Below are 576,716 nucleotides of genomic sequence, written 5' to 3'. Positions count from 1 at the left end.
CATGAAACTAGCTAGCAAGGTATTTAACATAGGTAACATTAATCTTAGTGTTCTTGTTAACTAGTTTAACTTGATACCTGGCATCTATTAATTAGTCATCATTATCTACATGCAACAGCATTACTCAACATACACAGTTTGTTTGGAAGAAACTGTGCAAGGTTTTTTGCTTCTTGCTGGCTGGTTTGCTGAACGTAGTTAACACAGCAGCACTGTCCATCCACTGTCTCATCTGTGCGACTGATTCAGATCACAGCATGACGGCGTGTGTATGCGCCTGACGCCGTCTACTCATGGTGCGTTTAAAGACGGCTCGGAAAAACACGTTACCACATGTTAAAAACGAATTGAACAGTTGTAACAGCTGCAAAAAGTGCGGGGGACAGAGGGCACAGATACGGGAAGTGCGGGGGACATGTCCCCTGTGTCCCTCTCTCAAATTACATCCATGCCTGCACACACAGGTTCTAGATTAACAAGGGGGATGCTTTTTGGTCAATTTTCTAACAAAGGGGATGGCATCCCTCCTCATCCCCCCTCAATGCGACCACTGCTGTTAGACATTTGTGTCAAGTTTTGTCAGAATTAGTGTATGAATGCTTGAGTTATAACCAAAAATGTAGATTGGTCTCATCGATCTCCAAAGTCAAACACATTTTTTACATTCACCCAAAAGAATGGTGGTTGTTAATGATTCAAAGCTGTGAGTTTGACGGTCTGTCCTCCTCTGATTTAATATTCAGTTCGATGACAAACAATTAAAGACAAATGATGCCCACACCTTCAAAAATGTGTTGGCTGCAGCCAAACACGATTTTACAATCTGGTATCAGAGTGTGAAATCACTCACTCACACACACACACACACACAGGGTGACCCAGTGAGCATCAGCAGTCATGGTGTTGCAGTGCGGGGGTGACTCAGGCTCTGTATTGATCAGCATCAGCAGCAGTGAAGCAGAGAAACAATGTCAGTGGAGCAGCAGAACAAAAAGCAGTCAGTGATAAACTCAACCTGCCTGACAGGATTAATGATGGTGACCCAGTTCAGACCAGTTCAGCTGAGGACAGCAGGTCGCTTCGTTTTACTGGTTTGATTGAGTGAAGTGCGAACATGCTGTCGACGAGCAAGACCATAAAGATCAAGAGTCCGGTCACATCCAGTGCCAGAGTTTCAAATCAGCCCCACATACGACTTTCCATTCCTACATCACTTCATGACACCTGAACCAACTCCTGTAACTGATACAGGCAGGTAAAGCTTGTAAACAGTGGGCCCCAATCATTGTCCATTAAACACAGAGTCGGTAACTTCTATGAAAATAACTGTCATATTTGCTGAAACTGTCACTCAGGATGTTTCAGTTCATTTTGAATTTGATAGGCCAACGCCCATTAACCGACAAGTTAATTCAACTGACTGGTCAACCTTCTAGCTGTGTTAAATGCAGTAATGTAGTTCCACCGCCCATCCTGAAGTCTCCACTAGTTCCTTAAGCACTCTGCACTGTGTACTACCCTGATCGGGTAACAGCGCCACTCATTCTGCGATTACCACTGGTAACACCATCTCGGTGGTGAGATACATTGCTGCAGAACACACAGTGACCACTGTCAGGTTTGCAGTGCAGTAAACTGACTGAGTATCACTCATAGTACAGTGGTACTAGTAGTAGTAGTAGTAGTAGTAGTAGATGGTACAGTAGAATTAACCCATAGAGTGTCATGCATAACTGGTCAAACATATTCTCAGTGGTTAACCAATTAAGGTGCCATCCACATGTTGTGTTTTTTGTGCCCTCTAATGGATTGTTTTTAATGTAGACATGCAGCAGGGACACTCAAACGCCAAAGCGATGCCATGAGGCGCATGAGCTTCCCAGCCCATATTTTTCAGTCCAACTTTTGGAACGCAGCAGAGCACACCACATGTCATGTGACAAAGAACAACCAATCACATCCAACAGCTATCTTTCCCTTCTTCCGTAAATATCAGTCTGAGATGAATACACACAAGAAGTTGAGCTGTCAGAGCTTTACATCTGCCTCATGGGCAATATTTTAGGCCTCCACACTTAAAAGACAACGCCTGGAAGAAGATCAGCTCTGCACTCAGGATTATGTCTAAGTCGGCTATGATACAGTTCTTGTTACGGTTGTGCCACAGTGCCTGACCTCGCGTTTTCCAGAAGGTTAAAGATGCAGCACGTGTGCAGCCCCTAACAGTTGCCTAGTCCGACAGTTTGACTGCAGTTCACAAGCCGTAAATGAAAAAATCAACCATCCACAACTTTTGTCAAAGGAAACGCAAAAATAACCGTTCAAACGTGTAACAAACTGAACTGAACTGACCTTTGAGTTTCATATGATATATTCTCAATCCTGAATGTGAACCTCACCTGTGTGTATATAATGTCAGCGTTCTGTCACACTGATGATGGATCTTTAGCTTAAACGTGTCCATGTCTGTACATCTTTTTGCCCATAATAATGAGTGAAGTTTAATATGAGTGTCTGTTTTCTGTCCACTGAGTTTCAAAATAGTCCAAAGCACTTAGATGACCCCTCCAGTTTCCTAAAGTCTCTCTCTGCTGTTCAGACACCAACATTAATGTTCATAAACTCTGCACTGAGCTCCTCATTGATGTTCAATGTCTGCAAACTGCTCAGGCTTAAAACATCATTAATCTCAATGAAGAACAGCTGATTCACACTCAGTCAAAGCTTGAGCTTCAGCTTGAGCTGGCTAATAAATGTCTTCAATTAGACTGTAAAGTAAAACTATCCAAAATTTCACAGGAAACAAGTGACGATACAGAGAAATAAACAACACTTTTTCTTTGCTTAAATTGCTCGTGTAACTGATTTATCATTTTATTTACTCAACATCCTTTAAAAAGTATTTTTCTCTTTTCAGACATAAACTACGAAGATTCCTCATCTACATTATACTCTGTGTGAGAGAAGCACTTCCTGTCTGTGAGGCGTGTCAGGATGAGGTCAGCCACTAAAAACAGAAATGAAATCATCAGCATCATCATGACATCATCAGCCACATGACCACAGAGAGGGAGGGGAGAGGGGTGGTGGAGGAAGAGGAGTAAGGGAGATGAACAGGACAATGTGATGATGATGCTGATGATCATGGTGATAACTGAGAAGTATAACAGCAGTTATGATGATCTCATGACTCTGATCAATAACTCTCATCAGCTCATCGAGGATGAAGAGGAGGATTATTGATCTGCTTATAATCTCTGTCAATCACCTGCCTATATTGTCCCAGGATCATTACCGTAATGTAACTGTAGTTGTCAGTCCCAGTGAGACACACAGTGTTTAATAAATCCTGTCTTAAAACTTAATTATATAAAAACATTCTCATAGTTTTATGTTCACTTATTGCACTTCAAACTTTTTAGAACCACTGCTTCTGTTCTGCAATATTTTATTCATGTTGTATTTTAAAGTGCTCTTAAAGCTTGTTTTAAATAAATAACACATCTTTCATCAACTGAGAATTACTTTTTCCGCAGATATGAAACATTTGCATCTGCATGTTTTGCATTGCTGTGCACATGGCTGTGCACCGATTAGGGGACTTAATCTGAGTTAGTTAAGAGGACGTGTACCAACGAACAATGTGTCCATCACTCCTATAATTAGGACAAAGTCCTACTTACAGTTAAATAACAAATCTTTGCTCCAACAAGGCTGCTCTCTTCTTTTTCCAGAAGATGTGTTTTCTTGAAATTGATCAGATGCAAAGACAGCAGCGAGCAGTAAAACCGCACAGGTTTCAAAGTTTTTGTTCCAGGACCCTTTTTAGTTTACATTTAGTGGCCGTACACATGCCATATCCTTAACCGGCTGGAAAATGCGAGGTTGGGTGCAGTTTGCAACTATTGTGCCTATTCTGTGCCAACTTTTAAGAGCGCAGAGGCAGGTTGAGTCTTAAGTTTCTAAGCAACCATAACCAGCACTGTATCATAACCTACTTAGATATAATCCTGAGTGCAGAGCTGATCTTCTTCTAGGTGCTGTTTTTTACGTGTGTATTAGGCCTAAAATATTGTCTGTGGGACAGATGTAAATCTCTGACAGCTCTGCACGAACATGATCCACTTCTCCGCCATATTTATCACAAATGGATATTTACAGATGCAGGGACAGATATCTGTTGGCTGTGATTGGTTGTTTCCCATCACATGACATGCGGTGCGCGCTGCTACGTTCCAAAAGTTGAACTCAGTTTATCTGAGGACGCAGCCACCATGCCCTGAAAAACAGGCGCTCAGGACACTTGCGTGTTGCAACGGTGTCGCTCCGGTGTTTGAGCAAGCCTGCTACACCTCTATATGAAAAACAATCGCATGGAGGGCGCAAAAAAACGCAGCATGTTAAACATCTAATGTTTAGGTAATTTCAGTCCATGGATCAAACAAAAATCTGGTTGGTAAATAATTATAACACATTTTGTATTACTCTAAATGGCAACAGGAGACAGAAAAGCAAAGCTATGACACTGACTCCCACTCTTACCTTCATACTGGTACAACAGAGCTGTGTGTTCATGACTTAATTAAAGAGTAAATAGGTCATTTTCCTGCAGAGATGCCGACAGGGATGCAGGCTGGACACGTGAGTGCACTATTACACACATATACAAAGTATACACACACAAACACACTCTCACACACAGAGTAAACAATCCTCTGTGTTTGATGTCCTTCACAAAGCACTGGACACAATTAAACTCACACTGAGGTGCCAAAAATCAGATGATTCAGATTACAAAACAAACTGAGCAAACTTCCACTGACTATGTGTGACAGCAAAATGTATTATGGCACACACAGTTATTATGTAACGCATCTCAGACTGTTTAGAGATTAAAAAAACATCACTGCACCAGTGTTAACTGATGTGGAAACACATCAACCTGATCAGACCGGTCACTTCACAGAATGAATCTCAAGACAATAAACTGCTGTTGAAGCTGTTTGTGGTGAAGATTCAGACAGTTCCTGATTTAAATTTCACCAATTTGAAACTATTTTAATTTAAAAAAAATACACTAAAACACCAACTTACTTACAAATTATAATTTATGTATTTACAGTTTACAGTACACTCTGTGCTGTAACATGTACATCAGTCATCGATATATAACAACCTAATCTGGCCAATTGTGAGGGAAATTCTCCTCTCTGAAGAAGTGACAGACTTGGTGTAAAGAATCAAGTCTCTTTTTATATTTAAATATTATATGCATAAATCTGTGTTATTATTTTTATCTGTATGTCTGTTTCTGTCTTCCTATAAATCGTTCTGTGTGTAAGTACACTGAGAGCAACAAAAAACTGGAGACAAATTCCTTGTATGTAATATAAAGCAGACTCTGAAAAGCTGTTGTTCGACTGAGCTCAGACTTTTAACCTCTGAGTATGGTTATTTTGTTAAACGAGGAACAAAGTTATCTAGAAAACTAGAGGACTGTTCTGGTGTCAGAAACAAAAGGTCAAACACTGTATGTGCGACAGATATCCAGCCCCACATCCTCAGGGAAGACTCTTACTGTCTGAGTGTGTTCTGCTCCTCTGAGCTTCAGTCTGCCACAAACAGACACACACATCAGTACATACATACAGTCCTTTAATCTGTGTGAGCTCAGCTGAGCATTTTAAATCATCTCTCCGTTTCGCAGCATGCACACGTTACAGAAATCATCTTGTTTAACATCCTCTCTGACGTCTAATCCTCTCTGATCTCATGATTCAAAGCTCGGCCGGCTGTTTGTGAATCAGCAGTCTGGAGTCAGACAGGAGACGTTTACACGGGATCTGATTCATCTGTCTTTTGTGAGATTAAAGCTCAGATTAAAGCCACACTGGGAGAGATTTTTATGTAACACAGCAGCTGTTTTATCAGCTGAAATCACAGTGACGCTGAGGCAGAGAAAAAAAGGGGTTTCTTCCACTTTAATCATGATGCTGCAGATTCTACAAATGTTCCCATACTGAAGCTTAAATGTGTGATTTTCTTTTTCTTTCAAGAGCTCTGCCTTTCTTCAGCTGGTGTGCACAGCCTCGTGCCAAATTCATCATGTAATAAACAAAAAGTTTGTAGCTTACGTCAACTGGGATGGCTTTGGTAGCTACACATCAAATACATGTCACTGAATGAAAATGCCAAACCCCCTTTTTTTTAAGACCCTTTCTCCTAAAAACTGTGTTTATATGCTATATATCATATATCAGTATCGATAACAATAGGGTGGGCCAAATTTAGAGGGCTACAGGTCTTATTTCAACCTGAAACCATTAAAATACTCACAGATATATTTATATATTCCAGAGATGGCTTTGTCATTACAGCTGTTTTGTGACTGTTCACTGCTGACCAGTTATCCATTATATCAGCTATCTGAGGCTATCATGTGTAGCTGATACAAATTAAAGAAACTAGTTAACTTCAGTTTGGGAGCTGGGCCACACCAATCAACTTTCAGATCTACTTATACCTGGTCAACACACCCTGTCCTGTTTATCTCAGTTTTCTTGACCCAGCCTCCCGCCCTCTCCCGCCCTCCCTCCATCTGTATTCTCATACCTCTCCCATCTCTCCTTTTCCAGGAACATCTCTGGGGCCTGTAATTGGCTCCAGTGACTCCAATGCATCCGGCTTTAAACAGACGACTTCCACATTCATCCCTCCATCACATCCACTCATCCATTCTCTGTGTCCAATACTTCACATTACATTAACGCACATCTCTACCATCTCCCCACATGCACATACTCTTTATTCTTTGTTCTTCATACTTCATGCTGTGAGCGTTTGCACATCCCCTGGTCAATGTTTTGCACATTCCTGCACACACTTTACCGTTCTACCACTTTAAAAACTGATTTTTATACACATTTCTTTTTTTCATATTTTCTGTCTATATTTACATCAAGTCTCTAGTCTGTCTGCACCAAATCACCAAGACAAATTCACTGTATGTGCAAACCTACTTGGCAATAAAAACATTTTTCATTCGGATTCCCCCTTTAAAATCACACTGTTGTGCTGTGGTCCTTACTACTGAACTTTCTGACTGTAAATTTACTTTGTGCTCTTTGTGCTTACTTTTATGGTGCATTTTTACTTTGCGCACTAATAACAAAGGTTGTTAATAATTTAACAAATGCTTTCTTTAAAACAACAAATTGTTAGGGGGGAATAAAAACAATTTTCCCTAACGTTCATCTGCACTTTCTCATGACAACGTACGACACCCTCCTGTGATGACGCTGCCAGCCTCACCTCACAACCACAGCTAGCTCTCCACTTAGCCACACCCACAGCACATGGCTCCCCCACAGACAGAATTCAGGGTGAACTGAGCTCACACAGCCAAGTTAATGTTATAAATAATTAACAGAAAACCAAACGCTGTGTGTTCCTGGTAAAGTCAGAGGGAGAGTGTGATGCTGGGACTTAAAATAAACGGAGGGGAGGTCGATAAGGAGAAAGAAAATACAGCAATGAGACACGCCGCAGTCACAGAGGATTAACTGTGTGTGTGCGGGTCTGTGTGTGTGTGTGTGTGTCTGTGGTTCCCAGGGGTCCTCCAGCCCAGCCCCAGTATGAATAATGTATCACAGAGGAGGAAGATGTGTTGAAGGATCCTGTGTTCCTGGTCGTTAATCCTTCCCTCTCTGTCTCTGCATCATGTTTCTGATTCAGGAGCAGCAGAAGTAAAAAATAAAAATCAAACTGAAAAAAAGGAATAGAGAAAATTGGCTGCTAATATGTACTTTGTGATATTATTATTATCATAAATTATATTATACCATATTGTAGTTTACATTATACTATACTGAATTACATTTGATATTCTATTATACTGCTATAGTATGTTATACTATATCATTACGTGTCTTATACGTTATATGAATACAGACAAAACAAATTATTATTACTTAATTACATTATATATTATCCTGTTTATATGACTGGTTCCCAACCTTTCTCCTAAAGCGATCCCTCTTCTATGATTGAGTAAACTGATGACCCCTCAGTAGGTGACATATTTTACAGATGTTTCACATTATATTTGTGCATAACAATGACAGCATGGAAACAACTGATATATTGTAGGATCAACCCGAATAGTGACCGTGATAACTGTAGGAAGTCTGTGCAAAAACAAATGATTTAGATGAATTCTGAGTAAATTATTTCCTGTGAATATTACTAACTTTCCTGATATTTTAACGACCTACTGCGTCACATTTATGTCATTAGTTGTGAGCGCTATAAAACATGCTCCACAAGCACATTGTATTATTTCAGATACGCAGATATTACCTGCTACTGGCACGTTTTAAGTCCTCGCGCACCAATTCAACAACTGAGAGCTGTACGGGCAGCTGTAAAAAAAAGACACGAAACATAGGGAGAGGCAAAGAATAGCACCTGCATGTGTAGAACTCAGCAGCACACACACAGCCACCATGTGCACAAGACTGTCTGCTTGAGCACTGGAGTGCATCTACACTCTCACAGGTTCACTGTGCTCTCAAAGCTGTACTCTGCCCGCACAAATTGATTTGACTTTTGGCAGCTGGGGACAGAAACCAAGGGAGAAACTGGGCTTCTTATGACTGGTCACTTTTAGTGCGATGACACCCACACATGGATCTACTTGTACTTAAAGTTAACCACAGAAGGAGAGGAACAAGTGTTTCAGTCTTTGCTGACAATTTAGTAGTCCGTTCTGTTGTTGGAATATGTGCGATGCTTTTCATGTGACAGTAAAGTAGTTTAATATGGGAGAAACTTTGACGGTGAAGCTAAAGCTAACACTGAGACCTGTGAGAGCGCAAATGTGCTCTGGTGCTCATCAAGCAGACAGTCTCACACACATGGTGGCAGCTCTGTGTGCATTCTGCTGAGTTGTACACATGCAGGTACTGTTCTTTGTGTCTTGCTCGTAGATGCCTGTACAGCTCTCAGTTGTTGAACTGGTGCACAAGAACGAAGAACGAAGAATGTTCTTGTGGAGCATGTTTTATCACGCTTGCGAGATTTGATGTAAATATGGTGCCATAAGCTGTGTTATTGTTTATATAGAGGTTTTGATAACTTTCAGACTGAATATATCCCTATAAGGCTTTTACATGTATTGATTAGTTAATTGATTACAACAGCATGTGTGTGTGTATAACATAGCTGACACACCTTTATATAATTACCAACACAGTATCCATTCCTCTGCAGTGGTCTGTTTGTTCATTACATTACATTATATCATATTACCATACTTCACTTTCTAGTCTGGATTCCCGCAGGGAACAAACCAAACCATTAGGGTGTGTGTGGAAGCCATGTTTTTCCCCCCCAGTAATTATGGGTAATATTACAGCACAGACTGCTGACGTTATCAGACACCAAGTTAAATCCAGAGCTGCACATGTTCAGCAGAACAATTCCAATCAGCTGATTCGCTCAGAGATGAGAAATGTTCCACATCGTGCTATCAGAGCTGATAACTGTTTCACTGTTTCACTGTGTGTGATTCATGATTTCTGCAGAAACTGGCTGAGCTGATAAAATGTCTCACTGCAGACAGAGACAGAGGAAAATGATGTTTTCCCATTCAGGTTATTTTGTCTGGGAAATGTGTTAAATTTTAAATTGTGTCTGTGTCTCTGTGTGTCCGACTAACAACAGCTACAATCCTCCATTTGATCGGTGTGATTCACTTTAGAGATGTCAGTTTCGGTTCATTTTGCTGTCAACAGCCTGACACCCAATAACCGGCAACTAACAGGTACATTCATAAGAAAAAAATGCAAAATGATGCGAAACACAGGAGGCCTTTCCTCTTAGTCTGGCACTCTGCTGACTCAGAGCCCCAGTGCCACATTTCAAAGCACTATCTATTTAGAGGTGGTGAAATTTTAATGTTTTGTGATGTAAATGTCCTTTCATTTTATGTTCTGTTGGCTTTGCTGATAGACAGCCTGCTAACCAGAGTTCACACACAATTTCATGGAAAAAATTTCAAAACATTTCTTGAAATTACTTTTACTTAATTTTCAAAAATATTGGGAGAAATGGTGTGACACTGTATGCCAAGATGTACTGTGATTTGACTTTGTAACACCCATGATGACCTCATGTTCTTTGTTTCTTAAATAAAAGAAGAGTTACAAAATAATAAACCATTTGCACTAACCAGACTGTTAAAAAAAACTGGAAAGCCATGAATGACCCAGCTAAGACAAACAGTAACATGATAAAAACCCAAACTAAACGCTGTTTAAACAGAGCAGAGAACAAGAGAGGTTTTATGGAGAGGTTTTAAAAATGTAAAAAAGTATTTGTAAATTTCAACAGAGCAAAATAAAGTCTGGAAAATGTGGAGGTGTGTTATATCAAGTGTAAACACATAATAAGAATAATAGCATCCAATAATGGTAACGTCCAACACTGGCCCTTAACTTCCTGAAAATATGGCCCCGTGAAAAACTTAATTGAATAGACGTTAAATTAATTAAATCAACTGCTCATCTGCTCACTTCAAGCTAAACAAAGAAACAACATACTGTATGCAAAGTGTTTAAACATATACCACATAAACAACAGCAACAAAGCACATCATACACAGACTGCACTAGTGAACACTGCAGTGTTTTCATGTTTCATCATGTTTCATCATGTTTCAGACATCAGAGCGTCTTTGAACGCACCAAGAACAAGAGTTTTCAAAGTATCTCCTGTTTAAACATCCCTCTACTGTGCAATTAATAAAGCTTTTATGCGAGAATTAAATGTTTACAGGATATCTTACTGTGTGGATTCTAATAACAGAATTTCCCTTTAACACTGCTGAAATCATCTCCACTATTATCTCAGACAGAAAACACAACAGACTGGTAGAAAGCAGAGAATATAAAAGCTGTATCACACACACACACACACACACGCACACACACTCACACACAGTGTGTTGGAGGAGATGAAGGTCATTTTTTAACCTTGACAACTCTGATATGATTTTCATTCATTTGAGTGGATTTCTGTGGGCAACGCTGCTGAATGCATTTTAAAACTAACAAAGAAAACAAAGGTTCCCACCGCTCATAACCAGCAGGGTTATTATTTCCCAGCACTAATTTGGATCCCTGTTTCCTAACAGAGGTTCCAAACTATGTGACCACCTCACATTCACTCTGTGTTTACACCACAACATCACACACATCATTTTGTAAGTTTACATCCTAAAAGAAGATGAGTAGTTTCCTTTATAACTGCTGGGGGCTGATGATGTTTTCGGCAGAGGCGAAACATACTCTGTATTTCTCACTGTCACATGTCGTTTTATCAGCTGTGTATATCTTTGTGTTGTGTTTTTTTTTACTTCTGCAAGACACATTTCCCCTCAGAGACAACAAAGTTAAAGTTGAAGTAAATACATCAATTCAAATGAGATTTAACTGCACCTTAGTTGTGAAATTTTGTTAATTATTAACCGACTGATACGATTTGAGTTGATTTTATCTCTTCTTGTAATTAAATAAACGTTTATTAAAAATGGCAGGCTGACAGGGCTTTAAAAAATCCCTATTAATGGAGACTTGGCCGACGTTGCAGACTGCAGATTACACCCACACAGACGACAGAGGTTACATGAACTTTGAAATAAAGCAGAGAAAAGAGAGAAAGAGAAGGAGCGGAGGGTCGGTGAGATGTTAAACTGCAGGTTTGGAAAATTAGCACCAATTTATCATTGCACTTCAAAAAATTAAGTTGGTTTTTTTTTATTCTTGAAGCAATCAGATATGTTCTGGTGCTCAGCCTATCCACTGGATATTAATAACCTCTTTCTCCAGATAATCATGAAACTATGTTTTTAAGTCTGCAGGGAAAAATGTCTGATTGAATGATAACAATTATGTAAAACAGCTCCTTTACTATATGTTAAAATATCAGAAGAGATATATTATTAATATATAAATGTATTACAATTTGTGAGAATAAAAATATTAAAATGCAAAATGCAATTTTTGAAAATCCTACCAACTAGTATTTGAATGAATATTTAGAGATTTTGGCATTGTACATTTCTGCAAACCTTTGGGACATTACATTTGTACATTATCATCATGTAAAGGATACAAACGTTACCTTTATTTATGTTTCAACAACACTGAGATTTATGTGTGGTTACAGTATGTTTAGGCCCCATAACACTTGGTTATGATTAGGAAAAGATCGTCTTCTGGCATAAACATGCCTGGTTTTTGAGGCCACTATCCCTGCAGGAAACACAGCGACAGGTTGCTAAAAAGACCCACTTCTTAGCGGGTACAAAGCTGCTGGGAACTCAGTGATGACTCACTAAAAAACAACAGGTTTTGTTTTTGAACAGTGGTCTCCCACTTGGCAGGCGTTTATGGAGTAAAGTCACATCTCTTAGTCCTACTCAATATACAATTTAGTTCCCTATTCGACTATGGATTCATCACCGCTCCTTAAATCCTACCATCTCTATGGGGTCTAATGGCCAGAGACTTTCCACATGTTTAATGCTTATATGCACATATTAATAAATATTTAAAAAAAAAAAAAAAAAAGAGTCTCTCCTGATTGAACTGCCGGTCTGGAGTCAGTGCTCAGCATCGTGGTCTCTGCTGCTCAGAGCTGGCTGAGTGGCCTGCTGCATTTTGTCAGATAGCTGGTCGATTTGTGTGTGTGTGTGTGTGTGTGTGTGTGTGTGTTTGTGTTCAATAATTTATTTTCCACAGATAATGGCCTGGCTGCCTCTCTGTCACAGAAACTGGCTGACTGAACCAACTTGCAGAAGTGCTGCTGGGTATAAAAACGACAGCTTCATTTTCGACTTCACAGATTTTATGAACACTCAGTTCAAAACTGCTGAATCAACCACATAAATTAGAGATAAACTTAGGATTTCTCTCTCCTACAGATCCCCCTGTATCACAGACAATCATGCAATTACATTTGGGTTTGGTTTAGGGTCAGATTACACAGCACCCAGTTGAAGTTTGATCACCTGCTCACCTCAACCTGTGTCACAACTGGAGCTAGAAAATCCTAATTTGAGTAAACACTGAGCAGCCTGAGCTGAGCCGAGGAGGAACAAACATGCAGCTACAGCCGAGTGTGGAAGACTCAGGCAGAGAGAGAATTCAGGGATATTCCTGACTTCAATGCAGCCTTTTCAAGTATCAAGGTTTCCTTTATTCCCCAGAATGCCTTTCAATAATCCAAAGAAAACAGGGCGACAATATTCATTTGTATTCACCAGATAAGCAGGCAGACACAGTGAGAGTGACAGTGAGTATTTCCTCACTGGAAAGCCATCCTGCCTCGATGCTGTGCTCTTTGAACAGGTGTCTTTTTAAATTGTAATTTAATTCAACTGATTTACTAATAAAATAAACAAATGTTTAATTTAATTCATTCAATCAGCTCCCCAGTTTATCTCGCTGCTGTTGAATAAACGGCTTGTCTGTTGCTGTGGTTCTATTTGCCACTGAGTGATGGTTGTAAACAGAAAGCCAGGCCGAGTGTTCAGTGCCACACCCCGAGGTCTCAGCAGATGTTACTGATACTGAGAGGAGGATGAGGACAGAGTGGAAATAGCGAGCTGAAACAAAGGAGGCTGCCAGGAAAGAAAAGGCAGAACGATAAGAGTAGAAAAAGGAGAAGAGACAAGGGAGGAAAGTAGAAGTTTAAAGAGAGGAAAAGAAGAAATATGGATTTACAAGAAAGGAGATGAGAAGAGGAAAAGAAAGGGAAGATGCAAGGTGAGAAGAGAGGAGAGTAGGATGCTAGAGGAAAGGAGACAGAGAGTAGAGGACAGTCAAGTGAAGGGCGGAGATTATGAAGGGAGAAGTAAGGAGGGTGAAATATAAAAGGAGAGGGAGAACAAAGATGGTGTCCAGTTGAAGGAGAGGAGGGTGAGCAGAGAAGAGAAGAGGGTGCATTTGAAAGGAGAGAGGCAAAAATTTAGAAAAAGAGAGAAATGCCACAGTAATTGAAGCAGACTTGTTTTATCTCCCAGATTATCTAGAGATGCACCGATTGTGAAATTCTGGGCTGATATATCAGTGTTGGGCAGTAACGCATTACTGGTAATAACATTACTTTTTCCAGTAACAAGTAGTGTAACTAATAACTAATAAAATTTTGCTAATAATATTACAGATACCCCAAAACCAAACAACACGTTACATTACTTTTGTTATCACATCACTACTGACTTGAAATACGACAATACGACTGATTTTCTTAGTCGTCGTGCTGCGCAGGCACGTCGTAAAGCAACAAGCTAGTTTGGAAGGTGGAAACAGTTACCTAGCAGCTGGAAATATTCCCATTACTTTGATTTTGCTGGGAGAAAAGATGACAAGAACACTGCTGCTGGAGGAAGTCACACTAAAACTATTTCCACTGTGAAAAACACGTCCTCAAAACCTTTAGTCTGAAACACCTACTATGACCGACAGCACAACAACATGAAGCTCCAGGAAATACACCCCACCAAAGGCTGCAGCCCTGCACTGGCTAAACAACCAAAACTGGATTTTTCTCATGGGCGGCTGCAGATACAAAGACGTAATAAAGCTTCATCATTCCAGTGAATTACAAGCTATCAACACAGTTTACTAACACACAAGGTGGACCAACATCGAGCTAGGCTAACAAATAGACAGGGTCACACATGGTGCTTGCAACAATTCTGCTAAGCTACCAACAATTCAGGGCAAGTCACGAGTCATCGCTGCAGAGTACCAAGACACTGCAGAGAGCATCTTTTTTAGCAACACAGAAAAATGACCACAGTATTTTTTCAGGTAACCTTGAGGTCTTTAAACCCAGCTGCAGCACAAAAGCTTTAATGTGATAGTTTTATTATGTGTGTGGGTAATTAATGTTTGTACTTTTAGTTGCTTCATTTATTCAGTCATGTAGAATTTATCTAAGTCAGTAAGTTCATGTCCAATCAACAGTCCCAGTCACTACACTGAGCAATCAGCCCTGCGTGAAATCATGTTTATATCAGAGTCACAGATAAAAATGAAATATTATTCAAGTCAGCCCAAAGTTGAGACTAATTCATTATTTTCAAACTGAGTCACCGACTACGGATTTGAGAGAAAATGAACTCAAATGCAACAGCCGGCACCATCCCCCATATTCAAGTGTGTGTGTGTGTGTGTGTGTGTGTGTGTGTGTGTGTTTGGGGTTACATCTATTCTCCAGAGAGGCGCTCAATAACCCTGAACCCTGAACCTCATCATGTGCCACCCATTCCACTCACTCTCACACACACACACACACACACACACACACACACAGCTGACTGAGTTCCCAGCACCAGTGTGCGATGGAGAAGGATGAGGGCCCTCTGGTCTCTTGTTGAATCTCTGAGTGTTCATACAGAAAGCTTCATTAACACATCACACTGGCTTTGAACGGAGTGAGCGGAGAACGTTATGTATTAAATCTGTGTCTCTATGAGCTGCTCACATCAAACTCAAACAGTTGTAAAACAAAACACATGTTCTATCCAGTGCTTAGTAAATTTAGTAAATACTTCCTTATCAACAAGCATGATGTCAGAGGGTTTTGGTCACATTTAAAGGAACAGTGTGTCAGATTTATTTTATGGAATCGAGCGATGAGGATTGCAGATTTCAACTGACTGAAATTCCTCCTAGTTAAAGGTACTTCAGTGTTCATTGTTCAAGAGGTTTTTACCAGGAGCTGAATTATCCACAGAGGTCTCTTTCTCTTCAAAAACAAACACATCCCCTGATTTAAACCAGTAAAAACATTGAATAAAGCTGTTTCATGTTTAAAAATCAGTGTTTTTCCAATGTTGTTCGCCACAGAGGGGCTGCTCACTACAGTGGCCGACACAAGAGTGTGAATGGCTGTCAAAGCCGCTGTTTGGTTTGTCTGTTCTGGGCTACTGTGGAAACGTGGCAGTGCAACCTGGTGATCTCCATAGACGAGGACCCACTCCCTATGTAGATTTTAAAAGCTCATTCTAAGGTAATGAAAACACGTTACTTATTTTCAGGTGATTATAAACTACATCCTTATTATCTTATAATATATTCTATTTCCGCCAAATATCCCCCTGAGGAGCTTTAACTCAACGTGTCCGCTCAACTGATTTTGAGCGGACACTTAAGGGTGTTGACTTGATTCAAGAATTATTTTTATTTCCCCAGGTCAAATTTAGAAATCACAATTCATCATCAGCCAAAGATTTATGTTGTGTTCAATGATGCTCCCCTTAATAATAAAGTCAAGCCCATTTTATTTATATATAGTGCCAAATCACAAGTTAAAAGTTGTCTCAAAACACTTTTCATACACAGCAGGTCTAGACTGTAATCTATAAATTGAATATCTCCTGCAATGGCTTTTGGAAGTAAAAGATTTAAAGTCCTTTTTAAAATGTGTCTGCTGATGTCAGGCTGAACATTTTTACTACCAGCAGTAGAAATGGTTGTAGTCGTGATATTGGCAGTAGTAGCTGTATTACTAACACTACAGCAGCAGTAGAATTGGCAGACCCGGCGGCATGGGCGGGCATTGGGGGGCAGTGCCCGCCCACAGAGTCAGCTGTGCCCGCCCTCGACTGGAAGCTGTTTATTTTTGGGGGGTTTTGTTTTTTAACTCAGAGTGGCCAACTCTCTCTTATTCCTATCTCGTTTTGACGATCATACAGTTCAACCAATCCAACCAACAAATGAAGTCAACTTTCAGCCAATTACAGACAGAGGGGGGCGGGTGCTGACTCATTCATTCATGGACAGCATCGATAATTAATATCGCCGCGAGGCGCGAGCTATGGATATCCGGAATTATTTCCAAAAAAATATAACGACGAGAAGTGACAACGCGAACGGGGGGGAGCAGGAAGCAGCAGCACCATTGACTTTAACCGGAAACGTAAGCACTGAAGTCAACAGTAACACTGAAGTAAACATTCATGCTAGGAGGGTTAGCTACGGCAGCTAGGGAGAACAAGGAGCAGCACAAAGCAGCATAACTCGTCTGCATGGAAGAAGCGTGAGTGATGACGTCAACAACAACACCACCACACAGGTTCACGGTAACACTGCAGCCACGAGGGACAGTCACACACACACATCTTACAGATACACCCACTTAGGGTACTTAAAGGCAGAAGGGTAACACTGATTTGTTCTGCTCCTTGTGCTCCCTAGCTGCTGTAGCTACCTCTCCTAGTTTGAATGTTTACTTCAGTGTTCAGCTTGACATCAGTGCTTATGTCTCCAGAAATGCTTGACTTTTGAGTTGAATAAATGGACAGAGCACTACAATATTGTTTTTTGTTTGTTTTTTTAGATTTTGGGATGAACTGCCCCTTTTTGGTGAGGGAAAATAATATTTCTCAGCACTGTAGGAGTGGTCACAGAGCCATTGTTCAGCCTGAAGTAGTTTGAAAAAGTTTGCCCCCCTAAAAAAATGTAGTGCCCCCCCTTTAATTTGTTTCTGCAGCCGGGTCTGAGAATTGGCAGTGGTAAGAGAGACTGACCAACGTTCAGCTTCTGTGTCCTGGCAGAGGAGGAAGTACATTCAAGACCATTTGATTATTGCAATGAAAAGCATTTATACTGATTATTGATGTCAGAGCGATTAGATTCCATTATTGTTTCATACAGACTGAGTCTGTGTAATTCATGATCAAGGAATCAAAGCAACTAATAAGTAAATACAGTCCTACTTTAAAGACTTTTAAAACATATTACTGAGTTCAATTTAAAGCTGTTTGAGTGTGAAATGACAGCCTGGCTAACAGATGTTGAAACAGGAGGGTGTGATGACCGTGCTGCTGTATCATCCTGATACTACAGCACATCATGAGCCTCTCTCCTCACTGTACTGTCCCTGCTGGGGATACAGGGCGTCGGCTCTGCAGGGAGACACTGAGGAGACTCTCAGGCTGCAGATCTGACCAGCATGCACTTCACCGTGACGGCTGTAAAAGAATGATTGCTGGTTTCGGACAGTGCACGCTCCTACTAGCAATATACTTCTGTCACAGCGAGTATAGAACAAGCTCTCCTTCCTACATCACCATCATTAGAGCTAGGGATGGGTATGGAGAGGCAGTACTAAATTGGAACCAGTTCCTGATTGGTCAGTACAAAAATATCGATAAGCTCCTGGACACATGCTGCTGCTATCAGTATCTATGCAACATTATTTTATTTCAACATAGCTGGTATTTCCAGATTCCTAACCATCTCCTAATGATGACAAATCGGCCCTTCTCAGGTGAATATGTCTGACATTGTTTAAATGCATGTTTACATTCTGTGTAGTCACGGGTGATGGGCTCACCTTATGAACACTGTTTGTAACCGTTATCTTCTGACAAACTCAAAGACTGTAGTTCTTTGGTAACTTGTGATATTGTTTGAGATGAACCTCTGACAGAAGCAGCATTAAGGCACATCACCACCAGACATTTGTGGCAATAGCTTGTTTGCAATCACGAGACTATTACGACACATGATATTCAGATGCAGTGCAGGAAGTGATGAATCCATATACTGTGTGAACTGGTAATAGAGGAAAGTGACTACATTAAACTGCAGGCAGCAGGTACTGACAGAACACTGAAACTTAATCCATATTAAACAAAGAAAAGTGATTTTTCCCACAACTTGACCGATGTGCTTTCTGTGGACATGATCGTTACCAATGACCTTGTCCTCCAGAGCTCCTAATATTATTAAAATTACACAACGAACGAACAAGTCTAGTGAAGTATAACCACTTTGAGCCGTGGTTGGATCCTCGACTAACACATCTGTTGTCTTGTTTTTGGCCAGATAAATAAATGTGCCTAAGTATAACTTTCTTTTATATTCCAACACTGCATGGATGCACCTCTGTCAGGCTAACATTACTAGCTAACATTAGCTAAATTTAGCCACTATTTTCTAACGTTACCTACGAGATCAACTGATCCCTGATGTCTCGAGAAACACTGCTAAAAATCTGGGTCGTGGCTAAAAATACGAACAAGTTGTTGCATTGTAATTGCATCCAACTGGAGGCATGATTAACACAACATTTTAACTTTGATGTTTATGTTTGACATTAGTTGACTTGGCTCCTCCAGACTGAAGACGGAGGTGTTTATTTTTTTTACGTCTTCCCTTTACATCCTACTAGTCTCAGGACTTAAAGTGGCTTTTATTTTTTCCCCATTTCATTGACTGAAACAGCTGTAAATGGTGCAAATCATAGGCATTTGTGCAGTGTTGATAGTCTTTGCCTCCAGCTGCCTAACCTCTATCTGGACAGTGCATCGATGTATGATGTTATATGCAAAGAAGCTTTTGCTCCTCCCTCGATGTATATACACAGGGAACTCAAGAAAGAATTTTACTTGATATTTCTGCAAGAACTGTACATCTTCTCATGTCATGCCTTTATTTTTTGCACCACATTATGTAGAGTGGTATCAATTAGATTATCAGTATCAAAGTAGGCATCAATAAAATCCTAACGTTACCCAACAAACAAAGAGGGTTGATCACAAATCTGTCGACACAACACAGACTATGAGCTCTGTCAGAAGATGGCTATGAGGCACATAAAGCTGTATCACCCAAAAACAAAAGAATAAGTAAAAGACCTGCTAAAGAAAAGATACTTGTTTATATATTAAGTGAATTATTATCAGTCTAATCTATGAGACATTCACTGGCTACAAAAAAGCAAATATATAAACAGCTTCTCTGCACAAACTAACAAATACTGATCACCTGGCAGAAAAATTTTAATTATGAAACATTTGTGTCTTTAAACACTTCCAGATGTGTTTACTAAGTGCTCTGCAAATAGACTTGACCTGAACTGACTTGAGTAAACACAAGTCGCTCCTGGCTAATTGCAAATGATCCTGAGGGAGTCTCTCCTTCTGTACTGGGAGATCCAGCACAAGTCTCACTCATTAGCCACCTCTAAGACATGAAACTGCCTGCAGGAGACCAGGGAATAACTGCTGGAGGTTACAGATTAAGGTCAGGGCTGATGGCTGGAGGGTGGCTAAAGGTAAGACAGCAAGAGAGCAGCGTTCTTTAAAAAATAAATAGCTAAAATGAATAAAAATAATACACCAAAAATACTAAACTTAGAATTTAAAAAATGCACATCTAACCAGCTGCTTCTTCCAGCAGAAATAAAAGCTTTAGGGAAACCAGCGTGAGGTCTGGAGGCTACGAGCTGAGGGCTTATAACTGTTTCTAACCAAGTGATGCACAAGAGTGTCGGGGGAATCTGCTGCATTAATGCCAGTCATTCTGTCCTGAACAAAGCAGTGTGTCAACAAACAGCAGAAAGAGATGTGTCACTCCTCTGCATTTGTCCACAGTCGGACTGTTTCACTGGCTGAAATAACACCTGGTCAAACTGCCTTCAGATCAGTTCCTACATCAACATGCAGGAGGTCGTCTCATCGGAGCAGACAGACTCTGTCTGGCACACAGCAGACTTCCTCCTGTCCCTGGTGCCACAGTCATGCCACACTGTTGCTAACAATACCAAAGCAATGACCTACACAAACCTGAGACTTAATATACATTCATTTACTCAAAGCAACATACAGTACATGCACCTCTATTAGCCAGATAATATAGAGCAGCCCAGTCACCAGAAGAAAATGTTGGCAATAATGTTTCTTTAAACCACAGATTTACAGGTTACATTTGCACGTTTCATACACATCATATCAACATTTCTTAGGTGACGTAGTGTATGAGCTGACATCTGGAGGTGGGGGTGACAGAGGATGGCGTGAGACCTTCGGATCACTGTTTCAGACCAACAAACATCAAAACCATTTGCTGTGCTTCCAGCTGGGACAGTGCCACAAAAAGCAGTTCTTATAGAGACATGGTTGCGTTTCTTGCCCAGACAGAACCATCACAAGCTGGTGTTTTATGCCGAAATGTGATCTTTTCCTAAACAAATCCAGGTGTCTGTTGTGTCAAACCTACCCACACATTAACCACAATGTTGTTGAAATGTAAAGAAACACAAAGTTTTAACATTTCTGCAACATAATAACACACAAATGTTAACTTATCAGTGGTTTGAAGAAACATACAATGCCAACATTTATTCCGGCAAGTGGGTTGTGTGTAAAACAGTTAATAAAAGTGAATCCATCTCTATATACTTACCTTGACCTTTAAATCCGCCACTCCACTAAGTTCGAGATGACCAATTTGTCTGGCGTCATGACATTAACAGGTTAAAATAAAAAACAAACAATGAGCACTGTGGTGAAACTCATTTAGCCAATCAGTGCCACAGGTAGGACTAACGATGTTTTATCAATACTGCTGTCAAGTGATGCACCAGAACCAATGAGGAGTAATAACAACAATGGTGAGCACCATTCTCAATATCACCCACCACTGTAGTTTGTTTTCCCTTTGCTTGGCTCCTCTCTTACAAGCTTGGCAAAACAGGTGCACTGGCATGGCTACGCATCAGTGTGGACTTATAATTATGTTTGGGTCTGCTCCATTTCAGCGCACCGCTAAACACATAATGACGAAGGCCAGAAGACGGTGTAAGTCGAGTGTGATCTGTCAGCCAGCAGGAACCACATCACTGTCAGCTGACAAAACAAACATCACTGTCAGCTGACAAAACAAACATCACTGTCAGCTGACAAAACAAACATCAATGTCAGCTTAAAGGGCAAAAGCCACGGTAGCTTTTCTACTTGACACATAATTGCCTGCATGGACAGTGATGTTTACAATATGATTTTATTTAAGCCTGAATGACATTCATCAGTTCTCTGGTTTACTAATCTCACTTGACTTGTTTGTGTTTGTCTGGGTCATGTGGTCATTGTGAGGTATACGCCGCTCTCACAGCTGAAATTTAGCAGCAGATCTGGCGTAACTGCTGGCTACAACAACGGTCAAATGGTGTGCACACTCAGCCTCTGGGCGCACCACAGGCTCCCTCCCTGACAGAAACCAGTAAGAGTGGACAGAATGTCAGACTCAAGATGGAAACTGAGTGAAACAAGTTGACAGTTCTGTCCAGTATCAGGTAATCTTTTTCCTGCTCTAGAATCAAATATGGGTGGAAACTTCAGTCAACAAGGTGTTGGCAAACCTACAGTAACCGTACATTTATAAAAAATTGCATAAACACTAAACGAGGCCTGAGAGAGGTGTACGCCACTTCCCACTCAAAAGTTATGATGTATAAAAACAGGCTTGATAGGAGAAACTTTGACCCATGATACAAACATTTTGGAGACGGGAAATTGGCGATGCAGATGGTGAGTTGGAAGCCTGATTGGAGAAACTGTCAAATATTTTTTGGCCACGCCATTTTCAGCTTCTATCTGTACGCACATTTGTAGTATGGATCCTACACATTGTTTTAGAAATGAGACCCCTGATGTGTGGCTCAAACTTACAAACCACACATTTTTCCAGCAACATACTCAGATTTTTAATTTCAGAAGCTAGAGACACACTGAGTAACAAATGTAGCTGTCATTTAAGTATCATTGCTGTTTAAATTATAAAATGATATCTAGTCATGCATGGAACAAGTTTGCTCATCATTTTGTTTTCATTTTCTGCTCACATGCAGCAAAGTCAACTATATCGATTTCACTTGTTTATATTAAATGTAAAAATAATCAACAAGTGAACGACAGGCAGAGATTGAATCCTTCATCACCACACTACATGAAATTATGTCTGAACTGTCACAACCAACAGAAACAAGTTGGAAAAGACTCAACCCAAACATCCAAATCAGATTCATAATGACCTCAAAGATTTGTAACGTGTCCTTGATACAAAAATATGACTGATTTCATATTAAGTGCTCACAAAATAGTCTTTTCATTCTATTAAATGTAAAGTTGTTTACAGTCCAGTGTAGAAGAGCTGTAGTTGCATTATTTACTGTAAACTTAGAATATGGACAGAAAATTCCAATATCACGTTTCATCTATTTAAAATGACTGATGGAAGACACATCATGAAGCTGAGGCTGGAGGAGCAGAGGTCAGCTCAGATTTTAACTGTCTATCATCCACTAAACCAGCGTAAACTCTCGTCATGTTGCAAGTGTTCTTCCTCCTTTGTTTCAGTATGGATTTAATCCCATACACCATCTGTAAGAGGAGAAGTCTACACCCAGTTTAACCTTCCTCGCCTTTCCCCTGACATCTACGCCTCTGTGCTCCTCTGCAGCCACTCAGCCCAGTTTAACAGCCCCGGAGATAGTTACATCATATCCTGTCGAGTGGAAAATGCAGACAGTGAGCTGGGCTGTACTGACCACTCACACTGTACTCTAACAACTTCCTGACCTTCAGAAGCAACATGAAAATCATGTCAACATATTCCCTTTAAAACCTCCTTCCTTACATCCTTACTTACCCTTTACTACATCCTTCTTACCTTACCGATGTCCATCTTTCCTTCCCTACATCTGTCTTTCCTTTTCTACATGCTTCTGTCCCTCCCTAAGTGCTCCTCTTCTTCCCTACTGTCATCTTTCTCTCCCTACATCCTTTTTAACCTTCCCTACGTTTGTCTTTCCTTCCCTATGTCCTTCTTCCCTTGTGCTGACTTTGCACTTGATTTCTCTGGGTAAATGAGGACAACATATATCGAGCATACACATGCAAGCCTCCTACAACTGTCCTTCTTTCCTTCCTCTAAATCACTGTTTTCTTCCTCTGCGTCCCTCTGCCCTTGCTCTACATCTTTCTTTCTTTTCTCTGCGTCTGCCTCCCTACATTCTTCTTCTCTTTCCAATATTGTTCTTTTCTTTATTCCTTCCCTACACCCTTCTTTCCATGCCTACATCCTTCTTTACCTCCCTATAGGTGCTTCTTTCCCTCCCCACATCCTTCATTCCTTCTTCCCTTCCCCTACCCTTCTTCTATGTTCTTTCCATCCTCTGTGTCTCTTTCCTTCTCCTAGGTCCTTTATTTCTTCGACTAGGTCCTCCTTTCTTTTCCTTTGTCTTTCTTTTCTTCCTTTAGGTCTTTTTTTCCTTTCTCCGGGGTCCTTCTCTCCTTTCCTAAAACCTTCTTTTCTTCCCTACATCCTTCTTTCCCTCCATATGTCTCTTTCCTTCCCTATGTTTATCTTTCCTTCCCTCAATTCTTCTTTCTTTGCCCACATTCTTTGTTCCTTTCCTACATCCCTTTTTCCTTTCCTACATTCCCCTTTCCTTCCCCACATCCTTCTTTCCTTCCCTTCATCCCTCCCTCTATGCTGTCTGTCTGGGGTCATGTTGACTTTGCACTTGCCTTCTTTGTGTAAACGAGGACATGAGGACAACATTTATCGGTCAGAGCTGAGCGAGCCTCCTACAGGTTTCCACACAAACATCATTTTCGTATGAATCATTTCAAACACTCGTCTCTGACTGAAAGTAAACACAGAAAATAACATAAAAAACATAAAACATAAAACAGCCATTATCTCAAACTGCAAAGGGCTTAACATCTGAGGCAACGTGAATGACTTCCTTTCTCACTTCCTTTCCTTGCCTCCTCCAAGTTACTTCCTGGAGGAGTGGGAACAAGGAGGGAGGAAAGACAAACCCTCTTAGTCATAAAATGGAACGATGCATGTAGGACACTATATCAGAAATATAAAGTAAGACAAAGTGTCTCGCTGTTTACTCAAGAACTTGGGTTCAGAGAAACAACAACAATGAGAAACAGTCACCTGTAAACATGTAAACACTGAGCAGGAGCACAGAGCTTTAAAACAGAAGGAGATAAACTTATTTCAAAGAAGTCTAACAGTGTGGTGCTGTAAACTTCAGGAAATGAGGGAATATGTGTGATGTCACTCAGTAATGGCAACTTATTCCATGAGTAAGGCAACTGTTCATGCCGTCATACAGTGACTAAAACTAAATGAATTAATAGACGAGATGCGTAAGGACCTGATTTCAGAAATATGTTATCAATCACATCATAGTTACAGTCATTAATCAGAGCAGCATCTTGACACAAAGCCAAAACCCGCCCTGCATGAACCACCTGAGGAAACCCTGTTATCACCAACATTTTGGGAGCACTCACATTCAGTTTTACTTCCAAATAAAGTGGTTTAATCTGGATAAAGATTTGTTTCCAATCTGTCTGATCCTCTGACTGCTCGTGTTTCTTTTAGTGACGTCACTGTGTTCCCAGAACTCAGCAACTATCAGCTCACTTTGCCTAACCTGAAGTCCTCATCACATCATCAAACAGCATCACCTCATCCCACACCACTTTCCTGAGATCACAATCTGGAGGTGACTGCACCTGACAATTCAACAATCATGCCTGTTTTACACTGCACTGCTGTTTAACACACCTGAACGATACACCTTTTTCACCGCAGATATTTTGACTCGTCATAGCAGGAAATCCACAGGTGACACAAAATTCTTTAACAATGTCTCAGTGCCATGAAGTGTCCCGTTAAGACAAGCTGGGGAGCCAGAATACACAACACCAGACGCTGCAAACAGCTCGCCTAAATGGTTTTTAATGTTAACCATTACAACTCTACTTCTCTTGCTATGACACTGCAAAAATGTCCGCCATGGAAAAGCTGTAATGAGAACTTCTCTCTCGAGCTCTCTTTGTTCACAAAACTACTTCTGTCACTTTTTGCATGTACCAACGAGTACAACAGCATCAATGCCTTAAATGAAACTGTCTTAAAGGGTGCATCTTAATCCCCATATGTATAATAACTGCATCCCATCCTTTCCTACAATAGCAAATGTTTCGCCCCACATCTATAAACACTTTTACCTTTAGACATGGTTGAACGACACATCATAAAACTAGTTTGCTTTAAGAATATAACAAATTAAAACTTCACTCATTATTTCCACAAAGTCAAAACTTTGAGACCAAACAACGCTGAGATGAGGTCAGATTTACTCGCTGGTAAACACCACATCAGAAAGCAGGATTCCCCATCACATGTGCGAAGGCTTTTAACCCAGTGAAAGACACTTAAAGCAGCCCAGTATGAAGCCAGGCAACAGACTGGGAACAGACAGGAGAGAGGTGTTGGCCTCTTTCTGTATGCAGCAGGCAGAGTGAGCTCTTCTGCAGAGAAGGCCTCCATAACAAAAGCTCAGAGAGGTAGAGACACTGGGAGTCACCTCCCTCTGCTTCTGTCTCTCTCTTCATCTTATTCTCTCCTTCCTTGCATCATTCTGGTGGCGTTAGCATCAGACAGCTCATTAAAGCAGCATTCCATGAAGGATTAGGCTTAACACACACACACACACACACACACACACACACACACACACACACACACACTCTTTCCTCTTTCATGTATACAAAACAGGAGGGAGGTGACAGAGCAGCAGAGAGCAGCTTCAGCAGTACATACCACATCTCTTCTTCTCCTTTAGTCCATCTCGTTCCCTTCTTCTCTTCCTGAGTGTCGGATGGTGGAGGATGCAGAGAGAGGGGGGGAGAGAGGGAGGGAGGTGCCTTTGATGTTGTGGCAATCCCACTGCAGAGACAGAGAGAGAGGAAGAGATGGTGCTAACAGACAGGAAGCTAAAGCTAAAGTAGCCACCAGCTCAGTGTGGGACGGTGGGATGTACAGATGGGAGGGATGATGATGATGATGCGGCACCTTTCGGTATGGAAACAGAGAGGGAGAGAGAGAGAGAGACAGAGAGGGGTGCCCTGTTACCTTGGAAACTGAGATGATGTGATGGGGAAGGTGGAGCTCAGCTCTGATTGGCTCGCAGGGTGTGGTGCTCCCCTTCCTGAGGGAGGAGGAGGAGGAGGGGGAGGAGGGGGATGACAGAGCAAAGGCTGCGATGTGAGAAGCAGCTGCTCGCTCTTTTTCTGTGCTGAAGGAGAAAACACTGCACACGGACGACAAGAAGCCATCGACGCCCTCAGCTGGTGACTGTTGGAAGTGCAGAAGAAGAAAAAGAAAACCTGCAGGAGAGCAACGAGACAACAATGTGGTGTGTTCCCAAGACAATGAGTTATTTATATTTAAATCAATCGATTCAATACAATCAATCAATACACACACATCTACACTAAACCTATAATTTCCTTGAAAATAATTAATATGCAACTTTAAATTTAATAAAGGTTCCTGGAAAAAATGATGTAATTTGTGAGCAAATACCCATTTAAAATTATGATTTTCATGCAAATATACCCACCCACAATGCACTGTAACAGCCAGTTATAATGAACATTTTATGAAATATGAGTTTGGTTCAACCTAAATTGAATTTGACACTTTCAACTGCACCACAAACAAATTTTAAAAAAGCTCAAATTTTTAACATTTGATTTGTGTGAAATTAAAATAAAACATAGATATTAAACCATTTAAGGAACCAGGAATTTACAAACAGCCACTGCTTCAATACACAAGTAAAATCAGCAATTAAGTAAACATACACAAATTAATTAATAAGTAGATACAGTACAGGCCAAAAGTTTGGACACACCTTCTCATTCAATGCGTTTTCTTTATTTTCATGACTATTTACATTGTAGATTCTCACTGAAGGCATCAAAACTATGAATGAACACATGTGGAGTTATGTACTTAACAAAAAAAGGTGAAATAACTGAAAACATGTTTTATATTCTAGTTTCTTCAAAATAGCCACCCTTTGCTCTGATTACTGCTTTGCACACTCTTGGCATTCTCTCCATGAGCTTCAAGAGGTAGTCACCTGAAATGGTTTCCACTTCACAGGTGTGCCTTATCAGGGTTAATTAGTGGAATTTCTTGCTTTATCAATGGGGTTGGGACCATCAGTTGTGTTGTGCAGAAGTCAGGTTAATACACAGCCGACAGCCCTATTGGACAACTGTTAAAATTCATATTATGGCAAGAACCAATCAGCTAACTAAAGAAAAACGAGTGGCCATCATTACTTTAAGAAATGAAGGTCAGTCAGTCCGGAAAATTGCAAAACTTTAAATGTGTCCCCAAGTGGAGTCGCAAAACCATCAAGCGCTACAAACGAAACTGGCACACATGAGGACCGACCCAGGAAAGGAAGACCAAGAGTCACCTCTGCTTCTGAGGATAAGTTCATCCGAGTCACCAGCCTCAGAAATCGCAAGTTAACAGCAGCTCAGATCAGAGACCAGATGAATGCCACACAGAGTTCTAGCAGCAGACCCATCTCTAGAACAACTGTTAAGAGGAGACTGCGCGAATCAGGCCTTCATGGTCAAATAGCTGCTAGGAAACCACTGCTAAGGAGAGGCAACAAGCAGAAGAGATTTGTTTGGGCCAAGAAACACAAGGAATGGACATTAGACCAGTGGAAATCTGTGCTTTGGTCTGATGAGTCCAAATTTGAGATCTTTGGTTCCAACCGCCGTGTCTTTGTGAGACGCAGAAAAGGTGAATGGATGGATTCCACATGCCTGGTTCCCACTGTGAAGCATGGAGGAGGAGGTGTGATGGTGTGGGGTGTTTTGCTGGTGACACTGTTGGGGATTTATTCAAAATTGAAGGCACACTGAACCAGCATGGCTACCACAGCATCCTGCAGCGACATGCCATCCCATCCGGTTTGCGTTTAGTTGGATGATCATTTATTTTTCAACAGGACAATGACCCCAAACACACCTCCAGGCTGTGTAAGGGCTATTTGACCAAGGAGAGTGATGGAGTGCTGCGGCAGATGACCTGGCCTCCACAGTCACCGGACCTGAACCCAATGGAGATGGTTTGGGGTGAGCTGGACCGCAGAGTGAAGGCAAAGGGGCCAACAAGTGCTAAACACCTCTGGGAACTCCTTCAAGACTGTTGGAAAACCATTTCAGGTGACTACCTCTTGAAGCTCATGGAGAGAATGCCAAGAGTGTGCAAAGCAGTAATCAGAGCAAAGGGTGGCTATTTTGAAGAAACTAGAATATAAAACATGTTTTCAGTTATTTCACCTTTTTTTGTTAAGTACATAACTCCACATGTGTTCATTCATAGTTTTGATGCCTTCAGTGAGAATCTACAATGTAAATAGTCATGAAAATAAAGAAAACGCATTGAATGAGAAGGTGTGTCCAAACTTTTGGCCTGTACTGTATATAAATGAATAACTGATATGCTGTCTTTTGAGAGCATTTATAAGTTACACAACATTATACAACTCTGTAAGATGCTCTAAAAGAGTGCAACTGCTTAACATTCACAACCATTAACTGCAAATTAATTCAGTAAATTAAATTTCTAATGTGGTGTAAATTATAAGGAACTTGGAGACAGTGTTCAATTAGCACACTTTCAATTAAATCCATTTAATTCTGCTGTTGAATTAAAAACCATCAAATCATCACCAGCCTTCATATTACTTACTAGCACCAATTGTTTTTTGTTCCCTCGTTTCTATTTAAAAATATAATTAAAAATGATATTGATTTCCTGTTGGGTATAATTTCTTTAATAAATGATTTGTTCATCTTCCTTATTTCCCCTTGATGTGGACGTATTAACAGTTAAATTCTCGATTTAAATCTGAAGGGGTTTTTATTGTAAGTTCATGACTGAATAAGCAATAATCAAAATAATATAACATGTCTTCAGATATTATTTAACAATACAGCTAACAGCTAATCTGCTTCATCTTGACAGTGTGGATGTACTTTGATCAGATCTGATTGGAAGAGAGACAATCAACCCAACAATAGCCACAAATATCTGATTAAAAATATTCATTCCTGATTCATTGCACTTCAGTGACAAAGTTGCTCTGTTTCTAAACTAAACCACAGCGCCATCTGGTGACAGACTACAGACAGTTCAACATAAAACAAAGTTGACATAATGCAGCTGTGTGAAACACTCACATGACGTCTTCTGATATTTCTGTCTGTAGCAGCAGACAGAACTTTTTCACAGTGAGCACAGGTGAAAATAATCACATTGATGGCAATTGTTTCCCGTGACGTGTCTCAGTGGGTCAGTGTGTACAACACACACACCTGAATCAAATTCAGCCATCATTAAGGTGATTAGCTTCACCTTCAGTGTCCTCAGAGTGAAGGGGATATTTAACGAGGCTGTTTCAAGCATCATCACACATAAAGATTTATGGTGTATCGCCATGTTTTTTTAATGACTGATCTTTATTGTTAATTATTTCCAGTGGTGCAGTGTAACTATAAATGCTGCCCTCAGGTAGAAAAAAAAGGAGATACTTGTACTTTAGAGTCTTTTCTTATATTATCTAAAATTATAAAATTACATAATTACAGAATTAAACTATTAGTCAAATGAGCCTTACAGAAATGAAAACAAGGGATTATTGTTGGTTGAACAAACAATTTATTATTATCAATGAAACTTGAAACCATTGCTTTAAAATAGAAGTTTGTGTAAAAAGGCTCCCTTTGGAAAATAATTCAAAGAAAGTTGACATTCTCCTTCCAGTTGCTTTTTTTCCAATATTGGAGATAAGCAGACCGGTATACAGCTGCAACAGTATTCTTAATTAATAATGAAAGTCATCATCAGTAAATCAAAACGAGCTCCACCTCAACCAACTACAACTCAAAAATCCTGCTTTTACGTTAATACTGGAGCAGGTTAACAAATCTCATGATGTAATAGTTTAACAGTTAAAATATTATTTTTCTGAATACATTTATATACTTTAAGTGATACTTCACAGAATATTTTTACAGTGTGGTATTAGTACTTGTATTTAAGTAACAGATCTGAAATATTCAGGATGCACAATACCAAATCCACCAGCCATGTGGATATTTTACCAACATTTAGCTGGTGGCTGGTGCTAATTTCTAATCCTGGGAGTGACATGTTCAAACTAGCTGTGAAATGTTCCATTAAGTTGGCTGACTGTGTTTGATGGCAGGCAAATTGGGTGCAACATCTTTTCTTCAAGCTAACTCCAGGGTGCCCACACATTCTATGGACAAAATTTAAAAAGAAAAATTCAATGACCTTTCAAGGATCCATACATTTTTTTCTTGCCCCACAAACATATCAGATTCAAACTCTATGGACTTTTTCCACAGCAGACATTTTGACATGTCAAGTTAGAAAACACAGGTGAAACTAATAACTTAAACATGGCTCAGTACTATTAGGTGTCCCAGGAAGCTATTTCCATGACCGTTGGAACCCTGTGAACTATTAGCACGGCATTGGGGACTTGTGTTTCATGTTTTATTTGGACAATTATTACATTCAAATTTAACGACGAGAAAATTTAAACTAATATAGAATAATGGGAAATTAGGTATTTGTTTATCTCGAAGGAGAAAGTAATGAAAAGGCAAAAAGTAGAATATGCAAAAACTGTTGAGCTAACGTTAGCTAACCTAGCTAACGAAATGGGTTGAAAAACCGTTGAGCTAACGTTAGCTACCTTGCTAATGCCAATGAAATCGGTTGAACACCCGTTAGCTAGCATACGGCACCTTAGATAAAACATGCTAGTTAAATATTAAATCGCCCAATTAAAAGTAAATATTAAATAATGATGAAGTAATTTAAGTTATAACACTGTGTTTTTTATCATCTCATCCAACTCCGTTGCTAAAGAAATTGTTTTCTGCGCTGTGGTCAAGCTAGCTCTCCTGTCAAAGCGCCCGTATTCTGACCTTTACGGTAAATTTATTAAAACTGCCCAGATCGATTATGTCGAATAAAAATCGACTTTGTCAGCTTTATTCTGTCAGTTTTCTCACTTTGTTTCCTCCTTACTTAATATTTTTAGGACAGGTGTTGCAGTGTGAAAGTCTTACCTGAGGAGAGGCTCTGAAATCTTAATTTCTACCTGAACACAACGCATACAATTAATCAAGTTACATCCATAGACTGTATAAAATACAGTTACATCAGTTACATCGGACTTGGCAACGTTAACGTTCGGATACACATGTGACTACATCCGGTTTTCAAAATAAGATAGCACAGGTTATTAATGACAAGAAATAAAAGGGAAAATTCAATTAAAAAATAATACAATTTTTTTTCCCACTGTGTCAGATAACTGAGTTAAATTTGTACTTTGCCTTGCATTTTATTTATTTCGGTTTATTTTATTTTTATCATTTACTTTTCCCCCTTTGTTGCTTCATATTACATTTCTATTCAAAATTTACAATTAAAAGCATTTCTTCTTTTTTTAATCAATTTTCTTGTTTTGTAAGGCGTTTACATGTGTTTTTATACTCTTGTTCACTTTGACAGTTCTTTGTACTTCCCTGTGCTTAATAAATGTGAATGATGCCATACTTGTTCTGTACATTTTCAAGACAAATAATTAAGAAAATTAATAAATCATTGAACTCTGAGAATATCTGAGAATGACTGATAAATTTAATGTACAAAGGACAAATCTGATTAGATACAGATATAAGCATTTTTACAGTTAAAATATCGCAATCTTTTGTTTGTTTTGTTTTGTTTCAGCTTGGAAAAATTGAAATAAAAGTTCCACATTTGCATCTTGAAATGACAAGAAATTACACAAAGCCAAATAACATTCAGAAATCAAAAATCACAATCGTTTACTGAACTGAGATATTTTAAGATAGTATAGAAAATTCAACATCACAGATCCTTGCAAGAATATTGAATCCAGCATTATTTCAAACAGTATAAACAGTTTCAAAACAAAGTGAAAACAAACTCAAAACGGCAAGGCTATAAAAGGACACATATATAAATAAAAGTAGAAATTAAAATAATTGTAAATTGATTACATTTAATAAATGTATTTAAGGCATTACATTTTGAGACCTCCAGCAACTCACAGAGTGAAGCCATTTTGTGCCAACCCAGTGAATGAATAATACCAAACAAACCATCCATCTTGGTCAAAGTACCAGAAATTGTGACATATCAAATATTTTTTTAAGCACTGGGGAGGGACTTCTGGATTTTTATTTTGGTCTGGGAGAGGAGCACACAACTTTAAATGGTTATATTCTGTGTATATTTTACCTTAAATTTGTTTTCTTAAAAAAATGGCAAAATTATGTGTGAAATAAATAAATGAATACAATTTATTTTTTTAAAAAAGAAAGAAATTGTTGTTGGATTTTCACATTTCTGACAGTTCTTAATTTGGCCAAAAATAACATTGTTTGCACAAGCTAATCAGCATGCATGGCAAGAGTAAAAAACTTAGTAAAAAGGCTTTTTTTCAACCCCAGAATTTCATCTTCAACTTAGCCTTCAAACATCAAAAGATAAATTTTAAAAAATCTAATAACTCATTTATGGTGGAGGGAGGGTCAAGGGGAAATATTTGGAGCTTCAGGGAAGGTTTAAAAAAAAGTTAAGTTAAAAAGTAAGTAATGAACAGTCCCTTATCTTTGTAAATCAGAAATAATTAAATCAATAGATTTTAACAGATAAGTAATGAACAGTCCCTTATCTTTGTAAATTAAAATTTGGTAACCAAAAAAACAATATGAAAGAAAAGGCAGAAATAATTCGGTGGGAAGATTTAATTTGAAATTCACACCGGAAGTGGTGTATTAGCACATTTCCTGTGTGTGTGTGTGCTCGCTGCTGTTACGGCTGTTCGTCCTGGAAGAGTCAGGAAGGGTTCACACTGAAGTTTACAGAGAAATAATGTTGTGAAAAACTCAGAGGATCTCAACGACTGTTACCGGCTGCTGTTTCCTGTCTGTCTGAGTTTCTGTCTGTCTGTCTGCTCGACATGGCGGAAGTGAGCCAACCTGTCGTCAGGTATAAACACCGACCTGTTTTCACACACTCTGCACAAGTGACAGCTTCTGTTAGTGACATTTGACTTAGTCATATGGAGGCTGTATCATGTATTCAGGTGCCCTGACAGCTCAGTGTTGTGCAGTGTGTTGATAAGATCTCCTGCATTTGTGGGGAAATGCATCTGTGGCTTTGAAATACTTATGTACTTGAATTTAAATCTAAATAGTTTGTATTAAAGTCGCTGTGGACAAGCTTGAAAAAAAGATTGTTTCCCACCCTGTGCCCTGTGGTATATGATGCATACATTTAGTTTTCTCTCTGTGCATGTTCCTCAGTGTTGTTCCTGAAGATGAAGGCAAAGAAAAGTTCAAGAAAAGTGACCAGGTGGCTTTTTACAGGTATGTTGGACATTTAATATCAGTGTTATAATTAACAAATCAGAACTACTGCCTCACAGTTGTATGACTCCGCCCACCAGTCCACCCTGTGGTTGTATGACTCCGCCCACCAGTCCAGTGTCTCTGACAGTCTCCATCCATGTCAGTGAAAACATGGATGCTTCACACACAGAAGATCTATACAATCAGCACAGTTTCAAGATTAGAGTCACCAATTCAGTATCTGACCAAATGTCTCCCCTTCTGTTCCTGAGATATGACGTTAAAACATGATGATGTCACAGTCAAGCTGACCTCTGACCTTTTGACCTTCATTATTTTATCCTGTTAGACATTTGTGTGAAATTTTGTCAGAATTAGCACATGGATTTCCGAGTTATGGCCAAAACATGTTTCATCATCACAGTGACCTTTGATCTTCAATCACTAAGTTCTAATCAGTTCATTTGTGAGTCTAAGTGGACGTTTTTGCCATTTAAGGAAATTCCTTAAGGGTTTCTCGATACGCATTCACAAAATGAGACAGACGCACAGTCACAGTAACCTTTGACCACCAAGTGCTAATCAGTTCATCCTTGACTCAAAGTCGATGTTTGTGCCAAATTTGAAGAAATTCCCACAAGGTGTTCTTGAGATTCCACTTTCATGAGAATGCAACAGAAGAGGTCACAGTGACCTTAACCTTTGACCTTTGAGCCCAGTTTGCTCATTTTATGTTTGTCACCGTTTCATCACTACTACGACTACAACTGTAGCCAGTATCTCACTATCACTATACTCATTCAGATTTTAACACTCAAAGTGGGTGTTTGTGCCAAATATGTAGAAATTCATTGAAGGTGTTCCTAAGATATTGCATTCACGGTGATCTTGACCTTTAGCCTATGACCACCAAAATGTAATCATTTTGTCCTCGAGTCAAAGTCCGCATTTGTGCCAAATTTGGAAAACTTCCCTGAAGGCTTTCTTCTTGGGATATCGTGTTCCCAAGAATGGGATGGATGGACGGACAACCTGAAAATTGAATGCCTTTGGCTGCGGCTATCCCTGGCACGGACGCATAAAAACTGATCCACAATTCAGTGTATTTTGCTTTTATTTTATTGTGTTGTTTGTTGTATTTTATTTTATTTTGTATCTTGCTTTGTGTGTGTTGAGTAAGATTTAAGCCACAGATCTCATCAGGTCCTCGCTGAATAGAACAACATTGTAACATTGATATTTTATTTTTATTGTCCCTTTTAAGGCGACAGATTCGAGGCCCAAACCTGCAGCACCGAGCCCTTTTGGACACCTTGGTGCTCACAGAGAAGGGGGCACGATTTGAGCTGTTGGAGCCTGACACACAGGTCTGAACACACACAATGATCTTTACATGTGACACAATTTCATCATTAAGTTACTCATACCTTTCTGCTGTGTGAGTGCACGTCTGCAGGATTAAAATCACACACTGTACATTGTGTTTTCATTAAGAATTAGTAGGACTACACAGTGATATAAAATACTATTTAAGATTAAAAACTGCCATGAACATCTTCAAACAGAGATACTTTATTGATTCTGATTTTAGTTTTAATTTAGGTCACATTAAAAGATTGAGCGTCCCTTTTTAACTCTACATTTAAAACACTCTGTCTTTGCTCTTTCCACAGACCAAACTGCTCCTGTCTGTGTCACCTTGTAAAAACAACACTGTGAGGATCCTGATAGACGAGCTGCAGCCCATTAAACCACGCTACAGAGTTCCAGATGTGATAACGGAGGAGCCGCGGTGTGAACAGTAAGAACTTCATCAGCCATTATGATCTCTAGTTACACGAGCAATGTAGTTAAAGAACTCCACCTCTCCTCTCTGAGGCCTTCCTCTGATACACTAACAGCTCTGTGTCTGTGTTGTGTTGCACGTCAGGACTACAGAGACCGACAAGGGCAAACTCTCTACATGGCCCAAAACACTTCTATTAGGAGCAGAGCTGCATCAATTAATCGATTAATTGATTAGCTGTCACCGATTAACATTTTGTGCTAACTGATTCAATGATTTTCTCATCGTTTTAAGTTGATTTTTTTTAAAGAAAAAAAAGTCAAAATTCTCTGATTCCAGCTTCTTAGACATGAATGTTTTTCTGGTTTCTTTACTCTTCTGTGACAGTAAGCTGAATATCTTTGGGTTGTGGACAAAGTGAGACTTTTGATGACATCATCCTGGGCGTCACTGTTACATTTTTCACCATTTTATTACATTTTATAGACCAAATAACTAAACGATAAATCTAGAAAATAACCAACAGATTAATCGATGATGAAATATTCCTTAGTTGCATCATTATGAGAAGAGTGCTGCAGTTTCAGAAACGCTGCCAAAAGTGTACAAAATCCGAAACAGATACAACAAATGGAAACATCCAGCAAATCAAAACATGCTGCAGAAAGTTTTAACAAATACAGCAAATACAGAAACAATGCAAAGTCAAAAACACACAAACCTTGCAAACAAGTGCAGCAGAAGAAGACTGCATATCCAGCCATCGTAACAGGAGAACACTAGGGTGAGAAAATTTGCATCGTTTCATCATTGCGTTTGCCCTTGTCAGCCTCCGTACATCTGGGAGTTTCATGTTGTGTCTGCGGCTTGGAAAAAAAAGACTGAGAAATAATGTTGTTGAAATCAACTTAGGCTAGTTCAGTGCTTCTCTGGGAGGGTGGGTCTCTTATTTTTGTCTACAAGTCAGAAGATCAACATGTGAAATCATAAAATAACTTCTATATTAAATTGCTGCAGTCCTCAGACAGTGGTCGACTGTTTCCCACGTCATCCTGCAGGTTGAGAGTGGAGAGACAGTCGAAGGACTCTGTCACCTTCTCTTGGTCCTCAGGACGTCACCAGGTGTGTGTGTGGCACTTCCCTTTCCGACTGGAGATCCTGTATGAAGACAAAGTGATGGTTACGTTTAACTCCAGAGGCAAACTGTGGTTTGAGACGCTGCAGGATCCACTCAGGTGAGGAGCTGAGGGAGGGGTCGTGGACTGGAACAAATCAACAACACGTAAATGTGAATTAAGTTAGATTATCTTTGCTTCTTGTTCCTCAGGGCTTCATCTCATGGCAGTGAGGTGAGATGATACCAAATCTGTTCGACATGTGGTGTAACATGACTCCTGCATGAAGTCTAATCTTTTTCCATTTATTCCTCTGACAGGTTCAGGAGGACGACACAGGTTTATTATGGAAAGAGACCTTCAAGGAGTTTGTGGATATCAAAGCTAACGGTGTGTTTCTGCCATTTTACTGTTTCAATAAGTCAGACTTAAAACTGATTCTTTCTCTTCTTATTAGAAATTCTGCCAGTGCTCTAATACAGTGAACAGGAGGGGAATATTGTTTGTGTTTCTCCTACAAAACACAAACAATACTTTTTATGAATTATATATAATATTGAATTATTGATATTTATGTATGTATAATTTATACATGTATTTTTTAATTAATTGCATTATTTTTATTATAATCATTATTATTTGCATTATTATTATTATTTAAACATATATATATAATTTTTTATATTTATTATAGCCATTATTATTATTATTATCATTATCATCATTGTTACATATATATTTGTACATTTATTATTACCATTACTATAAGTAGCAGTAGTAATAGTTGTATATTTTTATTATTATCATCATTATTATTATATATTTAAAATGTTTCTGTTTTTATTATAATCATTAAAGGAATTATTATTTTTATTTAGTTTTATTTATAGATTTATTTAAAAGAAATTGTATTATTATTATTAGCATTATTTTATATATAGATTTTTAAAATTGTATTTTTTTTAGTAGCATTCTAACTATTATTGTATTTTTCATTATTGTCGTCATCATCAGGGTTAGGGGAAAATTATCATGTCAAAACTTAGAACTTAAATTCTAAATATAATTAGATTCTTTTAAAACTATAAATATACCACATGGTAACCGTATTTACAAAGCATCTCTTCTAACAAATTTATAGAGAGGAATTTACAAAAGAAAAAAAACTGCAGCCATTTAATATCTTACTATGCAGGAAATGTTTGTAAACAGCTTCACCAGAGAAGGTGAAAGCCGACCCAAGATTCACTCTTGTGTTTTTAAGGAAAATCCTGCAGAGTTGGTCCGTTAGGCTCATTCAAGAAAAGATCAAAACATCAACACATACAGAAATGCATGAATAAAAACAAAAATACTCATGATCTTTTCCTCCAGGTCCCAGTAGCATCGGGTCCGACCTCTGTCTCCACGGGTTCAGTCACGTGTACGGTCTTCCAGAGCACGCTGACAGCCTTCAGCTCAGAGACACCAGGTACACACATGTATTTTCACTACAGCAGGAAAAAGGAAGTTCATGCAGTAAAGATATTAATTTAATCATGTCTTTAATGACCTCCACAGAGATGGTGAACCTTATCGGCTGTATAACCTGGATGTCTTCGCGTATGACTTGTACAGCCACCTCGGCCTGTACGGGTCTGTGCCGCTGCTGGTGGCCCACAAGCCTGACAGGACTCTGGGAGTGTTTTGGCTCAATGCATCGGAGACGTTTGTGAACGTGCAGTACAGCCCATCTGACCATCAGGTAACCTTTGCTCCAGTGCTGTTCTTATACAGTGTCTGTCTGTCTGTCAAAAGCTTCATTTTGCAGGAGCTGCTTATTGATGCCCAAAAGTTAGAGAGACAGAATTGTGACCAGAAATATTTGGATCAAACCCTTGGGCCCCAGAAAATTTAAAGCACTCGCCACAGCAAGAGGGTTGCCTGTAGCAGGAGTGGGAGCCCATTCTGTGCGGAGTTTGCATGTTCTTGTGTCAGCGTGGGTCCTCCAGGTGCTCCAGCCAAACAGAATCAAAATCAAAGAAAAATAAATTGTCCTGCATAACAAGAGTGTGAATGGTTGTCTGTCTCTATGTGTCAGCGTGTGATAGTCTGGTGACCTGTCCAGGGTGAACCCTGCCTCTCGCCCAGTGTCAGCTGGGATAGGCTCCAGCCCCCGTGAGCGGAGTCATTGACTGTGTGGTTCTGCTCAGAAAATTTAAACCACCGCAGTGTTACGCCTGGTGTAGCAGGTAAAGTCCAGTGTTATCTTCATTCATGACCACATAACCCCCCCCCCCCCGTCACTCAGGATGGCCACACCCCTCCAGTGAAGAGGAGGCGTACGGAGCCACAGACGGACGTCCACTGGCTGTCAGAGAGCGGAGTCATTGACTGTGTGGTTCTGCTCGGGCCCAGTCCACAGCAGCTGTTCACCCAGTACGCTCAGCTGACAGGTGTGTGTGCTGCACATTGTGTTTATATGCACATGAAAACAAAGCATGACCTGAAAAATGCCAAATTTAAGATCTTGGAAAGGATCTTTTTGGAGGTTTTCACCCTACGGTGTCAGATTAATGTGTCACTTCATCTGCAAAGAAACCACAGTTATTCTTAAAAAGAGCAACGCGTGATTGTTGAAAATGGAAGGACATCATCCCTCAGTCTGACTCACACCTGTACCTCTCCCCTCCTCCGTCAGGATATCAAGCCCTCCCTCCGTTGTTTGCACTCGGGTACCACCAGTGTCGCTGGAACTACAATGATGAGGCCGACGTGAAGGCTGTGGACGCTGGATTTGATCGGCACAACATCCCGTACGACGTCATCTGGCTGGATATTGAGCACACAGATGAGAAGCGTTACTTCACCTGGGACTCTGCTCTTTTCCCCGACCCAGCCGGCCTGCAGCGCCACCTAGAGAGGAAGAAGAGGAAGGTCAGTTGTAGGATGCACCTTATATATTTTTTTAAGTGGTCATATGTCACAGCTGTAGATGATTCACTGTGCATTTTTCTCTCATGTTTCAGTTGGTTGTTATCAGTGATCCCCACATCAAGGTCGACCCTGATTGGTCGCTGTACCGTGAGGCCAGAGACAGAGGCTACTTTGTCAAACACAGAGACGGACGGATCTTTCAGGGCACATGCTGGCCTGGTAATGTTTTATTAGACCTGATTTCACAATAACATAATAGAAACTCTCGACAAATGTCACAACAAATAAACCTAATTAATGAATATTGTATTAGTTAGTTATTAGTTGTATTGTGTATATTTTCTGAGATATTTATTTCAGGTCAGTTTTTGAACATGACTTTAGCTCCTTTCACACATGCACGGAAAACCTGACATTATCTAGACCAGTGGTTCCCAACTGGTGGGTCGCGGTCGAAAAGCGGGCTGATCGAGGCAGCAGTAGACCAGCAGCTTCTGTGTTCAGAGGGGTAAAATTACTGTTTTTGTAAACAGAGTCTGGCTCTGAATAGAGCATGGATAAAGTTAAGTTAAGGTTAAGTTCCCTGTCGGAAAGGGCGAGTTTGTAAATCCTATGACTTCAGTTCATCAAGAATTTTTCCTGTTCACCTTGGAGGCATGTGAGAAAATTATAGTTAACATAAGACGGGGTGAGTAACTGATAGACAAATGATCATTTGGGGGTGAACTGTCCCTTTAACCTCTCTCACAGGTGAGTCCTCTTACCTTGACTTCAGCAGCCCAGACACTCGAGCCTGGTACTCCAGATGTTTCGGCCTGGATAAATACAAGGTGAGTGTAAAAATAATCCATTAATCAATACTACTGTTTTTATGCAACACAATTTATCCACAAGAATTTATTATAATATTGATGAAGTTCTGTTTTGGTGGCTGTGACACCTGACAGAAAGGCTAAATATTCCAATATAATCTCGTATAATTCTGTTTTTATATCATATTCTCACTCGCTGAGTCTCACCGAAGTGTTGATGTGTGACGCAGGGATCTACGCCATCTTTATTTGTGTGGAATGATATGAATGAGCCGTCTGTGTTTGGCGGGCCGGAGCAGACCATGCCAAAGGACACAGTGCATCATGGGGGCTGGGAACACCGGGAATTACACAACCTGTACGGCTTCCACCAGGTGAGCAGCTCATTTAACTTCTTTTGATACAGTTTTTAAAGATTAAAGCTGTTGAACGTGCAGCATTAATGTCATTACTCCACCTTTGTCTCTGCAGAAAAATCTGTGGTCTCAACATAACTAAATGACAGTTATTCATAAAGTCTATGATGTGAGTTACAGCCTTATGGTTTATTTTGTTTTATCGCAGCACATGGCCACAGCAGAGGGGCTGATAACTCGCTCAGGTGGCTCAGAGAGACCGTTTGTCCTCACACGCTCCTTCTTCGCCGGGTCACAGAGGTTCGGTAAGTGTTAGAGATGATAAAATAAAGTCAGACATCTGTGATGTCATCATGGTTGTTTCCTTAACTGCACTGACTTTGTTCTGGATGCAGGAGCAGTGTGGACAGGTGACAACGTCGCCAGTTGGGAACATCTGAAGATCTCTATTCCGATGCTCTTGTCTCTGAGCGTGGCGGGCGTCGTATTTTGTGGAGGTGAGAATGTTTGACTTCTGTGACGTGCTGCTTGTCTGTTCTTTATTCTCATAGTCTCACACCTCAGGTCACGGCCTCCTGTGTCCTCTTCCCTCTGTGTTTCAGCCGATGTCGGTGGGTTTATTCAGGATCCAGAGCCGGAGCTGCTGGTGCGTTGGTACCAGGCAGCAGCCCTGCAGCCGTTTTTCAGAGGTCACTCTGCAAATATTACAAAGCGCCGGGAGCCCTGGTTGTTTGGAGAGGAAGTCACTGCTGCGATCCGCACTGTGATGCAACAGAGGTACTTACACTGATTATGATTTTATTTATTGCCATGTACGGTGTCCCTGAGTGCTCTGAAAGGTGCCTATAAATAAATTGCATTGTTATTAAGATTCCTGACTGGAGCCGGTTCAAGAGCCAGAGCTAATTTGGTGGAGAAAGTGTAACAGTCATGTCTCTTGTGTCTTCAGGTACTGTCTGCTGCCTTACTGGTACACTCTGTTCCACCAGGCTCACACCTGTGGTCTGCCTCCTCTCAGGTCAGTGCTGCTGCCATCTGCTGCTCAGAGGCAGCACTGCAGGCCTCTTCTGCAGCTTTACCTTTCAGTTTCATCAGTAGACACTAGAGGTCAATGTCTCTCATGTTTAGATGATGTAATGGCATGAATTTATCACTCAAATAAACAGATAGACATTTAAAGACAGTGGAAAACACTCCTTTTATTTGAAACCACACAGACCTCTGTGGGCGGAGTTCCCAACAGAAGACAGCACTTTCACTGTGGACAACCAGTACATGATTGGTGACAAATCCCTTTTTTAATTTTGCATTTTTACTCAGTGTGACCTGGAATTATTTCACTTCTGTTTCTGTCAGTTGAACCGTTTTTGGTGTCACACAGGAGGAGCGCTGCTGGCCTGTCCTGTGACCGACCCTGGTGTCCAAGAAGTCAAAGTCATACTCCCTGGATGTGGTGAGGTAAATCAGCCTCCAGGTAACACATTCATATGTTCTGATGTGTTCATGATACACCTCAGCGTGGGTGTTTTATTAAAGCTTGTGTCTGTCTCAGGTTTGGTTTGATGTCCAGTCTGCGAAGGCGTATAAAGGAGGCCGGACTCTGAGTCTGCCTGTTACCCTGGACACGGTCAGTTTGTCTCCATTCACACAGCAGCAGTTTCTTCATACATGATATTATATTATTACCTGGTGTTTCCTCTGCAGGTTCCTGTGTTCCAGCGTGGCGGCTCGGTGGTCTGCAGGGCAACAGGAAGTGGCTCTTGTACAGCTGAACTCCAACAGCTCCCCCTCTCCATCACTGTGGCCCTCAGCTCTCAGGTGAGCGTGTCAAAAATCTGGGAACATGGCTGCTGCTGGTATAAAAGGTTTCATAAGGCAAATAAAACCTGCATGACTTAAAGAAATACAGTGATACAAACTGATATATATTCTTTTTTCCATTTTTGCTGTGAAAAATGTTTCACTTCAGTTGATTTAATTCTTTAAAGAAAAATCAAAATCATGTCTTTTTAAGACAGACGCAAAGTTCATTCATCCCTTGTTAAGTTATTTTAGACGTTTGCCTAATTTAATTAGTGCAATCCTGACTGCCGTCCCGTCTCTCTGCAGGGCGTCGCTGATGGTGAGTTGTACCTGGACGACGGCCACTCCTTCAGCTACCGGGACAGAAAGGCCTTCTGTCTGCGCAGGTTCAACATGCTGTCAGGCCGTCTGCTCTGCCGGTGAGTCACAGCTCGCACCTCTATTTTTAGACCACACGTGAAAGGAGCAGGTACCAGTGACTGACGTGAACGCTGAGGACTGAAGTGACCTTCAAATAGAGTGAAGTGAAAACATGATGGTTTGATAGCTGTTGCTGTGTGTCAGTCCTGCAGGTGAAGAAGGAGCATTCGACTGTGATACTGTCGTGCAGTCGGTCACCGTCCTGGGGCTGAAGAACAAACCGTCCATGGTGGTCATGCACGTGTCAGGTGAGGGGCTCTGCCATTATAGTTCCATATATAGTCACATAAATATAGTAACATCTCACATGCACCTGCACATGACCCCACTACGAGCAAAGCCACTTTAGCATCTATCACAGCCACCGTAACATGAAGACACTGGTGCGGTCAAACTGAAATAAACCCAGTCTGCAACTCAAATTTGGACATTTTTATTTAGAGGCAGACTTGTTTAACCAGTTGAGTTGTGTTGTTGTCACAAAGCTGCGGTACTATCTCTCAAAATTAAAAATCAGAAACATCTTTCTTGACTCAACTGAATCCTGTAAACTGAGGCATTTCTTTGATTTTATCAGTACAAAGAAAAGCTCACCATATCTTCCATGTGTCACCAGGTACAGAGACGTCCGCTGCGTTTGAGTACACGGAGACCTGCTGCACGCTGACAGTGAGCGGCCTGACACTCAGAGTGGCGACAGACTGGGACATACAGATAGGTTAACTGTTAGTGTGTTCACTCCTGTGGATTTCTTCTTCACGTCAGGTTATCAGAATTATTTTTATTAGCAAGGTGAACTTTGATTAATTATATCTGACGTAACCTGACTTGTTTAATGCTGCTGACGCTGAAGAGTTCAGAGCTCAGACTGACACATGTGCAGCTAACAAATAAGTCTGACAGAGACTAAATGCACTTTTAATGCAGGTTTCAATGATTTTAATTGTATTAAACTTTAGATTTATTTTTTGAAACCTCAAAAGACGAACAGGTCAACAGATCCCTCCACTGAGTGCAGCTTTATCCAGGACTGTACTTATTTAATATCTGGGTCAGAAACATGAAGAGAAGAACAGAAACATGTTTTAATCTGTGAAGGATACGATTTTTATTCCCTCCTGATTTATGAAGATTCATACAACAGCCTGTTGGGGTGATTGGCAGTATAAAAAAAATAAAATAAAATACAGAGCTTGGTAAATTAAAGTTGTAATTTATGCAGAAAAAATCTCAGATATTCTCTGAAGTTAAAGTCGCAAATTTAGGAGATAAAAACATGGATATTCTGAGGTTTAAATATCAAATTTACAAGGCAAAACTTGGAAATTCTTTATGATTTAAGTCGTAAATTTACAAGGAAAATTTCTGGATAATGTATGAGATTTATTTGTTAAAATTACAAGATAAAACTTGGATATACTCTGAGTTGAATCTAGTTTGTGAGTTTTTCCCATTCATTCATTCAATATTTAATACTGAAAAAAATATATATTTTCTATCTGAATATTTCCCCCCTTCCCTGAGTTCTGTATTTATTTTTTATTTATTTACACATAACTGCCTAAAAACTCTGTCGTAGATTAAAGATATCAGATTGATTCTTACTAACAATCAATAAGAACTAACCTGTGGTTTAAAAGTTGTGGAGTGAAAGTTTACTGAATAAAGGTGCACTGATCTGCAGCTTCAAGCTGTAACAGACTGTTTTTTGTTTTATTCTTATATAATATGTTGTCACGTTAAACACCTGCTGACAAAGCGTTCATTTTACTCAACATTGTGTTTCTGTTGTGTCTGTTGGTGTGATGTGACCTGACCTCTGCCTAACCCAGCTGTTTCTTTACTTCAGAGTCACAGAAAAAAAAACACAAAAAGAAAGTGCTGGAATGCGATAAAGTCCGACATGAGACCAAGAAACAGCAGCTAGTTAAAGATCCAGAGACAAAACATCCTGATATAGTAAAAAATCACTGTGACATACTTTTATTCTAAAGGTGAGTGCTACGAAAGTTATTATATAACAGAGCATATCTGGTGTTGAGTCTTATAGCTGTTCTGGCTTTAAGCCATATTAGTCTGTCAAATGAGAACGCTTTAATCATTAAACATGTTTAAAAATGAAAGGTTAAAGCTGATTCATATAAAAACAAATATTTTTTAAGATGTACTGATTTATATTGTCAGAGACTTCGTGGGAGGTTGAATTGCATATACCGGTTTTGAGGTATACCGTGATATAAAAGTTGATGGTTATCATACCGTATTATCTCATTTGCTAACTTACAATATCGAAAAAAAGATGCAACTGGACGGAGAATCGCTTCTTTATTTTAGTTATTTTCTAAGGGGAGACTTTTTACACAAACTTCCATTAATAAAATGGTTTCAAGTTTCAATACAGTAATAAAATGTTTGTTAAACCAGAAGTAACCCCTCTGTTTTCATTACATTAAGGGTCATTCTGACTGATAATAATATAAAATCTGTAATACTGTGATACCGCAATATTTTCTGAGATGGTTATCATATTGTGAAAATCTCATACTGTTGCAGCCCGAGATACGAGTGAGACTGCTGCAAATATTCTGTATTTTTCATGTTTTTTTTTTCCTCCACAAATATCTTTTTTTATATTTTTATCCTGAAAATTGTTATTTATTCTGCATTTTTCCGTCAGAATGTGGTTTATATCTGTGACTTTAAAAGAGGCAACATGTATAGTAGACCGTCACGTCAGACTGAACGTTATATGATAAACTTAATTTCTGTAGCACTTCACAAAACAAAGTTAAAGTGTTTTACAATAATATGAATAGAAGAGAATTTTTAAAAAATAGTTTAAAATTCATACAAAATGAAGCAAAAGGAGCTGCATATGAGATCAAATCAAAGGTAGCAGAACACCTTTGTGTATAAAGAGATTTTAGGTGAGTTCAGGCCACAAAGTCTGTGAAAGCTCACTTATAGAAATATGTTTTTAGGAAGGATTTAAAAGCGTAAAAGCAGCTCGCTGGTCTGATCTCCTCAGGGAGGTGTTTCCAGGGAGTGGGGGCTCTGATAGAGAAGGCCCGACATCCTCTAATCTCCAGTCTGAGTTATCTCTGTGTTACTGTTAAACACCCACTAAGACTGGGCCATTCACTGTACACACACATGCAGTGCACCTCACCAGTCTGTCACTGATCATCTGTGCTGTTTAACAATCCCCAAACATCAGATTGAGTTTGTAGTTTGCTAAAAATGGATGAAGCTCCTCTCCATAGCGTTAGCTGCTCTGGTTATGCTGAGACTGCTCAATGCTGAGCTCCATTGAGAATAGGTTTAAAGGGGTTGAATGCCTTCTGCTGAGGCAGGGCATCTACCGACCACTCTTTACATGCCCTCTGGCGCAGCCCACTGGCCTTTGTGTCACCCAACAATGATGGCACCGGAGCACCACAGCCAGGGACGGATCATTGTCCGGCTCAGCCAATGGGAGAGCAACGAATAGACGTTTATGTCATGTGTGAGTTTCTGTGCATACGTGTGTGTATGTGCATGGTAATGCAAAGGTGAATGCATGTGGAGTCTTTCACTGCGAGCTTTTGCATCTGCTCTGTGACGAAGGGGAGGGGGACGTCACACAAAGAAAGAGCCAATCAGACATTAGCTGTTTGGATTTATGCCAGGGTTTTTAGGCTTGTAAGACTTTAGTACAAGTGGCAAAAGCCAGTTTAAAAAAAAAAAAAAAAGAGTCAGCTGAGACGAGATGCCCTATACACCGTCTGGCTTTTTCTGTGACCGGTTGATCCGGGAACGAGAGAGGAGAGACGGGGAAGGGTCTCTGAACAAGCCCCTCCGCTTCAACGGCCAGGACTTCAGCTCCCTGAGACAGGAGTGTCTCCAGAGGAAGAGCCTGTTCGAGGATGAATCTTTCCCGGCCACCGTGGAGTCTTTGGGCTTCAAGGAGCTCGGACACAAGTCCAACAAGGTCAAGAACATCGTCTGGAAGAGGCCCAAGGTAGGAGGGGGTTAGAGCGGGGCTGGGTGCACAGGAGAGGCACGCTGAGGGGATGGAGCACATGCGGGAGGTTATTTTTGATACACGGCAACATCAAATCTGAGTGGAAATCTTAACTGCTGTCATGGGATTTTACCTGGAGACGCCCCAGTGTTCCTACGTGGATGGATTGGAATTAAGTTAGTGTGTCGCTGCACAGCCTTAAAGAGTCATTGTGCAAATGATTTCTGTTTTTTCCTTTGATATAACGGATGTTTTCTGACTTATCTCTGCTCCCTGTCTGTAAAGACAACTGTGGTCTAGTCAGTTAAAGAGACATCCAATCCTTAGACTCAAAATCTGAGTAACAGCTGACACGACATCAATTACTGGTTAACTCTTTCTTTATTACTGCCAACAGGAAATCTGTGAGAATCCTCAGTTCATTGTTGGAGGAGCCAGTAGGACAGACATCTGCCAGGGAGACCTCGGTAAATTATGTCTCTTTATGCACAGTAATAACATCAGAGTGTGAAATGACATTCATGTTTTTGTCATTTTGTGAAGCTCAAGTGGATTTAAGTGGATTTTTTTGCACCAAACTATAATGAGAGAGAAGTTTCAGTGATGTTTAAACCCCAGCCTCGTGTTAGTGAGTTAAAACAAGAATGAAACACATCTGTATGATGACAAAAGGAGGAAATCCACTTGAAAAAATAACTTCAGCTCGTTTCTGTCATTGTTTGTGGTGCGTTAACTGTTTCTAGTATTGTTGAAACTCACTGACCGAAGCAAAAACGCACACACAGTGTGACAGGACTGTACATTCTCTCAGTGTGGGTATCATTCAGTGACAGTCTGTATTCAGGCGGCTTTGAGTGCTAACAGGGGAGCAAATATCCCATCGATCCCCCCGCACACGGCCTCTCCGCCTGCAGCGGCCTCCCCATATTGTGCTTACTCTTTTGGAAGGGAATCCAACCAGCAGCACTTCTCATTGTTGTTGAGTTCAGACTGCAAATAAAGGGGGACCAGAGGGACAAAGGTCCTGGCAGACACTGTTAACCGTTGCCTGTTGAAAAACTTACATTGTTTCCAGTAACACCCTGTCACACACCTGGACAATCGCAAAACACGGAGGTCAGCACTCAGCGGAGGTCGTTTCCTCCCGCAAAACAAAAAAATGTCAAGCAGAAGAGTTCGGTCTTCGTTGTTATTGTGAGTGAGAGGTGTGTGTTCTCTAACGTGGCAGCTATTTATCGTTGAAGGAAGGAAATCCATGCAGTGAGAATTTTGGATATCACACCATCTTAAAAGTTCAAACCAGGGATGTCCCGATCTGATCTCGAAGATCGGCATCGGGGCCGATTCAGGCATTTTTTAACTGATCAGTATCGGCTATATTGAGCTACATAGAGCCTGACATAATATTTATTTTTTTACGTCAGCAAGCGTTTTTCCATTCGTGAAGCTTTCACGCACAGCAACTCCGTGAGAGCAGCCGCCATCAACTCCCCAACTCCACCCTTTCTGTCTCCACTCCTTCACTCTGCTGAGCTCCAGTGCATGAGCGAGGGCTAAACCGCACCGGCAGCGAAACACTACACGCTATAAACGACAGCAAAAAGCAGAATGAGACTGTTTATTTATGTTATTTACCAAAGTTAGAAGCTCTTATTTAATTTCAGCTCATTTGCTTATCATGTTTGGCACATGGTGTTTCACAATCCTGCTCGCAGGAGAGACAGACAGCAACAGCAGCCACACTCTGCACGCGTCTGCAAGCACAACAAAAGCCCCTCGAGCAAAAAAACAATAAGAGTAATTTATTTTTAAAAAAGTCAAGACGATGAAAATCAACACTCAGTGGAATACAGCTGCTTCAGGTGGCAAAGGCAGCATGGAGAATAGTCTCTCAAAGGGACAGAGACATCAGAGACATTCCCTTGAGACAGCGACAAGGCGGAGAAGATTACAGAGGCGCTTTTTTATGTTTCATTTTGTTCAAAAAAAAACTTTGGGTCACAGCTTGGACAATTTTTTTTTCATTGCAGAGCTATTCAGCTGTAAAGCAAACAGGCTTAACTTTCAAGTACCTGAAGTGTGCACTGTGCAGCTGTAATATCTAGGAAAACAGAAGTATTGGATCGAGACTCTGGATCGGCTGACTCAATATTAAATGACTCAGATCAGGAGCAAAAAAAAACTTTCCTACTTCCATCGGCTCCCATTCTTGTTATGTGTGCATGAAAATGGCTCTGCTGTCATAAAAGGCCTGCATGTAAGAGTTTTATTTAGGTGAGTTAAATAAAAGTGTTTTCTGTGTTAAGGTTCGTTTGGGTTCATAGTTCATTTCAACAGCAACCTCTCCTTCAAAAAACATGTCTAACAAGTCACCAGTACCGCCTTCTTCTACCAAAAAACACGTCTTCACCCATCACTCTCCCCCTCTGCTGCTGAAACTCTCACCCATACCGTCATCACATCCAGAGCTGACTGACTGTAACAGCATTCTTTATAGCACATTGTCCAAAGTCATAAATAAACTCCCAATACATCCAAAACTTTGCTGCCCGTCTGCTCACTCACTTCCACTCCTGCAATCACGTCACCCCAAAGAGCCTCCACTGGCTCCCTGTCCCACAGCGTATCCAATTCAAAGTCGTCACTCACAAAGCCCTCCATAACCAGGCCCTCTCTTATCATGACCTGCTCCACCACCACACTCCTTCCCGCAGTCTCAACTCCTCTGATGCCAACCTTTGACTCCACACACTTCAAAACGTCGTCTAATGTGTGAATGATGTCGTGTATTTTACTGTATTCTATTTTGATAACTTCTAACTAATGTGAAGTGTCTTTGAGTACCATGAAGAGCGCTCTGTAAATAAAATGTTTTATTATTATTATTAGGTGACTGCTGGTTGCTGGCCGCCATCGCCTGTCTGACCTTGAATGAGAAGCTTCTGTACCGTGTGGTTCCCCAGGAGCAGAGCTTCTCTGAGGGCTATGGAGGCATCTTCCACTTCCAGGTCAGAAACAAACATCTAATCTCTGTAGATTCAGTCCTCGTTAAAGGAATACCACAAATGATCAATTACTCACCCTTTATTATGTTATCATAATGAAGAAAACTTTGTTTTTTGAATGAAGAATTAAAAATTAATTTTAGGCGAACAGAGAAATCATCCTGCTCAAGGTTCTTCTGATTCAAGTTTTTAAAGTTTGTAGAAGTTTGAGTGCCAGTATTTTCTCATGCTTGATTCTCTGTATTGTTTCTCCTTCTGTCCTTCAGTTCTGGCGTTACGGCGACTGGGTCGATGTCGTCATTGACGACCGCATCCCAACCTTCAACAACCAGCTGGTCTTCACCAAGTCTGCCGAGAGGAACGAGTTCTGGAGCGCCCTGCTGGAGAAGGCCTACGCCAAGTGAGTACTGAGCTGTTTCATTCTGCAGTGCTGTCTTCTCTGAACGTTCACCTTCGACTGAGTGCTCACATGGAAGAACAGTTGGCTACGACTTTTTTTGTTTTATTTGGTTGGAGATTTGTGATTTTTTGCAGCTACACACAGAATATCAACAGTGTTTGAATTTGAATATCTGGGCTGCAGCCTTTGCTCATTTAATACGTCCTGTTTGGAAACACAAACACACTACTGTTCTCGTTAGGGCATAAATAATAGGAGGGAAAGGGAAAACAACTGAATTTGACCAGGAAAGTGTCTCACTAACATTAAAAATCAAAATAAAGCCAATAGCAGCACATATAACAGAGTAAATGTGACATCTGTGCTCTTGCCCTGTCCAGGCTGCATGGCTCCTACGAGGCCCTGAAGGGTGGAAACACCACCGAGGCCATGGAGGATTTCACCGGTGGAGTCACTGAGTTCTACGAGATGAAGGAAGCTCCAAAAGAGCTCTACAAGATCATGAAGAAAGCTCTGGAGAGAGGCTCCCTCATGGGCTGCTCCATCGATGTGAGTCACGTGTTTAATATGTGACCGTGATACAGACGATGAGGACTATTACACGCAGATTAAAGGAATACATCTGCTACAGAGTGACTATTTGCATATCAGTTACTCACCTCGTGTTACATTGAATTTGTGAAGAAAACTGTTTTTCTGGCATACCTCCAGGAGGAACGAAGAATCCAAAAACTGAGAACATTTTTGATGAATTGAAGTCATAGGGGTCCACGTTTAACAGCAGCAAAATAACATCTGTTAACAAACTCTCACACAACTCGTGCAGAATATCCAAGTCTCATTTATCCAGTCGTATGTTCAGTACTTCCCAAATACATGCATTTTCACTAAAACCGAACTATTACTAAACAGTTACTTCAAAGTGCGTCATCTGCATATAGTTTTTATTACTTAATTAAGAGCATTACTTGAAATAAAAAGCTGGTTGTGTTATAATATTTCTACAATATGAATGGAGACATGTTTTATTTTACGTGTCTGCAGTCCCTGGTTCCTGCTCGCTTTGAGACTCGTACTGTGACGGGACTCGTGAAGGGTCATGCCTACTCTGTGACGGCTGTGGAGGAGGTAAAGCTGGTGGCTGATGGGAAAACAGTGTAATGTGATTGTTCAACTCTGAGGTCCTGCAGAGCTTCACACACACAGGAATAATGTCACTGTCAGTCTGGGGTCATTAATAAATACGGTTTCAGTAAATATGAGTTAAATTGTTGTTTGTGTTTCCCTACAGTGCAAATCGTCTCAGCACAAGGAGTCTAAGGTTCGTCTGGTGCGTCTCAGGAACCCGTGGGGTCAAGTGGAGTGGAACGGTCCCTGGAGTGACAAGTAACCACCTTTACTCAGTTAAATCTTAAACTGTTTTGTTACGGAGGGGCTAGAGTTTGATGAAGGTTTGATGTCTTAATTCCTACAATAATTAAAGTGATAGTCTGGGTTTTTTGAAGTGGGCTTGTATGAGGTACTTATTTACAGTCACTCAGTATGTTTCCATGCACAGCTAAGTGGAGCTACAGTTACAGCTCAACTACAAATTATATTCAGCCACAAAATAAACCTGAAGAGCTGCAAATCAAAACAGAAGTCCAGAGAGTTGTTGACTAGAGATGAAACACCGTCTCATCTAGTTGAGTTGGTGTGAACCGGCAGGTTTTTACAACATTGCAGAACAATGCATTGCAAGTAGGTGCACATTTCAACTTGTCTCGTCCCGAATCTTTGGTCTAAACTGGGCTTAACTAGTAAATGTGATGTAGTTTGGTGGCGTTTGTTATGGGAGGCAAGACTGTCCTGCATGTGTGTGTGTGGAAGAGTACTGTAACCAGGCCAGCAAGTGCAGCAGACACAGAAGAGCATGCTTTTCCAAAATGAAAATTTTAATATGGGTTCTTGAAAACTCATGAAAATGTGTGGGAACAAATATAACGTAAAGCTGTGAAAATACTCTCAGTATAGCCACACTTAAACTGATATTGCCTCTTTTCAGTGCAACTTTTTTAGGTGGCTAAAATGCATTTTGCTTCTGACCCTCATCCACAGCAGTAGATTGCTTCGCTTCCATGATGGACGTCAGCTTGCTTCTCCAGACTGTAGGCATGCCAACTGACATTTACTCTATGTAATAAACTATCTATAGATAAATACCTCATTCAAGCCTACTTAAAAAAATCTGAACTCTCCCTTCAAGCTCAACTCTGTAGTTAACTCTGTAATAACTTCAGGTAACGTCACTGTTTTCTGCTTCCTCTCCATCAGCTCCAAGGAGTGGGTCACTCTGTCTAAGGCTGAAAAAGAGAAGCTGCAGCACCAGAGTGCCGAGGATGGAGAGTTCTGGTGAGAGATTTCCACAGTTTAACCGCAACTGTGAAATGTTGATTCAGTGGACAGAATCTCATGTTTTTCTGCCAACAGAAGTGAATTTTGTTTAGTTTATAGGGTGATTAAAAGGAACAGGAGGCAAATTGCAAAAACAAATAATTTCTGTAATGAAACAGGCATGTATTTCAACACAGCTTTGAGTTTTATTCAGCTTATATCATCCATTCTTTAAGTTTTATTGGTGTCTAGAGGGAGTCAGGAGCTCCACTGTGCTGAGCTGTGATGCTGGATATTAATCTTAATGTCCTGATCTCCTCTAGGATGTCATTCGAGGACTTCAAGAAGAACTACACTAAGATCGAGATCTGTAACCTCACCCCTGACGCCCTGGAGGATGATAAGATTCACAAGTGGACAGTTTCTGTGAATGAGGGTCGCTGGGTGAGAGGCTGCTCCGCTGGTGGCTGCAGGAACTACCCAGGTACGTCAGTCTGCAGAACAACACAACAACTTTTAACCCCACCAACAGAAGATGACTTTTTCTTTAATTAATGCATTTATTTGTTTAACCTTTGAGTCTTTGTCTCAGCATTCAGGGGTGAAAGACGTATTCACATTAAAGTAAAAGTAGCTATACCAGACTGTGGAAATACTCCATTACATGTCCTGTATTGAAAACATTACTTAAGTACAGATACAAGAGTGTTATCAGCAAAGAAAAGTAGTAAAAGTAAAAGTCTACCTGTGAGTGTTGGTTATTATGGTTCTCATGTTTAATAATGCTTCCTAAATGTCGTGCAGACACTTTCTGGACCAACCCTCAGTACCGCCTTCGTCTGCTGGAGGAGGACGACGACCCCGAGGACAACGAAGTGGGCTGCACCTTCGTGGTGGCTCTGATGCAGAAGAACAGGCGGAAAGAGCGCAAGATGGGAGCCAACCTCTTCACCATCGGATTCGCCATTTATGAGGTGACCTGTCCTTCTTCACCACGAAGAGACTGTGTGACAGACAAGTCAAGTGATTATTTAAATGGAGTCTGGTGGGTTTGGTGACCGTGATTTCAGGGCTGTTACTGGTTAAACTAAAGGATCTCACTCTCTAACACAAAGCTCTGTCTCTGTAGGGATCCTTTCATAATGTTGTCAGACACTAAGAATATTAATCTGAGCCTGTCAGTGACAAAAGACAATCACTGCTAGTGGATGTAAATTGCAGCTCTCTCGTGCACTACTGGACCAGTTTCAAAAATTCACATGTAAGCCACATGTAATAGGGTCCAGGTTGGAGAATGCTGATCTTACCCTTTACTTCAATTAAGTTAGTTTTTGGTTTTGATTTTGCATCCTGAAACAACACAAACACATGTTCTTCCTGTCTCTCTGCAGGTGCCAAAGGAGGTAAGGAAGCTGTGAACAAACCGTCACAGTGGAGCAGCAGTTTGCAAGTTAATTACACCCTACACTGTTTTCATATCTCAGATGTTTCCAACTTCTATGTCTGTGAGTGTTAGAACTGTTTCCCTTCAACATGTCCCACCCACTCTGTTGTGACTCCCCCCTCCAGATGCACGGGAACAAGCAGCACATGCAGAAGGACTTCTTCCTGTTCAACTCCTCCAAAGCCCGCTGCAAGTCCTACATCAACCTGCGCGAGGTGACCCAGCGTTTCCGCCTGACCCCCGGGGAGTACGTCATCGTCCCCTCCACGTACGAGCCGCACCAGGAGGGAGAGTTCATCCTGCGAGTCTTCTCTGAAAAGAAGAACACCTCAGAGTGAGTGGGTGAGGGCGGTCAGGGTGGCCTGCAGGGGGCGAGCTGGGTGAGAGGAGGGGACGGGGACGCAGTTTAACACTGTTAGAAGAAAAGTTACAGTTAGATATGTTTGGTAGATGCTTAATGTATGTATGATGTTTCTTCTTTCTGGTAGGGCTGGGTACTGGAATACAACATTTATCACAAACATATCGGTTATTGGCTCATTTTTAGAGGACAAAAAAAAACGATCTTTAAGAGTTTGGCCTTTTCCTCAGGATTATGTTTGAAAAACCCAGTTGTGATTTCCACCTCACAAAAAGGCTGCATCATTGGTTCAGGCAGCAACTAACTATTATTGTTATAGATTAATCCAACAGTTATTTTCTCAATTAATACATTTTTGTAGAAGATAATGAAAAATGAGAATGTGGTTCAAAAACGTAAAAGTAGCAAAAACTTTGCGTGGTTGTCTGTTTACGAGTTGCAGCGGTGCCGATGTGTTTTCAGCTTAACGTTAGCTGCTAGTTGCGTTAACGTAATGTATTTACAGTCTATGGTTAATTGTGATAATGCTAATTTTCACTAGCAAAAAACAGGTTTAAATAATCGAAACAAAATCGAGGGTCTATTAGTGCAACTAAATGCCAAACAAGATGCTTTAAGGCGACCGAGACTGAGAAAGCAACAGCTGCGGTGACTACGCCTATACTCTGTGAATCTGGGGTTACGCCATCGTTACGTTACCCAACCAGCGTTGTTGCCGTGGCAGCAACTTGTCAGTGAACAGCACCTAGCTGTCACTCAACTCAACGGCACCCTAAAATATGCAGAAATTTAAGCCTTAATAACTGTTAAACAGGTGAGTTATATGAAAATTCACCCTCCATGCAGTTGTTTTTAATATTGAAATGAGCTATAGAAACCAAAACCTTTATTATACCAGGCTGTAAACATGTTTATTTCTGCTGTAAAGTTGGACATTTAAACACAGAGGTCTGTGGGGATTGACTCGCTCTTGGAGTCAGCCTCAAGTGGATATTAGAGGAACTGCAGTTTTTGGCATTTTTACGCATTCACTTCATTTTTCAGCTCTGGAGGTTGCCGCTTGTCTGTAACTGATGTAAAGTCAGTTTGGGCTCAAAAGTTCTTGTAATATCCTAAAACTGAAACTTTGTGAGAAATCACAACTGGAGTTTTTTTACATTCAGAAAAGACAGTGTGTGTTTTAGACACTGAAAATATCTCAAATGTTACTTTTGTAGATGATAAAATGTGCATTTGTTTTAGCACGATAAATATCCCAAATGTAACGTGACAAAATAGAAACAAAATGTCCGACAGTACCCAGCTCTACTTGTAGATATTTAAAGTAGCAGCAGCAGGACTGATTTATCCACCCTCCATGTGCATGTTACAGTGCGGGTTTGTGTGTATGTTGATGAGGGTGGGGCTTTGTCTGGGTGCATGGCGGGTGGGACACAAACCACCAAGAACAAACAATTTTAACGGCGATTTGATTTGTAGAACTGGAAGAAATCGGCCCCAGTTCGAAGCTGTTATGGAATCTTTTTTAGGACAAGCGACTTCAGATTTGGGCACGCTCCGGTAAACTTTCAAAGTATTCAATACTGCATATTCAAGCCTCAACAAACATCCACCCCAACCCCCACCCACCTCCACCCCCACTGCCCTGGAGGACCAGACAGCACGCAGAGCTGGCCTGCACTCTGATGGACCGGGACCGGCTGTGAATCAGGCTGTGGGATGGATGTGCAAATACCATTAGTTAGTTAGAAGGGTGTGGGTTATAACATAGTAACTAACAAACTATCTTAACCCCCATCATATACAAAATCAAGAAGAGGACGATTTCTACAAACAAGAGTCCCCAAAATCAGAGAAATCAAGAGAAAACTCTCTTGACAGGAGGAAGCAGCAGGTGGTACTGAACTAACACATTTTATTCACAGCCTCTGTCACTGTTTGTGGATTCATTTTGTCTCTGCAGTCCAGTGTGAGTATTTAGAGATGCTGTAGTGAGTCAGTGATGTTTCAGACTTTAATAACATGATTGTAGTAAACAGATGAGTGCACAGGCTTGTGGTCCAGATGAGATGTTGTTGTCACCATGATGACTGCTGTTTGTTCGTCTTCACCCAGGGAGATAGAGAACAGGATCGAGGCCGATCATCCAGTGGTAAGTTTCCTTTGGTTCCCGTTATGACTCCAAGAGACGCTGACTTTTCCTCATCTGTTACAGGTTGAAAAATACCAAAGTCACCCTTTAAGAGCTGCAGCATGACAAAGCTCCCTTCCTCTGCAGCTTTAGTTTCTGTTCCATATTTGTATCCGAGAAATTTAAATCTGTTCTTACATGAAAACCACAGTAAAGAGTGCAGTGTTGTTCTGCATCCTAGAGAACGTAGTCACATTTAAACATATGTTAAAAATATTCCGTCCATATGTTCACCATCCATCATTCATTCTTAACGGGACAGTTCACCCCCAAATCAAAAATACATATTTTACCAAACTATACCTGCCAATGTTATCACAAAGCAGAAGGACATGTGCATCTACTCATGAACAGGAGACTCATGCTTGTGACAGTGCGAAATGTAAATGTTAAAGTCGTTTTCCTCAGCTGAGCTGTAATGTTAGCCAGCTCAGTGATGTTCAGTGAGCTAGCAGTAGATGTACTCTTCCTTCTGCGCAGTGATACAGTTGGCGGGAGCAGTTCAGTACAAAGAAAATAGTTCCTACATGAAACTGCTCACAACAAGGTCTGTGGATTATCTTGAGTAACCGGGTCATGATTTCTGGATTCTGGAGTTTTTCAAATGTAGTTTTTTGGCACTTTGAGCTCCACAAGCCGAGTGACATCTAGCTCAATTATACTGGAGAGAAGCCGATATCTCCAACACTTAACAACTCACACCAAAACTATCTAGACTGATAAACAGCACTACAAGTGAGAGGAAAATGTGTTGTTTTGATTTTGGGTTGAACTGTCCCTTTAAAGATGCTAAATAATAAAAACCCATGAAGGCAGCTGTGTTCTGTATAAAGAGAGTTATTCACAAACATATTTTCCTTTCACATCCTCTCCCTCTCGTCTCTTTATCTCTTTCTCCTTTGTGGCTCCATGACGCCTCAGCCGGCGCCGGCCTCAGCGGGGGAAGAGAGCGAGGAGGACCAGCAGTTCAGGACTATTTTTCAGGAGATAGCCGGTGATGTGAGTACAAGAAGTACAGCAAGACATCAAACATACAGATAAGAAAATAACTAGTTTGTGTTTATGGAATGGTCCTTATTAACTTTTGTTTTCAGCTTTTACAACTAACATCTTAAGACATTAACAATGTGATCAAAGTCAAATTTTAATGGTCGTCTCTTTCTTTTCTTTCTACTGTCTCCTCCTCTTGTCTGGCCGCTCTCGCAGGACATGGAAATCACAGCCAACGAACTGAAGAACGTTCTCAACAGAGTGATCACCAAACGTGAGTCTAGTTAGATCAGCTGAACTGTTTATCACAGCATCACTGTCATGTTAACGCTCAGTTCAAATCAAATCAAATCAAATCAAAGATGGAGGAGGAGAATTGTACTGAGTTGAGCACTTAATGTTGTAATGAGGGGTGTATATGGTCTGCAGCAGTGTTTGGGTGGGTCAGGTGAACGCCAGGACCAAAGGTATCTCATCATAACATTGGATTGTAACAAAATGATCAGTCCACTTCACCTGTCAGTGGCTTAATGTTGTGGCTGATCGGTGTGTGACTCTTTAACATTTAGTGATTTGTATCAGTTGCTAAAACCAACCCCAACAGCACATATTAGATGCTTAAAACGTATTTGTGTGCAGATATTTGGTCCAGAAAGAATCTATATGTTGGATAGTAGGTTTTGACAGCATAAATCTCTGCAGTCAACTCCCTACAGACATGATATAGAACTGTTGTCGTTATCGTTTGTCTTCTAAGTCTTGCACTTGGTTGTATTCCCTCCAGACAAGGACCTGAACACAGAGGGCTTCAGCCTGGAGAGCTGCAGGAGCATGATTGCTCTGATGGACGTATCCTTTGTATCGAGTGCATCGGGCTGGCTGTGTTGTCTGTAGGAGGCACAATCTGCCGAGACCCATGGCAGGGTCTGTGATGATGCCCACAGGGCCTCGGCCTCAAGTCACCACACTAAAACAGCGATAACTCACTTCAACATACATTTGTTATCATCCAACATGTTTAACCAGGTAAGTCCTGGTGGGATCAATGATCTCTCTTTCAAGGGAGATACAAGTTACAAACAACAATAACCACAATAAAAACATGAATGATGCACAGCAACATGTAGAAATATTAAAACACGTTCGCACAATGACAAGAACCAACTGATTCGTTGTATTTATGTGAGCTCTAAAATCAGGCAGAGACCAACTCTCTTAGTTTTAAATCTTTTTTAAGGCTATTCCAAGGAAGGACAGCAGAGCACATAAAAACACCTCCTGTTAGAGGTGTTCGCTGCCACGTCCTACCCGTAGGAGGCCCCGGGGCAGACCCAGAACACGCTAGAGGGATTATGTATCTCATCTGGCCTGGGAACACCTCGAGGTCCTCCAGGAGGAGCTGGAAAGAGTTGCTGGGGAGAGGGACGTCTGGGGTATTTGCTCAGCCTGCTGCCCCCATGATCCGGCTTTGGATAGGCAGTTGGAAATGTATGTATGTATGGATGGTTTAAAAGTAAGGGAGTCAGCTAGCCAAATACTGAGATATTTCTTACAACAGACATCTTCTAACATCTTTCCCTGAGCAGTAATAACATCAGGAGTGTTCACAGCCTTCGTTCTAGCATTTGAAACATACATTACCTTATTTTAATTGGCATTTAAAACCACCTTTAGTTGAGAAACCTGAGTCTGGACAAAATTAAAGACAGCCTGTGAACCAGCACAATACATCACTGTATCGTCCACATAGAAATTAAAGTTGGTACCATCCACGTTTTGATTTAAACTACGGATATAGATCAAAAATAACAGCTGACCTAAAACACAACCTTGGGGTACACCTTTACAAGGTGAGCCCATCAAATTGGACACGTTAGGAGCTTTCTGAGAGGTAATTCACAAACCAGCCCACTGCCTGATGGGATATACCAATACCAGTCAATCTCTGAATCAAACTATGATGTCGGGGCGCCTGTGGCTTAGCAGGTAGCGCAGGCATCCCATATACAAAGACAACACACTAAATTATTATACAGTCCACTCAGCTGATACAGTAAGTTAGTGATTATTTAAACACACCAGTAGTGGAAGTATTCAGATTTTTTACTGAAGTAAAAATACTTGCTGTGAAAAACCTTACCTTGTAAAAGTGTGTGTATGTTTTATCAGCTCAACGTACTTAAATGATTTAAAGTAAAGTATTGATTGTTCAGTAAAATTTGGACGGTCAGTTCCAGGCTCAACACTTTTGGTTTTTGGTCTTAACTGCTTGTGTTCAGATGGACGGGACAGGTAGACTCAACCTTCAGGAGTTCAGACATCTGTGGAATAAGATCAAACAGTGGCAGGTGGGAACTCAGGTTTCTTTCTCTCTATATATAACAGCAGTAAGACTCTGGTAGTTCCCATCAGATTAACACAGATTCGATCTCTTTCAGGGAATCTTTAAGCACTATAACGCTGATCAGACCGGCAGCATCAACAGTTACGAGATGAGGAATGCTGTCAATGACGCAGGTAATAACTCTTCTTATTCTGTTCTCTCAGTTCAGCCACATTACAGAAAGACAGATTTTTTTTTCCACCTATTAAAAACATCCATGCAGATTTTGGGGAATTTTAGATTTCTATTAACTCTGGAAGGAGAAGTTTTAGAGGCAGAAATCTCAAAATGTCAGTAAATAAAACAACCTGAGGGACCAGACATTACCTGGGATGTTTGTAATGTTCTTGAACTGATCCTTTAAGGTTGTTGTTTACAATACTCGAATATTTAACACTTGGAAAAGTACTTCACAGTGGTTTTTCAGATTCTACAAATGTGATCAAAGCTGCTGAAAATGACTCTTAAAGGAATACTTCACCCTCCAAGTGATCATGTGTGTATGAGTTGCTCACCCTGTGTTACGCTGATTTCATGGAGATAAATTTGTATTTCTCACCTGACCTCATAGTGAACGAAGAATCCAAAAACTGAGAGAATCCTTGATGAATTTAAGTCATGTGGGAGGGGCAGGTTTAACACCAGTAAAACTACATCAAAACATTTGTTTACAAACTGACACTACTTGTGCAGTATAATCTGAGTCTCATTTATTTAGTCGTGGATGTGGAGTTGAGGACTTTTGTCTGTTTTTTGGGGATTTCGTTGGACGGGACTTGGGGTGCAGTGGTCCAGATTCGATTCCAACCTGTGGCCCTTTGCCGTGTGTCTCCTTATTCTGCACGAGTTGTATGACTGTAAACAGATGTTTTGATGTAGTTTTGCTGATGTTAAACGTGGCCCCCCCGTGACTTAGATGCATCAAGGATTTCCTCCAGTTTAGGATTCTTTGTTCACCGTGGAGACATGCGAGAAAAACAAAGTTTTCATTACTAACTTGTTGTAAGACGGGGTGAGTTACTGATATGCAAATGATCATTTGGTGACTTAAGTGTTCCTTTAGTGCTCTTTTTTTCAGCTTGAACTATTTGTGTTTTGGCAAACCAGCAAATCAGTCTGAACCTGAACCCTGAAATATAAAAAATGGTCTCTGAGAGCAGAAGATGTTTATCAGTCATGGACTTATGTTGGGGTCATTGTGAGCTCATGATATTGAATCATATTTTATACGTAAACATGCGTGTTTAAAGACATTTAATGAAAGTGTGTGCTGCGGATGAACTTACAGCTTGAACTCACCCTCTAAATGTTGTCGTCACTGTACAGTCATGTGTCTTGTGTCCCGCTCAGGCTTCCGTCTCAACAACCAGCTGTACGACATCATCACCATGCGCTACGCAAACGAGAACATGAACATCGACTTCGACAGCTTCATCAGCTGTCTGGTCCGGCTCGAAGCCATGTTCAGTAAGTCGCTGCCTCACAAACAAACAAACAAACAAACAAACAAACACAATCACTGACGCAAGATTCTCTGTGGAGGAAGCCTTTGTGTTTATTTAAAAATAAAAAAGAAAGTACTGAGGCAACCTCTGGTTCCCAAGCGATGGAGTCTAAGTATGTGGGGGTCTTGTTCATGAGTGAGGGTAGAATGGAGTGTGAGATGGATCAGCGGTGAAGAGGGAGTTGATCCAGAAGGCGAAGCTGTTAGAGGTTTTCCAGGCATGTCCCACTGGTAGGAGGCCCCGGGGCAGACCCAGAACACACTGGAGGGATTATATATCTCATCTGGCCTGGGAACACCCTGGGGTCCTCCAGGAGGAGCTGGAAAGTGTTGCTGAGGAGAGGGATGTCTGGGATGCTTTGCTTTGCCTGCTGCCCCCGCAACCCCGCCCCAGAAAAGCAGATGAAAATGGATGGACATGCACAATTTATCTGTTTTAAAATGTGCAGGAATAATTATGAATAAATAATAATAACTGACACTGTGTAGATTCAGGATGAAATTCCAGCGTCAGGTTCAGAGGAGTCTCACCCCAGGGGCTGAAATTAATCCATCAATAATCAGCTTCATGTTCCCTTTTGCTAAAACCCTTTGACTGTCATAGGAGGGTTTTTGGGAAAAGCTGAGAAAGGAGCCTTTATTTTCTATTTCTGAACAATTATACTTTGACTACAGCCGCTATCAGCGCTGCACAAGAGGCGAAAACAAGGTCACCTGGGTCTGGTATCATAAAACATTACTCATTAGGTGGCTAATCATGACTGTGTTGTCATTCTGAGCCCCTGCACCGTGTGTCTGTGTATGTTAAAGTAGTTTAAAGAGCTCTTGCATGTAGTGTGTCTCACTCATGTTGATGCTTGTGTCTCTCCAGGGGCGTTCCAGGCCTTCGATCAGGATGGAGATGGTACGATCAGACTCAGTGTCCTGGAGGTGAGAGCTGTGACAACATGCTACCTATAAACTGTACTCAGATATATAGTACATGTTTTCCTTTGGGCAGCTGATGTGTGCTGTGCTGCTGTTACTGCTGAAGCATCAACCTGAAGCAAAGGTTTTTCTAAACTAGCTCAGTAACTGGATATAACTCAATGTTCTGTTGGGTTTAATGTGACATCAGAACTTTTTTTAAAGATTATTTAGAGAATACGAACCAAAATCTATCAGTAGAAGCACCCTGGATGATCACCAGGAGAGGAAATATGAAAAAACAACCTTGAACAACACAAAATTAATTTGAAATACTCAGACTTTTCTCTAATCTATGCTATTTTCTTTGTATATACTGGAAACTTTACCTCTTCTGACTATTTCTGATTTAAAAAATGAAGCTTTTGCCTCAGGGAAAATTATTAAACTCTTACTCAGATATTTATGATCAATCTATCACTCACGCATTTTTCATGTGAAGTCTAAGTTAAATATAAAATGTCCAGCGGGGGTTTTAAGCAGACTCACTGACTCTTGTCCGTCTCTCCGTCCTCAGTGGCTCCAGTTGACCATGTACGCCTAGACAGGCCCATCTTCCTCCAGGTGAGCTCCACTCCACACGAGGACCAGACCTGCCAGCCTTTACCTCAATATTCAGTGTGCCCGATCGTCGTTAGCTCTCATCCACCTCACCTCCAGCCTCCCCTCCCTCCTCAGCTCTGCTCTTTCTACTCTGAGATGTTCAACATGCTTCTTCAACTTCATCTTTTCTTCCTCTTTCTGGGTCTCAGGCTTTCTGCATTTCTTTCCCTGCTCTCGTCTTTTCATTATCATCGAAATATCAGTCTCTCCTTTCAGCCATTAGCCTGTTTTTTTTTTTTTTTTTTTTTTTTCCCCAAAGTCTCTTGTCCCGTACTTTTTCTCAGGCATCAAACACACACAACCTCTTTTTTTCTGTCACAATACCTCACAGAGCTCCTTCTACAGTACCACCCTCCCACGTCATCTTCTTCTACTGTTATCAAACAGGCCATTCTTCCTGTATTCACCCCAGTGAACTGGGCTCTCTGGTGGACCTGTTATATTTCTGATAACCCCCCCCCTTTCCAGGCACCACCCTGTTTTTAATCACTTATTTTTGTCAATAAAACTCCTGCTGGACTTTTTGTGGACCTCAACAATCAGTCACACTTCACTCTCCCTGGTGACTGTGCTGGGTACGAGCCATCTAGCGCTCCCTGGTGGACAAACTCAGGCTTCTCCACGACGACTGTCCCGTCTTTCAGCTCTTCATGTGGATGGAGGAGATTCAAGAACAAAACTGAGGAGCCGACGAGTTTTTACTTTAACGCCGACGTTCGAGGTTATAAAATATATGGATTTGAAAGAATATGGCTAATGGGTTGGACTGCAGCTTTTTGTGATTTTTTTTCCTACTAAGGCTTTGGTCAATGAGTGTACTGCATTTTTAACCATTTTAACCAAATAAATAAATAAATGTGTAGTTATTGGTTTGAGTGCGTTACCAGTAGACTTGATGTGAAAATTGTGGCGTTTTTTTAAACCTTTTAAATGTGATTTGAGACGTGACGTGAGATTTATTTAAAGGAACAGTGTGTGGGATTTAGTGGCATCTAGTGGTGAAGACTGCAGATTGCAACCAGCTAAAACTTCTCCCATGTGCCGTTCCTTCAGTGTTCACTGTTCAGGAGGTTTTTACTGAGAGCAAAATTATCCACAGAGGTCTTTCTTTACAAAACAAACAGACCAGCTGATTTAAACTGGCAGAAACACTGAATAAAGCAGTTTCATGTTACAAATCAGTGTTTCTCTAATGCTGTTTGGCATGTCGGAGAATGGCCCTAAAACCTGCTAATGTGTGCTCACCTTTTTTCTCCAATAACATAAAGGGTTTTTACAGGGAGGTCTCTTCCTCTCCAATATAAACTGACCAGGTGATTTAAACCAGTAAAAACACTGACTAAAGCAGTTTTACGTTAAAACTAGAATTACAGCCACGCAGTTGAACACCTCTGAGCGCCAGTCAAGTAGCAGTTACAGTCTCCATCCATGTCAGTGAAAACATGGACGCTTTGAACAGAGAAGATCTGTTTAGAGTCACCAATTCAGTATCTGACCAAATGTCTCCCCTTCTGTTCCTGAGATATGACGTTAAAACATGATGATGTCACGGTCAAGCTGACCTTTGACCTTTTGACTTTAATTATTTTATCCTGTTAGACATTTGTGTGAAATTCTGTCATAATTAGTGAATGATTTTTTTGAGTTATAGCCAAAAACATATTTTGTGAGGTCACAGTGACCTTTGACCACAAAATTCTAATCAGTTCATTTGTGAGTCTAAGTGGACGTTTGTGTCAAATTTGAAGAAATTCCATCAAGGCCTTCTTGAGTTATCAAGTTCACGAAATGAGACGAATGCAAGGTCACAGTGACCTTTGATCTCTGACCACTAAAATCTAATCAGTTCATCCTTAAGGCTATGTGGACGTTTGTGCTAAATTTGAGGAAATTCCCTCCAGGTGTTTTTGAGATATCATGTTGACAAGAAAGCGACAGACGAGGTCACGGTAACCTTGCATTCTGATCAGTCCACTTAAGTCCAATCTCTTCATCATTAAGTCCAAGTGGATGTTTGTGCCAAATTTAAAGAAATTTTCTCAAGGTGTTCTTGAGGTATGTTCACAAGAAAGAGACGGATGAGGTAACAGAACCTTGACCTATGACCACCAAATTCTAATCAGTTCATTCTTGAGTCCAAGAATACATTTGTGCCAAATTTGAATAAATTCCCTCAAGGCATTCTTGAGATATCGTGTCTACAAGAATCAGACGGACAGACAACTAAAAACCTAACACGGCTATCGCTGGCACGGAGGCAGAAAAATCAATGTTTTCTGAAGCCTCTCATTGCAGCGGGGCTGCTAGCTGCAGCAGCTGATGCAAAAATGTGAATGTCACTATCTAGGGCCAGTGTTTGGTTTGTCCTTTCTGGGGTACTGTACAAACATGGCTCCCTATGGAGATATAAACGGTGATTTTTATTTTCAGGCAATTATACACTAAAGAAAATATATTTATTATATTATATTCCATTTCTATCAACGTATCTGGAGCTTTAAAATCAAAAGCACCATTAAAAAAAAACACAGACAACTGTTTAATGATGTTGCACCATTTTCTTTATTATTATTAATAACAATGTTTTAGATTGCACTTTCTTAAAAAATATCTCTTCATAACTTTGACAACAACTGAAAAACTTGAAGAAACTCAGGAATGCCAGGTAAGAGGTGAGCTGCACGCTTTTCTCAGACATAAATAACGAGCGCATGAGGCGAGTTTGGAAGATGGCAGCTGTGAGAACGTCACATTAACCCCTCAGCTACCACAAGAGCGGTAACCACACACCAAAGTCTGCCGAAGAGAGCGTGGGCTTAAAACGGGTTGAATATGCCTTTTTAAAAAGTGGTATTGTGTTACAAACTTGAGGTTATGGCATGGGAGATGAATCCTAATTCTTCCCTTCACGCTCCTCCATCAAACACCTCCTCGAAACATCCTTCACCTCCACACTTCTTTAGAAAACGATCTGCACTGTGGAAAATACCTCTGCCTTCTGCTCGATGCTCCAAATATTAAATAAATTCCCCAAAAAAAACAACATCACTGTGTCATAAAAACATTATGTCACTCATGGAAAACAGGGTTAAACCACTCTTGACTCTCAGGAAGAATAAACCCACACAGATACACACATGTAGGAACGAACACACCACCGTCACCACCACGTCTTGGATCTGTTATCACTGCAAATGTAAATTCTTAAATGGCAACTTCAGGCCGAGTCACACACACTGCACCAAAGTCCCTCAACGCCTTATTATCACTGAGCAACAACCACAGACAAAAAAAATAAAATAAAATAAAAAAGATCCTAATTTTCAAACAAAACAAAACAAAAAAAATGTTAAAATTTGTTTTTACTGAAACAAAGAAAAAAAAATCAAACTGAAAATAAATGAATTTGTGTCACTTCAACGTCTTCAAAACAAATAACCACACCGTCGAACTAAAACGCGGCTGGGAGACTTTAAATCACTCGTCCCCATCAGAAACAAAAAGTTAACTTTGACTGAATAATGAATAAACAGGTTGCTCAACATGACACATCACAACTGCACAACAACAATAAAAACATCTCTGAGCCCATGCCATACTGTCGCCGACCAGTCTGGAAGACGATTATCGGGATCTGTTGCAGTTTGGACAGAAAAGCGGAACAAAGCCCTCTGATACCGGCAACGCTGAAGCTTCTTCAATAAACAAAAAGTCACGTGTGTGTCGTACTTTGGTCAGTGAAAAGAGGAACTGCAGTGGTCAGACGGACAGACAGAGAGAGAGGAAGGCGTGTTTCTGTAGAGCGTAAAAAAAGAAATGACAGCACAACCAACCCTCCATTAATGATTGTATTATGGTTGGATTCCAACACGGAACATAAAGGATGGAGTCGTCAGACGCCACTCGTCAGGCTCAACAGGAGCGCTGCTAAAAGAAGTGGGTCCCAAGAACATCCCCCCCAATATGGGAGGTTAACAGTGGGGAGGGGGGTTAAAGGAAGCAGGACAGGGAGGAGGGCTCGGGGAGAAACGGCGTTCCCACCACCAGCCCTTAAGGCTCCAGTTCAATCTCCTCCTCAGTGTGTTTCCTCATGTGCACCAGCATCCCCTGAAACACACAAACATGATAATGATTTTCCGACTGTCCAGTGTGATAAAACGATTTTTTTTCCACTGATCTACAAACTGAAAACACATTAAATTGTGTGTTGTTTTTTTATACCTGCTTGGAGCTGTTGCGTGCACAGAAAAACTCTTCACAGTTTTTCCAGCGGCATTTAAGCGTCTGGGAGTTGGTACTGGTGTGGTCGTTGATCAGGTGCTGCTGCAGATGCTCCATCATCCCGAACACCAGCGAACAGCCGTGCCACTGTCGACACAACAACATCGTTAATCACTAATGACCAGAGAGCCCTCACAGCTGCAGGAACGTTTTTACTGACACATTATGAAGAGAGTCCACATTCAAACTTGGTTAATACTCTTTTAAACACCAGACAGCTGGTGGCTCTTTTTTAACCTGGCAACATCACGTGCACGGCTCACCTGGTAGTGGAGTCAAACGCTCCCTATTACATGATTAACAGAGTCTAAAGAAGGAAGTCTGGGATAACAAAGAGTTGATAACCAAATTCAACGTGCTTGTTAGCTCTGACTCTCTCAAGCTTTGTGGTGAGTTTGGAGGCAGAAAAAATGTTTTACAATCTGAAACATGAAATTTGAACATCAAGATTTGTTAATTAGTTATGTTAACGTCTCCTGAATCTTCTTGTGTTCTGGTGTCACAGCTGCCTAAATACATCACAGTCTCACATCGTCTGAATAAACTCATCCCTCCACCTCTCAGCTCTGCTCCCCGTCCCTCATCTTACCCAGCAGCGGTAGTTCTGCATCAGGTTCAGCTTGACAGCCTGCACACTGCCGTCGTAACAACCTGTGTAGATCTGAAACACAAAATGAACATTAATAATCTGTTAAGATCTAAACTTTAGGCTCATGTTTTCCAAATACCAAAAACCATGTATAGATCATATGTTAAAGACATATCAACTAATTAAAGGTGACATGAAACATGACTGTGGCCATCATCATCCTGCTTGAGAGCCAATCAAATCAGTTTATTCTCCAGCAGGTTACAGTTAGGATCAGTGATGTCTCTAATCAGTGTTTTAACATATTTTCCTTGTTAAGTTTCAATCAGTAGGACTCTCACCATGTTCTTGTGGACAGCCATACACATCACCATGTCCTTGTGTCCCCCATAAACCTGCAGCTGGTCGTGAGACTGTGGAGACAAAACAGGTTTGGTTTTTTTTTTTTAAGATTATTTTTTGGGCATTTTCCCTTTATTGAGAGTACAGCCTAACAGGAGATGTGGGAGAGGTGCTTATGAGGAAAAGTGCACAGTCAGGAGGAGAGAGAATTCGTGCACACTGTCCTTTTACTTGCAATAAACTTTATTTAGAAATCCTCAGTGTGCTCAGAGGGCAGAGTGGCTAACAGACAGATACATTTAAAAGACAGAGATGGTTTAAGGATGCAGACCTGTAGATCGTAGACGCGGACCAGTTTGTCCAGACAAGCCGTCACCATCACCTTCCCCAGGACGGACACGACAGTGACAGCGTGACTGTGGCCCTTATAGACCCGCACCAGCTCTCCGGTCTGTACGAGAGGCACAGGAAATAAAGTGTGATGTACATTTATTAGACATTATAGGTTGTGATTTCACTGCGCTGTGGAGAAGGCCTTTACATTCAAGAAGGAAGTATAAAGATGTAACACTGTCACATCAAATCTTCTTGTGTATGAAGAGATAAACAGGAGGACTCACATGGATGTTGTGTGCGTAGACACACTGATCACTGGAGCCACTGAACACCAGGTCATTGACCACCTGAGAGACACACACACACACAACCACAAATTAAAGTCACTCTGACAGAAAAGTTTAAAACTCCCTACAAGATGAACATTTTTTAAATTCCTCTGTTTGTTTCTGTGCATTCCACTGCTGAAACAGACTCCAACAGCTACGTAGTCTCAGTGTTGAAGCTCAGTTACCTTCATGCAGAGGACAGTTTTGGTGTGTCCCTCCAGCGTGCGCAGCAGCAGGCCGCTCTTGGCGTCCCTCACACTGATGGTGCTGTCGTAGGAGCCGACCAGCAGGATCCTCCGGGCTCCCTCCTGCGACGAGGCCAGACAGCTCACGGCTCGCGGCCCGTGACACTCGAACACGTCCATCTGCTTGTTTGTCTAAACAAAGAATGCAAAATAGACCGTCACGTGTTTCCAACTTTTCTCCTGAAAAGCTGTTAAATACATTTTCTGACATGATGCATTTGAGTTTTTTTCCCAGTTCCTGCAAAAACTAAATGTGTGAAAATATTTCCTTCAGATGGTTATATTAAGTAACAAGCACATACTGCAGCACACTGTTGCTGCTCATGTGACACCTGGTCTGTGATGGTTCATATTAGGTCTGCAACTAACGCTTGATTTCATTATCGATTAATTTGCAGGTCTAGTAGCTGCCCTGGAGACCAGACGGACACCCATCAATGCTCCATCTCCTCCATCTTTCCATCCCACACTTACAAGACAGTTTGTGTGCAAAGGTGCAAATCAATCCAAAGCCTGTACGGTAAAATCAGACATCAGCCAGCTGGGAGGGGCACGAGACTGGCTGATCTGAATCAGCAGCTATGCTTTCCATTTGAGATCGCCTCTGCTAACCCCAGACCAGACCTTGTACTTGGTCCTCCTCACTCCTCATCTACATCACTGAGCTCACTGTGCCCTCAGAGGATGCTGTGAAGGAGGCCTACAAATCCAAGAGCCTTAAGTACACCAAGCTGGCAGCCAGCTTTGAGCAACGTGGCTGGAAAGCGAAGGTTTGCCCAGTTAAAGTTGGCTGCAGAGGCTTCGTGGGTAAATCAACAAGGCTGCTAAAGGACATGAGAATTCGAGGCCAGGCTCAACGTCAGGCCGTCAAAGCCCTCACTAACGCTGCCCAACAGGCAGGTGGGTGTCTCTGGATTAAGAGGAGAGACACCACTTGGCCCCAAAACTACACCACCGACAGCTGGGACAGAGGGAGTAAAGGCAGAGCAGACCTTTTTAACTGCTCAATGTATATTCTGTGCACACCACATGGCTCACCTTGAGGTTAAAGGTCACCACTGTGCCGTTTGCCAGACCAGCGTACAAAATCTTCCACCGACTATGGAGGCAGAGGACTCGGTCTGACAGAGAGAACTGCTGCTCCAGCTCTCGTGTCTGTGGACGATAAAACGACATCAACTAAGCGTCAGAATCCAGAAAGAAATGTGTGAACTGAAGCAGTCATTGAAAAGAAAGTGAATGCTGTTTAAAATATTATCCTAATTATACATTTTTATACATGTGGAGAGAAGAAAAACAACTTCTGATACTCTTCTACTGTTCCCACTGAATTCAAATCAAGGTCAATAGTAGAGTTGATAACAACCAGCACAATAAAGACAAAAACATAATGCATTACTTAACAAACCTATAATGTGTATCTGACCAGTGAATGACTAAATATTCATTAAGTGCTGCAAAAAGTATCCATTGTTAATGTGATTAATGCGTGAAAGAAGATGTGTGTCTTCACCTTGAGGCTGTAGCAGCAGATGGTCTGGTCACTGGAACCAGAATAAAGGCGATGATGCAGACTGGGAGCCGTGGACACCAGCAGGCAGCTCACTTTGGAGCTGTGACCCTCAAACACACCAACACATTTATGGCTCTGCAACAACAAGACAGAACATGTTTGTTTTCCTGCGCCCGCAGAAAATAAGAACTTAATAAAAAAATCCCAACATCGTGACAAACAGCAGCAGAAATTCGACACCCACCACCAGGTCGAAGGCTCTGACGGTGCGGTCTCCTGAACACGTGTACAGCAGCCCATTGTAGATCTGCATGGCGTTCACCGCCTCCTGATGGCCCTCGAACACACCCTCGGTGGGTAAATCATCCTCACCGTGGTCAGAGCACGCATCTGGGAAACACAGGGATGAAGAGCAGTTTGCAGAAATGCCATTAACTTAAAATTAAGGCAAGAATCTGACGATATGTATCACAACACTGAGGTTACGATTCAGCAAGGTCATATACGGTGCTTGTTTTAATCTAATTTAAATCATTTACTCAAATCTAATACACGTCCTCCAGATCATTTCCTAAGTGTGGGTTTTGTACGTTTTTCTCTGAATGATCCTTTAAAGCAGCGTTCAGTGTACCTCAGGTTAAATATACACATTCTGAGAAAGCTGTGTCCGTTCATCACCCAATCATCAGGCTCACACAGCGTCACAACTAACAGCTCTATGAATATCGTGCCCATAAAAAGTAATTTGGGCACTCAGAGAGTCTATTTTAACCTGCTCCAGGAGGAAGGCATGTCTAATTCTGGCGGCTCAGAGGCTGGTGTGATTTTATAGTTGGGATATGTATTCAAACATGGAGGCTCACAGCATGGAGTGTGTTGAAGTGATTGAGTTGGGTTTTAACTTCTCCCTCCAGCTCTCTTTTTCATTTTCCCATAATTATTTCTGTCACTATTAATGTGAACAAATGAGTGCAAAACTACGAATGTCTTCCAGGAGAGACTGTCTAAAATGTGTGCCATTATCCACATAATTAAACAATTTCCAAATGGACGAACACCATGTCGTACGCGCTGGTTCTCTTTAAGTATCACACTTTATAACACAAACAGCCCTCCAGAGGTGAACTCACCTGATGAGGTCTTCACTGTCTTGGGCAATGTGATGGGGAACGGCATGTCACTGAGGGGAGAGAAGGAGGAAATGATGAGGGATTTTAGTTTGGGTTTAATTGTGAATAAAAGTATCTGTATTTAGACTCCATACAAAAGATCATAGTGGGTCATTAGCTGAGGCAAAAGACAAATAAAAGCAGTGTGAAGTTCTGACAGAATGTCAGCTACCATGAATCTTTCGTTCTGGAGCTTTTGAGTGAATCACACAGTCCTCATCAGCAGATTGAGTTTGCACAGTGACCATCGAACTGTAGATGCTCTGACTTTTAAAGATTATGAGTGATTCGGTTGAAAGCTCCAGAATAGGCAAATAAGTGGACTGTGAGCTGAAATTGTTTCCAAGGTAAAGAGTCTGACCTCTCTGAGGATCGACACACGTCCATGTCACTGGTGGAGGTGACCTCGTTGCAGGCCAGGCTCTGTGGTTCAGGTCTGGAGGAGTCAGGGACCTGGGCCGGAGGGGAAGCTGGAACCAGGGCGTCTGTGTGGGGCTGCTGACAAGGTGCAGTGACCTCCATGCTCTCCTCTGAATCCAAGTTCATCGTAGGTTCAGCAGGGGCCACCTGGGGGAGCTCCACCATGTGTTTGGGGGACTTGGAATCCTCTGTCTCAGGTCTGATGTCTGCAAACAGCCTCTCAGAGGCCTCCTCACCGCCCTCCATGTTCACGTCACCCTCTCTTTCCTCTAAGGGCGGAGTGGAGGTGCTGACCTGAGAGCTTCCACTGGGTCTCCTGCGAGGTCGAAGCCACCTCGGCCTCAAGGCCTCTCCGTCTATCTCGGTGTCGCTGCTCTCAGGCTGCTCCGTCCCTTGGGCCTTCTTCAGCACCTTCCTCTTCTTCAGCTTCCTCACGCGCTTCCCACGTTCAGATGGAGAGGTGGGCGCATTGAGGAGCGACGGAGGCTCAAAGGCTGCACAGTCACCAACACTGCCCACCTCAGAGCCCCCCCTGCTGGGTGAGAGAAGCTTCACAGGAGGTTTGAAGTCGGGCAAAGAGGCGAGGCAGCTCCTTGTTGCCTGTATGGCCTTTTCTGTCGACTCGACCAGTCCTGACAAACTCTCTTTGCTGTCTGCAGGCTCGTTTAAGTTCTCCCAGTTATGTTCTGTGTTAGTTTGGTACGGCTCCGACTTTCTGTCAGGAGACGGCTGGAAATTAAGGACAGGATCTGCAAGAGTTTGAAAAACACCTGGATAATCAGAACACTGCAAATTCAACTGACATGAGCAGAAACTGAGGACATTTTTAGGAACTTTCTCCATTTTCCCTTGAGTTACATGTCTAACTAAGTAAATCTGGCAGGTAAAACGCATGGTTGTCTATTACTATGTGCCATAAAGTCAGATTTCTGAACACTTTCCCTGATCTAGGACCAGGCGGTCTAAACGTTCCTCATGAACCTTTTTTTGGGATATTTCTAAGTCAGCAACGTTTACATCCACATTTTCTAGATACTGCATTTTACTGGCACATCATTATGTTTCTTGTCAGATAACTGTATTGCATGAAAACATTTGCAGAAACGTTCTGTATGATGTTACCTGGTGGAGAGGCTGCAGCAGGAGCAGCAGGCAGCTCTGGAGTGGTGCTGTGAGCACAGTGGGTTATACTGTCCACAGGATCCATCTCTGAGCTGACGTGGACAGGAGACTGAGGCTCCTGCTTGATGACTATAGGCATGAAGGGAAGGCTGGAGGAGGGAGGGGAGGGAGGAGAGGCGCGCTCCGCAGGAAGACCTGGACTCAGGGCAGCAGCAGCAGGAACAGCGGTGTCAGTGACAGGGGAGAGCAGAACGGAGGAGGGCATGTACGACTCAGCTTCTACTGTATCCATCTTTTCTTCTTTCAGTTTGAACGGAGGTGCTTCGTCCATACTACCTGCTGTAAAAACCACACAACACAAACTTAATTACACCGTTTATTTCAGTATTTTGAGAGCCTAAAATCATCCAGTATAAGTGCTATGACAACTACAATAACAACTCATTGGTTCTAATATGAATTAGTTCCTATAGCTTGTTTAAATTGTAATAGCTCTGACCTGCAATATAGTCACTGGTACTAAGTTTTTCTACATTTAACGCACTCAAAAATATCTTTTCATTTTCACAGTCGGCTGCTGGCTAACTGGCTAACGAGCGACCTGTTGCTTTGTCCTGTCAATCCTCCAGTTTCCCTTTCTGAATGACGAATACAGACTACCACCGCCTGCTGATATGGAGAGCTGTTTCCTGTCACCCAGGTGCAGGATGTTGGCTGTTGGCTGGTGTCTTCCTAGTGTGTTCAAGTGCAACATTTGGGGCTGAGACAAAGGCGACGGCAGGTGACACAACAGTCAGCCTTTGTCGTCACTACTTCTTTTAATGTCAGTTTGGTTTGTCTGGGCCTCAAGACCAGTAAGACCAGTAAGAGTCCTTACCTTGCATCCCTTTTAGTAACTCTATGCGTTTGTTTCTCAGCGTGCTCATCTCTCCGGTCATCTGAGACAAAGAAGATGAAATCATACAAGAGCCATCAGAAAGTGAATACTTCTGCTTGTAAGGGCTAATATATAATACTGGCTTAGGAACACGACATGAAAAGCACTGTCATGTGGTCTTACACACACACATACACGCTAATAACAGGTTACATATGTACTCTGAGTGAAGAGGCTCACTCCACACAGTTTATACAGGTGCCCTTCAAGACTGTTTGTCTGTTGTTTGTCAACAGCAAAAGTTAAGAGACACATTTTTAATTTAATTTAATTTAAATTAAAGGTTGGGCACATAGGTGCTTCTATGATTTTCTTTTTACCTGCTGTTTGAGCACCATGAGACGCTGCACCTCCAGGTAGGCGGCCTCCAGCGCAGCACGGGCCTGGATCAGGCTGCTGTCCACAGTCTGCAGGGAGCGACTCAGCTCTTCCTCCCGCAGAGACACAGCCAGCAGCTGGTCGATCTGTAACCGCTCTGCACAGAGGCACCAAAACATATTCATGAAACATCGGAAGCACAACTCAGAGTTTCATGCTGTCAGAGACAATATAGCACAGAAAAAACTAGGACATTTCACTCTTAAACTGGAAGCAATACAGTTTACTTGTTTACATGTTCGTTTAATTAATGCAACAGAAATCGTGGATACGAACCCTTTTTGGATTTGACTTTCCTCCTTTTGTTATTGTGTTCCAAACAAGACGTCTCTGCACTTGGAACGTCCTACAGGGAGAAAGCGAAGAGTTATGATCTGCTTCTTTGTATTTATGTAGCATTGCACCACTGTAACACCGGTTATGGACTTTTTAAGTATAAAAATCGATGCTGCAGGACCAGAGATATCATCTTCTTTATGGCATGCATTCTTTTTCCTTATAAAAACCTGGAGCCTACAATACCCACAATGCAATACAAACACTGATGGTTTGGTAGGAGATTAAGATAATATGCTTGAAATGTAGCCTTGAGTTGCTAGCCTCAAGCAGAGGAGTGAGAAAAAATGTATCCATTGATTTATAGATGTCTCTTTCCAAATGTAAGTCAATGGGAAAAGTCTTTTTGGGCCCAATGGCATCAAGTGACAGACCCCAGAAATTGTAGTACCACTGTTTGGCCACTATGAAAATTGGCTTCAAAGCTTGGTGCACTTCCTGGGGGCCTGATTTTTAATACATAAAATCGGTTGGAGTTTCCTTTTACTTCCTTTACTCACCCCAGCAGCTCTTCGCCTCTTTCCTGTCCCCTGGCCGTCGTACATCTCTGTCCCTGAACTGCTGTCCCCGAGCACCGAATCAGACCGCTGCAGGGCCTTCACTGTCGCTGACGTTAACTTCTCTGGCTGCTTCTGTGCTTTAGTTTCAAGCTGACCGAGCATCTGCTCCACCTCTTGCTGACGCTGACTGTCTTTGTTCCCTTGAGTGGACATGGTGTCAGGAGAAACAGAGGATCCCTGCTGCTCTGAGCTGAGGGCTTCCCTCTGTGGCGTCTCCTTCGACATGAAGGATGTAAACAGGGAGTGAGAGGACGCAGGGGCGACGCTGCTCTCTGATAAGGAGCGTTTTCGGGAGGCGGAGATGTCCGTCAACGACTCCCACTGGAAACCCTCAAGGAGGGGAATGTCGTCCTCCTCCTGGCTCTGGTCCTCCTGGTCGATCGGCACCATCTCTATCCCAAACCTGGAGCACATACAGGACACAACATGAGCTTAAAGTAACAAGAAAAGAATGCATCAAACTCTAAATGTGCAATCAAGAACTCACCTTGGCATGCCTTTCCCTTTGTCTTGCTTCTTCCTGACCTCCTGGTACACCTGTTCCCAGTTCACATTGCGGCGAGACCCAGATGAGCTGATGAGCTGACGCACAGTCGGTTTGAGCCCCGAGTCCTTTTCTGTGTCACTCCTTCGCGACTCGCTCAGGTTTCGCACCCGTCTGGCAATGTTCAGGTTGGGCTCGTGGCCACCGGTTTTGCTCTTGGAGCTGATGTGTTTGGTCAGGTCACGTTTCAGGACGGGAGGCAGATCAAGTTTAGACAGACTTGACGTGTTTGAACCCGAGACCGTCTGAGCTTCACCACTTCTGGAGGTGTCGCTCTCTGAGCTCTGCCCTGCTTCTACAGCCTGCATGGCTTCATCGCCGGCCACAGGGCACGTTTCCTTCTCCGCTCTCCTCTGACCCTCTTCATCTTCCCGGCTCAAGGCTGCAGGCTCTGAGCTCTCCATTGTAGAGGTGCTCACTTGCAATGATTGGAGAAACTGGCTGCTGTCTGATGATTGCTTTTCTGGTCTGACTAAATCAGGCAGATTTGGTTTAGCTGCGTTCTGCCTGTTTTCTTTGTTCACTCCAACCTGACTCTGATCCCTCTGCTGCTCCTCCACGATGTGCAGCGTCATCTCCATACTTTTGTTTCTCAAACTATCCAACGAGCTCCTCTTTTCTAACACAGCCTGTCGGGCTTTCCTGAACGTTTCCTGGAGCTGCCGTTCTTGCCTCGACTGAAGTGGCCCAACAGCCGACAGCTGGGAACTGAGTCCACTCTGCTTTGGAGCTGATTTTGATTGTGCTTGACTGGAGGCCTTGCTGAGTTGAGCACTGCTGAGACCAGGAAGTGAGGACATCTTCCAATCTTTATGCAGCGACGGCTTATTTGCCTTTTGATTGGAGGGACCAGATGCGGCGTTCTGGTGGCCATCTCTCTGTGCACTGCTGCTTCTACTGCTGCTGCTGCTGCTCTGATCTCTAGGTTTGGTTTTGGGGTTTGTTTTATGTCTCCCTTTCTCTTCAACACTTTGTCCACTCGCTGTGAGCTGCCCTCGTTTCTGTTCAGGTCTGGACTGTCTGTTAACAGCACTGGTTTCCCGGGCATTGTCTTGGCCTTTGGGGACTTTGGGGTACTTCTCTGATGGGTTTGGGTTGAGATCTTTATGGGGAACAGCTTCAAACCCCTTTGTGACCGGATAGGGTGACCAGCGACAGGCTTTGTCCAGCTTTGGATTACTACCAAACGGCTTGGAGCACTTACTACTGTTGTTATCAGGTTCTGCTGTTTGTCCCTCCCCATTCTGACGCCCATCACCCAGCTGACCGCCCTGGTCACTGCTTGGATTCTGAAACTGGTTCAGAGCCCGGGCAAAAAAACTAGGTGGAGGCGGATATGACCCCAAAAGGCTCAAGGGTCGGCCCCTTTGTGGGCTCTGGGAGATATTGTTCCGACCGTAGACTCCATTACTGCTGCCTCCATTGCTGAGCCAAGGCAGTCGACTTCGCTGATTACCAGAAAACGCACCCTGATCCCACTGCTTGTTGCCCAAACCTTCCTGGCTGTGCAAGCTTCCACCAGCGATCTCTCCAGACGCCCATTTCTGGAGGTTGGGAGGCTCCTGAGCGTGCCACGTGGCGCTCTTTCCCTGTCTACTGTGCTGCCAGGGTTGTGCCTCCTCTGCATTGGTATTATACTGGTTGCTCCTGTACCAAGTTCTGTGGTGACTGAATCCACCGAACCCCTGCGACTGCTGCTTCCAGGCACACTCCAGCCGGTAACGCTCCTTAGCGTCCTTTAACCTCTGCTGAAACTCCTCCTTTCTCCGACGATCCTCTTCTTCTTTTGCCAGCTTTGCAGCAGCGGCCTCCTTCTCTTTTCTACAAACAAAAAACAGATATCAACATATTTCTTCAATCTGATTTATATCATATCTTTTTTTCCCAAAACCATGTCACTGTGCAAAACGAAGTGCACACCTTCTCATGGACGAAAGGCTTGTGCACATGACAGTGCGAGCTGTAAACACTAATGGCATCCTCTTTAGCTGAGCTGTAACGTTAGCTAGCTCAGTGGTGCTAGCAGTAGATGCACACTTCCTTCTGCGCAGTGATACAGTTGGCAGGTGTAGTTTGGTACAAAGAAAATAGTTCCTAAATCAATCTGTTCACAACAGATTATTTTGCGTAACCAGGCCATGATTTCTGGAAAGAGACACTGATGTTGAGTTTTTCAAATGTATTTTTTGGCGTTTTGAGCTCCACAAGCTGAGTGACATCTACTTCCATTATTCTGAAGAGAAGGCAGACATCTCTACAGCTGATATCTCCAACACTCTGCAACTCACTCACTATCTAGATTGATACATAGCACTACAGGTAAGATGAGAAATACATAGTTTTGATTTTGGGGTTGATTTTGACTCTCACCACTCTCGACAGTATTGTTTCCAGCTGCAACAGCCAGCTGTTTTCATGAATCAATGGACAGATGCTGAAACGGTTAATTACCACATTCAAAGTGGATATAAAATGTCAAAGCTGTGTATACTGTTTGTTTCTGCTGCCCCCAGATGGGCAAAAATATGCAGGTTTAAGGCTCATTTGCTGCAATGCTTGAGGCCAATGTATTTCAGATTAACTGGAATCTGTTTAAAAAAAACATCTCTCTGGCAACTGCATCTCTTGACCCACTGCTGTCCGGTGTCAGGGATCAGATCGCAGTGTGACCTTCAGCACTGAGCTGCAGAGAGGAAAGATCTGACACGTGACAAGCAGACAGCTGAATGTGTTTGCCTGGACACATATCTAACTTTCTCAACTGCTGCAGTCAAACATTTTTCCAAGGTTTACAGTGAGACAGTGAGGTCAATACAAAAGGCATTTTGAGGTATTACAGCATGAGTCACTGTGTTTTACAATCCGAAAACCACAGTTATATATCAAAGGAAAAGCTACATAATATAGTCCAGATTTCAGAGCATCACAGGGCTGTAGTGAAGGTTTCTGGTCGTGTTTTATAATTTGTAGGAAGGCAGTAAACTCGTGTCTGAACTTTGTGTGGCGGTCATGCTTTTATTTTCAGCTACATCCTGACATACGACTCCAGCCACAGCTATAACAGGCCTGTGAGCAGCACTGAGCGAAATGTGACTATACAAGGCGTACGTACAGACAAACGACAAACTTATGAGCTGCATTTATATTATGGGGACAAATCATCATAACATAATAAACATAGAATGGTGCTAAACAGTTAATCAGAGAAATACTGTAACGGAAATAATGACTGCTGAATTCTGAAACTGCAATCTCGAGCGGTCTGGTCCAGTGATCAAATGTCATGTTGACAAATATGAAATATGTTCAGTTTTACTAGAAAATGTCCAAAAAAACGTGTCATTTCTCGTATTTGCAACGCAAACAATTCCCTAAAAAATGAATTTTACGTACTGAAAAGAAAATCTGTTTGGCACAATTTATGTTTTCACCTATAAATACGCATTACAGAAAATGGCTTTTTATGAAAACAACAACTTTATTATCCATCTTATTACTCCCACAGTTTAACATAAAAACCAGTGTTCAGCAGCACAACAATCTCACCTGATCTGTTCTTTTCTCTTCTCGATCAGGTCCACCAAAGCCTGGTCGAAGTAGTCCTCGTCCCGGTCGTTCCCAGCATTCTTCTGCTCCACAGCCTCCACATTCTGCTTGTGCGTGGGACTGGAAATGTGGCTGGCATAATCAGTCAGGCTCACCACCGTCACCTTGCACACTCTGCACTCGTGTCCGCAGTCCCTGGGAAGGGAAGGAGACAGCGGGCGTTCAATGGTTCCTTCCGGCATCGTTCTGATCTAGTCTGGTTTTGTTTGTGCCTGCAGAGCCTTCAGCGACGTACTCTGGCTCTACTTTCTGTTGCTTCAAAGTCAAAATAAAGTAAGGAGAGGAGAATACTCAACAATCCTTAAAAAGAAAACTTCCGAATTCTCTATCAGTCACAGATCAGGAGGTAGCTAACTTGTAATTTTTCTCTTGTTAAAAAAAAAAGTTAAAATCTTTATCATCCTGATCTTGTTTTCTGTTTCTTCAGCAGGCCATAGGTGGCAGAGCGACGGCAGGAGGAGCAGCCAGGCCAGACCCAGGCAGCATCCAGCCACAACCAGCCATGCAGCACAGCACCGGAGGGGAGAGAGGCACAGCGCCCTCAGCCTAGTGCCCTCTCATGATGGTGACCGCTGCGCTCTGAGACTCTACACAAGGCGATGTGTGTATTTGACTTCACACTCCTCTCACAGAGCCAGGAGCCAGCCCCCCTCCGAGCCAGCATGTGTTATTAGGACAGGCCTGAGCATCCTGCCGACCAATCCCAAGCAAAGCCTGTGTAACCGGAGCCGTGTGCAGCTGCTCAAAGCCTCCACTTCAAAACCTCTCCCAAGTATGTCATCCTGTGGTTCTGATCGGGGCGGTGACTCTGCTGGCTCCTTCTCAACTTCTCTATCATATCTGTGTCATGGCATGCTGCCATTTTCTGACCTCTCGTGCAGTTGGCAAACTCTTTATCAGTACGATAGTGTTACTTTCATTTATTTCACACGTTATTTCTCAGCTGCAGAGGTGGGAGCAATGCAACCTGAAAAAGGACCTCACATAGAGCTGCATCAAGCTGGAGCTAAAGTTACGCTGCAGCCATCCTGTTCCTGCATTCCTGGACACTGTTTCTAAATCACCAAGCACTCTGGTGAAACTTTTCTTTAATAACTCCTCTCCCTTGCTGCTGTTCCCTCCCTTTTTATTTTACAAAAAACTCGACCATCCCAGTTTAAAACGATGCCATCTTTGCACATCAGTGTTTAGACGAAATCCCAGTAACTTAGCAACAACTCCAGCCCTTGATCAGCATTTGCTCCTCTCCAGATTCTTCCCTCTCAGCGACATACTTTAACTAATCTACATGAGAGTCACAGGATAGCCAGTTGCCTTCTATCGGTCACGCCTGTTGTTCCGGAGAGATTGTGTCTAAATATATTTGCCACAGTTGAGACAGCTGCCCACATATCCACTTGCCCAATAACTGTGAACACGTGCCCGTGTGCACACGTGCATCGTGACCCAAATACATTTGGACAAAACTCTTGATACAAAGTCAAACATTTTGCCTTGACATCACTGATTCATTTCAAAATAGCGTGTGGAATAAGATGCATTATAGACCTGATTTTGACACTAAAAATCTTCCAGAGCTTGTGCTATCTATGACTATCTGCGAAACTAAATGTGTCTTTGTAACGTATTTCTGCAAAAATCAGTGAAATTTAAAGTCATGATACAGAATTAAATGATGTCTCTGCATGCTGTTTATTTCTGGAGAAACAACTCACCGGCCTTTGAGCTTCTCCAGCTCGCGGTGGTGCAGCATACTCCTCATGTGCTCATCCATCTCCTGCAGATACACATTGAAAAATAAAGCTGTTCTTTAAGGCATCCATACACCTGTCAATGTCCTGTAAGTCTCCTTGTTTAGTTAGGTGTTAGATAACATTTAACTGATCCCCAACAGAGGGAATTTACTTCTGGCTGCATTGGATTTGGGGGTTTTTAAGTTTCCATCCATGTCAGTGAAAACATGGATGCTTCACACACAGAAGATCTATACAATCAGCACAGTTTCAAGATTAGAGTCACCAATTCAGTATCTGACCAAATGTCTCCCCTTCTGTTCCTGAGATATGACGTTAAAACATGATGATGTCACAGTCAAGCTGACCTTTGACCTTTTGACCTTCATTATTTTATCCTGTTAGACATTTGTGCCAAGTTTGGTCAGAGTTAGTGCATGAATTCTTCAGTTGTGGACAAAAATATGTTTCGTGAGGTCACACTGACCTTGACCTTTAACCTTCCACCACAAAATTCTAATCAGTTTATTCCTCAGTCCAAGTCAACGTTTGTGCCAAATCTGAGGAAATTCCCTTGAGGCGTATCGTGTTCACAAGGATGGAGCAAATGTACATACAGACGGACAATCCAAAAACAAACTGCTTCAGGCCACGGCTGTCGCAGCTCAGAGGCATGAAAAATAAGGCTTTCTTTTAAGCTCATGAAAAAGTGGAAATGACGTGTGCAAGAGGTTATTAAAAATTGTTACAACAAACCTACATTTAAGAACATAAACACGAAATAATGCCAACAAAATGTAAATCAAGGGTGTAAGGATACATCGATCTGGATCTGTACACTGATTCAATGATTAACGACCCAATAATATTGATGTGAAGTGAAAACAATTATGTTAATCATCATCTTCAAGGTGCCGCTTTGTTTTAAAATTGCCATGGCATGTCTGTGTCATCATTTCCATCCAAGCGCACCTGCTTTCTAAACATTCAAACAGAGCTAGGGGCTGTTTGCCAGGCAAATAATGGTAACTGAGCAGCCAAGAGAAAGAAAATGAGGACTTTTATTGATATCGTCTCACAGAGTCCTGCAGCGGGGTACCCCACAAAAAGCTGCGTTCCGGTTAAAAATACATATATATACATATATAAATTCAGGGGTACAGACACAGGTAAAAAAAAAGGATCCTTTGGAGGTTTGATGGTGGTGGAAGGAGCATGCTGAATGTTTCCTAACCTGGCAGTGATTGAATGTTTGCACCACCCAGTCAAAGAGATGTCCAATTCAAGAATGGAGAACCAGCTTAACGTGAGTGACTGGAGCCTGGGTGGGTTTAATCACGGGTGTGGGTCGAGTCGCAGGACTTTTACCAACGAGTGCGGCTTTGAATTAGACATAATGACACGTCACAGGTCGGTTCTGGTACTGAGCTTTACGGGTAAGGGTGGGTACAGGATTTCAAAAATGAACCTGTGCAGGACATACTATTCACAGGTCCCTGAACTGAGTTGAAAGTGTATTATGACAGACTCTGTGATATCAGCGAATGTTGTATCATTGTGCAAGGACTTCATATATCGCATCATGATGAAAATTACACCCATACTGTTACACAACAACTGCTGAATTTATTACCTGACAAGTTGTTAACATTAATTTTGTCAAACAACTTGTGAAACTCCAGCACTGATGTAGCCTGAGCTCCTCAATCTGTCACATGACATCATACTGTGTTTACACATTTATCACGTTAATCGTGTTTGAGGGTGAGTTACCTGTTTGGAGGTGTGGACTGTTTCACAGAGGATGCACTTTCTGTCTTTCGCCATCTTGAACACAAATGGAAATCAGCCCATTACTGTTGATAAAAGAGAATTTAATAAAGAGAAAGGAGTCATTAATCAAAGCTTAAAAAGGACAAGACAACAAAGCTCTGTTAAATCACGTGCAAATATAAATAAATGTGTTGTGGTGAGTTTGTTTCAACCTTTGTTGGACATCAAAAACAGTTCAGTGAGCTGTACTCATCAAACCGACACAGATCAGGGAGCTCAAGTCTCATCAAACAACCACACCTAACTATTCAACAACATGCCTCGGTACCACACAGACCACATGTCAGAGCAGGGTTTAACCTGGACACTGGTCTAATTCCAGTCTGCTGATGGAGCAACTCTGTGGCCAGGAGGCAGCATCAGAGCTATGTCTGGACTTGTTGAACATTCACAAACAGGGTGGGAGAGTAACTCCAGCTACGTGTCAGAGGCTGGTGAAGATACTCCTGTGGGGCTGTTGGGTTTATCCACACTGACACTGCCTTCTCAAGATGCATCTGACCATGACCTCCTTCTGTTCTAATGTCAGTTTGGAAGAAGTGGGTTTAAGTTTGCCATCGTAAGAGCTTTAGTGGTGTCTAAAACAAACCATTAAAACAAAAACCCAGATGAGACAAACAGGAAACATCTCTCCATCTCTAGTGTTGAAGTTTTGGGAACTGAACTGCAAAACATAACATTAGAATCAGTGTGAACATGTGGCAAAGTTTTGGTTCAAGACAAAGTAAAATCAATGAATGAAGTGGAAAGACAGCTGCACCCTGAGAGTTATTTATTTATCTACACTGTTTTTGCCAAACAGAGCCTCTTCAAGCTACTCATTGGCAGTCAGACAACATAATGTCATTTAACTGTTCCGTTTCTCTCTCAAATCTGTCTGGTAGCAAAGACAAATGCAATCACAAAACAGAAAAGCTGGCACTCTAACCTTCCTACAGTCGACATCCGGCACGGCACTTATGTGATATTGATTTACAAACAAGAAACGAGGTGCAACACTTTGCTTGCTGGAAAATGATTAGTCCTTAAAAGACTGAGATTTCTGCAAGGTTGGCCTTCACTGAGTAAAAATAGTTTCTTCTTACTCTTATCTTTACCATATCGGGTGATTAATCAGTCAAACAGAGAAGTTTAATATAGTTTAAGTCCAATAAAGACCTGGGTAAAGTCTGGAGATCCCATCGTCCTCATTAGTTGGGCCTATATTCTGTTTATGACATTATGACGCGCCTCACAATACCTCTATCACCATTTCTCTTCACTCCCAAAGCACCAGAGGGGCGGCTATTTATAAAATCAGTGAGATCTGTGGGTCATGTTCTCTCGCAGCCACTGCATCTCTAGGGGGCAGCAGGCAGGGCAGTGAGAGACACCAACTTAATCTGATATTAGAGACTGGTGGGTAAAACACCAACAGGCAGAGGGCAGGGGAGATGCTTGTTGTAGGGCTGCACAAGTAATAGAATATTAATCACAATCTGACTGACTGTGATATTAACGTGTAAAATGTATGCTCCACTCATAAACACAGTTTTCATTAGGGATGCACGGCATTGAATTTTTTGCTGATATCCAATACGACAATATGTTACAACTTATTTGGCCGATAACCAAAACTGATACTGATATATCCACTTTTTCCCACCTAGATTTAGTGCTCATAAAGTTTCTCCTGGAGTGGAATTAACATCATATTATACATGCATACTCTCCATCTGCCCACCAGCAGATGGAGACATGAAATACAGTTCAGTGTCTGCAATATTCATTCATTGTGCAAAATACGAAAACACATGCTAGCTGATTCTAATAGTTCATTTTAAAGCCAACATCAGCTGATATCAATGACGTGCCGATATTAGCGTGCATCCCTAGTTTTCATTTGGTTGCATTCTGTGATGCCGTGTATTTATCTTTAGTTAACCGACATTTTGGGCAAATTTTTAATTATATTTTGGTTCTAGTAGACGCCCTGAATTCAGGTGAAGATATATGTAAGAGTTATATAGGTATAACTCCTCCACTTCCTGTAGCGAGAAGAGCTGAAACAAAGGACACTGACAATAATATTCACCTACATTATGCGCACTGCTACTTCTTATGATGTACGTCACTACTCTTCAGTATCTTCAGAACATTATGTCCAATATCATTCTGTAATACCATGGTCACGTCACTGTGGTGTAATATTATTTCCTCAGCCATGTGCAATACTACGTCTCATTGATTATGAGGTGCAGTCTGCTTTTAACACCATTTTAGTTCATTTTTAGTAACTCTTGTACTAATCGTACTCCTACGGTTACTCTATTAGGCACTGGGTTTTGCTTTTGCTCCCTGAAAGCACTTCTAAACTTATATATTTGTATATTTTGCCAGATATTTAATACTCTATTGTAGGGCCTGACTGATTTATCGGCTGGCCGATTTAAGCGGCCGATTATAGCCATTAGAGAATAATCGGCAATCAGCCAAAAGTTGTCCGATTGACACCTATGTTAACACTTATATTTTCATCACTAACAAAATGCAGGGAATATGGTGTTTTACTTAGAAATTATGTCCTTGTGTTACTTTTTGCACTATAACCTACCTCTGTTAAATTGGCAATAATAAGAAGAACTCTGGTGCTGTGAACATACATGTGAATCTCTTAATTCATATAGACTTTGCATGATTATTTTATTTCCCAGAGGTTTACTGCCTTTTTGCACATCATATTTTTGATTTATTCTGTGTTCAAATTGTTCCTATGCTGCTTGTTCCACACAATTTCTGATAACAAAAGTATTTTAAAAATAGTAAAAAGTTCTTCCTTCAATTTATATCTTTGTAACCAGTGTTTGAACTACAAGCCATCAAAAGCAGGTATTTCAGGGTTTTTTAAATTGAAAAACGTAAAAATTTAATCGGTTATCAGATTTTTTTATTCCATAATATCGGAATCGGCATCGGCCCTAAAAAATCCATATCGGTCAGGCCCTACTCTTTTGTACTAAAAATGGGCCCAGTGTGTGACCCTGACCTGAGGAACCTACTGGTTGTTAGTGGTTGTGAATCGTTAAAATTGTGGTTACTGTACTTAGTGTTACTGTAATTTGAAGCATTCTCTGGCACAAGAATTTCCTTCAGGATAAATGACGTTCAATTGAATTTAACTGAATTGAAGAACCTTATTATAAATCTTATTCTGATGCAAAGATTTCTGAATGTAGGACAAGATGGAAGTTTGTCCCTAAAATCAATAAATAATCATGTTAAATTATCTTGGTGTCAGAGCTGATGAAAACAATCGTGATTATCAGTTTGTCCATCTCTCTTCGTGCAGCTCCACTTTGATGTGTGAGCATTTAGAAAATCTTTGATCAGCACATCTTCAGCAAACCTCATGTAAACTTTGAAGAGGACAAGTTGTCTTTGCAGTTTTAAAGAGTTGAGACATTTGCACAAAATGTTGCCTCGAGGCTCAGAGTTCATCAGCAGACACAGACAACAGCAGCATGTCTGCCCGAAGCACCTCAACAACACAGGTAAGTTAGCATGCTAACCGCTGGCTAACCTGTGCAGGAGTCGATCATCACATCTGAACATCTGGAGTCTCTTTAACAATCACACCTGACACTTTAAAGCAGGCAAAGTAAGTCAGCTGCAACAACAACTGTTACTTTACACTTAAACACCAAGTAAAACTACCTTATAACCAACTCTGTGAGCTAACAGAGCTTCAATCACTGTTTGTTGTTAGCATAGCTGAAGCTAGCTGCTCTATGCTAATCTATTAAAGCGCAGATATTCGTGACTCCGTAAAAATTGGATCCAAAAGCAAACACAGAGCTCAGCAGATCTACAAACTGTGACTTCTAACAGCATTAACTTTGACTGTTAACTATGAGCTGTGGTTAGCTAGCAGGTTAGCAAGCTAGCAACAGCATGCTAGCCAGCGACACCAACGTTACCCCACTGATGCACTCAGTGTTTGACTGCGTTACCAAACCGTGAGTGAGATCAGCGAACACATCGTGGTTTAATACAGTTTAAATAGTGAGACAGGACTGATGGATACCTTTATAACATCCAACTGTGTGTGCAGCTACTGCATGTTCTCCTCCATCGCTGAGGCTAACAACAACATCCTCCTCCTCACCCCAACCTGAGCCACAACCAGGGAGGCGTTCAAGAACAACAACGTTCAGGAAAACAACACCGCGTGTTCAGTGTTGGCTACAAGTTTTTGTTTCAAGAGTTTTTGAATAGTTATAATATTAAATTAAAGTAAATATTTATAGTCAAAAAGGCACATTATATAATAATAATAATAATAATAACTTTATATAGCACAATTCATGTATGCAACATGAAAGACAATATTCAACATTCGTGATAGAGACAAATAAGATGATAAAAACGGATGACAAAAATAAAAATAAAACTAATTTAAAAGTACAGGCTAAGACGAGACAAAACAACCATCATTTGGATTTATGTCCTGCTGAGTTATTTTATTTAATTATTTATTCATTCATTTATTTATTTATTTTTACCCTTGTGTTTAGAGTGATCAGAGTGTCATGAAGCTCAGTTTCTTTTTTGTCTTCGTTTTTCTGTGCTCATACCTATATATATTACAGGTATTATTATTATTTATTACACACTGAAACACACTTTTATGTTACTTTCTGATGTAAAGGTGTCCTGCAGAAGACCTGGGAAAGATAGAGCTATAAGCTTTGAGTATGATGAAGCTGTCTGACTGGAGCCTGAAATAACTAGATAAAAAGAGAATTTAAAAAACCCCAAAACATTAGTTAAAAAGACGTGTCATTTAAATAACCTGTATTAAAATGTGATACAAAGATATGACATTTGAGAGCATAAATAAATAATAATGAGGGGTAAAAATAAAATAAAACACAAAATACAAGTGGTCATTCAGGAATTAAGGGACACAGATATTCATACAGACATAGGGCCTTTCCAATTTGACGTAAAACACTGACTGTGTGAACGTACATCACACAACCTCACTTAAAAAAATCCTAATTATCTCTTTAAGATATCCATAGGACTGCTTCCCTGTGCAGTAGCTGTTGTGCATATGAATGATAAATAAAGAATTTAAACTTGGAAAAGAGAAATAAGTCAACATTTAATGTCACTGTACTGCAGTGAGTAAAAGTATGAAATTATTTGCATACAATTATAAAGTACCAAAAGTTAAAGCAATCATTATGCAGCATTTCAGACACTGTTCTATTATTGTATTATAATTAATGATGCATTGATGTGTTACCACTTTAATGTTGCAGCAGGTAAAGGTGGAGCTCATTTTACTAATTAAACATAGTGCTGGGTAGTTTAAACCAGGGGCGTTAATATAGACAGTGCAGGCAGGGCGGTTGCACTGGGGCCCATAAAGAGAGTGGGCCCTCCCACTGTGTGCTGGGTGGAGGATGGGCTACTGTTGTAAAATAAACGTAATGGAGTAAAAAGTGTCATAAAAATGGAAATGGTAAAGAACAAATATGACAAAACTGTACTAGAACTTAGAGTAAAAGTACTTACTGGTGGTTACTTCCCCTCCGAGCATCGCCACCTTAACATGGTGGAGAGGTTTGTGTGTCTCCGTGATCCTGTGAGCTGTGTTGTCCGGGGTTAACAGCTCCTGGTAGGGTCTACCAAGGCGAAGTGGTCCCAGGGAGGGGCCAGACTAAGCGCCGCTCAAGAGGACCACAATGAAACGGCACATTCAGGGACAGCGACATCGCCCAGTATGGGGACACCGGGGCCCCTCGAGCCAGACCTGGAAGGGGAGCTCTTCAGCAAGAGTCTGGTGGCTGGGCCTGGGCCATCGGGCTCAGTTGGGCTCAGTCTGGATGAATAACATGGAGCCGCCACCCTGTGGGCCCACCACCTGCAGGGACTGGCATCAGGGCCCTGATGGACTGTGTGCTGGGCGGCAGGCAGGGGCAAGGACCCGGGTGTGCTGACCCCTGGTGTCGCAGACTGTGTCACTTTCCACCGCAGCATAAATTCAACTCATGTCTATTTCCCTGGCTGCATGTTAGTCATGTGTTGGATAACAGAATAAGATAATGATGATAAAAACAAAGCTGTTAAACCTCAGTTAACAAAGTTGATTCTACATTTTTTATCTATGCTTTGTAAATTAAGGCAACTTCAGACAGAACGTGAGTAAATGACATACTCTTCACCACAAACTGTAAAATTTAGGAATAAAAATATATTTTTATTTTTCAGAATTTCCAACAACACAGCATTTGAGATGCCACACAGAACAATGACACACTTGAGACATTAATTCAAGTAAATTTGAACAGTGAACACGTGGATACATTTCTACATTATGTTCAAATCAAAACGACATGACACAAAGGCAAAGTTCAGCCAGGACAGAAATAAAACAGCAGATCACTATGATGGAGGAAAAATAATCCCTTTAGAGTCATCAAATATAATCATTGTGCTCCGTGACATAAGGGTGATATTTTCTTGAAAAAAAGTCAGACACAAACATAAAATACAATATTCCCTTAAGAATAAGATCATAAAATCCAGCAATGTTTCGACCAAAATTCACATTTTTTCAGTTTGATACCTGAAACGACCTGTTGAGCATTTCAGCTTCCAGCAACAAGCTCTTTTACACGTGTACAAAACATTTATCAAATACCTCTCATTCTGAAATCCAACAACTAACAATTCTTGATGAACTGGCCATTTTTAGGAAATGGTTAATCTTGCTCAACACATCACAGTATCTCTATAAACATTTCATAGTGTTGATAATCCTCGCCAGTGATTACAGAATGATGCGAGTAGTGACCTAAAAAAAAACACAACTGTGTAAAAATAAAACTCACTTGGATAATTTGGATTTTGTCCGACTGTGACGTCAGTGCTTTTCAGCTGACTTGGTTCAGTTCCCGAGCTTTATTCCTCAGATGTCTCTTACGCATCCTGATAATCCACTGAATCGTGAGCTTGGCAAAGTTAGCAGCCTTGAACAGAGCCATGAAGACGCCGCAGAGAATGGCGACAGAGTTCCAGGGATTTGCAGTCACGATCTGTTTGGAGAGAAAGCCGTGTTAGAAGCTGATACACTGATGTGGACAGAGGATGAAACGTGCGGGGGAACTCACCACTTTGATTTCCTGCATAAAAGGATCTCGCCATTCAAAGACGGCAAAGAAGAGCTGATTGGTTTGTTCTGGCTCAGGCCTTTTGTCGTTGAATTTCACCACAGCAGACTGGAGGATCGAACATATACGATTAAAATACCACTCCTAAAATCATCAAGTATGTACGTATGTGTAGCTATATAGTTCGTAGATAAATACCTCTTGCCGAAACTCGACAGATTCATCGCTTTTGCCAGACGTCCTCACTAAAGACATCTTGACCCAGGTCCTGAATCCTCCAGAGAAAGTCCACGTGGAGTAGTTCCTCTCACATTCCCTCATGAAGTCTGATTGATTTGCACTACAGAGCCAGAAAACACATGTTACTGTCAGACTGGATCAATCACTCTTTGTTTCATGAGCAGATAAGCCGTCAGTCACATGGTTTATTTAACTGATGTTCATCAATCACACCAGTCACAGGATCTAAACATGTCTGTTTGCAGTTACCTCTCAGTCAAGTCACTGAACTTGGCAAACAGCATGTAAGTGATGGCGCTGAAGTCCTCCTCTGTCTCATTGTGACTGAACTGCATGAAGATCAGCTCCTTGTTCCTGACGTCAGACGGGCCGCGCACCACCACAGCTCTTCTCTGTGAGAACAAATTCAGAATTAGTTTAATATTTCTCTATCAAAGCAGCTCACTTTCACAGAGTTCCAGATCTATGTTGTGTCTCACAGCTCTGTGGTGCATGGCTTGTGTGTTAGCAACCCAATGACCAGAGAAAATGCTAGCAATGTACGTTTCTGCAAACAACAGATACGTTACACGTTTTTCTGGCTGACCTCAGTTAGATTGGAAAATGGTCCGAAGTACGTCACGTCTTTAATCACACAGTCTCCTTTCTGAGGCTTGCCTGGGTCTACCAAAGGCGGGATGTAGTCGTGGTAGTGATGTCTGCAGCTCAACAGCCGAGCTTTGCCGGGGTACAGAGCGATACCTGCACAAAGATTATAAGAAGGAAACCCAGTGAATAATGAATCATCATGTGATAAGATTTAAATACAGCAGCATGCTGTTGGCTGTCTGTTATGTGCAACCACTTTAGATAAGTGGATGAAAATGGATGGATGGATTGTTTGTGATGGAGTTGCATACATTATTTTTTGATTTTGTATTTTTCTTCTATGTTGTCTGTGTGTAACTTTATGTTGCCAGGACACTCTTGAAAAAGAGATTCTTAATGTCAAGAGGTTTTTCTGGTGAAATAAAAGTTAAATAAGATCACCAAATGATTCCCAAGCGCGGCACTGTTGCTGCTCACCACTCCCTCAGGGGATGAGTCAAACACGGAGAACAAATTTCACACACTCTGGTGTGTGATAATCAGTGGGGCTTTAACCTTTAAAGCCCCTACAAGGAACTTTCATTATGAGTTGATTTTGGAGACTCTGTGGACAAAAGCGGTAGTGTTTTGCCGGAATGAAGCCTACATTTCCCATGAGCTAGCGCATATTGTCGTAAAGACGCTTACCTGGCTCACGTATGTGTTTGTTTTGGGGATGAATGAAACAACAAGACGGGAAAACTTTGCCCCCGCTCCTATCGGAGATCCCAGCTCAACTCTGCCGCGCCCCAGCTCCACCTCTCCGGCGTAAGCGCCACCGCCGCCGGGGTAAACGCAGCGGTCGGCTGGTAAGGCTGAAGGCCTGTTTGGCGAGCACTTCCACGGCTTCTTGGACAGAGTATGGAGCGGTGCCTCGCCTCTTTATTTCTCGGCACTCGCTGGACCCTGTCGACGCCTGGCTAGTACCTGTCGTCGGCCCAGATGAGGTGATGTCGGGTTGAGGAGGAGGAATAGCGACTATTTATTAGCGTCACTATAAATGTAAGCAGCTAGGTAAGATGACGTGTGCTGTCTGAGTGCCGTAAATCGTTTCGTCCTGGAAGCGACCTGGGGCGGACCCGGAGACAGTTTCCTAAAGGTATGGATATACACTACATAGAAATAGCTTATCTTCACACCGATGGTCTCATCTGTTGTTGTAGGTCACGCACAGACATCAGCAGAAACAAGAGACTTTTGCATATCCAGTTAAAAGTTCCTTGTAGCGGCTTTAAATAAAAAAAGCTGCATAAGACGCTGACATTAGCCTTACGCTGTAAGATGATTTTCATGTTAATATTTCCACATATTTACCTAAACTTTAAATGCAGGAACTTTCCTTACCATGGAGTTTTTTTTACATCGTATTGTTGGTACTACGTTTACTTGTGTAAAACATCAGAACATTTTTCCACTTCTCTTCTTCACTACTGTTCCTGTCCTGATCCCAAATGACTGTGCATTTTTTAAACAAACCTGGGTGTGAAAACGAGTCAACCTCTTTGTACGTCACTGACGTCACAGGGTGGTTGAGTTTCTCCAAAAAGTCTGAGATGGTCTGGTAGGCCAGGAACACCGCCACCCCGGTCAGCAGCAGGTAGATGAAGATGAGCACCACCGTGAAGAAATTCTTGAGGCAGGTTTTACTGAACCTCCTCGCTGGACCGTTGGAGATGAGGTCGTCCTCTGCAATCACATTGTGCAAACTCACTGTCAAGGCTCAGGACGTTTCTTTAATGGGGTCAAATTACTTAATTAAAGTGTAATAACTAAATTATATTCAGCAGTTGGACACTAAAATTCTGCAGCTCAATACAGCAGCAGATTAAAAGTGTATGAAGTCGTGATACTGAGATGTTTAAGATCACGCTGTGCTCATTACCTTGTGAGATGATGCCGTTCGGCTCCTCGGGCTCCATGCCTTCAATGGCATCGTCAAAGAAGCCTGCAGGCGGTGTGTAACCTTCATCATCATCATCATCCTTGAACTGTGAGGTCAAGAAAAAGACATTAAAGGGTAACTTCAGTATTTTCTAACCTGGACCCTATTTTCCAATGTTTTTGTGTCTGTATGACTGATGGAAACAACACTTATATAATAGTAATAATAATAAATATGTCTTCTTCTTCTTCTTCTTCTTCTTCTTCTTCTTCTTAAAATAAGCTGAGGCTTCAGTCTACACTTTTTTCGGTCTATCTGTTTTGTTTTCCTTTGTTTTTTTTCATTAAATAAATGTGTAAGTAAATGCCTTGATGTTATTTATTCTTTATTACATGCATTCCTCTTGGACAATTGTTAACAAGGACCAAAATAAATTACCACTAGTCCTATGTTTTGATAAAGAGAAAGATCATGTTTTTTAAACCAGAAAAAGCCCAAAATTCACCAGACACCATTTAACTGTTTGCCTTAGATTCATGTTTTCAAACTGTAAAAACAGAAATTATTGTTGGATTGTCAAATTAGCAACGATCCTCGGATACAACGTGTGAGACTTCCATCAGAAAAAAAATACATTTCCAAATCTGATCTTAAAATAGTGACATGTCATCAAAATCACTTAAAATTTCTCACTTTAAATTTGAACAAAAATTAACTGTTTGTATGATAAGAGTGAAAAACGGAGACTTTTTTCAGCTCCAGGATTTTTTACTTTCAGACATCAAAGGGTAAGTTTTTAAAATCTTATTTAATTTATGGTATATATCATATTTATTTTATTTATATTGTGCATGTATTGCTGCATATCTGACAAAAATATTGAAGGAAATTAATCATTTAATTGAATAGGTTTTATAGTTATTTATACATTTATAGCTCATGGAGAAAAATCATATTTTTATCTTAGCTACTGGATTTAAAAAAATAAATAAATAAATAAAACAATGGCACATATGGGTTTGACTTTATTTTCAGGACATATATAGCAAATGGCACCATTTTAAATTAATAAAATTCTTTTTTATCATTACTTTAAACACAGGTATATTTTCAAGTTGGCAATCTGAATCACTTGCAAGGGCCCGCTCTCTCTAGGGGCCGCTCCACGCCACGGGCCTCAGTGCAACTGCACTGCTGCACTGTCTATTTTAACACCTCTGGTCAGCATAAATGCAGTTCCACCCCAGCCATGTCCTCCTCTGATAATGTAGGAACAGTCCCTTCAGTGCTTTAGTAAAAGAGCTGAGTCAGCTTACTAACATCCTCCACCACTGAGTGTAGTAAAACTCTCTGGCTTATAAAGTGTCAATTACAGTGTTTTAAAATACATTACATAACTTATCTACATCACAGCAATGATCCTCCATAATGGCAGAGCTCCTACAGTGACTTAAAGTTATGCTTGAACACCTGCTGACATTTTAATTCACATATGTATTGTAGCAGACATCCTGTGGCCGTTGAGAGAGGAGGGGGTCACCTCCAGTAAATGAGCAGACACTCAGAAAACAAAGAGTCAGCGAGATTCACACTGTGGGAAACAGCAGCCTGAGCTGTGCAGTCACATGATGGCAGGGAGCTGCAGTCTGTGTCCCTTCATGTCGGGAGCAAGTTACAGAGAACAAACCTGTTGTCCTCAGATTATTAAACAAACATCACAGACACACACACACACACAGGCAGTTAACAGACCGGAAGTTGTCCTACCTCTTCGTAAGACCGGGACTTTTCTTTCCCGAGCATTCCTCTGCACTTCCTTCACCTCCACACAGCTGTCTCTGCTCCTCAAAGGACCCGACGGACTATTTGTCTCAAGTCTGAAAACTAGTTTTATTAAGTATCAGGTTCATTTTAAAGGATATATAAAGTCCCTCCTGTGCTGAGGTCCCGGTGGTTTACCGCTCTACAGGGAGACACACACCACACACACACTCCCATGGGTGTTTGTCGACGTTAGAGGCCCACCCCATGATAATGAGCCACCTACTGTTCGTGCTCCAATAGTAAACCGTGTGTCCTTGACGTTTCTTTGCTCCCTTCCTCCTCCCCTTAGGGTAATACCTAGTGCTGCCTTAAAGTGCACCTCGTAAATGTCTACGTTGCAAAAAGATCTAAAAAGTGAAGTGGACGTAAATCCTTCCTCTTTAATGTTCTCCATGAAGTTTTCAGTTAAACTTCTTTAAGGAACTTTAAACCAGGTAACACACCTGTTGAGTGATGAGTTCATTACAGCTGACTACAGGAGTCAGAGGTATTTTTGCCATTCAGTTTCCACATTCACCTAAAAGCCCATTTAACTTTTCATATTAGACTAATGTTATTGATGTTATTATTCATATAGACCATTTCACACACATGCAGTTCACATTGCTTTAGGCCTACATAAAGCATTAAAAACCATTCTATCTATCTATCTATCTATCTATCTATCTATCTATCTATCTATACATACATACATACATATATGTTAAACCCAACTTAAATTTCATATAACTAGAGGTGAACTTTAATGACAAAGCCATCAGTCAGTGTGGGTCAAAATACCAAATAAGGCTTTTATTAAACTCAGTGTCCCTGACAGCAGTATTATAAAAGCAGTTAAAAGTAAACGCATCAGGGGTGTGGCGCACCGATCTATAGGCCAATGCACTGGAAGATTACTATACTATACTATACATTCATTCATTTTCCATAACTACTTATCCTGTTAGGGGTCACAGGGGGACTGGAGCCTATCCCATCTATATTAATATTTATATTAATAATGATATTAATAATAATAATCTACCAGTGCATTTGTGTTTTGTAAGTTATAAACTAAATTTAACTTAACTTAACGGAATTAGTTTATCTAATTTTACAAGCTTCAGCTGATAATTCCATGTGTGGTGTAAAGTATTTAAGAGGTCTCAGTATTAACATGATGATTTTCTCTTTAATAATCTTGGGACCTGCAGCAGTGTGAACATCTTGTGTAGTTTAAAATACGTGAGATACTCAGGTGGTTTTCCAAGAACTGCTTTGTAAATAAATCAAACTCAGCACATGAATCTGAAACTTTTTGCATGACAAACCGCCATTTTACTGAGGGTCACCTGCTGGACGGACCACTTCCGGGCGGGAGTAACCATAGTAACATCCCCGGAGTCTCCACTGGTTGCCTAGCAACTGCCCCCTCGACCCAAAATGGTGGCTTGTCATATTAATGCTTCGGTTTTTATACAGATTAAATTAATGTAACCATAAAACACATTAAGAAGTGAACTTTAGAGGTGCTGGTAGGTGGATATTTTTTGTTACTAACATACAAGCCTCCATGTTTTAAGACAAACTAACTAACGTCACTGTGCGAAGGTGAGTGGTATAAATGTTCTCATGTAATGTTTGCCGCTAGCTAGGCTATATAATGCTAACATATAATGCTAACATTAGCTAGCTAGCAAGTAACTATCTACAAGAGAGCCAAAAAACATAATTTGAAAAATGTCAAACTTTGTTTAAAAGTGAAGCAAATATTTTTCAGATTAGAAATCAATCTTTTGACAAAATTCACTGGTGGATTAGAAAGTAGCCATTATTAAAGATAACTTTAGCATTAATGCTAACTTAATAATCACTGTACTTTGATGTGCTTGTAACGTTACTTTACTGGAGTGTTTCCAATTTTGAGACTACTTAAAACTTCAACTCCACATTCTGGAGGCCACTGTCAGATTTTTAATCCACTTAAATTGAATTTAACGTTAATTTACAACACAACTTTCTACTTATGTTTTAGATTGAGACTTTTTTTGTTTTGTTTTAGACTGAGATTATATTAAATGCTGTCTTCTTAAACATTTAGCCACCCAGCAGAATAAAAAGTAATTCAAATTAGATCTGCCTTTACTTACTGCAAAATTAGGGAGGTTTACACGTACTTATAATAAACAATTCTTTTCATCAGAGTGACTGTAACAAGTCACAATTTTACATGGGGGATCAAGTAAGTATTTTCTGATTCTGACACACAGTAGTGCATCACGAACTCTTGTGATATTTTGCATAATGAGTACTTTTACTCACTTTTATTTAAATTTGTGAGTATTTTATCACAGTGGTATTACCTCTTTTACTTCCACTACTTACTTTTACTTTCTTTTAAGCTTTTAAGCGTATTACATGGTTTCAGTGGTTGAAAGATGAGGGGAGACCTTATGTTTTCACGAGATTGATTGTAATTTTCAAAAACTGGTATAAACTGCCCGACCGTGACGTATCGCTAACATTTCCGACGGCAATGAATGCAGCACCAGCTCCACAGAGCAGCGACAGGGAAGTGGATGACACAGTTTCCGTATCAAACCCGTCCAAACAACGGTCCTACCATGGCAACAGCGAGAATTTGTGTCCTGTTTGTTGTCCTGTCTTCGACTTTAGCAGAAGACTTAAAATTAAAATACAAAACTCCCACTGAACCTGTCCGATTATTCACTGAGGAGGAGCTGAAGAGATACGACGGCAGCGAGGTAAACTTTATTGTAACTCTGAATCCAGGTTGAGTTTTTGTTCCTGTTTTAGTTTGTGCATCCACACACACGTGTACTGATAAAGATTTATCTGTATTTTCCGTTGTTTCTCTCCTCCCTGTTGTAGGAGGGACAGCCCATTTACATGGCAGTAAAAGGAGTTGTGTTTGATGTCACCAAGGGAAAAGGTAGCTATAAAACCCAACTTAATCCCTGGAAATTAAACTGTAATGATTTATAAGATAAAACATGACTCTGTCAGGGTGTCTGCATGTCCTTAGAAGTCAGTAAATAGTCTTAAATTTGAATATGTGAGGTCTGAACTGCTTTAAACATTTTATTCAATTTTGTTTATCCATTTTTAAATTTCTTTCTAGTCTTTTATGTAAAAGTCCACATTTCTAATGTTACAAATCTTGAAAAAAAAACCTCTCAGTACTCTCAATTTACTTAATACTTGCACTTACCTGTTGGCAAAATGTAGATTGACGTAACTCACTCTAATGACCGTATTCTTACATAACACTTACCTTGCACAAGACCACATTCATACTACTTGCCTGCAGTGCTTACCTGTGATGCTTAAACAAGTAAAACTTGATTTGTCCTAAAATCTGTCCTAAATTTGGTTAAAGGTGTCTTGAACAGGTTTTAAAAAAACATTAAATTTAACTGTCTGACACCCATAGACACACTGAGAAAACTGGGAAACTGGGAAAACTTATCCTTATGTTGCATTTGTTTTGAGTTGGTTTTATTTTACTGATTGCATATTGCAGAGTTTTATGGAAAAGATGCACCATACAACGCCCTGGTTGGTAAGGATTCCACTCGGGCTGTGGCTAAGATGTCCCTGGACCCAGCAGACCTGACATCAGATACTGTAAGTTCAGTCTCAAAGGCTGAGATTGTGATTGTTGTGGTTGACAACCATAGGTGGGGAGGTATTCTTGTATGAAATTGTATGATGACAGGAAAATCATCCTAGGAATGACCCCCCCCCAAATATGTCTGCATTTTGTATTGTATTTTTATTGTCTTGCTTCACAAAGCAGTCGCCCTTCTGGGACAAATAAGAGTGGAAAGAAACAAAGAACAGACATCTGACACCTGAGTGTTGGCTTCAAAACAGCATAGCATTCATGAGCTATATAATTATAGATTTAACAGTTTTGTCTGAATGCACCATACTCGCAGGTTTTCAGTCATTCTGCATTTCCAGCAGTAGTTTTGCACAATGTAGACTTTTTAAAGCAATAAATAGTATTTTTCAATAAAATTAATTGTGTGGAGACCCGAAACTAAACTTTCCATATGGGGGACACTGATACTGGACCACAGACTGTTAAAGTAATAGACAAAGCTACAGTGACGTCACCCATTGGTTTGCGGACTCCTGTTTTGAAGCCTCAAGTTCGGCACTTTGGCTGTCACCATCTTGGTTTTTTGGAGCCAGAAGTGATCATATTTGAGTGAGATGCTGGAGGAGTGAGGGGTAGATCTATCAGCAGACAGCCTGTCTTTCAAAGTGCCCTGCCCTTAATTATGTGTAACTTTAATCCTCAATGAAATATAAACAGGTTGAGTTATATGAAAAACAATTTCAAAGAACTAGTGACAGCAAAAGTTGACTGTTGCATTGCCTCACGTCTATCGTGTCTTGGCCAAAAAGTTGCACACAAATACACTGCAAAGCCGATGGCCAAACAGCACTTACTTTCAGCCCCTGTGCGACAGGAAACAACTCTCCACACCAGCAGATGTAGGTTGTCTGTCGCCTTTTTATAGCCGATTCAACATGTTGAAGCAGCATTGGTGTCAGCGGAGCTCGTCGTCGGTGAATAAAATCACTCTTATTGGCAGTTCAGCTCAGGTCACAAGAAGAAAAACAGAAGTGAGGAAAGTAAACTAAGAGCTAAAGTCAAGAGGGAGTGAGACCAGAACAAACTTTCATCTTTGGCTACCTTAATGTACTTTTGTAGACTTGCTGTAAATATAAATATAATTACCTCAAATGGCTTCACAGTCTGTACATCATGTGACAAGTGCCACATAAAGTTCTTGTTTTCCATCTTTACATTTACAGACGGGCCTCAGTGAAGAGCAGCTGGAGTCTCTGGACAGTGTATTTGAAGGCACGTACAAAACAAAGTATCCCATTGTGGGTTACACGGCATCACGCATCCTCAACGAGGACGGAAGTCCCAACAAAGCCTTCAAACCCGAGGACCAGCCTCATTTTCAAATCAAAGATGAGTTCTAAATCTCATTTTACCTCTTTGTTAAATATAGTGGTGGAAAAGTCTTGTTATGAAAGAGTTTTTTTGTTTTTTGTCTTTTGAATATTTTCTCTTGTGAGAATCAGAGCTGAATATGCCAGGGTGCAATACATGTACAAGAGAAGAAGAAAATACACAATAGAAACTTTTTATTCATATTCATTACCTGAACTGAAGGTTTACATGATCTGTTGAGAGCTTTAGCTGCACAATTACTTTGAAATCTTTTCAACACGTATGGTATGTTTTTTTTAAAAATACATTTCATGAAAATTAGTGATGGTACAATATCAGATTTTCACCACGATTATAATGGCCGTAAAAGTTCATGATAACAATATTATCATTGTACCTATAAAAAATGAAATAATAATGCTATCAGTCAAATTCATCTTTATTCTGTTTTGATTGGTAAATGAAGATGAGATGTTAAAGACTCTCTCCACCTCTATACATAGCTGCACAAAAAACAAGGCAACCCTATGGCGTTGAAAGAAATAGAAATGATTTAAGAGGTGCTGGTTATTTACACGATATTTTCACGTGTGTTATTAACAGGATGTCAATCATTCCTTTTAAAATATCTTGGTTATCATCAGTACCTGTATATCATAGCACATGTAGTCATGATTAAAATAAGGCTGTCTGATAAACATTTGGGAGGAAAATGATGCTGAGTTTTAAAGATCCCACCCAGACACTTTCTAAGAAATACAAAAAAAAAATACTGTTTGGAAGACAGATTTTTTTCACCTAAAGGTTCAGGGGAGGAATGAGAAAACATCTTTTTAGTGTCAAACTGAATATGTGTTATTCTGCACAGTGAAGCTCAAACTTCAAAAATAAAAATAAGTAAAACACATTTTTAAATGAGGGGGACTTAAATTATATGTGTGGTCACAGTGATCATCTTCTACCTGTGTCAGAGCAATTAGAACAAATGAACGCACAGAAACATTTTATTGGCTTCACAGAAAGACATCTAATGGCCAAATTAAACTACGCGTGTAATGGATTCAGAGTTATGGCAGTCAAAAAAAAAAAATCAGCTGTTTCATATGAGTTTTTTTTCCCCTGTGAAGTTTAAAGTTTTAACAGGACTCAGCAGGCAGCACAGTATGGCAGCAGCATTCATGTAATACAGTAAACAAGCTAACGGTGCTAATGATGGATCGGAAATGTGCAATATGATTTTTTGTGTCACTTGAATCAAACAAAAGCCAGAGACTTTGTCATATTAAGTAACAGTGAGCTGTAAATTCACCACTTCCAAGCAGAAGAGAGAAGATAATGTTATCTCAGTGCCTTATGGTGCAGAGTCTCTCCCTCTGTGCTGCTGCATCTTGTTCACAACTGTCTGTACCAAAGAGTATCGTGAAGTCAAGAGTGCTCCCTGTGCTGCAAAACCATGGGCCAAAATATCCCTAGAAGTTCACTGCACAGCACACTGACTAGCCAAAAAAAGGCCACAAAAAAAACCTGCAGGCTTGACTTGAAGCAATCTCAGTCGACTGAGTGGTTTCCAACTGATGAGTTGCATCTCAGACTTTGAAGGGGCGGCTCTAGATTAAACATTATCTATGTATTTAGACAGAGGGAGTGAGCTGATAGACCAGATGAGATAAACTAAGAAAACATCAGATTTTAATATGGCTGTCACTAGCAATCATTGTTATCACTGATAACAAGGAAGGATTTTTTTAATTGTTTAGTTTATTTGCAAAGGTAGTGAAAAATGCCCAGCTCTGACTCCCAGACCTCACGGTAATGCCTTCACATACTTTATCCAAACCCCCAAATATTAAATTAACATTGGTTTAGGGACTGTCCTTTATTTATTAGAGGAGGAGGAGGTTGCAGTGACTTTTTTTAGCCTCCCTGAGTGACTGACAGAAAATCCATGACTCTCCCTCCACCATAAATTAGTTATTGGATTTTTAGAACTTAACCTTTGATGTTTGAAATTTAAAAGCTGAAGATGAAATCCTGCAGTTAAAAAAAAGTCTCAGTTTTTCACACCTGTCATGCAAATGGTTAATTTTTGGGCAAATTTTAAATGAGTAGACTTAAGAGATATTGATTAACTAACACTATTTTAAGCTCAGATAATGTATGTAATGTATTTTTTTTTCTGATGGAAATGTTGGTCGTAGGTGATGTGTCCAAGGACCATTGGAAATTTAAAGATCCAACAATAATTTCGGTTTTTACAGTTTCTGGCTGTGATAAATGGTGTAATTTTGGTGATTTTGTTTTTTAAGAAAACATGCCCCCCCAAACCCATAAATACAAAATACAGCCATTTAAAGTTGCATGCCCCTCCCCAAGCCAAAATAAAAAACAAAAAGTCCCTTGCCAGAGAAGCTGAAGCCAAAAAATACTTGGATATGTTGCTTGATAAATGATGAATTATTATCAGAATTGTTGCAGATTAATTTTCTGTCTATTAACTATTCCATTAGTTGCTATATCTCTAGATTTTAGTATAAAATGTTGTCGTTAAATGCACTGATTTTTAGAGTATTTGATTAAAAACTACTGAACCTGCAGCTCTGTGAATGTTTACATGATCAGAATCAGTCCATTTTCTTTCTACCTGATTTTGTTTTTGTTCAATTATTATTAAAGTCTGTAAAACTTCTTAAGAGTTTGTTTCACTTGAGTTTTTCCACAAGCTTCGTGGAGATGTTATCTTGATGTGCTCTGTTTATGACAGCTCATGACTCACTCATGTCACCTCCAAACAGGCAGCATAAATAGTACGTCCGGGCCTATATAGCCTCGCACACTCCGATCAAAGGTCATCAGTTCCGGTGCTGAGACAGGTAATTGTCTTTAGGTGGAGCTGTGCTTCTCGCACTGCCGGGTGGTCACACTGGAGGTGAGTCTGTGTGATAGTAATCACTGTGAGCCTCCCACGTCACTGTGGGCGATCCACAGCCGAGTTCAAAGGACACAAGCCCTTCCCTTGCGTTAGCCAGCAAGAGCCGAGCGGCGTTCTTTATCAGGTGGAGATTCTGCTGAGAGTCGGCCACTGCAGCCTCGCTCAGCCTGGGAAACACTTTCTTCTGCTGGAGCTCGTCCACCAACCAGAGCCAAGATGCCCAAAACAGTAAGACTCGCCTAATTTTGTTACCAAGATGCGTCTCTGAAATGCCTCTTCCAAGTTTGAGAGGGCGGTGGTGGGTTTATAGATTCATCTGTTGATATGTTTATCTGTGGAGAAAACCCACTGAGCATAAAACAAATTTAAGCACGAGTCATGTTTATTTTAATAGTTTGAGTCACATCTTTTTATCTGAGCTGAGGCTTGTGAGTTATTTCCAAGAGGCACCTTTCCTTCTTGGCATTTACTCATTAACCAAATGTGGAGTTTGACCCATGCTGCACACATTCCTGGCTGAAACAATGCCACTAAAATGCAAATGCATTTCATGGCCAGAACAATGCCGTATGTTTTCTGTGTGGTCGTGCATACTTGATAATAGTCATACCGTTTATGACACTGGAGTGATTTTGTAAATGACAGGAGTGACTTTCACCCACAGCTCATAAATGTATGATTTAACTGCTTCATTCTCCCTGTCTTGATTTTGTAAGACGTTTAGCAACAATCTGTTTTCCATCCATAACAAGAGGAACCTGTGTGCATTTAATTGCTGTAAAATCTAAACGCCCTCAGTAAGAGTTACTTAAGTGTTCAGCATCAGTCTGTAGGAGAACTGATAAGAAAGGCTGGCAGTTGTATTATGACTGCAGCTCTTTGCTTATATTGACTCTCCAAGGAGAAAGCCTCTCATAAGAGGTCACGCTGACGTCTGCCTCCATTTGACTGACGATAACTTCAAATCAAATTTATGAGCCATGGTAGCAGGAACTGCTTGGGTTGCTCTGTAAAATGCTGAAAATGTGATTCATGAGTTAAATTCTGAACATTTAAATAGGAAAGTGGAAGTTCTGTGGATACTAAAGAGTAACAACGACATGCTGATTGATTGTTGTTGGATTGCTGCTTCCATGACGGTGATTTCAGTGATCTGAGAAAAGGTCAGAGTGGTAGGAATGCATCAGCGGGACTTGAGGGCGTTACAAAGTAATCATAGTGGTCATGGAAAATGGAAACAGTTGAGAAACATGGCGGAGGTTTCGTAAATGGATGTTCTAGTTTTTGTTGCTCAAGTTTCAGTGGGTTTATCTTTATGACACCTGGGGTGTGCACTAGTGTAACTTCATAAAATGATTGTGTAACTGCTACAAGCCCAATTTGGCCTGCAGGCCAGGGTCACGCAGTCGTGTGTTTGTGGTGCTGTCTTTGGAAAAAAATGAGAGTAAGTTTTTCTCTCTTCAGGGAAATTCATTCTTGGAACTCTTAAAAGTTCGACTTGTTCCAGTTTAATCACTGTTGTTATAAATGTGGTTGATCTCACTAACAATGGTAAAGTCTAAAGGCAACTTGGCAGGCAGTGAGTATTTTGATATTTTAATCTGCGTATGTTCAACCTTGTGGCACCTCGCAAGGGTAGTCCAAAGTCTAATGAGATAGTGAGCAATTATGGTTTATGAACAATCCACTTCACAGCTCCACATTAAAACCATTCTCCACACAACTGACTTCATTATTTCTGTCTTTTACTATGAAAAAAGTTGTTTCATAAAGTGACTGTCAAAAGCAAATGTGCAGGAAAAAGAAGCTATATTTTTGCAGAATTACAGATGTGTGTGTGTGTGCAGGGAAAGAATGAAAAATGCAGGACTGATGGATTCAGATTTAAATCAAATAAAACAGTTTAACGATTGAGTGGAAATAAGAGGTTTATGTGATCAAAACTGAAAAATTCACGTGACTAAATGACTTTTTTTTGTTGTGGTTTTTTTTTTGTTGTTTTTTTTTTGCTTTAGGTCAATGTGCGCGTCACCACAATGGACGCAGAGCTGGAGTTTTCCTTCCACCCCAAAACCACAGGGAAGCAGCTCTTTGACCAGGTCTGTATGTGACCCTCAAATAAAAAAGTCCTCAGATAGAGCTTGCCTGGACAGCTGATGGCGCTCGGCTTGTGGTGCTCAAAGTGCCAAGAAATAAATTTGAAAAACTCAACAGCAACATCTTTTACGAATATCATGACCTAGTTACTCAAGATGATCCACAGACCCTGGATACATCCCAAGTCTGTCATTTGTCATCTCCTCACTCCTCAATTCTCTATTGAACCGGAAGACGTTTTGTTGCGCCATCTTGAAGGCTGTCCCATAGCTCTTATTTCTGCTCTGAGGAGTGAGGATACACAAGAGCAGCCATCATGGAAGTCTTTTATCATCTAACACACTCCCATATTGGATTAACTGGACGCTGCAGCTGATTGGACTGATCTGATACATCACATTATACCAGTTTTATACTGGAGTGAAGACAGATAAGAGATTAAACTGACGTGTATCACATATCATATAGATGTATGTATATATAACTTGATGCGTGTGCAGACACAAACGCAACCGTTGACTCAGCTGTGATCAGCTGTCACTGTGCTCAGAAACAGACATTGTTTCAGGTTTGACTTCTGAGGAAACAATCTCTCCCCGCATAGTTTCCTTGCGTCTCCTTGCGTCTGTGGTAGGAAGGACTAAGCTGCATGGAAAAGACGCAAGTGAGGGACACATGGATTTGGTATGCACCCCTTGTTGTGAGCAGTTTCATGTAGGAACTGTTCTCTTTCTACCAAACTACACCCATAAACCGTATCACCATGCAGAAGGAAGTGTGCATCTGCTCATGGACGAGAGGCTCACGACAGCGTGAGATACAACATCAATGTCGTCCTCCTCGGCTGAGCTGTAATGTTAGCTAGCTCAGTGGTGCTAAGTTAGCTAGCAGAAGATACATACTTCCTTCTGTACAGTGATACAGTTTGCAGGTGCAGTTCAATAGAAAAATATGTATTTTTGATTTTGGGGTGAACTGTTCTTTCAAGTACCTCAACACTTACAGGTCCAGTGTGTAAGATTTAGGGGGCTTTGGTGTTGCACATAGTTGCACATAGTGGCACGTTTCCAGACACTTCTATTACTTAAATTATTTATTGCTTCTTTACTTAAATGTGTCCTGGTGATAAAAAATATGAAAAATATTGTATCAAATCATAGCTGAAAGAAGATAATTAAAAACTCTAATTATGTTACGTTTCTGTTAAAGTTATTTTTAAATCAGGACGGATGTTTTCATGTCTCTTAATACACCTCCCGTCTCATTATAACTGCACAATGAGGCGTCCCTCTCAGTGCCCGAATAGTTTACTTATTAAATCGTTCAAACAAAAGCTAAATTATCACTAACTTGTGCTGAAAGGTGACATCACCACCCAACAGCGGGACACCCTCGTTACCCTGGAGCTCAGTGTGTAATTATCTAAACCTTTGCACTTGACAGGGAGGCTCTGTGATAAAGGGGTCTCTGAGGCTGTGTATTCCCCACCTCAGCTACTGTTGTTTACAGTGACATCATCATCAATGAGACTGATGTACAGTCTGTGCATGATCCTGCTTTGTGCTGTAAATAACTTGTCCAAACGTTTCTTCAGGGTCAGAATATTAGAGGTGTGATGAATAAAGAAAATAACAAAGTGAAGTTTTGTGTTTCATTTTATTATATTTTCACGTCTGTGTTTGTCGCTCTGTGTGTCAGGTTGCCAGGACCATCGGACTGCGTGAGGTTTGGTACTTCGGGCTGCAGTTTGTCGACTCCAAAGGATTCCTCACCTGGCTGAACTTTGAGAAGAAGGTGAATCTACTGACACGTCCTGTTCTGTTAACCTGCCGTGCTTCTCGGCTCTCTGCTCTTCTGAACTGTGGCATATTAAACTTGATCTGATCTGATTTTGATCCTTTTATCTTCCCCAGTGTAATTCATTCTGTTTTACAATTTTCTGATGTAGGTTAATGAACTTAATCTTACTTGTTACATCTCTCCAATTATATCTCTGTGAATTGCTTATACTGTTTATTATACATATATTATAATCCAACTATTTTCATGTTGCGCAGCAAAACACCAAGGCAAGCAAGAGCAGTGTGTGTAATCTTCTCTTCAAGTGATACTTTTCAACACACCTGCATCTGAGACAGTTGGATGTGCAAATATCTCTCTTTGAACAAGTTAAAAAATATATCTTTAAAAGTCTAATAAAGCATTTCTGATAACCTGTGGACACCCTGTGATATGCGCTCTGTTCTGCTCAGGTGATGGTCCAGGAAGTGAGGAAGGAGACTCCCCTGCAGTTCAAGCTGAAGGCCAAGTTTTACCCAGAGGACGTGGCCGAAGAGCTGATCCAGGATGTCACCCGGAAGCTCTTCTTCCTGCAGGTGAAGGAGGACATTCTGGGAGAGGAGATCTACTGCCCTCCAGAGTCCGCCGTGCTGCTGGCATCTTACGCCGTGCAGGCCAAGTACGGAGAGAAGGACAAGTCAACACACCACCCAGGTTACCTTTCCTCTGAGCGCCTGCTGCCCAGGAGGTGAGTGTTGGAGAATGAATAAACTGATGGTCATTTCTCCGGTATTTTAACCCTTTGAATCCTAAGCAAATTGGCTGGATTTCTTTCAAAAACATGGGGAGAAGGCAGTGAGCAATGAAAGAAGAAATGACCCAAAAAAACTGCAAGAAATTAGTAAAAAGAGAAAATTAAAAACAAGAAAATTAGTTTAACAAACAAACAAGGAAATGACCTGGAAAATGCTTAAAAATGATAATAATTCTCTAACATAATTTTAAATATTTAATAATAATAATTCTAAATATAGTTTTCCCCTAGCTTTTTTCTTTTTTCCTTAGTTTTTTCAGCTCGCGGGTTTAAATACTTGCAAAAGGCATCTGAAAGCAGAAGAAAAGTGATGTTGTCCCAGGTTTTGACAGGTTAATGCACTTGCCTGAGATCACCTGTACACACAAAAACAACAACAAAAAAAAAACATTTTAATCCCTGAAAGTGAAATAAATGTATGCTGCGGCATGGAGTAGAAAGAAAAGACTGTAAATCACACAGATAAAAACAATGAAAGGCTGTAAGCTTAAAAACTGTGTGTGGAATTGATAACAAATATATTGATAAATTAATATAGATATTCAACAAACACACAAAAGTAATGAAGCTCGTATAAAGCATGAAGAATGTCCCATGAAGAGATGAGAGGGTGGATAGCAGAGGAGATAACAGTCTAGTTCAAAGGCCTCTAAATAAAAGATAGACACAGATTATCAAGAATAATTGTACCCAGGAGAAAAAAGAATAGTGTGGTTGCACACCAAAAGACGGCTTGCACTGTTTTGGAAACGCCCCAAGATTTAAACAATGGGCGAGGCAGATGCTGTTTGGTCTTCTGTTATAAAAGGTTTTATTGAAAGGCAAACAGGATGTCGTCCCCCCCCCCGTGTACAGCTGTTCCTTCCTCCTGGGTGCCAGCCGGTGAAAGATAAACCACGTGAACCAAAAAGGACATTTAACTCCCAGTGCACACCAGGACACTTATTTTATTGACAGCTTATGTTAAAAACAAAATTACTACGTGTTTCACTTCAACAGATTCGCTCTGTGTTTTATCCTTTTAAATGATCACATACTAGCTGAGAATAAAACAGGTGCACTACAAAACATCAACATTAGAGGGAACAGCAACTTAAACTCTACGATACAGAGCAGAATATGTTTGACGTGTTTATAGCTCTTGTGATATATGATGTGGAAGAGAAGGAATGAATGGTCCATGGTGTTGTATGAGCTCTCCAGACAGTAACTATATGAAATTAACTGATAAAATATCATTTGAACTTTTGTAACTGAGATATGTTGTATGAGGGAATAATAATGTAGTTTATGTGTGAGAAACAACTTGTTTTATGAGTTTTAGGTGCCTAAATGTGTGCTTTGCTTTCCATTTTTCCATGAGGGCAAAGAATATAAATATATCATTCAAACTGACTTAAACCAACACGGAAGAATAACCTCGTCAGTCACTGAAGACAGAACTGTTACGTATTCACAATCACCAACAAGACATACATTAATAGAGACACGATAATGCGGCGTGTGTGTTGACTGAACTCTGTAGGTATACACAGACTGTTTACATGTCCACCAGTGGGCTGCTGATAACGGGTCTCTCCCCTCAGAGTGCTGGAGCAACACAAGCTGTCCAAGGAGCAGTGGGAGGAGAGGATCCAGATTTGGCACGAGGAGCACAGATCGATGCTGAAGTAAGTGATGAACACTCTGATCTGATTCTGATCCTGGAAAATGACTCTACTGTGTGTTTATTTTCATTTTAAACCACCTGACAATTTAAAGATAAAAAATAACAGTCTTCCGCTCACAAATGAAAAGTTCTACCTAAGTATTAAAACATGCTCACTCAAGTCAGGTCACTCTAAAAGTAATTAATTGGACAGACATTGTTGTATGTCTGACATTACTGAGTGTTTGCTGACTGTTTGATTGTTTTCTAATTGTCCTAATATTACGCCGTGGCTTTGTTTGTCACAGGTAAACTTTATTTGATTAAATCAAAACAAAAGTAAACACATAATTCAATGTGTCATTCTGTAATTGCCAGTTGTGGCCTTGTGACCTCTGGTGCACAGACGTTAAATCATCTGGCTAAGGCACCTCAACATTTTTGGGTCGATAGCATTTTACAGAATCAAAATTTTAATGATTTTTTAATTTTATTTTGTTGTTTATTAAAGGACGAGTCCAGCTATCTTCTGAGTTTTTCACTTAGCCGTTAGCAGCATTAATAATAGCAGCTGTTAATAATATGAACAGAATGGTTCAGTTTGGATTTTTTGGAGTGCGGTTGTATGAGATATTTATCCTGAACTGAAGCCGTTATATCACTCTCTTCAACACCGCCAGACTGTTTGACAAAAACAGTAATTTTACATTGCAGAACACAAGTTTCTGTCCAAGCCTGAACTAAGCCCAAACCATGGCAGCCATTTTGGACCAGAACCTGATTAAAAACCCAACTTTGTACTGTAAAAGAAATATATTTCATATTATAGATTTTTTATATTAAAGCATTTATTAAAAGCTAAGGGCTGACGTGTCTCCTCGTCTCCTTCTTGGCCCCCTTATTTCAGTAATAAATGGTAAATGGACCTGCATTTGTATACTCAGTTTGAAACACACTCACACACTGATGGAAGCATCATCAGGAGCAATTTGGGGTTCAGTATCTTGCTCAAGGACACTTTGACATGCAGACTGGAGGAGCCGGGGATCAAACTGCTGATCTTCCAATAGTGGACAACCTACTCTACCTCTGAGCCACAGCCACCCCAATAGTCTGTTGTCTCATGCAGGTTTGGCAGAGTGAGCTGCGCCCCTCAAATGCATGATTATTTTTCTACATTAAATTTTTTGCCATCTACATACAAGAACTGTCTGTTTTGTTTAAAAAACAAACAAACAAAAAACAGCGGTAAATTGGCGAGAACCAGACCTGATTCAAGCCCGGGGGAATAATGAGAAATTACAGTCCGACCTGGCCCCATCTGAACCTGGCAGGTCAGGTCTAATTGAGCTCAGGCAGAGAATCAGAGCTCTCAAACTGGAGCTGGTTATTGAAAGCCCACCTCAATCTCACCTGTTTCAGTAACAGATAAATAAATTAACTGTATACGCAATGATGTCATAAACTAATGAAAACTGAGTGTGTTCTTCATGTTCCATCTATGTGTTTAACCTGAACAGGGAAGACGCCATGATTGAGTATCTGAAGATCTCTCAGGATCTGGAAATGTACGGCGTCAACTACTTTGAGATCAAGAACAAGAAGGGCTCAGACCTGTGGCTGGGAGTCGACGCTCTGGGACTGAACATCTATGAGAAGGAGGACAGGTAGGTCAATAAATCACTGACTTCATTCACTGCTTCAGCCGTATGGTACTTATTTATTATGTCTTTTCTAACATTGTGAGTGTAGGGTTTATTGATTTGATGACATACAGTTGTAGACAGGAGGACAACACACGAGCAGTCGCTGACCTCTGCTACCTTTCCTCTGCAGTCGGTCAGGTTTTAAAATAACACATCTGACCGCATGGCTGTTGTTTTAAAGAGGCCATTGACCTAATTCACTTGATTCTACTACGACATGAACAAGCTCTCACTGGCCTGTTGCTCTGATACCACGAATCAGTATGGAAAAAAAATTGCCTCTGAATATTCTATAAAACAAAAGTGTGCTAGTGTTTGTCTCCTTCCTGCAGACTGACTCCAAAGATCGGATTCCCCTGGAGTGAAATTAGAAACATTTCTTTCAGCGATAAGAAATTCATCATCAAGCCCATAGACAAGAAATCTCCTGTGAGTATTTTATGAGTCCTAAAATCCTCAGTAGCATCTCAAGTGTATGTAAATGTGTAAGACTGTGTAATGTGTTAGAAGCATTAATATGGTGCAGGTTTACAGAAGAACAGTGGGATTAAAGTTGTTCTAGTCTTGCAGATATGCAGCTTTTTTAGTTTAATTTTTGGTAGTTTTTTTTAGGTTGACTAGTTTGTCACATCTCTGCAAAGACAACAGACTTTGTCACACTTAAAATTTATTAATGTGGATAAATAAAAAAAAAACTATTAACAAAGAGCAACTTTTGCATTTTGGAAGATGATGCCTTTTTTTCAGCAAAAAGGCAGCGGAAATAGTATTTTGATGATCATACTGACACAGTTTCAGCGTCTGTTTCACTCACAGACATGAAGAAATATAAATATGTATTTTTACCCCAACACTTCCTGTTTCCAGTTCAAAATAAAAGCCCTCTGACAACATTCCTGTCAACAGAATCGCCTCATTTGTTAAAGCAAGGCTTTTAATTGTGACGTTTTTGCAGGACTGTGTTGTTGACGATGCAGATGTTTGCACAGATCACAAATTAGTGGAGTACTCGCTTTTAACTGTGGAAATACAGTAGTTATAGCAGCAGGCAGCTCTGCAGCAACACAGCAGCAGTAATGCTGTCTGTGTGAACACAGCACACAGGCAGTTGTGGCTCTGGCAAAAACGGGAGGGTGAATTTGGGGAATCTCTGTTTGTAGAATTTTATCTGAGTTAGACTCCTATACTTACCTATACTATACCTCTTTTGCACATTTGTTTTATTTTATTAGTTTAAAATATTAGAAAAAAATCCTTTCTCTGTTAAGATCATTTTTTGGGCTTTTCGCCTTTATTGGTAGGAGAGTTTTTAAGCATGAGAGGGGGAGAGAGAGAGGATGACATGCAGCAAAGGGCTTCGGGAGAGATTATATATCTCACCTGGTCTGTGAACGCCTCAGGATCGCCCAGGAGGAGCTAGAAAAAGTTACTGGGGAGAGGGACGTCTGGTGTACTTCTCTTTCACGATCATACCCTTGATATAAAGGATATCAAACCTAAAACTTGAGGATGCTGTTTTTTTGAAAGTTTGGTTTAAAAATTTTGGTTTGAGTTTGAAAGAGACCAGTTTAATGCTTTTTGGAAACATATAAAAGCAAACTGCCCCTGACGCGATGTTTTCTTCCTCTCAAGGATTTCATATTCTACGCTCCACGACTGCGAGTCAACAAGCGCATCCTGCAGCTGTGCATGGGCAACCACGAGCTGTACATGCGCCGCCGCAAGACCGACACCATCGAGGTTCAGCAGATGAAGGCTCAGGCCAAAGAGGAGAGGCTGCAGAAAAAGATGGAGAGGTAAGGGGAACTTTAAAAGTGTCACTGTCATGGTCTCTGAGCATGAGGATCAGATTCCAGGCTGTGATTAATATGTATGATCATCAGTCTTTTGTTCATGTGTTCTGCAGAGATCAGCTGGAGAGTGAGAAGAAGAGGAGGGAGGCCACTGAGAAAGAGAAGGAGCAGATGGAGAGAGAAAAGCAGGAGCTGATGATGAAGCTCTACCAGTATGAAGAGACGACCAAGAGGGCAGAGAGAGGTGAGACAGAGACACCTCTTATATTATTCTACTGAAAAGAAATACAACATAAATAAGCATCATTTATGTTTCAGACTTACACACATACCAAGGCTTCACTGCCCTCTTTTGTTTATTTGCTTTAACTACATCTCAGTTTTTACACTAAGGTCGGAGAGTAACAGAGCTGTGAAGACTTTGAAAGTCACTGAAATCTGTATCAAATAGCTTTTAAACAAAGTGTAGTTTTTAAGAATGATTGTGGTGGATTTCTAGGTGAGATATAAGATAGATTCCTGCACTGGAAAATGGTGGCAACGTGCATTCAGCAAACAAAGAAAATTATCTTTCTGCAAAATAACAACAGTCACAGGCTGTAAGATTTGGGAAACTCTTTTGATCATTCATTGTATCAGTAGCTCTCAACCTAAGAGTTCCAGCAGAGGTCCCTAAAAATTTTAAAGGACTCCAGATGATTAAAATATATGTGTAATTTCTCATTTTTTCTGAATTTTTACCTTTTTTTCTCATTAAATATTACATACCTCATAGGTAGGGCTGGGTGCCACCACTGATTTCCTGAATCGATTATAAAAGGTCCCGATTCGATTCGATATCAGTTCGATAGGGGATGTTCAAGATAAGATAAGATGAAACTTTATCAATCCCACACCGGGAAAATTCACATTACAGCAGCTCAAATAGCTCAGATAGAAAAGCAAGTTGAATGGCAACAGAATACATATAGAATAGAGATAAAATACAAAAAGATATATATCAGAATTAGAAATATATTTACACTATATACACCTTTTAAGTATGCAAATACGGAAAAAAGAATATGTATACAGGGTTCCTACGCAAGTATGGAAAGTATGGAAAAGTATGGAAATAAATTTGATCAATTTCCAGGTATTTAAAAGTATGGAAAATTAAAAATAAAGTATGGAAAAATATTTATGTTTCCAGACTCTTACCACTGTTCTAAAATACTGTTTTCTAAAATAGAAAATTAGGTATTTCCAAAAATAATTTCATCAATCCAGATCGTGTTTTATGCCGGGCCAAGCACAGTTCGTGTGAGAGCAAACGTCTCAGAAAACATACCGCCCCTTTTACCTGATTGACAAGTGGAATGTCCAGTCCGCTGCCCCAGCAGTATCAAGTTTCACTCCAACACCGCACCTTCGATAAGAAGACGAGTTTCACGTGGTTCACAATGGGTTGATGCAAGTTTTTGGATGGATGGCTTGACAATACCGTATATAAATACTGGTTGGCCAAGGATTCCCAATTCACACAGAGCTAGATGCAAGCTTTGTGTGAAATCGTTTGACATCGCCAACGTGGGGGAGAAGGCGATTCTGAGCCACATGAAAGGAAAAAACACAGACGTCTCGTTACTGCATCGCTTGCACCGAGAGTCCCAACCTTTTAGCCTCAGCCCAGACATTGAACTTACCTGAGTTTTTATATGTATGCCATTGTGGTACTTGGCTACAATCGCCTATTAAGAATAATTAAATATGATGTGAAATATGATACACTGATATATTTACTCAGACGTCGCATATTCTCTGAAAAAAAACAAACAAACAAAAAAAAAACGCTGAGAAGTCTGGAAATTAGGGTATGGAAAAGTATGGAATTTTGAAATTCCAAATGTGTAGGAACCCTGTGTATATATGAATAAATGTATGGGTATATATTAACAGCTGTACAGGATAATTACTCATTGGATGTGACACACATGGTGTGTAGTATTAAGATTGAAAACAGTGTAGAACAATTTAAACAGTGTCTTCTTGCAAAGGCAGATACACAGAGAGGCATACTACAAAGAATATTAGTAGCTCACATTTTGCAGTGAGGTTCACATTGGGGTATAAATAGATATTGTAAACATTGTACAGAATATCAATTAAAATATAAATTTTTGCTATAATGTGAAAGACGGTCTTCGAGAACTAAAACTTTAACTTTTACAAGGAATTATTTAACAAAAATAATCCCTTGGATGTTTGGACAGTGCTTTTACCTCACTGAACACAGAGTAACTGACTCTGGTGAATCCGAACTAACGCTTTGAAACACTGAAGTCACACAATAACACAAACAAAGTGATTGAGGCAGTGGTGGACCAGCAGGTCCGTGTTGAACAAGGTAAAATTACTGTTTTTGTCAATGGAGTCTGGCTTTGAAGAGAGCAAAGATAAGTTTCACTTTCCGTTCACTTCCCTGTTGAAAGCACTGTCAGAAATATTCAGAGTAATTCAAACATATTATTTAACGATCATATTTGCACCAGAACGCAGCAGAAATCAGAGCAGTGAATTTTTCGTCCGGTGCAGACCATGATAGATATTTCTTGTGTCTCACCGATGTTATCCTGCAGAGCTTCAGGAGCAGCTGGACAGGGCCATGAGGCTGGAGGAGGAGAGGAGGAGGGTGGAGCAGGAGGCGGCCCGGCTGGAGGCTGAGAGGATGGAGGCCATTATAGCCAAGGAGGAGCTGGCCAGGCAAGCTGAGGACCAGATGAAGAGCCAGGAGCAGTTGGTGAGTACACGGCGCAAGAAGTACTCAGATCCTTCACGTGAGAAAAAGTCGTGACAGAAAAAACAGTCATTACACACAAAGCTCCTACATTCAGGATAAACACATATTAACTGCTGTGAGTGCTGTGTGAATGAGTGAATGAATGATGTGGGGGATTTTGTGAGATTAAAGCGTTTGTTTTACAACGTGAGAAAATTCTCTTACTTTAAAACTGATGATGTCACTGAGCTCAAACAGACGGCCTTTATGTTTTTATGAGCTTATCTGCAGTTTAATGTAAAGTCTGAATTCATAAAGTCAGCTTAAAGGTAAATGCACCAGAATTAAAAGTACTCCTTCAGTTTTTTGTCCATCCAGGATGTCCAGGTAACCGAAGTTGCCGCGGTAATCAGCTGTCTGTTACTGGGCTTTTTTTAACACCGCGGTCGGTTTGTGCTTCCTCCCTCAGGCCGCAGAGCTGGCCGAGTACAGCGCCAAGATCGCTGTGCTGGAAGAGATCAAGAAAGAGAAGGAGGAAGAGGCTGAGTCATGGCACAGCAAGGTGAGTATCCAGCACACCATCAAAGAATGCACCTGTAGGGAAGTCTCAGGATTACCTGGGAAATGTCAGAACAAACCACTTCCTGCTCGTCACCTTTTTGTTAGTTTTGTTTGTTTGTGAACCTGTTTTTGTGTCTCCTGCACAATCTGCACAATCTGAAATTATTTTCATTGTTTTGTGTGCTTATTACTTTTGTTAGTACAAATTGGGCAACACTTTATTTCAAGTCCCCCTGTATGGCATCTATAAGCAGTATATAAATACTTATTGTTTTAAAACACACTATAATGTTTTTTTTAAATGCAGATATAAGTGTTAATGTGACGTGTTGATTATATAAGTTGGACAAATAAAAGTTCAATCATCAGTAGACCTCAGCAGGAACTTTATTTTTATAGTGACAGCTTTTCACCAGGCTTATTAATTTATTGCTGACCCATGAATTAAGTTTTTCAGGCCCATCACACTCACAGTTTCTAAAGGGAACGGCCCTTAAATTGCTTGTAGTAATGGAAGCATATATAAAATATACATTTATATGAATTACCAATATCAAAATCCCTGGCAGTGCCCTGAACATTTTATATTTGCATGTATAAAATACGTAGGTGCATGTTTTTACAATTACATTTTTATACCTTACATCTCTTTTTCTCTAACCCCACACTAGTCATCACCACTCATGCATGTGACCAGCAAAGCTTTAAAATCCTTGAGAGAAAAAGACTTGTCCAAGTCACCATAAAACTGTTTTTAAAAAGTGAAATTCAGACCTGAGATCAGAGTCCAGCTCTGCCTGCTGGTTTCGTTGGTTCATAAACTGATCACAGTCAAACTGAAACTTAAAAAAGAGTCAACACTTCACAGCCTGTGTTTAGATCAGATGATGAAGTACAGCACTGGTTCCCAACCTGGGGCTGTCAGCGTTAACACGTTCATGACAATACGATTCAGGTCCAAACATAACACGTTAAACATTAATCATGTGCTGCTATTATGTCTCTGTAACACACCGTCACTTGTGGTCAAGCCGTACACGTGAGGCAGACAGTAAGACACCACTGTGCTTTTGAACGGCTCCCTCCACTTTAAAAAACTCCCAGACGGCTCAGTTGACAAGTCGAAAGTAATCTGCACTTTGTGTCAAACAGAACTGAAATATAAGTAGTAGATAAATAAGAACTTTGAATTTGAGTTCCCACCTACGAGCTGAGCACAAAGGTGCAGCGAATTGGACTGATATCAGCAGGCACCTGCATCACCAAAGCTGGCAAAGCACTATTTTAGAGTGTGTGAGTCACCAGCATTGTCCTCTACTCTACTATGAGTAGAGGACAATGCCGCTAGCTGCTAGGCTAATTTATACAATGTAAAATGTCATAGATGTATGCTAATGAAGTTAGCATGTTGTATTTGTGGGGAAAACCTATATATAAAACAATTAATTTGTCAGTGAACATTGTGAGTTGCAAATTAGAAACGTTACCTTTGTTAAATTTTGATTCCCAATCAAAACACTAGAATTGCGTTACTTTGTAAATGTGGACTTCAAAATTGTTTTGAAATGCAAAACAATGGAATTTTAAACATGCAGTTAAAAATGTGATTAATCACAATAAACTATTAATTTTCAACGATTAATTGTGATTTAAAAAATCAATCATTTAACAGCCGTAGTTTGGATAATTATTTAAGGTATAAATTTAAAGAAATCCCAGAGGATAAAGGTGCGATAAAACCTGAACACAAGATGTATTCACAGATCCTTCACTCTCTGCTGAACAACCTCGTCCTCCATTATTATTGTACACAGTTCAAACAACAAAAGAGCGAACAGAACAATGGCCAACTGTCAGGAAGAAGAAAACACTGAATCTGTCAAAAAGAAGCCTTTTAAGTTTGTATGACTGTTAAAGAAATATAAAACAGACAGAGAGTTGCAAAAAGAAAACTCATCTCTGATTAAATATTCACAGGAAACAATTTACTCAAACTTGATCCAAATCACTCATTTTATACAAACTTCCTGCAGTTATTGCATTTTGGGTTAATTTCACAGTTTATCAGTTGTGACGCACAGAATATAATATGAAATGTTGAATGATATGTGAGTCATCAGTTTACTGAGTGACAAAGAACAGGTTCCTGAAGGAAAAAGTTTGGGAACCACTGAACTACAGCTAAATTTTTATTTTATTTTATTATTATTATTTTATTTTTCATCTGATCAGGGACGACAGATTCAAATTATCTTTTTCGTCCGACTCTGGTTCATTAACAGTTTTTTGATCTGCCTCTGTCAGAACTAAACTCAGCTCACCCTCCTCTTTGTTTCAGGCTATAGAAGTGGAGGAGAGTCTGATTAAAACCAAGGAGGAGCTGCACAGCGTGATGAGCTCTAACTCAGCTCCTGTCCAGGCTCCTGCTTCCTCCTCTTCCTCCTCCTCCTCAGACAGTGAGAGTGACCACGAGCACAGCGAGGAGAACAGCACCTACAGTGCTGAGCTGCAGTCGCAGGACATCAACGACCATCGCCAGGAGGAGGAGCGACTCACCGAGGCCGAGAAGAATGAGCGCCTGCAGAAACAGCTGATGGTGAGTTCAGGGTCCCCGGGATATGACCCATAAAAAACAAGCTAATTTCAACTGAACCTTTTACTTTGACATATTTCTTGTAGTTTTTCTTCATACTCAATAAAAATGTGTTGAATGTGCACTTGAAAAACAAAGAGATAAACGTTTACCGCTTCAGCCCCAAAATCTGTTCATGGTCAAACTCATATTTCACGTGTTTGTAATGGATTTTATATCAAACTAATAATCTGTGTAACAGTCCCCCCACAGAAAACATTCATTTCCATATTCTCCACAGACAGAAAATCAAATGGTGTAAGAACAACAAATATAAAAGCACAGTCAGTAGGTTGTAGGATACACATAAACAGCACAAGATGTCTCCTTCTTCAGAGTAAAGTGTTCACTGGCCGGACGCAGAAGCACTGCGAAATGCACAGATTTCTTGTGGCCAAACATGGGCGCATTACTCACTACATAGTCCACTACACAGTGAGTTCGCCATTTTGTAGTGCTGTCCAAATGTATATATATATATATATATATATATTTATATAGTGGACCAAAAGTATCCCACAATGCACCATGAAAAGTAGTACACAACTGATGGTTCCTCACCAAGCAGTATATCCTATCATGCATTGCACCAAAGGAATGGACCGACTGGGGGTGAGAGGCTGTCAGCAGATAAACAGAGATCTGTGTGGGTACATGAGACCCTAAAAAAGAGGCTGGATCATGGGGAGTACCACCAGTTGGTCCAGGAGCTTCTCCTCCATCATGGACGTTTACAGGCAGATTTTAGGACGACTCAGGGGCAGTTTGACAACCAATCACCGGGTCGTATAGCTCTGGGTATCCAGCAACCACTACCACCAGTTTCTCCTCCATTGTTTACTAACTGTAAACTTGTTGTTGTGACCACCACAGAAGCCCCGCCTCACACATCATCCCATTGGACAATGGGGAAAAAAGATGACAAAAAAAGGGATGACGTGGGGTGCTTTTCCATGCTGAGCTGAGTTTTTTTTTTCAACTCGAGGAGTTCAGAGCGCTCCGGCAAAAACGGCAGGTGCTTAAATTGCAGAAATGCGAGGCGCATTGTAATGCTAAAACAGCGAGCAAAAAGCTTCATTCTCATTTAAAACTATTACAAAAAGCCGCCTCCAGCTGCTGGAAAAGCTTTCTGTGAGATCAAGGCTTAAATCTGTATCTTGCTTCAAAATATATCGATATATCGTACGTAGTCATTACATCACCCAGCCCTAATTAATAGAAAAAAAATGAGAATATGGCCTGAGTATTGTCCAAGTGTTTTTTCATGTTGCAGATAAGCTCACAATATAGTCCTCTACGTAGAACTCCCTGTACAGTGAGTAGTGAATAAGTGAATGATGAACTTCTGGATGTCTATCGCCCTCAGCATGTACCACTGATACTCAACAGTCATACACAGAGACTGTCAGTCGACCAGGAAGTGTTGCAGCAGCAGACAGGTTGTGTTTCGACTGTTAAAGCTCACATGTGAGCTGCAGCTGAACTACACGTGACAAGTGACTGCTGCTGAAACTCTAAGGAAAAGGTTCCATTTTGAAGTAGATGTTTGTGTATTCTGTATGACAGAACACGAAACAATTGAACACTTATTCTTCTCTTGTTCAGTCACAATGCTTTTTTGGGAAGATGTTTAACGTTGGTTAAATATTGGGATCAACCATTCTTTATTTACTAAGTTTCAAGTGATGATTTATATGGATGGTCTGTCAAAGAAGATATCCAAGATGGTGAACATAATTCTCATTGTGGGAAAATATCATATACATAAGAATAAATGGAAGAACAGTAAACCCTCCATTATCTGTTTTAAAAATGAAATCAAAAATTATATAACATCCTTAAAGGTACTATCGGAAGAAAATCAGTCTATAAATGATTTATATGAAACCATGTCAAAGTCTCTTGCTCTTTAAGTTACAATCCTGTGTTGTTTTTTAATACGCTTAAAGCACTTTTGTTAAAATGTCAACCCCATGATTATTTACTTTTATTTTGTTAAAAAAAGAAAATTGTCCTAAAAAACTGTTGTTGAGATGTATACAACGAATCTACACATAGAATGGAAATGTGTATGTATACATATTCATTTATGTGTTGTGAGCTTGTAATGTTTCAGATGCAAGCAAATGTTTCCTCTAAGGAGTTTTTGTAAATCGTAATGAGAATTAAAGTTTAACCAAAAAAGAAAAAAAAAAAATACACGTGACAAGTGACGATCTACAGGTTACAAAAGGAAGATTATTCTCTGAAAAACTGAGCGAGTCATTCTGACATGTTCATTCTGCGACATTTGAGGAGATCAACAACTGACAGAGATGTTATTAAATGACAGCACACATGAGGTCTTGTAATGCAGATAACATCTCGACTGGAGGAAATGCACTGACGTAAGATGATCTAACAATGAACACAGTGCCTTTCCTTGTGATTTAATGACTTGAATCCTTCCTCCTCAGGAGCTGAGGTCAGAGCTGGCAGAAGCCCGTGACGAGAACAAGAAGACCCACAACGATAGGCTCCACCAAGAGAACATCGGAGCCGGCCGCGACAAGTACAAGACCCTGCGTCAGATCCGTCAGGGCAACACCAAGCAGAGGATTGATGAGTTTGAGGCCTTGTAGGAAACCTCAGAGACCTGCAGATCTCTCTCAGATACCTCATGAAGGCCTTGTTCATTGATGTTTTTAACTGACGTGTGATGTAATTACAGCCACACCTGATTTTAAAAGACCCAGAAAAGCATGATGCTGATGTGTGTAAAAGTACCTCCATGAAGTTTTGTTTTATCAGTTTAACTTTTGCTTTAAAAAGCGCTGTTTCGTTTTGTTTTCTTTGTAGCGCTCAAACATCTCCAACGTGCTGTTTAGTCCCATCAAAAGTATGAAATATAGCAGGAAGCTGCCGTGTTCCTGAGACACTGTGTGAACAAATTAACCATCAAGACGATCAAAAACATTATTGTTATGTGCAGTTTTGTTTCTACACCAAACTGAAGTGATTAAATTTGGATTTATCTAATGAACGCCTCGTAGAGCGGCTGCTGACAACTATTTTTCTTATTGTCTCATTTATTTTGCTTTTATTACATCATGTCTTTTTTCCACACATAAAAGTGCTGAAAATCCAGAAAAGAAATGTGTCAGGAGAGGTCGTACAGGCGGACCTCCCCTCAGCTGGAGGAGGAAGAACAAAAAATAACAAAAAAAGGAGAAGAAGTAAAAAAATATTTTAAAAAAAAAAAAAAAAAAGCAAATGACAAAAAGCAAAATGAGTTTATAACTCATCAGTGGGCAATAATCCAGTAAAAACATAGAAATACATAAAACACAAAGCAAAGAGAAGAAGAAGAAAAAAAAAAAATATATATATATATGTACACACATCAAGAAATAATCAGACAACATATACAGACCCTTTCCAAAAAATTAGAATATCATGGAAAACTTGTTTCATTTCCATAATTCCATTCAAAAAGTTAAACTTTCATAGATTATAGATTCAGGGCCCACAATTTAAACGATTTCAAGTATTTATTTGTTTATTTTTACATAATTTGGGCTTCCAGCCCATAAAACCCACGAAAACAGGAATTCAAAAAATTAGAATACTGTGAAGAAATCACCATTTACTTCTCAGTTTTTGCAGAAAAAAAAAAAAGAAATTAGGATCACATCAAATCAATTAAAATATGGTACTTTCAAAACGATATGTCAATCTTCAATACTTGGTTGGGAATCCCTTTGCCTTAATCACTGCCTCGATGCGCCGTGGCATTGAGGCAATCAGCCTGTGGCATTGCCTGGGAGTTATGGAAGCCCAGATTTCCTTGATGCTTGCTGTCAGCCCTTCTTTGTTTTTGGGTCTGGTGTCCCTCATTTTCCTCTTGATAATACCCCATAGATTCTCAATGGGGTTTAGGTCCGGCGAGTTGGCAGGCCAGTTAAGCACCGTGATGGCATGGGCATCAAACCAGGTTTTGGTGCTTCTGGCGGTATGGGCAGGGGCCAGGTCCTGCTGGAAGATGAAATCTGCATCTCCATACAGATCCTCAGCAGAAGGAATCATGAAGTCCTCTAAAACATTCTGGTAGACTGCTGCGGTGACCTTGGATTTAAGAAAGCAGAGTTTACCAACACCTGCACCGGACATTGCACCCCAAATCATGACTGACTGTGGATATTTCACACTGGACCTCAAGCAGCTTGGGTTCTGTTCCTCACCCGTCTTCCTCCAAACCCTTGGACCTTGATTCCCGAATGAAAGGCACACTTTACTTTCATCGGAAAAGAGGACCTTGGACTACTAGCCAACAGTCCAGTCCTTCTTCTCCTTGGCCCAGTTGAGACGCTTCCTACGTTGGCTCAGGCTCAGAAGTGGCTTGACCTGAGGAACCCGACAGTTGTAGCCCATCTCCTGGATGTGTCTGAATGTGGTGGTTCTTGAAGCTGTGGCTCCCGCCTCATTCCACTCTTTCTGGATCTCTGCCAGATTCTTGAATCTTTTCTGTTTGATAATCCGCTGAAGCCCACGGTCATCTCTTTTGCTGGTGCATCTTCTCCTGCCATATTTTGCCCTTCCACTAGACTTTCCGTTGATATGCTTGGACACAGCACTCTGTGAACAGCCAGCCTCCTTAGCTATGAACTTTTGTGGCTTACCCATCCTATGGAGGGTATCAATGATGGTCTTCTGGCCAGTTGTCAAGTCTGCAACAATTGAACCAAACTGAAGCAATTTAATGACACCTGGGGAAACCTGTGCAGGTGCTTTGAGTTTAGTAGATGATTAGTGTGTGACACTCAGTTTAAAACATTCATGCCCTGCAAAATTTGGGCTGATTTCTTCACAGTATTCTAATTTTTTGAATTCCTGTTTTCGTGGGTTTTATGAGCTGGAAGCCCAAATTATGTAAAAATAAACAAGTAAATACTTGAAATCGTTTAAATTATGGGCCCTGAATCTATAATCTATGAAAGTTTAACTTTTTGAATGGAATTATGGAAATGAAACAACTTTTCCATGATATTATAATTTTTTGGAAAGGGTCTGTATTAAAGGATGATGAAGCTGATCAACCTGTCAGGTATATGAATGAATTTGGGGATTCAATTTAAATTTAAATTGCTTAACAATGAGTCTTTATGTTGCTTGTTCTGTCCAAAACTCAAACCTATTAAATGTATTATAATATGAAACTGAAACAAACTTTGAGAGGCTGATAAATGATTTAGGGGCTGTACACCTGCCGTGTTTTTTGCACCCTCAAATTCATTGTTATCAATGCAGATGTGCAGCAGGTGCGCTCAAACGCCAGAGAGAGAGAAGCTGATCATGTTCGTGCAGAGCTGTCAGAGTGTCACACCTGTCCCACAGACAACAGGCTGACACACTTATAAACAGCTCCTGGAAGAAGATCAGCTCTGCACTCTGGATTTCAGGTAAAAAGGCTGTAAAACGATGCTTGTTAAGGTTGCTTAGCAACCTCAGACGCAACCTGCTACCACGCTCTTAAAAGCTGGCTCAAAGAGTAGCACACAGTGACTGACCTCACGTTTTCCAGGTGGTTTAAGACGCAGCATGTGTACGGCCCATTAAGCCGCTGTAAGTCTCTAGTGCTCTGCTCTATGGTGACATGAAGCTGAAAATTCAGGTAATTTTGTGCCACTGTAATCACGCTTTTATGCTCAGAAAAGCTTCATGCACCGCTGAGCGATTCTTTTAGGAATGAATGGGCCCCACCTCCAACCTGTATCCTCTTCTCTTTATACATCTATGAAGCTGTCGTGTCATCCATCTTTATGTACAATCTGATGATAAGCTCAAAATACTGGATCGCAGCTCATCTGCATCTACTTTGTAAATTAACTTATTCATTTTCCGTAACCTCTTATCCAGTTGGGGGTCACGGGGGCTGGAGCCTATCCCAGCTGACACTGGGTGAGAGGCAGGGTTCACCCTGGACAGGTCGCCAGACTATCACAGGGCTGACACATAGAGACAGACAACCATTCACACTCACATTCACACCTACGGACAATTTAGAGTCACCAATTAACCTGCATGTCTTTGGACTGTGGGAGGAAGCTGGAGCACCTGGAGGAAACCCACGCTGACACAGGGAGAACATGCAAACTCCACACAGAAGGGCTCCCACACCCTGGGGTCTGAACACTTATTAAAGGGATAGTTCGGGTTTTTGGACATGAAGTTGTGTGAAACGCTGACCATCTGTAGCTCTGATGTGACGGTGTCACTACTCTCAACAAGCCTCCTGCTCTGAGAAATGGCCCGTAGCTTATCAGAGAAAAAGTAGTTCTGAAGATGTACAGGGGACACGTAACCAAAAGGTTTTAAGCTACAAAAAAGTATGCATGTGTTTTGTTAGACTATTTCAATAATTTTAAAACATCCCCGCATTACGTCAGACCTTACTATCAATTGGGACTATTTTCTGGCCAGTATCACTCCGCCGTGCAGGCCCTCAAGACAGCACGCCAACAGGAATCAATTAGACAGTTCATCACCACACCATGCAGGTGTGCAGGATAGCAACGGCTAAGGAAAACTTTATCGGCTGTTTCCAACAGAGAACCAGTAGGCTATTATTAGTGAGGAAGAAGATGTACTAGCCCTATATATACCTACTACTACAGGGCGAACACCGGCTCAGGCTCACAACACACCCTCGTCAGGTGCTGTAGGTAACAGAGGAATACCAACATGGTGCCAACTTGTGATTTCCCCAGCTGTGGGAATAAAAACATCGCCGGCCCCCAACTCCATCGGTTTCCTGTTACAGATGTAACCCATAGGCAACAATATCTGTAACAGGAAACCGATGGAATTGGGAGCCGGCGATGTTTTTATTCCCACGATGTTTGCTCTTTAAGATTTCAGGGAATAGAAGAAGTCAAACCACTTAAAAGAGGGGCAGATAGAGAGAAGTTTCTTCTACAGAGAGAGGCTTTTTGGATCCATAGGTTACAGACCGAATTTCCTAAAGGTATGAATGAAGAGTTGCTGTTAAGTTGTTTTCTGTGACTACTATAGACTGACTTATGGTATCACCCATGATACGGCGTCGGCACTATACACTGGGCTTTTTACCCGCTGAATCTTCTGCTGCTGACTGTGCATACTTAGATGACCTGTTAGTGGAACCTCTCAGTGACTATCTGAATTTTTGTTTTCACTGCGCTTTTATGATCTAAGTGTTAACTGAGGGGTGACTATTTCTAATGAAGTTCTCTTTTTTTCTACTTCTTTCCCAACTGTTATTTATGGGGTGAAGATGCAGATCTCCAGTACTCTATGCATCTTACTGTGCACTCATCATCTGATTAAGTAAGGGACAGTGAATGAATGTATTTGTACACTTTGTCTATTTTTAATGTATGTTGACATCTGTCTCTTAGCGAGGGGCAGCTACTCAGAGTGTTTTGATGCAGGTTGTTTACTTTACTATGCATTTATAGCCTAATCGTTAACTGAGGGACAGCTACTCAGTATTTTATCCTTTGTACTGTGCACTTGTGATCTGTTTGCTAATTGAGGGATAGTTACTCAATGACCTTGTTGCACTTTATTTTCCTTACTGTGCATTTGTGATTGTTAATTGAGGGACAGCGACTCAGTGACTTTTTTGCACTTTATTTTTCTTACTGTGCACTTGTGATCTGATTGTTAATTGAGGGACAATTTGTTGATTTTAATTAATGGTTATTTGACAGTTCCTCAAGCACACGTTTTACTGTTGATCACAGTGCCTTTTTGTACGAGCAGAATTTATTATGCATATGTATATTGATTTTCGGTGTATCTACTGCTATTTAGCTGTGACACGTGTTAAAGATTGTTGTATTGTTGTTGTGTTTTCTTTGCCTGTGAGTTGGCACTATATTGTATGGCGGAAGTGTAAATTGTCTTTCCACACACCTGCACTGATTGCTTGTGGCGTATTTTAACGCCACTTCCGTAATCTGAGTTACACACTGAAGAAGACTTTCTGTCGAAACGTCTGTGTTTCTGGTAACGCCACCCAAGTTGGTTTATTAAATTTACCAAAAGGACATTTGTGAGTGCTGGCTTCTTTTCTTTTTTTTCTGCTGCTTTTGGCCGTGCACCTGTTGAGTGGATTTATTTTGAGAGTGCTTGCTTCTTTCCTACGTGAAATGGTTTAAGTCATACCTGTCCGAGAGATGCTTCTCTGTTAAACTGGGCGACTCCACCTCATCCATTGCCCCTTTAGTTTGTGGAGTCCCCCAGGGATCAGTTCTTGGGCCCCTTCTTTTTTCTTTATACCTCCTTCCTCTTGGGCAAATTTTTAAAAAAACATGGCATCTCTTACCACTTTTATGCAGATGACACACAGATTTACGTACCATTGAAAAAGAACCACTGTGGCTCCCTGACACCCCTGCTCGAGTGCCTGAATGACATCAAGGCTTGGTTGGCCCAAATTTTTTAAATTTAAATGGAAGCAAAACTGAGGTAATCATGTTTGGACCCAGTGGAGGCTCTGTTGACCCTTCCTTAGCTCTGGGCTCCCTCAGTCACTGTCTCAGAACGACAGTCACCAACCTTGGCGTCAAAATACAGATTTTAAACTCAACAAACAAATAAACGCTGTCATCAAATCCATTTTTTGTCATCTTCAGCCTTTAGCAAAAGTTAAATCTGTTTTATCGTTTAATGATTGTGAGCATGTGATGCATGCTTTTATCACGTCACATTTAGACTCCTGTAATGCTCTTTATGCATGAATTAATCAAAATGCCCTGTTACACTTACAGTTAGGCCAGAACTCTGCGGCTCGTCTTTTAACAGGAAGCAAGAAACACGAGCACATAACCCCCATTCTGGCCTCGCTGCACTGGCTTCCTGTTCGTTTTAGGATTGATTTTAAAATTTTATTGTTTGTTTTTAAATCTTTGAGTGGACTGGCCCCTACATACAGTTCGGACCTCATTCAAATCTACACACCCTCGAGATCACTGAGGTCCACTGGTCAGCTCCAGCTCGTGGTCCCTAAGACCAGACTCAAAAGCAGGGGCGACCGAGGTTTCTCTGTGGTCGCCCCTAAACTGTGGAACTCCCTACCCTCTCAGGTTAAAATAGCCAACACAGGTGAAACTTTTAAGTCTCGTCTTAAGACTCACTTTTATTCTCTGGCTTTTAACGTAGCATGAGAGTTGTGTGGTCTTCTGTTGTCTTTTAATTTCTTTTATTGATTTTCTTAATGATTTTATTTGTTTTTAATTATTGTTTTTAAGTTATTGCTCTTCTTTGATATATTACTGTTTTAGTATTTTATGTAGTATTGGTTTTTAGTATTTTATTTCTGTTTCTGTGCAGCACTTTGGAAACCTCCGTCTGTAAAATGTGCTATATAAATAAAGTGGATAGGATTGAGTGTAGTAACGATTTCTATTTTTCTTTTGACACTTCCTTCACCTCACTTCCTTTCCTCCTCGTTCCTCAGCACTGATTGGTTCCTTTCACTCTTTGTTCACTCATTTTGTATTTGTTTCTTTCAGATGCAAACCCATGTGTGTTTGCTCCCCACCTGTTGTGTTTAACTACAAGTTGCTCAGTTTGAAAATAAATCTTTGTGTGCAAGAGGAACGTTTCAGTGGCTGATGCTGCTGATCGATGCACATGATAATAGGCCTCTCCTCCTGAACACACAGTACAGCTACAACTTCATGTGTAAAATTGGTGAAGTGACCCTTTAAAGCAGCATTTTATTTTCAGGCAGCAGAGAAATAAAAGACTCAGATAATAAACTTGATGTGTAATATCTCACACATGTTCTCCTCTGACATGCTTTAAAACAACAAAACCAATATTCTTTAGAAGAATAATCATGCTTTATGTTCTGTGTGTGACAAACAGTAGCTGCAGTCTCGTGCAGTTGGATTAAAACGGATGTGTCTTTTTAAATATTTGCTCAGAAAACGATGGTTATCATCAGGTTGCCTGACAACTTGTGAAGCCGGTGGAGCCAGTCTGTTTGAACAACCACTGGGCAAATATTTTATCTGTAAAAGAACACATGGGTCATACAGCAGGTTGGAGGACAGACTCAGCTCTTGAGGAAACGTGTATATTTTGGCCTCAGGTGGGAAACAGAAGGAGCGTAAAGGTGAGCGCGTGAGGCGCGCCGCTTCCTGTGACAGCCTGCGGGATTGCCCTGCGTTTCTTTTCTGCACAGTCTAAATATAAGTCGGTGACAAACAGTCCAAATACAGTAGCAACCCAACTGTGATGTGGGGGTGGTGCTGAGAGAACAGCTCCGTCTCCAAAAGTCTCCCCCCCGCACCTCCTCCCTCCATCCTCGCCCCCCCACCCCTCTGTTGGATCCGTCAGGAGGAGAAGGACGCACACGGAGAGAGTCTCAGCTCCGCCGCTCCTCTGCTCCTCTGTTTTATCATGAAGAGACAAAACGCCCGGACTCTCGCCCTCATCATCAGCATCCTCACCTACCTGGTGGTCGGAGCGGCCGTGTTCGAGACCCTGGAGTCGAAGCAGGAGAAGAGTCACAAGAGGAAGCTCGACGCCAGAAAGTACGAACTCATGCGCAAATACAACTTAACCAAAGAGAACTTCGAGGAGCTGGAGCACGTCGTGTTGCAGCTCAAACCTCACAAAGCGGGAGTGCAGTGGAAATTTGCGGGCTCCTTCTACTTCGCCATCACTGTGATAACGACCATAGGTGAGCAGGAGTTGGTTCATTCACATGTTTAAAGCATGTTAGAGCGTGTTTCATTGAGAGGAGCTCGGTGCAGGGCCGCAGACAGGATCCTAGAGGGACTGAGCCCCCTTTGTTTCAGTCTGTGCAGCTTTGCATCATGTGAGCTGTGATGGAAAAGTATTTTTACTCAGGTGCAGTTTGAGGTTCTTGTACTTGAGTATTTTAATGTTTTCTGCTACTTTAGGGACTGTTCGTTACTTATGAGGGGGCAGGGTGGTGCAAAGAGGGGGCGGCATGTCAAAAAAAAAAGCAAGGCACTGATCTTTACTCAGAGGAGGGGGTGGCTGGAGTGTTTGTTTGTTTGTTTGTTTTGACCCTCCTCAAGCTACAGTAAAAGTGTGACTGTAAGAAAACCCATGACCCTCCCTCCACTGTAAAAGAGTTATTAGATTTTTAACACTTTCCCTTTGATGTTTGAAAGTTAAAAGTTAAACACGATTGAATCTTGGAGTTGAGAAAAGCCTCAGTTTTTTGGCTCTTGTCGTGCATGTGGGTTAGTTCGTGCAGACGGTTTATTTTCGGCCAAATTTAAAATAAGACGTAGAATAAAGTGATTTTGATGAAATGTCACAACTTTAAACTCAGATTCGGTTATGTGTTTTTTTGAATTTTGTTTTTATTGTTTTACGCTGATGGAAGCATTCGTCACACACGGTGTGTCCAGGGACCGTCAGAAATTTGAAACTCCAACGATAATTTCTGTTCTTCAGTTTCTGGCTGATAAATGGTCTAATTTTGGTGATGTCTAAAGAAGAAGCCATCCAAACCCTGGAAATAGTTTTCGGACACATCATGTGCAACAAACCATCAGTTAAAAAACAACAAACAAGTTTGAGCTTAAAATTGTGATATATGTATTCAAAATCATTTAATTGTCATTTAGAATTTGACCAAAAATAAATGATTTATTTGCACAAAATAAATCATTTGCAATCATCTGCAGCCACCCCTCTGCTGCAGTGTGTTTTTGCTTTTATTTTTCTTTGTTTGTTTGTTTGTTTTATTTTTTTGATCCTCCCGGAGCTCCAAATATTTTTCCATGACCCTCCCTCCACCATAAATGAGTTATTAGATTTTTAAAACTTACTCTTTGATGTTTGAAAGTTAATAGTTGAAGATGAAATCCTGGAGTTGGAAAAAGTCTCAGTTTTTAACTCTCGTCGTGCAAACAGTTTATTTTTGGCCAAACGTTAAATGAGACATAGAATAAAGTGATTTTATTAAAAATCACTAATTTATGCTCAGATTTGGTTATGTTTTTTTGCGTTTGTTTGAAGGCATGTTTTCTTCTTTACATTTTTACACAGAACCAAACAACGGCAGCATCATGTCGCTCCTGTGTGTGATTTTACACAGCTTTGGTCTGTTTTTTGTTTTTTGTTTTTTGACGAACGCATTTGTTGCATACAATCTGTCTGAGGACCATCAGAAATTAGAAGTTTATTTGTTTGTTTGTTTTTATTTGTAGTTATTCTTTTGTTTTATTTTTCTCCTTCTCCCGTCACCATCACAGGTCATCCAAAGGCTTTGGATGACCTGTGATGGTGAGGAGGAGGGGAGGATTAGACAATAGGTTCATTTTTCCGTCTTGAGTTTCAATTAGAGATGCACCGATCCAGCTTTTTCAGTTTCCCTATACTGTGGCTTTGAGTATCAGCCGATACCCGATACCAATACTATGGTTGAGCTGAAAAGCTATGGACCTTTACATGTAGGACAGAAAAGACTAGAGGCATCACACAGTTCTTTCCTAAGATAAAATGAAACAAGATGCAACAGATTAATGCAATGATGAACTATTTATCTATAACAAAAATAAACAACTGTGCAACAGCAGTAGAAATAGTGTGAAATACCTCCACACAGCAGATTCTCTCCTTCGCTCCATGACGTGTGACGTAGCTCGTGTTGCAATAGATTTGAAGGGAAAGGATCGCCTCAGGTACAGGTTGCATTTTCCGATACCCGATCCATCTATTTTGATGATATTGGCGCCGATATTCGATCCAGATATCGGATCGGTGCATCCCTAGTTTCAATAACTGCAAAATCTGCAAAACATACAGACACATATGGATGAGATGTGCCTGTGTATGTATGGTTTATGATTAATACTTTACAAACAAAACAAATAAAAGAAAGAAAAAAAAGAAATTTAAAAATCGAATTATAATCTTTGGTTTTACAGTTTCTGGCTGATAAGTGGTGTCATTCTGATGATTTTAAAGAAATCATGCCGTCCAAACCTTAAAAATAGCTCATGGACACATTATTCTACGTCTCATTTAAAATGTGGCCAAAAATAAACCGTTTGCACGACGAGAGTGAAAAGATTTTTTTTAAACTTCAAGATTTCGTCTTCAACTTTTAACTTTCAAACATAGAACAGAATAGAAAACATCTTTATTGTCCACCAGGGGTGGAAATTTGTCTTCAGCTCACCAGACACATGAGACAACATGATAAAAAGCAGACAAATAGTAAAACAAATATCAAAGTCATTACAAAACACCTAGTTAAGAGTACTGATGACAGTTATGATGAAGGACTTCTTAAATACAGTTTCAGTTGCCAGAGGGACTCCGCAGAGCTCAGACTGGTTGAAGAGAGGATGGAGCTATCTGCTAAGATACTCCTCTTCTTCCTCGTCCGTTCTGTAAAGAGTTGGGTCGAGGGCTTCTGTGGCTCGACATCTATTTTACCTGCTGTTGTCACAGTCTAGAGAGTTTATTCTTGGATGTACAGTGAAGGTGACCGTACCAGACAGCAAGGTGAAACATTAAAACACTCTCACACTAATTCTAAAATCTGCTTACTCACACTAAGGCTACTGAGTTTCCTAAGAAGAAGATCAACATCAAAGGTGAGTTTTAAAAACCTAATAACTCATTTATGATGGAGGGAGAGTCGTGGACTTTCCTCTGGTCACTCAGGGAGGGTCAAGGAAAAATACTTGGAGCTTCAGGGAAGATTAAAAAAACCTCCAGCCACCCCTCTTATCTAGAAGTGAAGAACAGTCCCTAATTACTTACTTACTCCACTACAATTCAGAGCAGAGGTGTAAATTTAAAAGGGGACACAGGGAACATGTTTCCCCTAAATATTTAGAATAGCGGTTGATTTTGGGGCGAACTGTCCCTGTAATGTTTATTTTTTTAAACTAACACTTCTGTAATGTTGTAGTTTTGTTTTTATTTGTTAAAACAAGTGTGACGGAACTTTATCATATCAATGTAGCACTGAGATACATTATATCACAGTGCACCTTAAAACCAGTATATCGCTGCAACTCCAGTGAGAACAAGTTGGAAACGAATCAATTTATTGCACACTTTTTAAGTAACATACATTTTAGTGTTTGGGTTTGGGGTTAAGGTATCAAGTCATTTCAAGTCAAAGGGCTCAGGTCCAAGTTAAAGTCGCGCTGCAAATTTCCTCAGGTTGTGACTCAAGTCCAAGTCATGTGATGTCACAGATCCACATCTCTTCTGCTTTGTCTCCTCTTGTGTATAATCTATATATTTATCTGCAGCTTTAATTATATAAAAATATGCATTGCAAAACACGTGTATCACTTACTTTACCTTTAGTACACAGAGCTGCTGCCGGGAAATGACGTCTCCTGGTTTTGTTTGTTCAACATGAACCAATATTTGTCCAAACTAATGTTACGTAAAAGATAAAAAAAAACAGTAAGGTGTTGATATGTTCATGTGTCGTCCCAAACACACAGTGAGAGATGTAATTCAGTTTTACTGAGCAGAAACAAGTTAAAGAATATTTTTCTGTTGCAGCAGACAGAATATTTCTTCATCCAGATGGTTAAAAGAGTCTTTGAGGATGTTACAGCAGTCGGGGATTCAGATGTTTGTTTTTCAGAAAATAGGATTCTTAACTCTGTGATTGGAAGGGTAACAAAAGGCCTGTGACAGGCACAAACTGAGGCTACGTCACCCCCATACAGTACGAGGCAAACAAACACCCCTGAGAAATGTCTAACTTGCATCTAAAAATAAGGTTTGCACAAAAGTTATTTCAACATTTTTACATTTATTTAATTGTTAGAAAATATTTGCTGCAAATTTCATCTCCTTGCACAAACATCTAAATTCTGTTTGAAGGTGTAAGTTCTTATTTTGGGTTAGTTATCGTATGGTTTCAGACAGCTTTTGGTTTCTTGTAAGGAACCATTTAAAGGTGCAGTGCCCGTGGCACAGGCAGTATAGGTGAATGCTGAGGACGCCATCATCCACAGGGGGCGCCACAAATGAGGAAAGGAAAAAAAATCAAAACATTTATCTTTTACAACTTTTTAAATACAATTACTACTGTTATTTTCAAATATGACATGAGGCCACAATAACATAACTACACAGCAAAGCCTACTAAATAATAGAGAGGCCCTTTATCTGGGTTTCCCCCGGGTCCCCCTGCCCACCTCGTTACACTTTACCTTCTCTCTGGGGGAGATGGGCGGAGCTATCTGATGACATTTGAACCCCGAAACACGCTGTATCATTATGTCAAAATGACAAAAGCTCTCCGACGCCCACTCAACGACCGCGACACTACTGAGAGGAGGAGTGAATGTGGAGAAAAAGAACATGACAGGACAGGAAGAGAGCTCTTTAAGTTAGCTGTTAGCAGTTAGCAGCTAGTTATCATTACCTCTAAGCAGCCGGTGGACACAACCAACAGCTCACTGAGGTTGCACAGATTTACGTTGTGAAGTGTTCAAGCTCGAGTCAGTAAAAATGAGTACTGGGTGAGGGTAAATTAAAATGTTCTCATGATGTGTTCAGTGTAATCTTGTAAAATGTAGCTTTTGGAGCGAAACTTGAATAAATCAGCTGTTGGAAGGAGAAATGTGTCGATGTTTTCACAGTAATATAAAATAGATATTAGAGATGGATTATGATGGATTATATATTGTAAAAAGGGTTTTTGCTGATTTTCAAAAGATGTTTTTCATATGAAAGAAGGTTGTGTTACAGGGGGAGGATTGCCTAGGGCACCAAATGTGCCACTGGTCCAGTGTGTAAAATGTAGGGGGATTTACCAGGAGCTGAATGATTCACAGAGGTCTCTCCCCCCTGAACAAAAGGGACCAGGTGATTTGAACCACTGAAATTGTGGTTGCAACAGACGACACTTCTAACATGGGTGTCGACATTCAGTTAGCGGGATACCTGCATGTGAAGTGTTTTGCTCACAAGCTTAATCTGCCCCCTCAGAGGGTGTTAAATCTGCCCACAGTTCAGTCTGTCAGGTTTATGCAGCATTTCTGACAGGTGTTATGACGCTGTTGGTCACTCTGTCTGCTCTGTGTCACATTTTGCTGCAGAAGTCAGATGAACAGACTGAAAGCACTACCTCAGGAGGTAAAACTGATGTTGACAAAGTTGGGGAAATAATTTGCAATTAGAAAAAAAGGTAATATATTGCAGTATATTTTATCGCAATCCTCAGCATATTGTCATAATGTCAAATTGTGAACTAAGCATGGTGAAAACATTGTATCATGGATCCTCTGACGATTTCCACCCCGATTAGAAAACGTATCCATTTCTGTTCTGACTTGTGGCATATTTGTGGGTTGTTTGTCCGTGACTCAGTGTTGTTGCTGCCTCTCTGTGCCAAGACCCCGTAGAAATAATTTATTTGAATAACTGTATTTCCATGAGGCTTTCCTGGATAGATAAATAAATTAATAAATCAAATGCCAGAAATATAATTTTGGTGGGAAAAAATAGATTCTGTCATTTATTTTTCTTTATTTGGTTTAAAACAGTCAAATCTAAAAATACTGAGTAAAAAAAATCAGAATCAGCCTCTAAAAAAACACCAGGTGTAATCTGTGTAATTGTAAAATGGATTTAGTGGGAGTGTGTGTTTGTTTCCTGTGGATTTAACTCAAACAACAACTTTGAAATAATCATTCTATTATCAGAGTTTGATGTCAGGCGGCCTCTCCACGTCACAGCTTCTCAGACAACATATAAAAACACGGACACGCTGTCTGAACCCTGTGATGTCTTCTCCTTCAGGTTACGGCCATGCAGCGCCCAGCACCGACTCAGGGAAAGTGTTCTGCATGTTCTACGCCCTCCTGGGGATCCCGCTCACGCTGGTCATGTTCCAGAGCCTGGGTGAGCGGATCAACACGTTCGTCAGGTACCTGCTGCACCAAGCCAAGAAGTGCCTGGGAATGCGTCACACCGAGGTCTCCATGGCAAACATGGTGACAGTGGGCTTCTTCTCCTGCATGAGCACCCTGTGCGTGGGGGCCGTGGCGTTCTCCCACTGCGAGGGATGGAGCTTCCTCCATGCCTTCTACTACTGCTTCATCACGCTCACCACCATTGGGTTCGGAGACTACGTGGCTCTGCAGAGGGACGACGCGCTGCAGAACGACCCTCGGTACGTGGCTTTCTGCTTCGTCTACATCCTGATGGGGCTGACGGTGATCGGAGCGTTCTTGAACCTGGTGGTGCTTCGCTTCCTGACCATGAACACCGAGGACGAGCGCAGGGACGCCAAGCAGAGGGCCCTGATGTCCATCAGTAAGCCCAGAGGAGAGGTGGCTCGTCTTCTGCCGGTGTCGGCCTCGGCCTCTTCCACGCCTGTAGCCGACGACCCAACAAAGGGGAAGGATTTAAAAGGTGTCTACACGGAGGTGCTGCACTTCCAGACTATATGCTCCTGCCTGTGGTACAGGAGCAAGGAGAAGGAGCAGGGCTCCATCCCCAACATGATCCCTCAAGAGCTGACGTTCTCTGATGCCTACATGCAGCAGAACAGTAACTGTTCTCACTACATGGAGCCTGGATCAACAGGCTGCGTTTGCAGTCCACGCCAGTGTTCAAGCATAAGCTCCATAACAACGGGCCTACACATTCTCTCCCCGTTCAGGATGTTTAAGAGACGCAGCTCCGTGTAGACTTTCAATACTGCAGATTCACTACAGCACAATGTGTCTATACTGCCAAGTGGACGGCAGAGACTTGGCAGTCCTCACAGCAAAGACGTGACTGCAAGTTTGTGGTGCTATAATCCCAGCAAACATTAGGACGAATGCGGAAGGGAAGAGCACAGACAGTACTGTAAACAGTCTAACTCAAATATGTGTCTGAGACAGCGTCGTATGCACGGCTTCAACTAAAAGGTCCTATGTAGGGGCGCCCGTGTGACAGGGGAAGTCATCCGTGTCACTACATGTGAACATGCTGCAGCGCGTGAGGTGCTCAGTGTACACAGCTGCAGAGCGGCAGATCAGGTGCTGCACGAGGATGGTCACAAGTTAGCAGCATCACGATAAACATGTTGAGATAAAATACCTGAGACAACAGCTCCACAGTAAACTACAATTTCAGTGTTTTTGATAATAATCTCAGAGGTGCTGATTCAACACAGGGTTCATTCCTTAAAGGTCAACATGCAGGATTGTTGGTTACAGTTTGTTAACACACTCGCCATTGAAAGTGACAGTAAACGCCCCAGATTCATTTTCCCTTGGTGTGTCACCTCACTGTATTTGAGTTTTTTCAGCACTTTGTCTCAAGGATGTTAGTGTGTCTCCCCGGACGCAGACTGTGGCTCCCAGGCCTTATTTATACTCAACGTTGAGACGAAGGCGGACGGAGCCTTCTGTCCGTATTCTGCGTTCATTTCATCCATATTTGTGCACGTTTCCTGGAAGCTTGCAGATACAGATGAAACAGTGCAGCAGCACCAGATATCGTGGGGATTCTCCGTCCACATGTTGCGATGAAACGTTATATGGCCTCACAGACCGTCTACAACACTGCCTCCATTTAACAGTACGACCTCCACTACTGTCGCCTCGTTTGTTGTCTGAAACTTTTGACTCCGCCTCCTAGTGCCATCTATTGGCTGTATTGGTGCCAACATAAAGGACACATGGAAGTATGAAGTCTTACAATGTGTTTTCATATGTAAAGAGAGAATAAATGAGCCTTAAGTCTGCCACCTGCTGACTATTTCGCCTCGCATTCTCACTTCCTTCCACTATCTACATTATTTAAAATCCCCTGTGCCACGGTAAACAACAACAACCTCCGAGCTGTCAACTTCCGCACTGAAAATTGCACGTTTTGACCAATTTTGGGTCGTGAAATAAGGCATGCCTGCTTTGTTCTTTTGGAAAATTATTGTGAAGATGTACAGTGAATCAGACAACTTGTGAACGCACCTCAGAGAAGCCCAGACTCCGTCTCATGCCTGATGTTGATCTGTTTTCAGACACAGTCAGTCGGAGTTGCCACACTTTCGAAATGTGTGCAGTCAAATGAGACCTGAATACGAAACTTTTTGTGCCAGGGGTTTGATCTCGGCCCGCCTCAACTCCCCACCGAATCAGCAAACTTTCCAGAGAATCTGTGTGGTTTGCATGAGCTAACACAGCAGCAGCGCTAACACTCAACACTGAATCATTAAATGGTCCAAACGAACTCACATTGACACTGAAACTCTGTCGTTAAACCCCTTAAAAACATAACATTAGCCAAGTGATGCTAACACTTAGCCCTGTCACTGTGTGTGTATTTTGCACTGCATCCTGCACTTAGCTCCGTCCAGGACAATCGTGAATCAAAAACGAGCCACAGCATTTTCCCTCCTGTAGCAGAATGATAATATGGTGACACCAGACCTTTCTCAAGCGCAGACACAGCGCTGTGAAGTCCGGCCACGCATGACTACTTGGAGGCCTGCTGCCTTCAGTCTGGTGCCTGGTCGCTACCTTTCCATAAAGCCCCGACCTCACCTGAGCGCTGTGGGGGAACACGCCAATAAACGTCCCGGACATGGAAAATAAAAAGCAAAAAGAAAATCCAGGCAGAGAGCAGCCACACTGAGAGTGAGTCATACATGATGACTGAGACAGACATGACCTCTGTGCGAGACTACACATTGTTTTTTAGGAAAATGCCGCAGAGTGAAACTTTAAAGTTGTAGTTTGTGGTGTTTCTAGACGTTTCCCTTCAGAGTGTTTGTGACTGATGCAGCTCCGACTCAAAGTTGACTCGTGTTCCCCTGAAACTTTCTAACAAACTCATCAGAGCTGCGCTGAAGCTGACACATGCTCAGGGACTCAATATGACTCATTTTCTGTGTTGCTGCCTCTGTTATTGTGCTGGTGCATCAGTCACACACCTGCTGCATTACGTAACGCCACAAGTGGAAAAGTTCAAACAACCATGATGACATATCTCTAACACAGTTTTGTACGGTGATGACAAGTACACACTCTGAACACACACTTCACTGGATTTGTGTAACGACACGACGAAGCTCGTGAGTCTACATCAGCATCTCTGACACTCAGCTGAACCTTTGACCTGAGCGGCCTGGTGTTCACTGCAGCGTTACTGTACTGTGAGGCGTGTCTGATTGTTGGGTACATTAGTCACTGTTTGACTCTGCTGGGTCCAGAAGTCGGTCCAGAGCAGGTACTGTTCTCCTTCATGGTGTTTCCACTGTGGTGCTTCTGTCAGTCCTTCAGGAACCAGAGCAGATACTCACCAATCATCCAGGTACTTGTGACGTACAGTTTGTGCACTATTAAAGGAGTAGTTCAACAGTTTTGGAAAATATGCACATGGAGCCGGAGCTAGGAAACAATCAGTTTATCCTGGAAACAGGTAAAACAGTTCGCCTGCTCTCTCCAACGTTAAAACTTTAAAACTCACTCATTAACGCAATGTGTTGTTTGCTTAAAGGAAATGTTCAACATTTTGGGAAATATGCACTTGGTGCACAACAGCCTGGCACAGTGACATTCCTGAATCTTGTCGTCATGGCGATGTTGCCAGACCAGAACCAGGCCAAGTGCTGTTTGAAGAAACTGTTATTTGGGGGAGAGAGAGAGGGGATGGCATGCAGCAAGGGGCCACAGGCTGGACTCGAACCCTTCACCTTGTACATGGGGCGCCTGCTCTACCACTAAGCCACCGACGCCCCACAAGTTATCTTTTTTAGTTGATTTCTGTTTGTGTGCTGATTTAAGATGAGACATGTTAATTATTAAACTTTAGAGAAGACAGATTTTTACTTTGGACAGAGCTAGCCCAGCTAATGTTGGTTGTAAAAACATTCTGAATGCCAAATCACACCGGTGGTGAATGGCGCACATCAAAAAATATGCAGCTATTATTTTCTATGTATATCCCCGCACCGGTGGTGGTTAGACTCGTCGGTGCTCCTGAATGCACCACTTCACGTCACTATTCTATTTCCAGCCTTGCTGCCCCCAGTATTAAATGCATTCCCCCCGACTCACTCTCTGCTGGTACTCACCAGCTCCCATAGCAGCTCCTTTTCTCTGCTCCTATGGCAGCTCAACTCCTCTCCTCTCCATGGAGGCATTAAGAGAACTCTGTAGCTGCTGCTGTGTTTCGTGTGTGATGAAGAAAGGATGAGGAGGGACTTCTTGTTGAGGTCGAGAAATATCCTGAGCTAAACGACCCCCTAATCCCGTCATTATAAAGACGATGGCCACAAAGATACTTTGCCATTTAGACTTTGAATAAATAAACTGTTGTTTGTCGACAGTAAGCGAGCATGAATCACAAGTTAGCTTTTTTAAATGCTTCCTGTTTGTGTGCTGATTTAAAACGAGACATGTTAATTATTGAACTTTTGCAGAGGCAGATTTTTACTTTGGACATAGCTAGCCCAAATTCGAGGAATGTTCTAATGTAATGTTGTGGTAATGTTTTCTTTTAGTTCCCAGAACATTCTTCTAAAAGCAGGGTAACGTTCTCTGAAACCATCCTGAAAAATATTTGTTGATAACCATTGTTTTTTGGGGGGGGGCATTTTTTTTAGCCTTTAATGGATAGGACAGACAAGTGTGAAGGGGGGGAGAGAGAGAGGGAGTGACATGCAGCAAAGGGCCACAGGCTGGAGTCGAACCCGGGCCGCTGTGGCAACAGCCTTGTACATGGGGCGCCTGCTCTACCACTAAGCCACCGACGCCCCGATATTGTTATAATATCCCAGACAGAATTTTGTGGTTCCCAACACGTTCTGAGAACGTTACAATGCAGTGCTCCAGTGTTATTTTCAGTGGGAAGTTTTCTTTTATTTCCCAGAGTGTTCTTCTTAAAGGTTGGGTAACGTTCTCTAAAAACATCCCAAAAATGTTTGGTGATAATCTTATTAAAAAAAATAAATAAAATAACAATGTTACAGCTAGCTGTTTCACCCTGCTTCCAGTCTTAATGCTAAGCTAGGCTAACCTAGCTTCCCGGCTCCAGCTCCATAGGCTAGGTCAGTGGTTCCCAACTGGTGGGTCACAGTCTAAAAGTGGGTCGCAGGTCCATTCTGAATGAGTGACTCATGAAAGTGTCAAGTTTTTTTTAACTTTATTTTTAAAGTACAGTGAATTTCCAGCAGAAGCTTTTATTTTGAAGTGCCATTTCCCGTTGCAGAGTGAGTGAATAACAGACAGCTGCTTAACAGAGACAGCAAACTGGCTTCACGACATTACCAAACACACGTATGACGGACCGGTTGGGAACCACTGATCGAGGCTTCTTAACAGACACGAGAGTGATGTCAATTTTCTCATCTACCTCTTGACAAGAAAACAAACGAGTGTGTTCCCCAAAATGTTGATGAAGTCTTTTAAAGCTAACTGTCGGTCCCTCTAACCGTTAGCCTTCCATTAATAAACCTGTCATCACTTAACTTTGTGTTCCTTGTCAGAATTAGAAAATATGAGTTTGTGGTTCTACTATCATGTTTTTGGACTGAATGCATACAACTATTTTATTTTATTTTATTTTTTGTTTTGTTTTGTTTTGTTTTATTAGTTCAGTTTGGTGTTATTTTAATTATTTTTAATCTTATTTTAGTGTAGTTTTTTTATAGTTTAGTTAAGTTTTAGTTTTAGTTTAATTTTTTAGTTTTAGTTTAGTTTAGTTTAGTTTTTATTTATTTTTTTTAGTTTGGTTTAGTTTATTCTAGTTTAGTTTAATTTTGATTTATTTTTTTAGTTTAGATTTATTTTATTTTATTTTTTGTTCAGTTTAAATTTATTTTATTATTTTTTTGTTTAGTATCGTGACATTTTATTTGATTAGTTCAGTTTGGTGTTATTTTAGTTTTTTTAATCTTATTTTAGTTTAGTTTTTTATAGTTTAGTTTAGTTAAGTTTTAGTTTATTTTTTCTAGTTTAGTTTAGTGTAATTTAGTTTTATTTTACTTTAGTTTCATTTTATTTTATTTCTGTTTTGTTTTATTTTATTTTAGTTACATGTAAGCTTAGTTTATTGTGGTTTAGTTTTATTCTACTTTAGGTTTTTTTTAAATTTAGTTTGGTTTAGTTTATTCTAGTTTAGTTTAATTTAGATTTATTTTATTTTTTTAGTTTAGATTTATTTTATTTTTTGTTCAGTTTAGATTTATTTTATTTTAGCTTAGTTTAGTTAAGGTAGTTTAGATTTTTTTTTGTTAATTTTGAGTTTAGTTTGGTTTATCCCCAGAAGACATAGAAATGGCAAAATACAGTCAAAATTGTCAATACATTTTAGATACTACAATTCAGTAATTATTCACCACAGAAGTATGCAGTCAAAATTTAAATATAAAGTAATTGTTACACTCACAGCATGAACAGCAGTTTCTAAGAGTGATCAACATTGTTGTAAATCAAATTTTTTTCTCTTTTGTACAAAGACACAGAGGAATCCAGTAAAAGAACATTTTCATTCCATAAACAAACTTCATGATATTAATACTTGGTATTAGAGACATGATGGCGCCCCCATCCCACACAGACTGACGTACGTTCACATTCTCTATAACAGGAAACACTGAACAACACAAAGTCTGAGAGGATCAAAGTATTAACAGTCGATCACAGTAAATGTTTGGGGTGTGACTCTATTATATTTCTCTCCACTCTGCTCTGTTGACCTGAAGGACGATGAAGCTTCACAGACTCTTGAACACATCAGACATTCACACGAGAAGCGTGCAGAGCCGTTTGAATCACATCTGGATCAAACAGCTCACGCAGAGTATTTTTTAGGAGCAGTTTGTGGTGGCAGATGGGAGGCGGCTTTCTGTGTTTGGACAATGGATAATAAGCTGGCTGTCAATCACAGATAATTACGCCACAATAGACTCGGTCTCTGTGATTGACGGCAGAGGGAAAAAAATCCACCCTCAGATACTATTCCTTGTATTTCTGAACCTATTCTTGGTGTTTAGTGGTGTATTTTTTCTGCAGGCGACACGATGTGACATCACGCGGAGATTATTTCTGGCAGCTGCACATGAGATCTTTAACCAGTTTTGGTGTCAAATAAAAAAGGAAGAGGTCTGACTTAAGTGCAAGGATAGAAGTCGTGTCAGCAAAATGCACTGGAAGCATCAAAAGTAAAAATTCTGTAAAAAAAAAAAAAAAAAAAGGTCCCTGTGAGTGTGATATTATTGTATGTAACAGTGTGAGGTTGTTGTGACTGATGCATTAGATGTTGCTGGTCGAAGTGGAGCCAGTTTTAACTGCTTTACATAGAGCTCAGTAGTTTAGTCCAGTGGTTTCAAGCCATTCTGAGGGTTCATGTGATGATTAATGGGGCAGGAAGTAAGACGAAAACAAAGTTCAGCTACATAAAGTTGTATTAATGTCCTAATATTTGCTTTTTGTGAACTAATTTAATTTATTTAGTCATCAGTCGTCGTTTAATTGAAGACATCTGAGCATTTACAAGAGTAATGCCTCTTTTGATAGAAGTGCTAACAACTCACACACATCTCAGATGTGACAAGAGGCCTGAGGGATGTAGTTTTTGTTTGTTTGTTTGTTTGTTTGTTATTTTAAATGTCCCTGCAGCAGCGATAGACCGGAGGCATTATGTTTCCAGGCTGTCCATCCAGCTGTCCCATTCTGGTGAATGCAATATCTCAAAAAAAGCCATGAGTGAATTTCTTAAAATTTGGCACAAACATCAAATTGGACTCAACGATAAAATGATTTGAATTCTGTGGTCAAAGGTCAAGGTCACTGTGACCTTGCATCTGTCTCATTCTTGTGAACGCAACATCAAGAGCACCTTGAGGGAGTTTCCTCACATTTTAATGTATTTTAATTTATTTAATTATTATTATTATTATTATTATTATTATTTTGCAAGGGGCCACAAGCCACTTTAGCAGTCCTTTATATTTTATGTGAGATAAGATAAGATAATCCTTTATTCATCCACAGCGGGGATATTTGCACAAGGTTGAATTGGAGGATGCAGGCATCATTCTAGCAAGCTAAGTGAGCGCTCTTCCATTTGAGCTTATCCTCCTATAGGGATGTAAAGGATAATGTACAGGGAGCAGGTTGCAAAATAAACCACAGGCGTACGCCTGTATGATCAGATCCATGGCAACAGTCTGCTGCTCAGAAATACCAGACCGCAGAATGATGTAACTGAGTTTTCAACAAAGCTGTGTAATAAAAGCTTATTGTGTTTTAAATGACGAGTCTTAGAATGAAAATGAAAACGTTGGTTACGTCGTCACCAACCACTTTTCTTAGGACAATCCCCGTTGGAAAAACAGCGATGGGGTGCTGAATCACAATCGGTAACAAAACCTGCTGGTCTCAAACGGTGGTCTGCAGCTTGGCAGATGTCTCGCTTAGATATTATGCCGCCACCATCCTCCACAGTCAGCACATACGCTGCGTCACAAGGGCCTCAGTTTCGTGTCAACATTGAAGGGCGCGGGGGGTTCAGGGGTCTGCAGGAAACTTTGAGCATCAGACATTTGCTTTACTGCATTCTGGTGAATTTTCATCCACAAATTTATCATTGAAATGTCTTGTTTCAAAATAAAAGTTCTCTGCTACTTAAATGTTTTATGGGGGACAAATGCACCTGCTCTAAATATTCAAAGAGATGTGTCCTCTGCGTTCCCCCAGAATCTCCATCTTAAACATTATGATTTGTGTGAAAGTGCAAATGTAACATATTTGTGGTGTGCAGAAACGTACATTCCCAATATTCTGGTTACCAGGCTGATAAATCACAGGTCTGTGATATTCTGAATATCTGAAGGTGGATTTTTTTTCTTTCGGCTTTCACCAATTTGCCATGTTTGGTGAAAACACGTTTGAAGCATAAAAATGATGCCAAACAATATTTGATCAAGGTCTGGTGTCTCATTTATAAAACAATGCGTAGCATCCAAACTAAAAATGTGCATAGAGACAAAAGCCAAAAATGCGCAGCAAAAATATTCAACATTTTCTACAATCACTGCGTCACCAATATCCTGTCTCCAAAATGTTTGTAAGCATGGGTCAAAGTTTCTCCCACCAAGTCTGTTTGTTACATCACAACTTTTGCGTGAAAAGTGGGGTACGCCTCTTTCAGACCTCGTTTATAAATGAGACCCTGGTGTCTGCTGATGAACTGATCTCGTCTCTGTTCATGACACGGACCTGTTGTGATGAACATGTTGAAAAATAAGAGTACTGTCTGCACATGATAACGGATGATGACGCTTCTGCTTTGACTTGCTTCTAACAAGAAGTGACCCAGAAAACATCAGTCTACTGTACATTATATTTAAGTACTGTATTAGTTTTAAAGTAGGACGACGTCTTGTTGCACCAGCGTGAACAGGTTCCTCTGTTTCTAGCTTGGCAAAGAAAATTGTTTTTAAAGATGTCAGGGTACAAAGTCGTACTTGAACACACACAGAGTACTTGAAATAATTGTTAGAACATTTTTTTAACTTGCCACGGGATCTATGTACAATCGGAATATTATTTTGTCTGACAAGTTTCAAACAATATTGTACTATTTGCTGAAGTAAAGAGAAGAACACCCACAGAAAACATTAAAAACATGAATATTTTACCCAGAAACTGAGTGTTTGTGAGTTTTAATGTTGTTTTTCGTGACGTCCTGATCAGCAGATAACCACCTTAAATGACTTATGATTCACAGAGCAGGTGTATGAATTTCTTTATACCATGTAAGTGCTGTATAAGATGTGGTGGTGTGATTTTATCATCTCCATGCTGTTCATGAACATGTACAGTGTGAGAAAAGCCTGCTGAATGTATAGAAATGACTGTTTGGTCCAGATGGTGTCCCCCTGGGAATTCTGACTGAAGTCCAGTTCCGGACAACCTACAGCAGGTTAGTCACGAGCAGGAAAGTATGGCGGTGTCTCATTGTGTCACAGTTTGTAGCAGTATGTATATTTGTTACATGATCCAACACATCGTCAGGTGGTGCAGCGAGCAGGGGGTGGACAAAATAGCAGAAACACTTTAAGACAGCTAAATTTGCTGCAACTAAAGATACTCTGTGAAAGAAGATACCACATTACAAGCTGCGCCAAGCACTGATATATATTTATATACACTCACTGGCCACTTTATTAGGTACTGTACACCTGTTCTGCTGCTCATTACCGCAAATGTCTAATCAGCCAATCACGTGGCAGGAGCTCAATGCATTTAGTCATGTAGACATGGTGAAGACGAGCTGCTGAAGTTCAAACGGAGCATCAGAATGATGAAGAAAGGTGATTGAAGTGACTTTGAACGTGGCATGGTTGTTGGTGCCAGACGGGCTGGTCTGAGTATTTACTGGGATTTTCAGCACAACCATCTCTAGGGTTTACAGAGGATGGTCCCAAAAAGAGAAAATATCCAGTGAGCCAAAATGCCTTGTTGATGCCAGAGGTCAGAGGAGAATGGCCAGACTGGTTCAAGATGATAGAAAGGCAACAGGAAGTCAAATAAGCACTGGTTCCAACCAAGGTGTGCAGAAGAGCATCTCTGAAGCAACAACACCTTGTCCAACCTTGAAGCAGATGGGCTACAGCAGCAGAAGACCACACCAGGTGCCACTCCTGTCAGCTAACAACAGGAAACTGAGGCTACAGTCTCTCTCCCACCAAAACTGGACACCAGAGAGCCTCAGTACTTCCCCCCTATTTACATGAAATGGTTCAGTCCTGCCCCCAAACCAGGTGCAAATGGTGCAGACCTTTCTCACGGCAGACATTTTGTTATGGTGGGAAAAGCACAGGTGTATTTAATGACATTAAGGATGTGAACTGCATTTGATTTAGGGGAGGTCCTGGTATCGTGCATGCTGGTGCACACTTAAAGGAACTGAGTCAGTGAGTGGTGGAAATCAACCTTTTGGTCGATAGTCAAATAGGCAACGTTTCCTCCCCTAATTTTAGTCAATATCTTCACAGAACAATCTGAGCGTTTACGTTCTGCTCCTCTTTTAGCCGACATTTAATTATTACAGATGCAGCTTCATCCTCAGCAGCCCCGTCTCCAGGTACCTCCTGCTGTCAATGAACCAGCCCGACTCCCACCTGAGGAACAAGGTGAGCGGTATTGTGTTGATAGCGACTGAAATTTGTGCTATGATGTAAGTGATGGAAGATTTTTTTTTACTTCAGTAAAAGTATAAACACTATGATCCAAAAACACGAAATCCCCGGGGGGAAAAAATGACAGTTGTGTTCCTGTTCTCCGGAACAGGCAGTCTTGTTCCTCCGGATCATCCATTTTAGCACTAATCCAACTCAAAGTAACAAACTGCAACGTTTTTAATCAACGTTTTAAAGTGGAAATAGACAACTTTTCAGCTAGCTTACAGCATTAGCTAGCGAGCTAGTGCGCTAGGTAGTGGAACATTTTTCTGTTTCTGTTTTAAACAAGCAAATGTGAACGCAAGGCAAATGTTGTTTTTTTGCAACAACGATGGAAAATATGTATTTAGCAATCTCTGTCCATCCAACACAACTGAGAGTCTGAAACTCACGTATGCCCACGTCTAAAATGATGGCTCTGAAACTCGCACACGCTCACGTCTAGATCCATGGCTCTCCAGCTCTGCAGGGGGATGTTTCTCGCTTTAACTGTGAGGTTACAGTCAAATATAATAATTTTACAGGAGCACACTGCTAAATTACAGTACGATGCAGACATAACGAGATCACAGTATACAGCTGTAATTTCACAATAACTTGCTGTAAAAACGATGCAACTAGTAGCCAGTAATTTACTGTAAAAGAATTTTACAGTGTAGGAACATCCGCTTTATTCACCGCCACAGTTCTCCTACACGCTCGGCAGACAGGAGAATTTGCAGTTGGTTGCAATCTGCAACTTCACCATTAGATGGCACTAAATTCTACACAGTAGTCCTTTGAATAAATAATAAATAGAGATGAACTTGAGTTTAAATGGAGCTTTTCTCACCAGTTCTTTCTGGGAAACTTTCCAAGAAATTATTTACAAAGTATGGACCCATTAGATATGTGTGTGAGAGCTATATTTACTTAAATACAAATTCACAAGCTATGAGCAAGGTTCTATTAAGGTCTTAAATAATCATTTTTATGACTGAATTTTGAGGTAAAAGGAGGACAGACATTGGTTGCTTGTATTTCTGCTGTCTCAGCACCAAAATAATAAAATGTCTCAATGGATAAATTTTCAATAATCAGAGTAACATGTGCCAAACACAGCAGGACAAACCACACATCAGAACTGGACCTTATTAGTCTTTAACAAATGTATATTTACCACATGGATATTGAATTGCTTTGTGATTGTGTTTCTGCTATTTTGTCCTTTCATGTTTTACACTGGTTATGTCAGGCTGTGTTTGCCTGTTAAGTTTTATTTCTGTCATAATTTATTGTGAGGTTTGGACTTCACACATGCACTTGTCTTTATGTTGTTGTTTGGAGTCCAGCTGCTCTCTGGGAAGTAATTTCACTAACTGGTTATTTGTCTCTCAGATGGTCAGTCTAGAAGGGTTAAATATTGTGGGTAGAGTTCATGCATCACAACAGGGGTTCCCAACAATTTTAGCTCACAAGAAGCAAAGATTGATTAAATTTTCCTTACACACTGAAACGTTTCAGATGCTGAAAGACTCTATATTAAAACAAAGCAGCAGTAATGCAGGAAAAAGCATCAGTGATGAGCCCAGGTTCAGGAGACTGTAGCTCCAAGAACAGAACGATAACATCAGTGTGAGCGAGCCGTCAGGACTGTATCTCATTATCAAAATTTGCTTGCCACTGCAACATCCAACCAGCTTGTAAGGCCTGGCCGTGCGCCTGTGAATCTGCCTTCAGTCGTTAGATGTGCACAGAAAAGCAACAGAAGGAGGATCCATCCGACAAATCCCTGTATTGACCCCCTGCGGCTGGAGCATCTGCTGTTTTCTACTTTGGCCTCAGACCTGAGTATCTATGTCAAAGACAAAAATAGTTCCACTGAGAAGGTCAGCGATCGCATTACGTCACTCGCTTTATTCTCTGTTTTCAGGAATATTCTGGGTGGGTTAAAAGTGACGGTGTCTGTCACATAGTTGTGTCAGTTTATGCTGAGTGTTAGAGTGCATTTGTGTGTTTTTTAATTTCATGTTTATTCATTTTTTTCCCACCACTATATCTAATTAATTTTACTGAATCAAAGCTTTGTGTAGGACTTAGGGGGATATGTTGGCAGAAATGGAATATAATATAATAATATCTTTAGTGTATAATCACTGAAATAAAGTCGTTGTGTTTTTGTTATCTTAGAATGAGACGTTTATATCTACGTAGGGAGTGGGTCTTTGTCTACAGAGATCACCATGTTGCACCACCATGTTTCTACAGAAGCCCAGAACGGACAAAACAAACACTGACTCTAGATAGTCCTTCTAGAAGACGTTTCACCTCTCGTCCAAGAGGCTCCTCAAATATAAGTAGAAGGTGGATTACATGAATAATGCATAGTAAATCAAAGAAGAAAATGAAAGACAACAACCCTAACTCTCCCCTGATTCATTAAAACATTTTCCTAAGGCAGGGGTGTTTCTAGGATTTGATTATATTGGGGGCTCAGCCCGGGCCTCTGAGGGGGGGTCTGGCCGGTCCTACCTTGGGATTTATTTATTGTTTCTTTTTATGAACAAGCTCTGTTTTGATGCTTTTTGCCCTCTAGCACCTTATTCACCCTTAATTTTTTTTAAATATTAATTTCTAGATTTATTATGAATCGTGATGTTAAAAACATTAGTAGTTTTTAGTAATTATTGAACAACAGTTAGTTCCGACCAAACAATCTGACTGGACAAGAGGCATTAAATGAGTTCTGATATACAGTATAACAGCACTGGGACTTGTCACTCTGCATGTATCACTCCGCTTTACAGCTGTTCTGAGCCATTCATCATTGTGGTAACTAACTTTGCACCAAAGAGGAGCATATCTCCACTAAAAACGTTTCAGTTAAATAATGAATGATCGTCAGACAAGAAGGAGGGGATGGAGAGAAGCCTGAATACTTCACTGTAAAACTCCAGGTATGGTCACATGACATCAGAAGACGATGCAGCGTGCTGATGAAGCTGTTAACTCATCATCACCACAGGTAAACCACCTAAGAGACTGTCAACAGACTGATTTCACTGGTTGAAAAATAAATAGAAACACACAGATGTAGCCGACATGATACACAGCAGCTGGGCTGTGTTTTAACGTAGATCTAGTTTACACAGAGCAGTGAGCCAGTGTGCAGGGATGATTGTGTTGCTTGTCAACAGTCCAGGCCTGGTCTAGGCAGAGCTATTTGTGTGGGCGGAGCTAAATAAATCATAACATAAACAAACAAATCAGAACCTGTTGCTGCTTTTTACTGACGATAAATGGCGCTTGTAGAACTGTTGTTTGTATAAAAGTAATATCACACTTGAGGTCCTGCTGATATTCAATACACTAGCACTCCCTGTCCTGTGATGTTGCTTCAGTGCTGAGTAGAAACAGAAAACTTTGCAACTGCCATCATTAAAATTTAGAGGTTTTGAGGTACTCGAGTATTTTTACTGTATGTTACTTTATACTTGTACTCATCTACATCTCAGGGGGAAACATTGTACTTTTTACTCCGCTACATTTATTTATCTGCTTTAGTCACTTTGACAACTTAGATCATTAATACAAAATACAATCAGCTAACAACTGATGATGCATAATTATAGATGAAACTACCCGGCAGTATATTAAAACAAAGGGAGACGAGACTTTTGGTCATTCCACTTTCTGTGCGCACCTGTGGGGCACTTGGACACGTGGCAGGATCTGAAAGAACGCATTTTTATAGGTGGAGGCATCAAAAGCTGCGACAGTCATGGCTTTTTACATTTTCACCGGGTTTAATCACAGAGCTCTCCACGTCATGATGCACTGACAGTTTGGGAACCCTGCAGAGTTTCCCTCAGAGGAAACGTGTGTTGTCTGGGACATAAGTCTGAAATTATTTTTAAACAGTCTCACATCCACTTGCGTTCAGATTAAATGTGGAGCCTCGTTTAAAAAAGATGACTCGCAGGAGTTTGGGTGGATTCAAGTCTGACAGGAACAGACAGCTCTGAGAGAGTTTCACGAGACACACATTTTGTCTTGGAGCTGTCTGAAGTGTTTTCAGTGCGTCCTGACTCCATCTTGTGCAGGGCCACCACCAGGAATTTTGGGCCCCATGAAAAAAAATCACAGTTGGCCCCCCCTGCGCAGCTGTTGTCACCAGTCTCTAGGACCTAACTGACCCATTAAAAGCTTTACATAACTCTAACTTTGAAGGCTTGAAACTGTCTTGCTTCTTGTAGTTCAATACTACCAGGACAATTACTGCTAGTGAGTTGTACATGCAACAGTCTGCATACAGTATGCAATTCACTATTTGATGCAAGATTAAAAGCCGCCATAAAAAATGTGCTAAAGGCCATCTTTTACAGTCTATTTGCAATTTTTATTGTAAAATCCCAAAATGGAAAAACACATTAATGAAAGACTTAAAAAAAATAACTTAAATATACATTAACTTTTCAAAGTAAATTAAGATCATCATCTCAAAAATAATAAAACAGCAGATTTTTGATATCAATAAATGAACAATGCGTGTGTGTGTGTGTGTGTGTGTGTGTGTGTGTGTGTGTGCAAGCTGCTCAAATAAATTGCCCTTCATGAGGGAATAATAAAGTCTGTATCTATAGATGTCATTTAACGGCCATAATTCAATCTAAATGAAAGCGTCTAACTGGATTATTTTAATACTGCCTGTACCTTTAATACAGGCTGAGTTAGGCTGCTTAATGTTTCCAGCTGTCCAGCATCCAGTACAGACAGTCGGAGGCTGTTTTTGTTTCATAATAATCATTTTGTGGAAAAATAATTTGTATGAATTTCTGTCATTAAAAAATATTTTGTTTTCTTTTTTGTAATGGTAAAAAAGTGCGAGAGAGAGAGAGAGAGAGAAATTGCCACGGACTCCCTGCAATGAGGCATGTGTTGCTCACCTTCTTCACTGGGACGGGGAGGGGTGAAGTTATGGGCAGACAGGGCTGCTGCTTCTGACTCATCTGTTGTTGAGTCTGGTAAAAGGGGCGGGGACAACTGGTTTAATATGAACATCTTGCTAAACATTTACCTGCACTGATTACATGTAGGTTCAAAAGGGGTGAAGTGTAGGATTCAAAAGATGCAAAAGAAACTGTGCAGAATTATTCATTCGCTGCGCACATAAATTATAGAGGGTCTGTGGTGATTTTCCACCAGTGTGATGCTGGTTGCATAAACTATAATCAGCGGATCCGCCGTGTGTAATTGCGGTTCCATATTGCGCAACATCTCTCCAGGTAAGACTGCAGGTGGAGCAGATACCTGCTGCCTTCAGAGGGTCACCAGCAGTGGCAGTTCTAGCCTAAATGGCACAGGGTAGCGGTGCTGCTTTGTCAGGCGTTGCCGCCCTCTCCATAGCCAAACAATGGGACAGCCAGCGCAAAGCGGTTTTACAGCTGATCATGTGTAGAGGCCTTAAATGGGACAGTGCTGTGTTTGCTAGACACCACCAAGATTCCACCAGAGGAGCTGCCGATGACACCGTCTCGCTCTGGGGCTGACTCCGGAATCTGCGAGAGTGTAAGAGCTGGAGAGCCCTCCTCTTCATCAGGAGGGCACCCCTACATCCACAAGTTGACTCTGCAGTTTGACGCTTTCGTCGAGCTGTGTTTACGGCAAGACCAGGAGAAGGATGGTTTGCCACCGCTCTCATCTCCCATTCTTTCTTCAAACAGATCAAACGTCGGCCCAGTGGCTGAATAAATCAGTTAAAGGACTGATCTTTGTATGTTTAGAAATAATAGTGGACGCTCTCTGAGGCCCCTCACAACCCTGAAAGATGCAAGATGGTTTAGTCCGCCCCTGCATTACTCTTAATGCAGTTAGTGCTACAGTGAGTGAGTGGCTGCTGATGCTGCCGGAGCTCCAAAGTACTCTGTCATGTCTTTACTCAAGAAAGGGAAATTGTGGTTCCAGAAAGGAAAGGGCAAAATAAAGGAAAGAGAGCAGAGAGACATGGAGAGGAGCAGCCGGGGGCCCACTGAGACTGCTTACTATGATTACTCAGAATTTGGAGCTACCAGTTCATTCAGCCTTGGGGTAATGTTCAGCATAGCTGCTGTTATGTGTACATTGTGTCCTCAGGATCTCAGCCAATCAAGAGGTGTCAAACAAGTGTCCACAAGCCACTGGGTGTCATCAGGGTGAGTTCACACCCAAGTCAGACGGAAACCTGGAGAGCATCACTGAACTTTATCCTTAGTGAACTTCACTCACAGAAACTGTTTACTAACCAAAGTTCAGTGTCCTCGGAGCTGTCGGGTCTCCAACATGGATGTGAAGGAGCTGGCTGTGAACGCGTTGGTCCAGAATAAGAAGGCAGCTCTTCTGATCGGAGCTGGTGTCGCTGTTCTGGGACTTGGTCTCGGATATAAATACCTGAGGAAGTCAGAGAAAGTAGTCCGTGTAGGCGTAGTGTCGCAGCTCCTCGTTCACCCTCTCAAGTCTGGCAAAGCGGTGTCTGTGGCTCTGGCTGAGTGCCACAAACTCGGGCTGAAGTCTGGAGAGCTGCAGGATCGGTGAGATTTAACTTTAACTTAACTGAGATGTCACCAAAATCTGTGCAGTTGAAAACAGTGACAGTAAGGGACTGTTCTTTAGTTATCCGAGGAGAGGGGTGGCTGGGTGTGACTTTTTTTCTGGAGGAAAATCCACGATCCTCCCTTCACCATAAATGAGTTATAAAACTTACCCTTTGATGTTTGAAAGTTAAAAGTTGGAGATGAAATCCTGGAGCTGAAAAATGTTTTTAACTCTTGTCTTGCAAACAGGTTATTTTTGGCCAAATTTTAAATGAGACAAAGAATAAAGTGATTTTGATGAAATATCTACTCAAACTCAGATTTATGGTTGTGTGTTTTTATACTGACTATGGAAGCCACCCTCAGTGTAAAATGTATTTGTGGGAAGCTAATATGTCCTGTAGGGGTCACTGTACTGTCATGGGTGTCTGTCAATATACATAGGAACCATTCATTGAGGGAGTAAGAAGAGTGTAAGAAGAAAAAGAGCCTTTACTGCTCGGCTCTGAGGAAGACAGAAAACAATCCGGTTGTGTTTGAAACAGCTGCACCAACAATAATACCACCAAAATAATACTCCGCTAATGAAGGCTAATATGGAGCCCCAGATAAAAAATAAGTATTAGTTTTTAATTTGCTTATTTTTGATTGCAGACACTGGCTGGTGGTGACAGAGGACGGTCACATGGTGACGGGCAAACTGCACCCTCGTCTGGTGTTGGTGTCTCTGACCTGTGATGGAGGTCATGTTTGTCTGAACGGCCCAAACATGGAGGAGCTGCGATTCCCCATCAAACAGCCCAACAATGCCGTCATTGACTGCAGGTTTCACATCACATTTCACATTCTTCAGATTTGGCACAAACGTCAACTTGGGCTCTAGAATAAACCAATAAGAATCTGGTGGTTGAAGGTCACCAAACTTCACACTTGACACAAATGTCTAACAGGATAAAATAATGAAGGTCAAAAGGTCAAAGGTCAGCTTGACTGTGACATCATCATGTTTTAACGTCATATCTCAGGAACAGAAGGGGAGACATTTGGTCAGATACTGAATTGGTGACTCTAATCTTGAAACTGTGCTGATTGTATAGATCTTCTGTGTGTGAAGCATCCATGTTTTCACTGACATGGATGGAGACTGTCAGAGACACTGGACTGGTGGGCGGAGTCATACAACCACAGGGTGGACTGGTGGGCGGAGTCATACACCTCTAGATTATTTTAGACCAGTAGTCATTTTGTCTTTCACATCATTTACTTTTGCTCCCCGTCTGTTTTCAGACTTGTATGCCTCTTGTTGTTTCTTTGCTTCAGACTGTACAGAGCTAACAGTCAGGGACTGGACTGCGGTGATGAAGCATCTCGTTGGCTCACTCGTTATCTGGGGGAAGAGAAGACCTTCCGCTTGGTGCATTTTGAACCCCAGATGAGGATGAGGAAGCGTGTGGACAGCAAGCATCCTTTCCCACAAAACACAGTAAGTAGGACGACGTGCTGGAGTCTGCGTTGCTCTTCATTCTCAGGTTTTTAAGCCTCTGACTGTTTGCATGGACTGGCAGTTTGGTGCGTTGTCTGCAGTGATGCGGGCGCTGCGCCGGACTGTTGTGGTGAAGAGGGAGCTGAGCTGGAAGGCAAAGTTTTTGATTTCTTGGTCCATCTACGTCCCAGCCCTCACCTATATAGCTCTGGGTAGTGACCGAAAGAATGACATTGTGGATACAAGCAACCAAAATAAGTTTCCTCTGTAGGGTGTCTGGGCTCAGCCTTAGAGATAGGGGGAGGAGTCAGACATCCAGAGGGAGCTCACAGTAGAGCCGCTGCTCCTTCGTGTCGAAAGGGGTCAGTGGAGGAGGTTCAACATCTGATCTCCTGTGAGAGGTGTTCTGGGCACGTCCCACTGGTAGGAGGCCCCGGGGCAGACCCAGAACACGCTGGAGGGATTACATATCTCATCTGGCCTGGGAACACCTTGGGCTCCTCCAGGAGGAGCTGGAAAGTGTTGCTGGGGAGAGGGACGTCTGGGGTGCTTTGCTTGGCCTGCTGCCCTTGCGACCCGACCCCGGATAAGCGGATGAAAATGGATGGTATTATCTGTGATTGTCTCAGCTGTGTTTAGCCATGCATCCTGTTACAGGTGGCCTACGCAGATGTGGCACCTGTGATGCTGCTGTCCGAGTCCTCTGTCAAGGATCTCAGCAGCAAGTTGGAGAAGGAAGTCACGGTGGAGCGTTTCCGCCCCAACATCGTCATCAGTGACTGTGAAGCATTCGATGAGGTTTGTGTTCGTGTCTTTTCACTAAAACAAAGAAAATCATATCAAGGCTAGTCATGTAAACATCAGATTACAACCACAAAAAATAAAGTGAGATCCTCTGTGTCTCTACACTACAGCCCATCAGGTTTTGTTTTCCCTCGTGCGTGGAACAATCATCATGCAGTGCTTTACTTCTGACTAATCCCTCGCCCTTTTCACTGTGAGCAGTGTAGTGGGAAAATAATGCACATGGGAGAGACCGACAGTTTTTCCACCTCCTGTCAGGGTCCTGAACACAGTCACATAGCTTTGTTTCCTACAGGGACACAGGTTAAGGTGTTATCCCTCCTCTTGTTTTCTTCTTGGCTTGGAGCCACAGAGGGTGATCATGTAAAGAGAGGTGAGGTGTCTGTGTAAGTTAGGCAGTGTGTACATATAAAAACAGACCAAAAGAAGCTACTGCAGGAACATTTCTTGTTGACTGAAGAGAGTCCTCTTCCCTGTTGTCAGTCCTCTGATTTTCAGAAAGCACCACGAAAAGCAGCGTGGACTAATTTTATCTCCGACTCTAAAAACCAACTGTTTCTTTTTTTTTTTTTTCAGGATTCGTGGGAAGAGGTCCAGATTGGCAGCGTGAGACTGCAGCGTGTAATGTCATGTGGACGGTAACACAGTTGATGCTTCTCACAGATTTTAATCAGAGACAGAATTCTACACAGTCAGTGCTGCAGTTTGAGTTTGATTCCCTGAACCCAGTTGATCAGAAGTAATCTGATCAGATTACAGCTGTCAGACTGGATCCAATCTTTTTTTTTGTTTTAAGATTATTTTTGTGTCTTGTATTTGACAGGACAGTAATGTAGTGTTAAAGGGAGAGAGAGGGGATGACATGCAGCAAAAGGCCACAGGCTGGAGCTGAGCCTGCAGTCACTGCAGCAATGACATTGCCTTTGTACATTGGACACCAGCTCTGCCCATTCTGCTACTGGGCACCCTTGATCAAATCTTGAAAACGGGTTGAAAAAGGATCTTGACAAAGGATTCTGAAACTGGATTAGATCCTGTAATGCAGTCTTGGTTTTGATCTGACTCCAACTTTCAGTATGTGCTGTTCAAAACTTTTTAGTTGGATCGATCCAAATTATCCTGATCCCAGCATACGGACAAACTGTAATAAAACTTATGAAATATATATACATTTATTTATATTTTACACTTGGTTGTTTAACTGTTACAGTGATAAATTACATAAAGGAGACATTAGGGTACTTTTTAAGCATTTCAGAACAGACACATAAAAAATTTACAACTGTCAATATATATGTAAAATAAATAAATAAATTAAAATAACTATTAAAAAATAAATAAGATTTAAAGTTACAACCTCCAAGACCTACATTTTATTCTCTTTAGTGGTACGTACGGCAATAATTGGTAATGTAATTGTTTGCAAACTGCCTACATTGTGATAAATAGTACCATTTAGAGCCCTGGTTATCTGGATCAAGGCGGATTTTTAGTTGTGCATGGGCTCTATGCCATAGACTACGCATGTGGCCTACGCCGTTGTGAGCATTTATACTTGTGCGGTTGTGTGTCTGTGTCACTCTGCAGTTACACCTCCAAAATACTAGGTAGCGGTGGAGTTTCTGTGAAGTGCTGTAAAGTTTAGTTGATTCAAAACACACATTAAACACACATTAAACACACATTAAACATGGCTTAATAGAAACAATTTCAAACACAAATCAGCTTCACTATAACTCGCAGCATTCACAGACAAACACTTGTCTTTATCTGGACACATTTTCCCCACAAATACAACATGCTAACGTTATTAGCACAAGCCTATGGCATTTTACATTGTATAAATTAGCCTAGCAATCGCAGCTCCTCCACTACTCCTCTGCTCATATAAATCCAGGAACAACAGCAACATGTAACAAAGGTAATGTTACAAAATTCAGCTCCATTACAACTCACAAGGTTCACTGACAAAACTGTCTTATACTAAACATGTTTTCCCCACAAAGATAACATGCTAACATTATTAGCACAAGCCTATGGCATTTTGCATCATATAAATTAGCCTAGTAGCTAGCAGAGATTTGCTCTGCTCATATGAAACCAGGATAAATCACACACAAGACTGAAAATGCTATTTTTGTGGAGGCTTTATTGTCTTCACAGATTATTGTTTCTTATCTGTGAAATTAAAGTAAATCAAAGCTTTGTTTCCACTGAGGGAAATGGCTTCAGCTTACAGAGACAGACAGGAGGTCTGCGTCACTGTGACGTGTAGTTATATTCTTGAGGAGGTGCATGTAGGACGACGATGAAGGGTACATGTCTACACAGAGCCCCATCCATAGGGGGGTCTGCCCATTGGTTTGACATCCCATTGTTCCGACCATATTAAACTCATTGTTCCGAAGTCCCGTTGTTCTGAAATCATCATGATGCCCTGTGGTTAAGGTCTGGTTGGGTTTAGGCACAAAAACCACTTGGTTAGGGTCAGGAAAAGATCATGGTGTGGGTTAAAATGAAAAAGACAGTGGCAAACACATAAGCCGTGAGCCTGCTCCGCCTCAAGCCTTTCCCAGCTGACCCAGAGTCAGTCGCGGTGCACCATCAAGGCAGAAATACGCCCGCCGGGAGCCGTTCAGCACCGCGGAGAGCTCCCCACACAACCCCGACCCCAGAGTTAATAACAGGAGGTTATGGTGTTTCACTCTGTCCTCTCTATGACACTTGTATCTCGACCAGTAGCCTACTTTTGTTGCGTTGGCTGATCCTCTATGGTACACAAACACAGTATAGCCTGGTATAATCACATATCGGAACAACGGGACTTTGGACCAATGGGCTGTCGGACCAATGACATGTACCCACCGTATGTATGCCGTTGATTCAACGCAGAAGTGTAAATTCTGCTTCAGGCTGATCCAGTCCAGTAGTGCTTTGGAAAAGTACCACTGGACTGGATCAACTGGTCATGGATAGTAAAATATGGGATTTCCAAATCCAGATAATTCTGATTCAGATTAAATTTATTGAACAACTGGGCCCTGAATAGAAATTAAATTCACCAGTCACTGTCAGTGAAGTGTCTGTATGATGTTAAAGTGTAACTGTGGAGGTTAGGGTTAAGAGGGTGAATACAAACTTACCTGTACCTTTGTTGTTTCCAGGTGTGTTTTCACCACCGTTGACCCTGAAACTGGTATCATCACCAGGAAAGAGCCTCTGGAGACACTGAAGAGGTACATCTACACTCTGTATTATTAAACTGTCCTCTATGTAACTTTCAGCACGCTTGTTATCGTCAGCAGGTGAACAGATTGTAAAGTAACTTAGTACTTGAGTCATACAACCACAGGGCAGTAATTCTAGTTTTCCCCGTCTGATTTCACACTTATATTAATTTGAACTCTTTCTGGTGAAAATTCCTTCACAGCTATCGTCTGTGCAAACCATCAGAGAAGCACATCTACAAATCGGCTCCGCTGTTTGGACAGCTGCACACCGTGAAGAAGACAGGGATCCTGCACGTCGGAGATGTGGTGTACAAGATCAGCCGCTGATGGAGGGACAAACATGCTAACAAACATTTAGTCCCTTTGTTTGAAGGGGGGAGAAATCTTTATGGTGCTAACTGGACATTTATTTCACTGGTAATTAAATCCTGAATGTACTTGCTGCTTTTACAGAGAGAAAATAAACTGTCTTAAGTTTAATCAATACTTTATTTTTATTGCTTTTCATTATAAAACATTAAACAAGTACATAAGGGTAAGAAAATAAGACACCACAGCCTACCTGAGTATTGTTGCTGAGCGTGTCCATCCCTTTATGACCACAGTGTACCCATCTTCTGATGGCTACTTCCAGCAGGATAACGCACCATGTCACAAAGCTCACATCATCTCAAACATGACAATGAGTTCACTGTACTCCAATGGCCTCCACAGTCACCAGATCTCAGTCCAATAGAGCACCTTTGGGATGTGCTGGAACGGGAGATTCTCATCATGGATCAACTGTGTGATGTCATCATGTCAATATGGACCAACATCTCTGAGGAATCTTTCCAGCACCTTGTCGAGTCTGTGACACCAAGAATTAAAAAGGGGGTCCAACCTGGTACCAGCAAGGTGTACCTAATAAAGTGGGCGGTGAGTGTATATACATTTACAACAACATTGCAAAACAAGCAGGACATATTTTAATTAGCAGCAGCAGAAAAGAGTTTAGTGCTGACACACGGATGTGTTCATCATCCGTTCTTTTAACTGATTATTTAAAGGGAAATTTCGGTTTATTTCAACCTGTCTCCTATCGTCCTAAATTTGTTTCAAGTGACTAGTAACATAGAAATAATAGTTAGCATGTTAGCCATTAGCCTAGATACAGCCGTAGCGTCAGACCTGTTAAAACGTAAGTGAACGGGCAACCTTCAAGTGCAAAGTTAGTCCACTAAACAAGATTTTTTTCCACAAAGACCGCCTCATATCGTTAGGATAAATGTCAGAGAACATATAGAAAACCACATGTAAACCTGTTGTCTTACCTTACCGGTGTGCTGCCATGTTTGTTTACCATTTAGCTAAGGCTGCAACCGGTCCCATTCCTTGCAACAGAGGCATTCCTCTTCTGTGGGCACTGGGGCACAGCATTCACAGGTACACCACCAATCTCCAGAGCTACGCAGCCTTGCAGCAGCCATTCCTCCTCTGTCGTCCTCTACCTGTTGCGCCTCTCTCCTCCTCCTCCGTTCTTCAATTTCACGAAGCTCTTCGTCAGTGTATTCAGCCATTATTCTATAAATCTTTATTATTTTTCGTCACTAGTCACTTGAAACAAATGTAGGACGATAGGAGACAGGTTGAAATAAACTCAAATTTCCCTTTAAAGATCTATGAGTGTTCAGTTCTCTGATATGAATTACAATCACATGTGTCAGCTCTGGTAGTTTCCAGCTACGCTCCTCAGAGTGGTTGCTCCTTAATGAACCCTGGGTTTTAACACATCTGGGGAAAACTGCATTCTCCTACTGTGAGACACTTAGTAGGAGAGGACACTTATATCCATCAATCAGTTTAAGGGCATCATAAAGAATGTGGTGACAGAGATACCAGTTAGTTAGTTAGTTAGTTAGTTAGTCAGATAGTCGGTCGGTTGGTCGGTCAGTCATTCATTCAGTTAGTTTGTCAGTTAGTCTGTTAATTAGTTAGTTAGTTAGTCTGTTAATTAGTTAGTTAGTTAGTCTGTTAATTAGTTAGTTAGTTGGTTAGTCAGTCTGTCAGTCAGTCTGTCAGTCAGTCAGTTAGTTAGTTAGTTAGTAGCAGTTTAATTTGAACATGTAAGCAGAAAATAAACAAGATAATCATACAGTGGTAGACAGGCATAAAAAAACAGGTTACTAAAGGAAGCATAAAAACTGAAAACAACATATAATGATTTTATTTTCATGACCAAAAAGGAGTGGGAGGAAGTACAAACTTTTTTATTCACACCCCTTCTCCATGACCTAATAGTAGTTCTAATATATTAAATTAATTACCAGTAATATTTGTCTTACAGCCTTACCTATATACCTTATTCAAAAAATAATCTCATCTTTATATCCTTATCCAGTCATGACAGATGTGTTTTGCTTTGTCAGAATTTATAGATATACAAACGATGTACATACATAGACATGGTTAAATAAAGATTAAATTAATTAATTTAATTAATTAATTAAATCAGAATATACAGAAACTTTTTTTTTTTTGTTCTTAAATATAATTAGGCCCAATTCTGTTGCTGCAGATGTCGGTGTTGATGTTCTCAGTGTGTCCGGTAGGAGGCAGCGATGTGACGTCAATGATTCAAACTGCCGCCAAACTTCAAAGAAGAAGAACAGCGAGGTCAGATTGGTGCGTTCAGGTGTATCAGGGTTTTATCACAACCTGAGTTTAGTCCTTTTGGTTGACTTGTTTTTCAGGACTTTTGTTTTATATTTTGTGAATCGTTTCTTTAATTTGTGAGTGAAAAATAAAAAGCAGTAGAAAGCAGTGCTGCTGGCGGACTGTGAAAACCGGAGCTGACGTTAACGGAGCGTCAGTGAACTTCACTCACAGAAACTGTTTACTAACCAAAGTTCAGTGTCCTCGGAGCTGTCGGGTCTCTAACATGGATGTGAAGGAGCTGGCTGTGAACGCGTTGGTCCAGAATAAGAAGGCAGCTCTTCTGATCGGAGCTGGTGTCGCTGTTCTGGGACTTGGTCTCGGATATAAATACCTGAGGAAGTCAGAGAAAGTAGTCCGTGTAGGCGTAGTGTCGCAGCTCCTCGTTCACCCTCTCAAGTCTGGCAAAGCGGTGTCTGTGGCTCTGGCTGAGTGCCACACACTCGGGCTGAAGTTTGGAGAGCTGCAGGATCGGTGAGATTTAACTTTGGACACAAACATAATTAAACAACACTGCTCTTTATTGAACTGAGCTGAGAGTGCTGCATTCACTGACCACTTTTATGGTACTTCACAATTTGTGCTACTTTGTACTTTTATAGGAATTTACTGTACTTTTATACTCCACATTATTTATGAACACCTTTATTTTTTTTTACATATAAAACATGGGAATAACTAATAAATGGTGCATTAACACAGACTGAGTGTTTCCACAGTCACACAGGTGTTTGCAGCCTTTTCCAGGGGCGTAAATACAGGCAGTGCATTTGCACTGGGGCCCGTGGAGGGGCCCAATCAGTGGCATAAGGTAGTTGCGATGGGCACCAGTGCACACTATCATGACAGGCCCTAGTGCACGCTGTTGTGCACATATCATATTGTCACTGGACGACATCAACACACATATCACACAACAATTAGCATTACATATCTTTATGAGACAAAAACTACCAAAGAAAATCAAAAATATTCATTCATTCATTCATTCATCTTCTAACCGCTTCATCCTCTTGAGGGTCGCGGGGTGGCTGGAGCCTATCCCAGCTGACATCGGGCGAGAGGCAGGGTTCACCCTGGACAGGTTGCCAGACTATCACAGGGCTGACACATAGAGACAGACAACCATTCACACTCACATTCACACCTACGGACAATTTAGAGTCACCAATTAACCTGCATGTCTTTGGACTGTGGGAGGAAGCTGGAGCACCTGGAGGAAACCCACGCTGACACGGGGAGAACATGCAAACTCCACACAGAAGGGCTCCCACGCCCGGGATCGAACCGGCAACCCTCTTGCTGTGAGGCGAGAGTGCTAACCACCACACCACCGTGCCGCCCCAAAATCAAAAATATATATTAATTAAACAATTTTAATAGTTGATTATAGTTTATGTAAAACAAATATATGATTTTGTTATAGGTATGATTGACTATTTTACAAAAAGAAAGTTCTTCTTTGAACACAGTCATATTTCCAAGTTGGCTATCACTCATTGGGGCCCGTTCTCTATTCACTCCCCCCTGCCTCACGGGCCCCAGTTCAACCACACTGCCTGCACTGTTTATATTTACGCCCCTGGGCCTGATTGCCAGCTGGAAATACGCCTGTGTTCAAAGAAGAACTTGCGTTAAATCAAAAATTGTGTGATTGTCTTTATTTGCCCGTACAAAGACAAACACATCTCCATCATGATTTTCTGTTTTCAGTCTGTAACAAATTATTTGCTTCTTCTACATAAACTACAATTTAGTTTATGTAGAAGAAGCAAATTGTAGTTCTTAACAAGAACTACTGACATTGACGTTGTCCAGTATCAAGTCTCTGTTTGATCAAATCTCTATTTCAATTTTATGTATATGTTCCATTGCAAAAGTCTTATTAAAAAATTATTTTTAACCAATTAAATCATTATTTGATAAACTAACTAAAATTATTCTCTCTCAATATCAATTTGGCTTCAGATCCAACTACTCCACGACTACTGCTCTTTTAAAATTTACAAATGATGTGTTTTCGGCATCTGATCAGGGTTTTCTTACTGGATCAATTTTTGATGATCTTACTAAAGCTTTTGATCTTGTTGACCAGTACGAGTTGTTAGACAAGCTATATACTATTGGTTTATCTAAACATGCTCTTTTGTGGTTCAGTTGCTATCTACATAGTAGAAAACAGTGTGTTTCTCACAAAGGATGTAAATCTGATTTACTTATTCAGCCTAGAGGTGTTCCTCAAGGATCAACCTTGGGTCCACTTCTTTTTTCTATTTTCATTAATGACCTTCCTCTTATTTTTTCTGATTGTTCTGTCCAATTATATGCAGATGATACTATTATTTACACCTCAAAGCCCTCGTTTTTACTAATTCAAGAATCCTTACAACATGACTTTGATATTTTTCAGACTTGGCTTTCTGAAAACAAATTATTACTTAACCAAACTAAAACATGTGCAATGCTCTTTGGTTCGAGACAAAAACTTAATTCTGATTCTTTGTTTCTAACTTATAATGGTGGTAGAGTTCTCCAGAAAGTGGAAAAGTATAAATATTTGGGTGTTTGGATTGACTCAAGACTAACATTTAAACCACATATTAAATATGTTTTAAAGAAATTTAATTTTGGTGTAGGGGTTTTGTTTTGTTCTAGGCATTGTTTTACATTTAATGTCAGGAAAAAACTCATATTGCAACTTATTCTGCCTATGATCGATTATGCTCATATTGTTTACCAGTTCTTTTTTTACTCACCATTGTATATTATATGACACACTTGAGTGGCTTTCCTTTAGATAATAGACGGCAATATCACTGGTTTCAGTTCATTTTCAGATGCATTCACTTTAATTTCCCTCATTGTCTTAAACAATTTTTGTTCCTTATCTTTCCAATTACACTTTAAGAAGTTCAGACCAGTCTTTTTTTACAGTCCCCTTTGTCACTAAAGAAATTGGCAAAAAAGATTTCAAGTCATTGTCCCCTTACTTATTTAAAACCTGATTGTCAATGTTTCCATTCATAATTTAATGCACTGTCACTCCCAAATTCTCTTATTATTCTATTTTTTTCTCTCTTATTTTTACTATGATTATGTTAAAATTATTTTAGACTGATCTATTTTATATTTCTCTTTCTTTTGTTATTTGTTTTATGTTGAGATTAAGGATGTTAATGGTTGTCTTTGTCAAGTTTTATTTTATTTTATTACTATTTTTCATCTAGTGTTTTGGATTTACCTGTGGGACCCCCTCACAAACGAGATGTCGCATCTCAAGGGGTTTATCCCGTTAATAAGGAAATTTCAACCTAATTGCAACATGACGGGTTTGTGGAGGCGTACAACTGTGAAGCAGTAATTCTAGTTTATTTTGTGACTTGTTGCAGTTCCTTTGCATCACTTTATGGTCTTTTCATGTCTTCTTGTGGTCATTCTGAGTCTCTTCCTGGTTGGTACATGTTAACTGAAGTGACATTGAAGGTGGGGGGTGGCTGACATTTTGGGCCTGTGCCCGGTCGGCCTGTTGAGTAATCCATTCATGTCTGCTCTGCCTGAACTGGCTCTATTAAATTGTAAACAGACAAGTGTTTTGCTTTAACCTATGTGAAGTAAGAGAAAGTAATGGCACCATCAGTGTTTAGACTGATTCCCGATTGGCCTCTCAAGGTTCAAGGTTCAAGGAGTTTTTATTATCCCCGTGGGGCAATTTGTTGTACAGCCAGCAGTAATAGACAACAACAAACAATCAAGCAACAATCACTCAGACAACAATAAACAACAAGAGACAACAGAAAATGAAGAGCTCTTTCACTTTGCAAGTCTGTCTGCCACTGTGTACGATCTCCTGGGAAAATGAAGGCTCCATTTACGGCATAAAGGAAGTTCGTCAACCAAAACAGGAAGTGGATAGCATTCTGTTTTTTCCTGGTAGCATCTCAAGTTACTAAAGAGTATCAGCGTAAGTTCTTTATGGAACGACCAAAGTAACTGTGGAGAACAAAATGCTGCTCAGGTCTGAGAAGAGAAAACCATCTGGTTGTTTGGAACAGCTGCACTAATAAATATACCACTTTTAAAGTCATCCATAATTATCCACTAACAGAGGCTGACATAGAGCCTCAGAAGTCTCAAAAAATATTAGTTATATTTCACAAGTTAAAACTGAATGTTTTGATTGCAGACACTGGCTGGTGGTGACGGAGGATGGTCACATGGTGACGGGCAGACAGCAGCCTCGCCTGGTGTTGGTGTCTCTGACCTGTGACGGAGGTCATGTTTGTCTGAACGGCCCAAACATGGAGGAGCTGCGGTTCCCCTTCAAACAGCCCGACAATGCTGTCATCGACTGCAGGTTTCACATCAAGGTTTAATTTTTAATCCGCTCGGACTGAATCCAGAACTGTTTACTTGTTTATTTTTTTTACCTTTTAGCATTTTGTTGTTTTGAGAGTGTAAAGGGACAGGAAAGGTTTTATCTGCAGGTTGATTAAAAATTTAACTAAAGGTGTTAGTGTGTGTTGTAACAATATGTTCACGACCTAAAGCTCATTAATAATCATAATTATAATGAAAAAGACACAGACAGTTAAAGTCTGCAACTTACAATTTTCATTATTGATTAATCTATAGATTGTTTTCTTGGTTAATTGATTAGTTGCTTTGTCTAAAACACGAATAACAGTTAACTTTTATAATTTCCTGTAGTACAAAGTGATGGCTTATTTTGTCCAACACGAAAATGTTCAGTTTACAGTCGTATAAAACAATAAACGCAGAAAATCTTCAACATCTTGATTCATTTTACACTTTAATATCTGCTCATTTTGTCATTTAAGGACTTTGTATATCCTGTTATTCACAAAAAGAAGGCCGTAATAGATACTTTATATGTTACTGTTAACACTTGTTTCAAATCATTATTTAAATCATTTAATTTTAGAACAGGCTTACACTGTCGGATTGTCTTTCACATTATTTGTTTGTTCCCACTCTGTTTTCAGACTTGTATGAACACGTCTTGTTGTTTTTGTGCTGCAGAGTGTTTGGAAATGACATCCAGGGGCGGGACTGTGGTGACGAAGCGTCTCGTTGGCTCACTCGTTATCTGGGGGAAGAGGACACCTTTCGTTTGGTGCACTTTGAGCCCCAGATGAGGGCGAGGAACCCTGTGGAGAGCGAGCCCATGTGCCCACAGTTTGAGGTCAGCAGGACGACGACGTGCTGGAGTCTGTTACTTTTATTGTTCCCAGATTTTAAGGGTCTCATTGAACGCCTCCACTGGAAGGTTCTGTTTAAGTGTAGAAAATCCTTGATATTAGTAATGGCGGGTTCAGACTACACTATATCAACCCGGTTATAGCCCAACGAAGCATCTTATGGTGTCGGCTCGGATCGTGAAAGACGTGTTGTACATGATAATCCATCGTTTTATCTCGTGTAGTGTGTCATAGTAGACGACAACTGACACCACGTCTGGGACGCCTCACAACGTCCTGACAGAAAGTCTAGCATGTTTGATTTTCTTTTTGTCTTCCACGACTTCTCCCGTCACATCCGTACCCATGTTTTCACAGACATGGATGGAAACTGTAACTGCAGTTTGACGAGTGTGCAGAGGTGTACAACCACAAAACAGTAATTCTGGTTCACCTTCATGTCAGCGTTACCATAAGGTATTTCTGTACTTGTGATTGTCTCAGCTGTGTTAACTCTTGTATCCTGCAGGTGGCGTATCCAGATGTGGCACCTGTGATGCTGCTGTCCGAGTCCTCTGTCAAGGATCTCAGCAGCAAGTTGGAGAAGGAAGTCACGGTGGAGCGTTTCCGCCCCAACATCGTCATCAGTGACTGTGAAGCATTCGATGAGGTTTGTGTTTATTTCTATTCCTTAAACAAAGAAAATCATATCAAGGCTAGTCGTGTAAACATCAGATTACAACCACAAAAAATAAAATAAGAGATCCTCTGTGTCTCTACACTACAGCCCATCAGGTTTTGTTTTCCCTCGTGCGTGGAACAATCATCGTTACTTCTGACTAATCCCTCGCCCTTTTCACTGTGAGCAGCGTGGACTAATTTTATCTCCGACTCTAAAAACCAACTGTTTCATTTGTTTTTTTCAGGATTCGTGGGAAGAGGTCCAGATTGGCAGCGTGAGACTGCAGCGTGTTATGTCATGTGGACGGTAACACAGTTGATGCTTCACACAGATTTTAATCAGAGACAGAATCACTTCATTTATCAACAGCAGTAAATTCAACACAGTCACTGCTGCAGTTTGAGTTTGATTCCCTGGATATGAATACAGTAATTGGTAACTGAAGTGTAAAAATATAACTGTAGAGATTTAGGGTTAAGAGGGTGAATGAAACTTACCTGTACCTTTGTTGTTTCCAGGTGTGTTTTCACCACTGTTGACCCTGAAACTGGTATCATCACCAGGAAAGAGCCTCTGGAGACACTGAAGAGGTACAGTTACACTCTGCATCATTTACTGAGTGTCACACATCAGAAGCATCACACTTCAGCCTAAAAAAGAACAGTTATTATACCATGCACAAAAGAAAATTGGGCAGAAAAACCCACTGCAATTCAAACGTAGGTTTTGAGAGACTTTTTAATATCAGTAAAATCTGGCAACCCTACGTGGCATTTTTATGCCTCCGCCCAATGACAGCCATGACCAAAGGCATTATGTTTTCAGGTTGTCTGTCTGTCCGTAGGTATGTTATGTACATAAGTCCCATTAATGTAAATGTTATATCACAAGAAAAAATTCTTTTAATTTGGCACAAACATCCATTTGGACTCAACAATGAACTGATAAGATTTTGATGGTCAGTCACTGTGACCTCATCTGTCTCATTTTCATGAACGCGATATCTCAAGAAGGCCGTGAGGGAATTTCCTCAAATTTGGCACAAACGTTAACTTGGACTCAACAATGAACTGTTTACATTTTGGTGGTCAAAGGTTAAGGTCACTGTGACCTCATCTGTCTCATTCTATGAACGTGGTATCTCAAGAACACCTTGAGGGTAATTCTTTAAATTTGGCACGAACATCCACTTGGACTCAATGATGAATTGATCAGATTTTTGTGGTCAAAGGTCAAGATCATTGTGACGTTGTGTCTGTCTCATTTCGTGAAGATATGAGATATCCCAAGAACAACTTGAGGGAATCTTTACAAAAAATGACACAAACGTTTACTTGGAGTCAAGGATGAACTGATTAGATTTTGATGGTCACAGGTCAAAGGTTAAGGTCACTGTGACCTCATCCATCTCATTCTTGTGAACGTGATATCTTAAGAACAACTGTCTTCACATTTCTTCAAATTTGGCACAAAGATCCACTTGAACTAAACAATGAACTGATCAGATTTTGATGGTCAAAGGTCAAGATCGTTGTGACGTTGTGTCAAAGGTCAAGGTCACTATAACTCTGTCTCTGTCTTATTCTTGTGAACGTAATATCTCAAGAATGCCTTGAGGGAATCCTTTAAATTTGGCACAAACGTTCCCTTGGACTCAACAATTTATGGTTTGATTTCGGTGGGCAAAGGTCAGTGTGACCTTGCATCGGTCTCATTTTCTTGAACACGATATCTCAAGGACACCTTGAGGGGATTTCTGTAAATTTGACACAATCGTCCAAGAATGAACTGATTCGAATTTGGTGGTTGAAGGTCAAAGGTCACTGTGACCTCACAAAACATATTTTTTTAGCCATAACTCAACAGTTCATATGCTGATATGAGTCTGGACAGACATGGATATGGACTGTAACTGCAACTTGACTGGTTTATGAAGGCATAAAACCCCAAGGCGATAATTCTGGTTTTTTACAGATTGATATGTAGCTTAATTGAGTTTTGTATTTTCTGAAGTGAATTATGCGTTTGGTGTGAGTGTGTCTGTGAGTGTGTGTATCTGTCTGTCAGCAGCTAAACTAGCAAACTACTGGACCAGTCAACTTATTGTTTTGTGTCAAGGATCTCTTGTGGTTGTGGTAATTTACAGCTGTTGAGAAAATTTTTTAGTGACTGTTTTTTAACCGTCACTGACTGCTGACTCCTCACACCTCTGACCTGGGCCGCAAGTTTTCCGGAAATCTTCTTGGCTAAAAACAAAAAGCCTTATCGTGTGTTGCAGGAAACATTTTGGCCTCTGTCGTGGCTCAGAAACTGACATCCATAGAAAAATTTGGTCTCATTTTGAACTGGAGCATCTGCAGATTAATTCCATACCTGATATGTTATGATCCACCAGAGTTCGACACGATACGAGATGAATTAGTCCCTGTGTTTGTGATTTTGACCGCCATCTTGACTGTAAGGGAGCCAGGAGGGACAATTCCATCAGGCCCTGCTGCGTCACATTCCGGCTATGATGTGGTTTTGTTTCGTCCTTATGGCATCATACTACACTAGAACCACAGAGCATTTTGCCTTCTAATTTTGTAGCCTTACAGATTTATTTGGTTCCTGAAAGTGCACTTTTCTAGTTTTTGATGTGTCGAGACAGGTAACTGTATTTTTGTTGTTAATTCTGGAGAGTTTTTCTAATCCACCTCTAGAAGCAAACATGTTTTAGCTTCTTTGAAAATGTACATTTAAATGTGGTTTCTGTCTTCTCGATGAGTCAATCAGTCAAATGGACCCAAGTGGGCACTTTCACTTAAGTCAAGTCTAATTTTGAGAACTGAAAGATACTTGAATCAATCTTTAGTGGCCTTCTAAATTCCTCCTAACTCTTTCTGATGAAAATTCCTTCACAGCTATCGCCAGTGCAAACCGTCTGAGAAGCACATCTACAAATCGTCCCCGCTGTTTGGACAGCTGCACACCGTGAAGGAGACGGGCATCCTGCAGGTCGGAGATGTGGTGTACAAGATCAGCCACTGATGGAGGGAATCAGAGAAGGAAAAACATGCAGACAAACATCTCTTCACTGTGTTTGAAGGGGAAAGAAATCCTTGTTATCAGCATTATCACTGTGAAATCATTTTACTCATTAACACTAAAACAAAGCACTTAAATACTTTTTTAAATCACAAAAAGCACATTTTTTTTTAAATTTATTTAGCCTTTATTTATCCAGGAAATGTTCCATTGAGATACAAGATCTCTTCTTCCAGGGAGTCCTGCCCAAGACAGCACACATAAGTTCCATACATAAAACAATAGGACAACACAAATCACTCTTTCTGAAGTAGAGCTGCGATTCACACACAGATGAAGAGATAACATGCAATATAACAGTTTTTATAGCAATATATTTTTTATATTAATTGTCTATGACAGTTGTAACACTAATGGTGCTAATTTAACACATTTGTAACAGCTGCACATTAATTTCACTGATAATCAAACTCTGAAGTACATGCTGCTATTAAAGAGAGAAATTAAACCGCTCAAAGTCTTTTTAATTTAACACTTCACATGTGTTTTTATTATTACTGCGATAAACAGGGCGAAGAATCGGTATGAGATTTTCACGGTACGTTAACCAACTCAGAAAATATCACAGTTTCATGTTATTGCTGCATTACACCAGGGTTGTCCTTTGTCACTGATCCTGTTTGTGAACCTGCTCTGGAGCAGGTCAGCTGTTCAGCATCAGTTACCACGGTGATTTATCTCGGTAAAAAGTGAACCAGCTTCGTAATACTGAAAACCCAGAGTTAACCCTGAAGTTAACTCGCTAACTCCAAATCCTGCTTCATAGTACAGATCTCTGGTCCGTGCATGGAACTGTTTGGAAAGTACTGAGCACACGACTGGACAAATGAGACTTGGATTATTCTGCACAAATTTTGTGAGAGTTTGAAAACTGTTGTTTTGATATAGTTTTGCTGTTGTTAAATGTGGACCCCTTTTTAATCAGAATCATAAAAAAAATTCTCAGATTTTGAATTCTTCGTTTACTGTTGAGGAATGCAAGCAAAACAAAGTCAAGTTAACTTTATTTTTATAGCACATTGCATAAACTCAATGAGATACATCATACATGACAAACATAAAATATCATTGAGATAAAGTATTACATATTTAAAAACAAGCAGGACATGATAAACATTAAAAAAAGAAGGTAACACTATCATTATTCTTAAAAAAGAGGAGATGATAATAATACTAATTCCTAAAACAAATAAAAATAAACTTACTAAACTAAAAGGCTTCTGAAAAAGATGCGTCTTTAGTTTGCTATTCAAGAGAAGACTAGTTCATGTGCAAGAGAATTCCAGGGAGTAGGACCATAATGACTAAAAGCACCATGAGCTGACTGAGAGTTGATTTTAGGTACAATGACTTTTATTTGATGATCCACGGGATCTTTCTGGTGTGTACTCTGTGACCTGTACGCTGTCAGTTAATGGACAATCTGTGCTTCACATTTAGACCAGTAAGTGAGTAACACATGTTTCCTGGCTAGATTATTGTCTGTTAAACCCAAAATGTCACAACACTCTCATGAGTGTAAACAGTTTGAGCACTGAAGGTCCCAGTAAGATCAGTTTTAGTTCCACATGATGACCAGTAGGGAGCAATATGCCTTTACTAAACCACCACATGAGCCTGTAGAGAGGAGGAAGATATATCTGCATGTTTTTATATAAATTAATCTCTGTGTTACTCATGTCAAAGATGTCAGCTTTTAGTTTCTGTAGATTTGTGCACTGCAGCAGTGACAGCTGCTTGATTATTGGAAGAGAGATTCACCTACAGAAACTTCACTGTCAGAAATACCAAGAAAAATAATGTATTACTGCTCATGGCCTGTAAATGACAAAACAATCTTTACACAGTACAAAAACATGATTCTGCCTCTGCTTAAAAACAAACATCCTGTGAATTATGAACAAGATTATTCATTGGTTTTATCTGTTTTTTTTTTTAAGTTTTCATTCTGTTTGAATTTGTCTCATAAAACAAAGATCATGTTTTTAAGGGCCAGTTTGGACCATCATCCCCTCTGTAGTTACCGTTTCTATTTCCTTTTAAATCAGTAGAGATCCACACACTTTGGTTTCTGCGTCAGTCCCAGATCATCATTTCTACACTCGAGAGTTAAGTTGTGGAGTGGTGCTACATTTCTCACAGAGCTGACGAAGGTCTTCAGTCGTGTCGACGTTAAAACGAGAGCAGTGTGGTTTCATCTTAAAGTGGATCTGTTCTTATCAGAGAGGGTCAAACACGTATATCTGCTCTGTATAAGTGATGGAATAATGTAAGTGTTAAGGTTACTCAGGTTTCTCCTCTGATACTGTCAGTGGTCATGTTGCAGTGTTTTTATTGTAGAACAGTAAAAGTCTGCAGCCATCACAGCAGCTCTGAGAGGCTGTTCTTAGTGTCGGCAACGGAAGCTCCTTTTCACTAATGTGATGAAAAATAGATCTTGTCAGTCTTTATAATCAGAAACTTTATTAAAACAAGGACTTATATCTCAAAATAAAGACGTAGTATTTCAAAAATAATAATTTAGTATTGCCAAAACATGACTATCTCAAAATGATGATGTAGTTTCTTAAAATAATGACTCAGTATTATAAAAGTAGGGCTTAGTTTCTCAGAATACTTATGTAGTATCAGAAAATTCTTACTTAGTATCACAAATAAATGAGAACAACTCTCAAAAGAAAGACTTAGTATAGCAAATACATGACATAGTATCTCAAAATGATGGTGTAGCAAGTCATCGTGAATCTGCTGATCAAATGTTTACAGCATCCTACACTTTGGAAATACTTGTTCGAGTTGTCAACAAAAGCCTTAATGTCTATATTAAAAAAGGCTTTTAATCAAGAGAAGGAAATTATAATTTAAGAGAGATGTTTATTTATGAAACATGTAAAGTAAGAAGATGAAAAATGTTTCAGTTTTGGGAGTCAAACTACGGACTCATTGCTGATGTGTTGCTCTGTTGAGCTTTAAAAAAAAGTCTTAAAATGCAAAATGATTCAAATGTAAAGGAACTGATTATAATTAGAGTATAATTTATTTAATTGTTAATTTATTTACTTTCTTTCTTTGGTTTTGTTGATACTCTGGGTGATTCTCTGGTTGACATATAGAGGCAACAATAATTCTGAAGCCTTCAGCCTGTTCATTTTTCAGTTGCTGACAGTAGAACGTGTGTGAAATAATCTTTGTTTTTACAGATGTATGGAACAAAAATAAAAATTATTCACTTATTCATTTAGTAGTTTCTTAAAATAGTGACTCAGTATCTCAAAATAATAATTTAATATTTCAAATCAGTGCCTAAGTATCTCAAAATATTGATGTAGCATTTTAAATAATGACCAAATATCTAAAAAAATAATGAGAACTTTCAAAACACTGACACATCAAAATGACAGTATCTCAAAATATGGACTTATATCACATCATAATGAGAACCTTTCTCAAAATGAGTTATAATTGTTTCTTATTTTACAGATATTAAGTCAATAATTTAGAGGAAGTTTTTCCTTAGTCTGAGGTATTAAGTCATATATTGCTTTACCAAGTCATTATTTCAACAAATTTTCTCAGTATAATGTCTCACAGATTTCTTTCCCATCACACTGGTGTGAATGGGTTTCCACATTAGCCACAGTGGTGGTCTGAGCTAAATGCTAACAGCAGCATGCTAACACACAGATGTGTAGCAGTGTAATATTAACCCTGCTCACCATGTTAGTTCAGTGTGTTAACATGTTGACATTTACCTAAACAGCATGAAGCACACAGTGCAGCTGAGGCTGATAGGAATGTTGTTAGTTTTATGATCTTGGAAAAATTAGAAATTTGACCCGATGAGCACTAAATGTCTTCAAAATGTCCTGTCGGCCTGTTCAATAGATGTTGAGATATTTCACTGGATAAGTTTGACTGAGTCTGGTCAGACCGACAGACATTCCTGCTGCTGTGGCTGATTGTAAATCTGTTTCACCACAGAGAAAGAATTAAATCAACAAAGTTATTTCCTCTGGTGTGATGAAGGCTTCCTCTCATGACACAGTACGTAGTCCACAGAACACGCGAATGTCGCCTGCTGAACACCACACACTAGTAGTATTGTAGGATGTAGCGATTTCATACATTTGAGTGCAGGGAAAATATTAAGAATATCCAAAAAGCATTCAAGCTCTACATGAATGAGAGAAATATTTTAACCCAATTTGACTGAAGACACTTCAAAAAGATGTCATGGACACAGGCAGGTGGATGCTCTGGTTGGTGTATGAGCTCCACCTCAAGCCGAAACATTCAAATTCAGCCTTTTCCATCACTGTTTGACAGCTCATTACACGTCAGCCTTACTGCCAGGAATCCAACAAACATGACAAAACACTTAAACCTGGAAACATCCTCTTTAAACTGGGAGAAAAACATCATTTCCTGCACCTTGTTAGTTGAAAATGACCACATGAAAGGGTCGCCCCCTCCAGCTAACAGCCTCAGGTAATGACGAACAGAGCTGAGAGCCAGGACCTGTTGTGTCTCTGACTTTAGAGGAAAAGAGGTTTTTATTTGGTCAACAAATGTGTTGAAACATGAAGTCAAAGGTCTCTGCAGCCGAGCTGTGTTTTCCAAACGTTTTAGCACAAATGAGTGGTTATGTAGGTCTGTAATTTGTCCGGGTGCTGGTCTTAAAGAGCTTTACACCATATAGAGGACTTACATTAAATCTAAGTGCAACCCTTTATATTCTCAGACCTTCAAATCTGCGGCCGCCGTCACTTGAAATAACTCTTATTATGCTTCTGTTTCTAATCAGTCATTTACATTTCCTACTGTGTGCACAGAGGTGGCTGGGACGTTTAAGTGGTGGGGTGTTGGATGTGAAGTGTGTGTGTGTGTGTGTGTGTGTGTGTGTGTCAGATACTTTTATTTTAAACTGCTTCAGTTCTGAGTTTGGCTTAAATTAAATCTTCCAGATATAGTTGCATTTTTTCTCTCTGTCGTGTGTGTTTCCCTCCATCCACAACTAATTTCACAAACTACCGGACCAATCAGCCTATTAATCTGTGTGCACATTTGTATCTGTATGCTGAAGGACCTCTTGTGGTTGTGGTGATTCATGACTGTTGAAAACCTGTTTTACTGACAGTCTTATACCGTCACTGACTGCTGACTCCTCTTAATTGGAGCGGCACTAAGGGCTGGATTCAAAATCACATCAAAAATCAAAGTAAATATCTGAAATCACGGCTGATCCAACTTGAATTTTATCACATCGACTCATAATGTGACTCAAAAGTGTGTAGGGCCAGTCAACGGCATCAATGCCTTCATCATCCAGGAACTGCCAACACACTCTGGACCCATGAGGCCGGGAGTTGTCCTGCACCAGGAGGAACCCAGGGCCCTGTGCACCAGGAGGAACCTAGGGCCCTGTGCACCAGGAGGAACCCAGGGCCCTGTGCATCAGGAGGAACCCAGGGCCCTGTGCACCAGGAGGAACCTAGGGCCCTCTGCACCAGGAGGAACCCAGGGCCCTCTGCACCAGGAGGAACCCAGGGCCCACTGCACCAGGAGGAACCCAGGGCCCTGTGCACCAGGAGGAACCCAGGGCCCTCTGCACCAGCATAAGGTCTGATAATCGCTCTGAGGATTTCATCCTGGTACCTAACAGCAGTCAGGGTGCTGTTGGCTATGACATGGAGGTCTATGTGACCCTCCAAGGATATGCCTCCCCAGACCATCACTGACCCACCACCATACTGGTCATGCTGGATGTTACAGGCAGCATAACGTTCACTACGGCGTCTCCAGACTCTTTCACACGTGTCACATGTGCTCAGTGTGAACCTGCTCTCATCTGTGAAGAGAACGGGGCACCGATGGTGGACCTGCCAGTCCTGGTGTTCTCTGGTGAATGATGGAGCTGCACAGTACTGGACTGTGAGCACAGGTCCCACTACAGGACGTGGGGCCCTCAAGCCACCCTCATGGAGTCTGTTTCTGACAGTGTGGTCAGAAACATGCACACCAGTAGCCTGCTGGAGGTCATGTTGTAGGGCTCTGGCAGTGCTCCTCCTGTTCCTCCTCACACAAAGGAGCAGATAGCGGTCCTGCAGCTCTCCTGGTGTAACGGCTGGTCTCCTGGTATCTGGTATCAACCTGACTGGGCTGCAGGTATGGCCTCATGCTCCCAGTAGTGACAAGGACACTAGCAGAAGACCAAACTAGAGAAGAATCAGTCAGGAAGGATAAGGAGAGAGCAACTGTCTGTGGACACCACATGTAAAACCATTCCCTTTTTGGGGCTTGTCTTGCTTTTGTCTCTCCATTGCACCTGTTGTCACTTTGATTTGCACCAAAGCAGCTGAAACTGATTCACAACCACTTGTGTCAATGGACACATTGATATCCCTGAAGTTTAACTGACTTCCTGTTAGACTGTGACCGTTAAACGTCACGCTGTAGTTTAAAATATGTCATGGTACAGTAAGACATTGTTAATGTCATGTTAGTTGTAGGAAAGTGTCGGTCTGCCCTCATGTAACCTTTCTTTCTCCAGATTCAAAACAACACAGTCACAAAATGTAATTTCAGCCTCGTTCCAGTGATTATAAAATACATAATGTGGGTCTGAAGACCGGCAGCAGGGAAAATGTTAAATGGTGAGATTCATGTAACCTCGCTGCACGTAGTCAGGACGGCTTTACATTTACAGCGGTCATTATGTAACCACAGTGGTTTCAGTTATGATCAGTGGTGTGGAGTTTAATTACAGAGAGCTGCTGACACACACTCACACACACTTACAGACAGTTTCTAATGTTTATTTTTAACACTTGCATGTGTTGTAAAATTAGACAATTTTAACAACACTGGGTTTCGGTAAAGTTAGAAGTTTCTGTTTTGTGTTTGTTTCCACTTCAGACTAATTTGATATGTTTTAAATGCAGGGAGGTGATGGAGTTGGATCGATTTTACAACAGTCAGAAAATAAAGTTTAAAAGACACAGTGTCGTTACATGCATAATTGCACGCAGCAGTTGTGCTTTGTACTTTAGTTCAATGTTTTAGGAAATTCGCTATTTGTGTTGGTGCAAGGGGTTAGATGAGGAGATCAACATCAAATCTAAAGCTACGACCATCACTCTGTTAGCTTAGCTTAGCACAACAACTTAAAAAGGAGGAAACAACCAGCCCAGCCTTGAAGTAAAGGAATATTTGTGTATCAGTGAAAAAATTCTTAATGACTATTAATAACTGTCACTACATGAGCTAGCCTAGCATGAGTGGCAGGCTCGGACTGGCTGTTCCCTGATCAGGCTCAGGTGATGAGGGAGGTAGCAATAAAAATTAAACCAGGGAAAAAGGAAAAAGACAAGTGGAGATGGCTGTATGAACAACAGCTGTGGATTTATTTTACAAAAAAACAAGAATAAAACAGTGAACATAAATGTTTTAAAAACTACTTTCTTTAGAAGGACAGAAAGTGATAAACACATAACAATTAGCGACTAAATGACTAAAATTAACAACTGAACAAAAAGCTCGTCACCATTCGCCTCTTCAGGTGTTAAACCATAACGTCATTACTGGATAATAAGACCACAGGTGGGTCCAACCACCCTCTGATCATTGAGGGAGTGGGGGTATGGATGAGTAATGAGTTCATGGTTCATGCCTAATGAGCCGGCCACCTTGAGGGCCGCAAAAGCGCTACCTGCAATGTTGGAGAAAGAAAAAGTAGAGGAAAAAAGAGAAACCTGCCGGCTGCGGCCCACTTAATGTTGGAACAGTCCATCTGATTAAAGGCAAGGCAAGGCAATTTTATTTATATAGCACCATTCATACACAAGGCAATTCAATGTGCTTTACAAGAGGAATACATTAAAAACAATAGATCATTAAAAATAAGAGCTAAAAGCAAGAAAATAAATAGTTAAAAACAGTGCAGAAAATGCATTTAAAAAGCAACCATAAAGCAAAAGCAACAGCAGACAAATATAAAAACAATAGCTACAGATTATCCTAACAGTAAGTTACATATCTAGTTCACTGGTAAGCTGCAGTAAATAGTAATGTTTTAAGCCCTGATTTAAATGAGTTGACAGTTTCAGCCGACCTCAGATATCCTGGAAGTTTGTTCCACAGGCGGGGAGCATAGAAACTAAAGGTTACATGGTCCTCAAATTGTCTATAGCCTAACTATACTGTGTGGCAGGTGCAGCAGTACCAGTGAACGGTCCTCGTCACACCCCCCAAACTGTCACGTGGATCGGTCCGTCATGTAATGTTTAGGAGATGTCAAGTGATGTAAATAAATAAAATAAATGAAATCCAGGAAGAAAGAGCAGAGCAACTGGGAGAGAAATAGGCTACAAGTTAAGATGGACAACAGAGCCAAAAAACAAAAAGGGTTGCAGTGGACTGGTTTGTTCCCAGTGTGACCCTGACTAGTGGCATCACCCATTGGAAAGTTATCATGTCCTTCATCCTCAGCATCCGGCAGTAACCTCCTCTTCTTGTCCCTGGCCTGTAACGTTACTTCATTAGTACCAGCCTGCAGCTGCTCATCTGTCCACGTTAGTCTTTCCTCCTCTTCATTTGGTGCCGCCTGCAGACTGTTACTGTTATCACTGCTGGTAATGTTAAAGGCGCTTTTTTCTTTTGTCTTGGACCTTTTTGCTTTTTACCTCCTTTATCCATCTGGTTTGTATTTTCATTCCACTAACTCTGCTCTTTCTGTCTTGATTTCACTTACTAACATTACATGAAGGACTGATCCACTTGAGGGGTTGGGGAGAGGTGACGACGCCCATTGGCCGGTAATGCTGCACCTGCACAACCTACAGTATAGGCAGGCTACTGGCAATTTTGAGGCCGTGTAACCCATATTCAGATGGGCTATTCCAACACCAAGTGGGCCACGGCAAGCAGATCCTAATTGCTTTTTTTTGCAGGTGGTGGCCTTGCTGCCTCCAAGGTGGGCCAGCCCCTATGGCTGGTCTGAGCCTGAGTACAATCTTGCTGTGTGTCTCAAATCACATACTTGTGTGAGTACACTTCCATGTAGTATACTATGTGCACTATGTACTACATGGAAGTGTAGTATATTATGTACATGTAGTATATTATGTGCACTATGAACTTATTAGCGTAGAGAGCGAATTTCAACAGGGTAGTGTTGTCTCAAACCAAACACAGCCGTTGTGCACTCACCGGAAATGACGGCCGCAAATTTCGACCTCTTCTTCTTTTAATGCCTAATTGCAACTGGCCAGTGGAGCATTACTGCCACCATTTGCCCGTGAATTTTCGCCCACCAAAATATCCATCAATTGTACTGTATTGTTGCTGTTAGCTAGTTAGCAAACTAGCATTAGCATTTGCGTTATCGTTTGCGGTACCAAATAAACCCAATAAACATACTGCTGGCTTATAACCGACAACAGCATAGTGGTGCTTAGTGCAAAAAACACATGTATAACTTAGATTTGTACAATGCAGCGACGTTCACGGTCGCACAGTCCTCGGCCGCCATTTCCAGTTTGAAAAGTGGTCCCTCCCCTTCCGCTACGTAGCCAAGATGGCGACCATTGAGGGCAAGAAGTGTCCATAGTTCCACACTCAACTTCTTGACCGTTTTGAGTGCACCATCCGGGTACTCATAGTGCACTGCATTTTTCCACACTTCTCAGTGTGAATGCACTTATGCACTCAAAATATTAAGTGTAAATACAGAAGTACACGATTTGAGACACAGCAAGAGACTGTTGCTAAACCAAGACAGCCCACTTTAGATTCATTTCCTGTGTCACATGGGTTTTGCCACTGCCCCGCCCCGTTAAGAGGGTAGCAGTGGCCCTGAGTGTCTTTATTCCAATGGGAAAAGTAAACCTGAGTACAGATTATAACCGTTCCCTTCACCCCATCATCACTGTAGTTAAGGCTCGACCCATTTTTCACAAGCCCCAAACCTTCGTAACATTCAGACACTGAAATGGCATTTTTTAGGCAAATCAGGAGAAAATCAAATTTGTTTGAGGCTTGTCTCTGTTTTAGCAACACACTCTCAAGAGATCTGGCAACAAATGATGTGATCTCACACTTAGTTAATATCAGACGTTAAGTTATCAGATAAAAACAAACAGCTAAGGAAGTAACAAACATTAAATTCATACTTTTTATAGTGATGTGGAGGGATGCGGGCAAGAGATGACCACGCCTGCCTCATTTATCCAGTCTTATATTCAGTACATATCAATTCATCAAGATTGTTCTGTTTTTTGATTCTTCATCGACTGTGGAGGCATGTGAGGAAGATTTCTTCATGAATTTGACATAGTACAGGGTCAACATTGATACAGACAAATGATCTTTTGGTGGGTGAAGTATTCCTTTAAATAAACTAGATTATAATGTGTTATTCAGCGAGCTATAAAGGTGCTGGTAGGTGTTTTTGTTCCTTTAGGACAGTCACATTAGCTGTCTTTGTGCTAAGCTAAGCTAACCTGCTGCTTCATGAAAGAATCTTGTCATCTAACTCAAAAAAGCAAATAAGCTCATTTCCCCAAATGTCTTACAGTTCCTTTAAAACATGACGTTCAACACTGACTGTTTCACAAACAAAATATACAAAAAATGATTCAGTCAAACAAAAAGATATATTTTAAAGTGCTCTGGTATTTTTCGTTTGCTTCCTTTTGACCTGAAGTTTGTTTTGCATTGTTCTGTTTGTCTTCACGTTCATGTTCAACTTCGTTTTGTTCATGAAGTTGAGATTTTGTTTTGCAGATTCTTTAAAGTTCGTGCTGTTTTTCTGGTGTCCAATCGGCTTCAGTGCGGCTTTCCTCGTGTCGACTGTGTTGTCTTTCAGGCTGTTGCTTTTAAGAGCACTACTTTTTAAATCAGCTGATTCAGTTTGTTTGATCTTTGGTTTTACATTGTCTCTGACAGGCTTCGTCACAGTCGTCTTTTTGGATTGTTCCTTTGGTTTCTGTTTCAAAGAATTCTTCTTCGTTTGTGCATTAGTTGGCTGCTTCTTCAGCACTTTCTTCTTCTTCCATGGTTTCAACTTATTTGTTTTCTTCGCTTTCTTATCAGGTGATTTCCATTTTGGCTTCACAGCAGCTCTCGTTGTCGTTGCCGTCGTCGTTGTCGTCTCGCTGGCTGCAGTCGTTGTAGGTTTGTCGTGGCTCCTCGTCAGCGTCGGTTTGGTGGTGAGTTTGAATTTTCTTGGTGGTGGTCTTGTCGGCTTTTCATTTGTGTCCAGCACAGTCACTGAAATGGCACAGATGTCAGTAAGTACCCATTTTCACAGTTTTACTAAACTCAGCAGCCACATGTCACATTTTATAAGCCTGAATATTTAGCTCCAAAAACAGGCCTGAATGTTTGAAATGCTTTCCTCTTTTGTCCCTTTTTATTTTAAGTATGTTTGATGTAAAACGGGAGGCAGCTTTTTCCAGTTTTATATATGACCTCAATGCGATTATAGCAGCATATAGACATGAAATGAGGAGGAGAAAAGCAGGTTCTGCTGAGGACAAGAAAACTAAAGAGTAAACACTGAATGTAGGCGATTTGAACAAAAGTCTTCTTACACTAACCTCTAACATCATTTTAATTGACTTAAAAATACGTTGTGTATATTTAATGCACCTTGATCGAACCAAAACTGTTTTCTGTTATTTCAAAAATGAAAAACACCGTATTTCAGTTTTAGGTATAACTTCAGAGGCTCCTGTCAGACAGTTTTAATTTCAAATCTTCACCAGGTCTGGTACGCATAAAATTGAGATATCAAGTTAAGAGAAGAAGAAGCCATAAAATGCAAAGGTAAGCGGAGGTAACTTACGTTCTCTTGGCACAAAGGGGAGCTTTTTCCCCCTAACTTTGACAGGCAGCGGCTTCTGCTTACATTTCCCCGGAGGTGCTCTCCTGCAAAAGTTTTTGAGAGTTCAAATTGGGTAATGTTTTGTTAATAAATGGGACAAATCATGGTGTGCAATAATGCAGATTTTCCAAAAGGTAAAGAATTAGTCAATAATTAAATGTTCTTTACATCAAATTATTAAAGTTATTGAGTCTCATGTTGTAGAGCATTTTTGACTTGACATGACTTAAAAATCTATAACTGTATCTTTGTAGGGGTAAAATGAAGTGGGAAGTGTGCAAATATAAAGACTGCCCATATAAAAGTGAAAAACCTAACAAGAAAGTGCAAATCCAAAACATACGCTGCCAAAAATCTAATTGACAGTATGGATCATAAAATACAAACAGGTTAACGACAGGGATCAGTCCAGGCCTGGTTGCATAGATGCGTACATGTACCAGAGGTCAAGTCACATGACTTGGACTCGAGTCAGACTCAATTGCTGCATGCACCATGCGTGTTAAAAAATACAGACGGAGGCGCAACATCTTCCAACTTTGTTCAAGTTAAGTTGCACAAAGAGCAGTAAGGCGAGGTTAATGCTAGCTAACGCTTAGCTAACGTTAGCTTAATGTTAGAGCTTAAAGAACCTTGTTTAACAAATTTTTTAAAAAGCATTCAGGATTTTTGTAAATTTATATATTTGTTATTTTCAGTTTTTAGAATGGCATTACACTTGGCACAGGAAACACAGCTGTGTCTTGGTAAAAATAATCGCTTTTCATTCAGCTATCCTACAAGGAAACGCAGTGATGTCTCAGTAAAGGAAAACCAATTTTCATGGCACTATCACCGCTGGAAACGCAGCTGTGTCGTCATAAAAAAAAAAGACAACAACAACAAAAAAAACCCCAAAACACTTTTCATGACACTATCCCAATAAAACAGCCGCTCTTCGTGTGACTTTCCCAGCAGGAAACGTCTCAATAAAAACCAACTGTTTTTTATGCCACTATCGTGACGTCTTGGTGTAAAACAACCACTTTTCGTGTGACTTTGCTGGCAGGAAACCCAGTGATTTCTCTGTAAAATACCTGCTTTTTTTGTGTAACACTCAAAACCCAGTGACGTCTTGGTAAAAAAACCAACTGCTTTTTGTGCCACTATACCTGCTGAAAAACAGCTATGGGTCACTAAAAAACAATTGTGTTGCTTGTTGATTTCAAACACAGGTCTGCAGCTTAGCAGATGTCGCACCTAGACACCCCGTCCACCATCCCCTTCACCTCCCAATGTCAGCCCCAAGACTTTAGAAACACTGCTATGTATGAAATGTGCTAATTTAACAAATTTCGTGGTTTTCAGAAACGATCAATGCCAAAATTGTCTTCTGGCGACTGGGCTGTTAATGTGATGTACAAATTGTCAGACAGGAAAACTGACAAACTTATCACCATGTATAACAGATAAAATGATTATTTCCCTATTTGTCAGCATGTTTTTATGGTCAATTTAATAACATGTAAATGTAGCATTATGGTAGAAATCTCTGACTTTAAATAAAAACACGTCCCATGGTTTAACATGTGTCTGATACGTCACCTGGAGGGGTCCATGAATTTGAAAACAGTTCCAAAAGGAGACGTGGCACTGGGGTACGCAGTCGCCAAAAAATATAGTTCCCCTTAAACCAAAAACAAACAAAAACCAAGCTCATGAGTACGATTACATTAATGCATAACTCAACTTTAATGCTGTGAGAACGAATGTTACCTGCTTCATCCTCAGCAAATGAGATGATGAACTTGTGGTGATGGTTGATGAGTCCAGGAAATGAGCACGTCTTTGTTTCCCCCATGCACACGCTCCTCTCCCTCCAGCTTCCTGTTGTCCTTTCTTCCTCTAACGCCATGATCCGACTGCAAAATTAAACAGGAATCACTTGTGTTGTTATAACCAACCATTTATACATATAATGCAGGAATAAATAATTCATATCTCAATTTTACTGTAGTGAAAATGATGCAAACGCCACTGAAAAAGCCTGTAGACTGCAAACCTACTACTTAGCTGGTAGGAGAAATAAACAAAGACGATTACTGCCCTTTGAGTTCATCTCTATCCAAAGAGGACATCCCATCACTTTAAATATTAAAGGAATAGTTCAACATTTTGGAAAATACAATTTTCACTTTCTTGCCCAGATTAAGATGAAAATATTGATTCCGCTCTCATTTTTTACGCTAAATACAAAACTACATCCAGCCGTCAGTTACCTTAGCTTAGCATAAAGACTGGAAACAAAAAATCTTAAATGATCTTTTAGACAAAAAACAAAGCGTAAAAAACAAGAAGTCGATGTTTTATGGGGGGTTATGTGCCAGACTACACTGCCTGTGATCACATCAGGCGCAAATAAAACAATTCACGCAAGTGAATTACATGTAAAGTTAATGTAAACGATGCAAATTCCTACCAGGAAGCGCAATGGACGCCAAATATGCAAAAACATGGCGCAAATGAAGGGAGTAGCATGATTTTGCGCTTATTGCTTATTGAAAAATGTCAACTTTAGCAACCAATTCACACCACAATAGCCAATCAGCATTGAGATCCTCCAGGGACGTATGATGCCGAGGATATACCGGCATGAGTTCATTCATTGATTCATCAGTTTCACCCATGTATTCGTGCGCGTGAAGCCAGTCAACACAAAATGTTCTAGCGTTTAAATTTGTGCAAGTATTTCAATGTGAAAACTTGCATTGCATTTGTTGTGAACAAATATAAAAGGGATAGCCAACAGGATGGAACCATGGACAAGACGGGTGTGAAGTTTTGACATGTTATACATGTGACCCACTGCCAGGAGACTGAATTCGAATTTTTGTGTCTCTTTACTCCTGTAAGATTGAACAGCGGTCCATTTGTGTTTATTCATGTCATCCCGTAGGACACTCCAGTAAGAAGAAGGAGCTTATATGCCGGATATAAAAATGCCTGAGGGTGCAGCGGTTGTGCTAACTTGGGCTAATGCTAGAGCTAACTTGGTTCATAGTAAAGTACAACCAAAAGCTGAACTCAAGCATTAAACACATATTTTCAGAACTTACAGGGTAGTCCAACCTCTGCGCTGACATTTATCCAATAAGTGGCTTCTTCTCATTTTCTGTCTGAGGTAGAATCGTAAAGCTCCGGGTGCCCACTGACCACTACAATAATCTTGTCCTCCATCTTTGATTTAATAATGTTGTCGGAGCACTTAGAAGAATCTCAACACTGATTTTACGACACAGCGTCATCCAAAGTTCATGCTCAATTTGAAAAATTTCAAGTCATGCAACTGACACAATGATGCGAATACTGCATCTTCACGCCAGTCACAATGCATAATTTGCGTTGTGTCATCCGACACAAATTTGCATCTATTCACGTCTTGCATTGACTTTGTGTAAAAAGGTTTCTTATTTCTTGGCCAACAAACAGTCCCGCTGATAACACCACACGTAAAACAATGCATTGTTGTTTTTACACTTTGGTTTTTGTACAGATTAAACATACAGAATAAAAATCACTAACTTTGGTCTTAGTGTTTTTTACTGAGTATCACCAGTTGCTTGTCCCTGTTTCCAGTCTTTATAATCAGCTAAGCAGTTAGCAGGTGGCTCTAACGTCGTATATTGAGCAGTAACGATATTCTCATCTAACTCGATCATTTTCCGAAAATGATTAAGTCAGGGCAAACAAAATGTTTATGGTGTGGTTAAATATCAGGGGGTCGATATAAATACTGGAACCCAAGTCAATTAAATTTTAATTCAAGCCAAAGTAATGTGACTTGAATTTGTTAAAAAAGGCATGGGGTTTTTTATGAAGTCAGATTTGCACAACAGCTGAACAAACAAGCTGTTCGTTCCTTCACTCCTAAAGATCTTTTTTTTCTCTCACAACAGTTGGAGTAAACTATTTGGCTGAGATCAACACAATCTTACCCACTCATGAAGTCTCCAAAAATGTACAGGCCGTTCAGATTGGGTGATTCACATCCTCTGTACACATATCCCCCCGTCACAGACTTCCCAACATGATGGCTGTATGCAAATATAGGGAGGATGTCATCTGTCGTGGCAGAGAGAGATGCACTGAATTTAACTAAACTCTGAGGAATCAAAATTAGATTGAAAGCAGCGAAATAACAGGTGGCGAAAGTATCAGACGAGACAGAAAATAACTCTTGATTTTTATCAAGTTTCACATGAGCAGAAATACTCACTCAGGGAGGAGTTGTGGCACAGTTTCATATCAAAGCACTCAAAGCCCTCCTTGGCTCTCCATCCATAGTTTCCTCCCTTCACAACAATGTCAATTTCCTCATAGCGGTTTTGACCCACGTCTCCACAGAATATCCGGCCCCTGCCATAGCGGCTGACCGGGTCTCCGCGGTCCACAGAGCATCGCCACATGTTTCTGACCCCATATGCGTACACCTCTGGTCGGGCTTCTGGGTCACGGAGGAATGGGTTATCGGGGGGGATTCTGTACTGCTTCCCACTGGAGTCACTTCCATCTACATCGATGCGGAGTACTTTCCCCAACAGAGCACTCCTGGGTGGGGAAAAAATAAGATTTAGCATCAGTTCAGAGGCCTTGTTGTGTAGTGGTTCTCAATCTGGGGTACGTGGAAAGATTGTAGAGCATCTTAACTAATGAGAAAACATTTAATGAAAAAAAAATCTGCATATTTTATCAGCTGAAACTCCACCAAACACTGTTGCAGTCCAAACAACTAAAATGAGGCCTAAATGGAAAGTGGTTGAAATAGATGAAGTCATCCCTATGTTCCAAGGGTCCTATGTCTCTTTCTACAAACCAACACAGTAAGTGACTGGCACGAGCTGTCTTCACAGTTCAAATAGCAAAAGAACAACAGGCAAATGGACGTTTCAATTGTAGTTTCAAAGGCAAAAATCTGTTCAGCCACTGTCAAGTCAAGAAAACTGTCTTGCCTGTGAATTTGAGGGAGCAGGTTTCGAGGAGTTTAACATCAGCAGGCTATAAGCTGTAGTTGACTGATTTCAACATAATGACCCAGGGAAACATGCAGTGAACATTTGACTTTGAAAAATATTGCTGAGAACATAAAACCCTTTGATAGGTCTCTTTAATGAGTCATATGAAGAGGATATATAAGTTGGGGAACATACGACCCTGGGAACATAGATAGGCTTCCACCAAAATAGTTCAGTTTTAGCCAATTTTAAAAACTGCTTAAAGTAGTGGATAAACAGTGGTAAAGTTTCCTAACAAATATCATTAAAATTATTTGTTTGGATTAACAGTTTATATGGTTAGCTAAATGGATAAACAGTTAAAAAAGTTAGCTAGGTGATAAATTAATATGAAACTGTTTGCTAAATGTAATCAGCTGAAATTGTTAGCTTACAGAAAAACAGTTGGAAAAAATAAAAGTAATGGATAAATGGTTTAAAAAGTTTGCCAATGAATATCATTGAAATCATGAATTAGGAGCAATGGATAAGTTGACATGGTTAGCTAAATGCATAAGCGGTTGAAAAAGTTAGCTAAGTAATGAAGTGGTGATTGAAACAGTTCACTAATGGGAAACAGCTGAAATTGTTAGCTTAGAGTAAAACAGTGGAAACAAGTAAAAATAATGGATAGATGGTTGAAAAAGTTTCTTGACAAATATGGTTTAAATTTTTAACAAATATTTGGGGAAAAAGCTGAAATTGTTACTTAAAGCAATGGAAAACTGTTGAAATCATTAGCTTATTAAGGCAACAAGTAAACAGTCAACATGGTTAGCTAAATGAATAGACGGTTGAAAAAGTTTTCTAATAAATACTACTGAAATTGTAGCTAGAAGTAAGGGGAAACAGTTGAAAGTGTTCACTTATCAGAGCAACTAATTAACAGTCAACATGGTTAGCTAAATGGATAAATGATTGAAAAACTTAGCTAAGTAGTGAAGCTGTGTTTGAAACAGTCAAAAAAGTAAAAGTAATGGATAAATGGCTGAAAAAGTTTGCTAATAAATACTACTGAAATTGTTAGCCTGTTAAACAACAAAAATACAGTCTCTGAAAGTAATGGGAAACTGCTAAAATTGTTCATTTGTTTGTGAAATTGTATAATGGATAAACAGTTGAAATCGTTAGCTTAATGGATTAACGTTTGAGAGTAATTATAATTAATGGATTAAATAGTTTGCTAAAAGTATAAATGGGCAACAGCTGAAAGCAGAAGCTTAAAGTAATGGGTAAATGGTTGAAATAGTTAAAAGTAATGGATAAATGTTTCAAAAACACTAAAAGTAATGGATGTGGTTGTGTCAAGCTTCTGCCACTTCAAGAATTAGGAGAAAGCAAACTTCAGGAGAATGACCAAACTGACATACTGTTAGTTCAATTGTATGAAAAAATATTGTAACAAAATAGACTTTCATAATGATTAACAGTGTTAAATGACATTTGGTTTTAAATCAAAGTGAATAAACACATGTGGAAGATGACAGGTGACAGGGCTGTTCAGGGCTGCTTCAAACAATAAAAGTTTGGGAACCACCGTCACTGTCTTCCCACTTGAAGAAACCTGAAGCACCTTACTTGTTTTGTGCGTTGCCGTACTTCCCAAATGGATCTCCAGCTTTTCCACCATCACCAGTAAAGATGTACAAATATCCATCGAGACCAAACAGCAGCTGACCTCCGTTGTGGTTTGCAGCTGGCTCCTCGATCTCCAGAATGACCCTGAATGTTAAAAGGAAGCAAGTTCAGTACAGTCACATCTAAGAGGTGATGTGTGTTGTTTCCAGAGATAAATATCTGGTTGCCTTGATTCTTAAACCTCGATTCTATGCCTTAAGGTCATGATTCATCCTGGCTTTACTTCTCCAACACCAATTCTTGGCATGAGACACTAATTCTGCTGTAGTAATTATTTGTCAGAAAGACATGATAGCAGAGCAGGCCTCGGGCGTCACGAGTTGGTTCACCCACATCACAGAAAAACATGAGGGTTTGCTCCATTTGAGATTTCTGTGAACACATCCAATCAGAGCAGTTGAATTTTTGTAGGAATGATTCTGATCGTTATTTTAAAGCCAATATCGACTGATACCGATGATGTGCTGATATTATCGTGCATCCCTAAAGTTTTGGTCTTAAAGGCTACTTCTTGGCCTGGAAAAGTTCGGCCTACTTCCTGGAGTCTTTTCTTATTTTCTGGCACATAAACAGAACTTTCCATTTTTACACTTCTAAGATCAAACAATATAATTATAACACATATTAAATCTTTAGAGGCACGTGTCGGCAGATTTTGTTACTTTTGGAGAGAGGCAGCGGCTAACTGTTTCCCCTTACATCCACTCTCTGCGCTAAGCTAGGCTAGCTGACCCTCGCAAGTTTAACACACAGGTATGAGAGTGATTTGATCTTCTCATCTAACTCTTGTATTCTTACACCAAAATCCAATCATGTTTTCTTCCTGTATCTAGAATTTATTTTAGGAGAGTGGTGTCAGTGACAGATCTGGATATGTGAAAGAGTACGATGGACTGTGATGTTCTTTATAACTTTGTTTTGAAAAGTGCTAATTAAATAACAATGTTATCAGTGGTATTTTTTAGGGATGAGTGAGTACACTATTATCTTAATCTGTGTCTGTATCTGCTCAACCAACCAAATTACCTGTATTCGTACTCAGAATTTATTTATGCCAGAAATGTAAAGTATTCATAGAGCAGCCTCAGAATTGAGCTTCAGATCATTTTTATCACAAGAGTAATAGATAAAAGCTACCAAAATGAGGTTTGTCCTTTATCACGAGTTCAGATAATGACACATTTTACTCATATAGTACTCGTATTCGTAAAGAGTACATTACCTGTACCGAATACTCGTTTCATCTGAGTATTTGGCCCAACCCTAGTATTTTTATCTCTCTCCCAGATGGATACTACTATCCTGCCGGCGTTACACCGCTGGGGCGTCATTGTTATGACACGTCCGCTTTTCAAAGACACAACTTCTGTTTCACTGGGACTTAAAGTATTTAGAAATGCTCCCTAACAATACAGGACTTGGACAGACAGAAACGTTAATCGAGCTTTTGTGTCTATAGAACCGAAGTTTTGGAATGCTCTAGTCTGCCTTCTCCCTTGCGGTCTGCTGATTCTGTGGCTTCTTTTAAAAGCCAGCTAAAGATGCACCTGTTGAGACAGGTGTTTGGGTAAGAGAGGCAGGACAACATGCAGCAGTCGGCCGCAGGTCGGAATCAAAGTGGAGCCGCTGCCTGTATGGAGAACAAACTCTACCAGGTGAGGTGTTGCCCTGTCACAATGATATCTTATAGCATCTTTTGTACTTTTTAAATGTGCTCTCCACTTTTTTTATTGGGTGATTTTCTAGGTTTGCATATTGTAAAGATGAGTGTCACCTTTATTTGCATGTAGCTCAGGACATGTTTAGGCCTATATGTTGAGTACCTGTACAGCCCAGAGGGTGTATGACAGTATAGTTATATATGTCTCTCAAAGGGTAATTGCAGTATGTGCAGACCTATACATTATCAGCCAAACTTTGATGCAGTAAACAGATGGAAACATCCCCCCTGCGTACCTCTCTGAGTACAGATCAGCCAAGTTCATATCGTGGGCGGACACCTTCATCTCACTGACTCTGATTTTCTCCAGCATGCTGTTGACCTGGATCGAATAGTAGATGAAGAAGCGTCCGTTGTCCCGGTACTGTGGGTGGAAGGCCATACCCAGAAAGCCCCTCTCATCCCCCAGCCAGGGTGTGGTCATCACCTCCCCGCTCATGTCCAGGAAGGGTTGCTCCAGTCGGCTGCCGTCACGCAGGTAAACCCACACGAAGCCCACCTGCTCGGCGATGAACATGCGATGTGTGCCGTCGCCGCTGTGAAGCATCAACACGGGGTTCCTGAGGTTGTTCGCCACCTCTGTCAGGCACACCTGGAGACACCCTCTGGGGTCCTCCAACACCTGTCCCAGGTTACTGTTTAGGTCAGAATTCTTCAGAACGTTGGGGTAGCAGTAGTCCTGGTCGGACAGGTCGACCACGCTGCAGAACGTGGCCACATCTCGCTCAGAGGTGTCTCGCAGCAGCTGGTTCTCTGTTAAATATTTAACCACGTGGCGACATTTGCCATGAAACTCGGAGCAGTAGCCAAAGCAAAGGCCAGGTAGCTCTCTGACAGGTGTGTACGGGTCCTCAGCATCATAGAGGTGGGCGGCATATGGAGAGCACTCCTGGATGGATAAAACATGAGACACTACAGTGTGTAGATTATCACAGAGACATTTCAGGGCACTGTTAGGACAGCAGGGGAAATTAAGGGGACATTTTGGCTGACTGGAGTGATTTGACCGTTCTAAGACTGACATTAGATCATATGATATGATATCCTGCGAATTATTGCCCCAAAAATGACATTACGTCCTTAATGTAAAGTTACGTAATTAATGCAAAGTTACGGAGGTTAGGTTTAGGAAAAGAGACATAGTGAGGATATAACTTAAAATTAATGAAAGTTCACATGGTTCTGAACACGCGACTCCGGGGGAACGTCCCAGAAGAAAGTCTGGAATTTTGTGACCCATCCACCAACCCCAACTGTCTCTATACAGGACTGCTTCCATTTGTACTCCCATCAGCTCATTGGTCATGTGCTCACAGCCTTTCAAAATATGACGGATACATACAAATTTGGATGCACTACTTCTTCGTAAGAAAACCTAGGAACACACTATGAGAACAGCCTGGTTCAGTTTGTTACACGTGAGACCAGTTGTTTTCACATTTCCATTGTCAAAAATTCTGGATGGTAGCGACAGAACTGTTCCATTGTCCCAGCATGTTTTCAGCATCTGTTGAGATACTCAGTACATTGATCTGATACTAAAAGGTGGAGCTACGAACACTGCAGTCCAGTGATTGGTCACGTGAGAACCGTCACTCTTGCTTAACATGGACTCAGTGCACAAACCTGCTATTTTAAAATATTCCATCAATTGTGACAGAAACTCCGTTTGGTCATGGACTTTCCACGTCCACATACGACGTCCAAGGTACCCTGGGTGTGTTGGTTGTTGACGTTCTGGGACGCCGTGTCAACTTCAGCCTGTTACATGCATTGTCTGTTTTCAAAATACACTTCTGTTTTCACAGGAAATGTACAGTTTGATACAGTCTCTTTCAAAATAAAAGCACCAAGTCAGTACAACACCACCAACTGATGTTTTTTTTTTCCTTCAACACACACACATGTGGTTGGGTTTAGGAAAAAAGAACAGGGTTTGGCTTCACAATCTTACAGGAAGTGAACACCGGCCTCCTATGTGAAGGTTGGTGGTTGTTGGACCCATCCACCACCTCTCCAACCCGCACTACTCGAACTTTCGCTGCCTTAACTTTCATTCTTGTCCCGCCGTGTTTCTTACTGATGCTGTCGGGCACCATCAAACCATAATGGCAAGCAGTCATGTATCATTTAGACATTAAAGGCCGGCTTTTTTGTTGATGTCTGATGCCGCAAGTCACTGACCGAGTGCTGGATTTTGACAACTCTGGAGTTAGACTGGGTTGTCCGTGGACAATCAACAAGATGCAGATGCTTCTCTGCATCGCCAGTAAAAAGGAAATACAGCGAGATCTGGATAGAGCCTACACTTAAACTAATACTGTTTTTTTTTTTTAGGTGCAACTTTTATTGATGTCTAAAATAATCATAAGTGCTGTATCGTAGGCACTTATGATTACCATGACCTGGATGACTGAGAACTGACATGTCTAAAATAAGTTCTGTTGCTGACCCCGTCCACAGCAGTACATTGCTCCAGCCTGCTTCTTCAAACTGAGGGGCTGACTTCTACTGTAGCCTATCCCTTTAAGAGTACTGTGTATGGTGGAAAAGCAAAACAAAACTAAGGGTTAGGTACTTCTGTATAGGTTATGTACCATTTCTAAAGGAACCATACCAGTGTTTGGTGGAAACATGTGTAACAAAGACATATTCTGGTTTTCAAAAAAGGGCACCGAAGCACTCAGCTAAAATTATAGCAAAATAAAATCAAAGTTGGGTGATGCCTAAACTTTGATCTCTTTATAAATAGATCTGGCTCATGGCTTTAATGAGATGAAACTGAAAATAATTCAAACGTTAATAGAGTTAAAAACTTTTATCATCACACTGAGGAGTTTTTTTATTCTGTGAAATAACCAGAACCCTAAAAATCACACAAGACAATAAAACATATTTACCTGACACATGATTTCCTTCAACATGTCTGCACAGAGCTCATGACCCGCCGTTTCCAGCTGGTCAATAATGTCCCAGTATCTCTCCGCTATCATGTTGTCTGTCTTCTGGTCGCAGCAGCCAAAGTCTTCGTACTGCGTACAAAACTCCAGGTGCCATAAAGGTTTGAAAGGTGGCGCGAAGTCCAGACACTGAGGATGAGCTGATGCTGGCTGGACCGGGACGAGCAACATCACTAATAGGATCAGGATAAACTCAGGAAGGCTCGGGGTCGTTTTGGATGAGCTCGGACGTGCCACCGTGCGTAAAAGCGCGCAGCGGGCTCCGCTTGGATGGAGCGCGGCATCCCACATACCTGTCATTTTTGCCGTCTGCCCCCGAAAGAGTTCAGCTGTTTGCTCTCCTTTATGTATGAGCCAGAGAGGAAGTGTGCGCGCGTGCACGTGGATGCGTTTGTTACGCGTGCACGAAAGGATGTAGCTGAACGTGCGCCCCAGCAGCCAGTCACTGCCTCATTTGCCCTCCGCGTGTCTCGCCACCTGCTCTGCCAGCTCTGCCTCACATTAACTAAACACACGTGTTTGATGGTTCGTTAAGTTTATTAGGATTGTTTTTATTTTGCTCGCCGCCGCGCGCGCTGTGGTTTTCTGCACCGCAGAGAAGTTGGCGGAGGAATACGCACAATTACCTCGGGAGGGCGCACGCTCCCAAGCACTCACACACACATACATAAACCAGGGCACAGTGTCGAGGCTTGCAAACAACATTCAGGCTACCACAACACAAACTGTAATTTTGTCTCACATTCATGTGAAAGCGCCTCCGGGCCGCATGCTGTTTGTGCAACAACCTGGCAGCAGCTGCTTCATCTTACAGCTCCATACTGTCACGGCTTGTCAACACTGATTTGACTGTACAGTCAGAGTGTCTGTCATCATTATTCTTCAAGTGCCGAGAAAAAACATGAGTCAAACAAACAGCTTCATCAACCTGCTTACTCAGGCAGGTCTTTATAATCCGGACCACCAACAGACTCAATAAGAAATTATGACTTGACGTGTTTATATAAGGGACTAATCTCGGTTTATCAGAGGAGGGGAGCGGCTGGGCTTTGATTTTGTTTTTGTTTTTTATATTGACCCCCCCAGAAGCTCCTGATATTTTTCCTTGACCCTCCCTGAGTGACTGGAGGAAATTCCATGACCCTGCCTCCACCATAAATGACTTATTAGATTTTTAAAACGTAACCTTTGATGTTTGAAAGATAAAAGTTGAGGATGAAATCCTGGAGTTGAAAAAGCCTCTGTTTTTCAGTCTTGTTGCGTAAACGGTTTATTTTTGGACAAATTTCAAATGAGAAGTAGAATCGTATTTGTATATGTAACTCCTAGTGAAATGGCCTTTAAAGATAGAAAAACAGAGCACTTCAGACTGAGGGTGATTACAGCTATATTCATGGAGACGATATGAGAAAAAATCTTTTCTAACCCTTTGAAACCTTTGAAATCGGCTTGATTTCTTTTACAAACACGAGGAGAAGGGAATGAGCAATGAAAGAAAAAATGACCCAAAATATCAGCAAGAAATAAGCAAAAAGAGAAAATTTAAAAAAGAACAAGTTAAAAAAAAGAAGGGACGTTAAAACAAACAAGGAAATGACTTGGAAAGAGTACTTAAAATTATAATAATTCTGTAAGATAACTTTAAAATGTAATTATAAATATTATCTTTTTTTCAATCATTTTTAAAATCTCTCTTTTTGCCAATTTCTTTCCAATTTCTTCTTTGTCGTTTCTTGTTGTTTTTGACTGAGAGAAAGAAAGAAAGAAAGAAAGAAAGAATTTTGCTCAAAGTTCAAAGGTTTGAATATTTGAGAAAGGTGTCTGAAAGCAGCACAAAAAGTGATGTAACTCCAGGTTTCAAAGGGTTGAAGCATGTGAACATGTTCTCCTAGAAAAATATAAGAAAATACAAGTATGAACCTGAACATGAGCAGAATATGGACCTTTAATGAGTGTGAATGTTGCCATACTTCCTCTGTGCATTTACAATAAAAACAGAAGACGTCATCAGGTACTACATTAAATATCATCGTGTTTTTCCAGCAGATGGCAGCAACCAACCTACTAATGCGCCAGAGTAGACAAGGAAGCGGAAATACGTCATTTCTTTTTATTTTGCATTTGTTTTGGTGAGAAGGAAACCGTCAAGAAACTGAGAATAAAGACAGGAAACTTCCGTCGGGACGCTTCAGCTTAAAATATGTATTGATGAAAATTGATTTTCTGATACGTAATTTAATTCTAAAAGCGGCAACAAATAAATAATAATGTAATTGAAAATGAATAAGCAAAAATGTATTGTGCTTAGTTTTTATTTAAGACTCACATGTAAAAACAAAAATAATTAATACGTTTATTTTGAAGGCTACATCGGTTCTTTTCCGGTAGCATTTAAGCTAACCGTATTTGTGTTGACGCGCGCGGACGAAGAGCTGCTAAGTCTGACAAAATATAATTTGTGTAACGTCACCTGTGCAGTTAAAACCCACCGCCATGGCGTCATAAACGGCTGAAGGGAGGCACGGTTCATGCTCGGTAGGTGACCGGAGTCAGGCAGCCTTTCGCCGCAGAGCCGAGACGCCGCGGCCCGACACACAGACGGCTGTGTGGCCGCTGGAGGAGCGACAATGAGCTCGGAGCACCAGAGCGACAGCGAGGACGCAGACGAGTCGCAGGACAGGCCCAACAGCGGCAGCGCCTCCGACAAAGAGGAGGACCCCGACATCGACGACTCGGACGTGGAGGATGACATCGCTCCGAGGGTTTCTCCGTCACCGCCGGGGAGCGGCGGGAGCAGGCCGGAGCGCAGCGCGAGGTCGGAGGAGCGAGAGCCCTGCTGCGAACCGGCCGCCGCGCCGCAGGCAGGGAGCGGCGAGGGCTCCAGCGCCGACAGCCGCAGGGGGAACAGTCTGTTTTCATGGCTGCAGAGCAGGACTATAAGACGGGGAGTGTTTGTGGACCCAGCCCGGGAGAACTTCAGGACAATGACCAGTCTGTACTGCTCCATGAACCCGGCTGCAGAGTCTGTCAACCTGAGCACTCAGACCCACGGAGCGGTGTTCAACCTGGAGTACTCCCCGGACGGGTAAGACAGCTCCTCTGTGTCAGGCCTTTCACCCAGAGGTCATGTTCACAGGGTTCACACTGTCCTGGAGGGTATTTAAAATGTGAAACAGTGCTCTGAAGGGTGAACTGCCTGGAAAGTGCTTGAATTGCATCATCAGATCCATCCCCATTCATCTGTCTGGAGTCCTAAGGGACTGTTCTTTACTATCAGAGGAGGAGGGTGGCAGAAGTGAGACTTTATTTGTTCTACCCTCCCCGAGGCTACAGATATTTTTCCTTGACCCTCCCTGAGTGACTGGAGGAAAATCCATGACCCCTCGAGATTTTAGATTTTTAAAACTCCCCCTCTGATGTTTGAAAGGTAAAAGTTGTAGGTGAAATCCTGGAGTTGAAAAAGCCTCAGTTTTTCACTTAGTTAGGGACTGTTTGTTATTTATAAGAGAGAAGGGGGTGGTGCAAAACAGGAGCGGCATGTCATATAATATTTTAAGCCCTGGGAAGGGACTTGTGTGTTCTATTTTGTATTAAGGGAGGGGCATACAACGGTAAATGGTTGTATTTTGTATTTATTTTTGAAAAAATACGTGTTTTTTAAAAAGCGGCAATATGATACCAATTATCAGCTGGAAACTGTAGAAACAGAAATTATTGTTGGATTTTCAAATTTGCGACGGTCCTGAGACACAACATGCGGAGCGAATGCTTCTGTCAGGAAAAAAACAAACAAATGTGAGCTTAAGATATTTAAAATTTTACTTAAAATTTGGCCTAAAATAAAGGTTTGCACGACAAGAGTGGAAGAACTGAGGCTTTTTTTCAGCTCCAGGATTTCATCCTCAACTTTTACCTTTCAAACACCAAAGGGTAGGTTTTAAAATCTAATAACTCATTTATGGTGGAGGGAGGTTCATAGATTTTCCTCCAGTCACTCAGGGAGGGTCAAGGGGAAAATATTTGGAGCAAAAATTGAAGTCACACCCAAGCCACCCCGTCCTCTGATAAATAACAGCCCATTGGTGCAAACAGTTTATTTTTTTTAATTGATGGAAGTGTTCCTCACACATGATGTGTCCAAGGACCGTCGGAAATTTGAAAATCCAACATTAATTTCTAATTTACAGTTTCAAACTGTGAAAATGGTGTAATTTTAGGGATTTTTAAAGAAAGCATTGCGGCATGTTTTCTTTAGAAATAGAGCCACTATGAAGTCCCTTCTTTATCACTGTTTTGCATTTGTACACAGAACCAAGCGACGGTGGCATCATGTTGTTTCAGTGTGTAACTTTAGACAACATGATGGCGGACGTGACCTGTAACACAACAGCGTCGGCCTCGAGTGTGACATATAAAATACGCGTCAGCAGCTCTTTATAAACAATAACAATGACATCACGTGTCAATAACAATCATTTACCATCACTGTTAATTTGAGGCTGATCTCGTCCTCTGCTCGGAGGGTAAGAAGCTCCTGGACGTCACTGTTTTCTCTATTTGCTGACGTGATGTGTCCAGTTTCTAATTTCTGTTTTTACATTTTCTGGCTGTTATACAGTACAGGCCAGAAGTTTGGACACACTTTCTCATTCAATGCGTTTTCTTTATTTTCATGACTATTTACATTGTAGATTCTCACTGAAGGCATCAAAACTATGAATGAACACATGTGGAGTTATGTACTTAACAAAAAAAGGTGAAATAACTGAAAACATGTTTTATATTCTAGTTTCTTCAAAATAGCCACCCTTTGCTCTGATTACTGCTTTGCACACTCTTGGCATTCTCTCCATGAGCTTCAAGAGGTAGTCACCTGAAATGGTTTTCCAACAGTCTTGAAGGAGTTCCCAGAGGTGTTTAGCACTTGTTGGCCCCTTTGCCTTCACTCTGCGGTCCAGCTCACCCCAAACCATCTCGATTGGGTTCAGGTCCGGTGACTGTGGAGGCCAGGTCATCTGCCGCAGCACTCCATCACTCTCCTTCTTGGTCAAATAGCCCTTACACAGCCTGGAGGTGTGTTTGGGGTCATTGTCCTGTTGAAAAATAAATGATCGTCCAACTAAACGCAAACCGGATGGGATGGCATGTCGCTGCAGGATGCTGTGGTAGCCATGCTGGTTCAGTGTGCCTTCAATTTTGAATAAATCCCCAACAGTGTCACCAGCAAAACACCCCCACACCAACACACCTCCTCCTCCATGCTTCACAGTGGGAACCAGGCATGTGGAATCCATCCGTTCACCTTTTCTGCGTCTCACAAAGACACGGCGGTTGGAACCAAAGATCTCAAATTTGGACTCATCAGACCAAAGCACAGATTTCCACTGGTCTAATGTCCATTCCTTGTGTTTCTTGGCCCAAACAAATCTCTTCTGCTTGTTGCCTCTCCTTAGCAGTGGTTTCCTAGCAGCTATTTGACCATGAAGGCCTGATTCGCGCAGTCTCCTCTAACAGTTGTTCTAGAGATGGGTCTGCTAGAACTCTGTGTGGCATTCATCTGCTCTCTGATCTGAGCTGCTGTTAACTTGCCATTTCTGAGGCTGGTGACTCGGATGAACTTATCCTCAGAAGCAGAGGTGACTCTTGGTCTTCCTTTCCTGGGTCGGTCCTCATGTGTGCCAGTTTCGTTGTAGCGCTTGATGGTTTTTGCGACTCCACTTGGGGACACATTTAAAGTTTTTGCAATTTCCCGGACTGACTGACCTTCATTTCTTAAAGTAATGATGGCCACTCGTTTTTCTTTAGTTAGCTGATTGGTTCTTGCCATAATATGAATTTTAACAGTTGTCCAATAGGGCTGTCGGCTGTGTATTAACCTGACTTCTGCACAGCACAACTGATGGTCCCAACCCCATTGATAAAGCAAGAAATTCCACTAATTAACCCTGATAAGGCACACCTGTGAAGTGGAAACCATTTCAGGTGACTACCTCTTGAAGCTCATGGAGAGAATGCCAAGAGTGTGCAAAGCAGTAATCAGAGCAAAGGGTGGCTATTTTGAAGAAACTAGAATATAAAACATGTTTTCAGTTATTTCACCTTTTTTTGTTAAGTACATAACTCCACATGTGTTCATTCATAGTTTTGATGCCTTCAGTGAGAATCTACAATGTAAATAGTCATGAAAATAAAGAAAACGCATTGAATGAGAAGGTGTGTCCAAACTTTTGGAGTCATTTTGGTGATTTTAAAAGAAAAATGTCTTAAAATTTGGCGGTAAAATACATACAGAATATATCCATTAAAATTTGTGTGCTCCTCCCCTAAGCCAAAATAAAAAAAGTCCCTCCCCAGTGCTTAGAAAATTATTTCACATGCCTCCCCCTTTTTGCACCACCCCTCCTTGCATAAGTAAAGAACAGTCCCTTACATCCAGGGATCACTTCATGCAGTGAAGCCAGTTATTGGTGTTAAAGTTGTAAGGATTTAATTAGAAACTGTCATGACAGCTTGAAGTTCTTGAATTTCCGGAAACAAAACCTGTGCATGTGTAAACTGACAGTTAGCACATGCACTGACTCCACGCAGGCTTTAAGCCTCTGAGTGAGCAGACAGCAGATGTAGGATGTTAATCCTGCAGTGAAACCAGGTCAAGCTGTGTCCAGTCTGGGTCGACTTTGTTTGTGGGCTCATTGTTACAGCAGCACTTGACGCACACTCACCCTGCACAATGAAGTGTTGTTGTAGAAAACATCTCAGGCTCTACATCATGGGGCCTGTCATGTTATCGATTTATCAAAATTAATGAATGTGTCATTGACATGAATAGGAGCCACATGCACATTTTAACAAGGGTACGTTCCCAAACAAAAGAGGACTGAAGCGTAAATGATGCCTACATGTGTGTTGACTCAGCAAGGAAAAACATTTAATAAGAAAAGTTGATCTACAGAAGAATACATATTTGAAAGCGATACAGACTGCCTGAGAGCCTCACTGCATTATATTCCATTATGTTTTCATTTTGTTTGGTGCTCAGACTTTTCTGAGGGGACGACCTGGGTCTGAAATTAAAACCCATCACGTCCCAAATTCAGGTAGATTTTCTGTCAGGCAAGTAAATCTCAGGGCTATCCGCCACACTGGCAGGTAAATGTTTGTTATTAGGGGTGCCCACTGGCTCACCTGGTGGAGCAGTTGCCATTCTGCACTTGAGTTTCCATCTAATAAAGGCAACAAAGTCAAAAAATTATCTTTTGGGCAGTTGAACTTGGCAGCCAAAGGCAAAGCACTGGCTGGCGCATGTCATCAGCAGCTACGAGGAGCACATGCTGTTTTTCCATTTTCCTAAAATGTATTCACTTTTTAGTCTGCAATGCACCTTTAATTTTTTACTTTATGCAACTAGTCTAAACTGTGTTTTGGCGTCATCTACCTGCACGATGCTCTGCTGCTTCTCTCCTGTTATTAGGCTCGTTATAGATGACCTGCGCTGCACCTGGAAAGTGGACGACAGCAGTCGGCAGCATTTAGCTTCAAATTTAGCTCTTGCCTTGACCTTAAGTTTGTATTCAACATAATACCTTATTATCACAATGACCCGTACTGAAACAAATGTTTATGTGACACAAAAGGCAAAATATTATTTTAGTAGGTAAAATTCTACCAGTCCCCCTTGGCCGGTGACACAGGGGACGACCCGCAGACCCCCTGCTTAATATGAGGCCCCTCCAGTGTTGAAACTAAACTTGCATCCTTGGTAGTAGCCGAGGCTATGTTCTTTTGATGCACCATTTTTTTTTTTCAACCTACCCTGACCTCATACCGATCACCACATGACATCACTTAAACATTTTTTTTCCATCTGGGCCGTTTTGTCTCCACCTGTTTTCATCACAAAGTGATACCCTTGTGTAGATGCTGTGATATTTTCCTGTTTATATTTCTACAACATTTTTAGATATTTAATTCTTGTGGTCACTGTTGGAGCTGTTTGTGTGTTGAAAAGCAGATATTCTTTTATAAACTAGCCAAAGAGATCAACTCTTCCTTCCTCACGAGTCTGATTTGTCTGTTCTGCTCAGGTCTGTGCTGACTGTGGCCTGCGAGCAGACTGAGGTCCTGCTGTTTGATCCCATCTCATCCAGACATATCAAAACCCTGACGGAGGCCCACGAGGACTGCGTCAACAACATAAGGTGCCGTTTTCCTAATTTAAATCATCCAGAGTTGTTTTTTGAAGCACACAGCATCCCGCATCTCAAACTGAAGACAGGAAACAAGAGAGCTCAAAGCAGTGACACATAAAAAGCTTCAGAGCAGCAACATGATGCTTACATCATCGTCAGATGAAGCTCCTGATCAGGATATTATGAAGAGACCAGTAAAAAGTAGCTGCTGTCTTGATTCATGTCTGCAGAGAATGCTGGATTAAGTTTTTCCCCTGACTGTCTGTCTCCTGCAGGTTTTTGGACAATCGTTTGTTTGCCACCTGCTCTGACGACACCACCATTGCATTATGGGATCTCCGTAAGCTGAATTCAAAGGTGTGCTCATTGCACGGCCACGCCAGCTGGGTGAAGAACATCGAGTACGACACCAACACTCGGCTCCTTGTCACATCTGGCTTCGACGGAAACGTCATCACGTGGGACACTAACAGGTGTGTGCGTGTGTGCGTGAGAGAGAGAGAGAGAGACGCCCATGTACAACGCTTTGTTTCCTCCCACAGTCCAAAGACATGCAGGTTAATTGGTGACTCCAAATTGTCCGTAGGTGTGAATGTGAGTGTGAATGGTTGTCTGTCTCTGTGTGTCAGTCCTGTGATAGTCTGGTGACCTGTCCAGGGTGGCTTGTCTCTCAAAATATAATATATTACTCAGATGATATTGGTGACTTGAGCATGATGAAGCACCTCATGATGGCATAAACAGACAGTAAACAAGCAAACAAACAGTTACCGTACACCAGATATTTCCTGTAAGGTAGCAGACGTGGGCACAGCAAAGCATGAAGTCAGAGGTGGGGGCTGCTGCCTTCAGGAGCAATGCAAAGTTAAATACTTTACTACTTAAAGATGAAACTGTTGCATTTGTGTCATGTGTATGTTATTTTTTAATAACCTGTATTAAGTGAGAAGCAGCTGGCCCCCAGGTATTTTCACATTATCTAATCTGCTGCTTTAAGTGTTGTTAACTGTCCTTACCGTGCAGGTTTACAGAGGACGGCTGCCCGCACAAAAAGTTCTTCCACACTCGTTACCTGATGAGGATGCGTCTGACGCCCGACTGTTCCAAAATGCTCATCTCCACTTCCTCAGGGTATCTGCTCATCCTCCACGACTTGGACCTCACCCAGTCCCTCGAGGTGGGCAGCTACCGCATGCTGCGAGCACGACGGACGCCCCTCAGCTCAGGTTAGATTACAGCCTCAGTATTAAACACTAAAAAAAATATCTGTCCATTTTTCATACAATAATTCCACCCAGTTTTTATCCATTTTTTTGTTCTCACAATTTTTTCATGGTTTTTCCTTCTCCATATTATCTGGGTTTTTTTATTTTAATTATTTCCACTGAGGCAATTCCTTACTGGGAAGCTTATACCGATTTATTGCCAAAGCAGTTGCAATAATCCATCATATTAAGCAACAATTTTGATGCTCCTGTAATTGAGCTTTTGTTCTTCATCAGGTAAAAACTGTTGTAGTACAGATTACTTCTTCATCTCTTCTGATGTTGAGCCGGGCCGGGTTGTGGGGGCTGCAGGCTGAGCAAAGCACTAAAGATGTCCCTCTGCCAAGTGACGCTTTCCAGCTCCTTTTGGGGGACCCCGAGGTGTTCCCAGGCCAGACGAGATATATAATCCCTCCAGCGTGTTATGGATCCACCCCAGGGCCTCCTACCAGTGGGACATGCCTCTCTAATGGGAGGCACCCACGAGGATCCTGATCAGATGTTGAACCACCTCAACTGACCCCTTTCTTTGTGAAGGAGCAGCGGCTCTACTCCGAGCTCCCTCCAGATGTCTGACTCCTCCTCCTTTCTCTAAGGCTAAGCCCAGACACCCCACGGGGAAACTCATTTCGGTCGCTTGTATCTACAATCTCATTCTTTCAGCTATTACCCAAAACTCATGACCATAGGTGAGGGTTGGGACATAGATGGACCAATAGATCAAAAGTTTCTCCTTCCGGCACAGCACCCGTATCACTGCAGATGCAGCACCAAGCCATCAATCCATTTTCATCCACGCTCCATACTACCCTCACACATGAACAAGACACTGAAACACTAGAACTCCTTCACTTGAGGCAGTAACTCACTCCCAACCCAGGAGTGGCAGTCCACCGGTTTCCAATAGAGAACCATGGCCTGTCGACTGCTTCACACTCAGCTGCAAACCGTCCCAGATCATGCTGGAGGTCACGGTGTGATGAAGCCAACAGAACCACATCATCTGCAAAGAGCAGAGATGCAATTCTGAGGTCCCCAAACCAGACCCCTTCCTCCCCCGGCTGCACCTCGAGATCCTGTCCATGAAAATCACAAACAGGATCAGAGACAAGGGACAGTCCTGGAGCACGCCAACACCCACTGACAACGTATTTGACTTTACACCAAGTATGCGGACACAACTCTCAGTTTGCTCATAAAAGGACAGGATGGCTTGTAGCAACGACCTTGGTATCCCATGTTCCCGCAGTGCCTTCACAGGACTCGCCAAGGGACGTAGTCGTTAGCCTCTCCAAGTCCACAAAACAGATGCAGACTGGATGGGCAAACTGCCATGACCCCTCCCGCAGCCCTGTGAGAGTAAAGAGGTGTTTCGCTGTTCTATGACCAAGATGGAATCCACATTGCTCCTCCTGAGTCTGAGGTTTGAATTTGACTTTCCTACGGAGGCTGAGCAGTGTGATACCCCGATAACTGGAGCACATTCTCCAGTCCACTTTTTGAAGTAGGAACCACCACCCTGGTCTGCCACTCCGCAGGCACCGTACTTGACCTCCATGCAAAACTGAAAATGTAATACGTAGAATCTGTAGCCCCTGCACAAATGAATTATGGCCCTGGTTATTTATGATGAGTATATCTTGCTGACTAATAGTGACAAGGACATTACTGTTATATTACAGACTACAGAGAGTGACTTTTGAACCTGTTGTGATTCTGCAGATGGAGGCACGTCAGCGTCCAGGTCAGCTGGAACTCCTCGCCAGGGAAACGACTCCAGCAAGATCCACCCTCCTCGTGAAGGTCAGAGGCGATCAGTGTATGAAAGCGATAACAGATGTCATTTGAGGTTCTGCCAGAGTAATTAAGATGAAGACTGTAATGTAATCTCTCACCTCTGCTCTCGCAGGTCTTTCTCCCAGAAACAGTCTAGAGGTTTTGACTCCAGAGATCCCCGGAGAGAGAGACCGAGGGAACTGCATCACCTCTCTGCAGCTCCATCCGAAAGGCTGGGCCACGCTCATCAGATGCTCCAGCAACATGGACGACCAGGAGGTGAGAGACACCTCTCATCTCTGAGCTTGTTTATGGATATGATCTTAAATTTAGTTTATTGTGACTCACTGCATGTCTCCATCCTCATGTTTTAAAGATCTGAAGCCAAGTCAAATATCTTTAAGGCTTCTTGATCAGTGAGGTAATTTATCACCTTTGCTGGAGCGCTGTAAGATCTGCATCATCGTCATCACTTAGACTATAACTGCACTCTGACTGCACAGTGTATTTTTATACTTGCAGTACTCGTGCTCTGGTACAGATACCACAATTATACTTTCCAAAATACCTTCTATAATCATGTCTTATTACAAAGCTCTCATTGTTTTTTTAAGAAAAGAAATAAAAGTTCACAATCGTCTAAACACAAGCAGCCATTTAAAAACTTTGCCTTGATAAAATACACAGTAAAATTATTATCTTTTAAATCCGGAAGAGTTTAATAAAAGAAAAGTAAAGATTATTACAATTTTGGTTGGTATAAAAACAGGTTTTTATTAGGGCTGCACGTAAGTTATTTTTTTTAGTATGATGTAGCAATTCTTTTTTGATTTGTCGATTAATCTAATGACTAGTTTCTCAACTATTCTGAGGAGGAGGTCTCTGAGGAGTTACACACCTGGGTTCACGTGTTATTAGCATGTAACAAAAGCCTTGGTTTCAACAGCGCTGTATGGACGCAGATCTTTGCACAGGAAGTAGGTGAGGGACTGTGTTATTTTCTTGGCTCTCACACAGTTGGATGGTAGTTGTGTCGAGCTAAGTGTGTCCAGTGTTGGTTGACTTTTAGGCTGAACGGGTTAAGCGTTAGCTTGGCCGTCAGCGGCTAATGCTATCTCTGGATGTATCATCTCTCATGTTTGTAGTATTCCCACAGTATTTTACTCTCATATGACACTGCTTGTAAATCACAAGTGTCATATCCAAGTCCTCCTTTCCTTCTGTGTTAAAAGATCCAAAATAAGTCCAGACGTTTTCCCGGTGCCTCCATCTTTGTTTTGATGAACTTCCTGCCAAATGCTGCAGACTGAGACCTCCGCTGACCTCACCAGGGGAAAAAACACCAGCACCATCTAGTGGACTGAAAAAGCAACTGATTTAATCGTTCTAGGACCAAAAGTTGTATTAAAATGTGTATTTGCAAAAGTTAATAATGTATATTGATACTTGGCTGTATCAATTATTTTCCCCCACCCTTAATAGACTGTACACAAAGATACATATACAGTCTGTGGTTTTGTAAATAAAGTTTTCAGATTTGGGATTTTATTTAACTTTCAGATACATTTTCAACATACGTGAACAACTGTAATTAGAACCAGAAAACATCAAACTTTGACACTAGTTCGTCAAAAACAGAATTTTTACTGGGGACCCACTCAGATCGTCCCTGTGGGTCCAAAAACCATCAACAACACCGCCACTGTGAACAAAATATGAGACCAGACGTTTTTAAAAACAATACCATTTATTTAGAGTTTGCCTCCAGTGCAGTTTGTGAGTTGTCTCATCACAAGCAGAAAGCCACTAATGTTTGGTTGATGTCACTGTGGGTCACGGACCAACGTCAGGTGTCTCTTTAGTGACGACACCAACATGATTGATAGTTTCAGCCTCCAGTAAGTGACTTCATCTAACCCTGTGTCTCCATCTTCTCTGCAGTGGACGTGTGTGTACGAGTTCCAGGAAGGAGCGCCCACCCGCCCGCTGGTGTCCCCCCGCTGCTCCCTCCGCCTCACCCACTACATCGAGGAGGCCAACGTGGGCAGGGGCTACATCAAAGAGCTTTGCTTCAGCCCGGACGGACGACTCATCTGCTCCCCGTATGGCTACGGTGTCCGCCTGCTGGCCTTCGATGAGAGCTGCGGCGAGTTGGCCGACTGCCTGCCCGTCCAGACCAGCTGCCTCAGGGAGATCCGCTCCATCTACTCACACAGCGACGTGGTGCTCACCACCAAGTTCTCCCCAACGCACTGCCAGCTGGCCTCGGGCTGCCTCAGTGGACGTGTCGCCCTTTACCAGCCCAAGTTTTAGCAACTGGTGCTGTGAAACAACAGTGTGCTGCAGATCTGGGTAAAGAAGTGCTCATCAGGGTTCCTGCACAGATCTAGAAATGGGTCGAAGAAGAAAACTGTACAACTACATGTTTACTATGATTTTAAATTCTGAGCATCTAAGTTATTTATGCAGATTTCTGTTGTGCAAAAACTACGCCTATGTTTTAAGGGCCTGTAGACATGGTGTGACTTTGATCGCCTGGAAAGAGAGAGGTCAGGCGCTGGGTGCTACTGTTGAGCCAACTCTGTACAGAGCGCAGAGGTAGGTTGTGTCTGAGGTTGCTAAGCGACCATAACAAGCACCGTATCACAGCCTATTTACCAAAAGTCCTGAGTGCAGAGCTGATCTTCCTCCAGCCATTGTCTCTTGTCTCTATTACACCTAAAATGTTCTCTCTGCACTAAAACCATCAACTTCTCCTCCATATTTATCACAGACTGATATTTACATAACAGGTTGGTCCGTCCTTGTCACATGACATGCGGTGCGTGCTGCTGCCTTTCAAAAGTTAAACTCTTTTTATCTCAGAGTGTGGCTATTGCGCCTTGAAAAATAGGTGTTTGGGAAAGCTTGGGCTCCATGAAGGCATCACTCTGGCTTTTGAGCACACCTGCCATGTGTATGGCCTCTAATATGGCCTACTTGGTGTCCCTTAGTAGAAATTATATGAAAGCCATCAACGTAAATTAAAATTTGAAAATAAATCTGAATCTTCAGGAACCTTGAATAACTAGCATTTGTTTTAAAGTGCTCAGTGGTCCAGATGGATGGGCATAACTGCCTGTAGGTATCTAAAATAGTTTGAGATGTGATATAAATTGAATATTGGGATTCCTCTCGACCCTCTACCAGACAATCTGTATGGAAAACTCCACCCATCTGGTACCTAAAATGGATAAACCGTAAAGATATTTAAGCACTTCTGATCCCAGGTCTGCAGCTGTGAACCAGACTGAGTTTGTTTTGGTGGGAACTGTCAGCTGATGGCCACCTGAAGAAAAGAAAAAAATTTAAGCAGTGGATTTAAACTTTGAGCCTCTCTGACCCTGAACTTCACGAAAAAAAAGACAAAGGGCACTTGAGGTTTGCAAAGTAGACTCTCACCCAGACTGAGGAGAGGGTCGGAAGTCCAAACCTTCAAGAGGTGCAACGTGGCATCGGTCAAAAACAAACTCTGTTTTTCATACTAAAGATTAATTTTGGTCTCTAACGCAGTAGAAAACTTTTGCGACTCAGCACATCCGGACGTCGCTGTCTCGGGACGAAAACACTAAGGATGCAAACAGACAGATATTAATGCATTAATGATTCTAACGAGACAAACAAGAAACGGGCACTTGTGTCTGTCGTCTGTTGTCGTCGATCGTCTTGACTCGGCGTCCTCCGCTGCGGATCGCGTCGCTCTCAGCTGCTCCGCTCTGCTCATGCCTTCTTCACAGGTGCTGCTTCTCTGCTCATACAATCTGAACTTTGACCCCCGACTTCAAGGACCTCATCGGCAACGCCTTTACCCATCTGTTCTTTTCCACCTTCACCCTGTTTCCGCCTTCATGCTCTTTACTGTTTTTTTAGTGGTTTTATTGGTGTATTAATGTTGGCACTACTTGTTCACGGTGTTTAATTCATTTGATTCACTTTTTGCCATGGTTGAGGTGGCTTCGGGACGAGTTCTGTTCAAATAACTTCTCATTTCTCTTCACAATTTGTCTGTTTTTATCTGAAGCCTGTGAATGGTAACTTCATGCTGTCTGTTTTCCAAACCCACTTTCTGTGCAAACTGCTACTGCAAGTTTTTCATGCTTTGCAAAGGAAGTACTTTTAACAGTTACATATTTCTTCCCTGAAAGATAAGGCTGGCTTTATTCTGTATTCTCTAGTTATTTATTTTTCGTAGAAGCCTGGTAGTCCGTCCCTGAAGTCATGTAAATTTTTAAAAAACATTGCTTGAGTTTTTTTAATAAGGCCCAGTAATTTCCTGAAACAGGTCGTCACTGTAGTTTGAAGGAAACATTACTCAAACAGGACTAAATAGTAAAGTTTTTTGGGACTACTTTCAGCCGCGGCGGAATACACAATTAATCTTCTCGTAAGTATTTATGGCAGCACGATAGTGTATAGAGGACTGGTATGAAGAAACTACAATGCCCTTGTTTAATCTGTATGTAACTTTCAGAAAATTTCAGAAATCACCTTGGCATCGACCAAAACAGTGACAAACACCAGACTGAACGTCATCATGTTGACAGAATGCTGGAAAATGAATAACAGTCATATTTAGAATAACGTTACTATCTGTGTTTCATTTGGACCATTGGCTCCGTCATATTACGTATAGTACTGTTCATAAATTACTTTATCAGCTGAAGTTACAAGCAACCATGTAGAGTAGCTAACTTTCAGCTAGCTGGCTAAACTTAGTTCGGGTTACTGTTAGCTTGTTCGCCGGTAATGCATCACTCCAGCGATTTGTACATAATTTATTGTTGACTAAATCAACGCCATTTGTCATAATACATGAGTTAGCGCCATGTATCACATTAGCTGAGGGAATAATTTGGCAAGTTTGCTAACCAGCATAACCACTAGCGGTAAATGTTGGTGAGCAAGCAAGCTAACGTTAGCCAGCTAGCTGTAACTAAGCTATGCTGTATTGATCTGGTGTTGGTTGTTTTGTAATGTTAGCTGAAAATGTCATTTGCAAATGGTAAAATAGCTAATTTACCAGCAAGATCAACCCTGGGGTGTGGATGAATTAAATGACATAAATAACCCAGGACAGTATTTTTCTACCTTAGCTAGCTAGCAATTCAAGCAAGCTAACGTTAGCTAACACTAGGCAGCTAAAACCACAATATCACAATATAATTAACATGTCAGTGCTTCCTCTGATGTTAGAATTTCTTTCAACACCAGGGGCAGTAAAATTATGATATGAGACACTGAATTTGATGGATTTACTGGTAATCAGACCACAAATGAGACAAATATTAGCCAGCACAGCCTGTGGACCCTCCGCCTCAATCACCACCGCCAGGACACTACCTCCCCAGGCTAAACTCAAGTAACTACATGGCGCTTAGTGAAGGTTCGTCTCCGTCAGGCTGCCACTGCTATAATGGAAACACGGCGTGTGTGGACTGTGTTGTGGTGTTTGTCAGTTATTTGTTGATGTTGGCGGACTCCATGTCTTAGCTAACGTTAGCTATTGTTGCACACGTTTGGGACTGTAGCAGAGCTGAAGAGAAGCAAGTAGGGTTGCAACGATATACTAGTTTCAAGGTGTACCATGATATTAAAATTTACGGTGTACATTTGCTCATCTACTTTACTGAAAAAAAAAAAAAGATGCTTGACGGAGAATCTCAGCCTTTTTTTTTTAGTATTTTTCAAAAGGGAGACTTTTTACTGGAACTTCCATTAAAAATGTTTCAATTATAGTAATATAATGTCAAAATAACCCTTCTGTTTAAATTCCTTTAAGGGTCATTTTGACTGATAATAATTCTAATAATTCTGTAATACCATGATACTGTGAAATGGACATATTTTCGGAGACTGTTATCGTACCTTTAAAATCTCATACCATTGCAACCCTAGAGGCACTCAAACATCACATCCTCTGGATTTTACTGGAAAATTCGGCCCTAAATCCTTCACCTAGAAATCAGTCCACAGGCTTCAAAGGAAATCAAAAAAGTTGGGCAAAATTTCAGTTAAAGTTACATAGCAACATATTCACCCATTAGCAATTTAACAAAAGATAATGTCTGGTACATACAGAATCCTTAATGAGCATGTGAGCACAGACATGGTTGGTTTAGATTTTTTTTTTATTTTTGATACTAAGAAAAATACAGAATATTGCCAGCTTCATCCTTTCCTCCGGTTTCTTGTTGACTTTTTTGGCCAGCAGTTTTTGTCAGAAGAAGTTGCCTCAGCATCGTCCGCTTAACCTTTTTAGGATTAAATTGCTGCCAAGAAACATTTGACTTGTTTTTCTACCTTGTACCTCATTTTGTTGGTTTCTGAAAAGAGTGTTGATCCACATCAGTGTTTGATTTTTCTCTCTCGCATCACATCCAGTTTCTCCCTTTTACAGTGTTGTCATGAAGGTGACCTATCAGGTTGTTTTTCCTCTCTAAGGACTGAATGGGTTGCTTTTGACTGTTCTAGTATCGGCGATGCTTTTGTGTTTTCCGACCAGTGTAGTATAGCTGCTGTAAGAGCCAAGCACACGCGTGGATGTTACACCTTTAATGTAAACTGGTAACAGTGCATACTGACTGACTGCAGAATAGATATTACGTAAACAAAAAATAGACATTAGCGTATACTACTATGCATACCGGCCTTTATGAAGATTCTCCTTTCTTATTTATGCCAGGGAGATGCTCTGTGTGGAGCTGTCAGATGCCAAAATGTGATTTGCATGGACGAGGCAATGCTGCTCCTCTGTAGTGTAACTGTGAGCTGAGAACTTAATGTGAACATCTGCTATTAGGGACTTATTAAAATTTTTATATGTGGCAAAAGTTTAAAGGTCCAGTGTGTAGGATTTAGGGGGATATAATGTCATATAATGGAATATAATGTAATAAGTATGTTTTCTTTAGTGTTTGATCGTCTGAAAATAAGAATCATTTTCGTTTCCTTAGAATAAGATGTATATACAGGGAGCTGGGCCTCATCTGCAGAGATCACCATGTTGCAATGGGGTTAGGGGGTTAGTTTCTGCTGGTTGTAATCTGTAATCCTCTCCACTAGATTCCATTAAATCCCCCTGAATCAGACACACTGGACCATAACATTGTAAAAGGATTAATTGATTTTTTGGAAATAAGCTCTCCTTCTTGCAGAAAGTGAGATGAGCAAATTGATACTTGTCTCAGACTTGTCTTTTGAATATAAAGCTACAGCTAGCAGCTTGTTAGCTTGATTTAGCTTAGCACAAAGAATGGAAACAGCTATCCTGCATCCTCCTAACAGCATCTCTTAATATAATTATAATACCATATGGTATGCCTGTTTAATTCGTTTAAAAACTGGAGTGTAAAACCAAATCTCGCACGTTTTTGGACCAGACTATTTCTTGGCTGGGGTCAGTAACTCTTTAGAATCTCTGCTGGTTGCCTGGCAACCAAACAAAGAAACATTGCAGGACATAGCCCCCGTAAAATGACATATTTTTGGTTTAACGCTTTGGTTTTTGTATCGATAAAATAAACAAGTGTGTTATGTGAGCTTTACATCTGTTGGTAGGAGGGTTTTGTTGCCGCTCTAGAGCCAGGCTAGCTTAAGCTAATGAGCCAGCTAATGTAAGCTAACCAGCTGCTAGCTCTAACTTTGTGCTATGTCAGTGAAGATAACTGCCTGCTAGCTGTAGCTTTGTGCTTAGACAGCTAAGCTAACAGGGGAGTAGCTGGTGCTTCATGATTTGCTATCTAAGCTCACCAGCTGCTAGATGTAGCTTTGTGCTTAGCAGGCTAGGGTTACAGGCAGCTAGCTGTAGCCTTGTGCTATGCCAGCTAAGCTAACCACCTACTAGCTGTAGCTTCATGGTATGCCAGCTGAGCTTACTGACAGCTAGCTGTAGCTTTGTGCTTAACCAGCTAATCTACGCAGCTGCTAGCTGCAGCTTCAGGCTTAGCCAGCTAAGCTCAGTGGCTGCTAGTTGTAGCTTCGGGCTTAGCCAGCTAAGCTCAGTGGCTGCTAGTTGTAGCTTCATATTATCTGGTGGTATCAATCTTCTCATCTAACCCACTGCCAGAAAGGTAAGAAGTGTTTGTCCCAAAATGTTTGAAAACAAAAATGAATTGGAAGAGATTAATTCAGATTTGAGGTGAAAATACATCTAAAAAAAAAAAAACAGATGTAACTGATTTAGTAATTCCCAGCTCACACATGGTCCTGTTCGTAAAGAGGAAGGATGCTTTTAACACTTTGTACCTCAGTTAAACTGCTCAAAATATATTTCAGTATCACAAATGGACGAATCCATTTCACTTTCAGTTCAGTCAATTCAGGGATGTTTTCCCTCCTCTGGAAAAACTCAGATCCCAACTTGCAGACATCAAGAACTCTCTGGAATGATTTAAATCCACATTTATAGCATTTATATGACTAAGCTGAAGGTGAAAGGACCGGCCGTGCTGTATATTCAATGCTGCTTTTATTTTACTTCTATTCACGAGCTCTTCGGAGAGAAGTGTCTTATCTGCCATTTTCACTTCAGGTATAGCAACTATAAAACCGGGTTCATTTTTATGACTCTGTTCTGTTTGTTTTTCACTCTTGTTCTGGGTTTTAATCTGTATTCTGTTGTGGATTAAGGATCTGAATGTTCTCAGTAGTTCTGGTGTTTCCTGTGCACTGTCACCTGGACTGATCACAGCTGGACGAGGGGGGGTGGACGAGACGAAAACTTGTTGAATTGCTCACACTGTTGTTTCCTAAATGGCTATACACAGCAAGTAATCTCAACAATGATACTAAAATGGTACTTACTATCACTGAAATAAAAAGGTTAGCTTCTTTTGCACTGCTGACTGTCTGAGTCCAGTATTTATGTCCCTCAGTGATAAAACTCCACACATGAAGTGCAGAGAATCGACCACCAGATGGCAGTCAAACCCAATCAGTGCTCCCAAAACCAGGGCTCCTGACCCCTCCTAATTCTAACCTTCTGATTTGTGCTGCTGTCTTTAATTTAATTTCTGGGTAAATGTCGCCTCCTCGGCCCTGTAGAACATTCAAATAAAACAATCACATATTGGTTGAACTGGTCACAACTTGTAGACTTAAAAAGCCTGTGATTCAGGGTTGCAAGTCAGCAAAGTTGTGTTTTGGGGGTCACATACTGATGGAGGTTGGGACTCACCACCTTTTTTGACTTGGGACTCTTTCTAGCCAAAAACTGGTTTATTGCAACCACATATCACAGCTTAAATGCTCATGAGCTGTGAGCATGGGTGAATTATGAGACAAAGGGCTCCACCATGTCTCCTACAGAGGTATGAGACACAGCATTTGTTTTTGTCACTGACAGGCTCAGATTGTTTTTCTAAGTGTCTGACACTATTTTGGAAAGGATCCGTACCGAGACAGACCTCTGTGTTTAACCAGAAACAGGCCAGAAATCAGCATTACCAAACCCACCAGACTCCATTTAAATAAACAGTCATGTTAGTGTGTATAGAGGCAGCATGTTGTCACAGCTAACTGGTGAATTATGGGTAAATTTCAACCAAACCAGAGCTGGTGATTGTTGGAACAGTGGAAAGATGAACCAAGACGGTTTTTGTGAGTTTAATTTTGTTTCTGTCAACTTTGAATGAAGTGTGTTTAATGATAATAAAATGACTGTTAATTTAAATGCAGTCTGGTGGGTTTGGTGACAGTGATTTCAGGGCTGTTTCTGGTTAAACAAAAATAATCTTACTCTTTAACACAAAGCTCTATCTCTGTAGGGATCCTTTCATAATGTTGTCAGACACTTATAATAACAATCTGAGCCTGCCAGTGACAAAAACAAGCACTTTGTTGGACGTAAATTGCCAACTTGTCCCACGTGGTTAGTTTTTATTATTGCAGCTTGTTTCGTCGCTGCCATATGCAGTCTTGTCGCTCAAAACTGGACCAATTTCTAAAAAGATTAAGTTATTATTTAAAGCACCCTTCAGTGTTTAAGATAAAAGCCCCTTTTACACTCCCTCTTCAAGGCGGGAATTTCAAGCCATTATGTTGCCTCACTGTTCTGTATAAAAGGTACAATCATGGAATCAGGGGACAGAGTTGTCTTGTCTTTAAGCTGCTATCACAGGTAGTAACAGCGCTGAAACGATGTCTGTACATGTAATGCGTGCAACCCACCGCGGGAGATTTAAAAAGTAGCTTTAGCAGTTAGCAGCTAACTCAGAGAGGAAAAACGGTGGATGAAAATGACTGCAAATTGTGAAAAACGTGAGGTCAGGAAGCTCCTTACCCTCCGAGCAGAGGACAAGATCAGCCGCCATATACCAGGTAGAGTTCTCAAGTCTAAGAGGTCCCGGAAAGCCTGACGGGTCGGACTAGGTCCAGATTAAAAATGTGCATTGACTGGCCAGGTCGGGTAGGGCTGTGGAGTTTCTTTTTTAAAAATAAATAATATTAAAAAGTGAGTGTTCTGTACTTTATTAATTTAAAATGCAAATCCAACATATATTATAGATATTACATATTGAGTGAACGGTTGATCAGTTTTAGCACCGCCTCTCCTTGTCGCCTTGCCACAGGAATAGAAGAAGGAGCAGCCAGGCTCTGTGCCGGGCTCTCTGTCCGTCCTCCCAGCCGGAGCGGGGAGCTTCTCTGCAGAGTAAATATAGTGTGGCTTTGGCTCAGTGTAATCAGAGTTTTTAGTTTGGCCCATCTGCTAACATTTCATGCCAAGTCTTCTGGTGATTGGGCTGCTTTTTAGATGAAATAAAATGTTGTATAGTGCTAACGCTTTTAGCTTTGCTACCGGCACACTAGAACACAGATAACACAAATAAGTGACATTTATTTGAGGTTTTAATCCTGCTGGACATGAGTCAAACACAAATAGTCACATTGTTAGAAAAAAAATATGTCACATATCAGACCAGCTGACTCTTAATTAAATCCTCAACTCAGTCATGTAACAGAGAAGCAACAAACACTACAGCATCATTGGCTATCGTGGAGAAAAGAAAACTACTGAAGTGAAGTGAATTTGTGTCGTTTCATGAAGCCTTCCTGTAAATCTGTAGATGTCCATTCCCTTTCAAAAAGTCCAACAACTTGTTTCTGTACCTTTTTAGAAGTGATTCAGTTTGTGTATAAAAACCCTGTTTTTAAAGTTTCCTGTCGAGGTGTGAGTCTGTGTGACTGTCATGGTTTAATCTGCCTTAAAGGGTCAGTGCATCCAAAAATGTCTAATTCTTTTATTTGATATTTAAGTTGAGTCATACAAATCTCAGAGGAAGATATTTCTTCACATAAAAACTGTCTGCATGTCTTTATTAACGAGGCTCTGCAGACAAGTTTTCTAAATTTAGTGAACTGACCCTTTAATGGTGTCCTCTGTGGTGGGAACACATCGCTGTTCCCCGAGGACAACTTCTGAACTCCTTGAACCTGTCATCCAGCTCATCTTTGAGTCTCCTTCAGTCCCGTCCCCTCTCACGCTCTCCGGGCTCTGGATGACCGGGCTTTCCTCGCCTGCAGCAGCCGCTGACTCTCCCGGCGCTGGTTGATGACCTTGGTGGTGGCGCGAAGCTTGCGGAGCCTCAGAGCACGGAGACGCAGCTGAAGGTCCTGAGGGATCTTCCCTCCTTGAGCCCGGATCTCCTTCAGCCTCTGGATGGGCGTCTTGGTCAGGGTGAAGTCACAGATGGTGGGACGTGGCTCCATCCCAACGTGGCACCGGCGCATGGACGGGAAGTAACCCTCCGCCCAGACCACCACCTGGTACTCGCCCGGGTTCAGGAGACGCCAGTAGTCCCCGTCAGCCGCTGAAGTAATAAAGTAAGGTGGAGACAAAATAATGTTCGTAAATGTTCTATGAATGTTTCGTGATTAATGTGTCTCTTCATAAGATCATGTTCATCACATTTAAAGAACTGTTTTTTTGTCAACTGTCGTGTCAACTTCAGCCTGTTACATGCATTGTCTGTTTTCAAAATACACTTCTGTTTTCACAGGAAATGTACAGTTTGCATACAGTCTCTTTCAAAATAAAAGCACTACCTCGGTACAACACAGAGGATTGGCGTTTTTTTTTTTCCTTCAACAACACACACGTGGTTGGGTTTAGGAAAAAGAACTGGGTCTCTCGGGTGAAAGTCGCTGTTTGTGTGTTACCTGATCGGATGTCGTGGTCGTGGTCCTCCACCTTGATTATAGCGTCTGCGATACCTTGTTTGGTCAGTTTGTCTCTGACCACGCCCTTAATGCCTCTGTGAACCTGAGAGAAGACGACACACTGCACTGTGAGGCCTCAGAGACACAATTAAGGTGGAAATAACTGCTGTATTTTAACGCTGCTGTTCAGGACGTAGCATCTGGAGACTGTGGACGCAGACTGACCTGCTCCATGTAAACCAGCAGAGACTCCTTGTTGTTCTCCCACTCAATAGGAAGCTCGCTGACATGAGGGAACTTATCACAGGACAACTCCACCGTCACCTCGAAACAGTTGGTGTGCATGTAACTGAAGTCATTCATACCTGCAGAAAACACACACAAGTATTTATACAATATGGGCAGAAGAAGGTCAGGCAAGTAAAGCTTAAAAAATAGCAGTTTAAGGATAATAATATTTTAATTTATTTGTTTTCTTCAGATTATATGAACCTGTCTCCACCCATTTAATGTGTCTCCTTTCCCTCGTCAGCCTGTCAGGACGTATACCAGACCCTTTAACCTAGTCAGTGCCTGATTGTCAGTGTTTCTTTGTGCCTTTTTGCTCCAGACACCTACACTTGGAACCCTGAACCCTGGATCCTGGAACCTTGACCTTCCTCCTGTCTGATGCCTGTTCACCTGTGGTTGTTCTGCTGCTTCTGAAGGACTTGCTACCCATGTAAGTAATCTTTTGTTACTTTACTTTTATTAATTTAATGAGCTGTTCCTGTCTGAATTTGCATCCTGTCCCTTGTGACCTTGTACTCACATGCCTGGCAGAGATTTAAGGGTTTGACCACTTAATTTAAGGTACTTAAGAGGCCTTTTTATACCTCTGTGCCAGATATAGCCGTGGTCAAAGGCATTATGTTGTGGTTGTCCGTCCATCCGTAAATCTGTACGTCTTTACGTCCCATTCTTGTGAACGTGCTATCACAAGAAACCCCTAAGGAGATGTCTTCAAATTTGGCACAAACGTCCACTTGGACTCAAGGATGAACTGATGAGAATTTGGGGTCAAAGGTCAAGGTTGTTGTGACCTCATCTGTGTCATTCTCATGAATGTGATATCTGAAGAGCACCTGGGGGGAGTTTTGTTAAATTTGGCACAAACATCCACTTGGACTCAGGGATCAACTGATTAGACTTTAGTGGTCAGAAATCAAAGGTCACCATGAACTTGCTTCAATCTCATTTCATGAACATGATATCTCAAACAGGCCTTGAGGAAATTTTCTTAAATTTGACCCAAACGTCAACTTGCACTGTCTCATTTTTGTGAAACCAAGAACATGGTGAGCGCACTTCTTTAAATTTGGTACAAATGTTCACTTTTACTCAACAATGACCTGACTGGATTTCAGTGGTCAAAGGTCAAGGTCAGTGTGACATTGCATCTGTCTCATTCTTGTGAACACGATATCTCAAAAACACCTCTAGTGAATTTCTTTAAATTTGACACAAACATCCACTTGGACTGAAGAATAAACTGATTAGAATTTAATGGTCAAAGGTCAAGGTCACTGTGACCTCTCCAAACAGGTTTTCAGCCATAACTCAAGAATTCATTCGCAGACTCATACAACCACATGGCAGTAATTTTAGTTCTAAGCTTGCAAAGCAAATAAAGACTGAAGCGTGACATTACAGATTTAAGGGACTGTACTTTAAATGAAGAGGTGAGTGTTTTGAGAGGATGTTTGTCCCCTGGCTGGAACCTTTTCTCAAGTTACCACTTGTTGGCTTTCATTACTTAAAGTGGTGACTCACTGCCGGGGACGGTGTGCCAGGCTCCACCGTTGATGATGTTATTGTAAGGCTGGAAATCCTCGTAGTGGCAGATACGGCGGTCGGGGTTGGACATCACCAGGTTAGTCGAGGCGTAGACGCTGGCCAGCCAACGGAAGAAAGCGTTGTCCGCCGTGGGTGTGTCCTCCTGAGGGGCCCAGTCGCGGGTGCAGTCAAAGGGGTACGTGACCACCAGTTCTCCCCCGTGGAGGTTTGCACTGAGCACAAAGGGGATATCCTGCATCCAGCTGATGACAGCACGAGTCTCTGGGGCAACCTGGGAGAGACGGACAAACCTTATGTCACTTTTTAGACACAAAACTGTGGGAAAGATTCTCATAAACACAAACAGCAGGAAAATAAACATTTGTTTAATTTTAAGTTTAGTTTAAAACTTTATCTATCTGTAAAGGTAACAAAACACATTTTATATTAAAGGATTAAAAGATTTTACTGCTGCTATAAAAGAACAAAGACACCTCACCAAAAAACAAATCAAACCGTGCCATTTAAAATGTAATTTTATTGATTAAAAGTTCAGACTTTATTTAAAGTTACCTGCATATTCTTAAGTCCCTGTACTTATAACTTTTGTGCTCTGTAGATTTGATAACAATGATTAGTAATTGTTTAATTTCCCAAACGTCATCAGCTCTTTACTTTGATTTTCTATCGATTACATTTCAGTTTCTGTAGCTGGAGCTCTTTTCTTCATCTGTTCAGTCACCATATTGATCTCTGCCTGAACTACCTCTACATGTATTTCCAGCTACAAGCTACAAATATGGAGGTTTTTCCTTGGAAAGCCCGACCAGTCAGAAAACCTCCAAACACCAGAAACCAAAATAGATTAATATTTTAAAATGTGGTGATCTTTTACTGTATCACTGGTGTCAGAGTTTCGATGTGTTCTGTTACCAAACATTAAGTGACATCCAGGCTTCCAGTAAAACCTCTTGGCTCTGAAATGACTTCCTGATCTGAGGTTTGCATGCTGCTACAGTGGAAACATTATTTTCTTCTTCCTCACACACACCCTCCAAAACTGCCTCTCAGTGTGACCTACATTCATGCACCAATACATGACTCACTTTGTTTTAAAGGTCCAGTGTGTCAGATTTAGGGTTATGAAGTGGTATCCAGTGGTGAGGACTGCAGATTGCAACCAGCTGAAACTTGTCCTGGTTAGAATTCCTTCAGTGTTCATTGTTTTCACCAGGAGCTGAATTATCCACAGAGGTCTCTTTCTCTCAAAATAAACTGACCATATGATTTGAACCAGTAAAAACTGAATAAAGACGTTTCAGGTAATAGAACAATCACTGTTTCTTCGATGCTCTTGTCTCAGAGGGGTTGCTAACTTTGGTGGCTGATGCGAAAACGTGACTGTTCCCATCTAGAGCCAGTGTTTGGTTTGTCTGTTCTGGACTACTGCAGAAACGTGGCGGTGCAACATGGTGATTTTTCATTGACAAAGCTCCCTATGTAGATATGAACGAAACAACTAGATAACGAAAACACAACGATTCTTATTTTCAGGTGATTACACCCTGAAAAAAAATTACTGATTATATTATACTCCATTTCTGCCAATACATCCCTCTGAATCCTACACACTGGACCTTAAAGGTAGGGTCTGGAGGATTTTCCAGTTGCTGTTTGTAAACACACATTCAAATTCGGCCCCTCCTATCAGGCTCAACTCTCCCGGGTGTACGGAGCCCAGAGGTACAGAAGAAGGCTTCACAGAAGAGGTTCAGGCAAGGCTCGCGCTGGTGCACGCTTGGGCACACTCTCATTGGCTGGGGAAATCTCCGCCCAGAAGCGGTCCGAGCTCACAAAAACATCAAAATACAGTTAAAGGGCAGGAGCTCTGCAAACAGAGTCACCACCACACATGAGTAGAAGCCCATAGGTGATGATGAAGCAGGATTTCATTTGTATATGTCTATATTTTGTTTTGTTTGAAAATCCTCCAGATCCTACCTTTAAGTAGCAGTCTGGTCTTTTAGTAAAGGCGTCTTTGGTGCAGTGATCTGTTTTTCACTGTAAACTCTTCTCTGGATGTTTCAGTATATTCATTGAGAAACAGTTAAGTCTGATCTCAAAGTCCTTTTTCTTGGTTTTATACAGAATGTTGAATTTTGATGTGATTGTAGTTTTTCCTGGCTTGCATTTCTCCCTGCCACACCGTCTGAAGAACACCACTGTATGGTGCCAAAGAAATGCATTTTTAAAAATCCTATTCTTAGTGGCTCTAACTTGGTCAGCTGTGTCTATGGATTGTGTCCTCACCATGGCGTCTTCTTTAGTGTAGTACTCTGGGATGGGGATGTAGTGGTTGGTGACTTTAGATTTATCTGTTGCCGTCTCCTGGGCGTCCCACATGATGTTGTTCAGGTCGGGAAAGTTGTGATTCAGGTCGATTCCTTCGTAGCTGTATCTTCCATCAGCCCAGCCGGCCAGTTCAGAGCCCTGCAGCAGATCATTGGTCAGAAACAGAGTTAGGTCGGATGAGTCGTACACAATAACATGTAGTAGAAAATATCACTATGGGTGCCACTGTCAGTCCTGTAAAGTTTATTTTATTGCCAATACTTTTCTTCTTGTACTTGTAACGAAGTGTTTTCCACTGTTGTGTGGTGACTTTTATCTAAGTACTAGAGCTGAATACTTTTCTAACACTGCAAACTAGTGACGCAGCCCAGTCGATATGAAACTGTTGGCATTGTATGTTCTGCAAGCCAAGGATACGTTCCATTTGTACGTTCCTTACGTATCATATCGATGTTTATGAAGTGATGTAAGATGGCTACCAAGCTGCAGACCACTGTTGGAAACCAACATACAACAAGATTGGTTGGTTTTTAGTGCGACTTCTGCAGCATTTCTAGTAGCGATTGACATCAGCTGCATTTCCAGCAGTGATTATGCCACCAAAAGCGGGTGTTTTTTACTGAGACATTAGTGGCATTCCTAGCGGGAATTGTGCTCCCAAAACTCACGTTTTTAGGGAGCCATAGGCGACATTTCCAGCAGTGATTTTACCACAAACAGCATGCATTTTTTAGGAAGACATTAGCTGCATTTCTAGCAGCAACTGTACCACCACAAGAGTAAGACTTTTTTTAGTGAGACAACAGCAGCATTTCCAGCAGTGATTGTGCCACCAAAAGCGGGCATTTTTTAGGTAGACACTGGCAACATTTCTAGCAGCGTATGTGTCCCCAAAAATGGCCATTTTTACCGAGACATCAGCAGCATTTCTGCTGGAGATTGGGCCACCAAAAACAGGCATTTTTTCGTGAGACATTGGCAGCATTTCTCGCAGCAATTTTGCCACCAAAAGCAGGCATTTTTTAGTGAGACAACTGTGGCATTTCTAGTGCCGATTGTGTCATCAAAAATGGCCATTTTTTAATTGGCAGACATTGGCAGCATTTCTAGCCTAATTTAGTCACCAAAAGCGGGCGTTTTTTTACTGAGACATCAGTGGCATTTCTATTAGTGTTTGTGCCACCAGAAGCATTTTTGGCAGCGATTTTGTTCCCAAAAACAGGCGTTTTTTTAGTGAGACATCGCCTGCATTTCTAGCCATAATTGTCCCACCAAAAGGGTATTGTAAACCAAGAGGTCATCTTTTCATAACCAAGACCAAGTGGTTTGTTTGTGCCAAAACATAACCACATTAACTTACAGTTTCAACATATCTGCTATATAATAATGTATAAATGTTACATATCTGTGGTTGGCAGAAATATTCAATACCAACATTTATATTGGCAACTCAGTTGGGTGACATTGCTGTTTTATGGTATGCACCTTAACCTTGAGGTGCTGTGAGCACCATAATCTGAGTGCCATCTAGTTCCATTATATTGGAGAGAAAGCAGACATCTCTATGACTGATATCTCTAACCCTCAGCAACTCACACCAAAGTAAGAGGAAAAATTTGTATTTTTGGGGTGAACCTTTCCTTTAACATGTCTTGGCCAAACGACAAGACAAATTGTAATTCTCCACAGTCACTTGAACATCACTCACCTTCTCATAAGCTGCTTCGTATCCATCGGGGTTCATGGAGGGCAGGAGGTGGATTCGAGTCTCAGTCACCAGCCGAACGACGCGTTGGTTTCCTTTCTTGTATTCTTTGCACAAGTACTGCATGAGGTTGAGGACGAGCTCTCGGCCAAGAGCCTCGTTCCCATGCATCCCGGCCACGTAGCGAAACTCTGGCTCACCTGCCAAGAGGGAACATTCAGAGACTTGTGTCACTTGCCAAGCAGTAAATGTGGAGGAATTTGACTGTGGTACAAAGTCACACTGAACATGAAGCACCTGAAATTCTCATTTTGGTCAGTAGGTCAAAGTTAAAGCTAAAGCCCAGAGGCACATCAGGAACACATTCAGTCTCTCAGATTAAACTTCCATCCCGTTTATAGTGTGTCAGCCAACAGTGTGACAGCACTTAGCCAATAATCACACACAGATTGGCCAGACTTGATGGCAGACATTCCTAAAGCTAAAGACACAAACTATTACCCTAAAAATAAAGAATGCCCTTTTCTTCTTGTATTTGGCACCAGTGTTCACTGAACCATGAAACCATTGAAATCTAAATCAGCTGTTGGCACTTATATAACCTTAAATTCCCGTTATTCCTCCTCTGGGAATGAAGCAGTTTTGAAATATGTTTCCTGAGAAGAATGAAAGAAAAGCTGCACTCTGCTGAATTCATTTCAACTTTTTGGCCTCAAACCCTTCATGTTCGTGTTTTCTTGTTTGGTGGAGCGAGCGCCGTCTCTGATTTCAAACTTATCAGTTTGTTTATACAGGACAGGCCTCCTCTACGAGACACCCCCGGCCTCTCTGTGTGCCGCTGCTGTACAGAAAAGTCTGTATAAACACTGGACTGGAGGATGTTGAACTGCCCCCCCGAGCAGCTCCACTCAGAGTAACTGGAGAAACATGATGAACTCTGGTCCAGAAACTTTAAAGGTTTCAACTAAGGGACTGTTTGTTATTTTTGAGAGGAGGAGGGGGGTCGTGCAAAAAGGGTGAGGCATGTCAAATAATTTTTTAAGCCCTGAGGAGAGACTTATGATTTTTATTTGTAGCTTAAGGGAGGGGCATAAAAATGTAAATGGCTGTAGGTTTGGAAGATGTTCAAGAGTTTAAAGTGCACTTAGTTTAGTTTATATTCGTACATTTGATTTATCATTTAAAAGTGTTGTTGAGTGTTTGTGGATTTTATCTCTATGAGGTATTTTTATTTACTGTTATTTTCAATGTTTACTGTGGAAATAAACTTAATGCACATCCCCGTTTCTGTACCTTCTGGGTTTCCGTAGCTCCTTTAGCTGTTATGTTTTGTTTTGTTTTGACTGCTAATATGAATTTTACAGACTTTTTTTCATGCAACCTTTACCGCCATTTGTATTCCAGTGAGCAGCCTTGTGTCATGTGATTAACACTGCCGTTTTTAACATCCGATTTCTGGTGTAAAATGTTGTTATTTTGTATGTTTAGGGGCAGAGGTGCAGAAATAGGTGTCAGTGCAATTAATGTGCCATATTTTCTTCTGAAGTAGTAAAGCAAAGCCAGAAAACAATATCTTCAAGTTGTCATCTGTCCATGCCCCATCCACACACATTGCAAAGGCCTGTTTTCTTAAAATGACCAAAATTATAGAATTTATCACAGACACAAACTGTAAAAACAGAAATTATGGTTGGATTTTCAAATTTCCGACAGTCCTTGGACACGTCATGTGTGACAAGCACTTGCGTCAGAAAAAAACCCATAATTAAATCTGAGCTTAAAATAGTGATATATCATCAAAATTACTTTATTCTACATCTCATTTTAAATTGCACAAAAGACTCCGGGATTTTGACTTCAATTTGTAACTTTCAAACATTAAAGAGTAAGTTTTAAAAATGTAATAACTCATTTACGGTGGAGGGAGGGTCAAGGAAAAATATTTGGAGCTTCAGAAAGGGTAAAAAAAAAGTTACTTAAAGTCACACCCCAGCTCCCCTCTCATCTGACAAATACAGAACAGTCCCTCAGATAAGAAGAGTTGAAACACTCTTACCTAGTTCATGTTTGCTGGGGTTATCTGAGATCTCCATGACGTACAGTTTGAGGCCCATGTAGCTCTTCCCAATGGTGTAGATACGGGTGATGTCGGGACACTCCTCCGTCACAGACTTCATGAGCTGCGGGGTGAAGAACAGTGAACACGTTTAAATGCACAAAATATTCAGCTTTTTGCCCTTTTTCCGAAAAAGACAATATTCCTACAGAACTGTTTACACAGCTGATGAAAATGAATATTCTGCTGATATTCCTGTTTACATGCAGCTGTTCCTACTCTGATTAATGTGTCCTAACATGTCGTTTATCTCCTCAAAATATGCAAAAGTGGAACAGCAGGAGCCGCTTGTCTCATTTTGCTTCCTTGCATCAAAATAGGATTTTTAAAGTTTCAAAAGAACGCAGCTTTCCTCTTCCATTCATCCACCTTCTTTAAAAAGACAGCATTGCAATATAGTGAAGTCTTTTATAATAACAGTAAAACTACGTCTTCAAAGGGTTAAATGTGAAGTCGGAGGAAATCTGCAGGCTTTTAAGAGTCTGAGTAAAAACACCAAATCTTTCCTGGAACCAAAGTTACTCATGCCTGTGTGGCCCTGCAGCCGTTCATCACACTCTGACCTTCCTCATCTCTTTGTAGTTGTGTTGTCTGAAGTCCAGAGCGTCTTTGGATCCAAGTTCTCTCTCTGAGGCGTAGATGTCGTACGGATCTACAGGGAGAGAGCACAGTATCTCAGAAACCACCTGGCCTTTAGAAACAGCAGTATTTAAAACATGTTAGTGACTCTGAACATTTGTTCTGGGGGTAAACCGCTCAGATGAATCATTATCACTATTAGTCACACGGCGTGCTGCGGCCTACCATGGACACGGCAGCCAAGTATCTCGGCCCTGAGGCAGATGGTGCCGTTGGAGTACCAGGTCTGAGGGTTGATGCGGATGAAACGGGCGACGGTGGGAACAGGAAGGAGTGCGAGCACGGGAGTCTCTGGACCCTGGTTCCCTTCAAAGATCTGAACAGTTCAACATCACATCATCACAAAGTCTGAACATGTTTGGATCCACCAAAAAACATGCAGACATAAAAACTGTAAAGCTCTGCAGTGTTTACCATCATCACTGCACACAGTTATCTCAGTGTGGAAATAGACATGTTTTTTTGCTTTAACTAATTATTATGAAGTTAATGTTCATTGTACAAAGTCATTTCCTGAGAATAATGAATAATGACACCATCTCTTTTATGATAAGTGCAGCTTAAATGCAATTGGCAGAAGTAAAAAGCTAATGTTAGGACCTCATGAGTCATAAGAGTAGAAATAACTCTCTTTGTTTGTTTTGGTCTCACTCCCTCCTGACTACTCTTTGTTTACTTTCCTCACTTCCGTTTCTCCTCTCGTGCGCTGAGCTGAACTTGACAGTCAAAGTGATTTCATTCACCGACAGGCTTCTTTGTCCCCGATTCAATATGCTGTATTGGAAAAAAAAAAGCTGACGGGGGTTGTGGACCAGACACTCACTGACAGTCCAATATTGACCGGCGGCCAGCGGCTTGCGAAAGTCATCAGAGTGACTCATCCAATCATGGTTTTCACTTCTTCCATGATTATCTTCTCCACTATAGCGAACAACCTCAGAATTAGATCCAACAACCAAAATATTTTCAGTTGGAGACGTCCCTAAAGCAAAGTCCATGACCTGATGTGTATCAGCTTAAGGGTCATTGACATGAAAAGGTTGAGAGTCAGTGCAGGAGCTCACAATAAAAGGTTCAGAAGGTTCAAAACTGCCACCGATCACTTGTTTCTTGACCCGTAAGGCCCTAACACATCAAGCTGACATTCAGCCAGTGGTGAGTGTTGGGCCGTCAGTGAGCGTCTGTGCCCCCCATCGGCTTTTTTGGCTGTTCAGCTCAGCGCACGAGAAGAGAAACATAAGTGAGGAAAGTAAACAAAGAGCTGAAGTCAAGAGGAAGTCATAGAGGGCACCTGGTGGCTTAGTGGGTAGAACAAGCATCCCATATACGAAGGCAGTGTCCTTGCTGCAGTGGCAACAGGTTTGATTCCTGCCTGCGGCTCTTTGCTGTATGTCATCGCCTCTGTCTTTCCCTCTGTCACACTTGTAATACTATATCTAATAAAGGCAAAAAACAATATTTAAAAAAAACCTATCCTGTCATGCAGGCGCAGAATGTATGTGCTGGATGGACATGAGCTGTAGTGTTTGCAGTGTGTTTATGTGCAACTTTTTGACCATGTCACAGGTGACGGGTAGTTCTTTGAAGTTGGTTTGGTGTGTCTGGGCCTTTGGCCGAACTTTCAGCCAACTTAAATCTATTAAAATGTATATGATGGGGCGCCCAGCAGCTCGATGGACGAAGCGGGTGTCCCATGTGCAGGGTCAGTGTCGCACCTTACTCCCAATTCTGTCCTATTGATTAAAGGCAAAAGCCCCAAAAAATAATCTTTAAAGAAAGGTATTTGAGATACTGAAATACAAAGAGGGCTGAGAATGTGACCTCGTCTGAAAGAGGTGACGAATGTTAAATTAAAAACAGTGCTGAGAAATTTTTGTTTCACCTCCAGCTCCATGGAAAGAGATCAGATGTTTAAAAAGTGCAAACAAAGTGCAGGTTTGGATTAAAACATGATATGATCAAACTGAGATTATGCCAACCACAAGTTTCAGTTTCTTGCCCTTTGTTTTCATTCTGACTTGTGTCTTCTTATGTAAGAGCGGCTGAATGTTTTGTTCATGGTACATTTTTCACTCTGGCACAAACTCTTCAAAGTCTGTTTTCCATCTGTAGATGTCCGCCAGTCACAGTAGCTACATTCCTTTTATATCGAAGAACACAAATACTCATTCTTACTGCTTCTTCTGAGCCGTTCATGCAGGTTTTCCAGCTCACAGAGTCGTTACTCAGCTGCACTTTGTAGGTGTGGACCCAGTCCCAACTGTAACAAGAAGGACAAAGAGTCAGTTTCTAGTTTGCAGAGTTCACTGCAGAGACAGAACATTGTGCTCTGACTTGTGTAATCAGTCTTTGTGTGTTTTTTAGCAGCAGTTTTAGATTTGATTTTGAAACAGAACCTCTTCAGATGTGAGTCCTGATACTACCTGACCTCCAGATGGAGTTTCGGCCCTGCAGGATGACTCCAGTGAACAGGGTGAGGTGAAGGGCGTCCACCTCCAGCCACTGGTGCTGGTCCTCATACTCTGCACACCAGGCTCCGTCGTACAGGTCCCCGTCCTCGATGCCAGACTAGAAACACATGTTACACATGGAGTTTTTGTCTTGTCGACTAGAGAGTCCATTAAACCCCTGTCTCTGCCTCAGTGTGAAGCATTGCATAAGATTCTGGTGTTTGACCCTGATTGTACAATAATTGGTTTCAGACTGCAGAGCATGAGCGAGGGCGGGGCGTGGAGCAACACTGCTGGCTCTGTGTTTTACACATTATGATATTTATTTTCCAAGAAGAAGAAGAAAAGATCGAGAGCTCTTTGTACTGCAAAGTCAATCACTGGAGTTTTTTTAGTGTTAGAGTTTAGAGTTTATTGTGGTCATTTTACATGCCAATAAAGCAGAAGGAAAAGTGTTATTTCATATCCATTAGTTTAACAAGTATGAAGAAGAAATTATGAGCAGATTAAAACATGATCATATGAAATGAACGAGTGAGGACTTATTATTTACTGCTTTTAATTTGTGAAGCTTTATATTTCATATAAGTATAGGAACTTCACATACTTACAGAGTTTAAGACAAAAACTGTTAATTAAAATGATCCCCATTTTGCCACTGTAAGAGCCAAATATGTCACTGGGTGTACACTGGGTGGCGCTGTGCTGGTATTTTGGGCTTAGTTAACAAAGGTAAGACGACATTGTTGCCTTCAGGTGTTTGACCCTGGAAGGGCAAATGGTTTTTGACCGCTGTGGAGCAGAAGATTGTGAGACATGCTGCAAGAGTTGTGTGTTCTGTTTTTGGATCAAAATGAAGAAATGGACATTTGTTCGACATCATGCGTGCTGGCGTCAATACAATATGACGATTGTTGGTCATTTTCTCAACGTAACACAACAAAGGGAAGCTGTGGTATCAACCAAAGTGAGCAACTAGCTATTGGATGGATTGCTATTAAAGTTTGTGCAGACATTCATGATCCCCAGAAATAATAAATCCTAAGAACTTTGGTGGTCCCCTGACTTTTTCCTCTAGCGCCACCCTCAGGTCAAACGTTTACTTTCTCCAATTCTTTGGTTTATGACCAAATACAAAACAATTTACAGCCCCATCAGCCTCAGCTGTGTGTTTAGTGCTAATTAGCCAGTGATAGCATGCTAAACATTAGCATGTTAGCATTGTCACTCAGTACGTTTGGACAGTGAAGTGGAGCTACAGTCCCAGCTGGACGAGGACATCTAACTGGCCTACTGTCCTTGTCCCAGTATACAAGCACGGGAGGGGAATCCATTTATTGAGCCAAGTATGTGCGACTCCTCTACGATAGGTGGAGATATGCCCCCTTTCAGCTTGTTAGTATTGGACCTTTTTCCTGTTGACCTATTACGTCACAGACCAAACAATGGACAAACAAGTTAGCTACGGTTAGCTAGCAGCTAACTGCTACCATGGTGGACAACTTTACAGCTCTGTACATTTGGTCCGTCCAAAAAGTCACGGCTCTGGATGTAGATTTCTCCATGTTGTTACCGGCTTCTTCTTCTCTTACACATTTAATGCTATTGGACTTCCAGGTCAAAGCCCGGGGCGGAAACTGTGGAGCATGCTCAGAGCGCCTCGGCCAGTTTGGGTCTGATTGACTGTATACATGCAGGAGTCACATGATCTGGGTGTGTTAGTCCCATTTTGAGAAATTCGATTAAGTGCGATTTCAGTGGGACTAACATTTCTTTCTAATGTCATGTAAACGTGCTGCCGGGGAACATGTCAGCATTCTGATGTTAGCACTTAGCTCAAAGCACTGGGTGGTCAGAAGTTCCAGGTTCCCTGTCACAAATTATAACCGAAACACCCCCTGAAGTCAGATTCCCGACCTCAAAATCCAATATGGCTGCCTCGCACATCAACAGTACCCAGCTGGCCGCCAGCTTCTTTCAGTATTGATATTTGGTTGAAGTTAGGTTGTGACATCAGGAGACCAAGATTCAGTGTCAGGACATCGTCCAACGCCAAGAACACTGATGACAGATGATATTTTGTTGGTTTTAAGTTGTGCTGTTAAGTGACCAAAATCAAATGTCTTCCAAACGTCTCTTGCCAGTGTCATTTTAAAGTAGACTAGTGAAAGGACGCCGGGGGGACCGGATTGGTTGACATCTACATGAAAGCCAAAGGTTTCCCAGCAGAACACTGGATTGCTAATGAGATGATCAGTGCTATTCACCTGTCAGTGGTTTTAATTCTTGGCTGATTGTTGTAGATACAAATATTATTTTTTTTATCATCTTACAGACCTGAGCAGGATTTTTTCCCAAGAAACTAAACATCACTCCACAGCTGCATTAAGAGGAGTGACACTTCTAGTCTTCTGCACTCTCTCCCTTTAGGAGTTCCTGTTTCCTGTTATTCTATGCCTCTGAACCTCTTTGACAAACAGCTCAGGTTTCTTTGTGTTTGATCCAGATCTGAACCCACCTGGATATTCAGCCTCCCCCTGTGAGGACCCAGACCCATCCGCTGGTAGGAAGACGCCTGCATCTGGGTGTCGTCGACTCGCAGGGACTCGAGGCCGAGGGGGGGACAGTCTGGGAAGAAAATGAGAAGCAGATAAGATCTCCTGAGGGTTTGTGTCTGTGCTTATCTGGAGATCTTTAAAGACAGAACCAGCTCTGGGACCAACCGACTGCTGAGGGGTTAAAACTCTCCCTCTGGTTTCTCTGAGTAAGCAAACACACGGCTGATGTAATTAGACGTCCCAGCGGTTGTTATGTGGAATATCCCTAATCATCCCGGGTCAGCTCAGTGGAAGTTTGGAGGCCCTCTGCAGAGGAAACTGCAGATAAGCGAATCCGTGGAGGGTTTGAATGTAACTTGAGACGAAGCTGAAAAAGTCAAGTCAAACGTCCAGCAGAGCTACAGCTGCAGGATATTTTATGGCTTTGGAAACAAGCACAAACAGCCCCATTAATCACAAACACTACGAGTACAGGCAGGACAGAGCTGCTCTGTTTGTTCTCTTTAGGTCAGGAGAGGTTTTCACTGCGATGTCCTTAAAGTTAAAGAAGAAGGAGCAACATAAGGACGTGTGGGTTGTGAGGAGTTTACATCAGCACTGCTCAGATCTCTTTAACATCTGCAGAGCTGTTTTCAGGCGTCACACACATTCTCAAAACTTTCCATGACTTTTGTGCAGCGTTTTTCAAACATATGACATTCAAACATAATTTCAGCAAGTTGGCAGACACGAAGGGAGAGAGAGGGAACGATGGGAGGAAATAAAGAAATGTACATGATGGTAAACAAAATTAGAGCTACAGCTACGGAAGATAAATCACTGTTATGATACATTATGTGGAGGATTATCTACAGAAGCACAGTGACGCCACACCAAGAAAAGAAAAGATCAGTATCAGATAATAACATGAAAAGTTTCTTGTTATAAGAAGATGTTTTTCATGTTTTTACAAGATGTTTTCACTTGATAACAACAAACTTTTCTTGTTATAAAACTGAAATCTTGAAAAAGTCTGTGGAACAGTCGACCTGAGACTCTGAGGAACCTCAGTGGACATTTTTAAAAGTAACCTTAACGGTACCTCGTCATTTATTGACTCTGTTTTTAAATCTTGTTTTTGGCATTTTCTCCTTTTTGTAGTATTAATTTATTTATTATGTTAAATGTTATTTATTATAGATATTTTATCATTTATTGTTGTAATGTGGGGCTGTTCACAGAGCTGTTTTCCTCCTGCTCTGCGAGGCACTTTGGACTGCACGATTATACGCAAGGTGCTAAATTCATAAAGTTTGATTTGATTTTGATAAAAAAAAAAAAACATCTTCATATAACAAGAAACTTTTCATGTTATTACCTGATACTGACCATTTTGGGGTGGTTTTTTTTTTATTTCCGGCAGTTCCACACTTTTGTACTAATTCACAGAATATTACTGTAACGATTTCATTACACGCAACATTTCCATTAAATGTTCTACCTCTCGGTTCATTAAGAGTTTCTTTCCCTGTGCTGTGCGTAGCTTAAATAAGCTTTAACTGCTCACATGAATCCATCCTTGAGACTGCACGCATTGGTGCAAATGTGAGTATCCATTATTATTATTTTTGTTGTTATTATTATGCTTTTAAAAGGGTGCTAAACATGTGTACTTCTTTATCTTACACTTTTAGAAGTCTTGTACTTTATCAGTGATTTTTAGTGCTATTTTTCGCACTTTTAAATTTCTTGTGCCTCTGTAGATGATGTGGGCGTACCGCTGGAGGCGTCGTCCTTGTTATGTACCGACCTGTTTGTATTATTTATTCATTTAAATGTTTGTCTTATGGTCCCTTAAGTCTTAAATGTGAACTCTCGCAATCGTTTTCCAATGTGGTATTTTACTGCAAATGGCAAATAAACTGACTCTGACTATTTCATGACTTTTCCAAAGTCCATGACTTTTTCAGGCCTGGAAATTGAGATTGTGAATTTCCATGACTTTTCTATGTTTTCCATGACTCTTGGAATCCTGTGTTAGTCGATCTGCAGTCATTTTTGCAAAGAAACGTATTTCCAGCTTTTTTAAAAAATATTGTGAATATTGTGTGGTTGTCAGTTTTCTATGAAAGTAAATTTAATATATTTGGTTTGGGAACTGTTGGTCAGACAAAACAAGCAACTTGTAGACGTCCCCTTGAGGCAGAGGAAACTATGATGGGTTTTTTTTTTGTATTTTTCTAGTGGACTGTAGTTCAGAGCCTCAATTTCAGCATTTTTGCCGTCGCCATTTTGTTTTTCTGGAGCCATAAGTGGCCATATTCGGACGAGAGGGTGGAGCTGTGGAGGAGCGAGGGATGGATCTGACTGAGAAGCTGACGTAACTATCAGCAAACAGCGTGTCACTCAAAGCTGCCTGGCCCTTAAATATGCATAACTCCAAGCCTTCTACAATGTAAACAGGTGAGTTATATAAAAATTCAGCCCGTGTACAGTTGTCATGAATGTGGAAATTTGACTACAGAGACCAAAACATGTTTATTTCTGCTGTAGAGGTAAACATTTTAACATGGGGGTCTGTGGGGACTGACTCGCTCTTGGCAAGAAATTTTCACTGTGACCTCGTCACAGATCAGTGTTTGGTCATGGACTTTCCACGTCGATATTTGACATGCAAGGTACCCTGGGTGTGTTGGTTGTTGACGCTCTCTTTCAAAATAAAAGCACTACATCAGTACAAAACCGTGAACTGAGTTTTTTTTTTCCTCCAACAACTAACACACATGGTTGGGTTTAGGAAAAAAGAGCAGAGTTTGGCTTTATATACTTTATATGCTTTATATACCGGCACCGCTGTCCTGAGTGAAGGTCAGTGGTTGTTGGATCCATAAGCCAGCCCCCCCACCAACCCTACTCGGATATTTGCTGTCTTAACTTTTGTTCTTGTCCTGCCGTGTTCCCTGAACGCCACAGAGTGCCATTAAACCGCGACCAACAGCAGATCATGCCAATGTTAAAGGACAGCTTTTTTCGTCAGTGTCTGACGCTGCAAGTCATGACCCAAGCGCTGGATTTCGACGACTTTGGAGTGAGACTGGGTCGTTTTTGGAGCCAGCCTCAAGTGGACATTCTGAGAACTGCAGTTTTTTTGGCACTTTCTAATTTATCAGCCTTGGTTGTTTCCACTTGGACAAACAGTAATAAAATAATGCAAAGTAATAACTGATTTCACAAATTTAAAGACCTTTTTATGAGGAAATCCTCTGTGCAGCTACTACAAATAACTGATTAACAATTAGCTGCAAAACATTCACTGGATAATTTACAGGTTCTCTTAGTTTTCTGTGATAGTAAATTGAATATATTTGGTTTTTGGACCGTTGGTCAGACCAAATAAAACTTGCAGACGTCTCCGTGGGGTGTAGGAAATCATGATTGGCATTTTTTTTTTTTTTTAAATTTTTCTGACATCAGTTGCTGCTCTTAATATTCATGAATCCAACACAGGATGTTCCTGTTGTTCCATCTTAAACCAAATATTTTCGGGAACTCAGTGAGCGAGCTCTAAAAATGTGACAAACAGTAGCAAAATTATGCAACGTAATATTTGATTTCACTCATTTAAGGACCTTTTTATTGGGAAATCCTCTGTACAGCTTAAACGTATCATCGATCAATCAATTAATTACAACACATTCACAGGTTCCAGGTTTTCAAATGTGATAATTAACTGGTTTTCTTGGTCTTATCTTTTGGTTTTGGATGTTTTTCTGGCATTTCATGCACCAAACAACTTAAAGATTGAGCAAGAAAATGACTGACAGCAAAAGTAATTGTTTGTAAAGAAGCTCTGGATGAGAGCATCAGAGTAACAGAATTATATAAACTAATATTTATTTTACACTAATTTAAATATGTATTTTTTTTCAATGAAACCTTGCTCTTTACAAAAACCATCTGGTGTTGATTAATTGTTTTACAGGTTTACAGGAGCAGAGCAGATGTTAGTCAGGAGCTCAGAGGGTCCCTGAAGGCATCATTAATTATGGCCTCTTAAAACTTCACAATAAAGCTAAAACTAAACATGTTTTCTTACCCAGTCCTGTTGTTGTCTCATCTTCTTCCTCCTCTTCTTCGCTGGTGTTTTTGGTGTCCTGCTGTGGGACAGTGGTGGTGCTGGGTGTCTGTGTCTGTGCTGCAGTTGGAGTCGTCCTGTCTGTGCTGAGATCCTGCGGCTGCACGGTGACAGACTCAGCTGTAGCAGATGTGTTGTTGAAGAGTGATATAATCTCAGTTGTGTTGTCTGTCAGCGCCGCATCTAAAAATCCTCCCAGTAAAATCACAGCAGCCAACGTGCACAATGACTTTTCCATCTTCCTCTTTGTTTGCTGCTGCAGAGTGAGGAGGGGAAAAAAGTCCCCCGGCTGGTTTATGTGGAGATGTCAGAGAGCCAGACCTCCATCCACATCCCTCCTCCTCCTCAATCCCACCTCCCCTTCCTTACCCTCCCTCCCAGAATTCCAGCTGAAGTCCCGGGAAAAACTGGGGTTCAAAGACAGATTACATAACGTGGTTATATGTGCATCAGTGACCCATTTATTCAACTACAGGAACATTAATGTGTCATTTTCCTCCTGCCTCTTTATTCTTTTCCTCCTCTCATGACAGGACGATGTGTTGGAAACATTTGCTCACATACTGTACTTAACACAGATTTTAGGTACTCCTTCCTGCTGCTTCATATTTCCACCCTGCTTCATTTCAAATGCAAATACTGGACATTTACTACATTTATATGATGGCTTAAGTCACTTTGCATGTTCAGATTAATAATACAAAATACTGTAAAACTTCAATTAAACACCCAGTCCCTTTTACCAGCCCCGTGTGGCTACACTTAAAGGCCTGTCTCAATTAGAGTCTGTTTGCCAAGCAGATCATTTTTATAGAAGTTCTTTGGCTGTATAAAACCAGGTTGTCCATCCCTGGATTATCCTGTAAATTATTCATATTTTTTTAGCCTGTAAGGGTCCTCAGATCAAAAGAATCAAAATGGTTTTTCACACCATGTTGCACTGCCATGTTTCTACAGTAGCCTAGAAAGGACAAACTAAACACTGGCTCGAGGGACATTTTACAGTTTCACAGTTGTGCATTGGCCGCCGTAGTTCTCCTACACGCTTGGCACACAGGAAAAAGTTCAGTTGGTTGCAATTTGCAGCCTCACCACTAGATGGCAATAAATCCTACACACCTGACCTTTAGAGTGACTACACATCAGTTTCCATAGTAAGTCACATCCTCACCTCTACACAGGATACGAAGGTCTCTTTCTCCTCCGATGGCGTCATCCTAAATCCTTTAACGTTTTATTTACTTGATGAAATAATCAATATTTGTACAGGGATTAAAGTTGTTAAATTGCTTTATTGCCACTTTTGTGACAGTACGTGCTGGCACCACAAACAAATTTAGACCATAAAAAGAAAGGAATGTTGTTGTTTTTTATTTACCATTGCTCCTCTACATAATTAACAAACCCCACCCCTGGTGTAAATTAACTGGTAGCTTGTAGAGTTCTTCTTTCACAGCAGCTTCCCCGACACTGGTCTTTTCCTTACAGCTGCAAGAGTGTGCAGAGTGGTGTGAAAGGTGCATCCTGTCACTGATGTTTCAGTAAACTGTCATCATGCGTCAGAAGATGTGCCATAATCAGTTTCAATGTTTCATCTGATACCAGCCCACTCAGGATACTGCAGGAGAGAGTGTGACAGTTTCCACAGATGAACCGTGTTTCAGTGCTTCACTATATATATTTAAAGGTTCAGTGTGACGCTGGAGGAAGACAGTTGATGGTCGAGTCTCATCTCCACACAAAGTCCACAGAGTTTAGCATCATCATCCATTTTTGGACAACATCATTCTCAGGTGTAATGAAAATACACAACAGGTAAAAAAGAACTCACACTGTGCTGTAAATTAATAACTGTTTTTTTTATTTTATATACTTTATTAATCCCCGAGGGGAAATTAATTAATAAAATGAATAAAAAATAAATACATGTTATAAATAGATAAAAGTATAAATAAAATAAATATTAATAATATCTAAATGAGAGGAGGTAAAGGCACGCCATTTAACCCTTCCTACCATTTTAACCTTTCTTACAAAAACTTGGGAGAAGGCAATGAGCAACAAAATAAGAAATAACCCCCAAAAATTTGCAAGAAATTATTAAAAAGAGAAAATTTGTATAAAAAAATCCACAAAAAAAACCAAGTAAATGACCTGGAACAAGTGCTTTGAAATTACAATAATTCTGTAACATCATTTCAAAATGTAATAATTATGAATATAGTTGTCCCTTGCTTCTCTTTTCCTTAGGTTTGTTTTTAATAATGTTTTGAATTTATTATGTTTTTTGCAATTTGTTGGACATTTCGCCCTTTTTCACCATGTTCTTGAAAGAAACTGCATCGATGTGCTCAGGGAGGGTTCAAAGGTTTAAATACTTGTGAGAGGCGTCTGAAAGCGGCACAAGGAAAGTGAAGTCCCTCCAGATTTTAAAGGGTTAAAAGAGATATGCATCATCAAAATGAATATATTGTATTTGTCCTACATTGCTGGAACTGCAGTGACTCAGTGATCACTCAGTCATGATCGGAAATTTTTCACGGCTGTTAAATTTCCCACACATTTATTTTGAAGGAACAGTTTCCTCCTAACTTCTGCTGTCTCAGTTTAACCAGAAGTTACAAATCTTCTCTGTTGACACTGCGTTTGGACATAATCATCTTATCGTCATGATTCACCTCCTCCTCCTCCTCCTCCTCCTCCTCCTTATATGCTGCAACGACTCTCTTAAAAACTTGTCTCCAGCTTGTTGTGTTCCTGAATCACGTCCTGCAGCTCCTGCTGGTGACTCTGAAATGTCTCCAGAACTACTCCTGGAGCGTTTCCTGAAAAACATCTAACACAAACCAGCTGTGAGAATGTGATCCGTCTAAATAACAATATAAAAACCAGACAGTGATTGTTGATGCATCAGTGTGAAGATCTGCCTGTCCTCCTCAGTACTGTGTGTGTTTACTGGACTGCAGAGACGAGCTGAGATTTATCACACCAACAACTGATACACAGATGATCGTGAATATGACAAACAGGAAACACATCACACTCCTGTTTGTCTGCTTCCTCCCGAACCACATGTATATTGATTGTCAGCAAACATCACATCTGTGTTGTATTAAAGTCTTGACTCAGCTTTTACTCACTCGGCCGTCAGCGTCTGGTAAAATTAAAAATGTTCAGATTCAATAACACTTAGACAAACAAAGAGTTTACTCAGCTATAAGTTTTATATGACGTGTTCTCAGATGGTCTGTGAGCGTGAACACAAACAGTCCATGTAGTGACGCTGTCTTTGTTTGTGTTTCCAGGTTTGGCTCAACTTCACACTCGTCCTGAACGACTGCCACAGAACTCTGTGGAAATGTTCAAACTGCTCCAAAACAGTTTAATGTCAGTAATTATACCTAAAAATAAAAATAAAAGAGGCAGAGAGAGTTTCTCTAATTTCACTTCAGTCTAGGAACACTGTGACAGGATGAGGCAGTGACATATGAACACATGAGTGTAAACATCTTATAATGCTGAACACTTATGTTCTTGTTAATGACAGAGGTACACTGCTCAAAAAAATTAAATGAACACTTAAATCACATCAGATCTCGATGAACGTATTATTCAAGTGTAAAATCTTCACTGATGTACACTGTATAATTTGTTGAGAACAAAATGACGTAACAACGGTCAGTGGAAACCAAAATCATCGACCCACTGAGGGCTGGATTCAAAATCACACAGAGAATCAAAGTCAAAAAGGGCCCTCTGCACCAGGAGGAACCCAGGGCCCGCTGCACCAGGAGGAACCCAGGGCCCGCTGCACCAGGAAGAACCCAGGGCCAACTGCACCAGGAGGAACCCAGGGCCCTCTGCACCAGGAAGAACCCAGGGCCCGCTGCACCAGGAGGAACCCAGGGCCCGCTGCACCAGGAAGAACCCAGGGCCCACTGCACCAGGAAGAACCCAGGGCCCTCTGCACCAGGAGGAACCCAGGGCCCTCTGCACCAGGAAGAACCCAGGGCCCACTGCACCAGTAGGAACCCAGGGCTCTGAGGATTTCATCAGTCAGGGTGCTGTTGACTATGACATGGAGGTCTGTGTGACCCTCCAAGGATCTGCCTCCCCAGACCATCACTGACCCACTGCCATACTGGTCATGCTGGATGATGTCACAGGCAGCATAACGTTCACCACGGCGTCTCCAGACTCTTTCACGCCTGTCACATGTGCTCAGTGTGAACCTGCTTTCATCTGTGAAGAGAACGGGGCACTGATGGTGGACCTGCCAGTTCTGGTGTTCTCTGGTGAATGATGGAGCTGCACGGTGCTGGGCTGTGAGCACAGGTCCCACTAGAGGACGTTTCTGACAGTGCGGTGGGAAACATGTGCACGCGCATGATAGCATGCACTAGGGCCCACTGTAACTTCCTTACACCTCTGCCTCTGTCAGTGAGTTTCCTGAACGCAGGAAATAAGGAGGGTGTCAGATGAGGGTCACTGCTGCACGTATCTGAATGCACTTTACGTCTGTTGTTGCACCCTGTGTGTGTTTTTATGTGCCCAGGACAAATTTCCCACGGGACAAATAAGTAATTTTGAAACTTGAATGTTGAGATGGACAGACAGCTTGAAAACATAATTGTTGTGCATACAGCTATTGGATGCATAAACTGTGACTTTTAGGTGATGACATGAGAAACGTCTTCTTTTCAACATGCAGATGAAAAGTAGAGAGAACTTCTCGCCCACGCAGGCAGGAAATGTTCTTTCTTTATATTAGTCATTTCTGTTTCTGAGAAACTGATAGAAAATCATCTGCACTTTGTAGCCAAATGTCACAACCCTAAAGATCCACTCATCAGAGAAAAACTCTGAGATGTTTACTGCTGGTTCCGGGAGATTAACTCCTAGAATTGATTTCTTTGTAAAGACAGGATGATCTGAGAGAGTTTGTGTGGTGTGCTTCAGAGGACTGAGAGAAATCAGATGGATGATGGTAGGAAACATGAACGCACAGATGAACATCTAGACATTCGACATGTCAAAAAAAGTTTCAGTCTGTCTGATAATTCAGGGATCTGACGAGACGATGGTGACGTCTCAGGCATTAGGAGGTCAGAGTAAATCTGCCGTTCCACTGTCAATCAAGGATACATCATGTTGATCATACGTTACTCCGTCTTCTTTATCTGTTCACCATCCAATCACAGAAATGTGGGGAGAGGTAGAAAAGAGAGTTTGTGTCAACATATTTGTTCACTGTGTAACGGAGATAGTTGAGGCTCCAGTTTTCAGTTATCACTGCACGTTCTCCACAACTTTATTAAACCAGTGGTTCCAGCCTTTTTTTTTGCTTGGACCCATTAAAATCAGTCAGTGTCTGCTTGTAGCTGTCTTCATAAGTCATGACTTTATAACGACAGAGGAGTAATCTTCCTTCTCAGATTTTGTTTTTTAGAGTCCCAAATAGGTGAACGTGCCCAGTGTTTTCAACAAAAGATCAAAATACAGTTTATTTTGTATAACAACACATGAAGTTTTCCTCTCTTATGGCTTTAATCATCTTGTTACCCACCATATTTATCTGAGGATGCCAACCACTGCAACACAATGATAAGAATATATTATTCTGTGCCGGGAAAACACATGTAATGTTTATTTTAATGGGATTTCATTTGAAGTTTCATTTGCAAAAACGGATATATTTGTTTCCATTTAGTTTCCTAAATCGTGCTTTTTTTGAAAACATTTTGATTTATTTGTTTTTTACTGCACACTTAACCAAATATCTCACATATCTCACAAAATCCTTCACGTCCCAGCCATCTCCCCTCTCCTCCGGTGTTCCCCAGGGCTCTGTCCTCGGTCCCCTCCTCTTCATTATCTATCTTCTCTCCCTTGGCCATATTTTTTAAAAACACAATATGCGGATGACACCCAGCTCTGTCTCCCCCAAATACACCTCCCGCCCACCTCCCTCTGTGTCTGTTTACAGGACATCAAATCCTGGTTCTCCGTCAACTTCCTCAAACTGAACAGTGATAAAACAGAGGTTCTCCTCATTGGTTCGAAGTCCACCCTCAAAAAAGCTAGCAGTTTTTCCATCTCCATAGACAACTCCACTGTTTCCCCCTCCTCTCAGATTAAGAGTCTGGGTGTCATCCTGGACAGTACTCTATCATTCCAAACCCACATCAGTAACGTCACCTGGACTGCATATTTCCATCTTCGCAATATCAACCAACTTCGTCCCTCCCTCACACCCAGCAGCACCGCCATACTGGTCCACTCCCTCGTCACCTCTCATCTGGATTACTGCAACACCCTTCACACTGGTCTCCTCCTCAAATCCATCCATAAACTTCAACTGGTCCAAAATGCTGCCACCCAAATCATCAGCAGAACACCACCCATCCAGCACATCACTCCTGTCCTCCATCAACTCCACTGGCTTCCCAGACAATACCGCATCCAATTCAAAACCCTACTGCTCACATTCAAGGCCATCCATAGCCTCGCTCCTCCATACCTCACTGACCTCCTCCACATCCACACACCCAGCCGGACTCTCAGATCCTCCTCCTGTATCAGCCTCACTGTCCCTCCAGCCTGCCCGACCACCATGGGGTTCAGAGCCTTCAGCCGCTCGGCCCCCCGCCTCTGGATCTCCCTCCTAATACCCGAAATATTCAGTCCTTGGACGCTTTCAAATCCAACCTCAAAACATATCTGTTTAAACAAGCCTATCACTGCTTAATGTCATTGCCTGCTGCTAACTTCTTAATGTTTTATTATTGCTACTGTGTTGTTTTTATTTGTTTATTCTCTATGTACAGTGACCTTGAGTGTCTTGAAAGGCGCTGATAAATAAAATGTATTATTATTATTATTATTAAATTACAAATCAAACTACTGCTGTTTTTTTTTTTTAATCTGGTCTTTAACCACTTTTGCAGATGAAACCTTCATTTTTACTTTTGCGTTAAAAATTTACTTGAATTTTATTTACAAAAATGTCAGCTAGGAAAGTTAAAGTTATTGAGGGCCATATGCAAAACAGTTACAGGGAAGGAGACATAAAATGTGGGGATAAAAAAAGATATACAAAATATAATATTAAGTATATATACATATATATATGTATGTATATATTTGTAGTGCAGGAATAACAAAGTGAATGAATGAACTGTAATGTAAACAGGAGGTAAAAGGTAGTAAATGTAAGCTATATGTTTAATAATAAGAAGAATGATAAAAACAGTCTAGCCGATACAGAGATATAAACAGGGTAGTAAAACAGAAAGTAAAAGTACATGAAGGCAAAGTGAAAGTAGAGTAATAATTAAGTTACACAATGTTGTTAAAAAAGTGCTGGAAAAAATGTACATAATTATTATCATTATTAATATTTATTTGATTATTTCTTTCTTTCTTTTTTCTAGTAGTAGTCGTGGTAGTACTCGTAGTAGCGGAAGTTGTAGTGTCCTAAAACTTTTATTTTGAAATTGAGAATACCCGAACCTGATTGGTGTGTTTCTCAGTGACGTCACCACGGGAAATGGCCACGCAAGCGGTTGGAATCATAACATTGCATTAAAGTCTCTTTACTGTGCCTCCCGTCGTTTAATATCAGCTGTTTAATTTAACTTCTCTCACGGCGGATGTTTCTAACCACCTCTGAGAACCGGAAGTGACCGGAAAAGTTCAACATTTAGCGCGTGCTGCTGTGAAATGAAAACATGTTGCTGGTCGATGTGAGAGCTAACCGACAGCAGCAGCAGCAGCAGCAGCTAGCTAACACACGGCTGTCCGTCTGTGGTGTCTGTCACCGTGCAAAGTAAGTACATCATCATCACTGTATGCACACTGGGTCCTTAAAACCTCCCTGGTAGTGACGTCATAACTCACAGTTTAGCTCCTGCTCCGCTCTGGTGTTAATTTAATATTAAAATCTGACGTCAAAGCTGCAAACACAGAGCTAAGTATCGGCCTGGCTGCTCAGAGGAAGTCACTGATGGAGCCTAACATGAAGTTTGTGTGTTTCTCCAGATGACAAGAAGACGAGTGAAGCAGTGACACTCAGCTCACAGCATGTGACACACACACACACACACACACACACACACAGACACACACAGGCTGATATAAAGTTGGTGTTAAAGATGCCTCGTCTGGAGGAGTTGGCCAACGTCGCCCTGAGGGTGCCGAGCATCCTGGTGCTGGACCTGCTCTATAAATGTGACATTGAAGGGTTGACGGAGCACCTCAAGGCCAAGAATGAAGACATGCTCTTCAAGTACAAATATGTCATCTGGAACATGTACTACATCGGTAAGACAGCATCTGATAACATAATGAGCATGGTACCCATAGCCAGAGTGATGTGCCGTGATTTATGAGGCTACTAATCAATGTGCTCAAGTGACAGCAACTGAAGACCAATTACAGTTTAAAATTGTAACATTAATCAATTGTTAAGATCTGATTTGACTAAAATATTAATGTCTATAGGCCACTGTACACCTGGATATTCCTCGTTTGAGCCTCTCTGATCAGACTGAACTCTGTCTCTGTGTCAGAGGTCCGGATGTTGAGGTGTTTCCTTTCCTCCCTTAGTTTAGTCGCAGCTCCAAGTTCTCGTTCTCATGATTTTCCTCTTTCATTGATCCATCACTGATATTATGTGTGTGATTACACTGGTCGGACTTGGACATAGTTTCCACATTGAACTTCTCGTGTGCATGCAGATGTACACACACGGTTCTATCCATAGTACCATTGAGGGTCCGCGTCAGTCCACAGCAGTAAACAGGTGAGCTCACCGTCCTCCTACTGTCCACATCAGGTGAAAGTGAAACTAAGAAGACGATGCTGGGTCTGGAGGAAGATGCTTGAGTGCAGACAACACAAAAGCAGTGGTTGTGTTCACGACAACAGAACGTTGTTTGCACAGTTTTACACTTGAAATACAAATCGGTACGATGTAGAAGAGAGAAACTGATCCCTTTGTTGGTATCGATCAAATTGACGCTAGGATCGATCTTCAAAATGAAAACGTAGTATTGAGAGCGTCCATTTTTTAGGATTGATCCGCCCACCCCTGGTTACCCACGTGCAGAGGCGCAGAGTTCATGTGGTGGGGACACATACAAAGTGGGGGACATTTTAAACATCAAGTTTTATGCAGCAGTTTTTGGTGTAAATGTGTAAATTGGCCATTTGTTTATCAGTCAGTCATGTTACTTTGGATTTGTGAGGAAAACTTTGGTTTTCTTGCATGCCTCCACAGAAACTGGAGAACATATTAATTTATTGATTGACTGGGGTCCATGTTTAACAACAGCAACAACATGTGTCAACAAACTCTCACACAATTTGTGCAATTTATTAAGAACAGATTGGTTTCACTTCAGTTCAGTTTTAAATTGTGAGGGGTTTTTTTTTTTGGAAAAATGCATTTTGATGCAAACTACTGTTAAAGCGTGTGTCTTAAATTATTTTCTTTTTTTAAATTTACTTTATCTTTATTGTTTTTTAACAAGAACAGAAGACAAAACATGGAACAACAGGCAGTTACATCATAGGTGAGGGTGAATGATTGACGTCGTGTAAAACAGAAAGTGAAAAGAAAGCAGGGTCACTTTAAAGTATCAAGGACTGCCTGTCCTTTATGGCCATGATTGTCCTTTAAGCTCGGACTGTGACTTTGATTCATGAAAAGCCTGGGTACTTTTTAAAATATGTTTATTTATTTTCAGGAACAGAATGATACACATAGCATTCAACAGAATATTCAAACAGAACAACTCAGCTCAGCTCACAGATCAAACCTCTATAAACGAGGAGACTCAGGCGTCACACACTAAAACTAAAAGAAAGAAAAACAAATGAATCGTCCAAATATTTAATACTTTTCAAAGTGTATCTCTTTCTTTTAGTATCATCACTCTTCCTCCGACACAGAAACGTGACGTGAGTGTTTCCTTTTTTCCTTCCAGGTCATCTGATAAACGTGGTGGTGTTGGTTCTGCCGCTGAGACACATTGTGACGCTCTACCTCCATATCCTCGCTGCTCTCCTCCTGTACATGGGCCATCAGATTTCAAAGTGAGATACTATGACAATACTCTACTACTACTGTTACTGCTGTGCTTCCTTGATTTATTGTGCCAAGATCAGTTTTCTCTCCTGACAGAGCTCAGCTGCAGCCTCAGCACTCCTCCCTCTGTGTCTCCACTTTCCTTCAGCCTGACGTATTTGGACAGAAATAAAATGAATGACGTAATCAGTCAAAATCAGAAACATACAAATGTTTGAATTCAGTTTCCCCCAAAAAGGCTGAGAAGTAAATCTGTAATGTGAATGAAGGTGTTCTTCGTTATTGTTTATCTTTAGATAAACCTGGATCAACATCAGTTTCCTTGTGCTGCGTTCAGATGCATTTAAAATACTGAAACCTGAACAAGTTGTTTTTGAGTTCTGATTATATATTTAAAATTATGAGACAGAAAATAAATTTAGATATTATTTAGTTTAATTTTCTTATTTATTTATTTTTTTGTGCGTGTGTTTTTTTTTTTTTGTTTTTGTTATTTTATTTTTGCTTTTTTCATTATTTTTTAAAATTATTTTATGCTTGTTTTCAGGGAATTTCCCCCGATTTGTTTGTGTTTTTTATTTTATTTTTTGCTTATTTTTCTTTTTGTTTTTTATTGTATTTTTTTGCTCGTCAGGTTTTTTTTTTTAACTTTTGTTTTTTGCTTGTTTTTGGTAATTTGTTTTTATTGTATTTTTTTTGCTTGTCATTTTTTAAACTTTGGTTTTTTGCTTGTTTTTGGATGATTTCTTTGTTACTAAAGTAACTTCATGTAACATTTTAATATCCTGCTAATTTTCCGGCCATTTCTTTATTTTCTCGTTGACTCCTATTCATGTTTTAAAAAAAAAAATAAAATCAAGCCAATCCGCTCAGGTTTCGAAGGGTTAATGAGCCGTGTCTGCCAAAAACAAACACCATACAGTGTATACATACCTATAAAACCTGTTTTTCTTTCTGTTTATGTTGCAGGGAGTACGTCCGTGAAGAGCTGCAGTACGGTTATGAAGGAGCAGTTTATCTTGACTCTCTGGCCTTCAACAGATTTGTCTCAGCAATGACCAGTGAGTCCAGAAACACAACGTACACGTAAAATATGAAGCATTTTAGGTTCATTTAGATTCATATCCTAGCACATTATTTATTAAACATTTCCCTTAAAAAGCCTGATTTAAGGTTGCAAAACTGTATTAAAACATCTGATTATAAACTGTTAGACAACTCGTGCAGTTTGATCCAAGTCTCATTTATCCAGTCGTACGCTCAGTACTTCACAAACACATGACTTTTTACTAAAACATTATGATTAAAACACTGACGTATAAACAGCCTCACGTGCAGAAGAGCAGTGCGCCTGTGCTGTTAAATCTGGAAGTGCTTTAGGGTTTTTGGATTCTTCGTTCACCGTGGAGGCGTGCCAGAGAAACATTTGTTTTTCCTGAATTAAATGTAACACGGGGTGATTGACAGAAATACAGATGATCATTTAGGAGGTGAAGGTTTCCTTTAAGGCTTCATTAAGGAGCCATCTTGAGAGACAGCAGGAGGCCTCTTCCTCAGTATTTTAGGTCGACCTACAGCTGAAGTTCAAAACTCTTGAGATGTTATTAGTTGATTTAGTTATTAGTCATCAGGTCTCATAAACACAATCTGCAGCCGTGATCACAGTATCTGATGATTGTGTATTTAGGGCCAGTTGCACAAAACACCTGAAGTTAAGATGTTCCTTAAGATCTGAGTTAAGGCTTCCTTGAAAACAACTCGGTTGCACAAAGCATCCTCAAATCTTCTCCTTGAGGTTTCTTAAAAATGTTTACTTAAGGATTTAAGTTTTACTCTTTATCTTGGTCTTATACTTAAGGAGTTGCTACAGTTTGTTAAACTGTTGCACAAAGAACCTTAGTAACCAAAGTAAGGACAAAAATATAAATGGACACGCTTCAGATCAACAACTGATTTTACACTTTAAGTCAACTGATGATTGTGACAGTCTGGAGTTGGATCTCTCAACTTTCCAAAGCTGCGTTCTTCCAGCCACTTTACAGTAAATGATTGCTCTGTGGTTTTGTGCAACAGGATCTTTCTTGTCAGTTACTGGTGAGGTATTTCTTGTAAGCCTTAAGTGTCGTATTTAAGGAGAAAAACTTAAGGTGTTTTGTGCAGCTGGCCCCTGAAACTTAAGTCGTCGTGTAATTTCCTGTCCAGGTCAGATTATTCTCAGCACGCTGTGTGCCTTCCTGATGAAGACCAGAAAGGTGTGGCTCTTCTCTGCTCACATGCTCCCCCTGCTGGCCCGACTCTGTGCCGTTCATCACGCCACGCTCTTAACCGTCAGCACGTTCTCCATGGGACTGACCGGAGCGGGCATCACCGTGTTCCTCCTCTCACATCTCTTTGTGCCATATCGTCTGGCGAAGGCAGCCTACTCAGAGCTGCTGCAGCTGGAGGTACTCTTATTCTGAAAGGTTTCACAACACATCCTGTTTGTCTGAAGAGGTCGTCGATGTTGACGTCAAATATTTCACAAGTTTCAAGTTTCGCAGTTTAGGAAAAACCACCTCAGCTGATGAAGTCATCAAGATATTTTGAGTGTTGTTTGTCAATTTTCTTTTTTATCAACATCCTTCACTTATTTTGAAATATTCCTCTTTATGTTTCGACACTGATTCAATAATGAATGAATCAAAACTCAGTATCACTGCAGGAATCACAGATTTTTTCGCTTTTAAAGTGAAAATAAATCAAGGTTACATTTCATACGTATATTTTCGTAGGATTTCTGTATTTTATCAAACAGTATTTTATCTATTTGTAATTAAACCTGACCCACAGTGTCTCTGTGACACGTGATAAAAATGTGCTGCTCTGACTTTAAGTTATCTGTTTTATATTCTCTTCTCTATGCATCATGTTTTTCATGCTCCTCCTCCTCTTCGTCATCACGTCCCTGGTTTCCTGTCCCTCAGGTGATTGAGCTGTACAGACTTCTGGCAGTGGGAATCTCCCTGTGGAACCAGTTTGCCGTCCCAGTGCTCTTCAGCGTCTTCTGGTTTGTTCTGTTTGTCGTCCAGCTGTGCTCAGACGCCATGTCAGGCAGCGCCTCCGCAGGCCATCAGGGAATCATGTTCTTCCTGCTCACAAGGTGTGATGTGATGATGAGGATGATGATTCCTCTGAGTGTGTGTGTGTGTGTGTGTGTGTGTGTGTGTGTGTGTGTTCGTACCTGACATCATGTTTCATTTATAATTCTGTGTATTCTTTGTTGCAGTGTTTCTGAATGTTGTGCCACACCGTACTCTCTTCTGGGTCTGACCTTCGTGGTGTCGTATCTCGCTCTGGGACTGCTCAACCTATGCAAGTTCTACCTGGGAGGTTACGCAGCTGTTCAGAACGAGAACGTCATGCACAGGTGAGACGTCGAGCAGAGGCCTGCACGGGTCTGTTGTTGAAAACCCACACATACCTGTAAAGCTCAGTACCAGAACTGACCCGTCGAAGTCAAATTCACACCCACCTATACCCGTTAATAAAAGTCCCGCGATCCCTAATCCCCCAAAGGTTACACTTGTGTCACTGACTTTCAAAATAAAAGGAACTGCAGCTTGATAATAGTGATTTAGATGTTAAAGTATTACACATATATTGCACAGCTTTTTACTTTTATTCTGAAAAATAAAAAATACATATTTTTGTTCTCACCCATATGTAGTTCATTTTTACCCGTGCTCATAACTTTTTATATATTCATATTTTTTATGCGTTACACAGCTTTTTGCAGTTACCCATTGGCGCAGGACTTAGCCTTAGCTTAGAAGAGGATTTAGCCAGTCACAAAGAAGGACATTTTTCAATAAATTTATTATAACGCCTCAAAAGAAAAAACTCAAAATGCAGTGCTGACAGTCACCTTACGTCTGCTCTGTTGTGATTATAATTCTGTCCTCTCCTCGTCTTCTTCAGAGGTGTGACTGAGGGCGTCACTCTGCTCCTGCTCGCTCTTCAGACAGGCCTGTTAGACATGCAGGCTCTGCAGCGCACCTTCCTCCTCAGCATCATCCTCTTCATCGTGGTGACTTCAACCCTGCAGTCAATGATCGAAATAACGGATCCAGTCATTCTGGCGCTGGGTGCATCTCGTAACAGGTAACAACAGTCAGGGTCATGTTTTTAATGAGATGCAGGTGAAGCTCACAGAGTTAAAAATTCATATTCACAAAGTTCAAAAGTTCTCTGAGGAATTTGCTTTGTTATTTATTTATTTTTTTTATTTCTTAATTTCTTCCAGGAGTGTGTGGAAACACTTCCGAGGCCTCAGCATGTGTGTGCTGCTGCTGGTGTTCCCCATCTTCATGGCTTATAAAATCTCCCAGTTTTTCCACATGGACTTCTGGCTCCTCATACTGGTGTCCAGCTGCATGCTGACCTCCCTTCAGGTTGGATTTCATAAGTCTTTCTGGCAAAATGTCAAAGAAACACGTGTGTTCGAACAGCTGAACCCATAAAACTTTATTACATGAATAATATGACATCAAGTTAAAGTTTTATTACAACTAAATTAAATTAAATAACTAATAAACCAGTAACTAATGCTCTGACAATAAATTGATATTTTTAATAGCTGATAGTTTTTATTTTGACTTTAATTTGACTCATTGATGACTAGGTATTAATATTCTCTGTAGGAGCCATATTATGTTTCTTCTAGTATGTAAATAGTTATGTATGTATTTATGGACTACAAGGTACAGGTGAATGTCAGGTGCCTAGAGCGCAGAAACATGAGGCGTGTAGCAAAGCAAAAACAGCGAGCAAAAAGCTTCATTCTCATTAAAAACAGTTACAAAAAGCCGCCTCCAGCTGCTAAAACACTTTCTGTGTGATCGAGGCCTCACCCTGCACCCTTCACTTGGACCTCTGCAGCTCAGTTGATGCTTCTAATGCTGCTGTATTTCTAATTCTTGGTGGGTCACTGTGTGTGCAGTCATGATCATGATACTGTAAATGTTTTGGGATCAAGCTGTTCCCTAAACCCTCTGTGTCTAGTGTTGGAATAAACCTGACTTTGGCGCCCCACAGTGGTCGAATTCAATAGGACACTGTGGCAGACACACTACACAAAAACTTAGAGTACTATTAGAGTAGCAATAAAGATGTTATAGTCACATGAAGATTCTACATGTAACTCCTGTCTTCCTCTAAAGTCCTACAGCAGATTATTTTAAATACTGTAAATTAAAATGTGCACCCTTTGTCCAGGTTACGGGCACGATGCTGATCTACTCCCTCTTCATGGTGGAGCTGTTTCGCAGCGACCCGATCGAGAGCCTGGACGAAGTCATCTACTGGGTGAACGCCGTCAGCAGGGTGCTGGAGTTTGTGGTGGCGCTCTGCGTGGTGGCGTACGGCACCTGGGAGTCGCTGTTTGGCGAGTGGAGCTGGATGGGCGCCTCCGTTATCATCATCCACTCTTACTTCAACGTTTGGCTCAGAGCTCAGTCCGGATGGAGGAGCTTCCTGCTCAGACAGGAAGCAGCTAAGAAGATCAACTCCCTCCCCAAAGCCACGGCTGAACAGCTGCAGCAGCACAACGACGTCTGCTCCATCTGCTTCCAGGTCAGTCGCTTCTCAACACACTGTAACATCCAGAACCTTCTTAACTCTGATCCAGCCGTAGGAACTGAGTTCAAACATCAGAGAGAATCTACAAAAACAAAACAACACATAGGACAGACGGTACAGATGTGCAGGGGTTTAATTTTGTTTCTGTCAGCTCAGTGAAAACATTTTTTAAATTTTCTCACTGTCTGAGTCTTCTAGTAGTTCCCCTAACATTTATTTACTATAGAATTATTGAATTAAAGCTCTATAATAAGATGACTTTCTCTCTCTAAAGTATTGTTTTTTCATTTTTCCAGTGTTGCAGTAAACACACCTTGTGTCACTGCAATAATACAAACGTTACATTTTTTGTGAGATCCCAAACACGTTGGTGTTTTTTCTAACACATTAATACCGAAAGAGCTGGGTGTCGGTACTCGATACCTTTAAGGGATGGACCAGAATAATTCAGTACCAAGCGATATCGAAACCTTTCCAGCAGTGTCCGAGATTAACTTTTTGACTCATCGGCCAAAGAGACCGGTGGATGAAAAATCCACCGGCGGAGCACATTTTTAATGGGCTAAAATAATAAATTGCCTTTTTGTCACATTTATATTTATAGCCGTCCAAGATTTACTGACCAAACAGAAAATCTACCTGTGTTTGGCGCTTGGCGGGTGTCAATTTCAGACCCTGCTCTCCAGTCAAACAATACCTGCATTTGATCCTTTGTGCGGGGGTTTGATCCTGGACCGTCCTGACTCTCCGCCAGAGGAGAGTCTCTCCAGAGATGGTAGCAACAGAATGTTGAACCGACTCTCCTCCACCCTCCTGAATGGCCAGTTCAACGTCTGCCCAGTTAGCACGAGCTAACACAGCAGCAGCTAACATTCAGCGGCAGTGGTTCAGTCTGTGGGGACTTTGCTTGGATCCCAGAGGGTTCTTGATTCAAGTCCCCGTACGAGTGGACTTGCAGCTGGAAAGATGCCACAACACCTATTGGGTACTGCAGATGTGCCCTTGAGCAATGCCCCCAAACTGCTCCAGGGGCACCATTCGTGACTGACCCCGTGTTGCACGTGTGTAGGCAGGATTTGTGAAAATCCGCATTTCAACTGCCAATTTCCTAAAAATTGTTTAGACTGTCGTTGCTCTTCCTGAGGTTTCTAACATTTATTCCCATTAAAGATTTTTTGGGGGGAGTTTTCCCGTATCTGCTGTGAGGGCCCCTAAGGACAGAGCGATGTCGTATGCTGTAAAGCCTCTGAGGCAAATTGTGATTTGTGATGTTGGATACTTTATGAATAAAATAAAATTGAACTGAAATAATAAAAGTAACACCAAGGAGTTAAACGGCCCCGACAAGCTCACTCTGAAACAGCTTGACTCTGCTGTCAAACCTGTTAATAACTGTCAGCTAATGTTAGCCGTGTGATGCTAACAGTTAGCCCTGTCACTGTGTGAGTGCGGCTGGACAGGCTCTCATAACTGTCCTTGGCGCAGAGCTCGCACGCCCTCAGCAGCTACAACCCAAACAGTCTGTGGTGTGCTGAAGTCAGGTGCGGTGTATTTGATGGAGTTGACAGTTCAGTGTGCCGAGATGTCACCAAAACATTTGAAAGCATGACTACACTGTACGCTGCTCCATTCACATCATGGCAAAGGTGTCGAGTCTGGATTAAACATCTCAGGGGAGACAGGTGGTGGAGTAGTTACCAGTGATTCAGGACTAACAAGCATCGCTACATATTTCTTGACGAGTGAACAGTCCAGGGGCGTTTCTAGGATTTGAGGACATCGGGGGCTCAGCCCAGACCTCTGTAGGGACGTCCAGGAGGATCCTACTCCTGGACTATTATTTATGAGCAAGCTTTATTTTGATGCTTTCTTATTCACTCTGAATTGTGGTGTTTAAAATATCAGTAGTTGTTAGTAATTAGACACAGAATGCTTTGCAACTGCATCATTAAAATTTAGAGAAGTTTGAGGTACTTGTTCTCGAGTATTTCCACCTTACGCTCCTAAATACTTCCACTCATCTACGTCTCAGGGGGAAACGTTGTACTTTTTACTCCACTACATTTATTTTTCTGCTTTAGTTACTTTGAAAACTTATATTATTTGTACAAAATATAATCAACTAATAAATCGGCCTCAGGCGCCTGGACCTAACGACGCCACTGGAACAATAGTTGTCTTCGTTTTAAATAACTGGTATGTTCTAAGGTTGTGCTGTCACTCGAGGACAACCACAGGGTGCATAGCTTGTTTTTTTTCCCACCTCTGTTCTGTGAAGAAGAATATCAGGTCAGAGCCAATCAGACGCAGAGTTGGGGCGGGTCTTTGCAGAACGCCATGGGGGAAAAACGCTACACACAGAAAGACAGATCTAAATGTCAGGTGCACTGTGAGGACAAATATAAATGCTGAGTTTTGGACCACATAATAAAACATTCAGTCTAATTTCAGACTTTTCTGATCTATTGAAGTGTACATGGATGTGAGTGATTTATTATGTTGTTTCCAAAGTTACGAACAAATGTTTCTCCATCAGCTGTGATCTATAAAACCAAACAGTTCAATTTTAAAAGTGCTAGAACGTTTTAGTTTCTCGACAGTCTGTCCAGCTCACCGCTGTTTTCAGCAGCAATCCAAAATGAAAATCTGCAGAATGATTTTTTTTTTTATGCTGGTGATGTGATATTTTTAGAATTTTATTTCAGTCTGCAAATAGAAATAAGAACATCATGTATTAATGTAGAAATTCATGTAAATAAAGTCACAGCCTCTCACAGAAAACAGCCGATACTTAAATCACACAGTGCAAAACATTACGATAAAGTCATTTAACATAACGTAGACACTTCTGCAGTCTGATAAAGGTCCAGGAAGCTACAGCTCGTAACACCGACTGTTTTAACAGAACATCAGGCAACATAGCAACACACACACAAAAACAACAAACAAAAGGCAACGTACACACTTTAGGTTCCTGTCCCCTGTGCTTCTGCGTCAGTGTTACAGTCTGATATTTATTTATGATAGCAACTGTTTTTGAACACAAATAAACTCACACAGTAAATTGAAACCTGAAATGACCTCGAGCAGACTCAAAGATCTACTCAGTAGATTTCAGGAGAAACTTTGAACCAGAAATTTGATTTAATCATCAGTACTAAAATGGAAGGTTCAGTATGGAGCAGAGAGAACAAACATAAATCTATTAACAGTTAATTTTATGTCTCACATTTCTTCTCACGACACCAGTAACTTTGATTGTAATGCTGACTGAATAAAATTGTCACACACATATTCAGAGGGACGTGGAGGAGACAGTGACGACATTCTGAGTTTTACAAGCAGCATCTTTATTCCTAAAATCTGCGGAAAATCTGTGGGTGCAGATTCCATATGGGTCTGGATATCACACAGAGATTAAATGTGTGACAAACAGAGACAGACAGCTAAAGTAGACTGTGACGTGTTGAGATGTTTATCTGATGTACGAAGTGGTTAGATGAGAGGTTGAACCAAGAGGACGGTCGAGGCTTCCTTCCGGGTCAACAGTCCATTATTCATATCAAAAACATATCTGAGCCCAAATTATCAACATGAGTGAAGAGTTGGACGTCTTGTGATGTTTGGGAGTTTTACCCAGCTCTATAGTGACGTGGCAGGCTGTGAATATGTGACATACATCCCTGTGTATTTTATTTATATAACACCTAACAGTGTGTGTACCCTCAGAGCATGTTGATCCTGTGTTTCCAGTTTAGCTCCGTCTCTCCTCGCACTATTCAGGCTCGAATCTCTGGCTCTCAGCCATGTTTATGTTTCCACCTCGTTCTCAACAATGATGGTAAGTTCACTGTCAAGGAAGCAGCGACAGAAAATGTTGATAACAACAGTCGGAGAAAGAGGAGAGTGTTTGCTCTGCTGTTTTCTGCTTTAAGGAAAGATAAGATCAGAAAAGATTTTATTTTCCCCATGAAGGAATTCATGTGACAGGGGTTTGGATGCCTGCTGCTTACGGTCTGGCACTTGGTCTCTACCTTTTTATAAAGCCCCGGCCTCTCCTGAGTGCTGTGGGGGAACACGCCCAGAAACGTCCCGAACACAGAATATGAAAATCCAGACAGAGGGCAGAACATAGGGGATGACTGAGAGGGAATACTGCTGGTTGAGTCTATACACTCAGTGTGTCTCCAGTCACAGTGAAGAGGAGCTACAGTCCCAGCTGGACGAGGACATCTAACTGGCCTACTGTCCTTGTCCCAGTATACAAGCACGGGAGGGGAATCCATTTATTGAGCCAAGTATGTGCGACTCCTCTACGATAGGTGGAGATATGCCCCCTTTCAGCTTGTTAGTATTGGACCTTTTTCCTGTTGACCTATTACGTCACAGACCAAACAATGGACAAACAAGTTAGCTACGGTTAGCTAGCAGCTAACTGCTACCATGGTGGACAACTTTACAGCTCTGTACATTTGGTCCGTCCAAAAAGTCACGGCTCTGGATGTAGATTTCTCCATGTTGTTACCGGCTTCTTCTTCTCTTACACATTTAATGCTATTGGACTTCCGGGTCAAAGCCCGGGGCGGAAACTGTGGAGCATGCTCAGAGCGCCTCGGCCAGTTTGGGTCTGACTGACTGTGTACATGCAGGAGTCACATGATCTGGGTGTGTTAGTCCCACTGTGACACATTCACTGCAGGACCATTTCACTCACACTGACATGTTTACAGGGATTTTAAAAAAGTCTGACACAGTAAATCCATTTTCTCTGATGTCATGTAAATGTAGTGACTGTATTTTAGAAAATCCTGCATTACATATCTTAAACTCTAGAACATGTGCAGGATATGTAATGTACACACGTGTCCACAGTAGTTCGTGGGTTAATATGTAGCAACGTCATCATGGAGAAACCTACATCATGTCAGTTTTTAGAAGGGCTTGGGAAAATAGCATTTTGATGCTAAAACATGAACACCTGGGTCACAATTTTATATTTTGTATTTGAACACGAAAGGAACAGTGTTATCTACAGGTGTTTCAGTCAAATCTTATTTGTCTCTCCTCTCCACACAGGAAATGACCTCTGCCGTGGTCACATACTGCGGACATTTCTTCCATGGCAACTGCCTCCGCAAGTGGCTGTACGTACAGGAGACCTGCCCCATGTGCCACCAAACGGTCCGACCCACCCCGACAGGTCCGAGCCCGGCTCCAGGTGACGCTCCAGCTGCTCCAGCTCAGGAAGACGCAGCACCGGATCCGGCTGCACAACAAGAGGGAGATCAGAACCAGGACAGTGGCACGTCTCAAGAGATGCAGAGCGATGCTGCAGCTCCTGAACCCACTGAGCAGCAGGAGGAGACTAAAAGCTTCGAGGACGGAGACTGTGGGACAGAAGATGAAGAGGAAGCTGTCCATGGTCTCCGGTTCAGCTCCAGTGGAGACTTTGTTGGCTTTGTCAGCCCAGTGTCAAGCTGCTCCTCAGGGGGAGATTCAAACTCCCATGTGCCGCTGGGTGAAACTCCTAACATGCACAACAAGGGTGAGGTGAGCGGTAAGGACTCACCGCTGCCATCGACTCTTAATGAGAACACAGTTGAGGACCAATGTGACTCCAACGGAGCAGAACTTAAAGACAGCAGTACTTCCTGTCCCAGAGTGGCACAAAATGGTGATGATAGCTGTGAAGGGACTCTTGAATCATGTCACAGCCTTGATTCACCAGAATCAAACACAAATCTGGAGGCGTCTGGTGTGCGCCTCATCGATAGCCAAGCATCTGTCAAATCATGTAATAAAAACTCAGAACTCTTAGAAGGCACTGACGATCCTCTCAGTCATAAAGGTAACGGCACATGTTCGCACTCGGACCTGGACGGGCTCAGAGAGGCTCAGACTGTCCCACAGACGCCCCAGCCGTCCTCCTCAGACGCCATCGTCTCTTGCACAAGCACAGACAACAGTGACTGACTGCCCTGCGTCAATCAGTGCCTTGGGAGGGTGTGAAAGGTTGATCCTCCACGACGGGGAATGAAACACATTTGCCTTCTTTCTGTGAACCAATCAAAACGTCTTTTACCAGACAGTGTCATGAATGTGATCAGTTTGGAAAATAACACGTCTGGACTGAATATAGAAATTGTGTCGGGTTAAAATGACGCCCTTAGTGTACAACTGTAAAAAAAAAACTATACAAAGAAAAATATATTATAAATCATAGAAAATATGTGTAACTATAAATCAAGTCTCTTGCATTACTATTTACCAAATTCTGGTAGGTAAAGATTTTACGTAGAGAAACTACATTTGATTCTTATTTTGTTCCCAGTGTCTCCGGTCGTCCTCATGTATGTGTTTTGGTGAAAGCAGTGTGGCAGAAAAGAAAAGTTTCATTTGTCTTCATGGATCAGCCTTTTGTACTGCGAAGCTTCCCCCTCTCCCAGTATTAAATTACTGCTGTGAACTTTTTTTTGTTTTTACTGTAGTTTCTATATGAATAAAACTAAGACAGGTGCACAGTGAGGCTGACATCGTGTGCCACGTTTATGAAGTCTAAACAGAATATTACCTCTGTAGAGTCCAGATGAAACGTTTGTCTGATATGTTGGTTCTGAGATAATAAAATGTTCTACAGTGAAGTATAATCAGCATAAAAAGCTAAACAATAATATTTCCCTTGTATGTTGTACGTGTTCTGGACCATTTTCTTAATACAAGTCTTTACAAACCTTATTATTAGTAGACCACGCTTATTTTTGACCCTTTGAAACTGAAGGAATTTTTATTATTCTCTAAAATGAATCACCTGTTTGAGGAGTTAAAGGCACTTGAAAACTATGAAACTTTTTTGCACATGTTGAAAAGAATGTCAGAGCTGATGATTTCATAGCTGAAGAAGACCTCAGGAGACTTTGATGAATTACACACAGGATTTAATGAAGACTCGATCAAGGAGAATCACAGCTGAACACCAGAGTAATAATAGTAATAAAGATGATATTTATTTGTATAGCACTTATCTCAACAAGGTCACAAAGTGCATAGAAATATGACAACAAAACAATACAGGAAATAAAACACAAAAGTAGAAATCAGGCATTAAAAGGGAAAGTTTTCCTATAAAAATATGTTTTAAGTAATGATTTAAAAACAGGTAATGTGCTAACATCTCCTCAGGCACAGAATTCCAGAGCCTAGGGGCCTTGATGACAAAAGCCCAATCACCTTAAAGGATAACTTTGGTATTTTTCAACCTGGGCTCTATTTCCCCATGTGTATGCGTGCGTATGATTCATAGGTACAACTCGTTCTAAAATTGGTTCAGTATTGAGGGAGGCGGATGCAGCCAGGAGCCGCGAAACGAGCTAAAACAGTAACAGGAGCAAATGCGTCCCGTATAAATTTGCACATTAAAAGTGCTTTTTTTTCGCCACTGACCGGTTCAGATCGCCAGTGTTATCTCTGTTAATAGCATACTAAGCGTTTCCCTTACTTCTGGGCTGTGTGATGTCACGAGCTTTGCTCCACTGTGTCTGTAGCTCTCTCTACTCGTGGGACAGCCGTTTTCTTGAGGAAGAGGTGTTTCGGGATTGGATGTCTTCTCTTCTTCGGCTGGCAGTAGTCATCTTGGGAGAAGTGATGGTCTGCAGTGCTCAGTGTCTGGACAGGAGTGTTAGCATCCATTTGTAGCACAACTAGCCACAACTTCAGCATCTCGCCACCCGACAAAGGCAGCCTATGAAAGCTGTATGGGGTGTTGTGCGACATCCTGTTCTTGTGTTGGGAAAAAGGCCCGTTTATTTGAGCATTCCAAAAACTCCGGTAACACTCGAGGGGGTGGCACGTAAAAGACTCCGTCCCAAACTCTGACTCTTCCAGCGTAACACACACACTTCACACACACAGACTCATTTACAGTACTGAGCGGGACAACTTCCGCCTTTCTGCTCCAACACTGACTGACAGCTGACTCCACTCATACCACACTCACCACTGCCCCAGGGTCGCTACAATATAATATTTACAGAGATAACACTGGTGATCTGAACCGGTCAGCGGCGAAAAAAAAGCACTTTTAATGCGCAAACTTATACGGGACGTATTTGCCCCCGTTACCGTTTTAGCTCGTTTCGCGGCTCCCAGCTGCATCCGCCTCCCTCAATACTGAACCAATTTTAGAACGAGTTGTACCTATGAATCATACGCACACATACACATGGGGAAATAGAGCCCAGGTTGAAAAATACCAAAGTTATCCTTTAAGTTACCAATCTTGACCGAGGGACGACCAATGAGGGGAGGCTCAAGGATCTGGGGTCACGACTTGGAGCGTAGGAGTTCAGCTATATAACTCAGTGCTGAACCATTTTGAGCTTTAAAGGTTATTAAAAGAAACTTAAAATCAGATCTCAAGTTAACTGGCAACCAACAGAGGGACGTGAGGATCATGCTGACATGTGACCTACGATTTGTCCCAGTTAAAATACATGTAAACAGTGCATTGCAGTAGTTGAGGCACGAGTATTCCCTTGCGAGTCACTTCATGTTCCCAGATAAGGTTATTTTGAAGAAGGTTATTCAAGTTTCTATCGGTTACTAACTTGAAACAACAAGCACACTCACCAGGCTTGCTCTTTATCACCTCGAGTGATTCTTAAAGAATGCACATATCAAACAAAAGACTCTTCTGTTGAGCCCGGGGCACAGAGCCGTCTCCCTTCCTCTTAACCCTCGGATCTATGGCAACGGAGCTGGCTAGGCGCCCTTATCTGACCAGCTGTGCTCCCTCCGCCACAACTGGACGACCAAAGATGGAGTGCATTCATAACAAAGGTAAAGTAGCCTGACCTCGAGGCCTCTTTCAGGTCCTCTGCTGACCTGACTGTTACCTTAACTGTCACCCATTTCCTTTACTGACCGAGTTTAAAGGCTGTGACACAGCAAAATTCCTTCACCGTACAAACAACAGAACTGGTGATTAGTGGCTCAATAGCGCCCCCTACAAAACTTCAATGAAGCAGCCCCCACGGTACGTTTCACCTACATGGACGAAATTTGGTACCAAAAAGTCTCTTGGAGCTATTCCCTTAACCCAACAGGAAGTCAGCCATTTTGAATTTATTGTGTAATTTTTGTGCTTTTATTTTTGCCATTTACAGGGGTCATACTTAAATAAACTCCTACTAAAGATTTAATCCAAATGACCTCAAAATTTGTTTGTACCATCTAAAGACCTTCGACCTTAAAGGTTGTTTAATTTTAAACTTTCGTCTAACGGTGTGACCACTGGGAAGCATTAAATGTCCATGTTTTGCAAAGATGCAGTACTCCCCAATGGCAGTGGCCCTCCAGCAGGACAATACGCCACGCCACACCACACCACAAAAACGGCTCAGGAGTGGTCTGAGGACCATGACAGAGACCTCAAGGCATTGACCTGGCCTCCAAATTCCCCAAATCCCAGTCTGATCAAACATCACGTGCTGGTACCCCACCTCACAACCCATTGGACTCAAAAGATCTTAAGCCAGACACTATAGGACACCCCCAGAGGTCCTGTGTCCATGCCTTGACAGGTCAAGTCCGGTCTAAGGAGGACCCTCCGTGGATCGGGGGTACCTCTGGGCTACCAGCACGTCCCTCAAATGTTTGATCAGATTTGGATCTGGGGTATTTGAGGTCAGGTTGCACCTTGAACTCTATGTCCCATTCCTGGGGTCATTCCTGAGCAGTTCTTGAGGTGTGGCATGGTGCATTGTCCTGCTGGGGGGGCACTGCCATGGACAAGTGCTGTTGCCATGAGGGGGTTTTCTTGGTCTGCAGTGGTGTTCGGATGGGTGGAGTGTGTCAAGTAGCATCCATGTGAATGCCAGGACCCAAGGTTTCCCAACAGAATTGTACTGTAACAAAATGGTCAGTACCATTCACTATAATTCACTTCACCTGACAGTGGTTTTAATGTATATATCTATGTATACCATACACACATATATAGCATTGTGTTAGTGGCCCTGGTGATGGTATTTTTTCATGGGAATACTATTTTACATGATAATATAACGAACCTAATGGAAAACTTGTGGTACATCTTATTTCTACACACATCTTTACATGTATAAAACCATCCCAGTTTCATGTGAGCCCATGTTAAAGCCTGACATGTCCTCACAGACATGTTGAGTGTGTTTCTTCAGCAGCCTGTAGCCACTTCCGGTCCGTCACTGACCGGACCGCCTCCTCTGTATAAAGCTGCGGATACATCACACAGCCGCTACAGGCTAACGGCAGCGACCGACAGCACCACAGCAGCTTTGTCGACCGGGTTCACCTCACCTGGCACGAATTCAGCCCCAACCGGGGATACTAATAATCCAATATAATACGTCTAAACTCCGGGGGAAGTGAGGGTTAACGGAGGACACGGACCGTCTGTCGCTCGGCAGGAGAAACACCGCCGGTTATCTTTGTTACCGACTCCGCGCTTACGTAGTTTTCGCTCGCTAGCTAACTGCGCTAGCTCGAAAAGAAAGGCCGTGTCCAGTTGACTCAGTTATTTAACGGATAGCGGGATCTTTGTGGCATATCACGGTTGCCTCCCACCGTTTGGATTGGAAACCCTTTAAGTGAAACATCGAGACAGGATGGCCCTGAAAAGGATTCACAAGGTAAGACAACGTCGTTACCGTTTGGTTAGCTAACGGCGTTAGCCTGCCGCGCTAGCCTCCCACATTGCTGTTCATGATACTGTGAAACATGGCGGTGAAGTGTGGATTGTCATCTCATGTGTTCAGCGTTGAGTTAATTAACGATAGTTTTTACCGAGGGACCGGCAGGCTCACACGGACCATGTTTGACTGACAGCTAAGTTAACTAACGTTAGCTAACATCAGCAGTTTCGGTTACAGGTTTTGTGTGTTCGACATGAATTGTGAAAAGAGGCCGCAGTGTTGCTCAACAGTTCAAAGCTTTACATGAACTCACACATGATTTAATGTTCTCTAGGTATATTACCAAATCTCCATGACAACCTCACGCTGACGTTGTGTTTAATTTATTGGTTAAAGATTTTATAGCTGCGGTGTTAGGGACTGTTCTTTACTCATCAGAGGAGCCGGGCAGCGGTAGTTTGATTTAGGTGTTGTTGTTTTTTACCCTCCCTGAGGCTACAAATATTTTTCCTGAGTTAAAAGGTTTAAAACTTCGCCTCTGAGGCATGAAAGTTTAAAGTTAGGGATTGTTTGTTATCTATGAGAGAGGACGTGTGGTGTAAAAAAAAAAAAAAAAAAAGGGGTTGTCAAATAATTTTTGAAGCACTGGGGAGGGACTTATGATGTTTTTGTTTTTTATGGTTTGGGGGAGGGGCATACAAATTTAGGTAGTTATATTTTGTATAAATTTTACTGCTGAATTTTAAAGGCATGTTTTCTTCCGTTATGAATCACCAAAATTGTACCATTTATCACTGCCAGAAATTGTAATAATTGAAACTATCGTTGGGTTTTCTGATGGTCCCTGGACACATGTGCAACAAAATGCTTTCACTAGGAAAAAAGGCATAACCAAACTCGAGCTGAAAATATTGATATTTCATCGAAATCCCTTTATTCTACATCTCATGTAAAATTTGGCCAAAAAGAAACCATTTGCACAACAAGAATTAAAAATAGAGGCTTTTTTCAACTCCAGTATTTTGTCCTCTACTTTTAACTTTCAAACATCGAAGGTAAATGTTAAAAATCGAATAACTCAAAATAATAAACAACTGAAGGCACACTACAGCGTCCTCCCTCCTCTGATGAATTAAGAACAGTCCCTTAAAAGTTAAAGATGAAATCCTGGTGTTGAAAAAAGCCTGTTGTTGTCACTCTTGACATGTGTGCTGTCGTGTGTTAGTTTGTGTGAAAGGTTTGTTTTTGGCTAAATTTTGAATAAGACGTAGAATGAAGTGATTGGGATAAGATATCACTTATCTTCAGACTTGGTTATGATTTTTTTCTGACGGTGTTGCCGCACATGATGTAACCAAGGACCTTCAGAAATTTGGAAATCCGATGATAATTTCTGTTTTTAGTGTTTCTGGCTGTGATAAAGGGTGTCATACTGGCAATTTGTAAAGATACAGGCAGTAAAATAAACACAAAATACAGCCATTTCAATTTGTATGCCCCTTCCTGAAGCTAAAATAATAAAAATACAAGTCCTTTCCCAGTGCTTGAAAAACTAACTGACATGCTTCCCACCTTTTTGTACCACCCCCTCAGCGTCATAAATAACAGTCCCTTACCAGAACCCATGACTCATATCACTCACTGGATCAGCGTGAGCCGTCAGAGCCGGGTTCATGATACACTTCCTTGGTATGTGATTGTGTTTGTTCTGTGCGTGCACACATCACAGAGTGTGTTCTGACGCTGTAATGGAGGAAGTTGGCAACAGGAGAGCAAGGTTAACACCTCCTGACTTCATTTCTTCATTCAGCATGTTTTTTCTGGAACTTTCCTTCCAGGGAAATCCATAAACTAACTTGTGAAATAGTGTGTGTCAGGAGGCCGGGGCGGGGCGGCAGCCTCCACCTCACTCTAAATTAGCTGTAGACCTAAAATTAACAGTAGAGGCTGTAGAAAATAAGCTTAGGTGTCATCTTGCTGTTAACTGTGTCGACCAAAACAAGGTGGGCCCCTTTCCCCGGAGCTGGTGCAGAGTTAAACTTGGAGAAGAAGAGAGGCAGGAGAACAGCACCGGCCTGGAGGGTGTCTGTCAAGTCAATGTTATTTTTATAACTCAATATCTAAAGGGGATTTAAAATCTGTACCACATATGACACTCTGTCCTTAGACTCTGACTCTTGTAAGGAAAAATTCCCCCCAAAAAACCCTCTGAAGAGGTAAAATGGATGAAACTTCAGGAAGAGTAACAGAGGAAGGATCCCTCTGCCTGGATGTACAGCCGTTGAATAGATGTCGCAATAAAATTACACTCTAGTCAATAACAACGTCAAATTATACTCAGGATTGTTGTTGTGAAATATATGAAGCACCTGATGTCTCATGTATCACCCCCTCTCCTGGGCCTCCATGTTGACATGTGTACCCAGGATGTTAAAGTGCCTCTCAGTCTCGCACGTTGATTTCAGGAAACATCTCCTCATTGTTGTGTCTGTGAAGATTACTGCGGACTAATTGATTATTGTTCTCAACTGCTTTTCATTACAGGAGCTTAACGACCTGGCTCGTGACCCTCCAGCACAGTGCTCAGCCGGCCCAGTGGGCGATGACAGTAAGTGTCTTAGTGCCGGTCCGGAGTTTTCAGGGCTGCTACAAGACTGTACATGACTCAGAATTTTGTCAGTCGGATCAGATTTTGCTGTTCAGTACAAAGTTTAAAAAGGCTCAGTGGGACGTTAAGTTAAACAGTGGCATTTACATAATGTATAGTAAACAAACTAACAGCGCTAATGACAGATAAGAAATGTGCACCATTTTTTACAACACTAGATCTCAAATAAAAGCCAGAGGCGGTGTCGTATTAAGTTGCTGTGAGCTGTAAATTCACCACTTCCAAGCAGTAGAGAGGATGTTGTTATTTCGGACCCTTACAGTGCAGAGTCTCTCCTCCTCTGTGCCACTGCATCGCGTCCGCAGCTCTCTGTACCAAAGAGTAGCATGACAGCCGAGATCACTCTGCACCAAAATCAAAACAGTTAGTAAATATAATTAGATGCTGATTTATTATATGTAAATCGACTAATTCTGTAATCAATAATTTGGTGCTTGAAGGAGCAGCAAAACAATTAAATTTGAAACTAAAACTGAGCAAGTTGCATTTTGAAGATTCAGGTGGAAATGTCCTTTTCAGAAAAACTTATAATAGTTTGTGTAGCACTTATCTAAACAAGGTTACAAAGTGCATGAAAATAAGACAATAATACGATTAAAATAATTTAAAAAAAAAAAAAAAAACTTCAAGAGCTGAGAAATGGTGTGTAAAGAGGCAAAAATGGAACAAAAGGAAGTATTATTGACTTGTGGTTCAAAGTTCAGTTGAGAATCAAGTGACGTCTAAATATCTTGCTGTAGATTTTATATTAGTTGCCAAAGGATCAATGAACAGTTTGAATTATGAACTTTCGAAGCACAGGTGGATGTAGGTCTAGTGCAAGGAACTGGTTATATTGACCGTGAATACCTCCACCCTTAACAGAGTGATGGGCACTAGAGTAAAACTAATACACAACCACCATGGCTACAAAACAGCACCCTGTGTGCACGTGATCTGTAAAGAGAGATAGTGTTTACCTGAAAGCTGTAAAGACGGTTAATAAGTTCCTGTCAGATCACATACCTGTGACCTTTCCCTGATTCCTGACCTTTACTTTCTTTTCTCCGCAGTGTTTCACTGGCAAGCCACAATCATGGGACCTGTAAGTACATACCTACATATGACACAACTGTGGCTCTCTTTGTACTTTAAGCAGCATGATGTCGCAATTTGTCACCGAGGTTTTGTTCCTGGTTGATTTTAAATGTATTTGTGAGATAAAGGTTGAAATTTGACTTGATAATGGGAAGCTGTGGACGGAAGCTTTTAGATTATTCTGTACTGAAATATGTAAATGTCTTTCTTTCAGAGTGACAGTCCATATCAGGGAGGTGTTTTCTTCTTGACAATTCATTTTCCAACAGACTACCCCTTCAAACCACCCAAGGTGAGCTCAATCACACCCCAGCCAAGGTTTTATGTCAGTCATCTGTCAGGCCGCCCACCTACAGTATCCATCATGAGACAGATACAAGTTTTATTTATTAAAATGTTTTCATGTAATCTAACCAATGTTGGGGGCTGGGTTAACACTCATTTTATTCATGTATCATACAGAGGAACATCTAAGAAGAAACATTTCCTCTGAAGTGCAACCCAGTCTGTTTGTTTGGCAGCGTGAACACATTTTGACTGTTGGCAGCCTTCATAAAAAAAATACCTGTCTTTCCAGTAGTTGATAGTCATGCGTGTTGGACGTCACTGTCTCGTGTCGGGGAATTTGAATTGCATAACATTAATCTGATGTGCAACACAGCCTTATCTCATGTGTCCTCTCTGTTCTTTGTTTTTTTAATTTCTTTTCAGGTTGCATTTACAACAAGAATTTACCACCCAAATATTAACAGTAACGGCAGTATCTGCCTGGATATTCTCAGATCACAGTGGTCTCCTGCACTTACTATTTCTAAAGGTAAGGACCGTCATAAAGGAACAGTATGTACTTGACAACATCAGAGTCTGTAAATACTTGTCAAGCATTGATGAGCAAATTGATAAAGATCACATGCTGCAAAAGATTCTGACAGCATTTAAATTCAGAGTTCACACGGTCATGGAAAACCTGGAAAAGTTATGGAATGTTGATGAATGTAATAAAATTAATTGTTACAGTAGTCTAGATAAGATAACCTTTCACATCCAATTCCAAGGCTTATAAAGCGTTCGCCTACATTCTTACGTTGCAGCATTGTTTTTCAGACTTGGATCCAGAAATGAGTTAATCCAACACATTCAGAATAAACTGATAGTGTTGTCTTTTCTGTTTTCCCTCATGCTTGAAAGCCAGTGTCAGACTAAATGTTTGTATGATTGTGAAAGTATTTGAAGTGAATATGAACATGACCAAATATTAGACATTGAAAAAAGTTGCAGATTTGTTTTCACATACTTATTAACATTTGGAGTTAAATATACTGCATAGTGTTGTCACGATACCAAAATCTTTGTTTCGGTACCAATACCAATATGAATTTCGATACTTTTCGATACTCTTCGGTACTTTTCCTAAGGAAAAGTCCTTTCGGATACAAACCTTTAGAACAATAAATAGTAGGGGTGTAACGGTACCAAAAAAATCATGGTTCGGTAAGTACCTCGGTACGGACGTCATGGTTTGGTTGCTCAAATGTTTCACTAAGTTGGTGTTGTCTCCCTTTGCGAGGCAGACTTTCTCTTGTGCCAGCTGCGAATGTTGATACAGGTGTTGTCATACACACCACTTGTGCAATCTGTGCTCCAAAAGGAACAAGAAAGGCGTTTGTGTGCATAATTGAGTAAAATAAATTAACTAAATTAATGAACTGAATCAATTTCAAAGTACCAGTATTTTCCAAATGCAGTATAGTACCGTTTGGAATACTCTAGTACCGCGGTACTATTTTAGTACCGGTATACCGTGCAACACTAATACTGCACAGTTCTGTTCATGTGAAATGATGTGAATGGTATTATCACAGTCATTATCTTGAATTCCAAGTGAATACTTTCAGTGTTGATAAAATCTGTGCTGTTAGATTTCTAAATTACTTCGACCAATATATAGTGTCTGGTGTTAATCTCTCATTAGTAATTATTGTATGTCACACATTCAGTCTAAAGCCCTTGTTTACCCAGAGGTGGCGCTATAGAGCTGCTAAGAAGTCCCTTCTTCATGCCTCCCTTGCATTTTTACACAGAACCAAACAAAGATGGCGTCATGCTGCTCCCGTGTATGGTTTTACATAACATGCTGGCATTGCGTAACCAGAAGAGCTGTGACGGGTGTGACATGTAACACAACAACATCGGCCTCTAGTGTGACATATGCATCAGTAGCACTTTATAAACAATAATAATGACACAACAAGTCAATAACAAAACATTTACCGTCCCTGCTCCTGGACCTCATTGTTTTCTCAATTTACGGACATTTTCAGCTGCTGTTTTTCTTTGACTTAGCTGCTAACTGCTACAGGCTACTTTATAAATCTACCGCGGTGGGTCACACACACATAACACGTTGTCAAAACGTTGCACCCGTGCCGCCCATGATCTTGTCCTCCTGGCTGTCTGTTTATACAGATGCCATTTTAGCACGGTTCCTTCCTTCGCTGCTGGCATGTTGGTGAGACAACTCTGTCACCTCGCTCCAACATCGTAACTTTTATACAAGACAGTGAGACAGTTTAATTTGCTTATTTGAATAATTGGTTGACACGTGTTTATTTGATCTGTTTCTTGTAGTTCTTCTCTCCATTTGCTCACTCCTATGTGACCCAAACCCTGATGACCCACTAGTGCCAGAGATTGCACGAATCTACAAAACAGATAGTCCGAGGTAAGTTGATAGGTCTTACGTGTGTTTTTAACTTCTCTATGAACCTATTTTCTCTCCTAAAATGTACAAAGCTTTGCAACATTGTCCCAGTTTCCAGTTTATTAGGCATAAATAGCTCGAATAAACACAGTCTGATAAAACAGTCCTGCAGTAAAAGTGATTTCTTACCTGTGTGGTGAGGCAATATGGAAAATCAGCATTAAATTTTCTGTGTGACAAATGCATAGCAAGTCTGGTGGGAATTATCTGCGTTGCTGTGTTCTATCCAAGTCCGATTCCTAAATAATACCTGTGTCTACGACGCACAACAAAATCCTGCTCAGCGTCCTGAGCGTCCAAGAAACTAATGTTAACAGCTCAACGCGTGAACTAATTGGACCCCAGATTTGATGCTAACTCGAGCTGTTGTGGCTAACCCTGTTCTGTAACCAACATGTAATGTTAGAAACAAGCTACGTTACGGTGTTCACAGTATCCCAGCTGCTGGGCAACCTGAAGCCATAAATCATCCTTGATTTCTTTGCTGAGGTGGGACTGTACGGGAGAATCACGACAACAGCCAGGTGATTGATTTGCACCTCGCCAAAATTATCAAGACAATCAGTGTAATTCTGACGCTGGGATGTCAAGTTAAGATGAAAGTTTGATAGGTGAACACTATTTGTTTATTTATTATCCCAGTTATCATGGAGATCTTGGTCTGCAGTATGATTTAGGACTCAAAATGAGGTTATAGAGTTTAATAATTGAGAGAGTTTCCTACAGGTGCACACCTTTTTATAGATCCCAACTTATTGTGTGTAAGACATGGTGTACGCCTCTTTCAGGCCTGATTTTGTGCGTATGCAAGGATTATAAATGAGATCCGTGGAGTTCATGATTGGCACATAAGGGAAATTTCAGCCAGTTACAGTCTGCAGTCCTCACCACTAAACCCTTCACTCTGCTCATTTAAAGGACAGCATAATGAAAGACTGACTGCAGCGCTGTTTTATATAAGACGTAATTAGTGTAGGTGTTCCTGATAAACTGGCAGCTGATTTGTACATTATATGATCTATTATCCGCAATAAGCACGACCTTCAGACACCTCGCTAACTGAGCTGAGTATCACCTGAGTCTGGTGTGTAACCTAGTTTCACTCCGTCAGGTACAATAAACTAGCTCAGGAGTGGACAACCAAGTATGCCATGCTTTAGGGTAAGGTCTGGAGCCAGTGCTGCATCTTGACTGGTGTTACTGGTCTGTTGTGTTTGTGATGCTCTGGTCTCACTGACATAACTGTGATCATACTAATCTCAGGTTACTTGAACATGTGGAGTAACCAGCTAACCTGCCCACGCTCAGCTCAGAGCCTGGGTTCAGCTGTGCACGCTGATGCCGTGCAGACGGAGCCTGTTGCTGTAAATAAGTTAACATGAATACTTCTGCTAACTCAATGGTTTCCTGCCTTCAGATAAAATGGTCTCTCTACAGCACAGTTGTGAGTTACTGCTGATACAGGCTGGAGAAATGTAGACAGAGTAGTGTTAATCACAAGTCCTGCAACAGCTGAGTTTTCTGTTACATGAAATGCACCCAGCCAAGGACGCTCTCACAGATACAGCACCGAAGACCAAACTGTGACTGTTTAAGGTCTTTGTACACTAAACAAGTCATCTTGAACATCCCAATAGACCACACTGTACTACAAATGATTTACATTTACATAATGCTGACTCTCCGCAAGTTCACACTTCATTTCTTCCTGTACAACTGTAAAATCAGCGTGTAGAGACTGGAGCAGTGTGATCCATCACAGTTCATAATGGGCTGCCTTTTGTTTCTCAGTTATTGTTGCGTGGTAAAGCTGTTGTCAGCAGGGACTGTTCTGAAAAATGTTCTTGGTGGTGCATTCAAGGACACGCCAACAGTTGGCTGCCAAAAAGACACTGCATTCATGAGCTATGAGGTCTGAAAGTGAAGCCTCGCAGACAAACAACAAGGATGACATGAGTTTGGTTTCTTCGTATGAAGATGTTGTTTGAGCAGATTATAAACCAGCGACACATCAGAAGTGATGTTTGCTACTGGCTGTGCTGGCAGCTGCATCAGCAGGCCATGATATAACGTGTCCAATAAGGAGACGAGTCATTTACTGTGACGTCTCTGTGCATGACAGGTATTTGAAGGATTGAAAACATGAGGTTGAACAAATGCTCTGTTATAACTCAAACAGTTCTTTTAAATGGACGCATGTGTACAAAGTCTCCCTTTTTAAAAATAAAGGTGAGATTCTCCGTCCTGTTGCATAATTTTTCAATATCATAGATAAGCAAATGTACACAGTATTATTTTCATACCATCATATCCTGGTCCCTTATTAAAAATGAGTCAGGAGTCAAAGGAGTCGCAGTGTTTTCTTTTAAAAGGCTAAAACATCCAAAACCAAGCAGTGATCCTTTTTCTAATACTGAAAATCTGGGTTTGATCTTAACTATTGACTATTGTAACCGTGTTTGAAGCAGAATCTTGTGTGCATGTAAACACAGCCACTAACTCAGCATGAAAAGGTTTGGTGTTGGAAAAAAACGTGTGCGTACTTGTCATATCGGCACTTAAAGACATGTTAAAGAGAGAAATATTTCACTGTCTCAAACTAGAACGTTTAGTTTGTGTGGAGTATAGAGTATAGAGCCCAGTTCAGACTAAAGATTCACAACGAGACGAGTTGAAACCTGCAATGTTGTAAAAACAACTGGAGTTAAACGAAGGATTGGATCCTCTATACAACTCAGTATACCTGAACAGCTAAAAAAATGCCTTTGTGGCCAGATTAAAATTAATTTGGATTTAGAATATTGAAAACTGAGCATATAACGTGTGCACGGATGATTGTGAGGTGTTGGTCAGAGCCTCAAACTCCTGCACTGAATATGTCGATAGTTTAAATGATGGAAAAGACAACGTGTGACCAGATGTTGAAGATTAAATTGGAGATATGATACAGTTAATGAGCAATAGGACAATTTAAGTGTATATATGTCTGCAGGGAACAATTTGATCATGTAAAGACACTGATGATGCCGTATAGTACACTTGAAAGTGACATGTTGCAGTATTGATCGGCTCACTGCTGTGACTGAAGAGCTGCCATCCCCGTACTAATGTCTGTCAAGATTTGCTTGACTTCCCGCCTGTTTTTGTTTTTGATTGTCGTTGTGTTTTGTTAATGATTTTCCTGTTAAAAATTTTAATTGCAAAGATCTTTGAGATGAGATCAGGACATCCCTCGTTAGGAGTGCACTGTGCTGGAGTTTAGAAAGCAGTGTGCTCAAGTGCATGTGCTTTAATAGATCCTGAATAAGGGTGCAACTGTTAACAAGAGTTTTTCATGTCAAACATTTCATGTGTGGATGTGTTGGTTTGAGACATCCTAAAGTTTGTTTCCTTTTCTCTCCACAGATACACCAGAATGGCAAAAGACTGGACACACAAATACGCGATGTGATGTCATCATGTGGAGAGCTGGTGGAAAATGTTGTTGCTGGTTCAAACAAAAGAAATCCGGGATTCTATTTTTTCTTTTTCACTTTTTCCTTTTTGTTAATCAGAGCATTTTACCCCTCTTTATTATTATTTTTATTTTTCCACCTGCGCGCTCATAAGAAGATAGTGTTTTCTCTTTAGGACACGTGCCAGTTTCTGTGAAGTATCGACTCCCAGTTTGTTCGGAGTTTAAAAAAAAAAAAAGAAGAAAAAAAAAAGCAATCACCATGGTTCTGAACACTCGAGCATGCACCAGTAAGAGTTGGTGATGTTAGTCATTTACTCTGCACACACAGTAGAATCTGATGCGACTGTATCGACCCCGTGGCGCTCCGGTTGGTTGGCTGGATCCTGTGCGGTCGATCTTTACGTCACCGTCAGCTGGATTTCAGAGCACTTATAGAGAAGCCTGTCTGCGGCCGTACCTGTAAATTCTGAACTTTAAAAGTTGGTAAAATTCTGCATTTAATGGGAAAATGCCAATCATATGACAGATTTGGGAAACTGGTTGGTGGCTCCTGGACTGGTGTGATGTCAGTTTGTTCTTCTGATCTTTAGCATAGTAATCTATTACCTGAGGAGAGAAGTGTATCTTATTCCACTATCAAAGTGTGTGTACAGAGAAGCACAGCAGTATATATCACTGTTAAGGAAACAAAATATAAGAACTTCAATGTTGTATTTTATGCATGTTAATAAAGGTAGGCTCTTATATCTGATATGTTTCTGCTAATTAAGTGGATCGTATGACTGAACAGTTGGAAAAACGTGGTTCCCCTCAAAGGCTATTTTTCTTTTATTCATTATTTAGAAGCCAGTAGATGAGCTCTTAGTTTGATGCCCACTCGAACACTGTCTTCTTGTAGCCCTAAAATATTGATGCAAAGCTGATGGTTGATAATCAACTTGTGGCTCTGTTTCTTTTTAGTTTTCCCTTCAATAAAGTTACATAAACCATTAAACCAGTCAGGGTGGTGTTTTATTCTCTCCATCATTTAATGTGTGAAAACATTGTGGGAAACAAAAGGTCATTGTTGACTGACGCTGTCGTCTTTGAAGTCACAAAATCATTGAGGGAATTTCTTCAACTTTGGCACAAACGTCCACTCAGAATCAACAATGAACTGATTAGAATCTGGTGGTCAAAGGTCAGTGTGGCCTCATTAAACATGCTTTGGCTTTAACTGAAGAATTCATACATTAATTACAACAAGACCATACAAATGTCTAACAGGATAAAATAAGGAAGTGATCACTTTTTTAATCTAAAAGGTCAAAGTTCACAGGATAGTATTTATAACATTACACTACTGAATTTGAAGGTTCTTGTACTTGAATATTTACATTATATGCTACTTTATATTTTTACTCGAGTACATTTTGGAAGCAAATATTGTTCTTTTCCTGTATTACATTTATTTATTAGCTGAGTTACTTGTTACTTTGTAGATTTAAATTAGTCATACAAATATAATCACCAAAAAATGATCTTTATAAATAAAAAATAAATAATCCTGGTGAAATTCACAAGCTACCCAGCAGTATACAAGCTGCTACAAAGTGATGAACACATGAATGCATCAATAAGTATTATTAAATCACGCATCAATCCTCACATCTACAGCAGACTATTTGTAATGAAAATATAAATGCTAAATGTAGTGAAGAGAAATTTGGAAATGTACTTGAGTAAAGAGAAGTAGAGTTTAAAAAAGGAACATAAAAAGTACTCATTCTACTTTTACTGAGTTCAAAGATTGAAATTAATAACTTGTAAAAGTTTCACATCTGTATAGATGTATAGATAGATAGTACTTTATTGATGCCAAACTGGGAAATTCTTCTGTTACAGCAGCAAGTAATCTAACAGTATGTGGACATTAGAATATAGAAATATAAAATATATACAAAAATGAGTAGTACTAAAATATAGCCTACAAGAAATATACGGGAATAAAATTAAATAAAATATCAAATTATACTGGTAAAAACTACTAAACTAAAAAAAAAAAGTAAAACGATCAAATTATATTCACAATATAAGTTGTGATGTACTTAATAAAATTAAAAAATAAAATAATATTTTTTATTATAAATGTGTGACATGATTTTAGTTAAAGCTCAGGCAGGCATCAGAAAATATTAAACTTTTCGCGCCAAGACTGATCACCTGATTGCTACGAGCGGGCCACGTGACAAACAAGGAAACAACAGAATTTGGGCCGTGTCCGAAACCTTTTACCTATTCAGTCCTCCCTGTTTAAGGAGCTGTATGCAGAGGACTGAACTGTGACTTAATCTTCTACATGAAAAAACACTTTCACACATTATTCATTTTCTCTGCGCCGTCGATGACGTCATCGGTATTGCACAATAAGACCTGCCATATCAACAGTCAGCTGGCGAAGCGTCAAAACAAAAGACTCCTCTGAGATGAACTGCACCTCTCCTGGAGATATGACGACATCAGGCGGTGACGACGAGCTGCGGGGAAGTCTGACAGTTTCCCGACATCGTCCAGCAGCCTCCAGTCCGTACAGGAAGTCACAGCTTAACACTGTTATTGCATCATTATATTTACTATTTTATGAGAGTGTTATATTGAGATTATTTGCCTATGAGAGGACATGTGAGGAACAAGCACACATCATTAATCTACTGATCATTCTTGCCAAGTTTTTTTTAATGTTTTATTGCTTCTTTAAATCTCTGTAGTATCTGAGCTGACTTTACTCCCTCTGGATCCTGTTGTCACAGATGTTGGTTTGTCCTCTGTAAATAAAAATAAATGTGCTACACGTGCTTTATTTCAAAAAGAAAACGTCTCTGTTCTAGATGTTGTTTCATACTGGAATAACCTCACTTCAGACCTGGACTGGAGGAAAGTCTGCCTACCTTTTATTTACCTCATCACAAATAAGATGATTCACTGTCTTTATGTCTTCATATAAAAGGACATTGATGTGGACCGCTCATTCTGTCAGCTGATTTTTTTTCTCTTGGGCATGATGTTGATTTATGTCTCAGTATATTGATTTTTGATTTTCCCCTTTTTATGAAAATGTCTTGTTGGACATTTCCCCTACCCCTCTACAAAAGTGAATCAATATCATATCATCAATTTAACTCTATTACTTGCAAAATTTCACATTCATAAATCGGAATTTTCCAATCATGACCCCTCCTTCTTAATTTTAATTTTAATTTGAACTCAAACATCAAATCAGTTCTATCCTAAAAAAATAATAAATCTACTAAATTACAGAAACTGTGTAACATCTCATGACCTGATCTGATCCCCTGACATAATCTGTCAACTGTTGATCAATAATTGAATAAAAATGAAAAAATAATATAATAAAAAATAAAATAATATTTTTTAAAGGCTCGTTTGAGATTTATTTTTAATACTCTCTATTTCACATTTCCTTGTGAACACAGAGACATTGGTATGAGAGAACATAATCAGAGAATAAGGAACAACAAATATTGACAGACAATGTCAGAGGTTACAAACAAACTGTGATACAGGTAAATCAAACATATGCAATAAATTAACACAGTGATAGGATCTTATACTTGGAGCACAAATTTAGGGTTTTCACAGCTTTTCTATGTCTTGACGTATATATATATTAAAGGTACAGAGTGAGGGTTTGATTTTTAATACCTCACTTCTTTTTAAACTTTATTGCAAACAAATTAATGTACAAACCAGTAAGGTAAACAGTACACTTATGCGAAATTCAACAAGAACAGACACCATATTGAAGAAATGAAACCATGTTCAAGAAATAAATAATACAAACAGAAGATATAAGGGCATGAAAAAATAAACACACAGCAAATAAACAGACAAACGAACAAACAAATAAATAAATAAATTTTTGATTAAAATAATAGAAAGCACATACACCGAAAGTAAATAAATTAGAGTTATTTTTATTATCATTTTTGAACATTAAATAGAGGCCTTTGGCAAGTCTGGACTCCATACATGTTAGGGACTTTGAGGGAATATTACGTTACGGATTTTACACATTGCTTCAGCCAATTCAATTTTAAAATTCTAGTCTTAACACCTCGCGTTTGTGGATGTAAAAGGCTCGTTTGAGATGAACTGCGCCTCTCCTGGAGAGTGGACGACTAAGATCTCGCGAGATCTCCAATTAGCCTCCTGACCCGCCGCTGTCAGATGGACTGAACCATTTGACAACATGTGTAAATGTCAATATTTGACAGCGCCTGCGGGGAGAGGCTGTATCCGGTAGCATGTTAAAATGTGTTTTAGTGAATAAAATACTTTTATTTAACATGTAAATACCTAAAGCTTGTGTCGTCAGTGATTTTAGTCAGTAAGTTAATTGTTCTCCTAAAGTCCAATTTAAACGTCAACCATAAACCGTTTCATGGCTCCCCCCTTGGCGTTGGGTCATCTGTACCCTTTGACCCCCTCTGACGGCCGGTCAGCAGACAGCACGTCAAAATGGCGGACCTACTTTTGACTGTTTTCGGATACAACTCTTGACAGAACTCTAAAAGTTTACTCTAACTCTTAAAGTTTATTCACGCTTTTTTAAGGACAGAAACACCAACAAGCTAGCCGCTATGACTCTGTGCGGAAACTGTGTCTTTGGTGTTTTGTTGTGTTCGTGTTTCGGAGTTTCATCCATGTTTACCTCAGTTCATGGATCATTTCATGTCTCTGGGTCCGTCAGTCTCAGTCTGACCGGTAAATGGAGTCTGTGTAACGATAACGGTTCGGTGTGTCTGCCGGCGGAGGTTCCTGGATGTGTTCATTCAGCTCTGCAGCGACAGGGATTCATTCAGGTGGATGTGTACATTAAGGATACACCTACACTTGATGTTTGCAATGTGGTCACAGTCTCCTGTCACATTTTCACCTCAGTGAAGGAACATGCTAAAGAACTTTTAAGTAATGAAGTACTTTACTTGAGTATTTCCGTGTATTATTACTGTGTACTGTCGTACATTCAGTGGTGGAGGAAGTGTTCAGATCTGTGACTCAAGCGAGAGTAGCAGTAGGGGAGACAGGGGCAAACTGTGACACTCTCTTTGTTGTTCTTTTAATGTCATTACTCAAAAACATCTTGAACTATTTGGATATAGTTTTTTTTTTTATGTCAGTAACTTGTATCTTTGTTCTACTTGTTAATAGACATCAATTGCTTTTACATGCAGTACAGTACCCTTGGGACCAACAGTAACCCTCCAGACATGGTACCTAGACTCTAGGGTTTCCTCTGCAAACCATACTGCCTGGTGGAAACAGGGCATTTGAGTTACTCAGTACGTTTCCAGTCACAGTGAAGTGGAGCTACAGTTCCAGCTGGACGAGGACATGTAACTGGCCTACTGTCCTTGTCCCAGTATACAAGCACGGGAGGGGAATCCATTTATTGAGCCAAGTATGTGCGACTCCTCTACGATAGGTGGAGATATGCCCCCTTTCAGCTTGTTAGTATTGGACCTTTTTCCTGTTGACCTATTACGTCACAGACCAAACAATGGACAAACAAGTTAGCTACGGTTAGCTAGCAGCTAACTGGTACCATGGTGGACAACTTTACAGCTCTGTACATTTGGTCCGTCCAAAAAGTCACGGCTCTGGATGTAGATTTCTCCAAAACATAGTTTATGAGGTCACAGTGATCTTGACCTTTGACCACTAATTCTGATCAGTTCATGGTTGAGTCCAAGTGGATGTTTGTGCCACATTTGAAGAAATTCCTTCAAAGTCTTGCAACAGACAAGGTCACAGTGACCTTGGCCTTCCATCCTTGACCACCAAATTCTAATCAGTTGATCCATGACTCGAGGTCTTGAACCTGCTGCAGGACGGGAGCTTCCCCCGAAATCTGACCTGTTGCTGCTCTGCCTCAGTATTCCCTTCACTTGCAGGATAATTCATCAGGATGATCCGAGCAATTTTTTATTGACAGTATATTAAAATTTTATCATTTTAGGGCTGGCAAAACAGATAGATCTTCATTTTGGAAACACAATTAAAAGATAATGTAATTAAGCAATTGATAAGTGAAAAGGAAAAACAAAAATAATTTTTCTTTTTTCAAATTTTGGATTGTGTGGTCAAAATTTTCTTGGATGTGGTGGGGACATGAAGACCTCAGTTGTTCTCACATCCTGCTACAGCCCGACTTTTGGCATGAAAATTTTAAAACATGCTGTCTCTAAAAGCCCATACTAAACTTTAACTTATTTTTACAGTCATAAACTAGGAATGGAATTATATTAAATTAAAAAAAAAAAAAATCATTTTTAATGTTTCTTTCAGGACCCATATTTCAGGTTCAACGATGTGTCATATCGCTGGATCTCTTTTGACAACTGGACGTACACGACCACATTCACTGTCTCCACCCAGCTGAGGTCAGTTTAATGACTTTATTTTTATTTCTAAATCATTTCCTGTGTCTTGCTCCTGTCTCAGCTGTGTGTTCTCTGCACCAACAGGACCAAACAGAAGGTGCTGCTCGTCTTCGATGGTGTCGACACTGTAGCATCAGTTTGGCTCAATGGAGTCGTCATTGGGAAGACGGACAACATGTTTCGTAGATACGTATGTTCACTGAAATATAAGCTGTTCGGGATTCACTGTACACCTTTTCTTCATTTGTTTGCTTTCTTGTTTTTGGTGCGCAGGACTTCTCAGTCAGAGACTCTCTGCAGGACAGGGACAATGTGCTGAAAGTGAGCTTTATGTCTCCAGTTGTTTATGCGTCTGAGCGGAGGAAAGCTCACTCTGCCTACAGAGTTCCTCCTGAGTGTCCTCCAGATGTCCAGAAGGGCGAGTGTCACGTCAATTTCATCAGAAAGGTGAGTACACGTAGAATATTCAAGATACTCTAGAAGACATTTCATAAATCAGGGAATGATGGCTGAATGCTCAATATGATATTTTAAGATTAAAAAAAGGAAGAAAGTCCCACTATGGTTTGCACCTGTTGTGGAAATCAGACATTCAAACAATCTCTGTCAAAACTGAAACATTTTTATCCAACAGATCTTTTAACTCAATTTAAATTTACATAATTGGACTGGATTTGTTTAAAGGAATTCTTCCCCTGCAAAATGACCATTTGTACATCAGTAACTCACCACGTGTCACCTTTAATTCATGAAGAAAACTGTTTTTCTCACATGCCTCCACAGTGAACGAAGAATCCAAAAAAGGCCAACATTCTTTATGAATTGAAGCAAACAGGACAGCATTACTAACAATAGCTAAACAACAGCTAAATATAGTATATATGTTGTATAATCCATGTCTTATTTATCCGGTTGTTTGCTCAGTATTTCCATAAACACATGCATTTTCATTAAAAGATTACAATTTAAAAGGCATCAGTACAATGAAAGGAAATGTTTTATATTACTCGGTTTTCTGTTCAGTTTTCAACATAACTCGCAGTGAGTACTTCTTAAAAAGCCTGTTTTTCAAAAAACAATAACATAGGGAAGAGGATTATTTTGATGGTTAAAACGAGGATGATTTCCATCTGATTTAAAAGGTGAAGATGAGACAAAGAGTTTTATGTAAAGCCAGTAACTCAGTATAGTGAATAAATAATAGAATCTTAATAGATATATGTAAATAAAAATGTGTTAACATTTTATTTAGTCAAAGCTTTACATTTTATTCAGAGCACAATAAAAAACCTTACAGGTGAAATGTCCTTTTTATTAATTTTTGGACATCCACGTTCAGCTTAGGCGCCTGTTTAATAATGAGGCAATTTTTCAAAACAAGTTTTTTCCAGCTGATTTTCGTTGTGCAGAATTTCTTTTTAAAATGTATGTTTATTTTCAAACCTGCACTAAAGGCTGACTGTAAGAGCCACAATGTGAGAATATAATATGTTAATTTAAATATCATGTAGAATTTTTCCTCATTTTATGATGTTTACATTTTAATAAAGAAATTTGAAAGGCATCACACCTTTGCACATTTTAACAGTAATTCATTCTCTGTGTTTCTGTGAAGGAGCAAAGCTCTTTCAGTTGGGACTGGGGACCTTCGTTCCCCACGATGGGACTGTGGAAGGGAGTACGACTGGAGGCGTTTGATGTCCTGCAGCTCACCCACGTTTCCTCTGTTCCTCTTCACGGTACATCTCATCTTCATTAGACATTTTGTTTGGGACAGAAAATATGGAGTAATGCTGAATATAAACAAAGATGCTTTGAGGCACAAACAGAATTTTCAAATAATGGGAGGGGCTCTTATCTGATAGAAAGTCTTAAACCCTTAAATCATTCATCTGTTGCATAAGAGCCTCTGTTATTTAGCCCACCGTCATTGATATAAATAGAGTAGACAAAACAGAAACATCTGACAGTATAATGTTAAACAGCACCACAGACTGCAGCCGCCAAAATGACCATGAAGTTTAATTAACACCCTCTGAAATAGCTTTAAAAAAACACTTTTTAACCTTCATGGATTACTTTTATCAGGACTGTTGTATTAGACTACATTAGGTGTTCCTAATAAACGGACAGCTGGGTGAAGATGGGAATTTTCTTTCTAAATCAAATACAAATATTTTCTCCTAGACTCGTATCTATCCATTTTCTTTTCTACTAAGATTACTTTGTTTTACCCACTGTGGAATAATTAAAGTGTTTTTCTGTCTTATTTATAGTCTGTATAATCTGTCTGCGTAGATTCCAGCCTGTCTCAGTGGAGGGTCCAGGTTGAGCTCCTTGTTGATGCGGTTCAGACGACGAATGGCCAGATCACACTCTCCATACCTGAGCTGGACTCAGAGCAGAGCTTCTACACACTGTTTCTCCCAGGACTGACCAAGAACAGCTTCACCTTACACCTCAACACGGTACTTAATACAGTCCAAACAAACTGTTTCACAGCCAACAAATATCTTTCCTTCTTCAGTAAATATCAGTGTGTGATAAATATGGAGGAGAAGTTGATCATGTTAGTGCAGAGCTGTCAGAGCGTCACATCTGTCCCACAGACGATAGGCCTACACACTTATGAACAGCTCCTGGAGGAAGATCAGCTCTGCACTCAGGATGTCTGGTAAAGAGGCAATATGCTTATTAATGTTGCACAGAAAAGGCACCAAAGTCGCGCCCAGCCACTGACCTCGTGTTTTTTAGGCGGTTAAAGACGTTGTTTGTGTACGGGCCCAAAAAGGGTTTATGAAAACACATAGCACATCCAGACAGGACACATTTAAGCAATATGCTGTTGTACTGAATATCACCACGGCTGTGTTTCTGTCGTAGGCATGAGGCTGCAGGCTGGGTTCTGAAGATAATCACAGGTCTGCTGATATTCAGTAACACCAGCACAACCTCGAGTGTGATATCGCTTTTATACAACAGTTCCACAAGTGCTATTTATTAACAGTATTAATTTCATGATTTCTTTGGCTCCACCAGCACAAATAGTTCTGCATCTGGACTGGGACTTGACTGTTGCCAAGCAACACAATCAATTCCTGCACACTAGCTTCCTACTTTGTGTGAACTAGGTCTAAGGTTACAACAGACCAGCTGCTGTGTATCATGTAGGCTACATCTGTGTGTCTCCATTTATTGTGCCACCAGTGAATCAGTCTGTTGACATTAGATAGAATACCTGTGATGCAGATCAGTTAACAGCTTAATCAATATGTTGCATCGTCTTCTGATGTCATGTGAGCATATCTTGAGTTTCAGAGTGAAGTATTCAGGCTTCGCTCCGTCCCTTCCTCGTCTTCTGACAAACATTCATTATTTAACTCAAATGCTATTTGTGTTAATATGTTCCTCGTTGCAGTGCAAAGTTTGTCATAATGACCCTTAATGTGTGCTAATAAACAGTTAATGTAATTAACAGCTCAGAACAGCTGTAAAGCGGAGTGATACATGCAGAGTTAAAGGTCCCAGTACTGTTATACTGTGTATCAACGCTTATGAAATGCCTCCTGTCCAATCAAAATGCTCGGTTGGAACTAACTGCTGTATAATCCTGTATATATATCGATCTAAAAAAAGAACCATAATATCTACAACATTCATTCCTTTTGCAGCAGTCAACTGAGATTTCTGTCTTCTGTCATCACTTGTAATGATGTCATTGATCTACATTATGTGTGGTGGAAAATTGCAGGAAAATACGTTGAGGCACCAGAGATTCTTAATCCATCACACCCCTTAGCTCATAATAATGAGCAAATCTCAAAAACTAAATAGTGTACTGTTTAAATAACTTATGGAGTAAAGAAAATCGGTCCCAGTATTGACCCCTGAGGAGCTCCATAATTTACTGAAGAGTGGGGGGATGGCTGTGGTCGTCTGATTTTGCCGCTTAAGTGTTGGACTGCTTTGCCGTGGTGAGAGGACAGAGGGGTTTGTTTGCAGCCTGTAATTGTACTGCCCAGTTTAACTACTTAGAAAAGCTTTGTGTTTATTGACACTTATCAGGACGAACCAGGACACAATGTTAAAAGTGAGTTTACTTTTAGTTAGGGATTAATATACTCTGTTTAAGAGTTTATGAGCCTGTTGTGACAGAAGTGACTCTCCTTTGTATCTGAATTAAGTTGAATAGTAAAGAAATCACTGTCTGAACATTTGTGCAGACTTTTGAGATCTTTCTCTTCTTGTTCCAGAGTAACCAGGTGAAGCTGTGGTGGCCCAACGGACACGGTGACCAACCTTTTTACCAACTCACTGTCAGAGGCTTACAGGATGGATTTATGATCCTGAACACAACGTCTAAGGTCAGAGTTCACATACATTCTCCTCATATGTTATTTAGGCATTTACCTGATGTATTCACCCAGGACATTATAATGTGATATATGTGCAGCAGTAAAATGGGCTTAAATAAGCAGTGTGTAGGATTTAGTGGCATCTAGTGGTGAGGATTGCAGATTGTAACCAGCAGAAACTTTTCGTGTGTGCCAAACGTGACCTCCTGGTTAGAATTCCTTCAGTGTTCTTTGTTCAGGAGGTTTTTACAGGGAGCCTAATTATCCACAGAGGTATCCTCCTCTTTGAAACAAACAGACCAGGTGATTAAAACTGGTAAAAACACTGAATAAAGAAGTTTTGTATTACAAAATCAGTGTTTCTCTGACAAAATCTGTGGTTGCAAATTTTAAAACTGCTGAGGATGATGATGCTCTTTCAGTCCTCTTGTCCAAGATGAAGTCACACAGTAAATACAGGTAAAGTAAGGAAGCTTTATTTATGTAGCACATTTCAAACAGCAGGGCAATTCAAAGTGCTTTACAGAGCAATAAGATGTAAAACATAATGAAGAATACAGATTTACAATAAAAGGGACATATATGTGTCTTTTTCTACTTAAAGACATAAAACACAAGCTGAAAATCCTGTTGTTAAGATTTTCACACCTGTTGCTCTTTATTAAAATTGTGCATCACTGTTGAGGGCGGTCTCTGAAACTGAAACCACAGAGGTCAGTGCTTTAAAGTTTTAGTGTTTTGATGAAAGTGTCTCCTGCAGGTTTATTTTCGGACGGTAGAACTTGTCCAGGAGCCAATCGTCGGGTCTCCAGGCCTGAGCTTTTATTTCCGCATCAATGGGAAACCAATTTTCCTCAAAGGCTCCAACTGGATCCCAGCACACTCCTTCCAGGACCAGGTCACCCCTGCTGTGTGAGTTCAGTTTGAAAAGCTGACTTTGATTTGATTAGTTTGAGTCCAGCCTGGTGAGAAGAATATTCATCACTGATTATAATGATATTCTCAGAGACACAGTTTGTCTCCTCTGTGTCTTTGTACAGATTTGTTTCTGACTTCACAGGACAGGTTGTGTTTAAACTTCTGATTGTATTTCTGTTATGAATACATTATTACTGATGCTGTCTGTTTGTCTTGCAGCTTGAGGAACTTGTTGCAGTCGGCCGTGGACGCGAGCATGAACGCTCTCAGGGTCTGGGGAGGAGGAGTGTACGAGCAGGATCTGTTCTACAGCATCTGTGATGAGATGGGACTCATGGTAACTACTGTCATCATCCTGTATCAGTATTACATTACTTCTAAGTAATGTAATACTGATACAGGATTACAAAATAATAAACCTGTAATCATTTATTTTTGGAGATTAGCTTTAAACAGGAGACAATCATCAGCATAAAAAAAGATCAAAAGCACATAGAGGGACCTGAAGGCCAAGGGAAGCCCACAAACACATCATTTTTAAATCAGGAAGGTCACTGAGGCTTATGGGAAATGTGGTCTTAATTCCAGCAGAACAAGGTTATGGGTCTTCTGATTCATTTTATGATGGTAAATGTGCGAAAACACATCTTTGGCACTCTATTCCACATCCATCCATTTTCATCCTCTTATCTGAGGCCGGGCCGCTGGGCTGAGCACTGTACTCCAGACGTCCCTCTCCCCTGTGACGCTTTCCAGCTCCTCCTGGGGGATCCCGAGGCGTTCCCAGGCAAGATGTGCCTGAAAAATCTCTTAACAGGAGGCACCCAGGAGGATCCTGATCAGATGCTTAACCGCCTTAACTGACCCCTTTAGACGTGAAGGAGCAGCGGCTCTACTCTGAGCTCCCTCCCGATGTCTGAGCTGCTCCTCCTTTCTCTAAGGCTGAGCTCAGACACCCTACAGAGGAAACTTATTTCGGCCACTTGTATCCACGATCTAATTTGTTCGGTCACTACCCAGAGCTCATGACCATAGGTGAGGGCTGAAACATAGACGGATTGGTAATTTGTAAGCTTCACCTTCTGGTTCAGCTTCCTCTTCACCACTACAGTCTGGTGCAGCACCCACATCACTGTGGATGCCATGCCAAACCACCATTCCATTTCACGCTCCATTCTATTCTAACTCGTGAACAAGACCCCAAGATACTTGAACTCCTTCACTTGGATGTGCTGGGAAGACCTCTTACAGGAGGTGCCCAGGAGGATCCTGATCAGATGCTCGAAACACCTCAACTGACTTCTTTTGGGACCAGATCCACCTATAGACTGTATAGAAAATGTACATAGCTACTGTGGCATCACCTATTGGTTTTGGGACTCCTGTTTTGAAGCCTTGATTTCGGCATTTCGTCTGTTGTTTTCGTCTGGATTTTTGGTGCCAGAAGTGATCGTTGTTGGATGAGAGGGTGGAGCTGTGGTGTCATTTTGTTCATTTTGAAAGAAAGACCAAACCCACGTAGGTTTGAAGGCATGTTTTCTTAAAAAATCTGCAGTAAAATAATTACAAACTACAACCATTTAAATTTGTATGCCCCTCCCCTGAGCCAAAATAAAAAACGTAAGCCCCTTCTCAGTGCTTAAGAAAATTATTTGACATGCCCCCCCCTTTTGCCTCTCCCCTCCCTTATAAATAATGAACAGTCCTTAAGACTTTAAGATCATTTCTAAGTAATTGTTTAGAGTCCCTGATGCTGAAGCGGTCTGCTATTTTCTCTAAATCATCTTTATGGCAGCTGTCAGTTTGGCTGAGAAGAGTTGACCTAAAGTCCTCAAAATCAAACAGCAACATGTCCAATTACACGTCCAATCATTTTTTTCTATAACATGATTTCTGTCCTTTATTATATATCTATATCTGAGTCAGATATTTTAAGACTGACACAAAAATAAGCATAAATCAGGAAGATGTCGTCTCAGTTTTCACTCTGAAGCTTCACTGTTCCATAACATTACTGAAGTGGGACTGTTTGAGGACAGATGAATATATTTCTGTTTGATTTTTGACGCTGTGTGACACGTCTGTGACTCATGAACATATTGTAGAACAGATGGACACTCAGAGATTTGTGTCTTTAGATTTGGCAGGACTTCATGTTTGCCTGTGCCATGTATCCCACTGAGGATGACTTCATTCAGACAGTCAGCGAAGAGGTCGTCCAACAGGTGAGCAGCGTATTTATTTAAATGGTACTTTACATTTATAGCTTTTATCCATAGTATACTACATTTTATATCATCTGCAGTGACTGTGCAAGTTAATAGCAGTTTTAAAATACCAACAAAAGTAACAAGAGGCGCAGCATTTCAGGCTGGTTCAGAACATTCCCAGAGGTTGTTGTTGCGTCCTGTACTCACAGTAAATGTACTCTTGCTGTAACTCGTCAGGTCCAGCGCCTCAAGTCTCATCCTTCCATCATAATTTGGAGTGGGAACAATGAAAACGAAGCTGCTCTGGCGACAGACTGGTTCAACATCCCAGTTTCCCAGAGGCCCATTTACCTGAAGGACTACGTGACTCTGTATGTGAACAACATACGGCAGATAGTTCAACAGGTGAGAGTCAAGTCACAGGTCATTGTTCCCATTATTGATCCTGAGATACAAAAACAGAGGAAGCAGGGTCCAGGTTGTTATTCTTTAAGAAATGAGCGTCTAACATCTGCTTCAGGAGGACCAGAGTCGCCCGTTCCTCGTCTCCAGTCCGACAAACGGAGCTGAATCGGAGCAGGAAAGCTGGGTGGCGGAGAACCCCTACGACCCTCACTATGGAGACACACACTTCTACAGCTACACCCTGGACTGCTGGGACTGGAGGACTTTCCCTCGGACACGTTTCGCCTCTGAATACGGCTTCCAGTCCTGGCCTTCATTCTCCACTCTGCAGCCGGTGACTCATTAAACCCTTCCTGTCATGTTTTGTTTTTCTGCAGGATTTTATCAGCAGTTTGTGTCAAAATTTGAGGCATGCTCTTAAAGAAAAAGAAAGTTATGAGGGTATAAAGTTTCGTCTGTTTTGTTTAAGGTTTCCATAAAAGAAGACTGGAGCTACAACAGTAACTTCTCCTCCCATCGTCAGCACCACCAGGATGGAAACGAGCAGATGTTGCAGCAGGCTGCGTTACACTTCCACCTGCCGAACTCCACAGATCCTCTGAAGAGATTTACAGACACCCTCTACATCACTCAGGTCAGACACACAAGCTGATGACCTTCCTCCTGTACACTCATCATCATCACACACTGTTATACACAGCCTCATGTTTCATGTCCAGGTCATGCAGGCTGAGTGTGTGAAGGCTCAGACGGAGTTCTATCGGCGAAGTCAGAGTGAGATCGTTGAGGGCAAAGGTCACACGATGGGCGCCCTGTACTGGCAGCTCAACGATATTTGGCAGGCGCCCTCGTGGTCGTCTATTGGTGAGTGAATGTCAGATCAGCATCTTGGAGCATCTTTACAGTGTAGTGTTAAGACTTTTTCTCTTTTAGCAAAGGATCTGCTGTCGGGGTTAAAGGTCACTGTTGTTAAATAATCATACATCATTCCCTCTGTGTGTGTGTGTGTGTGTGTGTGTGTGTGTGTGTGTGTGTGTGTGTGTGTGCGCGCAGAGTTTGGTGGGAAGTGGAAAATGCTGCATTATTTTGCACAGAACTTCTTCTCTGCCGTGTTGCCAGTCGGCTTCAAGGATGACGACACGCTGTTCATCTACGCCGTCTCAGACCTGAGTTACAACCTGACGCTCAGAGCTGTGGTGAGTTTTCACTGGTGAACTGTGTCTTTATATCACATTTATTCTGCAGGTTAGTTTTGTCTAATCAGAATACAGTAGGTGGATTCAAACTCCACTGGAACAAGAGATGTTATTATAAAAAAATTAAGCGATCTCTCTCAAATATATTCAGTGAGACAACATAAGTACAGTTTCTACATAATGCTGCACAGACAATAAACTACAATTTAAAAAACAACAATACCATGTAGTCATAGAAAACAGCATTACAAAACAGATGTCTAATTAATCATAATTTAATTATTTTTTTGCCAGTTACAAATAATCAAATATCTTTTTCATTCATAACTTTTCTCGTTTCCTCTCTGTGTAGTTTTTCTAACTTCACTGTGGAAGATTTAACTGCAGAATTTAATTAAAATAAAAACAGAAAAACAATTCCACAGTGCATGACATGCGCTAACATTTGAACATATTGAACACATTGAATATGTTTTTTAGAGCATTACTAATTATTTTTGGATTTAAGATAGGAATATGTGATGCTAATTTAAACACACTATTTAAGCTTAAATGAGACTGATGACATCATGTTGATTTCAAATTCACATCCTGGACACAGAATCAAAATCCTACCACGACATGTGTTTTAAGAGAGATGTTTCTAATATTTATAGATCACTTTATTCACTTAAATAAATAATTTTTATGTTCTTTTTCTTTTTTTTAATTTGTGTATTATTATTTCTTTTTGTCTTTTTAAATATTTTTTGAAAAACTATTATTTTATTTTATTTATTTATTTTATGTTGGACTGAGGGGTTTGGGATGAGGGGCAAAAATATTTTTTTTTATTTTTATATATCTTATATTATTTATTAATTAATGATTTTTTTTAACATTCATTGTATTTCATTGCACCTGTTAAATTAATTAATAATTTTTAAAAAGCCGCATTTAGCTTCAGTGTTTCACTGTATGGCAAAAAAAATATAGGTGCAATGCAAGTTGTGAAACTGTAATTCCAAGTTTAGGGAGAACGTTTCTCATAAATTAAGCAACAATAAAAAACTTAATCTACATTCATCATTATACGATTCTAATAAAAAGAGAAATAATTCTCATTTGTCACACAATTCTCCAACGTTTGACATTTAAATTTTAAAATGCATAAACTGAAATCCACTCTTAAAACTTTATTTTATAGGAAAGGATTTATGAATATTTATTACGTTGCTGTTTGTTCCATCTCTCTCTGCTCATTTGTTTTATGTTATTTGATCTTATTTGGGGTTTTTTAATGTCATTTTGTCTCCTGGTGTTTTTATGTTTTTATTATCTCTGTTGTTTGTATTTTATCCTTTTTTTTATTGTATGTATTTATCTTAAAAGCACTCTAATTTCGTAAAAAGAAAAGTGCCACATAAATAGAGTTTATTATTATTGTTATTATTATATAAAAATCGGTGTATAAATCATTTGAAAGCCTAGCCAACTGAATTTAACCATGTGGTCATGTTTGTGTCTCGGATGAGTCACAGGTGTGTTTACTGTCTTGTGGCTCAGGTGTCCGTGTACTCCTGGTCTGATCTGGATCCAGTCTGCACGCTGACGTCCGACCTGCTCCTGGTCCGCGGAGGCAGCGCTGCAACCATTTTTAAACAGCCAGTCGCCGCCCTGCTGGCAAGATGTGGACACTGCACCCGCCTCACCTGCCTGCTCACCTTCCACCTGGAGGACAGCGCCGGCGCCCAGCAGGGTCCCACCAACCACCACTTCCTGTGCTCACCCAAAGACGCTCAGGGGCTGCAGAGACCCAACATCACAGTAAGAATGCGTGTTCACAAGGAGGTTTATTTATTCATACACAGGTTTAAAGCAGCGATGGAGGAATCCTTTAATCTGTTGTGCACAGGAGGGGCGACACAGCGACTAATAAAAAGAAAGAAACTTTCAGGGAGGAATTAAGGCCTTTACACACGCAAACTTCTTCAAATTACACTTAATTAGACTAAATTAGGGACTTAAAACCTTAATTAACTTCCTGCTGATTGCATCATGTTCACTGTGTGTTTCCCCGCAGGCCAAAGTGCAGCAGGATCAGACCGGCTACAGCGTCACCCTCCACTCTGCCTCTGTCGCTCCTTTCATCTGGCTCGATGTGGGAAACATCCCCGGACGCTTCAGCTCCAACGGCTTCCTGATGGTTTCTAGGAACAGGACGGTCAGCTTTACCGCTTGGCGTCCGACCAGCGTTGCAGAACTCTCCAGATCCCTCACCGTCACGTCTTTAAGGGACGTATACTGACCTGAGACCAGCTGGTCTACATGTGGAGGTGGGACAACGTGCAGAGGTGATAGGTGGGAAAAGATGGAGCACAGTGTCCTGAATCTGAACAGGTCCTTTTTAAAGAGACACTATGATACAGGAGTGACCGGAGATGGAGGACTCGAGTCACATGACCTGACTCGTAGAAAGTAGAAAGTGGCACGAGAAGAGAAGACTCAGATCTGTGCTGACAGTATCTGAGTAAATGTCTTTAGTTACATTCCACCACTGGGAACAGATCATCTTATTTTATCTCCAGGAGTTTGTGATGACTTGACTTGTGACTTGTAGCAGGGACTCAACACGCTTGATTTTCTCCACAGTGACTTGGGACTTGCACAGGCGTGACTCACTCCCACCTCTGGGACTGACTCTTGTGGATTTTTGAGTGTGTGGAAGATATTTGTGGAGGAGAGTTAAAACTTTGTGCCAGTTTTCTAAATGTTTGCCAAAGAAAAAAGAAGAGAGCAGAGAATCCTGTGATCATATTAATGCAGCAGGTTGGTGTGAAAGTCTAACGAACAAGTGAAGTTAGCAACACCAGCAGTTTGCTCATCAGCAGGTGCCCGAGAAGTGTGTGTTTAATAACGTATGTCTGTATCACTGTGCAGACCTGCCTATTATAAAGTACCTAAATAATGTTGGGAAAATATTTTCTGATTATTCTGACAGCACATGAATGCAACAATAATCTGAGCTGGGTTTGATTTCACAGATGATCGTTTATGCACTGAAACGATTTTGCTTTTTTGCACATCTCTCAGATAATTAACAGACTCTGATACTTGACTTCATGAATGTGTCATGTTAGAGACAGTTCTGTCCAAAATCTGTTTTATATTTGCGCTAACTTTCCATAAATCACTGGAGCTTTGTCTTTAACATTAAAATGTTTATTCATTATCATTATTCTGTTGATCAGTGTTTTAAAAAATCCTCATCGCATCAAATGTGATTCAGAGTTTTAAAAAGAAATATGGAAAATATATATATATACTAAAACATTTTATTGTCATTGATCCTCAGGGGGGAAGTTTTGTTTTACAGCTGAATAAGAGACAGAGCAGATGAAGATACAAAAAGGATTAAAACTGAAAGGAAATAAAACAGGTTAGAAATGCTACAACACAAAATAAAGTTAAACTAAAGTGACATTCATAAAATAAATGCGTGAGAATGCACAATAAGTACACAGAACAACACAGCAAACCAAAATGATAAAACATTTACCTGATAGTGACGGGAAAATGTAGGATCATCCACATATTTGGAGCTCTGGATTAAAAATTTATACAACTGTGTGTCAGTGGCAACTGTAAGAACATGCAATACTTCATCCTGGAGTACTACTTTTAGTAAGGGACTGTGCGTCACTTATAAGGGGGGAGGGGGAGGCATGCCAAATAATTTTTTTAAGCACATGGGAGGGACTAATGTTCTTATTGTGGCTTAGACGAGGAGTATACAACTTTAAATGGTTTTATTTTTTATTTATTTTACTCTTGTTTTTTAAAGAAAACATGAAAAAAGAGTCAGTCTTTATTGGAAGGTGTGTTTTCTTAAAAAAAAAAAAACCTGTAAAAACAGAAATTCAAATTTCCAGCGGTCCTTGGACACATCAACATCTGGATCAAGATGATGGTCTCCTACACTCCTGTGATTCTGGACCCAAACACTGCTGATCCAGACCTCTTCCGGTCCAAAGATCTAAGCAGTGTGATACTGGGACAGAGACAGCAGCCTCCAGATGTTGTCAGGTGTCCCAGCTGTTTGGCCTCGTCTATCAGAGCTCCTGAGAGCAGATCATCCAGCAGGGGGCGCTGCTGGACTCTGCCCACTGCAGGAGTGAGACGTCTTCAGCTCTCAGCTCGTCCTCTGTGGCTCTGACTGTGTCTGACAGAGCTGCTGTCTCTCTGCTCAGAGCCTCCATCTTCTCCTTCATCATCTGACTCTTCTGCTCCTCTTCCTCCCTCAGTGCAGCCATCCTGGCCTCCTCTTCCTCTTCTACAAACTGGTGAAGCTTCTTAAACTGCTCCTTAATCTGCCTCTCTGTGCTTCGGGCCTGGACCTTCATGTGTTCTGCTGTTTGTTCACACTTCACTTTAACTTCCTCAGAATCTTTTGACTTCATCAGAGTCTCCTGAAGCTCCTTCTTGTGCTGTCGTTCAGCTTCATCGACGAGTTTGAATCTGTGGTTGGTGTGTTTCTCTGAATCTCTGCCGATGCGAGAACCTGTGTGACACTCCTGTAAGGCATCACACAGGTTCTTTAAGGCCCCGTCAGGAGTTGGGTCCTCTGAAGATCCTCTCTAACAGAGTGGACTCTCAGGAGTTGGTTTCTCTCTTCAGCCAGTCTTTACAGAAGCTGTGGTCACATAGCAGAACAACAGGATCTCTAAAGACGCCCTGACACAACAGTAGAGATCCTCTCTGATGTTGAAGCAATAGGATTTCTGCAGCAGTCAGCAGATCCAAACAGGAAGCGAGTTGTGTTTCCCTCCCTCCTGCCTCAGTTACTTCCTCCCTGAGTCTGAGTGTGATTCATTTAGCAGCTGGATGCAGTTTCACACCTTCAGTGCTCCTCCCTGTGCCTGCCCCCCCCTCAGCTCAAGTCACAGCTCAGTGACAAATGTAAAGCCTACCATCTGTCTGACGGTCAGTCTCCTCTCACAGTAACAAGCTTGTGTCCTGCTTTGTCCCACATGATGTCATGAGAGGGGTGGAGCCTCAAAGTTAGAGTTAGATCTTGGAAAAGCAGAAAAGCAGAGAGCTCAATATAAACAGAAAACCAATAAAGTATCAGTGGTCCCTGACCTCCACCTGCAGAATGTGTAATTAATACGTAACTACCTTTAATGGATCATATTTCTATCCTAAAGTCCTAAAACTCCTTCATGAGTTTGCATTTTAGCGCTACGGCTTGAAGTTGGGTTTTTATGATGACGACTTTATGGCAACCAAAGGTTCAAGAGATGTTCAAGGATGCTACTGTGATGTTCGACATGTTTTTACACGAGGGACTGTTCATAATTAATAAAGCGCGAGGGGGTGGTGAGTCAAATAGGGGAGGGGCTTACAGATTTAAATGGTTGTATTTTGTATTTATTCAACAGTCGATTTTTAAAGAAAAAAAGCATGTATTCGCTAAAAATCGCCAAAGTTACACCATTTATCAGCCAGAAACTGTAAAAACTGGGGAGGTATTACAGGAAATGGCCACTTCAGAATGAAAACACAAACGGTACTTACTGACCCTCACGCCGACAAGAAGTCCAGTGTAGTTTTTTAATCCACAAAACTCGTTCGGGGTATCGGAGGATAACAGCTAGCTGGAATAACAGCTACACTTGAAGTGCACGGAACCCACATTTTGAAAATGTAATAAAACTCCGCTAATGCATTTCAAAAACGTCAGAACGGCTCGTCCGTCGTAATCCAAGTGCCCTGAAACTGTGGCATGCAAAACTGACGTGAAAAGACGTAATTTACTCCACTTTTATAGCATCATTTCTCACCATGATCAGTTAACCTACAGGCGTGCTGTGTTTACATGGCAACTTGCACGAGACTCGAGAACATTCAGAGACGTTCTCAAGTCTGTCTTTTCAAGTCAGTTTTGCATGCCGCGGCTTCAGGGCACTTGGATTACGACGGACGAGCCGTTCTGACGTTTTTGAAATGCATTAGCAGAGTTTCATTACATTTTCAAAATGTGGGTTCCGTGCACTTCAAGTGTAGCTGTTATTCCGGCTAGCTGTTATCCTCCGATACCCCGAACGAGTTTTGTGGATTAAAAAACTACACTAGACTTCTTGTCGGCATGAGGGTCAATAAGTACTGTCTGTGTTTTCATTCTGAAGTGGCCATTTCCTTTAAGAGGAATATTGGATTTCTCTGCAACGCTAACTTTTTGCTGACGTCACACAGTAGAAGTGTCTATGGCTGAAAATGCTCATGATAAATAAAGAACAGTCCCTAACAGCACAGTGTGTAGCTGTACATGCTGAAGATAAATGATGTGACAGGAAGTGAGTTTCGATTTTTTTTATTTATTTCTGGAGAGAGTGGGGGAGGGGAGATCCTCGACCCCCCACCCTGTGTGGCAGACCTCCCCCCCCATGTTTACAGCCCTGCACACATCAGTTACACTTTTGCTTTTTCTAAACTTCAAACTGTTCAGTAGGAGCAGCAGTAAACTGAGTCACTCTGCTGTTTATCCCACCTCACACTGTTACCCTTTGCACACACACTTTCGAGTAGGAGTGTGTGTGTGTGTGTGTGTGTGTGTGAGCACGTTGCATACCGAGTGAGGAGCTCAGCCACAATAGAAAGCATTGAAGCCTTGAGGCAGGGTGCACGCGGTCGGTCGGTCGGTCAGCTCCGTGTTTTTCCTGCTCACTGATCTTTGATCCTGATCAGGCTGCTGATCGATCACTCAGAGCTGATCACAGGAAGCTGTGTGCACTGTAAACTAATCAGAGGAGAAGCCGGAGCTACTTAAAGGATCTCAGCAGAGTGTCATGGATCAGAGCAGATGAGATCCTCCTCGGCTCTGACTGACATGCTTCACTGCAGCAACACTTTTATCTTTAACTGAGGACAAGCTACAGACTCAGACATGTTTGACTCCAGATGTTTCATCCCGTGCTGCCTCTTACTGCTGATCTCTCAGTGTCTCAGTATAAACGTGTCGGATCGGGACGGACAGACGTTTCTAACGGATATTTTACGGTATTTCGGTGAGAATGACTCAATCAGTACAGAACACCTGAGCGACTTACTGCAGCTGATATCAGAGAGGAGATCCGAGGCTGTGACTGAAGGAAACCCTCTGTCAGACCAGGAGGTGAGCACATCTAAAACATATATTTATTATACTCTCTGCTGTTATTAAGGAGCAGTTACACCAGTGCACGAGTTTAAAGTGCTAAATATGAACTCACACCAAGTTTACACAGATTATTTATAAAGAAAACTAAACTAAGAACTTAACTTAAAATGTCACAAATAATTAAATAGTCATTCTATAGTGATTAAAACTGTATTAAACACTGGAAACATTCTGTTTTTATTGTATTTGATTGTGTTGTAATGTGTAGATATTTGTAGTTAAATGATTGGACTTATTTTGATTAAATACATTTTTTCGAATATTTCTTTGTTTAACAATAGTTTTTACTTTTTAGATGTTATTTTTGCATTTAAATTTATAATAACAATGTAACTGAAGTCCTTCAGTACTGTTTTATCTCCACTCTATTGTTTTCTGCTTTACAGAATAATTTAGGTGAACTCCATGATACTTTTTTATATTTTAATATTCATATTATATTCATAATATATACTTCTAAAACTTAACATGCTAGTTAAAAACATTGTGATGTAGCAAAAGGCAGATATTTTATATTTTTAAATTTCTGAAACTTCATGTGTTAGTTTTATACATTGTAATGTAGCATAAGGAATATATTCAGATTTTTATATTTAAATTTATATTTATATGTCTAAAACTTAACATATTAATACATTATAACGTAGTATACAGAATATATTCATATTTTTATATTTTGTATTTTTATTTAATATTTCTCAAACTCTACTCATCAGTTTTATACCTTTTAATGTAGCATAAAGCATATATTTCATATTTTTATATTTATATTTCTAAAGCCTTACATTCGTACTCTGACACATTGTAATGTAGCATGAGGAGTGTATTTTATATTTTTACACTCCTTACATACTCAAAATATTATACATCTTTTATATTTATTTTATGTTTTCATATTTATATTTTTTTTTCTAAAACTTGATATATTAATATATTGTAATGCAGCATAGGGCACATATTTTATATTTTTATACACTTTACATACTCAGCATGTCATGCATTTTTATATTTATTTATATTTTATATTCTTATATTTATATTTGATATTTCTTAAACTTTTTTATACATTGTAATGTAGAATATTATACATATTTTATATTTTTAAATGCTTCACACTGCAGCATAATGCACACTTTACATACTGGACATAGTTTTTATAATGTAATGCATCATACGGCATTTATTTTGCCTATTTAAATGATAAATATTGCAGCATAATGCACATATTTTTATTTTAACATTTTTACATACTTTCATGGTTCTTATTTTTACCTTTATAGTTCTCTGTGTTTACATCAGAGTGACATGGATCAGTGAAGTATTTCTGTTTTTATCCACTGACAATAATAAAACTTTATTTATAAAGCACATTTCATGCAAAAAGATTAAAAATACACATTAAAGACGACAGATGTGAGAAAACCAAAGCTCGAAGGATTTTAGAGACAAAAACAGATTTACAAAGCTGTTTGAAGTCGTCTCTGTGTCCCTCAGTGTCCCTCAGCCGACCAGATCTTGTCCCACTTTGGGTTCAGTAATGTCAGCCAGCTGACTGTGGAACATCTGGATAGGATCTGTCCCGCCGTGTTGACCCAGGTGCTGCTGCCCTCCTGCCCCTACACCGCCCCCAAAGCTCTGCAGCCTGCCGACTCCAGCGGTGAGTTGCTTCATCACATCGTGGCTTTATTTGTTGATGCAGATAATTCACAGTTCAGGAGGGTTTGTTGGATGGGGTCTGGCTCAGAGTATGAGACAGTCGCTGTGGACGGAGGAGAGGGCGCTCCTTTAAGAGCCTGTAAACCCTAAAAACAAGAGGTGGTGGGTTTGTGTCTGATTTAGGGTTCAGATCTGACCTCAGAGGGGTCAGAGGTCGTCCCCACAAACTGGAAACTGTCTGAAAAAATCCCCTGAAGCAAACTAATAAAACCAACGACACCAGCTCTTTCTTTTACACTTATTTTCCTCGGTTCAGTACTAAAAGAAGCAAATGACAGGAAATGTAAAAAATAAGACAGAGTGTTGATTGTTGTGATGATTTATTCACATCATTGAAACAAAACCCATGAAGTTGTTATTTGATCATGACGGCATAAAGTCAACAAACCTACTGACTGATAATGAAAACAGAAATCTGAAAGTATGGAGAGAAACTGACCTTAATTCACTTCTTTCTTAAAGCAACAGTGTGTAAAGTCCCTTTTCCACTGCACAAACATGTGGCCCTTTAATGTGATGGGACAAGTTATGATCAGCATTCACACACAGGTCAAATGACTCTGCAGTAGCCGTGAGTGTCTATCAGCTCCGTCTCCGATAGGCACTGATGAAAACACAACACCCAGACGAACACCCTAATTTTAGCCCCTTTACCGGTGAGATGCAACGATGCATCATCACAAAATACCGTCTGTCTCCACCCAAGCAGCTCAAACATCGATACAAATTAGTCTGCACCGAGTTTGAAAGAGAGACCACATAAGTAAGAACGCTTTCACACCTGCCCTGTTTGGTTTGGTTCAATCAAACTCCACTTGGTTTGCCCCCTAAAGCCTAGTTCACATTACACGATTTTCACCCTGATTTGCGTCGCGGAGACTATCGGAATCTTTTCAGTGTTCATGCCTGGCGACGTGTGTTTCTGTCATTGGGAGTCTCGCCAACTGCATTATGACCTGTGTGTGCACATCACAAGATTTCTCCACCGAGAACTTGCTGACAGAGCCCCAGATAACGCGGTGACGTCACCAAACTTGGAGACGACACATTGTAAAGGCGTGGATATTTTTCCCAGCATTGAATCAGATCTGCCTCCAGGGACAAGCCCAAAAGAAGCAACTATCATGCGTTTAAATAACTTATTAGACGGATATATATAAAGGAAGGTGACGTTTAGAGAGCAAGCCCAAAGCAGCAACTCCACTTTAGAAACAAGCCCAAAGTCACAGCTAATATGCAGACCTGGCAACCCTGCAGCTTGTCCTCCTCACATTTCTACGGTGGCTGATGCTATATTGTGAGTTGCCCTATCTAGAGCCAGTGTTTGGTTTGTCCGTTGTGGCGATACAACATAACGGACTGTGGCGACCCGTCACTGTTTTTCCAGCAGGGATAGAACCGTGAAAAAACAGCTGTTTTTACTGAGACATCGCTGCTTGTTTTAACAGGACAGCAGCACAAACAGTGGTTGTTTTCTAGAGAGACATCACTGTGTTTCCAGCAGGAATTGTGCTGCTAAAACCAAACATGTTTGTGGTCGTTTTGAATCTCTTTTTGGTCTGTCGTGTAAATTTGAGTGACGATTTGCAAGTGCAGACCAGTGGCCCGTTAAATGATCCATTCATGCATTTCTATCTTTACTTTATAAAGTAAAATCCTGATTGCAGAACTTTCAGTTGCAACATAGTATTTTACACTGTAGTGTCACTACTTTTACTTGAGTTATAGATCTGAGTCTTTCCTCCAGCAGTGGTAATCTGCCTCACTGTTAAAACATTAATCAGAGAGGTCTCACTCTGAATGTAAATGGTCGTCCTGGTCGTCCTGTAAAACCTCTGATTGTGAACCTTTTGTCTCACGGCGTCAGCCTCTATCTTCCACTCATGACTTATAAATAAAGTCATATCTGCAGTAATCTGCTGTAAACGAGCCGTAACACTCACCTCATGTCCTGGATTGAGTCACACAGACCTGCTGACCTCTCAGACTCATCGCCAAACGCTCCCTCCTCCTCCTCGGTGCTGTTGACACAGTCACAACCAACTGTGACTGTTGTTCAGAGTGTTGTCGATGATGCATGCTGGTTCTTCATCGGCCTCATGAGCAGAATCTCCCCTCTGAAAATAAATAGATGATCTCTTTTGTTGAGTTAAACATGTGTTTGGTGACTCTGTGGTAATAAATGTGGGTTTCATCATGATAGAGGAGCTGATGAAGAACTGGCTCTGCCCAAACAATGAAAAACAAAACCTGTGTGTTCACAATGAGCATCAATTTTTTTGTTTTTTAAGGAGTCAGTTCATTAATTTTAATTTCTATCACACAGTTGTGGTGTGAGAAAAGTCAGCTCAGTCTTTGCTTGCTCACTAGCTAGAAGGTTAAACACAGTCCTCACCGGGAGCTACACACTAATATTTACTTTTACTACCAGCAGATATTTTTTACATATTAAGTTCTGGTTTCATTCAAATGTCATTGTGTATCTGAGGCTAATTTAGCTCATAAACCTGTTTAATGCTGGCTAACAGAGCTCAGACACCTCAGAGCTGTGTGTTTAACAACCATTTAACTATAAATGACACGAACAACCAACAAATACAAGAAGCTTGTGAGTTGCTGACATGCTGAGGAGCAAACAGAAAGAATTTCTTCACACATAAATACATTTTGTCCTGTATACATCAATTTTTCTCTGACGGAGTGAGCAGCTTCGAACTTACTTCTGGCTCCAAAAAAAACGAAGATGGCGATGGCTGAAATTTACCAACAAACAACAGAACTGGTTGTTTTTTTAACAAGTGTTCCCAGCAACTATTTAGGTCTCAAACGTGGTTCAGCAGGAAAACTGAAACTCAGTTGGCTGTTTCTAATGCCTCCATGCCGGCGATAGCAGAGACCAGAAATTCCCTGGTGAACACATTGAGGAAATTTCCTGCAAATTAGGCACAAACGTCTCCTTGGACTCATAATAAGATGATTTGAAATTAGTGGTCAAAGGTCAAGGTCAGCATTACCTTGCAATGGTCTCTCAAGAACACCTTGAGGAATTACTTAAAATTGGGCACATACATCTTTGAGTCGAGGATGAACTGAGTAGAATTTGGTGGTCAAAGGTCACTGCGACCTTGCCTCCGTCATATTTTCGTGAACTTGATATATCGAGAACACCTTGAGGGAATTTCCTCAAATTTGGCACAAACGTCTACTTGGACTTATAATGAGATGATGAGAAATTAGTGGTCAAAGGTCACTGTGACCTCATAAAACATGTTTTTGTCCATATCACCATGATTCATACACTAATTATGACAAATTTTCACACAAATAATGAAGGTCAAAAGGTCAAAGGTCAGCTTGACTGTGACATCATCATGTTTTAACGTCATATCTCAGGAACAGAAGGGGAGACATTTGGTCAGATACTGAATTGGTGACTCTAATCTTGAAACTGTGCTGATTGTATAGATCTTCTGTGTGTGAAGCATCCATGATTTCACTGACATGGATGGAGACTGTCACAGCAGAGGACGTCTCTCTCTAAAGTCTGAGTATCTGTCAGACCTCAGAGGTCTATGAAACCAGTCAGATGTGTTTAACGCTCCTAAAACTGTGGCCTCAGATCGAGTATTTCTACCTCACATTGAATATTCATAGTTTAGTAAGCACAGTGCAAAAGAGTTTAAGAGAAAAACTAATCTGATTAATCAGATGATTGATTTGCTAGCCAACGAGCTGTAACCTAAACAGGTGATTAATCAAATGTGTGATCGGTCTTTTCTCAGTTATCAGAGTCGTCTGTTTTCAATCACTGCCGTCGAGGAGCTAGATTAAAAGGTGTTTTATTGCCTTATCTACTAGTGTGATTATTTATAGTTTATTTCTTTAATGGCACCTGGGTAAGAGCTTTCCAGGAATCTGGGAGTGTGAGCTTTCAAGGACCTGGAGCGTCGTCCAGGAGGCAGCAAGGTAAAATAGTTTGTGACCTGGGTGAGATGAGTCACTGATGATGCTTGTGGCCCGATGAAGACGTGGGGTTCTGTAAATGTCCTGTAGTGATGGTAACTGCATGCCAGTGATTTGGTGTCGTGACCTATGACCCTCTTGATATCTCTTGATATCAACCAACACTGTGAGAGTTTGGTACGGGCTAGCTTCACAGTTTACAACACAAAGGGACGAATGGAGATGGACGTTCCAAATGCAGTTTGAATGATAAAAATCTGTTCAGCCACTGTGGAGATACCAATGTCTACAGTCAAGAAAACTGTCTCACCCACAAACGTGCAGTGTCCACTCATCAGAGCCACAGCCAATAAATACGCGTGACTACTGCAGAGTCATTTGTGCGGGTGTGAATGCACACATCACATCAAAAAGCCAGATGCTAGCAGGTTTGTTTTGTGCAGTTGAAATGGGGCCAAAGAAGGCAGGCTGAGAGGAAGTTCATAAATTGAACCCAGGGCAATAAAGCTCCACGAGCAGAGGATCTCCAATATGGCTGCCAATAGATGCCCTGTCCTGATGTCCTTAAATCCCCTGCAGTGATTCAGATCTTTTACATCTGTTGTTTTAAAAACATTCCTGAGGAAAAATATCTGCAACAAGTGACGAATTTCAAAGTTCAAGCAGCAGCAACAAGTTTCTAATTTATAGAAGAAGAACTGATAGGAGAGGATAATGATAAGTAATTCAACTTTAACTGAGTTAATAAAGAAAAAAAGCTCAAAATAACAGAAACTTAAACGCCTCTTTCCAAAACAAGCCTCAGACACATCTCAGCAATGACCTGAAAGCTTTAAAGATCTCCACAGCATTTATCCCTGTAACATCAGTAAGTGTGTATCGTTGCTTTCTGCCGTGACAGTGTGGGGTTACGGGTTTCTGGCGGTCACTGTGATCAACCTGGCCGCTCTGCTCGGCCTCTTCCTCATCCCCTTCACCAAGAAGCCTTACTTCCCCAAAGTGCTGACCTACTTCATCGGCCTCGCCATCGGGACGCTCTTCTCCAACGCTGTGCTCCAGCTCATCCCAGAGGTTTGTGACAGGTGTTTTATAAATGATCTAAATATTGTTTACACATCAGCTAACACGCTGTTCTCCTGTTCATCTGCAGGCTCTGGGTTTCGATCCTAAATCCGATAACTACGTGGCCAATGCAGTTGGAATATTTGGAGGGTTTTACATGCTGTTCTTCGTGGAGAAGATCCTGAGATTGTCTCTGGGGTTAGAGCATCAGGTGAGGTAACACACAGCAGTGAGTGAGTTTACTCGGTGCAAAGCATTTTTCTTTTATTGCAGAGTAATATCCTTTATTCCAGTTGTGTAAGTGCCAGATAATCATCCCAGTTTATCAGTGACTTCAGCTGCTAATTAGTGACTAGCCTGAGGGCACTTAGACTTTATGGTACTGACGTGCATTATTCATCAATGTTGTCATCGTTTTGGACGTGGGTCATCGACGCAGTAGGCGCAGACTGTGACCTGCAGTCAATATAAGTTTTATTCTAGCAGCACAATATCCTGATATTAACTTTAACAGGGGGATTAAAATCAGGAAACAGGCGGGAAGCAGAATAAAAGTCTCAGATTATGTCCGGTAGTTTGGTAGATCATCAAGAAAACCACCTGTGTCCGGTGCTGTTATGGTTTCCTGCCATATATCTATAAAGAAAATATGTTGATGAGTAAAATATTTTAGAAACTTTGGACCTTCAAGCACATCAAGAACTCCGACATCGCTCCGATGACGTTCAGGTAAAATAGGACAGTTTCGCCAGTGGCTTCATCACCATCAAAACCTGATGAAGTCGTGGGCAAACCGTGTTGTTTGTAACATTTCAAATAAAGACTAAATTAAAAGAAGAAGTAATTCAGTTCTCCTGTGTTGCAGTGCATCTAAGTATTTACTATCAGTCTGATGTTTCCCGCATCACTTGCACAAGTCTGTACTTTGGGCATGTGCTGTTAAATTAGTATTTTATTTAACTTTATTTATGTTACATGCTGTACTAAGATGATGCACACTGTAAACTTGATACCTGCTAAACATCAGCGTGTTAGCATTGCCATTATGAGCTTGTTAGCATTTAGCTTAAAGAACTTCTGCTAGCTTGGCTGCAGACTCTTATGCTCACCATTCACTGAAAGACTTTGAAAAGACTCAAGTGTGAGTCCCTCTGACATCTAAAGTATTTAGTCACACAGTTTAGGATTTTTGCAAAGATCTCACAGTGACTATTTACAACTAGATTCCTTTTGAGATTATTTCCCATCCTGCTCCTGGTGAAGAATATGACACCAAACTCCCTTTAAGAAATGGGACATTTTAACAAATCCTTACGTGGCCACAAAAACACAAAAGTCTAGAAACACAAGATAAAATGCGTCACATGTCAACAGTATTCTTGTCAATTTGGCACCAGTATAATCCATAAAGATAAACTGCATTTATGTACAAACTTAAATTTTGGATTTTATTGCCTCAACTCTCTGCGAGCTGTAGGGCCTATTAGACAGGCCCTGATGTGTGGTTGTAGTCCTGGGAACAACAAATTACAAGATGAGACCCAACCTGAAAGTTACACTCGTCTGATACAGACATTAAAATATAAACTTGCTTTTTAGATTAATTGTTAGTATTTAGCTTGCAAAGGTGAGCTAACTGTTAGCTATGGCGCTAGCTGCTTAGCATTAACTCCTTGATCAAAACAGAATACTCTAACGTTAATTTTCATTCCTGCTTGTTTTAGAAAGGTCACTCCAAGAAAATGTGTTCTGTCTTTCCATTGTCAAAGGGACAGTGACTCATAGATGTTTGTCTCTGGCTGCCAGAGTTAGTGGGCTAGCTTTAAAGCCCTAATATTTGCATGCTAGTATTAGCGCGCTAGCCTTCTAACTGCAGCCCTATTTTTTTCCAGCGTTGTGCCTGGAGATAAAAAGTATAGCGTAATGAAAGTGAGGTTTATGGGGAACTGATCTAAAGCACATGACAAACCAAGAACACTGTTTTTGTGGTGGCAGTGGGGGAAGTTATTAACTTAGATAATCAAGCAATTGATATGTAGAAAACCGTAACTAGCTAGCTATCATGCTAGCTACATGATACACACACATGTTGGCAGTTGTGGTATTAGAAGTTTCTACTGACTTTTTGAACTTTTTTGATGTGTTGACTGGCTGAGGCAGTTGTTGTCCCAGGGCAATCATGCAAAATGTTCTCAGGACAACAACCACTCGCCAAAATCAGGACGTGTGCTGTATTAGTGGGAGGAGACTGGGAATGAGAGGTGAAGTGTTTCAAAAATTAAGATTTCTCACTACAATAAGAGCTGGTTGGAGGATCTGAGACATGCCGAATGAAACACCGACTCTTGTTCACTCCACAGAACAAGAGAAAAGACTTGTTCACATTCCCCGGTGTCTCCTCCATGTTTACTTCCTTCCTGTTGGTGCTGGAGAGAGCACAGCTATTGGTTGTTGACGGTGTTCACATCATCGAACTTCAGTATTTTCATGAGCCACGACTAAAAACTTATGATAATATTAAACATGTTTGATTTTATGGGGACTTTGAGACAAGAAAGTAACTGACTTAAGACAGCTCAGAGTTTTATAACCACCTTTCACAAAACTCTCATACTTCATAGCAACATTTGAAATTTGTCTGCAGCAGTGAAATTGCTTGAAAGGTTGTGTCAGTCTGGCATTGTGCAACTGTATTTCATTCTACATTCATACGGTAGCACATGATGCTCCCCAGTAACACCAGTTTATACTGATTCAAGTTTCATTCAGTCACTGGTAAACACTTCCCTGCAGGGCACCAAAAGAAATAAAAGGTACAAACTGAAAACTAAAGCTGACTTTGAAATTTACAAGTGAAATTTGAAAGGTTGTTGCTCAGTTTTGAATCTTTACTGTTCAGTATTTGCAGTGTACCCCTGTGTCGCAGACTTTAAATTTAAAAAAAGAAATCTTATGAGGAGTTACCCCCTCAGGTTATCATTTCATTGAACCTACACGGTGTCTCTGTCTGTTCACCAGCTGACTTCCTTTGTCTCTCTCGTCTTCAGCACGGCCACAGCCACTTCACTCCTGCAGAGCCGCCTCAGGAAAACTCCCTGCACAACGGAAACGTTCTGGAGAAGAAGGACTCCATCGTTCTGACCAGCATCAATGTCATCGCCACAGACAGGAGCAGCCCGAGCCCAGAACCAGTCACAGATTCTCAGGTACCCGTGCCCTCATCACGTCACTTTGAGAATAATACTTTAATTTTACCGTGAGGGAATTTCTTCATATCTGGCACAAACATCCACCTTTAGTCTGAGATGAACTGATTAGAATTTGGCGGTCAAAAGTAAAAGCTCAACGTGACCTTACATTCTTCTTGTTCTTGTGAATGCAATATCTCAAGAAGACCTTGAGGGAAATTCTTCAGTTTGACACAGATGTCCACTTTGAATCAAGTATGAACTGATCAGAATTTGGTGGCCAAAGGTCAAGGTCAGGATGACCTTGCATTCTTCTCATTCTCGTGAACGATATCTCAAGAAGGTCAAACGTTCACTTGGACTCAGTGATGAACTGATTAGGTTTTAGTTGTCTAGGGTCACTGTGACCTTGCATTTATCTCATTCTCCTGAACGCAATATCTCAAGAACACCTTAAGGGATTTTTTTCAAATTTGGCACAAATGTCCACTTTGTGTCAAGAATAGGCTGATTTGAATTTGGTGGTCAGAGGTTACTGTGACCTTGCTTTTGTCTCATTCCCGCGAATGTGATATCTCAAGAGGGCCTTGAGGCAGTTTCTTCAAATTTGGCTCAAACATTCAATACTAATATAATATATAATATTATATTAGTATTGTATTATATTATAATATAATATATAATACTATTCAAAGTTCATGTGCAACGTCCATCTCCCTTCATGCTTCTGCAGTTTGAACTGTGCATCTAGCCCTTTCCAATCTTTTACAGTGTCTGTTTATATCAAGTGACACAGAACCCTGGAAATATACCAAGATCTACTCTGTCTGCACACACGCCACGTTAACCCACACAGCAGTCACCCATGTTTTATCTAATGAGTAGCAAGGTCTTCAGATAAGCTCGTAAAGCAGCGAGCTTTCCCTGAATTGTTATCTTAATTAATAATGCTTGATAGAGATTTGCTGTCCACCTCAGTCCTCTGTCACAGACACACCTGACAGGAATGCATCGACAACTATAAATACATGACTGATTTAAAAACATCTTATCAGCCAGAATTTACACTTTGAGTCATGACAGAGTGAAACTGTGCCACTGTGAGCTATATTTGTCCAAAGAAGATGAAGCAGCCAGTGAGTGTTTATATTCTAATGTGGTTTGGACACAGTTTTTCTACATGTACGTTTAGTTTTTAGAGTAATTTATTGAGCTGTTATCGGTGACATGGAGCGATTAGAGCTGCTGTTAATGTTTAACAGTAAGATATCTGGAGTCATATGGAGGAGTCCCACTCTCAAGGGATCAAAATACTAAACAAACAGACATGCCGATGTCACAGGGGGACGAAGGCCTCAGATCCTTCCCCTCCTGGTAAATGCTGGAATTGTCTGGCTGGAGGACAAAGACTCCTTGTTTGTCGGCGGCTAATAAAAGGGGCATTTTGTCATTGCAGAGTATCTTTAACCAGGACCCAGAGGCTCTGTGTATGTCCGCCTGTTCTCAGGTTTCCCATTAAAAACACTCGTGCCATTATATTTGTAATTGAAGAGTTCCACTGTAAATGCTGCACTTACCTTCAGGGGAAATATTTCCTGGAGTTTGATTCGGCAGTATCTCTGACATTTTGTGGATCCAAATAGACAGACTTTGTTGGTTAAAGGGTTTGGTAAGTAAGATATTTAGCCCTGGCAGCAACTAGCTGTTGATTGGTAAAACTTTTGGAGGGATTGCTGTGTGCAGACCTTCATGATCTCCAGAGAATGAATCCCTCTGACTCTGATGATACCCTGACCTGCTGTATCTCAAACACCACCATGAGGTTTTTATGTGAAATATTTTTGGCACGGTGCCTGTGGAGTGGCAGGCTAGAGTAGTGGTTCCCATCATCAAAAAAGCAGACCAGAGGGTTTGCTCTAACTATCAGGGTATCACACTGCTCAGCCTCATGGGAAAAGTTGACTCCAGGGTGTTGGAAAGAAGGCTCCGACCAATTGTCAAACCTTGGATTCAGGAGGAGCAATGTGGATTCTGACATGGCCGTGGAACAGTGGATTGTTGTGGTTCAGAGGGAGCTGAGCCAGAAGGCAAAGCTTTCAATTCACTGGTCCATCTACGAACCAACCCTCACCTATGGTCATGAGCTCTGGGTAGTGACCGAAAGAATGAGATCGCTGAAACAAGCGGCTGAAATGAGTTTCCTCTGTAGCGTGTCTGGGCTCAGCCTTAGAGATGGGAGGAGGAGCTCAGACATCCAGAGGGAGCACATCCAAGCGAAGGAGTTTAAATATCTTGTCTTGTTCACAAGTTAGAGTAGAATGGAGCATGAGATGGACAGGTTGCTTGACCATCGTGGTGAAGACGGAGCTGAACCGGAAGGCAAAGCTTTCGATTTACTGGTCCATCTACGTCCCAACCCTCACCTATTGTCACGAGGCATCTGATCAGGATCCTCCTGGGTGCCTCCTGTTAGAGGTATTCAGGGCACGTCCCACTTGTAGAAGGCCCGGGGCAGACCCAGAACACACTGCAGGGATTATATATCTCATCTGGCCTGGGAACACCTTGGGATCCTCCAGGAGGAGCTGGAAAGCGTTGCTGGGGAGAACATTTAGGCTTACTTGGTCATGATTAGTAAAAGACCAGTAACGGGCCACTACAGAAATTCAGATTTTGTTTTTCGTTGGTCTTGAACAGTGGTCTGCAGCTTGGCAGGTGTCTCGCCATCCACTATCTCCTACATCTGCAGACAGCAAAGTCAGCTCAGAAACGACATCACTTTAGAAACGTTGACATGATCCGTAGTAATGACAATCATTTACTGTTCCTGTCATATGGCAGCTGATCTTGTCCTCTGCTCGGAGGTAAGACCTTCCCGGACCTCATTATTTTTACTATTTGTGGTCATTTCTGGCTGCTCTTCTTCTTCTTCTTCTTCTTCTTCGAGTTAGCTGCTAACTGCAAACAGCTACTTTTTAAATCTCCCGTGGTGAGTCGCCCACATAACACGTCTTCAAAACATCACACACATGCCGCCCATGATCCTGTCCTGCCAGCTGTCCCGTCTGTAGAGACATTGTTTCGACACTGTTACTACCTGGGATACCAACTTAAAGGCGAGACAACTCTGTCCCCCGGTTCTGTGATTGTACCTTTTATACAGAGCGGCGAGACGCCATAATGGCAAGAAAGAGGCTATAGATACGCTCTGAATATGGTATACAGTCCCCTTAAAGATCACCCTCAAAGCTGTTGAGTCTTTGTCTTGCTTAAAGTTTACATTAAAAAATCTCTTAGCACTGAAGTCATTTAAAATCTGAATGTGTTGTTTGTTCTCTAGTTTTGACTATTGAGGAGAAAACGTATTGATCAGATTTCAAAAGCAAAATGTTCAACTTTGTCCTTAATTTTCTGGACAATTTGAACTTTGATTTTTAAACATCATTGTGTGTTTTATCTTTGTGGCTCACTGAATCCACATTAGGTCACTGTTTGCTCATCTCTCTGCTCTGTGGTGGTCTAAGGTTATCCTGTCCCTTTAACCATCTCATGTGTCCGACAGGAAGTCAAGATGTGCCGCTGGCTGCGTGGACAGCGCATCTCCAGCATCAAGACAGTGGCATGGATGATCACACTGAGCGACGCCGTGCACAACTTCATCGACGGCCTGGCTATCGGCGCCTCGTTCACTGTGTCAGTGCTGACGGGGTTCAGTACGTCCACTGCCATCGTGTGTGAGGAGTTTCCCCATGAGCTGGGTGAGGTTATCTTCTAGCCTTTTCATTACCAACTCCTTCTGCACAGCCAAACATTATTCAAACCCAGAAAACTTAATTTAAACTCCGATGAAGATCCCAACTTTCCCAAAGATCCTTAACTGAACTGATGACACAAGACATCCAGAATATCTCCATTTGATGGCGCAGTGCAGCTGTAGTTCATCAGGTTTGAATATTTAAATCAGTGTAAGAGGGATCCCAGTTCAAACCCCAGGGTGGGGGAGCCTTCCTGTGTGGAGCTTGCATGTTCTCCCCGTGTCAGTGTGGGTTTCCTCCAGGTGCTCCAGCTTCCTCCCACAGTCCAAAGACATGCAGGTTAATTGGTGACTCTAAATTGTCCGTAGGTGTGAATGTGAGTGTGAATGGTTGTCTGTCTCTATGTGTCAGCCCTGTGATAGTCTGGTGACCTCTCACCCAGTGATGGCTGGGACAGGCTCCAGCACCCAAGAGGTTACAGAATGAATGAATCAAATACATTCATGATGTCTGTGAATTTAATACATTATCAGACCTACTCTTTAAATATGGCATTACAGTTGGTGACTCAACACTTGACTTGGGGCCTGTGTACAAAGACTTTGACTTGCTTGTAACTTGCAAAACAATGACTTGGTCCCAGCTCTGGTTTCAAGGAATGAAAGCTGGTTTTATCTTTTTACATTAATTAAAAGGGCCATTAGAAATCTGATCTTTATCGACCTCTGCTGACGCTCTGCAGAACTGTACCCAAACTTTGATTTTTCTGTGTTTCAAGTCCAAACACTGAAGAAATTAAAACACAGAAACCCCTGTAACAGTCATGTCGGCAATAGGCTGTTTTGCTTCCTGATATTTTTGCTCTTCCTTATAGGGGAGACCGGGGATGATTGTAACACTTTTTGTTTGAGCAATTGTAACTCAGTGTTTTTTTTTGTTAGAACGCTTAAATTTTGATGCATGGTACCCATATTTGTTTGCTACAAATAACACACACTTTGACCTCTACTACACCATCACAGATTATGGAAATTAATGTCAAATACAAAGAGGTATATTGTTACAGCGTACCCCAGTACCGGGGTGAGTTGTAACACTAGCTGGAGATGGATGTAACAATTAAATTATTGTGCTTAAAAAAGATTCACAATAGGCTAAATGTATTCAAGCACTTTAATGAATAATAAAGAAGGAATAATAAACTTGGAAGAATACAATAATTATAATATTAAAATAAATAAAAATGTATAACATAAAATAAATAAAATCAAGAATAATAAAGTATTAACCTGTGTGTGTGTGTTTAACAGCTGAACAATAAACACTTTGGAAGAGTTACAACCCTCGCCATGCCTAGCAGCCATGAAAGAGCTAACCGTTTTTAGCATTTAGCTTCAAAGCTAGCACTAACGAAACACATCAAATTAAACTAGAGAAACTACTACTTGAACCTATGTAAGTGAAACAATTGTACATACAACACAATGGACACTATGCAAAAAACAACTGTGATGAAAATGTTTGGTTCTCACCTGAAAACTGTTTTTGGCTCTAGAACAGACAAATCTGGACTCAGAGACATGCGGCTTCACCAGTGAGCTCCAATTGTAAATGGGCATGGACTATGTTGGTGATTTCACCACAGCTCGTTTCTAATTGGCCAAACAGAGAGTGTTACAACTATCCCTTTGTTACAACCATCCCCGGTCTCCCCTACATAAATGAGTTGGATAATATCAGTGCGTGTTTAACCCTCGTGTTTTGTTCTGTCTGCAGGTGACTTTGTCATCCTGCTGAACGCTGGTATGAGCATCCCTCAGGCCATTTTCTTCAACCTGCTGTCAGCGGTGTCGTGTTACATCGGCCTCGTGTTTGGCATCCTGCTCGGGAGCAACTTTGCCCCCAACGCAATCTTTGCGATCGCAGGAGGAATGTTCCTGTACATTGCACTGGCAGACATGGTGAGTGGCCTGAGGACAGATACGCTACATGTGCAGGCCGCTGAGCATTTTTTATATTTATAAATCTGATCTTTTTTTTTTTTGGTGTCATTCTGTATTTTGTTATTGTCAAAAGATCCTATGGAAAGACAAAAACCAACAATGTGTCTGTCTCTCCTTGTCCGTGACACTCAGCTCAAAGCCTTTTGTTTCTTACTGAAGATTTAAATCTTTAAAGGTCCCACATTCTGCTCATATTAAGGTTCATACTTGTATTTTGGGTTTCTACTCAAACATGTTTACGTGCTCAAAAACATAATTTTCATATTGTTTAACCCCTCGTTTTCCTTTATAGAAGGTTTCACTGGAGTTACATTGACAGGCACCACTTGTGCTCATTTCAATGCTGACGAGAAAAGCAGTCCTTTCACAGCGGTGGCCGTGCGGCGTCAGTTTGAAATGCCACTGGAAAATGACGTAACTGAGGGAGGTGAAAAGCACCTATAGGGTGGGAGGGAGGGGAGGTGGGTGGGTCCAACAACACCGGACTTTCACCAAGAAGGCCGGTGTTTGCTTCCTGTAGACATATGGAGCCAAACCATGATGGGTTTTTTTTTTTTTTAAAACCTAAAAACAGTACAAAAGACACGCACATCCCAACGTCCAGTGGAGTGGGTGCTGGACCAAAGAAACATCTAGCAAAGTAAAACCTGTCTAGAAGGAATGTAATGTCGTTTCAGAGAGACATCACATCATATGTGGACGTGAAAGTAAACCAGCAGCGTTATGTGATGTAATAAAATTATAATAAATATATAAATTCCATGTATTTTAAATATGATGAACACTGTTGAAATACACAGAATTTAATAACAGCAATTACAGAAACTTAATTAAAGTAAATCAGGAAAATTTTATGTGCCACATTTTCATAAATTATTACTCAGTTTTATTTAATATAATTACATAAACGGAACTTTTTATGTCGTGACAGGAGCCATTATATTTTGGGGTTGTCTGTCCTTTGGTGCCTCAAATTTGGCATAAACATCCACTTGGACTTCCAAATGAAGTGTTTAGAATCTGGTGGACAAAGGTCAATTGTCAGTGTCACTGTGACTTCACAAACCATGTTTCTGGCTACAGTGAGGCTTCGGGGAGGGTCAAAATGAAACAAACAAAACAAACAAAACACCCCAGTAACCCCCCTCCTCTGATAAAGTCCCTTGGTGATTAAAGGTGTGCAGACGCGTTTGGATACACAGGGAATTATCGTTTGTACAGTTGGATCTGTTTGTTGGTTTTGGTCTCTTCGTTGGATTTGTTTACAATAAGACAAATATCCTAAAAATGATGACCTCTGTTTGACCTCCACGAGGTCACCCTGTCATGTTTAAACCTGATCTGTTGACATTGGCAGTCACATGATAGAAATGTGGTTGTTTCTCCAGTTTAACTTTGTGGGAACAAAATGACTGCAGCTGCATAAATTAACTACAACTTCCTGTTCATATATTGTTACTTCCTGTTACTGTGAAACAATGAAGCCATTGTATTTCTGATTGTCTGACTCTCTTTCCACATCTCAGTTTCCAGAGATGGACAACATATTACGGGAACAGGAGAAGACTTCCACCAAGGTCGTCTTCTTCCTGATCCAGAACGCCGGGCTGCTCACGGGGTTCACCATCATCCTGCTCATCACCTTGTTCGCAGGAGACATCAAACTGGGCTGACGGAGGAACTGGAGTTTAAATAATATGAGCTGCTTCTCTTTCTGCTCACTGGGCTGGGCGGGAAAATGAATGTAATGTGAATGTTTTGTACAAACAAAACCAAAATGATGCTTTATATCCTCTGACTATCACGTTAGTTTACTCCATAAGAAGGGAAAATCTTTACAATCATTTAATGTATGAACTCTTAGTCAAATTGTGTTTTGAGGAGACAATAAATTATTTTTTCAGTCTTAATATGAAGTGATATCTCACAGTTATTGTTCCTCACTGGTGCTGCAGTGTCAGCTAACACCAGCTGTGTTTATGTGACAACATGTGACGGCAGCAGGGTTTGACCTCTGAGTTCTGTGACCTCTGTGACCTTCGCTCATTATTTGAGTTTGTCTTTCTGATTTTGTCACTTTGAATATAGTTTGTATTTTGCTGTCGATCAAATTTTAAACACTGATTGTGCCACAGGACAACAAAAATCAACACAACATCAAATGACATTTGCAATTTAAAGTGTTTGCTCTCAGCCACGTTGCCGTACATTGTTTGTATTAGTCATTGTTTTAGTTTCTCATGGTTTTATTAAATTGGCAAATAATAAACAAGAGACGCCACAAATACCGAAGACAAATCAAAGAAACTTATCACCAATGCAAATGGACTGATGTTCAGTAATGTACTTTATTTTATAAATTCTGTTCAATTCTCTTAAAATTATATTCTCTTTGTAAACACTTTTTTTTTAAAAAATGTATTTTGTAAATACAACAAATTTTACCTTATAAAACCAGCTGGTAAATTTCACAAGTTTATATTATTTTGTGGATTTAATTTAAAATGCTTTTTTAAAATTACTTTTTAAGCTGAAAAAAATAAATATATGCTGTCTTTATGGCACACAGGACTCAATGACTGATTTAATAAATAACACTACAATTTTATCGTATTAATAATTACTGTTATTATACAACGATGCATACTTTCAGCTGATTTTTCAGCAAGTTGATTTGGTATTTGGAGTCAGTTGCAACATCTGACTTCTTCCATTCAAATAAATATTGTGAACAACATGTCATATATGTTTAAATGGTTTGGGTAATTAGCAAACAGATCTAAGTTTGTTATATAAAAATTTGGTTGGTGTAGTCTAAATACACTCACCAGCCGCTTTATTAGGTACACCTTGCTTGTTGTTCCCTTAATTCTTGATGTCACAGATTCAACAAGGAGCTGGAAACATTCCTCAGAGATGTTGGTCCATATTGACATGATGACATCACACAGTTGATCCATGATGAGAATCTCCCGTTCCAGCACATCCCAAAGGTGCTCTATTGGACTGAGATCTGGTGACTGTGGAGGCCATTGGAGTACAGTGAACTCATTGTCATGTTTGAGATGATGTGAGCTTTGTGACATGGTGCGTTATCCTGCTGGAAGTAGCCATCAGAAGATGGGTACACTGTGGTCATAAAGGGATGGACACGCTCAGCAACAATACTCAGGTAGGCTGTGGTGTTTAAACCATGCTCAGTTGGTACTAAGAAAATCTCCCCCACACCATTACACCACCAGCAGCAGCAGCAGCAGCCTGAAGCGTTGATACAAGGCAGGATGGATCCATGCTTCCATCTGAATGTGGTTTTTCCAATCTTCTATTGTCCAGTTTTGGTGAGAAAACCCGTGTGAATTGTAGCCTCAGTTTCCTGTTGTTAGCTGACAGGAGTGGCACCTGGTGTGGTCTTCTGCTGCTGTAGCCCATCTGCTTCAAGGTTGGACAAGGTGTTGTTGCTTCAGAGATGCTCTTCTGCACACCTTGGTTGGAACCAGTGCTTATTTGACTTCCTGTTGCCTTTCTATCATCTTGAACCAGTCTGGCCATTCTCCTCTGACCTCTGGCATCAACAAGGCATTTTGGCTCACTGGATATTTTCTCTTTTTGGGACCATCCTCTGTAAACCCTAGAGATGGTTGTGCTGAAAATCCCAGTAAATACTCAGAGCAGCCCGTCTGGCACCAACAACCATGCCACGTTCAAAGTCACTTCAATCACCTTTCTTCATCATTCTGATGCTCCGTTTGAGCTTCAGCAGGTTGTACAGGTGTAACTTATAAGTCTCCCAGTCTCCCCTATCACTGGTGATGAGGGGTTGCAAGTAGACATTGGTTTGTTTTAAAAGATCACGAGACAAAACATTTGGTGAATGTAGAAAAAATATGAGATAGAAATAAAGAATAAATAAAATAAAATAAAATTCAAAAAGTGGGACGTGTAGTGTTTGATTTGGTGATTGATTTCCATTTTATAACTTCTTCAAAGGACAATGGCAGCCAGTCTGCTGTAAACAGGAAGTGATGCAGGATGCATTCACGTGACACCGTAGAGCTCGTAATTATCCACATGTATAGTAAAATTAGGAGCAGGCCAAGTCGGATAAACACTTCAGCACAGTTATCGGGGCTCTATCTTTGTGAGTGACAGAAGTTCAACAATGCTGCGGCAAAATGGACGCAGTTTAATCCAACCATAATCCCATACTGGAATGATTGGTTCGTTAAATTTCCCATTCTAACCTTACTCCCTGAACGCAGCACATCCCAGATGCGGAAGTAGAGACAGATGAAAAGAGACGTCTCTGACTTCTGGAAACTTTGCTGCTCTCAGCACATTCAGACCTCTGCTGCTTACAGGCGTTAATTTAAACCACGTAAGTCATGTTTATTTACTGTATTTATTCCTACAGATTAAATTAAGTCAGACCCGTGAGGCTCCGTGAGGCTAACGATGATGCTAGCTGCTGTTAGCTAATCAGAGGAATTAAAGTCTTATGGCCTTTGACCGTTTTCTCAAAGGACAGACGGAGTTCATGATTTTAATACTTTGTTACATGTTGAAGGTCTAACGTAACGCACTGACGTGTTATTAACGGCTAGCAAAGTTAGCATTACTAAGATATTCCTGTTAAAACCATTAAAACTAACTCGTGGCGTTTGAGTTCCACTGTTTTTATCACCCAACTTACGTCATGATTATTATTAGTTTCGATCGATTACTGATTTCGTTAAATGGAGTTGAAAGGCGGATGTCATACTTTAATATGGGTAAATATGGGTTCATTACTTATCGTAGGAGGAGGGTGGCTGGGATGTGACTTCTTCTCCTCTTGACCCTCCCTGAAGCTACAAATACTTTTCCGTGGAAAATCCATGACCCTCCCTCCACCATTCGATTTATTTATTAGCACATGAGAGAAAAAAATATAAAACAGCACGATGAAAGAGTAGAACAAGAAAGACATACAATATATAGAATAGATACAACATATCACAAATGTGCAGGAGGAACCAAATAAAAACCTCTAAGGGCTTGTCAAGTGGTCAAACATTCAACATAAAAATAAATTGTACAATAATTAGTAGTATGTAGTGATGTAGTGGAAGCAGGTGGTTATGCATTGCTCAACTGGGCCAATAAAAAATGGGTTATTTGCTTCTTGAAAGGGTTTGTACTTGAGCAGGTTCTAATGTGGACTGGTAACATGTTCCAACAGTGGGGACCTCTGAACCTAATTGAAAGTAGACCTTAAAAGGGTAGGATGAAGATTATTTGCTGACCTTGTGTTGAATTGATGAATTTGGGAATTGAACTAAAATACACAATGGAAACAGATTGGAAGTAACTTGTGATTGGATTGATAAACAAAAATACATATTTGAAAATATTTACAGCAGAGATGGGAAGAATATCTAATAAATGAGTTATTAGATATTTAAAACTTACCTTCTGAAAATTTGAAAGTTTACAGTTGAAGATGAAATCCTGGAGTTGGAAAAAGTCTCAGTTTTTCACTCATGTCGCGCATGCTGGTCAGTTTTTTATTTTTGGTAAAATGTTTGATGTAGAATAAATGATTTTGATGAATTGTCACTACTAGCTATTAGGGGTGTAAATCACGATACGATATTATATCGATTTGTTTGGATGACGATACGATGTTTGCCGATATCACAAAGACTGTCACGATACGATTTTGATTGGATTCGATTCAGGAGCCTGCGATCAATATGACGCGATATCATATGCCCACCTAACACAATCATTTACATCACAAAAACAACTAGAATATGATTTAACCATTTTATTTCTGAGCTCTGTTTGTTGTTTGAGCGGAGGCGCGCTTGCCCAGAAATGGTGACACAGACGTGAATTTCAAAATAAATGTGTATCTTTAAGATGTCGATATGGATCAATGTTTTCATTTTGCATCGATATAATCGGATCGTTAATCAATGGATCGATGTATCGTTACCCCCCTACTAGCTATTTGCTCAGATTTGTTTTGTTTTTGAACAAAAGGAAGTGTTTGTCACACACGATGTGTCCAAGGACTGTAAGAAATTTGAAAATCCAACAGTAATTTCTGTTTTTACGGTTTCTGGCTGTGATAAATGGTGTCATTTTGGTGATTTTAAACGAAAACACGTGGGCGGGTTTGGAAGGCAGGTTTTCATAAAAAATCTGTGGTAAAATAAAAACAAAACACAACCATTTAAATTTATATTCCCCTCCTCTAAGCTAAAATAAAGTAGTCCCTCCTCAGTACTTACAAAGGTATTTGACATGCCTCCCCTTTTTTGCACCACCCCCTCTCCTCTCATAAATAACAAACAGTCTCTAAGGGGAGAGATACACAACTTTTAAACAGCTTTATTTTCTACTCTGCCTTTGTTTGGATGGCATGTATTCTCTAAAAATCACCAAAACAGAAATTATTGTTGGATTTAGAAATTTCAGGCGGTCCTTGGACACGTCGTGTACAATGAAAGCTTCCTTCAGATAAAAAACAAATCTGAGTTTATAACAGTGATATTTCATAGCGGTGATCCTAAACAGGCGGTGGCACGGTGGTCAGACACGTTGTAGAAATCACAGACCGTCTGGTGCCTCTTTCAGTAATCTTAAATCTGTCAGTGTCCAGCCACAACAGTCTCCTTTTATGTCACTGATTGGCAGAGTCAAAGTTGTATCCCTCCCCTTAGGGACTGTTCATTACATATGAGAGGGGACAGGGTGGTTCAAAAAGGGGCAGGTATCTAAAATATTTTTTAAGCACTGAAGAAGCTCTTGTGTGTGTGTGTGGGGGGGGATACAAATTTAAACAGTTATATTTTTATTTATTTTACTGTAGATTTTTAAAGAAAACATGCCTTCCAAAGTCACCCATGTTTACTCTAAAAATCACCAAAATTACATAATTTATCACAGCAAGAAACTGTAAAAACAGAAATTATCATTGGATATTCAAATCTCCAGCAATCTTTGGACACATCATGTGTGACAAACGCTTCGTTCAACAAAAAAAAAATCACCAAATCTGAACATAAAGTAGTAATATTTCATCAAAATCCCGTTGTTCTACATCAAAAATTTGACCAAAAATAAGTATATGACCAGTTATTAAATCATATGTTTAGCATGTAGCTACTGCAGCTGTCTGATAAACTGACCAAAATGTGCTGTATTTCAGGAACTGAAAGTCTATAAAGTTTCACAAACTGGTTTATAAAGTGACAAAACTTCTCAGCTTTACTTCTGTACAGTATCTCTGACACCACTGTGAGCAGTAGTTGAACCAGGAAACTAAAAATCTCAATTATTCAGTTCACAGAAAACAGAGAATATGACAGAAAATGGTTTAAACTTTACTTAAAAAGTCACTTTAATGATTTTATGCACCACAGTTTAGAGACAGAGGGGCAGGTGTCAGCACAGTGTGATGCTGAGAAGAATAAATACATGATTACAAACTGATGTACAGTCACGTGTAGTATGTTGTCACCTCTCACATTTTGTCTTCCTCTTGTTTCTAATGCAGGGCTGAGCCATGGCCACGATTCAGATCCGGAAGTATCAGGATGACGACGCTGAGACAGCGAAGGAGATCTTCACCTTGGGGATGAGCGAGCACGTGCCTTCGTCCTTCGTGCACGTCCTGAAACAGCCGTTGACCCAGATGGTGCTCATGTGCATGTTCTGCGCTCTCATGACCAGCTCCAAGTCCTTCCTGTTACCCATCCTCGCCATCACCCTCATCCTGGCAGCGGCCCGGCAGTTTGTCGTCTACATGTTCAGCAGATACATCGAAACCTCCCTCAAGAAAGACCTCAACAACATCAGCGAGACCTACCTGAAGGACAAGGACTCGTGTTTCTGGGTGGCTGAAGTCGATGGTCGGGTGGTCGGCACGGTGGCTTGCCTCCCCGCTGAGAACGCGCCCGGGTGCTTGGAGTTGAAGCGCATGTCTGTGCACCGCAGCCACCGCGGGATGGGCATTGCCAAGGCCTTGTGTCGGACAGTAGGTGATTTCACTCGTGACAGGGGCTACGCAGCCGTCGTCCTGTACACGTCCGTGGTGCAGACAGACGCTCAGAGGCTGTATGAGCACATGGGCTACAGCAAGATCAGAGAATTCATCATTCCTGAGCTTCCGTTCAGAATCATGAACTTCACGATGTTCGAGTACAGACTGGATTTACAGAGAGATGGGAAAAGTGACTGAGTGGTTGTAAACTGAGACACACACAGAGACTGTGTAACATTCAAGGACCACAGTATCGTCCATTCATCCAGCTTCTAGGTTAACTTCTTCCCAGCATGCATTACAGTTAAGCCAACCAAATACTCAGCTCAGGTGAAAGCATCCATACGAGGTACTGTTTACTCCACACACCTGCAGTTAAAGGTTAGGCATGTTCACTGTTGTTACAGATACACACAGGAGACAGACTGATCATTTATTATCAATGGAAATATCTGCTATGTTCATGGTCATGTTAAAGGAAGACTTCGCCTCTCACATGAGCATTTGTATATCAGTTACTCACCCTGTGTTACACTGAAATTATGAATTAAACTTTGTTTTTCTCGCATGCATCCATGGCGAGCAAATGATCTAAAAACTGAGAAAACTCTCAATGAACTGAAGTCATAGGGGTCCAGTTGCGTTTACGACTCCCACACAACATGTACAGTATAATCCAAGCCTCATTTATCCAGTTGTATGCTCAGTACGACACAAACAGAGTCCTCTCTGACGGGGAACTAAACAGAAAGCTAATGCCAGACTCCATTGACAAAAGCAGTGAGTTTTTTTGAACACACGACTGGATAAATAAGACTTGGATTGTACTGCACAAGTTGTGTGAGTCTGTAAACAGATGATTTGAATGTTCTTCGCTCACCATGGAGGCATGTGAGAAAAAGTTTTCCATATGAACTCAGCCTAACACAAGGAGAGTGACTGATACACACATGGTCATTTTGGGGGACGAAGTTTTCCTTTGAACAGTTTGTGTTGACTGAGTTTCTTAAAAGTCATTTGATTATTTAATTTTGTAAAAGATTTCCTTTCTCCGCGATCCATAGAATAAATCAATAGATCTGAACATGCACTCACAAGTTTGCAGCGTTCATTTTTTCACATTTTTCAGCGCTGACCGATCCGACACACTGGATTAGTGTCGGCCCTGGTGCTGATCTCATTATGGGGGTCATGGGGTTTCATTTGGTCACTGTCAGTGTTTCTGTCGTCAGATATATATATGTTCAGTCATGGACTTTTTAGTGCCACAATAGGCGAGGAAAATTTATTTATATAACATTTCATACCCAAAGGCAACCTAAAGTGCTGTAGAGATCAGTAAAGTCAAAGTTCATTGTAGCCCAATCACAAAGCCTCACAGGGCTGTGCAGATACTAATTTCAAATCAATTTCATGATCAGTTTGATCTATAAAGTCCAATATTACAACTCACAATAAACCTCAGAGGCCTTTACAGCACATAACATCCCTCTGTCATTGGACCCTCACAGCTGATCAGGAAGAACTCCCCAAAAAATCCCTCATGACCTCGTATTACCTTACATATATCTATTACATTATTTTGCATGGAAACTGAGACGATGAGCCTTAATTTATTAGCCTTTTAATTTATTACATTTTATGTCTGATTTTATACTTTTAATGATTAAATAACAAACTTTACATTGGCTCCATATCAGCTGAAAACCTGACCTGAGGGAGTCGAATCCTCTGCTGCTCTCAGCTTTCAGTTTTTCTGCAGTTGCACTTCTTGCTCTTTGATATTTAACAAACAGCCCTCTGACACAGTGTTTGACATGCATGTGTAATTTCATCTTTTCATCTAAAAACAAACCTTTCAGTTCCCTTTTCTCTCAGTCAGCAGATCTACAGCAAACTGGATCACCAGTTGTCAGATGTGCTCATACAGGAATTATAACATTTTCCAGGTGTTCACTCTGAAGCCTACAGCTTTACATTTTTCATCTTCACCACATTTGTGCCTCTAAAAGAGAGTCAAACATCTGTTCAGCCAAACAGGAAGAACAAGTCTCGTCTGTGCGAGAGCCAGAGGAAGGTTGTGGCCGCAGGGCGAGTGTCCTGCCGGGAACTGCATCACAAATCGATGGTTTCAGGCAGTGCTGAGGTTCTGCTCCGGGGTTTGTTTTCATACAGGATTACACACTGTTCCACCCTGATGCTCACAAACTGTGAGGCTGTTTCCTTTTTTCATTACAGACGATCATGAATATTTCTGTTTCATATCAAATGTCTGATTTAAATCAGGATAGTTTAGGCTTCATTGTCTCCAAGGACACATCTGTCTCATATCCAGATGACAAAGAAAAACAGAACACAGTCAGACTTGAAAATAGACAACAATAAAATACAGAAAACCTATCATGACACACTTGCTGAAACCTTCTGCACAAACCCACATAAAACAAATGAAGACACAGGAGCTGCTGTTGAAATATATTTTAATTTTACGCAGTTTTTTTTTTTTTTTTTAAAATTTTATTTCAGGGAATATTGTAGCTTTCACAAAAACTTTGACAATTAATTTCCTCGATTCTTGTTTCACTTACCCCTTACTCTTCATGTTTGAAGATTAAAAAAAAAAAAAAAAAAAAGACCTAAGGTACTGTTCTATATTTATGAGGAGAGAGAGGGTGGTGCAAAAAGGGGGAGGCATGTCAGATAATTTTTTTTAAGCAGTGGTGGGGGACTAGTGTTTTTTCTTTTTTTGCCTGGGGAGAAGCAAACAAATGGTTTACATGGTTGTATTTTGTACTTATTGGATCTGATCATGGGTTGGGACGGCATGTATTTTGAATGTATTGAAAGAAATTTTTATCTTTAAAGAAAACATACCTTCCAAACTCGCAGGCTTGGAGGGCGTGTCTCCTTTTAAAATCACTGAATAAAACTATTTATCACAAGGAGAAACTGTATAATCAACAGCCCTTTTTAAACAGGAGTTGTGCAAATTTGCAGGAAAGCCCAATCAGTGTTTTTTCAGCATTGGCAGTATAAAAACAAAATGCCGCCTACCTACTTTTGTTTATACAGAATGTGCCTTTTTCGGGGCAATGGGGGGCGTGAGCAAGTAACAAAACGTGTAGCTCAGTGTGTGACGTAAACAGTGACGTGGGAGGGAAGCCGCGGCTGGTCAGTCCTTTGGTGATTCTCTCGTAAGTCGGCCCGTTCTTCACCATCCCCGTCATCTGACGGTTAATGGCCTCTTCGTTTGCGAGGACAAGGAGGGCGCGCAATTCCTTGTCTCCCCAGTTGCTCATCTTTACAGTGTCTGTCAGGTTTGTGTTTCCCTCTTGCTACTAGCTGCTCGCTAATTCCTGCTATCAGCTGTTTCCTGTTTATCCACCGCCAGTGGCTCGCATGTGCAGCGTCATCAACAGCTCCTCCCACAAGTCATCAACAACTCCTCCCCTTGCAGAAGGCCGCCTCAGTCTGTTTAAACTAAAAGGGTTCCACCAATATGTCTACCCTATGAGGCGGAAAATTGGGCACCTCGGATCAACTCGCCAATCCGGCTCTGTGTGTCTAAATGCTCGCAGCTTGCCGGCAAAACGACCCAACATTCGCAGAAAATCTGGCAGTGTAAAAGGGGCTAGAAAAAATAATTGGATTTTCACATTTCCGATGGTCCTTGGTTCATTATGTGCGACCAACCTTTCCATCACAAAAAACCAATAACTAAATCTGACCTAAAATAGTGATATTTAATCAGAATCACTTTATCCTAAAAAAAAAAATAAAGGAAAAAAACAAGGATTTCATCTCTAACTTTTAACTTTCTGACTTCAAAGGTTAAGTTTAAAAAAACCAAATAACTCATTTATGGTGGAGGGAGGGTCATGAACAAACAAACAAACAGAAAAAAAACAATAAAAACAAAAGTCACACTTCAGCCTCCCTCTTTTCTCATAAGTAGAGAACAGTCCCTAATTTAAGTTTAAACGGTGCTTTACAAGGCAAAATAAAACAGGTGTTTTAAACTCTCCTCTAATAAAACATCATTAACTGTACACCTGTGTTTAAACCTGTCAGCTGTAATATCCTCACCTATAAATGCAGTATTCTCACAGTCTGATTTAAAACTACCACCGGGCTCCTCAGTGTGTGTGAGGCGGGCCGAGGCAGGCAGCAGCTCGGACACCTCAGGACGGATGAGTCCGGTCAGACCTCCATGGATGGATGTAGCCTGTCAGGGACGGAGCTGAGCGCTTAGCCGGATATTTTATCACACTAACAGGTAAGATTTACCGCTCACATGTCACGTGCAGCACGGGGGATAAATCCACAACAGTTAAACACACCTGTGTAGAAATATATCCGTGTGTGTCTTTTTAACTTTAACTCATTATGAGGTGTTTTTGTGTGAGAGAGCTAACCGAAGCTAACGGCTACATGTGCTAGCAGCTGGTCAGGGAGTGTCTCAGTGACAGCTGACAGCACCGAGGCTTTAAACACCTGGCATCGCCTTTAAAATGAAATATTTACACATTAGATCAGCTAATGATAGAGTCCAGATTATTGGGAATATTTAATGAGCTTTGGCAGGTGATTTTTGGGGCGGTGTGTGTCCGGTCCACATATCCAGCTTTAATTTGGATGATTCGGCTTATTCTCCTTTAAATGAATTAATCTCCAGCTCAGATTGTTTTCTCCTAATTTCTCATCCAATTGTGTTAATCTGTGGGGCACAAAGTGTCATGTCAGGCTGCAGCCACACCCATGCTGGGGTTTACTATGGCTCCCAGCAGACACAATGTGAGTTTTATTTCGATTTTCTTTGATTAATAGCTGCTGATTGTTTAAAATAAATGCCTGAAATCAGATTTAGTTGGTGAGTGAGGCAGCAGGGTGTCTGTGGAGCTGTGGTCTCTGGGCTTTGAACTCACCAAATAAATGCCTGAAATCAGATTTAGTTGGTGAGTGAGGCAGCAGGGTGTCTGTGGAGCTGTGGTCTCTGGGCTTTGAACTCACTAGATGGCACCAAATGACAGATTTAGCTCTTACATGACACACGGGACACCTTTGTTTATATTTAGTGAGGGTTTTTTGATGACTGTGCAGGTGAAATGGACACGTTAATGCTGATTTGATGCACACTGGAGGGATGCACAGGAATGAACAGGCTCTGCCCCTGTTTTCTATGGATGACCTAGTTTTCCTGTCTGCAGGCTGAGTGTTGAGACCAGGCTGAATATCATTAACATGCATCTGGAGGAGAGGAGGAGACGTGTGGAAACAGAGCTGCTTTAATCATCAGTTCATCTACTGATTTATTTTTTAGTTAATTAATCATTGAATAAAATAAATGTTAAAAGAAATCAAAGTACCCATGTGATACTCTGGAGTAGCTTATTAACCCAAATATATTAGTGTTATAAAACTAAGAAAAACAGCAAATCCTCACATTTGAGACACTGACACATTCGTTCATTTTCTGTAACCTCTTATCCTGCTGGGGGTCACGGGGGGGTGGAGCCTGTCCCAGCTGACATTGGGCAGGAGGTGAGGTTCACCCTGGACAGGTCACCAGACTATCACAGGGCTGACACACAGAGACAGACAACCATTCACACTCACATTCACACCTACAGACAGTTTAGAGTCACCCCACCCTGGGTTCAAACCAGGAGTCCCCTTGTTGTGAAGTGACAATGCTAACCACTGCCCCACTGTGTCACCAGAATAATAGGCCCAAAATTTCATTTTTGGATTCATGTGGGCCGCTTGGTTATACCACACTGTATATTAGAGCTGACACCAGGGCTGCACGATATGCCAAACAAACAAATTGTGATTGACAGATATTACAATATAAGTTGTGATTTTAGGGCAATGTTAATTTTTGCATTTAATTTTCAATGAAAAAAACACTTCCTTTATTCTATGTTTAAAATTTAAAGAGATGGGGTTTCGAGTTCGGCCTGCAGATCATTCCAGGATCATGGACCATAGTTGAACAGATTTGTTTTGCCTCTGTGCTGGTAAAATACACTTTAAACTGAAGCTATTTCTTATTGATATATCCACTTTTATGTATATATATATAAATATAGCCACGTATATATCTATGTATCCACCTTTTCCCCACCTTATTTCAGTGATCATCAAGTCTCCTCTGTAGTGGAATTAACATATACATGCAGACTCTTATGGTGACGGCCCACCAGCAGATGGAGAAATGAAATACTGTTCAGTGTCTGTAATATTCATTCATTGTGCAAAAGAAGAAAAAACAACGATGGCTGATTCTGATAGTTCATTTTAAAGTTAATATCGGCCGATAAAGATGACGTACTGATATTATTGTGCATCCCTATTGAACAGATTAATTTCTAATAAAACTGATTTTTATTTGCAGCCCTGAACGAAACTCTTTGTGTTTTGTGACGTACTTAAAGGATAGTTAAGTTTTTGCGAATTGCAGTTGTATGAGGCAGTTATCCATAGACAGGATAGTCAGCACACAGTTTGGAGAAGCAGGTTGGAGTCCGACAGTAAAGCTAAGCAATGTATTGTTATGGATAGGGTCAGCAACAAAATATTTAATTGTAGGCACCAAAGAAAATCCCCACAGTGTTCTCACCGTTCTACCTTTCTGTAAGACAGTGATTTCCAGCAGGAAAATGAAGCCATTATATTGCTGTCGTATCTTCAAAGCCAGACTCAGTGTTTTAATGTTGCACAGCACAGGAGCTGCTGGTCGACTGCTGCCTCCATCAGTTAGTTCATTTGTGTTGCTGTGTGAGTTTGGCGTTTAAAGAGTTCGTTCAGATTCATCAGTCGCACAATAACACAAACTAACTAACTAATGGAGGCAGCAGTAGACCGGCAGCTCCTGTGTTCACTGATGTTAAATTACTGTTTTTGTCAATGGAGTCTGGCTTTGAAGAGAGCAAAGATTGGGAACTGAAGCGGTTAATGGCTTTCCTGTCAGAACAGGCTGTCTGACAGAAAGGTAAAGCAGTGAAAATGCTCTCAGTGTAGCGTACACTTAAACTGATGTTGATTTTTTTTAGGTGGCTAAGATATATTTTGTTCTGCTTCTCCAAACAGGGGGCGTGCTAGTGACATCTGTTATATATAACACACTGTCTATGGAGTATCCAACACAAGCCCACTTAAAAAAATCCGAACTATCCCTTTAAGAACTCTCTACTACACCTTAATGACTCCTGACACAGCAGTTTGCATCTCAGCCCACGATTCAACTGTCTATGTGCGCACACTTTCATTCTCACACACCAAACTTAAATCATATTTCCCCTAAATGAGCCCCAGCTTCCACGAAGTAGACATCTTTACCTTGTTTAGTGATCTGCTGGGAGGTCTCCCGAACCAGCAGACCGGCGAAGGTGCAGTGTGGTTGTAACGCTCCTCCTTTAATCCCAGAGTGTCACCTCAGTCCTGTGCAGCGGTCTGAAAAGGCTCGCAGCAGCAGACGGCGTCTGTCTAAGCCGGTGACGCCTCTCTCTCTCTCTCTCTCTCTGCCATTGTCCTCATCTTCTGCAAATCGGCAAGTCTCTGATTTTTGGCTGTGTGCTGGTCGTCTCATTATTATTTCCTCAGTGAGAGATAAGGGCTCCTCGTCTCCCCTCCGCCTCCCACAAATCTCCAGCGCCCCCTCTTTTGGTTCTGCCTTCGTCATTTGCATAAAAGGGTGCAAAGAGACTGCAGAGATTTATTTTGTGTCCCTAAACATCCTCGACTGTGTTTAACGCTCCCAGGTCTAAAATCTGAGGCTGTAGTTTGTTTATTGAGGCTGTTTTAAGATTGTGTTTGTTTTATGTGAAGCCACAAACTGACCCCATCAGGACATCCCTGCTGTATGTGTGGGGACAACACTGAGCCTACAGACAGGGCATGTTGTTGTCCTGGTCCATGTTTGGTTGCTGAAGCTTTATGAGCGGTGTATTATTTGGAAACATGCCCCCCCTCCTGAAGGCTGGGTCTCTTTTGTCCCAGTTCACACACTTACAGCATCTCTCGCCGCCCTTTAAGCTGAAAGCTTTTCCACAGAAACCCTGCAGCGTCTGCGTCCAAAGCAAAAAGATGACAACACAGAAACAGAGAGGACTGAGAGTTAAAAAGGCCCAGCCGTGCAGTTAGCTGATAAAAGCTGATAAAGGAGAGTTAATCCTCGCTCTGTGACGGGGCCGCGGCATCAGGCGGGGCCCGAATGCAATCCGCTGGCCTTTGCTTACAGTGTGCTGCATTACAGAGCATCACCTGGGTCTTTTGTGTTCAGCTACAATGAAACAGCATCGGATTGAGTTGAACTGGATCACCCCACCCCCCCACTATCCCCCCCATCATCCCTCCCACATCCCCGGCTAAAAAATGCTTACTGCCCGTGTTTTTGTTTTTTAATTATTCCTGCCAGCGTTCACGCTCCTCACAGCAGAAAGAAAGGGAAGTGTTTTTTGAAGATATTTGACAGCAGTCTGATGGAGACTGCAGTGAACGACACATCTGTGCTCTTTAATGATGGCTCATTGCTACACAAGAAGTTGTTTCTGTTGACTGTTTGGTAATTTAACAATAATGTGATTATTAAAACGTTTCGTACCTCAGCCCCTCTGAGACCCATCGTGCTGCCGGAGATCCTGACCAACTTTCCTGTCTTTAAGAGGCTGCAACGGGCTGTGTGTTAGAGCCAGAGTGATGATACAGGTATCACATGACCCTAAGGAATCTAGCAGTACCAACTATTTCATGCTAGCTTCTTGGGAAGGGGCTAAATTATGCTCCAAATTTAGGCTAAATTTGACCTCTCACCTCCAGATATCTGAATGAAAATAGGGTCCGTTGGTGCCCGTGAGTCTCTCCTTTACAGACATGCCCATCTTGTACTAGTCTCAGGCTGTTGTGGGCAAAACCTGTGCAGTTTTTTTGTAGGGATGCACAATAATATCAGTACATCATCTGTGAATATTATATATGTTGAACAGTATTTCATGTCTCCATCTGCTGGTGGGCCGTCACCATAAGAGTCTGTATAATATGATGTTAATTCCACTACAGAAGAAACTTGATGATCACTAAAACTAGGTGGAGAAAAGAGTGGATATATGGATATCGGTATCAGTCAAATGCGTCGTTAAAAATCAGCAAAAATCCAATATCATGCATCCCTAGTTTTTTGCATTCAGTCTAAATGTGTTTGTCTGGCTTGATGTATTTGAATAATTTTGCATAGTGAGGTCTGTAAACAGTCTAGGAATTGCATAAATTAGAAAGCTGAGACTCTTGTGTCTTCAACAAGCCCAGTTTTATTCATGTGTGATGATGTTAGTCCTCAAAGTGGCCCTGTCACTGAAGTGGACATCACTGTATAAAATGACCTGTGTGACCTCTATGATAATCACAGCCTCATGACACTTAACACCCAAAACTTAGAGACCTCTGGCATTCAGAGATGTATGGCTCTCATAGGTGTATTGACAATAAGGGGGTTTCAGTCAGGAGTAGAGATGCACTGATCCAGCTTTTTCAGTTTCAATACCGATCCCGATGCTGTGGCTTTGAGTATCAGCCAATACCCGATACCGATCCGACACCATGGTTGACCTAAAAAAAAATACAAAAATAAACAATTGAGCAACAGCAGTTGAAACAGTGTGAAATACCTCCACACAGCAGATTCTCTCCTTCTTATGACGTAGCTTGTGTCGCAATAGATTTAAAGGTTAAAGATCGCCTCAGGTATAGGTTGCATTTTCCGGTACCCAGTCCATCTATTTTGACGATATCAGGGCCGATGTGCAATCCAGATATTGGATCGGTGCATCCCTAGTCTCGAGAACAGAAGCTCTCGCCATCCAGTAACCAAAAAATGCAATTTCTGGCAATTCCAAAAATGCAGTTCTTACAGAAATCTCCAAATGTCAGAAATTTTTGATACCAAATCACAGCATGGGTGGCAGCACAGTGGTAAAAAAATGCTTGAATTTATGCACCAAATCTGTGAAACAAATGGTATCGACCCAGAAAATGTTGCAGCAACTTATGAGACCTAAATGAGTGTAGGAATGTCCGTCATACACTTTCATCATGATGTTCTAAACCAGGGGTGTCAAACATTATGTGTCGAACTGGCTTGGCAAAGGGTCCAATCCGGCCCACTAGATGACTAGACCAAAAGGTGCCAGGTTTCAGGAGCAAGTTAGACAATGCAGTGCCTACAGTACTTATGTAAAATTCTGCTTCAACGGCTTTTCAGTGCTGACCAGAATTTAGTTCTGTGATATAACAATGAATACTCACTGTGACCATGTTTAAAGATACAGAACGTTGTGCAAAATATAGTTGAGCAACACACTCAGTTTTAACCAGTAACAGGAAATGTACGGATAAATGTACATGTAATGACAGTAAGAGGTAGGCTGACTTAATGTGGAAAAACTGAGACATACTGTTGAAACTTAAATTATTTTCTGGAGACATCTCAGGCTGTTCATCTGTTTTGTAAAAGGATGAACGTCTACAGGATGTACTTGAAATTCTTTACACATAAAAAGGGAAAATATTGGAGCCGATGTTATTGAGGTTATTGTGCGATGGTTTCATTGGTCGGCCCATCTGAGATCAAATTGGGCTGAATGTGACCCAAGAACTAAAATGAGTTTGACACCCCCCTGTTTTAAACCTTAAAAGGTTCAATAGGCACCCAACCAAAACTCAGTGTTTATTAGTTCTATAAAAAACTCGACCCACATTGCTGAGCTGCATCTCAAATTAATCTTCAGGTTCCCTGTTTTCAGATGATGTACACCTCTTGTATGTGACATATACTGTTGGCCTGCTATCTCCCCCTAAAGATCCCCTGCCCACCCTCAAAAAAGACAAAAATCTGTCTATGTGGCTCTCAGAGGGTTACATGATTTGTCCTATCAGGACTTAAAAATGCTCTTTGATCAGCCAGAGCTGTCCCAAAAAAGTCCAAGATAACTCTGCATCACACTAACTCAGGAAGACATGCATGGGAATAATGACTGTCAGGTTTATTTTGAGATGCATTTAAAAGGTGTATCTGCAGGCTCTAGGACCCAGCGCCTCAGTCTGGGCCTAAACCACCCTCCCTCCTGCAGAAGCCAGCGCAGACACTAGCGCAGAGCAGTGCTGCCGCTCAGCTGATGCGCTCACAGCAGACCGAGCCTGGATGTTTTTCCCCTCTGTCTCTGCTCCGCTGTTTTCACTCCGGTCCATTCAATCAGAGGGGTGGATCGTCCACCGTCTGCTCCCCAGAAACTTTCTGACCGAGCCAAAAAGCTCCTGCCGGCTTTCCTCTGGCAGCAGCAGAGAGGAGGGACGAGGAGTTTGGAGAGCTCAGGCTGTGCTGTGAGGATCAGGAGAGGGATGGTGTGATTCTGTAAAGAGAGAGGAAGAGGGAGACGCTCCAGCAGCATCACCGACCCCCCACACCCCTCTCCTAGACCCCCTTCTGTCTGGCCGACGCTCTCCCGAATAACACTCGAGACAGGCGGTTCAGGGGCAACCAGGAAACATGTCACAGACCAGGAAGAACACGTACAGCCGGGTGAGTGCATACAAGGTGTTTATCCACCCCAGTGAGGTTTAGGAACGGGCCAGACTGTGGTGTTATAAGTTAGTCCTGATCGGTGCGCCATTGTTTCTGTTACGTCTGTTCAATTTGTTTCACTCTGTCATCTGCTCCCTGTCCATTTCTGCCCTGAATAGGAGGGTTTCTAATCCATTTCAGCGCTGCATTCCTCTGTCTCAATTGTCCCCTCTTTGTTTCGGCTCAGATGCCCCTCTGGGCTCAGCGTTGCCGCTGGGATGTTGAGGTTCAGACCCTCTGTGACGACTCCACACTGTAAAGAAGCAGATAGAGATATGTGACAGGCAGGTAATGGGACCATACGGGTTTTTGTTATCAGTAGGCACTGGAGACTTCCTGTTTGTCATCCGTCTCTGAGTCAGGCAGCTTTCCTGTCACCATGAGGGATGACATCAGTGCTCATACAGTACATTTCAGCTGCTCCTTTGGATTCCAAAAAACCCTCACTCACCAGTAACAATCCTCAGACTGTATACTTTGTGATTCAGCCTGAATAACAAGGTGTCGCTCTATTAAAACTGTGTGTGTGACATCATTTCAGTGGCTTACTTTTCAGTGAAAACAAAGCAGTATGGTCCGATACCAACACCGAGGCTGTATCACTGTTTTCATCTTCTATCAGCGGTACAGTTGTTGTGAGCTCGCGTGTTTTAAGAGTAGAGTGGCACTAAATAATTCAGCACGCCCTCCTCGGGTCGTCTCTGCCACCAGCACATGGCAAACAGGTCGACTGAACAACACTGAAGGCTTCGTTACAGCCCGTCGGAGCGCAGCGGCCCATTTATGACTTTTTAAAGAAGTCATAAACCTCAATGGATGTGCGATTGCAGATTGTTGACAGGTGCATGTGAGTCGTGTCCCCGAAGCAGCCGCAGGTTCCTGCTTCTCTTATGAATCTGAAGTGAGTTGATGGATTTAAATAGATGTTAAAGCCTGAATAAAAGACCTGACGCTGAGGGAGAAAATGCTTCACAAAGACTCAAGGACGAGTTTACTGCACATCACCGGTTAAAATGTCTCTTTCCGTCATGAATTATAAGATGGGATAATTAGACTTTTAGCAGTTATGGGAGTTCAGGGTTTGGCATAATGGCTGTTACATATCTGAATATCTCAGCTGTGATGTTAGTAAAAGATGATCATCTGGAGCTGTTTAAAGACGTCCGGTTGTGTATGTACGTCGATGAGATGAATGGCTACAAGAAGGACAGCTTTTCTTAATATTTCATGTTGTCAACAAAATGTTTCGGCATATTGATGATATTTTAGAAAGAAGCTGATGTTGTATATAAGTAACAACCTGTTCCCTCAGTGTTGTGGCTGAGAATATTTCTCCTCATACATGGTGTCTGTGTTTGCAGCAGTAACTCTGCAGCTGTGGTTGAAAAATTTAAGTCGTTCAGAAATGCCTCTTAAGAAGCGACACCATCTTTGAGCTTAAAGAACGCTGAAACAAAACGCTCTTTACATGACCGCATTCCAACCTTTACTTAGATTTAATGCTCTCGTCCTGTGCATTATGGACGGCTGACTGTTGAGGCCTGTAGGTATGAGGGTTAGGTACCATTCACATTTGAACCAGAAGCAGCAGCCAGCACCTGGAATTCGGTTCCAGTACCCAAAGGTACCTTTTTTCAGTACTTCTAATAACAGAAATGTAATTTTTGAAGAAGCTGCAGGAGTGATGTAGTCTTGCCTTCTGTCTACATCTCTAAGCTCAACACCAGTCAACAAGCGATTCTGCTCCTCTGCTCTTTTTTTTAATTACACGTAGAACTAAGGCCTCGAATAATCAATCATCAACCTACAGATAATTTTGGCTAAAACTACCCTCTTATTTTCACAGTGTGTAGCTGCTGCCATGTTGAGGCAGAGGGTGCTGTCTGTAGCTCTGGTTGAGGGTGAGAGGCTGTCAGCAGATAAACAGAGATCTGTGTGGGTACATGAGACCCTAAAAAAGAGGCTGGATCATGGGGAGTACCACCAGTTGGTCCAGGAGCTTCTCCTCCATCATGGACGCTTACAGGTGTATTTTAGGACGACTCAGGGGCAGTTTGACAACCTGCTGTCTATCGTCAGGCCTAGAATAACAAAAATGAATCCTAACCACAGGGAGTCCATCGGGCCTGCCGATGGACCAATTAACTGTAAACTTGTTGTTGTGACCACCACAGAAGGTCCGCCTCTGAAACTATCCGATCAAGTTCCTGCATTTTTCTTTTCAACTTGCTGAGTTCAGAGCGCCCTGGTAAAAATGCCAGGTGCCTAGAGCGCACAACAGTGAGGCACATCGCAATGCAAAACACAGTGAGCAAAAAGCTTCATTCTCATTAAAAACTATTACAAAAAATGCCTCTGCTGCTAAAACGCCAGCTGTGTGATCGGGGAATGCGTCTGTTTGTCTGCTTGCTTGTGTGTGTCCACTCGTCCCTCTCACTCTCTGTATAGATACAACTGAAAGATATGTGGAATAAGTACGTTAAGTTGAAGAACACAACAGCAGTGATTTGTGGCTATTGCCAACAGAACTATCGATAGGGTTCGGTATCGTTTGAATTTTAGCGATTCTGAAACTAATTCTGTTTTTGCTTACTGATTCTGGTTCTTACCGATTCTGAGTTTTGGTTTCAATGTGGTTAAAAAGAAAAGGTCCAATGTAGGGTTTGATATCAGTAAGTCTTAACTGATACCAATGCTAATCATTCCTTTATTGAGTCTGAACACAGTCTACATTGTACAAACAGAGGGAAGAAAAGGACATAGAGCAGTTCCTCCTCTCCACCATGACTCCTTCTTGTTGCAAGTTTTCAGCAGCAAAGACCGTTGAGGTTATAGTTTGGCAATCTGCAATTTTCAGAGAGACATGCCGGCATTCAATAAAGGAATTGATAAGCTTGGAGGCATACGACTCTGATTCAATTTGCTATCGATTCTCAACTGGAACCAGTTCTCGATTCCTGTCCCTGACTATCGGTGCCACAGCGATGGTTTCAGCTCGTTGGGAAGCTGACGGAGCTCCAGAGCTTCTGTCTATTGTCTGAACCTGGCGTTCTCAGTCAGATGCACTCTCAGGTACCAAAATCTGACCCCGATTGATTTAATGTGAATCAGTTCACAGTAGTACTGACGAATTTTGGTCGGTAGCTGTAAAAGTTTAGTGTTCCTGTGTGGACCCAGGAAGGGTAGCTGATGTTACACATAAGCTAATAAAATCATCAGTCACCCTTCATAGGCACCAGGATTCATTCTGATTCTAATTCTCCAGGCCAGTCCTTTTGCTTTCCATTTCACTGCTGTCTCCTCTGTTGTCCTGGAGGAGGACAAAGATATGATCCCTCACTGGCTTCCCCAACAGTTATGAACAGTGCCTGTTGTGTTCAATGAACCATTGGTCCCCAACTTGTGGGTCCTGATCCCCAGTAGGGGTGGCCAGAGCTTCACAGGACATGGCGAGGCCTTCTTGATTTTAAGGAGTTTAAAAAAACCTTTTAAAAAATATACACAACAAGCCTAGATCACAGCATTTCATCAATTTCTGAAGTAAACAAAATTATCACCAACTGATCAGACATGAAAACAACTTACATGTGCACATGCTTGCTGCTGAGTCTGACTGCAAATAACCAACATTTAGCCAACATTGATGCAACACAACAGAAAAACATTAGCGGCTGCCATTGGTGACGTCAACTTATTTGCTGATTAGCTCGGCAGTCAACAAGAAGAGTATCGGCTGATATCGGTGCATGAAGTATTATTATTTATTGTGCAGAATTGACTGACACAGTGCCAGTAAGTAACTTGTTTTTGTTATTACAGGAGAGGAATATAAAAGATATGCTTCAAGTAGTCAGAGGAAGAAATAATTCGTTACTTTTTGGGGAATGCTCTTGTGGGTAGGTGGATGTCAGGGTGGTTGCTGCACAGTGGTGAAAAGTTAGCTTCATATATTTTACAAAAAGATTCCCAGTGTGAATATGATTATTTTATTAATATTATTTATTTTTCCTGTGAATTAGAAACTGGTCAGGGACCAGATTTGGTATATCAATATCGGTATCAGCCTCAAATATCCAAGAAATCCTGGGTTGGCCTGTAGCTCAGCAAGTAGAGTGTCCGCCCCCTGTAGGCTGAGTCCTTAGCAGCGGCCTCGGTTCGACTTTGCTGCATGTCGTCCCCATTCATTCTTTCACCCTCCTGTCACTCTTAGGCTGCACTGTAAGAGAGGCAATAAAAGCCCCAAAATAATCGAAGAAATCCAAGAACCTTGTTATTAATATGAATAAAATTAGTGTTATCTGTTGGGAGATCAACAAGTTAAGCAGCAGAGACGGGAACGGCCCATTGGTTCGACATCCCATTTTTCTGACCATATTAAACCCATTGTTCCGAAGTCCGTTCCGAAATCATCATGATGCCCTGTGGTTAAGGTCTGGTTAGGTTTAGGCACAAAAACCACTTGGTTAGGGTCAGGAAAAGATCATGGTGTGGGTTAAAATGAAAAAGAAAGTGACAAACACATAAGCCGTGAGCCTGCTCTGCCTCAAGCCGTTCAGCGCCGCGGACAGTCGGACTAATGGGATGTCGAACCAATGACGTGAACCCGCAGAGACTCGTTAAATAAAATTACTTGTGACGTACAAAGAAGTGCAACATGACCACAGAAACCTGCAGTGGACGAGACACAGTATCTCAGTAAATGCAGTAAATGCAATCTTAGTATTTTAAAGCCTTAATGTGTCTGTCTGTCTGTCTGTCTGTCTGTTGTGGTCGACCGTCCTGCCGGTTGTTTAACCTTTACATTAAACAGCAGCACAGAGACATTGTGTGTGTTTACAGTGAGCTGAAGGAGAGCTGGTTCTCTCTCAGAGTAATAATATCTGCTCCTCTCCTCTCTTCTGCTGAGTCACCATCACTTCTAGGACATCACACTGTAAATTGGGTTATGCAGGATTATTTGATTACAAAATATTGCAGCTCGCGTGGAAACGTTTTGCTGTGCGATTTGTTCTCGACACATCAGACCTTCAGTGAAACCTCAGGTGATTGTTGCCATGGAATTATCACAAAAGCCAGAAAACAGGAGCACTGCTGATTTAAGCATGCATTGACATTTAGAGAGTGCAGGACGAGGCCTGTGGTCCTGCGCAGCTCAGTGGGTCACACTGACATTAACACTACTTTGTGTTCTGTCTGTCCTTCAGCCGTCCCGAAAAAGAGACATTTAATGCAGATGTGCACCCACAGAGTGTGACGCTGTGCCCTGTAGCCTCTGTGTACCATAGCTGAGTCTCTGACAGAGAGAAATGTGTTTAGGGCTGCAACAGTATGAGATTTTCACGGTACGATAACTGTATGTTTATTTCACCATATCACGATATTACAGAATTATTAATGTTATAAATTACAATGGCCCTTTAAAGGGGCGAAAACACAAGGTTTTTCTTTATTTGAACAAACGTTTTACTGTATTTGTTTTACTATAACTGTAACTTGAAACCATCTTCTCAATAAAAGTTGTGTAAACAGTCTCCCTTGTTGACAATAAGGCCTTGTCCTTGTCACATTGGCCGCAGGTTCATTTCCAACCTATGGTCCTGTGCTGCATGTCATCTCCTCTCTCTTATGCCAGAACAACTGTCCTCTCGATTAAAGGCAAAAAAAACCCTTAAAAATATTTGATTTATTTAGTCTTTTAAGTAAAATAAAGGTGAGATTTTCTGTCCAGTTGCGTTGTTTTTTTTAATACCATTGATTACCAAATGTACACCGTATGATAACCGTCAGTTTTCATACCTCAGTGTACCTTGAAACCGTTATACCGCTGCAGCCCTAGTTTGCATGTCAGAGATTTATCTGATGAAGCAGTGTTTGAACCTGAAGCCAGTTCACGAAATATTTTCCTGTTGCTCCAGGGTCATTTTTCATGTCAGAAGGTGGCTGTGATAATCACAGTGTGAAGGTGACACTGAACTCATTTAACTCCAAATATGTTTTCTAGGCTGTTAATATTTACTCGATCCAAATATGCAACTTTAAAGTGGAGGTGCTATGCCGATATGCAACAACTCATTTGACCAATAACTGATACAGATATCAATATAGAGAAACTTTTTCCCACCTAATTTCAGGGATCATCAAGTCTCTTCTGTAGTGGCATTAACATCATATCATACACGCGTACGATGAAGGCCAAAACACACCAGCGGCTAATGCCAAGCAACAAAAAATATGCCCACATTATTTACAGTGTACAACTGCACACCAGTGGCTAGATGCATGTTGGCGCTTTGTATGTGCCATCCTGCAGAACTTCACGCCACTGTCCTATTTCCAGCCTCGCAGACCACCGAAGTAAATGCATTTTCCCCACTCGCTCTCTGCTTGCTCACATCAGCTCCAGCAGCAGCTCTGTTTTTTCTCTGCTCCTGTGGCAGCTTGACTCGACTGGTAAACAACCACCTCTGTCACCAGGGTTGTTTCCTCCGACTCTCCTCCAGAGCAACTGAAGACTTAATGCAATGGTTTTCTTGGGGTGTAACAATCCATCAGTCTGGATCAATACATTGATTCAGTGATCATCGATCCATATCATCATCTTTATTTTGAAATTCTGTGTCACAGTCACTCAGCAGCAGCTAAGAAGAAGACGACAAGGATAACGTTATTTACTCTTGTATAAATCAGCAGTGTGGAAATATTTCGGATTTTGGAGAAAATACGGGTCAACAGACAGAGAGTCCTTTTATGTTTTGGGTTAAAATGAAAAGATGTCTTCCAGAAGGGTCTCTCTGACAGAAAGCCCTGAAGCTTAACTGATCCCGCTGGCTGCGTTCTGTGTGCTAGTGAAGTCAGTTAAAATCACCTTTACTGCTCTTATTATTTATGTGCCCTTTTATCTTTTATGGCCAAAAGTAAAACAGAAAGTTGTGACAGTTTCTTCTGTAACTGACTGTGTTAAATGATCAGATAATATCATCTCATATCGACCACAGGGCACTGAATCGCAAGAATTTGAATCAAAATCATATCGTGGCAGACTCCTGATTGTATCCTGATGTAACAGGTGATTTACACCCTCCTGTTTTCACAGGCTGACAAGCAGAAGAATCTCTGAATCGTAATTATACACTGATGTGTATTTTTAGTGGAATACCCCTTTAAAAGTCCAACTTAAACTGCCTCCATCAGCGTCGATGTGAACCTGACTTCCTGTTTTAACAGCATGTGTGTGTTTTGTTGTTCCACCCAGACCACCAGCAGCGGCAGCAGCAGGATGAGCTCGGACGGGGGAGGGCGGCCCGTCAAAGTGGGCTCCCTGGTGGAGGTGATCGGGAAGGGGCAGCGCGGCACGGTGGCCTACATCGGCAACACACTGTTCGCCTCCGGGAAATGGGTGGGAGTCATCCTGGACGAGGCCAAGGGCAAGAACGATGGCACCGTGCAGGGCAAACGCTACTTCACCTGCGAGGAGAATCACGGGATCTTTGTGAGACAGTCTCAGGTAACCACAGAAACATTTACTGAATAAAAACCCAGAGGATGATGTCATCGTCTCAACCCTCCTGCACCCCACAGCACACCCCCTCCACCTATTGTTTCGGATCTTATTTTGTGAGATGTTTGAGATTTTGTTTTGCTCTTTATTTGACGCAGTGGGTTTGTGTGTGTGGGGGTTGATATATTCCTCTGTTGTCTGTGTGGTGCCAGCTCTTTCCCACTGCTCCGGGCTGCATGCTCGCTGGTTTCTCATGAAAAACAACTTTTTGTTTTCCTCCCAGAAAAATACTGCAAAAAGCCCCCGATACAGTGAGCAAAGATTATCTATGGTGGCCTGGAGGGGACAGTCAGATACATCCCAAGGGAAAGCTATATAAATATAATCAAACACAAACATTTCATGGCCATTTAATGAACTTTCTCATTGTTTTAGGTTTTGTTAATTAATTAAATTAATTAATAGTTTGAAATAGCAGGTGTTTGATTTTAGTGTTAAGCTCTCCACATCAGACAGACAGCAGAGTTAAAGGTCCCAGAGAAATGCAGAGAGGTGTGCTCCCTCCACCTTAGGCTGTCTGCGTAGGCTCGAGGAAAGCCAGAGGCCCCAGAACAGAGCCATACCGCCAAATATGATACTGAAATAAAGTTTTCTGTGACTTAAGTGGTCCCAACTTAAATAACAATGACAGAGAAATGTGTAGCCTCTGTAATGTCACTACAACAGCAGATCTCTCCGCGTTGACCTCCGTCTCTGGCGAGCTTTGTGAATGATGGCGTAACGTTATGATGGAGTAGCATGTCCTGATTGTGTGCATACTGAATGCAACAGTGCACTCTCTCAAGGACAGCAGCTGTACATACTGAAGGTAAGAAGAAAGAGTATGTGATTCAGAACGAACCCAGAAGGTATTTTAAATCCTGCATCATTTACACCCAGCAGTCTTCTTCTTCTTCTCTTTCTCTGCTGTTACAGCGTTTTTGGCGCATCATCGCCACCTGTCAGTCAGTGGAATAGTGTGAAACCATTGGCAGTAATGTGTTTTGTGTCATGTGTGAGTCAGTAAATACACTTTATTTATAAAGAGCCTTCAATACCAGAGTTACAAACAGTGAAGGAAAATGGAAAAACTGAAAATAACAATATAATAAACAAAACTAGTAAAGTTAGCTGTGAAAAGACACACACACACACACACACGCACAAGAGGCACAGGGCATCTTTTGAACTTCTCAGACACATTGTGCCTTATACAAGAACATTACAAAACTCTAATCCTGGTTTGTTCATGAATGTGTGTTACTGGTTTCATCTTGGTAATAAATGATAATAAATGTCACTTGTAGATGAGTTGGTGTGTGTTTGTGAGATGTGACCACCAGCATAATCAACACCCCCATCCCTATACTTTTTATACTTCCTGCAATTATAATCCAGTTAATCACATTTATACATGTGGTTTTTTTTAAAGATTATTTTTTGGGGCTTTTTTTGCCTTTAAAGGGCCAGTGTGTAAAATGGGTTGAAAACAGTGACATCAGTGGTCAAATTCTAGATTGCAGGGCTCAGGATTGCAGGAGACCAGAGGAGCGTTCAGGAAAAAGGCCAGTTTATTTGAGCACTCCAGAAACTACGGTAACACTCCAGGGGGTAAAAGACTCCGTCCCAAACTCTGACTCTTCTAGCGTAACACACACACTTCATACACACATACTCGTTTACCATACCTAGCAGGCACCCCCTCCCCTCTCTGCTCCACCAATCTCCAGCCCGCACACTGACTGACAGCGTAGCCTGTAAACAGAGCTCAGCTGTTTATTTAGCCTAGCAATATCTCCGGACTATAGTAGCTGCAATGGACGACTTTGAACGCGATTTTGAAGAGTTTCTTGTAGCGGACACAGACCCAGAGCCATACCTGTTTGAGCCGGAGCATACAGATGAGGAACTCCATGTGTTTGATGCTGAGCAGGCGAGAAGAGAGGCTGAATGCACAGAATGGGATTCAGTGCTACTGCTGCCATCGTTGGGGAGATATATCATCAGGAGGCAAAGCGCCGCAGAGAGTGCATCACAAGGAGTGAAGTTGCGTCTTCTTTTCCTCGCAGATGACGGTTCGGGTTCATTCTCTCCTGTTGCATGGTAAGTGAGGTCCATTCGCAAACTTGATAACTAAAAAACTTTTAACTACTCTCTATCGACGAACTACTAACACTCTCTGCTGTTTCCTCCTCCGCTCAGTCTGCCGTACATACATGGCGGCGCAAGATGGCGACCTCTCTAAAGCAAGGCCCTTGAGAGATATATATATATATATATATATATATATAAGCATAACTATAAGGCTACGAAAACCAAACAAATTTTATTTTATAGCAATTATACACTTGTATAAACATATTAATGGGCAGAATATTCAGATTCAGATTGACAATAAATCATGCCAAATATTACACACTGGCCCTTTAATGGACAGGACAGAGTGAAGAGTGTGAAGTAAGGGGAGAGAGAGTGGGGGGACGACATACAGCAAAGGCTTGTAAGCTGGAGTCGAACTCGCGACTGCTGCAGCGAGGCATCACCTCTTTATCAAATCAGGAGTGAATAAATAATAATTTTCTGCCTTTATTCATTCAGTCTGGAGTCCGCTTTAATTAAATATTGGTCAAATTGTGTGCAGAACTGTAACAGTAAGAAGTGTATAAGGTTGTGAACTGTGTTTTCCAGTCAAACTCAATTTATGTAATTTCAAGACTGTTCAGGGACCCCAGTGTGCAGAAATATTTAAATACATTATTTTGAAAAATGGCAATGTTCCTTTTCCCCTTCGCCCCAATTTAGCCTAACTTTACATTTAAGTGTTATTTGGCCCTCTATTCGACAAGATAGCATAACATGGTTGGTACCAATGGGCGCCTCAGGTTCTTTAGTTTGATATGAGACCTGTGTCTTCTCTTTGTCTAATGGCCCATTCACGTCTCTAGGATTATGTGATCTTTAAGTTGTGCTGATGATGGTCGTTTGAACAAAGTATTTTTTATTATTTAATGTTTTCAGGTTTTCTGTCCATACTTTGGGCCGTACTTCCATCCATCCTTGTGAACACGATATCTCAAGAACATCTTCAGATTTGGCACAAATGTCTTCTTGGTTTTAACAATGACCTGATTAGATTTTGGTGGTCAAAGATCAAGGTCAGTGTGACTTTGCATCTGTCTCATTCTCGTGCACACAGTGTCTCAAGAACACTGCGAGGGAATTTCTTCATATTTGGCACAAAATCTCTTGGACTCCAGGATGAACTGATAAGATTTTGGTGGTCAAGGGTCAAAGGTCAATTACGTCAAATTTGGCACAAGTGTTAACTTGGATTGAATGATGAATTGATGAGATTGTGGGGGTCAAAGGTCAAGGTCCATGTGACCTTATCTGTCTCATTTTTTAGAAGGCAATATCACAAGCACATCTCAAGGGTGTTTCTGTAAATTTGACACAAACGTTGATTTGGACTCAACAATGAACTGATTGGATTTCGGTGGTCAAAGGTCAAGGTCACTGTGACTCTGCATCTGTCTCATTCTCGTGAACGTGATATTCCCTCAAGAACACCTTGAGGGAATATCTTTAGATTTGGTACAAACATTCACTTGGACTGAAGAATAAACTGGTTAGAATTTTGTGGTCAGAGGTCAAAGATCACTGTGACCTGTGTCTTCAGCAGGTTTTGTTTGCTAAACATTACTCTGCCTCACTCCTCACCTTCAGCTCTGTCATTCCTGCTGCTTCTCCACTTTTTTTTCAGACATTTGTCCATCACCTCTCTGCTCCTTTCATTTTCTTGTTTTCTCTGCACTCTTACTTTTCCTTTAAGACCCCCAAATTTTGGTGATCTATTCTGACTTATCCAATCAGGCCGCAGTTCACCTCACATGTTTCTGTTAGTGGCACTGGTAAGTTCTGTGCACCGTGCACAGCTGACCCATGTCAGATGGACTGCACCATTTCATAATACCTGTACAGGGTGGGAGTATCAGATAACAAGTTAAAATGTGTTTTAATTATAGAAATACATTTATGTATCATGTAAATACATTAACTTGTATTGGCATGGATTTTTAAAGATCATTTAAAGATCAACCATAGATGTTTTCAGGGGCCACCCTTGGCCTTGGGCTGGGGTCATCTGTACCCTTTGACCCCCCTGAAGACGTGTGTGAAACATCTTTATTTAGCCAAAAAACACACTTCATACCTTTCTATTAAATTCCCTCTCAGACTGGTTGGCGGAGGCAAACAACCACAAGGCCATATGTCTAGTTTCGGGGAAAAAAAAGGTATTGTTGCCAAAGAGAAAATCGGTGGACGTGACAGGTTTTGTTGATTTGCGTGTACTTGACCCTTAAGAATGAATCTATTTGTTGAAGTGGTTTCTTCATGAGGACTTTGTTGAGTGAGTAAATGTCACCTGTGACCCAGGTGTACAAGAACAGACACACACAGGAGTCAGCTTCAATATCGATCAGGTGTTGTGTTACTAATCCTCTTTATTATGTCTCTGCTCGGCTTAAAAGACTGTCTGACCCCGACTGTCTCTGCTCTCTGCTCTGCAGCTCTGAAGGTGGAAAAACTATGATGTTCTGTTTGTGTGTCTCCTCTTTAACAGTCATCACTCCGTCTCTTCCCAGCTCTGCAGACGTCTCTGGAAGACATGACTAACTGTCTGTCTCTTGCTGTCTCACTTTCTGTCTGTCTCAGATCCAGCTGGTTGATGATGGGGCCGACACGACGTCTCCAGAGACGCCTGAGCCCGGCACTGGGAAGGTTCCCAAACGAGGTAAAGGCACACACACACACACACACACACACACACACACACACACACACAGATGAGTTGAGTTTGTCCTTGGTCATCATTCACCAGAGGTGTTCAGTATTCTGGAGGTGTGTTTGACAGTAAAAAAATGTACTGATGTTGATTCTGACCTTTGTAAGATGGAAGTTGTCTGGGGGACGTGCTCGCTCCGAACATTAAACATGCAGTGTGAGAGCACGCAGGTAAACAAATCACCTTTTTGTGACTTTAATAAAAACAGAATCAGCTGATGCAGGGCGCTCTCTGGTCTCTGGTTTCTGGTGCAGCAGACTTTTCTAGCTGACAGGTCACAGGTTTCATCAGGACATTAAAACCGTTTCAGCTCTTGAATCCAGGCTTTTTTGGAAATAGTGTTGTGTGTTTAACCAAATTAAATCCCGTCCGGTAGCTGGTGATGTGAAACAACTTCAACCATCTTACCTCCTCTCTCCAGATTGGCCAGCGCTCTTTGTCTAATACCGCTCCATGGCTGTACGTCTCCGCTCAAGCGTCTTTGAGTTTCTTGAAAAGCGCTATATAAATGTATGTATGTATTCTTATTAGTATTATTGATAGCCCATTTATGTCTCTAGAATTACTCGATCTGCAAGTTATGCCGACAATGGTCCTTTGAACAATATTTTTATGGCTCCATGTCGATGATAGCCGCGGCTAGAGGCATTATGTTTTTGGGTTGTCTGTCCATCCATCTGTATGTATATCTGTACTTCTGTCTGTTCCATCCTTGTGAACACGATATCTCAAGAGCACCTCAAGGAGAATTTTGGACAAATGTCCACTTGGACTTAACAATGAACTGATTTGCTTTAGTGGTCAAGGGTCAAGGTAACTGTGACCTCATCTATGTCATTCTTGTCGCATGATATCTCAAGAGGGAATTTCTTTAAATTTGGCACAAACATTCTCTTGGACTTGAGGATGAACTGATCAGATTTTGGTGGTCAAAGGTCAAGATTGCTGGTTTCCAGTGAATGCAATATCTAGAACAGCTTGAGGAAATTTCTTCAGTTTGGCACAAATGCTCACTTGGCCTCAACGATGAACTGGTTAGATTTTGGTTGTCAAAGGTCAAGGTCACTGTGGCCGTGTCTGTCTCATTCTTGTTAACGTGATATCTCAAGAATACTGTGAGGGAATGTCTTCAAATTTGGAACAAATGTCCACCTGGACAAAAGTCACAGTCACTGTGACCTTGCATCTGTCTTTTTCTTGTGAACACAATATCTCAAGAACACCTTAAGGGAATTTCTTTTAAATTTGACACAAACGTCCACTTGGACTGAAGAATAAACTGATAGGAATGTTGTGGTCAGAGGTCACTGTGACCTCACAAAATATGTTTTTGGCCATAACTGAAGAATTCATTCACCAATTGTGACAAAACTTGACACAAATGTCTAACAGGATAAAATAATGAAGGTCAAAAGGTCAAAGGTCAGCTTGACTGTGACATCATCATGTTTTAACGTCATATCTCAGGAACAGAAGGGGAGACATTTGGTCAGATACTGAATTGGTGACTCTAATCTTGAAACTGTGCTGATTGTATAGATCTTCTGTGTGTGAAGCATCCATGTTTTCACTGACATGGATGGAGACTGTCAGAGACACTGGACTGGTGGGCGGAGTCATACAACCACAGGGTGGACTGGTGGGCGGAGTCATACAACCACAGGGTGGACTGGTGGGCGGAGTCATACAACCACAGGGTATTTTGCACATAGAATAAATTGGGTTTTCCCTTTTTTGTCAGTTTGCAGGTCAATTTCTCAAGATTTCACCAAATCAGCCTCGTACCCTTAAAGGGACAGTTCACCTAGAAATCAAAAACACATATTTCTCCTCTTACCTGCAGTGCTGTTTATCAGTGTACATGGTTTTGGTGTGAGTTACCGAGTGTTGCAGATATCGGCCGTAGAGACATCTGCTGTCTCTCCGATATAATAGAACTGGAGGGCTCTCAGCTTGTGGTGCTCAAAGAGCCTAAAAATACATTTGATTAATTAATTTTGTCCTGCAGCTGTTGTTGAAACTGAATTATGGTGTTATTACCTTGTTCTACCCAGAACAGCTCAAATGGGTTGCTTAATGTCCTCAATAATTTCATCCCTCATCTTCTTGTCCAAAAAAAGACAAACACGTCCACAACAAACAGCTCCTGTTTACTGTGACGTGGGTCAAAAGATGTTCAGCAGACAGCCAGGTGACGTGTTGTTAAACCTGCAGTTTAGTTTGACTTTTACAGAACGTCAGCAGAGACTTAAAGAACCAGGAGTGCAGGCGGAGGGATTTAAACCCACAACCTGTGTGTGGCAGAGTTGGTGCAACATTCTGCTTCATCACTGACTCATGAACAAAATGACACCAGACTCTGAAATTAGATATTTATTGAAGAACATTTATATATCAGGCCTTCAGCAGAAACTTTAAACCACCATGAGCTACAGTGGGGGAGCAGGTGGGGTCACACAGCCTGACTTAAAGGAACAGTTCACACCAAAATCAAAACTGCATAAGCCTGTTTCCACCAAACCCTTTCAGTCCAGTCCCTCTGGAACCAGCAGTAAGCCTTCAGACATGGTACCTAGACCCTCGGTGTGTTCAGACAGTCCTCTTAAATGTGGGCGGGGTTGTTGTCACTCACTGCTCCGTCCAGCACTCGCTGTATTTCCTCATCAGCGGTGACACAGATGGAAGTCTGCACCTGGTTTATCGTCCACAGAACGAGACTGCACGCCCACATTTTCACAACAAAATAGAACAGGCTGCAGTGAGAGTCTCTCTCCATGGGATATTTCAAAATAGCAGCTTTGTGCATTTAGTCCTTCTCAGGCAAGCTCAGGGGTTTAGTGTTGCTGTAGCCCACAGGAAGTGAGGATTAGAATATATGACCTTCACATAATCCGCTCCAAATGAATCTATATTTTTAAAGTCATTACTAAAAGTGTGTGTCATATAAAAACTAAAGTGATGGTCAAAGTTGTCACAGTGAAATTTAAGGTGTGCTGATGGATTCACGTCATCAACTCATGCATTGAGTAACATTACAAGTTAACGTTCCACCTTAAAAGTTGCCGGCAGTCGGCCCAGTGAATGAAGTGATTTTTTTCTCTTTCATTTTATAGTTGTAGTTTACTGATGTATGAACAGAGGTTACATAAAACCAGAGTGAGCGTCCTCTACTGACCAATCAGACTGCAGTGTTCACAGCTCCGCCTTTTAGTACCAGATCTGTGTGCTAGGTACCCCAACAGAGGGGGGACCAAACATGGGGACGCTAAGGAACAGTTCTCGTGGAGACGGAAAGAAAGCTGAACCTAACTGAACTGAACTGTACTGTTTGGTGGAAATGGGGCTATATTTTATCTTTCACCTGTAGTGCTATTTATCAGTGTACATAGTTTTGGTGTGAGCTGTTTGGTGTCAGAGGTATGGGCTGTAGAGATGTCTGCCTTCTCTCCAGTATAACAGAACTAGATGTCACTCAGCTTGTGCAGCTCAAAGCGCCAAAAAATACATCTTAAAAAACTCAGCATCAGTTTCTCTTTCCAGAAATCGTGACCTGGTTACTCAAGACAATCCACAGACCTTGTTGCGAGCATCATGTTGGAACCATTTTCTTTCTACCAAACTACACCTGCTAACTATCACTGCACAGAAGGAAGTTTGCATCTACTGCTAGCTCACTTAGCATCACTGAGCTAGCTACAGTATCAGTCTCCTAGCTAACAGAGTTCTGAACTAGCATGTTCTTATTAGCAGGAGAAAGATTAAGCAAAGAGGGCGACACACCAAACAGCGGTGACTCTCCCGGCTGCCTCAGAGAACATGTCAAAAATCTCAGTCCAGAATTTATTCAGAGAGGAGCAGTGACAGAACATGTGCATGTAGTTTGCTGGAGTTTGTGGACACCGATCACAGGAAGGAGACACCATTTCAAATATTTTTGCAAGTGGAGCTTTGACACAGTAGGCTCGGTGCAGAGGGAATCAGACTGTGTTTAGCACAAGTACATGATCTGTGTACCCTCTGCAAAATCTCCTCCCAAACATCAGCCACAACAGACTCTTCAAAATCCGCAGGGCCTGAGGAGAGTCCGAACAGAAAGAGGAAAAAACCCATCAAGATCAGGTTTATTTAAAATCTCCTGTTTCCCACCTGATCAGATTTAAGAAATGATCACTGTATTATTTTCCTCTCTCTACTTCCAACACAAGAAAAATAAGTTTCCTATCCTCTCCACATCTGGTCACCGATATGTTTTATCCTCTCGAGGATGGAGCTGCACTCTGTTTCCATGGTTACGCCTCACTGCTGCAGCATCACCCAGGGGGTGGTGATGGTTAGTTGGCGCACTGTGTTCAGTTTAGCAACGTCCTCTTTCTGGTGCAGAGTTAAAGTGGTGACACAGGTTAATGGACGACTGTTTCAGGAAGAGGCAAAGTCAGACTCACCTCTCTTCTTAGTTTGTACATCCTCGATTCCTTTCCTAGCATCCTCTCCTCACGTCTTAGTCCCTCCCTCCTGAGATGAGAGCAGACGAGGAAAGGAGGAGACACGAGGAGAGAGGAGACGAGGCAACAGGTGTTTGACAAAATGAGTCAGCCGTCCTTCAGAGCTGTCGTTCAAAGTGACATGAGATAAATATGACGTGTGTCACAGCTGCTATGAGGCTTCTTCTTATTTGTCTGTTATCTGCCTCCTTGTCTCCTCCGTCCTCCTGCCTGTGACCTGGAAATTGATGGGCCTGTGTATCCTAATATTCAGGCACGTGCACAGATAAACCTCAGGTGGTGCTCAAACACCGGCCCTTTGCCCTCTGACTAGATAAGTTCCCTTATTGCAAGACATGTTTTTCTGTTTCTTTTCTTTTTATATTTGACTCATGGCATCCATTGTCAGATAAAAGCATGTTGTGTGTCCCATAACTGCATTTGAGTCGAGCCCTTGTCCCTTTAACTTCCTCTGTCACAGTCACCAACACAAATCGAGCGCCCTGCAGATCATCATCACGCCGCCCTGAGCTGCCTTCACTGACAGTCAGGTGACGACAGTGTTTGCCCTGAACCTCAGTGTTATTTGTCACTGTTGTGAAATGAATCCACTATAAAACATCTACAATACAACCAGCTGAATTTAGGCAACAGCCCCCCATTGATCTTAAGAGCAAAGCTAGTCTGGCGTAAAACCACATGTCTCCCTCCAACTCTCTGTCTGATTCAGGGTCAACAGCTGCCCGTGGCGAGCAGAGACGGATGCCATGCTGCTTTCCATCTTCCACGTGTGTTTAAAAAACAAAACTCAACCTGAAATATCGTTTACATCTCCCACACCACAGCTTTGATAATTCACGTGTTTTGGTGCTGCACAAAAATGTCGTGCGCAAAGAACACAAAGCCACAGCTGATGCACACATTCTTTGGGATTATTTAATTTGAGATTATTTAGAAGATAATTTTAAGAACTAGTATGTGACTATTTAAAAAGGAAGGAGGAGGAAAAGAAAATGAGAAGAGGAGTGGAGAAAAGTGAGGAGAGGAGAGCAGATTGAGAGGATTGGTTTGTTGATTATTTTATTAATTCAGAGAACAGCAGTTTTTTGTGTGTAAAGATTTGCTGATTGTGATGGTTATTGATTTTATAGATCACTGAAGTGTGCACAGTGTGACATTGTTTTCTTTGTTGTTTTCTTTGTTGTTGCCTGTTATGAATAAATGATAAATGTAGAAGGTGTGTGTGGCAGCAGCTGTGAGGTGTGTGTAGTACAGATCGTGCACAAATGTACTGAATGTACTTCGGCCTCAAGAGCTCTTCTGGTGCCGGCAGACACATAGAAACCTCCTTGCAAGGGAACAAAAAGTGCACCCCATGCAAAACATTCTTGTGGAAGGGACCTGCTAGAGCATCTGCCCCAGAGCACAACACTGCTAATAATCATTGTAGCACTTTACATACAGTTTCCCAAGACACAGTTATTTTCTGCTCGTGCAGTCTTTTAACAGCTGACAGTGTCTGTAACAGCGTCGTGTTCACCATCTGGTGGAAACACAATAAATCATGTTGACTTTAATCTGTTCGCACCAGGATCTTTGTGGGACTTTATACCTCGTAAAAGTCGACGATGATCATACGAAAACACGTCTCTCACTAACTTTCTTTCTTCCTCTGTTTTATCTCCTCAGAGATCCTGGAGACGCCCAAGTCCACTAAACTGGTGAGTCAGATAAAGACACAAAGTTCCTCTGCAGGAAATCAGGAGCAGATACGCCGGCACACACCTGGACTGTTATAACACACACACTCACACACACACACACACACACACACACACACACACTCACTCCATGTTATCTAAAGTAAACCCTGTGTGTTTGTATTGACTGTTGGAGGAAATAACGCCACACCTGTGCTGCTGTTTCACTCTGAATTCATCCGTCTCTGATTCTCCGACTGCCTTCATCAAACAGTTCTTCCTTTTCCACAGGTTGTGTGTGAAGTGAGTGTGGGAAGATGATTCAAAGCTCTTTCATTTTGTTTTCATGATCAAATACATTTATATCAGTCAATAAGGGACTGTTCTTTATTTATCAGGGGAGAGGCATGGCTGGATGTGACTTAGGTTGTTGGTTTTTTTTACCCTCCCTGAAGCTTACTCTTTGATGTTTGTGATGTTTGAAAAATTAAAAGTTGGAGATGAAATCCTAGAGTTGGAAAAAGCCTCAGTTTTTCATTCTTGTCACGTAGACAGTTTATTTTGGGCCAAATTTTAGATGAGACATAGATTAAAATTATTTTGATGAAATATCACTATTTTAAGATCAGATTTGATGTGATTTTTCCTGATGGAAGCCATTTCAACTTGTATGCCACTCCCCTACACCAAAGTAGAACAACTTAAGTTCCTCCCCACTGCTTCAAAAATTATTTGACATGCCCCCCCCCCTCCCGACAAATAAGGAACAGTCCCTAACATGTTATAATTCAGTCTAAATTAGAATAAATTGAAAGTTGTCAGTGCATTAAATGTAGTTTTTATCTGTGACAAGGACGTAGGGACACGTGAACATCTGCAACTTAAACACAGTTTAAACATGACTGTAAAAGGATGGAGAACAATCTGGAAGAATCTCCGTTTAATACACATGGTCTTCCTCCATAAGTTTGAAAGACAGATTTCAATCTTATATTGGCATGAAAATTACATTTTCTTTTACATAATGTTAAATAATCCCTGAAATTGTGAGTTTACTAAATTAAACAAACTGTGCTGCTGAAGCAGTTCACATCTGAAGGTTCAGTTTCATATCTGACCAGCAGAGGGCGATGTTGACTCATAAATACGCTCACTGTGCTCTGTGATGGAGCTACAGATAATTTATTTATGCGGCGAGTTCCCCTGAGATCAGTCAGACCTTTTAAATTAAATAATGTAGGATGTATTTATTATCGGAATATTTTATTATTATTAATATCTTATTATTCCTGTGTTATTACTCTGGGGATCTGTGTCAGACATTTAAAAAAAAAAAATCAAATACATAACTCCAAGAATTTGATTCAGCTGTTTTGCTGTTGTGCTCACAGGAAGTACAAAGTTTACAGTTGAAGCACAGGATTAAAAAACAACTTGTCATCATGTTTAACCACCACAGCTAGAAAATTCTCAACTCTTAAAATTTGACATCAGAGTTAAATTTTAAATGTTTTTATTAATTTCAGATTTTATATTCCAGAACTTTAAGCAGACAATAAACAAAACAAGAAAACAGAACGTACAGTGTGAAAGACGTATTTGAACACATCAACGAGAGGACACGCATTTTAAAAACTGGAAAAGGACAAATAATTTCTAAAACCACTAGAGGCAGTCGTGACAGATAGAGAACAACACTGCAGCACAAGCAGCAGGATGTTCCATGTTGATTAAACGCCCACCTTCAACAAACAACAGAGATTTTATTTTTCCAAGTTTAGTAAATGCATCAAATCCAAAATGTAAGCAGTATTTATAAGAAAAGAAAAAATTAAAATAGTTCAGAAACTTCATGTCCTCAGAAATGATTCATTCACTTGATCATCTGATAAATCTGACAACAGATATTTTTCAGGTCCAAACACCATAAGTTAACTTTTTATGAACTGTTCAGTTTTTCTGAGCTCAGTTTATGATTGATTATGAAATACAGGTTAATAGATGTTAATATACTGTAACTGCAGCTTTATTTTCAGATGCTTAAATCTCAGTTGAACACTGATCACTGTGAGTTTATCACATCCAGTCAGGTCTGAATGGACACGGGTTTAAAGAAAAAAATAAAAAAACAAACAAGCAAGCTTAAAAATGATAATAATTCTGTCACATAATTTTAAATATATAATAATGATAATTATAAACATAGTTTTTCCCCAGCTTTTTTTTTCTAGCTTTTAAAAATAATTTTCTAAATCTATTTTTTTTTCTTCAAATAAATTGCACCAGTTTACTCAGAGTTCAAAGGTTTGAATAATTGTGTCTGAGAGCAGCTCAAGAAAAGTGATGTCACTCCAGGTTTCAAAGGGTTAATATGTTATAAATACAAGAGCTCTGGGTTCACTTTTTTATTAGTTTGTCCTGTTAAATAAACACACATGCACACAAAAGTGAAAATAATTATAATAATAATAATAATAATAATAATAATTTCATGGAGCTCTCAATGTGTCGCGTATTTTAGGGGGAAAAACAAATCCAATAAATGCAGAAGATTATGTGTTGTATCATGTTTAGGGTTAATCGCTGTGAAGAGAGAATATTTAAAAGCACATCAGTCGTTTTTGACACATTTTTAAAGTATTCGAAATGTATTTTCCAATTATTTTTATTAAGCCAAAAAAAGGAATTACATATACAGTATCATGCTGCAGCACCAGCACTCATTTCTTTTTTTTTTTTTTTTTTTTACATAGAAGAGTTTTTAAATAATAAGTTCTCAGCTGCAGGAAAACATGAACATGAACATGGAAACAGGACAAAACATCAGTGTAATAATGCGTTAAGTAAATAAAAGTAGATAAATAAAATAAAATAACATAAAAAACAACAAAAGAAACTAAGTCTCTGTACAGGTCTTCCTTAATCTCCTCTTCTCCCTTCTCCACTACTCTTGTCTGTGTGTGACACATTTTTAATCAGATTATTCTGCAGTTTGTGTGAAAACACACTGAGTGAAGAAATGTGTGTGTGTGGAAGTGAAATGATGATGTGACAAAATGTGCAGCACCAGCGAAGAGCGCCGACTCACCACGGTCCCTCCGTCACCTCCAGCATGCCGCCTCTGACAGCTCTCTGACCTTTAACCTCCACCTTCCCGTCCTTCCTTCCTCACTTCCTTCCCTTCTTTCCTTCGACCACGCAGCGAGGAGTGAAGCCCAAAAAGGTGCTGCATGTTTCTCTAACCTCGGTACAGTGGTAATGTTATGGTGATGACTGTAGTAACCGTGGTAACCGTGGCTCTGAATGGCCTCGCTGCTGCATGGCAACCGGGCCTCATCCCTCATTTTACCCATGATCCCTCGCAGCTCACCACACCGCCATCTGTGGTCTTGTCACCGAGCCGCTCTGTGTTGATGTGAGAGTGAATGGAAGAGAGAGCTGGCGCCTGTGTCCACTTCCTGTCACATGACCTCTGACCTCACCACGCTCTCTGTGGCACCTGATGTGTGTTTGTTAGTCTGCTGTCATTTCAAAGCATGCTGAAGTCATCATGGCGACAGTTTCCTGTGTCATTACTGACACTTGTTTAATGATCATCGCCTGGAAGTTTTACCACATGATCTTTTTATTTGTTTATTCTTTCAAAATCCAGAGAACGTTTTTGGTGTGTCAGGAGGAGCCGAGGTGGAAACGTACGCTGATGTTTCCGGGGCATCTTTAGTGTCTGTGCTGTGATGTATTTCCCAGTAAACTGAATATTTGAGCAGTGTACAGTTACAGGAGAGGTTTAAATCAAAGCCTTTGCAGTTGATCGTACTGTCATAAAGTGGGCGGGGTCAGAGCGTAGCACCATATGGAGCTACAGCGGACTGTTGGCCCTCACCGTTAGATCAGGGGGAGAACGAGGGAGAGATGAAGGAATTCCCCACAGTGTTTTTGGAAATTAAGACAAAGGTTTTGCCCACTGATGTCTAAACACACATCTCTTCCCATCTTTGTCCGACATCGTCACATAGTACTTACTATATCCAGTGTTTTTGTTGACGAAAACTTTTCATCAAAACCTTTTTTTCATGACAAAAACGAGACGATGACGAGCTGAAAATAGATCTTGATAGTGAAAATTAGGAAGAAATCTGTGTTTCATTTTCATTGTTGAGACGATACATGATGAAAATGTTCGTGGTGGACTGTCGGACATTGAAAGCTGAGAACGGCCGTGCTTGTAATTATCTTCAAACACAGCACGAGCAACAGCCTGGTAAACTCCAGTAAATAGTCTGCACCAGGATGTTTCTGTTGGTGCAAGTTGTGAGCTGTAATTCAGCAGTAAATAATCAGCCGTGTGTGTCTGACTGTGGATGGTGGAGCTGCTGAATGGATTTGTGGAGCGGTGGCTGTTAGCAGCTAGTTCCACTTGTGAGCCGCTGAACGGCAGCGGAGCAAGCAGCCATCGACAGAAATTTAAGCGTCATTGTCACCCAAAAAACTGCAGCTTATCACGACCCACATTTACGGTAATGTCACACGACGACCTCTAGTGGCTGTGGCCATTATGACAGGAACAAAGGAGGAAGTCAGGTGACAGACGGTGCTTCTCAAACTTAAGGAGGGATCCTTAAACAGCTGAATGTCAAGGAGGCTACATCTTCAAATCTCACTGAAGGACTGTTCCAGTGTCAAGGATCCTTTGAATTCAACTAAGGACAGAGTTCTTCTTTCAAGGATGCATGTGTGTATCCTCAGCAGACATGAAGCACCCACAACTCTTCGTGCACAATTTCCTGGAATTGAAAGCGGGGCCTCTTCAGTGATGCACACCTGGGTGCACGCTAGCCTGTTCCAACGTGTGTTCACCGAGTGCGAGGAAGGAGGCTTGCCTAGCCTCTGTAGGACCCGATTTAGAAGGACACGTCCTACCAAGAAAGGATCCTTGACTTTGAGAAGCACTGAATCTGTCTCATGTGCTTCTTTTAAGATACAGAGACAGTTTCAGTGAATATGACACAAAGTTATTATTATCATAAATGCTATCAACTGTACCTTTAAAGCCCCGATGTGTAGAATTGTTCCAGTTATTCTAAGTTTGAAGATAACAACAGAAAATCCTGTTTAAATTTAGTTAAGTTCAGTGTAAGTGTTGATTTCAGCCCATGTTATATAAGTGGACGGCAGCACGCGCCCAGCTGGACACAGACGTTGTTCAATGTTGATACTTGGTTGAGTTTAGGTTGTGACGTTGGGTGACCAGGAGTCAATGTCAGGGCAACGTCCTGTGTGACACGTCCTACCAAGGAAGCATCCTTGACTTCGAGAAGCACCGATAGTATAAAGAGTGACAAAGTTCGGACAGGAAGGAAGTCGTGGAGGTCGAATGGGTCAAACAAGCACAGGACTTTCACTCAGGAGACCAGAGTCAAACCAAAAGTCAACATAACAAACGTTCTTATTTTAAACCAAACCATGATCTCTCTTTAAATCCTAACCACATAGTTTTGGTGCAACTGTTGCACCTGTCGCTGGTGCTCTGCAACGGTCTCATATGTCGTTTAGGTATGAGAATGTGTTGCATTTATAAAGCAAAAATACAAAACATTTCCTGTTTTCTGCCTCTCAAAGTGTTTGGATTTGAATCTTTTCTCTGTTTATATGCTTGTAAATTAAATATATTTTGGTTTGGGAGTGCTGATCAAACAAAACAAGACAATTTCCTGATATTTTTAGACACAAATATGATCAATTTATTGTAAAAATCAACAGATTGATACTGAAACTAAAAATGTATCTGGCTGTTTTTGGCTGGATAAGGACAGTTTAAACCCTCCTGCTCTTGTCTGTCGTCATGAATTTAGTTTAAAACATTACAAGTTTTAAGTAACAAGGAATGATATAAAGCAGTAACACATATTTTCATGTTTACCTCTAAATCCCTGTTGTTTAATTTTTTACCCCAGAGACTCCGTGGTTGTGTCGTTGCAGCCAGAGATAATTTATTCTGAAGAATCCGACATTTCTAACAGCCTGCGGGTCCAGAATATAAAATAGTTTTACACTCTTATTTTTCTCTCGTTAGGTCCTCCTGGCTCCACACTGGCATTTAGTCTGATCATGAGATCTAGTTTCAGCTGAAGATGGATTGAACGAGACATCATAAGAATATAGAGACAAAATACAATATGTTGTGACTTTAACATTTAATGTTGAGCCACCCGTAGATTCATCATGAAGTCCGTGCCGACGGTCCAGTGCTCTTTAACAATCATCCTCCGCTGAGTCATACGTGCAGGCGTTCCTCTTGATAAATGTCAGACTGTGACTGAGGTGAAGTGAGCCGCCCTCCCGCCTGCAGAGAGCAGACCTGCAGAATAAAGATTTCCTGTCAGCTCGGCTCTACTTTATCCTGCAGAACAGGACGACTTTAAACCTCAGCAGCTCAGTTCAGTCCGAACCTTGAGGTCTGAGTGTTCTCTGTTCTGCAGATCTGACCGAGGGGTGTGGTTAAATGTTAGTACGTGCAGGAAAATGTGAAATTAGATGATGGATCCAAGTTACAGACAAGACAGAAAATATTAAGGAAGCACAGGCTGTTCTCTAAATGTGACTGAAGTCTTATGTCGTCATAGAGAGGTCAGTTTGTCTCACATCGTAACTTTTCCTGACAGCAGAGTGTCATAAATATACATTTTTTTGGTGCTGACAAAAATAAAATTAGTGAGTGGGACAAAACAAGTCTTCAGACCCATAAGACCCATACATGATTTGTTCCTACCGTCGAGATAAACATGATTTCAGCTACACCTCTGTTTGCACATGAGAGCTGCCTCACGTCCTCAGAAATTAATGCTATGCATCCACAAGACGCAATACGCACATGAACGGTGGGGGTTTGATTTAGAGGTCTTTAAAGGCCCATGATGGCGCCACTGTCGCTTTTTCTGCTGTGATCTCAGAACTAACAATATAGGAGCCTCCTGGAGTGTCGCCATGTGTACTGTCAGTGTTGGAAGGATTACTCTTATTTCACTACGGATCAATAAATACACGCCCTAAAATGTAATTTGTAACGTATTCTGTCCGTCCATTAGATTAATGCTTTGGATTACATGCTGCACTCATTTTCCTGGGTCTTATATTTCCAGGCTAAAAACAGTGTCCTGACTTTTCATCTCCTCTAACATTGTCCCTGTTTAAAATCTGTTTATGGGAAACCTGCCACATGACATTGAATACCCAACGTGACATTAGATTTGTAACTTTAAACAACTTGACAACATTGACTTTTAGTTTCTCTTCTTTCCTGGTGCTAAAGTCCTGTGTTTTTTGACCGATCAAACTATTCCGACAAGAACATATAAAAAAAAATTGAAAAAAAAGATGGCCGCTGTGGCACAAAGCCTCCTCGAATGTGGAAGTGACTCCACACCTTTGTGACAGTCTCAGGTCAGTTATTAATAGGGGTGCTTATCTCCTGCTGGATCAGCTCTCGTCTGGCATTCACTTCAAAATGGGGCATGAGATGGATCAGTGGTTTGGTCCACATCTGCAGTGATGCAGGCGCTACGTCGGACCTTCGTGGAGAAGGATTCAAGGATTCAAGGGAGGGAGCTGAACCAGAAGGCAAAGCTTTCGATTTACTGGTCCATCTCCGTCCCAGCCCTCACCTATGGTCATGAGCTCTGCGTAGTGACTGAAAGAATGAGGTCACAGATACAAGCAGCTGAAATGAGTTTCCTCCGTGGGGTGTCTGGGCTCAGCCTTAGAGATAGGGGGAGGAGTCAGACATCTGGAGGGAGCTCGGAGTAGAGCCGCTGCTCCTTCATGTTGAGGTGGTTCAACATCTGATCAGGATCCTCCTGGGCGCCTCCTGTTAGAGGTGTTACAAGCATGTCCCACTGGTAGGAGGCCCCGGGGCAGACCCAGAACACACTGGAGGGATTATATATCTCATCTGGTCTGGGAACACCTTGGGGTCCTCCAGGAGGAGCTGGAAAGCGTTGCTGGAGAGAGGGACATCTGGGGTGCTTTGCTTAGCCTGCTGCCCCCGAGACCCAGCCTCAGATAAGCGGGTGAAAATGTGGACTTTGTCACTCTTTATACTGCGTCTCCTGACTTCCTCCTTTGCTCCCGTCATAATTACTACAGCCCTTCGAGGTTGATACCTAGCAATAAACGTAACTGTGGATCGTATAAAGCTGCTGAACAATAAACCTGTGGTGTCAATTTTTGGAGGAGGACTGTCTCGGACAAATTCATTTAACTTACTTCAGATAACTTACTATGAATTTTGTGCTCATTCTGCTGTCGTACACAGTAAACTTCTTCAGTATCTGAGTGTCACGTCTCTCTCAGGTTTCCTCGTGTACGTGAAATAACAGTCAGTGTTTTGCTCAGTCGGGAGCCGAGCGTGTTGGGTGATGCTGCGTCGCTGCTTCCTGAGCTGTAATTTTATCCCCTTGTTGTCCTGCTGGAGAGCCGTGACCTCAGAGGCGGGGATCCTCCCTGTGTGTGCTGGGAAAGCAGGAACTCGATATATCTCCACCCATCCCATCATCCTCTCTGTCTGTCTCTCTCCATCACCTCAGCGGTGGATGAGGACGTCCTCTCAGAGCAGCACTTAGTCTGTGTGGTGGAGGGAAAGTGAGCGGATTACAGAGAGACGTTTAATATTTTAACAGAACAGATTTTCCTGCGCTGCTCTGTAATGGATACACGTAAACAGTTTTCTTTCTGCTTCAGCGGCCTGAAGTGAAGTTCTGCCTCTGTCCTCCTCATAATAATCTCTGTCCTCCTCATAATAATCTGTTCTTCTAGAATCAATTCACAGAAACTCAACCCTGCCTGCAGTCACTATAACCTCATTGGGTTTCATCGCAGCCATCTCAGATTACGAACTGCCCGTTTTCATGCCCACATTGTGAAAGTATTTCAGGTATAAAGCTCGCAGCTAATCAGAGTATCCCCATTGAATTAATCCTCTTACATCCCTCTCTCTTCCTGCTGAGCTGTTGGTGCAGAGACGGAGATTAACGGAGCTGAGGAAGATATTACGAAAGCTACTCCAATGGCTCGAGGAATGATCTGACCTATTAAATCACTTATACTCACAAAACAATCAGTGTTACGTCTAAAGCTCCAGACCAACGTTTTGTTTGAGTCTTAGCAGTGGCTGCTGCGATACTCCATGTTTTAACTCATATTAAGGATTCTCCTTTATTAGAAGTCACCAGTATAGAACAAATATGACTGTTAGAAACAGGCAATGTGAGACAATAAAATTGTCACCCATCAAAAACAGGGATGTTTTTCCAGCCTGGATAGTGCCACCAAAAACATTTATTTAACAGAGACATTGCTGCTTCCCCTGTTGGGATTGTGCCAGCAAAACCAGGGTATTTTTATTAGGTTTAGTCACTGTCAGGCTTTTGTCAGCCTGTCAGTGAAGGTTAAAAGGTTAAATACAGAAGTCAACCTGTAAAGCTAGGGTTGGAAATCTGAAAAACCCCACATAATTTGAAAATCCCCCCTTTTCCGCAGCTCTCCGCTCTCTGCCCCAAGCCCCTCCCACCAGACAGTTACGGGCGTAAGCACGTGTTTCATACAGTATATTATATAATTTCTTGTCCTGATCTGTCTCTGTTCATTAGACCACAAATGAGACGACAATTAGCTGCTAGCCAACCCACAGTCTCTCCACCTCGCTCCCCACAGCTGAGGGTTGCTTCTCCAGCAGAAACAGGGAACGATGGACCTTTGGTCAGCGGCTGTAGTGGCTTAACTTCAGCAAGCGCAAACCCCTCAGTGCCGGGTGCTAGGTCTAACCTGTGTAACAGCAGCAACAGAAAGTTTGCAGAGCCAGTGGGGAGTTGTGGCTGTCTGTTCCCCTGGAGCTGGGGTATGAGCTGGCTGGATTTGGGTTTCTCCAGCCGCTGGCTGGGGGTCCGTCTCCAGAGCTGCTGCCCGCTCTCCTCCTGGTGAGGTGGTCAGTAGTGGCGGAGGACACACTGCCATTTGAGGCTCTAGCAAATGTTAGTCTGAAGTGCTGTATTGTAGGCAGCTGGACTGGCTTTAGTTTCTTGAAGACATTTCGCCTCTCATCCAAGACGCTTCTTCAATTCTAACGGAGCTGTGCGGAGTCTTTAACCTCTGTGTGGGTGTGAACCCTTACAGAGTCGTTAAGGTCACATGTGAGTTGTTGACCCACCCGGCCATCTTGTGCACCATCTAGCCAATGTTAGCGACATAAATGTGAACTTGAAGCTGCAGCCATGAGCCTTTAGCTCCAGTTAGCAGAAAGCTAAACTATAAGCGACATTTTCTCTCCGACTCTGAAACGCTTTGCTGATATTGACACGAGTCAGACTCCTTTAGACTCTGTTTGATCAGTCCATCTCCCCTTTTTTGGGTTGCTTTGCAGTGTAGGCAGTCGTTTCAAATGCGGGAATAGCAGCTTTCTCTGCAAATTCTCCATCAGTGAATCACGTTTTCACCATCTGAAGGAACGTGCACGCACATCTGCATCTGGAGAACAGCCAATAGGAACGCCCTCTCTCTGAAATGACCCTTGACTGGCCAAAGTCTCCCGTCACGGACTAGATTTTCTGAAGCTTGAAAACAGAGCCAAGAGGAGGTGCAGAAGTCTAGTTTTCTCTCAGACCACTTAAATTTCGTATGCTCAAAGGTTATGATGAGATTTTGCCCAAAGATGCCAAAATTAAACCACCTGCTGCAGCTTTAACAGGTGAGACTGTTGAAAACGGTTAAAATGAAGTAAAAAGAAAAGATACAGAGGCAAATTAACTGATTAGCTGATTAAAATAAAATAAAATGTTTCGAGGCACATGCATCTTAAATGTCTTTAATTGTTAATGAGGATCAGGTGTCCTCATTGTTTGTGTCAGCCTCATTTTAATGAACCCAGAGGAGGGCTCTGCCGCTGTTGCTAGGAGACAGGAGAGGCTTGCATCAGCGTTGCTGCTCATTTTCTCCTCTCACCTCCGTTTACAGCCCCGCCCTCCTCTGTCTCACATCCTCTCCTCTGTCTGTCCCCCAGTCACACATCGTCTCACCCATCCACCCCCCCACCTCCTCCCACCCTGTCTGTCTGTGGTGATGAGTGGGTGGAGGAGCAGCGAGCAGGGGGAGGAGGGGAGGGAGGGCGAGAGGGAGGAGGCTGCACAGTGATGTAATGCCGGAGCCGGGCATTGGCTGGGCTGACAAATCACAATAAGCAGAGTGAGAAAAAGGGGGGAAATGAGACGGGGGGGGGGGGAGGAGGAGGGAGGTTAGGGGAGGCGAGGCGTCTCCTGTGAGCAGAAGCTGGTCGGAGGCTCTCGGCAGCAAGATGTCCGAGTCGTAATCAGAGCAGAAAGGAACGGGAGGCAGCGACCGAGGGCTCTGGCGAATGGATTATGAGAGAAGCTGAGAAGGAGGACATAAAGGAGGACGCTAGCAGGAGGACAGAGGAAGGGAGGGGGAGCCTGGGAAAAAATCGCTGCGGCCATTTGCACCACTGCAGCTTCCCGGCCTGAGTGGCTGCCTGTCTGTCTGCTTCAGCTGTCTGTCTGTCTGTCCTGGTCTCTGTGGATCGAGCATCTTTACCTGTTTTATCACCTTCCTGTTTGTGTGTGTGTGTGTGTGTGTGTGTGTTTCCTGGTGACTGTGTTTGTGTGTGTGTGTCTTCTTCTCTTGCCAATATGATGAGACAGACTCCTGCACCCCGGAAGGTACAGAACTCCATATGATTATCTGTTGGGATGTTGTTGTTGTTGTTGTCACCATCCATTTGTTTTGTTGGCAGAGCTGCTGTAAAGGTCATGCTGGAAGTTTCAGTTATTTCTCTGTCATTTTATTTTGAAGGGACTTGCCCTTTTATTTTCCTCTCTAGTGATACTCCCAGTGTGGATGAAGAGGTGCACCTGCAGTTTGCTGTTTCAGTTTATTTCTCCTTCAGCTTTGATTTCTGCAGATGTATTCCATGTGTGTGCAGAAGCTTTTTAAATTCCGCTCTTCAGCTTCTCTCTTTTATTTGGCCTCATCCTGCAGCAGCGTTTTCACACAGCGTCTTTACGAGGTCAATGATTTTTGTTGGGAGAATCAAATGATTTCACTCTCGGCTGCAGATGTAGTGAACAGGCTGATGTGATTTCAGTACAGCTTGTTCTCGTATCTACGGCGCGACACCGTGGCTTAAGAGGGCTGTCAGCTCTTATTTGGTACAGCTGTTAGCTCGGGCTAATTTCTGCTGAATGGTCCGGCTCTAATCCAATAAAGAACGATAACTAGCCAAAGCGACGGCCGTGCCCAAGCAGGAGCAAAGAGAGAGAGTCAGTGTGCAAAAAGGACAGGAGGAGGTAAAGTGAAGAGTAGAGGAGAGAGTGAGTTCAGATCAGTGTGCAGGAACATGAAGAGCAGCAGAGTAGAAAGTGTCTGCACAGACCTGAGTTACACTGTGTTCAGATAACTACAAGAACAAGACTCACCTCGATATCAAAGTACATTTACTCACCTCTGAGTCTGAAGCTGTTCGATTTATTTTAAGGTATAATATTGAACTTTTTCGCATAATTAAATGTCTTGAAACAACCAGACCAGTGTTGTATTCAGCAGAGTTGTATAACATTATCCCAGATGTTTCCAACGATATTCAGACCCTGAGAAATCAGTCATTTTAATCAAGGACACGATCTATGTCATATGGTCGGCCTGTCAGTGGCATCATTTCCCCTTTAATCATCAGTCAGGGTGGTGGTTGTCTGATAGAAGCTGCCATAAATTTACCTTTTATCCAGTATCAAGCCTCATTTTTTGATCTTTTTAGATTTTTTGGGACATTTTCCCTTCATTGAAAGCACAGCTGAAGATAGGCAGGAAAGATTGGACAGAGATGGAGGAGGACGTGCAGCAATCAGGGTTGCAATCAAATCTGGGCTGCTGCAAAGGACTGAGCCAATATGGGGCGTACACTATCAGGTTAGCTAGGGGTCACCCCAGATCTTGGTCGTCGTTGACTACAAGTTTTAGCCAGATGGAGGATTTTAGTCATCTGAAGTCTGGATCTTAAGTTATGAGAGAAACAAGCTGAGCAGATGATAGCAGCAGCTCAGCTCCAGGCCCTGCTGTGCCGATCAGCTTTGGAGAAACACTGGTTTTTAATGTGAAACAGCTTAATTCAGTGTTTTTACCGGTTTAAATCAGCTGGTCTGTTTGTTGTGGAGAGGAAGAGACCTCTGTGGATAATTCAGCTCCTGGTAAAAACCTCCTGAACGTCTGGATTTTAAGTCATCAGAGAAACAAGTGGAGCAAACCAGGCGGCAGCTCGGCTACAGCCCCTGGCATTTCAGACAGAATCACAGAAACACAGATTTGTAAAATGAAACTTCTTTATTCAGTGTTTTTGCTTGTTTAAATCCACAGGTTGTTTGTTTTGGAGAGGAAGAGACCTCTGTGGATAATTCAGCTCCTGGTGAAAACTGTCTGAATTTGAAGTTATCAGAGAAAAACGGTGAACTCATCTTAGCAGATTGTGGACGAGTTGCCTGTCTCTGACTTGCCAAATAACGTTGGAAAAACACAGATTTGTAACATAAAACTGTTTCATTAAGTGCTTTCACTGGTTTAAAACAGCTGGTGCATTTGTTTTAGGGATAAAGAGACCTCTGAATCATTTGGCTCCTGGTAAAAACCCAGAACATCTGAATCTTGAGCGAAACAAGCTGAGCAAATTTTGACAGCAGCTCGTCTTCAACCCCTGCCGTGCCAAACAGCAATGCAGAAACACTGATTTTTAACGTGAAACATCTTTATTTAGTGCTTTTAAAAGTTTAAATCAGCTGGTCTCTTTGTTTTGGAGAGGAAGAGACCTCTGTAGATTTTTACTATCTTTGTTTGATTATCAGTAAATATTGGTTGGTGTGTTTTATTTTAGCCTGTACTAATTATTTCCTAGAAAGTCTCCTGGAAAGAACATCTTGGCAGTCATCATAAGTAGAACAGAGACAGTGTCAGTTGGTTCACTTCCAATGACTGATCACACTTAACTGCTAAAACAGCTTAATCCAGTCTTTTACGGAGCATAAAAAACATTTGCAGTTTGTCTTTAGGAAAGCTAAAAGTTTACTGGAAAGTTTACCGGTTATTCCACCATTGTTGTTTCTAGTGTGTCCTCATTACTCAAAGCAACAACAGGCCTGTGCAAACAGACAACGTCATTGTTTCCCGATGCTCTGTTTTACTCGTCCACACAGAGAAACAGAAACTAACTGCAGTTTGGAAAAATCTGCACCTTAAACCCTGTTTACACCGAACAGTCCGGTTCAGTTCAGCTTGGTATGCTTTTTTGTCCGTTTGTGGATGGTCCCAACAGCAGCGTTCCTTAGCGTCCCCATGTTTGGTCCCCCCTCTGTTGGGGTACCTAGCACACAGATCTGGTACTAAAAGGTGGAGCTAGAAACCCTGCAGTCTGATTGGTCAGTAGAGGACGCTCACTCTGGTTTTATGTAACCTCTGTTCATACATCAGTAAACTACAACTATAAAATGAAAGAGAAAAAAATAACTTCATTCACTGGGCCGACTGCCGGCAACTTTTAAGGTGGAACGTTAACTTGTAATGTTACTCAATGCATGAGTTGATGACGTGAATCCATCAGCACACCTTAAATTTCACTGTGACAACTTTGACCATCACTTTAGTTTTTATATGACACACACTTTTAGTAATGACTTTAAAAATATAGATTCATTTGGAGCGGATTATGTGAAGGTCATATATTCTAATCCTCACTTCCTGTGGGCTACAGCAACACTAAACCCCTGAGCTTGCCTGAGAAGGACTAAATGCACAAAGCTGCTATTTTGAAATATCCCATGGAGAGAGACTCTCACTGCAGCCTGTTCTATTTTGTTGTGAAAATGTGGGCGTGCAGCCTCGTTCTGTGGACGATAAACCAGGTGCAGACTTCCATCTGTGTCACTGCTGATGAGGAAATACAGCGAGTGCTGGACGGAGCAGTGAGTGACAACAACCCCGCCCACATTTAAGAGGACTGTCTGAACACACCGAGGGTCTAGGTACCATGTCTGAAGGCTTACTGCTGGTTCCAAAGGGACTGGACTGAAAGGGTTTGGTGGAAACAGGGCTTTAGAAGACGTTTTAAAAAAATCTCCATCAGTAACCTAAACTCCATTTTCATGCGGACGAGAGGCCAAAACATAAAGGAAAATATGCTTTTAGAAAAATATCTTTTGTCTGTGCGGACAGGGCCGGAATTTGTTCTGACAGATGCTTTTTCCTGAGCCTGGGAACAAGACGAATCAGCGAGCTCATGTTTATTTGCTCTTAGTTGAAGCCAGGCTAGCTTTTTGAAAGATTAAGGATCAACTTTGAAACTCAAATTTAAAATTATTTTCATCACATTTATTAACAGACTAACCGAAATATTTATTATTTTTTATTATATTATTATTTATTATTACCACTTTTTTTCTACTGCCACATTTTATTTCTGATTGTCTTGATATAATCTGGAGAAAGCGTTATTGTCCCACTGTACAAATCTGTGCATGTTAAAGTTAATACATTTTGAGTCTGAACTGGAAGTAGTTCCTAACCCTAAAGGCTGTAAGAATGCAGTTTAATCTGAGTTAACTGATAATAATAAAACCAAAAACAGTTACAGTGGAAGTTACGGACTTGATTTCCTCAGAATACATTGTGGGATCGTCTGCACTTTTCTTTAGGATGCTCTTTGCCGTCCTTTCTGTCAAATCCGTCCTCCTCCAAACTGTTTCATTAACACAGTGTAACCCAGGTCAGCAGGACAGACTCCAGGGACCATAAAAGAACAAAGTGTGGATCTTTCTCAGTGAAGCATGTCTGAAACACGCCATGAAGCAGGATAACAAGCTTTTATGTCAGTGCAGCACAGCAGAGCTGGGTTCCCTTCCCCGTCCCGTGAGACACAATGCAGTCATTTAGGTCACAGCGGCCGTACCAGACACAGTGTCCATGCTGTCAATGAGGTTTACAGTCACGTGGGAGGAAGAGATGAGGCCCTGGAGACCAGCCATGAGACTGAGCAGAGATCTGTGGGGATGTTACGTGATAACAGATCCATTGTTTTATCTTTTATCGTTGGTTTCATGCTCCCATCTCGTCCTTTTGTCTGTGATTTCTAGTTTAATATGAACTTGGCCTGGAATCACTAACCCTGGCTGTTTGTTTCCTTCCCTCCTCTCCTCCTTCTCTCCTCCTCTGCTGCCCTTTGACCTTTCCCACCTCCTCTCCTCTTCAGACCACGGCCAGAAGGCCCAAGGTGAGCTCAGTCCTCGGCGCCTGCAGGGCTTCACGTTTCTATCAGTTTGATTTCTGTACTGGTGTGTGGTCGTAGTTTGTGTGTGTGTGTGTGTGTGTGTGTGTGTGTGTGTGTGTGTGTGCCAGGTAATGTCAATACATCACAAAACATTATTCACCATTTTATTTTCATTATTTTGGTCGTACATCACTGTTTTTTCTTCTTCACATTTATATTTACAGCACAAACACTGTTTCTGTCTCCACCCAATGTTCATGTGTTCAATGTTCAGTTTCTCACTTCTGTTCGTCTTTAATTAATGTTTGAATTAATTGCAGCACAGTTTTTAGCTTATCATATACTTTGTCTGGTTTCTGAATTTGGTTTTGTGTATTTTTAATTTAATGTTCAAGCATTTTTCTGTCGCAGTTTTATATTTGTGTTGGGTCTGTGGGCACCATGGAGGTCCAATGAAGAGTTGGCATTTTGCAAACACGAAATTCATGACAGAAAATTAGACACACCTAAAAGAAAAATAATAATGGTTTTGATGTGGATGTTTAATTGTCTGTTTGATAATTATATAAATGTGGATAGTTAAATAGTGGAAAGTTGTAAATCTGTGAAGAGTCTTCTGACTCTTATTTGTCATTTCCTCTCTCCTTGATCCTCGCTTGAACCTGAAGTCGTTCTGGTGTGTCATCTTTAACGCTGCCCCAAAACTCTTATTTCTGCTCTGAGGAGCGATGAGCGAGGATACACAAGAGCAGCCTTCACGGAAGTCTTTAATTGGCCGACACGCCCCGCATTAGGTGGACGCTGCAGCTGATTGGATTGATCTAATGTCACATCAAACCGGAGTTTCATACAGAGTGAAGACAGGAAAAATTAAAGATTAAACTGAAGTGTATCACTCCAAGTTTTATGTTTTATTTATTTTCTGTTTCACCATCTAGTTAAAAATTAGCTAAGACAGAAACTTTCTTATTTACTAGAGAGATTTGTCTTTTCACAACCTGTAATTTCCTCCATTAACTCTTATTACAGAGACAATTAAAGCCAGAGTCTGTCAGCAAGAAACATTTATTACAGTCTCAACTTAATCATAGGCGGGGGCTCAGGGGACGCATCCACGTCAATGTTTAGATCATGTGCATTTGCCCCCCCATAAAACATGAAAGTAGCAGAGGACTTTTATTTTGACAAAATTAAAGATTATCACCATAAACTGATGCAAAAAAGGCAATTTTATTGGTGCATAAAAATTCAGAATGCAGGAAGTTTTGTTTGATGCTCAAAGTTTTCTGGCGGCCTCCGAACCCCCTGTTTCCTACGACCTTGAACTTATTTTGTATTCAGTACAACAAAAAATACGATGGTGAATGATTTTTTAAACGCAGAAATAAAGAGAAAGTCAGACGTCAATAATGCAAATCATAAATTGTGTTGTTGTCCAATACTAACAAGCTGAAAGGGGGCATATCTCCACCTATCGTAGAGGAGTCGCACATACTTGGCTCAATAAATGGATTCCCCTCCCGTGCTTGACTACTGGGACAAGGACAGTAGGCCAGTTAGATGTCCTCGTCCAGCTGGGACTGGAGCTCCACTTCACTGTGACTGGAAACAGACTGAGTGACTCATACAGTGAATTAACTGGCCGATAACCAAAGCCCAGGTAACCTGAACACAGATGATCATAAACCTGGATACCGTCATACTCATAAATACAGAGACAGGAATGACCAGGTTTGCTGTTAGTTCAGTAAACGTCCTAAGTAAGGTAGAAACCGGGATACTATGTGCATGTAAACATTCTCAGTGATGGACCTCCATTATGGCCACTACAACACTAAACCAGTCGGATCTCTACATCAAACACTCGGTGATGTTTTCCCTCATGACTTCTTCTTCTTGGTTTCTTCAGCAGCCCACCCGGCCTGCAGGTGGGAAGGGAGCTGCGTCCGGCTCGGCCTCGGCCTCTGCTGGAGAGATGAGCAGCAGCGAGCCCAGCACGCCGGCCCAGACTCCTCTGGCTGCTCCGGTCATCCCCACCCTCCACTCACCTGGAAACCCTCCGGCCCCCGTCCCCAGCAAGGTCAGTGTCATCAGGGCTGCTCCTGCCTATGAACTTTCCTAGTGGACCAACAGTCCTCATCAGGGTCCATCAGTGGACCAACAGTCCTCATCAGGGTCCATCAGTGGACCAACAGTCCTCATCAGGGTCCATCAGTGGACTAGTCTCCTGCATGTTTCTGATATGAATGTAATGATTAACTGATATATTTTGGTGGTTTGAGTTGAAGGTGTGAGAAAGAATAGTATCAGTAACATTGTTAACACTGTGCTACCAGTAAATTCAGAACAAGATGCATCCACCAGATTCTGAGGAAACACTGTAAGTCTCCAGTCTTTATGTTGCACTTGCCTACATTCTAGATTTTGTTGAATTTACAGAGGAAGCAGGAGATTAACGCCAGCTATGAGGAAACGTTTTGCTCTTGAATCTGAGCTCTGTGACCAGGTTTATAAGGACAGCACACGACACCGTGGTTTAGTAACACCGTGCACATCGTGCCAACAAGATCAAAGACGTCTTAGCGCTCGGTGTGTAAGCCAGAGGAGCAGAAGTGCGGGAGTTAAATCAGATGTGACATCGTTTTTGCTATAGCTCCTCTAAATATACAGGAATTCTGACACAGCTGTCAGTTTGTGTTGATGTCATAAAGAAAAAGAATCTGAAATGAACCAGAGGCTTTAAAGGTGAAATCTGATACAGGAGGCAACATAACAAACACAACAGGGATTCTGATGACAGGGAAATGCATAAATTATAATGTAGCACCAATCTTTTAGTGAAATAATCCATCTATTAATTTTCTAAAGAGCGTATCCTCTTCATGGTCACAGGTGGCTGGAGGGTTTCATTTTAAATCACAAAAAATAGAAATACATAAATATTTTTTGGAGCAGTGCAAAGAGTGTTATGATTAACTGCACTGAGGCAACTTACTGCAACAGCTCCAAAAAAATTGTATTTAATATAGAGTAGGTTATTGTTTTAAAGAATTACTTTGACTATATCCTGACAGTGGTATATGAGACAGGTAATCCGTTGTCGGTATCGCCCCTTTTACACTGCCGATTCAAGCCATGAATATCACTCTGTTATTCTGCCTCGCCATTCTGTTGAAAAGGTTCAGTCGTAGAATGGAGGGACAGAGTTGTCTTGCCTTTAAGCCAGCAGCAGAGACTGACGCTGTTGTGTTAAAGTTCTCACCAGTCATACCTCCTTTGCTTCCAGCATGCTGTCTGAAATGACACACTGGTTTGTTTCTGTGTAAAAAAAAAAAAAAAGCAAAGAAGGTATGAAGAAGGGACTTTGTAGTCGCCCTATAGCGCCATGTCTGGTTACAAAGAGCTGTAGTTAAAGTTTGGGGCCTCTGACCAAGCTGCCATATTTAACAAGTTGGTAGTGAGAATGTTGGATATACAGCAGGGTGTCATTTGCATAGGTGTGAATATTCATTTGTAATTCTTAAGGCCCAACCAGAGACAGGGGTTGCAAATCAGCCACGGCTAGAAACCTGTATGCATTACACCTACTTTATATTTTACATATGAAACAATGTCTTATGCATTTGTCCCTGTCAAATGAACAAGTAAATAAACAAAAAAATAAATGAAGCGCTGCTGAATGTTTGAACATAACAATTAAAGAGAAGTGGATCCAGGATTGAGCTTTGAGGGACACCACACTCAACACAACTAATATTTATACAAATAAATACTCTTCATGCTTAAACTTTAACGATGCAAATGTTGCATCTAACACCACCAGTGTACAATGGTCTCCTGCTTTTGTTCTGAGGTGATGATTTGAGTTTATTGTGTGGCAGATTTAAAAATATCATTAACTGGAAATAAAGAGGACGTGTCTCCATATACGCTGAATTTTATGTGCCTGCTGCTTCTCAGGATGACACAAGTGATTTGCTCTGGAGCTCACAGTCTATTAAATATGATTAAGATGTGCAGATGTTGGTCGATTTGAGGATTTAAAGTTGCTTAATTGTCCGTGAACCCTTCATTAATCATCAGCTGTGTACACATTGAGCAGAGGGAGAAGAAACATGTCCTTTAATCTGAAGTTAAATGTCACGGATTATCACTCTAACATTTTGTAAAAGTCAGCTGTCATCTGCTGTTTAATTTTGAGGCCGACATCATCAGCCTGATTCGTATTTTATCCCCTCAGGAGGACGTCACTATGGAAACACAGGTGCAGTCATGCGGCATGATGTGATGGGGTTTTTTTTGCACTCAGTATGAAGTGTTGTTTTTTTTCTCTCACTAACATTTTAACGAGCTGCTGTGACTTCTGTTCTTTAATTGCTGTGTGAGGCGCCGTCTCTGTTTCACAGGCTGGGTTCTTTACTGCAGGATTAAATTAAGATCTCCTGTCGTTAAGGGGTGTGTTTTAATGTGTATGAACACATATAGTGAGTGTGTCCTTCCCGACGAGGCATGTGAGTGTGTCGACACTGACTCTCTCATCTCCACAGGTGGAGTCACTGCATGGCGAGTGAAATTAAAGCCTCCTAACACGTAAAAATATGAAGGTGGTGTTAGAGTGAAAGTTTTACACCTGATCTGTTGTTCGAGGACGCATGAATGTGACACTATTAAAGAAACATTAAGGAACAAAAAAATGTAACTTCTGTTGTGTTTCACGGTGCAGAATAGTTTCAGGGCTCCGTGCCGGTGATAGCTGTAGCTAAAGGCGTTATGTTTTTCAGGTTGTCTGTCTGTCAGTACGTGAGCACGATATCTCAAGAACATGTTGAGGGAATGCCTTTACATTTGGTGCAGACATTCACTTGGACTCAACAATGAACTGAATAGAATTTGTTGGTCAGAGGTCACTGTGACCTTGCATCTGTCTCATTTTTGTGAACAGGATTTCCCCAAAATGCCTTAGGGGAATCTTTTTCAAATTTGACACAACCATTTAGTTGGACTCATTAATGAACTGATTAGAATTTGATGGTCAAAGGTCAAGGTCACTGTGACCATGAGTCAATTTCATGCTTGTGAAACACAATAATTCATGAGCACATTGAGGGATTTTCTTTCAAATTTGGCACAAACGTTCACTTGGACTCAACAATGAACTGGATAGAATTTGGTGGTCAAAGGTCACGGTGACCTTGCACCCATCTCATTCTTGTGAATATGATTTGCTAAGAACATCTTTAGGGATTTTTTTTTCAAATTTGGCACAAACATTCACTTGGACTCGAGGATGAACTGATGAACTCAGATTTTGGTGATCAAAGGTCAAGGCCGGTGTGACCTTGCTTCCATGTCATTCTCGTGAACGCAATATCTCAAGAACAGCGTGAGGAATTTCTTCAAATTTGTCACAAACATTGACTAGATGAACTGATTAGTTTTTGGTGGACATAGATCAAAGGTCAAGTCTATGTGACCTCATCTGTCTCATTCTCCTGAACGTGATAACACCTTAGAACACCTTAAGGGAATTTCTTTATCTTTGGCACAAACGTTCACCTGGACTGAACAATGAACTGATTAGAATTTGGTGGTCAAAGGTCACTGTGACCTTGCCTCAGTCTCATTCTCATCAACACAATAACTCAAGAACACTTAGAAGGAATATTCTCAAATTTGGCACTAATGTTAATTTGGACTCATGGATGAACTTATTAGAGCTCAGTTCAGTGTGACCTCAGGAAACAAAGTTTTGGCCATAACCCAGGAATTCATTCAATAATTATGCTAAAATTTAACACAAATGTCAAACAGAATGCAATGATGAAGAGATGACATTCTAGATCCAAAAGGTCAAAGGTCAGCTTGACTGTGACATCATCATGTTTTAACGTCATATCTCAGGAACAGAAGGGGAGACATTCGGTCAGATACTGAATTGATGTGTATGAAGCATTCATGTTTTCACAGACATGGGTGTAAACTAACTGCAACTTCACTGATTTGTGGAGGCGTACAACCACAAGGTGGTAATTATAGTTTTAAATGTGTGATTGCTAATTAAATCTCTCCTTTCCTTCCTGTCTGTTCTCTGTCTTCAAATATCTGCCTTTCCATCCTCTCATCCTCTTGTCACCACCCTGTCCTCCATTTCCTCCATATGTCCTCGTCATCCAGGAGGAGGAGGCGCTGCGTGGTCAGGTGAAGGACCTGGAGGAGAAGCTGGAGACGCTGAAGATGAAGCGGACGGAGGACAAGGCCAAGCTGAAGGAGCTGGAGAAGCACAAGATCCAGCTGGAGCAGCTGCAGGAGTGGAAGACTAAGATGCAGGAGCAGCAGGCCGAGCTGCAGAAACAACTCAAGGAGGCCAAGAGGGTAAGACGCAATACACGAGGGAGGAGACGAGTGGTTGTACAGGGGGATGTTTAATGCATGTTATCAGTGCATCCTCAAAATGGCTGCAGAAACAAGACAGAAATGATCTGTGTCATCAGTGTACACCCACATAGTCCTGAGTTTGTTTTATTTTTACCTGAAGTGATTTTACATTCTTTAAATGTAAAAATGTGTAGCCTATACACTGATTATTTATTTTATTTTATTTAACCTTTATTTAACCAGGAAGATCCCACTGAGATTGACAACCTCTTTTTCAAGGGAGACCTGGCCAAGATAGGCAGCAGCAAGTACAAAACACAGTTACAAATTACACAGATAAAACACAAACAAATAAAATAAAAAAGTATTGAATTTACAAGAAGATTATGAAAAACAAGTACATGTAGTGGAGTCGGCCTCAAGTATTCTCAGGTTGGATTTAAAGGTGCTCAAAGAAATGAACCCTGTTAGTTTCCAGTCATTTTGCAACATATTCCATGCTGAAGGTGCAGAGTAGACAAAAGCCTTTTTACCCAATTCAGTACGGGCATATGGAACAGAAAGCAACAAGTAGTCTTGAGAACGAAAGGAGTAAGGACCAGCGCTTCTCTGTGCAATTAAGGAACAAATGTAGGAAGGCAGTAGACCAAGTAATGCCTTATATATAAAAGTATACCAATGACTGAGCCTTCAGGTGGCCAGAGCAGCCCATCCAACCCGAGAGTATAACTCACAGTGTTGTGTCAGTGGTTTATAATTAGTGATAAACCTCAGAGAAGCGTGATAGACAGTGTCAACCATATGAAGACATTTAGCAGAAGCATTCATATATAAAATATCTCCATAATCCAACACTGGTAAAAAGGTAGCAGCATCAAGTCACTTTTTTGCATTAAAAGAAAAACATAGCTTATTTCAAAAGTAAAAACCCAGTTTTATCCTCAGCTTCTTCACTAGTTTCTCTATATGCGGCTTGAAAGTGAGGGAGGCATCAGTCAAAACACCCAGGTATTTATACTCGTGAACCACCTCTATTTCATTTCCCTCGAGAGTGGTCACTGAGGGCATAATTTGTGGCCTCTTCCTAGAATTAGAGAACAGCATAAGCTTAGTCTTGTCTACATTGAGAACAAGTTTCAGCTGAAGTAATGAGTGCTGGGCAGCAATAAAAGGCTTTTCTGCAGAGATTCAAGAGTTGATCCACAGCAGTAAATAATTGTGTCATCAGCATAGAAATGCAAATTAGCATCTGTCACATTTATACCCAAATCATTGATATAAACAATGAATAAAAGGGGACCTAATATAGAACCCTGCGGCACCTCCTTGTGGACAGTAACAATATCAGAACACAGGCCATCATATTTAATGCACTGAGTCCTATTACTGAGATAGTTGGTGAACCAATTAACTGCTTGCTCCGAGAGTCCTGACTGCAAGAGTCTAAGTTTTAAAATATCGTGGTCAACCATGTCAAATGCTTTCGACAAATCAGTAAAAAGACTAAAATGTTTTAACATTTCTTCAACTAAAATGAGCGTCACACGTCTGCGACCTGGTGCCTTCTTCTCTAAAATTTAGCCAGACCTCAAAGGCGAAGGCTTGTCTTGAGTCTCCCTAGTTATCGATTCCAAACTCAAAAAAGGAAAACAGAGAATTTAATGGTTTGCGGACAGATTTGTTTGCTTGAATAATTAACTTACTCTAAAGGCACAAATTAGCAATGAACTGAAAAACTAAGTGCATGAAGAACAGGTTTTAAAGATTACATTAAGACTATATTTAAAACTATACATCACTAACTCTACACAATAATCTGTGTGTAGGAGGCAAAAGAAGCCATGGAGGCAAAAGAGCGTTATGTGGAGGAGATGTCGGACACGGCAGATGCGATCGAGATGGCCACTCTGGATAAGGAGATGGCCGAGGAGAGGGCGGAGTCTCTGCAGCTGGAGGTCGACTCCATGAAGGAGAAAGTGGACGAGCTCACCATGGACCTGGAGATCCTCAAGCACGAGATCGAAGAGAAAGGTACGGCTGAGACGCAGAGATGAAAACCTGTTTTATTATGAACATATTTTTATTATAATTTGCTGATGGCTGTTTCTAATTGTTTTATATTATTTTTGTTTCAAAGCTGACAACAGAGCATTGTGACATTTCAGTCCTGTCATAGCCTCCGTGTGACACGTTCTGAACCCTGGATGTGGAAACTGACCTGAGGTTTTAGCCTAAAATAATAAGTTACATGTTGATGTTGCGTCAGTCGCGTCTTGCTGCAGGTAGTGACTGAAAAACGTTTTATTAACAGGCTGTTCTTTCTGCTTTAATACAGAATTGTTGCAAACTCTAAATATAAAGTTTATTTCCCACTAATAAATGCTGTGAGTGGACACACATTGGCGGTGTGAACATGCCCCGAGTGGTCACATTGCTGTTTCGCCGCTGCCCTCTGCAGTGCTTTCACTCAATACTGGACCAGTTTATAAAACTGTTGCTCCCATTAGTCACTAAGACACAAGAACATGGTTGAGGTTCAGCTTTGCAACTGTGCTCCCCCTTGAACCAAAAGACTTTGGTTTCCTGGATGCTGCCCGGCAGCTCATGGGAATAACGCTGCCGGATTAGTTTTTGGCATCATTTATGGTCCGAACTACAACAGTATCTGATTGTCTTCAAACCTCTGACTTTTGTTCTTGATGAATGAAAAACATTCTTGGCAAATGCTTTCGTCCATCTTTCGCGGGTCCAAGAATTTCACCTCTAGCGGCACAACACGAATGCCCCTGGCTGTCCCTCTTAATCATGGCCCCCAGTTCAGAGAGAAAACCCACAACATAGAACCAGAGTCCTGATCCATTATTCCTAGCTGCTGTATTTAGGTGACCGGGCCTGCTTTGAACACTCCAATATTTTCAAAGTAAACATTTCGGACCCTGCAGGACACTCAGCTGAGAGCAGTGACAGAGCTCAGAGAGGCAGGGGCTGGGATAGATAGATAGTCAGAGATCCAACTACGAGCTGTTAGACTGCAGCAACTTTAAGATATGCTATTGGAGCTGGAATTACCGCCGTGCTGGCACCAGACGTGCCCTCCAATTGATCCTCGTTAAATAGGATAGGAATAGGAAGTTGGAAAACACCCAGACTCACCCTTTAAGGCCTTTAAAAGAAACACTTTCACATTAGACATAAACCTTTGAGCCGTAAAAATAGAGTGAAAATATTAAAATTCTTCACACAGAAGGGAACAAAATGAAATAACCATGTTTCAGTCTGAGCTCAGAGTTAATCTGAAATATAAAACTTTAAGGCTGTATATAATACGGATCAGTTATTTGGTGTTTGGTTACAATCAATCAGCTCAGGAGCAGAAACGACAAATGTTGGCCCACGACGTGATTAGACTGTTGAGATGGTGTCGAGCTGCTCATCAGTGACCTCTGAGTGCAGCGTGATGGAGGCTGATTTATAGTTGCTTCTTACTTTGTCTTCATCCTGGGAGGGTTTTATTTACAGCTGCAGAGCACCGAGCTAAACTCCGCCATTTGTTTAATTAAAACCTGTCATCGTTTCTTTGGCAGTAACACACAGCAACATTAATCCTGTTGAAGCGTCATCTGGTGACATAAATTAAAAGTTGTTCTTGGCATTTAGCAGAAAGTTAGTAAGTAAATATCAAACACCACTGGACACATTAGAGCTCAGTGTTTTTGGTTTCTCACAGGTTCTGATGGCGCAGCCTCCAGTTACCATGTGAAACAGCTGGAAGAGCAGAACGGGAGACTGAAGGAAGCGCTGGTCAGGTGGGTCGACTCCTCACCTGCACGAAGACTGCTGTTATTTTATTAGGCTTTGTGAAGTTGACAGTGAATAGAGATAAGAAAGTTTAAGAGAGAAGACAAATAAATTCAACAAAGTTCGTAATCCAGATTGTTCTGTTTTTAAAATATGATGTTATTAAGATTTCTCAGTATGTGCAATGTACACTTCAAACCCACATTAAATGAACAAAGACTCACAATCTTATTGACAAAGCAAAACAAGACAGGAAGGGCACTTTGAGAGCGCCGACCTCTGCCAAGACAAGTAGTCCAGTCTCTTATGACGTGCACATCTGCAGGTCCAACCACTATACATGTCTGGATATATTTCCAAAACTTTAGGATACATTTTTGGAGGATCTCCTTCACATTTAAGCCAAATTTGTATTGTAACTGAAATATGCCGAATCAAATCAACATTGCATCATATCCTAAATCGAATTGAATCAAATTGTGACCTTGTGAATATCAGTCATATAGATTCAGGATATCAGTGGTTAAACCCAGCCCTGAGTGTCTGAGTATCAGTTTCAGATGACTCTTCTTCATCCAGATGTTGACGGTGTGTTTTCCCCGTTGTCAGGATGCGTGACCTGTCAGCGTCAGAGAAGCAGGAACATGTGAAGTTGCAGAAGCAGATGGAGAAGAAGAACGTGGAGCTGGACGCTCTGAGGAGCCAGAAAGAAAAACTGCAGGAGGAGATGACGGTGGCAGAAAAGACCATCGACGAGCTCAAAGAGCAGGTCGGTGTTTTTATCACACTGCTGCAGAGACATAAATCAGTCGGTCAGGGTCGGACTGTTCACTGAGGAGATGTTTATTAGAGGTTTTTACAGGAAACATGCTAATGTGAACTGTTAAAGATGATGATGACATTTCAGATGATGATGATGATGTGTTTCAGGTGGATGCAGCCCTGGGAGCGGAGGAGATGGTGGAGACTCTGACGGAGAGGAACTTGGACCTGGAGGAGAAAGTCAGAGAGATGAGAGAGACGGTCACTGACCTGGTGAGTGAACATCTTAATCTGATGTGAGATTATGTTGAATTAGTTCAGTTTATTTCTGTCGATCTGTTATGAACAGCAGCTGTATTTATTGTTGTTTAAGTGGTTTAATTACACGACATATCATTTGAAAGCTGCACTCCTCATGGTGCCATTAATGCTGACCGTTTCAAGATGCAACCACCACAGCAAGCTCAATAAACACTTCTGTCAGACAAACAAACAGTTAGAACTCACCTTTGAACCACTATCATGATCTACAAATCTCTCTCAATCTTTTTCACTCATAATCACATTCAGTTCATTGTTTTACCCTCTTTTTATGAAAGGGACAAAACCTCAGAAAAACCTGTGTAAAATGTTTTTTTTTCTGTGATATTGTTTTCTGCTTTGAATTTGGACTATGTAGGGCTTCATTGTGTTTTCCAGCTGATTCCTCTCAGTTCTGCAGCAGCTTTTTTCAAGAAAATATTCAGTCAAATTTAAAAAAAAAAACCTTTTATTTCAGTGTGTTGAAACTTGTATAACTCAATAGCAGAAGCACTTAAAGTGATTCTCAAGTGTTAACTCTGAAATGAAATTGTACATGTGCTAATGATGGACCGAGAACAGCATTCAGTTTACTTAAGGTATGACTTGGGAGGTGTTTTAGATGAGTTAATTACCTATATAACTCAAATACACGCATGAAAAGAAAAAGAAAAACTATTTTAAGTTATATTTTTAAAGCAGTGACAAACCACAGCAAGTTTATGCTGACTGAAAAAGATGTAGGCTGAAGCCTTATAACACAGCCTTATTATCCTTATTGCATTAATTATTCTGCACAGTCCACTGTAGATTTTTACACTGAAAATGAAAGAAACAAAACAAATATATGAATATTGTGTATACCCCAAAGTCCCAAACAAGAATTCAAACACACACTAGTGATCATACCTTACCTTTATATTTGTTTATCATCTCATAATGACTCATTTTAACAAATTCAGGTCACAGTCTGGAAGCATCTTATGTTTTACTTAATACATTAATTTGCAGTTAAAGTCCACCAAATCTCTAGATTTGAGAGCATGTGAGTCAGTATACATAATTTATTGGTTCATGATTATCAGCTCTGTCCACAGTCCTTACAGCTCTCCTCTGTAGCATAAAGACTGGATTTGTGATTGTTTTTTTATGCATCACCCAAACCTCCTCTCAGTAGGTAATGTGAGGACGGAGCATGAAACTGAATCAGTTTGTTCATTTAAAGATTGTTTATTTCCCACTGACTCACTTCTCTGCTCAGCCCCCCTCTGTGTGTGTGTGTGTGTGTGTGTGTGACTGTATTAGGTCAGAGAAAATTAAAGTGCCACAGTTTGCTGACTCATTTCATCGCTGATATATGGGTCAGAGTCATTAATGTGCTGCCCTCTGGTGTTTGTTAACTCTGCAGTCAGGTTATAATTAGTCCACCTCTGTTACCATCCGACATCACTCAGGACAAACAGAGGAAATCTGAGCGGTCTGTTACTGGCTCAGGTAAAAGTCGTCACTTGCAGTATGTGCAGAGTTTTATGATCATAACATGATGACGGACTGTGGCTTTAAATTTAAGATAAATGAGTAAGTAAAAAGTAAGTAATACATTAGTCAGTGTGAGTTGCATCAACCAGCAACAGTTTAATTAGTTTTGCCACTTTATTGTCAAATGTTCCATTTTTAATCCACTTATCCGGGGCCGGGTCTCGGGGGCTGTGAAGCGCCCCGGACGTCTCTCTCCCCAGCAACATTTTCCAGCTCCTCCCAGGCCTCCTGAGGCGTTCCTAGGCATTTCCAATGGGAAATTATATTAAACAATATTAAAATTAATTCAAATAAGCTTTTCCAGATAAAAATGAAGAACCCAGTTCAATTCAGTTTTATTTATAAAGCCCAATATCACAAATCACACTCAGCCTCAGAGGAATTTACAGCAGATGACATCCGTCTGTCCTTTGGAGCCTCAGTCTGAGGTTTAGTTAATTGATCTGTTTCTTCTGGCTTTATCGATAGATATAATTGTGTATCATCCGCATAACAACGGAGATTTACAGAGTGATTTCTAATGATGTTACCTAAAGGAAGCATATATAGAGTGAATAGGATTGGTCCGAGCACAGAACTTTGTGGAACTCCAAAACAAACTTTAGTACGTAAGGATGATTCATTGCGAACGTCAACAAATTGAAAACGATCAGATAAATAAGATTTAAACCAGCTCAGTGCAGAACCTTTTAGGCCAATTAAGTGATCCAGTCTCTGCAGTAGAATCTGATGGTCAATAGTGTCAAACGCCGCACTAAGATCTAATAAAACAAGTACAGAGACAAGTCCTTTGTCTGAAGCAATCAGAAGGTCATTTGTAATTTTAACTAGTGCTGTCTCAGTGCTATGATGCACTCTAAATCCTGACTGAAATTCCTCAAATAGATTATTATCCTGGAGAAAATCACACAGCTGGTCTGCGACTACTTTCTCAAGGATCTTTGACATAAAGGGAAGATTAGATATTGGTCTATAGTTGGCTAACACCTCTGGATCCAGGGAGGGCTTTTTTAGGAGAGATTTAATTACAGCTACCAAAAGAAAAATAGGATGCATCCAGGAGTATAAATATTTTACATTTCCAGCAGAGACATCAGCAGTTTGTTTGCAATTTACAGAAGAAGAATTGGATTGTTAGTGTGAACAGCAAGTACAGCAGCGCCACCTACACAAATCAGCTGATCTCCAGCGGTGTAAATATAAAAACACCTCAGGGTTTCCAAAATGTGGGGGGAAAAAAGAAACATATATTTATAACTTTTATAGCTGTCACCAAGTCATGACTCTGTTTGTTGTCTCCACCCTTCAGGAAGCTATAAACGAGATGAATGACGAGCTGCAGGAGAACGCCCGAGAGACGGAGCTGGAGCTGAGGGAGATGTTGGATCTGGGCGCAGCCAGAGTCCGAGAGGCCGAGAAACGTGTCGAAGCTGCGCAGGAGACCGTCGCTGATTACCAGCAGACCATCAAGAAATATCGTGAGCTCACGGCTCACCTGCAGGTACAGACTTTAGTGGTATTTAACACAGAGTGTGATCACATTAGATGTTTACTGTCTACTGACCGTCTGTGTCTGTGTCTGTGTTTGTGTTTGTGTTTGTGTTTGGTGTAGGAGGTGAACAGAGAGCTGACCAGCCAGCAGGAAGCCTCAGCAGAGCTGCAGCAGCAGCCGCCCGCAGAGATGTTTGATTTCAAGATTAAGTTTGCAGAGACGAAGGCCTACGCCAAGGTCAGAGACATCAAGAGCTCTGTGGTCTGACTAAAGAGCAGCTCAGTGGTGTGATAACGTTAGATGTGATTCAGGATCAGCCTTGACGTCCTTTTCACCTCGCTTTTGGTTTCCTTTGAAAAGTTGAAGTTTTAAAGGCCCCACATTATTCTGCTCATTTTCAGTTTTATATTTGTTTTTTTTACTAGAAGATGTTTACACGCTTAAAACACTTTATTTTGCTCAGACAGTCTGTGCTGGAGCACCTGTGCTCACCCTTTGCCTGAGATGATCCGTTTAGCGCCTGTCTCTTTAAGAGCCCCTCCTGAAAAGCCCAGTCTGCTCTGATTGGTCAGCATCTTCAGGTCTTATACATCTGTGCTCTCTGCATCTGCATCACTGCAGCCAGAGAATGACTGTAACAGCACTGTAGCGGCAGTTCCTGCCTTTATATATCGAGTAGTTGTGACATCACAACCTCACAGAAGTCCTGACGGCTTGTTGAAAGGCAAAGGTCTCCTGAATCTGGATCATGCACATTTCTCTGTGGGCTGAGCTGTTTGATACTTTCACAGTATTTTAAGCTCATCTATACCTGATTTATATCAAAGAAACATGTTGAAATCTGACTTTTTACAATTTTGCACTGCAGCTAGATTTAACTTTTTCAAGAGTTTTAAAGCTGGAGTTTTGGACTTTTGTCTCCCCCCTGAAGGTAATTACACAAACACTGTGGACGTGTGCTTATGGTGTACACCTGCAGGTGAGCTCGGCACATCTCCCAAGATGTGATGATCCCTCAATTATTTTTTTTTTTAACTTCAGTCTGCTAAACGCTGAGTTTCCTTTTTATGTGGAGCATCCACCCCAGAAACATTTTTTGGATGCTTCTTAGAATTTTCTGCCACAGCTTCCTTAATACTCCTACTTGTTGCTCCCTTGCTGTGTCTCACTCCACATCTTTGCCTCTTAAGCTCTGACTGGTTGACATAAAACACATCACCTCCCTGAGTCGGTGCAGGAAAGTCGCCGCAGACACCAAAACGTCTGTACATTGTGAAATACAGAGAGCCTTACCCGTGGACGATAGGCTTAATCATCATATGTGAACTTATTTTGCTTAAATATATAAGCGTTCATTTATATGAGAAGTTTCGGTCTCCAGCTTTAAACTGTCAGATGTCGACTACAGGTGAGCTCTGAGGGTCTAAGTTGTGTTTGTGTTTTGTGTCCAGGCCATTGAGATGGAGCTGAGGAAGATGGAGGTGGGTCAGGCCAACAGACACGTCTCTCTGCTGACCTCCTTCATGCCAGAGTCCTTCCTTCGTCATGGCGGAGACCACGACTGCATCCTGGTGCTGCTGCTCATCCCCAGACTCATCTGCAAGGTAAACAGCACACAGCTTTAACCACGCCATTAAAGGTCCTGCTTGAGTTCACTAAAAATAATCCAGACAGACCCGATCACAAAGGAGAAACTGTCAGACTGAAGCATTTATAAAGTTTGACACAGTGTTTTTTTCACTGTATCTCTGCATGATGTTTAACGTTCAGTTTCTGTGTGGGTCCACAGGCGGAGCTGATCAGCAAACAGGCCCAGGAGAAGTTCGACCTGAATGAGACCTGTGTGGAGCGAGCGGGGCTGAAGGGAGCCGTCGGGGAGCAGCTGAGCTTCGCTGGCGGTTTGGTCTACTCGCTCAGTCTGCTGCAGGCCATGCTGCATAAATATGAGCAGTAGGTTTCACCTCAGTCAACCATAAGACCGCAGGAGAGTCTGAGCGCTGAGAGACGACTGACAAACTTATCTCGGCTTAATTTGCACTCTGTGTTTTATCTAAATCTGTAAACTCAGTCGTCTCTTTTGGGAAACTCCTCTGCTTCTGTTTGTTTGTGTGATTTCGCACTTTTATATTTCAGAGTGCTTCTGCAGCTAATTTTGTACTTTTTTCTGCCTTGAGTTTTAATGCAAAACAAAATGACTCCATTGGATCGAATTTCAGGTGCTACGCTGTGTCAAGTACTGGGTCGACACACACAAACAAATCTCCCTTTCCCTTTGTGTGTGTGTGTGTGTGTGTGTGTGTGTCAGGGCTCTGGCTCAGTGCAGTGTGGACGTCTATAAGAAGATTGGCTCTCTGTACCCTGAGATGAGCGTGCACGAACGTTCTCTGGATTTCCTCATCGACCTGCTGCACAAAGACCAGCTGGACGAGACCGTCAACGTGGAGCCGCTCACCAAGGCCATTAAATACTATCAGGTACACACAAAGACCAGGAGCCATCGAAGCTCTTACAGCAACGTTTTGAGGGACTTTTTTAGCTTCTCTTTCAGGGTAGATGCTCTCCCAGGAGAAGAGGAAAAGGCACTGAATAGTATGGGGATATGTTGAACACAGCTAAAGCAGCACTGGCAACCGCCATTTTTAAAAACCTGTTTGCTGTGTAAACAACACGAAACACAAACAGCTCCTGAAGAAAAACGTGGAACAAAACACAGTTCAGTCCAGGATTTACTGAGCAGATATCAGACGACCCACTGATGATTGCTTCAGTTAAATCTGACGTAGCAACACATTTTAATTAAAAGAGGTTTTATCTCGATGGTATTTAGTTTCACGTCTCCATGTAGTTTCGTTGGATACCAGTATCTTTACTCTAGCTTAAACACTCAGCTCAGTGTCAAAGGAGGACGCTGGCGCCCCGGCAGAGTGAAAAAGGTTTAAGAGCAGTCACGACTAATTTCATATAAAACCATTACAGTTCCTTTGTTCAAAAGATATGTTATTCAGCCTGTATCAAACCAACAAATAATACTGTGTGTGAATTCATATTAATCTACAAAATGACGGCTACAGTACGTTCTCTGTGTTTCATAATATGTGTGTCTCTTCTCAGCACCTGTACAGCATCCACCTGGCAGATCAGAACGAGGACTGCACCATGCAGCTGGCTGATCACATCAGAGTGAGTAATGACATCACCATCAGGCTGTGAGGGTCCCAACAAAGTTTAAACACAGAAGCAAACCTCAGCTTCATCCATTAAAACAAAGGAACCAGTTCACTTTAAACCATCTCACACGTTTTTATCAGCTCAGGTTTATGAACATTACAGCTGTGTATCTAAACAGATGTGTCTCCTACCTGTGTTGTCCACATGCAGTTTACCCAGAGTGCCTTGGACTGTATGGCGGTGGAGGTCGGTCGTCTGCGGGCGTTCCTGCACGCCGGTCAGGAGAAGGCCGACCTCGCCGTGCTGCTGAAGGACCTGGAGACGTCCTGCAGCGACATCCGACAGTTCTGCAAGAAGATTCGCCGCAGGATGCCAGGAACCGACGCGCCGGGCATCCCGGCAGCCCTCAACTTCGGACAGCAGGTAACCACGGCAACCAGAACTCATAACTTTCCATTTAGCTGCTGATTTTGGAGGTTATATCATCTCAGCTACGATTCTGTGTTCACATGAGTTTACGAAGATGAAGAAGATTACCGACTCGGTTTATAGACACATTTATACATTTGTCATGATAACTGAAGTCGTGCTGACCTTCGCCCTGCAGGTGTCCGACACCCTCTCAGACTGCAGGAAGCACCTGACCTGGGTGGTGGCAGTGCTGCAGGAAGTGGCGGCAGCTGGAGCTCAGATGATGTCACCTCTCGGAGAACAGGAGGGGCTGTCAGCGGTCAAACTGGAGGACGTGGCGTTCAAGGCAGGAGAGCAGGTAAACACGCTGATACCTCAGTTTATCTGTTCTGCAACAAGACACCTCGGACTGATCTGGTTATTAATAACAATCATTATTATCATTTTCAGATTTATGGCTCCCAGGGCGCCAACCCCTACGAGTGTCTGCGGCAGTCCTGTGGCATCGTCATAGCAACCATGAACAAGATGGCCACCGCCATGCAGGAGGGAGAATACGACTCAGAGAGGCCTCAGAACAAGGTGACTCAGACTGACATAATGTCTTCTTCTCAGCTGCTGCAGGTTTTGTTCGTGATGTCAGGATTACATTTTACGGTTCTGAAATTACTCTGTTGTTACCATCCGTCAGAACCCTCCACCTGTGGATCTGCGAGCGGCCGCTCTTCGGGCTGAAATCACCGACGCTGAAGGTCTCGGCCTGAAGCTGGAGGACAGAGAGACGGTCATCAAAGAGCTGAAGAAGTCTCTCAAGATCAAAGTACGTGAACACACCGACCTGCTGAAACTTTACTCAGATACAAGCAGATAAGATGTCAAGAGTTTTAGTTCAGTTTAAAGGGACAGTTCACCCCACAATCAGAAAGACATATTCTTCCTCTTACCTGTGGTGCGATATCTCCAACACTCTGCAACTCGAACCAAAACTATCTAGAGTGATAAACAGCGCTGCAGGTAAGAGAAGGAATATGTATTTTTGACTTTTGGTTGAGCTGTTCCTTTAAAGACAGACTGTAACGTTTCCTGGCCTCCAGTCGACCAAACAATAAACAGTCAATAAAATAACTGACTTGATGAATCAACAATGTGTTTTCAGGGAGAGGAGCTGAGCGAGGCCAACGTCCGTCTCAGTCTGCTGGAGAAGAAGCTGGACAGTTCGTCCAAAGACGCAGACGAACGTGTCGAGAAGATTCAGACTCGCCTGGACGAGGCGCAGACGCTGCTGAAGAAGAAGGAGAAGTAAGAACAAACGACCTCTGAGTGCAGAGTCAGACAGGAAGTCATGTTCGGCATGTGATGTCTACAGCTGAGCGATGTTGTCCTCCTCTCTGCAGGGAGTTCGAGGAGACGATGGACGCTCTGCAGGCCGACATCGACCAGCTGGAGTCGGAGAAGGCCGAGCTGAAGCAGCGAATCAACAGCCAGTCAAAGATGACCATCGACGGACTGAGAGGAACCGGGCCGTCAGGAATTGCCTCCATCGTCACGGGAATAGCTGGAGGTGAGTGCCACAACATGACCAACAGAGGCCACATCACAACATGTGTGTCTGAATATTTCTCATCATTTTAACTCCAGCTGCTTCTGACACAAACACCCGATGACCTCCTCTGTGTCTCTACTCTTCTCTCTTTATATGACTTTTTCTTTTCTTCTGCAGAGGAACAAAAAGGTATCAGCCTGCCTGTCGTGACGCGTGTTGTTGATCCTGCATGAAGAGAAAATGATCAAACTGTGCATGATGTGACGACAGTTACCTGCATGATTTATTTCTTTGGGGATTCTGCAGGTCTTGGAAAGTCTTAAAAAACACTGAATTCAGTTGCCTTAAAAAAAAAGGCATCAGAATTTATTTATAGAATCAGTTTATTTTTCAGAGTCAGTGTAGAAAACATTGTAACAGGGTACAGATTTAATGTTTATTGGATTTCAAGGCTGATTTGTGACCTCTGTCCCAGGTTCAGCTCTTCTGCTTAAAAAATGCAAAAGTTCTAACACCTCATCATAAACTGTGATCACATTAAATTCACCACATTATAAATAGTGACAGTCTCATACATGCGACATAATCATATAAAAATAACAGTATTTATAATCACATTATGATCATTTGACACATGTTACATATTTGTATGTGGTCACGTACAGTTTGTGTAAGTGCATAATTTTTGGGCGTCCGTTATAAAATGTGTTTGTATCTGGTTGTCAGCTCTCAGGAGACGCTGCACACTTAAAAACTAAAACTGGGATTGTCCTGCAAACACTGACACTAAGGAATTATTTCAAAAAAGAATAAATTCAGAACAGGATTAGAATTTAACGTTCTGAATATATGTAAGTATTTCTAGAGCAGCAGCAGCAGTAATGTTTACAACATCAAAGTCACGATATAAACTCAGAAAAATTTCACTGGAAAAGAATCCAAAATGTCCACAACATAAATCATATTTCTGATATCACAGTGAAACAGGTATTAAAAAGTATTTTAGGGAGGGAACCCTTCAGAAACCCTGCTATGAAACCATTACTTCTGACATTGGTTTTATCTGTGTATTATTATTTCTATCATCGTAATTGTTTTTCTCATAAATCTGCATTTTCTGGCATGCACCTGAACATCATCTCCTCGCATGGTCTTCATCCATATTTAGCAACTCTGCTCAGGATGTGAGGACCAATATCAAGTTGTCCAGTTAAACATTATTTTATTACTTTATGACAAATATGTGAAAATGCTGAAATAAGTGATCATCACATCAGAGAGGAGACAAACTGAACTGTGACGGTTCGACCACCTCTGAAGTTTCAAAGGAAATAACTGGTGGAAAAAGTATTCAGAGTCTTTACTTCAGTAAAAGTTTCAGTTCTACATGTTGAAAACGCTCCGTCACAAGTCCTGCCTTCAGAATCTGACTTCAGCATTATTTAGATAGATAGAGTATATAAATGAAGGTTTGGGTTCAGTCAGGTGTTCATAACGTGTCCCTGCTCTGTGCTCCTGCAGCGAACATGATGCCAGGCGTCGGGTCAGGTTCAGGTGTCCAGGTGATCGACTCTCCTCTGCTGACTCAGCAGATTGAAGCTCAGAGACTCTGCATCAAACACCTGAAGAACGACAACAACAGACTGAAGGTACAAAGCGTCACTGCACTGTCTCAACACCTCACGACAAATACAGACAGTCCGTAAATGTTGTTTCAGTAGCCTCCATGTCACGTGACCCTGTGACTGTAAATAAATAAAGTAACAAAAAAGTATATAAATATTCAAGAGATGCTTAAAAGCAGCCAGTTCTTCTTATACAAACTTGAAGCTTTTATTGTATTAGTGTTGGATCATTTTCTTATTTAACATGATTTGTATTAATTCTATAATATCGTTTAACTAACCTGTTTTTCTGATTATCAAAGCTGAGACAGGCCAATAGATAATAACACCTTCATCTCTCAAGTCTTTGGACACGTAAATATCTTATGAATGTGGCAGACTGTGACGACCACACATGAGAAGTTCTCCACACACAGCAACAACAGATATTTCTCATGTTATTATTCTGAGTGTTATTAAAAACTTCCTCATGCCTAACCTGAGGATATCATTAAGTTTTAAATTTACATGAAATTAAATATACTCTGGATTCATATTCATACTATTATGCCATAAATACAGCTAGCTACATTTGTGAAGAAGATCTTTGACCTTAGATATTCAGTCTGACTGACAACGATCAGAGGAATGACTCAAACTGGAGGCTTTGTCTTCAAACCTTCCACCAACATGAGTGTTGTTAAACATTTACTATTTGTTAATCACTGATGATCCATGTTGCTTCTGTTACATCTGGATTTTTCGTGTGTCCACGTTTCTCCTCTCAGGCTGAGAAGATGCGCGCTCAGCTCGCCTCTCTGCCTCCTCTTCATGTGACCAAACTTCCCTCCAGAGACGGAGGTCGTCCTGAAGTGCTCTCCAGCGCCCTCTACCGCAAGACCGACCAGCTCCTGGAGACTCTGCTGCAGATGAGTGCCAACGTCAAGGTGGTGGACATCACTGGGAAATCTCCAGGTACGTTATTGTCGTCTACAGTAAGTGTGTTCATGTCTGCGGTGTCTGTCTTCAGACTCCCACTTTGTTCCCCTAGTTTACAGTTTCAGTTTAATTTACCTTTGAAATGAATCCAGATTAGATAAAAAAAGAAGAGTTGGTAAAATGTTAATATGTTCAAGTACGTTCTGGAGACAGAGACAGACTCACAGACAAACACTTTGTGCAGCCCCTCAGCAGGACATGAAATGCTTGCATTGTATTTTAACCATTCACAGTCCATTTCAATACTTTTACATTCAATAGCTTACAATATTTTACTCAATCATGTGTCAAACTACGTCCCCCCAATAAGCATCGTTCAGGTTAGGACCGACAACTTCTGGAGAGCTGCTGGTTGCATGGCAACTAGTGACATCTCAAGAGTGTCACCTAAAATTACAAGCTGCCATCAGTGCTTGTGGTATGGAGCAGTTTTGGTGGACAAATCACAAGTTAAATGTGGAATTGAAATGTAAAAGTATGTTTAATTCATAAAAAATAAAAATGTCATAGTACAGTATCTCATTACATCACACAAAATGTCACTGCATAATATGTCATGTTAACAAAATGAAATAAAAAAATGCTGAAGGATACTATGTCAAAAAATTATAAAATATCTGTGTTAAATTTTTCTGAAAATGTCAGAGTATATTATGTTTTAAAAATTCATAAAATATTACCATAGTATACCGTGTAAAACAACTCTTAAAAAATCATGGATAGGATTTAAAAACATAAAAATGTCATAGTGTAGTACGTTGTCAAAAATCACGAAAAAATCATAGTACAGACTTTTTTACGTGATTTCGGATGACATACTAAACTATGACTTTTTTTCATGGTTTTTGAGGACATACTATACTATGACTTTTTTTACGTGATTTCGGATGACAAAAAAGTCATAGTATAGCATGTCATCCGAAATCAAGTAAAAAAGTCATAGTGTAGTATGTCGTCAAAAACCATGAAAAAAAAGTCATAGTATAGCATGTCGTCCAAAATTACATAAAAAAAAATCATAGCATAGCATGTCATCCAAAATCACATAAAAAAGTCATAGTAAAGTATGCCGTCCGAAATCATAAAAAAAAGGTCATAGTATAGGATGTCGTCAAAAATCATGAAAAAAAGTCATAGTAAAGTATGTCGTCCGAAAATCATAAAAAAAGTCTTAGTATAGCATGTCGTCCAAAATCACGTAAAAAAAAGGCATAGTATAGCATGTTGTCCAAAATCACATAAAAAAGTCATAGTATAGTATGTCGTCCAAAATCATGAAAAAAAGTCATAGTATAGCACGTCGTCCAAAATCACGTAAAAAAAAAAGTCATAGTATAGTATGTCGTCCAAAATCATGTAAAAAAGTCATAGTATAGTATGTCATCCAAAATCACATAAAAAAGTCATCGTATAGCATGTGATCCAAAATCATGAAAAAAAGTCATAGTATAGCATGTGGTCCAAAATCACATAAAAAAGTCATCGTATAGCATGTCGTCCAAAATCATGAAAAAAAAGTCATAATACAGTATGTGGTCCAAAATCATGTAAAAACAACAAAAAAAAGTCATAGTATAGCATGTCGTCCAAAAATCATGAAAAAAGTCATAGTATAGTATGTCGTCCAAAATCACGTAAAAAAGTCATAGTATAGTATGTCATCCAAAATCACGTAAAAAAGTCATAGTATAGTATGTCGTCCAAAATCATGAAAAAAGTCATAGTATAGCATGTCATCCAAAATCATGAAAAAAAAGTCATAGTATAGCATGTCATCCAAAATCATGAAAAAAAAGTCATAGTATAGCATGTCGTCCAAAATCACATAAAAAAGTCATAGTATAGTATGTCGTCCAAAATCATGAAAAAAAAGTCATAATACAGTATGTGGTCCAAAATCATGTAAAAACGACAAAAAAAAAGTCATAGTATAGCATGTCGTCCAAAAATCATGAAAAAAGTCATAGTATAGTATGTCGTCAAAAAATCATGAAAAAGTCTTAGTATAGTATGTCGTCTGAAATCACATAAAAGTCACAGTATAGCATGTCGTCCAAAATCACGTAAAAAAAAATCATAGCATAGCATGTCATCCGAAATCACATAAAAAAGTCATAGTAAAGTATGCCGTCCGAAATCATAAAAAAAAGGTCATAGTATAGGATGTCGTCAAAAATCATGAAAAAAAGTCATAGTAAAGTATGTCGTCCGAAAATCATAAAAAAAGTCTTAGTATAGCATGTCATCCGAAATCACAAAAAAAGTCATAATATAGTATGTCGTCCAAAATCACATAAAAAAAGTCATAGTATAGCATGTCAAAAACAAAATAATGAAAAAGTCATAGTATGAGCAGTCAGTGACAAAATCAAATAAAAGGTCATAGTATAGTATGTCAGCAACATACAATCACGTGAAGACAGAAGTCATAGTATAGTAGTGTCAGTGGTGCATATCATGAAAAAGTCATGGAATAGCATGTCGTAAAAATCACATAAAAAGTGGATATGTATAGTATGTCATCCAAAATCATGAAAAAAGTCATAGTATAGTATGTCGTCCAAAATTTTGGAAAAAAAGTCATAGTATAGTATGTCGTCCGAAATCACATAAAAAAGTCATAATATAGTATGTCATGCAAAATCACGTAAAAAAAGGCATATAGCATGTCGTCCAAAATCACGTTAAAAAAAGTCATAGCATAGCATGTCATCCGAAATCACAAAAAAAAAGTCATAGTAAAGTATGCCGTCCGAAATCTATGATAAAAGTAGTCATAGTATATTATGTCGTCAAAAATCATGAAAAAAAGTCATAGTATAGCATGTGGTCCAAAATCACATAAAAAAGTCATAGTATAGTATGTCGTCCAAAATCATGAAAAAAAAGTCATAGTATAGCATGTCGTCCAAAAATCATGAAAAAAGTCATAGTATAGTATGTCGTCAAAAAATCATGAAAAAGTCTTAGTATAGTATGTCGTCTGAAATCACATAAAAGTCATAATACAGTATGTGGTCCAAAATCATGTAAAAACGACAAAAAAAAAGTCATAGTATAGCATGTCGTCCAAAAATCATGAAAAAAGTCATAGTATAGTATGTCGTCAAAAAATCATGAAAAAGTCTTAGTATAGTATGTCGTCTGAAATCACATAAAAGTCATAGTATAGCATGTAGTCCAAAATCACGTAAAAAAAAATCATAGCATAGCATGTCATCCGAAATCACAAAAAAAAGTCATAGTAAAGTATGCCGTCCGAAATCTATGATAAAAGTAGTCATAGTATATTATGTCGTCAAAAATCATGAAAAAAAGTCATAGTAAAGTATGTCGTCCGAAAATCATGAAAAAAGTCTTAGTATAGCATGTCATCCGAAATCACATAAAAAAGTCATAATATAGTATGTCATCCAAAATCATGCAAAAAAGTCATAGTATAGCATGTCGTCCAAAATTTAAAAAAAAATGTCATAGTATAGCATGTCGTCAATATCTATGAAAAAGTATGTAGTATGTCATGAAAAATGATTTCACAAAATACATAGAATGTCAAAAAAAAGAGTCATTAAAAAATCACAAGAACGTGAAAGTATAATGGATCATCAAAATGTTATTTAAAAAAATGCAAATACAAATGCAGTACAGCATAAAAGTCATTTAAAAGTCACTCCATAAATATTCAATAATACACTATATTAAAACAAATTAGTTGGCTTCAGAATCTGACTCTGGTCTCTCGTTGCTCTCAGTGTTCAGAGACAGAAATAGAAATAAAGCTAAAAACAAAAACAACACAGCTGAATACAAGCAAACATTGAGCAGTCAGTGACGGAAGATAAATAAACTGTGTGGATAAACAATACAGCAACATACAATGTATTGAAGACAGACTGTAAACAACAGTACAGTAGTGCAGTGGTGCATAATGAAAACATTATGGAATAGATATTGAATGTAAAAGATACCTTTACATGACAGAGGTGGATATGTACAGTTTATACATGTCTACATGTCAGTGAACACAACACGGCAGCGTAGGTTTTTATTTGACAGTGGTACGTACATGTTCCAAAATCCAGTCTGTATTGAAATAATAAATAAAATATAGAGAGTTGTTTAACTGATGGTGTACGGTGCTCTGTAGCGCCCCCCAGAGGGGAGAAGTTTAAACAGGTCTGACTCAGACTCCGGAGTCCTGAATGAGGGGCAGGATGACACCAAACAGTTCTGACTGTCTGCTGTCGTCTGTTCCTGTCCCGTCTGGTGAGAGCAGACTGATTGACGTGTAGAATTGTATCACAGCTCCTGAAGCAGGTTGAACTTCCTGAGCTGGTGCAGAAAGTGTGTTTTTCCTGATGGTGTTGATGTTGGAAGTCCACTTGAGGTCCTGGGAGATGATGGATCCCAGACACCTGAAGGTTTCCACAGCAGACAGTGTTGTAGGGTGATGAAGGGGGCAATGTCTGCACACTCCTCCTGCAGTCCTCTTTCATTTCATGTTCAGCTGGTTCAACCTCCCGTCCCAGATGTCAGTAAATTTAAGGAGATAAACAGATTGGTCTTCTCTTAGTGTTGTATGTTGAAAGAAAAGCCAGATTTTAAAAAATCATTTAAAAATCTCTCTCTCTTTATTTTGATCGACATACTATACTATGACTTTTTTTTTTTAACGTGATTTCGGACGACATACTAAACTATGACTTGTTTGTCATGGTTTTTGATGACATACTATACCATGACATTTTTTCATGATTTTCAACAACATACTATCTTTTTTTTTTTTTTTTTTTTTTTTTTTAAACATGATTTCGGACGACATACTAAACTATGACTTGTTTGTCATGGTTTTTGACGACATACTATACCATGACATTTTTTCATGATTTTGAACAACGTACTATCTTTTTTTTTTTTTACATGATTTCGGACGACATACTATACTATGACTTTTTTTTTTTTTACGTGATTTCGGACGACATACTAAACTATGACTTGTTTGTCATGGTTTTTGACGACATACTATACCATGACATTTTTTCATGATTTTGAACAACATACTATCTTTTTTTTTTTTTACATGATTTCGGACGACATACTATACTATGACTTTTTTTTTTTTACGTGATTTCGGACGACATACTAAACTATGACTTGTTTGTCATGGTTTTTGACGACATACTATACCATGACATTTTTTCATGATTTTGAACAACATACTATACTATGAATTTTTTTTTTACGTGATTTTGGACGACATACTAAACTATGACTTTTTTTTTTTTTTTTCATGATTTTGAACGACATACTCAACTATGACTTTTTTTGTTTGTTTTTTTAAGTGATTTCGGATGACATACTATGACTTTTTTTTAATGGTTTTTGACGACATACTATACCATGACATTTTTTCATGATTTTGAACGACATACTAAACTATGACTTGTTTGTCATGGTTTTTGACGACATACTAAACTATGACTTTTTTTTTTTTTTTTTTTTAAACATGATTTCGGACGACATACTAAACTATGACTTTTTTTTTTTTTAAACATGATTTCGGACGACATACTAAACTATGACTTGTTTGTCATGGTTTTTGACGACATACTATACTATGACTTTTTTTTTTTTTAAACATGATTTCGGACAACATAATATACTATGATTTTTTTTTTTTTTTATAGTTTTTGACGACATGCTATACCCTGACATTTTTTCATGATTTTGAACGACATACTAAATTATGAATTTTTTTTTACGTGATTTTGGACGACATACTATACTATGACCTTTTTTTTTTTTTTTTTTACGTTATTTTGGACGACATACTAAAGTATGACTTGTTTGTCATGGTTTTTGACGACATACTATACCATGACGTTTTTTCATGATTTTGAACGACATACTAAACTATGATTTTTTTTTTTGCGTGATTTCGGACGACATACTAAACTATGACTTGTTTGTCATGGTTTTTGACGACATACTAAACTATGACTTTTTTTACGTGATTTCGGACCACATACTATATTATGACTTTTTTTTCATGGTTTTTGATGACATGCTATACTATGACTTTTTTCACGATTTTTGATCGACATACTATACTATGACTTTTTTCATGATTTTGGACGACATACTATACTATGACTTTTTTTTACGTGATTTCGGACCACATACTATATTATGACTTTTTTTTCATGGTTTTTGATGACATGCTATACTATGACTTTTTTCACGATTTTTGATCGACATACTATACTATGACTTTTTTTATGATTTTGAATGACAGACTATACTATGACTCTTTTTTCATGATTTTTTGACGACATACTATACTGTGACTTTTTTTTTTTACGTGATTTCAGACGACATACTATACTTTTTATAGACTTTCTTCGTCAGAATGTCAGCATAGTATGTTGTGAAAAATCAAATCATAGTATGTCTCTAATAGAAAGCTACAGTAGGCCACAAAAAAATAGTTCAGTGGTAATAGTAACAGTGCATAGTATAGTATGTCATACAGAAACCCTGAGACAGACAGAGACAGGATAATCTGAATGCAGTTTTGTGTGATTTTTCATCAGTGCTCAGTAAAAAAGCAGAATTATTTTTTGGGAGATTTTCCTGTTACATGTTGTTGTACTAAACAGCTGTGTTGTTATTTGTCCTGCAGTGACACCTGGTGCTCAGCTGCTGGAACAGACGGCCAGATTACAGTCTCTCAGTGACACTCTGGGTAGACTGAAGGTGAATAAACTGTCACATCTACAGAAATCATATAAAACATTTATTCAAACTGTGTCTGTGCCACCACCTTTACATCACTCACCTTACAGGCTGATGTAGGCTTATCACCACATTTCCTCTCTTTTCCTCCACTCTGTCAGGACGAAGTGGCAGAGCACGTCGTCCACCAGCATCCTGGAGCTCGAGTTGCATCTGATTTTGCGACGTTCCCTTCAACGTCATTTGTGAAGGTAAGAGCTGCAGACACGTTGTCAGTCAAAGCTCATCACTGATTTCACTCTGTATGGGACTCATAGAGGTTATATTCTGACATGTCTTATTTATATGATCCAGTGGGCAGTGTTTTACTGAAAAGAAACTCGACCTTATGTTGCTTTTTGATTTTCACATTGTTACTGCAGTTTTTTTTAACACCTCTAAAAGTTTTCCTCTACATGCTCTTCTTGGAGGCAGAGGTAAAAGCATCTCACCACACTGAACTCTTTTCTTTCATCTTCAGGCGAAGGAGGAGAAGCAGGGCGACACGGTGCTGGTGGGTCGGGTCATGGTGCCGTGTGCCCGTGGTCAGGAGCAGGTCCACCGCCTCGTCCTGTCACAGTCTCAGCTGCAGAGAGTTCACAGTCTGCTGCGGACCTGAACGCCACCTGCCCTGCGATCCTGCCTGCTGCACCAACACACCACACCACCACCACCACCACCACAACACCACCACCACCCATCATCAGCTTGGCAGCCTGGTCTCCACCCCGGGGCCGAACATGTCAAACCAGGAAGTGTTTCAGATCGCTAACGAAGAGATTACAACCTGAAGGAAGTGATCTTTATCTGTCTGTCGTTCAGGGCTGTGAGTTTGAGATCAGTTTAATCTGAACATCACTTTGGATTTTAGACATCTAGAACTTGTTTGGTCTGTCTTTTAGTGAGCTGATCAATCAATAGAAAATTAATTGGAAACTTTTTTGATTACTTTTTAAATTGTTTTAGTCATTTTAAGCCAATTCAAGCTAATAATCTGTGACTGCTGCTTCTTCAGTGTGAGATTTTGCTGCTTTCCTTTGTGACATCTGACAGTTGACTGAATATTTTTTAGTTTTGGACAGTTTGTTTTAACATTATACAAGAAAATATCACATATTATGACGACAAAAGTGGAAACTTTCTAGCATTTCTTTCATCAGTCTCCAGTCAAAATCAGATTCAACTGAACTTCAGGGTTCCCACACTTATTTTTTTTTACATCAAATTCAAGGACTTTCCAGGCCCATTTCCCTCAAAATCAAGGGCCCAACACAGCATAGTTTAAAACACAGATCAAAATTAATTACTGTTACACACTGAGAATTTAAGGCTCAATTTCTATTCTTGTGCACTGAATAACCAGTGTCTATTTTAAAAACATTTGAGGCTGAAAAATTGATTCCTTCCCCCTCAAACTCAGACTTTCGAGGATTTCAAGGACCTGCGGGAACCCCGAGTCTTAGTTTTTCTTAAGTGACTTGTATCAGACTGCTCATCTCTCACCTACAGCCCTGTATGTTGTAACTTACAGACTGTGAGGCGATCACAGATCTCACAACTGAAACATCTGCGTTTAGTTTTGTTGCCATAAACAGTAGCGGATATCCTTGTACCTGCGGTGCTGCATGCTGCCCTGATGTTCTGTTGTTTAGTTTTATCAGACTGGTGTTTGGCCCCGGGGTGAAACCTGCACAGTGTGGTTTCTATCAGAACATTGGATGTCGCTCCGTGTTTCTATCACTGTTAAAGCTACGCAGTATTACTGTAGAAGGATCATGACTGTGTTGTAAATCTTTAATCAGGTGTCGCTGTGGCGTGCTCCATTTTTATATCTGTCTAAAGGGAAGTAAGGATCATGTAATTTAGAAATGAAACAGATTAATATCAGATTTGTCCGTTTACAGGAGTTTTACTGTGGTTTGATCAAAGAGACTTTTTGCACATTTAACGACCACAGAGGAGACGACGTCCTGCACGCTGAGTTTACTGGATGAACTTTATTTCACTGACGATCTGACGACAAAAACATTTCAGTGATGAAGTTAACATGCCAGCAAACTCCAGGGGCCAGATGCATAAAGGACAAGTACGCACAAAAACATGCCCACGCCTTTTCTCACATATAAACCGGTATTCATGAAGGAAGAATGTGCACGTCACACAGACGTCAGACCAGACGTGCACATGGCTTTGGCCAAGATAGCTGCGATGATATGACGAGGCACATTTATTTAATTTTTAATAATTTGAGTGATACATGTCATCATATTTTTTTTACATTCATCTCCCTGTTAGTGATCATTCATCATCCTGTGAAGCACTTTGCAAAGTCAGTTTGAACTTGAGCACTACGAATGAATCATTGATCATCACTCTGACGTTTAATGATCACAATGATTGAGATTCTCCCGTGATGATGATTTGCAGAGATGTGATGAATTAGGGGAACGAACACTACAAATTGCCAAACCGGTCAACCCTGGCACCGTTGGAGAAACTCAGCAATGCAACACCATCAGTGACATTGCTCCTTATTCATCGTATTTGTCATTGACAAGTCTGATGAGTGATGGAGGGGCACAAGTATCGATATGCAAATATGTTTGAGGGTGTGTCTACATCCGTTTATGGGAAATTTTGGGTGTGGAAATGAGGCTCGTGCACCAAATTGATTGAGATTCATAAAACATAATCTGGCTTTATGGATCTGACGAAAACATTGCGTGAATCTGCTCCGAGTTTTATGCGTCTGGCCCCAGTGTGTGTGTGTGTGTGTGTGTGTGTGTGTGTGTGTGTTTAGGATTTTGTGTTCTGCTCTGTGGTTTGATTGAAACTTTGCGGACTGCACAGAAGAAAAGCTGAAAAAACCTCGAAGATTTACTGTGTAAAATGCAGATAAATTAAATTGTTTTGCAGATTTTTCATGTTTATTTAAAAACTCAGATGAAGCGTTAGATGGTTTAAATTATTTAGTATTTATTACACTTGTGCTGTAAACTCCAGTGAGCTGACTACTTTTACACGCTCGGTATAAAAAAAAGACACGCTGGTTGTTTTGGTAAAGTTACTGAAAAACAAAAATCCAGAGACGTGTGTGTTACTGTTGTTCTGTTTCCTGTTGCAGTTTCAAACGTCGTCCGAGCCTTAAACCTGCAGAGAGCCTCGTGGTAAAGAGCGGTCACCTGCCTTATGTTTGATTTGATCCGATCAAACCTCGTTTAAAGCAAAACTTCATCTTTGCCAAAGAATCTTTGTTTCTCGTCACCACGTTTGCCACGGCTGATTTTAAAAGGCTTTTAGTTTATTAATCCATGTTAATTATTTTATTTAATGATCTGTTAGAGTATTTATGTTTACAGTGTCGTCATGACTTGAAGTTTTATTTGATGATTAATTTAATTAATGGGCATAGTGCATCTACACAGCTGTAGTTACAGAAGGACGTGTGTTATTTATTCATGGTGTTATTTATCTGTGCAGCTGATGTTCTGACTCTGCAGCTTGTCTAACTTGTCTTACCTTCTCCTCCTGTGGCTTCCTGCTCTTGCACAACCGATAACTGATCAATAAAGACATTAAAGCCAGTGTATCGTCAGCCTCACTGTCTTCAATCAAAACAGGGAATTTAGCAAAAATGATAAAGAATCTAGTTTATTTTTACATGAAAAGGCATTTTCAAGTTTAACCAGTTAACACAGGTCACTGATCGTACGAAGAAAAGAATTCTACATAATCTTTAAAATACAAACTAAAACTGTGGTCACAAATATATTAAAGCTAAATTTAGTTAGGTAGTCTTGTTGTTAATGTTACAGAAATTGTAAAAATATTTTCACATCATTGATTTAATCTACAGTAAAAAAGTTTGACAGGTGTGTTTGATCAGTGCCACGCTGTTCTCCTGCCCAGGACACGGTTAGTGATCCGCTGAAACACAGCAAACAGGTTGTTTGTGTAAATAAATCATTTAAATTAATAAACAAAACTGCTCAGGAAATAAGTAAGGCTGTACCCGACTCAGAATGATGTTAGTCGAATCAGATTTAGACGTTTATTACGAATATATATACGAATTTGTGATCGAGAGCAGATGTTTGTTTTGTACCTTGTTGTAGAGTTGAGCGTTCAGTCGGTAAGATCGATACTCTGCTTTCCTTCTTTCCTCCTCTCTCCTCCTCTGCACCTCCGGAAGATTCTCATAAATCCTGGTGAAAAGACAACAGTGTAATTAAACGTTTTTAAAGACAAACTTAATATTGTTATATGATTTAGACACTTCTGCAACATCTGAGTTAAACAAAAGTAGCGTAGCACCAGTTTCACTTTCACCTGAAACTACCTGATAGAGATGATACATGGTTTTCAGGGTGTCTACAGGAGTCAGACACGTATTGCTCTTTAAGACCTTTTCAGTGGGATGCACCAATATATAAACTAAACATCAGTATCAGCTAATATTTGCCTTCTTGCCTGCCGTCGTCCTTTCGGAGAACAAAGCAAATCAAAGTCTTACTGTTTGGATCTCTGGATCATCTCCTTCCTGGGAACAGCTCTCCTGAGCAGAGCGGTGCCTGAACACACAGACACAAACCAAACAGTCATCAGTCCAGGTTTTAAAATAGCACCTTAATGTATATTAATATTAATATACCAGGAGTGTCACGGTTGATTCTAAATTCAAATGAGCTTTTAATTTCAGTAACTGAAATCAAAAACAATAATAAATAAATAAATAAATAAATAAAGACAGCTCGACTGACTGATCAACATCTCTGCCTTTTGAGGGGCAGACCTACAAATTAGCCTAGAATATTTTAGCTTAAAATATTTCCCCTTCAGCCAATCAATCTGATATAAAACCAGCTGTTAGGGGTCAGTTAATAAACAAACATTAATAATTAATATATAAATAATTAACCTAGACCTCTTTTGGAGGGTGCTGGGGTATCCTGTTATTTTTTAATTGTTTATTAACAAGCCACTTTTGATGGTTTTAATGCTCTCGGGCACCTTATTCACAGTCAAAGTACAAAAACGATCCCAGTGTGAATCAATTTATTGTCATTGTGAACTGGAAAATCTCTGGCGAGCCACCCAACACCCTGTCGTGGGCCAGATTTTGGGTGGCAAGTTAAAAGGAAATTTCGGTTTATTTCAACCTGTCTCCTATCGTCCTAAATTTGTTTCAAGTGACTAGTGACATAAAAATAATAGTTAGCATGTTAGCCGTTAGCCTAGATACAGCCGGGGCGCATAGTAGCGTCAGACCTGTTAAAACTTAAGTGAACAGGCAACCTTCAAGTGCAAAGTTAGTCCACTAAACAAGCTTTTTTTTTCCACAAAGACCGCCTCATATCGTTAGGATAAATGTCAGAGAACATATAGAAAACCACATGTAAACGTGTTGTCTTACCTTACCGGTGTGCTGCCATGTTTGTTTATCATCTAGCTCTGCTTTCCAAAGCGCTGACGCTACTATGCGCCCCGGCTGTATCTAGGCTAACGGCTAACATGCTAACTATTATTTTTATGTCACTAGTCACTTGAAACAAATTTAGGACGATAGGAGACAGGTTGAAATAAACCACAATTTCCCTTTAAGTATGACTGATGTAGCCTCTGTTTTTAAAGAAGAATTAGTCAATATAAATGACAGTTGTTGCAGTCGAGGAATGACTGTTGCAGAGAAAAGCCAAACTTTCTTCTGTGAAAAATCACCAATCACTAATAAAAGCTTCCAAACACAACCAGACATATTTCAGCAGGAATATGATTCAAAGCCAGGGAGAAATGAACATTAGCAACCAAGCTTACATGTTTCCCTGATGTTAGCACGTTGCTACATGTGGCTACATGCTACATGCTACATGTAGTATGGAAACACTTGCACACGCAGCGTGCCTGGAGCAGATGACCTTATAAAGAAATCCGTCACAAGCTGATGTCAGCTCGTCGCATGGAAACAGAGTATTCAAAGGTTTTTTAATCATAGGGATTACTTTTAAATTCACTTCCTTTATTTTTGGCCACATTTAATATGAACATCAGATACTATAACATTATTTATGTGACAGAAAAGAGGAAAAGCATAATGGAGCCCCTTTAAATTTAAAGTCCAATTAAATTGTGACACCCCTCATAAACACTACAGTGAGTTTATAAAACCATTCTTCATTGAGCAACAGAAGTTTGTTGCTCCTCTCCTAGCGTGTGGTGTCAAGTACCTGCAGGCTTCGGCAGCCTCCCCGGTCCTCCAGGCCGGCTGAACAGTTCATCGCGCTCTCTGCTGAAATCAGCCTGGAGCCTCCTCTCCTCCACCTGCAGAGCCAGACGCTTCACCCTCTGCCTCGACTCAGAGATGAACTCTGGACGACGCATCAGCAGAGCGTCCTGCAGAGCACAGAGGAACGTTTATGGTTTTACAACACAAAAAGGGACAGGAGTATGGGGAACCATTTACTGTCGTTTATCAAAGGTCTAATGAAAATGAAGATCAGCATCATTTTATCTTGAAGAGCCTGAAAAGTTATTTTCTCATTTAGCTTCTTACTATAAGTGATGTTATTCTACATGAACACGCTCTTCTGACAAAGTTAACGACAGCTTTTGACTTTAAATTCTTAAAATATACCTGAAGATGTTTTTCATTTACTTCATTAGCGTTTATTCATGTTATGTGATAGCTAAATACATTTAAAGCTAAATCTAGGAGCCTCACACACGTACCACACTTTAAAAAGGCCTTTGAAATATTTGAGTCATCTGTACTTTTCATGAAAACAACAGTTTCTTATATCTATAGCTGACGTACTCTTGTTTAGGACTTAAGTTGAAGTGATGTTTTATAAAGGTAAAGTTGAACCAACCTGTAGAGAGATCCGTGTCAGACCAGAGGACGGCGTTTTGGTTCTTGGATCTACATCAGGTTCAGGCTGAGGTTGGTTTCTGTCTTGGTGGACTTGTCTCTGTCTGAGTGGTTCTCTCCACGGATGGGTTTGGCTGTACGGTTCAAACCAGGCGGTGCTCGGCCTCCAGGTCGACTCCTCTTCCTCCGGCCGGTTCTCCTTCCTCGCCTCTGACTTCAGCTCGTCAGCAGCAATGAACCATGACACACCTGCAGAGATTCAAACCAGCCGAGTCAACATGAGGGTTTAGTTTATATCTGAGAGCGCTGCAGCTCAGCTGTGGTGTGACGTACCTTCAGGGTAGGTCTTTGGTGGGGTCCTCTTGCTCTTCCTCTGTTTTTGTGAGTCCTGGCTCTTAGATGGGCTCTTCCTCCCTCCTCTTCCTCTGTCCAAACTGGATGAGGAAGATGAGACCTGCCTGGAAGTTCTGGCCTCACCAGGTGAAGGGAAGGTGGTTCCAACGTCTCTAGTGTGTCGTCGAGTCCCGTTACTGACGAGTTCCAGGTCACCTGATGAAACAGGAAACAACAGTGTGAAGAATGTTTTTATCCTCATCTTCTTCACCGTGTTTGGTTTTTATTTGTTTAATTTTGATTTTTTAATCAAATTATATTATATATATATATATATATATATATATATATATATATAATTTGATTAATTTAAAATGATTATTATTTCATCCATGATCGTCCAGCCCTGAGATAAACTTCAGGAATGTACAGAATAACTTCATATAACACTCCTCAGTCAGAGACCTCTCTCCGGCTGCACTGACCTGCCTGGATGCCTCTGCTGACCAGTTTAACGGCCTTCTTAGCTGCCAGCGTCCTGGAGGGGCCGCGGTGTGACGGGAGCGTGTAAGTGCTGGTTGATGATGCAGAATCAGCAGTAACCTGAGGACCAATGAAATGACATCAAACATTTAGAGCCGATCAGTAACTACGAGTCACTGCATCTCTGTGTCACTTTGTCCTGTGGTTTTATTAAAAGTCTTTACATAGAACAGTCTGACATGTCTCTGCAGGAAAAGACACAGGTGAAAATAAATAAATGGCTGAGTTCCATTTAGCTGCTTCAGTTTCAGGTCCTGGGTCCTGGTACTGTGCATGCTGGTTCACTGTCACACTGTCATAGTTTACTGGGACACTTGGATAGAGCAGGGCTGTTATTAAGGCCAAGACACAGCAAACTGACATCAAAGAACTAGAGGTGATGAAAGCAGACCGCTGCATCGCCTCATGTCGCCTGTTTCTTGGCCAAAAAGTTGCACTTGAACACACCGCAAAGACTACAGCAGATGGGGTAACTAGCACGCATGGTCTGCGCCTGCATGAGAGGAAATAACTCTCCACACCTCCATGCAGCAGGTGTCTGTGTTAAAGATGCTAGTTAGCCAGTTAGCATATCAAGAACACAACCTGATGTTGAAGTTGAAAGAACAAATGATATTTTCTATGCACCAGTAAACAACAACACAAACAGTTACAGATTATTTCTACTAAAAGAGCTTAATGGCTGAAAAATAAACTTACATTATGTAACAAGTTTGCTTTGGTCTGACTCCCTCTGGACTTTAGCTGTTTACTTTCCTCACTTCTGTTTATCTTGTGTGAGCTGAACTGACAATCAAAGTGATTTATTTTACCAATGAGCTCTGGTGATTTTCAACCTGCTGAATCAGCCAGAAATAAGCTGAGGAGAGCCCACTAGTACCAACGGTGCAGGACACACCACAAACACTAGGGTAACAGATGCTGACCGACAGCCTGATGAATGGCTGACCATCAGCGTTGTGTGTGAGGGCTCTTAAGGTTATTAACACCTGAGCTGGTTCTGCTATGACAAGTCAAAATGTCTGCAGTGACAAAAGACCTGTTTGGTGCTGATAAGGGGTGAAGAAAAAATGATACAGTTCACTTAGTATATGTTTATGCTCATACATCTGTAATTAAATTAGCTTCATATCAGAATAAGAATGAGGACATTGATATACACACCGTGGACTCATCTGTGACGGTGGTCTCTGACAGCGCGATGATGTGAGGCGGCTCTTTGTATCTTCCTCTCCTCCGCTCCCTCCCTTCCTTCTGCTTGTTGATGGTGCTGTACAGTTTACTGAGGCTGGAGCTTGTTTTCAGGATCTGGACCCTGTGGGCGCCGAAGGCTCGGACCAGCCGCGCTGTGTCCACGGTGGACATGGAGCCAGACATGGAGGACAGGGTCTCTGACTCGTCCCGGTCTGCAGGACAGAGGTGTGGACTCTGAGAGGAGTCCTGGGAGAAGCAGGAGGTGAAGGAGTCTCGGCGGTCCTCGTCTGCAGGTTGAGAAGTTTCCTGCAGCCTCTGTGTGGAGGCCTGACGAAGGACGGGAGGTTTACCTTCAACCTTTCTTCCTCCTCTGGCTTCACCACCTCCGCTCCTCTTCACCTCTCCACTGCCCTTCTTTCCGTCTCTCTCTGGAGCATCTCCTCCCCTCCTCTCTGACATGTTAGCACCTCTTGTGCTCCGAATAAGACGGGACAGGCGTTCCAGCCGCTGCAGCAGCGACGCCTCTCTGTCGCTGGTCGGTCTGGACTCCTCCAGGCTCCACTGATCACAGAACCGCTCCCACAGCTGGTCCAGAGTGCTGCTGCTCTGCTGGGCGGCGGGGTGACAGAGGTCAGAGTCTCTCCTCACCTCGTCTCGCTCCTCTCCTGTCTGAAGAGCAGAGCTTTGGTCCAGGTGATGGCTCGCCATGTCGTAGTCCACATCCACATGAACTGGCTGAAATCTCACACGGCTCGGCTCTGGATGATCGTTACTGGGGAAGTGGACTGGGCTGGTGCCCTGGTCCCTCTTGGAGGCTCCTCGGCTGCTGGATGAAGGCACTCTGGTGACGGCAGCTGATTCATGAGAAGATGTTTTTGGAGTTCCAGTAACACGTGTTGTTTGTGAGGTTCCATCTGCTGATACAGGAGCACCTTCGAGAAAAGAGAGATCATCACGTTAAGATTGTTTCATTTCATTCATTCATTTTCCATGACTGTTTATCCTGTTAGGGGTTGTGGGGGGGGTGGAGCCTATCCCAACTGACATTGAGGCAGGGTTCACCCTGGACAGGTCACCAGACTATCACAGGGCTGACACATAGAGACAGACAACCATTCACACTCACATTCACACCTACGGACAATTTAGAGTCACCAATTAACCTGCATGTCTTTGGACTGTGGGAGGAAGCCGGAGCACCTGGAACCCACGGAGTTCGCACCAGCAATCCTCTTGCTGTGATGCGACAGTGCTAACCACTGAAACACTGTGCCGCCCCAAAATAAACAACACAAACAAACGAAACAAAAGGGGGAAAAAAAACAACAAAAAAACAAAAAAACAATCGGCATTCAGGCAATCAGCCACATTGGTCTTTTAAACATCGGCATCAGCCGAGAATTTGACATTTGGTGCATCCCTAGTATGCTTACTTACAAGTGGGACAAACTACTTTGTTATGATGTCGCACTTTGACCTTTGACCCTCCTGCTTACGTACCTGTCTCAGTCCATAACACAAAATTTGGAGTAAAAACAAACAGTATGTGATCTGGTATCTGTGGACACCAAATTTAAAAGTTTGGTGTTAAAAAATGTGTCTATCCCTGAGCAGTCAAATCTTTTGGCATGAAGGAAACAAAATATCTATCATTATTCATCATTATTTTTTTTAATTATTTATTTGGGTTCTTTGGATTACAACCAAAATATAAAAAAAACCTTATGATCCATTGGAAAGCTTTTAGAAATAATCAGCTTCACATAATTTCTTCCCTCTTCTCCAAAAACACTTTCCTGCAGAGCTGAACACAGTGACAGTAACAGTGTCCCTTTAACCTCTGAACAGTCAGTGTATAAAATCAAAACTGATTCTATTATATTAATCTAATTTAACGAAAGTGACACATGTACAAAATAACAGTTATTGAAAAGCTTTCTTTTGTAATTCATCCACAGATGATGTTTGTTTCACACATGCATTGAGCACAATACAACATAATGTGTGTGCGTCCTGCAGGCTCGGCTCACCTCCGTGTTTGGGCTCGTTCATTTTAAAGGTGGCTGTTTTTAACCTCTTGCTGTAGATCCCCTCTGAGTGTCTGATGGTGACGCCTCGGTCCAACCCAGCATCTTGGTGCCCGAGGACCTCGCTGCTGAAGCGTGGGGGGACGGCGTCGTCTGAGCCTGGTCACAAGTCAAAAGTGGTTTGTTACCTCATGGTGAGTGAGAGGAGGTCAGACTCAGACTGTATCCTGAGCTGACTGATAAAACCACTGTGTGGCTGAAATCCTTCTTTTTCATGCAGAAATGAGCAGAAGATGTTCAAAGATAAGGAGTCCACAGTCCCTCTCGCCCTCCGTCTCTCTGCTGGGGCCCCAGCTCTGCCTTTGTCTCGCTCAGCCCCTGAACATGAATAATTAATGCCCTGCCTGGTGTAGGTTACAATAGACCAGCTGCTCTCCGTACAGGCTCGGGGGAACTGAGCAGAGCCTCCTCATTTATTACAAATACAACCGACATTTTATTTCTCTCACTTTTATAAAGTCCTTCATTTTTATTCGACTTTTTCACAGATTGAGTTTAATAAGCTGTGAGATGGAGAAGCTGTCCAGTTACTAAGCAGACTGATTTGTCCTCAGTCGTCTTCGGTATGTTAATTTGACAAATATGTTTTTTCTTCTCCAAAGATATTCTTCACTTTCATAAACACCTGACATTATTACTGATGTCTTTTCTTCAATACACTCCACCTACAAATATTAGAACTAGATTATATGCTCCCCTGTCCTGTTAGTGTCAGGTCAACACCTGAACAGCAGCTGCACCACACTAAACTCCTACAGTACATCTGCCTTCATCAGCCTCACACCTGTAACAGCTCGTTTCCACTTATGTATGTGACTGGTGTACGTAGGTCTGTAAATATAAGGATGATGCCTCTAGTGTCCAACGTAAGGAAGTACATTTCTTTAAAGATGGATAGACACATAATGGAAACTACCTGTAGCCATGGGGGAGGGGCTAATTTTGTCCGGTTGTTTGACCATCCAGTAGTTTGGAATATGCGCTTGGAACATTACCGTGACAAAAACAGGAACAGCGTTGCATGGCAACAGATAAATGAAGATGTTTACCTGCCAGGTTCGTGGCATGATTTTGGAAATAATTCTAAAAAGGTGTATGAACGACTGAACAAATCTTATGCCTGCACTTTCATATCAAACAGAAAAAGATGATGACTGTATTTTGTATAAGACTAATAAATCAGACTGTATATGATGTATAATCATATTTTAGCAGAATAATATTACTCAGAGTCACAGTGTGTTTAAACTACATAAACAAGTTCATCTTAAACAAATTCACCTGACGATCAACAGGAAACTGAACTGAGGGAAACAGCCTGATAGCTAGTTAGCAGCCTGTTAGCTAAGCTAGCACATGGTTATACCGTCTCTCTGAAATCCACCACAAAAGTTCCAATTTTTTAAACATACTCGAGGCAAATTCTGGACTGAAATATTACACAGGAGAGGAGTTCTGCAGGCACATTAAAAGGCAAGTAGATTCCCGTAGGAATGAATGGACTTCTGACTGACTCGTCCCCGTACACATACGTAAGTGGAACGAGATGTAAGACCAGTGTTTTAACACCTTTGTCGTCATCTGTGATTTGAAAACCTCACATTTCCACACAGTCAGAGAAATAAAATGTACACTAAAAAACAAAGTGCAGTGATGACTTGAGTCATTATCTAGGTACATTTAATGCGCAGCCAGGGATTCAGAGGGCTATGATGGGATGATATAACAATTATTGATCCATCTTGATGCATTTTTCATTTCAATACGTGATTATTTTTTTTCTCAATGTGTGACTACTTGCTACATTTAAAACCAAGTATTTGTTTTGAACGATGAATAAATAAAGCGATGAATTTACTTGCATGCAGTGTTGCCCTCGTCCAGGTCCCTTTTCCCTTCGACTTCACAGAAACCAAAATGTTTCCTCTGCAAACTTTTAAATCAGGAAGTGCCACCTGTGGTTGCTCACACTAACTAACTGCAGGATATTTACGCTGGCAGAGTGTTCAGTGTTTAAATACTGTAATATTTCTCCATAAATAAAATGCACATCAAGTACGGTTGGTTTCAGGTTTTGGACACACTCTAATCTGAAAGCACCTGACAGTCTCCTGCTTGTATGAGAATAATGGCTCATTTATGACGTAGAAGGTTTCCACAGTATCTCAAAAATATGATAATTTAGACATTAAATTAAAACATGCTTGTATTGCTGCCTTATTTGAGGATGAGTTATACGATAGGCTCTCATGTATCTGCACTGTGGACTGTTCAGGTGCTGCACTGCCCTCACAGTGGAGTTCAGCATCTTTTGTTTGGTCAACATCACCTTATCAACAAACATTTAGAGAACTGATTTTTGAAATTTGTGATTTATAAATCTATCATTCCCCCCACCCCTTGGAGGAGCCCTACAGAATGTAATGTAGTAGAAATCACAGAGTAAACCCAACATTTAATGTGATTACAATCATTATATTTCAGATGACTGCACCTGTGTGGGAGCTCTCCATGGTGGTGTCAGAGGGGTCGTTGGAGGTGACGTCAGCTTCTGTCTGAGGGATGTAGAAGACCTCCTCACTGCCTCGTGGTTTGTAAGGCAACAGGACAGGCACTGCTGGAGGGAGAGAAGGAACACAGAGTCATCTTTACTCACCACAGAGAGTTTAGAATAAAGCCATTAATTTCTAATGATCTAATTAAGCCAATACTGCAGGATCAGAATATGTGGCCTTGTGTCAGCAAAGATTATAAGACACAAACCCAACACAGTATGTTCTCATGTTCAGAACTCTGCCCTCATTTATAGTGTGATAAACAGCTCAGTGAAGGGTTAGGCACTGTACTATAAAACTATAAACCTCTCCTGTAACAGAACTAAACAACATAAGATTATTCTTTATCAGATACTGGTATAACTTTATAAGTACATCCCATAATAAGCCTACCTGGTGCTTCAGTGGTTGAGGGTCTTGGTGACACAACAACTCTGTGACGTGGTGTGAAAGACTGCGTGGACGTGGAGATCATCCTGTCCCGAGGCACGGTGGTTTTGAAAAGCGTGGAGGTGTCGGCTCTTTCAGGCCGCCGCAGTCTTATTGGATCTCTGGTGTCGTACCACTCTGGCGGACTGGACAACCCGACGCCTTCGTCCGGGCTGGTGGCAGCAGAGGAGTGTCTGAGGGGGACGAATTCTTTACGTGGCAGCCCCGTTACAGCATCAGCGTGACTGGGAAAGACGTCAGTGGCTTTGGGGGACAGCGTGAGGTGGACATGTGAGACGTGACCTGTCCTGGTCGGGGACGAACCTGTGGTCTGTTCAGCTTTGTGAACAGCACCAGAAACAGAACTGTCGTGGACAGATATCTCGCCATCTCGCCTTACAGACTGTGTGTTGTCCTCTTTAGCTTTCACATCCTCTCCACCTAAATCCTTTGACAGCTCTTCAAACTGGCCTCCTACAGCGTCCTGCCTCCTCTGACTCCTCGTAGAAGTCAAGTTTTGGTTTCCGATACTGAGACTACTGCTTGGTTCAAACACTGACGCCGGGTCTCTGGTTGCCTCATCCTCTTCATCTATGGTTGAGGGAAGCTGCCTGTTAGCTTTAGGTTGTTCAGGTGCTCCTGTGGAGAGCTCAGCCAGGTGGAGCAGCCCAGGTGCTGGACTGATGGGAGGTGCAGGAGACGTGGAGGGAGAGGGGGAGGTGGAGCGCCTGCGTGTGGCGATGGTGATAGACGTGAGGGCCTGAGGGTTTGTCCGAGCGAGGGTTACCCCTTCTCTGGCAGCGATCTCACGTATCTGAGCCTCTAGATCTGGACGAGGAGGGTTCTGAAGCTGCACACTGGAGTCAGTGGAGAGATCTGAGGGGATGTGAGAGCTGAGGCGCTGCAGCGGCTGGGACGGCTGGTTGTTGGAGTCATGAAAGGCAGTGACTGTGTCCGTTGGCTGAAGCTGAACCTGCTCCTTGTGGACTCTGACGCTGGATGCTGCACTGCTCTCTGTATCTGTGCTCCCCTGACTCTGAAAGGAGAAGCAAAAAAAAACATAAAGTCGGTGTCAAACTGTGTCAAACTTTTACCCCGTTCACACAGAGATCCTGCAACACTGCCGCAACAGAGACCTTTCAGCACACCGGCTTTGCTTTTTACGCAGAACCAAACAGCGCTGGCATCATGTTGCCACAGTGTGTGATTTTAGACCATATGCCAGAGTTCTGGAAGGCGTGATGTGTAACAAAACAACATCAGCCTCTAGCAGCAGGCAGTGATTTCTAACAATAACAATAGCCTAACAGTTATTTAGCGTCCCAGTTACATGGCAGTTGTTCTCATTCTCTGCTTGGAAAGTAAGGAGCTCCTGGACCTCACCTCCTCCCCAGACATTTTCTGTTGCTGTTCTTATTTTCTGAGTCAGCTGCTAACGGCTGCTAGCTAAGTCTCCTGGTGGTCACTCATGGTATGCAGCAAAAAAAAAGGCCCTGCGGCCAAAAAAGCATTTTACTCATAGACCACTATTATAAAAAGGGCCTGTGAGACCAGGCAAGACTGTAGTTTGTTATCCTGTGAATTAATTCCTCCATCACAAACACCCAAAGAAGAAACCTTTGCACTGCAACACTGCACTGGAAACATGGAAACAGTTTCAATGAAATGTTTCCTAAAGTCTGACATGCATCAGTTGACACACCATGCCTGCAACACACCTGTTACCTTCAGCATGAGACCTGATCTGTCCAGAGATCATCCGCAGACATCAGAGGAAACATTATTTGGTCAATATCAACATGTTTTTAAAAAAGAGAAATGTGTTTAAAAAAATTCTGTTAATTTGCAGACCTCATAAATTAAGCTGTATGATCTATATTTGCTATGTGTGATGATAAACAGCTTTTCATGAGTGTCCTATTTACCTTCAGAGGGTTTCTCAACAGCAGCTCTCTCTTGATCTCTTCAATCCGCTTCCTGTCTTCTTTGTCCAACTCCAGCGGCTCACACTGCTGTCCTGATATCTTCAGTTTGATCCACTCTGAAACACAGACACCTTTATTCCAGTGCAGATGATAGTCTGTTAGTGCAACATAGGGTTCTTCTGACCCACGGAGGAACAGGAGGCAAGTGTTGTAAAAAGCAATACACATGCCTGCTCATGTTCAAGTGTACAGCATATACATATTTTGGGGAAAATATGACAGTTTGGGACTGTCTACGCACAATGATGGAGGATAAGGAAGTGGAGTTTGTTTGGATGTTTTAGACCCTGATCAGACAGAGTGTGTTTGCAGGTTGCTAAAAGCGAGATGCACCACACTGCCTTTTTATGCTGCAGCCTGCTCTGATCAGATGGAGTGCTTTTTGAAGCTTATTGTCTTTTTTTTTTAAATTGCCAGACAACCACCTAATCATCTGTCCTTAGCTAACAGCTATTTTGCTATTAAGTACCTTAAAATCTGCATTTAAAAACTGGCATGGGAAAGGGAATTTGGGGAATGGACACATGGAAATGGAAAGTGTGTACATGAGACCCTCAGAAAAAGGAGAAATCAAAGAGAGAATAACCAGCTGGTCCAGGAGCTTCACCTGGATGATGGTTGGTTCAAAGCTTATATCAGGATAAGTCAGGGACAGTTTGACAGTCTGCTGTCCCTCCTTGGGCCTAACAAGGATTGTGAAAATGTCAGAGCAGTTGAGGTTACAGTTTGTTCAGATATCTTGCAGCCTTCCTAGAAGGGCGATGATGAAAGTGATAGACAGTACCCTCTGCCTCAACATGTCAGGAACTACATACTGTTTATTTATTGTATTTATTTGACAGTAAACAGTAGATTGATTACATGGGAAGGTTAGGGTAAGGTGGAAGGGTGGTTGCCTGGGAACAAAACAAAAGCGGAGCAAGTTTTTTTTTTTTTTTTACTAGTGGCATTCAATTCAATTTTTTTTTTTTTTTTTAAAAAGGCAGTGCGTCTCATGTTTTGCGACCCGCAAAACGCTTTCTGTGTGATCGTGGACCTATGCTGCAGGAGTTTATTTAAATGTTTTAATCTCAAAACTTGTCCCTGAAGATTAGAGTATAAAATCTCAACTTGTATCCTCTTACCTCTGGCTTTGCTCTCCTCTTGGTCAGTGACGCTGGGTGTACTGGACACCATAGTGGCCGGAGATTCACTCTGCAGTAACTTGGCCACTCTGACTGCCAGCGAGCTCTCACTGCTCCCGTCACTCATCACGCCCTGATCACTGTCCTCTTGGATGGGTGAGGAGGATGTGCTCTGTGCAGGACTTCTGTCGTTGTCTGAGACACCTGCTGAGTCTGCAGGAGTAGAGGGGATCTGTTGTGCACTCAAACCTGGTAGAGGCTTGCTGACTGGTGGCTGTGGTGGGACTGTGTTATCAGGAGGAGCAGCGCTGCAGCCCTCAGGTTCTGCACGTCGGGCTGACTGGGAGAGGACGAGGGACGACCCTGCACCTCTATCAACAGAGCTATCCTGTGGCCTAATGTATGCACCTGTGGTAATGAGAGCTTGTGTGGATGGATAATGAGGCTGCCCTGGTGAGGTCACACTCTCTCGACCAATAGAGGTTTCTCTAAGTCTCTCTGAGGTCAACATGGAGTCAGACGAGGACCTCACCCACAGCGGGGAGGATCCAGTCCTGGGATCCACAGTTGCAGAGAAGGAGGAGAACGAGGAGTCCTGGAGCCTGCTGGTTTTCTTCCTCAGTGAGAGGAAGATGTCCTCATCAGAGAGTAGACGAGGCGCAGCAGGGGAGGGTGAGGAGCCCCCTGAAGACCCAGTAGACACCATGTTCTCCGCCTGAGAGAGAAGTTTACGGATCTCCAACAAAGCTTTGGAGCTAACGACAGAATCTGCTGCACTTCGCTCCAAACTACGGCTCGTTTGTAAGGTTGAGTCTGAGTCTCTGTCCCCACACCTAGCCTTAGTATCTACCGAGGGCTCAGAGTCAAACCTGTCCCCGAGCTGGATGGTGTTCTGGCTGCTGGTTAAGCTGCTGTTCATGTGCTCCTGCTGGGTGGTCTGCAGTGTGGAGGGATACAAGTCTTCATTGGGCGGGGAGGAGCGTGCCAGTCTGCGTTCACTCTGGGCATCATCTGTGTCTGAAAAGGGAGAAGCCCGTGTGGTCCGCTCTGGGACAGATACACCTGGACCGAGACTGTCCAGGCTCAGTGGTATGGACATACTGGAGTCCACTGACAGAATGCTGGACCTGGAAAACTCTCCTTTATGGGGACTGTCACCTGAAAATAAAACATTACAGGATTTTTAATGGGGCACAACTGTTCCTTTCAGGTAAGGCACATTTACCAAAAAGAAGTAGAGCTACACAATTAATGGAATATTAATCTCAATCACAATTATGGCTTCCCACAATTAAATGAACATCATTGACTGTGATACTCAGGAGGTGTGCCTTAATGAAAATTCTACCCTTCCCTTATCTTATCTCATACTTTTCCTGTTTAGAACGCGAGTTTTAAAGGTACCTTCAGAGGGCTGCGTGCTCTTGGTCGGGGTTCCAACAGATCCTTTAATTGTACAGAGATCAGTGGGAGAGAATTCAGGCTCTCTGATTGGCCCTCTGGGCACAAATGGAGTCAAGATTGTTGAGGGAGACTGTTCAATACCCAGGTTATGGAGATACAACTGCAAGAAAAATAAATACAAAACAACAGAATCACGACTACAAATCTCCAGGTATAAAGGTATGATGCAAGCTGAATACAAATAACAGTAAAATCTTTCCATTTATTTTCCACAAAAACTGAATCTGCAAACAACTGCACAAGTCTACAGTCCTAAATGTATTTTAAATAATACTTAAGAGAAATCCTGTTTGTTTACTCATATTTTCAGTTTTTTAATTACCGGAATTCGTTCTTCAATGTTGAGCTCTCGCGGCCTGGGCACAGGAGGTGGTGTTGATAGTTTGGACGTCCAGTAAGGAGCGTAGTTATCGACCTCTAGACTGACAGCAGAAGACGCTCCGACCGAAGTTCCTAATTTAACTCCACTGCTGTAACTACCTTGGGAACTTGAGAGTGTCAAATCTCGATCAAGCGACACGTCACTGAACTGACTGAGGCTCACGCGAGCCGCGGGTTGAACTGTGGCAGCTGGCTGGTGACGGACATCGTCCTGAGTCTGACTGTTCTCTTCTTCTGCAGGTCTCTCCACTGGCTGATTTTTCTGACCTGACATGACCACGGTACTGAGGGAGGAGTGGGACTGTGACCTGCCGAAGGACGAGGTGGAGGGTCTTGCTGCAGAACCAGTGTTGTCTTTGTCACTGGGAGCGCTGCCCACTGCCTCCCCTCTTCTTGTAGAAGAAGAGCCCGAGGGAGCCGTGGAGGAGCTCTGTGTGACATCCTGGTTGGCAGCAATTGAAACAGGAGGCTGTTGTAAACTCATCGCCTGCTGACTCAGGATGCGATTCAGGGAGTCAGATACTGCATCGTAAGCTTTCTTTTTGGGAGAGATGCCAGAGAATCCCTGCAGTGCTAAACTATCAAATAGTGATGTCTTTCCTGAACTTTGATTTGTCCTCCAGGCGTCTACTTTCTGCATAAAGTTGAGACTTGGGAGAGACTGGACTTTTGCAGAGGTAGCTTCCTCTTGGCTCTGATTTACTATGTCTGGGAGATGGACATCAGCCACAGGAGCAGCTGGCTGTGGAGAGATCCCTGACTGATATGAGTTCTCTTTATTGGATTCTATGGCAGAAAGTTGCCCTAATTTAGCCTTGACGCTGGACTTGGGCGGGGCCTTAAACGCCCCAGGAGTGGACTGAGACTGTGGAAGGAAACCCAGGTAGGACCCATCGATCCCTGTTTGGTTCCCTGAGGACCAAAGGTCCTGTTCTCTGTGACCCCGCAAGACACCTACTGAAAATGGTCCTGTCCACGGCACCCCACCTGGATTTGTTCTGGTCACACTGGGCTTGCCTTCAAACGTTGCTGTGGGATGCGGTGTGAGGGACTGACCAGGTGGTGTGGAGCTTTTCAGCTGCTGGTTTTCAAATTCAGCTGCTTCACGGCTGCTGCTCTTCTCTACCTCAGACAGCAGCTCTCTGTGTAACGCTTCACTACTGTCATCAGGTTTCGTGCTGCGAGGCCCCGTGGTGATGTTACAGACCTCAGACGACAATGATCGTGATTGGTTAGAGTGTGAATCTCTGTCAGGTTGTTGTGTCTGCTGCTGGGGAAGAGAAGCTTCACCTGGAGGACCCTCTCTTCTAAACATACTTTGGTCAGTGTGTGGTTTGGTAACTTCAAGGCTTTGAGACACTGCAGCTGCCTTCACAGAGGTTTCAGAAGCAGAAGAAACGGCACTGCTGCTGCTGCTTGGCATACCGATATCTTTCTGAAGGAGCTCCAGAAGACGCTGAGCAGGAACGTCCTTACTCAGGAAGAACGTCTCATTTTCAGCAGCTTCTCCTGCTGACTTGTTTGACGGGTCAGTCAGTGTCTTGGAGACGTTCTCTCTGCTCCCTGGTACTCTCTGTTTGTCAGTCAGTGGTGAGTGAATAGTTTCCTCTTGTCTGTGCTTATCTGTTAGAGACAAACTGTGCTGGGACAGTGAACAGCAGCTGCTCACTCCTTCTTCAGACAGTCTGGTCACCTGAGCCAAAGGATGCTGGGACAGTGAGTCCTGCTCTGAGGCCTGAGTGGTGCGATCCTGGGATGCAGAGTGAAACCTCTCTGATGCCAGGGAAATGTCTGGATATGCCCTTCAAAAAGGTAAATAAATACAATGAGAAACTTCTGAACAGTCAAATGACATGTTATAGAAAAACTATGCTGATTTTTTTCTTACCTTAAAGGGACAAATTCATTGTCACTTTGTTGGAATAAAGAATAATCAGTGAAGTTGAGTCCCGCTCCAGGAAGCAGGGAGAGGGCTGGAGACAGGTTACTGTCCTGAAATTCTGATGATACAGAAGATGCTGAATGTTATTCACAGGCACTTCAAACAGGTTTATGATTTGCAACTTATCCATCGACCATACACTAGAAGACTTTAGTAGAAGATTTTTAAAATATTTCTGAAAGACAAAAGTCTGACATCCTCTCACATCTAAAGTTCAGTGTGAGGTTTTTAGTCACACACTGAAATTTTACAAAGACTGGAAATCTTGCAGGATCACAATTTGCAAACACAACTAGATTCATTTTTAACATTATTTCCCATCCTGCTGCTCCTGGTGGAAAATATTACGTACCGAGTGAGAGCAGCTCACACATGGATCAGTCTGCCAACACTACCTGAGACTCTGACACATATCGTACATTTAAAAATACTCTAAAATAATCTGTCACATTATGTACAGTGTTGCTGTTCCTGTTTTGATTTATTGTATGTGTTTATGTAGGCGTCATTAAACCTGACTAGTTAAGAATGTGTCAAGCTGGATAAACTGGCCCCTTTACAGAAACATTAATGTGCACTGTCCCTGTAATCTTAAACTGTATAAATAAGTAAATAAAACTAGACAACTTGAAATGTGATTTTTCCATTCCTATGTAGATATCATGAAACCATGAGACAAATATACAGTAGAGTTTATATTTTGAGTCAAAACCCCAGATATCCATTAAAACATTTTGTTCTGTATCACCTGATCCCAAATCAACATTATGGATTAAAAGCAGCAGAGTGAAATTCATTGTTGTTTAATGTACCTGGTTGAAAAGAGCGTCCCAACGGCTGCTGAAGCTCCCTGCAATCTGTTTCCAGCCTGGGCTGCCTCTGGTCCTGATTCGCATCACTGTGACTTTGAGCTTCAAGTTGGTTTGTGGATGTTTGTCCAACAGACGGACTCACATCTTCATCTGCTGGTGACTGAGGAGACGCTGCCGCCCGCTGTGAACCAAATTATTACACAATATGACTCACTGTTATTGTCCTCTTGTGTCATTTAATACATCAGCGTCACCTAAAACACAAGAATCTGTCTTTGGAGACTTCAAAAAAACAACTGCTGGTAACAGCCCTCTAGCCTCTGAAGCTGGAGAAGAGCATGCTGCACAAAAACTGTTATAAGTTCTGGAAAACGTCTCACACATTCTCCACATCCTGCTGTGCTGGTCACACAGCTGAGCATCTTTGATAACTTATTCAGCCCCTCTGTGACGAGGAACACAACAAGAACAGGAAGTTGCTCCTCCCGGCTGACACAACTTTGTATAACTAGTCTCCTCTGTGCTGGAACTGGGAGCTGCTCTGTCACTGAAGGTTCATAAGGACGGGCTGCTCACCTGGATTTGTACTTTCATTTATTATATTAATTCACAATCATATCACAATATCCTTTGTATCCTTTACGCAAACTCTAAACTCCATATTATAACATAACAGTTGCGTTTTTTGTGTTTGTATTTTCATTTAATTCAACTTTAATATTCAAGGACAATTCTGGAGCTTGCAGCACAAAGCATTATCGACTGGACTTGCACTACAAATGTACAGTATCTTTCCACAGTGTGTATTAAGTATGTGAAGTTAAAGATTATGATCTGACTTCAAGTCTGTACGCTAGGCTTCTATTTCATTTACCTATAAGCACATGTACTGCTTGGAGCATTGTGTCACCCTTAACCTGAGCAGAGCTCAGAGGTCTGTCTGTGCCCAGTTGAGATGTGGTATCCTGTCTCTGGCAGTGGAGACTGGACGCTTTCATTTCATTCAATTCCAGAGAACAGAAAATGTCACCGACATGAAATAACCTTTTGCTCTACTGTCCATTTTATCACAATCTCAGATATAAGCTTTTCCTTAAATCGTCTGCAGAATGTCCTGATTTGTTTTCCACTTCTGATGAAAATCTTTCAGTAAGCTCAGTTTGAAGAATAAGAAGAAGATAAAGTCTGTTGGGCCTGTGTGTTGATGACTCTGTTGTCATACACACACAGGCCAGAAATACACACATGCACAAACAGGACCTATACGTGCATTAAATGGAGAGATGTCAGGGTGAGGGAGCTGCCTTGGACATGCACCCTGTGCAGTTGGAGGTTCAGCACTTTACTCAAGGACACATTGGCGGTGCCCAGGAGACAGACTGGCACCTCTCCAGCTACCAGTCCATGCTTCATATTTGGTTCGGACAGGGACTTGAACCGGCAACCCTCCGGTCCCAAATGTTTACCAACTGCATCTGAGGACACTTTGTGTTTGACATTTTAAAGATATGGTTTTTAACATGGTGTTACTGCTTTTGTCTGAAATGTTTCGTAGTTTCATGTAAGCCATGTGGGCGGGGCATCTTTTGGTGTATGACACTTAAATAGAAGATCTGAATCTGTATCTTTATATACAACTTTTTAAACTCAATTTACGTGCTGCTGTCAGAGTATATGCAATATGTTGCTTTGAGGAAAAGACACATTTGGTATTAATTAGTAAAAGCAAAATTCTAATGTTTTTTTTTTTAAATCATGATTACATGATTGTTAACTTTACCAGTAATGAAGAAAAATGCTTAGAGTTTGCAACCGGAGTAACAAATGTAACTCCATCTGGGATTAATAAAGTACTCAATAAATGTTCCTCATATATGCAATGACACAATGTCTGTGTAATTTTGTCATCCTGATTGTCCATACTGTATGGTTGTACGATTTGTTGTACTGTGCATGTTGGTCCATCCTGAGACTGAGATCCCTCCTCCGTTGCTCCTCCTGAGCGTTCTTTCATTATTTCTTTGTTAAAGGAGTCTGGTGGGGAGTTTGGATTCAGAGTGTTATGACAGAGGGCGCATTATGTTATACAGACTGTAAAGCCCCTTGTGGAGAATTTGGGATCTTTGAATAAAACTGACTTGTGCAGTGTGACTTTAGGGTTAAATGCGAATCGCCAGTATGTGTAATACACCTGTAGTCACGTCTGTAACGTTACGTGTTACTCATGTCCTTAATTGTTAGCTTAAGCTTAAAGGTGCTGTTTCTCTGTATGAAGTGAAGTTAGTGGACATCTGTGCAGTTATTCTGGCCTAATTGAAGCTGAAAGACCTTCATCAGAGATTGATAAATAAGGTTTCCAGTCTTTTTAAATAAATGTCAAATGCTGCTAAATGCTAACGCTAATTAAACCGTTGTTGCGACAGTCGCGAATAAGTAAGTTTTCCCTGATGACTTTAGCTACATTATCTTATAAATCGCGTATAAGTTAGTTGAGAAGTATGACACAAAGTTAGCTAAGGGCAACAGGTTAGCTTGGTAACAGACGCGTGGCTACGTTGCGCATACAAATTGCTAACGCCAGCTTGCAACTGATTGTTAGCCGCTCGCCATCCATCACTACTAACCATGGGAACGCAACATTTCGCGTTGACAACGACGTCTACAGGGAGTAACGTCGCGTTAACCGTCTGTTAGCTGTTATTAGCTGCAAACAAGCGGTTAGCAGTTAGCTAGCAGCGACAACAGCTAACGTTGTGTAAACTTTATTCGTGGGTCAAAGCGGCTCGGACGACGAGACAGATCGCTCCGTAACATCATGTTTACACCGGAAATAACGTTAAAGTTCTGTAAATTACCTGCGGAGGCTCCATGTTGTTGATGTTGCTGTCAGTCCGCCACAGTGAGCGCGTTTCCTCCTGCTCGTATCCAAGGACCGTTGCTATGAAATGTAGGAGGGGGGAACCGGAAACCGGAAACCAGCGCGGAGATTTGAATGTGAAAGATCGTCTATTAAACAGATGACTCACCCGCTCGCGTTAAACACAAACTAAAAACATTCCAATTAAAAAACGGTGGGAGCCCATCTCGTGCCCCGTTAAGTTTCTGTTACTATTTAATTTCACGTAAAAGTTTTGTTGTTGTTTATTTATATTATCAGTTGTACTTAGTTGATTTATTATGTGATTCGGCTGCTGTTCAGTTCCTCTGTTCCCATCGTGTCTTAGAAATAAGACAGAGTGAGAGCTCTTTAATTTTTGCCCTTCTTAGAAACGCAAAAAGATAGGTGTATTTTTTTTTTTTTTTTTAAAGAATTTTATCCATAATCAAATATGACATTTGAATACAGGTTACAGTCTTACTTTAACTGAGCTAAACTGCAAAGCAGAAATAAATAATAATGAAGGATAGAAACAAAAATAAAATTAAAAACAACAAAATACAAGTGGTCATCCAGGAATTAAGGTACACAGGTGTCCATACTGACACTGGGCCTTTTCAATTTTATAGCATTTCACACATTTTCTATAAAGAATTATTTCATTTAGAAATGAAAGAAAATTGGTCATGTTTATTTAAAAAACATTTGTGAATAATACATTTTGCAAAACAAAAAAATCAAGACAGTAGTAATAATCTCGTCTGTTTTTGCCATGTTTCACACCTTCCTGAATGGTTTGTACACCTGTGTTTATATTATGTGATTGTATTGTACAATACACTGAAATATGTCTGTGGTTCAATATTACATATATTAGGTGCTGGTGAAATACCCTGACTGATCAGCAATGGAGGAAGTCCTGTAAAGTCTCGTGCAATCCATTACATCAGCTCTGTAATGTCCTTTTAACTGAAAAAAAGATAATTTAGTGTTTGTGAAAGTTTAGTAATTTTTGAGGCAGTGCTCAGACTGATCAGCACAAGAGGAAGTCCTGCACAACATCATGATATCCCACACAACAACCCTGTAATCATTTCACCAAGGAAGTTATTTAGTGTTTATTCAACAGTGCTCCTCACTGAATCTCCACATTATTTGTGGCAGTGTTCTGTGGTGTTGTTGTATTGGATTGCTTGATACTATTTACATAGGCCTATATTATATCTCCAAAGGTATAGTCTTTTTATATGAAGCAATCCAACATAATAAAACCACAGAACACTGCCTCAGATAATGTGGGGCTACAGTAAAGAAAAGCAATATAAACTTTTTGCCCCAGGCAATAAGGAACAAGACAGGTAATAACTGAGAGCTTTATTATTTGAGTTTATGTTGTGCTTTAGTGGTGCATATTCCCAAAATAATTTACTTAATATGATATATATATGATAATTTAATGATCAAGTTGCCTGCACGGGCGGCACGGTGGTGTGGTGGTTAGCACTCTCGCCTCACAGCAAGAGGGTTGCTGGTTCGATCCCGGGCGTGGGAGCCCTTCTGTGCGGAGTTTGCATGTTCTCCCCGTGTCAGCGTGGGTTCTCTCCAGGCACTCCGGCTTCCTCCCACAGTCCAAAGACATGCAGATTGGGGACTAGGTTAATTGGTGACTCTAAATTGTCCGTAGGTGTGAATGTGAGTGTGAATGGTTGTCTGTCTCTATGTGTCAGCCCTGCGATAGTCTGGCGACCTGTCCAGGGTGAACCCTGCCTCTCGCCCGATGTAGCTGGGATAGGCTCCAGCCCCCCCGCGACCCTCAAGAGGATGAAGCGGTTAGAAGATGAATGAATGAAGTTGCCTGCACTCTCCTGTTGGCAGTACAACACTGGTTTTATCTAGTGAGGTTGAAATTAAATGCAACTGATAAAAATATATAAATTATATATTTTTGTATTTACTGCAGGTATACTGTTATATAATTTGTTTGACCTCTGTTTTATAGTCATATTTATTTGCTCAAAGTCATCAAACATCCATACATGTGCATGCTGTACATTATTATCCAGTGTATTCAGAATAAAAGGAGATAAAAAGCCTTCTCAACAGGAAGACGAGAGCTTTTAAGGATTGTGAGGAACTTTGAGCTGTCCAAAGGGATTTAAAGAGGAAAATGAAAGAGGTCAACAACAGCTACAGAGAAGACTGAGGCCAAACTGGAACACATCAGTACAAAGGAGGTGTGGAGTGGGATGAAACTGATATAATAATTTATCTATTTAGATATACTTTTATTTTTTCTTTCTATTCTGTACACAGAAAGCAATGAAAAAGGGGTCAAATTCCTTGTGAATAAAGACAGTCAAAAAAGTCAGTAACTCTGAATCTATTTTTTTATTGTATTATGTTTAGTCCATAAATTATCTTTAAACAAAAAAGTACAAGACAAAAACATATACATAGAGGCATGATGCAGTCTGACAAGCAGCAGACAAAAAATATTGAAGGATTTACAAATTTTTCAATCCATGTCATGTTTTAGTGTAGTATCTGATTTATATTTTCACTTATTGTATGTGTGGCATCTTTTTAGTCTATTTGTAAATGTAGAATTTTCCATATAAAATAAAGCTGTTTTAAATAAACAGTCTTTTGCAATCAATAGCCTTTGAATAAAATGTATAATATGTCTTTTTTTCTGAATGAATAATTGAAACATTCAATGTCTATTGTCATACCTGTTATTGATAAAATAAATGTCAGATACTTTAAGTTTCATTTATTCTGAACTGGTCCTGACAGCTGAGCAGCTGACACAGAGCTGGCTGTGGGACTGCCCTCACTCATATAAACAGGCAGCAGTCAAACCCCGCCCACTTTACTGAGATTGACGGGTCTGAAATCCAATCACAGCCCTAAACGACAACAAAAAGAAATCTGTACTATTTGATTGGCTGAGCCGCTGAGAGGCGGGCGGCAGCCTGAAAGGTTAAAGTCGGGGCAGCAGGAAGTGCTGCGCGTTAAACGCGGAAAGAAGAAGAAGAAGACAGTCGAAGTACAGCGTCAGGAAGACGGATACAAATTACGATAAACACAGCGGCGGGAAAACGACGCAAAGACACAACATGCCGAAGAAGAAAGACATCGTTAAAAGTAAGATTACAGCAGTGAGAGTGGTTTAATGTCCGAGGCTCAGTTTCATTTACTGAGAAGTGGACCTGTTTGGACGTTTGGACGTTGTTAGCTTACAAGCTAACGTTGTGCTGGTCGGTGAAACGAAAGCTAATGTAACCGTAGCACCGTGTAAACCAACTGTAGCTTTGTAACGTTAGGGACTGTTCTTTATCTAACAGAGGAGGGGGAGGCTGGAGTGGGACTCATTTATTGAATATAGCAACATATTAGGGGTGGGCAATACCACAAAATTTGGTTTCAATCCGATACCAAGTAATACAGGGCCTGAATCGCCGATATACGATACGATACGATATGTATTATTATTAAAGATGGCATTTCTTTTATGTAGGGGAAAGCAGTGCTCCATGATTCCAGCTCAGTTCAATTAATTCATAAAGCCCTATATCACATATCACAGTTTGCCTCAGAGGGCTTTACAGCATAGGACACCCCTCTGTCACAGCAGATAAGGAAAAACTTCCTAAAAACACACTTTAAAAGAGAAAAACCTCCAGAAGAGCAACTGAGGAGGATCCCTGTTCCAGGACGGACAGACGTGTAATAGATGTCGTGTGTACAGAACAGATCAACATAATAAATGTACAGTAATCCATATGATGAAATAATATATAGAGAGAGATGCACGACAAACAATAACTGCAATTATATTAGTTTTAGTAAAAGTATTATAAGGATAATAATAGTATTTGGGTAGTATAAGTTCAACGTATTTGATCTTTATTTCAAACACACAAACGAGCAGACAAATAAAGTAATATTTACAAATGATAAAAAGCATAATGAAAAACAATTGTCAGTTTATAGTTACTTTGATTTACACATTGAAAAGGAGTGTGAGGAAGTTTAAACTAATTAAATCCCACCCCTTCTCCATAAGTCATTCAGTGGAATGAAAGTTTCCTTATATAGACAAACCTATACCATAAACTTTTCTAAATATATCATTACCTTTTTAACTTTGTACACAAAATATATGAATATAAAGTCTTGTCTTTATACCTTAATTTAAATTGGTGTATGCATAAAATACTGTATTAATATGACACTATATGTATGTGACAATAATTAACTCTGTATGTAATAACAGTAGAAGTATGACTAATAACACGGTGCAGGTGTAGCTGCGATACGAGACCGGTGAGACAGTGGAGCACAAAGGCTCCGAAGAAGAAGCGTGAGAGACATGCAGTAATAGGACATAAATGTTAGCAAATGAAGAAGAACCAACTTTTCAGAATCTGAGAGAGAAGGGGCTTGGTGTATTATAGGAGGTCCCCCGGCAGACTAGGCCTAAGTCAGTCTAACGAGGGGCTGGTACAAGACAAGCCTGAGCCAGCCCTAACTTTAAGAGCCGGCCCTAACTATAAGCTTTATCAAAAAGGAAAATCTAACGTCTGGTCTTAAATGTGGAGACGGTGTCTGCCTCCTGGACAGAAACAGGAAGATGGTTTCGCAGAAGAGGAGCCTGATAGCTGAAGGCTCTGACTTTAGATTTATAAGGTGACTAATCAATCAACTTAAGTAACAGCTACAAGGCCAATACATACCTGGATATTCCTCGTCTGAGCCTCTGTGAACAGACTCTGTCAGTGAACTCTGTGTCAGACGTCTGGATGCTGTTTTTATGTGTCAAATTAAATTAGTCAGGTTCAGACATAATTTCCAAATTAAATCATCAATGGACCAATCTTCAAAATGAAAAAGTAACGAGAAGACGAAATCCTGGAGTTGAAAAAAGACTTGGTTTTTCACTCTTGTTGTGCATTCTGGTTAGTTAATACAAACGGTTTATTTTTGGACAAATTTTAAATGAGACATGAAGTGATTTTTATGGAATTTCATAGTCTGATTTTCCAGTCCTGGAAAAGTCATGCAGTTCGTTGTGTGTAATAAGATTGTTGTGAAGTGATCTTCCGTGGCTAAACTTTAACAGAATGTAAAATATTGACAAATTCATTTTCTGTAGCTGACAACATAAAATATCCCTAATATGTGTCTGTGTGATGTTTTGTTTACCAACATGTATGTGTCTTTATTTTCTCTCCAAGTTCCGTCTCTCTACTTATTACCGACAGCTTCTATGTTTGAATGTGATTTGTTTGTGGAAAAAAACACCGGGCAACTGTAGCAGGATCACTTTTATTTGTTTATTATAGGTCCTTGAAAAGTCAGGGAAAAGTTTTTAAATGTTGTCCTTGCATTCGTTGCACAGTGTGTCTGAGGACCGTTGGAAATTTGAATATCCAACATTAATTTCTGTTTTTACAGTTTCTGGCGATAATAAATGGTGTAATTTGGCAATTTTTAAAGAAAGCAGGCGTTCTTATTGAATGCTGATTGTTTTTGCATGTTTTTTTTCTTCGATTCTTAAAAAATTGGTGGAAAAAGAAATATAAAATACAACCATTTAAATTTGTATTCCCCTCTTCTAAACAAAACAAAAACACAAGTCCCTCCATGGTGCTTAAAACATTATTTGACATGCCTCCCCCTCATAAATTAAAAGGCATAAATAAAGTCATATGTTTCATATATCCACATCTTTTATGTATTTAAACATGACCCTTTTCTGCCTTTCAGGTGGCGCTCCAATCCCTAGAATTCGAGAAAACTCAAGACTAATGCGCACACATGTAAGTATTAAAGAACCTGGAATATTGTGTCATAGAGCTGCAATGATTAGATGATTAATTGATAAGTGGATCAACAGAAAACTAACTGACAACTATTTTGATCTCAGAATAATTGTTTGTCTTTTTTGAGAGAAATTCTTTCATAAATATAAGAATTGTTTTATTAATTTCTGGCACTTTATTGGTAAAACGACTGAGAAAATAATTGGCAGATTAAGATTAATAAATAGTTCTAGTTGCAGCTCTGTTGTGCTGTTACTGTTGTGGCATAACAGGTCTTCACAATTTTAAGTGTGTTATTGGGAACATGTCATGACTTCTACCTTTGCTAACACAAGCATTTCAGTCACTTAAATATGAGCTCCCATAGTCATTAGGCAGGCAGTTACAGCGGCTTATCTTCACAACAGTCAGATATAACTGCACTGAAATGCCGTGTAGTAGATTATAGGTATATTTGTTAATAAATAATCAACACTTATGACTAATTGTGACAGATCAATGTTGTGGAAATTCTCTGCTGCTGGTAAATAATGAAATAGAGACTTCTGCTGGCCGACAAGGTTTTTTATTTTCTTTGCAAAAAAAGGTCAGTCATCACACGAGCGGTCAGAATGAAGAAAAGACCCCGAGCATAGGAAAGCCTAAACATTTATACCTGAGGAACGCCTCTTACGGTGTGTTTCACACCCTTCTGTCTGCGGCAGGGAGCAGCGCCCCTACCCATTGTTTTCAAACTCTTTCATCTGCCGCAGCTATTGGCTCCGACCCCCTAGGATGTGTTTCACACCTGGCGTATCCTGCAGGATTTTGTATCTAGGTGTGAGGTTAAGATGTCTAGACATTCTGAAGTACAGGAAAACACAAAGAATACATAAAGAAAATGAAATTACAATTACATCAATTGTGTGGTGGTGGCTGCCTGAGCAGTGCATTGCTGCATTGTCTGGGCATGCCCTTACAGAGGTGAGGATGAGAGAAAAAGGGGGCGGGGGACAATTACAGTAAAGAAGCAATGGTAAAATAAAAATAAACTAGACTTACCTCCCCCATGGTTGTATGCCTGTGCCCACCAGTCCAGTGTCTCTGACAGTCTCCATCCATGTCAGTGAAAACATGGATGCTTCACACACAGAAGATCTATACAATCAGCACAGTTTCAAGATTAGAGTCACCAATTCAGTATCTGACCAAATGTCTCCCCCAGCTCTTGAGATACCTTCTGCAAGTAACAGTCAAACAAATGACAGAAGGGTCACACGCTGTATTATTTACAGCAGTATGTAGGTAACACTTAGCACAGTAGATGAGCAGTATTGTGGCTACAGCAGGGGCTCTTTGATGGATGCATTTTAAGTTACTGATCTTTTCTCCTCCACAGGAAAGTATGGTAGATTTCATAAATGGACGTCATCCTGGGAGCTCCATCCTGGACGTCTTTGCCTCTGGTTTATTGGGTAAGGCGCTTTCTGAGCTGGCTGTTGCAGATTATTTGAAGTGACTCAGCGTTTCTAATAAATCTGAATTCAACGGCTTCTGTCGCATAATTTGTTCTGTCTGTTATCAAAGAGTCTCTAGGTGTGTTTTGCGGCAAAAAAGTGTTTGTGTTCAGCCGCAGAGTATGCACACGGACATTAGAGAATTGAAGTTAGAATTGAAGTTATAGTTAATTGAAGAATAGAGTCTTAGGCAGTAATTTATGTTGGTAAATATGGGATGATAGTGCCGCACATGTCAGCATCTTCACAACCAAAAAAACAAGGAAGTGATTTGGTGACTCGTGGGAAACCACTAAAATTGCGGGGATTGCAACATCCTGGAGGAGCTGTACTGTCAACTGAAATCTGCTTAACTGTCATTCCTTTATGTCGGAGAGATGTTTCAGCACCATCCTCTTTTTTTAAATCTCTCAGGAAGATGAAACAGACTGTGTACCCTCATCTGTTCCTCTAATATTATGATTAAAATTAATGTTGGTGTTCAGATGATTACATGAGAGCACTAGAAAGAAATAATGACGTCTTTTGTATTTGTCTTTGTCTTTAAGGTTTAGATTTTTTAAGGAACTTTGAGGATGACATCATATATTCAGACGAAGATAACGATGAAGATGATGATGATCACTTTTATCCGTACAATGCTGCTCGCAAGGTGTTAGAGCCTCATCCTCGAATAAAACAGCTCACTGACGAGGTATCACACATCTGTCACTTCTTTGGAAATGAAACTGAAACGTCCCGTTATTATTTATTCCTTTGTAACATGATGTAACTTTCACTTCATGTGTGTTCAGACTGTTTGTTGTTTCTTTTGTGAATTTCTTGAATACTGGGTCAACTTATAGGTTGGATTCGATTCTTTTTTTTTTTTTTAGGAGGCTGATAAACATGCAAAGGAATTGATAGAAGAAGAAGAAAGGCGAAAGGAAAAAACTGAGAAGAACAAGCGTAAGAAATTGGTCAGTGTTGACATCATTATTTGCATCATTCTGAATGTTGGTGTTTTTTCTCTGATAGTAACTGACGACACATTCCTTCTCTCTGTTGCAGCGTAAAAAAGAAAAGAAGCGGTTAGAAAAGGAGAATGCGGTTAAAGACATTTTACCCGTGAGTCTTGATTTACTCATATTGCTGTGAATTACAACAAATACACCTCACTGCCAGAGTGTGTCTCAAAGCACGTACTTCCATTAGTACACTTCAGTGTAGTACACTATGGTCACTGCACACTTCTTGCGTGCACTAATTTCAGCAGGGTAGTGTTGTCTTAAATCGTGCATTGCCGTTTTGCACTTATCAGAAGTGACGATGGCTTTCTTTTCTTTTTAACCATCTCTTCTTCTTTGTATTCTTTTTAAATGGTTAATTGCAAACAGGCAGAGGAGCATTATCGCCAACATATGACCGCTATCTCTGCCCACACATAAACCAAGTCTGTGCCACTGGTCTAAAGTCAGACTTTCACATATTTAACCAGATGTTAACACCCGTTGTGACAGATGTTCAAGAGGTGAAGCTTCTCTTATTCACATGTGTTGGACATGTCTGATCCTTGAAATATACTGGGAGGATGTTTTCCAAACTTCATCCTAAATCCTCAACTTTGACCTGCAACCCAACCTTCTGATCGTCCTCTTTGGCACCACTGGAAAGGATGATGCACACCTGACTCCGATCCAGCGCCATATACTGTCTTTTGCCTCTCCGCTGGCCAGACAGGAAGTTCTAACCAGATGGAGGGATGCTACCCCGCCCACCCATGCCCAGTGGTTGGGGGACATTATGTCCTGCCTTAATCTTGAAAAGATTTGCTACTTGCGACTCGCTACTGTAACTCGGATAAAAAAAAAATTCTAAAATTTCTTTATGAAATACTTCCAGAGCTGTCAGTTAAACTGAAGGTCTTGTGTTTGTTTCTTGTTCCTGGTGCTTACTGTCAGAAGGAACTCTGATAAAGCATTATTTTGAACCTGCCTTTTACAGAAGCATCTCTCCGTCTCTCTTTTTATATCGAGCCTGACTCATTTTTAGGGACTATCAAGGAGATGGAGGACCATCCTGTTAACGTTATTCCGGCTGTTATTAGGGTTTTGTGGAATGGGAAGGATAGTGATTGGGTTCATGCTTTGTTCCTGTCATGGTTTAAGTCTGATACCTGTTGTGATCATGTATTGTGTAGTCCTGTTAAAACTGAATGAAAATATTCTTGATGTAAAAAGACAAATTTACGCCACAACATCAATGCTGGTTTAAACGTGCCGCTGTGACTAGGAGCAAGTTCAGTACCTAGCGAATGCTAATGTTAGTTTGCGAGCTAAGGTTATGTAATGGTAGCCTCCGCTAAGTCACAAAGATGGTCCATCATTCCACACTCAACTTTTCGAGTGCGCTAATAGTACACTGTATTTTCCCACACTGTGCAGTGTCAACACACTTAGTGACACTAAAATTATGAAGTGTTGAGTACAGAAGTATGTGATCTGAGACACACTGTTAGAGTCTGGAAAATAAAATCCAGTTCAGAGCCACACTGACCCTTTTATTGTTGTTTCAGGAGGAAGAACAAGGGAAGTCAGACTCCTCGGAAAATCAGGAAGAAAACTCTGTTATTGAAAGTAATGCAGAAGAAAAGAAAAATCCTGAATCAGGTGAAACACAAAATGGAACTGAGGCGTCTGGATGTGACGAGAACAGCTGTAATAATAAAAAAGAAAGTGTTGCAGAAATTGAGAAAGAAGAACAAAAGGTTTGTGGAGATTTTTACATTTGTAGCATTGTGGAGCAAAACTACTGTTTGTTTTCTATGAGTGTACTTGTGAAATTATTTTGACACTAGTGCAGGTGAGCAGTTAGTTGATGGTCAAGAACCAGACAGCTCAGAGCATCAGATGAATTTAGACGTCTTTTTTACGTCAATTGGAGCTATTGAGTCTGTTGTCAGTGTCTGTCTTTCTTGAAACCACCGCCTTGTGTTTCATTATCTTCAGCAGGATTTGGATTTAAATAATTCACATGCTTCTAAAACCAATTCGGTGCCTAAGGAGACGTGTAACCAGAGGCCTGCCAGAGAGAGGAAAAAGGAAAAAACTAAATCAGTAGAAGTTCAGCAGTCCAAGGAGGAAAAGCCAAAAGTTGTGGAGAAACCTGAAGTTCAAATGAAGAAGGAAGAGATTCATGAACCCAATAACGAGGTGGGAACACTGACAACATGTATTTCTACTTTTTTAAGGCATCGTCTTCTCCAGATAAGAGGTTGGAATTCAGAATCTAGACGACTACGGGCGGTAATTCTAGTTTAAATACTTTTTAAAGGCGGGTGTAGGTGCCACACGATCATTTTTAAGAGTCAAATGACACACTGATTGCATCATTCGATTATTTTATGTAGACACGCACAAACCAAACTGAACGCCTGGGTTAAGAGGTGGTTGATAACTACCTTCGTAGTACCCTTTATCTCTGACTGAGTTTGTCGAGCCAGCTCAGACACAAAGAGTCGGGCTCTGTCAAACTCGCTTCGTGGTGACTGTTAAATGTTTTAAAACTAACATAATTTTGGCTTTTAGTTTGGTTTGGTTTTGTAGAAAGCAGGAATATTCTTTGGCTGAAATGTGTTCATGAAGTAATATTGTAACTGGGCTCACTTACATTAATTAATACATGTTTGTAAAGCCTGTATTTCTATGACAGAGTAGGGTCTTATGTGGTAACTGGGCCATAAATGTAACGGCACCAGCCACAGCTGTGTTTTGTTTTTTCCCTGTTTGAGTCAGTTGGCTGCCTAAATGCTACGGGGATAACGTTAGCTTGTTGCTTGTTTTGGATTTTGTTTTCATCTAGTTCACAGATTGACACACTGGGTTGATGTCAGAGTAAATGAGTTGACATGTTTGAAGTATTCCCACTGCTAACCTGCTTGCGTGTAGCAGATGTGACATACTGATGTTTTTTGTAGGTTATCGGCATAAAACTGGCAAGCTAGCCAACTGACATAGCCGCTCAGGTAGTACTTTGCTAACGATAACGTTACCAAGCCAGCCAGATCATCCCTGTTGTCTTGATGAATTAACTGACGTTAATCACTCAAGACATTATTTTGCTGTGTAAGCTAGCTTGCAATTCATCCGCGTTAGCAAGCAAGCTAACATCAGCTAACACTATCCAGCTAAAACCACAATATATTTAATGTCAGTTCTTCCTGTAACGTTAGCACAGAGGGCCTTTGACATTATGAGGCACTGAGTTTGATGGACTTACTGTTTATCAGACTACAAATGAGACAAACGTTAGCTAGCTAGCGCAGTCCCCTGCCTCACTCCCCACTGCTAGGACACTACTTCCTCAGGAAGAGAGCAAATGACAGCTCAGACATTAGCCACTGTAGCAACTGCAGCAGCGTTAGGTCTAACACATGTAATGGCAGCAACAGAAAGTTTGCTGACAACAGGGCCAACAGGGCAGTCAGACCTGGGATCAGACCGTTGGCTGAACACAAGCTTAAGCAACGGTCTGTCTCTGCCGAGCAGCTGCTGCAAAATGTAAATAACAAACAGCATGGGTGGACGTGTTGTGTGTTGAATCCATTTTTTAGCTAACGTTAGCTACGTTCCACATGTTAACGCTGTAGCAGGGCTGAAGAGAGGCAAGAAATGCATAACGTCAAATCCTTTTGAAATTTCCTGGAAGAGTCTTTTACATAGAAATCAGTCCACAGGCACCCAGGAAGTTGTGAAAAATCTTTGGAGCTACGCTTAGAAACTGTTCACCTAAAAATAAAATCCAAAAAACTTAACACACAGTACCTCATGTTATTTTCTGATGTTTTATTAACATAACATGAAATAGATGATACAACAATTTTAAAGTTAGCATCAGCCTAGATACACACAAAAACCTCTTTTTCCTAATGACAGTCTGACTCTTCAGTTTTATTTGTGAATGCATCTTGTTGTTTAATGCTGTTGAACATTAACTGGTCGGGCCTTGATGTTTGACAGAGAGCTACATGCAGATTTCGTGTTTCCTGTAACACTGTGTAGCTTCACAGACTAATGTACTAACTCTAACTTTAACAGCAGACAGTGGATCCCACTGTAGAGGAGTTTGCAAAAAGAAGCAGAGAGCTCGCTGGTAAGTTAAATTTTCCATTAATGTCACTGAGACAGAAACAAACATGTGAAAGCACCGAAGCCGTCACAACTGTCCTCGCTCTGCCTTTCAGGTATGGGAAATCGTTTGGCTGCCTCGGGACAGTACGAGATGGCAGTGAAATGCTTTACTGACGCCATTAAATACAACCCAAAGGAATTTAAGTAAGGACATAGACTTAAACTGACTCCATCGAACCACACAGAGGCGGTGGCTGTTAATGACTCATGTTTACTCTGTGTTTCAGGTTATTTGGAAATCGATCCCTCTGTTATGAAAGAATGCAGCAGTATGAAAACGCTCTCAGGGATGCTGACGTAGCGCTCTCCATGGAGCCAGACTGGATAAAGGGTTTATTTAGGAAAGGGAAAGCTCTGTGTGGGCTCAAGGTGAGTCACCGCTCCTGTATGAATGACTGACATGACTTCTATTTTAATAAGTCGTCATGTTGGAACTGGTCAGACATTTACAGAAGAACACTTAATGTTGTGTTAAAACCTGCAGCACAGATAAAACTGACCTTTCAATACAAGATACAGGTGTGAGTTATGATTAAATACTTTTGTTTGTTAGTGACAAATAAACAATCTGTAATGTTTACTCCCCACATCCCCATTGTTTATTTAAAAGTAAACGTGATTTATTACCAGATATAAAGATTTTAAACTTGCTCATTAATGACCGACATGTTTCCTGTTTTTCTCCAGAGATACTACGAGGCCTCGCTGATCTACAGGGAGGTGTTGAAGCTTGAGAAGACGAGCGCTGAAGCCATGCAGGAGCTGAAACGAGCGCAGACGTTACACCTCATGGTGAGAGACGCTAACTGCAGTTTACAGAGCAAAAATGGCACCAACAGAAGGAAAGACTTACGTTGTGTTTACACCAAGTTTGTGAGTTTGAATGCTAGAATATTTTTTGCTGTCTTGCTTCATACACTCATGAAATTGCCAAATCGATAAATGAACTTCCACCTGTACGTCCTGGGTATCATACGCCCCCGTAGGATCTCAATGCTGATTGGCTTTCACGGCGAGAATCGGTTGCTGAAGTTCAGATTTTTCAACTCATGCAAATAAGCGTTAGGGGTCGTACACATGCCGCCTAGAAAACTTGAGGGCAGGTGCTGGGTCCTACTCTTGTGCCTTTTCTGTGCCAGCTTTCAAGAGCACTGTGGCAGGTTGCGTCTGAGGTTGCTAAGCAACCTCAACAAGCATTGTATCATAACCTGTTTAGCTGAAATCCTGAGTGCAGAGCTGATCTTCTTCCTGTTTGTCTGTGGGACAGATGTGACGCTCTGACAGCTCTGCACTAACATGATCAACTTCTCTCCTACATATTTATCACAGACTGATATTTACAGAGGAAGGAAAGATATCTGTCAGCTGTGATTGGTTGGTCCTCGTCACGTGCGCACTGCTGCGTTCCAAAAGTTGAAGTCTGTTTATCTCAAGGCGCAGCCGTTGCACCCTGAAAAATAGGTGCTCTGGAATGCATGCGTGCTGCAATGGCGTCGCTCTGGTGTTTGAGTCGGCCTGCCGTGCGTCTACATTTGAAAACTATGAATCTGAGGGCACAAAAAAAACAGGGCATGCGTACAGCCCCCTACTCGCTCCATTTGTGCTGCTTAATTTGCGTATTTCATGTCTGAATTGCCGCCTAATCGCGTCTCTACATTGACTGAACATGTGATTCACTCATGCCAATTGTTTTGTTCGCACCCGGTGTGAACACGACATCACAAGGACCTCTACTGGCTCTTCTCAGCCAACCTCTGAAAATTCCAAAGCTTCTATTAAAACTGCTCGTACCTGTTTTGGGTTTATACTTCACTTGCAGGTTGTGACTCTAACGCACAGTTTATATTGGACACACAAGTTTCCTTTGTTGTTTGTTTGTTTTTGTTTTTTAATTTCCTTCCTGTAGATCAACAGGCACTCTGTTCTGGTTTTACCGGTCTGAGCTTAAACTGATTTGACGTTCCTGCGAGAGGCTGAACTGACGTTTGTCGTCATGACGCGTTCTGGCAAAATAAACACTGGCCATCATCAGCGACTGCTGACAGCGTCACGGTGCTAAATCCAGTCCTGCTGACTGTATCACTGCTTCACTTTGCCGCTGTACTGTTATTCATTGGCTGTGTTTCATTCTCAGTTGGAAGGGATCAGATGCTCTTTTCCACTAGTTTTGGTTTAAGTTTCTAATTCTTTGTATTTCTATTTTAGGAAATGGGCTTCTCGTGGGCGCAGAGCTCTGAGGCGCTTAAAACACACGTCACTTTAGAAGAAGCTGTCGAAGCTCTGTTTAGTGGTGACAGTAATCTGGGTGCTGGAGGTAAACATCACTAAATGTTAAAAACATTCTGTCATCTTCAGCGATGTTTTGGTGTTTGAATTGTGTCTTACTGTTTGTTGTCTTTGGTCAGATGCCAGTGCCAGTAGGGACAACGTAGAACAACCGGTGGTGCAGGAAGAAGACGACGATGAGGGAGAGTGGATCGTCTTACAAGCAAGTCGTCCTCGAACGCAGCAGGTCAAAGAGTCTGATGCTTGTGGACAGAGCAGGTCGAAATCTCAGTCGCCGACGCCTCATTCAAAGAGTTCTGTCAAACCGTAAGACTGCATTTCATCAGTGTGTTTATATGGACATTTCAGTTTAATTTAAAATTTGTTAGCAATTACAGAATTTATAAAACAGATTTATAATGCCAAGCCCCCAGGTCGAGACCCACTGCACCAACAGTCATTTTATATCTGGAATATTAGAAGTTGCTGTGATTAATATTCTGTTGCAGTAAATTTTTCTTGCATGCTTGTGATCAGAACAACTGAAACATAGTTCTAGAAGTGAGATCTGCAAACTGTGTCTCACTTTGGATCCTGGAAAAGCTGAACTGTGAACAGATGGACAACAACTGTCAGTTCATCTGTTTCCTGTGTGTCTTTTTCAGTTTTCTAACAGTAACAATCAGTTTTTACAAACTGAATTTAAAGACTGTTCATGTGGAGTTTTCACAGATTTAGTGTTTTCAGGATAATTTCCTGAGTCGTTCCTTCAGTGCATCATGATTTAAAGCAGCTGTTTATCTCTTCTGTTTTGTGTAAAGGGAGCTTTTCCCCGTTTGGGTCGGATCTTTGGCTCCTACTGTCACCTACTCAAGGCTCCACGAGCTCTTCAGCAGGTAAAACACCACAGTCTGTCTCCTTCAAACCTCTGAGCTGGTTTTTGTTTTAGGATGTCGTTCAGCTTTTTGTCAGAATCAGATGTTGTCTGAGTTTTACAGGAGATTACAAAGAATGAAACTGGCAATTTTAAGTACGCAGAATAAAATTATAAAGCAGTTATGTTAAAATAAGATTCACATTTTTAGATATTTACAGGGCAACTCCAGTATTTTTTAACCTGGACCTTACTGTCTCATGATTTAGTGTCTGATGGAGAAGTCAGTTTTTGAAGGTGGTCCAGTACTGAGAGAGAGCGCTGCAGCCATAGACTTTAAAAATAATAGACATAGCTACTGTGATATCACCCATTGGTTGGTGGAGTCCAGTTTTGAAACCTCAGCTTTGGTATTAACATTACACAGGCTGCAGTCTGTTAACCCTTTAAAACCAGAAATGACATCACTTGTCTTGCACTGCCTACAGACGTCTTTCCCGTTCCATGTTTTTAAAAGAAATCAGGTCAATGTGCTCAGGTTTCAAAAGGTTAATTAGCTGTGTTTTAAAGTAATACTCCACCTCTTTAAGAGGACTGTCGTCTTCTGGGACGCAAAATAAGGCCAGATTCCATTATGTATTTTGACTAGAAAAATTAGGGAGGCATACTGAAATACTGATTCTGTGTTCTTTGAATCTGACCAACCAGAAGTCTCAGACGTGTCGAGCTTGTTTTCTGTTTATTGCTGCTGAGTTGATGTGTCGAGTGTGTTCGTCCTCACTGACTCCGAGCTGTGAAGCAAACATCTGCAGAGAGATGCTAAAGATTTCATGTGTGTGTGTGTGTGTTCCTCTCTGTGTCAGAGCTGGGACGGTCTACAGCATCAAGATGCTGCTTGAACAGCAGTGTGCCTTCGTCAACTACACCAGGAAGGAGGACAGTGACCGAGCCATCCAGTGTATCAACGTATGTGTCTGCTCACTCTGAATTATAGTCACATGATATCTGATGTGACAGCTGCTGAGGCAGTGGAATAATGTCATGATGCATCTGCAGGGAGTTTAAAGTCCGTCCACTATCAGCAGCAAAGTGTTTATCACAGCTGACACTGACCCAGATCTGCAGCTGGAGACACAAAATGAACTTAAAGAAGTTGATTGAAGTTGGAGACTTGGTTATTTTTATTATGTTATTAAAACAGTGACCGGCACCTGCAGCTCTTTCACTGCAAACTTCTTCAAGGTTTAAAGTCCGTCTGCGGTCTGTAAAGCTTCGTCTGGTTTCTTTTTCTCTGTGTGGCTGTGTGGTGCAGCTCTGCTGGGCCTAGCATGTTAAATGTGTGTTTCCTCTCCAGGGGATGGTGGTGGAGGGCGCGCCGCTCTCTGTCAGATATCCAAACAGATTCCACAATGGACTCGGTGCGTCCAGATCGGCCGCCACTGACCCCTTTCCACGCTCCGGGTAAGAACGTGCTGCTTTGATAAAATCTCTGTTTCACTTCACCAGTTTAGATTTTACTGATCTTTGAGTGTCATGAGAAATAAAATCATTTTACAACGTTAAAACACAGATGAAGTTTGTGGGGTTTCTTTGTACCATTTGTGTGTAGCATTCATTTAGGGCTGCACCCGACTAAGAATTTGGTTATTTGACAAAGCAAATTAGATGTCTACCTCTCGTTCCTTTTTTTGGTCACAACTGTCGCTGGATCCAAAGAGCTTCTGTTTGTGATCCGTATACGTGAAGTAGCTCCTCAGCCAAACTACTTATTTTTCTGTTGCAGGCCGTACAAGAAGGAGTGCTTTTTCTGGAGGACGACAGGCTGCACGAGGTCGGACTGCACCTACAGACACGTGCCAGAGCACAAGAACATCGACAAGGACAAATTCACCAGTAGGCTGGGAAACTTTCACATGTAGGAGAATAAAAAGACGAGCATGTGTTGTTTCCTTTGACAGGCGACACAGTGGTGGAGCCAAACTGTTGATAGTCGCCTCTGTTCGGTCTGGTTTGGGTTCTGGTGACTAACTGTGTTTGGATTGTGGTGATTTTTGGAGATGTCTGCACCGTGACGGCCCACCACTGTTGCACCAACACAAAGGAAACAACCTCCATTAAACTACTGCATCCTAGTAATAATTCATGAGCATCATCAGGCTGTGAGCATTCCTCTGTTACTGGATTATGTCAGGGATTATCTGTGATGATTAATCTGTTTAAAGATTGTGTTCACTTGATTTTTACTTTGGAGCTTTGCTTTGTTTTAAAATGGATTGAACAGATTGTTCTGTTGGTTGTTCAGTCACCACTAGGTGGCACCGTTATCTTTATCCCTCAGCTTTGGGGCTACAAACGATTCTGCTTTCATTTTAAAGGCTGTGACTGATGAGTAGTTTTGCTATCGGCACATTTAATGTGCCATGTTTGATTCTGAAGCTGTGCTCTGTAATCTGATTACTGGGGCGCTGGGTGTGTTTCATGTGTGGGCCGGCTGAGTTCAGTGTGTATAAATGTTGTAATGATGTGTGTGATGGAGAATCTGTTTCAGTGTCGTGATGTTTGGACACAAACTGTCACACAATAAGTGCCTTTTAGTAGCACTGTGGCTGCAGCTGATCAGGGCTCGGCCCAGAGGGGATTAAAGCTCAACTCAGAGTGTGTAAGGGACAGTTTGGATCCTCTGAAGTGGAGCTGCGTGAGGTAGTGATCCAGAGTCAGTGTGTTACCTCCAGTAGATGTCAGTTGGCACACCTCTGATTTAGAGAAGCAGGCTCGAGCACCAACTCTGCAGCTAAACAATGTACTGTTGTGGACGGAGGGCGCATGCAACGAGTTTTAGCCACCTGACTGTGGATCAGTGCCACACACACCCCCACTTCAAATGATCCAAACTGTCCCTTTTAAAGATGTGCCGTACATTAATATATAAAGTAAAGACCAAAGACGTGGTGTAGGTGGAGCAGTAGAGATGAGCCTGGTTATGAGTCGCATCAAAGAATAATAAACTCACCCTCATGATCACTACTGACTGCTGAGGCCTCAGCGCGTACCTCAGTGTAATTTCAACTGTCACTCTGAGCAGACATGACGTGCTGCTCTCCCACTCTTTGCTGTTTGATATATGACTGTGCAGCAACAATCCTCCTCACTCCCCCTCCAGAGAAGTTTGGAGTTGAAGTAATTGAGTGTGTTTCTTGGAGCGCAGGGACACATAATCTAATTTTTATTCTAATTCTGTGGTTTTCTTCATGAGTTTTTGGTTAAAATCTGAGCCAGAAATCTCCACTTCACCATCCACCAAACTGTCCAGTGTTACTCTCATCTTTATTCTGAAGTTTTTAACGATTTACAAAGAGACTTTTTGGAATTTATTAAGTGATTAAAAAGAGATACTTAAAATGTGCTCTGTAAAAACTTCAATTCTAATATAAAGACAATGTTAAACAAGAATTTGAAATGTGGTTTTATCCAACGTTCAGATCTTTGCTCTGGTTTTAAATGCAACAAGTGCACATTTAAACATGAGATTTTGGAAAACTTTGGGACCGCCCTGTTATTAAAGATTACTGCAGAGAGACACACAAAGTCCTTCAAGATATTTTCAAATGTGCTGTACCAAGAGAGAATACGTTTAGATTTTTGGAATGTTGTCAGGAGACCAATGGTTGATGAATATACTGCTGCTGGCTGGAAGAAAAAGACTCACCAGGAAATGTCTGTCACAGGAGAGCCCAGCCCTAAAGATATGGACGCACATTTACAGAACGGAGAAGATAACAGTGTTTATTAACTGTTAAAGACAACAACTTGTTGCACACTGGGCATAACTGAGGTCCTTTATTCCGCTCACTCTGGGAACATCTAGCTGTTGAAACACTCTGGTGTTAATGTCCCAGTAAGCTGCTCACTGGGCCTGAAACTGGACAAAATGTTGGAGTCACTGTTGAGCGCCTGTGGACGCTGGGTTGATTCTCTACTAAGACACTAAATTAAACAGCCTGCTTCACTGTCGTCCAGTCGGTCTGTGGTTTGAATCGGGGAAAATTGCAGTACTGATCATTCAAGGATTTTCGTGATCTCTTGGGACGACCAAATATTAAAAGTATACCATTATATATTCAGTGGATCGAGGTCAAGTCAGGGCTCAGATTGGCTGGACTACAGGAGACTCCTGGCTGAAGGAAGTCCTGGACTTGTAAAACATATTACATGCCCCTTTATAAAAAAAAAACAAAAAAAACAACACACAAACCATATTGTCACATCACAGACAGACCTCTCCTGACTCAGTGGCGCCACCATGTGTTAAGAACTGAGCATCGACTCATGAGTTCATTTTGTCATGTTCCTGCTCTGCTGCTGTAACTCGTGTTTTAAACATAATTTAAAGTAATAACTCTCATGTATTTATTATTCAGCAGATCTTGGGACTGTGGCAGATTTATTTATTGGCAGTGCTGAGGAGGAACTACTGACATGTAACAGAGTTAATTATATTACAAAATAAATGTAATCAGTTACAGTTACTGAGAAAAGAATATGTAATTAAATTACAATTAAATTACAATTTCATTTGAATTAATTAAAAGCTTATATGTAGAAAAAACAAATTCTGTTGCTCTGCATCTTTTTGTCATATTTTGGACATCGCAAACAAATATCTCATCATTTCCAGCTTCTGTTTCTAGAGACAATATTACATTTGGTGTGAGCTTGAAGAACAAAAATAACGTCTGTTGTAATTTAATTACATTTCTGGAATCCTGAGACTTTTCCTCAATTTGCTTTTTTTTTCTTAAATAGAATTGAACTGTGCATAAAACCTTTAAAACTGATAAAAGGAATAAAAGCACAAAAGTTAGACGATATTTTTATACATTTTATCACGATTATTGCATTACCTTTCCCTGTTTATTTTTTAATATTACATTTCCATTCAACCCTTACGCTAAAAAACACTGTTAGACACACACACACACACACACACACCCCTTTTGTCATGAGTCTTTAATCTTGTAAGTTGTTTATATTTGTTATTTATACTATTGTTCACTTCCCTGTACTTACTGAGTTTGAATGTTGCCATGGTTCTTCTGCATATTTTCAAAAAAACAAAAAAGCATTTAAAACAAACGAACAAAAACACCACCACTCACCTGTTGATTTACACACTTCACACACTCAAATACACACTTCGTTTTCCTGCATGGGATCAATAAATTTATCTCACCTTGTGTCCTCTGTAAACTCTTCAAGCTTCAGCAGGTGCAGGTCCAACACAGAACACCTGAGACCTCCTCACCTGTGCCCCACAGCGGTCTGGATCCAGTCTGGTGCCTCACAGAGCAGCTGCAGTCACTGTTCGGGTCAAAGGGCGCCATTAAAGAGCGCTGGGGTCAAGTTCAAACACGCCCCGCCTCTTTCACAGCATGGCCTAATCCCATTGGTCCACTCTTTGATTGACTGCGCTGTCCTCCAATAGGAGTAGAGAACGGGCTGTGCAGGCGTGTGAGAAGAAGACGGGTGGTTTAAAGTGAGCAGGAGCAGTGAGGAGGAAGTGCTGCTGAGGCTCCACAACACGGAAGGTGAGGACTTTATTATGTCGTATTGCCTTTAATTAATTTTTATAAACTCTGTCAGTGTGATTAATTAATATTAATTAAGTGTGTCGTCACATTTATCTGGTCTTTTATTGAGTGTTTGTGTCGATAACAGAGTGTCATCTCTGCTAGCTTTAGTTAGCTAGCTTTAGCTCGTTAGCTAGTTTGGGGCATATGGATCAACTTTAGGTTACTTTACCTGATAATTTATATTTCTTATCTTATTTTCAAAGCATATTTGAATATTTTACAGGCATATATAGCTCTCTGTGCTCATTGTTCTTTATGTGCAGCCTGTTTTAATTCTTCCTCATCTTCTTAGAGTTTTAGTTTTACACAAAAATAGGCTTGAAAAGAGTTTCTCACCATATATTTCAATCATTAACAGACAGGTATTTGTCTCTGTTGTTATTGTTGTTTGTGTGCAACCTTTTTTAAATTATCTTTGACCTGCTAAGTCAGGTGTTTAACACACAATAGGCCTGTAAAGTATATTTAATAATGTATTTTAGTTATTTACAGACAGGTATTAGTCTCTGTTGTTATTGTTGTTTGTGTGCAGCCTTTTGTAATTCCTCCAAATGTTCATAGTCAGTTGTTTTAGACAGAAATAGGCTTATTGTTCAGGGTATATTTCAGTCATTTATGAGCATGTATTTTATGTCTTTTGTCCTTGTTTTTTGTGTGCAGCCCCTTTTAATTCTCCTCAACCTGCTAAATCAGACGTTTAATACAAAACAGACCTGTAAAGTATACTTACTGATATATTTTAATACTTTACAAACAGGTGACAGTCACTATTATTCTTGTTGTTTGTGTGCAGCCCCTATTAGTTATTCTCAGTCTGTTAAGTCTGATGTTTAATACAAAAAAACTGTATTTGATGATATATTTTGATCATTTACAGGCAGGTATTCGTCTCTATTGTCCTTGTTGTTTGTGTACAACCTTTTTGAGATCCTCTCTGACCTGCAGAGTCAGATGATTAACACACAACAGGCCTGTAAAATATATTTAATAATGTATATTAATAATTAACAGACAGGTATTAGTCTCTATTGTCCTTTTTGTTTGCGTGCAGCCTGTTTTTTCATTCTTGCTCGATGACTTCCTCATGCCAGCATGTCAATCAAGTGTGGCTGCTTTCACTTCTTGGCAGCTCTTATGAGTTTGTCGTTCACTACAGGCTTTAATGAGACTGAATGAAGTCTTGCAGCACTAGTTGTGAGATTTTCTGCATGAAATGTGTTTTATAAACTGAAACAAAAGGGAAATACGCTCCTTTTCCCGTCACAACTGCAGGATGGCTGGTCTTCACTTTCACTTTCGGTTTCATTGAGTAAAAAGTCCTCTAACCACAAACACTGCAGACAGAGATCAGGTTTCCTTAATGGACTTTTTGGGTACTTTCACATCTCATGTAGTAAAAGGGTAAATGAGGCCAGGGTGCCTCCCCAGCTGATGCATTCACTGAGATGGTGAAATGTGTATTAACCCTTCAAGCACCACTCTGATGCAAATTCATTCTTTTACGCCTATTTTTAAACAAGATTTGTTGTAGTCTTTGTGATCAATATGAGACAATGATAACACAGAACTGCAAGTCACTCAGCTGGATAGGGAAATGGTCGCCTCACCACTTCACCAGCACCGGCTACAGCCCTGACCACATGGACGAACAACACCATCTCTGCACCATATTACAGCAGTACTTCATTTGACTTTATTATGACAGTAGCTTCTTTATTTAATGTTACTGTAACTGTAGATCACTTAATGATTTTGTATTTTAATAGTCTACAGTAGTTTAGAGGAGATTTCAAAATATTGAGATTTATATCATGTATCACAATGTAGCCTAAACATATATGTTATTTTAAGCCCTATCACCTCGCCCTACTCCCTGTACACACACGACTGTGTAGCCACTTCAGAGTCCTACAACATCATGAAGCTTGCTGCCGACAGTTGTGGTGGGCCTGATCACAGATGACAATGAAAAGGCATACCTGAAAGAAGTTTAGGACCTGATCTGCAGGTGTCAGTACAACAACCTCCTCCTGAACATCAGAGAGACCAGTGAGCCTGGCGTCAACTTTGAGGAGAAGCCCCCTTAATATCAACAGATCCTTGGTGGAGATAACTTCAAGTACCTCAGGGCCTGACCTGGGCACTGAGGAAGCTCCTTCACCTCAGACGCCTGAGGAAATTCTGGATATCCCCTGCACCATTGAGAGCGTCCTGACGAACATCACAGCCTGGTACAGATACAGCAAAGAACTCATACTGAATAGTCAGTGCTCTGCCATTCCCAAAGAATTTGTACACACCAGGCACTGTGGGAATAAGGCCAGGAGAATCATTGAGGATCCAAACCACCAGATAACAGTCTTCTCTTGGGAAGAAGGTACTGTGAGAGGGTCAAGAAGAACTTCTACCTGCAGGCCACAAGGATCCGAAATAAGGTCATTGGCCAAGACTGCCCCAGAACCCCCCTTAATCAGACACAAATATTTATTATTACACTCTTATTGAAGGATCTGACAGGATTATATTTCACTGCATTTGTGTCTTATATGATTTCATGTGACTAATAAAACTGATTGATTTCACAGATGTCATTCGCCAGTGACCGGCTGTACAATGAATTTGTGCGGCGGAAAATGCCGACCTTTGTGGACAAAGTGGACGTGGGAGAAATCATATACCATCTACCGTGCCTGACAGCTCATGACAGGGTGAGTTTCATTAAACATAAGGAGCTGTCACTGGCGCTGGAGATTGTTTGAATAGTACTGGAATATTATGTATTGGCTCGAGCACTCCCACTAAATGTTGCATCAGTAGCCCTTTTTACACAGAGATTGCACTTCAAAGTCCCTTCTTCATGCTGTCTTTGCATTTTTACACAGAACCAAATAAAGGTACCATCATATCGCTCCAGTGTGTGATTTTTAGACAGCATGCTGACATCCTGGAATCAAGGGTCATGACAGTCATGACATTTAACATCACATCGTCGGCCTCTAGTGTGACATACAGTACAGGCCAAAAGTTTGGACACACCTTCTCATTCAATGCGTTTTCTTTATTTTCATGACTATTTACATTGTAGATTCTCACTGAAGGCATCAAAACTATGAATGAACACATGTGGAGTTATGTACTTAACAAAAAAAGGTAAAATAAATGAAAACATGTTTTATATTCTAGTTTCTTCAAAATAGCCACCCTTTGCTCTGATTACTGCTTTGCACACTCTTGGCATTCTCTCCATGAGCTTCAAGAGGTAGTCACCTGAAATGGTTTTCCAACAGTCTTGAAGGAGTTCCCAGAGGTGTTTAGCACTTGTTGGCCCCTTTGCCTTCACTCTGCGGTCCAGCTCACCCCAAACCATCTCCATTGGGTTCAGGTCCGGTGACTGTGGAGGCCAGGTCATCTGCCGCAGCACTCCATCACTCTCCTTCTTGGTCAAATAGCCCTTACACAGCCTGGAGGTGTGTTTGGGGTCATTGTCCTGTTGAAAATGAAATGATGGTCCAACTAAACGCAAACCGGATGGGATGGCATGTCGCTGCAGGATGCTGTGGTAGCCATGCTGGTTCAGTGTGCCTTCAATTTTGAATAAATCCCCAACAGTGTCACCAGCAAAACACCCCCACACCATCACACCTCCTCCCCCTCCATGCTTCACAGTGGGAACCAGGCATGTGGAATCCATCCGTTCACCTTTTCTGCGTCTCACAAAGACACGGCGGTTGGAACCAAAGATCTCGAATTTGGACGAATCAGACCAAAGCACAGATTTCCACTGGTCTAATGTCCATTCCTTGTGTTTCTTGGCCCAAACAAATCTCTTCTGCTTGTTGCCTCCTTAGCAGTGGTTTCCTAGCAGCTATTTGACCATGAAGGCCTGATTCGCGCAGTCTCCTCTTAACAGTTGTTCTAGAGATGGGTCTGCTGCTAGAACTCTGTGTGGCATTCATCTGCTCTCTGATCTGAGCTGCTGTTAACTTGCGATTTCTGAGGCTGGTGACTCGGATGAACTTATCCTCAGAAGCAGAGGTGACTCTTGGTCTTCCTTTCCTGGGTCGGTCCTCATGTGTGCCAGTTTCGTTGTAGCGCTTGATGGTTTATGCGACTCCACTTGGGGACACATTTAAAGTTTTTGCAATTTTCCGGACTGACTGACCTTCATTTCTTAAAGTAATGATGGCCACTGGTTTTTCTTTAGTTAGCTGATTGGTTCTTGCCATAATATGAATTTTAACAGTTGTCCAATAGGGCTGTCGGCTGTGTATTAACCTGACTTCTGCACAACACAACTGATGGTCCCAACCCCATTGATAAAGCAAGAAATTCCACTAATTAACCCTGATAAGGCACACCTGTGAAGTGGAAACCATTTCAGGTGACTACCTCTTGAAGCTCATGGAGAGAATGCCAAGAGTGTGCAAAGCAGTAATCAGAGCAAAGGGTGGCTATTTTGAAGAAACTAGAATATAAAACATGTTTTCAGTTATTTCACCTTTTTTTGTTAAGTACATAACTCCACATGTGTTCATTCATAGTTTTGATGCCTTCAGTGAGAATCTACAATGTAAATAGTCATGAAAATAAAGAAAACTCATTGAATGAGAAGGTGTGTCCAAACTTTTGGCCTGTACTGTATAACATACGCATCAGCAGCGCTTTATAGACAATAACAATGACATCACATGTCAATAACAATCATTTTGCTTCCCTGTTACATGGTGGCTGATCTCGTCCTCTGCTCGGAGGGTACGGAGCTCCTGGACCTCACTGTTTTACCAAATTGCTATCCTCTGAGTTAGCTGCTAACTGCTAACAGCTACTCTTGAAATCTCCCACCATGGGTCACACGCATAACATGTCGTCAAAACGTCACACCCGTGCTGCCTATGATCCCGTCCTGCAGGTTCTGTTCCTGGCTCTGAGGCGAAACAACTCTGTCCCCCTATTCTGCGATTGTACCTTTTATACAGAACAGCGAAGCAGCATGACAGCGTGATATTCTCGCCTTGAAGAGGCAGTGTAAAATGGTTCTTTTTGTTTTGCACCGGTTACCAGGAGAATCCTAATTTTGTTCCTCCATATACGACACTGCATACAGATGGATAAAAGTCTCTCACTACCAAGTATCCAAATTATTTTTCCATACACGTGCCGATACAAGAACTTTCTATACAAATACCAAAAAGAAAAAAAAAGTTAATACCCTCACCTTAAAGTAAAGCTCTCAAATGTTAAATGTTGTCTAAACACAACTGGACACACATTAACTTTGCCTTAGTAAAATAGTCTTTTTTAAATTTAAATCTGGAAATATGTGATCAAAAGAATATGAAAAATCTAACCTCACATTTAAGACCATCTTTCTGAACTTTACAGTTTTTAATAATGGACAGGTTTACAGAGTCTACCATTTAGTTGATGCTTTCCTCCAAAGCCAGTAATACATTTTCACAACAGTGAACCATTTCTTGCAGAGTTAACAACAAGAAGCTGATGACTGCTCTGATCAATTGATGTATATGTGTGTTTTTTTTCTCCAATGAAATGTAATTTTAGGAAAACATTGAGGCGAGGAGACAGAATCGTGGGAACCGTGAAGGCGTGGCGATGCTTCTGGACTGTCTGAAGAGGAGAGAAAACTGGCCGGAGCAGTTCATTGAGGCGCTCGAGGCATGTGAGCAGTGGACCCTGGCAGCTGAGATGAGAGCAAAGTACAACGCTCTGAGAGGCATCAGGCAGGCTGCTGTTGCTCCGCCAGCTGAAGCATCAGCTCCTCCAGAGCCAGCTGCCCAGGCCTCACCCCCTGTGCAGCCACAAGCCCCCCAGAGCTCAGCAGCCCAAGTTCCTGAGGCTGTTTCCCCACCTGAGCCTGTCCCAGAGCCTCCACAGTCCACTCAGGCTGAAGTGGCACCTCCTCCATCAACACCTCCTCCTTCCCCTGCCGCCCCACACACTCAGCCCACTACACCCCCACCTCCTCAGAGGGAGACTAATTCTCACCAGGAGCCGGTGGAGAACTCTGAATCAGACATCCAGGATGTCTCTGCTGATGATGTTGTGATCCCTGATCAGGTGAGCGCAGGAAACAGAGAGGTATCCATCAGCTCTGTGGACGCTCCTCAACCATCCTGTCCTGTTGAGCAGTGTGAAACACACACTGCGTCCCCAGATCTTCTCCAAACAACAACCACCTCCACAGAGGTCAGTCCACCACAGAGTCCCTCTGCAGCTCAGATGAACTCCGATGTGACCGATGGATCCTCTTTCCTGACCCTGACCCCAGAGAGGCCTCCAGTCCAGGACACCAGCCCTCCTGGGGACTTCAAAGCTGTCCTGCAGCCTGAAGAGACGTCTGAACCTCCTGCTGCACAGGTGAAAACCTAAATATCATCATTTAAAACTAAAGATCCCACATACTGTCCATCTGTGTTACAGTCCTCAAACCTTCATCAGGATAAATTAAATACAGTCTTCTTCTGTCTAAGCTACATAGTCACATGTCCATGCTTATGTGCACAACATAAAAACAAAAAGGGGGCCCACTCATGAAAACAATGCTCGCTAGCGTTCCACAGGGTGCCTTTAATGAAATCCATTACCTACATTACTATGTAAAAATTCAGTTATAGAAAATAAGTTATAGCAAGTTTTTGTCACAGTGTTTTCACCCAACAGCAAAACATTTGAGTGTGATGCGTTCACCAACAGCCCTGCAATAAATGCCAAAGCCAAAGTTCAGTGTTCAGCAGATTCAGCTACATTTGAGGCAGAAAATGAACCTGACATGTGACATTAATTTCTCCTGCAGGTTGTTGAAAGCAGCCCGCAGACAGAAGCTGCAGCGACCACCTCCCCCCCGCCTGGTGCTGCTGGGATGGGTGCCCCTCTGTGTGATGACAGCTTTGTGTGTCTGAGTAAACCTGGCGCACTCATCAGCGTCCACCCACTAAATCACAGCAGCCCTACGATCCCTGCACAAAGCTTGCTGGTGCCGCCCTACTCGGGTAATACTGGGCGTCTGGAAATAAGCAGTTCTGTGTCAGTTGCTGTGACCACTGCCCAGAGTTCTACATGCTCCTATGTCAGCTCCACCACCGTGACTACAGCGTCTGCACTGCCATGCCAGGAGACCGGCATCACTCTGAACCATAATGAACCGGAGGAAAACCACTATGAGTCTCCACATAACAGTTTGGGAATGCAGTCAGTGCAGGAGCACGTGGGGCACGTATCTGAGGAGCCGTCTATCCTTAACTTAGACGGGCAGAACATGACACCACAAGTTCCAGCTGTGTGCAGTGAAGCAGCCAAAGAGATGACCTCTGCTCCACCACTGTCCAACAACGCTGCTGATACTGTACCGAGTGTGAACACCTCCTGCAGTGAGAACCACCACCCGTCTGAGCCTACACCCACTGATCTGTCAGCAGAGCCGAAGACACTGCAGGATTCAGAGGACAAGATGGCCTGTCGCACCCTGACACCTAATACAAAGTACATTCTGATCGCTGCAGCAGTGGGCGCCTGTGCACTGCTGATGGCGTGGAGGTTTAAGCATTAAGGGGAAGATTAGGCTTTAAGGCTTTTTAAAGAGGATCTTAAGGTTTTGGTGCCTTATTGTAGTCACTGGACTGGGATGGCGTGAGGCAGCTGTTTAATAATTACCATGTCGTTAATTACGAGTAGAGGTGCCGGGATATTGTCAATAACCACGACTTTTAAAAATGAAATACTGATATCATGGTAAAAAATATACAGATCATATTGTGTAAACAATCCCACAGCTCTTAAATCATTTCTGTTTAAATGTTCTCGCTCTGTCTCTCGACCTTGACGCCACCTGGTTGCCTTTTAACTATCCGTTAAGTGTAACTGCTCCTTTTGTACGATGTTGTAAAGTTATGAATGTGCACTTGTGTAGCACCTTTCTAGCACTTTTACACTATGTGTCACATTCACACATTCATACACTGGTGGCTGGGGCAACCGTACACGTTGCCACCTGCTGCTCAGTTATACATTTACAAGCACTCTCAGGGTGCGGTCACACATGAGACAGACATCAGCGAAAATTCGCCTTCTGTTTAATGTGAGCAGAGCGGTGAATAAAACGTTCGCGTCAGGTGGCAAAGCAAATTCCCATCTTTGCATCGCGTTGAGTTCGACTTGGGTGAACTTTGGCCCACGGAATCGCAGCCTCAGCCAAAAGACTCTTCACTGTTAGTAAACAGTATGATGTTTCTTGGTGGGCGGGGCTTAGCTGGAAGCAAACAATTCGTCACAGACATTAGCTAGCGCTAGTTAGCATGTTCTGTGGTGCATTCAGAGATACTAACTCTGAGTGTTGGAGCGCACTCTGGACACTCTGTATGTGGAGACGCACCATGTCAGGTCACTCACTCTCCGGGACCGCCAGTGTTACTTGAATAAGTAAACACTGACCAACGGGACCAGACTGGCCGACCCGTATGCTCTCACTCAGTGGATGGATGATGTCACAGGAAGCCAATCTTACAAAGGAGGACCACACTTGTTTGTTTTGCTATGGAAGCTAACGTTAGCTAATGTGCTAAAAAGTTAGCGTTGCAGAGAAATCCAATCTTCCTCTTAATCCCTCCCCAGTTTCTGATGAGGTGGACATGATAACCCTTAATACACATAACCTTATTCATCCCTACAACAGGAAATACTTTTTCCCTAACCTGATATGAAGTGTGCGCTGCACATGTGAGCATTTTTGATGATGGCCTCCATCCAGTCCTTTGGTCTTATCACATTTAACCATAGTTGTCTTTGTTTTTGTTGACGGGCAGTGGCGGCTGGTTTTGAGCCATGACTCCTTCTATTCTGGCTCCCAATAACACAACAAGACAAACACATTTTAACACTCCTATGGAGCCTACAGCCCTGTGGGGGAGAGGCAGCTGCTCCTCCAGCTGATAACATGATGTCATTGTGATGTCGGCACTAAGAGGGTCTAAACCAACCAACCACCGATATTGTCAGATATGGGCCGTGGAAAATATAAAAGGCGTAGGGTGAGAGATGCTGCAGTGAGTCAGGAGGCAGGCATGAAACATAAAAAAATTTAAAATGAACCAATAACATCATGTTTCGCTGTATTTGTTAGCAAGCTAGCTTTCTGTGTCGACCACGTCAGGCACTGCCCACATTCAGCACAACTACCATGTGTGTACCCTCACTTGGGAGCAGTTTGGTGAAGGAGGAGTCAGGAACTGAACTGCTGATCTTCAGATTAGTGGACAACCTGCTCCACCTCCTGAGTCATGGTTACAGACTCTCTCCACCTTCATACGCTCGTGTTTTCAGTAGGGCTGCCCCCTGAAAGTCGGAGATTCGAATCATCAGTCGGAGACCCCTTAGTCGACTGAGAATCTTCAAGTCGAGCAGTTTTCTTTTTTTTTTGTCAGTCTGTGTGCAGTGTGCTTCTGGGGATGTTTCAGTCCCCAGATTTAGCTGCAGAGTGAGCACTCCTCACTTTGATGCTGCGGATACAGAGACAGCTGACCCTAAAGAAGTAGAGGCTTTGCCCCCGTCAGGCTCCAGGATAACGTTATCTTCTGCCTTCTTTTGAAAAGGCATTCATTCATTCATTCATTCATTCATTCATTCAACACAGTCTCTGGCTTTTGTTTGACATTTCCAATCAGTCTTTAGCCCAGTTGGCTTGTTTACTATTCAGTGTGAATGTCGCTGTCACCCTGAACGTCCCACTGAACCCAGTTCAAACCATCAAACTCTTATCTGTTAAAAGAGGAACAAATAGTTGAATATTCATGTGAAACAGATAAATCTGATTAAACTGAGATAATCCTGAGTCGGGTACAGCTCTAATTTTCAGTGTTATTTATTCACCAAAAAGACAAAATGCACTAAAGAAATTAAAGATTCATTTAAATGATAGTATTTTTCTTTTTCAAATTTTGTATTGATATTGCGATAAAATCGTCATTGTAAACTCTTTTGGCCAAGATAACCATGTAGTAAAACTACGATGTCGTGCCAGCCCTCATCACAAGCATGTTGTAAAGTTGCACCATGTTTTATCACTTTAGTGTTGAACGGAGTCGACCCTGGTGAGCAAAAACCAAATCTACTCTTCTAATTGAGAGCTTCATGAAACTGAGATGAGATCTCAGGTTATTTATGCACTTGTTGCAAACCTGTGGTTTGTGAAGATGCACTGATGCTGTGTATTAATGACGGAAACAAACAGGTATTATAAAAAATGTACAATAAAAATGTGTTGTATTTTACAGGCTTTCACAGCTCCAAGTTTTGAGACCACTGGTCTGATCAAACTGACTGAGCTTTCTGTCAGTCATCTGGTGTCAAATGTCTGAGATGAACTTTAAGTTTTACATAAGTTTTCTTCTCCTTTAAATAGAATCAAGTTTGAGAAATACTGTTCTGAAAAAGATTGTTTTCAGAACAGTATTGTCAGTATTAGAAATGTCAGGAAAGAAAAACTTAAATTTAGAAAGTTTTGCACATCTCTGAGGAGGAGGATCTCTGAGCTGCACATATTAAATGTATTGTCATTTATCTCAATTTGGTTGCTCTCTGTCTCTCTCTCTCTCTCTCTCTCACACACACACACACACACACACACACACACACGTGCATGTGCTTGTTGAATAAAATAATATAAATATTTCAGATTTTGTGCATTTATTTGGGATTATAAAATAGTACTTGCTTCACCTTTGATATTCATACATGTTTTTTTAAGACTTTAAGACCATAACATAAAATCATAAAATATCAATAAAATAATATAAATATTATTTACAATTTTGTACATTTGTTTGGGATTTTAAAACACTGCCTGTTTCACCTTTGATAGTGTTTTTTAAGACAATAAAATAATATTAACATTATTTAAGATTTTGTGGAATTGTTTGCGATCGTAAACTAGTGCTTGTTTCACCTTTTGATATGCATACGTACATGATTTTTTAAGGTAATAAATATTAATAAATACAAGCATTTAAAATTTTATACATTTGCTTGGGATTATAAAACGGTGCTTGCTTTAGCTTTGATACTCATTTTTTTCGACGATAAAATATTAATAAAATAATAACAAATTTTAAAATAAAAATAAACATGGGTCATTGAAAGTCCTTAAATTTCTATACCTAAAATATTAATATCACAGGGTTCCCATGGGTCCTTGAAATCCTTGAGAGTTTGTGAATTTGAGGGGGGAATCAAGGCCTGTAAAGTTTTTAAGACATAAATAGACATGGGTCATTAAAAGTGCTGAGATTTATATACCTAAAAATTAATATATCAGGATTCCCGTAGATCCTTGAAATCCTTGAGAGTTTGTGAATATGAAGGGCAGAATCAAGGCCTTTTAAGTTTTTTGAAAATAGATAAATGGTTAGTAGTCATTGAAAGTGCTTACATTTCTATACCTGAAATATTAATATCACAGGGTTCCCATGGGTCCTTGAAATCCTTGAGAGTTTGTGAATTTGAGGGGGGAATCAAGGCCTGTAAAGTTTTGAAGACATAAATAGACATGGGTCATTAAAAGTGCTTACATTTATAAAATAAATAAATACAAATTTTACTTAAGATTTTGTACATTTGTTTGGGATTTTAAAACACTACCTGTTTCACCTTTTGATATTCTTCCGTGTTTTTTAAGACAATAAAATAATAAAATATTATTGACAAAATAATTTAAACGTTATTTAAGATTTTGTTTGCGATCGTAAACTGGTGCTTGTTTCACCTTTGATATTCATACGTTTCTAGGACAAAATCATAAAAAATAAATATATGAATATTACTTAAGATTTTGTAAATGTATTTGGGCTGATAAAATAGTCTTTGCTTCACCATTTATTTGCATACATACATGATTTTTTTTTTTCTTTTATGTGAAAACTGAACACAACAGTGACATCACCTCCTTTTATTAACTGTTTTCTGATTGGCAGATTCGCGCTCTGATTGGTTCTGGCGTCCTTCAATCACTCGCTGGCCCCGCCCTCTTGAGCCTTGACAGCGAACATAAAAAGGACATGTACCGGGCCGTTTATAACCACACAGCTACTTAGCTGGCTAATTAGCTAGCTCATAGCTCCTCGGACTTCATTGTCCGCGGGAATAACTGACGTCCGATGCTTTTATTTATCGCAACCTGCAGTATATATGTAGTGAATTAGTCATTTCAATGGCGTTCAATGGCCACCAACGCGACGATGAAAGTATCGACGAAGACGAAACGCCCACGAAGCAGCCGCGGTCCGACAAGGAGATGCCCGGGTATCTCAGAAACGAGCCCAACAATGAGGCGGCCGCGCCCGCAGGAAGAGCCACATCCGACCGGCGGACCTCCAACTCGACGGCGAGGCATCGGAGCGACTCGGTGAAGAAAACAAGGCCGCGTAGGTGTTACCGTTACTAGTATGGGCTGAGTGTAATTACTGGGGAACGCACCGTTGTTGTATATGTACACAAATCAAAGGCGTTCCCCGCTAAAGACTGAAAATACAGATTTGGAAAGAATATTCCAATTAACTGATAATTAGCCAGAAATACGCATAAAAATATAACGTTACAGTAAATATCTGTGTGATGTGGCGGGATGATATTAAAATAATTCCGGTGTTGGTATTACAATGTAACATCGGTGAGCTGTGGCGTCAGTAAATAGACAGGATCTGTTTTGCAACAAGATGGCGTTCGCGGTACACACTGTACTTCTGCTTCTGTGGATGAAGCTGATGCCGTTATGTCGGCCAGCATGTAGACACCAGCTCCACCCGCCCTCACCGTCACTAAGCATTTACATATTACAGATACAAGAAGATATTATGATCCAGTGAGAAAGAAATAAAGACACAATGTTGGTGAATGATTTCTTTGTTGTTGCATATATTATCTCACACAATGCAGCATTTCCCTGGTTTGGGATGGACATTGGAGGCACCCTGGTGAAGCTGGTGTACTTCGAGCCCAAAGACATCACAGCCGAGGAGGAGCAGGAAGAGGTGGAGAACCTGAAGAGCATCCGCCGCTACCTGACCTCCAACACCGCCTATGGTAAGACGGGCATCAGGGACGTGCACCTGGAGCTGCAGGACCTGACGCTGTGCGGCAGGACGGGCAACCTGCACTTCATCCGCTTCCCCACTCATGACCTGCCGGCCTTCCTGCAGATGGGCCGCAACAAGCACTTCTCCAGCCTCCACACCACCCTCTGCGCCACGGGAGGGGGGGCCTACAAGTTTGAGTCTGATTTCCGCACGGTGGGTCTGCTGTTGTTCTCCTCTGTTTGCTTTTAAAGGCTGCACAGTGCAGACTGACAGGAAGGAGAGACGACAGAGAGAAGGCAGAACATATTTTTAGCATTTTATGGGAATTAATGTAACAGAACAGGCAGTGATGGAGAACACCTGGATCCCATATTTACAGATGTAGCAGCAAGTGGAGACAAAGACAGAAAGGGGCGTGTCCTCAAGCACCCGTCAAGATATCAAAGCAAATAATTTTCTTACTTCTGGACCATAACAAAGCATCAGGTAATTAATTTGGACAAATTAAAGGGACAGTTAAGACCTTCTGATGTGAGGCTGTGTGAGTGTATGTGTTTCCTGCAGTAGGTGTCAGCACATCTCCAGGTTGGATACACAGGCTGGAGTACTAGCATGGACGCTAAGCACTGTACTGCTGTGGAGGGGGGCATCAGCAAAATATATTTTAGGCTCCTAAAAAATCATTCTCACAGGGTTCCAATGGGTCCTTGAAATCCTTGAGAGTTTGTGAATCTGAGGGGGGAATCAGGGTCTTTAAAGTTTTTTGAAAATAGACATAAATAGACATGGGTCATTGAAAGTCCTTAAATTTCTATACCTAAAATATTAATATCACAGGGCTCCCATGGGTCCTTGAAATCCTTGAGAGTTTGTGAATTTGAGGGGGGAATCAAGGCCTGTAAAGTTTTTAAGACATAAATAGACACGGGTCATTAAAAGTGCTTAAATTTATATACCTAAAAATTAATATATCAGGATTCCCATAGGTCCTTGAAATCCCTGAGAGTTTGTGAATTTGAGGGGGGAATCAAGGCCTTTTTAAGTTTTTGAAAATAGACAAATAGTAGTCATTGAAAGTGCTTACATTTCTATACCTAAAATATTAATATCACAGGGTTCCCATGGGTCCTTGAAATCCTTGAGAGTTTAATCAAGGCCTGTAAAGTTTTTGAATTTGACATAAATAGACACAGGTCATTAAAAGTGCTTAAATTTATATACCCAAAAAGTCAATTACACCGGGTTCCAGTTGGTCCTTGAAATCCTTGAGGGTTTGAGCATTTGAGGGGGAATATATCAAGGCCTTGGAAGTTTATGAAAACAGACATCAATAGATATGAGTCATTGAAAATGCTTGAATTAATGTAATTAAAAAAAAGAAATATCACAGGGTTCTGATAGGTCCTTGAAATCCTTGAGAGTTTATAAAGTTGAGGGGTGAAATCAAGGCCGTTAAAGTTTTTGAAAATAGACATAAATAGATAGTAGTCATTGAAAGTGCTTACATTTCTATACCTAAAAAAAAATATATCAGGGTTCCCATGGGTCCTTGAAATCCTTGAGAGTTTGTGAATTTGAGTGGGGAAATAAATAAGGCCTTGCAATTTTTTTTTCTAATTTGAATAAGCATTAATACATTATAGATATGAGTGACTGAAAGTGCTTGAATTTATGTACCTTAAAACTCAATCCTTAAAACTTGAATCTATATACATAGGAGAAAGCAATATCACCGGGGTTCCCATGGGTCCTTGAGGTCTTTAAAAGTTTGTGAAATTTTTGGGGTGAAAAATCAAGGCCTTGAATGTTGTTTTTTAACAGATACAGATGTGGATCATTGAAAGTGCTTGCATTTATGTACCTAAAAATACATATCACAGGTTTCCCATGAGTTCTTGAAATCCTTGAGAGTTTGTGAATTTAAGAGAGGAAAATACCAAGACCTTGACAGTTTTTTGAAAATAGACACCAACAGATATGAGTGATAGAAAGTGCTTGAATTCATGTACCTAAAAATCAATACCACAGAGTACATACAGGTCCTTGAAATCCTTGGGATTCTGTTAAATTTAGGAGGGAAAAAGATAAAAGGTCTTAGAAGTTTTTTGAGAATAGACAAATAGATGTGGGTCATTGAAAGTGCTTGAATACATAGGAAGAAGCATTACCACAGGGGTTCCCATAGGTCCTTGAAATCTTTAATTTTGGGATTGGGATTTTCAATAGGTTCTTGGAATCCTTGAGAGTTTGTGAATTTTTAAATTTAAAAAAAAAAAAAAATAATATCACAGGGTTCCCATGGGTCCTTGCAATAACTGTTTGTGAATTCGAGTGAGAAAAAAAATCAAGGCCTTGAAAGTTTTTTTATGAATCGTCCTAAAAAGATATGGGACATTTTTAACAAACTATGGGATGTACAGATGCACAAGACATGTTCCTATAGTGATGAAGGTTCCTGTTTGCTCTTCCTCCTCCCCCAGTTTCCCGCCTCTGTCTCCTCCTGACCAGTGACCACATCCCCTCAGTGACGTAACCCATGTTCTCTTTCCTCTCACCACAAAGATGGCCGACCTGCAGCTTCACAAGCTGGACGAGCTGGACTGTTTGATTCGGGGGGTGCTGTACATCGACTCGGTGGTGTCCCGCGGACCCTCAGAGTGCTACTACTTCGAAAACCCCACTGACCCCGATCGCTGCATCCAGAAGCCGTACACACTGGAGAACCCCTACCCTCTGCTGCTGGTCAACATAGGGTCAGGGGTCAGCATCCTGGCCGTCTACTCTGAGAACAACTACAAACGAGTTACAGGGACCAGGTAACTATCACTGCTGCAGATTCTCTCAGCTTATCAGTCATTTAGTGTTAGGGGGTTTGTGTTCCTGCAGTTTTTAGAGCAGTGTTACATATTTAAAGATATTTGGGTTTGCTTTGTGGGTCACTGGCCTCATATGTCAGCAGAGAAACAGAGCAGGAACAGAAAACATGTAATGTGACAAGCTAACCATAGCCCAGTCTCAGAACCAGCTGTCGTCGTGACAACGATAAAGGGGCCAGAATTTTGGGCTGTTTGAGTGTAGCCAGCAGATCTCCAGCCGAGACTTCCTCCTCCATGTGCCGCTCATTCAGACTATTTTATACTATTTTCTTCACAGATATCTGCACATGAAGGCAGATGAATTATAATAAACGCTAATATATACATATAATATAATGAATATAGCTAATACATATATAATATTGTGTTAGATGATAGCAGATGGGCTCTGAGACTGCCTCTCCATTATGGGTGAGAATTGATATTATCAGGACACATGAGTCTTGATACATATTATTGTGGTTTTGAAAATTTTGTTTTCATTTTTTGAATTTCATCGGTACTCTTATCGCTTCACATGTATTGATAAAGTATTGGCTTCTTACTTGCTAAGGTGTTATTACACCCTTACATTAACGAGTGCAGTTGCCGTCAGCTCGAGTCATTTTCTAGTTATCTTCACTTCGTTTCCACCGTCGCTGCTCAGCTGTTCACAGATCACCGTGTCGTGTAGGTGTGTATGTGTGTGAAGCTCCGACACAAAGCGCAGGTGAGAGGCTGCAGGATGATAATGAATTAAACCAAGTGTGTAAAAGGAAAACAAGTAACTATAAATAAGATTTTAAAAATATATATATTTTTTGTGATTGTAAAGGTTTTGTGCTAAGTATTGTGTTTCATTACCTTTTTTTAAATGCAAATTATGTCCTCAAAGGAAAATCTGTATCTCACTTTATTTTTATTGCTGCAAAATGTATCAGGCACGTGATAATATTCTTCTAGTAGGCTACCAAAAGTTTAATTTGTATTTGTAATATTAATAATTTATGTAATAACAAAATTGATACTTGGCTGTGCTCTAAGAATTGTTCCCCACCCCTACTCTCCATATAGACCGCTTACCTGCTGCTCGCATGTGACTGGTCAGTACTGCTCGGACTACATATGAAAACCAGAACAGTCCTGATACCAGAATCTTGACTTGTCGCCGTACACATTCTGCACACATACACAGGTATCTGTTTCTAGACGTGAACCCTACCAGGCTGATACAGGGTTAAAGTGATGCAGGTGTAGATGTAGGTGGGAGCAGTCCAGTCAGGTGGGTGGTCAGTTTGGTGACGTCCGTCCTCTGTGTCTCCCTCGAGCTTTGGTGTTAAAAGTAGCAGCTTTTTATATTCACAAAGCCACTTCCTGTACTCAACTGTTTGCCTGTAAGCTGAAGCATAATGGGTCTTTGTTAATTTGATTTGGGTTCAGTTTACAGTTTGAAATATGTTGGTTAAACAGAGTTTGACTCTCTCCACTGGTTTGTTTTCACATGTGGTTTTTCTGTCTGGTGGCTTTGAAAGCGACTCATGAAAACTGCTCCGTGGACATAATGGCTCTTTGTGCTGAGAAGGAAACACTAGATATGTGTAGCTGAATTTAGAGTCTGTATACAGCTGAAAACATGCAGGTGCTGCCGCAGTGTGGCAAGTCAAGTGCAGCCCCTAACACACACACTGGACACGTCGCACTGCAGCTCCTCAACAGAAGTCCATGCAAAGTTATTATTACTTTTACTGAAAGATCTGAACTTCCTCTTCCTCTGCATTACTTAAAATCATGTGTGTACAGCCACTAGTTAGACTTTATTTCTCAACTGAAGAGCCGATCTCCAGAGCCGTGACTCGCCAGGCAGTAGCTTTTTGGCCTTTGTCTTCATAATGACAGATTGTGGGTTGTTTAGTTTGGGATATGTCTTGACCTCAACAATGAGTCTTTCCTCATCCAGCCTGTCTCAAATCAAAGTCTTAAAAGTGCTAAGACATGGGAACTAAGATTTTATGAATTGCTTTTCTGACATTGCGTTTTAAATCTTGAAGTAATTGGTATTTATGGTAATTTATGGATAGTGTCTTGAATAAGCATCAACACTCATATTTTGTTTTCCAGCAACAAAGCTCAGAGCAGAGGATCCACTGTGGCCATGAGACAAAATCTCTTGTTTTATGTTACAGGGAACATTTGAGCAGAGAAAAAGTCCCTAACCCTGAATAACTGAAGTTGGTTCATGTTTTATCTTTTCTAGTTTTGATTATTGTCAAAATTTGTCTTGAAGTCTTACGTATAACTCGCCATGTGGTGTCAGAACCCTGGTATGATGTGCATAACTTGTAGTACTTGTCACAGAGATGCACAAGTTTAGTCTCCATTTGAGACGTTACAATCCCTCCCCAGTGGAGACTGAAGTGTTCGTAGAAGGTTGTTATATCGTCTCTCTGTTACTCGTGTGTCTGCAGCCTGGGTGGTGGGACCTTCCTGGGCCTGTGCTGCCTGCTGACCGGCTGCTCCACTTTCGAGGAAGCTCTAGAAATGGCTTCTCAGGGGGAGAGCACACGAGTGGACAAGCTGGTCCGGGACATCTACGGAGGAGACTATGAGAGGTTTGGGCTGCCAGGCTGGGCGGTGGCCTCAAGGTGAGGGTCACCTTTAATCTTTGACATTTACTACAGGTCACAAACCTGTTTTACAAACACAGTCCCAGCTTTAATGAAACAGGGAACCTGGACGGTGCTAAATTAGTTTCCTGTCCCAGCGTGAAAACAAGAATCCTTGATTTGAACTTGATGCAGTTTGAGCATATTAACATCTGTCTGTCACTTTCAATATGTGCAGTTCCCAGATGTGCTTTTTACATTTTGCTGGATTTAAACAGACTCCTGAAGTCTTTGTTCGTCTAACATGGTTCATGTTTTGGTTTGATAGTTTTGGCAACATGATGTCCAAAGAGAAGAGGGAGTCGGTGTCTAAAGAGGACCTGGCCAGAGCCACACTGGTCACCATCACGAACAACATCGGCTCCATCACCAGGATGTGTGCTCTCAACGAGGTCAGTAACATGGAGGTTGGGGGGGACTTACTATAGCTCAGTATTTTATTGTCATGTGTGCTTCAGTGGCTGAAAGACTCCAGGTGGATGTCAAGATACAGCAGGGAGGAAATATTTCTTAAAATCCGTCCCCCTCCAGTTTCCCTGCTGGTCATTTCCTCTCTGCCTTCAGCCTCTTTACGGTGCTGCCTTGTGGCGTCTTGATCAAGCAGCATTGTACAGGGCTATGAAGGCGCAGAGGACGTACGCTGCATTATCCACGTGTCGTTTAACACCCTCAGCAGATGTTCAACTCTAAAACCAAATAAAATCAGCAATAATGGATGAGATGTTTTTAATTTATCGAAGTAACATGTTTCAAATGCACAGCCCCAATAACTACTTGGATAAAGTTATAGATTTATAGTAAGGCTGGGCGATACGTCCTGTTATATCACAATATTTTTCGCCTATATATATCTCTATTTTTAAATCTTCTCAAAAGCATTTAAGATAAGATGAGATAAAACTTTATTAATCCCACACTTGGGAAATTCACGTCAGTCATTAATGTTTCATTAATGCAAAAAACCCCTAAGACAATACGATCAGCAAAACTATATGAAAACATCCATTCACAGCCTCTTACAGAAAGTGGCAGTATAATCCAAGTCTCATTTATCCAGTCTTTTGTTGAGTACTTGACAAACATGAATTTTATCTAAATCATTAAAATATAAAATACCTCCACCTATGAGCAGCTCACCCTGAGCGCCCTGTGCGTGGTCATATTGAGGGTGAAATTTTAGGAGAGTCTTTGTTCCATCTTAGCTGAGATCAGCTGTTGTATAACTGCCTCAACAGATCTTACAGTTTGACACTCTGATCATATTTGTCAGTTGTATTTTAATAAACGTTTATTCTCTTTGATCTCTAAGAACATAGAGCGAGTGGTGTTTGTGGGGAACTTCCTGAGAGTGAACACCCTCTCCATGAAGCTGCTGGCCTACGCCATGGACTACTGGTCTAAAGGACAGCTCAAAGCTCTCTTCCTACAGCATGAGGTAAATCACTCAAACCTTACTGACCTCATAGACCAAATATAAAGTTCTGTGTTTTGATGGTCTGAACTATTCCTGACTCTGAGTTCTCTTTGTGTTTTCTTAGGGTTACTTCGGAGCGGTTGGCGCCCTGTTGGAGCTTCTGCATCCGTCCTAATGCATCCAAACTACACCCAAAGAAGCACTTGTCAATCTGCTGCAAAGACCATTAGCACTTTAGACTGTCCTGAAGTAATTCCACAGTGGGATGTTAGCCACACCAGCAGGTCACTGGTAAATTTTATCTGTCAAACATTTGGAGGTCTCAGAAATCATGCTGGTTTGTAAGATGGTGAAAGTGGCTTCTAAATGTTGACTCACATCTCTTGTTGTGGTCGATGGATAGAAGTCTGTTTCCTGCTCGGACCAAAGCTGAACGCAGCAAAGTCACTGTCTGCAGAAACAAGACAGATTTGGTCTGAAACATCTCAAGGAAATTCACCACAGTTGCCTGAAACACTCGGGTTAGAAAGCACTCGTCATCGTTTAGTTTTGTGGACTGCAGGTACCCTCAGAGGGGTCAGGTCCTGGGCCAAACATTTGTAAGTGTTTTCTAGGGTTTATTTGACCCTGTATAGGTACCAGGTGGATGGTTTAACTGTAGTGATTTTTTAAGATAAACACAGGAAAGATGTCCCCAGTAAATCATCACTCATCTTTGTTTATGTCCTGAATATGTTTTTAATTTACTGTCTTGTCTGTAAAAGGTCAGAAAATAACTAAAAATGTCTGACTTAAGTTTCCGGAGCCAAAGATGACTTCTTTAAAATACTTGTTTCACCCAAGAACAAAACAATTCTAAACCCAAAGATATAAAGTTTATAATCATATTAGACAAATAAATATTTATATCTGAGAAGTTGGATCAAGGAAACGATAAAAGAAGGAAAGGTCATGAGGTCAGTGACAGCGTTTCAGGAGCCAGACTGAGTTAAAGGGACGGCACAACTTTTGTTTTCCTGTTATTGATCTCCAAACAGATCATTTCTGCGTCCAGCTGCTGCGTCTCAGCCCCCGTTTCCTGTTAGCAGGTACACGTGTTTAGTTATTAACAACTAACCAAACGTTAAACTTTTAATGATATTTAATAATATTCAGATGTTAGATAATGTTTCCTATTATTGTCAGGAGGTGGCACTACTCGCCAAATAATTATAAATCTGGACCTTCGTCACTTATCAGTATTTGTGACTTTGTCAGTTATCTAAGTTAGCATTTGCGCGTTGTTTAGCTAACGTTAGCGAGCTGTATCTCTGTTGAGTCGCGCCATGTTGATCTGGACCGTAAACGTCAGAAAGCAGTATTTCAGTTTGTTATTGTCATTCTCTACGTACAGCAGCACACAGGGAACAAAATGTTACTTTGGAATCCAGGTGCAGTAAAAATATTTAGCAAACAAGACATTCAACATGGACAGGGTAACATTAAAGTGTAATAAAGTGCATTGCGAATACTCATAAGAATAAAATAGGTGAGTGCAGAGGGATAAATATTGCATAGTTATGTACTGATAAAACAACAAGGTGACAGTTTGGAAAACCGTTCGTTGTCATGACTTGTGTGTGCAGCAGCTAATTAGTGTTAAGTGACTAACGTAAGTACGAGTACAAATCACTGAGCATTATAGCACACAGACAAGTCCTAGTTTTGCGGATATTTACCAAACTAATAGATCGTATCATTGAGTCCAGAGCGAGTAACAATCAGAGCCAGTAAGAACTGATGTGGTCATAATCACAGTCTGGCCAGTGATAACAGGTCGAACCTGCTCTGTTTGTTCATGTATCCTGATGTAACGTCAGATATGTTTGACCCAACAGGGGCCTGAGACAGAGCCATGATCTGTTTGGAGACCCATAACAAGGAAAACAAAGGCACACGTTTAGATAAAAAACACAAATCAACATCATGTAATGTGAGTTGTTAATCAGGTGAAAGGATTTTTCAGGTAAAGCTGAAACAACAAACTATTGGCAATGTTCAACTTTAGCCCCTAGTTGGGCTTTTACATTTACACCTAAATGTTATTAAAAATATACATCATACAACCATCATACACTATAAACATGGAAGGCACTATACACCAGAACTTTGACACTAATAACCCTCAGAAGTCAAAGAGCACATTCAGCTCAGAGTGGCCACAGCTCTGGTTTGATTTAATCCAGCACTGACCTTTGTTGTGACGGATTTTAAATCTGAAGTCAGTTTGATTTCAGTCAGTAACGTGTTCCAGAGTTGACAGCCCTTAATGGAAAAAGCGAATTGTCCAAATTTAAATTTACGATATGGTATTTTACAGCTGCCATTCACGCTGCTGCTCCTCTTTACTCCATTACTGTATTGTCTTTGAATACATCTGGAAGGAAGCTCTGGAGCTAAACTGATGATACATTTGAAAACTAATTTCAGGAAACAAAAGTTAATGAAGCTGACAAGACGTCACTGCCATCATTTCCTTATTTTGTAGTTTCCTCGGTGAGAACCAGGAATTATTTGACATTTTCCTGTCTATATCGGACGAATCCTTTCAACAGTACAAGTTGCTTTAAATAACAACATATTGGAGTGTTCAGTCTTGTAAATGTTCGAGATGATCTCTGAGAGTTGAGATGATTTAACTCTGAAATAAAAGGTGCTCAGTAACATGACTGTCGAGGAAGATTAGGTCCGTCATAGTTCACCCATCCATCTGGTACTCACAGTGAGCTTAATCAACACAATGAGAATTAGTTACATCCACTTTTATAAGCGTTTCAGTGTTTAGCTTTTACTCTTCTAATCAGACTTTTTAGCCAGGTTTCCTCACTGGATGTTGACACCATAATGGATTAAAAATGCACCAGAGGTCACCACTTCATCAAACGTATTCTTTAATGGAGACATGAACTGTTATTGCTATAAACTTGCATCATTTATAAACGTCTCCCAGCTGAGGTCTGAGTGTCTGTAGAGATCACTTTAACTTTCCAGCAGTTCTGCTATCAGGAAATCTGAACAGTCAGTTTTGGCGTTAGTGAGACTGCACTGTAACGTATGAGTGATAACATTAAGTCCCTCTCTGACCTGCCCTGCTGAAGTGCCCTTGAGCCACTGCATCCCTCTGTTTGTCCAGTGAAAAGGTGTCGATGAATGTGAAAGTAGAGGTAAACACAGGGGCATTATCACATCCCTGAATCTTCCCCAGATTCTATAAGCAAAGTGATTTTAATGCAAAAACTTGATGCATTCCTCCAATGGAGGTTCTAGGTCATGTGACCCCTGACCACTTTTGTCTCGTTCAGTTTGTACTTTAATGTTTGAGTGTAATGCACGTCTTTGTTTTCCAGGAGACATTTAACAGTCTCTGCTGTGTGTTATCTGTTGTCTGTCCATCTTTTCATTCATCCGTCCCATTTCACTGTCTCATGTTCATTCAGTCATCGGTCCGTCACGGATCACAGGGACCACAATCAGTCGTCACCAACCTGACGGAGAGGTTAGACTCCTGAAATCATTGGAGACTCAGTGGACACAGTTTTTCAGCCGTCAGTCATAGAGATAGTGAACCTGTATAATTCAGTGAGTTGATATTAAATAAAGTGCCTGTCATGTTTTTGTAGAGAAACAAACTGGTCTGTAACTCTGTAGGTTTCCTTCTGTGGTTTGAGTTTAACAAACATAACAAAGAAAACTTTGTATGTTTTTGTTACTGTCATGAAACATTTCTTATTGTCACTATGAAATACAAACTTTTCATATCTTTGTGTCTGCTTGTGTTTTTATTGGAGAGCTATTAAAGCACCTCTGAAGGTCAGTGTTGATCACAGTGTTAGGCGTGCTGATGAACAGACTCAGGCTGCTTCTGTATGTTTCCAGTCTTTATGCTAAGCTAAGCTAACAGGCTGCTTGATGCAGCTTTATTTACTCATGTAAATGTAATATAATCGTAGCAGTGTTCATTACTTATGGAAATGTAGCAATTTTATTTAGAAGAATAATCTTTATTGTCATTGCACAAACAATGAAATTCTGTAGTTCAAGTACAAGTTGTAAGTTCAAGTATAAAAATACAAGCATCAATATATACTTAGATTACATCAAAAAAATAAAAGTATTCATGCTGAATCTTCAATTTCAGAAATATTAAATCATAAATACTGATGCCCTTACACGTACACAATAATATTAATGCATTTTAAATTGAAGCCAGTAAATATTTATCATATATAGAGTTAAGTAGCAGTCACGTCTCTGTCCATAATAATGTGTTGTAATAATTCACAACAAAAAGTAAAAGTACGATATTTGCATCTGAAATGCAATGTAAAAGTAGATACAAGTACCTCTAAAGTACTTTTAAAAATACTTAGTTACTTTCCATCAGTGCCTTACTATAACACACAATGATGAAACAGCTGTGGTCGCAGAACGCTGTTAGATATCTCAGCTGATCTTCACCCTTCACATCCTGTAACTGACAGTGGTGGAAAGTAACTAAGTATATTTACAATTCTGAGGTACTTTTGTTACTTGAGTATCTTTAATTTACACTAATGTTACTCCACTACTTTTCAGAGAGAAATGTGCTTTTTACCCAACTACAGTTACGGCACAGCTTTAGTTACTAGATAGATCATTAATATAAGATAAAAATCATCTAATAAATAAAGATGTATTTTTATGGATGAAGCTGCGAAACAACACTGAAGGAGAAAGTAACTCAGACTGCTGAAGGACTCATCCTCTGCTTTATGCTCATCTACTGTAGTGAAAGCATGAAAATAAAAATGAAATTAAACTTTAATTCTTTTTACATGGTTGACATGTTCTTTGACATAACATTTCACCATTCTCATCCATTCATCCGTAAATTACAGTTGAATCTCCACAGTATATCTAAGTCTATATAAATACTACAGAGATGAATGATTGGTCCATCCACCATATTATAAGGCAATCTGTTAATACAATATAAGAACTAAACTTCGTAGAACAGAAACGCTGGGGTGCACCTCCACGATATTTCAAAAAAACAAACAAACTTTAAACTTTAAAAATGAAGTAAAAAGGGGAAGAATAGGAGAAAAAGGACAAACAGTTTAGCGTTAGACAAAAGATGGTCGCACCGGTGTAACATACATGATCCATCTTTCCCATCTTTTCAAAAACACACTTTGTTGCAGTCTTATGGCAAATGTAATTCTTTCCTAAACTTTAATTCTATTCATGAAAATGCAATAAAGGGACATTTCACAGCATTTTTCAAATGAAGACCACATCAGAAACAGCTGTACGTAGACAGATCAGATCTGGACTTTATTCTCCCAGAGAGACTAAATATTATTTAAAACACAGTTTCAGATTTGTGAAACTCTTATTCTACTTGTGAAACTGCAATAAAGGGACATTTCACTGCATTTCCACAGGCATTTAACCTCTCTGTGTTAATCAAGTCCAGATTTAAGAAGTCCAAGTTTAGTTTTTGGTCTGGACCTGGTCTGATGTGGTCTACATGTGAAAAAAAATGCAGTGAAACATCCCTTAATTGCATTTTCACAAAAACAATAAAGGTTTGACACATTTGAAAGTGGGTGTCAGACAGATTTGAGGCTTCACTTTAAAAATCTAACAAGCTTTCAGAGCACGAAGAGCCTCAAAAAGAGGAGGACCACTGCTTTCCCCTTAACTCTCCCCTTAACTGACTTAAGAGTCGCAGCTACCAAGCAGTGAATTAAGTAATTAAATTTAACCCACATTCTCCAGCTTGAACATTAAAGTGATGAACACATTAATGCATCATTTATAATCCAGTAATCTATGATGTTCAAATGAGCCACACTGCAGACACCTGAGCAGTTTTACCTTTGTACTTTTACTTCAGTCCGAATGCAGGACTTTAACATGTAACTGAGTATTTATACTCTGTAGTATTGTTACTTGTATTAAAGTATAAAGATCTGTGTGTTGATATCAGGGGACATGAAGGTACAGCTTTATTGTAAAGTCACATTAAGGTCCTGGTGTGCAGCCCCCTCAGCTGCAGGTCAGTTTAAGGTAAGGACATTTTCTTCATCTTACAGTCAACATTTTTTTCCCCTAAAGAAGCTTTGCAGGTATGTTCCGCTTGTAAATCTTCCTCGGACACGGACTCTTCCTCCGGCACGTAGCCTGCGTGTGAAATAACTCAAATTCACGTTTTGGGGAGTTATGCAAGAGAGGAGGGCTGTTACAGAAACATCCATGAAAGAGTTAGTGTCCTTCCAGGGAATAGATCCAGCCCACTTCAGCCCTGCAGCCTCCTCCTCCTCCTCCTCCTCCTCAGTGAAGGCTGCACAGCTGGCAATTTACAGACGATAAGTCTGAGAGGAGTAATTGGCTGCTCGGTGGATCACTGCTCTGCTAATCTGACCCGGGTTTGATGGAGGAGATGATTTAACACAAGTCCCGGGATATTTCTTCATCTGTAGTCTTCGGAGTTCCGTCTGTGACCTCCTGGATCAGCAGCTCCTCCGTCTCCACTGGAACCGTTATCACCTCCTCATACTGGGACCATAAGGTAAGATGGGTCTGAGGGAGAAGTGACGAGAAGGGCAGAAGTTAAGGGTCCTTAGGAAAGAGTCCTGACGAGCTGGTTTTAAACAGTAAAACTAAAAAAACAAGCTGCGTTTAATACTCACATCCTGGAGATTAAGTCACACCTCATGTGCTGTATTTGTATTTGATAACTGGGAGGCAGCGTTGAGCTCTGAAGTCAAACTAAATCCAGCCTCATTCTTAAAATCTACACATTTAAAACTTTGACTTTTAGCATTGTGGATGTTGGAGGTGGAAAAATGTGAGGAATGCTGCAACAGGAAACAAAGTGTGTTCCCAAAGCCAAATATTGACTCGGAAAATCATCTATTCACAGGAAGCTCTGCTGCCAAGTGTCTGGAGTGGTGCACTAAACTGGTACCAGTCTCTAACAAGGCTCCATCATTAAGAGTAATTAAGGGACTGTTCATTACTTATGAGAGGGGAGGGGTGGTGCAAAAATGTGGAGGCATGTCAAAAAAAATTAAGCATTGGAGAGGGACGTTTTATTTTGGCTGAGGGGAGGGGCTACACATCTAGATGGCTGTATATGGGGTGCCGTTTGTAAAGTGTCTCACGCTGAAAATAACATCAACATTTTGCCACATTTAGCTTCAAACAATGTTTAAAAAAGTATTGTGATTTTTTTAACGTCACCTTTTACCACATTTACAGCAATATTTGTTAACTTAGAAATATATTAAATAGTTAAATCTAAATATTAAATGTGGCACCTAAATGTTAAATGTTAAATCTAAATATTAAATCTAAATATTAAATCTAAATCTAAATCTAAATGTTAAATCTAAATATTAAATCTAAATCTAAATCTAAATCTAAATGTTAAATATAAATATAAATATAAATGTTAATCTAAATGCTAAATATAAATATAAATGTTAAATCTAAATATTAAATATAAATCTAAATTTAAATGTTAAATCTAAATGCTAAATCTAAATCTAAATGTTAAATCTAAATGTTTTGGGTGAAACTGAATATTTAGCTAATATGCAAATTCACACTGCCGGTCACCGGAAGTACCAAAATAAAAGCTCGAGATGGTCAGACTGTGTTTATAGAATCAAATAACGAATTAAAACCAACTTATCGGGGGAAATGGACACTTGAACATACATTAGCGTGATAATAATGACCTAAAATAACAAGAAACGTGTTTGGAGAAATTTTATTTGACGTGTACTTTGAGTTGTTAGTGTCCCTTCTGAGGGATTAACAACCTAAGCTAAGCTAACAACCGTCAGTTCTTAGCCCCGTTAGCAGTGTCTGTAATGACTCATTAACTCTTAAACGGTCCGTGAAAAAAATATTTTTTTTCCAGCGGATATCTTAGTTACAACATGATTGATCTAGCAAAGCAGTTTTGTGTTGCGATGTGTGGTATTTATTCAGTTTGGGGAAATCACGATGTCTAGAAAGCACCAGTGGCCGCAGCTGACAGGGACAGCTAACAGCAGCAGCAAAGCTAACATCAGGACGTCATCTGTTAAATGTCTCCCGTTGTCGGATACGACATGAAACTACTCCAGTTAGCTCAATCATGTTGTAACTAAGACATCCGCTGGAAAAAATATTTTCTTCACGGACCGTTTAGAGTTAGTGAGTCATTACAGACACCGCTAACGGGGCAACAGCTAACAGTTAGCCTCGCTAATCTACGATAACCATGTTATTAATTTCAGAACGTGATAGTAATGTTTGTTCAGTCATAGTGTTTATAGGCTTTACAAACACCAGATTAGTCTAAATGGTGATACAGTGACGTGAAAAACGTGAGATGTGCATATATATATGTTGCTAAACTCCGCTGGTTTTCTACCCAGAAGTATTTGTAAACAACAAGGTGATTCCCTCAGAAGGGACACTAACAACTCAAAGTACACGTCAAATAAAATTTCTCCAAACACGTTTCTTGTTATTTTAGGTAGTTATTATCACGCTAATGTATGTTCAAGTGTCCATTTCCCCCGATAAGTTGGTTTTAATTCGTTATTTGATTCTATAAACACAGTCTAACCATCTCGAGCTTTTATTTTGGTACTTCCGGTGACCGGCAGTGTAAATTTGCATATTAGCTAAATATTTAGTTTCACCCAGAACATTTAGATTTAACATTTAACATTTAGATTTAGATTTAACATTTAGATTTAGATTTATATTTAATATTTAGATTTAACATTTATATTTATATTTATATTTAGGATTTAGATTTAACATTTATATTTATATTTATATTTAGCATTTAGATTTAGATTTAGATTTAATATTTAGATTTAACATTTATATTTAGATTTAGATTTAATATTTATATTTATATTTAGCATTTAGATTTAGATTTAATATTTAAATTTAATATTTAGATTTAGATTTAATATTTAGATTTAACATTTAACATTTAGGTGCCACATTTAATATTTAGATTTAACTATTTAATATATTTCTAAGTTAACAAATATTGCTGTAAATGTGGTAAAAGGTGACGTTAAAAAATTCACAATACTTTTTTAAACATTGTTTAAAGCTGAATGTGGCAAAATGTTGATGTTATTTTCAGCGTGAGACACTTACAAACGGCACCCCATAGGCTGTATTTTGTTTTTATTTTACTGCAGATTTTTTTTAAGAAAACCTTTAAAAATCACAAAAATTAAATTAGAAACTGTTAAAATAGAAAATATTGTTGGATTTTTACATTTCCGATGGTCCTTGAACACATCATGTGCGACAAGCAGTAATCAATGCGACTTATCTTTTACTATTTTTTACTAATACTATTACTACTATTAGTTTTAAGTATTCCATAAGGCCACAACAACAAGCTACTAATTAATAGAGAGGCCTTTCTTCTGGGGTCCTGCCTCCCCAGCCCCCCCCTTGATATGCTTTACCTGCTCTCTGGGGGAGATGGGCGGAGTTATCTGATGTCACATGAGTCCCGAAACACGCTGTGTCGTTACGTCAAAATGACTAAAGCTCTCTGGTGCCCACTCAACGCCACTAGCTACTGAGAGGACGTGGAGAGAAAGAACATGAAATCAGCAGGAAGAGGGCTTGTTAAGTTAGCTGTTAGCTGTTAGCTGTTAGCAGGTAGCTGGACTGTAGGAAGTGACTGGAGGTAAATCCATGACCCTCCACAGTTTATCGGCACTAGCCAAAAATAAACCGTAACATGAGCTAGCCAGCATGACAACAAGAGACAAAAATTGAGGCTTCTTCAACTCCAGGATTTCATCTTCAACTTTTAACTTTCAAACATCAAAGGGTAAGTTTTAAAAATCTAAAAGTCATATACGGTGGATAAGTATAAGTAAAGAACAGTCCCTAATGAATAATGAATTATTTACTGCTGCTGTGTAGTTTCAGGTTTCAGTGTAGGGAAACATTGGAGTTACAGAATCCTTCCTAAAGGTGTTTTCTGTTTGTTGATCGAAGTTTGTGATGCATGAATTCATCCTCACTGTCTCCTGAAACACAAAGGCTGCAGTTTGAAATGTTTTTTAGTTGTTAATAATTTAATATATTTTGGTCCAGATGCTCTGCAGCTGTTTTCCAGAGGATAAGTGGTGACATGGTGCATCGGTCAGGTTTTTCTTACGTCTTAAAGAGCTTGAAGGTACAGTGTGTCAGGTTTAGGGGGATTTAGTCGTATCCAGTGGAGAGAATTGTAGATTGTTCCCAGCTGGAACTTCTCCTGGTTGTTCAGGAGGTTTGTACCAGGAGCTGAGTTATCCACAGAGATCTCTTTCTTTACCAAACAAACAGACCAGCTAATTTAAACCAGTAAAAACACTGAATGAAGCAGTTTCACATTAAAAAAACTGATGCTTCTCCAATGCTGCTTTTTTCTCACATCTCCCGTCCATTCCAATAAACATAACTTTTCTAGGATGTCTAGATCTATGTTCATTGTCATCTGACTCCACACAAATGCACCGACTTATTGATTAAATGTCTATAAGCCAATCACAGTGCGCCACATCATCTAAAATGGACTGAAGTAGAGCCACGCCCCCTTTTTTAACAAGCATGGCCGACCGTGAGGCCAGGAGGAAGAGCAGGACACCTTTTAGTCTGTTAATCAAATCGGTAAAGTACATAATTTGGTTTTTAAAGTGAAATGAGATGTTGTGTTACTTATAAATGTCAAAAAATCACGAGAAAGATTTACGGCTTTTACTTTAAAAAGTATCCGTTCATTTTTGGCTAATGATTTATGAATACATTTAGACGAGAAATCCACCGTTACAATATTTTTGTGTGTGTTTGGAACATGACTGGGTTCAAAATGGGTTTCGATGCAGACGTTCAGGAGCTGAATTATCCTCAGAGGTCTCTTCCTCTCCAAAACAAATAAATTGTGAACACATGAACGTGATATCTCAAGAACAGCTTCAGGGTATTTTGCACAAACATCCACCTGGACTCAAAAATGAACTGTTTAGAATTTGATGGTCAAATGTCAGAGGTCAGTGTGACCTCACAAAACATGTTTTTGTCCATAACTGAAGAATTCATTCACTAATTCTGACAAAATTTCACACAAATGTCTAACAGGATAAAATAATGAAGGTCAAAAGGTCAAAGGTCAGCTTGACTGTGACATCATCATGTTTTAACGTCATATCTCAGGAACAGAAGGGGAGACATTTGGTCAGATACTGAATTGGTGACTCTAATCTTGAAACTGTGCTGTTTTTGCAACCTGACGGGTTCACATACGACCATGAGGCATTAATTCTAGTTTTACAAACACTGCTGTGTTTCATGGCGGGGCTGTGCCACCTAAACTGGGTCCTTTAAGCCAAAACATCTTTTCCGAACTATAACCAGGTGAGTTTTGTGTCTAAACATAACCACATGTTAATCACGTTGATGAAACGTCAAAAACGTAAAGTCAAATGTAATACGTCTGTGGTTTGTAGACGTGACCTGTCCAGGGTGAACCCCACCTCTCACCCAGTGTCAGCTGGGATAGGCTCCACCCCCTATGACCCCAAACAGGATAAGCAGTTATTGCAAAAAAGAAAAGTTGCTATTAATATTTGTCCGTCAATCTGCTCATTGATTAATTGACTTCTTGTTTCAGTGAAGCTGTGACTCTAGTTTTCTGAAACCTGTTTGTCTCTGGTCTCTAACGCAGTTTGTTCCGTCCTCCGTCTCCTCCCTCTGATGTGGTTTGTGCCCATGGTGACTAGTTTAGGTATAAAGTTCCTCTGAGGTCAAACACATCACAGCGAGGCAGGAAAACATTTCCAGTTGCTCAGAGAGCTTTCACTTACTTCAGTCTACAAAGCCGTGAGGTTCAGACCTCTGGGAGTGATTATCGGGCAGATTCATGTTGTTTGTCTGTGTGTGTTTTGGTGGGAATGTGTGTGTGTGTGTGTGTGTGTGTGTGTGTGATGACCAAACTGTTGTGTGTGTTGAAGCAAAGAGTCGCCGTGCTGATCTGGAGAACTGTTGCTGCTGCTGGGTGATTAGAGCCTTTCACGAGACCTGATCCATGAACACATTGGTATGATGGGTCTGTGCTTCAGCGAGGGGCGACAGAGGAGGAACAGTTCAGTGTGTGTGTGTGTGTGTGTGTGTGTGTGTGTGGGAGCGAGACAGAGGGAGTTGGTTTGCATAAGAGCTGGACTGATGCATGAGTGTTTGCCTTTTTTATTAAAGTCAAATAGTTGTCATGTGTGGCCTGATGTGACGGAGCTTCTGTTATACAAACTGTAAAATCATGAAATATTCTTTTATATTCTGTAGAAAACGTATTTAATTAATGACCCACTTATTGTTTGTGTTGATTGGTTCTTTAAAGGCCTCAGTTCTCTTTCCACTGAATAGTTACAGGATAAGTACAGCTCATTTAATTTGGGTCTTATTGTCATAGTTTTGGCCTTCTCTATCATCTTTATCAGTTATGAAAACACTGTACTCACCATAGTGACTGCTGTGAACATGGTGTCTTTGCTGACCATAAGACACTCTACAGGTCAGGGGTCTCATTCATAAACACAGCGTACCCACCAAACGCGGCCTGAAAGAGGCGTTCGCCACTTCCCACGCTAAAGTTATGATCTATAAAAACAGACTTGATAAGAGAAACTTTGACCCGTGCTTGGAGACAGGAAATTTGTGACGCAGATGATGAGGTGGAGCCTGCTTACAGAAATTGTCAAATATTTCTTGGTGCACGCCATTTTTTCTTTTGTTTGAAAGTATATTTTTAGTATGGAACATGCGCACTGTTTTATAATGAGACCCCAGGTGATCAGACAGCTTTTCAACAGTTCAGTCAGATTATTTAAACCACTTTATTTGGAGGTGCGACTGGAAGTTAGTGGACTCGACATGTTTAGAGGACGACTGTGTCTGTGAAGATAACAGGAAGTGTGTAAACTGTGGTGGATGTTGAGGATGAAGACTGTCCGGGTTAAAATAATATTATAGCTACTGGTGGTTTTTACTCAGTCATCCACAGAGAGGAGATGTGCACGTGTTGCTTTCAGTCGAAATGGAGGAGGGCTGATAAAAATGTAGGATTCTATATTTGTTTGCGTCCTCGTCTGTTTGCTGCAGGAGAAATCATTCTCACTGCCTGTAGAGTCACAAAGTTCTTTCTCTGTGATTGCTGAACATTTGTGTCGACACAGCTGCTGTTTTTTGAGGCACAAACACCAAACCAGAATCATCTGATCAGGTCTCTGTGTCCAGTTTGGTTTTGGGCCTTCAAATTAAAGTGTGAGTCCATGATTATTATATTATACAGCAAAGAACCCCAGGCATTTGGTGGTCTGACCGTCTGATCATCCATCTGTCCCATTCTTGTGAACAATGTTTCTAGAACACCTGAGGGAAATTTGTTAAGATTTGGCACAAACGTCCACTTGGACGCAACAATGACCTGATTAGATTTTGGAAGTCATAGGTCAAAGGTCAAGATCATTGCAACCTTGTCTGTCTCATTCTTGTTAGTCTCGCTCACCAGACCTTTCTCAAGAAAAGAAAGGTCTGGCTGCGCCGACTCTCACTTTAAGATTGGAGAAAAAAACGCCCCGGCTGCTTGTATTTCTTTCAACCAATCACAATCATTCTGGGCGGTGCCACAGCAACGGTGCGCTTGCAAAAATATTGCCGGGGGAAACTGGTTTTGGTGTAACACGCCCACAAAAATATCGCCTACAGGATGCAAACCATGGCAGAAAAATGACTACATCCCTGCAAGATCAAACACTGCAAAAGTTAGTAAAGGACGTGTTGAAAACTGCAACCAGAGATATTATCCAATATCTCTGCTGCTACACAACCGGAGGTGGTAGGGCGGGACTTCAGCGGGTGGCTCGTTCCGCCCAATGAGAGGCTGATCTATGCAGCGAACTTCCGTCCACTCAGACTACATTCTTGTGAACATGATATACTGTATGAAGAACATCTTGAAGGAATCTTTCAAATGTGGCACAAACGTTCACTTGGACTCAACGACAAATTGATTAGATTTTGGTGGTCAAAGGTCACTGTGACCTCGCTGTTTTTTATCCTTGTTAATGCAACATGTCAAGAACACCTTGAGGGATTTTTTTTTTTTAATTTGGCACAAACAGTCTCTTGGACTCAACAATCAATGGATTGAAGTTTGGTAGTCAAAGATCAAGGTTAATGTGACCTTACATCAGTCTCATTTTCATGAACACAATATGTCAAGAACACCTTGAAGGAATTTCCTCAGATTTGGCACAAACGTCCACTTGGACTGAAGAATGAACTGATTAGAATTTTTGTGGTCAAAGGTCAAGGTCACCATGACCTTACAAAACATGTTTTTGGCCATAACTGAAGAATTCATACACTGATTATGACAAAATTTCACACAAACATCTAACAGGATAAAATCATGAAGTGATGACAGTTTATATCCAAAAGGTCAAAGGTCAGCTTGACTGTGACATCATCATGTTTTAACGTCATATCTCAGGAACAGAAGGGGAGACATTTGGTCAGATACTGAATTGGTGACTCTAATCTTGAAACTGTGCTGATTGTATACATCTTCTGTGTGTGAAGCATCCATGTTTTCACTGACATGGATGGAGACTGTCAGAGACACTGGGCTGGTGGGCGGAGTCATACAACTACAGGGTGGACTGGTGGGCGGAGTCATACAACCACAGGGTGGACTGGTGGGCGGAGTCATACAACCACAGGGTGGTAATTCTAGTTTCTCTAAGAGTCTAAATGCCCTTTTTTTTTTAAAAAAGTATGTCCGGCCAGGACTGAGCTCCATTTTGGGACGTTGTTAAGTACCATCTTGCTACATCAGAGGGAGGACTCTGAGCAGCCTAAGTTCTCATTTGTTGCCCCTCAAATGTCCCTCCAGTCTGCCCAAACACACATCTGGAGGCGCTCTGGTCAGCGCTGGTGCCCCTTAAATGATACTCTGAATGTACGGTACTTTATAAATAGCTGTAGTGAAAACCAACAGAGGAAAATACGTTCAGCAGCATATGGAAGTCAGAGTTGATGTAATGGTGTAGAGTTGCTGCAGCAGTTTGATTTAAACCATCTGCGTGGTGTTTACTTGACTCAGATGTGGAGAAGATTAACAGAGAGCATTTAGAAATGTGTTTGCCTCAGTGGCCACAGGATCAGGCTGAACACAGAGGTTACACGCATGTTTATATTCATTAAATTAACAGCTGAACTTTCACACAATCTTTGTCCAGGTTAATATTCACTCATATCTTGATACAAGTCACGTTTTCCCCACAGAGCACCAGTGCTCTCTGAAACCTTCCTGTGCAGCCCTGCTCGGGGCTGAACGCTAACAGAGGCCTGCTATTGAGAAGTTGACAGCTACACTCCGAAGCTTTTAGCGAGCGGGGGGTTGTTCCTCCAGAGACACAGATACAGTAGTGTGATGTGTTTGTACAGAAACCACAAACTTAAGGTGCCCTTTCCAAAACATGTCTGAGACTGACTGCGTCGTCTGAGTCTGATTTCACAGTGAGCTGAAGGAGACACACGTTCACACTGAGCTTCAGTCAGCAGCAGGGCTTTAAAGACATAACTGAAGCCATGTGGAGCCACATGTATCTTAAAGCTTTCTGAAAGATTTCAGCCGTCATCATATTCAGGTTTTATATTACTGGGAAGATATGTTGAAGTCGGACGTATTTAAATCTCTCCTGTCACACTGTCCTGTGCAAATTATTCCCTCAAGCACAATTTGAATTCTATAAAATTAGGCTAAAATAACATCTCCACATGTCTTCACCTATATTTCAATTTAAAAAAATTGTACAAACTGCACATCCAGCTGGCACATCCATCTGGGCAGACCTAGAACACACTGGAGGGATTACATATCAGCCCCAGGGGCCCCCAGCCTGCTTTCCAAAGCATCACTGGGGAGGGTGTGATTATATGATGCCATTATATAGCCTTCCTAACGATTGTTTTTAAACTCAGTGAACACAGATAATGTTTGACTGGAATTTCTCCCATTTGTCAGGAAACTGAAAACCTGATCATATTGTTGATGTTGGAGATCAAGAGTGAGGGGAGAGAATGAGGGACGGAATATACAAAAGATACCCAGAAAGAATTAAACCAAACTTCAACATTTTGGGAAATATAATTGCTAACTTACTCAGAATCAGATGAGTCTGTCCATCCCATTCTTGTAATCGTGATATCTCAAGAACGCCTTGAGGGAATTTCTTCAAATTTGGCACAAACATCCACTTTGATTCAAGGATGACCTGATAAGAATTTGATGGTCAAAGGTCAACGTAACCTTGTTTGTCTAATTTTCGTGAAAACAATATCTTAAGAACACCATTAGGGCCTTTTTCTTTTTTCAAATTTGGCACAAACATCCAACTGGACTCAGTGATGAAGTGATTAGAATTTGGTCGTCAAAAATCTTGGTCACTGTGACCCCGTCTGTCTCATTCTTGTGATGAGTCCATCTGTCCGTCCCATTCTTGTAAATGCAGTATCTCGAGAACGCCTCGAGGGAATTTGGCACAAACATCCACTTTGAGTCAAGGATGAACTGATAAGAATTTGGTGGACAATGGTCAGTGTGACCTTGTTCATCTCATTTTCATGAACACAAAAATGAGACAAACAAAGTCACATTGACCATGATCACTTGGACTCAGCAATGAGATGATTAGATTTTGGTGGTCACAAGTCAAGGTCAAAGTGACCTCAGCCATGTCATTCTCATAAACGCAATATTTCAAGGATGCCTTGGGCTTGTTTGTCTCATTCTTGTGAAACTGATATCTCAAGAACACCCTGAGGTAGAAACATTTGGCAAAAACAAGAACACCGAAAGGGAATTACTTCAAGTTTGGCACAAATGTCAAATGCAATATATCAAGAACACCTTTTTCAGATTTGGCACACACATTTTCAAGATCAAGGTCAGTGTGACCTTACATCTGTCTCATTCTTGAGAATGTGATAGCCCAAAAAGGCCTTGAGGGATTTCTTCAAATTTGGCACAAACGTCTATTTGGACTCAACAATGAACTGATTGAATTTGGAGGTCAAAAGTCAGTGTGACCTCGTGGTTTTGACCATAACTCAAGATTTCATACACTAATCATGTGGAAAGCTTGGCACAAATGTCTAACAGGATAAAAGAATGAAGTGATGACATTTTATAATCAAAAGGTCAAAGGTCAGCTCCACTGTGACATCATCATGTTTTAACATTATCTCAGGAACAGAAGGGGAGACATTTGGTCAGATACTGAATTGGTGACAGCAGACTTTGCTCCTCGTTGCCCACCTTTTAAAACTCAAAATATCCACTTGCATGTTTCTGATATTCAGTGTTTTGATTTATAGAAAAGCTGAAATGTGTCCTCAGATTGGTCTTGACGTTTTCTTTTCCTTTTCTTCATGTGCAGCTGAAATCATGCAGAAGTCCAGACGCACGTTAGCGTTCAGCTTCCTGTTAGGGTTGTGGTTACCTTACTGTTTGGCCCAGACCACACCGTCAAACCGAGCCACCCGGATGCCCACGCGAGCAGCCACGCTGTCACCCACACGAGCAGCCACGCCGTCACCCACACCGTCCCCGTCCCCCCAGGCCCAGACCGAGCGGCTAAAGGTCAGACTGTCTGGATACCCCCGAAAACACAACGAGGGTCGGATAGAGCTTTTCTACAAGGGAGAGTGGGGGACCATCTGTGACGATGACTTCTCCATATCTAACGCCAACGTGCTCTGTCGCCAACTGGGCTTTGTCTCAGCCACGGGATGGACACACAGCGCCAAATACGGCAAGGGACAAGGTAAGAGGGACCTCAGGCAGGTTTAAGACACCGTGTGCTCTGCCATGTAGAAATGTATGGTGACTGTATTTAAATGACATAAAGAAGCTTTAGTTGACAGTTTTCACCCCTCCTGTGATCCAAGTAGGTCAAAACAAATCTAAAAAAATCATACTTTAATTTTGAAAAACTGTGGAGAGCTTGCTGCTGTGAGTTCCCAGAACACCAGTGTCACTTCCAGGCCTGGACTGATTGCCTCTGCAGGCCTGGGAGTGTGCTGGAGCCACACTGACAGTCTGCTGCCTGCACAGGGAAAATCTGGCTGGACAACGTGCTGTGTAACGGAGGTGAGAAGAGCATCGAGCTCTGCAAGTCTCGCGGCTGGGGAAACAGTGACTGCACTCATGACGAGGACGCCGGAGTCGTGTGCAAAGACGAGAGGATTCCTGGCTTTGTGGACTCAAACGTGATTGACGTAAGTTGCTAAATTTCATTTAAAGAGATGTTGTAATTTTGTTGCAGTGAAAACGCTGCTCATTAAGAAGCTGTTATGAGCTCATAAAGTCAGCTGTTGTGTTTTCAGTCCTGCTGCTCCACAGCCTATAGACTATAACACACATGGAGGACACTCAGAGCCTCAGAGCTGCTCCACCTGAAGCTGACACACACATGGTGCTGATTATCTCTGCTCTCTGTGTCTCTACCTTTAAAACAGAAGCTACAGTTTATCATCCTGAGGTGACGTCATGTGTGAAGAGCTTCCTCAGTATCCCTGACATACCTTTCCTAACAGAGCAGCATCAGCTCCTTTGACTGTTTGTGTGGTTGTGGAGAAGCGCAGGGTCGTGACCTCAGGGTCACCGGTTCAGGTGTGAAATTCTGCTGTTGTGTTGTCGTCCTTTCCTTCAGCACCAACTCTCAGTTAAGCTGGGCACACACTGTAGGATTTGAGACAGTTTTAGGAACCCAGCCATCCATTTTCATCCACTTATCCGGGGCCGGGTCTTGAGGGCAGCAGGCTAAGAAAGCACCCCATCCGTCCCTCTCCCCAGCAACACTTTCCAGCTCCTCCTGGAGGACCCCGAGGCGTTCCCAGGTCAGATGAGATACCTAATCCCTCCAGTGTGCTCTGGGTCTGCCCCGGGGCCTCCTACCAGCTGGACCTGCCTGGAACACAGGAGGATCCTGTCCTGCTTTTTTGCCCTTGAATGAGGAGGAACTTGACTCCACCTACACCAGTGGAATCATTCACTGCCTGTGGAGTTATTCAGAGTGTTTGTGTTCATATACTCTCAGGTGGCACCGATGGCTGAATGAATGTGAAGTGTTTACTGAGGAGATCAAGTGTTCTCAGTAAAACTCTGCCTGGATAAATAAAGATTTAACACGGAGGGAAGTTTTGAATCTCGCTCTGAGAAAACACAGTCGGGTGGGACGTTGGCTGAGCTGCTTCCAGCTGCTCATCATTTTTCCATCTGTCCTCTTTGATGTCCGTTTGTATAACCGACCGGTCCGAGGTGAACAAGGTTAGACCGGGGGACTCGTCTGACTGGACGAGGTGTCTCAGTTACAGAGGGGGACCCACAGCCACAACTACTCTCCCTCTTTCTCTCTGCCTGCTGCTGCGAGTCAGTCCAATGTGACGCCCAGACTTCAATCTGTGACCACAAGCCAGATTTTTTTTTCTCCAAATAAACCACAGCGGAAGTGACTCATTGCAGAGCTGGCAATCAGAGATAATCACGTTCACCACTTATGAGCTGTTGAGACTTAAAGTTACTGTCTGTAACAGCTGTGAGTCACCGTTCAGTCTGGTCCCCTCATTCAGGAGACTTAAAGAGACGGGCTCAAGTGAATACACGTCTGTGGGCTTGATTAATTTCCTGCAAACTAAATGCTCCCAACTTTATTAAAAAGATTTATTTAAAGATTTAAGTGCAGTAATGGAACTTGAATTTTTTTTACGACACCTGTGCTGTGTTTTCAGCCCAGTGCTGACACTTTTTACACACATGATCAGTTAATTCTTTTTTTTTTTTTTGCAATTATCTTTTTTATTTGGAAAAGTCAACAATTTAGCATACAGATTTTCTACAATTTTTCATACTGTAGCACACTTTTCCAGTTTTCCATTTTGCCGTTCTCTGCATATGTACAAGAAAGAAACTAAAAATCACAGTCCTCTTATGCAGAAATTCAGTCCATACAGACCTTTCAGTCCTTCACTCCCATGGATGAGAATTCAAGGAAATCTCATTAACCATTCATCTTTATAACACTGAGCGTGCTCATCTGTGTTCTCCCACAAAACATCAATTAGCCATAAATCCAACGAATTTCTACCTTGATCAGTTAATTCTTAATTGATAAACAGATACAGATTCTGAGTTTGGAAGCAAATTAATTTAAATTGTCCTCATCTTCTCCAATCAGGCTCATGTCAATGAGAACAAGGTAGAGGAGGTGCGACTCCGGTCCGTGGTCACCATGTCCAGGAAGAAGCTGCCTGTGACGGAGGGCGTGGTGGAGGTGAGGTACAAAGACGGCTGGGCGCAGATCTGTGACCTGGGATGGACGATCAAAAACACACGTGTGGTCTGCGGCATGCTGGGATTCCCTCATGAGAGGAAGGTCAACAAGAACTTCTACAAGTAAGTGAAGTGCTCGACTTCAACCATCAACCACCGGGGTGGCTGTGGCTCAGGAGGTAGTGTGGGTTGTCCACCAATCAGAAGATCTGCGGTTCAGTTCCCAGCTCCTCCTGTGCGCATGCTGAAATATCCTTGGGCTCCCAATGGCTTGGAGCACATGTAAATATTCAAACTAAGTAGTAGGTGGGACCTCATATAGTAACCTTTGCCACCAGTGTATGAATGGGTGAATGTGACAAGTGGTGTAAAAGCGCTTTGAGTGGTTTGAAAGAGGAAGTCAGTTTCCTAAAACCTGATTGTGGTTCATGTGTTTAAAGACAAAACAACTTACAAATAAAAATCTGAGCTTCAGGACCCAGATATCATAAAAGTTTATCAGTTTATATTCCCTCATTCAATGAAAACAGACTGTAGCTCATTTTCATGGTTACTTAAAGGTATAGTTTGTGTTCGGGCTCCAGACTGTGACTATAAAGTCACATTTTGTAACCATGGAGCACCAGTGCAGCTTGCACATGTTACTGATAAATGAATTAGAGGCCTATTAGTTTGTTTCTCACTCACAGTAAAGAAATCATCAAGTTTAATGGTGCCGCTGTTGCAATTGAACTTTTAACAGGTTTAACGATAGTGTCGGTGTGTGTTTTTGTATCTGGCTGTGACTATTTACTCACATTTTGTGACCATGGAGCACCGGTGTGACATACAAATACTAATAATAAATAAATGAGAGACATGTCAGTTTGTTTCTTGGTCACAGTGAAGAAATCATCAAGTTTAATGTTGCCTCTGTTACAGTTTAACTTTAAACAAGTTTAATGATAGTGTGAGCAGGTGAGGCGTGTGTTTTTGTATCTGCAGGGCTACAGGCTGCAAACCTTTAGTCACATTTTGTGACCATGGAGCACCAGTGTGACATGCAAATACTAATAATAAATGAACGAGAGATGTGTCAGTTTGTTTCAGGGTCACAGTGAATAAATCCTCACGTTTAACAGTGCAGTGGTAACAGTTTAACTTTCTGCTAACTGCTAACAGCTAACTGTTGACCGGAAGCTTCAAATTCACAACAAAAACATCAACATGTAAGATGAGCCAGGTGCTTCAAAAATAAAATCACCAGTGGTTTGATTTATTTAAATATAACAATACTATATTTAGCATTATTATAACAGTGTTTAATTAGATTTTTTGAGTTGTATTTTAGTAGGCTACAACAGTTTAGAGTAGATTTCTAAATGCCGAGGTATATATTGTTTATTATCATGTAGCCTTAAAATATCGCAATATAATTTATAGGCAATATATCGCTCAGCTGTAACTGATACCACTCTCATGTCTGTACAGTAGATAAGAAGCACACAGCTAGCAGCTGGTTAGCTTAGCTTAAAGACTGGAAACAGCAAATGACGCCCACTGTGAAAACTCACTGTGACCTTCTTCTTTGTGTTTTGTATGATTTTAAATAAACAAAATATAAAGTATGAATTAGTGAGTTTAATAGGTGCCTATAGGCGTATTTTGTTATCGTAACTGGACAGAACCAGGCCGGGAACTGCCCATTGGTTCGACAGCCCATTGTTCCGACCATATTAAACTCATTGGGCCTCATTCACTAATATCTGCGCAGAAATGTTCTTACTCTCCGCAAAAAATAAGTACTTGCGCAAAATCACCGTCGGATTCATGACACGTGCGTACCGGCCAATTTTGTTCTCACCACCGTGCGTATGTTAGTAAATCAGAACCATTCTAAATTGACACGTGTGTGTCCGCGATCTGCAATCAGCATACTACCATGCCCCCATTTCTCCATATAAGGAAACCGCTTGCCTAGAGTTGATTCATGAATGAAGGAAGCGATTACACGAGGAGAGAAGCAGTAAATTTCACAGTTTGTTAGAAGCGATGGCGCCGGGTCTTACAGGAATGCCATGGGTCATTGTAAGATTGTGGAGGACACAGCATGCCAGGATGATCTTGCACACCTTCTCAGGGGTATGAAGTAGTTTGCCACCGGCTGTGTCTGATCCAAACACATCCAGCGGCCCTTAAGCACGCCAAAAGTGCGCTCTACGGCGTGTGTGTGGGCATGTATGTTATTATAGCGCACCTCTTGAGGGGCTTCAGGGTTTGCGTATGGTGTCATCAGCCATGTTTTAAGGCCATATGCCCGGTCACCCAAACAATATAACATTTTAACATCAACGGAATAGAGACTTACTGAAAACACTAACTTAAAACAATTGAAATAAAAGACTAGAACAAAAGATGCTCACCAACAAGCCATCCACTTCTCACAGCCCCTGCCTCCAAACGCATTCCCACTGTACTGTTCTGCAAAATAAATGAGTCGTGGGTGCCTCTGTGTAGCGGCCACAGCCTTAAGGATATGGCAGTCGGCATTACAGATCATCTGCACGCTGATGGAGTTTTTCTCTTCATGTTATTGTTAATATTTTAATTGTCACAATGATGAGGGTGAACGTGTGTCAATTTCATGGTAATTTAATCCATTTGGCCAATATATTAGTAAATTAATTATTTTAAAAAATATTAATTAAATCTCTTTTTCATGAATGTGGTTTTATAGACTCTGCATGTACTTAAAAGGTATGTTTGCATTTTCTGAGTCAGTTCGGCCTTCCTCATTTCTGCATATGCATGGTCTGAGGCAGTTCTAAATTTGTTCGCAGAGTAAGAACAAATTCGGGTAAGAAAATATTGATGAATCCCGGATTTGTGCGTCAAACGATTGTACGCACAGTTTCAGCACAGATTTGTGCGTACGCACTGTTTGTGAATGAGGCCCATTGTTCCTAAGTCCGTTGCGAAATCATCATGATGCCCTGTGGTTAAGGTCTGGTTAGGTTTAGGCACAAAAACCACTTGGTTAGTGTCAGGAAAAGATCATGGTGTGGGTTAAAATGAAAAAGAAAGTGACAAACACATAAGCCGTGAGCCTGCTCTGCCTCAAGCTGGTCGCGGCGCACCATACGCCCGCCGCGAGCCGTTCAGCACCGCGGACAGTCGGACTAATGGGATGTCGAACCAATGACATGCAGCCACCAGGCCAGGCTCTCTTTATGTTAAGCTAAGCTAAGCAGCTGCTTCATGTTGAACAGATATGAGAGTGGAGTTAATCTGCTCAACAAACTCTGGGCAAGAGAAAGATTGAGGTCACAAAGGTTCGGCTTCTAATCTCACTTAGCAGAGCGGCTGTAACTTTCTCCTCCACTCATGACGGGATGTTTGCTTCAGTGTGTTTGACCTTTCGTGGTTTTCATGTGTAAAGCAAAGTGTCAACAGTTTGCTCAAACCACGTGCAGGATCTCAGTCTTTGTTATAAAGAGTGGACATTATAGAGGTGCTGTTTATCGTAGATGTTAGAGCGACTCTGTGCAGACTCTCTGCCAGAGCTGCAGCTCCACATCAGAGTGCATGATGATCCTCTGATTGTTCTGTTTCTTATTTCTGTCCTTTGAGGATGGTTTTGTTTTTCCTTCGAAACAACAGAGACGCCACATTTTTTTTTGTCTCGGTCGGGTCACATAGTTTATGCTCTTGTCTCTGTTCATTACTTGCAGAGGAAGTTAAAGAGCGATTAGTTACAGCCTGCAGAGATGGAAAAGCACAGATCAGTGGGGGAGGTTGTTTTTACATCTGCAGGGCTGCAGGCTGAGGGTTTAAAACACTGAGATATCTGCAATGAAATCTCAACAATTAAATAATAATATAAACAGCTGAAACAATTATTGACAGAATATTAACCACAAATATGAGTCATGGTTTATTGTTTTATTTGTTTAATGAGGCAAAAATGTCAGTCTGCTCTCAGCTGGTTTAAAATGATCTTAAATTGACTATTGTCATGGCTCCACAGTGGCGACTGTCATGGCCAGAAGCATTAGGGTTGGCCAACTGCACGTCCCATTATCACGAACACAATATCTCAAGACGGCCACAAGGGAATGTCTTCAAATTTGGCACAAACGTTCACTTGATCTCAAGTATGAACTGAATTGAACTGAACTGATTAATTTATGGGGGTTTACTGGTGGACTCAGGATTGAACAGACCCTGCTGTGGTTTGTGAGGACAGTGGTCACACTGGTGAACTCTCAGACCTCCCCTTTCTTCTCCCAGTTTGTTCTTCCAGTATGAGTGCACACATTCCTGGCTGCGCTCCAGCTGAAGGCGTCTCGGTCCTCCCCTGCTGATGGTTCACAGTAGTCTGAGGGGAAATGTGTGTTTTCTGTCAGGCGTGTGTGAAGGCTGAGGCTCAGAGGGATGGGGGTCACATAATGCACAGACAACAACGACTGGAGAGAAGCCAACCTGCTCTGAGAGACAGTCAGACTGTTCTGTGTCGTATCGGTCCTCGGGAAATCTGTTTGGTTGTATTGAACGTGGAGACGATGGACGATCAGGTTTACTTGTAAAGAATGTACCCTCTCCAATCAGAGTTTGTTCGTCATCAATCATTAAACCAATCAATTCTATTCGCACATATAGTGAAATAAAATACAACTTCAGTGAAACTGAATCCTGTTGGTTTTGTGTATTAAAAAGACTGTAATAGTCAATATAATTTACGGCAGTGACCTCATTCAGCATTCTTGGTGCTGCCTGGTGTAACTGGTACCTTCGTCTCGACCTCAGCAAGTTGAAAAGTCAGTTCTCTGACTGGTTGGGATCTTTAATGATTCTCCTAGTCCAGGGGAAGTCAACCTGCAGCTCCAGAACAGCATGTGGCTCTTTAGCTCCTCTCCAGTGGCTCCCTGTGGCATTAACAGACAATCATACGGAAATGAATAACCGCGCTGAGCCATGCCAGAGATGGCTCGTCTCTGGAGCAGGTCCACAGATTTCAAAGCCCGCCCTCAAACAGGTAGCGGTGACGTCAAATGAGCATCATCACATTTCTGCGTTGACTTCTGGTGATGTGTCAGAGGCCGTTTAAAAGCATCTGCTGTTTATGCCAAAAGATACTTGGTCAATTTCTACTGTGTTTGAAAAGGAGAAAAAATAAAATGGCAAGCCCCTGGTCCACTACTGAAACACAAGCCCTGCTCGCTCTGTTGAGAGAGAAGACCAGAAATGAGGTCTATCGAGCTGGAGGAGATAGGGATCCAGTGTTCCTCTGTGCAGTGCCGTGAGAAAATTAAAAAACTCTGCCAGCAGTGGGGCAGACAGAGAACTAATTAATGGATGCAGTGCTGGAAAGCAGCCCTCAATGAATGAAGGTCCGAGGATTCGGTTGGCAACTTTCCTCTTTGGAAGGTTTCAAGATGTATTTTAGCAAAATGCTGATAAATGCTTTGGTGATAGTCCAAACAAACCTTTGCTGAGTGATTCTTACATTCTTCAACTGTAAAAATGCGTAGCCTATACACCGATTTAAAAAAATGTTTTACCATTTCATCAATTAAAATGTGTGTCTTACGTTTGTGGCCTGGCGCCGTTTTATTTGCGATGGCTACAGTAGCTTTGAGTCTCTCTGCCTGGGCTCGCTGTGGATTCCAGAGTCTCAGAGTTAAATAGAGAATCTAATGGTGTATGGACAAATTTGTTTGCTTTCAGTGGCAACGCTGTGAAGGTAAGGAGCCAAATAATCAAAGGTAGCCGACTGCAGAGGAGCCAGCTTGTGCTAAAACAGATATTTACTGATGTCTTATATCGATCGCAGGCCCCTGAACTGAATCAGAATCACCGCAGTAATCTTTGTGATATCAGCAAATATCAAATATGGTATTGTGATGAAACTTGTGATTTACAGCCTGAGCAGGTCGCTGTGATCAACTCAAGTCTATAAAGAAAACACCAGGCAATCTGATGGGGTGAATTCTGAAGTAAAAACAAACCCTTAAACTAATTTAAAACAGAATTATGGAGAAATCTGAGCAGTTTATTTGGTGAGTTTTTCACTGTGTCGCTGCCACTGGACCTCTGTGGTACAACCAGCCAATAACAGGCAGATACAGTGTGTATTAATGAGGTGATGTAGCTGCTGAGACTCAGACGGTCACCGCGGTGCTGAATATTTGGAATAGCTCAGTAATTGTGATCATTCGTCGGTGACCTGAAGTCTGTGACATGGTGAACTGGAGACCTGAGGAATGTCAAATATGTGATTCACTGCAGACCCTCCAGTCCTTTAACCTGAGAGAGATGTGTGTGTGTGTGTGCAGCCCAGAGCCTGTGTGTGTTTGCATGTCGTCTCTCCCCTGTATGTGATGGACTGTGGATGTCTCACTGTTGCAGACGTCTGAAAAAGCGAGCGGCTGAGAAGGTCCCCAGGCCAAAGGTTAATGTTTCAGCCGGTGGAAGGTACACTGTCCGCGGGAAAACCCACCGTCGTCTGTTGACTGTAGCTGTGACAGTGGGTTTCCTGTTGGAGTCGACCATAGCTCCTGTTTAGCTCCTCATTACATTATCGTGATGTGCAGCATGTGAATGGGTCGTAGAGTTTTTATTTCATCCTCCTAAAACTCACGGTTGCCTTTTGTAGATGTTTCTTCTCATTTCTCTTTTGTGTCCTTCTGTCACATTTCCACTGACATGGCGCAGACTGTAGAGACCTCTGATCAGAATCATCACTTTGCTCTCAACATGAAGTTAATTTGGACCTTTCAAGGCCCTTCTTAAAGGGACACATGTCACCAGTCTGTGCTCTGTCAGTGACTGGGGATGAATGTTTCCACAGATTAGTCCTTTAATTCAACAGCTGTTAATCCCATTCCTCACCAGGGCATGCTTTTTCGGACGAGGTCGGTAACTTTTCGTCCTGGGTTCTTCAACTGTAGAAAGTCACAGGCCACATGACACGAGCAGACCTGCGTCTGTCCAACATTAAGCTGCAAAGAATTCACAGCTCAGAGCGCCAGGTGGGCGGAGTCTGCCACGTTGAACATCGAGAGATAGTTATGAAAATGTGACACCAATTATGAAATGTCCTCAGGCTGGAAAATCACATCGAACATGAGCTTGAAGGGACTGTTCATTATTTATGATGGGGGAGGGGGAGGTGCAAACAGGGGGAGGCTTGTCAAATAATTTTTTAAGCACTGGGAGGGACTTGTGTTTTTTATTTTGGCTTAGGGGAGGGGCACACAGCTTTAAATGACTGTATTTTGGATTTATTTTACTGATTCTCTTACCACTTCTTTTTTTTTTTTAAAAAATTATTTAGTTTTTCAACAGCAGTTTATTTAACAACAATATAAATCATGATAAACAGAATAATTTCCCCTGCTGTTTAGATTTTTTCAGAATTTAAGAACTTTGTATATTTTGAGAGAGATGAAGTGAACATATAAGCTCCATGAAATATAAGTAAGGAGGGCACTTTAGAAAAGGGGAAAAAAATAAAATAAAATAAACGTTATAGAGTCTTTTGTCTCATTTTCTGAAGATGAAGAGAAAAAATAATCTGAAAAGTGATTTTTTTTTCCATTAATATTTTATTGAACTTTTATGCTGTCTTTTCTAACATAACCAGTGTCACCAAGTGTAAACAAATGCATATATGTACACACGCAAGAGGGAAAAAAACTAAAAATGCACAAGTAATTCTTAAAAATAAATAAATATATATTTTTATTTCTACAGAAATATGCACCACTGAAAACATACAACCTCGGGCAGAACTTGAAGTTAGTCCTGGTATTTTTTTTTTTTTATTATTATTTTTTTTATGTTCATAAACCTTTACCCCTGAAAAGTGATTTTTAAAAGCATTTTTGAAGTAGTTTTTTTTTTTATCAAAAAAAAAACAAAAAACCCAAACAACTTTTTCTTTTGTTGAAAGAAAATTTAAACCTCCAAAATTACGGCATTTATCAGCCCGAAACTGTAAAAACAGAAATTATCGTTACATTTTCAAATTTTACAATGGTCCTTAGACACATCATGGGCAGATGCTTATGTAAAAGAAAAAAAAAAACAATAAATAAATAAATAAATAAATATATAAAAACAAATCTCAGCATTAATTCGTAATATTTCATCAAAACCACTTTATTTTACATCTGAAATAAAATTTGGCCAAAAATAAACTGTTTACTCAAACTAACCAGCATGAACGACAGGAGTGAAAAACTGAGGCTTTATTTGGCTCCAGGAGTTCATCTTCAACTTTAACATTTAAACATTAAAGGGTTTAGTTGAATATTAAAATAAAAAAAGTTTTAAAAATCTATAGATTCATTTATGGTGAAGGGAGGGTCAAAAATATTTTTAGCTTTGGGCAGGGTAAAAAAACAAAAAACAAAAAAACCCAAAGTCACACCCCAGGAGCTCCCCTCCTCTGATAAATGACGAACAGTCCCTGAGGAGATAAAAACAAATTATTACAGTGAATAACCAAAAAATGATATTTCAAAGGCTACAGGATGATTGCTTTTAAGGACAAGCTTGTATGTTTTCCAGCCAACACTCAGACGCCTCTCGGTACTTTCTGACTTCTCTACCCCGTCTGTGGCTCCAACCTTCAGGCCTGTTTGTTCCTACTGGACACTCAGATCTTTAAAAAATAGGTCACAAATATCTAATTTCCTTTTTCATTGATTATGAAACCAGCTGGACTCTGAAGCTTTTAGCAAACTTTACCCAGACTGCCTGAAGATGTCATTCACAGAATGAACTACACTTCTCTTTTAAGGCCTGTCCTGACACATTTGAAGAACCCACTGACACAGACTGTGTGTGGCTGATGATATTATTGATGATATCACCATCTAATATCATGTTTTAATCAACACACCCACCTCTGAAGTTTAAAAGCACTGTCAGACTGAATCAATGTGGGAACTTGAGGTTCACATTGGCACAACAGAAACACTACAGTCATAGTTTGTACTAACACACATGTTAATGTTGATGCTTTACATGTCTGACACAATGTGGCCAAAAGTATGTGGACACGGGAACAATACGTTCATCCAGTTTATCATTCTGGATCCTATTTTCAGATGTTCTTTGTGTCCAACAATTTTTGAAACTGGTTTATTACTGAGTGAGAGTGCTGCAGTTTGCAGCTGCGAAACAGGCTGTAACGTCACCACTCGAGGCATATGTTCACACTGTCAGTGTCCGTCCACTAACAGTGTTCGTTTTGTCACTGACAGGCTCAGACTGTTATTCCAGGTGTGTGACAGCATTATGAAAGGATCCCTACAGAGATAGAGCTTTGTGTTAAAGAGTAAGATCCTTTTTGTTTAACCAGAAACAGCCCTGAAATCACCGTCACCAAACCCACCAGACTGCATTTAAATAAACAGTCATGTTAGTGTGTATAGAGGCAGCATGTTGTCACATCTAACTGGTGAATTAAGGGTTAATTTAAACCAGAGTTGGTGATTGTTGGAACAGTGGAGAGATGAACCAAGATGGTTTCTGTGAGTTTTATTTTGTTTCTATCAAGTCTGAATGAAGTGTGTTTTATCTCTATCTCTGTAGGGATCCTTTCATAATGTTGTCAGACACTTAGAATAACAATCTGAGCCTGTCAGTGACAAAAACAAACACTGTTAGTGGACGCACACTGACAGAGTGAACATCCACTGAGTGGTGACAATGAAGCCTGTCTTGCAGCTGCTGGCTGCAGCGCTACTGGCCCAGTTTCAAAAATGTTGTTCCCATTAGACGCTTAGTTCCATAAAAACAGGAGGACTGGGTCCAGGTTGAACTGCTTCCACTAAAAACTGAGAAAATGATGTCCCTGTGAACCTGACTTTGTGCATGTAGGCACTGACAGGTTGAAACAGGGACAAAACTTACCCAAACTATAACCACAAAGTTAGAAGCACACTATTGTTAATAAAAAGTAACATGCAGTTCCCAAACTAAAAAAAAAAGCAAGAGTTTGTATAAAAATGTGTCCACATACTTTTGGCCATGCGGTGAACAGTGAGTCTGTGCTGATGTCAAAATAACTGATGAATGTCTGAATTTTAATTTAATACTTTGTCACATTTGTGTTTATTTACATACATTTACAAAGGATGTGTCACTTTCAACAAACCTGTGTCTCTGTGACTTTTGACTTTCATTACGTAACAGCCGTGCTGAAGGAGACACATCCTTTGGAACAGTCTAACTACAGTCTTTAACATAATTGTGCGTCTTGTAACTTTTGTCTCTGTGATGTTTCACTTTGTCAGCTGATGTCTGGTCTCCTCACGGTGCAGTCTAACCCCTGTTTACCTTGCAGGCACACATCCAAAGCTAAAGCTAACTCTAAGTCTAAACAGAGCAGCGCTGGCAAAAGGTAAAACTGAGGAGAGACAGTTCAGTGGGTAAATTCAAGCTGTCTGAAAACACCCACACACATGCTGCTTCCACAGGCCTGAGATTCAGAACAAAAGCTGACAAGAGATGTTTAAATATTTAGTTAAAGTATGAATGTAGTGGACGTGCAGAAGAGTCTTGATGTGCACATCATGTACGAGCTTGTAATGTGTAAATTATTACAAGGATGTTTGATCATAAACAGGCAAGTTAAAGGAATACTTACATATTCAGTCCCTTGGCACAAGTCAGATAAGAAGCATAATCCCACTCTCATGTATGTATGAATTTAAAGCCAGCACAATAAATGTTGAAATTGTGTGTTTCTGCAAATCAGGGATGTTTGATTTGTTAATGATGAAGCTGAAACAATGAAATTTTACATTGCAACAGCGCTGTAGTTAACATGTGGTCATATAAAGGAACAAAAACCACTCGGTCAAGGTGGATTTATTCTTGTGCATCAGCTCTATGTAGAGCCTATGCACGTTGCTGATGTGAGCATTTATACTTGTGTGGTGGTGTGAAGTGCTGTAAAGTATAGTTGATTCAAAACACACATTAAACACACATTAAACATGGCTTAATAGAGACAGTTTCAAACACAAATCAGCTTCACTATAACTCGCAGCATTCACAGACAAACACTTGTCTTTATCTGGACACATTTTCCCCACAAATACAACATGCTAACGTTATTAGCACAAGCCTATGGTATTTACATTGTATAAATTAGCCTAGTAGCTAGCAGAGATTTCCTCTGCTCATATGAAGCCAGGATAAATCACACACAAGACTTAGAATGCTATTTTTGTGGAGGCTTTATTGCCTTCACAATTTATTGTTTCTTATCTGTGAAATTAAAGTAAATCAAAGCTTTGTTTCCACTGAGGGAAATGGCTTCAGCTTACAGAGACAGACAGGAGGTCTGCGTCACCATGGTGCATGTCAGGCTATGGCATTTTGATGTGTCTTTGTGAAGTGTAATTAGCAGTAGCTTTCCAATGTGTAAAATGGTAAAAGTGTTTAACCAGTGAAGATGAGTCTCTAGTCCATACTGTGCAGAGTTAGAATGAGACAGTTGGTGTTTCCGTCCCCACAGTCGTCGTCCCTGTCTCTGCTCCCTGCAGGTTATATTTGGAGCGTCAGAAGAACTTCTACCACATCCACTCTGTGGCGTGTACAGGCACTGAGGTCCACCTGGCAGCCTGCCCGCTGGAGTTCAGCAAACCCAACACCACCACGACCTGCGAGGGCGGCATGGCGGCCGTCGTCAGCTGCATGCCGGGGCCGCTGTTCATGCAGAACAACGGCCAGAAAAAGAAACTGAAAACTTCGGTAAAGTCGTCTTTAAATCAAGAACAGTTTAACACAGTCAACACTTTTAAATTAACAATAAAATTAACAGTGGGCCTGTTCTGTTCAAGCGTCCCCGTAAACCATGACAGTCAGACAATGAGCCAGCAGACACCAGGGCCCTGAAACTGAAGCAGCTAAATGGAACTCAGCCATCATTAACTTGATATTTATATTTGTGCTTTTCTCACTGTAACATTAAAAATGTGCAGAGCAATGTGAGGCTGAAGGGAGGCGCCAAGCTGGGCGAGGGTCGGGTGGAGGTGCTGAAAGACAACGAGTGGGGGACGGTGTGTGACGACCGCTGGGACCTGCTGTCCGCCAGCGTCGTCTGCAGGGAGCTCGGCTTTGGCAGCGCCAAGGAGGCTCTCACCGGAGCCCGCATGGGACAAGGTTAGTTAAAACCACAGACTGTATAAATGATGGACGTAGCTCCTGTGACGTCACCCACTGGACTGCTGTTTTTAAGCCTGGAGTTCTGGGGATCCTCGTGACACAAAATCCTTTCACACGATTTCTGTTGATGAGCACAGCCTGGTTTAATCTGTGCTTTGTGTTAAATCCTTGTGAACCTCCATCACCTGAGGTCAGAGGTGTTTCTAACTGTCCTCAGACTTCAGTCATCAGCTGTCTATCTGCAGCCTGTCTTATCTCTCAGATCATGATGAGGCACATTCCTGCACACATTCCTCATTTGGAGCTTTATTTTAATAAGTGAAGGAATTCTGTGCATGAAGACAGTAAAGAAACAAAGTCATGAAATAAAGACGCCAACACAGTAAACAAATGTGCTGTTTCTCCTCGGACCCTGTCTCTACAACAACACACACATCTCAGTGATTTATTTCATCTTTAAATAACTTTTTTTTTTTAAATAGAAACTCAGACATCGGCCGCTACATTCCTGACGCTAACCCTCCCGTACAGTTCCTCGTTCGTTAAATAGCTCTTTCTTTTCTAAGTGTCCGTCCGGACATTTTTTAGAACAGAAAACCATCTGTGTTGTTCCAGCCAAGCTGTGGAACATTTCACGTGAAAATGAGGCGGTCGATTTTAGAAAGGCGGCTCGTGTCTGAGCCACCTGGCTCCCACATGAGGAACATAAATCTGCTCATTTTACTACAGATGGCACATGCAGCTGAAATGCTTCATATACCAAACTGTTTTGGGTTTAAAAATACTGCTGCTGATCTCACAGAAATTATTCAAATATTTAACATCTGAAAATAAAAAAGCAGCATGATGAAGGTCACAGGAAGTGAAACATTCCTGTACTAATTATTCTCCAACAAACAAACCTGTAAGTGTTGTGCCGTCATTTCACTCAGACTAAAGGTGTCAGCTTGATATTGAAATATTAAGATTCAGGTTTATTTACTCGAGATCACAAATCGTGGTATAAACATACAAACATATAACAAGGCAGCAATACATCATCTTCAGCCCTGTTCACACAGGACCAGTGTTCCCTGGGGACCTCTAGTCATTTGTAATAATTACGGAGGTCGTCAGTGATCTTAAATATGTGTGAACCTGCAATGTACGTAATTTGTCAAGTAAAAATTCCACCGCAAATTACCCGCCATATTTCAGTGATAATATTAGTCCCAGCATCGCTGCCAACTCGTCAAATACAGACACTGGGTCAGTGGCCCTCAGCGTCAGTTACCTGCGCACAGAGGCACGCTTTAGCGTCTCTACTCCAAGCAGACAAACTTCAACTTCGACAGGAGGTCGTGTTGGTTAGATGGGTCAAACAAACACAGGACTTTCACCCAGGAGACCGCTGTTCATGTCCTGTGTGAAACCAAACGTCAACTGTGAGTTACATGATGTGATACACAACATTATGTCACCCTAATAAGACCTACTTCTTTTAACCCAAACCCCGATCTTTTTTGTTGCCCTTTATTTGTGAAGTTAACCTAAAAAACGAAGTAAACCTACGTTGTAAGTTAATTTTGGAAACGACTGTATGCATTTAAAGTTCTAGTTTAAAGGTTGAGTGCAGAGATGCTCGACTTGCTTTGCCCAGGAGCCAGTTTTGCAAAATGACAGGAAGCCAGGGGCCACTCCATAAACAAACATTAATATCATCAGTATAAATAATAAATAAATTGCCTGTTTCTTGTGGTCCTGTGTCGCAGCAGCTTGACAGAGTTCAGGTGTATGAAGGACTGTTTCTAGGATGTCTTGGACCTCTGTAGGGGGTCCTGGGGATCCAGACCCAGCACTTAATTTCTTTTTTATAAACAACCTATATTTTGATGCTTTTTTTATGCACCCTGGCACCTTATTTATATTCAAAGTACGAAAAAATCCCATTGTGAATGAACGTATTTTCACTGTGAATCAAAAAAATTGTCGGCGGGCCCCTCGGCACCATGTCAAGGGCCAGATTTGCCTCACTTGCCCTAAACTGAGTATCACCGGTGCAGTGTGCAGGATGCAGTGGCATGTAGCAGTGAGGTTGCAAAACTGAAAATTTTCCTGTGTGTCAAGTGTGTTGGAAAACTATGGTGGCTGACATGAAAAGCAAATGTGCCTATCTAGAGCCAGTGTTTGATTTGTCCATTCTGGGCTACTGTAGAAATAACATGACGGACTCTGTGGAAGAGCACCCGCTCCATATGTAGAAATAAACGGCTCATTCTAAGATAACAAAAAGATATACCCTAAAGAAAACATACTTATTATATTATCTTCTGTGACTGTTATTTATGCCCCTGAATCCTACACTGGACCTTTAATGAGTGAATATTTGAAAGGACACAGTGCATATAACAAGCGAACATTGACACGCTGTCCCTTAGTGTCCAAAAGTGACACTACAGGATCATGGTTTGACGTGGCGGGCTGATGACCAAGTGACCGTATTTGACGAGTCGGGAGTGACACCATGTTGCCACCCTGACTTTGTGTATCCCGTGCAGACGTGCCACAGGACACACAAACATGACGGGTAATTTCTAAGTCACGTGAGGTCCCCTGGTAACTCTGGTCCAAATAGGGCTTTAGTGTGTGTGTGTGTGTGTGTGTGTGTGTTTAGTTTGGTAGAGAAGAAACAAACGGCCTTTTGAAGGGCTCTGGGTGGGGATGTCGTCTCTCTCGTGTGTGTGTACATTATGATTTCCACCGCAGAGGAAGTGGGTCGGAGACTCGTCACAGAATCTCTTTGAGGCAGCAGCAGAACCTGGTCTGTGCTCAGATGGATGTCAGACCACCACCTGGCTGAATCCGACCCAGAAACATTCCCACACGTCACTGCTGAAGGAAGGAATTCCTTTCATTACACTGTCCCTCATGGAGCGACGGCTCGGTGGTGATGGAGTGAGAGTTTAGAGGGTGGATGTAAACCGGAGTGTCGCTGATGGAGAACATGCTCAGCAAACACGCCTCAGGTTAAAGCGTGAGTCTCATGAGGTACTGTTCATGTGATGGCATCATCTGGACGCCATAACCATCAGGTCTGTGAGGAAACATGCTCAAATGTTGCAGCAACAGAAACAGATGAGGGAACAGGAAGTGCAAACATGCCAAATCATTTCCTGGTGTTAGGACTCATTTCTGGGACACTCCATGGGAAAGGAGTCTGTCGCCTGTATTTAGCGGGTTTACCTGTGTTTAAAAACCCACCTACATGTGCTGACTGGTGGAAAAAGGTATAATTTGAAAGCTGCTGTCTGTTTCTGTCTGTGTGTCCAGGAATGGGTCCGATCTACATGAACGAGGTGAAGTGTCTCGGCCATGAGAAGTCCATCTGGAACTGTCCCTTTAAAAACATCACATCAGAGGACTGTCAGCACATGGAGGACGCCGCCATCCGCTGCAACGTGCCCCACATGGGCCTCGAGCACTCGGTCAGAGCTGAACCTCCTTATTTCAGTGTTTTATCTCAATATTGTGCCGTTAACATGAGGAGAAGTTAATTACATTGTTAATGCCAGTGTTGTTGTGCCATCTATTGCATCAGACAGGAGAAGATAGTGAGTGTAGATTAGTTTTAACTGCATTAGTTTTCTGCTTTGTTAAATGTAGTTTAGGAAAGAACATTTGACTTTGTGTTTATGATGTGATCCATTCAGTTAGCTCTCTGCTGCTCTAACAGTCTTTTTAGTTGTAGTGCTAACGTGTTAGATGTAGAGCTGAAGCTCACAGAAATCTCACATTTTCACTCAACAGTTCGTCACTGCTGTCACAAAAAACACTGATGTCATTTTATCTCTTCCTTAGTGTCATATTCGAATGTTCTGAGTTTGTTAAATTGCTTCAAACCCGCTCAGACCAAATTTATTGTTTGAAAATGAGTAAAAAAAAAAATTTCTTTTTGTGACAGCAGTGATTTCCTTTTAACACAGACGGGCGAATTCACAAAGAACGGACTGCGGATTCTGCGTCCGATACACAAAACATTTGCATGAATGATGTTACAGCACAAACACACCTGTAAGTTCTGCAGCTGAGCGCAGTTTGCCTGTTTTTAATGCGTCTAGTTGCAAATATCCATGTGGCAAAGTATAAATGTTGCCTTCAGGTGAAGAACACAGTCAGCAGAACGACAAAGAGAGGAAAAGAAAAGTGAAATTTTCAGACAGTGAGCCACAGGTCCTGACCAACGAGGTGCAGAGGCATTCAACAAAGCTTCAGGCAACAAATTTAAATGTGACGTTGCGGCACCACCTGCATTTTTTATGCTACAAGTCTGTTTCTGTTGCATTAAGTGAAGTGTAATCTGCACAGACAGCTGTTTAAAATCACACAAATATCCCACTGTATATGTTTGCAACTATTAACCTTATACTACCTTATATATGTGGCACTCGATTGGTCGGCTCCCAGTCTGTCTGTGAGCGGCAGATTCCCCTCACTCTCTACAGTGTGCAGGGATATAAAATCAACAAATCCATAAATACAAACACTGTTGATTCTTCCTGTGGCGCTGACATGAAACCTATTGTGGTTGAGGTAACGTCTGCTGTCAGTCGGCCTGGTGAAATCAGTTTGACCTGCCGTGGTGCTCTCAGCTCTGCAGGAGCTGCTGCTGATAGACGGCGGCTTCTGTGGACGGAGACGCTGAGTGCAGGTCTGAGTTGGAGTGGATTTAAAGCTGCTTTCTCCATGGCGACGATAGTAACAATCACATTGCACGCCAAAGTATGACGATGTCTGCGGCAAAATTCTTCAAGTGCCCAACATGAAAGTATAATGTCGAAAGTGTTGCACACCCAAACATAAAGCAGCGTCACTGTGTGTGGCTTTCAGCACTGATCGTTGTGAGTTAAACTCTTCATGCACTGAGGCTCATTTGCAAAGAAAGGGGGCAATTTTATGGCAAACGTTTGCATATCACCAAATTTAGATACATGCACATAGCACAGCAGCACCGAGACGCTGTGTACTTGGCAGGGCAGATATGGCCACTTCACACTACACGACTTCAGCACTCGATTTTCCACTCACTGACAGTTTTTGGAGCTCCCAAAAACAAAAGCCCCAGATCAGAGGCAAAGCGGCATTGGCTCGGAGCTCACAAATTTTAGGTTGAGTGCTACGTGTGAACCGTGCAAGGACATGAGCTGAGAGGCTCGCCAAGGCGCTGCAGATGCTCTGCAGACATCGAGCATGCAAAATATCAGGACCTGTGAGGAACTGTCAGTGAGCTACAGCCAAGGAGAGCGCAGACATTGGTTCAGGACAGAGACAAACTGCACTGCAGCACTTTCCAAACTGTGTGTGTGTTTGAGAGGAGGAGATAGAAAGTGACAAAGAGGGGAAGAGAAGGTGAAAGGTGGACTATTGCACGCAATTTGAAAGTGGTGTAGTGTGAACTCAGCTTTAAGGGTGCAGTTCACCCTTTGCTGTGGCTTTGAGAATCCTTCTGGTCGTATCTGTGCAGGGTTAGCGTCGTAACAGCCGCGCCGTCCTCTTGTGAATTCGCCCACGAGTATTTCTGGTTGTGTGGTTTGTATTTTACCAGATTATACTCCATGTTTCCTGTAGATACACACAGAGGCCGGACTGAGCTGCATAAAAACTCTGAAAGAGTGCTCTTTTATCTTATCGATAGTTTTAGTTTTAGATACGTGTAAACCACGTCACCTGTAAGACTGACAGAGTTTTTATCCAGCCCGGCTCTTGTGTATCTACGCTCTGCTTTGTGGCTCCTAACCGCTCGGCCCCTCACAGATCCGACTCACAGGAGGACGGACCCGTTACGAGGGCCGCGTGGAGGTGCTGGGCTCAGACTCTAACGGGACGCAGAGCTGGGGTCTGGTCTGTGGAGAGACCTGGAGCACCAAGGAGGCCATGGTGGTCTGCAGGCAGATGGGTCTGGGCTACGCTAACCAGGGTCTGCAAGTAGGTTATTAACACCACTGAGACAGGCGTCCTGCAGCAGAGCAGAGCTGCTACGTAGTGTGTTTCACATATGGAAATATAATGTGCTGTCATGAACACTCAGCAGTCCGTACAGATATTTTTATGCATACATGTTCAAATGTATTCAGTATTTCTGCTCACATATGATCTAATATGTGCAGCACACAAATATGTGTTAGTGGATCTCGTAGAACATTTAAATATTTTAAAACATATCTAACATGCTTCATACTGGTGTCTGTGTTTCAGCAATATACTTGAACATGTATGTACAATCAAACCTGCCAACCTCGGGATCACAAAACTGGGGAGAATTTCAAAACTGAATTTTCAGAGACTTTGTTTCCTGCGTCCTGGTGACTTTTGAAGAATGAAAATAACAAAATAATACGTACACTGCAACAGCATTTATGCCTCCACACTTGTCATAGCCGTGACTCAAGGCACTAGCTTTTGGGTTGTCCGTCCGTCCCATTCTCGTGAACACAATATCTTAAGAACGCATTAAAGGAATGTCTTCAAATTTGGCACAAACGTCCACTTGGGCTCAATAATGAACTGATTAGATTTTGGTGGTCAAAGGTCAAAAGTCAAAGTGACTGTGACCTTGCATCTGTTGCATTCTCATGAACGCGGTATCTCAAAAACACCTTGAGAGATTTTTTTCAAATTTGGCACAAACTTCCACTTGAACTCGAGAATGACCTAATTAGAATTTTGTGGTTAAAGGTCAAAGGTCAGTGTGACCTTACAAAACATGTTTTTGGCCATAACTGAAGAATTCATACACTGATTATAACAAAACTTGACACAAATGTCTAACAAGATAAAATAATGAAGGTCAAAGGGTCAAAGGTCAGCTTGACTGTGACATCATCATGTTTTAACGTCATATCTCAGGAACAGAAGGGGAGACATTTGGTCAGATACTGAATTGGTGACTCTAATCTTGAAACTGTGCTGATTGTATAGATCTTCTGTGTGTGAAGCATCCATGTTTTCACTGACATGGATGGAGACTGTCAGAGACACTGGACTGGTGGGCGGAGTCATACAACCACAGGGTGGACTGGTGGGCGGAGTCATACAACCACAGGGTGGACTGGTGGGCGGAGTCATACAACCACAGGGTGGACTGGTGGGCGGAGTCATACAACCACAGGGTGGACTGGTGGGCGGAGTCATACAACCACAGGGCAGTGACTCTAGTTTTTCCCTGCATTCTCATAACTTTTGAAGAATGAACATGATAGAATAATAAGCACACTGCAGCAGCATTTTTATGTTAAATACTTTAATTTTACGTCTAATTCTCAGGACAGAATAATTCGCCCCTCTGGCAAAAACTAATCATCAGTTTTCCTTTTTTTTTGCGCCGTGTGTGACCTCCATGCTTATCATAAAAAATTAATGCGGCAGATTTGACAAAATGCACAACCCTTTTCCTTTATAACTCTCCATAAGAAACAAGAATCCTTCTCGGTACATCTGAAATTTGCTTTCCATTTACTCGCCATTTCTCTCCGTCTGTCACTCACTGAGGAGGACGAGGTGCAAGCAGCTCTCTGTAGTGTCACTGTATTATGCAGCTGTGTTGTCGTCCAGCTGGAAACAGAAAACTTTTAACAGGCTGCAATAAGGATAAAATGGAAAGAAAAATACAGGAGCATTGTGAACCCGGGAGAGGGAAATGAAAAACAGAAGTCTGTGTAAATCAGCAGGGTTGGCAGTGTGGTATCAATGTGTGACAGTACATTATAAGTTCCATATGTCGTAGATGATCATGATACTGTTTTGGTCTCTTCTGTGTGGCCACACCAAAACAGACTCACATGAAGTTTCTAATCAAACTCAAAAGCCACTCACCACTAAAGCCAAGCGGTGACCTCACCAGGAAACCACGTTGGCGCTCCCGACGCCAAGAACAGTCTAACCAATGTGCTGCTTCAGCAACACGTCCTCCTCTGCCGGAGGACTCTGTAAGAACATGTCAGTTAGTCTCAGCCCAGACAGGTCGAGGACAGGACAGGAAGTGTGTCCCTTCACTGACTCCCAGCAGGACATCTCTGCAGATCCGGATAGTGGGCGGTCGCAGCACTTATGAGGGCCGGGTGGAGGTTCAGGTTGGCTCCAAGTGGGGCACAGTGTGCAGCACAGGCTGGACCACAAAGGAAGCCATGGTGGTTTGCAGGCAGCTAGGGCTCGGATACTCCATGCATGCCATCACCGTAAGTAGGACCAAAGACCGAGGACATTTGTTCCAACGTGACGTGGTTACAAATGTGTTGTTACCAGGATAAACATCAACAAAACATGCAGAAAACCAACAGCACAACAGAATCATTATCATGACACAGGAGCAACTATATTTTGAGGTAGAAATAATGTGTGATGTTACGGGTTTAATCTGTGACAGTAAATTATTCTAAGGGATTCTTAAGTGAAAATACTTTTTTAGCCTTTTCTGTAGAGACTGAGGGAACAGATGCACTGAGGGCCATGGCTTTAAAAACTGAAATAAACAGGGCAAATATAAAGAATAAATATGAACTAATTAAACTCAGTGACAGAGACTTAAAGATTGAAGGAGTTTCATATGTGTCACAGTGATGGGTGGGACAGTCTGCAGCCGGTCCTGACCCAAAAACCTGATCAGATTTTATGGTTGAAACTTGTTTATTTATGAATAATAATGTTTGTAGTTTGATATGGTGTTCAAATGTGACCAGTTTAGTTTAGTTTAAACTACTTATTGTTTAAGAATGATGCTTGTTGTTTTAATCCTGATCAGGTCGCACTGATCCCAAGTAGCAGAAATTGTGTGAAATGTGTAGAAATGAAAAATGCATATCAAACAAAAGCTCAGGTCTCAGGAGGCTCAATGTTATTAAGAGCTTTTAAAATTCAGTTATCATTGCAGTGTATAAAATAAAGGACATTTAGAACTCAAGACAAACACTTTTATGTTAAACAATAGTTGATATCTTTATAGTAATCACAAAAAACTGAAAGCAAAGACTGTGCGCTGCAGACTGAAGTGACAGGATACAAAATACTATGGTATTCATCATCGGTCTGTAATTAAATTCACAGTGGTGGAATTCAAAGTCTGTCAGTGAGTATTCTGATCATTGAATCTCTGAGTGTCTGCAGAGTGTTTTTGTCCTCCTGATCATAAAGTCAGCGACACACTGTGTCCTCAGCCAGCTGCCAGACATGACTCACCAACATCTGGTTTTAAGAGCATCAGTCTGAACTCTCTGCAGAGAAGGCGGATTGTTTCTGATCGATATACTCTGTTTGTCTGTCTGTCTGACCTGATGTAAGGAAACATGGTACTGGGACAGCAGCAATGTGACAGAGATGGTGATGAGCGGCGTGAAGTGCACAGGAAACGAGATGTCTCTGAGTCAGTGCCAGCATCACAAAACTGTCAGCTGTCAGAAGGCGGCGGCGAGGTTTGCAGCTGGAGTCATCTGCTCTGAGAGTGAGTGACACAGACAGGTGGTTTAATGTGGACTGATGATGCTCATGGACACATATGACTGACCTGTTGGAACTCTGAAGGTGTAAAGAAGAGAAGTGAAAATAACTGATCCTCCTCCACCCCTGTCTGCAGCGGCCTCTGACCTGGTCCTGAACGCCTCTCTGGTCCAGGAGACGGTTTACATCGAGGACCGTCCTCTGCACATGCTCTACTGCGCTGCTGAGGAGAACTGCCTGTCAAAGTCTGCAGCCAAGGCCAACTGGCCGTACGGACACCGACGCCTGCTGCGCTTCTCCTCCCAGATCCACAACATCGGTCGGGCCGACTTCAAACCAAAAGCTGGGCGCCACTCGTGGGTCTGGCACGCCTGCCACGGGTAATATTACCTTCGTAATTATTAAATGAGTGCTGTGTGTTGCATCACATTTATTCTGAGGTGAAGAGAGATTCAGTATTTTGAGAAGTAACTGATAAATATTAAGTAAATATTGTGTTTTATTGTGTGCCACAGTCTTTACACTGAAACATCTCAGACATTTTAGATTTTCAAACATATGATCACATGTTCGCATCAACACAGAATTGTCACTTTTTGCAGTCGGATGAAAAGTGTTTGTTTTGTGCCGTCAGTTAAAGGTGATGACACTCTAACTAGGAAATGGATGTTTTTCTAATGTTGGACATTATTTTCTCTGTATCAAACAGACACTACCACAGCATGGATATTTTCACTCACTACGACTTGCTGAACGCAAACGGCACCAAAGTAGCCGAAGGACACAAAGCCAGTTTCTGTCTGGAGGACACCGACTGTCAGGAGGGTGAGTCTGGTGCTTCAGAGTCAAACCAAAGGGTCTATCTTCACTACACTGAATCATTCTAAACAAACACTGTTAGTGGACGTACACTGACAGTTAACGTCACATTGCAGCCTGTTATGCAGCTGCTGGCTGCAGCGCTCTCTCTAAATACTGGACCAGTTACAAAAATTGTTGTTCTCATTAGACACAAGAACATGAAACATTAGGGTCCAGGTTGAAAAATACTAAAGTTACACTTTAAATGTGCTGTTATGGATTCACTCATGCATCTTAAAATCTTTTTGCCCCTCAGGTGTTTCTAAACGGTACGAGTGCGCCAACTTTGGCGATCAGGGCATCACTGTGGGCTGCTGGGATTTGTACCGTCACGACATCGACTGTCAGTGGATCGACATCACAGACGTCAAACCTGGAAACTACATCCTGCAGGTGAGCACGAGAGGATCAGTTTACAGAGCACAGAGCACATGCTGTCTGATTTTTTAACTTGAATTTGATTGCTTTATTACAATTTGTTTGCACAGCATAAACATACAAACCACTGTCACTGAGGGAAATTACACATACATACATACTACAGTACTCATCCTAGCGGTCACCTGAATCACATGTTTTCCATGACCATCAAGAGATTTAGGTGGTGTCTCTGCAGTGGGCCTTGAAGTCAGTCCATTTGGTCCATTTTTCTGTGATTTTTGGAGTCTCAGTAATTGTCTGCTTTGTTAGAGCTAAAACTAAAACATATATAAATGTGAATATCATCCAAAAATGCCCAGACCCAACACCCAGTAATGACTGTGTTTACATATAATAAAAACTGCTGAAAGAAAAAATCCAACAAATCAAAATCAAGTATAAACAGCTCTCGCCAGCTTTGATGAAGTCGGGCTGCTCTTCAACTTTAACAGCAACGTAGGTTAATACTTAATCTACATTATAATAATATTTCTTCAGTAATTTCAGCTGCAAGTCATGATGAAACAAACGATCACTTATGTTCTAAAGTTTCCCTCCCTCTCTTTTCTTCTTCCTCCTCTCTGCCTGTCTCATTATGTTCATGAATATTTGGATCACTACAGGACTAGATTAATCAAAAATCACTTTATAAAAGACGTCAGGAAGTCGTCTGCACTCGCCACTTGTTAGATGGTACAGTTTTTCTCAGTAGAGATGATTCTGTAGAGAAACAGCCTGTTAGGGAACTTCTTCTTTACATTGATGTTGTTCATAGAGAACCTGAGGTGAAGTGTGAGGAGTGTCTGGACTGTTACGCCACCTTGTGGTGTTTGTTTTCCCTGCTGTTTGCTGACCAGCAGCAGACTGTGATTTGAGTTGATTACTGTCTCCAGATGGAATGGAAACGTTGCTTTGGAAAGAGGAATAAACTTTTTACAGAACTCGTTTGTGCCCTGCAGCGAAGCATTTTTGATTTGCACCTGACAGAAAGTCGCCGTGCTCTGAGAGGTGTTTTTATGTTAAAAAGAAAAACCATTGGTGAGGATCGACTTTCTCAACTTTTCTCAAATAAAGAAGTGAGTTTATGGACCAGTTGTCGAGAGGAACTACATGGAGAACAATAAGCAGGCTTAAACAAACGTTTGAAAAGTAGACTCAGACTGTGATACTGACGCAGAAGATCAGGGGACAGGAACTCAAGTTGCCTTTTGTAATTTGTTTTTCTTTTTTTGTTGTTGCTATTATGTCTTGTTTGCCTGTTGTAGTTTGTTTTGTTGTTGATTATTAAATATGACGAGCTGTGAACGGGTCGGTGTTATACGCTGTAGCGTTTGTCAGACTGCAGAAGTGTCTAAGTCATGTTAAATTACTTTAATGTAATGTTTTGCACTGTGCTAAGTATCTGCCATTTTCTGTGAGAGGCTGTGAGTTTAGTTACATGTGTTTGTAGATTAATACATGAAGTTCTTATTTCTATTTGCAGACTGAGATAAATTCTAAATCTATACATCTGTCAGTACGTAGATGTGCAGACACTTGGTTCGTCCTCTGAGTGTTTGGAGAGACGTATTATTTGTTGCTGAGGGAGGAACTTCCTGTTTACATGAAGCCAGACTCTCTGTCACAACACTTTGAATCAGACCAGACAAAATCAATACAATCGTCAAAACAACTCACTGGAGTCATTTTTAAAAGATGTGTAACCTGACAGCACAGCTCCTGATGCACATTAATACACATTAAAACAGTTTATTGATCCTGTCTGTTTCCTGTTTTAACATTTAAACTGCTGTGAGAACACCAGGCTGAGTGAGACGGCAGCTTTAGACCACATCACACATGAGTTTACAGTTTTTAATGTCTGTGATTTTCTCATCATAAAAATGTTTTACGTCCGTCTCCTCTTCAGATTGTGATCAATCCAAATCACGAAGTGGCTGAGAGCGACTTCACCAACAACGCCATGAAATGCAACTGCAAATATGACGGCCATCGAATCTGGCTCCACAACTGTCACATCGGTAATCAGACAGAAACACTAACGCTACCTGATGGTAAAGGGATAGTTCGGATGTTTTTACGTGGGGTTAATATGAGGCACTTATCCACAGGTAGTATGTTACCTGCACACGATGGCGGTCGGCACGCCCACGCTTACCAACCATCCTGTTTCTCCCAGGAGACTCACGTTTTCATCGCCCTCCTCAGGCTTCTTCCTGAGGTCACAGTTTCTCTTGATTCATGTTGTTTGTTTCCTTATCGTTATCACAGCCTTTTTCTGACACTGCACAACATTTATAAGCCCTGAGATTCTGAAGGTCCTCTGTTTCCTCCCTGTTGGTTCTTCCTCCTCTCTCTGGACAGCTCATCTCTGTGCTGACCCTGTTAATCTAAGGAGGATTTGAGGTGTTCCTCGGGGGTTGGGGGGATTCAGCTTGTCCTCCTCCCCTGCTGTTTTCCAGAGACTGTGAGCTTCCCATTCTGCCTCACAAAGGCATCCAGGACCCAGAGTTGTGGGCCAGGGCTGGCAGCTGTCTGTGGGTCCCTGGCGATGGCCAAGCCTACAGCTCGGCCTCCCTCCCTCCTCCTGGACTACAAGGAGAATGAACCAAAACTAAACCAAAGTATTTTACATAAAAATGCTAATTCAGTGTGGTCATACTTTCTTTCAAAGTCACCAGGATGCAGGAAACAAAGACTATGTAACTCCAAATTTCCTGGGGAGGACACCCAGACCCCTCGCTTTGGTTTCAAAATCCTCCTTCAGTTTGGACAAGCAGGCAGGAGCACAGCAGCAGCAAGAAGCTCAGCTGTAAACTGCGGTGAACAGGGGCAGCAGCAAAATGCATGTTAGCCACCTAAGAAAACCAGTATCAGTTTAAGTGTACACTGTGTTCAGAATATTTTCACGGCTTTACCTGGCTGTCAGAAGGCTCTTTCTGATGGAGAATTGAAGCCATTATTTATCTGTCTTCAAAGCCACCAGACTCCTTTGAGAAAACAGTCATTTTACGCAGCAGAACACAGGAGTTATAGGTCGACTGCTGCTGCCATCAGTTTGTGTTATTGTCTAATTTTGGTGGACGAAAAGTGGATGTTTTTTACCGAGACAACATTGTTTTTTACTCACTGCGCATTTCCTGCCAGGATAATGGCACAAAACATGGTTATTTTTTACTGAAACATCACTTTGTTTCCCTTGGGCTTATTGGCGCAGAAGGTTGTCTTTTACCGTGACATTGCAGCGTTTCCTGCTGGCACAGTGGCATGAAAAGTGTCTTTTTGACTGAGACAACGCTGTGTTTCCAGCGCGCACTGTGCCACCAAAACCTGGTATTTCAAGCCAAAATTTGATCTTTTCCTCATCATAACCAGGTGTTTTTTGTACCACAGTGTTGTTGAAATATGAAGTTGTATCTTCTACATAATGACGTACAAATGTAATGTTTCTGTGGTTTGCAGAAATGTACGTTGCCAGATTTTTTTCTTCGCCAATTGGCCTCATACAGCCCCACTTCGAAAGATCCAAACTGTCCCTTTAATGTCAGATTTGTGTTTTATATTTAAACATTTAAATTGATTGTTTTTTGGTCCCTACAGGTGATGCGTTCAGTGAGGAGGCAGAGAGGAGGTTTGAGAAATACCCCGGACAGCTGAATAACCAGATTCCTTAATAATGTCACAACAGTTCTGAGACCTGGAGGTTGGAGGGATAAAAACACACCTCACAAGCTCAGACAGCTTTTTGTTTTCAGGTACCAGCATGTACCCTCCCCCCCCCCCCAACCCACATGTCTGGTCTGATTCAGAGTCATGACAGAAGCCAACAGTGTCCCCTGCAGTGAATGTGTGTTTTTATATCTGAGTTATTATACTTGAATATTCAAGTGCTTATGTTTTTCTTTTCTCAGTCTAATGTGAGCTATGCTTTATTTTTATTACAGAATAGTGTTGAGTGTTGTGAATGTTCCACGTTATGAATGAGGTGTTATTTTTATTTTTATAACCAGTCTGGAACAAACAGGTTCAGAACTACCTGAGGTGTTAGCGTTAGCTTTAACACATTTACTAACGGAGGCATTAACAGGAACAAATGCAGCTCTGTGGACATCTTACTGGTCTTTACTGGGACTTCATACTGGGACAGAAGAGACTCAGGTGCCTTAGTGTTAAACATTAATTATTACCTAGACTGAAGTTTTTTACATTAATAACTGGTCAGTATTCTTGCTCACTGAAATGGTTTTGCCTCCACAGTTTCAATATTTTGTGAATGTATTTATTGCTTATATCAAGGTGCTGAGGAGCGACACTTTGTTAGCGTCAGTTTCAAGAGCTTTGGAGTTTAAAGTCGTGTGTAGCTTTAGTCTGTATGTGTTGTTATTAATAGTCATGTAGGGTCAGAACATAGATATTATCGGGCAAAGACAAAAAACTACAGTCATTGTATGCTGATGTAATCACACCCGCTGCACCCAATAAAAGGAGAGGAAGAATAACAGTGTGTGTCTCAGAGACTTATTCATCAGAAACTGTGTGAAGTTTTTAAATTCTCTTAGGGATGGTTCTTTATTTATCAGAGGAGGTGGCTGGAGTATGACTTTGTTTTTTGTTTGTATTTTTTTTTTTAATCCTCTTGAAGCTCCAAATATTTCATTTAAATGGTGTAATTTTGGCGATTTTTAAAGAAAATTTGCTTTCAGTTTGGAAGGTGTTTTTTCTTTAAAAATCATGTTTTAAAGCTTTTTGAAAAAAAAAATCAGATTTTTTTTTATTTGAAAAAAAAAAAAAAAACTTAAAAAAAATTACTTTTTAAAATGTAATTTTTATGGAAAACATGCCGTCCAAACCCACAACGCATGTTTTCCTTAAAAAAAAAAAAAAAAAAGTTTTTTAAAACAATTTTGAAAATCTTTGAAATATAAATTTTTTTAATTCTGTCTTAAGACTTTTTAAAAAATTAAAATAATTAAAAAAAATTATTCAAAAAACTTTAAACACAATCTATTTTTAAGGCCATTTAAAAATGGAAAAGAATTTTTTTTTTTTAAAAAAAAATTGCGTCAAAATCCAAAATTGAAAAAAAAAGCATTTTAAATTGTAAAAAGAAAACTTTTTTTTTTTTTAAAAATCACTTTTTAAAAAGAAAATATAAATACAAAATACAACTATTTAAATTTGTATATCCTCCCCTAAGCCAGAATAAATAACATAAGTTACGCCCCAGTGCTTGAAAAAGTCATTTGACATGCCTCCCCCTTTTTGCATGACCCCTCCCCTGTCATTAGTAATGAACAGCCCCTTAATTCCAAACAGTTTTAGTTTGTGACCCCGTAAAGGATAAATTTGGTATTTTTCAACTCAGTGTTTGTTTTGTCACTGACAGGCTCAGATTGTTATTCTAAGTGTCTGACAGCATTATGAAAGGATCCCTACAAAGATAGAGCTTTGTGTTGAAGAGTCAGATCCTTTTAGTTTAACCAGAAACAGCCCTGAAATCACCGTCACCAAACCCACCAGACTGCATTTAAATAAACAGTCATGTTAGTGTGTACAGAGGCAGCATGTTGTCACATCTAACTGGTGAATTAAGGGTTAATTTAAACCAAACCAGAGCTGGTGATTGTTGGAACAGTGGAAAGATGTTTAATGATGATAAAATGTTTATTTAAATGCAGTCTGGTGGGTTTGGTGACAGTGATATAGAACAATACCTGCTGTAACATTAAAGTGATGAACACATTAATGCATTGATCGATCGATAGATATCTTGATAAGTAAAAACAGAAATCTTATTTTCATGTGATACTGTTAAAAAAAAGATTCAGACTAATTTATTGAAAACTGATGAACATTAATTTACTTTACACACATTACATCATCATGAGAAGACAGTAATGATCAAAAGAACATGAAACGGTTCAGCACTCACATAAAGGATATGAAGCAGAAACATGACAGACGAAGGCAGGAAATGAAGCTTTCCATAAACGATCTTCACTTAAATCTACAAGTTATCAGCTGATGAAGAAGTCTCAGATATAGCTCAGGTTAACTGGTACGATCATCTTCTTACGTTGAATATTTCTGTGTTTGAAGTTGAGGAAAATGTGCCTGTCACAGTCCTGACAGATGTCCGTCTGTCTTTGTCTGTCTGGTGTTTCACTTCAGCACTGTGTGTTTAACAACTCGTCCTTCTTTGTTGATAGCAAAGTTGTAATTCTTTGGATTGTCCAGAGCTTCTTCGATACGCTGGTCCAAGTTCTCCAAGGTGATGAAGTTCTTTGCGTCCTCCTGTGAAGAGATTGGAAGCGAAAAGTCAGATTTAGCGTGTTTCAATATGGAATTTCAGGTTTCTGCTCCTCTGTAGACGACAGCAGCTCACAAAAGTAGCTTTAAGAACTGATGATTAACATTTCACAGAGTTTGGAGGAGAAAACAGGAAGAAGAAAAATCGAACCTGCAGTTTCAAAATCTCCTTCTCTCTTTGTTTGATGAGTTCTTGCTCTTGTTGTTCGCGCTGAATTGCAGCTTCGAGCTTCTTCTGCTCAGCTTCCTCCTTTTCCCTCTGGATCCTCGCCACCCTGAAAGATACAGACGAGACACTGAGTTCTTACTGTTCAACCACACAGATGGAAACAACACACGGAACACAGAGCGGCTTATCGAGTCTTCAAAAGAGGTTTTTATTTTCCCCGTTGTAATATTGAGTTTCTTCCTACCTGAGTTTGAGCATGCGGAGGTTCTCCTGGTCGTTAAAGGCCATGAGGGTGCGATGCTCCTCCGCCTCCTGCCTCGCCCTCTCCTCCGCCAGGGAGCCTGTCTCCTCCTCGTACTTCTTCCGCAGCATCTCCTCCTTAAACTCCAGACTGACAAACACACAGGAGAGAACAGGTGAATTCAAAGGACGTCTTCCTGCTGGATCAGAGGACACCTGCAGTTTATATTTCAGTGGTGTGTGAATCATTTTAAAGGAATATTACTTTTTCAATTATTCAGTTTATATCAGGGCTCCAACCACCAATTGTTTCCATTATTGTTGTTCTAACCGAAACATTTATTTATGTTTATTGGACAGTTACAGACACGGGGAGCATCTACAGAGGTGACGTCACAGAAAAGTTATGTTGCCTTTGTATTTTTTAAGGAAAATAATAATTTGAAAATTCTATGAAAATGAGTATACAGTATGCAGAATGCTCTCTATTATTTAAGTTATTCATGTTTGGCCTAACAATTTGGTCTAAAACGTGTCAGAAAATAGTGAAAATGCTCATCACAAATTTAAAAATCAAAATCATATTAACAGCTTGTTTTGTCTGAAATCTCATCGCTGTCATAAATGCTGTTTATTATTGCAATTCTCCGGTCTGTCCAGTGATTGTAAACTGTCACTGGGTCTGTGAGGCTGCTGACATATTCACGATAATGTGACCTGAAATATTTAAGACCCATCAATTTTTTTTTATTTTGGTCAAATTTAAGACATTAATTTAAGACTTTTTTGAGGACTTGTCGACACCCTGGATGTTGAATCTCCCCTTTATTTTAGTTATTTTCTCAGGGGAGACTTATTACACAAACTTCCATTAACAAAATGGTTTCAAGTTTCAGTTATAGTAAAACGTTATTTTAACCAACAATAACCCTTCTGTTTTCATTCTTTTAAGGCTCATTCTGTCTGATAATATAAGTGATGTGATACCATGATGCTGTGAGCCTGCAGAGAAGGTTATCATGCCATGAAAATCTCATACCGTTGCAACCATAACACTTAGTTTAAAAAAAAAAAAAAACTATAGGTGCACTGCCTTTCTAAAAGCCTAATAATGTGGGATGTCTGAACAAATCTAACGTGACAGTTTAAATAGTCCCCTAAAACTTCTGAAAGTGTGAATGTGTGAGCATGATGGAGGAGCACTGCACCAAGATGTCAGTGTCACAGTACAGCCTGTCTCCTTTCTGCATGAGCCACCGCAGAGTCACAGTTAATACAAGATTTCACCTGTAAAATTTAAACACAAAAACTGTTTTGGTTGTGAAGCAAATGAGACAAATGCTATCACAGTGTTTGGTGGGAATCAGCTGCCAGTTTAATTACAGTAAAACCTGTGAATATATAATGAGGACTCACGAGAAATAAAGTTAAGAACAAGCACAACAAACTGGTAACTGCCAGTAATTAGTATCTACTAATTACAGAATAAATGTTGCCAGTTTTAGGGACCAGTTTCCGGTCCAGTATTTATCAGGTGGACAGGTTTAAATCAGGGAAACACAATTTACCACACCACCTGCTGACCCGTTAACCTCCGACACGTTTCCGTTAACGTTAGTTACCAGTTGGTTATTAAACGTACCGGAGCGCCCTGGTGATCAGCTGGTACTCCGAGTATCTCTCCTTGAGGACGACCATCTCCACCGGGTCCACCGGAGGAGGCACTTTGATTCGGCCCTCTTTGGACTTGGCCACCGGGTCGGTGCGGGACTTTCTGCCCCGGACTGCCTCCACGAGCACGGCGCTCCTGGGTGCGAGGAGCCGGGCCGCAGGGACGCTCCTCCCGCCGATGACCTGGAACATGTCGGCGTCGAAGTGTGGACACAAGTGCGGTTTGTTAGTGTGTTAATGAAATTATTTAAACGTTAACATTGAGACAGGAACGTTATCGACACAAGGCGGCGGCCATGTTGGTGTCCTCTGACCGGAGGAAGTAGTTAGCAACACCGCTAACGTAGCGTTGTTTAGCCTCTACCGCCATCTGGAGGTAACAGAAAATTATTTTTAATACAGTCTGAGCTCCTTCAGCAGGTGTTAGAGAGAGTTTTGATGGTTTATGAGTCTCATACAGCGGTGTTTTTGTACTATAACGTCCAGTCAGTAAGCTAACTGTAGCGGCAGATAGCTAGCTAACAAGCTAGGTTGCTAGTTAGCTAGATAGCTAAGTTAGCTTAGCAACTGTTTCAAATAAGCGAAAACTTTATTTGTCCCACACCAAATTGACACGTGACAGCAGCTCAGGAGTCAGGAGCAAGAGACAAAGCAACACATGAATAAATTAATAATTTTTTAAACAAGTGACTGCGTGCTCAGAGAGGATAAAATATCACACAAATACAAACTAAATAAAATTAAAAATTAATTAATGATAGATTTCATTTATATTTTACAGCAGCTCAAAAGCCAGAAGCAAGCGAAAAAGAAAAAGTTACTGGGTGCTACAAATGGATAAAAATATTACAATAATACAAACTAGATAATATTGAAATAAAATGTAATAATGCAATATCTATACACAAATTATACACCATTCACTTTCAACTTTACAGCAGCTCAAGAGTCAGAAGCAAGAGACAAAAGGGAAAAGTGACTGAGTGCTAAAAGATGACAAAAATACCACAAAAATACAAACTAGATAAATTGAAAATAAAATGATAAAAAATATATTATATTTTCCAGCAGGTCAGGAGTCAGAAACAAGAGGAAAAAAGGAAAAAAATGACTGATAAAAATATTACATCTAGCTGAAATAAAAATAGAATAAAATAATAAAAATCTGTATACACTATATACACCTTTCACTTACATTTGACTGTGTGACTGAGTGCTAAAGAAGGATGCAAATATTACAAAACACAAACTAGATTTGAAAAAACCTTTCACTTATATTTTACAGCAGCTCAAGAATCAGAAGCAAGAGAAAAAAGAAAAAACTGACTGATACAAGATATTATATATATATATATATATATATATATATAAATTAGACTGTATGCACCTTTCACTTTCACTTATACAGATATTATAGCAGACAGTGACAATATTGTACAGAAGAAAAATGCACGGCTGTGTATCACAGTATGAATATAAAGGATTTGGATATGCACTTTTATTTATTTATTTATTTACTTATTTATATTTGTGATTATGAATAAACAGAATATAACCTTAAGTAAAAAATAAAGGGATTAGCTGTTGTGTTGTAAGAGGTGGTGTGATGGAGGTAGAGACAAAGAGTGTAAGATGATATGATGCTGTCATGTTAAGAAGTCTAACTGATGCTGGAATGAAGGACTTGCAGACATGCACTGTGTTGTGTGTCGCAGTCTGTTACTGAAGGAGCTGGTTAAGGTCTCATTCAGGGGGTGAGAGGTGTCGCTCATGACTGACATCAGCCTGAATAACACCCACCAGCCTGAGTTTAGTGGGAGTGTAAAGCAGCATAAAATGGAAACACTCAAGCAAAGTAGAAGTGCCTCAAAACTGTAATTAAGTACAGAACTTGAGTTAAAGTAAATCAACTGAAAATCTACTTGAATTAAAATAGAAATGACTGATTTTTAAGTAAGTACCTAAAAAAAAAAGACAACATTTCAGTGATGAAAGCACTCATGTTAAGAATACCAAAGTAGGCCTGTTTGCTCTTATATTTTATTTTGCATATTCACCAGGCCTTTACAGTATTTATATTTAATTTAATTAATTTAACTATATTTATTGTATCTACAATAAGATTTAAGTGATTTTATGTTCCCCTGTCCACACTTGTCCATGGTACCTTATATTATTTACTTTTTTTTTTTTTTTTTTACTTTTTTTTTTTTTTTAAATATGACCTTTTTATGTCTTGTTGATAAGTTTATTTTGCACTCTGAATATGTTAAATGGTGGGGAACACGGGGCGGTTACACAACACTTATTATTATTTAGTCTGAGCTCTTGTGTTACACTCACAACATGCGGCAAATCCAAATTTGGAAAACTGCTGCATCTTCTGTGTTTCTTAAGGGTTCGGAGGGACGCTGGGTGTCAGGCCGGTGACTGATGATCCTGCCGAGGCGAGGCACCAACACATTACAGCTACAGTCACTGTGCCAGGAACATGGAATGATGGGAAATGGTGCAGTGCCGCTGTGTGTCGTTACTGTGACATTGAGAGCTGTAAGTAAGGAGAATATCTGAGCTGCTTTTGTTGTTCAGTATTTCACAGGGAAAAGGTTTAGAAACTCAGATAACGCAAAAATCACACATGGAAAATATTCACCTTCTTCAGCAGGTTCAGATTCAGCCTGACAAGTCATCATATCCCTTGAGCTATAGCTATTCATTGAATCTTTCTTCACTTCTTTGATTGGAATTTGGATCATTATGACCTAAATACACACTTATTTAATTAGTTACAGCAATTTTACAATCTAAGGTCACATTAAAGACTTTAAAAACACACAGATGATTAACCAAACTGAATGATTTCCCTTTGAAAATATTTGTTTTAGCCTCTTTAACGTGTATTTTTCCTATAATAGAAGAACTTTGTGTTTACACCTTGATTGAATATGTAATTAACCGTTTGCTGATTGGTCTAAAACTAGACGACACATAGACACATAATTCAAACACATAAAGATGTTCAGATATACTTTTTTCCTTCACAATACTGATCCCGATATGAACTTGCGTGTTGGCTGATGCAGAGTACCGATCCAAATCTTTGTGTTACAAAAAAGGAATTAACAGCTGCTGCTGACCCTGTATGGACGTGAAATATTGCTGTGGTTGTTGTATGGCATGGCTCAGGTTAAACCCTCTGTACAAATATGAACGGCATAGAGCAATCTTTTATTGTTTAATTTAACATTTTGCTAACGTTGAAATATTTACCAGCAACTGATGCTTCGTGGCCACCCTAAAACAGTAGCTGGGGAAACTGCTGTTATGTCCTGATGCAAAACTACTTGAAAGATTATTTGATTTATTTATTTTTTGGAATATTTAAATATATAGATATAGATATAGATAGACCGGTGCACAGACTTTCATACTCGCCAATCTCCTATTCAGAGTTTCAGTAGGGTTACAACAGTATGAGATTTTTATGGTCAGTAACCATCTCATAAAAAAATCGCAGTTTCATGGTATCACAGAATTTATATTATCAGTCAGAATGAGCCCTGAAGGAACTGAAATGAAAGGGTTATTTTTGGTTAAACAGACATTTTATTACTATAACTGAAACTTGAAACCATTTTGTTAATGGAAGTTTGTGCAGAAAGTTTCAACTTTGAAAATAACTAAAATAAAGTTGAGATTTTTTTGTCCAGTTGCATTTTTTTCCACAGTTTCGCAGAGAAGCAGATATACTCCGTAAGATAACCATCAATTTTATGGTGCGTTCCAGGCAGGCTTTTGAACTCGTAAGTCACGACTTCAAGTCACGAGTTACGACTTTGTAGCGTTCCAGGAAAGTTACGGCAAACTGCCAGTTACTTCCTGTTTAACGTTGAACATGGCGAACCGTATGTTTGTGCTTCCCCAATATTTCTATCGCCAAAGGTGCCTGCTCCTTGCTCATTTGAGCGAAATGGAGGAGGAAAACAGCGCACAAGGTCACAGATGCTATTATACTTTTTATTTTACGTTATCTGTGTGTTTGGAAACGTATTTTGTATTGATTATTCTTGCACTGGAAACCAGCTGTTAGAGCGGCTGCCAATGTTAACATCAGGGTTATTTTATGTCTATTTCTCACCATGTATCACCTGCATCAACACCGCATCCATAGGGCTGCCATTGTTATTTAGAGGAGTAAGGTAATTGGTTTAGAGGGCTGTGTGACGTCAGAAACCGTAACTAGGAGTACATCGATCTGGTACGAGTTCACGGGTGGGAAGTTACGGGTTTGACTGCCGTTCCAGTGCACTTTCACGGGTTACAGGTTGTGAAAACACGAGTTACGGGTTGCCTGGAACGCACCATTAATATACCTTGAAACCAGTATATCTTTGCAGCCTTAAATTTTAGGCAGTACTGGATGAATTTCTGATACTGGTACTGGAACAACTCTAAAGTGACGTCTTCTCCTTAGTCTCCTTCTTTATCCTGTCATGATGCCCTCACAAGTGTCAAATGACAACAGGAAGTCAGAAGTGATTTGCAGGTCAGTTATATATTTATTCAGCTTGTTGTCGGCCGTCACAGCTACAGCGAGTGTGATGGTGCAGACTTAGTTTCACAGATGTAAAGCACCATTTAGATCTAACGTCAGCAGACAAACAACAAGGAGCTCCTGCACTTATCTTTCTGTTTCGTCGTTTAGGTTTGAATGAACTCACAGAACAGAAAACAAATCTAATGCAGATAAGCTGTGAGACACACTGCATGAATAGAAGGAGAAACCAGTAACAAGTCGTCTTCCACAGCATTTACATGTCCAGAAGCTTACGCAAGAAAAGACACTTTTATTAGAAATTAGGAATTTAAATAACTGGCCAAATAGAAAGACCCAAAGCCACTCTGGTTTTTCAACCAACCAAAACGCGTAGTATTTGTGTAAATGCAGAGGAAGAATAACTTAAAAGACAAAAATGGGTCTTTAATATAGTGAACAGAAAGTTTTAAGGTTACTGGTTCATTGACTACTGGAGAACCAGGGGTGCAGGACAATGCAGGATCGATTGGTAGAGTTCCTGCTCAATAATGCTGCAGGTTTCTTGCATCAGTTCAAACACAGATAAAGTCCAAGCATGGAGAGGTAAGAGGGGTTTTAGTCCTCCGTCACAAACAATTGGTCAAATGTTTGGACAGTGAGGTTCAGAGGAGTCAAATAGGAACTCTTGGCTGCTTGGACCTTAACGTGTGTGTGACAGAGAGGAACTCAGCCAAAACGACACTGCTGTCCGACGTAACTATGTCACTACTGCAGCGCAGCCACTCAGCGATTTACTGTTTGCAGTCTTCTTGATGTGTGGTGTCAGAACGTGTGTAGAAGAAGGGGGACTTCTGGTGGACCTCTTGTTTAGCACAAGGGCGCATCTGTCTTGAGAAGGTGAGCTTTGGTTTGCGGTTTTGTCTTGGGAGGAGTAAAGGATGGAGTATTTTGGGGCGGGGAGATGACAGAGGGTTGGAGGAGAGATGGAGGGAGAGAGGGCTGATGTTCAGGTCAGGGGAGGAATGAAAGGGTGTGAAGAATTCAGGTCGATGCCAGGCTGGTGGCATTTAGGTTTTAGTTTAGGGCGGGAAGGGAAGGGTAAGCCAGACGAATCTCCTCCCCCTCCAGAAGTTTCCTGAAAAGGAAAAGAAAACAGGTTATTCTCAAGCTAACTGTGCATTTGGTGTGACAAACATAGTTTCTGTTAGTTAAGTTAGTTTAAACATAAAATAAAAATAAAGCCACAAGCGGTGATTCTGGGGTTCAAGTCTGGGGCTGTTAGAAGTTGAAAGCTGTGAAGCATTGAGACCTTTGACAGTTTACGACACCTGCATTAAAGATGACTACCAGGTTTCATGACGTTCAGACAGACACTCGTCATTTACGTTAAATTTTCTGCCGAGTTGAGCTCTTCTTACACACCACTGTCGCCCCTATTGGTCAACTGCAGAAACACTTTGGGAACATGCCTCAACAGTTTTATTAAGAACATCTATTGATTTTGGTGATGTCTGAACCAACTGTCTACTGATTTATGGCCAAATTTTGCACTGTGCCAATTGAGCTGGTGACGCCCCCTATTGAGCGATTTTTAAAATAATTTTACACATGCGGTTCAACACCATTATTAAACATATTCTGTGAGTTTTGTAATTATTGGACAAACAGTTTCTGATTTATCCCAATTTGTGTTACTTCACTCCTGTTTTGTTTTGTTGGGGTTTTTTTTGCATTTGCAGCGCCCCCTAGGGGTCAATGTCACTGAAACTTTTGCAATATGTTTCGGGTACGTACAAGAAGGTATCCTGTAGGTTTTGTATTAATTGCCTCACCGATTGTTGAGTTAGATCTGTTTATGTGCTGAAGTTGAACCACCTCCCTCTAAAATATCATTGGTCAGAATTTTCAAAACTTAAATAGATAACAACAAACTTCATGCTACTTTGAACAAGTCTGTTCCACAGAAAATTTGGCACAAATCGGAGCTAAGGTTTAGGAAGAGATGTCTTTTTTTTTTTTTGTCAAAATGACAGAAAATCTAGTCAGGTGGACTTTAATGTTTATTGAGGCTTTTTTTTTAGAGCACCTTGAGCTTGACTTGTGTGTCGAGTTTCAAATCAATCCTTTTAATGATGTGCGGGGTGTGGCGTTTGGAGAATTGAATTTTTGGTCTTTAATTGGAGCGCCACCATCAGGCTGGTTAGGACACATTTCTTGGACAGCATTTGGTCATAACTGTCAGTCACTGGTGAAAATGTCATGTCTCTACCATGTACCATCTCACAGGAATTTGCAAAAACATTTCTGAAGAAGATTGATAAGAAGAAATTATTTCCCCAAGTAGCAACTCCGGATTCGAGCCTATTCTCGGCCAGCAAAAGAAAGAAGCTCAATTGCCTAGAATCAAAGCTAAAAGCAGCAGGGAGCAGGTTTTCTGCTTCACTCAGCAGAGCAAAGTCACTTCACCATGTTTAATTCTGTCTTATGAAGCAGTGAGAAAATCACTTGTCCCAACATTACAATGCAAGCGCTCTCAGAATCCCAACATTTGCCCCCCTTTCATCACAAGTGGACCAAACTTGGTTTGTACATTCAGATGTTCGTACTTGATGTGTCCACCGAGTTTAATCAGGAATGCTCACAGAAAACTTGAGCTATGGCCTGGTTTCTGCTAAGCCCAGCCCTTTGCAAGTTTTTTTCATTAATGGCGGCCATGTTTTTTGACTGACCTTGCTCATTTATTATAGAAATATGTATTTCTCTCTCACAAGGCCATAAATCAAATTTGGTTTTGAGCAAGTCAAAATAAAATCTCTTCAAATTACTGTTTTTCACATTATGTAAATGAGAAGATAATCCATCACAGCAGACCTTTATGGTCCTGAGGCTTTTTGTAGAGCACATTGAGCTGTGTAAGAGTGCCAAATTTCAAGTCAATCAGACTTACAGTGTGAGGGATGTGGCCTTTTGAAAACTGAATGTTTTGGGGTTAATTTGGCGCCACCACGGGGCCGATTTAGGGCATATTTCTTTGGAAGCATTTGCACATCATTCACAGTTTTTGGGCCAAGGTCTCTGAAAACATGTTGCCACAGATTTGTTTAAGAGAAACTAAATGTCCAGTGTTGGTGGAGATGAGCAGATCTCACCTGTACGCAGCTATTTCAATGTCAAGAGCCATCTTCACATTGAGAAGGTCTTGGTACTCTCTCAGGTAACGAGCCATCTCCTGCTTGGCGTCAGTGATGTCCCGCTCCAGCTCACTTATCCTCATCTATGAATGGAAAAAAACACAGTCATTCATTATCAGATGTCACACAAGGACAAACACAGCTCTGTGATGAATCTTTTATTTTATTCTTGTTTGAAAAAATTTAGCCTCAGAACAGTCCCTGATCTCTTTTCTTTGTGTGTCGCTGCGGCGTCCACGCTGTTTATTCAGACAGTAACCTTGCTGATTTTCACCTCTGCTGTGAGCCTGTCATCATTTCCTGCTGAGCACTGAAGTGTGTGGAGCTGCTGCAGAGAATACATTTACATCTTGTAGCAGGAAGATGCTTCGTCCTGCCTTTTTCTCGACTTTCTACATGTCGAGTGTTTTTTACTCTAAGCGGGTCTGTTCGTATTATTCTCTCTTATCTCTGCGTCCAGCCTCGAGGCCGTGACCCTATAAACGCCATCTTTAATCTTTCTGTCTCTCCTGCCCCTGGTCTCTGAGCACCTGCTGGAGAAGATGAATGCTTCCTGTCTGAGAAAACGGCTAAAGTTATACTGGAGCACAGATGTGCAGATAACCACTAGGTGACTGATGTGAGTGGGTGAATGTTAATGTGGATCCAAACAGCCTCATTCACCTGGTACTTTGCCACCTCTTTGGCCTGCGTCTCCTCCAGATCCTCCAGCTGCTTGTTGATGGAGTCGATGACGTTCCGGAGAGATTCGATCTCAGAGGAGCGTGACTGAAGCAGCCTCCGGTACTCCATGGTCTCCTCCCGGATGGCGTGCACAGCTTCGTTGTTTTTGCTGGCCATCTCTGCCACACTCGCGAATTTGTTCTTGTACCAGTCCTCGGCGGCCTGCATGTTCTTGTTTGCCAGCCGCTCGTACTGCGCCCGGATGTCCCGCAGGGCGGTGGAGAGGTCAGGCCGGGACACCTCCACATCCACGCTGATGTTAGCCACCTGCAGCTGGGCCTTCAGCTCTGCCTGCTCCTCTGCAAAGACTTTCTTCAGGAACACCATCTCATCACACAGAGAGACCACTGTGGCCTCGGCGTCACAGTTGGAGAGCACGGCCCTGCTGGCCTCCTCCCTGGCCCTCTGCAGGGCGTCCTCAGCATCCATACGCCGCCTGGCCTCCTCCTCGTAGCGCTCCTTCATCTGCTCATACACATCACGCAGGTAGTCTCTCTCTGCCTCCATCCGCATCTTCTCCCCGTTCTCTGAGTCGATCATGGCCCTCAAACTTCGCGACTGCCCCTCGTACAGCATCTGCAGACGGGACGGGTCGTTCTGCCGCCGCCTCAGCGCCTCCAGCTCGGCCAGCAGGGCTCGGTTCTGCAGCTCCAGGTGCCTCACCTTCTCGATGTAGGTGGCGAAGCGGTCGTTCAGGTCCACTAGCTGCTCCCTCTCCTGGGAGCGCAGGCCCAGCAGCTCTGTGTTGAGAGAGCTGGCCTGAGCCAGGTCCATCCGCTCAGACCCGTCTGGCAGGGAAGAGGAGACCAGCCTCAGGATCCTCTTCCCAGACGGAGGACCTCGAGGAGAAGAGTAGAGGGAGGAAGACATGGTGGCTTTGGTGGTGGTTTGGGAGCCTCTGTAGCTGTCCCAAGGGCGGCGGTAGGAGAAGAAGGTATCGTAGCTCATGATGAATTTTTTGTTGTGGATTTTTTAGTTTGTTTAAGAAAAGGATGTGGATGTTTTTAGTTTCAGAAGGTTTTTTTATGTCCCCCTTGTTCTGCACACCATCGGTGAGGATGAGCGGGCGTTTTGCACTGCACCAGCTCAGTGATGCTGCAGATCCCTGGCTTTTATAGAGTGAGGCTGCCCCCCCTCCGCCACAGAGAAACATCAGTGCTGTCAGCATCCACCAGGCCAATAGCAGACTGCTGCAGTGAGGAGAGAGGAGGTTGGTTTTCAGACTCACTCTCAGCCTTGGCAGGCAGAGTCAGTGTGGTAGAGCAGATTTTATTTTTATCTGACCTAAAAATGACTGTGCCGTTTATTACTCTCATTTCTCTATGTCTGTTTAGAGGCATATTTCACTGGACTTTATGCCCTCAGTGTGTTCTCAGATGCACCTCTGAAGCGAGGAAGAAATCCATATTAATAAAGGAAGACAAAAAACTGGGGCAAACGTGAGATGACGTGAAACAAAATCTTTCCCACAACCCATTTAGAGAGAATCAATACATAGTGCGTAAAGGGGCATCTGCTTTAACATACAGGCACTTAGGGGTTTTTATGTTATGGTGAACGATAAATTAATTTCCACACAGATTGTTTGGTGCTTAAACAGATTGATGTGGTCAGTAAGTGCTCCCTGCTTCACCTGAGTAATATGAGTGATGATAGTGATGGATAATGATCCACATTAGCTCACATGCACAGATGTCAGGACCCTCTCCTGCTAACAAACATTAAACAGATGTTTTAATTTGCTTCTTTATACTTAGCAGATATTTAAAAAATAATTGTCTGCTGCACATTTCTGTTTGCTCATCCTCTCTCTTCATCTGTACTGCTGTGAGTGTCCTTTAGTAGACAGATACCCCTTCATGATGCCCTACATCCTGCTGATGTTCCCAGAGTATCTGTCTGATCTATTTAGATTGCAAATTGATGAGTCACTGATGTCCTGAGTGTGGGAGACACCACCGAAGAAGAGTCTGTATGTGCTGACACAAAGACACACTCCTGCTGTTTAACACCCAGAGATGAGTCAGAAGGTGCCTTTAAATCATCCTCAGTGTTGAAAAAGAGACGATGAGCTGATGTTCTCAAACAGGGATCGATTCAGGTTTCTGCTCAGGGACACGGTTTTGGTGGACGACGTTTCTGTGACATTACCCTCCGACAGGATGTCAGGATCTGTCTTCTTGCTGCTCTGCAGGCCCTCAGTATTTGACCCCTGGCAGTAAAAGAAAATAATTGATCGCACAAATTGATCAGAGTTGATTTAGTAGTGTTGAGAGCTGGTAGCAGCTCTCTCTTTGTGATCTTTGCTCTTCATACTTTATCATTTTGTCTTCTTCTTCACCTCTCTTCCTCAGTTTTGTCATGTTTTAATATCAAACGGTGCATGTGGTGTGTTTATTTTTTATTCTAACACATTTTTATTAATTTTATATGATTTTTAAAATATTAAAATGTATAATGGCCAGTGTGTGGAAGGACTGTTTGACAGCTGAACTCTCAGTAACTACAAGTGTTAAAGTATTCCTACTTTATGGACAGGTGCCCCATGTGGAGATGCTTTACATATGAAAACATGGTACCAACAGCGCCACTCTGTGGCCAGCCATCATGTGTTTTAGTTTTTGGCTGATAATTATGAACCATGAGGTGTAGTAATAGTAAGACAATATTTACCCAGTGTTTCCCTTTCAGCGGCAGTTGTAGTATATTTGGTGGAAACGTCTCCACAATAAGGTCAGTGAATAATCATAAACACCTTCAAACGTGTGTGTGTGTGTGGTGTTTTCAGGTGGACCACTTCTTGATCTGATAAGTCAATAAGTCTTTTTCACAGAAAATCACATCAACTCCCAACTCATCACATATCACCATTTGGTCAGTGGACTTTTACGTCTTCATACTACCCAGTAGGTTCCCTGGGTGTGTCTGCTGAAGTTATGGGACGCTGTGTCAGTTTATGCCTTTCCTATCACAAACAGGATTGGTGACAAGAGACAACCCTGGTGGAGGCCAACACCCACCCAGAACATGTTTGAGTTTACACCGAGTTTGTTTACAACATGTTTGACTTTTTGCGGACACAGCTCTCACTTTGGTCATACAGGGACCGGATGGCTCGTAGCAGTGACCCCGCTACCCCGTAATTCCATAGTACCCCCACCAAACTCCCAGAGGGATGCAGTTCTAAGCCAAGTCCAGAAAATACATGTAGACTAGACCTATCAACGGTTATTTTGTTGTGCAGCAAAGGCATGTGGTTGGGTTTAGAAAAAACATCATGGTTTGGCTCGACATTCATGTGGGAAGTGAACACCGGCCTCCCGAGTGAAGGTCTGGTGATGTTTTTGCCTTCAAGGCATCTTTTCTTTAAAAACTCTGCATGAATAAATACAAAATACAATTATTTAAATTTGTATGACCCTCCCTTTAGCCAAAATAAAAATCATAAGTCTGCCTGATGTAATGCTCACTTACTGATGTTTGCTTGTTTGTTGTAAAGTTATGGATCCCTCTATCAAACACAGATAATTATATCTTAGCATTTCTTTAAAACATAATCAGTTGTCCCACTAAAACTGAGTATTTTTGGTTTTTAACTTCACTCTTTTATTTTGCTGAGAGCAACAAAAACATTCTTTTTCATTACAGAATCGAACATCAGAGTTCTCGCTGCTGTCAGATATCGTAATAATTAAAAAATAAATAAATTGTGCAATAAATATTTGATTTTCTGAAAACTACAATTCACAATTTCTGCAGTACATCAGATCCTGAAAACATTTGAGCCCTTTTTGTGCCATCTTACTGCAACAAATCTGGACGTTCCCAACTAAATTAGTTTGAAAGAAAAGGCAGCAATATCCCTGAATTGTGTTTATGCATATCATTACAAATAAATATCAAGCTTGTCTGAACATTAATGAGTTATTCAGTGATTCATTCATCATCGTTTCCACGGAGACAGTGAATAAACAAAGCTGCACAGACGCTGTTAATGTTAAATAATTGAACTTTTTCCAACTTGTTTTGGTTCTGTTTTGTAGGCGAGACAAAAAATATGGAGGGAACAATAATATAATATTAATTCAACATGTTAAGGGAACATAATTCAACACTAGGTGGCAGCAGTTAGTTTACTTCCTGTTTGGGCAGAGATGTTTGACAGTGGAACATTGTCCAACTTTGTACATTGGAGTGTGGACGAAACAGCAGTAACTGATTTGTATGAGCTGCAGTACTGAGCTACAATCCTGTGGCAGTTATTGTCATGGCAACATAACAGCACACATGGTCAGAACGTAATATACATGTTAAGAGTTGGAATTTAAAACCATTTATTTACATAATAAACATCTGGCTGTTTGTACTCAGATGACAAACATGGTCTAAAAAATCTACTGTGAAGTCTGAAAATTTGAGTCTGGAACAGGGTTGGAGTTTAGCACCCGCCAAATGCTGGTAAAATGTGCAAGAGGCTGCTCGATGTGCTTCACTCAGCAGCCAAAGAAACAATCGATTGAGTGGCTGGTAGATTTTGGAATGCTGCAGTCACAGTGGCAGGTGGACAAATAAAGTTAATTTGCAATCCTGGTCTGGGATAGTGTGAAAATGTGAAATGGAAAATGTGCAAGAATCCTATGTTTCATGACTGAGAGAGTGTTCCATGTACACTGTAAACCCCAATCTGTCCATGACACAGTTTTAATATAAAGTCTACACAAATGCCCCGGGTTGTCAAAATGACATAAAAACTTTATGTTCACTGTGAGCTTGACTTGATTTTTAAATGTTAAAGCAACATTTTTTTTAGTTAATTTGACTAAAATCTATAAAGCTGATTTCACCTAATTAGTTTAAAGCCAATAACAAACACTATCATTGTGCACTTCACACACTGTGGCGTGTTGGGGCTGAATGGGCGGAGTTTCCCAGCATGCCGTGAGACAAGTTTAAGGCCATAAGCCAAAGAAAACTGTGTTGTAAATCAGTGGTTCACTTCTCTTAGTCATTAGTTCAAGGTCCCACAGTTTAATACATTCAGCATCACACTTTGATTTTGTTCATGTGGTTGAGCTAGTTTACTGTTTCTGTTGAGCAGCTGTCTGTTAGTCGCTCAGTACGTCTCCAGTCACAGTGAAGTGGAGCTCCAGTCCCAGCTGGACGAGGACATCTAACTGGCCTACTGTCCTTGTCCCAGTATACAAGCACGGGAGGGGAATCCATTTATTGAGCCAAGTATGTGCGACTCCTCTACGATAGGTGGAGATATGCCCCCTTTCAGCTTGTTAGTATTGGACCTTTTTCCTGTTGACCTATTACGTCACAGACCAAACAATGGACAAACAAGTTAGCTACGGTTAGCTAGCAGCTAACTGCTACCATGATGGACAACTTTACAGCTCTGTACGTTTGGTCCGTCCAAAAAGTCACGGCTCTGGATGTAGATTTCTCCATGTTGTTACCGGCTTCTTCTTCTCTTACACATTTAATGCTATTGGACTTCCGGGTCAAAGCCCGGGGCGGAAACTGTGGAGCATGCTCAGAGCGCCTCGGCCAGTTTGGGTCTGATTGACTGTATACATGCAGGAGTCACATGATCTGGGTGTGTTAGTCCCACTGTGACACATTCACTGCAGGACCATTTCACTCACACTGACATGTTTACAGGGATTTTAAAAAAGTCTGACACAGTAAATCAGTTTTCTCTGATGTCATGTAAATGTGTGTCTCTACAGCAGAAAACAACACTTCAAAAACAAATAAGTGCTGTGCTGGATATTTACTGTACTTAAAAATTAAGTATGTGTTGTTGTTTTTTTTTTGTTTTTTTTTTAACAAACCTGACATTTTTGCCAGTCACTTGCGACCCATTTAGAATGGGCCACTTTTGGACCGTGACCCACCAGTTGGGAACCAGTGTTCTAAATCACTCAGGTTGCCCGTTACGCAGTGATTAACGTTTCTGTGTTTCACAGTGGCTCTAATGGGTTACAGTTAATGTTGTGGTAAAAGACATTTGGCATCATGCATTCAGTCATCTACACAGTTAGTGACGTCCTGCCTGTGAGTGTCTGACATAAAGCTGTGCTGAGGTGATATAAAGCGCACTTCCTGGTTCAGAGTTCATCTTATTGCGTTATTCTGTCAATCCAGAAACCTAAATTTGCCACGATATATTTTTATAGTTCAATGAAATTCAAGAAAATTGTTATAAAATGTGTACTCAATGCTTTTATGTTCATATGACATAGAATTAAATGTTCAAACAACAACAACAACAACAAGTTATATAAAAGTGACAAACTTCCCGTCAGACAAGGGTCACGTGACACATTTATTTTGTGTCTGGTGAACTCAAAACTTTAATGTCACTGTATTGTACCTGACTAAAAGTTTTGATTGCAAGCTGTCTCCAAAAAAATAAGTTAAGTGAGCAAATTGGGGTTTACAGTGTGAACATGATGTAAAAAGAAAACTAAATACGTCTCAACATGCGAAGCAGCCTGGACTCTGGGGTCCAATGAGCTGCTTTTAACTTCTGTCGTTGAAGGTTTTTCACAAGTTGTCAGTCCCAGAAATGTAAAATTATGCACATCAGGAAAAGACAAATACACTATAAAAGAATCCACTGGTTCAACTTAAAGAAATGAAGGTAACAATTTACATGCAAATTTATAAGTAGCTCAAACTCTGGCCTTATTGAGTAAATCCTACGAGTCTTTCATAACCCTGCAAACCCAATCAGTTTACTACAACCAACATGATTTATTTGGACCTCAGAAAACTTAATTAAGTTGAACCAGCTATTTATCCAAAAGTTCTGAAGATGTTTGGTGGTCAAATTATTTTATTCAAGATATTCTAACTTGTTTATTTATTAAATTCCATCTCATCCAAAAATGTATTTGATTTTAACCAAGTTGTCATCTGAATAAAATATTTTAATGTAACAATCATATTATTTTTATTCTGAGAAACGTTTTGATTTGAAGCGTTATCCACCGACCCCATGAATCTTTTTTTTTAGAGTGTATAGTTTCAAGTGTTTCAAATTAAAGCTGAGTTTAAAAGAGCTTCCTGTCTCTGTCTCTATTAAATAAGCCCGTGCTGATTATGTGAGTCCAGTGGTGATATTTTAATAAAGGTTATTGTCATGTAAGGTTTTGAACACTAGGTGGCAGGTTTGCATCACATGTCAGTGTCACCACTTCAGCTCAAGTTGTGAAACTGCTTATTCAGTGATGTGTGATAAAATAAAACAACATATAGTCATGTTATCATGTACCCTGCTTCACATGATGAAGTGACTAGTGAGATATTAAAATCCCCAAAGAGAAAAAAATGCAAATTACATGTTTATTCAGTCATTTACAGTGAATATATTTCCCAATGATACATAAGGTAAAAATAAGTACATAAAACATTTCTATTGACAGATAAAGACTTTGGAATGTCAGGCTTTTCATTGCTAAAAATGTTCACCCCTTTAATACATTTACAAGAATCTCATGAAGAAAAAAATTAATTCAGCATCTGTGTTTTTAATCTGAAATCATAGAGCTTAGAGTATGTGGGTGAACTGTGTGTGTGTGTGTGTGTGTGTGTGTGTGTGTGTGTGTGTGTGTGTGTGTGTGTGTGTGTGTGTGTCAGAAACCCTCCACTGTTTTACATTCAGCTGAGATCTGCAAAATACTATCCACATAAAAACACATATAAGACATCCAACATATACAGAAGTTACCTTTAGGCTAAGGTTCAATACAAAAGTGTATTCCTTTGGTAGAAAACATTTATCTCAGGAGAAAAACCTGCGCTCGATATAAAGAAGTATATATCTTGCATGGCCTGTCACACTGGTTGTATCCACGGGACTAAACATTCATCTCAGAACAGGAGTGCTGCATATTCATTAATGTTGGCATCCCATAAACCCGGAGCATGCACAGGGCTGTTTGCACTGGCGCTGCGCTTCAGGAAACACAGCATGAAGGTGGTCATTCACAGGTCGATCTGTATGTACAGTACTTTGGTTCAGTTTTCATCACCAAGTCCTTAAGGAGTGCTGGAGGGGGGGGGAGATACTGCGCGCAGTGCGTCCAGGTGTAAACTATGTGCCCAGGGTGAAGACATGACAGATGACGCATACAAAACAATAAAAATAAAAATCTTATTTTCTCATAACTTCTCTCTCTCCAGACTTGTCTTGTGCACGGAATGGGGCAACATGACTGCCATACACACTCGTAATTTACAGTGCAACTCAAACTCCATCAGCTCCTGGCTCAGAAGATCTTCAGCCTCTTGCCGATGGCCCTGCCTCCCTTCGCCACTCTCTGGCTCGGGTGCTCTTTAGAAAGCGGGCAGTACTTGATGGTGTGCGCGTTGTCGCCGTTGGCGCTGCAGAGGGGGCAGGTGTACGCCCGGAGGATGGGGCACAGCACCCTGCCGTCCGCCGTCTTCAGGATGTGGGTGCCGTAAACTTCCTCCGGCGCGCCGTTATTCCGACAGAAGACGCACACCTTCGGCTCCGGTTTGCTCCTCTGAGTCTGTTTGCGCCTCCTGTCCATGGAGAGCAGGTCGAGGCCGGCGAAACTCCCCCTGTAGGAGGCTGAATCTCTGTCTCCCAGCGGAGAGTCGCCTCCGAGGTGCTCGTACGGCCTGAGAAGAGAGATGCGCTCCTTGAGATCATAGATGGAGATCGGCGGGGAGCCCGGGGCCGCGCAGCAGCAGTCCAAGGGTCCGTCGCTGTCCCTGCCGTGCCCAATTACGCAGGAGCAAACCGGAGAGTCGTCCTCTAAGCCCAGAGTCGCTTTGAGAGACTCGGTGATAGAGTTGGGGCTGCAGGACGGGCTGTTGATCTTGTTTTTGGCGACAAGTGTCGACAGGCCGAGGTAGTCGTTCCAGAAATTAAAGGTGTTGTCGTACGGAGAGCGCGCGTCCAGGTAGAAATCCATCCTGTCAGAGCTGCAGAGGTTCAGTGTCCACACGGGAGAGAAGGTGTTTCTGACGGAGTGTCTGTCAGCATGGGGAATCTGTGCAGGGATCTACTCTCTGGTGTCGCTGGGTCCAGTATGCAGAGCAGGCAACATGTAGGCGCTGATAAACCCCCCAGAATAAAACAGGGGGGGCGTGGCTTGGTTCAAGTTGATTATCTGTGTGGCCCCAGAGGAGGGTCCACCGAGCGGAGCAGGGAGTTACTGAGCTGGGAAAAATCAGTTTCCCTCCCAGGATGTGACTGTTATCACGGAGAGAGTATCTCTTTGTGTTACAGAGAATCATCCTGTTGGCTGAGAGGAGCCCATGTTTTTCTCCTCACATTTCTTTGTTAGCTTGTTTTGTCTTTTTGCTGGTTTGGGACATTTTTATATTTAAGGAGAGAAAGAAAATGTCTCTCTTTATCTGTTTAGTGCACATACTGGTAATAGTTAACCTACAAGTCTATTGGTGCATACGGGATAGAAAACAGCTGTTACTGAAAGAAGAAAATGCTCGGTGAAGGCACAATGTAGGAAATCAGGTGTTCTTCAAGGATAAGGCAAATAGCTGCCCCAGCTGACTCACTGTACAAGTCCACAGTGTGGGCTGGCAGTCTGAAGAGGCATCCAAGGCCATCAGGATGATATCCTGTCCTATGTGAATAAAGGATTTTTAATTATAATCAGAGTGCTTCAGATGCCTTTTTCTCTGCCAGCCCACATCATGGACTTTTATTCCTATATAGTCGGGCTGTGCCATATCATATTGTTCGTGATAATACTGGTATCATTTTTAATATGATATGAAAAATTCATATCGTGATACTTGCGATATTTCGACTTGTTAACATATTGACGTCATACTGTTAGCCACGGCAACAACGAGCATGGCTGAAAACAACCTGTTCTCACTCTGAAGTTGTCAAAATCCGGCACTTGGGCAGTGACTTGTGGCGTGAGACACTGACACTGACGGCATGATACAAGACCAGTCGCTGTTATAGTTTAACAGCGCTTGGCGGCATTGGGGAATTGCGGCAGTACAAGAATGAAAGTTAAGGCAGTGAAAGTCAAAGTACGACTGGCAGGAAGGGTGGTGGATGGGTCCAACAAACACCGACTTTCACCAGAGAGAGTGGTGCTTGCGTCCCGTAAGATTATAAAACCAAATCCTGTTCTTTTTTCCTAATCATAACCACATGCGTTATTGTTGGAGGAAAAAAAAGTCAATTTGTGGTGTTGTACCGACGTAGTGCTTTTATTTTGAAAGAGACTGTATACAAACTGTACATTTCCTGTGAAAACAGAAGTGTATTTTGAAAACAGACAATGCACGTAACAGGCTGAAGATGACACGGCGTCCCAGAACGTCAACAACCAACACACCCAGGGTACCTTGGACGTCACATGTGGACGTGGAAAGTCTATGACATCAATATGTGACGAGGTCACAGTGAGGATGTGATGCTGAAGGTGAAATTATTACCGACTCCTTGGTGGTTCCACAAAGTAGTAGTGTGAAATAAACTGTGGCGTCCTGAATGCTTTACTTCCCTTAGCGCTCAGAGAGAACTCATTCAGCGGCTCCTCTGGCAGCAGCATCTCTCCCTCTCCTCTCTGATTCTGTCAGAAACCTTTGGTGATGGAAACCTACGTGAAGAAACTCCATACATAAAAACGGTTTATTTAAAGTTGCTCTCTGCTGATTACGTGTTACACTTACATGAAGTTAGGGGACTTTTCAGAGACATATTTTAGGAACAATAGTCAAAGCAGTGGAAGTTAAGACACCATGACTCTTTGTCCATAGTTTAACTCAAGCTCCAAATACACTAGATCCTACATATTTCTCGCAGCCTCTCACCCTAAACATCTGGTGCAGAGACAGATGTTGGTCTAAGCTCAGCTCAGAAAGCCTTCAGTATATCATCAGGGTTATTTTCTCAGACTCTATAAAGCTCCTAGAGCCACAAAAAAACATAATGAAACTGTTTTCATGGTCTGAGTAGAACTAACTGTGGCCCTCTTTACACAGAGATCATGCTGTAGGAATCAAGTCTCTCCATCATGCCTGCTTTTTCTTTGTCATACACTACTAAACTACAAACATACTGTAAAACATACTCATTGGCAGCACTTAATAAACAATAACAATGACATCATGTCAGTAACAATCATTTACCTTCCCTGTTAAATGGGGGCTGATCTCGTCCTCTGCTCGGAGGCTAAGATGCTCCTGGAAGTCATTGTTTTCACAATTTGTGGACATTTTCACCGTTGTTCTTCTTCTCGAGTTAGCCGCTAACTGCTAACAGCTGCTTTATATATCTCCTGTGGTGGCACCCTTCAGTGAACACTGGAGGAGGTTGATGGGGGCAAAGGGAGAAGAGGAGTTTGCCTGTTTTCTGTTGGACAGGGAGGTGTTGTGTTAAAGACTGTTTCCCCGTCTTTATGTTCTCCCCACCTAAACCTGAACCAAACCTCAACCCTGACCACAGAGGAGGCGCTACACATTTTAAGGTGAATTTATAGTTGTGAGTCGGGTCTAAGCAGAGCCTACAGCCACAGCCTTTGCACATGGCCTGCCCCGTTGTGAGCATTTGTACTTTTGTGGTGGTGTGTCTGTGTCGCTCTGCAGTTACACCAACAAAATTCTGGTTGGTGATGGGGTCTGCTGTAAAGTTGATTCATTCAAAACACACCATAACACATTAATAGAGACAGTTTCAAACACAAATCAGCTTCATTACAACTCGCAGCATTCACAGTCAAACACTTGTCTTTATCTGGACACATTTTCCCCCACAAATACAACATGCTAACGTTATTAGCACAAGCCTATGGCATTTTACATTGTATAAATTAGCCTAGTGGCTAGCAGGCTTTTCCTCTTCTCATATGAAGCCAGGGACAACAGCAACATTTAACAAAGGTAATGTTACAAAATTCGGCTCCATTACAACTCACAAGGTTCGCTGACAAAACAACTGTCTTATACTAAACACGTTTTCCAAACAAATACAACATGCTAACGTTATTAGCACAAACCTATGGCATTTAACATTGTATAAATTAGCCTAGAAGCTAGTAGATTTTTAACTCACTCACATGAAGTCAAGATAATCACGCACAGGACTGAAAATGCTATTTTTGTGGAGGCTTTATTGTCTTCACAATTTCTTGTTTCTGTGAAATCCAAGTAAATCAAAGCTTTGTTTCCACTGAGGGAAATGGTTTCAGCTTACAGAGACAGACAGGTCTGCGTCACTGCAATATGTGGTTACATTTCTAGGGTGGAGCATGTCAGGCTATGGTGTAGTGTATGCATCGTCATAGAACCTACACTGTAGGTATGGCTTCGATTCAACACAGATGTACAAACCCTGTTTAACAGGAGTGAAACACTGTTTGACTGGGGAACAGACTTCAACACAACACCGACAGTTAGCTTAGTTTGTTTGCTAAAGTCCTGTTTAATCACAACACAGTGATCTAATGTGCTTACAGTGGTACAGTAGCTCGCAGGGTACGTACAAGCAGTGTAAGGAGGAGCGGCCAAGATTAAATGTTGCAAACAGTAACTGACAATATCTGCATCCTATACCTTTGAGCTAAACACTTTCTTCTCCTAAATGTTAGTAGTTTAAGATAAAACAGTCATCACAAACATGAAGGAGTTAAAATGAGAAAAGAGCGCTCAGGTTCATCAACACAAAAACAGTCTTTCTTTTTCTTCAACACAAAGCGCAGTGACACAACAATGACCATGAAGACAAAAAAATCAGGATGGTAAATCTGAGCACGTAAACAGATCCTTCCTGCACTGATGAACCTATAGTGAGTCGTTCCACGTGAAGCTGCCGAGTCCTCCCTGCACCTGTTCTGCTTCCCCCGAGTCCACAGCTTTGTGCTCACAACCAGCCCTCCTCTGCCCCATTGTCTCCTCTCTACAGCGGGCCGTTTAACTTCATTAATATGCATTAAAACAGAGTGTGCCGCATGTGTGTGTGTGTGTGTGTGTGTCAGTTAAAGCTCAGTAAGACAGGCTCACAAAAAAAGAGCTTGATAACTGACCTGACTGCCGGGACGATGACTATGTTACTATTTTTGTCAGACACTCAAGTGAAATATTAAAGGCAGTCAAAGTTGAGACAAAAGTCATTTGCGCGTCTTATATTTTAAAATTGGAGCTCAGATCCAGTTTGCCGCCATCATGGGGGCTTTCATCGACGAAATAAATCAATATGAGTCTCTCACTGTCTTAAAATGAGTCTGTGAAAATGATCCTGGGATTCAGTGATATAGAGAAAAAATGTAAAAACTTAAATCTATAGTTTTATTTTCCTACGTCTGGATTCAGTTTATCACAACTTCAAAAGCATGTTTTGAGTGTTTTTGTGCACATTGGCATTGCTGCAGTATTTGGTGTCACACGAGGATTGAATCTGACGTTAAATCATGCTAAAATCTAGAATTTGCATGCTCCTCAAAAATCCTAAATTGGATCCTTTGAACAGAGAACACACTGTCTGCTGCTGTAAAAGTTTCCAGCGAGTGTAGTCGGCACAAAGCATGAAGGAAAAATCATGTTAGTGAGACAGTTTCTTGTATGTGAGAATAAATTATCATCAGAATACACCACATGGTCCATTTTCAAGGTCACCTCCGGCTCTGCATGCACAAAGGAAATCATGAGAGAGCATTTAAAAGATAAATGGCTGCCGAATCACAATAGATAAATTGCACTGGGGCCAATATGACATGTGGCTGTGCTGCTGCAGGCTGCACATATTACTCTTAATGCACAACGTGTATGGCCGCAACAAAGAAAGTATTGATAATAAACATGAAATACATTCATTTATACATTCTGAAGGGTTTAAATCAGAGTCTCATCACTGGAAGAAAAGCAGCAGCTGTTTTTATAGACATGAAAATAGTCTAGGCAAGTTTATTTGTATTTGTACGGCACCTTTGAAAACACAGAGGACAATTTAAATGTGGCTGCACGTTGGGAAAAGTAGATTCAAAACACAATAATGACAAAAAAAAACAACAGCTAAATAAGATAAGATAAAAGTAGACAAACAATAAACAGGGAGTGCAGTATCAGTGCTGCAATAAATCACCCTAAATTTAATAAAGGAAACTAAAGTGCTGCAGAGAAAATAAATCTGTCAAAGACACACAGAAACAAGACAGTTTTTAATTTAGATTTAAAACAGGCCACTGTTAACGAAATGCAGCTTCATCGTGCTCAGTGGTTCTGTTTATACACTCAGTTGCCAGTTTATTAGGTACACCTAGCTGAAACTAATCCAGTCTTATACACCCGTTCTGTAATAAATCCAACCAACATGAAGGTTATAATGTTCACGCTTTGTTAAAACTGTTTGAGAGCATTTTTGAGATTGTAGTTTGTGCTGCTGTCAAACTGCGTTGTATTAAACAAAGAGGTGTTTGTGTTATTCAGCCGCATTGATGTAAATATGACGGACAAAATATTATGATTTTGTTACCTTAGATTGAGCCGTTTATATCCAGACACGGTGTTGGTCTTCTTCCATGTTCTACAGGAGCTCAGAACCATGAATGTATGAAAAGACCTGGATACAATGTTGGAGGCCGTTCTTGTTTATTCCAATGAAAGTTGCTCAGTGGCGCATGAAACCAAAAAAGTTAACGGGTGTAAAATGACCCAGATCTTCTGCCCTGTGGGGTGCAAAGACCAGGCGCACCAGAGACTTTGCCAAGCGGCTAACTTCTGGTTTAGCGCTCCAATTTGAATTACATTACAATCATACAGGAAGTGAACACTGGCCTCCTTGGTGAAAGTTGGTGGTTGTTGGACCCATCTACTGGGACTTCCACCTCCTTTACTTTCGTCCTTGTCCTGCCGTGTTTCCTCCTGATGCCACTGGGCGCCATTTACCAATAACGGCAACCAGCCATGTGTTATGCTGACGTAAAAGGATGGCTTTTTGTGATGGTGTCTGACACCGGAAGTCATTGACCAAGCACCGGTTTTCGACGACTTTGAAGTGAGACCCAGTTGAAGTCCCACATTATGCCGCTAACTCTTTCTAACTGTCCAAATGTGTGTCAATCCGCTGCTGAAAATAGTCCCTAACAAATGCACTCTTTACTCTTGTTTGAGCTCTGTTTCCTGCACAGATCCAGTGCCTTAACAAAAACTATGTATTTGTATTTTTAAGTGCTCCAGATGGGGCAGGGAAGTCGGAGGGCTACAGTGCGATTATAAAACAATTATTGATGCATCTTGACCATCAACATTTTAGATTTCTACAATATACACGAGTTATTTTCTCACTGTGTGACTACTGTTGAAACATGAGTGATGATCAAATAAACTGATGAATACACTTGCAGACAGTGTGGCCCCTTTTCCGTTCAACTTCACAGAAGCCAAAATGCTCCATACCTGAACTTTTGAACCAGAGAATGTCAGACGGATTGTATCTTGTGTGGTTGCTCATGCTGACCCACTGTGGGATTTTTATGCTGTGTAGTGTCCAGTTTTTTGCATACAGTGACATTTCACCAAAACCAGTATGAAACCAACAGTATGTGAATATCATACTGAGGTTTTAGACATACTAAAAAAAACTTGTATTGTATAATACCGTGACCCAAACCATCCACTGGTGTCCTTTATTACACTGAAACACGTCTAAACCTGACGCCCTCAGGTAGCAAAAATTGGCACAGATGAATTTACCATGAATCGGTACTTGCTAGTCCCCATATAATAAAAGAGTTTGGTACCCAGCCTTAATGATGGTGTAGAAACTATTCACAGTGTACTTCACGTTCGTCTTGCAAATGTAACTGTTGCCTTGTGTGAGGATGAATCAGGCCGTGATCACACAGGAAGTGTTTCAGCAGCTGGAGACGGCTTTTTACAATAGTTTAAATGTGAATGAAGCTTTTTGCTTCTGTTCTTGTGTTGCTACGCACCTTGTGTTTCTGTGCTTTAGGCACCTGGCGTTTTTCCCAAAGCGCTCTGCACTCCTTGAGTTGATAAGACTTCAGCTCAGAATGGAGAAGCGCCCCACTTTTTCCCATTGCCCAATGGGATGATTTGAGAGGCGGGGCTGTTGTGGTGGTCACGACAACAAGTTTACAGTTGGTAAACAACGGAGGAGAAACTGGACCAGCTGCTGTAAAAGAATTAGGCTACACTTTAGATTATAGTATGATACTGACAGTGAAATAATTAAGATCTTGTTTCAGACAAAAGGCTCAATTTACATTTCAGGCATTTTCAGGCACTTAAAAAGAGCATGATAAGTTGAAACTATCCAAGATAACATTAAGGAGTCAAAGAGTAACTTCCGTCGTATCCAAACAGCAGCTTTGTTCACACAGTGTTTGTCCATTGTTTGACTGTTTACCTCTCAGTCCTCTCAGCCTCCTCACAGGCTGCTGCTGAGTGTCAGTCACATCTCCCAGGTTGTTGTTTTTCAGCTCCAGTGAGCACAGTGGCTTCCAAAGGGTTAAAAATCTTCACGTGTGAATATGGTTTCCGAGTGTGATGATCACACCCTGAGGCCTCCTAGGAAGCTCTGTCTGCCGAGCAGCCGAGGCTGAGATGGGCAGCCGCAGCTCCCCCATTCATCACTGTCAAGTTGAATAGAAAATTAACAAATCCCTTAATTAAAAGACCTCTCTAGACTCTGCTCTGTGTGTGTGTGTGTGTGTGTGTGTGTGTGTGTGTGTGTGGCACGTGCCAGCTGCACTGCTGCTACATTGTGCAGGATACAACAGCTCGGCACAGGAGGCACAGACACACACACACACACACACACACACACACACACACACAGACACACACAACACTCCGTTGTCCATGCAAACATACACACGGTCACAGACCCAAACAGCCCACCGCTCACACACACACACACGCACGCACACACACACATGCACACACACCCCTTCCTCTCCTGTCGCTGCATTAATTGCACAAACTGCATAATGCCGCCGGCCGGAGCAGGGCCTCATTCTGGATCCCTGTACGTCCCCAGACACAGAGCTGTGAGGGGAGTCAGTTGGGGCTTTGATCCCTGACCTCTGCCTCCTCTCTGGGGAATATAGGGCTGCATCCCTAACGGTCCGTCCATCTGCACACACACACACACACACTCACACACTCACACACACACCTTCTGCTGCCCCCAGCTCCTAGAGTCCCAACTCCAGACACGTGTCACCATCACCAGCAGCAATAGGGAATGCTAAACAAGCCAAGGTCAACCCGAAATTAGGGGGTGTCTTTCGGCCTGTCAAGTGCTTTGTCACGACCACCAGCTCTCTGCTATTACTTACCCCAAAACTCCACCCCCTCCTCCCAGCAGCTACGCACTCATGTATTCACACACATAAACACAATGTCCTCTTGACGTGGTGGAAGTGGTGCAAATGACAGGAATGTGGATTAATGTCCACACAGCCAGAGACTTTAAATGTGCACATTAATATTAATGTTTAATGTTAGTATTTTGACATTTTTAACTCTTGATCTTTTATGATAGTCACCATTTTTAGAAATATTCAGATTCCTTGCAAATTAGAGCTGTAACAGGCCGCTGGTTGACGGGCACAGAATGAGTCAGCAGCTGTTTGTCAGTTAGTCGTTTAAATAATTTGCTGCTTTCCCCAGTTATATACCACTGTAAACTGAATGTCTTCTGGTTTTGGACAAAGCAAATTAACTCAAGACTTCACTGTCAGCTCTGGGAATATGTGTTCAGTATCTTTTACATTTAAAAAAGTGACACTCTTCTATTTCATCCAATATTTAGTCCCCAGATCAGTTTTTAAAGTTTAAACAAACATTCAGGAGAACAGTAATTACACACTGATAATCCCTGAAGACACATCAGCTCCCTGTCATCCTCTGTCACACTTTCTTTCATAATTAAATTCTCTTCAAAGCTTTTTTTTCACAAGTAGTGTTATATATTTAATTTGTTCTTGACGAAATTAATTTCAGTTGTTTATTCTCATGCTGCAACACAACTGTTTTCATTATCAGTTATTCTGCCACTTATTTTTTGATGAGTAGTTTAGAATATATAATGTGAAAAAGAACAGTTTCCTAAAGCCTGATGTGATGTCATCTAAATGCTCGTTTTGTCTGACCAACAGTCCAAAGTAAAAACAAACAGTTTACCCAAAACTCATTAGATTCACTGGATGCAATGCGAGCTATAGTCAGCAGTTAGATTAGTTTGATTGCGTTGTTTTCTGCGCCATGATGGACGAGGAACGGCTGATTCATGAGGTTTAAATGAAGAGTTGCCTACATGATACCTCCTTATTTTACTACAAAAACCTAGATAAGTTGTCATCTGGCTGGAGGGAGATCATCAGGAAGCTTGTCTTACAAAGTGGAGATGTGGGTATGATATAATATGGGAGCTACAACAATGCTAGCTATAAGTTACCTGCGATAGTATTGTTGTTTATATGACTAATAAAGAAGTACGTACTCACCCGTCTTTTCAGTGGTTGTTACACGATGCAGCGTGATAGTCTGCCGCTCACATCCAGTAAGGACACGGTGTTAAAGGGTGGGTCCCTCTGCGTTCTTTTCCAGGTTTATTAAAGGGAAACGCCCACCTAGTTCTGATTTTCTGAGGTGGGGTTGTGTGAGGTACTTATCCAAAGCCAGTGTGATATTCTCACCTCTTTACCTTGCTGTCAGACAGCTCTTTCTGACAGAAAATGAAGCTCTTATAGTGCTCTATTCAAAGCTACCAAACAATAATTTTACCTCACTCAACATGAGAGTTGTTGGTCTACTGCTGCCTGACTGGTTCATTTGTTTGTGTTATTGCTCAGTGTATCCTCATAGAACAGTTTGTGTGATATCCTATGAATTAGCCCCCACAAATGACGTTACCTCCTTGAAGTAAAGATACGTACCATATGTACCAATGTCATCATGCAGAAACCTACACCAGGTTGGAAAACATTTTCAGAAGGGCATTGGAAAATAGCATTTTGATGCTAAAATATAAGAGTCAGTGACGTGATGCTAATTTTTTTTGTGCCCATATGTTTTAGTTAAGTATTAAAGGATTAAACAGAAAGGCAGTCTGGGAGGAAATATTAACAAGCCCATAAATCATTAATGATTTAGCCACTACAAGAAAGGCTTTTAAATACTCCCTTCCTGGATTGTCTTCCTGTTGTTTCCTGTTCTCCATGAGCACACGACACAAAGGTTATAACCAATGGTTGATTATACAGAGCAACCAGTCATCTCTCTCTCTTTGTTTTTAATAGGGTTAAAACTTGAAAACATAATTACAAATTACATATATTCTTTTTTTTTCTATTGTAAAATATCTGGTTTTAATAATTTTTGACGGAATATTATATTGAGTTTAATGGCAAAAACATCAGTAGGGTATAACTAATAAAAAAAAAAAACAACCTTTACACCAAATAATTAAACTTGCCTCAAAAGGCAAAACTCTCAGTAAAACAGCCCACTAACTAGTTAGGCATAATCTTTAATTAGCATTTTTATAATAAATAAAAGAAATGACTCAACTTTGTTCTAAATATTTTAATTAATTTGGGGAAACTGTCAAATAAAGTCAACTTGCTTTAGGTCCACGGTGATGTGACCGCTGTTCAAGGAGCCATTTTGTTACTATTGTACAAGAAGATCATGTGACAGGAAATGATGTCACAGAGGTGGACCCTGATGACGCTAACTGCTGCATGCTAAAGTCAGTAGTTCTCTTTTAGATATTGTACTTTGACCAAAATTTGAATGTTTGGATTTGAAAACATAAAGAGCACGACTGGGAAGCTTCAGAAAAAAACCTCAAAGTAAATAAATAAACAAATATTGGACCCATCGTTTAAACGATTAATCGATGTCCACCATTTTGAATTTTTGACTGCTTGAGAAGAACTTTGTAATACAGGTTTAAAAAGGTCTTTATTACCTCTGTGTATTACAGTTAAACAAGGGACTGAGAACTAAACCTGTCATCACAGTGAGGAGGAGGAGGAGGAGGAGGAGGAGGGAAGTTGTGGGCCCACGGATCAGAAACTTGTTTAACTCACCCAAATCTGCAGAGATTAGAGCGGGAAGTGGTCAAAGGGTTTAGAGTGTATCGGTACAATGGGGCCGAGAGGATTAGAGGTGGATTCACTGAGCCCCTGCGATGCCCTTCATCTCTGGGGGTCCACAGCCAGAGCACCTTTGTTGGGTTAACTAACGGCACTTCCCATGAACGCAGCGAGCAGACCAATCCCTTTTTAATGATGCAGGGAAAATTCCATCGGCCCTGATTACCACAGTGCACACCATGTCCAGCTTTTAAACTGTGCAGCCAGGCGAGCGGACTGCGAGGCGTTTGATGTCGACTCGTAGCATTTCGGTGGAAATAACCTTTAGTAAAACAATGCTGATACCTGCATCTACTTTATGGCTGCGGCATAATGCTAACACTAGCACTGTCAGGGCTTTAATTGCCACTGTGGCCACCCATGTCTAAAATATATTCAATAGTATGGAGCTTAATGAGCTGTATCATAGCAATATAAAGTGCTGAATGTGTATATGAAAGGTAAAAGGTTTAATGGTAGAATTATCTGCAATATCATGGGCAATATTATTTTCTATCTCATTTTCGTTTTTCTATGTTACTGAATTTAAATTACTTTTATTGTTATTCTATCAGCTACTTGTGTTAGCTTTACTCCTTATACATTTCATATTTATTACTCCACTATTTCTGTTCCCATGTTGTCATGTTTGAGCGATCTCTGGAACTTTATTTCAGGATAAATAAAGTTCACCTCATATCTGACAGTGTCACCTTGTGAGAGATCTCTGTGTCATAGGACTGTACAGTAGGTGGGCTGCAGGCTGATTAAGTGAAGTTAGTGAACCTGAATAAAATAAGAAAATTGCTCAGAAATACAAAATAAAATAAAAAGTTAGCTACATAACTTACTGAGGTAGTTTTCAGGTTATTAGATGCTAACATTAGCATGCTAACATGCTTAGAGCAGCAAGGCTAAAATGAGATGTTTAATACAGCTGCTTTGTCAGCGTCTGTCAGTTCAGCATCAGAATCTGACGCACTGCGATATGATACGCCACTGAGCAGTGTCAGCTTGCAACGCTGTGGGCAACTACATAATATAAAGGGCTGGAAAGTCCTCTTTGAGGTGGATGGGTTCAACAAACCCTGGACTTTCACCTGGTAGACCACTGTTAGTCCCGTGTGAGTTTCAAGCCAAACCATGTTGTTTTTTTTCTAAACTTAACCACCTGCTTTTGTTGCACAAGGAAATAAATGTAAAACAAGATGTTATACCTACATTGTAAGTTTATTTTACAATGTTTACTGATTTAGTTTAGCGTGTTAGCATGCAAACATTTGCTAATTGGCACTAAACACAAAGTACAGCTGAAGCTGATGGGAATGTTGGTAGCATTTGGTTGTAAACCAACATATAAGACAAATAGAAATCTCTACTTGATGATGGTGCAAGATGAGAGGTTAAGGTGCAATGTGTAATATCTGGCTGCATGTTCCGAAGAAATGGGGGACAGCTTTTTACTGGTCTACTGCTGCGTCCACACAAGATAAATTTACAGCCATCTGTTAATAAAAAAATAAAGCCAACTACAAACTGAAAGCAGTGCGGAGCTGGTTAAAATAGGGCTGCAAGTAATGGTTCATAGGTGATTAATCTGTTGATTATTTTAAGTTGTTTGGTCGCTAAAATGACAGAAATGGTGAAACATATTGACCTGTGTTTCCCAAAGCCTGAGATGACATTCTCAAATTTCATCTTTTGTCCACAACCTCAGAATACTCAGTTTACTGTCACAGAGGCACAAAGGTACCTGAAAATATTCACATTAAAAAGCTGGAATCAGAGAATATTAACTAATAATAATAATAATAAGGTAATAATTAATATTATACTCTGTTTGTGCTCCGTTCTTGAATCCTCTTCTCACTGAGTACATTCCTGATTGTTTTGTACTGCTGCAGCAATATTCAGTAAACTGTGTGTAGCTCACAGACCATCAGATCTCAGAGGCAGATGCGTCTCATATTCGCTCAGTCGTCTCTTGTGATCTCTCAGCTGTGCGGCTGCTGTCATGTCTGCGTTCTCTCATCTCACGTTCACTTTCCTGAAACTGAATTACAGAGAAATTGAACACTTATGAGCCACAGATACGACATTAGGGTCGAGCTGCCTCCATGACTGGATGGATCGTACATGTGTTCTGTGATATAGTCACCTCCAAATCTGATACTGGATGTGTACGAGCTGCTGGTGTTTGATGTCACAGTGCTGACAGAGCTGACGGTCAGAGTGTCTTGGTTTGAGGAGGGTTGAGAGTTTATTACTGTTTATTAATGCAGTCCAGTTGTTTTCCTGATTTACGTTCAATAATGAGCATTGATGCATCAACAGTACAGGAGAATGATTACAGGTGAATATCATATACAGGTGTGGTTGTACATTAACAAAAGCTCACTAAATAACACATTACGTACTAATACATACTTATTATAATGCTCTGTGTTTATTTACTGATGCTTCCTGTTTGCACTTTCCCTTTGCTGTTGTAACGTTACAAGTTTCTCTGCTGTGGACAAATAACGGATTATCTTATCTGGTTATATTCTGTTAAATCTGTGCAAAAACCAAAGTGTAAATCAACTATTTTTGCCAATAAAATAGTCACATAACATTCTGTGAAACCACAACTTGATATTTTTACACTGTTGCTGTTGCAAGAAAGCAAATTTTTCCGAAAATGTCAAACTATTCCGTTAGCTGCACAGTAAACATTATACAGGAAGAAACAAATCTCAATTTAAAGACTACACAGGAACTGTCAGCTGTAGTATCACAGCAAAAGTAAAAGCCAACCCCAGATTAATTAAGTTTTCGGCGCTATGTGCAGGGTTTTCGTCACTAACTCTTTATAAGGTCCTGACCTCACCTGTGCGCTGTCTGTCCAAAGGTAGCAGCCCACAAACGTCCTGACCACAGCAAAATAAGAAGAAACTAATGAAATCCAGACAGACAGCAGAGTCTCTGCAGATAAATACATAACCACACCCTGACAGTTAATCATAGTGATGATTGAGAGGGAAAACTTTTGACGAATATACCGAAAGTTTTTCATCAACAAACTTTTTTTCCATGATGAGAACAAGATGATCATAAAAACTAAGATAAAATGTCTGTTCCATTTTCGTTGAGGAGACAAGACATGACAAAAATGTTCGTGGACTATCAGACATTGAAAGCCGAGAGCAGCCGTCCTTGTAATTATCTTCAAATGCCTTGTAAGCGTCAGGCTGGTAAACTCCAGCAAATAGTCTGCACCAGGATGTTTTTGTTGGTGTGAGTTGTGAGCTGTAATTCAGCAGTAAATATTCAGCTGTGTGTGACTGTGGATGGTGGAACTGCTGAATGGATTTGTGGAGTTTTAGTTGAGGTGGTGGCTGTTAGCAGTTAGCAGCTAGCTCCGCTCATTAGTTGTCCTCTGCCAGAGAGTCTGCCATGTTTCTACAGTAGCCCAGAATGGACAATTAAGCACTGGCTCGAGATAGGGACATAGGATAGGATTTCGCATTTTCAGGTCGGCCACTGTAGTTTCAGTTCTGTGACCTCAGTGCTAGATGTCGCTACATCCTCCACGCTGCACCTTTAAAACAGAAGGAATTTTTACAGTTGTTCTTTCTTGGATCAGAAACCTCACCTGACGCCACCTGACTCAAACGTCCTGCTGCTGTAAACACAGCCCGTCTGTGCACCTCAGGCAGGTTAACCAATCACTGAGAGTGATTTGCTGTTATTAGCTGACCCACAGTCCCATCTGCAGAACACACACAGACCAGTGGACCCATGTGCAGATCGGGACAGGCCTGGCAGTGTAATGGTCGATACCACACAGGACCACAGATGGGTCCCCGCACAGAGGAGCTGGTGGCTGGCGCCGCGGCCTGGGCGCTGGCCAGATGGGCCACCCTGAGAGAGGCTCAGGCTGTCGGGCCCAAACAGGCTGATCTTATTACTGTGGGCCAAGACTGGAGTCTGCTTACACACACACACACACACACAGCATCAGGGGAATCCACATTATCATGCCTGACTGTCGCAGGCTGGATTCACCCTCCTCTGTGTGTGTGTGTGTGTGTGTGTGTGTGTGTGTGTGTGTGTGTGTTTCACCTGTGTGGCTCATCAGATGTTTTCATTGCTGCTCAAACCGGAAAAATCAGGTTCCATGTGGGTTTGTTTAGATAACAACAAACGCAGTTCTCATCTCAGGACAGCTTCGTCCTCTCAGGTGTCTCAGGATCTGTTTCCAGCTACATGTTAATACACTTCATTCTTCCAACGCGGCCTTTGAAAGCCAATACTGAGAGTTTTTTAATGTTGTTTTTGGGTGCGTACGCTGCTCCCCTCCTCAGTCAGAAACCTGCATCTTTTTAGCTGCAGACCACCACTGGCCAATATTTAATATTTCATAAATATCAAAGTCATGTATCTGGAAACTTTCTTGTTTTACACCCATTCAGAAAAACACCATGAGAATATCAGCCCTTTATCAGATCCTAAAATGTTAATGAATAAAACTCTCTCAAAACTAAAAATGCTCTGGAGCTTCTCACGTTGCAGCTGCAGTCTGAGAGGTTTTTCAAAATATGGATGTGGAATGTGAGTCGAGCTGTTAGTGAGAATATACTCTCTGTAAAACAGCTCCCAGGATAAATAAAAGTTTGACGGCTGATGTTTTTAGATCAAAGTCTGACAGCAGCGCTACATTCCTGTGAAAGTGGAGTATCAGGGGTAACAAGAGCAAGTGTCCAGATGGAGTCCGATCTTCTTTCACCTAATGACTGAGCTGTGTGCAGGTCATGTGTCGTTATTTTCTGCTTTCTGTGTCGTTTATGTGAATATTAGGGATGGGCATTAGAAGTAATTTCCATATTGAAGTACTCACATTAAATTAGCTCCCATCTGACCAAGGCTTGTGCACAGTGCAGAGCGGCCAAGGCTAACGTTAGCTAACCAGTGGACCCAAAGTGTGGACCATAGGGACCATGTTTCCCACATGAACATGTTCAGTGTTCCATCAATTGAAAGCCAATAAAAAATAAAATTAAAATTTACATCAAAAAACATTAAGATTTCACCACCTCTGAATGGACAGCGCTTTGAAAATGTTCACAGAGTCAGTGGAACGCCAGACTAGATGCCTGGTACTGACTATTTACTGGAGTTTATCAGCCTGTCACTTGTGTATAATTACCAGCATGGCCGTTCTCAGCTTTCAATAGCCATGTGTCCATTAGACTCACAAGTCAGTCTTTAGACGCTTTGCTTAACTAAAGACTGATGGCTTTCTCCCTGATTTTGTGTTTAGATGGGTGGATACAATTTCAGAGTTTAAAAAACTCCCTACGTTGCAGAACCAATAGTAAATCTGCAGGGCGGTCCTTCGGTGGCTCACTGAACTCTTGTGCTCGTAAACATAGTCCGACAAGAAACACGTGCAGCGGTACAAAATGGCTCAAGTCGCTGTAAGTCCTTCATTTCCACAATCTCGTGGACTGAGCACACATTTGATAAAACGGAGTTAAATCTCTCGGCATCCATTTTCAAGCTCTCTGTGTGTTTGTTTCCTTGCGGGCGAGAAAAGGGGGAGCGCACATTTCCGGGAGGGCGTGTCCTTTTCAAAAATGCAAGAGGCGTTGCTTTGTTGCCGGCTGTTTTCGCCGGTGTGTTAAACACACTTTAGAAAGGAGTGTCCCCAGACTATCAGAAGGCGGAGATCTCTGATTGTCTGGTGGCGAGACTGTGTTTCCATCAGCCTGTTTAGATGCGCATCTAGAAGTATCGCATCGGAAAATTATGATGGAAACACCAAAATTCAAATTAAAACCCCCTGATTCGCACAAACTAAAATACGCTTGCTTTAGCCGGGTTTTGGTTGATTCGAAAAAAATGTTGATTCGCAAAACGGGGGATGGAAACAGTTATGTTGAATTAAGTCTGACGTAGTGCACCTCTCTCCATGGTGATATCCACACTCCGGGTGGGGAAGGCGGTAATGCATTTACAGGCTGGTTGCCAACCGCCAGGAAACGTAGAAGAAGAAGAATGAGAGACTTGTTTTGTTTCCGGTTCTGTGGAAAACTCGCTCGAGTTCGTAGTTTTCACCAAGGTCCGTACATTTAATGGAAACACACAGGATTCATATTTCTTTGAATGTGCATTTCCCAATGATTCAAATCAATTTTGGATGGAAACACAGCTAATGTCTGATAGTCCAACACCAACTTTTTCGTCACGTCTGGTCGTGGAGAAATGGTCGCTGACGGAAAAATTTTCTCATATTTTTCGTGAGTGAAATTAAGAAGAAGCTGCCACAACTTTTTTTTGGACATAAAAGATCAAAACAACACATAAATAACTGTGAATAATTGTCACCACTTACGTTCAGCAAAGTTGAGTTTTAAATTGACTCCACTAACGAACATGAAAGAACACACTGGATAAGTTAACCTTCAGGGCTTTCTGCCAGAGATCATTTAACTAGAGAATAAAATTCAGCTCAGTAATAAAGGTCACGGACAAAACAATTGGTTTTTGCCTGTGACCCATTATTAGCTTAAGCATGTTTATATTGCATCAATTATTGGCAGCTAGTGAACGTTTTCTCCACTCATTTCTAAACCAATTACTTGTGTTATTTCCTCACTGTTGGTTTAAGTCTCTGCGTCTCCTGACAGAACCGCTCAGTTGAATTTCAGCCTGCAGTAACGTTTCATCAGCCGAACATTGTTGACACAGCAGCTGATGTTGATGCTGTTTGATAGTGACACGGAAGTTCAAAATAAAGGCGCATCGTAAAGATGATGATGGATCGATGTTTTCACTTTGCATGGATGACACTAGGTTGTTGATCACAGAGTCGATATATTGATCCAGATCAATGGATGGTTACACCCCTAACATTGATTGGCTAATTTAGACCTTACAGGCTGTGTTACCTTCATTATAGGGCTCAAATATGTTTTGCAGCTCCATAAAGTTTTTTAAAATTATTTTTGGTTTGGTTGGCTTTTTTGATAGTAAAGTTTGCCGACCCCTGTTCTATGATCTATGTTATGATATATTGTGATAAAATATATTGTGATTTATCACCTTTTTCAGCCGTAAATTCTGTCCCCGAAGGAAAATTTTGTGAACATCTGTTTATCTAGTAAGATAAAATTTTCAGTCTGTTCATCTCACTTCAGACATTTTTATTTCATTTGTAATATTAAAAATGTATGTAATGAAAAAAATCGATACTTGGCACTATGTGACAATAACGTTAACATACATATTGCCACACAAAAATATCACGACGCTATGCTGTATCACCCCTAATGCTCTTTACGTTAAACTGATACTGACGTTGGAGTACTCGAGTACTCATGCCCATCCCTGATACATAGAACAAAAGCATTTTGGTGATGCTGTTATGACCCTGACGCATAATAATCATGGTAAACTTTGTACATGCTTAGCATCAGCATGTTAGCATTGTGATTCTGAGCATGTTTCATGCTAACGTTGGTTTAAGTATGGCTTCACAGAGCCTGGAGCGAGGCTGCTTGGTTCAGAATTTAAACACAATCATAAAGACGAGAGTTTTAAAACATCAGCTCTGATAAAGAAAATGACAAATGTATGAATTATTTTGAATAAAGACGAACAAAAACAAAAATGCCAAACAAAAGAAAAGCATTTGTTTCTTCGTGTCTTTTCAGTTGTCATGTGATGTAAAACAGTAATTCAGGTGATGTGACAGGACGATGTAAAACACGTTTTAATCTGTCAAACGAAATGACGCCGCTGTGACTTAACTTGTAATTACAGTGCACAGAAGCTCGACTGGCCAATTTATGATTTAAAATGTGAGCAGCCATAATCAATGGTTACATTTAGCAAATGTCAAATCAGCTGAATTGAGCTGTCATTCAGTCCGACCCTTAATGTTCCAGCTGCATATAATGTTTCTACATCAGTGGTGACAGACTTATATCTGAGCTGCATGTTGCCAAAAAACAGGAATGGATTTCCTCTGGTTTGGAGCCGTCCCCTGAAATATAACCCGTCCTCACACTGACAGCTCTGAAACAGGATGAACGAGAAGCGACTCCCAAGGTCAAGGTCACGGTTTGGGCTGATTTAGGCTCAGAGGCCCGTCTTATTGTCAGAAAGCATCTTCATTTAAAATTCACACAACATGGAGTCAGGTTTGACTGGCAGCGTGAGCGGGGCACGTGGGGGTTGTAATATCCAGGGGAGCGGAGCGAAGATGGATGGATAGGTTTTCTTACTGCACATTGATTTCCACATTTGGGTGATTAAGTTTATTATTTGGCCCGCGGCTACATTAGCATGTGATTATCCTGGGTATCCTACGGAGGGGAGCATATTTAACTTTTGAGAACAAAGGCAGGATCACGTCAGGCAGTCACCTGAGTCTCTCTCTGGATGCAGGAAGGAAAACAACATGGCAGCGTTCGGCCTGGTTGCTTTGGCCTGGGACTTTGTTTAGCTCGGCGGTTCCTCTCAGTCTGCCTCCTTCCCTCCTTTTCTCTGCTCCCTTCTTTTCTTTCCATCCCCTAGCAAACATTTCTCCCCGACTCTTTTGTTTGCCAAGATCCAGGTTACCATGGCTACCAACTGGCGCTTTATGAGCACCTCATCCCTCATCTAAATATTCCTAGTTATCTATGGTAATGAAATGCACACACCATTATCTGGCTTAATGAAATACACTCCATTGTCTATGATTAGAGGGAGAAAGCTTTATTTCTGTGTTGCAGTGTTCCCTGGCTGCGATAACAGCCGCACCACCGTCGGAGCTGTGGGCTCTTTCACGCTCCTTTCTGCTGCGAGCCTCGGACAATAAAGAAACAATGTCCAGTTGCTGTGAGCAGCCCTGCTATGCAGCTTATGTGTTACAGTGGCTGTTTGATTGCACTAATTGGCCTGTCTGCACTCCCTTTGCCTCGTGACGGACTCGCTGCTGCTGCTGCTGCAAGTTCTGCTCCCAAACTAAAGCAGTCCATTAAAAAAGAGACAGATTATGACAATACAATCTTTACATATTCCCCCGTTTTGACATGACTACAGCGTTACAGGCTGCAGAGGAGAAAAGCAAACACAAGCAGAAATAGCACATCATTATCTAACAGTATCTGAATTCTAAATCTTTTGCCTCTTTTGTGTGCGAGGAAGAAAAAGCCAAATCAACTCCTACCCGCACGGCACTACTCATCTGTGCTGGAGCTTTCCACGCTCTTTGAAATATCAAGAGCATCATAAAACAGATATACCGTAAAAATGTGCATCTGATATCACTTGTTCCCCCTCAGTGATAAAAGAAAAAAATAACAGCGAGTGTGTACTTTTGTAAGAGCGCATCTGTGCGAGCGCGCCGGGCGTCTATTTCCAATTCAGGCCAGGGTAATATCTGCAGATTGGGTGGTTAAGTCACTCTGCATTTCATGAGCCAGTCCTGTCACTAACAGTTATCTCCTCACTGCCCTCTGAGGAGTTGTCTAGGTGAAATGATTCTCTGAAGCTCTGAATAATGCATGAAATTACGTAATGCAAATGGAGGCTTTATTTCCCCTGCCTCTCGCAGACGCAGACGCCGGGGCCACTGTATTAGAGCAGCAAAAGGAGAAACAGTGGGAGTCCCCAGAGTAAAGGAACTACAGCGGGGAGCGAAAAGGTCAACGATAAAACCCGGGGCTTCTCCTCCTCACATGCAGCTTCATCAAGTGTGAGCCGGAGTTATTGCAGAGCAGAGCGGGACGTTATTCACAGGGCTATCATGGGAGGCTTATTGTGTGGAGGCAGTGAAATATTCATTAAGCAACAGCCTGGCTGGTTTCCACGCTGCCTGCCTGTAAACACAAGCCCAATCAAATATAAATAATAACAGGAGAGGAGAGCAGCGCTGAATCTGATCCGGCCGAGAAATGACGCTTTCCTTATATGCACCAAATTAGGCTACACTAAACTGTTGTCAGGTCCCTGCTTCAACAAGTAGACGAGCCTTCCCACCATCTTTCTCCCCCCTCTCTCTCTCTGTAGTGGGTAGACCTGAATGGCATTAATTGCCCCCTAAGATGACGGGCAGATGAAAGTGAGGTGGTGGTTTGCTGTGGGACATGGGGGCCGGTTACAAAGAGAGGCTGAGGACGGCTGGCAGGTCTCACAGACTTCAAAAGCAGATAAAGGACCTTCTTACACAAAGGATCCTCTTTTTTTGTGCTTAATCTTCAGATTCAGGGGTTTATTCGTGCCAGCCTCCTCGCCTTTGTCCACTTTGTGTCAGGTTTTAACGCCAGAGGATTAAATTGCTGTTGCGGAAATCATTGTTTGTGTTTTCTTCCAACCCGCTGCCTCCCATTGTCCCGTGACATAATCGACCGCTCTCTAACAATATGAGAGGTTCATCTCTTTCCTTTAGTGAGAAATGAACAGCGGATGGATCTGGTCACCTTGTTTGTCTGAGGAAACACTGGCACAATATGTTGTTTTGTTTGGGCAGAGTGCTCTTAACTCTTTAAGTAGCTTTTTAAAAAAATGAGGACAAGGAGGTCTTACTTGGAGGAGCCTCAGAACAGGGGGAGAAACACTGGGTCGCTGTTGAACATAACAAATGTGGGGCTGTTTTTCTTTTCTCTGCAAACAAAGGAGGTGTGACCGCAGGAAATCAGGACGAGAACACGCTGGTCCACTGGAACATATCAGACATATTCAGGCTAAACTCTTGAACACAAAGGAAAATTTGGATAAAGCTAAATTTTCCATCTCTGTGAGGTCGTCTAAAGTCTGCCCGGCATGTCCACCCGGACCTTCACCTACAGCCCAGATTCCTGTCATTCTCCAGTGAAGGTATTGGTCTCCAGCCACACAGCCAGCCCTCCATCTGCCCATGAATAGGACCAGTCACATTTCTGATAGCATTTAATGAAAAATCCGCCCGGGCTTTGGAGAGGAGGGAGGGAGGGGGATGAAGGGTGGATATGGAGGGAGGGTTGGGGGTGGAGGGTGGAGGGTGCAGAGGAGTGTTCAACAAAGAGTGCCTTTCACTGGAGTGGAAAGCCTAGATTGCTCCCTCTCCCTCCTGCTCCCTCCTCGCTCTCTCATTTTGTCTTTTTTGATTCAACATCAAAAATGTGCCAAATGACTGGGCAGAAACCCCCACAGGTTTTCAATGTGTGTGTGTGTGTGTGTGTGTGTGTGTGGGTAGAAAGTGTCACACAAAGGGACAGGTGTCTTGCGGTTTAAGGTGGCAGCGGTGAGGAGGACACAAAGGTAAAAGCAAACAATCGTTGGGGCTTCACTGAGAAAGAAATGGTCCTGAACTTCTTCCTCCTTCATGTTCAGTGAAAGAATCTGAAGCTTGTTTCTGCAAAACTTCCTCAAAATAATATTAAACCTGCAACAATATCCCAAAAGCTTTACAGGAAGAGACTGGAGTTTTTCTTTATTCTTGTGTTGTGTCAACAAATCCCATGACAAGATCAGAAACAATGTGTTCGTCTGTCTCTCAGTACATCCTCATAGAAGTGGGGAAAAAATAGATTCACTTAATTATTGTGATTTCTATGATTTTTTGAAAATTATTTTTGGAATGCCTGAATCAATTAGGGCTCAAAATTATGTCAGTGGAACCACATTTGGCTGTTTCACATGAATAGTCAGCAATTCTGTTTTTTTGTTTTCCATATAAATTTTTAAAGTTTGAACCGGGCTCAGCAGGACGTTCAGTGTGACAGCGACATACATGTAATATAGTAAACAAGCTAACGGCACCAACAACCGGTTAGAAATGTGCAACAACATTATTTGCAGACACTAGAAATGAAACAAAGCCAGAGACTGAGTCATATTAAGTATCTGTGAGCTGTAAGTTCACCACTTCTAAGCAGAATAGAGAAGATGATGTTATCTCACAACCTTAAGCAGGATTTATACTTCTCCGTCGAATCTATGGCGTAAACTTTGCCGTAGCCTGATGTGCACCTCCCCAGAAATGTAACCACATGTCACAGTGACGCAGACCTTCTGTCTGTCTCTGTAAGCTGAAACCATTTCCCTCAGTGGAAACAAAGCTTTGATTGGAGCTGAATTTTGTAACATTGCCTTTGTTAAATGTTGCTGTTGCTAGAGGAAAAGTTTGCTAGCTGCAGGTTTATTTGACTATTTTACAAAAAACAAGAAAATAAAGGTGAACATGAAGTCTTTCAAATGTTAACAAAAACTACTTTTATTTAGAAGTAAGGAAAGCAAAACCACCCTCCAGACAGGACGAAAGATCACTAACTCTGCTGCACTACAACTCAACTTTCTTCGGCCTGAATCCAACACACAGCACCCACGCTGCCACACTGTCCTCAACCATTCACTTCTTCAGGTGTTTAACCACCACGTCCTTAATGGATGTTTAGACCACAGGTGTGTCTGACCACTCTGCACACTGAACAGGTACAAAGATTTTTTTTGAAAAAAGAGAGCGGATAAATCTGCACCCTTTAGATATTATTTTCTGTCATAACACCTGATGACGACACTGTCTGACATCTTCCAGCTTCTCCCTCCTTTGGTTACAACACACAGTCCAACAGGTGCGAAGCATCCCTCCCTCCTCTGACATCAGATAACATTCTTCACTCGTTCCTCATTTCCGACAGACGGGACCCAAACTTCTTCAGCGTACTTTGACATCATTACGATCTCTGCTTTTTGTCTCTTCTTTATCAAGCAGAGCAAACATCAGCAGCGTCTTGTTTGAGTTTGCCTTTGTTCTCCTTGAAGGAGGTCAACCAGACTAAAACTATCTCATTTACTGCTGCAGCCTTAAAGCGCAGAGTTTATCTCCATTCAAATTACAAACAACAAACCGCTGAGGGCACGTTTCACTAATGGGACAGCACACATTGATTCTCTTCCTTGCTCATATCTAAAATGTTAATCGATACCTCGAGAGCCTGCGGATGGTCTTTAGAGGAATGTGCAACAGTGAGCTGATCAGGAGTCTTGACGGTTTCCCAGGACGCCTGTGTTTTTTAATCTGTTGAATGGATGACTAACTGGAAGGTCTTCTGGGGAACGACACAGCTGAAGGCTTTGTTGTTAGAAACGTTTCTCTTACAAAGTGACTCACAGCAGAAAAGAACAGTTGGATGTGTTTGCAGGATAATTTGCATCCTCCTAAAGAGTTCAGTAAACAACTAACAATTAGACTCTATATACAGAAGCTTCTGTGTTAAAGCACAGTTTAGTTTCAACAATCAGCCGTCAGAATGAGAGTGGTGACCTTTGACACACATTCTGGTGAGTTTCTTCTGGTGGTGCACAATTTAGTCTTTAATCCCTTTTACACTGCCTGTTCAAGGTGGGAATATGTTTATAAGCTATGATTGTTGAATGGGGGACAGAGTGGTCTCACCTTTAAGCCGCCACAAGAAGTAGTAACAGCGCTGAAATGGTGTCTTTATGAACAGGACAGCCGGAAGGACGGGTGTGACGTTTCAATATGTTCTCATTCCAAGTCGTCACATATTGATGATCTGGGATGCCTCTATTGATGCCAACAAAATGTCAACAAAAGCACGTGGTTTGGTTCAGAAAAAACATCATGGTGTGACTCGTTCATACAGGAAGTGGACAGTGGACTCCTGTGTAAAAATCTGGGGTTTGTTGGATCCATCCACCGCCCCTCCCTCCCGCCCTTTCTGAACTTTTTAGCTCCTTATATTACATAGTTACCAGCAGCATTTCAACCTGATGCAGTCCAAACGGTTTATCAAACCACCGTGACAAGTGCCTTCCAGCTGACCGCAACTGACACTGCCCGGCGGCGTATCAAACTGCTGCGAAAGGTGACTTTTGACATCTGGTGTCTGACACCAAAATCAGACAAAGCAGCAGTATTCAATGACTTTGGAATGAGAACAGGCTGGACGTTTTAACGTGTTTAAAAAGTAGCTGTTAGCAGTTAGCAGCAAACTCAAAGAAGAACAGCAGCTGAGTCCAGGAGCTCCTTACGCTCCGAGCAGAGGACGAGATCAGCCGCCATATAACAGGGACGCTAAATGATTGTTATTGACATGTGATGTCATTGTTATAGTTTATAAAGAGCTGCTGACACATATGTTATATGTCACACTGGAGGCTGACGCTGTTGTGTCACATGTCAAGCCTCTTTTGATTCTGTGATGACGGCATGCTGTCTGATATCAACACTGGAGCGACATGATGCCGCCGTTATTTGGTTCTGGATTAAAATGCAAAGGAGGTGTAAAGACGGGACTGTAGCAGCTCTATAGCGCCATCTGTGTGTAAAAAGTTTGTCTTTTGCACAGTAGGTATCTTCCTGTTCTTCCTGCGCTTACTGTATTATCAGTACCTTTATATCCACTTGTATGCAGAGTGTGAGGTTGTTGATGTATGAAAGTGTGTAGATGAGGTAGTTCAGTAAAATCAGTGATTTCTTTCTGAACACATACATGTTGGAAAATGCTTGTTAAAAACACGTGAAAAGACTGTGAACTGTGTAGTGCTGAATTTGGGGGTAAATCATTTGTCATTGTCTTTGTGTCCGCCAGTAGTTACTGCTCACTGCTTTAGCCTTGTGCTAACATTAGCTGCTGTTAGCTGCCAATGAGATTCTGTTGCTACACAGTGGCTTGTTCTTTGGCTCAGCTCCTTCAGTGGACACGTCCCAGTGTCTCAGAGCAGAAAATCATGCTCATTTTTTCACAATTTTAAAACCTAATTAAATATACTTGGCGATTGTTTTCATCATTTAAATTTGGCTGCATGGTTAATAACACATTTTTCTGCAGTATGACAAAGTTGTTTTTTGCTTTGCTCTGACCTATAGCATGTTAGCTGCTAACATATGCTACATAGTTAGGCTGAGGCTGATGGGAATGACCGTAATTTTGCAAATATTTAGTCATAAACCAGAATACTTGGACCAGATGATGGCGCCAGTTGAAATGACAGGATCACCACCACAGTTAGTTATGGCCGTACCAAAATTTCTACGCAGTCCATCCAATAATTAAACACTTAATTACTTAATCAAATATAATTGTGGCTGATGAATTCTTTGTCGTTCAGCTTCAGGAGTAATATCTTTATTGTTTTAGCTGTGAATACAAACATGTAAACTGTGGATGGTGTGCGTGTGTTGAGATGAAACCCTGGGTGATGAAGTTATCCGTCTGTGTGTCCCTCAGCCCAGATACAGATGGCCTCTTTCTGCTCGCTGCTCCTGAAAATCATCCATCTTGTAATCTGTCCATTAATGGCAATCATGAACGGCAGGTGAACAGTAGGCTCCAGTAACTGTGCAACACAGACAGCTGGATAGTGTAAATGTTTGGAGGGAGGGGGGGCGGAGGAGGCGGGGCTGGGATGTTTACTTGTTTGTGCAGAGGAGGCTGCTGCACAACTGGAGCCAAATCTTACTGGACACAATCACCAAAACACTCCCAGTTCAGTTACCAGCACACAAAGGAAAGAAATGAGGCTCCTTTATGGTGCAACTGGGACTCCTGTACAGTAGGAGGGGGGTAAACACCAGGGTAGAGCTGCCCCTGCATGAAGCCACTGAGGAGCCCACGGTCCATGTGCACGTCTGAATGATGATTAACTGTAATTACCTAAGCAGTACCTGGCCTGCATGCCAGGAGGCAGCCCAAGATTAATGGGGCTCTGCTGAAAACGGAACAAAAGCTCACATTTCCGAGGTAATGAATCGCTCTGGTACTAAGGCGTCTTCACATGGAGCGCCCGGGCCCCCAGGGAGGTTCATTACAACGGGAGGAATAGATGGATCCTCTGCAGCATTTTCAAACAGGGAGAGCAGGCAGGCGAGCAGGAGGAAGTCTTAAATCGTCCCAGACATCCTGGTTGCTACACAGCCTCTACAACCAGAGAGGAGATAAACAGCGTCCTCGGTGCTTCTTAAACGGGCGGTAAATACTACACAGCGAACCGCCTGTTTACGTTGTCTCACTCGTACACGAGCTGTTTAAACAATAAAGCTCGGTGCTTCGGTAATGAAGATAAATTTGACTTCATTGATGCTGAAGCAGTGAGTGACAAAAACTGGCAGTGAATTATATTTCCTCGCCATTCATGAACAGCAAAGACTGGAGCTGAGGTGACGTGCCACTCAGCATTATCTGTATTAAAGGAAGCAGGTTTCATTTGTACAGGAAGCACGCAGTTTGGTAAAAGCCTGGAGGGCAAGGTTTTATTACAAGTGTCTCCTGTTATAAATTACAATAACCCGCAGATTAATGGTGACATTATTTAGTTTGGTTTTGTGGAGGTTAATCTATGGTTCTCTTGAAAAATGAACAAAGCAGCACCGGACGATGTGAAAGAGGCCCGCGTGAGGTTTAGCATTAGGAGTTGTGCGGGAATGAGCGGCGGTGATGTATGGAAGTGGGCATCAATTATTGGAAGTCAAACTCCTTGAGGCAACAATGAGAGGATTTACAGGCCGTGACATTTTTCATGCCCTTGAACATGTTACCTCCAGATATGTAGGTCGATAGCAGGATGAAATACAACCTGACTGCAGGTTTTAATGATTACAACGCACACAGGACACATATTTCTTGCCCCATTAAGTCACGTAAATACTCGGAGGGGAGCACAGGTTGAGGCATGCCCAGCTTTACATCACGGCGTGTGCAGCGGTGCCTTGGAAAAGCCAAAGGCCGTTTTTTGTTTACAAGCCTCTAATCATGTTAATGACACTCTGCTCCTGTACAGGACGTCTCTCGATCGATCACAGAGACAAAGACCAAAATAAAGTGACAACACTTAGGATTTGTGCCCGTGCACGTCTGAAGGAGATGAAAGAGATGTGAGATTCAACCTTTAAACTGCCATTTATCAGCCAGGACGACAAAGGGAGTCAATGTCATTATCCTCCCTGTCAGCCGACAGTGGCTGTGTGGGAACATAAACATCCACATATACACATAAAAACCTGCGCTCTTTAATAATGGATTCAGACGTACAGAAACAGGAGAGCAGTCAGGCAGGTTTATTGAACATATTTATGTGCAGAGAAATGAACATTATGAGAACCATAGCAGTGTTTTTATGTGTTAACCCATTGACTTCACTTACTGTAGGTTAATCATTATATTACTGATGATTACTGTTTAAACCACTCTGTGATAGTTCAGATGTTTAAATGGGTCTTTACACAAACCACTGGAGAGGAGGGTTTGTAAAGGAGACATCGAGTGATATTTCATATTTTCTTTTCATCAACATATCCAATGAAAAGAGTGAATTGATCTGATGAACATCTATTGTCTGCGTATACAAAGCCTGATATATCTTATCCCTCTGTTCCATTGAGCTCCATTGTTGCTCAGAAATTATTAAAAACACATTAAAGAGTCACAGCTGCACTGGGCGAGGTGCTGTTTTAGGGCTGGGGGATACGGCTATCTACAGTGTATTGATTTGAAGTGAATTTGTCAAAGTTTTCACCCTGGGCTTTGACCCAGAAGTCCAATAGCAAACGTACTATATGCTGATGATCTATTGCCGTGTGTGTTTAATAATTTGTGGCTGTATTGTTACATAGGCCTATAAACTGTTTAAATGACGTTATGGAAATGGGGTAAAATATTATGGAAAAGTTATGGGAAAAAAATAATCAGTAAAAATGTGTGATAATCCTGTTTTTTGTCACATTTAAATGAATGAAAACCAATAAATACAGTAATCACATTAACTATGATGACACAGCTCACCTCCACAGACAGATAGATGAGAGTATCTCATTAACAGGTCCAAACTGAACCCGTAGATTTTTTAATAGTTTTCAGCGCTGATCCAAAATGAAAATCTAGGGAATTCTGTTCAATGTTTTTTTTGTTGTTGTTGTTGTTGTTGTTGTTGTTTGTGGCTGGTAAAATAATAGACAATATTCATTTATGATAAAAATAAAAAATAACCTCACACAAAACATTAAAACCTAAAATGACCTCAAGCAGGCTGAAAGAGCTATTTCATAGATTTTAGTGGTGGGAATCACCCGAGGATCCACGATACGATATTATCACGACACTTAAGCCACAATACCATATTATTTCAATTTTTAAATATGTTGTAATATGCTGAGTATTGCAACAAAATATATTGTGAGTTATTATCTTTTTTGAACTGTAAATTATGTCCCCAGTTGAAAACTTTGTCAACATCTGTTTTCTCTAATCAGATAAAGCCTGTTCATCTCATGTCGGCCATTTTTTTTGCATCAGTAAAATGTATCTAGTGGACTGAAAAGGCAACTGATTATATTATTCTAGTAGGCTACGTGAAGTTTAATTTGTATTTGTGATATTATTTAATTTTTACAATAAAAACATCAATACTTGGCCCTGTGACGATACAATATTATCACACGAATATATTGTGATACCATGCTGTATTGATTTTGTCCCCTCACCTACAGTAGATTTTAGTAGAAACTTTGAATCAGAAATTTGAGTTAATCATCAATAATTCAAGAAAAAATTTAAACATTTGTCGGAAAAGTCAATCAGCAAACTGTGGAACACATGGTCATTAAAATGGAAGCTTCACTATGGAGCAAAGAGAACAAACATTAATTTAACAATCTGTAACACCACCAACTTTGATTTTAATGCTGACTGAATGCAACACGCACACATGCAGAAGGAGGTGGCAGGCAGCATCTAGATTCCTAAAATCTGCAGAGTTCTGCGGGTGCGTATATGGGCCTATTCATTAACATGAAACCTTGTGTGTTTGCAGAGCAGTATGAAAGAGCGAGGACTTTTTAATCTCCTGTAGGTCTTTTCTTTCTGTGGCTGTTTAACAGCAGATTATCAGAGATGAGTTCGTCACGAGGAGACAAAAGACTTCTCTTCCTGCTCATGTCTCTGCAATAGATACTCCACAACCAAGGATGACAGTGTGGACAAAAGACGAGACGTTAATTTATCTTCCCTATATGACCCTGATGCAAATGAGGGAAATGAAAGCAAGCAATCAATTCCCTAATTGGGTTTGTGCTATTTTAACTTGTTAAGGGGGCCTCTGTCTAGATTAAAGGGAAGGTCAATTTCTCATTGTGACAATTACTGTATTCATTTCACAGAGCAACAAAGGAATTCAGCGAAGGGTTGAGAAGAGACTGCAGAGAAGCCGACGCCTCCCCATTGTGTGAGTCCACCATCACAACATCTTGTTGATCTCAGTTATCACACTCACTACAGCCTGCCGACACAATAGTTTGGTCCAAAATTACATATCTACACTTCATAATGAAAAACACTACGGGTCACTTTTTACATTATTGGTCATTGTGGCAGTTTTATAAGAGATGCAGCAGAACAAACCTTCGTATTTTATTATATTGAGGAAAATTCAGGATCTATCTGTGAAGAAATGGCAAAGCAGTCGTGTCATATGTTTTAAACTTCATGACTCACTGTGGGCAATCTGACAGTCAATCACACGAGGGGGAATGGGAGAAGATATTTAGACAACAATGGAAAACAACACGCTCTCCATCCTGGACAGAATTTAGTTGGAAGAATGTCATGCGTTGTTTCTGTCCTCCTGCCCAGAAGAAATCTTTATTCAAATCAGACGGACTGTTGGTGATTTTGTGGTGACAAGATGCAAATCATTTCCATATTTTTCGGTCCCTCTGTGGCTCCTTTTATTCAACCAGAATCATTTTTTAATTTTGATGTACCTGATCAAACTGGAGAAACTCGAATGGTTTTGGTGGTCTGTCAGAAATCCTGAAACAAGAAAAGGCTGAAAACAGAAATACCTGGTGTTGACGAATGAAGTGACTTGGTATATTTATGTTTTGAAGAGAATGAAGGAGACTCGTATTGATAACTGGACAAATAAGACAATGTACGCCTCAAACATTAGACCTGACTTTGTGTGGATAAATTTTAGAAACATGCTGTTTTGTAACCAGCTGTCCCCCGTTGTCTTTGTTTGTATGTTTTGATCCAATATCTTTGTTTACTTATTTTTTTGGTCCTTATTTTATTTTTTTAATATATTGTTTTTATTTATATAAGAGAATTATAAAGAAAACCCCTTTTTGACAAGGTTTGGTGCTCACACAGACTTCAAGCTAACTCTTAATATATTATAAAGTCTTAAAGCATCTCTGTGACTGTAAATATTCTTAATTAAACAAATATATTTTAAAGTTTTGGAGTAAAAAAAACACCTGTATGTATATATTTTTTAAAGATTTTATTTTGTGATCACACTTTAAAATAACCATTTTTGTATTTTGTACATAATTTATTGTCGCCTAAATCAACACCATTTGTCATAATACACAAGTTAGTATGAATGGATCATGTTAGCTGGGTAATAATTTGGCAGGTTAGCCAACCAACATATGTACTCAGATAGTATATTGCTAGTGATAACATTAGCGAGCAAGAAGCTAAGGTTAGCCAGCTAGCTGTAACTAAGCTACGCTGCAGTGAGCTGGCCTCAGTCACTTCATAACATTTGCTGATAAAGTAATTTGCAAACAGCAATCTACTCAGTTTATGTGCCAGATCAGCCCTGAAGTCTGGATGACGTTTATCACCCAAGACAGGATTTTGCAACTTAAGCTAGCTAGCAACTGATCTGCGTTAGCAAGCAAGCTAATGTTAACTGACATTAGCCAACTGAAACCACAACATCACAATAGATTTCACGTCAGTGCTTCCTCTGATGTTTGGATTTCTTTTCAACACTGGGGGCATTAAAATTATGATATGGGGCACTGAATTTGATGAATTAACTGTTTATCAGACCACAAATGAGACAAGAATTAGCTAACTAGCACAGTCCATGAGCCCTCCGCCTCACTCCTCGCAGCTGAGACATAACATCCCTAGGAGCTGAGTGGACAGCAGGCGGGCCTTAGCAGTTGTATCAATTCAAATTCAGCCAGTAAAAACCCCAGCCCAGGGTTCACAGTAAGCTAACTCATGTAATGGCAGCAACAGAAAGTTTCCCTATACAGTCGGGGCTCTGGGCAGTCTGGGATCAGATCCCCAACGCTCAGTCTTGCTCTGGCTAAATTCAAGTTGCTACAGGGTGCTAAGTAAAGGTCTGTCTCTGTGTTGTGGTGGTTGTCAGTCTTTTGTTGACATTACTGGACTCCACTTCTTAGCTACCTTTAGCTACTGTTGTACCCTGTTTGCATTTTAGCAGAGCTGAAGAGAAGCAATAAATCTATGAGCATGCATAATGTCACATCCTTTGGATTGTCCTGGACAGTTTGTCTTTGACATATCCATCCACAGGCTGTTACAGGCGACTGAGAAAGTTGGGAAGGTTTTTGAAAGTTTTTAAGTTAAGTCACAACCTGTTCACACATTGGCAATAGAAAATGATATATACACATAAAAAGTTACAAACAGAACCTTTAAAATTTGCCAGATATTGACTGTTGCACATAAACACCCTGCCCACTTAAACCAGTGAGAAGAGCTCAGACAGAAAGTTACAGGCAGATTTTTTTCCTGTGAAATAAAAACTGATTTAACTTTGGCAGAAGACTGTGAGCTCATGTAGGACCACATCACTCGTATCAAGGAGCAGGCTGAATAAATACGTCTTATTAGGCTTTCAAAGGGCAAAAATTGCTCCAAGAATTTGTTGGAAATAAATCAGAAGTGATAGAGAGGATACGTTTGTTTCTCCAGAATCCACACACTGATATGTTTGAAGTGTGGTTCCTTTAGAAGAGGACAAGCAAACAGCAGCAGCCCTGCTGGGAAGGTTATGAAGTTGGAGCAGAGGCCTGTAAGCTGAGCGTTTATTTTGGCTTCCTGAGGAACAAATCAGACGGTTGATATACAGCGTGAGTCAGCTACTCCCTCATGTCACATCCTCAGTTTATTTACCAGCTGAGAGAAACCACAGAATTAGAATAAAAATTAGATTATGTGTCCCTGCACTCAAAGAAACGCACTCAATTACTCCAACTCCAAACTTCTCTGGAGGGGGAGTGAGGAGGATTGTTGCTGCACAGTCATATATCAAACAGCAAAGAGTGGGAGAGCAGCATGTCATATCTGCTGCTTCATTTCTGTTTCTCTTTTTCGTCCTGTTGGCAGGGAGAGAAATCTCTTCAAAGCTCCACAAACTACGCAGCCTTTTAACAAGATGCACTTAATCTTCCTTGTGTTTGCTTTAGTTAAGTTAAGGGATTGGCTTTGTCCGCGGCCCGGGGGAGTGGCGGCATGTTGATGAACGCTAACCTCTTATCAGTCTTTATCTGCATTTGAACAGGTTTCCAGCGGGGCAAAGCCAAGCAGACCAATAAGATTAAATATAGACTCATTTTGCATGTTGGTAATGTCCCAGCGCTCTCTGTGGGTTCAACTGGAGTTCATGTTATTAGTATTACAGGCCTTTCAGGCTCTCAAATCTCACACAGATCAGAAGGGCTTTGTGAGGTATGCCACCATCAGCCAATTAATGCCCACGAGTACAGCTGCTCTGCTGTAAGGTCAAGACTAAGCATTTTCACTACTAAATGCCTCAACTTTTTTCACCGCCTCAACCTCGTTTTGAGGTAATTATTCTGCTCTTTGGGAACGTTTTGTAATTCACACCCCAAACATTGCGTAACAGGAGTCAGAGAAGTGACCTTGAGTCAAATAACAAACCTGCTGGGCTTTAGGGGAGAGGGATCTGCACAAATCCCACCCACATTAACAGAGAGCAGACAGGGAGATTGAAGGGAGGCATTTTAGGCTTAGGAGAACTTCGCTTTAGATAAAATCTCCGGGACAATAGTTACCTTTCAGGCGTTTAACTGGCACTTTACTCTAACTCAGACTGACCTGAGACCAGGCTTCACACTCAAGGACACTGCAACAGGATACGCAGCTGCTGCAGGGATTAAATCACTGATGTTTTAGTGGTGGAACAGGGAAGAAAAAAAACACCACCAGGCCTCTCATCCTCCAGTCACTGCTTCCTCTGACCTCATAGTGATATTCCAAATTACACTGAGCTGCATGCTGAGGCCTCGAGAGGCCTGCTCACAAATCATGCTGCAGCCTCATGCAGCTCATCATGAGGCTGAACCAGGCTCATCTCTTCTGCTGCACTCACACCAAGTCTTACACTTTACATATTAGTGTATGGCACCACATTAAAGGGACAGTTCAGATCGTTTGAAGTGGTACTTATCCATAGTAAGTGTATTACATACAGTAGATGGAGACGCAGGCTGGACTACCGACACTGCAGCCAAGCAGTGTACAGCTGTGGACGGGCAGCAATTACATGGTTTTTAAGCCACTTAAAAAAAGTCCCACCTAAAAACATCAATTGCAGTGTAAGTGTACACTACATTTAATATGTTTTGAACTCTTAAGTCACTTTCAGACACTGATTCCCAACAGGAAAATGAAGCTGTTACATCGCTCTCTTCAAAGCCAGACTCCACTGAGAAAAACAGTGATTTAACATCTCTGAACACAGGAGCTGCTGGTCGACTGCTGCCTCCATTAGTTAGTTATTTGTGCTGTTGTGTGACTTTGATGTTCTAAAGAGTTAATTCAGATTCACCAGAGTCACACAATAAGACAAACTAAGTGACTTGTCGAAGCAGCAGCAGACCAGCAGCTCCTGTGTTCAGTAGGCTTAAATTACTGTTTTTCTCAATGGAGTCTGGCTTTGACGAGAACATTGTTACGCCCCACCCTGTGGTGGCCGTATGGGACGAACAAAACTACACATAAAATAACCACATAAGACACGTTCAAACACTCAAATCCATGGTATTTATTAACAAATAAAACAAGGAAACAAGACAGCAAAAACTCCCAGGCTGAGAGGCAGCAAGACCAGTACCACCAAAAATAAATGGGGGCTCGTCTGGGATCGAACAACCTGAGGTGAAGTGCATGTAGGGTTTGTGTGTATCTTGTGGCCTTTTTTGAGTGTAGAGGTCCTTACATGTGGTTATTTTGGGTCAGTGATTTGTTTTGTTCACACCATCGATGGGGAACTTAGGTCTGCTTATTTGCACACGACTAAAAATACATACAGAGGAAGTAATGTTGGTGCCATGGCCCTAAAATGATATCAGGATATTTCAGGGTATTTTTGTGATAACAATATTCTTGACGATGTGAGAAATTAGTAAAAAAAAAAAAAAATGTTATTGTTAATTTAAGACAATGAAATTGCAACAAAATCAGTGATCTAGTTTTACAGTTTGCTTCAGATATACAGTAAAAACTAAACAAAAGGATCTCACATTATTTTAGTTAGTGAACAACAACAGTAACTCAGAGTGAGATTCAGATTCTGTTACAATATTAATAGTTCAACTAAATAAAAGAACAACAACAAAAGGAAAACAAATCTAAAATAAGAAAATATAACAAACCAGTGGAAAAAAACTGATGCAGTTAACAGCTTTCCTGTTGGAACTGGCCATCTGACAGAAAGGTAAAGGGAAAGCGGTGAAAATACTCAATATATTGCTCCTGTCTGCTTCTTCAAACTCTGGATGTGTTGACCACCATCTACTGTAGGTAACACACTGACTCTGGATCACTACCTCACACAGCTTCACTTCAGAGGATCCAAACTGTCCCTTACACACTCTGAGTTGAGCTTTAATCCCCTCTGGGCCGAGCCCTGATCAGCTGCAGCCACAGTGCTACTAAAAGGCACTTATTGTGTGACAGTTTGTGTCCAAACATCACGACACTGAAACAGATTCTCCATCACACACATCATTACAACATTTATACACACTGAACTCAGCCGGCCCACACATGAAACACACCCAGCGCCCCAGTAATCAGATTACAGAGCACAGCTTCAGAATCAAACATGGCACATTAAATGTGCCGATAGCAAAACTACTCATCAGTCACAGCCTTTAAAATGAAAGCAGAATCGTTTGTAGCCCCAAAGCTGAGGGATAAAGATAACGGTGCCACCTAGTGGTGACTGAACAACCAACAGAACAATCTGTTCAATCCATTTTAAAACAAAGCAAAGCTCCAAAGTAAAAATCAAGTGAACACAATCTTTAAACAGATTAATCATCACAGATAATCCCTGACATAATCCAGTAACAGAGGAATGCTCACAGCCTGATGATGCTCATGAATTATTACTAGAATGCAGTAGTTTAATGGAGGTTGTTTCCTTTGTGTTGGTGCAACAGTGGTGGGCCGTCACGGTGCAGACATCTCCAAAAATCACCAGAACCCAAAGCAGCCCGAACAGAGGCGACTATCAACAGTTTGGCTCCACCACTGTGTCGCCTGTCAAAGGAAACAACACATGCTCGTCTTTTTATTCTCCTACATGTGAAAGTTTCCCAGCCTACTGGTGAATTTGTCCTTGTCGATGTTCTTGTGCTCTGGCACGTTTCTGTAGGTGCAGTCCGACCTCGTGCAGCCTGTCGTTTTCCAGACAACAACAGAAAAACAAGTTCAGTTCAGTGGCTGTCAAAGTTTAATTTTTTATAGATATATATATTTTGTGAGGATCAGGAGGCCTAAAATGCCCAGGGTCCTTTTCACCTCAAAATAATTACAACAAACAAGCAAAATAACTGATATGAACAAAGACAGTCTAATACTAGTTATTTTATACTTTGCATTAGTTAGTAATGGGCGGACTGATTCCTTTGAGTTGACACATGTAAATATATATTGAATCGGCACTTATATAAGCTCAGTACTACGGTACAGATATGTCACTGACTTTCTTTGATTGTCAAGTAGCAGTCCAGTTATTTTCCAGCTTTGTGCTGTGTTTATTTAGTGTCTCAATATTCTGAAAAATTTAGTTCTCTGATTATATTTCATGGCTCAGCTGATCCCTTTCATTTGCTCTTCATTATCAACGTGTTGTGTCACAACCCGGCTCTCAGGCCAGAACAAATACTGGAAAAGACACAGTGGATGATGTTAAATTAAGGGTTATTTATGGTAACAAAGCAGACATGGAACGGGCCAGTCAGTAAATCAGTGCTGTAGATGTGAGTGAGTGAGCATGGTGAGGTGTTGTGAAGTGAAAGCAAAAGCAAACCAAACAAAGGCCAAAGTGTGACAACGACGTCACATGGAGAGAGAGAGACAGAGCAACACTGGAGCTGGCTTTTATTCCCCAGCAGCACTCAGCCCAGGTGCTCTGAGTCAGCCACTGCACTCTTGTGATGCCTCCAAGAACACAGGAAAAAACAGATACTGGTAAAACACAACCAAGTCAGTACTTCAAGGGCCGTCATAGTTGTTTAAACATTGAGAGCAACGTTGTAGTCTCCGTGTTGTTTCCACGTCACAACTTTAAGCTAATGAACACCAAAGTTAGAACGACCATCTGAGGGCCATGTGAATGCACCCTTGGCCTCCGCTGGCAGAGGTCTTGACTCAAGTCTTATTTAACTGCCTCTTGTTGACTCACTGTAGCAGACAGAGCGAGCTGAGCGTAAGTCTGAGGGATTCATGAGCAGTCGGATGTTTGACAGGCTGACTTGGTTCAGACTGGACACTAAAAAGAAAGATTTGTTTATTTGTTATTGCTCGTCACTGACAGAGACCAGGAGTATGTTTTATAGAGCAGGTTGCATTTTGGGATTTATAGAAGGACATTGCACACTGGCAGGTGTATGCATGGTTTTATAAATCAGAATATGTTTTAGTGCACAGCATGTTCTGCTTCTGTCCACACATAGACTTTAAGTATGGATCCTATGCACTGTTTTACTTGTGAGCCACCTGCTGATTCAAGACAGTAAAACACTGAATGATCAGTTTCACGTTAAAAATCAGTGTTTCTGGGGCGCAGTTGCTCAGTGGGTAGGGCGGATGTCCCATTTACAAAGCCAGTGTCACTGCCACAGTGGCCACGGTTTCAATTCCAGCCTGCAGTCCTTTAATACAACTCATCCCTGACAAAAGTAGCCTAATGAGGAGTAAGATAATCAAATTGCAGAAGGCAAAGTAAATGTATCCGTCATGTGTTTGTACATGATAAAAACGTTCTGTGTGACATCGGAGTTCACATAAACTTTTGATGTCTCTGCAGGAAATCCCACATGCACACTCAACAAAGGATTTTTAAAATATAATTTCAGCTTTATTGATATGATTATCGAGTGCATAGCTGGAGACAGTGCAAACAAACTGAGATAATCGATGATACATTTCATCTACAAAGAATCTTTGCAGCTCAGATATCTTCTTTAAATGTGCAAAACTTTCTACATCAAAGTTTGTTTTTCTGACATCTCTGATACTCACAATGATATTTACAATACAGTCTTTTCTCATACAACAAGACTTCTCAAACTTGTTTCTGTATAAAGGAGAAGAAAACCTATGAAAAAATAAAAGTTCATCTCAAACATGAACACCAGATGATGGACAGGAAGCACAGAGTCGCTTGATTAGACCAGTGGTTGCCTTTACAGCTCTACGGACCTGCACAGTGCAGCAAATTACTTTATAGTACATTTTTATTATATTGATTACATTATTACATTTTTAGTATTCTTTCACTGTTTAAAAAAATAGCTGATGTTTATGCTAACTACATTTTTATACAAAAGAAATAAGCAATAACCACAAAAACTGATATTTAAAACAGAGTTTTTGCAGCTAATAAAATGACTTATTACATGTTAACACAAGTTTTCCATCTCAGAAAAAAAAAGATGTTGCCATGAAAAAAAAAATCACAATTGAGTCATGGTTTTAAAAAAAAGCACATAACTAAAAAGGAAACAACTGATCTGGACTGTGATTCTTTATCTGGCCTGGCAGTTCTTGGCTTCTGTAGTTTAGCAGACTGATTCTCTGAGACGTTACGAGAGCTTTGGGATGTTTATCACACATTTCTTCTATTTCCTATTTGCTCCGCCCTCTAACGGGCTTCACAAAGCTTGTTAGAGGGCGACATGCTCATAGAACTGGAGTTACATCCTGATAACTACTATTTTTTCTTAATATACATAATTAGATACCGATATAGTTTATATGTATGTACAAATAAATACAGACAGTGCAGCAGGCGTCATTTATACACGCTCTTCCACATCCAGTAAAGTTCAGGTTCACTAATCTTCACTGGACGACAGCTGACAGTCTTATCTTCAAAGTGCACGTAGAAACATTTCTGTCATTAATACACATCATCTTCACAAACCACACATCTGCACCAGGTGCATAAATAACCTGAGATCTCAACCCAGCTCCACAAAGTTCCCTAACTACAATAAGAGGAGTAGATTTGGTGTTTGTTCACTACGGTTCATTCAACAGTTAGATAATAAAAGTCCAACATACGAGTAATTAACGACACGATCAAAGGTCTGACGAGTCAGCTATTATTACTGAGGGTAATTATTAAACAGCTGCCTCACGCCATCCCAGTCCAGTGACTACAATAAGGCACCATAACCTTAAGATCCTCTTTAAAAAGCCTTAAAGCCTAATCCTCTCTTCCTTTAAAGGTATTAAATCCCCTTAATGCTTAAACCTCCACGCCATCAGCAGTGCACAGGCACCCACTCCTGCAGCGGTCAGAATGTACTTTGTATTAGGTGTCAGGGTACGACAGGCCATCTTGTCCTCTGAATCCTGCAGTGTCTTCGGCTCTGCTGACAGATCAGTGGGTGTAGGCTCAGACGGGTGGTGGTTCTCACTGCAGGAGGTGTTCACACTCAGTACAGTATCAGCAGTGGTGTTGGACAGTGGTGGAGCAGAGGTCATCTCTTTGGCTGCTTCACCGTTGATCTGAACTTGTGGTGTTGAGCTTTGACCGTTAAGGTTGAGGACAGACGGCTCCTCGGACACACGCACCACGGTCTCCAGCACCGCCTGTGTTCCCAAACTGGGACAGAGAGACTCGTAGTGGTTTTCCTCCAGTTCGTTATGGTTCAGAGTGATGCCGTTCTCCTGGCATGGCGGTGCAGACGCTGTAGTCACGGTGGTGGAGCTGACAGTGGAGCATGCTGGAAGCTGGGCAGAGGTCACAGCGTCCGGTGCAGCACCGTTAACTTCCAGATGCTCACTATCACCCGAGGTGCTCAGACACACAGAGCTGTCATCACACAGAGGGGCGCCCATCCCAGCAGCACCAGGCGGGGGGGAGGTTGTCGCTGCAGCTTCTGTCTGCGGGCTGCTTTCAACAACCTGCAGGAGAAATTAATGTCACATGTCAGGTTCATTTTTAAAATGTAGCTGAACCAATCCCTCTCTGTTGTGCTGTTAAACACTGCACATTATAAGCTTCACAGAGGTAGGATTTATTGAGGGGTGATAGTGTCCTCGGTTTTGCTAAAATATGGTAATTTCTGCCTCCAAAGAACCAAGATGGCGACGGCGCAAATGCCAAACTAGTAAACATGAAATCAAACGTTTGGCTGCTGCTCTTTGAGTTAACCGCTAACTGCTATTAGCTGCTATTTAAATCTCCCACTTTGGGTCGTACACATAACACATTGCCATAACATCACACCTGTCCTGCCAACTGTCCTGTTTATACAGACACCGTTTCGATGCTGTTACTTCCTCTCCTGCCACCTTAAAGGCGAGACAATATAATTCTACGATCGTACCTTATATACAGAACAGCCAAGCGGCATAATGGTGCAATATTCCCGCCTTAAGGAGCCAGTATAAAAGGGGCATATGAGTCGGATCACCCTCTCGCTCCTCTACAGCGCCACCCTCTCGCCCAAATATGATCACTTCTGCCTCTAAAAAACCAAAATGGTGACAGCTGAAATGCTGACCTCAAGACTTCAAAACTGGAGTCCACAAACCAACAGGTGACATCACAGTAGCTTCGTGCAGTATTTTTTCAGTCTATGCCAAACGTTTCACAGTGTTCCACTGATTGACAGCTGGCAGCCATAACGCACCAAAAAATACTGAAATGTGACGGCAAAGCTGAGACATGAGAAGGCCGCAAACTAGCAAACATGAATGTAAACTAGGGACGTCAACCGTGAACCACTTAACAGTTAACTGTCGATTACACGTCAGTCTGTAGGTTGATTTTACTGTTCTTATCTTAACTACACCGAGCACCAACTGGGTCTGGTGGGAGCGAGCTAACGGCACCGCTCATATGGTGATCACTGACAGTAACGCCGCCCTGACACAACAGCATTGCTGTGGAAACACTATGCCCGCCCTCTGGTCTTCCTCCAGGTCACCCCAGTGAGTAAACTGCTCAATTATGAGTCGCTAACCCCCTTTAGCATCATTAACCCTCACTGTTAGCACTGTTAGCACCGGCAGCAGTGTCACCAAGGCTAGCTTTACCATCATACTGGTAGTTAACAATGCTAAAGGGGTTTGCAGCTCAAAATGAAGCCACTCACTCAGCGGAGTGACCTGGGTGGAGACCAGAGGGCAGCCACCATGTTTCTGTAGTGACACACTCTCGCCACTGGGAAGGCATCACCAGTGGTAAATGTCCAATGAGGGGTGCCGCTAGCTAGCTAACACCCAACCTGTGTGTGGACAGTGCAGAGCAGCCAAGGCTATCATTAGCTAACGAGTGGAGATCAGAGGGTTGGGCAGTGGGCACCATGTTTCCACGTGTTAATTTTTAAATGATGATATTTAGGTTTTCACCTGTGCAGTAGGAGGTTCAGATGTCTCTTCAGGCTGCAGGACAGCTGCGGGTTTGATGTCCCCAGAAGGGCTGTTGTCCTGGACTGGAGGCCTCTCTGGGGTCAGGGTCAGGAAAGAGGATCCATCGGTCACATCAGAGTTCATCTGAGCTGCAGAGGGACTCTGTGGTGGACTGACCTCTGTGGAGGTGGTTGTTGTTTGGAGAAGATCTGGGGACGCAGTGTGTGTTTCACACTGCTCAACAGGACGGGATGGTTGAGGAGTGTCCACAGAGCTGATGGATACCTCTCTGTTTCCTGCGCTCACCTGATCAGGGATCACAACATCATCAGCAGAGACATCCTGGATGCCTGATTCAGAGTTTTCCACCAGCTCCTGGTGAGAATTAGTCTCCCTCTGAGGAGGTGGGGGTGTAGTGGGCTGAGTGTGTGGGGCGGCAGGGGAAGGAGGAGGTGTTGATGGAGGAGGTGCCACTTCAGCCTGAGTGGACTGTGGAGGCTCTGGGACAGGCTCAGGTGGGGAAACAGCCTCAGGAACTTGGGCTGCTGAGCTCTGGGGGGCTTGTGGCTGCACAGGGGGTGAGGCCTGGGCAGCTGGCTCTGGAGGAGCTGATGCTTCAGCCGGCTCTGGAGGAGCTGATGCTTCAGCCGGCTCTGGAGGAGCTGATGCTTCATCTGCGTCTGGAGGAGCTGATGCTTCATCTGCGTCTGGAGGAGCTGATGCTTCAGTCGGCTCTGGAGGAGCTGATGCTTCATCTGCGTCTGGAGGAGCTGATGCTTCATCTGTGTCTGGAGGAGCTGATGCTTCAGTCGGCTCTGGAGGAGCTGATGCTTCATCTGTGTCTGGAGGAGCTGATGCTTCAGTCGGCTCTGGAGAAGCTGATGCTTCATCTGCGTCTGGAGGAGCTGATACTTCAGCTGGTGGAGCAACAGCAGCCTGACTGTTTGCACCACCCTCTGGGCCGGACAGATGACTGGCAGATGGTGCTGGATGGACGTGTGCCCTGACGACAGTTGTTGGAGGAGAGCTGGGGTTGGATGAATCTAGGCCAAAGCAAACAATGTTGTCATTTAAATCCATTCTGAACATGACTGAAGCTCCTGAGGGGCGGCTGACACTAACTGTACAGTCATCATTTATCATTTACTGGAGTCTCTGATGTCAGACACAACAGGACCAACAGACAGACAGCAGATTTTTCCCTGAAGGTTTTTGTGACAAATAAAACAAAAGTTTGTTTTTACTGGTAGCATTTAATTAAATAACAAAAGGTGTGTTGTGCACCTCAGGTTTTGCAACCCACAAAACACTTTGTGTGATCGGGGCCTTCTTCAGCCTTCCTCAGCCTCTGATTGGCTTACCGTAACATTCTTACTCTAACCCTAACCAATCCCAGTCCTCTAACTGCATTAAACTCTACCCTATGACACACAGTACTGTGCACTTGGCTTTCAGACTTACCGTTGTTCTCTTTCAGAGCTTCATACTCTGCTCTGATCTCAGCTGCGAGTGTCGACTGCTCACACGCCTCGAGTGCTTTGATGAACTGCTCCGGCCAGTTCTCTCTCCTCTTCAGACAGTCCAGCAGGAGCACCATGCTGTCATAGTTCCCATACGTCTCTCTTTTTGCCTCAATGGTTTCCTAAAATTAGATTTCATAGAAAAAACACACATTTATTAATCAGAGTCATCATCAGTTTGTTGTTAGTGTGCTGATGATTTTACTCAGACTGAGCTGTTACTGTCACCAGTGATAATAAACCTTAGAGTTCATCTCTCAGTACTTCACCAGACAATAACCACATTTGAGCGTTCTTGTCAAAATGTTAAATATCTGTAATTTTGGTCGATATCATCATTTCTCGACTCTCAATTGTTAATATAATTACTGGCTTTAAAAAAATCCAGTTTTGGTCACAACTAATAACAGAGCTCCTAACCTGTTTAGACCTGCAGTTACAGTCATGTATCCTTAGTCAAAAAATTACATTAAATTAATTAATTAAAAAATTTGATTAATTAAAATTATATGAATTAATTAAAAAAAACAACGCTGGTGACGTCACTGCCACCTCTTAAACAAAGCTACTGTCACAGCAAAGACAGAGAAGCTCAGTTTTTGGGAGCAGACCGGCCGGTGGACACTGAATGTTGCTGGTGAGTGAGTATCCCCAGCCCCAGCTCCTTGTGTCTAATGAAACTCACCCTGTCTTGAGACGTCAAGCACGGTAGATGGTTCAGTATTTCTCTCACTTTGACCTTGCTCACAATGGTCGGCATATTCCGCCGCAAGTATCCGTTGTACAGCTTGTCGCTGGCGAGTGACATCTGTGAGATAAGGTAGTAAAAACAGAAACAGAGTAAAGACCAAGAGTCAACCTTTGACAAATGAAGCCAACATAGAAGTGCCAAAAACTGCAGTTCTCTGAACGACCACGAGGCCGGCTCATAGACGACGCATCTCCACTTCCTCCCATTGTACAAAAATGAAAACAGATTATCCCAGGTACAGCCACAGTTCCTGCCAATATAACCGTCTGACCAATCTCGAGCAGCACCACTGATTTTGTGCACGCCAATTGGCTCACACAGCTATCGTTGATGACGTCAAACCCCTTTTTTTAACATCAAATTACAAGTTATGACCAAATGTATCTGAAAAACGAACACTTGAACTTCATTAGAACTACCTGTAATGACAGAAACCATCTGTGGGGAAAAATTTATTTGGGGTCTTCCTCGATAACAATCAATTAGTGTCCCTGTTATATGGCGGCTGATCTCATCCTCTGCTCAGACGGTAAGGAGCTCCTGACTGTCATTGTTTTCCCAGTTGGCTGACATTTTCAGTTGCTGTTCTTATTCTTTAAATTAACCACTCTCCCGCAGTGGGTCGCACACATGACACACTGCCATAACCTCACACCCGTCCCAGAGACCTGCACAGGTTTGTTTTTGAAAACCAAATCAAAGGTTTAACTTGTGTCACTGACTTTCAAAATAAAAGGAACTGCAGCTTGATAATAGTGATTTGGAAGTCAAAATATGATGCACATCTTTTTCATTTGTTTTATTCTGAAAAAAAAAATATATATTTTCGTTCTTGTCTGCTGCCTGCCCACGTGTACTTCATTTTGACTCGTACCCATGAAGTTATACATGTACATATTTTAACCCCTTACACTGTTTTTTGCAGATTACCTGTCCGACCCGCTGCAGGACTCTGACCTGTCCTGACAGCTGACCTGTTTATACAGACATTGTTTTGGCGCTGTTACCACCTCTCGTGGCGGCTTGAAGGTCAGACAACTCTGTTCCCCCATTTGACGATCATACCTTATATATAGAACGGCGAGGCAGCATAATACGAGTTAGATCCACCACTCGCTCCTCCACAGCGCCACCCTTTTTCCCAAACATGGTCACCTCTGCCTCCAAAAAACCAAGAAGGCGACAGCCGGAATGTCAAACTCAAGACCTCAAAACAGGAGTCCACAAACCAACGGGTGATGTCACAGAAGGTACGTCCGGTATTTTTACAGTCCATGGTGACAAACATTATTTCACTCCTGATACCTGTGCCAGTTTTGCACTGTGTCATTTTGCAAAGTGGTGCTTCAGTAGTCAACACACACTCCTACATTTTAGTGAACACTTCAGCTGGCGAGGCACCAGGGCCCATTCCCTGTTTCTGTGTTTGTCTGTTACTCCGTGTGAGACGAGAAAGTACCCAGAAAACACTGAAAGCGAAAGTGACGATCAGCCATGCTGCAGTCGTGGGGGAAATTAAAAAAACATTTCCGCTTCTTTTCAGTTTCAAGAAACATTTTTAAAAGGATGCGTCTCTTTCTCTGCACAGCTGCAGCACTTTTGCTCCTTTTCAAGTGGAGGACGACGCTTAGTCTCAAGGTTGCAGCTGTCTGGTGTAAGAATACGGGCATCCGGCCCGGACTAGTCACTGATTAATCATCTCCAGAGTCCAGTTTAATATCTGAACAATAAATGTGCAACATTAAAGTCTAAAACGCCTCAGTCCAAACACACCCTCACACTCTGCTGCATCTCAGGGTCAAATATAAACCTCAGGCACTCTTTGTTTTGTAATGAATACCCCTTTAAACCTTCACCTTGTTTGTACCTAAACAGTTAGGTGGAGTAATCTGTTGACAGGTTCAGTCAGAGGGAATGTCTCCACACAATAATCTGCCATCGCCGGCCACGACAAACCAAGCAGTGCGTCAAAGTTTAGTGTAAACGTGGGACAGCAGCAGTCTGGAATAAATGTCAGACGCAGGAACCAAAGAGCAAAGTCTTCCTCTCTGTATCATTAGCCTTCAGAGGCCGAGCTTTACCTCTCTCACACACACACACACACACACACACACACACTATATTCTGCGTCATGTTCGGGCCTTCACAGGAATGTGGGAAGTTTGTGTGTATTGTTTCCAAGCATGCATTTAAGTGTAAAGTGATGAGGGATTGCAGATTAACAAGACAAGGAAGTTGGTGTGAGAGGAAAAAAAAAGCACCTTGACACGAGAGAGCTGAGCCAAATGAATGACCTCTAAACTACCAGGTCAGGACAGAGCTTTCCTCTCCTCTGTGCTCGATTCTACGAGACTCTGGGTCAAATTTCATGCAGAATAGATCCCACAAAACATCACAGCTCCGACTGCAAGACCTCAGTTAGTCTGATTAAAGCTTGTAATGAAGGACAAGCCTGCAGGAGAGGCCCAGAAGTGAAAGCAGACACATCTACATTAACATACTGGCATTTACAGTAAAACAGCAGAGTAAGCAGGCCGGGGAGGATTTAAAACAGGCTGCACACAAACAGTAAAGACCTTAGAGACTGACACCTGCCTGTAAATGATTAAATTATACCATCAAATATACTTTACAGGCCTATTTAGTGTTAAACATCTGACTACGCAGGCTGAGAGAAATTTTAAAAGGCTGCACACAAACAACAAGGACAATAGAAATAAAATAAAAGCTTATAAATTATTGAAATACATCCTGAAAAATACCTTTAAAGCCTTTTTTGTGTGTAAAATAACTAAGAACATTTAGAGGATTTTAAACAGACAGCACACAAACAAGAGCCACACAGACCAAATGCTCCAGTAATAATAATATATATATAATGTAATAATGACATAATGCAGTTCTCACCTTTCGTGTGTTGGTGCCTCAGCAGCAGTTCGTGACTCCCTCCTCTCACAAGCTTTTCCTGCTCTCACTAAAACCTGCGCTGTCTTCTTCACACACATCTGCGCAGCGGTTTCCACACGGTCCCTGTCCTCTGCTCCTATTGGACGACAGCGCCGTCAGTCAGAGGGTGGACCAATAGGATTGAGGTCAGGCTCTAGAGGAGGCGGGGCGTGCTTAATCTTGACCCTAACCGTGACTTTTGGTGCTGTGTGATGGGATGGCAGCAGAATGCGATTGGATCTGGACTTGTGGTTTACATCTGTCTCTAATCCCTGATCCTAATCCGTTCACATGGACACACACACACACACACACACACACACACACACACACACACAAACATGTGACTGACCATGACATGACTATCACAGCTGACCTCCATAATAATAACATTACATTTAAGAGCTTGAGAGGACAGTGAGAGCAGATAAATGAGGCAAATAAATAAAAATAAAAACAGTTATTCAGCAACAGGAAACTGAGGAGCACTGAAGCAGACAGAGGTGAAATGTACCAGGGTTCCTGTAGATCTTTTAAAAGTCTTTTCAGACATTGAATTAATTATATTAGAAAATAAGGCCTAAATTTAGTTTAGTTTATTTGAGTTTATTTGCACATACATGAGAAAATACAGGAAAAAAAAAAAATAAATTAAAGTTAAAACATTGTGCAGGAGAGGTTGGAATTCAAACAATGACTTATAAAGATACCTGCCCTGTTATACAACAAAATACATAAAACAAAGTAAATAAAGTAAAGACTGCAGAACTGAACTTGAGTTCCAGACTAAGAAGAAATGAAATAATGTTAGAAATGTACAATTCAAAAAAACATGAACATGAAAACATTCATGTTTTCACATCGGCTACCGTAGTTAGCAGCTCCTCTGTGATGAGTGTCGGGAAAACACAAATTATTTTAACCTGAAACTGCTTTATTCAGTGTTTTTACCGGTTCAAATCAGCTCATCTGTTTGTTTTGGAGAAGAAAACAC

General features: G+C 41.2%; 28 protein-coding genes across 39 annotated transcripts in view; 18 read left to right on the top strand and 10 right to left on the bottom strand.

The window, feature by feature from the left end:
- Positions 1-26,913, bottom strand: part of akap6 (A kinase (PRKA) anchor protein 6) — a 276,529-nt gene extending 249,616 nt beyond the window's left edge. For 2 of the 3 annotated variants that reach the window (XM_049596069.1, XM_049596072.1), the window contains exon 1: positions 26,496-26,757. The gene's annotated coding sequence lies outside the window, so the exon portion shown is untranslated. Of the gene's footprint in view, positions 1-26,495; positions 26,758-26,807 lie in introns of those variants that run through there. The other variant, XM_049596070.1, reaches the window with a different exon arrangement.
- Positions 26,914-33,644: 6,731 nt separating this feature from the next.
- ganc (glucosidase, alpha; neutral C) lies at positions 33,645-45,097 on the top strand. 2 transcript variants are annotated; one of them, XM_049596093.1, is made up of 25 exons: positions 33,645-33,830; positions 34,148-34,210; positions 35,457-35,559; positions 35,866-35,993; positions 37,037-37,213; positions 37,306-37,327; positions 37,414-37,483; positions 38,468-38,564; positions 38,654-38,837; positions 39,384-39,528; positions 39,774-40,009; positions 40,102-40,228; positions 40,760-40,839; positions 41,052-41,195; positions 41,386-41,482; positions 41,573-41,674; positions 41,780-41,954; positions 42,127-42,195; positions 42,395-42,459; positions 42,559-42,635; positions 42,730-42,804; positions 42,882-42,995; positions 43,287-43,399; positions 43,545-43,648; positions 44,017-45,097. In XM_049596093.1, exons 1-25 carry the CDS (start codon positions 33,802-33,804, stop codon positions 44,121-44,123), a joined length of 2,703 nt encoding a protein of 900 aa, XP_049452050.1. In that variant the 5' UTR covers positions 33,645-33,801; the 3' UTR covers positions 44,124-45,097. The 2 variants fall into 2 exon arrangements, 1 of the variants encoding a protein (XP_049452050.1); XR_007450884.1 differs by lacking the exons at positions 43,287-43,399; positions 43,545-43,648; positions 44,017-45,097 and having other exon boundaries at positions 42,559-42,651; positions 42,882-42,955.
- A 2,051-nt stretch (positions 45,098-47,148) lies between these two features.
- On the top strand, positions 47,149-64,526 carry capn3a (calpain 3a, (p94)). The gene is made up of 21 exons (XM_049596503.1): positions 47,149-47,400; positions 47,801-47,870; positions 50,293-50,411; positions 50,675-50,808; positions 51,189-51,357; positions 51,853-51,936; positions 52,100-52,194; positions 53,122-53,199; positions 53,505-53,665; positions 53,986-54,155; positions 54,573-54,584; positions 54,751-54,959; positions 57,102-57,138; positions 58,099-58,176; positions 58,384-58,441; positions 58,952-59,016; positions 60,447-60,515; positions 60,606-60,684; positions 61,901-62,017; positions 62,926-62,984; positions 63,538-64,526. The coding sequence occupies exons 1-21, from the start codon at positions 47,149-47,151 to the stop codon at positions 63,562-63,564; spliced, it is 2,142 nt and encodes a 713-aa protein (XP_049452460.1). The 3' UTR covers positions 63,565-64,526.
- A 1,635-nt stretch (positions 64,527-66,161) lies between these two features.
- On the bottom strand, positions 66,162-88,065 carry znf106a (zinc finger protein 106a). Its single transcript, XM_049596074.1, has 22 exons — positions 87,960-88,065; positions 83,837-83,919; positions 82,046-82,107; positions 80,271-80,465; positions 76,668-78,545; positions 76,121-76,583; positions 75,561-75,630; positions 75,227-75,381; positions 74,847-74,907; positions 73,970-74,308; positions 72,789-73,596; positions 72,389-72,438; positions 71,503-71,648; positions 71,259-71,393; positions 70,784-70,900; positions 69,686-69,877; positions 69,456-69,518; positions 69,167-69,286; positions 68,835-68,906; positions 68,494-68,565; positions 67,845-67,991; positions 66,162-67,730 (listed from the first exon to the last, which is right to left on the bottom strand). The coding sequence occupies exons 2-22, from the start codon at positions 83,888-83,890 to the stop codon at positions 67,674-67,676; spliced, it is 5,256 nt and encodes a 1,751-aa protein (XP_049452031.1). The 5' UTR covers positions 83,891-83,919; positions 87,960-88,065; the 3' UTR covers positions 66,162-67,673.
- Positions 88,066-90,117: 2,052 nt separating this feature from the next.
- Positions 90,118-95,851, bottom strand: pacc1 (proton activated chloride channel 1). The gene is made up of 8 exons (XM_049596142.1): positions 95,573-95,851; positions 93,806-93,911; positions 93,400-93,609; positions 91,883-92,037; positions 91,546-91,688; positions 91,255-91,396; positions 91,057-91,164; positions 90,118-90,981 (listed from the first exon to the last, which is right to left on the bottom strand). Exons 1-8 carry the CDS (start codon positions 95,606-95,608, stop codon positions 90,820-90,822), a joined length of 1,062 nt encoding a protein of 353 aa, XP_049452099.1. The 5' UTR covers positions 95,609-95,851; the 3' UTR covers positions 90,118-90,819.
- Positions 95,852-98,016: 2,165 nt separating this feature from the next.
- nenf (neudesin neurotrophic factor) lies at positions 98,017-103,366 on the top strand. Its single transcript, XM_049596158.1, has 4 exons — positions 98,017-98,373; positions 98,501-98,561; positions 99,153-99,256; positions 100,460-103,366. The coding sequence occupies exons 1-4, from the start codon at positions 98,149-98,151 to the stop codon at positions 100,634-100,636; spliced, it is 567 nt and encodes a 188-aa protein (XP_049452115.1). The 5' UTR covers positions 98,017-98,148; the 3' UTR covers positions 100,637-103,366.
- A 234-nt stretch (positions 103,367-103,600) lies between these two features.
- ezra (ezrin a) lies at positions 103,601-122,371 on the top strand. Its single transcript, XM_049596120.1, has 13 exons — positions 103,601-103,764; positions 105,552-105,635; positions 107,332-107,427; positions 107,886-108,160; positions 109,813-109,896; positions 111,395-111,541; positions 111,913-112,009; positions 113,213-113,376; positions 113,487-113,617; positions 115,992-116,152; positions 116,601-116,693; positions 119,031-119,288; positions 121,781-122,371. Exons 1-13 carry the CDS (start codon positions 103,753-103,755, stop codon positions 121,943-121,945), a joined length of 1,767 nt encoding a protein of 588 aa, XP_049452077.1. The 5' UTR covers positions 103,601-103,752; the 3' UTR covers positions 121,946-122,371.
- A 7,328-nt stretch (positions 122,372-129,699) lies between these two features.
- On the top strand, positions 129,700-139,435 carry kcnk3b (potassium channel, subfamily K, member 3b). Its single transcript, XM_049596141.1, has 2 exons — positions 129,700-130,038; positions 136,125-139,435. The coding sequence occupies exons 1-2, from the start codon at positions 129,756-129,758 to the stop codon at positions 137,015-137,017; spliced, it is 1,176 nt and encodes a 391-aa protein (XP_049452098.1). The 5' UTR covers positions 129,700-129,755; the 3' UTR covers positions 137,018-139,435.
- Positions 139,436-153,559: 14,124 nt separating this feature from the next.
- On the bottom strand, positions 153,560-575,799 carry LOC125900850 (histone-lysine N-methyltransferase 2D-like). Of its 2 annotated transcripts, XR_007450885.1 has the most exons (6): positions 575,684-575,799; positions 572,711-572,833; positions 571,967-572,147; positions 570,506-571,548; positions 568,179-569,053; positions 153,560-153,570 (listed from the first exon to the last, which is right to left on the bottom strand). XR_007450885.1 is itself a non-coding variant. In XM_049596114.1 (5 exons), exons 2-5 carry the CDS (start codon positions 572,831-572,833, stop codon positions 568,385-568,387), a joined length of 2,016 nt encoding a protein of 671 aa, XP_049452071.1. In that variant the 5' UTR covers positions 575,684-575,799; the 3' UTR covers positions 566,975-568,384. The 2 variants fall into 2 exon arrangements, 1 of the variants encoding a protein (XP_049452071.1); XM_049596114.1 differs by lacking the exon at positions 153,560-153,570 and having other exon boundaries at positions 566,975-569,053.
- On the top strand, positions 153,746-159,970 carry LOC125900891 (mitochondrial amidoxime-reducing component 1-like). Its single transcript, XM_049596166.1, has 7 exons — positions 153,746-154,055; positions 154,713-154,883; positions 155,379-155,541; positions 156,199-156,339; positions 156,922-156,983; positions 159,510-159,581; positions 159,776-159,970. Exons 1-7 carry the CDS (start codon positions 153,808-153,810, stop codon positions 159,900-159,902), a joined length of 984 nt encoding a protein of 327 aa, XP_049452123.1. The 5' UTR covers positions 153,746-153,807; the 3' UTR covers positions 159,903-159,970.
- On the top strand, positions 162,283-171,684 carry marc1 (mitochondrial amidoxime reducing component 1). Its single transcript, XM_049596143.1, has 7 exons — positions 162,283-162,743; positions 166,453-166,623; positions 167,310-167,472; positions 167,997-168,137; positions 168,394-168,455; positions 168,668-168,739; positions 171,053-171,684. The coding sequence occupies exons 1-7, from the start codon at positions 162,496-162,498 to the stop codon at positions 171,177-171,179; spliced, it is 984 nt and encodes a 327-aa protein (XP_049452100.1). The 5' UTR covers positions 162,283-162,495; the 3' UTR covers positions 171,180-171,684.
- On the bottom strand, positions 178,814-194,768 carry hhipl2 (HHIP-like 2). Its single transcript, XM_049596493.1, has 10 exons — positions 194,409-194,768; positions 191,745-192,397; positions 189,729-189,872; positions 187,376-187,707; positions 187,095-187,221; positions 184,876-185,021; positions 184,705-184,786; positions 183,082-183,164; positions 182,391-182,504; positions 178,814-178,944 (listed from the first exon to the last, which is right to left on the bottom strand). The coding sequence occupies exons 1-10, from the start codon at positions 194,766-194,768 to the stop codon at positions 178,814-178,816; spliced, it is 2,172 nt and encodes a 723-aa protein (XP_049452450.1).
- wdr32 (WD repeat domain 32) lies at positions 196,865-214,573 on the top strand. The gene is made up of 7 exons (XM_049596129.1): positions 196,865-197,553; positions 202,553-202,666; positions 202,933-203,130; positions 203,681-203,883; positions 205,645-205,725; positions 205,832-205,977; positions 207,640-214,573. The coding sequence occupies exons 1-7, from the start codon at positions 197,096-197,098 to the stop codon at positions 208,009-208,011; spliced, it is 1,572 nt and encodes a 523-aa protein (XP_049452086.1). The 5' UTR covers positions 196,865-197,095; the 3' UTR covers positions 208,012-214,573.
- Positions 216,587-235,962, bottom strand: LOC125900846 (probable carboxypeptidase X1). Its single transcript, XM_049596110.1, has 13 exons — positions 235,604-235,962; positions 231,489-231,598; positions 228,949-229,088; positions 228,696-228,780; positions 226,686-226,836; positions 226,445-226,533; positions 225,822-225,945; positions 223,769-223,965; positions 222,019-222,198; positions 219,706-220,000; positions 218,119-218,258; positions 217,894-217,996; positions 216,587-217,544 (listed from the first exon to the last, which is right to left on the bottom strand). The coding sequence occupies exons 1-13, from the start codon at positions 235,878-235,880 to the stop codon at positions 217,213-217,215; spliced, it is 2,223 nt and encodes a 740-aa protein (XP_049452067.1). The 5' UTR covers positions 235,881-235,962; the 3' UTR covers positions 216,587-217,212.
- On the top strand, positions 243,192-258,073 carry zmp:0000000662 (RING finger protein 145). Its single transcript, XM_049596098.1, has 11 exons — positions 243,192-243,470; positions 243,683-243,964; positions 245,632-245,740; positions 246,702-246,793; positions 247,935-248,176; positions 248,696-248,871; positions 248,998-249,138; positions 249,690-249,872; positions 250,015-250,162; positions 250,986-251,342; positions 256,425-258,073. Exons 2-11 carry the CDS (start codon positions 243,796-243,798, stop codon positions 257,319-257,321), a joined length of 2,514 nt encoding a protein of 837 aa, XP_049452055.1. The 5' UTR covers positions 243,192-243,470; positions 243,683-243,795; the 3' UTR covers positions 257,322-258,073.
- On the top strand, positions 261,604-272,975 carry LOC125900887 (ubiquitin-conjugating enzyme E2 D2-like). Of its 2 annotated transcripts, XM_049596160.1 has the most exons (8): positions 261,604-262,015; positions 264,563-264,626; positions 265,739-265,770; positions 265,978-266,055; positions 266,475-266,580; positions 268,392-268,485; positions 269,636-269,685; positions 271,930-272,975. In XM_049596160.1, the coding sequence occupies exons 1-7, from the start codon at positions 261,992-261,994 to the stop codon at positions 269,682-269,684; spliced, it is 447 nt and encodes a 148-aa protein (XP_049452117.1). In that variant the 5' UTR covers positions 261,604-261,991; the 3' UTR covers position 269,685; positions 271,930-272,975. The 2 variants fall into 2 exon arrangements, with proteins under 2 accessions (XP_049452117.1, XP_049452118.1); XM_049596161.1 differs by lacking the exon at positions 269,636-269,685.
- manba (mannosidase, beta A, lysosomal) lies at positions 276,479-290,600 on the top strand. The gene is made up of 17 exons (XM_049596094.1): positions 276,479-276,843; positions 278,330-278,424; positions 278,509-278,614; positions 278,698-278,871; positions 280,040-280,163; positions 280,723-280,892; positions 282,678-282,788; positions 283,540-283,691; positions 283,917-284,034; positions 285,836-285,922; positions 286,145-286,312; positions 286,428-286,646; positions 286,782-286,946; positions 287,032-287,176; positions 287,366-287,508; positions 289,054-289,314; positions 289,571-290,600. Exons 1-17 carry the CDS (start codon positions 276,622-276,624, stop codon positions 289,793-289,795), a joined length of 2,685 nt encoding a protein of 894 aa, XP_049452051.1. The 5' UTR covers positions 276,479-276,621; the 3' UTR covers positions 289,796-290,600.
- Positions 294,128-312,875, top strand: slc39a8 (solute carrier family 39 member 8). The gene is made up of 8 exons (XM_049596133.1): positions 294,128-294,661; positions 296,201-296,363; positions 301,287-301,456; positions 301,536-301,658; positions 304,495-304,653; positions 308,198-308,393; positions 310,167-310,351; positions 311,920-312,875. Exons 1-8 carry the CDS (start codon positions 294,434-294,436, stop codon positions 312,064-312,066), a joined length of 1,371 nt encoding a protein of 456 aa, XP_049452090.1. The 5' UTR covers positions 294,128-294,433; the 3' UTR covers positions 312,067-312,875.
- On the top strand, positions 314,643-319,512 carry LOC125900880 (probable N-acetyltransferase camello). The gene is made up of 2 exons (XM_049596154.1): positions 314,643-314,768; positions 317,937-319,512. The coding sequence occupies exon 2, from the start codon at positions 317,946-317,948 to the stop codon at positions 318,618-318,620; it is 675 nt and encodes a 224-aa protein (XP_049452111.1). The 5' UTR covers positions 314,643-314,768; positions 317,937-317,945; the 3' UTR covers positions 318,621-319,512.
- Positions 329,603-397,516, top strand: dctn1b (dynactin 1b). Of its 2 annotated transcripts, XM_049596083.1 has the most exons (31): positions 329,603-329,997; positions 337,292-337,543; positions 342,293-342,371; positions 348,593-348,624; positions 351,806-351,850; positions 360,309-360,326; positions 364,895-364,915; positions 366,822-366,992; positions 369,153-369,176; positions 371,087-371,284; positions 373,114-373,318; positions 375,015-375,093; positions 375,695-375,854; positions 376,016-376,120; positions 378,996-379,187; positions 379,299-379,415; positions 380,630-380,782; positions 380,968-381,128; positions 381,484-381,652; positions 382,290-382,358; positions 382,557-382,769; positions 382,954-383,115; positions 383,208-383,339; positions 383,449-383,577; positions 383,914-384,056; positions 384,152-384,318; positions 385,822-385,949; positions 386,693-386,879; positions 393,586-393,659; positions 393,800-393,889; positions 394,159-397,516. In XM_049596083.1, exons 1-31 carry the CDS (start codon positions 329,965-329,967, stop codon positions 394,294-394,296), a joined length of 3,846 nt encoding a protein of 1,281 aa, XP_049452040.1. In that variant the 5' UTR covers positions 329,603-329,964; the 3' UTR covers positions 394,297-397,516. The 2 variants fall into 2 exon arrangements, with proteins under 2 accessions (XP_049452040.1, XP_049452041.1); XM_049596084.1 differs by lacking the exon at positions 369,153-369,176.
- On the bottom strand, positions 394,904-418,332 carry alms1 (ALMS1 centrosome and basal body associated protein). Its single transcript, XM_049596073.1, has 18 exons — positions 418,247-418,332; positions 415,392-415,572; positions 414,526-414,637; positions 412,579-414,439; positions 412,197-412,356; positions 410,793-411,950; positions 409,609-409,724; positions 407,648-408,719; positions 407,194-407,316; positions 404,643-404,798; positions 402,583-403,544; positions 401,361-401,478; positions 400,876-401,091; positions 400,544-400,791; positions 399,902-400,067; positions 398,191-398,248; positions 397,783-397,882; positions 394,904-397,604 (listed from the first exon to the last, which is right to left on the bottom strand). Exons 1-18 carry the CDS (start codon positions 418,259-418,261, stop codon positions 397,560-397,562), a joined length of 6,867 nt encoding a protein of 2,288 aa, XP_049452030.1. The 5' UTR covers positions 418,262-418,332; the 3' UTR covers positions 394,904-397,559.
- si:dkey-33c12.4 (uncharacterized protein LOC560112 homolog) lies at positions 421,276-436,929 on the top strand. 3 transcript variants are annotated; one of them, XM_049596117.1, is made up of 18 exons: positions 421,276-421,416; positions 424,042-424,094; positions 425,476-425,551; positions 426,142-426,287; positions 426,469-426,552; positions 426,644-426,700; positions 428,148-428,339; positions 428,584-428,784; positions 430,669-430,723; positions 430,815-430,905; positions 430,989-431,130; positions 431,449-431,553; positions 432,967-433,075; positions 433,167-433,353; positions 433,848-433,922; positions 434,764-434,866; positions 435,255-435,361; positions 435,684-436,929. In XM_049596117.1, the coding sequence occupies exons 1-18, from the start codon at positions 421,389-421,391 to the stop codon at positions 435,817-435,819; spliced, it is 1,947 nt and encodes a 648-aa protein (XP_049452074.1). In that variant the 5' UTR covers positions 421,276-421,388; the 3' UTR covers positions 435,820-436,929. The 3 variants fall into 3 exon arrangements, with proteins under 3 accessions (XP_049452074.1, XP_049452075.1, XP_049452073.1); XM_049596118.1 differs by having other exon boundaries at positions 428,581-428,784; positions 430,672-430,723; XM_049596116.1 differs by having other exon boundaries at positions 428,581-428,784.
- mavs (mitochondrial antiviral signaling protein) lies at positions 439,217-450,216 on the top strand. 2 transcript variants are annotated; one of them, XM_049596125.1, is made up of 4 exons: positions 439,217-439,485; positions 442,116-442,238; positions 445,093-445,908; positions 446,345-450,216. In XM_049596125.1, exons 2-4 carry the CDS (start codon positions 442,116-442,118, stop codon positions 447,095-447,097), a joined length of 1,692 nt encoding a protein of 563 aa, XP_049452082.1. In that variant the 5' UTR covers positions 439,217-439,485; the 3' UTR covers positions 447,098-450,216. The 2 variants fall into 2 exon arrangements, with proteins under 2 accessions (XP_049452082.1, XP_049452083.1); XM_049596126.1 differs by lacking the exon at positions 439,217-439,485 and adding an exon at positions 439,517-441,965.
- On the top strand, positions 451,564-463,343 carry pank2 (pantothenate kinase 2). 2 transcript variants are annotated; one of them, XM_049596135.1, is made up of 7 exons: positions 451,564-451,961; positions 452,473-452,825; positions 455,175-455,428; positions 457,933-458,109; positions 458,399-458,522; positions 459,440-459,565; positions 459,669-463,343. In XM_049596135.1, exons 1-7 carry the CDS (start codon positions 451,748-451,750, stop codon positions 459,717-459,719), a joined length of 1,299 nt encoding a protein of 432 aa, XP_049452092.1. In that variant the 5' UTR covers positions 451,564-451,747; the 3' UTR covers positions 459,720-463,343. The 2 variants fall into 2 exon arrangements, with proteins under 2 accessions (XP_049452092.1, XP_049452093.1); XM_049596136.1 differs by lacking the exon at positions 451,564-451,961 and having other exon boundaries at positions 452,688-452,825; positions 455,093-455,428.
- On the top strand, positions 465,890-507,384 carry loxl3b (lysyl oxidase-like 3b). Of its 2 annotated transcripts, XM_049596109.1 has the most exons (16): positions 465,890-466,139; positions 477,091-477,477; positions 477,768-477,931; positions 479,890-480,107; positions 486,372-486,437; positions 490,321-490,377; positions 491,528-491,735; positions 491,966-492,146; positions 495,459-495,613; positions 497,940-498,110; positions 501,459-501,618; positions 501,751-501,994; positions 502,324-502,439; positions 502,732-502,868; positions 504,805-504,916; positions 506,496-507,384. In XM_049596109.1, exons 2-16 carry the CDS (start codon positions 477,099-477,101, stop codon positions 506,567-506,569), a joined length of 2,442 nt encoding a protein of 813 aa, XP_049452066.1. In that variant the 5' UTR covers positions 465,890-466,139; positions 477,091-477,098; the 3' UTR covers positions 506,570-507,384. The 2 variants fall into 2 exon arrangements, with proteins under 2 accessions (XP_049452066.1, XP_049452065.1); XM_049596108.1 differs by lacking the exons at positions 486,372-486,437; positions 490,321-490,377 and having other exon boundaries at positions 465,891-466,139.
- On the bottom strand, positions 508,662-511,617 carry mrps26 (mitochondrial ribosomal protein S26). Its single transcript, XM_049596156.1, has 4 exons — positions 511,256-511,617; positions 509,618-509,764; positions 509,356-509,479; positions 508,662-509,189 (listed from the first exon to the last, which is right to left on the bottom strand). The coding sequence occupies exons 1-4, from the start codon at positions 511,474-511,476 to the stop codon at positions 509,058-509,060; spliced, it is 624 nt and encodes a 207-aa protein (XP_049452113.1). The 5' UTR covers positions 511,477-511,617; the 3' UTR covers positions 508,662-509,057.
- On the bottom strand, positions 515,821-520,852 carry si:dkey-33c12.3 (uncharacterized protein LOC335380 homolog). The gene is made up of 3 exons (XM_049596138.1): positions 519,676-520,852; positions 518,971-519,095; positions 515,821-516,956 (listed from the first exon to the last, which is right to left on the bottom strand). The coding sequence occupies exons 1-3, from the start codon at positions 520,681-520,683 to the stop codon at positions 516,896-516,898; spliced, it is 1,194 nt and encodes a 397-aa protein (XP_049452095.1). The 5' UTR covers positions 520,684-520,852; the 3' UTR covers positions 515,821-516,895.
- LOC125900881 (nanos homolog 1-like) lies at positions 527,324-528,833 on the bottom strand. Its single transcript, XM_049596155.1, has one exon. The coding sequence runs from the start codon at positions 528,687-528,689 to the stop codon at positions 528,018-528,020; it is 672 nt and encodes a 223-aa protein (XP_049452112.1). The 5' UTR covers positions 528,690-528,833; the 3' UTR covers positions 527,324-528,017.
- Positions 575,800-576,716: the final 917 nt, after the last annotated feature.

The sequence above is a fragment of the Epinephelus fuscoguttatus genome, linkage group LG14, assembly GCF_011397635.1.
Source record: "Epinephelus fuscoguttatus linkage group LG14, E.fuscoguttatus.final_Chr_v1".
NCBI lineage: Eukaryota > Metazoa > Chordata > Actinopteri > Perciformes > Serranidae > Epinephelus > Epinephelus fuscoguttatus.
The sequence above is the reverse complement of the archived record's forward strand: the minus strand, read 5'-3'. Positions and strand labels throughout refer to the sequence as shown.

Bases quoted from the DNA above. Each gene is read 5' to 3' on its own strand.
- LOC125900850 (XM_049596114.1), bottom strand. From the start codon at position 572,833: ATGTCACTCGCCAGCGACAAGCTGTACAACGGATACTTGCGGCGGAAT. The intron at 571,549-571,966 runs GTAAGTCTGAAA...GCTTTGGCCTAG, and splicing joins AGCTCTGAAAGAGAACAACG to ATTCATCCAACCCCAGCTCT. The intron at 569,054-570,505 runs GTGAAAACCTAA...TTTCTCCTGCAG, and splicing joins CTGAACCTCCTACTGCACAG to GTTGTTGAAAGCAGCCCGCA.
- slc39a8 (XM_049596133.1), top strand. From the start codon at position 294,434: ATGTTTGACTCCAGATGTTTCATCCCGTGCTGCCTCTTACTGCTGATC. The intron at 301,659-304,494 runs GTGAGGTAACAC...TCTCGTCTTCAG, and splicing joins CTCTGGGGTTAGAGCATCAG to CACGGCCACAGCCACTTCAC. The intron at 308,394-310,166 runs GTGAGGTTATCT...TTCTGTCTGCAG, and splicing joins GGAGTTTCCCCATGAGCTGG to GTGACTTTGTCATCCTGCTG.
- manba (XM_049596094.1), top strand. From the start codon at position 276,622: ATGACTCTGTGCGGAAACTGTGTCTTTGGTGTTTTGTTGTGTTCGTGT. The intron at 278,615-278,697 runs GTATGTTCACTG...TTTGGTGCGCAG, and splicing joins ACAACATGTTTCGTAGATAC to GACTTCTCAGTCAGAGACTC. The intron at 286,947-287,031 runs GTCAGACACACA...TTTCATGTCCAG, and splicing joins ACACCCTCTACATCACTCAG to GTCATGCAGGCTGAGTGTGT.
- LOC125900880 (XM_049596154.1), top strand. From the start codon at position 317,946: ATGGCCACGATTCAGATCCGGAAGTATCAGGATGACGACGCTGAGACA.
- pacc1 (XM_049596142.1), bottom strand. From the start codon at position 95,608: ATGCTCGGGAAAGAAAAGTCCCGGTCTTACGAAGAG. The intron at 92,038-93,399 runs GTTTGTTTAAAA...ATCTTTGTGCAG, and splicing joins TGACTCGTTTTCACACCCAG to GTATCGCTCTGTACCCCGGC. The intron at 91,165-91,254 runs GTATTTATCTAC...TCGATCCTCCAG, and splicing joins CTGTCGAGTTTCGGCAAGAG to TCTGCTGTGGTGAAATTCAA.
- znf106a (XM_049596074.1), bottom strand. From the start codon at position 83,890: ATGGCGAAAGACAGAAAGTGCATCCTCTGTGAAACAGTCCACACCTCC. The intron at 80,466-82,045 runs GTGAGTTGTTTC...TTCCCTTCCCAG, and splicing joins CTGGAGAAGCTCAAAGGCCG to GGACTGCGGACACGAGTGCA. The intron at 74,309-74,846 runs GTAAGGACTCTT...TGGTTTTTACAG, and splicing joins GTTACTAAAAGGGATGCAAG to CAGGTAGTATGGACGAAGCA.
- nenf (XM_049596158.1), top strand. From the start codon at position 98,149: ATGCAGCACCAGCTCCACAGAGCAGCGACAGGGAAGTGGATGACACAG. The intron at 98,562-99,152 runs GTAGCTATAAAA...TGCATATTGCAG, and splicing joins TGATGTCACCAAGGGAAAAG to AGTTTTATGGAAAAGATGCA. The intron at 99,257-100,459 runs GTAAGTTCAGTC...TTACATTTACAG, and splicing joins CAGACCTGACATCAGATACT to ACGGGCCTCAGTGAAGAGCA.
- dctn1b (XM_049596083.1), top strand. From the start codon at position 329,965: ATGTCACAGACCAGGAAGAACACGTACAGCCGG. The intron at 375,094-375,694 runs GTGGGTCGACTC...CCCCGTTGTCAG, and splicing joins CTGAAGGAAGCGCTGGTCAG to GATGCGTGACCTGTCAGCGT. The intron at 393,660-393,799 runs GTGAATAAACTG...CCACTCTGTCAG, and splicing joins ACACTCTGGGTAGACTGAAG to GACGAAGTGGCAGAGCACGT.
- LOC125900891 (XM_049596166.1), top strand. From the start codon at position 153,808: ATGGATGTGAAGGAGCTGGCTGTGAACGCGTTGGTCCAGAATAAGAAG. The intron at 155,542-156,198 runs GTAAGTAGGACG...ATCCTGTTACAG, and splicing joins ATCCTTTCCCACAAAACACA to GTGGCCTACGCAGATGTGGC. The intron at 159,582-159,775 runs GTACATCTACAC...ATTCCTTCACAG, and splicing joins CCTCTGGAGACACTGAAGAG to CTATCGTCTGTGCAAACCAT.
- capn3a (XM_049596503.1), top strand. From the start codon at position 47,149: ATGCCCTATACACCGTCTGGCTTTTTCTGTGACCGGTTGATCCGGGAA. The intron at 51,358-51,852 runs GTGAGTCACGTG...ACGTGTCTGCAG, and splicing joins TCATGGGCTGCTCCATCGAT to TCCCTGGTTCCTGCTCGCTT. The intron at 53,200-53,504 runs GTGAGAGATTTC...GATCTCCTCTAG, and splicing joins GCCGAGGATGGAGAGTTCTG to GATGTCATTCGAGGACTTCA.
- ganc (XM_049596093.1), top strand. From the start codon at position 33,802: ATGGCGGAAGTGAGCCAACCTGTCGTCAG. The intron at 40,229-40,759 runs GTAATGTTTTAT...CCTCTCTCACAG, and splicing joins TCAGGGCACATGCTGGCCTG to GTGAGTCCTCTTACCTTGAC. The intron at 42,805-42,881 runs GTCAGTTTGTCT...TTTCCTCTGCAG, and splicing joins TGCCTGTTACCCTGGACACG to GTTCCTGTGTTCCAGCGTGG.
- marc1 (XM_049596143.1), top strand. From the start codon at position 162,496: ATGGATGTGAAGGAGCTGGCTGTGAACGCGTTGGTCCAGAATAAGAAG. The intron at 162,744-166,452 runs GTGAGATTTAAC...TTTTGATTGCAG, and splicing joins TTTGGAGAGCTGCAGGATCG to ACACTGGCTGGTGGTGACGG. The intron at 166,624-167,309 runs GTTTCACATCAA...TTTGTGCTGCAG, and splicing joins AATGCTGTCATCGACTGCAG to AGTGTTTGGAAATGACATCC.
- wdr32 (XM_049596129.1), top strand. From the start codon at position 197,096: ATGAGCTCGGAGCACCAGAGCGACAGCGAGGACGCAGACGAGTCGCAG. The intron at 202,667-202,932 runs GTGCCGTTTTCC...TGTCTCCTGCAG, and splicing joins GACTGCGTCAACAACATAAG to GTTTTTGGACAATCGTTTGT. The intron at 205,726-205,831 runs GTCAGAGGCGAT...CTGCTCTCGCAG, and splicing joins GATCCACCCTCCTCGTGAAG to GTCTTTCTCCCAGAAACAGT.
- mrps26 (XM_049596156.1), bottom strand. From the start codon at position 511,476: ATGTTCCAGGTCATCGGCGGGAGGAGCGTCCCTGCGGCCCGGCTCCTC. The intron at 509,480-509,617 runs GTAGGAAGAAAC...TGTATCTTTCAG, and splicing joins CTCCGCATGCTCAAACTCAG to GGTGGCGAGGATCCAGAGGG. The intron at 509,190-509,355 runs GTTCGATTTTTC...ATCTCTTCACAG, and splicing joins AGGAGATTTTGAAACTGCAG to GAGGACGCAAAGAACTTCAT.
- LOC125900881 (XM_049596155.1), bottom strand. From the start codon at position 528,689: ATGGATTTCTACCTGGACGCGCGCTCTCCGTACGACAACACCTTTAAT.
- LOC125900846 (XM_049596110.1), bottom strand. From the start codon at position 235,880: ATGGAAAAGTCATTGTGCACGTTGGCTGCTGTGATTTTACTGGGAGGA. The intron at 225,946-226,444 runs GTCAGAGTGTGA...TTCACCCCGCAG, and splicing joins ACTACAAAGAGATGAGGAAG to CTCATGAAGTCTGTGACGGA. The intron at 223,966-225,821 runs GTAAGAGTGTTT...CCCTCTTGGCAG, and splicing joins CCCCAGCAAACATGAACTAG to GTGAGCCAGAGTTTCGCTAC.
- si:dkey-33c12.3 (XM_049596138.1), bottom strand. From the start codon at position 520,683: ATGAGCTACGATACCTTCTTCTCCTACCGCCGCCCTTGGGACAGCTAC. The intron at 519,096-519,675 runs GTGAATGAGGCT...TTCCATTCATAG, and splicing joins AAGAGGTGGCAAAGTACCAG to ATGAGGATAAGTGAGCTGGA. The intron at 516,957-518,970 runs GTGAGATCTGCT...TTTCCTTTTCAG, and splicing joins ATTGAAATAGCTGCGTACAG to GAAACTTCTGGAGGGGGAGG.
- LOC125900887 (XM_049596160.1), top strand. From the start codon at position 261,992: ATGGCCCTGAAAAGGATTCACAAG. The intron at 266,056-266,474 runs GTGAGCTCAATC...ATTTCTTTTCAG, and splicing joins ACCCCTTCAAACCACCCAAG to GTTGCATTTACAACAAGAAT. The intron at 266,581-268,391 runs GTAAGGACCGTC...TGTTTCTTGTAG, and splicing joins TGCACTTACTATTTCTAAAG to TTCTTCTCTCCATTTGCTCA.
- hhipl2 (XM_049596493.1), bottom strand. From the start codon at position 194,768: ATGACAGGTATGTGGGATGCCGCGCTCCATCCAAGCGGAGCCCGCTGC. The intron at 185,022-187,094 runs GTAAGATTGTGT...TTAATTTTGCAG, and splicing joins TTTGGAGACTTCATGAGTGG to TCGGATCATGGCGTTAGAGG. The intron at 183,165-184,704 runs GTGACGTATCAG...AAACTTTTGCAG, and splicing joins AAATTCATGGACCCCTCCAG to GAGAGCACCTCCGGGGAAAT.
- pank2 (XM_049596135.1), top strand. From the start codon at position 451,748: ATGGCGTTCAATGGCCACCAACGCGACGATGAAAGTATCGACGAAGAC. The intron at 451,962-452,472 runs GTAGGTGTTACC...CACACAATGCAG, and splicing joins GGTGAAGAAAACAAGGCCGC to CATTTCCCTGGTTTGGGATG. The intron at 459,566-459,668 runs GTAAATCACTCA...GTGTTTTCTTAG, and splicing joins CTCTCTTCCTACAGCATGAG to GGTTACTTCGGAGCGGTTGG.
- loxl3b (XM_049596109.1), top strand. From the start codon at position 477,099: ATGCAGAAGTCCAGACGCACGTTAGCGTTCAGCTTCCTGTTAGGGTTG. The intron at 491,736-491,965 runs GTAAAGTCGTCT...AAAAATGTGCAG, and splicing joins AAAAGAAACTGAAAACTTCG to AGCAATGTGAGGCTGAAGGG. The intron at 502,440-502,731 runs GTGAGTCTGGTG...TTTGCCCCTCAG, and splicing joins GGACACCGACTGTCAGGAGG to GTGTTTCTAAACGGTACGAG.
- ezra (XM_049596120.1), top strand. The intron at 111,542-111,912 runs GTAGGTCAATAA...TCCTTCCTGCAG, and splicing joins ATCTATGAGAAGGAGGACAG to ACTGACTCCAAAGATCGGAT. The intron at 112,010-113,212 runs GTGAGTATTTTA...CTTCCTCTCAAG, and splicing joins CCATAGACAAGAAATCTCCT to GATTTCATATTCTACGCTCC.
- si:dkey-33c12.4 (XM_049596116.1), top strand. From the start codon at position 421,389: ATGCCGAAGAAGAAAGACATCGTTAAAA. The intron at 421,417-424,041 runs GTAAGATTACAG...TCTGCCTTTCAG, and splicing joins GAAGAAAGACATCGTTAAAA to GTGGCGCTCCAATCCCTAGA. The intron at 430,906-430,988 runs GTAAGGACATAG...TCTGTGTTTCAG, and splicing joins TACAACCCAAAGGAATTTAA to GTTATTTGGAAATCGATCCC.
- zmp:0000000662 (XM_049596098.1), top strand. From the start codon at position 243,796: ATGCCTCGTCTGGAGGAGTTGGCCAACGTCGCCCTGAGGGTGCCGAGC. The intron at 246,794-247,934 runs GTGAGTCCAGAA...TTTCCTGTCCAG, and splicing joins ATTTGTCTCAGCAATGACCA to GTCAGATTATTCTCAGCACG. The intron at 249,139-249,689 runs GTGAGACGTCGA...CGTCTTCTTCAG, and splicing joins AACGAGAACGTCATGCACAG to AGGTGTGACTGAGGGCGTCA.
- alms1 (XM_049596073.1), bottom strand. The intron at 411,951-412,196 runs GTACCTTTAAAA...TTTTATTTTCAG, and splicing joins GAGCACGCAGCCCTCTGAAG to GTGACAGTCCCCATAAAGGA. The intron at 401,479-402,582 runs GTGTGTATATCA...ATTGGTCCTCAG, and splicing joins CCGTCACAGATGAGTCCACG to GTTACTGCTGATTCTGCATC.
- mavs (XM_049596125.1), top strand. From the start codon at position 442,116: ATGTCATTCGCCAGTGACCGGCTGTACAATGAATTTGTGCGGCGGAAA. The intron at 442,239-445,092 runs GTGAGTTTCATT...ATGTAATTTTAG, and splicing joins GCCTGACAGCTCATGACAGG to GAAAACATTGAGGCGAGGAG. The intron at 445,909-446,344 runs GTGAAAACCTAA...TTTCTCCTGCAG, and splicing joins CTGAACCTCCTGCTGCACAG to GTTGTTGAAAGCAGCCCGCA.
- kcnk3b (XM_049596141.1), top strand. From the start codon at position 129,756: ATGAAGAGACAAAACGCCCGGACTCTCGCCCTCATCATCAGCATCCTC. The intron at 130,039-136,124 runs GTGAGCAGGAGT...CTTCTCCTTCAG, and splicing joins CACTGTGATAACGACCATAG to GTTACGGCCATGCAGCGCCC.